Source organism: Chiloscyllium punctatum, chromosome 27, assembly GCF_047496795.1.
Source record: "Chiloscyllium punctatum isolate Juve2018m chromosome 27, sChiPun1.3, whole genome shotgun sequence".
In the NCBI taxonomy this organism is placed as follows: Eukaryota; Metazoa; Chordata; class Chondrichthyes; order Orectolobiformes; family Hemiscylliidae; genus Chiloscyllium; species Chiloscyllium punctatum.
Genome location: NC_092765.1, coordinates 416,707 through 965,978, shown reverse-complemented (window position 1 = coordinate 965,978; position 549,272 = coordinate 416,707). Strand labels below are relative to the sequence as shown.

At 42.5% G+C, this 549,272-nt stretch overlaps 5 protein-coding genes across 14 annotated transcripts; 2 read left to right on the top strand and 3 right to left on the bottom strand.

Annotated features, from left to right (window-relative positions):
• Nucleotides 1-43: 43 nt before the first annotated feature.
• Nucleotides 44-40,100, top strand: LOC140453345 (tumor necrosis factor alpha-induced protein 3-like). 2 transcript variants are annotated; one of them, XM_072547902.1, is made up of 9 exons: nt 44-429; nt 7,366-7,556; nt 10,255-10,396; nt 14,374-14,544; nt 16,080-16,248; nt 19,951-20,852; nt 26,490-26,731; nt 34,394-34,601; nt 37,199-40,100. In XM_072547902.1, coding segments are annotated over exons 1-9 (2,331 nt in total). In that variant the 5' UTR covers nt 44-125; the 3' UTR covers nt 37,201-40,100. The 2 variants fall into 2 exon arrangements, with proteins under 2 accessions (XP_072404003.1, XP_072404001.1); XM_072547900.1 differs by having other exon boundaries at nt 34,394-40,100.
• A 31,933-nt stretch (nt 40,101-72,033) lies between these two features.
• Nucleotides 72,034-350,523, bottom strand: nhsl3 (NHS like 3). 5 transcript variants are annotated; one of them, XM_072547896.1, is made up of 8 exons: nt 350,211-350,523; nt 116,806-116,967; nt 105,691-105,761; nt 104,015-104,162; nt 102,867-102,986; nt 96,813-100,325; nt 79,533-79,588; nt 72,034-76,422 (listed from the first exon to the last, which is right to left on the bottom strand). In XM_072547896.1, exons 1-7 carry the CDS (start codon nt 350,476-350,478, stop codon nt 79,566-79,568), a joined length of 4,305 nt encoding a protein of 1,434 aa, XP_072403997.1. In that variant the 5' UTR covers nt 350,479-350,523; the 3' UTR covers nt 72,034-76,422; nt 79,533-79,565. The 5 variants fall into 5 exon arrangements, with proteins under 5 accessions (XP_072403997.1, XP_072403996.1, XP_072403998.1 ...); XM_072547895.1 differs by lacking the exon at nt 79,533-79,588 and having other exon boundaries at nt 350,211-350,495; XM_072547897.1 differs by lacking the exons at nt 79,533-79,588; nt 350,211-350,523 and adding an exon at nt 268,428-269,276.
• Nucleotides 350,524-357,344: 6,821 nt separating this feature from the next.
• Nucleotides 357,345-419,315, top strand: sync (syncoilin, intermediate filament protein). The gene is made up of 4 exons (XM_072547894.1): nt 357,345-357,393; nt 383,759-384,538; nt 401,726-401,850; nt 418,865-419,315. The coding sequence occupies exons 1-4, from the start codon at nt 357,367-357,369 to the stop codon at nt 418,947-418,949; spliced, it is 1,017 nt and encodes a 338-aa protein (XP_072403995.1). The 5' UTR covers nt 357,345-357,366; the 3' UTR covers nt 418,950-419,315.
• Nucleotides 419,316-419,361: 46 nt separating this feature from the next.
• Nucleotides 419,362-479,346, bottom strand: LOC140453342 (histone-binding protein RBBP4). 5 transcript variants are annotated; one of them, XM_072547888.1, is made up of 15 exons: nt 479,169-479,346; nt 477,651-477,791; nt 475,395-475,542; nt 473,586-473,731; nt 471,508-471,681; nt 467,510-467,625; nt 466,741-466,901; nt 458,696-458,822; nt 450,897-450,974; nt 441,985-442,061; nt 436,586-436,643; nt 431,556-431,666; nt 428,724-428,775; nt 424,016-424,083; nt 419,362-421,639 (listed from the first exon to the last, which is right to left on the bottom strand). In XM_072547888.1, the coding sequence occupies exons 1-14, from the start codon at nt 479,182-479,184 to the stop codon at nt 424,034-424,036; spliced, it is 1,455 nt and encodes a 484-aa protein (XP_072403989.1). In that variant the 5' UTR covers nt 479,185-479,346; the 3' UTR covers nt 419,362-421,639; nt 424,016-424,033. The 5 variants fall into 5 exon arrangements, with proteins under 5 accessions (XP_072403989.1, XP_072403990.1, XP_072403993.1 ...); XM_072547889.1 differs by having other exon boundaries at nt 475,395-475,539; XM_072547892.1 differs by lacking the exon at nt 477,651-477,791 and having other exon boundaries at nt 475,395-475,539; nt 479,169-479,332.
• An 8,259-nt stretch (nt 479,347-487,605) lies between these two features.
• Nucleotides 487,606-510,789, bottom strand: ccdc28b (coiled-coil domain containing 28B). The gene is made up of 6 exons (XM_072547887.1): nt 510,631-510,789; nt 501,566-501,798; nt 499,465-499,631; nt 496,206-496,360; nt 494,809-494,831; nt 487,606-493,664 (listed from the first exon to the last, which is right to left on the bottom strand). The coding sequence occupies exons 2-6, from the start codon at nt 501,724-501,726 to the stop codon at nt 493,595-493,597; spliced, it is 576 nt and encodes a 191-aa protein (XP_072403988.1). The 5' UTR covers nt 501,727-501,798; nt 510,631-510,789; the 3' UTR covers nt 487,606-493,594.
• Nucleotides 510,790-549,272: the final 38,483 nt, after the last annotated feature.

The window sequence follows — 549,272 nt, the reverse complement described above, 5'->3', positions numbered from 1 at the left end:
CCCTCTCTTCCCCCCCTCCCCCTCTCTTCCCCCCCTCCCTCTCTTCCCTCTCTCTCTCTCTCTCCCTCTCTCCCTCTCTCCCTCTCTCTCTCTCTCTCTTCCCCTGTATCTCTGCCTGGGCTGCTATGGAGGGGACCAGCATACTGCCGTACACACTGTCAGACAGCAATTTAATGAAAGCCGTTAAACTGCGGGCTGCAATTAGTGAGGACATAGTGAGACCGACCAGCGCCAAGCCCTTCATCCATCATTTGAACAAACTGCATGAGTACACGCTGCATTTATGTAGCACCAGAGGATACCAGCGGAGATTCCGCAGGATGGTGGAGCAGGCGCTGTTTGATGAGGAGATCTATAAGACCCTCCAAGAAGCCCGAGTCCTGAACTGGTGCAGGGAGGTCAGGAAGCAATTTCCACTCAAGGTTCCTGGTAAGAGAGAAATATTAACCGTGAAGCTTGTTACACACACAAAGGGAACTCAGGTGCAGCTGGAGTCAATGCTGTTTTTCTGGCGGTCTACAGATTAACTTCAAAATGCGTTTCACATTTTGTTTGATAGAAATACTGTCGGTAAAACAAGTTCAGTGTTTTAAAAATATTACTGAGGTTTTAAAAACCGGAGGGCCATGTTCTGAGCTTGAATGCAACAGTAATTATTACAGTAAACCTCACCGTGTCATAAGATGGTTACACTCAAAATAAACAAGGAACTGCGGAAGCTGGAAATCGGAAACAAAAACAGAAATTGCTGGAAAAAACATAGCAGGTCTGGGTAGTGTCTGTGCAGAGAAAGCAGAGTTAACGTTGCAGATCCAGCGAGCCTTCCTGTTATTTTAGAAATGAATGTTGAAACGGTTCCTTGGATATAAATCTTTAAACTTGGGAACTGTTCAGAACGGTGACACAGTTTCAAAATGGGCAGATCTAAAATGTTTTCAAGATTATATGTGTGTGTGTGATTGCTGCACGAACCTCTAAGTACAGTAGCGATATCATTTTAGGATGATGAAGATTACATTTTCAGAGTGAGATACTGTTGTACAAAACAAAGTGACTGCGGTCAGTGATTGTGTTCTCAGATTGTCACTTCATGGTACTTCAGGCACTTTTCCAAATTGACTGTCGCAGTTTGAATCATTAGCAAACCACCCCACTGTAGTTAGTTATGATGTGGAGGTGCTGGTGTTGGACAAAGTTAAAAACCACACAACACCAGGTTATAGTCCAACAGATTGATTTGGAAGCACTAGCTTTCAGAGCGCTGCTCCTTCATCTGGCACTTTTTAACTTTCTACAGTTTGTGCCAGCAGCTCCAGGGCCAGAGGTTTGACCTCATTAACGTGGTCAGAGCAATTGCAGACAGAGTGTGATGAGTGAGGATGGATGCTGCTGCCCACCTGTTACTTTGGACATTATTTTGTCAAGTTTTAGGTCTGAAACCACATTGTAATCTTCAGTTTCTGATGGAAAGATGAAAGGGAGAGCCATACTTATTCAGTAGTTCATCCCGTTGCTGACAGATCTATAAATGCTGCTATCTGGGGACATCTCAGAATGAACACAGGGTGTTGTTCAAGCTTTGCTGAGGGATAACTGAGACATTCCACAGACTCCTGGCCTTCTCACATGGGAGATAATGTTGTAAAACAATAATTGGCAGTCTTGGGATTCTTTTATACATTTTAATGTAATCAAGACCATTAAATAATAATTCAACACTGACATAATCTACTGCTAAACATTAGTTAATTCATTACTTCCAGACAATAGCATTAGGAAATACATGTCTTTTAATGTAAGTAAAATAATAAAACTCTCATGGGGGGTGGTGGAAGGATAAGGTAGGGGCAGAAAGTATGAATCATCTGGCTGCGTGAAGCACAAAACCAGGGGATTCAGTATCACAAAAAGGGCACGTCAATTAGCTCTGAGAAGAGAGGAATGCCTTCATTCAGAGGGCAGTGAATCTTTGAATTCTCTCCTTCAGAGGGCTGTAGACGCTCAATCAAACCAGACATTGGATGATTTCTAGAAGTAGAGATGGCAAATGAAATTTAATGTGGAAAAGTGAGAGGCGATTCCCTTTGAAAGGAGTAACAGGAATAAAGAATACTGGGCTAATGAGATTTTTGGTTGTGTAGATGAGCAGAGAGATCTTGGTGACCAGGTACATAGAGCCCTGAAAGTTGCCACCCAGGTTGATAGAAGTGTTAAGGCATACAGTGTGTTAGCTTTTATTGGTAGAGGGATTGATTTTCGGAACCATGAGGTCATGCTGCAGCTGTACAAAACTCTGGTGTGGCTGCACTTGGTCTATTCCATATAGTTCTGGTCACTGCATTAAAGGATGTGGAAGCTTTAGAAAGGGTTCAAAGGAGATTTACTAGGATGTTGCCTGGCATGCATGCAAGGTCTTACGAGGAAAGGCTGAGAGACTTGAAGCTGTTTTCATTAGAGAGAAGAAGGTTGAGAGGTGACTTAATTGAGATATAAGATAATCAGAGGGTTAGATAGGGTGGAAAATGAAAGCCTTTTTCCTCGGATGGTGACGGCTAGCACGAGGGGACATAGCTTTAAATTGAGGGGGGATAGATACAGGACAGATGTCAGAGGGAGTTTCTTTACTCAGAATATGGAGAGAGACATGTTGAACATGTGGCCACAGGGATGAAGCAGGAGGGAGGAATTTGGATACCTGGATAATTGGGGCTCTTTCTGGGGTAAGTGGGACCTCCACAACAGGATGGTCTTCACCTGAACCAGAAAGGTACCAATATCCTGGTGGGGGAAATTTGCTAATGCGCTGCAGGAGGGTTTAATCTAATTCAGCAGGGGGATGGGATCCTGAATTGTAGCTCCAGTGTACAGGAGGTTGTGTGCAGTTAGGTCAGAAATAAAGTTCCAAGGTCACAAAAGTTCAGGACAAGCAGGAAGGTGGTTTGAAGTGTCAACTTCAACACCAGGAGCATCTGGAAAAAGGTGGGTGAACTTGCAGCATGGTTTGGTACCTGGGACTGCAATGTTGTGGCCATTTCAGAGACATGGATAAACAGGGACAGGAATGGTTGTTGCAAGTTCTGAGATTTAAATGTTTCAGTAACAACAGAGAAGGTGGTAAAAGAGGGGAAGGTGTGGCATTGTTAGTCAAGGATAGTATTATGGTGGCAGAGAGGACCTTTTAGGACTCGACCACTGAGGTAGTATGGGCTGAGGTTAGAAACAGGAAAGGAGAGATCACTCTATTGGGAGTTTTCTATGGGCATCTGAATAGTTCCAGAGATGTAGCAGAAAGGATAGCAAAGATTATTCTTGATAAGAGTAAGAGTAACAGGGTAGTTGTTATGGAGGATTTTAAATTTTCAAATATTGACTGGGAATACCATAATTTGAGTAGTTTAGATGGGTCAGTTTTTGTCCAATGTGTGCAGGAGGGTTTCCTGGCACAGTATGTAGACAGGCCAACAAGGGGCGATGTCACATTGGATTTGATACTAGGTAATGAGCCAGGCCAGGTGTTAGATTTGGAGGTCAGTGAGCACTTTGGTGATAGTGACCACTATCCGATTATGTTATTTTAGCAAAGTAAAGGGACAGGTATATATCGCAAGGCAAGAGTTATAACTGGCGAAAAGGCAATTATGATGCGATTAGGCAAGATTTAGGATGAATAGGATGGGGAAGGAAACTGCAGGGTATGGGCACACTTGAAATGTGGAGCTCATTCAAGGAACAGCTACTGTGTGTCCTTAATAAGTATGCATCTGTCAGGCAGGGAGGAAGCAGTCTAGTGAGGGAGCCATGGTTTATTAAAGAAGTTGAATCTCTTCTCAAGAGGAAGAAGAAGGCTTATGTTAGGTTGAGACATGAAAGCTCAGTTAGGGTGCTTGAGAGTTACAAGTTAGCCAGGAAAGCCCTGAAGAGAGAACTAAGAAGAACCAGGAGGGGACATGAGAAGTAGTTGGCAGATAGGATCAAGGCAAACACTAAAACTTTCTATGTGTATATCAGGAATAAAAGAATGACTAGAGAAAGATTAGGGCCAATCAAGGACAGTTCTTTATGGAATCTGAGGACAAAGGGGAAGCTCCTGTCAAGAGAAAAAGGCTTATGTTAGGATGAGACTACATGGGATTGGGGTTCACAAGGCAGAGGTGTTAACAATCCTAGAAAGTGTAAAAACAGATAAGTCCCTCTAAACCTCCCTCTGGGAAGCCAAGGAGGAGATTGCAGAGCCTTTGGCTTTGATCTTTATGTTGTCATTGTCTGTAAGAATTTTGCCAGAAGACTGGAGCATAACAAATGCTGTCCCTTTGTACAAGAAGGGGAATAGAGACACCCCAGGTAATTATAGACCAGTGAGCCTTACTTCGGTTGTGGGATAAGTATTGGAAAAGGTTATCAGAGATAAGATTTAAAATAATCTAGAAAGGAATAAATTGATTAGGGATAGTCAACATGGCTTTGTGAAGAGTAGGTCGTGCCTCACAAATCTTATTCAGTTCTTTGAGAAGCTAACCAAACAGGTGGATGAGGATAAAGTGGTTGATGTGGTTTATATGGATTTCAGTAAGGCGTTTGATAAGGCAAGCTATTGCACAAAATATGGAGGTATGGGATTGAGAGTGATTTCATGGTTCTGATCAAGTATTGGCTAGCTGAAAGATGACAGAGGATGGTGAATGATGGGAAATGTTCATCCTGGAGTTCAGTTATTAGTGGTGTACTGCAAAGATCTATCACTGCTGTTTGTCATTTTTATAAATGACCTGGATGAGGGCGCAGAAGGGTGGGTTTGCAAATTTGCAGATGACATTAAGGTCAGTGGAGTTGTGGATAGCGCTGAAGGTTACAAAGGGACATAGATCGACTGCAAATCTGGGCTGAGAGGTGGCAAATGAAGTTTAATGTGGAAAAGTATGAGTTGATTCACTTTGGAACGAGCAACAGGATCGCAGAGTGCTGGGCTAATGATAAGATTCTTGGCTGTGTAGATGAGAAGAGAAATCTCGATGTCCATGTACATAGATCCCTACATGCCACCCAGGTTGATAGGGATGTTAAGGAGGCATATGATGTGTTAGCTTTTATTGGTAGAGGGATTGAGTTTCAGAGCCATGAGGTTATGTTGCAGCTATACAAAGCTCTGGTGCAGCTGCACTTGGAGTATTGCATACTTTTCTGGTCACCGCATTATAGAAAAGATGTGGAATCTTTGAAAGAGTTCAGAGGAGATTTACCAGGATGTTGCTTAGTATGAACGGAGGTATTATGACAAAAGGCTGAGGGACTTGATGCTGTTTTCGTTAGAGAGAAGGAGGTTGAGAGGTGACTTAATTGAGACATACAAGATAATCAGAGGGTTAGATAGAGTGGACAGTGAGAGCCTTTTTCCTTGGATAATGATGGCTAGCATGAGGGGACATAGATTTAAATTGAGGGAGGATGTATATTGGACAGATGTCAGAGGTAGTTTCTTTACTCAGAGAATAGTTGGGGCAAGGAATGCCCTGCCTGTAATAGTTGTAGACTTGCCAACATTAAGGGCATTTAAATGGTCATTGGATAAACATATGGATGATAATGGAATAGTATAGGATAGATGGGCTTCAGATTGGTTCCACAGGGTGGCGCAACATTGAGGGCTGAAGGGCCTGTACTGCGCTGTAATGTTCTATGTTCGTACCTGTTCTGAATATGTTTGCCCAGTAAAATAAAGATGTGCATTGGCACCTGTTTTCTGTTTGGCAATGCATATTGTGAAGGTTTGTTTTTTTTTAAAGCAGAGAGTTGCAACAAGGAGTCATTTCCGATAGCACAGGAGCAATTTATCTTTTGAATCTGACGGTGCTGACCCTGTCCCTTTTGCAGATAGTTAGTTCCTTCTCTCCAGGCTGATCTTTCTCCCTCTCCTATCTCTCTTCTCTCAATAGCTAATCCCTCCAGGGTACAATCGCTCCTTTCAGTTTCGGTGCTTTCTGTTTCTAGAAGGTCCCTGAAATAACAGTTTATTCACCGGAAACCAAACCCTCGTGTACTCTTAACAGCAGATTCAACAATTCACTTGGTGATAATCCCCATTTATAACCCAGTACAGTGCAGAGATTTTGTAATCACCCATTTCAGAGATGTTATTACACCCTTCGAGAGCAGGTGGGACTTGAACCCGGGACTCCTGGCTCAGAAGCAGGGCCACCGGTTACGGGCCTATATGTGAGCACCAGGTGGATGTCGGGTGGGTATTTTAGGATAATGAGTGATCATGAAATCACTGAACATCAGACTTCCTTCACTTGTGAATGTAAATGTATAACGCGACATTAAAGGCCAAGTCCACAAATTGTTCATGTACGTTAGTTTATTGTTTTGTCAACATAACATTACAAAATAAAAGGTTTAAAAGAACCAGATCAATGAGTTTTGTTAAAATAGATCCCAATTTCCGGGCCTTGAGCGTGAAATGCAGCCGCCCACAATCACAGAGAGAGGTTGTAAACATAAACATCTTTAGGAGAAGTGAAGAATGACTTCACTGGAGTCTGAGAACTTACTAATTTTGAGTTCTTGTGGTGGTGTGGGCCAGTTCCCCATCTCATGGAATTTCAGTAGCTTATTAACCAGAAGAATTCAAAGGGGAACTGAAGCTGGTTGGTGATGGTATCCTTTTGCTAAAGTTCTCGCATGCTATTCCGTGCAACAGCATTTTGCAGATCACAGCTGTGCGTTTGTAATCTTCCCAGATGGTGTCTCTTTTTACTTATTAATAACCAATGCCATGAGGCTTTTTTCAGTTTCCGCGCACACCTTTCCTTATTACTGACAGGAGTTCCGTTTATCTCTCTCAATCCTGCTCTGGATTCGTGAGAATTGCAGCTGGAATTGTGTGCTCGCATGGATTCGATGTTCTTTTTCGTGAATGCACTAAGTTTGGTTTATGTGGAAATTTAAATCAGCTTCTTGCATCTTATTAACTAGTCTGGGTGTTCAGGTGATCAGCTAATTCCAAAAATTAAGGAACAAAAATCTGCACTGTGTGATTTCTATGACTAGACTGTAAATTTAATAAACACAAGGATTATCATACATTTCTGGATAGATTGACAGATTGGAGACACATGCAGTTAATCTTGGATCAGAGGATTTACATCGCGGAAAAGGAGTCTTTGGGAGCAGTGACATGAATTCTCATGATTATTCCCTGATGCTATACAGTCTGTTAGTCAGGAGTTATTATTATCAACAGGGAATGGTGGGTATGAACTAGTCGCAGAGTTAGAACAATAAATTGAAGCATCTGGTCCCTTTGTAAATGTATGTTTGACTAATTGTATTTGTATAATGTTCATATATATATTTCTTCTTGGGCAGGAGAAGGGAATAGTCTCCTACACTCTATCTCACTGTACATGTGGGGTGTTCAAGACACAGACCTTGTCCTGCAGAAAACCTTCCATGAAGCATTGGTGAAAGCACATGATGCAAACTTCAAATTAAGATTTCAGACAGAATACAGAACAGACCAGGGATTTCTCGATCCAGCTCTGCTGCATCAGCCTAAGGTAGGATTAGAAATTCTTCAGTCATTTTTATTTCATGAACTCAGTAGAAGTTAAGGGAAGATTGGATGAAAATTCAGCTGATAATTGTTCGATCACCCATTTTACCCAGTGTACAAAGTTCCAATTATCCCTAAAAGGTTTCTGTAGATTCTTTGCTGCTTTGGTGAGAGATATTTGCTTTCAAGATAACATTTAAAAACTGAAAATGAAAATGTTCAACATCTGAATTAAAAAATGAAAGCACAGAAAATACGTAGTCATTCAGTCAACACCTATAACAGGAAAAATCACTCAGACATTGTAAGGAGTGCTCTCCTAATGGTGCTGAGTAGTGACAGTGTTCTCTGGATTTGATTTAACTATGAAGGCAAAGGCCTAGCGGTATCATCACTAGCCTGTTAATCCAGAGCCCAAACTAATGGTTTGGGGACATGGGTTCAAATCCAGCCACAGGAGATAGTGAAATTTGAAATCAATAAAAATTTGGAATTAAGATTCTAATGATAATCATGAATCCATAGTCGATTGTTGGAACAACCCCCCTCTGGGTCACTCATGTCCTTTAGGGGAGGAAACTGCCATCCTTACCTGGTCTGGCCTACACGTGACTCCAAACCCACAGCAATGTGGTTAACTCCTAACTGCCCTCTGGGTAATTAGGGATGGGCAATAAATGCTGACTCAGCCAGTCATTCCTACATCCCACGAATGAATAAATAAAAACTGTGGTCAGAGTGTTTGATGCTGACACTGAGATGGTGGTAATCCCTCCCTCACATCACACATAGAGATTTTGAAAATGTTTTGTGCAACGTTTGGGAACTGTTTGAGAGAAGGTGAATAAAATATTAGAAAAATGTCCATTATTGACTCAAACCTCAGTGTGTGTATAACAGTGGGTTTTTCTGGTGTTTTAGTTCAATATTTGTTTTTAAAGTAAAAGCCCAAAGGGATTTTTGGGGCAGATTACTCATTTTCTTTCAATGGGTTTGCACCCAGTGAATCATTTGATATTGTGATGATTAACCATTGCACCGAAGATTGAAATGTAACTTCCATTGTCCTACATCCAATCATAGATCTTTCTCTTTGTTCTGTTCCCTTTCCTGTCAGATTTCTAACATTTTCAATTCTGGCATCCTTACCCTGACCTGAAATACTGGGCAGAATTTAATACCCGCCCTTGAGGCATGTTTGGTGGTAGAGGCATTTAAGGAGGCAGAATTGTGACAAATAGGGACCCCGTCAAATTCATGCCTCCACCATGATTGAATCCATGAAGGGAAGATCCAGGGCCAAGCTTCCTGTCAACTGGAAATTGAGGCCGTTCAGTGGGTAATTAATACTCTGCTGCCATCATTAGTATTATCCAGAGATGGGCAGGGGCTCTGTGTGTGGGTGCCAGGGGTCTCCTTGTTCAAAAGCAACAGTGCCTGATCAAGGGCTTGGCATCATAAATAGGAGAATGTGCTGGCATTCACCCCTACCCTTCCTGCTGACTGCCCCAACCCCTGCCATTGCTGTCCCCCTTGACATCCTGCCCTATGAACCCACCTCCCCTTCCCTACCATTACCACTACAATAATTCACCCATGGTCAGTGTTCAGCAATAATCCTGGGCACCACATGAGTTTCATGCCCACAGCAGCTAGTACCTTGTAGATGGTGGATGGCCTGCAGCTCTGTGGCTGGAAAACCTGGTCCTGGTCTTTTCGATCTTGGGGGAGAGATACCGCCCCTTCTTCGAGGGAGGTGTACAGAGCCTGTCGCTATCTCTCCAGGAGTGGGATCCTGGTGTTTCTGTTCAGTTCAACTCCTTCACCTTTGCTTCACTTTTTACACACACTCTCTAAGCTGCTGAGTCTCTCTAACATGATACTTTTTTTTAATCTGCCGCTCAGTATTAACTTTGCAAAATGCTTTACAGCTTCTCTCCGCACTCTGCTTCAAAATGAAATACATTCTGCATTTTTCATGTAACTTCATACTCTTAAAATTTGAGTAAAATGACTTGTTTTGATCAGTGCTGTTCTAAATTCCAGAAAAGCTGGGAACACTGCATTAGGCATGATGTCTGGAGTGGGGAACTGAGGTTGTGGTTTGGATCAATAACCTTTTCATCAGAACAGCCTTTACTTTGTTTTAAGATACCTAAGGTATTTAGCATCTGACATACTGCCTTTTCATCATTTTAAAATCAGTAAATCTGTAATGTAGCTGTTATTCACTGATCCTGATGTTCTGGAACTCAATCAGTCTGTGTCCTACCCTTTTTTCATTGTCGAACATACTGGAAATCAGTGCTACATCTAATGAGAAAGGTCACAGGAGCTTCCCCAAATTAATTCAAGTCCCTTCGTGAATATCGAGCTTCACCTCACTGCCCCACTGTTTCCTTTTTGAGGAGTAAATTTGGTGCAGTTTCCCACACCCAATGGTTTGGAGCAGTAAGTATTTGGTGAGTTGATAGGAGTATGATAAAGGTCAAATTCCTAATTTGATCAATTCCTGATTAGGTTTTTCTTTGGAGGGATGACTGTGGGGAATTTAACTCGCGCAATTGCCCAGTTGCCCTGTTTAACTGTTTGATGCCAGTATCTTTATGAAGTTAATTTACCTCATATTTCTAAATGATATGTTCTAATTCTCCTTATGGCTTTTCTGTTGCGAAATCAACTTTGTTTTGTTATATGTACAGATCTGGGATCAAGAATGGCAGAATGTGATTGAATCTTCCAATCCTGGGTCTCCTGCAGGCCATCCTTTGGCAAACATTTATCAGGATGTCCACATCTTTGTGTTAGCCAACATTGTCAGGAGACCTATAGTTGTTGTTGTAGGTGAGTTTAAAATGTGAAACAAGACCAGTTAGATGGTTTGTAATATGGTATCTTCAAATAACCACAATCTCAGCTCATTTTGTTATCTTAATGAAACCCAGGTGACTTCCTTGCTGCAGGTTTATCAATTCTTTCTTTCCTGAAGGTGTGGATATTCTGCCAAGAGTTTCTACATATACCCAAATATTATCTCACTCATGTGCCCTTTTGTCAAGTATTTAACCATGAGGATGGTTTACAGCCTTACCACAAGGGGTGGCATGGTGGCTCAGTGGCTCAGTGGTTAGCACTGCTGCCTTACAGTGCCAGGGATATGGGTTCAATACCCATCTCCGTGTGACTGTCTGTGTGGAATCAGCACATTCTCCCCGTGTCTGTGTGGCTTCCCTCCAGGTGTTGTGTGGTCCATCTGGCTGGATGTACTGCATTTTTAAAGTATGACATATTCTTGCCTTCAATTACTACCACATTAAAAATGCAGTTCCTTCCGGGTGCTCTGGTTTCCTCCCACAATCCAAAGATATGCAGGTCAGGTGAATTAGCCATGCTAAATTGCCCATAGTGTTGGGTGCATTAGTCAGGGGTAAATGTAGGGGAATGGGTCTGGGTGGGTTACTCTTTGGAGGGACTTGTTGGGACGAAGGGCCTGTTTCCATACTGTAGGAAATCTAATCTAATCTCATCTTCAATAAAGCATTATCCAGGGTCAATGGTCATTAATGTCTTTCAAGGACCATTGCACTCGGCACCAAATGTAAGAGTGGTGCTTATGTCTTGGAGCTTAGACAGCATCACAGAACATTCCAAAAATTCACCCCATGCAACCATCAGCTTAGCTGGATAATCATCTCTCACATCAGTCCTAAAGTCATAAGTTCAAATCCTACTCAGAAAGCTGAATATATAATCAAGCTGACACTTTAATCCATGGTTCAAGCAGTGCTAAGTGTCAGAAGGTGTCATCTCTAAGTGAGATGACACATTGCTGCCCTGTGGTCCACATCAACTGGTTTTCAAGATCCTCATGAAGTTTTGCCAATGTTCAACCAGTCTTCATCCTTCAGGCAATACCAGCAGAGGGAAGATGATGACCTAGTATTATGATGAGACTATTAATCTAGAGACTCAGGTAATGATCTGGGGACCTTGGTTCACATCCTACCATGACAGAGAGTGGAATTTGCATTTGATTTTAAAAATGTATGAGTTAAGAGTTTAGTGATGACAGTGAAACCATTGTCAACTGTTGAAAAAAAACCCTCCTGGTTCAATGATGTCCTTCAGGAAAGAAATCTGTTGTCCTTACCTAGTCAAGCAAACGTGCGATTCCAGGCCTGTAGCAATGCGTTTGATTCTTAACTGTTCTCAGGGCAATCTGTGAGTACAGACCCTCTGACAGTGTGGCACTCCCTCAGTACTGCATTGACTTTGGCCTAGATTGTTGCAATCACTTCAGTAGGACTTGAACCCATGAACTACTGACTCACGCCAAATTATGACCAACTGTTCCATGTTTAAACTGATACAAATGATCTATTTCAATGTGATATTTTCTGTCGGATCAGTCTGTGTAAATTAATCACATAGTAAACTAACAATATCTAGGCTCCGCATAGTCCCCATTCTTCTATCTGCTGCTTATTCAGATGTTTGTCAAGATTCTTCTTCAATGTTTCTATTGTATGAGCCACCACCACCACCTCTATAGTGATGAAGGCCTTGCAGCATCACCATTAGTGGGAGGCCATGGGTGCAAACTTTCATTGATAGTTTCCTTGTGGATGGTGAAATATATATACAGGATTGAATATGTCATTTAAAATCAAAACATCAGCATGCGCTGACCCCAGACTCCCCTTTACCTGATGTTCACCTCAACCTTAATTCCCAAAGCACACACCTTGATGGAAATCAATCTTAATCAGATGTTAAATGGAGGTCCCAGCTGCTCTCTCAAGTGAAGTTAGAACTAAAAACAAAGAGCAGTCCAGCATAGGAACAAGTCCTTTGATCCACCAAGACTGTACACACACATGATGCCTTTCTAAACTAACAGCATCTCGCCTCCGCATAGTCCCCATTCTTCTATCTGCTGCTTATTCAGATGTTTGTCAAGATTTTTCTTCAATGTTTCTATTGTATGAGCCTCCACCACCTCTGGCAGCACATTCCAGATGCTTGCCGCCCTCGACATAAAAAAACCTGCCTCTCATGTCTCCTCTCAACTGTTGAGAAAACAAGCAGCAGTTATTCCCCAGGGCCCTGCCATTATTTATCCTTCAGCAAATAAATGAAATACAAACTGTTCTGGTTCTGTTCGCCGAGCTGGGAATTTGTGTTGCAAACGTTTCGTCCCCTGTCTAGGTGACATCCTCAGTGCTTGGGAGCCTCCTGTGAAGCGCTTCTGTGATCTTTCCTCTGGCATTGTAGTGGTTTGAATCTGCCGCGCAGAGACAGGCCACAATAAATGCCGGAGGAAAGATCACAGAAGCGCTTCACAGGAGGCTCCCAAGCACTGAGGATGTCACCTAGACAGGGAACGAAACGTCTGCAACACAAATTCCCAGCTTGGCGAACAGAACCACAACAACGAGCACCCGAGCTACAAATCTTCTCCCAAACTTTGAAATACAAACTGACTGCAGTGTTTCCTGCATTAATACAGTGACTACATTTAGAAAAAGTATTTAACTGTATTGAAACATTTCAGTGAACTCTGGAGACAGTATGAAATCCCGTGGTTGGACTGTGCAATACTGAAAAGGTGCTGCTTTGTCAGACATGCTGTTTTAAGAAACATCAGACTGATGTCTTGGTAGTTGTTTTTGCTGTTTATGACTTATTACAGTCACCCCATGAATACAATGTGCACTGACAGAACTGTCTTGCACTTGAAATAGAATTCATTGGGGCAACTCAAGAGCAACTGGGCATGGGCAATAACTGCTGTCCCAGCCAGTGATATCCACGTCAAATGAGGGAATAAATAAAAAAACATATAAACATACAGCTTAGGCACAGGAGTAGATCATTCAGCACTAGAATCTGCTGTGCCATTCAATATGATCATTGCTGACCTGATTACCACACACTCCTGCCTACCCCAGGTAACCTTTCAACACCCCTTTTTCTTCTCAAGAATGTCTCCAACTCTGCCTTAACACTATTTGAAGGCTCTGCTTCCATCATGTTATAGGAAGGATACGGGAACCTGGAGAGTGTTCAGAAGAGATTTACCAGGATGTTGCCAGGAATGGAGGGTTTGAATTATGGGGAGAGGTTGGGACATTTTCACTGAAGTGTAGGAGATGGATTTCAAGACTAGAGGGCATAGTTTTACGGTGAGGCATTTAAAAAAACACAAGGGGCAATTTTTTTTAAACACAGAGAGTATGTGGAATGAACTTCCAGAGGAAATGGGGTTTCTAAGCTGTATAACTCTATGACTCTATGTTTTCAAGAAGAGAGCTCCAAAGACTCTCAAAGCCTGTGAGAAAAAAAACACATATCTATCTTAAATATTATTGGAAAGCTAAATGGAATCATTAAATGTAAATATTACAGAATAAAGGAACAAAATCTTCCTGAAAAATAATTTGGGGCCAGGAAATAGCAGCAGAGGCGTGTTGTCATTGGATGGAAATGATTTGGGATATTTCACAGCAGAAAGGAATCTGAAACAATGCATGCTGTTGGTGAAGAAACATATATTCCACCTCATTTATGTCAATGCATCCATTTTATGCAAAGGCCTTCTTCCCATGGTTTTCATTGAAACATTATTTATCCAATACCCTGCATTCTTCAGCCAAATCATATTTATTAGTGAGTTTTGAGATCATATTTATAATGAGTTTGCATTGCAACTGAAGTATCTTATTTTTCCTCTGGGGGCATAAAAATACTATTGGTCACTAAGGAAGTAAATGCAACATTTTAGGATCCAGTAATCTTTCATTTGCTTTTTTTTAAAACAGGAAACTCAAAAGGAAGTTCCAAAAGTGTTTCAGAGAGGATGACATCGAGTCCAGCTGGGATTTATCTGCCTTTGCACTGGCCTCCTCATCTCTGCTACTCTTACCCCATTTTGCTCAGCTATGCACATCAATATTTCACACCACTCATCAGTGTCAATGACGTAGGACCAGGTAAGCTGGTGAACTTGTCCAATTCATACAAGGATCTGCATCACACCTGGAGCCAAAATAGTGCTTGTTATGAATTAACTTTCCCAGAAACAAACCATAAATTCAGATTGACAGTGTGATCTACTGCTAACCTGAGCATCTATTGTTCAGAACAGGGAACAAATAAACTCTTCAGCCTTGAGGGGAAGTATTCATACACATCAGCAGCAGAAGTATTCACCTGGGCCCAATTCCCTGGATCACAGTCCAAGCAGTTAAACCAATACCGTAACCTTGCCAGAAACTCCAAATCCACATCATCACCATCCAGTACAGGTTGCTCCCTACAGTGTCCTGTCTTGAGGCTAATTTTTAAAAATAATCCTTTAGTTGGGGTTTTGAACTCAGTGTCATCGCTCACTCCACCTTGTGGAAGCTCCTCACCAGAATTAAGCAGCTAGGAAACACATAAAGCTGTTGGTCACAATGGCCTATTTAACCCTGTCTTCTGCCGTTGGACATTGACAATTATCACATTGACCTGGTGTGTTTGTTGTCCAAAGCCGAGTCTTGGCAAAGAGACCCAACTCAATGTTAACCCTCGACTGGGAACGTGACAAATTGGTTGGAGATGACGGGGGAGTCTGAGGGTTCCTCTGTGCAGCCTGGAGGAACCCTGCAGCTGATAAGGAAACCAGAAATTTCGGGGTTAAAAATCACACAACACCAGCTTATAGTCCAGCGGCGTTATCTGGAAACACTCCGGAGGCACTCATCATCAAGGAGCAGCGCTTCAAAAGCTAGTGCTTCCAAATTCACTTGGTCCACCCCAGTCCAACACCGGACCTCCAAATTCAGAAACTTCAGAGAAATTATAACTGAATGGGTCTACTCAGCCCCTCACAGCTATTGCTAACAGAGAAACACACTAACAGAAATTGCTGGAAAAGCTCAGCAGGTCTGGCAGCATCTGTGCAGAGAAATCAGAGTTAATGTTTCGGGTCCAGTGAGCCTCTCTCAGAACAGGGCCGAAATGTGAACTCGGATTTCTCTCCACAAATGCTGCCAGACCCGCTGAGCTTTTCCAGCAATTTCTGTTTTTGTTTCTGATTTACGTTTTTTCGGTTTTCATTGATTTTGGTCGAGCAGTATCTGTGTCTTTGTAGAGACTTAACTCAGTCAGTTCGGGGGAGATGGAAGTGCTTTGTTTATGTGGTCAGCGTTTAGAGAATTATTCAGGATTCTCCAATCTCCCAAAAGTATAGAACCTGGTTCCATAGTCTCCTCACAAACATCTGGAGCCAAGGACCTAACCACATTGTACCTTTAGACAGATTACAGTTTGTGTCTCCTTCCCGATCTCTCTGATAAGGCTCTGACATCACTATTAGGAACATTGTTGTTACGGTTTGTCAGGTTAACCCATTGCTCCACGGAAAGTTTCAACTCAAGTGTGGGAAAATAAAGGGAAGATGGAAGCTGACATAATCTATTCTGCTGCCTCAGGAATACTGCAGATACTTGAAATAAAAGTTCCAAATGTCTTTCCCTTTCAGAAATCAATGCTTTTCCCCTGGCCGTTCCGAGTGAGCAGGGGCTTGTGGAATTACCGATTCGCTTTCTGCTTGATGCTGAAAAATGTGACAGGAAGCAAGTACTGAGCAATTATCTGATTGTGGTGACTCTGCCAGATTGTTACGGTGGGACATTTGCAGATGCAGTTCGGTGAGTCTAGTCTCTCAGTAACTTCCTGAAAAATATGGAATTTATGATTAGGTCGATCTCCACATTCCTGACTCTCCCAAGACCAAATTAATTGGATTCAGGAATGTACATGGGGAGATAACACATCTGAAGGCAATGTTTGTTTAGCATTGGAGCTGAGGTGGGTGGCTAAGGTGTGAGGAGCGAATAGGAGTTAGTGTGATGGAAGGGGTTCATTACAGGCCATCTACACATTCCACAGCCTTTTCAAATCACAATTAATTCTTTGTACGCTCTCGTGAAGGAAGGCAGTTTGTGATTGCGAGAGCAAGCCAGACGTTGCTGGAAAAGCTCAGCAGGTCTGGCGGCATCTGTGGAGAGAAATCAGAGTGAATGTTTCGGGTCGAGTGACCCTTCCGTTCTGAGCAGATGTTGCCAGACCTGCTGAGCTTTCCCAGAAACTTCTGTTTTTGTTTCTAATTTACAGCAGCCGCAGTTCTTTCGGTTTTATATTTCGTGATTGTGAAGCTTGTGGCTTGATTCGTTTCGCTGGCAACTTTGGGTTAGCAAAAGATTTTAAATATTCTCATTGAATCAAATACAAACAAACTCTGTGGGTGAGACATTGACTGAGTCATTCCATAGAGAGAGCTCTGGGTTTTTTTTAAAGCTAACAACAGCTGGATGTGAAGGCGCTACTCCAGCTCTCCTAGATCCAACAGGCGAACGAGGCTGGAGTTTTATCACAGGAAGAAACTCCACACAACCAACGCTGAGCGCACTTTGAGGGACACTTGGGCTCTTTTTCACTGCAGTGGGGCCTCACATTCCGACGAAATATTTATAAACGTTCCCGAAGGATGGGTAAGGTCTGTATGTTATGATCCTTTTTTTATAATCCACCATTCTTCAAACCTTAAACAAGAACAGGCAGAAAATATCAATGGGATTCTTACACATAACCTTTGTTGGATTGCTTTGATTTGCTATTATTCCAACTGATGACAAATCCAGTATTTCAGCCTTATATTTGTACTAATGTGCTGGGCTCACCCATCATTCAGGATAGGAATGTTTGTGGAGCTTCTCCATAAGAAATAGGAACAGAGGTAGGCCATTCGGCCCCCTCGACCCTGCTCCGCCATTCAATAGAAGCATGGCTGATCCGGGACTCCTCGCAACCACTTTCCTGCTCTTTCCCCACAACCCTTGATTCCCCACTGATCCAGAATCAATCTTAGTCCTCAATCTACACAGGGACTCTGGCCCCACAGCTGTCTGTGGCAAGGAATTCCAAAGACACTCAATCTTCTGAGACAAGAAATTCTTCCTAATCTCAGTCTTAAATTGGTGTCCCTTTATTTTGAGATTATGCCTTCTGCTCATAGATGCTCCCATGAGGGAAAACATCCTCTCAGCATTGACCCTGTCAAGCCCCTTAACAAATCAATATGTTTCAATGAGATCACCTCTCATTCTTCTAAACCCTAGACAATAGTGTCCAAACCTGTTTAGCTTTGCTCACAAGACAAACCCTCTATTCTGGGGATTATCCAAATGAACCTTCTCTGAGCTACCCTCCAATGATCTTTTTTTGGTTTAGATTGTAGATTTTATTGTGTAAATTTTAGGTGTATTTGAGTACAGGAGTACAGTGAAAGGTTAGATTAGATTACATTACAGTGTGGAAACAGGACCTTTGGCCCAACAAGTCCACACCGACCCGCCGAAGCGCAACCCACCCATACTCCTAACCTAACACTACGGACAATTTAGCATGGCCAATTCACCTAACCTGCACATTTTTGGACTGTGGGAGGAAGCCGGAGCACCCGGAGGAAACCCACGCAGACATGGGGAGAACGTGTAAACTCCACACAGTCAGTCGCCTGAGGCGGGAATTGAACCCGGGTCTCTGGCGCTGTGAGGCAGCAGTGCTAACCACTGTGCCACCGTGCCGTACTACCATTCTCCAGCACCATCTTAGTGTACAAGAAACAGGATTAAAAATAGAAGCAGAAATAAAAGAAACAGCCAAAAGAAAAGGAAATGTCCAGAGCACTCCCCCACCTCCACCATGAATCCTTGCTACCAGAAAAACAAAGCCACTAAGTCCATCCCTCAGGGTGCGAACACTCCAAATAAAACAATATCCTTCCATAAATAAGGGATGGGGCAGGCCTGATGCTCAGAGCTTTGATCTGATCCACCGGTTGAGGAAGCACTTGGTCCTGTTTGCTGCACGCTGTTTACAGGGATGCTCATGCCCACCCATACCCTCCACCTCCTCCATGACTTTCAGTCCCCTCGCCCCCAGTGCCTCATCTTCACGATGGACATCCGGTCCCTGTACACGTCCATCCACAATAACAAAGGCTTCCAAGCCCTCCGTCTCTTTCTGTCCCACCAACCCAAACACTACCCTTCCACTGACACATTCATTCAATTGGCTGAACTGGTCCTCACCCTCAACAACCTCTCCTTTGGATCCTTCTACTTCCTTCAGACCAAAGGGGTAGCCATGGGCACCTTCATGGGCCCCAGCTATGCCTGCCTCTTCATCGGGTATGTGGAGCGGTCCATCTTCTGCAGTTACACTGACACCATTCCCCACCTTTTCCTCCGCTACATCGATGACCGTATTGGCGCCACCTTGTGCTCCCACGAAAAGGTTGAACACTTCTTCAACTTCATGAACACCTTCCACCCTGACCTCAAGTTCACCGAGACCATTTTGGACATGTTCCTCCCCTTCCTGGACCTCTCTGTCTCCATCTGCAGCCATCAACTCAACATGGACATTGACTTCAAACCCACCGAATCCCACAGCTACCTGGTCTACACTAGCCCTTCTCCCCTCCGCTCCTCCCCTGATTAAAAACATTATCCTTTACTCCCAATTCCTCCGCCTCAACTGCATCTGCTCCCAGGAGGAGCAATTCCACTCCAGGTCATCACAGAAGGCCTCCTATTTACAGGACCGCAATTTCCCCTCCCACATGTTCAACAATATCGTCCAGCGCATCTCCTCCACTTCCCACACCTCTGCCCTTGAACTCCATTCCTCCAACTGCAACACAGATAGAACTCCGCTGGTCCTCACCTTCCATCCCACCGATCTCCAGATGCAATGCATTATCCTCCACCATTTCTGCCACCTACAAACAGACCCCACCAGCAGGGATATATTTCCCTCCCCACCCCTCTCTGCATTCTCCAGGGACCATTCCCTCTGTGACTCCTTCGTTATGTCCACGCCCCCCACCAATCCACCCTTCACCCCCTGGCACCTTCTCTTGCCGCCACAAGAGATGTAAGATCTTTGCCCACACCTCTCCCCCCCCCCCCCCCCACTTCCATCCAAAGCCCCAAAGGATACTTCCACATCCAACAGAGATTTTCCTGCACATCAGATGCAATTTAAGTACCAATTTGCAAACTTTTTTTAACTTTACATCTCTGCACCAAGAAATACCAATAAATTTCTCTCAAAGCTCATGCTGCAACTAACACAATATGTTTTGAAATTCCTGAGAGATTAATTGGGATATTGTTGTGTCAATGATCTAGCACACCCTGGACTTTTCAGTTCAGGTTCCTTGCTCTATAAAGTAAGCTAAATTAAATTGTCTTGTCTTCTATTGATAAACAGTTCATAAAAATTAAATCATTCAAAGCAGTAAAATTGGCTTTTAAATAAATGCAGCTTTGTTTTGTTTGCAGGTTGTATATAAATCCTTTGCCTGACGATCTTAACTTGGTTCAAGATTATTTCCAGCTGGTTAATCACCAATACAAATTCTGGCAGCAAAACACAGACAAAGAAAGGAGTGGGAGAAATGAAGATGGGCTTGCTTTCCTCTCTAATCTGTCTATTGTGGGAGACAAATGTTTGACTCCTGGATGCACGTACTTTTGCTCAAAATTCACAAAGCCGTTCTGTCACACATGTTGTGATGCCTTCCGAAAAACAGATGTGTCTTCAGGGGCCAACAATTGTCAACAAAGTGATGGCCAAGGAGACAATGTGAAGGAGTTAGAGACCAAAGGTACAACACTCCATGGATTGAAAGACATCAGGAAAACCCCATCAACTCCCCTCCAACCAGCACCACCATTGTCAGCGCACAGTCCTTTCTGCAGTGAGAATAATGCCCTCAAGTGCAAAACATCTCATTGTCCATTCACTGGGAATGTGACGATGAATGGACTTTGTCCAAGTTGCTTCCAAGAAAGAAGTGGCCACATTCCAGAGGATGGCAGTAATTCTTATCCAAAAGCTGAAGGTGAATTTGTGGAAGAGGAGATGGATTTGTGGGGAGAAAGATGCAACAGTTGCAAGCAAGTGATAAGAACATTCAATGGTTTGTGTTTCTCTTGCTCAGAGATCAGGGATTCACTCTCAAAGTCACGGAGCAGAACCAAGCAAACACCTTCAGGGTCACAGCAAGCTGCCATGGCCAAGATTGGTAACTATGGACCACTTGTTCCCCAGGGGCAGAGACAGACGTTTAGTCAGCTGGGTGAATCAGCAAAGTGCAAAAATCAAAACTGCCAGTACTTTGGGACTGAAGAACAGAATGGATTCTGTACCATGTGTTTCTTTAGATACGTGGAAGAAATTGGTAAGTAATTTGCTTTTTGTAAAGCACGCTTCCAGAAATCATAAACATAATGACCTGATTTTTTCCAATTATCTGCCAATACAAGGAAACCAGGCTGTTTGGTACTGGAGATCAACAGTTCAATTTTAACTGTGATACACCCAGTAGCTGAGGCTCTGAGCAGAAACCTGTCTACAGTTTTTTATATAATCATTTGAATTTGAGTTTGATTTAGTGTTGTCACATGTACCCAGAGACAATGAAAAGTGTTGTTTTTCATACTATACAGGCAAATCGAACCAGGGTAGCATGAGAGAGTGCAGAATATAGTGTTGCAGCCACAGAGAAGGTGCAGGTAGACAGATAAACATTAACATTTGAGAAGACATTTCCTTGTAACCTTCTTAAATTGCCTAATTCCACTCTTCACCTGCATCTGAGCCCCTCTCAGCTCAACAGTTGCTGAAACCCCCACCCATATCTTTGTTAGTCTTCAGACTTCAGCCCTCCATCTCTGCCCTGACTGATGCCTTATCTTGAACCACCTCTTCTCCACTGAACAAGGAGTTAATCTCCATCAGGAAACCCAGTCTCCATTAACATGGGGAGATCCACTATACAATTCTGTTACACTTGCCTTAAAGACAGCAAAGGCCAGTTTTCTCCTTAGAAGTAAACTCTAGATGAAAAAGAACATAAAGATTACTAAAAGGAACTTAAAGTTGGAGCTTAATCCTAACCCTTTCTTTGTGCAACTTAATAAACTCTAGCTTGTGCTTGAATTTACTATTGAAACAAAGCAATCAAATGAGCTTCCTTATTCGATGTATTAATTGAGAATCATAGAAGTCCAACAGAGTGGGAAGCGGCCTTTCAGCCCATCCAGTCTGCACTGACCCTCCGAAGTGCAGCCCACCCAGATGCAGCTCCCCCACCCAATACCTGTAACCCCCATTTATCATGGGCAATCCATCTAGCCTGTACATCTCTAGACATCAAAACGTCAGAAGTCAGAAAATATATTCTTAACTATTATCTATATTTACTGGTCAATATGCACATTGAGATTCCTAAAGTCACATGCACTACAAGGTCAGCCTTTTGTGTAGAGCGCTAGCCATCTGATTACAGTGTAAGCTTGACATGCAATAGGACATATAGAAACTGTCCTGTATAATAATGGATAGCCTGATTGAATCATCCCTCACTATATATTGTGAAAACTCATGAAAGAGTTCCATCCATCACTTTGGCCCTGAGCAATGTCCGGTCAACTATAGATTACCCTGAAATGGGAAGGCCTCTCAAAAACTTGAACTATTTCCCCGGGCAGTACCTTCCAAACCCATGATCACTTCCATCTAGAAGGACAAAGGCAGCAGATATATGGGAACACCATTGCCCTCCAAGCCACTCTCCATCCTGACTTGGAAACGTATCGACATTTCTTGAGTGTTACTGGGTCAAAATTTTGGAATTCTCTCCCTAACAAAATTGTAGGTCTACTTATAGTACATGGACTGCAGCAATTTAAGAAGGCAGCTCACCACCACCTTCTCAAGGACAACTAGGGATGGGCAATATAATCTGCCAAGCCAGTGAAGCCCATATCTCATGACTCAATAAAACTAAAGAAAACGAAAGAAAACAGATGAAGTTAGAGGTTCTGTGCTGTTACTATATAGTAAACCCATGAGTGGTTGTCTGCTCTAATATGATGTTGCCATCAAATCAAACAGACATATTGCCTACTACATAAATTAGTAACATGATGTGAATTTCAGTGCCAGTGATGCGAGGTCTGAAGGTTGTACATCATATTGACTGGCAGATCATTTCAAATAACACGTACAATTGACCATTCACAGTGGGCAGCAAGCCATTTGTGCCAATCCAGTCTGTGCTTGCAAACCCCAGGAAAGTATATTCACCAGTTTGTGTTTATCTGCAATTGGAAACCACTTATTAAATAATCCAGACAGTGCCAAGTTCCACCAAATATTAACTGAAGATCAGTAGCCAGGCCTTAAGTGTACTTGTGCATGCTAGAAGCTACTTAAAAAACCCACCAGACCCTGAACTATATAGACAAGAGGAATTTGCACAGATATCCACATTGAATCTTTCTCAAAAAATGGGATCGTAGAGAAAGTCAAACGCTGTTCCATCCCCATGGCAACACCCTGAGTAATCAGGTTAAAATGAAGAGGGTTAACTGCATTTACTAAATCTCCAACCAATTCATACTCTCTTTTCATTTTGTATAAATTTGTGTCATTTTTTTTTCAAGTTTGTTTCTTGCTCCTGGTTCTGATGAGTGCAAAATGAAAACCTTCAGCATCTTGTCTCCTTTTAGTATTATTAACATTTTCTTCTGAGACCATTTAAAATGAACTCAAAATTGTTGCTGCCCTTTTTGAATGTTTCATTATTGTGTGAGATGCTGCCTGGTTCCTCCAGTTTGACTTACCCACACACTCTTACACAGGACCAGCTTCATCCACCAGCTGAACATGTAACTGGCAATATTTCACTGGATATAGCCTTCCAGGAATATCTTCCTCACGCAGTGCAATCTTTTTTATTAATGCAAATAATAATCAAGACTAACTTACCTGGAAAGAGTTCTGATGGTCAGGAGTTTCCTTTACAAATATTTCCCCTCAAACATCCCTTTGGTCACAGCAGGAAGTCTCTGATTCCGAGTTGGTTGTTTCTATAACATAGACAAATTCCCAAGGAAATATTGGGGAACATGCTGCACCTCCCAGCTACCCTATTTATTTAACATTCATGACATGTCCTACATTGGGATGTTTGATGGTTTAATCCTCAGCAAATGCATACTGGAACACTATTCCAATCCATTGGGAATATGGGGAGCAAGAGATCAATACTCATGTTTAGGGATTTCAGTAAAACTAATATTCAGTTGTGGAAAGAAACTTCAGTCATTACAAAGAGAGAATGTAGTCATGTGGACCTGATATGACATGGCCCTTCCACTTGAGTACAAGTTGTAGCAGGGAGGGGGACATTAGGTAAGTGAGTGCCCCGGCACCCTGCATCGAGTTCATCTGGTAGAGCGTGAGAGAGTACCACACCAAGCAGCTCTACCATTACATGTAGAAAAATAATGCATAGCCAACTGATCTTGTTAGAAGCTGTGTCAGGGTTAGGCTGAGCTAAAACACCCCAGTATCACATGCCCATTGCCATAAAGCAGTTGGTGATGGGGGAATGGCAGCTCAGTCTTTTTATTTATTCACAGAATGAGGGTGTCACTGCCTAGGCCATCCCTAACTACTTAGAGGACAGTTAAGAATCTATCCCATTGCTGTGGGTCTGGAGTCACCAGGTTGCCTGTTTCCTTCCATAACAGACATTCATGAACCAGATGAAATTTTTTGACAATAATGGTCATCATCAGACTCTTAATTCCAGATTTTTATTGTATTCATTTTTCAATCATCTGCCATAGCAGGATTTGAACCTGGGTCCCCTAAACATTCCTGGGTCTCTAGATTAACAGTCCAATGATAATACCACTAGGCCATTGCCTCCCTTCTTTTTAACAAAGATTTTAGTAATGCAGGAAGCATAAATCTTTGCCCCTTGGGACACCCTTTGAGACAATGATGCACTGACTTCTTTTTTACCTGAATATAAAAGTCATCGCTCACCAACACCACCCCTTCCGAAGGTAGGCAGAGCCACCTTACCCACAGCCCCCAACGTCAAGACCCTTGAGGTCCACAGCAGTTCCAGAGGGTAGGATTCTCATCACTGAGGGGCACAGGGTTCCCCTCTCCCCACACCAGTTTAGCTCACCCACTGTGTCTATATCTTGGCCTGTTAGCTTACCGTCATCAGGAGGAGACACAACCAACTGAACTCCAGGCCTCTGCAGTGAAGGCCTGCCCAGCTTTTTCAAAATTATTGCAACTGACGTAGAAAGAAAACAGTCCAAGGATGAAAAAGTAGAAGATTCTAAAGGGAAATTCACAACTTACAAAATATAAATTAATTATGCCGACAGAAGATCTTTTAAAGCAGAAACTGACCTCAGGTATAAGTGAGATAGAAATGATATATGTAAAGAGAAAAATACATATACGAGCACAAAACAGTTAAGTCAAAATAATAAATTATAATTACAGGCTCTTCTTGGTTACAGAAGTTCCCTTGTGGAATACATTATCTTGGGATGTTTTATTCCTTTCACAGGATAGGACAACAGGAGATTCAGATTTTTCCATTTTGGTAGAATGTGAAACAATATTCAGGCAGATTCTTAGAATCATAGAGATGTATAACATGGAAACAGACCCTTCAGCCCAACTCGTCCATGCCAACCAGATATCCTAAATTAATCTAGTCCCATTTGCCAGCACTTGGCCCATATCCGTCTAAACCCTTTCTACTCATATACCCATCCAGATGCCTTTTAAATGTTGTAATTATACCAGCCTCCACCACTCCTCTGGCAGCTCATTCAATACACTCACCACTGTCTATGTGAAAAGTTGCCCCTTAGGTCCCTTTTAAATCTTTCCCTCTCACTCTAAACCTATGTCCTCCAATTCTGGAGTCCCCCACCCCAGGGAAAAGACCTTGTCGATTCATCCTATTCATGTCCCTCGTGATTTTATAAACATCTATGAGGTCACCCCTCAGCCTCCAATGCTCTAGGGAAGACAGTGCCAGCCTACTTAGCCTCTCCCTATAGCCCAAACCCTCCAACCCTAGCAACATCCTTGTAAATATTTTCTGAACCCTTTCAAGTTTCACAAAATCCTTCCAATAGGAAGATCAGAATTGCATAAAATATTCCAAAAGTGGCCTCACCAATGTCCTGTACAGCTACAACATGACCTCCCAGCTCCTATACTCTATGCACTGACCAATAAAAAATAAACTGAGAAAAAAACAAGTCTGTAACTATGATAAAAATACAAGAATGCAAGTTAGCTTACTGGTAGCAATACCAGTGTGTAAATTGTACTGACTTGGGGCATAGAGATATTGAAATGTACAAAGGACACAGAAAACAGAACATAACCCTTCCCTTAAAAATAGAAACATTGTGTTATGAAATACAGTTTGAACAAAGCCAATGTTTCTGATTCATGATTTCCAGTTGCTGTGCAGTATTGTTGATGGATTAGAGGTGGGAAGAGAGCTTTTATTGAGTGAGAATTTGACTGAAATCTATGTGTGTGTTTGTGTGTTGCTGTGCTCAACACAACTAAATCTCATCTTTTTGGCAGAGTGCCAGTTGGGTCAAGTTTTATGGAGGGTCTTTTTCTGTGAGGTCAAGTGACATCTGTCACTGCATCTCATCAAACCCACCTCATTAACTATCCAACCCTGCCCCTACAGTGTCCCCATCATCTGATTCTAGCTCCATGTTACAAGCTGCTGTTCCCAGAACAACTCACCAATGCCATGATATCCCAGAATTCACCAGCACTGGAGACCACACCGTTTTAAAAATCCTATTGTGTATCCGGATAAGTTCTGCCAGTGTCCAAACTCAATTCTGTTTTGCACAGAAATATGGATTTCATAAAAGGCATATATCCAGTGCCTTTACTGACATATTTTGTGGGGCAGTAGAATTAACAATCAGACTTACAATAACGTTTTTCTTCCTAGGAGCATCTGCTCAGCAGGATCCAAACCAGCACGTTAATCATTCTCCAACTGCTCCTAATGGGAACCTTGCTCAGATTTCATCCCACCTTAAAAACATGTCAGTTTGTTCGAAAGCTGATTGTAGCATGCTTGCCAATCCAGTGTATAGTGGATATTGTGAAAAATGCTATGTTTATGCTCAGAGTAAACATGCACAAAGAATCAAGGCTGGCAGGGATATTCCTGCAGATCAGCACATTTGGGTGAGTTAATTCTTTCTTTAATACCAAGGGAAGGTCCGTGTTGCATAATTTTAAAAAATATTTCTAATTTAAAATAGTATAATTTATAGAATATATCATATAGTCTCTATTGAATTAGAAGTGTTGCAGTTTTCCCAGTGAATCTTCTATCTGACCAGGAATAATTAGTATTTCTTGTGTTCATGTGTTACTTCAGTTATTTCTAAATTTCATTTGGTTTCTAATTTTGTATTTTACTTTTTCTGATGTATTCCCTTCATTGCCTTAAAATAAATAATATCGACATAAATCAAAGTGGGCATATTAGCCACTAGGACAAGTTGGACCAAAGGGTCTGTTTCCATGCTGTACATCTCTATGACTCTATTTTGATACAGGTTTCTGGCAACTTACAATAAAATCAGAAAATACTCAGTAGCATCTGTAAAGGAAAAGAAACAGAGTTAATGGTTCAGGCTAGTAACAGATGCTGCATCAACACTATTTCTGTTTCCACACTGGCTGCCTTACCATAAGTGATGTTTCTGGTCAGAAACAACATGGCTCCAGTACAACCAGACAAACTACCAGCAGCAGTTGACCATTCAGTCCCCCAAGCCTACTCAGCCACTCAATCAGGTCATTGCTGATCTGATTCTGGACTCACCACTACATTTCCACCTCCTCCCACCAACCAGTGAATCCTTTGTCAATCGATCTGCTTCTGCCTTAAAAGTATTCAGTGACCTTGCCTCCTTTGGGAAAGGAGTTTCAAGTTCTCACAACCTCCCAGAAAAAAAGATTCTCCTCATCTCTGTGTTAAATAGATGACCAGTTATTTTTAAACTGTGTCTACTGGTTCTAGGCTCTCTCTTAGAACATAGAATAGTGCAAACAGGAACAGGCCCTTTGGCCCATCATGTCTGGACATCATGATGCCCTTCTAACCTAATCCCATCTGCCTGTACCTTTATTCTCCATTTGTTCATGCATCTGGCTAATGGCAATGTATTCCAGGCACCTACCACCCTCCTTTAAACTTTACCTCTCTCTCCTTAACCAGTGCCCCCCAGTATTAGACTTTTCCACCATGCGAAAGGTTTTCTGACTACCTGCCCTATCCCATGCCTCTCATAATTTTATACACTTCTCTTCACTTCACTGCCCCTCACCTCAGAGACTCTAGTGAAAACAATCTAAGTTTGTTCAACCTCTTCTTATCGCTACTACACTCCAATCCAAGCAACGTCTTGGTAAACCTCCCTTGTACCCTCTCCAAAGCATTCATGTCCTTCTGGTATTGTGGCGACCAGAAATACACACAATATTCCAAATGTGGCCTAACTAAAGGTTTATATAGCTGCAGCATGACTTGCCAGTTCTTATACTTAAAGCCCAAACCAATAAAGGCAAACATACCATGCACCTTCTTTACCACCTTCTCCACTTGTGTTGACACTTTCAGGAGATATGGACTTGCACCCCAAGATCCCTCTGTACACCCATGCTCCTCGGGGTCCTGCTATTAACTATATGCTTCCCTCTCGCATTTGACCTCACAAAATGCACCACCTCACAATTGGCCAGATAAAACTCTATCTGCCATTTCTTCATCCAACTTTTCAACTGATTTGCATCCTGCTGCGTACTTTGATAACTGTCCTTACTATCCACAATTCCACCAATTTCATGTCATCTGAAAAATTAGTAATCAGACCACCCACGTTTTCATCTAAACTATTTATATATTACAAACAACAGTGGTCCCAGCACTGATCCTTGTGGAACACTACTGCTCACAGATCTCCAGCCAGAAAAGCACCCTTCCACAACTACCCTCTGTCTTCTATGACCAAGCCAATTTTGTATCCAACTTACCAATTCACCATGGATTCCATGTAACTTAATTTTCTAACCAACCTACCATAAGGGACCAAATAAAGTCCATGTAGACAACATCCACAACCCTACTTTCATCAAACATCTTCATCACTTCCTCAAAAAACCCAGTCAAATTTGTGATAAGACTCTTCCTGCACACAGCCATGATGACCATCTCTAATAAGTCCATTCTTTTCCAAATGCAAGAAAATCCTGTCCCTCAGAACCTTCTCCAATAATTTCCCTACCATTGATGTCAGGCTCACCAGCCTATAATTTCCTGGTTTATTCCTGTTGCCCTTCTTAAACAAGTCACTCGCTACCTGACAAAGGAGCAGCAATCCAAAAGCTTGTACTTCCAAACAAACCTGTTGGACTATAACCTGGTGTTGTGTAATTTTTACCTTCCTAACTTCGACATGCCCCAGTATATCAATTTATTCCTCCCTAATCTTACCATCATTCATGTTCTTCTCCTTGGTGAATACTGATGCAAAGTGGATACTGGGGATCTTGTAGATGCAGGATATCTTGACTTCCAGAAGGCATTTGACATGGTGCCAAATGAAAGGTGAATGGACAAGGTAAGATCACATGGGGTTGGGGTAATTTATTAGCTTGGATAGATGATTGGCTAACCAACAGAAAGCAGAGCATTGGGATAAATTGTTCTTTTTCTGGTTGGCAAAAAGTAACTAGTGGAGTGCCACAGGGTTCAATTGGACCTGTTTACAAATTGTTTACAAACTTCTTTAATGACTTGGATGAGGGTTTAAAAAGTACTATAGTCAAATTTGCAGATGACACTCAAATAAGTGGGAAAATAAGTTGCAATAAATTGGCTCACCTGAGGGGGTAGGGTCTGAAATGTACTGTCTGAGAGTTTGGGGGAGGCAGGTTCAGTCAAGGCCATCAAAAGTAAATTAGATAATTATTTGAAGAGCAAACAATTTCAGGACTACCGTGAAAGGGGAGGTGAGTGGAATTAGGAGAATTCCTCTTGCAGGGAGCTTGCACAGACTGAGGGGGCCAATTCAGCCCTTTCTGGGTTGTGACCATTCTGTGGATCCTGGGTTTTTTTGAAAGTAAATGTAAGAAGAATTGGTCCCAGATGTGAGCACAGCCAAACCATTCTTGGTCTGGGTAAACTGAAGCACAGAAATATTGCATTGGTTGTTTGCAACTTTTCACAGAAGCATAATTCATGATCCAAGAAAAGGGAGTTTATTCATATATTCATACAGTGCAGAAAAGGCCCTTCAGCCTATCAAGCCTGTACTGCTGCAACTACCACTAAAAGTGCGCTAATCCAAATTTCCTGCACTTGTCCCATATCCTTGAATGCTATGATATTTGAAGTGCTCCTTGAAAGTAGAGTCGCAGGTAGATAGGATAGTGAAGAAGGTGTTTGGTATGCTTTCCTTTATTGGTCAGAGTATTGAGTTGGGTGGTCATGTTGCAGCTGTACAGGACATTGGTTAGGCCACTTTTGGAATATAGGCGAAAGTGAGGACTGCAGATGCTGGAGCTTAGAGTCTAGATTAGAGTGGTGCTGGAAAAGCACAGCAGGTCAGGCAGCATCCGAGGAGCAGGAAAATCAATGTTTGATGAAGGGCTCCTGCCTGAAACGTTGATTTTCCTGCTCTTCGGATGCTGTCTGACCTGTTGCACTTTTGGAATATTGCATGCAATATTGGAAGGATGTTGTGAAACTTGAAAGGGCTCAGAAAGGATGTATAAGTATGCTGAAAAATGTGTTGCTGGAAAAGCGCAGCAGGTCAGGCAGCATCAAAGGAGCAGGAGAATTGACATTTCGGGCATAAGCCCTTCTTCAGCCCTTGATTCCTGAAGAAGGGCTTATGCCCAAAACGTCGATTCTCCTGCTCCTTTGATGCTGCCTGACCTGCTGCGCTTTTCCAGCAACACATTTTTCAGCTCTGATCTCCAGCATCTGCAGTCCTCACTTTCTCCTCCTTTATAAGGATGCTGCCAAGGTTGGAGGATTTGAGCTACAGGGAGAGGCTGAATAGGCTGAGGTTGTTTTCCCAGGGGCATCGGAGGCTGAGGAGTGACCTCATAGAGGGTTTTAAAATCATGAGAGGCATGGATAGGGGAAATAGACAAAGTCTTTTCCCTGGGGTCGGGGAGTCCAGAACTAGAGGGCATAGGTTTAGGGTGAGAGGGAAAAGATATAAAAGAGACCTAAGGGGTAACTTTTTCACCCAGAGGGTGGTACGTGTATGGAATGAGCTGCCAGAGGAAGTGGTGGAGGCTGGTACAATGACAACATTAAAAAGGCATCTGGATGGGTATATGAATAGGAAGGGTTTGGAGGGATATGAGCCTAGTGCTGGCAAATGGGACTAGATTAGGTTGGGATATCTGGTCAACATGGACGGGATGGACTGAAGGGTCTGTTTCCGTGCTGTACATCTCTATGACTCTATGACTGAATGCTCATTGTTATATTTTTTAAAGGTTGTAAGGTTTTCAGTCTCCACTACTTTCCCAGACAGTGCATTCCAGATTCCCACCACCTGCTGAGTGAAAACAGTTTTTTCCCAAATCCCCTCTGAATCTCACTGCCTCTTACCCTAAAGCTGCCTGACCCCTCGTGATTAGCCCTTCAACCAAGGGAAACAATTCTTCTCTATTCACCTTGTCCATGCCCATCATAATCATATACACCTCAAATACGTCCCCACTCAGATTGTTTTGCTCTAAAGAAAACAATCCAAACCTATCGAGTCTCTCCTAACAGATCAATTTCTCCATCCCAGGCACATCGTGGTGAACTTCCTCTCTATCCCCTCTGGTGCTATCATATCCATTCTGTGATGAGGTGACCAGGACTGCACACAGTATTCCCAACTGTGGCCTGACCAGTGCTCTGTACAGCTACAACACTATGTCTTTACTCTTATACCCTATGCCATGGCTGATGAAAACAAGTATCCCATATGACTGCTTAACTATCCTATTTAGGTGTTCTGCTAACTTCAGGGATCTGTGAATAATTACCACAAGATCCCTATGTTCCTCTAAGCTACTCAGTGTCATCCCATTCATCTTGTTCTTTCTTCCGAAGTACATCATATCAAACTTATCAAGGATTAAATAAAGTATCATCTGCTATTGCTCTGTCCATCTGACTAACCTATCTATATCTTCTGTAACCTACAATCATCTTCTTTGTTATTCACCACCCTACCAATCTTGGTATCATCTTCATATCTTCAAAAAACAGGAACACGTCCCAACAAAAAAACAGGAACACTTCACAACAAAAAAACAGGAACACTTCACAACAAAAAAACAGGAACACTTCACAACAAAAAACAGGAACACTTCACAGCCTGTTCTAGTGAAAAACCATAACTAGAAATTGTGGCCGTTATCTGCTTCTTTCTGCAGTTCACTAATTTTTAAACAACACTCCATTCAGGAGTATAGAGGCAGAATGGGTGATATAAAGTTCATTTAGAGATATTACCTGAAACCCTACAATATTTACCCCAAATATCCAAATGGATGTAACCACAAGGCAATCCTTGTGTCATTAATTTCCAGCTTTCTTATTGCACACTCTGGGATATTGTGGGAATGGGTGATGGAGTGTGTTGGGGGGGGGGGGGGGGGGCGGGGGGTGCGGCATGGGGTGGTGGAGGTTTGGTTGCAGGAGATTATGGGGGGGGAATGGGGTGTGGGGTGTGCCAGAGTGTGTTGGGGGTGGGTGCTGGAAAACTGATGATGGGTTACTGCTGTGGTATTTTTCCAAATGACCACTCGTGGTGCACTGTGGTATTTACCACCTTTGCCAGTGTGTGGTTCTGGGTATGAGCTGCTTGAGGTGCTTTGTTGCCACCAGTACTCCTCTATATTTCGAGGTAAAAACAATGACTGCAGATGCTGGAAACCAGATTCTGGATTAGTGGTGCTGGAAGAGCACAGCAGTTCATGCAACATCCAACGAGCAGCGAAATCGACGTTTCGGGCAAAAGCCCTTCTTTATTCCTGATGAAGGGCTTTTGCCCAAAACGTCGATTTCGAAGCTCCTTGGATGCTGCCTGAACTGCTGTGCTCTTCCAGCACCACTAATCCAGAACTCCTCTATATTTGCTTAGACTTTGGCGTCTCTAGTGATTTTTGGTCCAGGATATCAGTCCCTGTTGTGTATTTACAGGAGAGAGACTGTTCTTGGATTTAGAGAAGGTTTGTTCAATGATGGCAATAAATACAATTTCATTTAGTCAGGTGTAATAACTGGACCATACAGAGTGGGTGCAGATCCATCTGCTCCCTCTGAAAGGCAGAGGAGAATTTCTGTCTCCACCCACTGACAATCTGTAGCATCAGTAGAATGGGTGGAACCACAGCAGTATGAACATTAACCCCTTCATCATCTTGTATAACAGGCTGGGAGTGAGATGCTTTATTATTAAGTAAGAAATTCACTCTTGAACCGTCTTCAAGCTAATCTGCTGAAGGTAACAGTAAGGACAATGGATATAAAACTGGATCAGAATCTCAGCTGATCAGATGACTTCAGCAGATCCTGACTCATTAGATTCCTATGATGCAAACATCATGTGAGGTGCTGGAGAGCTGCTGGTTGTCACCCTGAAGGCATTGCCCCTTCAGGAGAAGAGAGATACATCTTCTCTCCTATCAGAGACATCACTGTCATCCTCAGACTACTGCAAAGGGCAGTTAGGGATCAGTCATACAGTATGAAACTGGACTCATGTAAACCAGACAATGGTACCCTCTCAAAAAAAATGTTAGTGAGCCAGATACTATTTTTAAGATAACCTGAGGCTTCTTTGTCACTGAATTTTTGATGCTAGCTTTTAATTTCCAGATTGTTTTTAGCTCAAGATGAGGTTTGAATTCTCCACTACTTGGGCTTTAGAGAAACCGTTTTTGCGGTTATAAACTGATTAGATTCCGTACAGTATGGAAACAGGCCCTTCAGCCTAACCAGTTCACACTGACCCTCTGAAGAGGAACCCACCCAGACCCATTTCCTTTTGACTAATGCACCTAACACTATGGGCAATTTAGCATGGCTAATTCACCTGACCTGCACATCTTTGAACCATGGGAGGAAACTGGAGCACCCAGAGGAAACCCACGCAGACGCGGGGAGAATGTGCAAACTCCACACAGACAGTTGGCCGAGGCTGGAATTGAACCTGGGGCCCTGGTGTAGTGTGGCAGCAGTGCTAACCACTGAGCCACCATGCCACCCAAACTAAAGTGGAATGTTGCTATTCCCAGTATAAGGGAAGATATTTGCAAATACTCTTCTGCCAGTTCTGTGCGTGCTCAACATACCAAGGACTGATGCTGTTCAAGAGGCAACTCATCATCGTCTTCTCAATGGTAACTAGGGATGGGCAATAAATAATGGGCTAGCCAATGGGATCGACATCTCATAGATCATTTTAAAAAGTAACTTTGACAGTGAGTTTACTGAATAACATCTCCACCTCCTTAGCTACACATTCCAAAAATAGTAAATAAAAAGAACATAATGAAAGTTTGTCTGAGATATTGGAATATCAACCATACAGTAATAACAGTAAAATGTTGAAACAGAACATTATGTTGCTATGACTGACAAAAGGCTGGCTCTGAAATATCAGCCAAACTAGCAAATCGAAAATGTATAAGCCAAGTTGTAATGTTGTACACTGTGCTGATTACAATCAGTGAAAACAATGGAGTTAACAACAAAATGTGCAAAACTGTTAACTGACTTTTAAATGGAGTTGGCTAAATAAAATATTGTCATTTCAGAGTCCTGTGTTGCCAAGATGTCACAATTATAATGCATCAAATGATCAGGGATTGTCTGACAGAACGACCAATGAACTCTTTGAGGTGGAGTTAGTGACAAGCAGCAACAGCAGCAGTGGTCATTTGCAATCTTCACAGATTCGCACTTTCTCATCATCAGATCAACAGAATTTGGAGACAAGGAGAAAGCTTTGTAGTACTCAAGACTGTGAGAATTTCGGGAATGCAAAATGTGATGGCTACTGTAATGCTTGTTTCACCACCTTACAGATGCACAGAAAGTAGATATTCTGGGGCAACAGACAGGGGGCACCAGTCGATTTCACCTTCTCCCCAGTTGTTCATTACCAACTCGTAATGCAGTTCAGTCACATTTGAGTATCGAGCAAAAGATTAATTTTTTTTCAGCAAAAACAAAGTTGGAAAAATAATTTGTAATTTAATTAAAATTAAAGCACATGGGACTGAGGACAGTGTACTGACATGGATAGGAAGCTCATTGGCAGATAGGAAGCAAAGAGTAGGAATAAACAGATCATTTTTGAGTGGCAGCCAGTGACTATTGGAGTTCATACGGACAGGGTATTGAGTACAAGAGTTGGCAGGTCATGCTACAGTTATACAGGACTTTGGTTCGGCCATATTTGGAATACTGTGTACAGTTCTGGTCATCACATTACCAAAAGGATGTAGATGCTTTGGAGAGAGTGTAGAGGTTCACCAGGATGTTGTCTTGTATGGAGGATACTAGCTATGTAGAGAGGTTGAGTAGATTAGGATTATTTTCATTAGAAAGACGAAGGTGGAGGGGGGACCCGATTGAGGTCAACAAAATCATGAGAGGTGTAGACAGGGTAGATAACAAGAAACTTTTTCCCAGAATGGGGGATTCAATTACTAGGGGTCACGAGTTCAAAGTGAGAGAAAAAGTTTAGGGGAGATATGCGTGGAAAGTTCTTCACACACTGGGTTGTGGGTGCCTGGAATGTGTTGCCAGCTGCAGTGGTAGAGGCGACCACGATATCGTCATTTAAGATGTATCTAGACAGATACATGAATGAACAGGGAGCAGAAGAATACAGATCCTTAGAAAATAGTCTACAGGTTTATGTAGAGGTTCTGGATTGGTGCAGGCTTGAAGGGCCAAAGAGCCTATTCCTGTGCTGTAATTTTCTTTTATCTTTGTTCTACCGCAGGGATCGGTGCTTGAACCCAGCTATTCATAAACTATATGTAAATTATTTTGATGAGAGAATTAAATGTTATATCTCAAAGTTTGCAGACAACACAAAGCTGGGTGGAAGGGTGTATTGTGAGAAGGATGCAAAGATGCTTCAGTTTGATTTGCACAAGTTGTGAGTTGGGTAAATGTGTAACAGATTAAATATAATGTGGATGAATGTAAGGTTATCCACTTTAGTCATAAAAACAGGAAAACAGATTATAATCTGAATGCTAATAGATTGGGAAAGGGGGAGGGTCAATGAGACCCGAATGTCCTTTAGTGCCAGTCGCTGAAGGTAAGCATGCAGGTGCAGTAGGTATAAAAGAAGACAAATGGTTTGTTGGCCTTCAGGATGAGAGGATTCAATTCCAGGAAAAGGGATGTCTTGCCGCAATTGTACAGGGTGTTGATGAGACTACACCTGGAGTATTGTGTGCAGTTTTGGTCTCCTTATCTGAGGAAAGATGTTCTGATGATGGAGGGAGAGCATCAAAGGTTTGTCAGAGTGATTCCAGGGATGGTAGGACTGATGTATGAAGACAGGCTAGATCAGTTAAGACTACATTCACTGGATTTTAGGAGAATGTGGATGATCTTGTAAAACCTATAAAACTCTAACAGGATTAGACAGGATAAATGCAGAAAGGATGTTCCCAATGGCTCAAAACAAGGGGTCAGTATAAGGATACAGGTGGGACTGAGATGAGGAGGAATTTCCTCACCCATAGACTAGTGAGCCTGTGGAATTCTCTGCTACATAAAGTGGTTGAGGACAAAACATTGAACATTTTCAAGAAAGAATTAGGTGTAGTTATTTGGGCTAAAGGGATCAAAGCGTGTGGGGAAAAAGCAGGAGCAAAGGATTGGGTTGGATGATCAGACATCATCATATTGAATGGCAGAGCAGGCTCGAAGGGCTGAATGGTCTACTCCTTCTAGCCCTCGTTTCCATGTTTCTAGCTTATTGCTAGCCTGCTAATCCAGAGATCTGGATTGTTCTGGAGACCCAGGTTCGAATCCTGCCATGGCAGATGGTGGAATTTAATTTCAATAAAACAAAAAATCTGGAAATAAGGGTCTATTGATGACCATGAAACAATTGTCAATTGTCAGGAAAACCCATCTAGATCACTCATGTCCTTTAGGGAAGGAAACTGCCATCCTTACCTGGACTGATCTATAAGTGACTCCACACCCACAGCAATGTGGTTGACTCTTAACTGTTCTCTAGGCAATTAGGACGGACAATAAGTGCTTGCTTAGCCAGCAACACTCTCATCCTGTGAATGAATGTAAAATGGTTTCATGATATTTACAAGGTTGGATAAATATTACAGAAAACTAGATTCTGGTCTTTTTTTTAGGGAGAGTTTGTTTAAATTTCTGTATGGTCTTCCTTTTGTTTAATAGGTGATTATTACATTTATAGCAAACAACAAGTATAGGGATTTGATTTGTCTTGACACAGTAAAGCATAACTTTCGCGCAGTAGATTTCTTCCCTTTGAAAGTGGTAACTAGGTGGGAGATATAACATTAGAAGTTATCTCACTCTCTGGTTTTTACTGTCATCCCTTATAGGAAGTCATCTGACCCCAGACAGTCATTTCCAGGCAGCATAGCAGTGAGTAGGACCTGATGATGTGATGACTCATTGAGTGAAACCTGTTTCTAACCATTATCAGAGAGAACTCACCACTGTAATCCCCTGCATCTCTGTGTTCTGACCAATTAACAATGAGGATACTATGCTCCCCTAACTAAAACATAGCAAATTGTTTGCAAATATATACATTATAGGCACAAAATTCTCATGGAATATATTAAATAGAGAATGTTTTTTAAGATTGACAAGTGCCTCAAAATATATTGTAATCTTTTTCAGAAATCGTAACCAATGTAATGTGAATAAAATAGAAAATTGAAGTTGAGAATTAATGAGTTTTGTCGGGAATTTTATTCTCACTGTCAGATGTAGGTGTCACACTGAAGGGTCCAGTTCAAAGGCGTATGAATCAGGCAAGTGAATGGAAAGAACAATAACATGGAAAAATCTGAGCTTGTCAAGTTTGCTGGGAAGAGCAGAAAAGCAGCAATTTATTTGAGTGGAGAGAAGCTGCAGAGTGCTGTAATACAGTGGGACCTGGGTGTCCTTGGACATGTATCACAAAAAGTTAGCATTCAGTCTCAACAAATAATTAGAGAGACAAACTGATTGTGGTGCTTATTGCAAGGAGAGTAGATTTTAAAGTAGGGAAGTCTTTTTGCATCCAAACTGGTGAGATTTGATCTGCAGTACTGTGCAGTTTTGCTCTTACTTAAAGAGGGGTTACACGAAGCATTTGTCTTTTGAGGCATGGTTGAGTAAGTTGGGCTTGTTCTCATTGCAGTTAAGAGAAATGAGAGATGAGCTTATTGATTATGTAAGAATCTGAGGGGACTTTGATGGGGTAGGAGCTGCAAGGCTATTTTCCTTTGGAGAAGTGTCTAGAATTTGGGGGCACAGTTTCAGAATAAGGCATTCTTCCATTTAAGTGTTCGGTGAGGAGAAAATTTATTCTCTGAGGGTCATTAATCTTTGGAATTCTATCTCAAGAGCCAGTGGTCACAGAGTCAATGCATTGACTGTCCACTCAGTCTTCAATACATTGAAGACTGAGTGGACAGATTTTTGATTGATTAGGGAGTCAGTGTTATTGGAGACAGGAGGGAAAGTGAAGTTGAGGCTATGATCAGGTAAACAATGGTCTTCTAGACTGACCAGGCAGGTCAACTGGCCTGTCCTATTTCTCATATTCTTGTGAGATTTCCAATTTGTCGCTAGTGATGAATAGTTGATGAGTAGAAAACTGCTCTGGGTGTATTTATGTAAAGGTTAGGCTGCGGCATTTAGCAAAATTCCACTTCAGAATGAAACCTTTTATTGAGTGGATAGAATTTGGACTTAGGTTCATATGGGAAGGTCACAGTGATGCAGTAGCTATTTTATAACTGGTAATTTGTTTTGCTTAAACCAAGTGCCTCAAACGTTACTTGATTATGTTATGTATTGTTTGTATTATGTATACATTGTTTTAGTAGTTCATTTTTTTTAAAGATCCTAGACTTGGGGTAATTTACAATCATTTAACCATTCATGTATTTCTAAGAAGCAATATTTCAATGGACAGCTCTTTTTCTTTACAAAATCCTTTCAATATTTAATACCTTCCTTCCTTTGTAAACCTACAGCTCAAGAGCTGAATAATGAACTTTCTATAGTTGGCCTCTCTGTAAAAGTTTCTAACACTAATTTGCAATTTGAAATCCTTTGACCTTTGTAGCAAATGCTTTATGCCTCATATGCATGTCTTCCTTTCATTGTCCAGCTGAAATTCATAAGTTTTATTGGTGGGAAAACAAAAAAACCAAATCTATTTAATAATTTGCAAGGCACAAACCTCTTCAAACTGTCTTCAAATCAAAGTGTTTCCACCATCATACCTTCACTCATTGATTACTTATGACTCACTAGGTCTGGACTGTAATCAAATCACTCCCTTTCTTCTCTCACTGATAACAGAGAGAATAGGGAGACCAGCAATGAAAGCTATCATTTATTCATAATATTCATCAGTGTCCATCATCTTCATCACCCCATAAAGGACTGGGGAGAGAGAGCTCTCGCTTATTCTTCCCAGTTACTGAGATTCCTGAAACTGGATCCATCAGTTCAGGAATATGTTTACATGTCATTATTGTTTAGAAAATGACATTAAATTAAGTTGTGTGTTTTACGTTACTTTGCAGTTTGAATCCTGAAGGCAATGTTAAAAATTACTGGGTGGCAATACTCATCAAAATGGGCAAGGAGAAAATGGACATTCTTTAAACAGAGAATCATTTTCATGGATTGTGTATGCTATTTAACATTTCTGAATGCTGTTTTTAATATTTTCAGCATGGATCTTAGTCCAATATGTTTGTTTAATGCAGTTGCCAGCTAATGATCACTGCAGTGGATATCACTTACTTGATGTCTCAACTTTTCAGGCTCCTATTTGAAATATTCAACTGTCAAGAAAAATGTTTATCAAAACATGTTGTCAAATCCTATGCTATTACAGGCTGTGAGTAAACTTCATTCATTGGTTTCACTTCCCTTGATGACTGTGTTAGTATCAGGGACTGCCCAGTGAAGCATCACTAACTACAGAAGGAGGTGGGAAATCCCAAGCTCTATACTGATTGAGATCATCTCACCGTAAGATGGTGACGTGTTGGATCTTGGTCCCTTCAATCCAGAGAGGAGGGAAAAAAATAGATTCCATTGATAATTCTGTGCCTGATCCTGGAAATCAGCTGGTATCCATCTGCATTGAGGAATGATCACTTTGGGGGAGGCAAACAGGTGGTATCTTTCATAACAAAGGCCTTTTTTTTATAATTTGGAGATGCCGGTGTTCGACTGGGGTGTACAAAGTTAAAAATCACACATCACCAGGTTATAGTCCAACAGGTTTAATTAGAAGCACACTAGCTTTCGTAGCGACACTCCTTCACCTGATGAAGGAGCGACGCTCCGAAAGCTAGTGTGCTTCCAATTAAACCTGTTGGGACTATAACCTGGTGATGTGTGATTTTTAACTTTTTTTTATATATATGTCACCTTTATTTTATGACTTGACAAAACATCCCAGAGCAGTTTTTTTATCTCTCCACTGCAGGCACTCTGCCTCTATTCCTGATGAAGGGTTTTTGCCCAAAACTTCGATTTTCCTGCTCCTTGGATGCTGCCTGAACTGTTGTGCTTTTCCAGCACCACTCTAATCTAGAATCTGATTTCCAGCATCTGCAGCCCTTGTTTTTACTTTTTTTTTCCCAGATCAATTCCCAGGGTATTATAAATCAATTTCACACCAAGACATACAGGGATATTAGTGCAGATGACCAAATATGTCGTGAACAATTTTGAGTTCAAGCAGCCTCTTGAAGCAGAGAAGAGTGATGATGAGGTTTAGGGAATGAAGGCACTAGAGTTTGGGGTCCAGGCAACTGAAGGCACAGTCACCAATTGGAGTATTTAAATTGGATATTCCAAAGAAATCAGAATTTGAAATATCTCAAAATTGTAGGGCAGAGGAGAACAAGGACAAGGAAGGGTGAGGCCGTTGAGAAATTTGAAAAAAAAGATGATAATTTTAAAATCAAGACATTACTTAGTTAGGACCTAATGCAGACCAGAGAGCACAGGGACAATGGTGACTGGACTTGGTGTGAATTAAGATAAGAGCAGCATAATTTTGGATGCCTTCAAGTTTTCTGAGAATAGAATTTTGGACTTTGCTCAGTGTGAATTGAAAGTGTCCAATCTAGAGATACCACAAGGCATGACCAAAGATTTCTGCATGAATTGGTTTGAGACAGGGAAGAGTTAGCTGCTGATGGAGAGTTGTAAAGAGATTGTCCTGGTATGTGAAGGAAAGTTGGTCAGCTTCTTTGGAGAAAAGAGAAATAAATTGAAGAGATGGCACAATGGCCCCTTCCTTCTATAGTGCTTTAAATTACATACATTTCATCTCCTTTCTCTCACAGGAAATAGATCCACTATTTCTGGCTAGATCTATTATTGATTTTAATGTTGTGATTAATAGATTCTTGACAGAGGGTTTAAGGAGTAGGAAATGATGGTGACTGTATGGGAATTAAAGCACAGTTCAGCTGTGATCTCTTCGAATGGGGGAAGAACTGAAGGGGCTTTTAACGATTTCCTTTTTGTTTGCATGCCCTGTACTGGTTCAAAACTTTTGGTGGATTTGTTTTGTATCAAGGGGGAGCAATGAAAACTTCTGTCCATTTTCTATCATAGTATTAACATATGGACTAATAGATAATGAAAATATAAATTTACAAAAGCTGGTGAGTTGAGTGTGTTTTGTGTTGATAACAGAAATAAGAGTTTTCTTTCTGTTCACTTGCACACCCAAACAAAATGTCATCTTTTGTAAAACACTTACTTACTCTTGTGTTGCTGATACTTATTTTTCAAACTTCAATTTTTAATAAAAACTGTGGAAATTATACAAAACAAATTACATTGTTTAGCATTACATTGAAATTTAGACCTCTCAATAGTGTTTGAGTCTTTGTATTTGAGTTCAATAAATTTTCATGAACTGGTGAAATGTGAGTTCTGTTTCTCATTCAGTTACTGTGCATTTTCTGTTAAGGTTACTGAAAAAATATTCTTAAAACTTTCCTATCCAGCAGGGGAAAGTTAAAAGATTTATGAGACCCTTGAAATCTCTAAAGTTTCCTGTGAACATTTTGTAAAGTTTGAGAAGTAAGTGGGATTTTCCTTCATTTAAAAAGTAATTTTATTTCTAACCTCTTCAGACGATGCAGTTCCATCTGTGAGCTCCTCCTGACAAGCTGGGCCTTGAAACATCTGAAAGATTGATCTTAAGTCAGGTAAAATTTATTTTGAAAGAGAAAAATGATATGTAAATGGATAAAAGATAGGTGTCTTGGACAGACCTATTGAACAGAAAGTAATACAGCTTAGTAAAAGCCGAAAGAACAATGGATGCTGGAAGTCGGAAAACAGAAATTACTGGAAAGGCTCAGCAGATCTGGCAGCATCTGTGGAGAGAAATCAAAGTTAACGTTTCAGGTCAAGTGACCCTTCCTCAGAACGGCTTAGCGGTGACTAATGCATATTCTTTCATAATGGACACTTTGTACGAACAACCCATCTCCACCAGAAATTGCATTCAGCACATCAGACTGCAAATTAGTATTTGATTCACCTTGAACGTTATCATTGGCTGTAAATGATAGCTGCGTGTCCTTTCTGTTAGATTTAATGTTTGTGTTTTACTGCCTCAGAGACTTGATTTAGTAAATAATAGTAACAAGAAATGCTATAGCTTGAATAAAAATTAAAGATTACTTTGCAATCTCTGAAAATATTTCCATATAAGGGCAATAAGAATATAAGGCAATATCCTGTGGAAGCCAAACCCTCCAACATTTCCAACGAATTGTTGTCAAGAGTAGCTACAATCTCCCTGCTATACTGGCTGCTCCTCACTCTCTATGATCTCCTTGCTCCTGGAAATGCACATAGAAATCGATGAAATGGATCAGAAACTGGACCATACCTGAGAGACACCCTTCCTATCACCCATGAACGAAGCATGTGTTTAGTTTGTACTTTCAGTGTTTTTTTGAACTGCTTTGAAAATTCTTGTAGCTGCAGCAACAAGTCGAATGTAAAAGAGGAAATAATGTTGTCCTTGTTTGAAATGTGACCTCATTGATATTGGGTAGTTCATCGCCTGTGGGTGTAATGTGGGCAAAGGTCAGGAGATTTCCCTTGTCACTTCTGATATCACAAAACGTCTTTTTCATTTGCTGTTAGATCTCACCGAGTCTTTTTATGACTTTGCCTTTCAATCAACAGGGACCTGAGGTTTTAAGACAGGCTAGCAAAGAGAATTATCCTCTGTTGCTGCATCTCCAACAAATTCTCAATAAAGTGGAGGTGTTATTCCCACATTGCCACTCACAGGCATGATCTCCATCAAGGACATATTCAAAGGCAGCAACATTCTGTTCACAGCTACTTGCCTTACGAAATTTGCCATTCACCAACCAATTACCCAAGACTTGGGCCTTTTTGGATTGAAAGGGATGATGGGTAGTAAGAGGTTTAAGCTGTATACAGCAAAGGTGGGCATTCAAATTTGAAATTAATCACTCTGATCAAACAGAACAAACACAGATCGAAAACACCTCCAAATCAGGCCAATTGACATCAACTCAAAATCCTCTCTCCAATTGGTATCAAAAATAAATAGCGTCATGACCAAAAAAACTCTTGCAATCTGCTCACAGCTGCCATTGAGGTCCCAGTAGTGCAGTATGAACTAATTGTTTATCCTATCTAAGGAACAAGATCAAGTTTTATTTAGCTTACACTATGTTATTTTGCCCCACCCTGCAGTAAGGATGTTAAAGGTGAGGTAGTGGTGAAGTTATTAAATAAATAATCCTGAGGCTAATTCTCTGGTGGTGTGGGTACAAATCCTACTCGAGCGGTTTTTCTTCTCCAAAAATTAGTTAATGAAAAGTTGGCTTGAGTATCCATAGAACTGTCATATTTTGACATAACACCTGGTTCTGTAATATAAAACAAATGACTGCAGATGCTGAAAATCTGAAACGAAAGCAGACATTGCTGGAGAAACTCAGCAGGTCTGGTAGCAGAGAAAGCAGAGTTAACTTTTGAGTCTGGTGACTCTTAATCAGCTTCATCAGCAAGTTCTGTTTTGATTCATTAACATCCTCCAGGTAAAGTGGTTGATGTGGTGTATATGGATTTCAGTAAGGCTTTTGATAAGGTCCCCACAGTAGGCTATTGCACAAAATACGGAGGCATGGGATTGAGGGTGATTTAATATTTTGGATCAGAAATTGGCTAGCTGAAAGAAGACAGAGGGTGGTGGTTGATGGGAAATGTTCATCCTAGAGTTCAGTTACTAGTGGTGTACCACATGGATCTGTTTTGGGTCACTGCTGTCTGTCATTTATATAAATGACCGAGATGAGTGCGTAGAAGGATGGACTAGTAAATTTGTGGATGGCATTAAGGTCAGTAGAGTAGTGGAAAGTGTTGAAGGATGTTGCAGGTTACAGAGGGACATAGATAAGCTGCAGATCTGGGCTGAGAGGTGGCAAATAGAGTTTAATGGGGAAAAGTATGAGGTGATTCACTTTAGAATGAGCAACAGGAATACAGAGTACTGGGCTAATAGTAAGATTCTTGGTAGTGTAGATGAGCAGAGAGATCTTAGTGTCCATGTACATAGATCCCTAAAGTTGCCACCAAGGTTGATAGGGTTGTTAAGAAGGCATACGCTGTGTTACCTTTTATTGGTAGAGGGATTGTGTTTTGGAGCCATGAGGTCATGCTGCAGTTGTACAAAATTCTGGTGCAGCCACAGTTGGAGTATTGCTAACAGTTCTGGTCACTGCATTATAGAAAAGGTATGGAAGCTTTGGAAAGGGTGCAGAGGAGATTTACTAGGATGTTGCCAAGTATGGAGGGAAGGAAAGGCTGAGGGACTTGAGGCTGTTTTCATTAGAGAGAAGAAGTTTGAGAGGTGACTTAATTGAGACATATAAGATAATCAGAGGGTTAGACAGGGTGGACAGGGAGAGCCTTTTTCTTGGATGGTGATGGCTAGCACAAGGAGACATAGCTTTAAGTTGGGGAGTGATAGATATAGGGAGGCCACTTTTGGAATATTGCTTGAAATTCTGGTCTCCTTCCTATCGGAAAGATGTTGTGAAACTTGAAAGGGTTCAGAAAAGATTTACAAGAATGTTGCAGGATTGGAGGGATTGAGCTATAGTGAGAGGCTGAACAGGCTGGGGCTGTTTTCCCTGGAGCATCAGAGGCTGAGGGGTGACCTTATAGAGGTTTATAACATCATGCGGGGCATGGATAGGGTAAATAGGCAACATCTTTTCCCCAGGGTAGGGGATTCCAGAACTAGTGGTTGAGGGTGAAAGGGGAAAGATATAAAAGGTGCAACAGTTTCATGTAGGGGTTGGTGCATGTATGGAATGAGCTGCCAGAGGACTTGTGGAGGCTGGTACAATTGCAGCATTTAAAAGGCTTTTGGATGGGTATATTAATAGGAAGGGTTTGGAGGGATGTGGGCCAGGTGCTGGCAGGTGGGGTAGATTGGGTTGGAATATCTGGTCGGCATGGACAAGTTGGATCGAAGAGTCTGTTTCCATGCTGCACATCTCTATGACTCTAAGAACCAGAGGGCAGTTAAGAGTCAACCACATTGCTACGGGTCTAGAGTCACATGTCGGCTAGACCAGGAAAGGATGGCATTTTTCTTCCCTAAAGGCATTAGTGAACCAGATAGGGTTTTCTGACAATTGACAATGGATTCATGGTCATCATTAAATTCTGAATTCCAGATTGTCACTGAATTCAAGTTTCACTCCATGGCTTGAAACCCAGGTCCCCAGAACATTACCTGGGTCTCTAGATTAATAGTCCAGTCATAAAGAAGTCAATCCAGGTGTTCCCCAATCATGATGAACCAAAAAATCCACTCCCTACTGAAGCCCAGATAGGCAGCATTCAAGTCTGATGACCCAGACCGATACAGAAAATCCAGATATGATCTCTGCATAGCTATCAGAGCTGCCAAGAGGCAGTACCAGACCAAGTTAGAGGTCCAAACCTGCCAAACAGTCTCCCACCACCTATGATAAGGCTGAAACAACCCAACGGGATAAAAAATGAAGCAGGGAAAGATAGTGGTCAAAGACACATCCTTCTTTGATGCGCTCAATGCTTTCTATGCTTGATTTGAGCAGAACACCAGCAGCACAATGTCACCTACCCTGACAGCCCCAGACACATCCATTCCCTCAGTCACCACTGGAGACATCAAATCGGTCTTCCTGGGAGTCAATCCAAGGAAAGTAATGGGCTCAAATGGAGTCCCTTGCCAAGCACTTAGATTCTATGTGTACCATCTGGCAGAAATATTCACTAACATCTTCAACCTCTCCTTCCCAAAAGCCAAAGTTCCCACCTGCTTCAAGATGATCACCATCATCCCCAGTATCTACGAGAGCACATACAACATATCCTAATAACTCCCGCCCAATAGCCTCTGATCTCCATAATCATCAAGTGCTTTGGGAGCTGGTCATGGTTCACTTCAAATCTAGTCTCCCAGCCTACCTCAATCCCCTACAAACTAATGTAACAAGTCCACAGTGGGTGCCATATCCGTAGCCCTGCACTCACCCCTGGAACATTTGGACAACAAAGACACCTACATCAGACTCCTGCTCATGGACTACAGCTCCACCTTCAACACCATCATCCTGCCCAGACTGATCTCAAATCTCTGAGACCTTGGTCCTGGCTCCACCCTCTGTAACTGGATCCTCAGCTCCTGACCCACAGACTGCAGTGAAGAGAGATAACTGCACCTCCCCCAAATAACACTCAACACTGGAGACCCACAAGGATGCATCCTCAGCCCCCTACTATACTCCCTGTCCATCCACAACTGTGTTGCCAAATTCCAAATGAATACTATCTACAAGGTCATTGGTGATACCACCGTGGTGGGACGGATATGTTACAATGATGAGTCAAAATACAGAAGGGTGATAAAAGGCTTGGTTACATGATGAAATGAGAACAATCTCTCTCAATGTCGCCAAAACTAAAGAACTGATAATTGACTTCAGAAAGAAAGGAGAAGAACACACCCCCATCTACATCAATGGAACTGAGGTTGAGAGATTGGAAAGCGTCAAGTTCTTTGGAGTGATGATAATCGACAACCTGTCCTGGACACACCACGTAGATGCGACGGTCAAGAAGGCACAACGTTTCTGCTTCCTCAGGTGAAAGTCTGCATGTCCAGATACACCATTGAGAGCATATTGTTTGGGGGTATAATGGCTTAGTACAGCAACTGCTCTGCCCAGGACCGTAGAAAGTGGTGTGCACAGCTCAGACCATCACAGAAGCCAATCTTTCAAATGTGGACTATATTTACATGGCTCGCTGATGCAGAAACACTGCCAACTTCATCAAAGACCCAGGTAATGCTCTCCTACAACGTCTTCGATGAGGCAGAAGTTACAGAAGCTTGAACACACACACCAGCTGTTTCAGGAACAACATATTAGACTGATGAATGAACTCTCTAGACTCAAATATTGCTGATCTTGCTAACGTTGATCTCGCCTAGTGCATGCCCTGTGTAATGTAACCTTTATGCCTCTGCATAGGTCTTTCTGATCAATATGTCCTTGCTTGCTATGATCTGCTTGTACTGCTCGAAAACAAATCTTTTCACTGTACCTCAGTACACTAGGCAAGCAATCAATCAGTACTGCTAGGCTGTCACCTCTCTCTGTGTCAAAGGTTTCCCTAAAGGGTTAAAATTAACTGCTGAATCATAATATAGGATATGTGTATAACCCCATCAAGAAAATTATTCCAATCTGAAAAGGTTGCAGTTCTCTTATTTTTGACTGACTTCAAACTCACTGAGATGTTGGCGTATAGTCAATGCATTAAATTTACACCTTCGTGAATATTAGGAGTTCCCCACCATCTTTCAACCATTACGTTGTTATTTTTTTCCATTACCACACACACCACATCCTCCTGTTCTGGTTTGTCTACCACATTGGAACAATTCAGTCTTGTCAATGCTGGAATGAAATGTATAATGGATGAGATGAGTGCTTCCAAACCTTTGTCTTTGGGGCAGAAAGACCACGTTGTGTAGAAGGAGGATGTTAGAGTGATCAAATATAGCTCCAACTTATCACTGGTCTGCCTTTCTCCCCCAGAGGAATAAGAGAGGGCAAGAGATGATTATACATTTTAAGTGGCGTGTTAAAAATACATAATTGGACAAATGAAAGTCTATTTATTGAAAGTAAATGAAATCCCCGTGCTGTGGTTGTTTTCTAATCTTGTAAAGAGAATAAATTACCCCCTGACAATATGGCTGCTTTTAACAACACAATTTATGTTTGCAATAAGGATTAATTTCTCAAACTGATTCAATGCCCTGACAGTTGAAAGTATTGCTCCTAAGTGATGGATTGGACAGAGAGATGAGCAATTAGCCTTTTCCCAGTGGTTGGAGAGTCACCAATCAACTTTTATGTTAAAAACAGTACACAAGTGCAAGTTGTTATTTTGCAATGAACAAACTTCAGTTCAACATGAATTCAGAACAACAGAACTTGGAAGATTTAATTGAAACATTATCTCAAAACTCAACGTAAGTTCAGAACAATCTGTTGCCAGTTTGCCAGATGAAGCTAAATGTATCATAGAAGAATATAGAAGAATACAGCGCAGTACAGGCCCTTCAGCCCTCGATGTTGCGCCGATCAAAGCCCACCTAACCTACACTAACCCACTATCCTCCATATACCTATCCAATGCCCGCTTAAATACCCATAAAGAGGGAGAGTCCACTACTGCTACTGGCAGGGCATTCCATGAACTTACGACTCGCTGAGTGAAGAACCTACCCCTAACATCAGTCCTATATCTACCCCCCCTTAATTTAAAGCTATGCCCCCTTGTAATAGCTGACTCCATACGTGGAAAAAGGTTCTCACTGTCAACCCTATCTAACCCCCTAATCATCTTGTACACCTCTATCAAATCACCCCTAAACCTTCTTTTCTCCAATGAAAACAACCCCAAGTGCCTCAGCCTTTCCTCATAGGATTTTCCTACCATACCAGGCAACATCCTGGTAAACTTCCTCTGCACCCGTTCCAGTGCCTCCACATCCTTCCTATAGTATGGCGACCAAAACTGCACACAATATTCCAGATGCGGCCGCACCAGAGTCTTATACAACTGCAGCATGACCTCAGGACTCCGGAACTCAATTCCTCTACCAATAAAAGCCAGTACGCCATATGCCTTCTTCACTGCACTATTTACCTGGGTGGCAACTTTCAGAGATCTGTGTACATGGACACCAAGATCCCTCTGCTCTTCCACACTACCAAGTAGTCTACCATTAGCCCAGTAATCCATCTTTTTATTACTCTTACCAAAGTGAATCACTTCACACTTAGCTACATTGAACTCCATTTGCCACCTTTCTGCCCAGCTCTGCAGCTTCTCTATATCCCGCTGTAACCTGCCACATCCTTCCTCACTGTCTACAACTCCTCCGACTTTCGTATCATCCGCAAACTTGCTCACCCAACCTTCTAACCCTTCCTCCAGGTCATTTATAAAAATGACAAACAGCAATGGTCCCAAAACAGATCCTTGCGGAACACCGCTAGTGACGGCACTCCAAGATGAACCTTTGCCATCAACTACTACCCTCTGTCTTCTTCCAGAGAGCCAATTCCTAATCCAAACCTCCAACTCACCCTCAATGCCATATCTCTGTATTTTCTGCAGTAGCCTACCATGGGGGACCTTATCAAACGCCTTACTAAAATCCATATATACCACATCTACCGCTTTCCCCTCATCTACCTCCTTAGTCACCTTCTCAAAGAATTCAATAAGGTTTGTGAGGCACGACCTGCCCTTCACAAAACCATGCTGACTATCCTTGATCACATCATTCTTATCCAGATGTGCATAAATCCTATCCCTTACAATTCTCTCTAAGACTTTGCCCACAACAGAAGTGAGACTCACTGGCCTATAGTTACTAGGATTATCCCTACTCCCCTTCTTGAACAAGGGAACCACGTTTGCTAGCCTCCAGTCCTCTGGCACTACTCCTGTCGACAAAGAGGACACAAAAATCAAGGCCAATGGCTCTGCAATCTCCTCCCTTGCTTCCCAGAGAATCCTAGGATAAATGCCATCAGGCCCAGGGGACTTATCTATTTTCACCCTTGCCAGAATTTCCAACACCTCTTCTCTACATATCTCAAAGCCATCCATTCTACTTATTCGTGCCTCAGTATTCATATCGACAACAATGTCCTGTTCCTGAGTGAATACTGACGAAAAGTATTCATTCAGCGCCTCCCCAATCTCTTCAGCCTCCACACGCAACTTCCCATTACTATCCTTGATTGGACCTATTCCTTCCCTAGTCATTCTTTTATTCCTAACATACCTATAGAAAGCCTTAGGGTTTTCCCTAATCCTACCAACTAAGGACCTTTCATGTCCCCTCCTTGCTGCTCTTAGCTCTCTCTTCAGGTCCTTCCGGGCTACCTTATAACTCTCAATTGCCCCTATTGAACCTTCACGCCTCATCTTTACAAAGGCCGCCCTCTTCCATTTAACAAGGGATTCCAACTCCTTATTAAACCACGGCTCCCTCACATGACCCTTTCCTCCCTGCCTGATAGGTACGTACTTATCAAGGACACTCAATAGTTGCTCCTTGAACAAGTTCCACATATCAATTACGCTCTTGCCTTGGAATCTACTTTTCCAATCCACACATCCTAAGTCATGCCTCAACGCATCATAATTTCCTTGCCCCCAGCTATAACTCTTGCCCTGTAGTACACACTTATCCCTCTCCATCACTAGAGTAAAAATCAACGAATTGTGGTCACTGTCCCCAAAGTGCTCACCTACCTCTAGTTCTAATACCTGGCCTGGTTCGTTACCCAGAACCAAATCCAGTATGGCCTCACCTCTTGTTGGCTTATCTACATATTGTGTCAGGAAACTCTCCTGCACACATTGCACAAACACTGACCCATCTAACGAACTTGAGCTATAGCTTTCCCAATCAATATCAGGAAAGTTAAAGTCTCCCATAACAATCACCCTATTACTGTCACTCTTCTCCTGAATCATCTTCGCAATCCTTTCTTCAACGATTCTAGGACTATTAGGAGGCCTGTAAAAGACTCCAAACAGGGTGACCTCACCTCTCCTATTCCTAACCTCAACCCAAACTACCTCAGATGGCAAATCTTCGTCCATCTTCCTTTCCACCGCTGTAATACTATCTTTGACAAGCAAAGCCAAACCCCCCCCTCTTTTGCCCCCACCTCTGACCCTACTAAAACATTTAAACCCTGGAACCTGCAACAGCCAATCCTGTCCCTGATCTAGCCATGTCTCCGTAATAGCCACAACATCGAAGTCCCAGGTACCAACCCACGCTGCGAGTTCACCTACCTTATTTCGTATACTTCTGGCATTGAAGTATACACACTTCAAGCCACTCTGTTTACAGGCACCCTCCTTTAAGATTGATGCCATATTCCTAACCTCCCTACACTCCAGGTCCTGCACCCTAAAGCTACAGTCTGGGTTCCCATGCCCCTGCAGAGTTAGTTTAACCCCCCCCCCAAGAGCACTAGCAAACCTCCCCCCAAGGATACTGGTGCCCCTCAGGTTCAGGTGCAGACCATCCTGTTTATAGAGGTCCCACCTTCCCCAGAAAGAACCCCAGTTATCCAAGTACCGAAATCCCTCCCTCCTGCACCATCATTGAAACATAACTCATTTCCCTTGTTTATACTTAAAAGTACACAAAGCCAGCCATACTGCACAGCATGGTGGCTCAGTGGTTAGCACAGCTGCTTCACAGCACCAGGGACTTAGATTCAATTCCAGCCTCAGGTTACATTCTCCCTATATCTGCATTGGTACTCTCTAGGTGCTCCAGTTTCCTCCCACAGTCCAAAGATGTGCAGGTTAGATGGATTGGCCATGGGAAATGCAGGATTAGAGGGATCGAGTGGCTGTGTAGGATGCACTTTGGAAGGTTGGTGTGGACTTTCTTTTTTGTTTCAGCAACAGGAAGAGTGGGAGCGTGAACAGGAAGGTGAACCACTGGTTTAAAAACTTACCTCCTGAATAGGTGGAGTGCACACTGAGCAGGAGCAGACTCAAGACAGCTGATTAAGTGAAGTACTGTAATATATTTGGGTTGTTGCGTTACCTGAAACACTACTTAGGCAGTGTCTCCAACCCATCCTTCTCCCCTAACCAAAAACCAAGGTTCTGTGTGCCGGATTGGTCAGGTAACCAGTTTTTAAAAATTCTTCATTTTTCTGCAGTCTCTTTGGGAATTTAGAATAGTGGGAATGGAGGTTAGGGCAGTTGAATGTTCCTCCTGCAGAATGTGGGAGGTAAGGGTCACCACTAGTGTCCCTACTGACTGCATCTGTTGGAAGTGCACCCAACTCCAGCTCCTCGTAAACTAGGTTAGGAACCTGGAGCTGGATGAACTTCAGATCATTCAGAAGGTGGAGGGGTTTATTGAGAGAAGTTACAGGGAAGTAATCACACCTCAGGTACAAGAAAAAGGCAGATGGGTTATCATCAGGGAACAGAGAAGGGAACCAGCAAGCAGTGCAGGGATTCCCTGTGGCTGTGCCCCTCAATAACAATTATACTGTTTTGGATACTGTTGGGGGAATGACTTATCAGGGTAAGCAATGGGGTACAGGTTTCTGGCATAGAGTCTGTCCCTGTTGCTCAGAAGGGAAGGGGGGAGATGAGCAGAGCATTCATCACTGAGGACTCCATTGTTAGGGGGAGAGATAGGAGGTTTGAGAAGATTTGTAGTTCAGGTTGAGGTTCTGGATGTAGGTTTGCTCACTAGGCTGGAATGTTCATTTTCAGATGTTTCACCACCAGACGTGGTATCATCATCAGTGAGTCTCTGGATGAAGCACTGGCGGCATGGCCCACTTTATATTTATGTAACACACCTTGGAAATGACTGCCAGACTACTCAGACCCCTTGGTATCATGGTAGCCCATAAACCCACCAATACACTAAAACAGCACCTAATGAACTTGAAAGACCCTATACAGACAACAAGCAAAACTAATGTCATTTACAAAATACCTTGCAAGAACTGTTAACAAACGTTGGACAACTACATTGGACAAACAGGCAGAAGACTAGCTGCCAGGATACATGGACATCAACTAGCCACAAAACGACATGACTCTCTCTCACTAGTATCCTTACATACAGATGAGGAAGGACACCACTTCGACTGAGACAGCACATCCATCCTAGGACAAGCCAAACAAAGACATGCACGAGAATTCCTAGAAGCATGGCATTCCAAACAGAACTCTATCAACAAACACATTGACTTGGATCTCAATTAGCACCCCCTGAGAAAAAGAACAGGAAATGACATCAGCCACAGGAAATAACATCACCAACCCAAGGAAACCTAAATACATAACTTTCCAGCTCAGCAAGCAAACCTACATCCAGAGAAAGGAGGTTTTTTGGGAACGAGAGAATCTCATAGTTAGTGTGTTGCTTCTCAGGTGCCAGGATTTGTGATGTCTCTGACCATGCTTTTGGGATCCTTGAGGGGGAGGGGAGGGGGAACAGCCCCAAGTCGTGGTCCACATATGCACTAAGGACATAAGTAGGAAAAAGGGTGGGGATTTAAGGCAGAATTTCAGAGAGCTAGGGTGGAAGCTTAGTGGTAGAACAAACAAAGTTGCTATCTCTGGTTTGTTGCCCATGTCACATGCTAGCGAGGTGAGGAGTAGGGAGAGAGAGGAGTTGAACACATGGCTACAGGGATAGTGCAGGAGGGAGGGTTTTGGATACTTGGATAATTGAGGCTCATTCTGGTGTAGGTGGGACCTCTAGAAGCAGGATGATCTACACCTCAACCAGAGGGGTACCAACACCCAAGGAGGGAGTGTTTGCTAATGCTCTTCAGGAGGGTTTAAACTAATTCAGCAGGGGGATGGGATCCTGAATTGTAGCTCCAGTGTACAGGAGGTTGAGTGCAGTTAGGTCAGAAATAAGGTTTCAAGGTCACAAGAGTTCAGGACAAGCAGGAAGGTGGTTTGAAGTGTCTACTTCAACACTAGGAGAATCCAGAATAAGGTGAGTGAACATGCAGCATGGTTTGGTACCTGGGACGGTGATACTGTGGCCATTTCAGAGACATGGATAAAGCAGGGACAGGAATGGTTGTTGCAGGTTCTGGGATTTAGATGTTTCAGTAACAACAGAGAAGATGGTAAAAGAGGGGGAGGTGTGGCATTGTTAGTCAAGGATAGTATTATGGTGGCAGAAAGGACCTTTGAGGACTCGACTACTGAGGTAGTATGGGTTGCAGTTAGAAACAGAAAGGAGAGGTTACCCTGTTGGGAGTTTTCTACAGACCTCCGAATAGTTCCAGAGATGTAGAGGAAAAGACAGCAAAGAAGATTCTGGATAGGAGCGAGAGTAACAGGGTAGTTATTATGGGGAACTTTAACTTTCCAAATATTGACTGGGAATACTATAGTTCAAGTACTTTAGATGGGTCAGTTTTTGTCCAAAGTGTGCAGGAGGACTTCTGACACAGTAGGTAGACAGGCCAACAAGGGGTGAGGCCACTTTGGATTTGGTACTGGGTAATGAACCAGGACAGGTGTTAGATTTGGAGGTAGGTGAGCACTTTGGTGATAGTGACCATAATTCAGTTACGTTTACTTTAGCGATGGAAAGGGTTGGGTATATAAGGCAGCACAAGAGTTATTGCTGGGGGAAAGGCAATTATGATGTGATTAGGCAAGATTTAGGATGGGGAAGGAAATGGCAGGGGATGAGCACAATTGAAACATGGAGTTTGTTCAAGGAACAGCTACTACCTGTCCTTGATCAGCATGTACCTGTCAGGCAGGAAGGAAGTGGTCAATCGAGAAAGCTGTGGTTTACTAAAGAAGTTGAATCTCTTGTCAAGAGAAAGAAGAAGGCTCAGTTGAGACATGAAGGCTCAGTTAGGGCGCTTGAGAGTTATAAGTTAGCCAAGGAGAACCTAAAGAGAGAGCTAACAAGAGCCAGGAGGGGACATGAGAGGTCATTGGCAGATAGTATCAAGGAAAACCCTAAGGTTTTCTATAGGTATATCAGAAATAAAAGGATGACTAGAGAAAGTTTATAGCCAATCAAGGATAGTTGTGGAAAGTTGTGCGTGGAGTCAGGGGAAATAGGGGAAGCGCAAAATGAATATTTTTTGTCAGTATTCACAATAGAAAAAGACAATGTTATCAAGGAGAATACTGAGATACAGGTTACCAGACTAGATGGGATTGAGGAACACATGGAGAGGGTGTTAGCAATTCTGGAAAGTATGAAAATAGATAAGTTCCCTGGGTTGGATGGGATTTATCCTAGGATTCTCTGGGAAGCCAGGGAAGTGATTGCAGAGCCTTTAACTTTGATCTTTATGTCGTCATTGTCTACAGCAATTGTGCCAGAAGACTGGAGGATAGCAAATGTTGTCCCCTTGCTCAAGATGGGATTAGAGACAACCCTAGTAATTATAGACCAGTGAGCCTCACTTTGGTTGTGGGTAAACTGTTGGAAAAGGTTACAGGAGATAGGATTTATAATCATCTAGAGAGGAATAAGTTGATTAAGGATAATGAAAACAGTTTTGTGAAGAGTCGGTCATGTCTCACAAACCTTATTAAGTTCTTTGAGGTGGTGACCAAACAGGCAGATGAGGGTAAAGCGATTGATGTGGTGGATATGGATTTCATGAAGGTGTTTATTAAGGTTCCCCATGGTAGGCTATTGCAGAAAATATGGAAGCATGGGATTGAGGGTGATTTAGCAGTTTGGATCTGAGATTGGCTAGCTGAAAGAAGACAGAGGGTGGTGGTTGATGGGAAATGTTCATCCTGGAGTTCAGTTACTAGTAGGGTACTGCATGGATCTGTTTTGGGTCACTGCTGTTTGTCATTTTTATAAATGACCTAGCTCAGGGTGTAGAGAATGGGTTAGTAAATTTGCGGATGACACTAAGGTCTGTAGAGTTGTGGGTAGTGCTAAAGGATGTAGCAGGTTACAGAGGGACACAGATAAGCTGTAGAGCTGGGCTGAGAGGTGGCAAATGAAGTTTAATGAAGAAGAGTGTGAGATTATTCACTTTGAAATGAGCAACAGGAATAAAGAGCACTGGGCTAATGGTAAGATTCTTGGTAGTGTAGATGAGTAAAGAGATCTCGGTGTCTGTGTACATAGATCCATGTAAGTTGCCACCCAGGTTGATAGGGCTGTTAAGAAGGCACACAGTGTGTTATGGACTGGGCCATAACACACACACTCTCCTTTCTCTGTATATACCTTTTGATATAACTGTTTTAAATTCTCACCTTTCTTCTGTAACTCAATAAGTTTAGAAAAGCTAAAGGTACTTGTATGTTTACCTAGATGCTCCTGCTTTGTCCCACTTACCTGATCAAAAAACGTCTCGCATAAAGCTATGTCAGCTTCCTTATCTGTGCCTTTTGAACTCTCTTGCTTCAACTTGTTCCTCTGTGATCTTGTGACCACACAATCAGGGACAATTCTTGGATAAAGATCCTTCATTTCTTCAGTTGCCTGCGTCTCCACCGGCTTTTCAACTAGAGTAGGCAGCACACCTACCAATGAATGAGCTATATCATTTGCAAGGTAAATTTGCATTCCTGGAGCTCAGAGTTTGTCCAGTACTCCTACCACAATTCTCCACTCTTCTCTGGACTCTCTAGCCTCACTTTACATAATCAAGCACTTTTTGTCTCACCATGGATTCCTGTTACCAGTACCTTTTCTGGCAATAGTCCTTCAGGAGTACATATCTCCTCATCCTTCAGCATTACAGGCTGAGAGGATCCTGAATCCCTTAATATTGTAACCTCGTTCCCTGCTACTCCTGGCCCATGTGAATAAACTTTACCCTCGCATGTATATTTTTAAGCAGATCTGGCACTTCCTCCTTAATCAACCTCTGATCATCTTGTACACTCTGAGGCAGTTGTCTAACTTCCCTTGTGCTTTTTGTTACTAGTCCAACAAAACTTCCAGGCTTGTTCGGTTTTCCTACATCTGGCTTTGAAGGGATCAAAACTCTGGTGTGGCTGCACTTGGAGTATTGCGTACAGTTTTGGTCACCGCATTATTGGAAGGATGTGGAAGCTTTGGAAAGGTTTCAGAGGAGATTTACTAGGATGTGCCTGGTATGGAGGGAAGGTCTTATGAGGAAAGGCTGAGGGACTTGAGGCTGTTTTTGTTATAGAAAAGAAGGTTGAGAGGTGACTTAACTGAGACATACAAGGTGATCAGAGGGTTAGATAGGGTGGACAGTGAGAGCAGTTTTCCTCAGGTGGTGATGGCTAGCACAAGGGGGCATAGCTTTAAATTGAGGGATGATAGATATAGGACAGATGTCAGAGGCAGTTTCTTTACTCAGAGAGTAGTAGGGGCACTGCCTGCAACAGTAGTAGACTCAGCAACTTTAAGGGCATTTAAATAGACATTGGATAAATATATGGATTATAATGGTAATGTATAGGATAGATGGGCTTCAGATTGGCTTCACAGGTCAGCGCAACATCAAGGGCCAAAAGGCCTGTACTGTGCTGGAATGCTCAATGTTCTAAGATTTGATGGGCTGAATGGCCTGCAGCCATGCTCTATGGATTTTGTGAAGCTCAGAAACAAATACCTGAAACGTCGATTCTCCTGCTTCTTGGATGCTGCCTGACCTGCTGCGCTTTTCCAGCAACACATTTTTCAGCTCTGAGAAGAAAAGCCAAACTAGAATCACAGGTGCTGCCAGATCATTGATTTCTTCAAACACTTACTGTCTTTGTTTCACTTTTTCAGTATCGACAGGACTTTGCTTTCAATCAATACCATAGTTTGTACTAAATTACCTGGTTTCATACCTTTACAGAGGTTTTCAATATGTATACTGTCAGAGGCAGGTTTTTGGCAGTGTTGTTCCAATTATTTCATGATATTTTCATATAGTACTTAAGTTCAACATTGAAATGAATTTAAATTCCTCAAAACCTAATTCTCTGGGTCAAAGTTAATACCAATGAGGTGACAAAGAGGCTCAGAGGTGATACTTTACTTTTGAGGACACAATAAGGAAGAACAGTAAATACTAGTGAACTTTTTAAATATCAACCTGTTCAGAGACGGTATTACACATCTCTGGAGCAAGTGAGACTTGAGCCCAGACTTCTTGGCTCAGAGATAGGGTCACTACCACTGCACCACAAGAGTCCAATGCTAGTAATAACAATAGATGCCAAAAACAGCAGTGATTGCATCTTGTGCAGTCATTGAGGAAAATACAAAGGAGAATGTTCTCTTTACTAACTGTTGACATCTCATCAGTGACACTGTTCTCAAAACTCACCCTGAATTTCCAGGTTGTATTTTACTTGCAGGATCCAGCAGTTAACAGCACACAGAGTTTTGTCGCAGTAATTAAATCTTTGAATGCATTTAAATAGATTTATTTAGTATTGTCACTTGTACCTAGGCACAGTGAAAGTGGATAGTGTCACCACATTCCAGCACCATCTTGGTTTACAAAATAAATTACAGAATAAATTGTATAAATGGTAAAAAAACTGAATAAATTAATACCAAATTAATATTACTGAGGCTGAAACAGCTTTAAAAGTTCATCTTACTCTATCCATAGACTTCATCCCCTCTGCCCTTCCAGTCACTGCTATCTAACATTGTCCCGGGTTCCTGAAAATGTACTCCATTCCCATTGGCACCATCGCTTCCATGTCTGGAGACACTCACCAATCTGAACTCCTATAGCCTCCCCTGACTCTAGATATTGACCGATGGGATCCTGGCTTGTCTTCTGATGCTGCCAGTCAAGATGGAGATACACAGGTAGATGATCAGAGCAGCTGCCCTTATGGCAGAGAGAGAACATTACCTCCAGGATGGAGATAGTGGGGGATTCAGTGATAAATATCAAGGGGTGACAATCATCCTGTTGGAGATAGTCATTGCCTAGCCTTTGCGTGGTGTGAATATCACTTGTCAGCCCAAGCCTAGATATTGTCCAGATCTTGCTGCATTTGAACATGGACTACTTCAGTACCTGAGGAGTTGCGAATGGTGTTGAACATTGTGCACTCATTGGCGAACATCCTTACTTCTGACCTGAATACTGTGTGCCTTTTGGTCTCCTCATTTAAGAAAGGACTTTAATGCGTTAGAAGCATTCTGACATTTACTTGACTCATTCCTGGGATGGGCAGACTTCTTATGAGCAATGGTTGCACAGGTTTGCCCTCTATCAATAAGGGTTTAAAAGAATGAGGAATGATTTTATTGAAACACATACTGACTCCTCCTCCTGAGGAGTTTTGACAGGACGAATGCTGGAGGGATGTTTCCCCTGTAGGAGAGACTACAACTAAGGTCACAGGTTAAAAATAAGGGATCTTCAATTTAAAATTGAGGTAAAAAGAACTTGCTCACTCAGAGAATTGTTAAGTCTTTAGCTCTCTCTTCCACAGAAAGCGGTGGACATGGGGTAACTAACTAATAGGGACAGTCAAAAGGTATGAGCCAGGTGGAAATGTGGAGCAATTGAATCAGCCGTGACCTTATTTCATGGCAGAGAAGTCATGTGGGGCAGAACGGCCTACTCCTGCTATCAGTTTGTATATTTATAGTATTATTACTAACCTTTAATTGATGGCATTCAAATTAATTCTCTTTGTCAGGTTAACCTCATGGTTCCAATTGTTTGCCATTTAGAGGATCGTTCGTAACATTAGCAACATTGCCCCCTTGAGGAAATGACATGAATTAGAACTTATCCTTTTCATAAGAACATTAAAAACAGAATTTGATAATGTTCCACACTGGAGATTACAGGGCATGGGACTAGGGGACATACTGGCACGGATTGAGATTTGATTAATAGACAAAAAACAGAGCATAGGGATAAACGTATCATTCTCAGATGGCAACATGTTATTAGTGAGGTACCACAAATGTTATTACTGGGTCTACAACGTCTTATAATCTGTACAAATGATTTGGATGTGAGAACCAATTGCCATATTGCCAAGTTTGCTGATGACACCAAACTGTGCTGGAATGGGCTTGACAAAGTATAATATGAAGTTATTTAGTTTAATAGAAAAGCAATAGAAAGCTCAAATCGAGAGAGTTTGGGAGGTGTCCATGTCAAAAGGAATCTTGTCCCTGTTAATTAGTCACTTGAATTTAGAATGCAGGTGTATCCATGAATTAGAAAGGCTAATGATATATTGGCCTTCATCACAAGAGGATTTGAATACAGGAGTCAAGATGTCTTGCTGCAGTTGTATGGAGCTTTGGTGAGACCTCGCACAGACTTTTATGTACAGTTTTAGTCTCTTTACTTATGGAGATATGTACTTACTATGGATGCTGACCAGATTAATCCCTGAAGGCAGGATTATCCTATGAGAATGGATTAGGACTGGGCCTGCATTCTCGAGAGTTTTGAAGAATGAGATGTGATCTCATTGAAGCATATACAATTCTTTCAGGGTGTGACAGGATGTTTCCCCAGGCTTGTAACTCCAGGTCATTTAGGACTGTGAAGACAGGCAATTTCCTTACGGAGAGGTGGTGAATATTTGAAAATCTCCACCCCAGAGGGTGGTGGAAGCTCAATGATTCAGGAGGTTCAAGACAGAAATTGATAGTTTCTAGAAACTAACAACAAGATATATGGAGATAATGTGGGGAAATGGCATTGAGTTAGAAAATCAATAATGGTGAAGCAGATCTGATGGGATGAATGGCCTACTCCTGTTCCTATGTTGATTTCGAAGTGATTCACCCTTCTCAATTTACAAGCACATAAAAATGTGTTTTGGTGAATATGAAAAATACACACATTAATCTCATTCATTCACCATTTGAAAGCCTACTTTAATTTATCCAAATAGGTTGAAATGATACATTTGCCATTTCTGGGACACAAAGTATCAAGAAATTGAAATGGAGCATAAAACCAGTTACCCAGCAATTTGAAAGCAAGCAATGACAACATCCCTTATAATAAAATGAAATAACTCCCCTCAACTCAGTTGATGTTCATTTTTTTTCTCAGCAAGTCTGAGTTCGAACGGACATCATGGAATGAAGGCCATTCAGTCCTACTGGTCGATACTGGTGATGAGGCTCTGATTGAGCCCCTTCCTTACCCACATCCTTTCTCTTGCATGCAGTTTTTCTTAACTTCTCTTTAAACTACACCTTGTGACCACAGGTTCCACATTCTCATCAATTTCTGGGTAAAAAGATTACTGCTGATTTATTGGTGACTCATTAATGATTGCATCTTGGTCTTTAGTTTATAATATCTCCACAAGTTGAAACGGCATCTTTGCGAGTATCCTATTACAACCTCACATAATCTCCATCAGGTTACTGGTGAGCCCTTTGCTTTCCAAGTAGATCAATGAGTAAATGTTCGTTCACAATTTAAATCGTGTGGAATGCTCTTTATATATGAATGATGCAGTCCTGTCTATATCATTGGGTCAGGTCAGTCATTCTGAGAAAGTCAATACTCAATGTGCTTTAGTCCATCTCCCCATTGACTGTTTCAAAACTATTTTTGTAATTCTGCCCTGAAAGCTTGATCCAATATAAAGAGATTTCATTTTAAAAATATATAAGTTGTTGAGGAATGATCTCAGCGGAAAAATCCAACCTAGAGCTTTTATTTGCCTGGGCTTCAGCGTTTCAGTTATGAAGAGAGATTGGACACACTGGGATTGTTTTCCTTGGAACAGAACAGATGAGGGCAGATATGATTGAGATGTTTAAAAAATCATGTGGCGTGTAGACAGGAAGAAACTTTTTCCCTTGATGTAGGGATCACAATCGTGGCATGGATTTAAAGGAAGGAGTAGGAAGGTTAGAGCAGAGGGAAGCTTTTTCACCCAGAGGGTGGTGGGAATCAGGAATTCATTGCTTGTCAGAGTGGTAGACACAGAAACCCTCAGAATATTGAAGAATGTGCACTTGCAATGCCAAGGTACACAAGATTAAGATTGTCAGGAATAAAAGAATGACTAGGGTAGGAATAGGTCCAGCGCAGCAGGTCAGGCAGCATCCAAGGAACAGGAGAATTGACGTTTTGGGCATAAGTCCTTCTTCAGGATTCCTGAAGAAGGGCTTATGCCCGAAACGTCAATTCTCCTGCTCCTTGGATGCTGCCTGACCTGCTGCGCTTTTCCAGCAACACACTTTCAGCTCTGATCTCCAGAATCTGATGTCCTCACTTTCTCCTCCTAGGAATAGGTCCAGTCAAGGATAGTAGTGGGAAGTTGCGTGTGGAGGCTGAAGAGATTGGGGAGACACTGAATGAATACTTTTTGTCAGTATTCACTCAGGAACAGGACATTGTTGCCGATGTGAATATTGAGTCACAATTAATTCGAATGGACGGCTTTGAAGTATGTAGGGAAGAGGTGTTGGAAATTCTGGAAAGGGTGAAAATAGATAAGTCCCCTGGGCCTGATGGCATTTATCCTAGGATTCTCTGGGAAGCAAGGGAGGAGATTGCAAAGCCCTTGGCTTTGATTTTTATGTCCTTGTTGTCTACAGGAATAGTGGCAGAAGACTGGAGGATAGCAAATGTGGTTCCCTTGTTCAAGAAGGGGAGTAGGGATAACCCTAGTAACTATAGGCTGGTGAGTCTCACTTCTGTTGTGGGCAAAATCTGAGAGAGAATTGTAAGGGATAGGATTTATGAACATCTGGATAGGAATAATGTGATCAAGGATAGTCAGCATGGTTTTGTGAAGGGCAGATCGTGCCTCACAAACCTTATTGAATTCTTTGAGAAGGTGACTAAGGAGGTGGACGAGGGTAAAGCGGTAGATGTGGTGTATATGGGTTTTAGTAAGGCATTTGATAAGGTTCCCCATGGAAGGCTACTGTAGAAAATACGGAGGTATGACATTGAGGGTGAGTTGGAGGTTTAGATTAGGAATTGGCTGGCTGGAAGAAGACAGAGGGTAGCATTCATAACAAAGCCGATGAACTAATGGCACAGATAATAGTGAATGATTATGATGTAGTAGGCATCACAGAGACTTGGTTACAGGGGGGTCAGGACTGGCAGTTAAACCTCCATGGTTTTTCAACTTATCGAAAAGACAGAGAGGTGGGCAGAGGGGGTGGGGTTGCCTTGTTAGTTAAGAACAAAATTAAATCTATGGTATTGAATGACATAGCGTCGGATGATGTGGAGTCTGTGTGGGTGGAATTGAGGAACCACAAAGGCAAAAAAACCATAATTGGAGTTGTGTACAGACCTCCTAACAGTGGTCAGGACCAGGGACGCAACATGTACCGGGAAATAGAGAAGGCATGTCAGAAAGGCAAGGTTACATTGATCATGGGTGACTTCAATATGCAGGTGGACTGGGTAAATAATGTTGCTAGTGGATCTAAAGAAAGGGAATTCATGGAATGCTTACAGGATGGCTTTTTGGAACAGCTTGTCATGGAGCCCACAAGAGAGCAGGCTATTCTGGACCTAGTGCTTTGCAATGAACCAGACTCTATAAAAGATCTTAAAGTAAGGGAACCCTTAGGAAGTAGCGACCATAATATGGTAGAGTTCAGTCTGGAGTTTGAAAGGGAGAAGGCAAAATCTGATGTAATGGTGTTACAGTTGAATAAAGGTAATTATGAAGGCATGAGAGAGGAACTGACTAAAATAGACTGGAAGCAGAGGCTAACCGGTAAGACACTAGAGCAAAAATGGCAGGAGTTTGTAGGTATAATTGAGGACACTGTACAGAGGTTCATTCCCAAGAAAAGAAAGATTAACCGGGGAGGGATTAGATAACCTTGGCTGACAAAGGAAGTCAGGAAATGTATTAAAGAAAAAGAGAGATCCTATAAAGTGGCTAAGAACAGTGGGAAATCAGAAGATTGGGAAGGATACAAAAGCAAACAGAGGATAACAAAGAGTGTAATAAGAAATGAGAGGATCAAATATGAAGGTAGGCTAGCCAGTAATATTAGAAATAATAGTAAAAGTTTCTTTCAGTACATAAGAAACAAACGACAGGCAAAAGTAGACATTGGGCCACTTCAAACTGATGCAGGGAGCCTAGTGATGGGAGATAAGGAAATAGCAGGAGAACTTAACAAGTACTTTGCGTCAGTTTTCACAGTGGAAGACATGAGTAATATCCCAAAAATTAAAGGGTGTCACGGGGCTGAGTTGAGTATGGTTGCCATTACGAAAGAGATAGTGCTAGAAAAGTTAAAAAGTCTTAAAATTGATAAATCTCCTGGCCCCGATGGGATACACCCTAGAGTTCTGAGAGAGGTTGCTGAGGAAATAGCAGAGGCATTGGTTGAGATCTTTCAAGAGTCACTGGAGTCAGGAAAGGTCCCGGACGATTGGAAGATGGCTGTAGTAACCCCCTTGTTCAAGAAAGGATCAAGGCAAAAGATGGAAAATTATAGGCCAATCAGCTTAACCTCGGTTGTTGGTAAAATTCTAGAATCCATCATTAAGGATGAGGTTTCTAAATTCATGGAAGAGCAGAGTCTGATTAGAACAAGTCAACATGGATTTAGTAAAGGGAGGTCATGCCTGACAAACCTGTTGGAATTTTTTGAAGAGGTAACAAGTAGGTTAGACCAGGGAAACCCAGTGGATGTGGTCTATCTAGACTTTCAAAAGGCCTTTGATAAGGTGCCACACGGGAGGCTGCTGAGCAAGGTGAGGGCCCATGGTGTTCGAGGTGAGCTGCTGGGATGGATTGAGGATTGGCTGTCTAACAGAAGGCAGAGAGTTGGGATAAAAGGTTCTTTTTCAGAATGGCAGCCGGTGACGAGCGGTGTCCCGCAGGGTTCGGTGCTGGGGCCACAGCTGTTCACATTATATATTAATGATTTGGATGAGGGAACCGGGGGCGTTCTAGCGAAGTTTGCCGACGATACGAAGTTAGGTGGACAGGCAGGTAGTACTGAGGAAGTGGGGAGGCTACAGAAGGATCTAGACAGGTTGGGAGAGTGGTCCAGGAAATGGCTGATGGAATTTAACGTGAGCAAGTACGAGGTCTTGCACTTTGGCAAAAAGAATAAAAGCATGGACTACTTTCTAAATGGTGAGAAAATTAATAAAGCCAAAGCACAAAGGGATCTGGGAGTGCTAGTCGAGGATTCTCTCAAGGTAAACATGCAGGTTGAGTCCGTGATTAAGAAAGTGAATGCAATGTTGTCTCTTATCTCAAGAGGGTTGGAATATAAAAGCAGAGATGTACGACTAAGACTTTATAAAGCTCTGGTTAGGCCCCATTTGGAGTACTGTGTCCAGTTTTGGTCCACACACCTCAGGAAGGACATACTGGCACTGGAACGTGTCCAGCGGAGATTCACACGGATGATCCCTGGAATGACAGGTCTAGCATATGAGGAACGGCTGAGGATACTGGGATTGTATTCGTTGGAGTTTAGAAGATTAAGGGGAGATCTAATAGAGACGTACAAAATAATACATGGCTTTGAAAAGGTGGATGCTAGGAAATTGTTTCTGTTAGGCGAGGAGACTAGGACCCGTGGACACAGCCTTAGAATTAGAGGGGGTCATTTCAGAACGGAAATGCGGAGACATTTCTTCAGCCAGAGAGTGGTGGGCCTGTGGAATTCATTGCCACGGAGTGCAGTGGAAGCCGGGACGCTAAATGTCTTCAAGGCCGAGATTGATAGGTTCTTGTTGTCTAGAGGAATTAAGGGCTATGGGGAGAATGCTGCTAAGTGGAGCTGAAATGCGCATCAGCCATGATTGAATGGCGGAGTGGACTCGATGGGCCGAATGGCCTTACTTCCACTCCTATGTCTTATGGTCTTATAATAGTTGATGGTAAAGGTTCATCTTGGAGTGCAGTTACTAGCGGTGTTCTGCAAGGATCTGTTTTGGGACCATTGCTGTTTGTCATTTTTATAAATGACCTGGAGGAGGGGCTAGGAGGTTGGGTGAGTGGGTTTGTGGATGATATGAAAGTTGGTGGAGTTGTTGACAGTGAGGAAGGATGTGTCAGGTTACAGCGGGATATAGATAAGCTGCAGAGCTGGGCAGAAAGGTGGCAAATGGAGTTCAATGTGGATAAGTGTGAGGTGATTCACTTTAGTATGAGTTACAAAAAGATGGGGTACTGGGCTAATGGTCGGATACTTGGTAGTGTGGATGAGCAGAGGGATCTTGGTGTCCATGTAGACAGATCTCTAAAAGTTGCCACCCAGGTAAATAGTGCAGTGAAGAAGGCATATGGCGTACTGGCTTTTATTGGTAGAGGAATTGAGTTCCAGAGTCCTGAGGTCATGTTGCAGTTGTATAAGACTCTGGTGCAGCCGCATCTGGAGTATTGTGTGCAGTTTTGGTCGCCATACTATAGGAAGGATGTGGAGGCACTGGAACGGGTGCAGAGGAGGTTTACCAGGATGTTGCCTGGTATGGTAGGAAGATCGTATGAGGAAAGGCTGAGGCACTTGGGGCTGTTTTCATTGGAGAAAAGAAGGTTTAGGGGTGACTTGATAGAGGTGTACAAGATGATTAGGGGTTTAGATAGGGTTGGCCATGTGGGCAGCACGGTGGCACAGTGGTTAGCACTGCTGCCTCACAGCGCCAGAGACCCGGGTTCAATTCCCGCCTCAGGCGACTGACTGTGTGGAGTTTGCACGTTCTCCCTGTGTCTGCGTGGGTTTCCTCCGGGTGCTCCGGTTTCCTCCCACAGTCCAAAGATGTGCAGGTCAGGTGAATTGGCCATGCTAAATTGCCGTAGTGGTAGGTAAGATATGGGGTATGGGTGGGTTGCGCTTCGGTGGGGCAGTGTGGACTTGTTGGGTCAAAGGGCCTGTTTCCACACTGTAAGTAATCTAATCTAATCTAAAAAAACCTTTCTCCACGTATGGAGTCAGCTATTACGAGGGGGCATAGCTTTAAATTAAGGGGTGGTAGGTATAGGACAGATGTTAGGGGTAGATTCTTTACTCAGTGAGTCGTGAGTTCATGGAATGCTCTGTCAGTAGCAGTGGTGGACTCTCCCTCTTTATGGGCATTTAAACGGGCATTGGATAGGCATATGGAGGATAGTGGGCTAGTGTAGGTTAGGTGGGCTTGGATCGGCGCAACATCGAGGGCCAAAGGACCTGTACTGCCTGTATTTTTCTATGTTCTATGATGGGCCAAGTGCTGGAAAATGGGATTAGAAATAGTTAGGAGGCTGTTTTTAAATCGGCACAGACTCAATGGGTCAAAGGGCCTTTTTCAGTGATGTAGACGCCCATGACTATGACTAGTTATTGCTGAAATAGAAATCATAGCTGTGACCAGCTTTCCATTCCCTTTTCCCAGCAACAAACCATGAAACGATTTTTGATTTTTCTTGATGCATCTTGCAACCAGGCACGTTAAAAGCTCAAATGCTAGATTAGCAAGTCAGAATGCAGGAGCTCAAACCCTAAAACAGGCTGTGAAATTGAATTCTACTGAATTTATAAATTGTGGGCCAGCACTCGAATCAGATGGGAAAGTTTTTGATTGTATTAAAACTTTTCAACTGATTGTTGGGTCTGAAGTTGGGGGGTGGGGGTGCTCACATTGTAAACTTTATTTACAACATTGCTGACTGACCTTTTACATCCGAAACACTTTACAAATTCTGGTTCTGTCTACTCAAGATTCCTTCTAAGTGAGTATCATCTTCAAATCTAGATACTCAGTTCTCTGTTCCTTCATCCCAGGCATGAGTATGATTTTGTGAAAAATGTGACCCCAGGACTGATCTCTGGGAAGAGCTACTTATCACAATCTGTCAATCAGATTGTGATAAGTAGCACTTCATCTTTGTTTTCTGCCTCCTGCTCCCAAACCAATTTCCTCTATAATTGTTGCTAATAATTGACAGTGCATTTCAAACAAGTTCATCAAAAATAAATTATATTATCAGCCTTAAGAGTGACCTCCTCAATAACTCAACCCCAGGTCATTATTTTGTGCCCAAGATAAGGCCTTACTGTCTGTTCTGAGAAGGTTTGTCAGGAAGCAATCACAGTTATGTCATAGATGTGCCTTGTCCATCCTTGGAACTAATAGACAATTCATTAAAAATTCATCAGTTGAGTAATGAATGTAATTTGACCACTATAATCTCAGCTCCTGTTGTAGTGAAGTTGATGGCATGTACAAACAGACAAGAGACCTGGTTGAAAGAGATTCTGCTGAGGGCATGAGCAGCTAAAGGGCTAAATTAAAAAGCAGAACCAAAAAAGGTAATAATCACCAAATACAGATTAGCAAGAACAATAGTAAGCAAGCAACAGCAGATAATTAAGAAGGAAATTCATGACTGTCAGCAAGATATATCCCAGTAAGGAGGGAAGATTCTAAGAGAGGGATATATCAATCACAGTTAACCAAAGAGGTTAAAGGAGAGTATAAAGTTGAAAGAAAAAGCATAAAAGGAGGCAAAGGTCAGTGATAGCTGCAAAGTCTGGGATTAACTCAGAATCCAGCAAAGGACAACTAAAAAGATAATAAGGACAGAGAAAATAAACTATGGTGCAAACCAGGAAGAAACTTAAAAACTGACAATAAGAGCTTCTTTAAAGAAAGCGAGAACTCAAAGTGAGCATGGACCTTTAGAAAACGAATCTGGGGAGATAGTGGAGGAGTTTAACAGATATTTTCGATTAGTCTTTAAGTGCAAGATACTTCCAACATCCCATTTATACTAAAGAATACAGGGGGAGAAATTAAATACCATCGCCATCACTAGAGAAACAATATTAGACAAAATAATGGGGCTAAAGGCAGACAGGTCCCCTGGCCCTTATGGCTTGTATTCTAGGATCCTAAAAGAGGTAGCTGTAGATAGTGGAAGAATTGTTGTAATTTAGCAAAAATTCTTGGATTCTGGAAAAGTATCAGAGGATTGTGACATCCCTATTTAAAAAAAGAATGGGTGGAGAAAAACAGGTAACTATAGGCCTACTCGCCTGACATCTATTGTTGGAAGAGTTTGGAATCAAATATTCAGGAAGTAATAGCAAAACATTTGGAAATTCATTGTTTTATCAAGCAGAGTCAGCATGACTTAATGAAACGGAAATTGTGCCTGACTAAGCTTTTTGAGGTAGTCCCAACTGGAGTGGATAGAGGGAAACCAGTAAATGTGTTGAATTTGGACTTCCAGAAGACATTTGACATTTATCTCACAAAAGGCTAAGTCATAAGAGCCCACAATGTTGGAGATAGTATACTGAAGATAGATGAAGAATTGGCTCATAGACAGGAAACAGCAATTGGGGTTGGAGGTTGGGAAAGAATCAAAATAACTGCAGATGCTGGAAATCAGAAACAAAACCATAAATTGGAGAAACTCAGCAGGCCTGGCATCACCTGTGGAGAGAGAAATAGAATTAATGTTTCGCGTACAATTATCATTCTTCTGAACTGGGGATGAGGGGTTATATATTTCAGGTTACCACTGGGATTCCACAAGAATCAGTGCTGGGCCTATAATTGTTTACAATATATATTAATGACTTGGAGGAAGGACATTAATGTACTGTATCCAGATTTACAGATGACACAAAAATAGGTGGAAAGGCAAGTTGCATGAGGGATGCAGAGAGACATTGATATGTTACGTAAGTGGGCAAAACTTTGGCAAACGGAGTACAATGTGGGAAAATGTGAAGTTGTTCATTTTGGAAGGGAGAACCAATGAAGAGCATTATTTAAATTGAGAAAAACTGCAGAAAGTTGTAACTCAAAGGGACTCTGGGGTGATTTGTACAAAAAACACAAAGCTAGCACACTGATGCAGCAGGCAATGTTGGTTCTTATTTCAAGAGGGTTGGAATATAAGAGCAGGTAAGTCTTACTGCTACTGTGCAAGGTGCTGGTGAGAGATTGCATCTGGTATACTGTGAATTGTTTTGGTCTCTTGATTTAGGGAAAGATATAATTTAATTGGAAGCAGTTCAGAGAAGGTTCACTAGGATGATCCCTAGTATTGGATTAGTGGTGCTGGAAGAGCACAGCAGTTCAGGCAGCATCCAAGGAGCAGCAAAATCGACGTTTTGGGCAAAAGCCCTTCATCAGGAATAAAGGCAGTGAGCCTGAAGCGTGGAGAGATAAGCTAGAGGAGGGTGGGGGTGGGGGTGGGGAGAGAGTAGCATAGAGTACAATGGGTGTGGGGGAGGGGATGAAGGGGATAGGTCAAGGACGAGAGGGTGGAGTGGATAGTTGGAACAGGAGATAGGCAGGTCGGACAAGTCAAGGAGACAGTGCTGACCTGGAAGTTTGAAACTAGGATCAGGTGCCCGAAACATCGATTTCACTGCTCCTTGGATGCTGCCTGAACTGCTGTGCTCTTCCAGCACCACTAATCCAGTATTTGGTTTTCAGCATCTGCAGTTATTGTTTTTACCTGGTTGATTTTGATCCCTAGTATTGTCTTATGAGCAAACGCTAAACAGGTTGGGACCCATTGGAGTTTAGGAAAATGAGGTGATCTCATTGAGATGTCTAGGATTCTTAAGGGGCTTGACAGGGTAAATGCTGAGAGGATGCTTCCCCTCATCGGAAAGTCTAGGACCAGAGACCATAGTCTCAGAATAATTTAAGATGGAGAGGAGGAGGAATTTCTTCTCTTAGAGGGTTGCGTCTTTGGAACTCCTTGCCACAGAGAGCTGTGGGGGCGGAGTCCTTGTTTATTTTTAACACTGAGATAGTTATATTCTTGACCAGTCAGTGACTGGGAAAGTAGGAAAATAGTTCAAAAGTGGATAAGTGGATGTCAGGAATGTTAGATCAGCTATGACCCAATGAATGGTGGAATTAGGCTTGAGGAACCAATTGGACTATTCCTATTTCTCATGGTCTTTCTGAACTCAGGCATCATTTGACCTGGATGCAATCATAATCAATACATATAATTTCTCTAAAAGGTATGTACAATCTGTAATTCTTTTAAGGTTTTAATCAATTATGAAGGCCTAATTGTGATTTTCTTGAATAATAAGACATTCTTGTCTATGTCACCATGTAACCCTTGACCTGGACACAGTACCAACAGGAAAGAAGCAATGTGACTCAAAACAATGAGAGCTAGAAGCAGAAGCTTTGGTATGGAATTGTTTTCTGTTTCACAGAAAAGACAGGAGTTGTTGGGGTAATGTGTGAACTAGCTAAAAAGTTACAAGAATAGCAGAGATGTAAAAGATGGGCATTTTCCCAGAAGTGGTCAAATGGTGAAACTGGGCATTATTTGTTGGTTGGTGGAAAAACAATGTTGGAAAACTAGATTAGCAGAACTGTTATGACCTCAGGGAGGAAGGGTTCATTGATGATGATGACGACAATCATACCCTAGAACTTATCATCTGTCCAGTGGGAATAAAGGGAAATGCATTATGATACTGTACAGTTACACATTGCACGAGTGGTCCGTAACAAATGTTTGCGATTGTCTAAGACTATTGTTGCTGTAGAGAGTATTTAATGTGAAAGTTCCATTTGAATTTAAACTTGCATTTGCCTTTTAAAGCACAGACAATTTCTATTTGTTCTTATTTGTGTTAAAATAAAAGCTACAAAAATTGGAATCTCATATGCTATTTCTTTATTGGGCAAATCATTTAATAAATTTAGTCATTTTGGCTTGCAGGGCCTCACTGGGATCAAAAAGGGTTTTTTTCCTGAGACTGGCCAATATTTAGCAAGAGATTTTCTTCATTCATTTGCAAACACCCAAATGAGACAATAAATGTAATTTTCAAATACATTTTCAGAGTTTCTTTGGTTGTGTATGCATCTATGTAGAAACAAATTTATTTTTTGAATCAAGCGACAATTTCTTCTACTTAATTCAAAAGATGAGCTGACGAGGTCATTAAACAGTTCAGGATGGCATGGCATTTAACTAAAGAGATTTTACTCAGTTCTAATCCTGTACATGGTCAGGACAAACACAGTCCCACTTTTCATCTTAAAATTACTCCAGATAGAAACACAAAAGTGAGACAAGTTGAAAATTCATTTGCTAATTTATTAACAGTAAAGAAATATATATATATATATCATTGCACTAGTAATATTTTCCTAAAAACTTTGAAAATCATAGTTTATACCCTTAAGTGATTAAATTCATATTAATTAAGGCCATAGCCCATGTTAATGACCAACTACGCTGCAATATAAATGTAATGTCAAACATACATTGTGCAGTAAATTCTCATTCCTTTGCATTCACACTGCAGTGAGGATTCAGAAAATTGGCAGTACAGATACACATGTCAGAAGAAGGAATGAAGGAGCTGGGCCACAGGGTCTCTATTTGAATTAAATCATTATGATAACATGGTTATCTACAAAGAGAACAAACATTCAGCTTATTCCTGATCATTTATGCAACAAATAATCAAGATACTTTGAAGTGGTCCAATTAATAGGAGCTTGTGACTTACAGTTCAAAGGGTTCTGAACATTCCAATTATGGCATTCATGACAACCTCCTGTTTAAAAAGATACAATTCCTTTGGTTTGGCTTCATGAATGTCACAACCTCAGGGTTTCCTTTACTGGGCCTTTGGCTGATGGGATACAGCTCACCCTGCTGCTTAAAGCCACCTATGAGGGTTGTCCCTTGAGTTTACAATTTGGTTTTTAATTCATCCATCAGCTCACTCATCCCTTTTTTTTCTGAGAGATTGAATTCAAGATTAAAACTACAATTGCAATTCCTGGCCAGTGCAGAAAGTAAAACAAAGAACAAACAACTTTTAACATTTACATTGTTATATACACCCATGGAACCCTTCCTATGTGCCCGGTTACAGCAGAAAATTGGGAAGCCCCACTAGTACAAAGATTCAAAATTTAGAAACCTGATGAATACTGACTGTTTGTTCATTGTGAAGCAGTGTCATCATTTACTGGCACTTAGGGTGCTGGGAACTTGGGAATTTTTCAGAAGTCAGCAGAACTTCCACAGCCACAGTGTGTTCTGTATCATATGAAGCATGTGGCAAGGTCCTAGGAAGATATCCAGTGAAAAGGGATTGGATTCTTGTGCAAGAAACAAATGGTTCACAATGAATTAACAATTCTGGAAAGCGATACAATATCTTTGAAGAGATTTAATGCAGCATAGATTTAGGATTGTGGAAGTGAGTTTGAACATCTAAGTGCACCCTGAGAAATTGTGGAATTAAACATCAAATAGAGAGCATAGTAATATGGACAAAAAGTAGATATTGTCATTGCCACCCTCATCCTCTGTACCCCAGAACTTCAAATGACCATTTGGCCTGTAAACAGCTTGGGAATAAACACAAATAATTTGGCTTCAGCTATTTGACCCCACTCCATCTGGTTTATAAAATGTACATTTATATTGAAGAACATGATCACAATTTTAAATTAATTTGTGCAAGCCAAATATTGTCTCTTTAGAATATACTTGTTTCCAAAGTGTGCTTTTTAAAGATTTATTTTCAAATAACTAGTGCTTCCAGCAAGTGAGAGGCCTATTTAAGGGCCAATAATAAAAATCAGGTTCTTTGATTATGTCTAGCTCAAAGATAAAAAGTCGGGCTAATTCTAAAATACCTTTAGCATTTCTCTGCAAGAACAATCACCCTCAATGATCAAATAGTTTCACAGACATAGTCATCATTTAATAGAATTGAAACCTGCCAAGTTCAGAATTGTCCCTGTGGCCATATCCATTTAAAATGATCAATCGATTGTTGAATATGACAACTGTTAACAACTTGTACAGAAAAACAATTATATTTCCAGGTGAAATTTGGCAGTGAGTGGATTCTGTTCCATTGAGTGTTAATGTTTAAATAATGATGAATACTGTGTTTCCAAACAGTTCTCTGGTTTTCAATAGCGATTGCAAAGAACACAGTTATGTATCCCACTGGGGTGACAAAGTAGCTGCACATTAATCTAAGATAAGGATATGAATGCCAAATGAAAGGATTTGGATGTGGGACAATCAACAGAATGGTGCCATTATTGCTAAAGGAGGGCTGGTGCAATTTATTTTTCTGAAATCCAACAGGGTAGTTGTTATAAATGCCCACTGAAATTTTGGTTTAATCTTTTATTATTATTAATAGTTATTATTATTAATTTTTCAGTGTATAATATGAGCTGTTCACTTACCAACAGAACTACCAACATCTAGAAAACAAATCATTTTAATCATGCAGCTCTCAGGCAGCACCACAAGCCTCTGCTTTTAGAGGGGATGGTCATCATGAAAATCCAGCAAGTGACCATCCTCAAAATTAAACTCAAAAGATTCAGAAAAGACAAGTCATGACCATGTCCTTAGTTGCCTGTTTTACACTTGTAGATAATGGTATATAGGTGGGTTTCTCTAATAAACAAGTGGAGGAGGGAAACTGCAAACAAGAGAGGAGTGCAATATTTGAAATGTGCAAAAGTTTCCAGCCAGCTCATTTAAAGATTGAATACAAAGCTTCTGTTCCAAAGCTGGCCAATGCATGTTTGTAAAGGGAAAACAGGGAAGTGTAAAGCAACATCTTTGATAAATGTTTTCCCTTCTCCCCTTGGCTCTGAGGAAGAACCCTCCTATACTGAAACAGAGCTCACAAAGGCCAGTGCAGATGTTATAACAGGAGCGTCCTCAAATACTAGCTGCTTCACTTAAATGAAGGTGAACTGAATTAAACATTTCACTCTACAGGAAGACGACTGTTGATGATATTGTATCATTATGTATTCACTCGCTAGAAACAAGATTTAAGAAAAACTTGATTACACAGAAGACACATTAACTGCAGAGTTCACAGAAAGCTTTGGAATGACTAAAAAAAACATTGTCCATTTGTATTTGAATAGATTGAAGGTAATTCAGTGCTCTCATGAGACTACAGAAATAAAATTAGTGCCAACATTTATTTCAACAAAATTTAAATAAACCCTACATCCAGTGAAAATAGAATGTTGTACAAAAAAAAAATCAGTGAAAGTGGAATGACAGTCTCTTCATTAGAGACTGGAGAAATTAGCTTCTTTTATTCATCATATTCATTTACTTGTGATAAGTGTACCAATTTCAAGAATTTAGAGCCCCTGACATTGGTAAGTCCAAATCAATCAATTAAATCTCAAGAATCTGACAATTCAAGGCAATTTTTAAAAAAAAACTTGCACTATATAAATATATGTCAAAGCTCCTTCCTCAGCTACCAGCAATCTAGCCTTGGGTCCAAATCTTCATATTAGCCTTTCTATCATTTCTCAAATACAGAATGCATGAGGTGTTATAATCCAGTGACAATTACAAAGAACCTTCAATTCAGTGACTGTCCTTGAACCAGACCTCAGTTGGCTTCAGAGAATATAGCATCATTACCCAATGAACTGAAGTATTGCAGTGCTCCAATAAGACTGGACTCAGGTTAGGTTGGGAGCTGGAGAATGTGGCATTTTGAAACCTGGAAGCTGCAGCTTTCTGCCATTGGCTCCAGATAATGCCACCTTCTAAGATAAAAGGAAATCAGTGCCCAAAATCAACCCCTGTCTTTGCACACTGAAGAGACTCAGGTTAGAAATCCAACATCACCTTCATAATAACAAAAGAATGAGGGAGGGGACAAAATACCAAAGGATAGGCAACTTGTGAAAGCCACATTATGGCCTGTATGTAGCTGCTGTCATTAGCAGGATAGTGGTATTATAATTTATTTACAATTTCAAAACCACAAGCTGAACCAGAGCAAGTGACTTTTTTAGGGAGATCACTGGAAAGACAGTCTCTGATTTTTGATAGAGGACTTTTTTTGGCTTCAAGTTATTAATAGTCATTCTGCCTTATAAGTTAACAAAAGAGAATAAATTTCTAAGTAATTGCTGGTTTTGATTCACAGATAAAGTAACCCCAAATCCCCTCATTTTATATGATAAGTGTGCTTCCTACTGATTCTTTTTAAAATGTAGTTATTTAGACAGGGAAACATTATATCCTCATTGACAAATTTAAAAAGTCTTAAACCACCTCCTTTAACATGCATCTTGTTGCCATAGAAACCACAGCATTGAGAGTCAGGTGGTGGTGTTGCAATTGCACAATCCAGAATGACTAACAAAAATTATCCTGGCTTGTCTGAGATACCTCTGATCTCGGACTGTAATTAGCACAGCGACACTTTTCTGTCTTCTGCTTTCATGGAATTCAGTTACAGTATGAAATAAAAGGTGCAGCACTCCAGGCAAATGTTTTCTTAGTTTTGCATAAACAAGGCCATTACATTTCAGCAGAAAAGCTTTTCTGAAGAATTGCTCATTTTGGATTGTTTCTGTCTTCCAAGGCAGGGAGATTAACTTTGAGCGCAGTGAACTCTGAGGTTTGACGCCCAAATTCTTCGGTTACTCTTGCAGGGCCAGCTGTCCATTTCCAGCTTCCAGCTTCCCTACATTTAGGAAGAAAAATGTTTTAACTCACAGATGTTTAACTAATGTGGATAAATCTCTCAAACATAACCTTCCATTTCATGCAAAATCATTTGCAATTTAGAGATACAATTTTATGTCAGCCAGGTTTAGAGGAATTTATTGCTGAATTTTTAACTCTTTCCTATTACAGCACAGTCGTTTTAATGAAAATTTTCAAACAGGCCTCTGAACAGGTCAGGATCAAACAGATTTCCTTCATTGCTATCTGACCAAATTACAATCTGTTCATTAGAACAGAGGAATGATGCAGGAGAGGGCTGGGTAATAGACAAAAGGTGAAGGTCAGTGGCAGATATTTAAACAGATATTTCATAACTCTCAATTTATTCCAGTCAAAAAGAAGGACTGTGTGTGAAGGATGAAGCAGTTAACAAAGGCCATCAAAAACTAAAACAAACAAAACGCTGAAAACCAGAGGAGTTTTTTTTGAAGAATCTGAGGCAGATGACTCAAAAGGTTAATAGAAAGGAAGAAAATGAATTCTGAAAGTAAACTGACAAGCAATATAAAAACAGACAGCAAGTGCATCTGCAGGTAAATAAAAAAGAGAATAGTTACATGGGACTCTCGAAGGATGTGACAGGGAATTTATAAAAAGAGGGAAATGGCAGATACTTTAAACCAATATTTTGCATCTGGCTTCAAGGTAGTAGAACATAGAACAGTACAGCACAGAACAGGCCCTTCGGCCCACGATGTTGTGCCAAACATTTGTCCTAGCTTAAGCACCTATCCATGTACCTATCCAATTGCTGCTTAAAAGGTCACCAATGATTCGGACTCTGCCACTCCCACAGGAAGCGCATTCCATGCCCCCACCACTTTCTGGGTAAAGAACCTACCCCTGACATCCCCCCCATACCTTCCACCCTTCACCTTAAATTTATGTCCCCTTGTAACACTCTGTTGTACCCGGGGAAAAAGTCTCTGACTGTCTACTCTCTCTATTCCCCTGATCATCTTATAAACCTCTATCAAGTCACCCCTCATCCTTCACCGTTCCAATGAGAAAAGGCCTAGCACACTCAACCTATCCTTGTACGATCTATTCTCCACTCCAGGCAACATCCTGGTACATCTTCTCTGCACCCTCTGCAAAGCTTCCACATCTTTCCTAAAGTGAGGTGACCAGAACTGCACACAGTACTCCAAATCTGGCCTTACCAAGGTCCTATATAGCTGCAACATCACTTCACGACTCTTGAATTCAATCCCTCTGCTAATGAATGCTAATACAGCATAGGCCTTCTTACAAGCTCTATCCACCTGAGTGGCAACTTTCAAAGATCTATGAACATAGACCCCAAGATCCCTCTGTTCCTCCACCTTACTAAGAACCCTACCATTAACCCTGTATTCCGCATTCTTATTTGTCCTTCCAAAATGGGCAACCTCACACTTGACAGGGTTGAACTCCATCTGCCACTCCTCAGCCCAGCTCTGCATCATATCTAAGTCCCTTTGCAGCCGACAACAGCCCTCCTCACTATCCACAACTCCACCTATCTTCGTATCATGTACAAATTTACTGACCCACCCTTTGACTCCCTCTTCCAAGTCATTAATAAAAATTACAAACAGCAGAGGACCCAGAACTGATCCCTGTGGAACTCCACTTGTAACTGGGCTCCAGGCTGAATATTTACCATCTACCACCACTCTCTGACTTACTATGTTTATGTCTACTATGTTTATAGTAGACACCATAAACATTCCACAGATATCATTTAGATACACAGCCTTAAGTCTGATCAGTTTTAGTCCTATTCACAATATTAGAATCATAGAATTCAGCCCATTGATTCCAAACCGACCCTCCAAAGTGCATTCCAGCCAGACCCTTCCTTCCCTCCACACACACACCCCCCCTCCCCCCCACCCACACCAACCCCCCCAATCCTGTAACACCACATTTCCCATGGCTAATCCACCTAGGCTGCACATCCCTGGACATGATGGGCAATTTAGTATGACCAATCCACCCAATCTGCACATCTTTGGATGGTGGGAGGAAATCGCAGCACCTGGAGGAAATCCACGCAGACTCGGGGAAAATGTGCAAACACTACAATGACAGTCGCCTGAGGCTGAAATGAACTTAAGTCCCTGGCGTTGTGAGCCACTGTGCTGACCCGATGTAGTTGGAATTCTCTATGACTTTTCTGATTCTGCCCTTGTTCTTGTCTCTGCTGTCTCCTAGTTTTGGTAGGTATCCCTCTTCTGGAGGTCCAAGTATACCACATCTGCAGGTTTCCTTTTGATTAACTCCACTTGTTAGAACTTTAAAGACTGGCAAACTTGAGAAATACGTAAATACAATGACTGCAGATGCTGGAAACCAGATTCTGGATTAGTGGTGCTGGAAGAGCACAGCAGTTCAGGCAGCATCCAAGGAGCAGGGAAATCGACGTTTCGGGCAAAAGCCCTTCATCAGGAACAGTTGTATCCCTGATGAAGGGCTTTTGCCCGAAACGTCGATTTCCCTGCTTCTCGGATGCTGCCTGAACAGGTGCTTTTCCAGTACCACTAATGCAGAAATTTAAGAAATACCATTTCCTTTTAACAAAATCATATTGATTCTGTTTGAATGCATTAAGCTTTTCTTAATGACCTGCTATTTCTTCCTTAATAATGGACTGCATCATTTTTCCATTGACATGTTAGATCAACTGGTCTATAGTTTGCTGCTCTTATAGTCTCCCTCATTTCTTGAGCAGGAACATTGTTAAACCTTGCAACCAACCTGGAACCCTCAGAATCCAGCAACTTCAGGAACATTTCAGCTAATGCCTCCTATGTCCCTGCAGTTACTTCCTTTTAAACATTAAAACCTTTTAATTTCCCTCTTCCTTTTTATTAATTCCCCAATCACATCTTCCATGGATCCCATCCACATCTTTTACATACCTGCAGAACCATTTGCTGTTTCATGTAATATTTTTTGTCAGTTTACTTTCAAAATCAATTTTCTCCCTTTTAAATGGTGGGCCATCAGGATTTGGAAAATTATCTGCCATCAGTCCCATTCATTTGTCATATACTTTGTCCTCATGTTACAAGACCTTACCTCCCCTTACCACCTTGTTTATCTGATTTCTTTTTAATGTTGATTGTGTCTATCACCTTGAAGACCAATGCAAAAATATGGTTGAGTAGTTGAAACTAAAGCAGATCAGACATAATCTTATAGAATTGCAGGGCAGGTTTGAGGGGCCAAATGACCTACTCCTGCTCGTATTTCATATATTTTTACATTCTATAATTTTTAAGAAAGTTGTGTGGGAAAGACATTTTTACCCATACCCCTGCAAATACTCGAAGAGAAAGAGACTGAAAGCAGCATTTTTTAAAACCTTGCATTTTCCCTGATGATTTACTCCCCTGTCCCTTTCTAAAAGGGTGGCACGGTGGCTCAGTAGTTAGCACTGCTGCCTCACAGCACCAGGGTCCCAGGTTTGATTCCAGCCTCAGGTAACTGTCTGTGTGGAGTTTGCACATTCTCCCAGTGTCTGTGTGGGTTTCCTCCGGGTGCTCTGGTTTCTTCCCACAGTCCAAAGATGTGCAGGTTAGGTGAATTGACCATGTTAAATTGCCCATAGTGTTAGGTGCATTAGTCAGAGGGAAATGGGTCCGGGTGGGTCACTCTTCAGAGGGTCGGTGTGGACTGGTTGGGCCAAAGGACCTGTTTCCATACTGTAGGGAATCTAATTGAAGCTAATCTAAAAAAATACAGTGAGGCCAAACCTACTCCAAGTTGTGAAAGGCTCCACTCCCATTCAGGAAGGTTTGTATTTCACACTGTCTGCAGAGGCAAGCCTGCTCTGGGAGATGGTGAAGGATTTCAAACTACAGAACTGAGAGGCACCCCACCTCATCCCCACAGTCAGAGAACTCATCTGCCAACATTTACTGGGAACGCCAAGTTAGGAAAAAGAAATCAGTGGAGCTTGCCCATTCCCAGTATGGCAGTGAAATTGGGAATGTCTTAGCGCAGCTCAGCCCCATTTCTTATATATATAAAATCCAGATTTGTATTTCAGGTTAAAATCTTGATCGGATTGGTCCCCTAAACCTAATCGTAAACCCATCCTTTCCCTTTTCTGATGTGAATGAACAATTGTACAACTTCGGCTCTACCACTCTCCCATGAAACGTCAGTACTTGGGCAAATAAGTGAATAATACCTGAGCAGACAGATAATTGTTACAAAGTTTGTAGATTTCTGTAACTACATTACAAACACAAGATTAACTGTAGAAATTTGCTCTTCAATTTCATTACTAACTTTGTGCTGTGGCCAAACAATTCAAACTTCAAATATCTTCTAAATTATTCCAACACCCATTCAGCTATGGCCCAATGTACAGTAACTATCTGATTAATATTCATTTGAGATGTTTTGTATTTGATTGGTCCTGCACCCAAAGTATGCAAGGTTATCTTTATTCTAGGATCTGGTTTGTACCAGTTGTCTTCCTGCTCATCTTTGTAGTTACCTGGTGCTCACCTTCCACCCTACCAACCTTCTCATTAACCAAATCATCAGACGACATTTCCGCCATCTCCAAAAAGACCCCACCACCAGGGATATATTTCCCTCCACCCCTTTCCGCCTTCCGCAAAGACCATTCCCTCCGTGACTACCTGGTTGGGTCCACGCCCCCTTACAACCCACCCTCCCATCCTGGCACTTTCCCCTGCCACTACAGGAATTGCAAAACCTGCGCCCACACCTCCTCCCTCACCTCCATCCAAGGCCCTAAAGGAGCCTTCCGCATCCAAAGTTTTACCTGCACATCCACCAATATCAGCTATTGTATCCATTGCTCCTGATGCGGTCTCCTCTACATTGGGGAGACTGGACGCCTCCTAGCAGAGCGCTTTAGGGAACATCTCCGGGACACCCGCACCAATCAACCACACCGCCCTGTGGCCCAACATTTCAACTCCCCCTCCCACTCTGCCGAGGACATGGAGGTCCTGGGCCTCCTTCACCGCTGCTCCCTCACCACCAGACGCCTGGAGGAAGAACGCCTCATCTTCTGCTTCAGAACACTTCAACCCCAGGGGATCAATGTGGACTTCAACAGTTTCCTCATTTCCCCTTCCCTCACCTCACCCTAGTTCCAAACTTCCAGCTCAGCACTGTCCCCATGACTTGTCCTACCTGCCAATCTTCTTTTCCACCTATCCACTCCACCCTCCTCCTTGACCTATCACCTTCATCCCCTCCCCCACTCTATGCTACTTTCTCCCTGCCCCCACCCTCCTCTATCTTATCTCTCCACCCTTCAGGCTCTCTGCCTCTATTCCTGATGAAGGGCTTTTGCCCGAAACGTCGATTTTACTGCTCCTCGGATGCTGCCTGAACTGCTGTGCTTTTCCAGTACCACTAATCCAGAATCTGGTTTTCAGCATCTGCAGTCATTGTTTTTACCTTTGTAGTTACCTAGTAACGTACACATAGCTAAAATTGCACTAAGAACACAGCTGCATAAACACATTCAGAAAAAATCTCAACTCCGTTTTAAACTATTCTAACATCTGAAAATCTTCTTTTGAAACCATTGTTTTCACCTTCAGAGTTAACTACTCGGATACACACCTGGCTGACCTTGCAACTGCTGTTAATTGTTATCAGATTCTGTTATTGCTTGGATTTACATATAGTAGGGAACTAGATGATGATGATGATGATGATGATGATGATGATCAGGACCCGATTCCAAACTCCCTCTGACATTGACAAGATCCTTAAAGTTATCAATGAATGGCTTCATTAAAAAAAATTAAAAAGCATCTATTCCATTGTTACTATGGAACTAATTGCTTCTATAAGGAGTGTGGTGTGTGAATTAACTTTATTAATTAACATAGAGTGTGCAAGAGGAGGATGGGTGGCTGCTTGGCGTATGATACCATGGACGTGGCATGAACAGGGCAAGTAAATGTGCGCATGAGGTTTGAGGGGAGGGCTAGTGGGTTTTCCTCTTTTGGTTATAACTGGATGAAATCCCGCAGCATTAAGCTGTGCCTTGCAAAGAAGGAGCATTTACCTCTACACCCAGCAGGCAAAGCTGAGTGTGAATTCTTTCCTAGGTCCATTGGTCCCACTGCAGCCCACACTGTGCAGTCCCACATCTTCCTTCACTTCCTGCTGCAGCATTTTTACCAATGCTCAGAAATTCCCTGTCTATTCCCTTAAATTTTCTTTCAAACATACCCTGGATAAGCTTCAGGTTACCCATCCTAATATCCTGCAATGTTTATGCCTCAGTAAATATTGTGAAGCAACATGGAAAATTTTCCTAAATTACAGGTATGTTACTGTTGGAATAATATATTATTGCTGCTCATCTTGCAAAGCCCCCTGAGCAAATTACAGCTCTTATTCCAACAAGTAGAAATGAGAATGTATGTTAACACAATAAATCACACAAATTATGGGGGTTAGGAAAGTGTTTTTAAAACTTCAAAGGCCTTGTGCACGATGGCCAATTCCAGAAACTTCCCAAAAATAACATGTTGGGTTGCCAGTTTGGTGCTAAATCACAACTTCTATAAAATGGAAGTAAACAGACAGGGAGGAGTAGGAAAGAGATGAAGGAGTGATTGACAAAATTATCACGTCTTTTAACTTTATTCAAAATGTTGATTCATTGCAAAACATGTAGCTTCAAAATCACATTAATGCAATGCTGGTTTCAGAATTCAATGCCAAAAATATAAGCTGTTTAATATTCAAAACTGATCTTGAAATGTTGAAGGAGGAGTGAAACAACGGTCTCACGGAGTGAATCTGACCATCGCCCCTTGACATTCAAAGACATTACCTTCACTGAATGTCCAACTATCGAATCCTAGGGGCTACCATTGACCAGAAACTGAACTGAAGGAGAGATTTGCGTGAGGGGCATGGGATAGAGTCATACAGAGTCATAGCGTCTGTTTCCATGCTGTACATCTCTTCGGTCCAACCTGTCCATGTCGACCAGATACCCCAACCCAATCTAGTCCCACCGACCAGCACCCGGCCCATATCCCTCCAAACCCTTCCTATTCATATACCCATCCAAATGCCTCTTAAATGTTGCAATTGTACCAGCCTCCACCACATCTTCTGGCAGCTCACTCCATACACGTACCACCCTCTGCGTGAAAAAGTTGCCCCTTAGGTCTCTTTTATATCTTTTCACTCTCACCCTAAACCTATGCCCTCTACTTCTGGACTCCCCAACCCCAGGGAAAAGACTTTGTCTATTTATCCTATCCATGCCCCTCAATTTTGTAAACCTCTATAAGGTCACCCCTCAGCCTCCGACGCTCCAGGGAAAACAGCCCCAGCCTGTTCAGCATCTCCCTGTAGCTCAGATCCTCCAACCCTGGCAACATCCTTGTAAATCTTTTCTCAACCCTTTCACAACATCTTTCCGATAGGAAGGAGACCAGAATTGCACGCAATATTCCAAAGTGGCCTAACCAAAGTCCTGTACAGCAGCAACATGACCTCCTGTACTCAATACTCTGACCAGTAAAGGAAAGCATACCAAACGCCTTCTTCACTATCCTATCTACCTGTGACTCCACTTTCAAGGAGCTATGAACCTGCACTCCAAGGTCTCTTTGTTCAGCAACACTCCCTAGGACCCTACCATTAAGTGTATAAGTCCTGCTAAGAATTGCTTCCCCAAAATGCAGCAGCTCGCATTTATCTGAATTAAACTCTATCTGTCACTTCTCAGCCCATTAGCCCATCTGGTCAAGATCCAGTTGTAATCTGAGGTAACCCTCTTCGCTGTCCACTACACCTTCAATTTTGGTGTCATCTGCAAACTTACTAACTATACCTCTTATGCTCGCATCCAAATCATTTATGTAAATGACAAAAAGTACAGGACCCAACACCGATCCTTGTGGCACTCCACTGGTCACAGGCCTCCAGTCTGAAAAACAACCCTCCACCACCACCCTCTGTCTTCTATCTTTGAGCCAGTTCTGTATCCAAATGGCTAGTTCTCCCTATATTCCATGAGATCTCACCTTGCTAATCGGTCTCCCATGGGGAACCTTGTCGAACACCTTACTGAAGTCCATATAGATCACATCAACTGCTCTGCCCTCATCAATCTTCTTTGTTACTTCTTCAAAAAAACTCAATCAAGTTTGTGAGACATGATTTCCCACGCACAAAGCCATGTTGACTATCCCTAATCAGTCCTTGCCTTTCCAAATACATGTACATCCTGTCCCTCAGGATTCCCTCCAACAACTTGCCCACCACAGAGGTCAGGCTCACCGGTCTATAGTTCCCTGGCTTGTCTTTACCATCCTTTTTAAACACGTTTGTCAACCTCCAGTCTTCCGGCACCTCACCTGTGACAATCGATGATACAAATATCTCAGCAAGAGGCCCAGCAATCACTTCTCTAGCTTCCCACAGAGTTCTCGGGTACACCTGATCAGGTCCTGGGGATGTATCCACTTTTAACCGTTTCAAGACACCCAGCACTTCCTCCTCTGTAATCTGGACATTTTGCAAGATGTCACCATCTATTTCCCTACAGTCTATATCTTCCATATCCTTTTCTACAGTAAATACTGATTCAAAATATTCATTTTGTATCTCCCCTATTTTCTGTGGCTCCACACAAAGGCCGCCTTGCTGATCTTTGAGGGGCCCTATCCTCTCCCTAGTTACCCTTTTGTCCTTAATATATTTGTAAAATCCCTTTGGATTCTCCTTAATTCTATTTGCCAAAGCTATTTCATGTCCCCATTTTGCCCTCCTGATTTCCCTCTTAAGTATACTCCTACTTCCTTTATACTCTTCTAAGGATTCACTCGATCTATCCTGTCTATACCTGACATATGCTTCCTTCTTTTTCTTAACCAAACCCTCAATTTCTTTAGTCATCCAGCATTCCCTATACCTACCAGCCTTCCCTTTCACCCTGACAGGAATATACGTTCTCTGGATTCTTGTTGTCTCATTTCTGAAGGCTTCCCACTTTCCAGCCGTCCCTTTACCTGTGAACATCTGCCTCCAATCAGCTTTCGAAAGTTCTTGCCTAATACCGTCAAAATTGGCCTTTCTCCAATTTAGAACTTCAACTTTTACATCTGGTCTATCCTTTTCCATCACTATTTTAAAACAAATAGAATTATGGTCGCTGGCCCCAAAGTGCTCCCCCACTGACACCCTAGTCACCTGCCCTGCCTTATTTCCCAAGAGTAGGTCAAGTTTTGCACCTTCTCTAGTAGGTACATCCACATACTGATTCAGAAAATTGTCTTGTACACACTTAAGAAATTCCCTCCATCTCAACCTTTAACACTAAGGCAGTCCCAGTCGATGTTTGGAAAGTTAAAATCCCCTCCCATAACTACCCTATTATTCTTACAGATAGCTGAGATCTCCTTACAAGTTTGTTTCTCAATTTCCCTCTGACTGTTAGGGGGTCTATAATACAATCCCAATAAGGTGATCATCCCTTTCTTATTTCTCAGTTCCACCCAAATAACTTCCCTGTATGTATTTCCAGGAATATCTTCCCTCAGTGCAGCTTTGTTGTGCCTTTGGACCAAGGTGGCTGAGGGAGATTTGTTGAGGTGAATGGACTTTATTAGGAAGAAATACAAGAAAGAACTATTTCAATTAGCATCACGATTAATAATTAAGGGGTAGAACTTTGAAGTAATTGATGAAAGGATTAGAGAGTATTTGAAGACTTCTTACATGGGTTTAGAATATTCCAAAATGCTTTCCAGCAAATGAGTGTTTTTAAAGGGTAGCCATTGTTGCAACATTGGAAACCCAATCTATGATGTCATACAGTAATGTGATAATTCATGAACAGATCATCGGTTTGTGTTGATGATTGGCCAGAACACAATGTTTCATGCCTCTCTCTCCCCCACAGAGTCATGCCGTGGGATATCTTGTTTTAATCAGGAATAGCAGGGGCCTCAGATAAACAACCATAAGCAAAATACTGCAGGTACTTGAAGTGGAAAATAAAATCACAAAATGCTGAAAATACTCAGCAGCTCTGGCAGTGTCTAAGTCAAAAAATAGAGTTAACATTTCAGGTCAATGATCTCTTAGCAGAATAAAGACTTTAACTCATTTCTCTTAATAACTGATACCAGAACAGTGCAGTATGTTCTACAGTTCCTTTTCTAAAACCCTGATTTGACATGTCATTCAAACCTCTGACAATGTAGCTGTTCCTTGGTTCTGTATTAGTTTAAAGGGAGTGGGGATCAGGAACCTGCTACCTGAAAAAGGGATTCAGGCAGAAAACTAAAATCCACTGAAAGATAACATGGCTATGAACTTGAAATGCTAGAACCTGTAGAGATTACATTAGGGAAGCAAAACATGAAGGCCAAATGGTCTCCTCCTGCACTGACTGATTCCATTGCAATAGAATCTCCTCACAAAGCAGATCCATTCCTTTCAATTTCAAAACAAATACTTTGCATCTGTCTTTTGAGAGGAGGAAACTGCCACATTAATAAGCAAGTAGTCTTGAATAGATTGTTGGCACTTCAACTTGACAAGGCACCAAAACCAGATGAGATGCATCCAAGGATTGTGAAGGTAGTAAGGGTAGAAATTTCAGAGGCACTGGCCATGATCTCAGTCTTCCTTAGACTTGAGGTGCCAGAAAACTGGAGAATTGCAAAAAAATACAGCCTTGTTCAAGAAAGGATGTAAGGATGATCCTAGCAATTAGAAACCAGTTGGTTTAACATCGGTGGTGGGGAAACTTCTAGAAGTAATTATTCTGGATAAGATTAATAGTCATAAAGGGAAAGTTGGGTTGATTCGGAAAATTCAGAGCAACTTCTAAGAGGGAAATAGTGTTTAACTAATTTGCTGGAGTTTTCTGAAGAGATAACAGAAAGGGTTGATGAAAAAAATGCTATTTGATGTCGAAGGTGTTTGATACAGTGCCACACAACAAACTTGAGAGGATAAGATGTAGGTCATGAAATAAAATGGACAGTGGCAACTTGGCACAGAACTGGCTGACTGAGGGGAAACAGAGAAGGTCAATCTTTTGGACTAGAGAAAAGTTTGTTGTGGGATCCCCCAAGGGTTAGAATCGGGACCCTTACTTTTCCTAATTTATATTAATGATCTGGATCTTTTTGTACAGAGAACAATTTCAAAGTTTGCAGAAAGCATAAAACTTGGAAGACTTGTAAACCATGAAACTGACAGTGTGGAACTCAAAAGGACATTGACAAGTTGATGGAGTGGGCAGATAGGTGGCAAATGAGATTCAATACAGATGTGTGAGATGATTCAATTTTGTTCCTAACAAAATGTAAGAAAATACAAAATAAGGGGTACAGGAGCAGAGGTACCTGGGTGCATACATGCACAGATCATTACGGTGGCAGGACAGGTGCAGAGATCAATTAAAGCATATTGTGTTTTTGGTTTTATTAACTGGGCATATATCACAAGAGCAGGGAGGTGGTGATGTTGAGCTTGTACAAGAGTGCATGGGATCCACGGCCACTTGGATTCAGAATTAACTTGCCCACAGAAAGCAGGGTGTAGTGGTGGAAGGGTACTTTTCAGGCTGGAGGTCCATGACTAGCGGTGTTCTGCAGGAATCCATACGGGACCTCTGCAGTTTGTGATACATATAAATGAATTGCATCGAAATGTAGATGGCTGGGCTAGAAAGCTTGTAGTTGCAAGATTGAGGTTTAGGGTGTAGGTTTGCTCGCTGAGCTGTAGAAAGCAGGAGACAACAGCTTCACTTCACTTGGAGGTCGCCACCAATGATGTTACCTAACCAGGTAATGAAACATCTGGATATCAAACCTACAACTCAGTGAGCAAACCTACACCCTAAACCTTGTAGTGTAAGTTGTGGATAGTGTCGGTGGGTGTCAAAGAATACAGTGAGTTATAAATCAGCTGTAGATAGGAGAGGAGAAATGGCAGATGGAGTTTAATCGTATCTGCGTGAGGTGCTGCACCTTTGGAGATCGAGTGTTAAGGAAAAGTATACAGTTAATGGCAGGACCCTGACCAACATTGATGTAGTGAGATCTTGGGGTTCAAGTCTCTAGCTCCCTGAAAGTGGCCACACAAGTAGGTAGGATGGTGAAGAAGGTATATGGCATCCTTGCCTTTATTGGTCAGGGAATTGAGTAGAAGAGTCAAGATGTCACATTGCAGCTGTATAAGACTTTGGTTAGGCCACAGTTAAGAGCATGGTGTCCAATTCTGGTCACCACATTACAGGAAGGATATGAGGCTGTGGAGAGGGTGCAGAAGAGGTTTACCAGGATGCTGCCTGGTTTAGAGGGCATGAGCTATAAGGAGAGGCTAGAAAAACTCAGGTTGTTTTCTCTGGAGCAGCAGAGGCCCAGGGGAGACTTGATAGAAGTCTATGAAATTAGGAGATGCATAGATAGGGTCAATGGTCAGAATCTTTTCCCCAGAGCTGAAATATCTGAAACAAGGAGATAGATATGATAGAGGCCTTTGGGAGACTTTTAGATAAGCACATGAATATGCAAGAATCAGAAGGATATGGTTCAAAGGCAAGCAGAAGGGATTAGTTTAATTTAGCGTCATGTTCAGCACAATATCATGGGCCTAAGGGCCCGATCCTGTGCTTTATGGTTCTCTGGTCCATGTTCTAAGACACTCATTAAACCACACCTGGAGTACTGGGTACAGTTGTGGGCACCACATTATAGGAAGGATGTGAATGCACTGGAGAGGGTGCAGGAACAATTTACAAGAACTGTTCCAGGAAAGTGAAAATTCAGTCATGAGGATAGATTGAAGAAGTTGGGACTGTTCTCCTTCAAGGGAAGGTTAACAAGAGATATGATAAAGGTTTTCAAAATCATGAAGGGACTGGGTAGAGTAGATAGAGAGAAGCTTTTCCCACTTGTAAAAAGAACTAAGAAGAAAAGGGCATAGGTATTAAGTGATTTGTAAAACATGTAGTACAAGAAAAACAACTTTTGCACACTGTAATTTAGGCCTGGAATGAATTGCCATGAAATGTGGTGGAAGGAGATTCAATTGAGGCATTCAAGGGGAGCATTGGACAATTACTGAATCAGAAACAAGGAGCAGTGACGCAGAGATTAGGCAGAAGACTAAACTATGATGCTCATTTGAAGAACTGGTACAAACGTGATGATCTGAATGGCCTCCTCTGTGCTGTAACACTTTGATTCTACCAATATACTGCTTATGTCTTCTTCACAAATACTTTCCGACCTATCTTTGTGTAGTCTGTAAATCTAGCCATTGTGGCTTCACTCCTGATATTGAAATCATTGATGCTAAAGGCTTCTCTCAGATCCCTCTGGGACTCTACTGTCACATCCAACCAACCAAAGTTTCTTGATATATACTCGACATTCTTCCAGCTGGCCAATCTACAATCCATACAAATGCGTTTTCCTTTTATTTTCTGAAAAATCCCTCATTTGCTCCTGGAACCAAAATTCCGTCAAACCCTCAGAAATACTCAGTGAACACACCCCCCTCCCCCTCCCCCACCCACCCCCACCTTGGCCCACAACCAGGGGCAGACAATAGACAATAGATGCAGGGGTAGGCCATTCTGCCCTTCGAGCCTGCACCGCCATTCAATATGATTAAGGCTGATCATTCCTAATCAGTATCCTGTTCCAGCCTTATCTCCATACCCCTTGACTCCACTATCTTTAGGAGCTCTATCCAATTCTTTCTTAAATGAATCCAGAGACTGGGCCTCCACTGCCCTCTGGGGCAGAGCATTCCACACAGCCACCACTCTCTGGGTGAAGTAGTTTCTCCTCATCTCTGTCCTAAGTGGTCTACCCTGTATTTTTAAGTTGTGTCCTCTGGTTCGGCATTCCCCCATCAACGGAAATATGTTCCCTCCTGCCAGAGTGTCCAGTCCTTTCATAATCCTATACGTTTCAATCAGATCCCCTCTCACTCTTCTAAACTCAAGGGTATACAAGCCCAATCGCTTCAGTCTTTCCGTGTAAGGCAATCCTGCCATTCCAGGAATTGACCTCGTGAACCTACGCTGCACTCCCTCAATAGCCAGAATGTCTTTCCTCCAATTTGGAGACCAGAACTGTACACAGTACTCCAGGTGTGGTCTCACCAGGGCCCTGTACAGCTGCAGAAGCACCTCTTTGCTTCTATACTCAATCCCTCTTGTTATGAAGGCCAGCATGCTATTAGCCTTCTTCACGACCTGCTGTACCTGCATGCTTGCCTTCATTGACTGGTGGACAAGAACACCCAGATCTCTCTGAACAGCCCTTTACCTAATTTGATACCATTGAGGTAGTAATCTGCCTTCCTGTTCTTGCCACCAAAGTGGATAACCAGACATTTATCCACATTAAACTGCATCTGCCATGCATCTGCCCACTCACCTAACTTGTCCAGGTCACCCTGTAATCCCCTAACATCCTCATCACATTTCACCCTACCACCTAGCTTTGTGTCATCAGCAAATTTGCTAATGTTATTGCTGATACCATCTTCTATATCATTTACATATATTGTAAAAAGCTGCGGTCCCAGCACGGATCCCTGCGGTACCCCACTGATCACTGCCTGCCATTTCGAAATGGAGCCGTTAATCACTACCCTTTGTTTCCTATTAGCCAACCAATTCTCTATCCATTCTAGTACTTTGCCCCCAATCCCGTGCGCCCTAATTTTACTCACTAACCTCTTGTGTGGGACTTTATCTAAAGCTTTCTGAAAGTCCAGGTACACTACATCCACTGGATCTCCCTCGTCCATTTTCCGAGTTACATCCTCAAAAAATTCCAGAAGATTAGTCAAGCATGATTTCCCCTTCATAAATCCATGCTGACTCTGTCCTATCCTGTTACTATTATCCAGATGTGCCGTAATTTCATCCTTTATAATAGACTCCAGCATCTTTCCCACCACTGAGGTCAGACTAACTGGTCTATAATTTCCTGCTTTCTCCCACCCACCCTTCTTAAAAAGTGGCACAACATTAGCCGCCCTCCAATCCTCAATATAATATAATCACATTGATCCAACTGACAGAGCAATGGAGTGTAATCCTTAGCTGGACACCAGGCTTGTGGGGAGGATAGAGAAAATGCTAGATGGGGAGGATGGGTGAGAGAAGCTGCAACTGAGAGCATAAAGAATCTGGGATTTACAGAATCATAGAATGTTCCAGGACAGGAGGTGGCCATTCAACCCATTGTGGCTCTACCCAGCTCATCGCATTCTCCAGCCTCATTTCTATAGCCCTCTAACTTCATCACTTTCAAATAATTATCCAGCTCTCTTTTAAGGAAAATGATTTGATCATATTTCCCAGGGACTGGATCAGGAGATGGCAAAGTTTCATTTATGTGGGATCGCATCAGTTTGATCCAGGACAGCATTGATTCAAGCTGAAATCAATAGAGTTCTACAAGTAACAATGATACGGAGTAAGAAAATAAAATACAACGATCCACCAACGAGGGCTTTAGGATTCATGGTCTGCACCATGTAAGATCCGAAACCCACTCAAGGATATAACCTAACAAATAAGCTCAACTGTTTAACTCTCAATGCTCCCAGCACTAAATCTTCTCAGAGCAAGCTGAACAGAACATTAGCCCCACTGTAAGGATTAGACATGTCAGTATTAACAGTTAAAACATTAACTGAATTAAATTTTATCTTGCAAGTTAATATTCTGTTAAGTAAACTTGTGACTAGTTATGAATAACTTGTTCTTGCTTTTCACTTCACATTATCTTTTCCTATCTTTATTCTACTGGATCTGCCCAAGAATTCCTCTTTAGTATTTGCTTTAACTTGTTAACTCTTGTGAAATTATTTATAGACAACTGTCAATGGGAACAGCAGTTTTAAGAGAGCATGGTTTCCTATGAGAGGAATATAGTGGCTCGGAAAAATGTATTTTTCTGTTTGTATTTGCACTTTTGCTGAATTGATGGTTACTAGTTCATGGTAACTAACAGCAACAAATGTATTTTTTAAATAAACAACAGTGTTATAGTTACCATGTGCTATTGTATACACTATTCCTGGACACACTGTGCTGATTTGTGTTCTAATACTTGAATAGCACCATTTACTCTAAATTCGAGAACATTCTAGCCTTCTTAACTAATTAACTAAGGTCCACACCTGAAGACAATGCTAAAATCACAAACACATTTGTGAACAAGGGACTATTGCAGACATACATCTGGCATGAGATCAGAGATTCAGATTCATTTAAGGGCAGAGCACTAATTGGTGCAGGACTATATGGGGCGAGAGTATATACTTAGAACACTTTCTTTTTTATACCGACGTGCCCCAGAATATCAACATACTGCTCTTGAGAATCACCCACATCCACCATCTCATTCTCCTTTGTGAATACCAAGGCAAAGTATTCATTAAAGACCTCACTTATTTCCTCCAGCTCCACACACAAATTCCTTTCTTTGTCCTTGAGTGAACCTATTCATTCCTTAACTGCCTCTCGTTCCCTGCAGCATGATGGCTCCGTGGTTAGCACTGTTGTTTCACAGTGCCACGGACCCGGGTTCAATTCCACCCTCAGGGCGGCTGTCTACGTGGAGTTTGCACGTTCTCCCCGTAACTCTGTGGGTTTCCTCCGGGTGCTCCGGTTTCCTCCCGCAGTCCAAAGAGGTGCAGGTCAGGTGAACTGGCCATTGGAAATGCGGGGTTATAAGGTAGGGGGAAGGGTCTGGGTGAGATGTACTTTGAAGGGTTGGCGTGGCCTCAATGGGCCTAATGGCCAGCTTCTACAGTGTAGGGACTCTACAATTCTATGTTAAAGAAATGTCTGTTTGGAAATAATATTTCTGCATCTTTCAATATCTATTCCTCTTATCCCACTCCATAAAGTTACTGATGCGAGTCAATTGATTTATTTTGAAATAGTAAACAAAGCAGAAATTACTGGAAAAGCTCATCAGGTCTAGCAGCATCTGTGGAGAGAAATCATACTTAATGTTTCAGGTCAAGTGACCTGAGGTTCAGAACCCCAGTTCTGAGGAAGGGTCATGTGACATTAAACAGTAAGCATGATTTCTCTCCAATGATGCTGCCAGACCTGATGAGCTTTTCCAGCAATTTCTGTTTTTGTTTCTGATTTACAGCACCTGCAGTTCTTTCCGTTTTCCTTTTAACATAATGACCAACTCACTGAATGGAGAGCAAAGGGATCCTTAGATATTTATAATTCAAGCTGTGCACAGACATTAGTACACACTCTTAACCTGAACCTAGGCCCCCTGGCTCAGAGATAGGGGCACTGCAACATAAAAGTTTTAAAAACTTGGACCAAAGAACTGTAGACTGGAGTGATAGAATCATTTCCCTCACTCATTAGTACAAAACAGCTGAAGGTGGGGATGGGCAAAGATTATGTTCAGTGGGTTTTTTTCCTGCCACTGTTTTCAGTGCAGGAACATATATTCAGAAAATAGGACCAAGTGTACGAAGTTTCCAGTTTTGCTAGGTTCCTGATATCCGTGATGCTAACTATTATGACAAGATGGTCATCAAATCCTAAACCAACAACACTAAGCAATGTGATCCTAAACCAATATCCTGCAAAAGACACTCTTGCTGATATACTTTCTCTCAGCCATTACTGGTGCCAAATCAGAAACAGCCCTCACTGCAAAAGGAGCTTGACTGAATCTGAGGGAGGGAAGAATAGGTTGAAGACTTGAAAGGGTTCAGAAAAGATTTACAAGGATGTAGCCAGGTTCGGAGGATTTGAGCGATTGAGAGAGGTTGAACAGGCTGGGGCTGTTTTTCCTGGAGTGTCAGAGGCCAAGGAGTGACCTTATAGAGGTTTACAAAATTATGAGGGGCATGGATAGGGTAAGTAGACACAGTCTTTTCCCTGGGGTTGGGGAGTCCAGAACTAGAGGGCATAGGTTTAGGGTGAGAGGGGAAAGATATAAAAGAGACCTAAGGGGCAATGATTTCACACAGAGGGTGGTACGTGTATGGAATGAGCTGCCAGAGGAAGTGGTGGAGGCTGGTACAATTGCAACATTTAAGAGGCATTTGGATGGGTATATGAATAGGAAGGGTTTGGAGGGATACGGGCCGGGTGCTGGCAGGTGAGACTAGATTGGCGTTGGGATATCTGGTCGGTATGGACGGGTTGGACCGAAGGGTCTGTTTCCATGTTGTACGTCTCTATGACTCTAGTATTTTAAACAAAAGGAGAATGATGAGAGCATGAAGCAGAATACAGTATTAGGTAGATTCTGACCAGAAAGAAAAATTCCAAGGGGTGGATCCACCATGCATGGTTAACTAAAAATGTAAAGATAGAGTTAAAGAAAAAGCATATAATTGTGAAAGATAGGTGGCAGGTCAGAGAATACAATGAATGTCTGATATGGAGAGACAATTTAGAGTGTGATAGAAAGCTGGCAAGAAATATCAAAACAAGTTGTAACAGTTTCTACAAGTATCTGAAAAAGAAGTGTTAAAGAGAGTGTTGGTTCCATAGAGAGGGAGTTTGAGGAATAAATAGTAGGAAATAAAGAGATGGCAGATGATTTGAACAGGTGTTTTGGTATTGGTCTTTACTGCAAAACCACACAAGGAACATTCCTGAAATTGCTACAAATCAAGTAATGGAAGGAGGGAGGAATTCAGGAAATGCATAATCACCAGGAAAGTGGGAGCGTGTAAATATTTGGAGCTGTGAGATTTGATCCCCTTACTGGAGGAGGAATGTAGTTGTATTGGAGTCAGCTCAAAGGATGTTCACTAGATTTGATTCCAGAGAGGAGGAGTTTGTCTTATTATTGCGCAGTTTCAGTTTATATTCTTTGGAGTTAAGAAGAATAGGAGGAGATCTATTGGAGGTATACAAGATGCTAAAAGGGCATTGACAAAGCAAATATGGAGAAGCTGTTTCTTCTTCTGGAAGAATCTGGAACAAGGGGTCACTGTTTAAAAAGGTCAACCATTTAAGTCAGACAACAGTCAAACACATGGAGGGTTGAGTACTTTTAGTTCTCTCTTCCTGCACAGGTGGTGAAAGCAGAGTCCTCAAATATTGCGAAAAACCAAGGGAGACAGATTCTTGTCAAACAAGGGGTGAAAGGTTATCAGGGGTAGGCAGCAATCAGATCAGCCATGACAGTGCAGGCTCAAGCATAGTACATAGAACATAGAAGAATACAGCGCAGTACAGGCCCTTTGGCCCTCGATGTTGCACCGATCAAAGCCCACCTAACCTACACTAACCCACTGTCCTCCATATACCTATCCAATGCCCACTTAAATACCCATAAAGAGGGAGAGTCGACCACTGCTACTGGCAGGGCATTCCATGAACTTACGACTCGCTGAGTGAAGAACCTACCCCTAACATCAGTCCTATATCTACCCCCCCTTAATTTAAAGCTATGCCCCCTTGTAATAGCTGACTCCATACGTGGAAAAAGGTTCTCACTGTCAACCCTATCTAACCCCCTAATCATCTTGTACACCAAGCAGCTGAGTAAACTCCTCTGGCTCCACATTTGGATGTTTATATATTCTCAAACACTTTGAACACATTAAACTAATATTTTTATGACCATTATTTCTTAAACCACCTCACTACAGTCCAAAAGACTCATTTTATTTCAAATAATTTTCAAAAAAATTAACAACAATAAAGCCGAATCTAAGAAACAAACGGGTCCACAGTTACACTGGATAGTCTTGATTTGGAGATGCCGGTGCTCGACTGGGATGTACAAAGTTAAGAATCACAGAACACCAGGTTGTAGTCCAACAGGTTTAATTAGAAGCACACTAGCTTTCAGAGTGCCACTCCTTCATCAGGAGGTTACCTGTTGGACGATAACCTGGTGTTGTGAGATGTTTTAACACTGGGCAGGTCTGTAACTGAAGTCATGGATATTCCCTAAGCTTCCAGCTCAGCGAGCAAACCTACATCCAGGACCTCAACCTGAGCTATATTTCTTCTCAAAACTCACCAATATTCCCTAAGAACCTAAAGTTGATCTTTTCACATCACTACACTTTCTTTCTGGATGCTGAGAAAACTGGAGAAGTAGCAACTGCAACCAGTTTGATGTTATCTTCATAACAAAACTTTTTTGAAAACTTAGACATGATCAGACTTCCAACACTGTAAAACAACCACTAGACCCTAAAATGTTCTTTCCATGTCACATTTACACAATATCGATTTGTGGAGCCAATGTCTTTGACTCAACACCCAGACCCAAATTATAATCATTTATTCAAAGCTGTCCAACATAGTTCAATTCTCACATGAAGAGTTACCTTTCTCGTCCTTGGTGTCACTTGTAGTTTCATGGGAACCAGACATTTCCTGCGCTGGTGGAGTTTCTGTTACATTAGATGATGCAACGTGGGGTCTGTGCGCATTTGGTAAAAACAAAGGCTTTTTGGCAACAGGTGGGGGAATTCTGCCAGGTTTTTTCTGTGCAGAAACGGTTTCTGAAACTGCTTTACTCTGTGCATCTGTTGGACCTTTGGATTCACTCTTTGAGGTTATTCGTTCAGAGACAGAGTTGAGCTCAGCCACAAAGTTCCTCTTCACTTCAGCTTCTGCCTCTGGGGAGCGAGGAGTTTCAAAGATCAGCTTCTTGGGACTTACATTTTTAGAAAGAATGAAGCTCGCCGTTGAGGCAGGTGATTTCTGCGGAGCCCCATCATCAGGGGGTTTAAATGTACTCTGTCCGTGAACTTCACCAGCTGTCGGTTTCTTTCCAGAGTGAGAACTGTTAGGTTTGATTGAAGATTCAGAATCAGAAGAGGAAGATAAACGGTGTGTTAGAGACTTGCGAGCAGGTTTGCTTGGTGCAGTCACGTTAGTTTTGGCAGGTGGTTTCAAATCAGGTTGGATTTTGGTTACTTGATGCTGGCTGTCCAGCCCTCCAGGCATGTACGTATTCATCTGGACAGAACGTAACCGTACCATCTGTAAGAGAGATGGTGTGACAATTGGTTTCCCACCTTGATCGCTGCCATTTTGATTAGGTGAAGACTGAACATTCAATTTATTTTCAGAATCCTGACTGGACATCTTTGGTTTCGGAGTTATTACTTTTGAAAAGTGAGAATCTGCAGGCAGGGTTCCTGGGAGAACAAAGGGCTTCTGCTGAAGATGGTTTGACATTGATACAGCTGCAGGTGAAGTAGAGGGCTTTGGCCCAGATGACTGTTTGGTTTCTGTAGGAAGTGGAGGTGGAAGAGGTTGCGACGAAGGTTCTGAAGTTGCAGGTTGCCCTGGGATCGTGTTCTCCAATGGTTTGTCAAGGGGTATTGGAGGGGGAGGGGTTGGAGACACTGACTGTAAATCTTGCGCAGAAAATCTCTTCTCTTGCACGGAGATTGTCAGAAGGGAAGGAGGCGGGGGGGGTGGAAACAGGAAGTCAGCCTCCTGCCCATCCTGATGGGTAACATTAGCATTCTCAGGCATAGACAATGGCTCGGTTGAGGGTGGAAAGGCAGACAGGGTCAAAGGAGGAGGAGGGGGAGGCCAATCAAATCCTGACAGCCTTTTGGGCTCTAAAATAGAGGAAGATGGGGGTGAGGATGTCCCAGTTGTTGTTCCTTTCTTTGGTGGTGGTGGAGGGTGATGGGATGGCGGGGGTGATGGTGGGGGTGAAAGGCGCTCTGTTGCGACTGGAATGATTTCCTGTTGTCCAGTAGAAGGTGCTGATGAGATGGATGTGTCCACAGGGTTAGATGAAGCATGCACAGCTTCAGAGACTGAAGAGAGGACAGCCACAGGAAACGTTCCAGTGGCTGGAGGGGCCTGAGCAGCTGTGGCCGCAGTGACCGGTGGGGCTTGATTGGATACCAATGTAGTGATTGATGAGGGTATGGTTGCAGTGATCAGCACAGCCTGATTGGACACTGCCGTGGTGACCGGTGAAGCCTGATTGGATGTTGCCGTGGTGACCGGTGAAGCCTGAGTGGATGTTGCCGTGGTGACCGGCGGAGCCTGATTGGATGTTGCCGTAGTGACTGGTGAAGCCTGTTTGGATGTTGCTGTGGTGACCGGTGAAGCCTGATTAGGTGTTGCCATGGTGACTGGCGGAGCCTGATTGGATGTTGCCATAGTGACTGGTGAAGCCTGTGTGGACGCTGCCATCGTGACAGGTGAAGCTCGATTAGATGTTACCATGGTGACGTGTGGAGCCTGATTGGATGTTGTCGTGGTGACCGGCGGAGCCTGATTGGATGTTGTCTTGGAAACAGGAGCAGCATGGGCAGCTGCAGGGAAGAGGAAGGAAGGTTTCCGTGTGGGAGGTGATGGCGCTGGTCCTGCAGGAGGTGGAGGGATCGATGCTGGTCCCCAGGAGTATAACAGAGATGGTGGCAATTTTGCAATTTTTACAGTGGGTGGGGGTGGAGCAGGTGATGATGGTGGAGGAGGGATTGAAAAGAAGTCAACCCGTTCAGAAATGGAGGATGATATCGATGCTGAAGAGGAGGAGAGTGACTCTTCTGGAGAAAGCAGAGAAGTGGATCTCTCAGTTTTGGACCTTCCTGCAGGAGGGGAGGGAGATGTGGAATCCTTGCCCATAGTGGGAGTCCCACTCTGACTCGAGTATCCACTCGATGGTGACATGGTTCGCTCAGATTTGTCGGGTGAGTTTGTACTTCCCGGAGGAATGTTACTCTTTCCTTTTGACATTTCTTCTATCCGGCTTTTAGCTATCACTGGGATATGACGAGCTGGAGTGTTAGCAGCAGCGAAGGGAGAATCCACACAGGGTTCAGGTTTGATGCGATTGATTTCACTGAGTGCAGGTGAAAACACATCATCTTCCTCAGGTGACACACAGCTTTCATCTTTAAGTTTGGAGTTCAGCTCCTCCTCCTTCTGCTGTAAGGAATGGATTCTTCTCGGAGGAACTGGTGCCTTTTTCATTTTCCTAACAGACAGACTTCTCGAGATTGACCGCTCACTTGTTACACTCTGTGTATCCGATGCATCAACAATACTACTGGTGCTTTCTGCAGGAGATAGTGGTTGGTTGTCAAAACCATTACTTTTCAGTTCATCAGTTTGATAGTTGGAGGTATTGTGTGCAGGAGTATCTTCAGTGGTTTCTGAAACATTCTGTGCAGAACATGCATTAACCCACCTACTGGTATCTGCACGAAAATCTGGAACAGAATTAGTTAGATTGTGTTCATCGCACGATTTCTCTCTGACCTTTTCCGCAGAATGATTCCGGACATTTCCCTGTGATGAGATAGTGGAATTGTTTGACACTATGGTTTCTGAAGATTGAGATTGGCTCCACGCATCACTTGAAGCATAATCCCTGCCATCATAATTCTGGAGGGAGATGGATCGGGAACAGGCAGGAGATGGGGTGAATATTAAGCTGTCCCTGCTGACAGTGCGCAGGCAATTCTGACTGGTGTTGATCATCACAACATCCACCGCAGAAGGCAGTATTGCATTGGGAATTATCTTGGATAAGTACGTTGCCTGAGGTGACATGGACATAACTGGGTTTTGAAGTTCACTTGATGGGGATGATTTTGGAACGGCTAATGACTTTGGTCTTTGGGAAAAATCTATCAGTCCCCAGTTCTGTTGGTCATGAATTTCTAAAGTGCTTATTGATTCAGTAGCTCCCTGTGATGAATCTGTAAAGGTTACAGACCGCAAAGAGCCCCTTGCTCTCGAGTGTGGGACTATATTGAAGCAATGATTTCCCTCTCCCCTGGATTCTGAGACAATGCCAGCACTGTCATCACCAGGCACCTTCACAGCACGGATGGAGGCATGGGATCCCTTTCCAAACCCTGTTTCAAAACAGAAAGAACCATATGAAAACCCAAAAATGGCTTAGAACTCAATTTGTTGACAAGCAATAGTTAATGCTCAAGTGAAGAAAGGCAAAGTTATCTCCTCACACTTTGTCATGGCTATAAGACAATGCAAACTTTTGTCAATAAAATGCAGACATTCTCTGGAGAGGAGGAGGAGGAAGAGAGGTGACCTGATAGAGATATACAAGGTAATGAGATACATGGATAGAGTCAATAGCCAGAGACTTTTCCCCAGAGCAAGATTGACTGGGATGAGGGGTCATAGTTTGAAGATATTAGGAAGAAGGTATAGAGGAAATGTCAGAGGTAGGTTCTTTATGCAGAGAGTTGTGAATGCATGGAATGCGTTGCCAGTGGTGGTGGTGGAAACAGAGTCATGAGGGACATTTAAGCGACTGCTGAACATGCACATGGACAGCAGTGAATTGAGGGGTGCATAGGTTAGGTTATTTCATTTTACTTTAGATTAGATTAGTGTGGAAACAGGCCCTTTGGCCCAACAAGTCCACACCAACCTGCCAGAGCGCACCCACCCAGGCCCATTCCCTTACACCTAATACTACAGGCAATTTAGCATGGCCAATTCACCTAACCTGCACATTTTTGGACTGTGGGAGGATACCGGGGCACCCGGAGGAAACCCACGCAGACACGGGGAGAATGCGCAAACTCCACACAGTCAGTCGCCTGAGGCAGGAATTGAACCCGGCGCTATGTCTCTGGCGCTGTGAGGCAACAGTGCTAACCACTGTGCCACCGTGCCGCCCAGTAGGATTAATCCTCAGCACAATTTTCGTAGGCTGAAGGGCCTGTTCTGTGCTGTACCTTTCTACATTCTATTCAATCCTGGCCAAGAGAATGTGGGAAATAACATTCACCAAAAGGTTATTTATCTGAATTTTTGAACTTAAATTATTCAACTGCTGCAATAAGTAGGGCTTATTTAAGGTAGAAATACACGACGAGGATTTGCTGCAGCAACGGGGTGAGGCTTCTTCAACAGTGTGAGCTACATTGCACAAAAAGACAACTTGGAGAATGTGACTGCAGCCTCTGAGGTGGGAGCATTCTCCTGACCTTACCACATGCTACTATACCACCTCAAATACCATATCTATGATTAACCTGCACTGGCCCTTTAACTAAAATAAGATACAAGTGTTAGACAATTCAAAAACAGCTATTGAACTGAATAGACTTTATTAAAATGGAGACTTTATTAAAAATGGAGAGGAATTCTAACTGGGGAGGGAGAGTAAAGAGTCAGCTCAATCTGCTTCATTCCCCTGCCCCACTAAACATGAGACAATTAATCTGGATCTTTCAGTGAGTGGTGGTGTTATACTACAGTGAGGCACTGCAGAGGAAAAATACAACATTGAGCTTAAACAACGAACATTTGAATGCAATAAAAATCTGGAATTAAGAGTCTAATGATGACCATCAAACCAATATCACTTGTCTGGAAAAACAAAGCCCATCTGGGTTCATTAATGTCCTTCAAGGGAAGGAAATCTGCCATCCTCCAACCTGTCGTCAGTTTCCTGATGAAGGGCTTTTGCCCGAAACATTGATTTTCCTGCTCCTCAGATGATACCTGACCTGCTGTGCTTTTTCAGCACCACTCTAATCTTAAATCTGCTATCCTCACCTGGTCTAGCCTACATATACCTCCAGACCCACAGCAATGTGGTTGACTCTTAACTGTCCTGTGGGCAATTAGGGATGAGCAATAAATGCAGCCTAGCCAGTGACTCCCTCATCCCATGAATGAATATAGCTCCAGGCTTTCAAATTGTAGTTAAATATTTTCTAAAGTAATTAATACTAAAAATCATTCATAAAGAGTGATTCTAAGTCTTATTGCGATATTTCTTCCTGAACTTGAATGTCACTCTATCAGATTCTTCCCCAGAATCCTCAGTGACCTTCAGATGTTAGGTTTGTTCCCTAATTAAAATTTTAATTAGCCAACCTTCAGCGTAGAGTCTCAAACTTCAACCTTGGTTGAAGAGTGTTCTCTAACAGTTTGAGGTCAGGGTGAGGGAACAATAGAGAAGCTGCTGTTACACTGAACCCCTCACAACAGCCAGTGAATGGAGAACTCCTCAGGCACAGCATATTGTAACAATACAATCAATCCTCGTGATGTACACTAGAGAAAGGGGTCAGAAGCAAGAATCCTCACCACTCCCAAACTTCACTATGCCTTTATCTGTCCAATGCCATGGGGCCATGTCCAGATATAAGCCACTGTAGAAGCGAGCAAATGCAGCACAAACTAAACAACAAAATGGACCCTGTCTTCAGCCACAAAACGCTCTCTGCACTCCAGGCTCCTATAGAGTATATTGGAAATGATCATTCTTTTTCATTTCGGTGAGAGTCAACCTAATGCCCACATCTGCTATATTTTCTATCCCAGTTACATCCAACTCCTTCACAGATATATCAAGAAATACAAGAGTCTGACTGGCCAGCAGTTTGCAATTGGTAAGTGAACAATATGCAGACCTAGTTCCTGTTGAACATGCTGTGGGAGTCCCATGATTGTGGTTCTTCGAATTCTCTTCTCTTTCAGCTTGGGGCCTTTAAAAGATGACTGAAGCTTCTGTGGAGGTTTAAAGGTTGTTCCTGTTTGTTATAAAAAGTTAGGACGTTACTTACAATGAATTTGTAATGACATGAATACTCATTTTTAATTTATTCAAGTTCCTCTTCAACCTAATCTGAATCCAGGATGCAATCTGTATTTGTGGGACTTGACAAATTTACCTAATTACTATAGATCTGCTTCATGACAAAACATAGAACATTCCCCCCTGGTCCCTCTTGGGCTGTCTATAGTCTTTAGTCCATTAGTGGTTTGTCTTCAGTCGCTGTTTACCCAAGCTCTAGAAATCCACCTCTATAGTACTTTTCTCTGTCAAGTCACTCCTTAAAACCTCCTTTCTGATCAAGCTTTACATCCCTCAAACTAATCTCCTATGTGACTCTGCATCATATCTTATTTTATAAAGATTCCTGTAAAGGACCTTGGGGTGTTTTATTACATTAAGGATGCTAGAGAATTCAGGTAGCTGTTGTACTCTTATGCAGGTACATGATAGCCTTACGCTGGCGCTCTGACATTCCATCATTATAAAGCTCACTAACATTAATGATCCCAGCTCACTTTGTTTGGTACAGAATCAAAGCCCCAAAACCAGCTGATGTTCAAAGCCATTCGAGTAATTTCAAGGAACTCAGAGCTTCACCAGTAGATGGCGAGCCACACTTTGGTGAACGGTTCAGGAATGTTACATCCCTCTCCCAGGGTGTTAGCACTAGAATTTAATGTATAGAATCATATTGTAAATTACAACGTACATGGAAAAAACCTAGACTGCATAAATGGTTCAGGAAATCGAGATACTCTATTTATATACAGTCTTCTCTTGTTACATCGGAGTCTTTTAAGCTAATGATCATTTTCCCATTCAGGAGAAACTAGTACCTTTGCTACATGAGGAATTAATTTTGAAATTTACAATCCAATTTCAGGTTAAAGCAAGGTTAATTGAGTCCAGTATTGAAACCCAATTTCCTCCTACATTCAGGAAGAGAAAATACCCACATCAACGTTGTATTCTCCCAGCACAACCTGATCACTAGACAGTTACCAGTTGGGATGACTCCTGACCGAGGCGACAGCGAATCCTTTCGGATCTCATCAGGGGTTGGCGGTGGAAGTGACCTGGTTTTGGCCCAAGCCTCATCATTGGGTGCACATGATCCAGACTTCTCACCATGGGACACATCATCACCATCCTGTGCCGACGACAAGCAAACCATCACTCTTAAAATCATCAATATTAAAAACAACAAACCATTTCCATTTATAAATCTGTACATTGAAGACAAAACATTTAAGATTAAACTCCTCTTGGAACAATATTCTGAATTCTCTTTGAAAACAAAATCAGCCCAAAATTCAACATTGAAGTTCTGACACTCTGGACATTTCTGGGTTCACTGATTTCTGGATCTGAATGATTCCCCAAAACAAACTGGAAAGCTGAGAGAAAAATAAAATTATTGATTGAAATCCTTCAAACCATCCCCTCAAAACTATATAGAGCCTCAGTATGTAGCAAGCAGTTGGTTTGAATTCTCTTTAAGCAGAGGATACATTCACAAAACAAGGAGGTAAATATTTGACCCATTCATGTGAAGCCATACCATCTCCCCTTAACAGTACAGACCATGATAGAATCAGACCAGCTGCAGCGAATCCTCAGAAATTCTAACCTGTTTCAGGCTGTATGTTTGTTGCAATTAGTTACTTCAGACCAATTGTACAACATAAAAGTAAATTTTTCATCAGGGATAATTATGTGACTGCAACTCTGAGCTAATAGACAAGCCATATTCCATGGTATTTAAACTGGCTCCATGAAAATGGAATACTTGCGAAGCAAAGTTGGCCACACCCAAAGAAGGCAACTAATTTAACTGAATAATTATAAGATTTCAATCCAGCACAGACAATTTCATAGTTGTTATTTTTACAGAATCCGGTTTAAAAGGTATTTGGGGATCAGCATATTCATAAAACTGGAGCAAAGTTTGTCTTAAATAAACACATGGAGAAGGTTTTGACAATAAATGTTGCAATAGTTCTGCAATCAAACCCCAGACTTCACGTCCCAGCCCCTCCTCTCACCCTTCACATCACCTTCTCATGAGTCCAGCCAAGTCAGCATTTTCCCTACTGATAAAGGAGTCTCCTTTATTCCCTCCTTCCTCCACCCCCAATAACCACCTTCTTCTCCATAATTTGTAGGAGTCTTGAGCCTGTGTGCAGGCTTTATTTCCACTCTGACCTTGTCCAATAACAGGGAGCATCACCATCGGAGGAGCACAAACAAATCTCCCTTTATCCTGATTTACATGCCCTCAGGTTAGAGCAGAGGCCTCCTTACCTGATGGCTCATCTGCCCTCCGACACCAACACCCACTGGTCACTGATATAACTAGCTGAGCAAACACAGATTAGCCAGACATGCAATTACTAAGCATTGTGAAGAAGTAGATATTCTCATGGCATTGTTTTAAAATTCGAATTGATTAAACTCACTATTAAAAAGCTGAAGTTCAAGTTATTAAATATTATTTTATCTTTGTGATAGCAGCCTTCTAATTTTCTGAAAGAATATTGGAATACGTAAATGGAGGAAAAAAAGACCTCATTTGCTTAAAATAAAATGATCCTTTTCCTTCCATTAATTCTCCTGAAAGATTAAATGACAAAACTTTTTATTATTCATGCAATTAATCATCAATCCCCATGTCTTACATGCTGACTGGTGTCTTCTGCATAACCACAGCCATTTCCAATCTGCTGCTGGGAACATCCAGCCAGATTTCCTGAAACAGAAACAGACAAAACATCACAAAATTAGGAAAAGCACAGATTCTCAAAATCATCACCAGAGGCTGCAATTTATTTACAAGTTTCTTTGAGATAGAATCACTCACTACAGACTTCAGAACAAGTCAAGGACTGACAACAGAACTACAAACAGAAGGGTCATGGCTGTAGTCAGTCACCGATGCTACAAAATGGCTGATATTGCTCCTCAAAGTTAACAGCTCAAGTTCAGAATCTTTCTAATCTCACTGCACTAGCCTCAGGGGAGAAACAGCCTCCAATGCTGTGATTTTCGTTTGGAGGATGGGAATGTATTGTGGGATGGAGTTAGATGGATTGATCCAGATACCGATTGGAAAAGCTCTGTGTTGTGGTGAGAGCAGGCTGAGAAACCACCCAGCTCACGGAGATTCTGTCCTAGTTGTTTTGATAAATATCATGCCTTCCAGCTCTCACTCTTGGCACTCCCCTCACCATCTCACCCACACCCACTTGTAAGACCACATCAATGACAGTTAATTCTTTAAAAACTTCTGATCTGTCACTCAGACCATTAACTTACAGCTCCCTTGCTGGAATAACTGTAGGTTGTTGAAAATGTGATATTTTCCCAGATGACCACTTCTGGCACCTTGTGATATTTACTTTCACGATATGTTACTGGGTGAGGGCTGGTTGAGATAATTTACTACCTCCAAATCTCTGTTGTATTTGTTTTGTCTTAGGCCTAGCGAGTGATAATTGATGGCAGATACGACAACGTAAAGTACCTATAGGAGAGGCATGGGTCTTAAATTACAGGGTTATTGATGATAGCAATAAGTACATTTGATCAGGTATGATTACTAGAACCTTAAAGTACAAACTCTAGAGCAGAACCTCCTTCTTTTCATCTACAGGCATCAGTATAACAGGTGAAGCCAATGAATATTAATCTCCTCAGAACCATTACTTCACACACCAGTCAGCATTTATAATGAGATATTTAGGGTAATAACAATCAACAGCTATTGCAACTACAAAAACAGAACTTTCTCCAAATCTCTGACACAGATAGGTCTTGATTTTTTAAAAATGGTTGGGAATATAAATAACTTGACAGTTTGACAGTTCTCCAAACCTTTTTGATCCTTCATGAGTATTTACACAAGTCCTCCAGAAATGTGGGGCACCCACACTGCAGGAACAAGCCAGAATGCAATTTGTTTGAACTCAGTCATGGAGTTTAGGTTTCTGCCCAAGTTAGATCCCACCCCCTTCCCTGACTGTCAAAAATAGGATCTGTTGGAAATTGGTGTGGGACTTCCAGATCCAGCACCCATTGTAATTTTAAGCATCGAAGAGATTCCACAACTCTGAAAACTCTCAACACCAAGTGTTGCCATGTCATCATTACCAAGAGGGCAGATCTACTGAGGCAAAGACAGATACAAAGTATTCAGTCAATACCTGTACTATGTACCCTACCTCCATGCTTAAAAGCCCTTTTGGCTTCTACTTTTACCACCTTTTTAAACTATTGATAAATTATAGTAGGAACATAGAACTCAGGAACAGGATTAGGCCATTTGATCCTGCTTTTAATATCATGGTTAATCTAGTTCTGCACTCAGTTCCATTTCCCTAACTGCACCAATAACCTTTGACTCCCTTGTCCATCAAAACCTAGCCAACTTTGTCCTGGACAAACTAAAATGCCTCTGTTCCACTACCTTCGACAAAAGAGAATTCATTCAAATGATCCTCAGAGAAGGCAGCATTGGGATTTCTTTTCACGACAGCTGCAGGCTCTTCTTATGCTCTTGACTTCCTCTCTAAACCTTCCTTATTTAGCCTGGTTCTCTATTATCTACCTAACATCCAACATGGAAAGTTAACAACCCAATTGTCATATCCAGAAAGGAGTTCTGAACTTCTACCGTCATCTGCATGGGGATTCCAGGTTGGAGATTCCATCCTGTTGTACACAGCACACACGGAGGAGTAGAGTCCTTCAACCATTAACTGTTTAGGTCACGGCAACTGACACTTCCCCATTATTTATACTCAATAGTGGCCGCAATAAAATGAGCAATGCAATGCATCTCTCCAAGTGTGTGTCATGGAAGGTAATCGATTTCCAAGTAAATATATTGTTTACACATAATGTAACATTAGTTGTAAAAGAATATCACATTTTAATTATCAAATATAGTGATCAGGATCTGGTCTGTTAGCATTACATCAGGTTGTGTGCAGATGTGTTGTGTGAGAATCCCCTAGTCTGGAGAAAAGTCACCAACTTTTCAAACATATTTTAATCAGACATTTATTATTTCAACTAAAATATAAAACCAGTACAGGGAACTGAAACATTAAAAATATGGTTTCTAAGTAGATAAAGTTCATTTCTGAGCAAGCCATCAAATTGCAGATATTTTATGGACAGTAAGGATTTCTACATAGAAATATCCCAATATTAAATAAAAACTGCTTTATGTGTTACTTTTAAAAGGACCATATTCATAAAAACCATGATTTAAAATTAAAACACTTATTTTACCATATTTCTTAGACATGATCTCAAATCATCCAGGGTTTAATTTAGAAAAACTGCACTGAGATTATCACAGAAATTCAAAACAAAGTTTTAAAACAAAATAAACTTTTTCAAAGAAATGCAGACCTCTGCATAATCCAAGGAGAAAGTTTCTTAAAAATAAATGTCTGACCTGTATTTAAATTGTTTTCAGTCTATTTCCAGCTGAGCAAACACCAATAATAACCAAGTCAGCACAAACTGCAGTAGTAAGGCGAGCAAAATTGCACAGAATGCTCCAAATATGGTCTCACCAAGGCCCTATATAATTACAGTAAGATATCTTTACTTGGGTACTCAAACCTTCTTGTAATAAAGACCAACATTCCTCTTGGCTTGTTAATTACTCCGCACCTTCTTGTTAACTTTCAGTGATTCATGAACAAATATAGCCAAGTCGTTTGATGCTCAACTCTTCCTAAACTCTCAGCATTTCAGAAATACTTCATTTCTGTTTCAAATTGCTAAAAGGGGACAAAAAGTTGAAGTTTTCATTTGAACTCATCTAGACTTGGGTGCAAGAAACTGTATTAAAAAAACAATATTTTACAGAGCATGAGAAAGTGAGTGCTGATTGGCTGCGCTATCATCAACACTGAGGTGCAGCAGGAATAGTTAATTGTCAATCTTCACTGTCAGACTCAGCAGGTTGATTGATTGGTCAGGGTGTTGCCATGGGAATGCAGGTGATGTTGGAAGTCTCTGTGACCCTTATTTTTCACAATGAAAAAGGGTGCAATGTAAGTACAAATTCTTCTGCCCAAATAAAACAGGGCCCTATGCGTTAATTTACGTAGTTTACAGAATAGATTAGATTACCTACAGTATGAAAACACCAACCCTCCAAAGAGTAACCCACCCAGACCCATTCCTCGACTCTATATTTACCCCTGACCAATGCACCTAACACTATGGCCAATTCACCTGAACCACAAATTTTTTGGATTGTGGGAGGAAACTGGAGCACCCGGAGGAAACCCACACAGACATGGGAGAATGTGCAAACTCCACACGGACAGACACCAGAGGTGGGAATTGAACCCAGGTGAGGCAGCAGTGCTAACCTGTACACATTCATTCAAATACATCAGACTATGCATCCAAATGACAACATAATATTGGGTTCTTAGTGCTATTCAGATTATTTAAGTGGCCCATTGGCTTTGAATGGTGTTCAATCTATTTCAGATCACCCAGGGAACAGATTGACCCCAGGGGGAGGGGTACGATTATTCCAAAAATGTAAGCAATAGGTAAAAGGTAGCTACCTCATACTGCTACTTTGCAATAAACCCACGAGTGGTCTTCTCCACTTACAGGATTCTGCTTCAAGCTCTCTGGGTGTTTTTCCTCCCATATACATGAGTAACACGATTCTGGATTAGTGGTGCTGGAAGAGCACAGCAGTTCAGGCAGCATCCAAGGAGCTTCGAAATTGACATTTCAGGCAAAAGCCCTTCATCAGGAATAAAGGCAGTGAGCCTGAAGCGTGGAGAGATAAGCTAGAGGAGGGTGGAGGCACTGCCTTTATTCCTGATGAAGGGCTTTTGCCCAAAACGTCGATTTTCCTGCTCCTTGGATGCTGCCTGAAATGCTGTGCTCTTCCAGCACCACTAATCCAGAATCTGGTTTCCAGCATCTGCAGTCATTATTTTTACCTCATGAGTAACATTAGCCGAGCTCTGGTGCCAGTGATATGCTGTAGCTGAGCTGGTGGACCATGTCAAACAGCACCTCCCTGCTAACCACTGACAGTGGAAAGCAGACCATTCGTGCTGAACTAGCCCATACCTTCAAACCTCAGGAACCACTGACCAACATTAGATATGATTCTGCTATTGGACAACGTTATACTGAATATTTCAATCTGTGCCAAGAATTACACCAAAAACCAATTTAAGATTGTGAGATTTGTGTATTTGGCAATCTCTGCTGCATTCCTATAGCAGCATCATGACCAGAGTCTACCTGCCTGGGTCTACAATTAAGACTGACAGTTAACTGTTCTTGCAGCATCTCCATATCAACAATGGCCTAATTAATCAGGACCCTTTCTCATTCTGTATAAAATGTTGTCTCTTTTTCCAAGTCTGTTTCTTTCTTCTATTTCTGAGTGCATAATAGAAAACATTCATTTCTTGTCTTTTAGCAATGTTTAATTTCTATATTTCTGACTTTGCCTACCAGAGTGAGTAACCTCACATTTCTCCATGCTGTTTTCCATCTGCCAAATCTTTGCCCACTCCCTTAACTTCTTCAAATCCCACTGAAGAATATTTGCATCCTCATCACAACTGCCTCTTACTCCCAGCCGCTCCACATCAATGGCCTAATGGAAATATCTGACAATGGTGACAATTGCACTACCTCAAAATATTGGTTACACACAACACATTGCCTGCACCAACCAACTGCTCCCTTGAAGCTGGAAATAAACCCTCGGAAGATTATGTTTTGGGGTTAGTTTCAAAACACCAAATATTGAAGGCTCTTGAGACTTTTCAGTATCCTGTTTAATCCAGTAGAGGAAATAGAGTTTGTGAATGGTTCACCCAGATCCTGATATTCTCCTGATTTAATAGTTCATAGATTCGAGGAGAGAGGGAGATAGAGAAAAGAAAATTCCAGGAAACTCTAAGCCAGTATCACTAGGGAACTTATTCAAATCAATCATCAAGGAATTTGTAGCTGGGCACTTCGAAAAACTCCAGGTAATCAGGACAAGTCAGCATCACTTGCGAAAGGGAAATCATGTTTAACAATCTTATAGAGTAGTAACATGTGTTGTGCATAAAGGGGAGGCTGTAAAGGTACTGGATATCAATTTCCACAAGATATTTGAGAAGGTGCCACATGAAAGGTTAATGTGTAAAGTAGAAGTTTATGCTGTAGCAGCAACATATCAGCATGGGGAGAATATTGGCTGGCTGGTAGAAAACAGAGTATGCACATATGGGTTTATGTCTGATTGGCAGGATGTGATGAATGGAATGCTGGAGGGGTCTGTGTTTCATAATTTATATCAATGTCAGAACTTAAACAAGGGAATCAAAAGGTGTGATGGCTAAATCTGCAGACCTCACTGAGACAGGTTGGAAAGTTTGTTTGATGATGGCACGATGAGGTGACAGATGAATAGGTTGAGTGAGAGTGGATAAAAATCTGGCAGAGGAAATAGAATATGGGAAAATTTAAATTTGTTCACTTTGGCAGGTAAAAGGCAGAGAGCGTTAAATAAGTGGCAAAGGAGTGCAGAATCTCAAGGTGTAGGGGGACTTTGGCATCCTGAGCATGAATCACAAAATGTTAGTAGCTAGGTACAGAGAGTGATTAAGAATAACTTAGAGTCCCTACAGTGTGGAAACAGGCCATTTAGCCCAACAAGTCTACAACGACCCTCCAAAGAGTAACCCACTCAGACCTATTCTCTCACTACTCAACGTTTACCCCTGATTAATGCACCTAACCTATACATTCTTGAACACTAAGGGCAATTCTAGTGTGGTCATTCCACCTAACCTGCACATCTTTGGATTATGGGAGTAAACTGGAGAACCTGGAGAAAACCCATGTTGACACAGGGAGAATGTGCAAACGCTACACAGTCACCAAGGCTGGAATCAAACCCAGGTCCCTGATGCTGTGAGGCAGCAGTGCTCACCACTGAGCCACCGTCCCTGCCCTGATTAAGGTGATAATGCATTTACTCTTTATAAAAAGAGGAACTGAGCATAAAGGTAATGAGGTAATGCTTCAGTTACACTGAAGTGCAGTGGTGAGACAACAGCTGGAAAACAATAATAAAAACAAAATGCTGCAGATGCTGAAAATCAAATAAAAGCAGGGAGCGGTGGAGGAATTCCAAAGAACATCAGAACTAGGAGCAGGAGTAGGCCGCTTTGAGCCTGCTCCACCATTCAATAAGATCATGACTGATCTTTTCATGGACTCAGCTCCACTTATCAACATTTTCACCATACCCCTTAGTTTTTTTAATGTTCAAAAATGATCTACCTTAGCTTTAAAAACATGTACTGAGGAAACCTCAACTACTTCACTGGGCAGAGAATTCCCGGGATTCACAACCCTCTGAGTGAAGAAGTTCCTTCTCTATTCAGTCCGAAATCTGCTCACCCTAATCTTGAGGCTATGCCCTCTTGGAGAAAGTGAGGACTGCAGATGCTGGAGATCAGAGCTTAAAAATGTGTTGCTGGAAAAGCGCAGCAGGTCAGGCAGCATCAAAGGAGCAGGAGAATCGATGTTTCGGGCATAAGCTGCCTGACCTGCTGCACTTTTCCAGCAACACATTTTTAAGCTATGCCCTCTTGACCTAGTTTCACCTGCCAGTGGAAACATCCTCTCTACCTCTATCTTATCTATTCCCTTCATAATTTTATATATTTCTATAAGATCCCCACCTTATTCTTCTCAATTCCAATGAATATAATCCCAGTCTACTCAGTCTCTCCTCATAAACCAAGCCCCTCAACTCAAGAATCAACCTAGTGAACCTTCTCTGCACCCCTTCCAGTGACAGTACATCCTTTCTCAAGTAAGGAGATCAAAACTGCACACAGTACTCCAGGTGTGACCTCACCAGCACCCTGTACAGCAGGTTTGACAAAAAGAGAGAGAAACAGAGTTAATGTTTCAAGTTCATGATGACTCTTCTTTGAATCCAGAATGGTCTTTATAAAGGTAGACATGGAAAGGATGTTTCCTCCTGTGGGACTCTGTTTAAAAATTAGGGATTGCTCTTTTATAACAGAATTTGTTTACTCTATCTCAGATGGTTGTTCAATTTTGAATCATTCTGCCTCGGAGGGCAGTGGAGGTTGAGTCGCTGAATTGTTTTGAAGGGGAGGTATTTCTATCCTTGTTAGGTCTGGAACTACAGTAATCAGGAAGTGGTGGGAATGTGGAGCTCAAGAAACAAACTGGTCAGACCTGATCTCATGGACTGGCAGAGTATGCTCGAGGGGCTGAATGGTCTACTTCTGCTCCTAATTAGCACGTTCATATGCACACGTGGACACAGACTTGGTGCCAGTTCTGATGGAGGGGCCATATGAGCCAACTGGTCACTCCCTAAACCTCTTTTTCACTGCCTGTCCAAGATCAGCTGTTGCCTCTTACCATGAGTGTGCGTGTTCAGGAGGGCAGAGTGCCAGGTGGGAGAGGTGGACAGCAGGAGGATCAGTCATAGTAAGTGCAAAGCAGAGTCATTCTATTAAAAGCCAGATGTTTTGTTCACCGTATTCCATTGCCACGTTATTAGATGGTGCTCAGGGGCAGGAGAGGGTGTGGCCGCAGTCACACAAGAATATCAGAAAGTTTGAAACTGCTTTCTGACAGTGTGGGAAGGCTTGTAAGTAAAAATGTCTTCCTCTGCTCACACATTTTGAGTTAAACATTTGGTTTATTTCAATCCCCACAAACTCGCTCTGCCTGGTCAAAGTCTATAATTTTACAGCTCCACCCCTGCCAAGAGTCACTTCAATGTTTCCATTTATGGGTGCATTTGGTAGTAACCACACAGCACAGAAAGACCAGGACCAATCGAAATACTGAGTGGGAGAAACACAAACTGGAAGAGACAATGCTGATCGAGTGTTGCTGACTATGTAAATAGCAGTGACTCATCACAGTCCTGAAACTCTGCTACACCCAAACTCTGTAGAATCATTTCAAACCACAGAACAAACTCTTCATCTATATGTACAAACTGTCAGCGACATGAAAACGAACCCAACCTGATTTACTCTGCAGTAACACAATGTGAGTTTAAAAATATGCTAAGGTTATGAGAGTTCACAGAATTATTACAACAATTCAGCCCATTGTGTCTGCACTGGCTTTCCAAATGAGCAGCTGACTGAGTTGCCAAATGTCCAGGATTATCTTTGACCCCCCTATTGCAGGAATTAAACACTAATTGGCTGGTCACTGCTGTAAGTCAAAAAAAAGGGAACTCCTCATTGAAGGGACTCTGCGTTAAACAATTCAGGTTTTCTCTTGAAAAATAAATTGAAGACGGGGTTGTGCAGCTGGAAGTGGAACAGATGGTCATGTGATAAAACCACCAAGGACACACCCAAGCAGAGTTGGCAACGCTATAGGTCACATGACCTTGTGTCAAGAGCACTTTACAAGTTTAATGGTGCAGGATATTAATTCAACCCTTTACACCCAAACAATCCTTTCCTCGTAGTATTTGCGGGGCCATAGTTTCTGAAAAACCTGGTGGTCTTGCACTGGGGCAGCAGGTAAACAGAAGTGGATGGAATCACTGTGGGAGCTTGTGGATCAGGTGAGGAGGGTAGATAGTGCACACACCCTCTGACCCCACAAGCAGTGACCGACAACCAATAGCCTCTGCATCCAGCACTTCTTTTCTCCCTTCAGTTACTGGGCTTCTCAAGGGTTTGGAAATGCCATCTCAACCTTTTTATAAGGTCTACAATGGACCTTTTATAGACTGGACTTTTTATTTCTTTATGTTTCGCATAGCGAGTTTTAGGATTTGTAGCTCAGGTTAAGGTTCTGGATGTAGGTTTACTCGCTGAGCTGGAAGGTTCATTTCGAGACATTTCGTCACCCTACTAGGTAACATCTTCAGTGGGCCTCAGGCGAAGCACTGTACAGGATTCCTGCTTTCTATTTATATGTTTGGGTTTCTTTGGGTTGATGATGTCATTTCCTGTGGTGCTGTAATTTACTGTTCTTTTTTCTCAGGGGGTGGTAGACGGGGTCTAACTTGATGTGTTTGTTGATTGAGTTCCGGTTGGAATGCCATGCTTCTAGGAATTTTCGTGCGTGTCTCTGTTTGGTTTGTCCTAAAGTGGATGTGTTGTCCCAGACCCTATGTTTCTCATTTTATTTCCGAAGAATGTATACTCAAGAGTCTGTATCTAGGTACCTTTGTATTGCAAGTGGAAATTGTAAATGTTTGACTTTATTCATGTGAGTACGTGACAATAAAGCTAATTCAATTCAATTCAATTCAAAACCATTATATTTGTAGATATTGGGATTTGAGGCCTTAGACTCAGTGAAAATAGTTAAAGACATCACTGGGCTTGTCACCCAGCACCAATTCACTCTCAAAATTGGCTTTGATCCATCCCTCCTCTCTCTTCAGTTTAATCTACACAAAATACAGGGGCGGGGGGAGGGGAACGACAAGGATTTATTTTTAGTCATTGGTAGGATGTGGATGTCACCGGCCGGGCCACATTCATTATTCATCCGTAACTGTCCAGGGGACAGTTAAGAGTTAACTACATTGCTATGGGTCTGGAGTCACATGTAGGTCAGACCAGGTGAGGATGGCAGATTTCCTTCCCTAAAAAGGACATTAGAGAACCAGATGGGTTTCCAACAATAATTACATGGTCACCAGTTGTCTATTCCAGACTTTTATTGAGTTCAAATTTCACCGGCTGCCCTGGTGGAATTAAATGCCATGTCCTTAGAACATTAACTTGGGGTTCTGGAATAGCTGTTCAGTGGCATTACCACTACATCAGCACATCCCCTGACTGGCCTGTTTAGTTTCAGAGTTAGGTACAAGACAAAATGTTGACACCGAATGTAGCTGCTTTTTAAAAACAATAAATTGCCCAGTGTCTAATCCGGTTTTGGATTGGATAAAAGGGACCAACTCAGCCTGGCACTTGAGATTATAAAAGTCCGAGCTACAGTTTAACAAATACCTGGTTCTCATTAAGCACAGTGTGCTGTCTGCAGACTAAAGTGTTTGAAAATTCATTTCAAGAGGGTTTTATAAGAGGCAACATGCAAAAGGCCTGCAGAGAAAGCCTCCTTCTACCATTTGCCCAATGCAAAGGGATATTTATACAGTTGCTGCAGTTACTAAAAAGCTGAAGAGAGTCTGTCCTCACAGTTTGTCAACAGTAAATAATCTCTACCCTTCTGCTTTGCAGTTGTTCATTAGAGCATTTGTTTGTTACAGAACTATAGAACAATGGACATTAACAACTTCACAACATGTCCTTCTATAAACGGCTCATTTCATTAGCATATATTTCACCTGACCTGCACGTATTTGGACTGTGGGAGGAAACCGGAGCACCCAGAGGAAACCCAGAGCAAACTCCACACAGACAGTTGCCTGAGGCGGGAATTGAACCCCTGTCCCTGGCACTGTGAGGCAGCAGTGCTAACCACTGAGCCACTGTGCCGCCCAGACTGAACAGATTGAGGAGGAAAATATCTACAAGATTAATTGGGTCATATGCAGCTGAGCTATTTGGCTCTACCCTGGAAGCCAATCCATTTTGTGGGTGTTTTGCACTAATCCAAATGTTCATTAAGAATACTGGAATGAACACAGACTAAGTGATGCTGGACATTGTTGGTCCAGTTCGGCCACAGAATTTCACCTGGACCTAGTCCAATTGGTTACTGTTTTTGAAGCCAAATCTTTGCCCCTTTCCTACCTTGTTCCTGGAGAGATTTGAGGCCAAGTTCAGCTTCTTTGTGCAGATCCTCTATGTGTGGTGGTCGGGTGGATGGGATGAAGACATTTTCCTGTTGATGTTCGTACTGCGCTGGTTTGTAATGCACGGCCCATTTACTCTCATCATCCACTTCTGAGGCAACTGCCAAGAAACAAAGAGAAATGTATCTCACTGGAAGTCAGCTAGCAGCTGCTTATTCTCAAATATATGCAGCTGTGTGTATTAATCATTACAAACACCAGAACCTTACACCTGTAGCATTTCAATAAATTTTACAGCATTTTTGATTATTGAGGTATTAGTCTACTTAAACTTTACAACAATGAATCAATTCCATTTAAAAACAAACAGACAACTGCATTTGTTTGATGGTGTAATGGTAATCAAATCAGTGCTCACTGCTAACCTCAGAACACTGCCCCTCAATCTCTCCCATGGAGATTTCTTATTGGCTGACATCAATCTGAATGGAGTCAAAGGAATCTCCAGCAACAGTGATGTCATCAATCAGGGCAAGCAGCTAAGCACAGGTTGTCTCTTGATGATATCAGTATCAATGAGAATTCAGAGAAGGCCAAGGATTGCTCCTTGGGGAATGTGGAGGCATCAGGAAGAGAATCAGTTGCATGTGATGTTCTGGCTATGGTCAAATGAATAAAAAGGGACCAAGGTAGGAACAGTGGCAGCCACAGGGCACCAGTGACATGGTGTGGATGATGATGTGGTTACCATGGCAAAGGAAACAGACAAGCCAAGTCTGTTACCGTGGTCACATAGGATGTTAGCAGTGACTTGCAACCAGAGCTGCTCCGGTGCTGTGACTAGGTTAGAAACATCAGTTTAACAGAGTTTTGGAAAGGTGCACATTCAAGGAACAGTAAAGCTCCTTCGCACAGTCCTGAGACTTCCCAAAGCATTAGTAACCAATTAATGACTTTGGCATGTACTTGCTATTGTGGAGTTTGCAGAAATGACAACCAATTTGCACACAGGGAGGTTTCATAAACAATTAGATCCCAAATCAAATTTGTTTTTGGTGATGTTTTCAAAATAACAGACAGGAAGACCAGGATAAAATTTCCCCATAGTTTTCTTTGGATGAAGAGTCATAGACTGAAAATAACAGCTAGAAGGCAAAGAGGGGATTTGAGGAGAAAGGTTTTCACTAAAGGGTGATGGGAGTCTAGAGCGTCCTGTCTGAAATGGTGGTTAAGTTAGAAACAGTTGCAATATTGAAACAGTATTTTGATATTCATTGCATTGGCATTGCCTCAAGGGACATGGGTCAAAAGCTGGGAAATGGGATTAGTGTAATCAGATCTTTGTTGACCGATGCAGACACGATGGGCAGAATGGTCTCTTCTGTGCTGTAATAATCTTGGATTCTGATGTGGGATCAGTTACATGCACACAGAATTACAATCAGAATCACATTTTAACATTTTATCACAAAGGTGGTACCTACAACAGTATAGCGAGGAAGCGATGGCCTAGTGGTATCATTGCAGGATTGTGCATTCAGAGACTCTGATAATGTTGAGGATCTGGGTTCAAATCCTGCTATGGCAAACAATGGAATTTGAATTCAATAAAAAGTAACCTATGAATCCATTGTTGATTGTTGGGGAAAAACCCACCTGTTCCACAAATGTCCTTTAGGGAAGGAAACTGCCATCCTTACCTGGTCTGGCCTACATGTGATTCCAGACCCACAGCAATGTGCTTGACTCTTAATAATTAGGGATGAGCAATAAGTGCTGCCCAGCGATGCCCTCATCTTGTGAATGAATAAAGAAAAGGCATTGTGGCAGCCTTGATAGCCTGTCCACATCTCAAACTAGAATCAGCTCACAGCTTTGATTTAGGTCAAGCAGAACTGCCTTGGAGTCCAATAAGATTGACAGACAGAAATATATCGACATATTCTTCAAAAAGTAATTCATTTATTGGCCATTAATTATGTAATGTCACTAAAATGGCCCTCCCTCCGCAATATAATTGCAAGCAAATAATTCCTATAACATCTTTCTGATCATTTTAAAATAATGGAACGTAGTCACTGAACTCCAATACTGAACTTCAGAATTTAATTGAAATAATACATCCCCCTTTAACAAATGCAGTTCATTCAGAAGTTGAACCCAATAGCTGAGCTAACTCATGTAATGCTGGAGTGGGACATGGTCAAAAGCATTATCTTTTGAACATGATATTAGATCGAGGTATGGCTTGATAGGAAGATGCAGAAATAAAAAGGTCCTGGAATACAATCTGAAGAGCAGTTACTTTTGTGACATGGTCAGCAATCTCGAAGACAATGAATGATGGAAAACAATCGCTAAACTAGCCAACAACTCTTCCAACAAATCAATATTTCTCAAACTACAACAGTTGTCATTACTGTTCAGATTTGTGATTGCTTCATTTTAGCAGAAGAGTAAAAAAAATTGCATTTAAAAATTGAGCGGAGATAATAAGCACTGAATCGAAAATTACCAGAGTTATAGATTTAAAATTAGTCAATAACAATAGTGAATAATTCACATTAACTCGATCCTTTTTGGAACCTTCTCACCTGACTCTGTTCTGATCTGGGTTGATATGATTTGTCAAGCTTTCCAAAATGTGACCCGTGGATTAAATTGATTCGGTGTTGGTAGGTAGTAATGTAGTCAGGCTAATGCAATCGACATCTTCAAGGGGAGGGTTAACCTCTGGTTCACTATACCTCCAGGTCAAGCAAAAATGTTCAAAGCCTCAGTCTATTTACAACAGGTGAATAAACTCTTGAGCAGGAGGTGAAAGATTATGGGTGGTAGGTAATCAGATCAGCCATGATCTTACTGAATGGCACGAAAGCCAGAAGGGCCTAATACAGGTAACTAGCTCCTTTTCCTAATTCATGTTCATATTCTGAGGTCATTTAGCCTGCTGTGGCCAGGCTAGCCACCTGCAAGAGCAACGCAGTGAGACCCACACCCCTACTCTTTCTCTGGAAACCTCTTTGAAAGCTACAACTGAATGTGTCTCTACCACAATCTCAAGCAGTGCCTTCTAGCTCTCAGTGAGAAAAATCTCATCAGTTTCTAGTCTTGAATCACACTATACACTACCATCCTTAATGATGTACTAGCCAATCAGTTTTGCTGAGAATTACTAAATCCAGGTTTTCAACCAGCATTTAGAATGATAGGTTTCACCAAAAATCCATCCATTCAAAAAACTATTCAAATGTAGACCCTTGTGATTAAAAACCTGTCAATAGGAAACGTACAAGTCAAACTGCTCTTTGATGCCTGGAGGAAGGACACCTCATCTTCGGCCTGGAGACCCTCCAACCACACAGGATCAATGTGGATTTCACCAGTTTCCTCATTTCGCCTCCCCCCACCTTATCCCCGATCCAACTCGGCGTTGCCTTCTTGAACTGTCCAAACTATCCATCTTCCTTCCCACCTATCTGCTCCACCCTCCTCTCCGACCTATCACGACCACCCCCACCTTCATCCACCTACCGCATTCCCAACTACCTTCCCCTCCAAGTCCAGCCCCCTCCCATTTATCTCTCTGCTTCCTTGGGCCACCCCCTTATTCCTGCTTATAATTGAAACGTCAACTCTCCTGCTACTCAGATGCTGCCTGATTGGCTGTGCTTTTCCAGCACCACAGTCTTCGAAACTCCTTTTTGTGTAGAGCCTGGATGGACCAGACGATGAGGCCCATACAACACACTTAATCTTCCAGCTCCAATAGCAGTAATCTACCCAACATGATGACCACTGGCACCTTTTATTAAGAATATTAAAGAAACAGCATACCTCTTGTACTGGGATTAAGGCCATTTCTCATTCTGTTTAGGAGAATAAAACTCCATCGCTCTGTAGAGGTGACCCTCTTACCAAGGTAAAAGCTTGAATTGAAATCTGCTCTTTGTGATTGGTTCAACAGATTGTTTAAAAAAAACTATGATTTCCAACACAGCTATAATGCAACAGAATAAATGCAGTACTATTGCTTTCTTTATTTACGCAATACCTTAACAGGATGAAGTTCTGGTACTTAAAGTTAATGACTGAACACTTGCTCAAATACAGGACAGAGAAATGTCAATCGTGAATTCTTTTATGATAAAATTCACTGGCATCATTTGAAGGCCTTGCTTGCTAATGACTATCCAAAAGAAATATTAGATTAGATTACTTAGTGTGGAAACAGGTCCTTCGGTCCAACAAGTCCACACCAGCCCGCCGAAGAGCAATCCACCCAGACCCATTCCCCTACGTTTACACCTGACTAATGCACCTAACACTATGGGCAATTTAGCATGGCCAATTCACCTGACCTGCACATCTTTGGATTGTGGGAGGAAACCGGAGCACCCAGAGAAAACCCACGTAGATATGGGGAGAATGTGCAAACTCCACACAGACAGTTGCCAGAGGTGGGAATTGAACCTGGGGCGCTGGCGCTGTGAGGCAGCAGTGCTAACCACTGAGCCACCGTACCGCAAATTATTTTGAGAGCTTATTTTTGCAAATCGTGGTGAAGTGTGGGATTATGGAGTTTAATAGAGCACTTCTTCAATTAACTCAGATACCACACACTAATGTAAATCATGCACCCACCAGCACTCTCCCAACACCAGAGTGAGCACAGCATAGCAACATCGAGAGCAATACAAAATGCACCATTGCACCAAGAAAGGCAACTATTGTATTTAATTATCAGAGGAATGAAACACAGAAGTAGGAATAATGTGGTATAGTTGTACCTGGCATTCATGAGGTCACCTTTTAGAGTACAGGACAGATATATCTGCATTAGAAGCAATTCAGAGAAGATTCATCCAACTGACTCTCGGGATGGAGGAGTTTTCTTTAAAAGGAAAATTTGACAGATAGAACCTGTGCCAATTGGACTTTAGAAGAATGAGCAACAAGATGATTAAAACATACAAGATGCTGAGGGAATTTGACAGGATGGATTCTGAAAGGATCCCCTTGTAGGAGAGGCTAGACCAAGGGTCACAGGGTTTCCAGTTTAAAGCAGAGACTATAGGAATTTGTTTTTTTTTTAAAAAATGGTCATAAGCCTCTGGAATCTTTCCCATTCAGCCACAAAGACAGGTCAGAGATTTATTCTTTAGTCAGAAGTAGTCATTCTTGACTAACAAAGGAGTCAAATGGGATTGGGGTAGATGGGGAAAATGGTGTTAGATCATCCACGATATGATTAAATAGGAGAGCAGGGTCAAACAACAAATGGCGTCCTCCTAGTCCTTACGTGTTTGCCTGTTTGTAAAGGAAGGTTGAGGTCAGACATCCCAGCTCCAGGACGTCTCTGCAGAAACTCCTCAGCATTATGTCTTAGGCCCAACCATCTTCAGCTGCTTCATCAATGGCCTTCCCTCCATCATAAGGTCAGAAGTGGGGATATTCACTGATGATTGCACAATGTTCAGCACATTTCGTGACTCCTCAGATGCTGAAGCAGTCCATGTCCATGTGTAAAAGACTTGGACAATTTTCAGCCCAAACCAGAATACAGTAGCAAGGAACATCTGCACACACAAATGCCAAGCAAATGTCCACCTCCAAAACAGAAAATCTAACCATCATTCCCTGAAATTCATAGAATCTCTACCATAAGGATTCTGGGTAATCCAAGATGGAGGACATGAAAAATTTCTGGCTGAGAGAGCTGCTCCTTTTTGAGGTATTTTAGGTGTTGGAGGCGATTTCCTCGAATTCCAGGAGCAGCAATTACTGTTTTATATGCTGTTGCATTGTTTTGGAATTTTGAAAAAAAAGTCAAAACAACAGCAGTTTTAAAAGGGAGAAAACAGACAAAGGAAGCACATGATGAGGTCAGTGCAGGAGAGAAAGAGGGGAAAAAAAACCTGACGTTGCCTTTGCTGTTTGAATTCGCGTATCGCTGGACATCAGAGTGCATCTGGGAAAATTAACAAACAGTGAAAATCACAACTGATCCTGGAGGAACTGTTGGGTGTAGTTCACAGCACAGAATCAGATAAATTAATTGTTGTTTTAAGTATGATCTACAGAAAGTCTGCAGCAATGTGTAGAGTGGGTTCTTTCTTGATTGTGTGTTTTTGGAGATATATCTCCTGATTAAACTTAGGATATAAGCCATAACTATTAACTTAACCTGGGGCAGAGTTTGTAGAGGAATAAGACAGTGTTATTTTCTGGGTCTGTAGATTGTGAAGCAGCAAAAATGGCCTATAGTAGAGTGATATGTGGTTCTTGTCAGATGTGGGAGTTTAAAGAGAGTTTAACGGTTACTGCAGATTATGTCTGCCATAAATGCTGTTGGTTATGAATCAGATCGAATGGATCAGTTAGAAGCAATGAAGAATTTGCAACCACAACAGTATATGACGAATGGCAGCTATAGGAAGGGGGGGGGGGGGGGTGTGGGGGGAAAAGTCTCAGATACAGTCACATAAATGGGTTAACTCGAGGAAAGATGAGAGGTAGGCAGCTAGTGCAGGAGTCTTTTGTGGCAATACCCATTTCAAACAGGTATGCTGTTTTGGAAAATGTAGGGGGTGATGGATTCTCAGGGGAATGCAGCACGAACAGCCAAGATTCTGGTATTGAGACTGGCTGTAATGCAATGAGGGGTACGTCAACTTCCAAGAGATCAATTGTGTTAGGGTATTCTCTAGTCAGAGGTACAGACAGGCGTTTCTGTGGCCAGCAGCAAAAAAGCAGAATAGTGTGTTGTTTCCCTGGTGCCAGGAGCAAGGATGTCTCAGAGGGTGAAGAATGTTCTCACGGGGAGAGGGGCCAACAGGAGGTCATTGTCCACATTGGAACCAACGACATTGGAAGGCAAAAGGTTGAGACTCTGAAGGGAGATTACAGAGAGTTAGGCAGGAACTTAAAAAGGAGGTCCTCAAGGGTAGTAATATCTGGATTACTCCCGGTGCTATGAGCTAGTGAGGGCAGGAATAGGAGGATAGAGCAGATGAATGCAAGGCTGAAGAGCTGGTGTATAGGAGAAGAATTCACATTTTTGGATCATTGGAATTTTTTTGGGGTAGAAGTGACCTGTACAAGAAGGATGGATTACACCTAAATTGGAAGGGGACTAATATACTGGTAGGGAGATTTGCTGGAGCTATTCAGGAGGATTTAAACTAGTAAGGTGGGGTGGTGGGACCCAGGGAGATAGTGAGGAAAGAGATCAATCTGAGACGGTACAGTTGAGAATAAAGACGAGTCAAACAGTCAGAGCAGGCAGGGACAAGGTAAGACTGATAAATTAAACTGCATTTATTTCAATGCAAGGGGCCTAACAGGGAAGGCAGGTGAACTCAGGGCATGGTTAGGAACATGGGGCTGGGATATCATAGCAATTACAGAAACTTGGTTCAGGGATGGACAGGACTGTCAGCTTAATGTTCCAGGATACAAATGCTACAGGAAGGATAGAAAGGGAGGCAAGAGAGGAGGGGGAGTGGCATTTTTGATAAGGGATAGCATTACAGCTGTACTGAGGGAGGATATTCCCGGAAAAAACATCCAGGGAAGTTATTTGGGTGGAACTGAGAAATAAGAAAGGGATGATCACCTTATTGGGATCGTATTATTGACCCCGTAATAGTCAGAGGGAAATTGAAAAACAAATTTGTAAGGAGATCTCAGCTATCTGTAAGAAAAATAGGGTGATTATGGTAGGGGATTTCAACTTTCCAATCATTGACTGGGACTGCCATAGTGTTAAGTGTGTAGATGGAGAGGAATTTGTAAAGTGAGGACAAGAAAATTTTCTGATTCAGTTTGTGGATGTACCTACTAGAGAAGGTGCAAAACTTGACCTACTCTTGGGAAATAAGGCAGGGCAGGTGACTGAGGTGTCATTGGGGGAGCACTTTGGGGCCAGCGACCATAATTCTATTAGATTTAAGATAGTGATGGAAAAGGATAGAACAGATCTAAAAGTTGAAGTTCTAAATTGGAGAAAGACCAATTTTGACAGTATTAGGGAAGAACCTTCAAAAGCTGATTGGAGGCAGATGTTCGCAGGTAAAGGGACGGCTGGAAAATGAGATAACAAAAATCCAGAGAAAGTATATTCCTGTCAGGGTGAAAGGGAAGGCTGGTAGGTACAGGGAATGCTGGATGACTAAAGAAATTGAGGGTTTGGTTAAGAAAAAGAAGGAAGCATATGTCAGGTATAGACAGGATAGATCGAGTGAATCCTTAGAAGCGTATAAAGGCAGTAGGAGTATCCTTAAGAGGGAAATCAGGAGGGCAAAAAGGGGGACATGAGATAGAATTAAGGAGAATCCAAAGCTATTTGCCAAAGGGCTTTTACAAATACATTAAGGACAAAAGGGTAACTAGGGAGAGAATAGGGCCCCTCAAAGATCAGCAAGACGGCTTTGTGTGGAGCCACAGAAAATGGGGGAAGATACTAAATGAATATTTTGCATCAGTATTTACTATGGAAAAGGATATAGAAGATATAGAAATCCCCAGTACCTGATCAGGTGTACCCGAGAACTCTGTGGGAAGCTAGAGAAGGGATTGCTGGGCTTCTTGCTGAGATATTTGTATCATCGATAGTCACAGGTGAGATGCCAGAAGACTGGAGGTTGGCAAAAGTGGTGCCAATGGAAAAGAAGGGTGGTAAGGACAAGCCAGGGAACTATAGGCCGGTGAGCCTGACCTCGGTGGTGGGCAAGTTGTTGGAGGGAATCCTGAGGGACAGGATGTACATGTATTTGGAAAGACAAGGACTGATTAGCGATAGTCAACGTGGCTTTGTGCGTGGGAAATCATGTCTCACAAACTTGATTGAGTTTTTTGAAGAAGTAACAAAGAGGATTGATGAGGGCAGAGCGGTAGATGTGATCTATATGGACTTCAGTAAGGCGTTCAACAAGGTTCCCCATGGGAGACTGATTAGCAAGGTTAGATCTCATGCAATACAGGGAGAACTAGCCATTTGGATACAGAACTGGCTCAAAGTTGGAAGACAGAGGGTGGTGGTGGAGGGTTGTTTTTCAGACTGGAGGCCTGTGACCAGTGGACTGCCACAAGGATTGGTGCTGGGCCCCCTACTTTTTGTCATTTACATAAATGATTTGGATGCGAGCATAAGAGGTACAGTTGGTAAGTTTGCAGATGACACCAAAATTGGAGGCGTAGTGGACAGCGAAGAGGGTTTCCTCAGATTACAACAGGATCTTGACCAGATATGGGCCAATGGGCAGAGAAGTGGCAGATGGAGTTTAATTCAGATAAATGCAAGGTGCTGCATTTTGGGAAAGCAAATCTTCGCAGGAAGTATACACTTAATGGTAAGGTCCTAGGGAGTGTTGCTGAACAAAGAGACCTTGGAGTGCAGGTTCATAGCTCCTTGAAAGTGGAGTCACAGGTAGATAGGATAGTAAAGATTGTGTTTGGTATGCTTTCCTTTATTGGTCAGAGTATTGAGTGCAGGTGTTGGGAGGTCATGTTGCAGCTGTACAGGACATTGGCTAGGCCACTGTTGGAATATTGCGTGTAATTCTGGTCTCCTTCCTGTTGGAAAGACGTTGTGAAACTTGAAAGGGTTCAGAAAAGATTTACAAGGATGTTGCCAGAGTTGAAGGATTTGAGTTATAGGGAGAGGTTGAACAGGCTGGGGCTGTTTTCCCTGGAACGTCGGAGGCTGAGGGGTAACCTTATAGAGGTTTGCAAAATTATGAGGGACATGGATAAGATAAGTAGACAAAGTCTTTTCCCTGGGGTTGGGTAGTCCAGAAGTAGAGGGCATAGGTTCAGGGTGAGAGGGGGAACGATATAAAAGAAACCCAAGGGGCAACTTTTTCACGCAGAGGGTGGTACGTGTATGGAATGAGCTGCCAGAGGATGTGGTGGAGGCTGGTGCAATTGCAACATTTAAGAGGCATTTGGATGGGTATATGAATAGGAAGGGTTTGGAGGGATATGGGCCGGGTGCTGGCAGGCGGGACTAGATTGGGTTGGGATATCTGGTCGGCATGGATGGGTTGGACCGAAGGGTCTGTTTCCATGCTGTACATCTCTATGACTATGTGGAAGCAGGCCATTCTGGCAGGGGGATGGTATGGGATGGGTGGGGTGGGCAGGGATGGGTGGGGTGGGGGGGGGAGATGTGAGGGTCAGGGGAAGGAGATTGCTTCAGTTCTGATTCTACTCAACATAAAAACTCTGGTCAAGTGGAGAATGCTCCCCCTTTGCCTGGATTGGTGCTGCTCCAACAACACCCAAGAAGCTTGACACCATCCAGGACAAAGCAGCTCACGTGATTTGCACATCCACAAGCATCCACTCCCGCCACCACCAATGCTCAGTAGTTGCAGTGTATACTGTCCACAAGATGCACTGCAGAAATTTACCAAAGACCTTTAGAAAGCACCTTCCAAGCTGACAACCACTTCTACCTGGAAGGATTAGGCCAACAGATTCATGGAAGCACCACCCCCTACAAGTCTCCCTCCAAGCCACTCACCATCCTGACTTGTAAATATATCACCCTTGCTTAACAATTGCTGGGTCAAAATCCTGGAATTTCCCCTCTAAAGGACATTATGGGTCAGCCTACAGTACAGCCAGTAGTAGTGCCCATATCCCAAAAATGTAATTGTTGAAATCCCAAAGTAGGCAATTTTAAACAATGGAAACAGAGTATTTACAGACCCAGACAGACAATAGAAAAGAACAGAAATGGTGAGGCACATGAAAAATCACACAGCGAGGTCTGTTTGCACAGCCTTTTTCCAACTTGAGGGCTTCAAGCAGCATTTATCCCACTCAGAATAAGATATGGATAATTCAGATATCATGTGACCAGGACACATCTCAAAGTTTTGATTTGAGCGTTAACTGCAGAAATTCAGTCATTTGTAATATATTGGCTCACAGTCCTCAATTCAAAGCTCCAAAATTCACCTTGAATCAGATCTGCTCATTTCTCTACTTATTACATCCTCTGATTTCTTACACAAATAAAACAAGGTTGACAGGACTAATTATGCAAATTAAAGCTATCATATTAAATAGCTTCAGAGATATCCCCAAACGTTTTTCACCTCAAATCCCCTAGAGAATGGTGCACACAATGGGATCTGTGTCTCATCACATAACAGCAAAGTGTAGGATTGGCCCATTAGAGGTAGCAGCAAACGCTCTGATAGCATATTGTCAGGTTTGGAACTTGTGGCTGTTACATATTTCCCAGCAATCACCACATTAGGCTTAAATCTGTGCAAAATAATTTTACTTTGCTACATCCTTCAAGTGCCAATTAAAACATTTAAAAATAGATATTCATCTCCAAACAGATCAATAATGCAGCTTTAAGAGATACAGCTATGCTTATAATTTTAAAAAATTAATAACTTCAGAGAGCTCTCAGTCTGCAGTCAATAAACATGTCTAGCCAACATAAAATAAAATGTAAGCTACACAGTTCTCTGAAGAATATAAAAAGGTACATGTAATACCAGGTATAAAAGTGAGATCCAATGCATCAAGAACCTCCCCCATTTCTCTGAATCTCCAAATTTAAAGAAAACTAATATAAAGTTACACGGACAGAGCAGGGGAATGGGACTGACTAGTTTGGAGTTTGGGAGCACACATGAACTTGATTGACTGAATGGCCACCTTCTGTGCCATAACTGACCTGATAACTATGACTGAAGCACCAAAAGTAATTCACCCATAAGCCTTGGGGAATAATCCAGTCTTCAAGGTGAACAAAGCTAACTCCAAACTGACTGAAACATTGACCAAAGGAAGCCTCATTCTATAGCAAGACTTACACAGAGGCTCAAAACCATTTAAACAAGCCTTTGGCTCAAAAGGCAGTTCCATTCCAATTCTCTAATTTTACTCACAGATTATGTTCATCAGTTTGCAACAATTAATTTCTCAAACAATTGAGAAAGTGAAATATATGAATAACTGCCAAAGATAATATTTCCAGAAATAATGGATTCAATAACCTTTTTTTTAAAGCTACATGTACACAGCACACATTGCTATGGAAAACAGCATAAGATCATTAACATTTGCCAACAGTTGAGAGAGTTTATTTTTAATTCACTCTTGGGATGCGGGTATCACTGGGGAGGCCAGCATTAATTGCCCATAAGAAGATGGTGGTGAGCTACATTTTAGAACTACAAGTCCACATCCTGTTGGAACACCTACAGTGCTGTTAGGATCTGAATCAGACTTTAAAATGTTTTGGAAATCAAAAAACATAGTAAACATTGAAATTTTGAAAAAAAAGAGGGAGGATAATGCTGGAAGCAAATGACTGACAAAAGATCCCAACTTGAAACCAATCCTCCACTTTTGAGAAATTCATAATTAAAACTTACTCAAGTCTGTTTGTGAAACTGTTAGGGATCGCTGTATACTTGCAGCCACAGATCAGGGGCTACAGTGTAAAGCATAACTGGCTATCAACCCGCGCTGTGCACTGAAACATGAAGCTGTTAAAGCAATTTTAAACTTTAAAATTGCTCAATGTAGATGAGAGATTAAGAATCCAAGAAGATAATTATTACAATAAAAATTCCTCTTTGAATCTTCACACATAAACAATCTGCATATGAATCAATATTTTGTGTCATAAGTGACCAGAGTCAAAGAGAGTGGTGCTGGAAAAGCACAGCCAGTCAGGCAGCATCTGAGGAGCAGGAGAGTCGACATTTTGGGCATAAGCCCTTCACAAAAGGCTGTCAGCCAAACAAAGCTTTCCTCATTGGCGGTCCCCCTGGCTGGAGGGAGATGGTGTGTGTGCATCTCTCTCTCTTTCTGGTTTGATTGGTCTGAAGATGGCTGACAGGTCCAATACACGATTTATAGATTCTGCTATGAGGAGGAAGGAGAGGTGACTAAGTGGGTTGTTTCTAGGTTTGTCCACTCTGTCCAACCCCTATCTTTTACATCGGTATCTCTTGCCATTACGCGAACCTTCTCCATTCCGGTTAGTCACAAACTGGAGGCTGCCTAGCTCAGTGGGAGGTCTGACCTATTCAGGGATGTTTGGAGATCATCCCTAAAGCATTCCCACTGTCCCCCTGGGAGTTCCCTACTGTGTCAAAGTCGGGCAATTGTTCTGGGAGACTGCTCTGAAGTATCCAAACAGGATTTATGCTGATGATTCACAGGATTATGCTGATGAACAGGATTGATGCTGCCTCCCTAACATTGCTGAAAATGTGTTGCTGGAAAAGCGCAGCAGGTCAGGCAGCATCCAAGGAACAGGAGAATCGACGTTTCGGGCATCAGCCCTTCTTCAGGAATGAGGAAAGTGTGTCCAGCAGGCTAAAATAAAAGGTAGGGAGGAGGGACTTGGGGGAGGGGCGTTGGGAATGCGATAGGTGGAGGGAGGTCAAGGTGTGGGTGATAGGCCGGAGTGGGGTGGGGGCGGAGAGGTCAGGAAGAAGATTGCAGGTTAGGAAGGTGGTGCTGAGTTCGAGGGATTTGATTGAGACAAGGTGGGGGAGGGGAAATGAGGAAACTGGAGAAATCTGAGTTCATCCCTTGTGGTTGGAGGGTTCCCAGCGATAGAGCGTTGGAGGAAGAGCACCTCATCTTCCGCCTGGGAACCCTCCAACCACAAGGGATGAATCAGATTTCTCCAGTTTCCTCATTTCCCCTCCCCCCACCTTGTCTCAGTCAAATCCCTCAAACTCAGCACCGCCTTCCTAACCTGCAATCTTCTTCCTGACCTCTCCGCCCCACCCCACCCCACTCCACTCCACTCCGGCCTATCACCCACACCTTGACCTCCTTCCACCTATCGCATTCCCAACGCCCCTCCCCCAAGTCCCTCCTCCCTACCTTTTATCTTAGCCTGCTGGACACACTTTCCTCATTCCTGAAGAAGGGCTGATGCCTGAAACGTCGATTCTCCTGCTCCTTGGATGCTGCCTGACCTGCTGCGCTTTTCCAGCAACACATTTTCAGCTCTCATCTCCAGCATCTGCAGTCCTCACTTTCTCCCTAACATTGCACAAACTAGCACCCCAGAAATATTTATTCATTAACACTGGCCCCAGCTAATGGAAAATTCCTGAATTTATAATGTACCTGTTGCCTTCCTTTTTTTTATTCCTTATTTTAGGTGGAGGAAGAATGATTAACTTATTATTAATACATTATAAATCACTGCAGAAAACTCCAGTGGTGTTGGACTTTATCATTATAATAATATACAAAATGGTCTAAACGATATCAGATTTGATCAATTATAACTCCAATCAGTGTCCTGAAACATAAGCAGTGACTGCAAGGGGCTAAATTGCAACAAGGCCTCTTATTGGGCACAGTTATTGTAAAATATAATTACCTCCTAACCAATGGGAGTGATGCAAGGAGCATGCAAACTACACAAGACCTTTCTTTCAAAAAGTCATTAGGATTGAAATGGTAGCTCTGCTTTTCATCCACAGATGCTGCCAGACCTGCTGACTTTCTCCAGCAATTCCCGTTTGTATTTCAGAGTTCCAGGTATCGGCAGTTCTTTTACTTTAGCCTGTAAACTACATACTGTTCGTACTTATCGCAGATCCAACCTTCCAACTTGGCACCACCCTCGTGACCTGTCTATCTTCCTTCCCAAGCTATGCGCTCCACCCTCCCCTCCAACCTAACACCATTACCCCAGCTCCATTAACTATCACATTTCCAGCTACCTTGGCCCCAATTCAACCCACCCCCCCCCTCCCATTTATCTCACCATCCCATCAGCTCACAGCCTCATTCCTGATGAAGGACTTTTGACCGAAACGTCGATTCTCCTGCTCCTTGGATGCTGCCTGACCTGCTGTGCTTTTCCAGCACCACACTCTTGACTCTAACCTCCAACATCTGCAGTCCTCACCTTCTCCTATTGCTTAGGTGTGGTGCAGTGACTCAGTGGTTAGCACTGCTGCCTCACAGCGCTAGTGACCCGGGTTTGATTCCAAGCTTGGGCAACTGTGTAAAGTCCACACAGACACTCTCCCTGTGTCTGCATGGATTTCCTCCTACAATCACAAAGATGTGCAGATCAGGTTGGCCATGATAAATTGCCCATAATGTTAGGTGCATTAGTCAGGGCTAAATAGGGGGTGGGAGAATGGGTCTGGGTGGGTTACTCTTCGGAGGGTCAGTGCGGACTTGTTCGGCCGAAAGACCTGTTTCCACACTGTAGGTAATCTAATCTAATCGTATACTAGCCTAGCTCTGTCGTTGCAGCATCCAATCCAATGTTAACCACAGAGAGACTGGCATTGCTCAGCACAGTCTCCAGATGTTGGTGCAAGGCTAAAACTCATTCAGATGAGCCTAGATTTCATGCCAGACTGAATCTAACTACAGCAGGAAATAACTTTCTCAGCAGGAGGATACCAGAGTAATTAAACCACAGGGAGGATTCCTGGCATTTTCCAATGCAGCACAGGAGGCCGGAGTGAAGAAAATGGAAAGCAACAAGATCCTGTTTCTGCAGGGGCTTCTCCAGATGAAGTCTCTGAAGCATGGCAGAAAGACAGCACCTTTTCAGGATAAATGCCCAAGAACCTGGCTCTGAGGACCAGGCTACAGGGATGGAAGGTGTTCTGTGGTCTCAGCAACACTCAGACTGACCCCTTTCCCAAATCCTCAACCATGGATAAACCAGGCACAATAGTCCTGATGAAAGGTTCCGACCTACTCCTCTGATGCTACTTGACCTGCTGTGCACTTCCCAGCTCCACACTTTATCCAGTCCACATCTTCGAGATACACTGTGACCCAGATGAACTGCAGGGTAACAGGAGAGGGGGGGAGAGAGTGTCACTGAAACAGTGTCTCAGACCCAGGATTTGAATGCATGGTTTAAATTCCAGAGTAAGATGGTGGAATTTTAAATAAAATTTGGAATTATAAGTTAGTAATGGTGATCAAGGCAAGCCCATCAATTGTTGTAAAAAGTCATCTCATTCGGGGAAGGAAATCTTCATTTCTACCTAATCTGTCATAAAAGTGACTCCACAGCCACTGCAATGCGGATGAATTTTAAATAAATAAATTTAAGAAATGCACCGAAACCTATTCCTCTCTGAAATGGCAAGGTATAAGACAACAGGAAGCAATGAACAGTGCTTCAGTGACCTCCCAAACACGGAGATGAACTGAGAGATATTACTGGTGCTAGCTTCAGAAGATCCACAGAATAGAGTCAGTGACAGGGACAGCTGGATCCCAGAAGTGTCACTCCCTTGGCATGAATGTAACAATCTCAGTGGCGAGTGGCAGCCTGCTCAGACATTACTCCTGGCTGAAGTAGAGATGGAAAGAAAGATGGTTCTTGGTGCATGTTATCTCTGAGCAACCTCTTTTCATCACCCTCTCACAAGAGAACATTTCCTGTTCAAAGGCCATTCAAAACAGAATGAGAATGTGGAGCCACAACAGCTCTCGATCAACTCCTGTAATACAGTATTCCCAATTCCTCGATAGTGACACAAGCATTTCACCTGACACTGGAATCTTGCTGAACTAAGATTTGTGCAGCTGAACAAATGTTTGAATTAGACCTCCCCAGTTCTGGGAGCTATATTTCAGTCAGAATATGAACACATTGGAGAGAGTGAGAAAGTGCTTTCCACAAACTGTTCCAGGGATGAGGAAAACTTCAGTTGTAAAGGTGGGATTGAAGGGACTGTTTTCCTCAGTGAAGAAAAGGCTGAGAGAACCTTTGTTCAAAGTTTTCAAAATCACGATGGGTCTGGATAGAGTAGACAGGCAGAAACTGTACCCTCTCAGAAAAGGATCAATGAGAAAGCACAAACAAAGATGAGAAAGGCCTTTTTCTCACACGGATTAATTCGAGCATGCAATACACTTTGTGGAAGTGTGATGGAGGCAGGTTCAATCAATCAAAATGTTCAAGAGGACATTGGATAATTACCCTCTACATTTTCTAATTCAGTAATGGGGAAAAGACAGGAGAATGAACAGAATTATAATCAGAGCTGGTGCAGATACAATAAGCCAAATGGCCTTCATTCTGAGACTAGGCCGAAGTGAAGACTGCAGATGCTGGAGATCAGAATCTAGATTAGTGTGGTGCTGGAAAAGCGCAGCAGGTCAGGCAGCATCCGAGGAGCAGGAAAATCAACATTTCAGGCAAAAGCCTGATGAATGGCTTTTGCCTGAAATTTCGATTTTCCTTCTCCTTGGATGCTGCCTGACCTGCTGCGCTTTTCCAGCAACACATTTTTAAGTAATGATACAATCCTCTTACTCTGCTTTCACCTCACGCACACGCAGGAGTTAGTGACAGCCCACTTCAGAATAGTCACTGAAACCAGTTAGAAACCAGTGACACTACACAGCACAATGGTGTGCCCTTCACTTTCGATTTTCCAACAATAAAAAACTACAAACCTCTCTAAACTAGCTCAGAACAGTCAGACGCCATTGTGAAGGCAAGTGACCTTTAATATGCAACCATGATCAAATTTACACAAAACAGCATTTATCACCTTGAGGATATATTCCAAGCTGACCTTGTTTTTGTTCCATATTTCAACATTGGGGTCACATTGTAAAATGGGGAGGAGCAAATCAGCTGGCTTTAAGCCAGTTCAAAGTACGGAGAATTCCAACACAACTGTGCAGACAGGAAACCCGCAGCCAACCTTATCGACTTGAACTAACAAGCAGCAGAATTCCTTCACAAACAGGGAGGGGCTGAAAAGGAAATGTCACAGGACAATACAAGCCAGGGCGAGGTGATTAGTCACACCTGTACCTTTATAAAAACAAAATTACTTGAAATTTTAGGGGCAGGTAATGAAACCAGGTCCCAGACAGACGTTTTGGAATAAAACAGAAATTGTTGGTGAAACTCAGCAGGTTATTCCTTTCTGTCTTCAGTATATACACAAACCTTGTCTGAGCCACAATCACTCCTGAGGAAGACATACAAAACCCCAAATATTAACTCTGCTTTCTCTCCATTGATGCTGCCAAAGCAGTTGAGTGTTTCCAGCAGTTTCCATTTTTATTTCAAATTCCCAGCATCTGCAGTTCTTTGTGTGTTTTTTGTTCAACCTTTTGGAGTGTTGTCCATATTCAGAAATGAAGCAAAGATTTTAATCAAAATTAAATCTAGAACTCCTGAAAATTCATTACTGTGAAAAGGTAGACCTGAAATTGTGTACTGAAGCTGGGCTTCAGTGTAAATATATTTTTGGTCAGATGGATTCAATAAAGTGAGCGAATTAATGGCTCCAATCTTTACTAACACCAGGTGCTGCAATTTTCAGTACAATTTTTCTGAAATCAATCAAACCAATCAAAAGGAGTGATCAAAGAATTTGATAATATTCAGTGAAGATATATCAGTGATAAGGATCCATAAGAGAGGGAAATGCCACCCATGACTTCAGGAAGTTAAAAGGTAGTATCAAGCTGAAACAAAAAGCAAATAATTCCTCAAAATGACTGGCAGGTCAGAAGATTGGACAAAATCTAAAAACCTAAAGACCAAAAGGAAGAAAGAAATTAGAATGAGAGAAATGTAGCCAGAAATACAGGTTCCTTTGGGTATTTAATGAGGAAAGGAGCAGCTAAAATGGGTGTTAGTCCTTTCGAGGGAGTCTAGGGAATTAATAAGGGCAAATACACAATATTGATGCATTGAGCAGATACTTTTATTGTAAAGGATTCAAATAATATCCCTAAAGTTATTCTAAATCCAGAGGGGAAAGGTTGACAGAACTTAAAGCAATTACAATCACTAGAGAAAAAATGTGGAGATAATTATTACATCAATAAGGTGGCTAGTCCCCAGATCCGGATGGAATTCATTATAGGATCTTACAAGGTAGATAATCAAATTATAAATTTAAGATTGATACATCTACTAGAGACAAAAAAAAACTGCAGATGCTGGAATCCAAGTTAGACAGGCAGGAGACTGGGAGAACACAGCAAGGCAGGCAGCATCAGGAGGGACAGGCAGGAGGCTGGAGGAACACAGCAAGGCAGGCAGCATCAGGAGGGACAGGCAGGAGGCTGGGAGAACACAGCAAGGCAGGCAGCATCAGGAGGGACAGGCAGGAGGCTGGAGGAACACAGCAAGGCAGGCAGCATCAGGAGGGACAGGCAGGAGGCTGGGAGAACACAGCAAGCCAGGCAGCATCAGGAGGTGGGGAAGTCAACTTTTTTGGTGTAATCCTTTTTCAGGACTGAAGGGTTACACCCGAAACGTCAACTTCTCCACCTCCTGATCCTGCCTGGCTTGCTGTGTTCTTCCAGCCTCCTGCTTGTCTGATGCATTTATTAAGCTCCCTAGATTTTGCAGAGACCTTATCAGATTTGAAAATGGAGAACATAGCTCTTTTTCAGAGAGGGGGATGCTGGACAAGAGTCAGAAAGCAGGAAGCTACAGGCCAGTTTACTTTCCAGCTGTCATAAACAAAATGCTTAGATCTGCTCAGGAGGGCACTTAGAAAATCTCAATGCAGTCAGGCAGAGCCAAAATATGACAGTATTCTTTGAGGAAGTCTCAAATCAATGTGGATAAAATCTGTGTATGTGGTGCAGATTTCCAGAAGGTTTTTACTCAAACAAGAGCTTATGGTATGGGGGAATATATTAAAAGATTAGCTGGCTAACAGGAACAAAAAGGGTAAATGGGTCATCTTCACATTGGCAAGATGTGGTGAAAGCATTGCCACTGGGATCTGTGCTGGGGCCTCTATTATTTATATCAATGATTTGGATGATGGGACCAAATGCATGGCTGCTAAAATTGCTGATGACATAAAATAGGTGGGAAAGTAAATGCTGGACAGGACACAAGGAGACTACAAAAGGAATATGGATAGGTTAAGTGAGTTGGTGAAAGTTTTGCAGATGCAGTGTAATGTAGGAAAATGTAAACTTACCCACTTTGCTAGGAAGAATAGAAAGACAGGTGGAGCGAGAGAGTGAAGAACACAGCTACAGAGGGATCTGGGTACCCTGAATCACAATAGGTCCATATGACAGAGGTGGTGGTGCTGGATGTCTTAAAAGGCATAAATATGGAAAAATCCCCAGGACATGATCACGGCTCCCTAGAACTCTTTGCGAAGCTAGGGAAATGAATGCTGGGCTCCTTGCTGAGATATATGGATCATTGATAGCCACAGGGGAGGTGCCAGAAGACTGGAAATTGGCTAATGTGGTGCCACTATGTAAGAAAGGTGGTAAGGAAAAGCCACACAACTATAGACCAGTGAGCCTGACGTCGATAGTAAGGAGGGAATCCTGATGAACAGGATTTACATGTATTTGAAAAGGCAAGAACTGATTATAGAGTCATAGGAGTATTATGTTTATTTTCTTAAGTATCCATCACATCTCTCTCCCAAATCATCCATTACCTACAGCTCTTGAACTTCCCACGGGGTTAAGTGGAGTTGTATTATTGAACAGATGATGAAAGAAGATTATTTCAACAGTGAGATGTCAGACTATACAGGTAAGTAAAATAAAAACTTTGATTTGTAATTGGTCCTTTTTTGAGATGGAAAAATACACAAAAGGAAGATGAAGGTTCTATAACTAATCACATCCAGTTCCACAAAGTTGAGTAAATGGTCATTGTTCAGAGCTAGTTTATCAGATTATAAATATTCAAAATTGCATGAAAAATCACATCAAAAAACTGACTTTGGACTTTGCCATTTCATTCTGAAGTGCTTAATGAGCTTTGATGCCATTTCAGAATCGACATGCAGCAATGACAAGGGTCACCTACAGAAACCTGAAATACTTGTCAAGATTTAACCTATGTAAACACATGGATAAGATGGAAACATGCAAGGCTAGCCAAGCTTTCATTTCTATGTTCAAGAGAAGGATAATGATTTTGTTCTTTGAGTTTGTCTTTACCTCAACATAACCTCACTTCCTGATCCCTAAGAGACAGGTATTGACTGTAAACTTTATGGTGCATTTCACAATCCCTGTCACTGACCCAGCAGCCACATGGTAGCAATAGGAGCGACTTCATTCTGAGGGCTTAAATGAGGCGCTTTGAGCATTCGTGTCTCAAGGGAGAAAGAAACCTGAATCTATGACATTTAGACCAATCAGCAATGTTAGTCTTTTCATCTCTCACAATTAATTCATCATCTAATAGATAAACACAACTGTTTCCATTAGACTAAGTGTCAGCGACCAGGAATCACAGATTGAAAGGGAACCTGAGAAGATAATGCAATATTCCTACAGGTAGGTATCCAAAATACACAAGTTCCCTTTCTAACTCAAGGCTTATTTTAATATCTCCAACACCTAATCACCTTCATCAATAGGCAGTGTTATGGCTAGATTTCACTTTTACAGCTTTTCCTTCAGAAATCCCCAATTATAGTCAATGACTTTACCCAGTGATCACAAGGAAAGACTTGTTTTTGGTCAGGTTTTTGTTTAGGACAGGGAGAGATGGGGAGAGATGATAGTACATTTAAGGACGTATCAACAAACATTGCCATGATAACATTCCCCATGGGTTTGAATGGGCGAGAGAGAAGTCATGACAGTTGCAACAACTCCAAAGATTCAGTTGTAAGCAGGGTCAATTCACAAGTAACTAGAACAAAACTGTGAATCCCACTTCAAATGATTCATAAAGATTCAGAACAAGATTTAACCTTTTATAGGGAGGATGAGTTTTCCTGTAGAAATGTGAAACTTCCATAGAACTGGAAACTGCATACACATTGTAGTTTGGAATATCTTAATTCTACAAATGAGATACTTCCAATGTTTCCCTTATTCCCAGAATATTTACGCATGTAAGCACCGTCGATATTGCAACTAATAAGGTTCACTGACTGTAACAAAGAGTTTTGAACGATTTGCAAAGGCCTAAGGTTCAGGACTGAAGCTGTGCATTTCCTCCTGTGGTTGTTTGATTACACATTTCATTTTACAGCAAAGTTATAACTACTTCAGATTTTCTCAAATGAAACCACCTCCACTTGCAAAGATGATACAAGTTTAAATAGGAAATTAGGACAGGAATCTGACCCAATCAGAGAATGCTGAAATATGTAAAATAAGTAATTGAACTGAATTAACTTCATTCTCACATGTACTCAAATGAGTACAGTGAAAAGTTTTGAACAGCTTGTAGAGATTGAAAAACTGAATCTCGAAATAGGTGGCCCATGAAACTGTCCAGATAGTCATTCACATCATTCCAAAGAGGGGGAATGACAATTTTCAAATATAGGATTCCAATATTCTTTACAATTTGTCAGACTCAAACTAGGTGCCTAAATCAGCTTTAGAATGGGCTTCAGGTTTTGGTTCATTAATATGTAAACGCCAGAACTTCTTTTAAATCACATTCGAGATAACTTAAGGTTTTATAAAAAAAAGTGACATCTCAACTCAGACAGACAATGAATTAAAGGTGTCAGGTTAGAGTCTGTCTGTATCCCAATCTTGAGTCAGACTGGTTCTGTTTCCAAAGTAGGAATTTATAAAATGTTATATGGATTGACTGCCTGCAGGTTGTGCGCCTTTTGAGCAACACCGGTACCTCTACATCACAATTCTGCTTTGACTAAGATAACCACAGAAACCACTGATATAATTTTTAAAGTTTAATAATGCTGTCAATTCCCCAACTTGTACATTACCAGGAATCAACTTCAAATATCCACACACACCGTTTTGACAAGATGTTTTATAAAAATTCTCAGTCACGATGTATTATAGTGTAAGGAGTGATTGTATTAATTACATTAAAATGCAGACTAATAGCCAGTAGTGAAATTTGTTAATTATATGGTAAATCTTAATAGCAGATAATAAATACATTTAAAAACGTTCGTGCTGGAAACACACAGCAGGTCTGGCAGTACCTGCACCAAGAGAGAGATGTGAATATTAGTGAACTGTATTCAGTATCCCACACAACAGAACTTGAAAATATCAGGGAATGCAAAAATGATGATTAACTACCTGCAGCTGGAATTGTCACTGTAGCACAGGAAAAACTTATTTCTCTCTTTAAAAGATGGAAAATTATCAAATTGATTTTGTTATGAAAGAAACTCTAAGCACAGCACACACCAGTCAACAGTGGGAGTAAAAAAGCTAGCCTATTCGAGACAATGTAATCACTGTCAGTTGTTGTTAAAATCCATAAAGTTCACTCATATCGTTTAGGAAGAAAATCAGCCATCCTTACCCGATCTGGCCTACATGTGACTCCAGACCCACAGTAATAATCCTGAGCAAATAGGGATAGTCAATAAATGTGGCTTAACCAGTGACATTGACATCACAAATGGGAAAAAAAATGATAAAGTTATACTGATCTAATTAAAACAAACCAGAAAAAAAATCCAATTGTTGTAAGTATAGATTATCGTTAAGAGTTTCTTGGAGCTGCAACTACATGTAAGTGAAGTGTATTCTTACATTTTCATCATGACAACATTATAACCCAATGTTGGCCAGGGGCTGTTCACACTCAAAAACAGCAAACCTGTGAACTGAAGTTACTCGAAACTCAGGCACCGGCTTGGTCTGGCTAAAACCAAATCAGCTTGGAGGATGACATAAGATGCAAGTCCTTATTTGGAAGAAAAATAATGAGATAATCCTAAAGATGTCCTTCGTGTAACCTATAGTGGGAAGATACCAGCTCATCAGATAAACTAAGAACCAATAAGATATCACAGTTCATGAAGAGAAGGAAAAAGGATAAAAATGAAAATATTTCAAAGTACCATCAGTGAAACTGCAGAGAGCACCCTTTGAGAAGCGGACCCCATACTTGGAGGCGTGGAGAGGGCCCCGAGCCTGGAGAGAAAGCACCTGGCCGGTCTGAGCTTCTATTAGAATCATTAAATAGAACCCCTAGAGTTTGGAAACAGGCCGTTTGGCCCAACAAGTCCACACTGATTCCCCCACAGAGTAACCCACCCAGACCCATTCCCCTACCCTATTACTCTACATTTACCCCTGACTAATGCACCTAACCTACTCATCCCTGAACATTATGGGCAATTTAGCATGGTCAATTTACCTAACCTGCACATCTTTGGATTGTGGGAGGAAACCTACGCAGACATGGGGCGAATGTGCAAACTCCAAACAGAGACAGTCGGCAGAGGCTGGAATCAAACACAGGTCCTTGGTGCTGTGAGGCAGCAGCGCTAATCACTGGGCCACCGTGCTGCCAGCATTTATTTTTGTTGACTGCCCTGGAGTCGGGGAGTCCAGAACTAGAGGGCATAGGTTTAGGGTGAGAGGGGAAAGATATAAAAGAGACCTAAAGGGCAACTTTTTCACTCAGAGGGTGGTGCGTGTATGAAATGAGCTGCCAGAGGAAGTGGTGGAGGCTGGTACAATTGCAACATTTAAAAGGCATCTGGATGGGTATATGAATAGGAAGGGTTTGGAGGGATATGGGCCGGCTGTTGGCAGGTGGGATTAGATTGGGTTGGGATATCTGGTCGGCATGGACGGGTTGGACTGAGGGGTCTGTTTCCCTGCTGTTCATCTCTATGACTGTATGATTGAAAATTAAATGGATTTTCCTTGCATGAACTGCATGCCTGCTGTTAACCTTTTCTTAACTAGTGTGATTTTTTGGCTGAATTTATTAATTATACTTGTTTTTTTTTAAATATAGAGAGGACATCCAGCCAAAAATTGATGGAAAACAAAACTCCTGAGCAATGTAATTCAGTGACTGTCCCGGAGGTCTCTGTGGATTGTCCTCTGCCTAGAGGAAGATCCAGGAATGTCAAATTTGGCAGATGGTGAGGGAAGTTTCAAATAAAAAGATTTACATAGAACATAGAAAAATACAGCGCAGTACAGGCCCTTCAGCCCTCGATGTTGCGCCGACCGAAGCCTACCTAACCTACACTAGCCCAATAACCTCCATATGCTTGTCCAATGCCCGCTTAAATGACCCTAAAGAGGGAGAGTCCACCACTGCTACTGGCAGGGCATTCCATGAACTCACAACCCGCTGAGTAAAAAATCTACCCCTAACATCTGTCCTATACCTACCACCCCTTAATTTAAAGCTGTGTCCCCTAGTAACAGCTGACTCCATACGCGGAAAAAGGTTCTCCCTGTCAACCCTATCTAAACCCCTAATCATCTTGTACACCTCTATCAAATCTCCCCTAAACCTTCTTTTCTCCAATGAGAAAAGTCCCAAGTGCCTCAGCCTTTCCTCATACGATCTTCCTACCATACCAGGCAACATCGTGGTAAACCTCCTCTGCACTCGTTCCAATGCCTCCACATCCTTCCTGTAGTATGGCGACCAAAACTGCACACAATACTCCAGATGAGGCCACACCAGAGTCTTATACAACTGCAACATGATCTCAGGACTCCGGAACTCGATTCCTCTACCAATAAAGCCCAGTACACCATATGCCTTCTTCACAGCACTATGTACCTGGGCTGCAACTTTCAAAGATCTGTGTACATGGACACCAAGATCCCTCTGCTCATCCACACTACCAAGTAGTCTACCATTAGCCCAGTAATCCATCTTCTTGTTACTCCTACCAAAGTGAATGACTTCACACTTAGCTACATTGAATTCCATTTGCCACCTTTCTGCCCAGCTCTGCAACTTATCTGTATCCCGCTGTAACCTGCCACATCCTTCTTCGCTGTCCACAACTCCACCGACTTTCGTGTCATCCGCAAACTTGCTCACCCAGCCTTCAAGCCCCTCCTCCAGGTCATTTATAAAAATGACAAACAGCAACGGTCCCAAAACAGATCCTTGTGGAACACCGCTAGTAACTGCGCTCCAAGATGAACCTATACCATCAACTACTACCCTCTGTCTCCTTCCAGCCAGTCAATTCCTAATCCAAACCTCTAATGCACCCTCAATGCCATACCTCCGTAGTTTTTGCATTAGCCTGCCATGGGGTACCTTATCGAACGCCTTGCTAAAAATCCATATACACCACATCTACACCACATTTCACAAGGGTAAAATAAACTGCAAAATTTAACTGTAATCTCAAGTTATCTCAGACTGTGATCATGAGAGAAAAAGGACAGCAGTTTGAAGAGGCACATGTTTCTGTTTGCCCTTTCAAGAATGAGGGTTCTAAGTTTTGTTCTGCGTGTTTTACTGCGCAGAGGAGTTTGGTGGGGGGGGGGGGTCACAACTGAGAACCCCACAGTGCACGTAACAAGGAAATCTCTCCCTTTTGTGGGAAGTAAATGAAGCTGCAGTCAGCAGAATAAAGATCTTTCAGCTGAACTGTAAAGCTAAGTATCTCAAAATCAACTATTCACACACCTACAGAGTTATCAATATCTCCAAATAGAACAGCTGAAACGGTCTATTATTTACTTTGAGGAACTCAGATTTGTACATCTTTTTAACTTGTAGCTTTTTTGGACTCCCCTCTCATGTGCAATGTGTATTGGACCATTGTTTCTTCTCATGGTTAGTAACTAATAAACTCTCATTAACACAAAAAAGCCAGGCTCAATTAGCTCCTTTTAAAACAGACATTCATTCAGTCTGGAGAAAAATAACCCCAAGAGACGACATCCTTTGTATATTGCGTTGTTGTGACAAACTGAGGGGTTAGCTGAAGAAGGAAGGGGAACCCAGTTATTCCTCCTGACCTGGGTGTACAACAATTTAGAAAGTTGATATGGTCCTAGCTGACATTACTGCTGGACAGGTCAGATCCCAGGATGAAATCTGGCTTGACAGAAAGAAAAATATCATTGAATATTTTATTGCGGTGCTGTCTCACTGGAGTATAAGCAAGCAATGCTGCAGGCTTGGTTTTAACAATAAAACAAAGTTTATTACACAAAAGAAATAAATAAAACAAACCAAGCCAATTCCATAGAATATAATTTGAATGGGTTCAAAACACACAGTCACTGGACACAGGCGCGTCAAAAGAACAGGGTAAGGGTGACAGCTATACCTGAAAGATTGGACCATTACAGAAATGATCAAAGATTTTTTTTTAAAAAAAGAGGCAGGTTTCAAGGATCATCTTAAAGGAACAGAGGAAGAGGTGGAGAGGTTTCCAGAGGAATTCCAGAGTTTGGGGCCCAGGCTGCTGACGGCGTAGTCTCCAATGCCGAAGGGATTAGAAGTGGTGATACGTAGGAGGCCAGAATTAAAAGGATGAATGATATCTTGGAGGGTTACAAAGCAGTTGGAGATAACAGAGTGCAGAGTTCATGAGGAACTTGAAAACAAGGACAATGATTAGAGCTGGTGATGGAAGGTGAATAGGACTTGAAGTAACTACTGCTTTGTGAGAAGTAGAATCTCAAATGTTTAATCACTAATTCCAGAACGAATTAGTTTCAAGGTCAGTACAACACTAGCTAAAGACTTTAAACATGTTATTAGATTAAGCTGGGGGCCTCAACTTAAAGTAAATGAGCTCATAGAATGGCAGAATTCCTGATCTTTAATATTTAACCATGATGTGACTAATGTGTACAGTTTTTCCATCAGTAATTTCCTGACCAGGCAGACTCCAGTTTTAAATTTATTCAGTTCTTGTGGTATCAAAATGAAAGGAATATAACATAGCCAATGAGGCTATTTATTGCATGACCACTAAATGCAAACCCCAGGATCTGGGGTTTTGAATAGTCAGGCGGTTGTTTTTGACAGGCACGGATGTGTTGGGCTAAATGGCATTTTGTGTGTTGAGGATGTCTGACTCTATAAACCCACAGAACTGCAAGTATAACAAAAGAAACCCAACTTTTTAAAACTTTGGAAATTCATTAAAGCCAGGCCTCAGAGCTAGAGTGAAGTCTGCTTTTATAAAAAGAATCAGCCATTCTTAAAAAGTATCAGTTAAATCAAAGTTCACATCACTCATTTCATCTTCATATAGCTTGCCTTGCATGAGATCATGTTCTAAGTTAATATAAAACAACAATTACCTGCCTGCACCAATTGTTAGAATTCCAATCATCGTGATAATATTGATGGTTTATAAAAGTGAGATAGTGTTCCTTATCGCGTGCTATTTCTACTGATGTGAAGCCAGTAATTTTCAAGCATTAAAGAATAATTCTGCTGTTTTGCGAACAAACTGAATGTTGACTAGGTCCAAGTGCACACCTCAAACATTTATACGAGAGGTGATCATTTGAAACAAGCCATTTGCAGACACCACCAAATCCACTGATTGTCCTCTATAATATAAACAATGGCTTCTTTATCCAGATGATTTCATCAAGATAATGAGAGATGATCCCATTTAGTTTCTGTACAATTCAAGTTAAAAGCTGAAACCAGCAGACTAGCTCCCACTTAAACAAAATAGGTATCATTCTCTCAAATAAAACAGTAAGAGGTCACAATGAATACATTCCACTGTAATCATCATCCCGACTAACAGCAGCAAACAATGAGCTGTGATCCATTATCAATTAAGCTTCAGGTCTAAAATCATTTATTGTCAGCAAAAAGCAGCAACCTGCTTTCAGCATTCAGATTTTACACACATGCACAGATAAAGACAGATGGACACACACATAATACACACAAAAGCTAAAACAGAATGTTTGGTTTTTGAAAATGGAAACAGCAATTATTGAAAGAGAACAGGGTGAGTTATGTGGGACTGAATTAGTGTTGAAGGCCTCAGAAAAAACAAATATTATCTTCACAGAATCATCGTATAGAAGAGGCCCATTAGCCCATAGAGTCTGCACCAACATGTGAGAAAGACCGGACCTTCAATTTAATCCTATTTACCAGCACTTGACTGTTACAACGTGCAATATCCTCATCCAGGTATGTTTTTTTTCAAAAGGATGTGAAGCAACGACCCTCCCCGGCAGCACATCCAGACTGTCACCACTCTGGATTTAAAAAAAGGCTTTTCATCACATCCCCCTTAAACTTCCTGGCCCTCACTGTTGATGAGCGATCCCTCATGACTAATTGTTCAACAGCTGCTCCTTGTCCATGCCCCTCATAATTGCATACACTCAATCAGATCACCCCTCAGTCTTCTCTGCTCCAACAAAACCAACCCAAGCCTATTCAACTTTCCTTCAAAGTTTCCATCTCAGGGAACATCCTAGTGAACCTCCTTTGCACTCCTCCAGTGTAGTGTGATAATCAGAACTGCACACAGTATTCCAGCTGTGGTCTCACCAAAGTTCTATGCAACTCCAACATGACTTCCCTGTTTTTGTAATCTATGCTTTGAATGATAAAAGCAAGTGTCCCATATTCCTTTTTCACCACCTGACTAACATGGCCTTCTGCCTTCAAAGATCAATGGACAAACACTCCAAGGTCCCTTTGCTCCACAGAACTTTAGTGTCAAATTACTCCTTCCAAAGTATATCATCTCACACTTTCCAGGTTTAAATTGCATCTGCTACTTTCTGCCCATTTGACCATCTTGCTTACACCTTTGTGTAGCCAGAGATGCTCAACCTCACTGTTAACCACCTGACCAATCTTTGTATCATCCGCAAATTTACTAATGCAATCCAGTTCAATCTAATCCAGTTACTAAAGCAGCCCCTGTCATCACATACTGTCTCCTACAACTGAACTAATTTTGAATCCACTTTCACCAAATGACCCTTTGTCCCGTGTGCATTTGCTGTCTTGATAAGCTCTCTGTGTGGGACCTTGTCAAATGCTTTGCTAAATTCCATATAAATTACATCAACTGCATACCCTCATCTATATGCCTGGTCACCTCCTCAAAGATTCAATCAAAATTTGTTAGATATGACCACCCTCTGATGAAACCATGCTGACTGTCCCTGATCAAGTTTTGTATCTCCAAGTAGAGATAGATGCTCTCCATCAGAATTTTCTTCAATAGTTTCCCTACAACTGAAATGAGACTCTCAGGTCTGTAGTTCTCTGGCATATCTCTACAACCCTCCTTAAATATTGTAACCACATTCGCAATCCTCTGGCACCTCCCCTGTAAGTCAGAGAGGAATTAAAAATTTGGGTCAGTGCTCCTGCAATTTCATCCCCTGCCACCAGCAGTCTGATCCACAGATCATCTGGGCCTGGAGATTTGTTCATTTTAATTCAGCCAACATCTTCAATATCTTGTGCCTCCTGATGTCAATTTGCTTAATCACCTTGCAGTCCCCTCCTTCTGGGTTCCATACCTTCATCCTTATTCTCTTGAGTGAAGATTGAACCAATACTTTGCATCAACATTCTACCAGTGTTCTCTGGCTCCGCCCACAGATTGCCTCCTTGTTCCCCACTTGTTCCTGGGTTATTCTCTTCCCACTGATATTGAATATCTTGGGATTTTCCCAACTTTTACCAAACAGAGCTTTCTCATATCCTCTCTTTGCTTTCCTAATTGCTCTCTGTAGCTCCACCCTGCAGTTTCTGTACTGCAGTTGGGTCCGCTGATTTGTTCCCCTTGTCCCTACTAAAAGCCTCTCTTTTCCTTCTGATCGGATCCTGAATATCTGTAGCATCCAAAGTTTAAAGAAACAGGAAGCTGTGAACAGCAGCATTTTTCAGAAGAGGGAAAAGGGAAGCTGTACCTTTGGTGTCAGTGTCAGTGTCAATGCTGGGTGAGCAGAGTTCCTCTCACCACCTACAGTGGCATCTAAGTCGCCATGTATAATGGCTTTCCAGACATCAGGGGGTTTGCTCAGTTTGAGCCAGGGATCAGCTTGTTTCAATTTCCCATTCAACAGTGCTCCCTGCAACGTGGGGGAGGGGGTTGTGCAGGGGTATGCATATGGGACAGGGAGGGAACGGCCAATTCTCCGCAAGAGAGGATCAGCCTATCTGCAGATGCTTACCGGGAGACCAGGATAATAGGGAGGACGGTAGGTACAGTGAACTCTGGTCCACACCTCAGAAATCACCAGAAACCAGGGTACAAGGGGGTGATCAGGAATTAGGAATTGAATGGAGTAAAGGTGGGGGAAGGGAAAGTCAAATACATTACATTAAAAATGCAGCTCCCTGTGATAGTTTAGGTATTTTAAAGATTTTAACCCCTCCCCTAAATAATTAGGCCAATTTATAAGTTGCATTTAAACCTTATTGCAGAATCAACATCAACTGAATCTGTAGTGAGATATAAATATTTATTCTGACAAAACTCCTTCTGTATCATCCACACAACCAGGAACAGTGACATGAGACAAGAAATCTCCAAGCTCAGAGCAGCGGTGAAACAGGATAAAGCTGAATCTGCTCATCTCCTTTCACAATACAACCAGAAAACCTCCCCTTAGAACTGCACATTGCTTTTAAAAAAAAATGCACACACAGCAACAGTAACTATAGCCCTAACTAGAATAATCCCTCCACCCAGAAATCTGACAGCAGTATTGGCATGTCAAGCCTGATTGCACTATTGGCCTCAATCCAAATTACTTTGCAACAATAGTTTGTTCACCCAGTGACTATCAGGTGCATTTTACTGGCACCACGATAGACAGGCCTCTCCCTCTGTTCTGGCAGCGTTTAAATTCAAGGTTTGCATATTTTCTCAAACAAGCTCAAACTAGTCAAATGTTAAAATCCATATTTCCATTTCATGACTTTATATCCCAAACAAAAAAAGGACTTATTTTAAAATGTTCAGGTTTTATAAAATAAACTAGTATCACAAATATTTACCAATTTCAAATTGTTCTGCTCTTCCAAACTTTATCACCACACCCAATCTCTCTCCCTTCATTTTTGTTTCCCCAAATACATGTCTAACTTTTCAGAGTTAAAAATCACACAACACCAGGTTATAGTCCAACAGGTTTAATTGGAAGCACACTAGCTTTCGGAGCGACGCTCCTTCATCAGGTTTCTGGCTGTGCTCAAACTGAATCTCTAAGTCCCAATAACAGTGTGCTCCTTGAGATTGTTGCATCACTAATGCGTTGACCACACCATCCTCCTCCAACACCCCTCCACCATCACTCAGCTGGGTGAGGCTACACTCATTTCTACTTCTACCTTGGATCACCATTCCCACCATTATTCAAGTCTCTCCACAGACTGCATTCTCCTGCAGATCCATAACCCACTCACATCTGCATTCATCCAATTCAGGCCTTTTGAGAATTTCAAACTTTAAATCACATGACGACTGGGTAGCCACACCTTCAGCTGGCTGTGCATTAAGCTTTAGAATTCCTTCCCAAACTGCTCCGTCTGTTTCTACTCCTTTGCAATGTTCCTAAACACCTCCATCTTGGACCAAGCTTTCGGTCACCCATTTTAACAGCTCCCGCTGTGGTAGTGTTCATTTTTATTTGATAATAGTTTGGGACGTCTGACTATTGAAAAATGGTACAATAGTGTTCATTGTTGGGCCTCACTTTGTACGGTGGATGGAATTGAAAACTGCCCCTCCCAGCCTCCACCCAATGTTCCCTCTGAGATGCACAGCTGTAGGATACAGACTGCAAATTGCCAATATCATTCCCAATGGATTTCCAAATGTGGGAGTCTCAGCTGAGCATAGACCTTGGAGACCAGAACCCCCTCCAGGTTAAGTGCTAACTCCACAGACAGGTTTCCTGCTCAAACACCAAATGGCAGCGCGTAGTCTGTCCTTCTCACAGCCACTATATCCAAAATGCTGCATTTGTCTGTAGGCCTCTGAGAGAGACATGCCAAGGAGGGAAAGAAGGAAGTCTTCTACTAGATGTGGAATAGATGGGTAAGAATTCACAGGAATAATGCCTGATCCCTGCAATAATTACAAAGCATGAGGTGTCCATTCACAAAAACCACAGCAATGCTTCAGCTCCCAAGGATAATCCCACAATCCCATCAAGAATGATCCCACAATGCTTCAGTTCCCACCAAGGACTATCCACAATGGGACAAGGTGCCATGGGAAAGAGTCACAGCCAATCACTTAAATTGTCAAAAACCTGAAACAGAGATAGTGCTAAAGGTGGCCACTTGACCCTTATATGAGCATGATTACTTAATGCCAGTCTCCTGCTCTTTCCACATATCCTCTCACTTTATTCATTTCTATCCAAATGCGCTGATGAATGCCTCTATTGAACCTGCTTCCATCCAGCTTCAGATTATTCCTATCTCTGAGGCCATAAAACACAGGAGCAGAATTAGGCCATTGAGCCTGCTCCATGATTGGTTCATGGTTGATAGGTTTCTCAACCCCATTCTCTGCCTTCTCCCTGTAACCTTTGATCCCTTTACGAATCAAGAACCTGTCTTAAATATACTCAATAACCTGGCCCCCACAGCCCTCTGTGGCAACAGTACCACAGATTAACCACCTTCTGGCCGAACAGATTCTTCCTCAGTTGGTCTTATTAGCAGGACATCTACCTTAGCAGCAAATGCCTGGTTTAGTGAGCACCAATCACAGACATATTGGTGAAACACCGATATTACTCCATAATGATGGCATGAGGAGAAACAGAAACTAAACCAGAAGGTGTCTGTCTGGCACGGAGTACCAGACAGCCTTACTGCAAGGGGCCATGTGACTCTCACTCCATTCTCCAGCTGGGAGGGGAGGGATTCTCCATCCATGCCAGGGTATTGGTGTGAAGCTGTGTACTATAGCTGTTGGTATCACATAACTCTGACTGCCAGACCAGCCAAAAGTAGGTTATGTTTAAGTAGGTCTCACACCCATCGATTAGTAAGGGGATCAAGGATTATGGAGAGAAAGCAGGAAACTCGGGTTGAGAAACATTTCAACCACAACTGAATGGCAGAGCAGACCTGATGGGCTGAATGGCCTAATTCTGCTCCTATCTTGTGGTCTTATTAGGTCATTGTCTCCACTCATTTCTTAAGAAATAAATGCAGTATTAACTGGAACATAAATCAGAACAAGACTAATGAATTTAGAGTGCACACTCGTTTCCATAGACACTTCCAGGCAGTGAATGTTTTTTTTAAAACCAAGCTGATTTCAACACAGCTATTATCTGTTGATTCAAACTGGTTTTTGAAAATGAAAATTCACTGGAGAATGAAGCAAGCAATTTAACAAAACACTGACTGTGAACTGGTTAAAAAGAAAGACTTACATTTACATAGCATCTGTCATGAGGTCCTAACATCCCAAAGTGCATCAGCTGAAACAGTACTTGCTATCACAATGCAGCCACTTTGTGCACAGCAAGATCCCACAAACAACAACATAATAATCACTCTTAAATCTGTTTTAGTAATGCTGAGATTAAGGATAGAGATTACCAAGTTTACGAGGGATCTGTTTGAATTGGAATGTCAGTTATGACAATCTAAACAACAAATGATATAAATATTAAATGACTGGATTGATTCATTGAGAAATGAATGAGCCAATCATCAAAACAGTATAATCGAAAGATACAAGAAATGAAATACAAATTAAAATATTAAGAAAATAGTTTCGCACTAAATTGTATCTCCCCTTTGTCCAACATTTTACATGTGTAAACGTTTACTTGTGACATTTTATAACATCTAAAATTGTATTTAGTCACAATGTGGATTCAGTCAGGAATAACTTTAGCAAAGAAAGAGTGTTAGGAACAGCAGAAAGTGATCCCTGTGATTATCCTGCAGCTATGAAGACATGCAACAATTGTAGGAATGACCTCAACGCTTGGGTTTAAGCTTCCCTTAGAAGTTACGATTCAGAGAGATGGAGAGAAAAAAAAAGACACACCCACTGAGCACTTGTTATTTACTGGAACTTTACAGAAAGATTAAAAGGGCAAGACATGGTTAATTCTTGAGCATTGTAAATTCAATTCTTCTCTAGTTTAAAGAGTTTTCAAAACAAGTTCCCACTCTGATTCAAAGCAATCAACTTGATGATCAAAGTTGGTAGAAAGCGGTTTTGTAGAACCGCACTGATCCAAGAAAGGCAGTGTACCTGAAGACATTTCATTGATGCTCCAGTAATAAAGGCTATTGTCTCCCGTTCAGCAATGAACAGTATAGTGGGCAGTTATTGCATTGTCTGCTCAGGTACTTCAGAGTGCCTTCTTGGCCACTCCACTACGATGCATAGGGGGGTTCTAAGAAACTTTTGTACATCAGACGTGTGCATAACTGAGTGGCCAATAGTCATTTCCCATTCATAATGGCCCTCAGGAAAGTGGTGCTGTGTTACAATCATGAGCTGCTGCAATCTCTTTGGAGAATAGATGTACTCTCAGTGCTGTTTGGTGGAAGTTGCTACATCAGAGGGGTCATTAAATGGAGGTTCCTTGTTGGTCAAGTGTTCAGTTGGTCATTAACACCAAATACCAACAACAAGACATTTGTCCACTGCATCTTCCTTTCACCCAACACAACTGAAATCATGAACATAGACATTCAGCTCATTGCTATTTTGGGATCTTGCTGTGCATGTATGACTGCTGTCCTCCATCGATACATGTCACAGTATTTAATCATGTTAAAAAGCAAAGATTGATTTTATATGAAATACAATTTCTTTGAAAACAGAGTGCTATTCTGTCCACTGACCAGTTTCCAATCAATGCCAGTATATTTCCCTCAATCTCATGTTAACTATCCTCTTGTATAGGACCATACAGAAGGTCCTCTGAAAGTTTTGACATACCACTTCCACGTTGTTCATCTAGTTTTCCAGTTACATCCAAAAAAGCCCTCCCAACAAGTTCAAACATGACTGCCAGTCCAAACATTAATTTCAAAAGTGCCCTGTTACCATGGGATTTACATCATAGCATTTTCTCTATGACCAATGCTAGGCTGACAAATCTGGAATTCTCTGCTTTCACCTTTCCTCATTTCTTAAAAGTGAGATAACATTTGCTACCTTCCAATGTGCAGGAGGGCATGGCAGACTCTTTCCAATTTTTAAAGATGAACATCTACCAACTGTACAGCCACTTCTTTCAACACTTGAATGGAGATCAGCAGGCCAGAGAATTTATCTACATTGTCAAATTCACTTTTCAAATTTTTTTGCAGAAAGCAGTTGAGGACAAAATATAGAATGCTTTTAAAGAGTAAGACATAGTTTTAGGGCTCAAGAGATCAGTGGGTAAGGGGTAAATGCAGGAACAGGTACGGAGTTGGATGATCAGTCATTATCTTACTGAACAGTGGAACAGGCCTGACGGGCCAAATGGTCTATACCTATTTCTTATTGTCTTCTGGTCGAGCAGGCTCAAAAAGGATCAAATAGCTTACTCCCGCTCCTTTTTCCGCATTTACTTTTTAACATTAATATCTTGTAATTCTTCACTTACACTAGGCCCTAGATTCTCCATTATATCTAGAAATTTTCCAGTATTTTCCTTCATTAAGCCAGACACAAAATATTTGTTTAGTTCCTCTGCCATTTCCTTATTCCCAATTATAAATTCACCTAAGTTTTCTTGTAATGGAATTTCTTTTTCCCCCCTTTTTACATACTTGTAGCAGCTTTACAGTCCATGCTTATGATTCTTGCTCATTTAGTCTTGAATTTTATTTCCACTTTCTTAATCTTTTTCTTCTGGAAGCTCAAGTCATTGAGTACATTTATATAGAGATTGATGGATATTGAAATACCAATGACCGAAAGTGATGTGGAGTGCATGTGAGGAAAGGCATTGCACTGGATGATCAGCCATGCTCCTGTAGAATGGCGAAGCAGTTTTGATTGGCTGAATAGGCTACTCTGTTCCTAACTGACTGTTTTAATATCATAACCAGAGTGCAAAACATTACTTTGGGGGAATCCATTGGGAAAACAATAACATACAACAGATATTGCCTGTGGGTTTAACAACAGTTATAGACCAAACATCTACAGAAACTAATGCACAGGGACTCCAAAGGCATATTGGCCACAGATTGGGTGCAAGGAGAACACATCCCATCAGGAGATACAAGGGAATTATCAGCACTGTCATGTTTTCAGCCGCCATCTTGCTAAATGTGTAAAATCTCTCAGTAATCACCTTTCCTACAAATGGTTTGTGTGCATGAGGATGCTGCTGTTGCAAATATATCAGCATTTACTGTCCTTTTTTAATCATCCTAGTCTTAACATCTCTCACCATTCGTTTTCAATCCCTTCACAATCCTCAGACCTTCAGCCAGACAAAATGTCACAAACTGTCAAACCCTTCACTAATTTGCCAGCAAAGGCATTTTAAAATCATTCAACATACTCAGCTCAAAACCCAATTTCTCCTGCACCTCAAACCTCAACATCTGGATTGAACAAAACTTTAAAATCCATTTTTACAGTTATCTTTCACTATTAAATGGAGTTCTTTTCTCTCTAAATCACCGCTGTATTGTATTTCTTTTTACTTTACTGGTGGTACAAGTATCAACTATTTTTTAACAACCATTCAAACCTGAAATGATGGTTTCTAACCAACTCAATATTAAATTACTCAAAGCTTCAATAACAATATTAACTTCAAAAGGTTATGCCTCAATCAAGTGAAGCCAATCAAATTTAAGTGTAACTATCAAAAAAGTGATTTCTCACAAAAAGTCTTTAATCCAATGGACAGACAAATTTAAAAATGAAAGATTAAATCAAGTTAAACACAGACATCAAGTTATCTAAAACAGTCACTTCCAAGCCATCAATATGATACATTCTTTAGGTCAAGTCTAAATGGGAAGCAAGTTATAAAAACATTGTAGCCTATAGGTCTGTAATGAGAAACTAATCTTTGAATAGCTGCATACATTAGTGGCTAGACTTCAAAAGCAAACAAAGTACTTTGTGATATTTCACCTTAAAAGAAACCAAGTGAAAACTACAATTATTTTTCATAATCCGAATGGACAGGATTTCAATCTGGCATCATATTTCCTTCTTTAAGTTTTAGATTTTAGCAAATACATTTCCAGTTGCTTATTAGCATTTGGTGAATATAGAACCCCTCTCTGAAAGGTAACGCTTAAACTGACAGAAAACCTATTAACATAATCTGCAAATCATTAAAATAAATTGATCCATGGCAACTCCTTACTCACCATGTACGTGGCAGGTACTCATGTGACTCAGCCAATATTGTCTATCTCATACACTGCAGGCAAGGATGCTCTAATGCACAGTACATTGGCGAGAACAAGCAGAGGCTACGGCAACGGACGAATGGACACCGCACAAAAAATCAACAGGTTGAGTGTTCTCTCCCAGTTGGAGAACAGTTCAGCGGTCTGGGACTCTCGACTTTGGACCTTCGGGTGACAGGCAACAATACAAATTGGCCGAGCAAAGGCTGATAGCCAAGTTCAGTACCCATGGGGATGGCCTCAACTAGGACTTTGGGTTCATGTCACACTACAGGTGACCCCCATTGCACCACACACACACACACACACACACACCCAGACGTATACCCCCTTACACTGACACATTCTCTCACAGACACTCAACACCACACACACCCACATGCACACACTCACGCTGTCTTCCCTGCACACGTGCACTCACAAAAAAGCTCGTGAGGTAAATTTGTACCTGCAAAATTACATTTTATTTTGCTCAAAAAGACTAAGTACCTTGTTTTTGGCATTGATGAGTAGCCCATAAAAGGAGTAAACAAAGATGCTTTTCTTGCTGCAGTTTGCATCGTTTTAAATTATCAAACAATTAATTAAAAATTCTCATACCAGCGATAATGTGTTTTGAACTGCATAAATCCATGCAAGATTCTGTAACTCCCACCTTAGAAATTGAATCAATCTGACCTAACATTGGGATACAGACACACTTTGACGTCACACCTTCAATGCAGTATCTGAAAAGAGATGACAGCTATTGTTAAAATCCAGCTTGAGAATGTAACTTTAAAAATGTTTTGGGATTTACAAATGAAGGAACTGAAAATAACATGGTCATTCTAAGAGATGAAAGAGTTAAGCTAAACCGGTTTAACATTACATTTCATGGCACTGTAATCCTGTTTCAATAAAGTCTGTGTCTTAAGATTCTTCTCCACAACCACCTTATAAAGGAGTAGCACTTCGAAAGCTAGTGATTCCAAACAAACCTGGTGTTGTGTGATTTTTAACTCAGTCTAAAACTATCAAGGTTGTCTCTACTCTCCTTCTTGAACAAGATGGCAACATTTGCTATCCTCCAGTCTTCTGGCATTATTCCTGTAGACAATGACAACATAAAGATCAAAGCCAGAGGCTGTGCAATCTCCTTCCTGGCTTCCCAGAGAATCCTAGGATAAGATCCATCTAGCCCAGGGGACATATCCATTTTCACACTTTCCAGAATTGCTAACACCACCTCCTTGTGAACCTTAATCCCATCTAGTCTAGTATCCTGTATTCTCCTCAACAACACTGTCTTTTTCCAGTGCCTCTCCTATCTCCTTGGACTCCATGCACAACTTCCCATTACTGTCCTTGATTGGCCCTAATCTTTCTCTAGGAGAAAGTGAGGATTGCAGATGCTGCAGATCAGAGCTGAAAATGTGTTGCTGGAAAAGCGCAGCAGGTCAGGCAGCATCCAAGGGGCAGGAGAATCGACATTTTGGGCATGAGCCCTTCTTCAGGAATGGGGGCACGGTGGCACAGTGGTTAGCACTGCTGCCTCACAGCACCAGAGACCCGGGTTCAATTCCCGCCTCAGGTGACTGACTGTGTGGAATTTGTACATTCTCCCCGTGTCTGCGTGGGTTTCCTCCGGGTGCTCCGGTTTCCTCCCACAGTCCAAAGATGTGCAGGTCAGGTGAATTGGCCATACTAAAATTGTCCGTAGTGTTAGGTAAGGGGTAAATGTAGAGGTATGGGTGGGTTGTGCTTTGGTGGGTCGGTGTGGACTTGTTGGGCTGAAGGGCCTGTTTCCACACTGTAAAGTAATCTAATCTAATCTAAACCACGGCTCCCTTGCTCGACCACCTCCTCCCTGCCTGACAGGTACATACTTATCGAAGACGCACAGTAGCTGTTAATTGAATAAGCTTCACATTTCAATTGTGCCAATCCCCTGCAGTTTCCCTCCCCATCCTATGCATCCTAAATCTTACCTAATCACATCATAATTGCCTTTACCCCAGCTGTAGCTCTTGCCCTCTGGTGTATACCTATGCCTTTCCATTACTAAAGTAAACATAACCAAATTATGGTCACTATCACTAAAGTGCTCACCTACCTCCAAATCTAACACCTGGCATGGTTCATTACCCAGTACCAAATCCAATGTGGCCTCGCATCTTGTTGGCCAATGTACCTACTGTGTCAGAAAGCCCTCCTGCACACATTGGACAAAAACTGACCCATCTAAAGTACTCAAACTATAGTATTTCCATTCAATATTTGGAAAGTTAAATGTCCCGATAATAACTAACCTGTAACCCTCGCTCTTATCCAGAATTATCTTTGCTGTCTTTTCCTCTACATCTCTGGAACTATTCGGAGGCCTATAGAAAACTCCCAACAGGGTGACTTCTCCTTTCCTGTTTCTAACTCAGCAGACAAGTCCTCAAATGTCCTTTCTGCCACCATAATACTGTCCTTGACTAACAATGCCACACCTACCCCTCTTTTACCACCTTCCCTGTTGTTAGTGAAACATCTCAATCCCAGAACCTGCAACAACCATTCCTGTCCCTGCTCTATCAGTGTCTCTGAAATAGCCACAACATTGAGGTCCAAGGTACCAACCCATGCTGCACCTTCACCTACCTTAATCCAAATGCTCCTGGCTTTGAAGTAGACACACTTTAAACCACATTTCTGCTTACCAGTGAACTCTTATGACCTTGAAACCTTATTTCTGACCTCACTACTCTCAACCTCCTGGACACTAGCACTACAAGTTAGGTTCCCATCCCCCTGCCGAATTACTTTAAACCCTCCTGAAGAGCATTAGTAAAATTCCCTCCAGGATATTGGTACCTGTAATTATCACACTGTTGTTATCTCTCACTTTGCCATCATGGCTCCTTTAAAAAAAATCTGGACCCCTGCCTCTTCCTGCAAAGTACCATCTGGATTGCAAACCTCCCTTTCTCCCAAAAGTCCTTGGATATATTGTTACCTTCTAGATCCATGCACATCTTTTCAGAAGTCCTTTCAATCAGGTTCTACCTTGGCACAATACAGAAACTGTTCTCAAAGTCATATGTGATTGTAGTTAGGGTATAATGGATTCGTGCAATCCCTCCAACTGTGGAAAGAGTAGAGTCTGCACCAATCGTCCAAAAAGCATCCTAACCAGACCTGCCCTCTATCCCTGTAACACCACATTTCCCATGGATAAGCTACCTAGCCTGCACACTATGGGCAATTTAGCATGGCCAGTCCAAATCACCTGCACATCGTTGAACTGTGGAAGGAAACCCACGCAGACACGGGGAGAACGTGCAAACTCGACATAGACAGACAGTCGCCTGAGGGTGGAATTGAACCCAGGTCTCTGGTGCTGTGAGACAGCAGTGTCACCCGTATAGGGGTAGGCTTTCCCTCATGATTCCTTCCTGAGCTGCCTGTTCGCTTTGACCCAGTGACTAACCCTGCCTCCTCCAAATACCATCCACTATCACACCCCCCATCCCCACCCTCAGCCTCACCCCTCTCTGGGACTGCTCACCTCTGGTTCAGGCAGAAAGCCTTTTGCAATTTCTTCCCTCCTGTTCCTGCACAGCAATAAACTAAATTGAAATATCAGTTGAAAAGAAAAACAAATGTTGCTTTCACGATCATAGTGGATGCTTAGTAAATAATGAGAGCTCCTTGCCAATCTAACACAGCTTTCTGACCTTCGCCCTCACACATCTTGCCCTCCCTCTCTCACCCAGGGGCTGCCTGTCACAAAATCAGGAAAAACACAAACCAAGGAAACTGCCCCTTGCAATCGAGAAAGTGATTTCAGGGAAAACAGAGAACTATCTGACTCCACTGGGCACACAGAAACATAGGAAATTGGAATTTCACCTTCTACATTCCAGTAACTGGGATTTAGAAATCTGGTTGACAGCAGCTCCAAGAACACTTCAAATAGTTCATCAGTTTAGAGGGAATTAGTCAGAGCCTTCTCTCTGACCACCATCCCATGATGTCAGACAAAAAGGACACAAGTGAGCTCAGCTGTGATGCCCTCTTTAGTCAAACAGCCCTCTGACACTTGTGACAAGACTCACATCCAGAGAGAGAGAGTGATTACCCAGAGGAGATTGGGTGCTATCTGCCAATGTCAAGGAAAGAAAACGAAGCAAGTTTTTTTTAAAAAAAGCTGAGTAGCCCCATGCAGTATCTCTCAAAAGGGCTGCTTTGAGAATGTAGATTATTTTGGGACATGTGTGGGATGGTATTACAAGGAGAGAGGGGGGCAGGGCCATTGTGATCCTGATTCTGGGGTGAAGTGCACCCCAAGACTGTATGTTCCTGCTTTAGGTCCCACTCAGCACAGGTCAGGTCCCGATTGGCTGACAACCCAGTCTCAAGACTGGCACCACAAAGGGCAGCCAGGAACTTCCAACCTCCAAAGCGGGAACTTGAACAAAACCATTGAGAAGGGGCAGAGTACAAACCTTGCAGGGAGGTCAGTGTGGGTCATAGGTGCTGCCTTCTCAGATAGTAGATTCTTCTCTACCTCACCAGAGCTATTGGGACTAGAGTAAGGATTCAATTGGTGGTAGCCCTCCACAAAGTGATGTTGTCCTGACTTGGGCAAAGTGCGAACAACATTACAAAATATCCCCCTATTTAGCTTGCAATGGTGCGAGCTGGTTGGTCCAACTGGTTACAGTGGGAAACATGTTACAGAGTCACAGTGCCATCAGTAATAGCCATAGAACCCATGGCTTATCAGAGTGGCCGGAGAATCCCGATGGTCCTACAACTTAACCAGCAACAAAAGGGAGTGCACTAACGATCTGAAAACACATTCGCATCCCGTAACTGTTTGGGTATCTACATTCAGTTGAAGCAGACCCAGAATATCAGGTGTAATGATCACAACGCAATCAGATTGTGGTAAAAACATTTGGTTTACAAATGTCCTTCCCTGGCCTGGCCTGGGTGGCCTACACAAGATCCCAGACCCATAGTAGGACTGACACTTCAGTGTCCTCCTTCAGTAGCTCACTGATGTGTCCAGGAAACCAAGGAATGGGACAGTAAATGCTGGGCCTGCCAGTGACACCCACTTCTCATAACGCAATAAAACTAAGCAACTTACATGAAGCCAGGCTCTTGCACAAACCTAATGAAGCATTATATTTATTTTATATCGATATGAAGAAAAGGTCGATCTGGGGTTGAGGACAACTCCATATTACTGTTTGGGGCTATTCCAACAATTGTTTAAAATCGGAGCCTGGATTAGAACATAGAACATAACAGCACAGTACACACCCTTCGGCCCTCGATATTGCACCGACCTGATGCCCATCTAACCTACACTGTTCCACTATGATCCATACGTATGACAAATGCCCTTTTAAATGCCCTTAACATTGACTAGTCTACCACCGTTGCAGGCAGGCCGTTCCACACCCCTACTACTCTGAGTGAAGAAACTACTCCTAATATCTGTCCTACATCTATCACCCCTCAATTTAAAGCTATGTCTCCTTGTGTTATCCTGCACCATCCGAGGAAAAAGGCTCTCACTATCCACCCTATCTAACCCTCTGATTATCTTATACGTCTCGATTAAGTCACCTCTCGACCTTCTTCTCTCTAATGAAAACTGCCTCAGTTCCCTCAGCCTTTCCTCGTAACACCTTCCTTCCATACAGGCAACACCCTAATAAATCTCCTCTGAACCCTTTCCAAAGCTTCCTCAACCTTCCCATAATGTGGTGACCAGAACTGTACACAATACTTCATGTGCGGCCTTACCAGTGTCTGTTACAGATAAAGCATGACCGCGTGGCTCTGAAACTCAAATCTCCCGACCAAAAATGCCAACATACCACATGCCTTCTTAACAACCTTATCAATCTGGGTGGCAACTTCAGGGATTTATGTACCTGGACACCGGGCGCTTTCTGTTCATCTACACTGCCAAGAATTCTACCATTAGCCTAGTACTCTGCATCCCTGTTACTTCTTCTGAAGTGAACTACCTCACACGTTTTTGCATTAAACTCAATTTGCCACTTCTCAGCCCAGCTCTGCATCTTATCTATGTCCTTCTGTAACCCACAACATCCTTCGGCACTACCTACAACTCTGTCTATCTTAATGTACTAATTCAGCCTTCTACGCCCACATCCAGATCATTTATAAAAATGACAAACAGCAGTGACCCCAAAACAGATCCTTGCGGCTCACCATTGGTAACGGAGCTCCTGGATGAATATTTCCCCATCAACCACCATCCTTGGTCTTCTCTCAGCTAGCTAATTTCTGATCCAAACTGCTAATTCACCTTCAATCCCAAAACTCCATATTTTGTGCAATAGCCTCATACCTTATCAAACAGCTTACTGAAGTTCAAATACACCACATCAACTGCTTTACCCTCATCCACCTGTTTTGTCACCTTCGCAAAGAACTCAATAAGGTTAGTGAGGTATGACCTAACCTTCACAAAAACTGTGTTTACTATCCCTAATCAAATTATTCCTTTCCAGATGATTATAAATCCTATCTCTTATAACCTTTTCTAACATCTTATCCACAACTAAAGAAAGACTCACTGACCTATAATTACCAGGGTTAAACAAGGGAGCAACTTTTGCTATCCTCCAGTCTTCTGGCACTACTCCTGTCGACAATGATGTAAAGGTCAAAGCCAAAAGCTCTACAATCTCCTCCCTGGCTTCCTAGAGGATCAGAGGATAAATCCTATCTGGTCCAGGGGTCTTATCGGTTTTCAGATCTTCCAAAATCGCTAAAACCTCCTCTTTGTCAACCTCAATCCCATATAATCTTGTAGCCTGTATCTCCGTATTCTCACGGACATTGGGAAAGGGCAATGTGAATACTGATGCAAAGTATTCATTAAGCGCTTCCCCAATGTCATCAGATTCCACACACAATTTTCCACTACTATTTGATTGGCCCTAATCTTACTCTAGTCATTCTTTTATTCCAGCTATACCTATAGAAGGCCTTAGGGATTTCCTTGATCCTATGTCCCTTCCTGGCTCTTCTTTGCCCTTTCTTTCTTCAAAACAATACAGAGATTCTCCAAACAATAGAGATTGGTTACATGGGGAGGAACAATGTGAGAGATTATTGCAGCATTTTAAAGCACAATTTGACATCAAGAATCTTCAAATTGCCACAATTTATCAGATGACTTTCAGTAACATCATAGAATTATGTGGCAGAAGTTTTTGCCCCTTGAGTCTACACTACAAAAACTACTCAATCACTCCATATCCTGGTCTCAACACTGGCTAGATCTCCAGGGAAATTAATCATTGGGTTAATCATTAACTGCTTGTGGGTTTGAGGAGATTCCACAGATTAAACTGTAACATTCAAACAGAAGGGGTGGAGTTTAAAGGGGCCCACAGGAGAGGGAATGATGGTGGATGGGGTGTCTCCATTAGTGGTTCCCTAAACTTGGCTTTAGGATGGCAGAGTAGTTTTCAGGGATTAAACAGGCAGCATTTCAGCAACAGTTGGGATTCAGAGTGTCTGAAATTGTTATGGTGCAGACAGATATTGGCAACCACTGCTCCTTACATTTACAAATCAGAAATGTTCATTAAATCACATGCTCAAAATTAACTCAAACCTTCAGTGATTCATCAGTGAATGGAATTGGTGCCACTTGGTTTCTGATTGGTTAAAAGGGAGTGGGTACTGGGGTAGAGGTCCACTTGGATCAGAAGTGAATATTGTCTTGGTAAACAAAGAGGAGAAGGGGGGGGGGGGGGGAATGGGGGGGGGGGGATGGGGGTAGTGGGGGGGGGGGGGGAGAGGAGATGGGGGGGGGGATGGGTGCACAATGTTCATGGGGAGGAAGGAGGCAATGTCAGCAGGTCAAGGACAAAATAAGAGTGTTTGACGAGGTCCCCTGAAATGATTGGACTTGTGGTAGGGGGTGGGATAGAGGAGGAGGGCTGTTGATCTCAGGAGGATGTAGAATTCTAAGGGGCAGGGGGCAGAAGAAGGGAGATGATGATGAGAGTAGAAGATATAGAGGCTGTGATGTTGGGGGGGGGGAAAAAGAGGTTTGACTCCTGGATGCCATCTTTCCAAATCCATAGCTCTTGCCTCCAGCTGCTTGCTCTGAGCAGTACAATCACCTAGTAGCAAAGTCCAACCAATTCCCACTCCGCCTGATATTCATCAACCACCCTGCACAGCAGCACAGGCATCATTCATTATGACTATAGATGATTATTTAGCTCAATACCCTAATCTTTACCCTCTCCCTGCCACCACCCACCATCCCCCCAACACCTTCATCTGACAAAGTGGCTACACTCCAAAAGCTTGTGATTTCAAATAAATCTGTTGGACTATAACCTGGTGTCGTGGAACTTCTGACTCCATAACTGCAGAAAGACATCACTGCTCCTGTACTCAAATCCTCTTGCAATAAAGGCCAACGTATAAATTTGCCCTTTTTACTGCCTGCTGCACCTGTGCTTAACTTCAGTAATTGCTACCTCAGGACCAACTGTCCATCCCCTGTCTCTTTCCCATATTCCTGCAAACTATTTCTAAAAAGCTTCTTTTTCTTACATATCCCTCACTTCTTTAGCGTGCTTTAAGCCTATGCCTTCTTGTTCTCGATCCTTTTTATCAGTTGGAACAGCTTCTCCCGGTCTAATCTGTCCGTCTCACATGGGGATTTGAAAATCGCTATCAAATCTCCTCTCGGTTTTCCTGTCTGAAGAGAATGTTCCAACTTCTTCAATCTATCCTCATCACTGAAGCCATTTTTGTAAATCGCTTCTGCACTCTTTCTCTCTCCAACGTCTTCACATCTTTCCTATAATGTGACACCCACATCTGTTTACAATACTTTAGCTGAGGTCTAACAAGTTTCGCGTACAAGTTCAACATCACCTCCCTGCTCTTGTACTCTGTGCCCCTGTTAAAAAAGCAGAGGACACTTATTTGTTTAGTAAGATTTATTATAGTGTAATCAGTGTTAGTAATGATTTTCTGACCCAATTTTGCCTGTTTTCTTCCACAACTCTTTACATAATGAGTCACAGGATAAAAATGTGCCCTTTATGGACTTCACAAGAAAGTAGTACTGTGTCCAAAATCACCATGTAGATTTTTCCCATTTGCTTTCCAGCTGGGCCCTGTAAACAGTGATTTTGTGGTTTGCTCTTTCATTATCCCCGACATATTTTGCCTAGATGGTAGTCTGCGACCACACCCTCCTTCAGCCAAGACAACAAGTATCTTTTCTTCATTCTTCTCATCAACATTAGTATTGGCCAGTGCTAGGCTTACATGAGATTCCTTTAAGTAAAGTTAGTTTGCATGTGGTGTTTAAGTATGTGAAGCAATGAGACTGAACACCAAGGATGGTACAAGAGAGTCAGAACAATCTTCGAAAGGTACATTCATTAGCAAAAGTTTACATCAGTCCATTCTACTGGATTTTTTTATTTAATCAACTTCTGGCCAAAAGGGCTGCTAACCCTAGCCATGATGACGGATTATTAAAATTGTTAATAGTCTTCGAACATGCCAGACAGATACAGCTTGCAAGGTGAAAGTGCCAACATAAGACAAACCAACACCAAAAATTCACACAATTATATTTTCCAGTGAGCTGGAGTCTTTTCCTTTGGATAAATTAAAAAGCACTTAAAATGCCAATTAAGAAAAAATGCAGGTTAATTAGAAGACCATGTTTGCACAAAATTTAAGTTTTATTGCTCCCATGTCCATCTTGCACAACTCAATATGGTTATCCTGTTGTGAAATATTTTCCATGTTGCACTTTTAACCAGCAGATTCCCACACTGCTTCCCTCAAAACACAAAACTTTCACAACCAACATCACTCACTTATTCCAACTCGTTATAGTCAGTCAAAAGACTAATGCCTGTTCACCAATAAGTATCGCCCATATAGTATCATCATATTCAGCTTTTCCTTTAATGTAGTCATGTCTCAAGCAGCTTCAGAGAAATGTTCATTAAACTTGGCACTGAGTCACATATGGAGATATCTGGGAGAATGGCCAAGGTCGAAGAGATAGACTTGAAGGGCCACCCTTAGGTCAAGGCAGAGAAGTCAAATGGAAGGGAATTCCAGAGGCTAGTGCCTGAGTAACCCAGGGTGTGGGCACCAAAACTGCAGCATTGGGAGTTACGAGATGCTCAAGGAGTTTGGAATGGCCTAATATTTGTTCCTATGTCTTATGGTCTGATTAGAGGAGTACAGAGGTCAGGGGTCAGAGGATGTGGGGCTGAGAGCAACTAGAAATTGCAAAGTGACATGAAAACCTGAATGAACAATTCAAATTGAGTACAGGATGGCAGCAGGGTAAGGACAGAGGCAATAAACTCTAGTTTACAGATGGTAGATATCCGAGAACAGTCAGGATTGAGACGGTATGGTCAGGTCGAGAGGTAAGACCGTGTGGTCAAGGGTTTCAGGAGTAGATGAGCAGAGGGAAGGAGAGTTGGATAATGTTACAAAAGGTGGAAAGAGCTGGCCTTAGTGGCCAGGAGCTCACTCCCAATTTAGACAATTGTTTTTGCTCTCGACCAGAGAGTTAACCACAAAGGCAGCTTTCACTATCATTCATAGCCTTGCTTTGCAATTACTCACTCATTCAAAAAAAAAAAGGCATACTTTTGGGAATGAGGTTGGAGACAGAGTGGGATATTCATTAAAAAGAAACACTGTTGGAAATATTGAATATGTCTGGTGGCATCTGTGGAGAGGGAAACAAAGTTAACATTTCAAATGAATTACATTTCTTCTTCATTCATTCTGGACTTCAAATGTTAACTGTTTCTCTCTCCAGAAATGCTGCCAGACATGCTGAGTTTTTCCAGCACTTTGTTTTGATTTCAAACCTCCATAACCTGCAGAATTTTGCTTTTAACTTGGAGGTTAATTGACATGAATCACTTTTCCTCCTGCTCATTTTACAAAAGGCATTAATCTATTGTCACCAATTTCTTAAACCCAGAGATAGACAAAACAGATTGGTCAGCCATGCTGCAAGGTCATATTCCCCTGGTTAGTGCATAGTCACCAACTGAAGGACACTGAAGCTAAATGAGAGGTTTCTTTTTGCTCAAGATCCAATTCTCCATCTGACAGAGAAAACATCTAGTTCCACAACGTGTGTCATTTCAAACAGCGATGACAATGCGATAATGCAGCTATACTTTGTGTTTAATAAGCTGATCACAGTACAGTTTATACAGTAATGAAAGAAACCACTCAATACTGAAATGATTATCTTGTCCCATCTGTCAATAATTAGCAAAGTCAAAGACAAAAAAAAAGGATATTCACTTCAAATAGGACTTTGAAAGTTGTGAGCAAATGGATTAACTTACAGTATACAGTCAGATATGTTTTTAACTGAAAATTAATGAAAAGCTCATTTCCAATCCTTGGAATCTAGCTGTCTCTGATGCATTTGGCACAGAGCTTTATTATTTTAATCATCAGGACTGCAGCACAATTTTTCTTTAAAGACAGTTTGGAAAGGGCACACATTGAGTTTGTCTAACACACAAGAGACAAACCAAATCTGGCAATTCTCTCCAAATTGACCTCAAAAGCAATTAAGTTTCCCAACAAACTTGCCAGTTACAAGTCAATTTTATAACTTTGACTTCTATCACTTGGCCAGATGCAGAAATGCCATAATAAACAAATCATCAAATGATTTCATTCCTAAGACATGTTTAGGATGGGTCTGCCTTAAAATCCTAGGATTCTAGCTGAAAGGATTTAAAACAAATAACTGAATGGCATGACAACTTCTCTTTACTGGCAGAAACCAGCTTCAGAATCACCACTGTCATACATACACTCCTAATGCTGCAGCCAGCAGAAAATAAACTTTCCAATAAACCAGAAAACATTTTTACAATTAACACAAATCCACCATTAGTTTATTCTTCATTTTGGAATCTTGACTGGAAAAGTATACATCAAACATGATCAAGGAACATGCCTTTACATCACCCCACTGTGCAAGCAGGAGTACGACTGTAACACAAGGTGTAGTTAGTTCTAGATTTAGTGGAAAGTCAACATGCAATTTTCAGTAATTGACATGGTCGATCATTCTGAGCAAAGAGCACATGGTTCATGGGTGTAAGGTGGCTGTTGTGGAAATGGAGTTTGTTCCAAGGAAAAGCAGAATTATTTTTCACACAATCATAAACAAGAATGACCCCTTTGATTCTCCTCAATAATTTGAGGGGTGATTAAATTCAGAACAGAATTACAGAAGTAAAAAGTGGAATAAAAGGAAATTAACACATTTTCGAAAAATTGTGATGGAAACTTTAATGGGACTAAACGCCGATAAGTCCCAGGATACTAAAGGTGGCAGCCATGGGAACGGTGGATGTGTTGGTGACTTCTTCCACAATTCTGTAGATTTTGGATCAGTCCCAACAAATTGAAGAGTGGCAAACATAACCTCACTGTTTATAAAAGGAGGGAGGGAGAAAACCAGGAATGACAGCCTGATTAGCCAAACAGTAGTGGGGAAAATGCTTGAATCTATCATAAAGGATTTGATAACAGAACACTTTAAAGATCCCAATGGCATTACACGTGGATTTATGAAAGGGAAACCATGTTTGAAAAACCTTTAGGGAGTTATAAGGACAAAACTGGAATATGCCAGTGTTGGACTGGGGTGGCTAAAGTTAAAAACCACACAACACAACAATCCACTGGGAGAACCAGTGGATGTGTTGCAATTGGATTTTCAGAAAGCTTCTGATAAATTGGTTATTGTGCAAAATCAAAAGAATGTAGGATTGGGGCAACATGCTGGCATGGGTTGAGAATTGATCAGCAGACAGGAAACACAGCAGGAATAAATGGATCATTTTCCGAGTGGCATGCTGTGACTCGTGGTCTGCTACACGGATCAGTGTTTAGGCCCCAGTTATTCACAATATGGCTCAACAACGTGGATGAGGAAAGTCAAGTATAATATTTCCAAGTTTGCAGACAGTACAAGACTAGGTGGAAGTGAAGGTGACGAAGAGGATGTAAAGAGACTTCTGGATGTAGCGTGAGTAAGCAAATACATGGCAAATGTGGATAAATGTGACGTTTGCTGGGAAAAACAGAATAGCAAAGTTAAATTTGAATGGTAGATTGGAAAATGTTAATGTCCAAAAGGACCCGGATGTCCTTGTGCACTAGTCACTGAAAGCTAGTTTCAGGGACAACAATTACGAAGGCAAATAATATGTTGGGCTTCACTACAAGAGGGTTGGAGTACAGGAGCAACTATCTTTCTGCAGCTGTACAGGGTCTTGGTGAGTCCACATCTGGAGTAGTGTGTAGGTTTGTTCTCCTTAACTCATAAAAAGATATACTTGCCATTGAAGGAGTGCAGTGAAGGTTAACCTGACTGATTCCTGGGAATGTGATGCTAGAAAAGCACAGCAGGTCAGGCAGCATCCGAGGAGCAGGAGAATCAACGTTTCAGGCATAAGCCCTTCATCATTGTGGGCCGAGGGGGCTGAGAAATAAATGGAAGGGGACTAAGACGGGTGGGGGGGTGGGGGGGGGGGGGGGGTTTAAGGTAGCTGGAAATAAGATATGTAGATGAAGGTGGGGAGAAGGTGAGAGGTTGGAGAGAAGGACAGAGCTGGTAGATGGGAAAGACAAGGGACAGGTCAAGAAGGCAGTGCCAAGTTAGAGGCTTGGGACTGGGATACAGTGGGAGGAGGAGAAAAGAAGAAACTCGTGAAATCCACATTGATCCCGTGTGCTTGCAGAGTCCTAAGGCGGAAGAGGAGGCATTCTTCCTCCAGGTGTTGGGTGGTTAGGATTTAGGACAATATAGGAGGCCCAGGACCAGCATGTCCTTGACAGAGTGGGAAGGGGAGTTGAAGTGTTCAGCCACAGGATGGTGGGGTTGGTTGGTGCAGGTGTCCCAGAGATGTTCTCTGAAATGGTCCACAAGTTGGTGTCCTGTCTCCCAATGTAGAGGAAACCACATAGGGTTCAACCAATACAGTAGATGACATCTGTGGAGGTACAGGTAAATTTCTGTCGGAGGTGGAAGGATCCTTTGGGGCCTTGGATGGAGGTGAGTGGGGAGGTGTGGGCGCAGGTTTTACACCTCTTGTAGTGGCAGGGGGAGGTGCCGGGAGTGGAGTGAGGGTGGATCTGACAAGGGGGTCACGGAGGGAATGGTCTCTCTGGAATGCTGATAGGGATGGAGAGAGAGATATATCTCTAGTGGTGGGGTCTGTTTGTAGGTGGCAGAGGATGATGTGAAGGATACGGAGGTTGGTGGGGTGCAAGGTGAGGAGCAGAAGGGCTCTGTCCTTGTTGTGGTTGGGAGGGGTGGGGTTCAAGGGCGGAAGTGCGGGAAATGGAGGAGATGTGCTGGAGGGCATCGTCGACCATGTGGGAGGGGAAATTGAGGTCTTTGAAGGAGGAGGCCATCTGGGATTTTCTATGGTGAAGTTGGTCATCCTGTGAACAGATGCAGCTGAGGCGGAGAAATTGGGAATAAGGGCTGGCATTTTCACAGGAGACAGGGTGGGAGGAGATGTCGTCCAGGTAGCTATGGGAGTTGGTGGGCTTGTAGTAGATGCCCATGGTTAGTAAGTTACGGGAGATGGAGATGGAGAGGTCCAGGAAGGGGAGGGAGGTGTCCGAGATGTTCCAGACAAATTTGAGATTGGGGTGAAAGGTGTTAGTCAAGTTGATAAACTGTTCAACCGCCTCGTAGGAGCACAAGTTAGCACCAATGGTGCCAGTGTAGCTGCGGAAGATGGACTGTTCCATGCACTCAACAAAGAGGCCAGTATAGCTGGGGCCCGTGCGGATGCCCATGGCTACCTCTTTGGTTTAGAGGAGATGGGAGGATTGGAAGAAGTTGTTGAAAGTGAGGACCAGTTCAGTCAGGTGAATGTGTGTGTCGTTGGAAGGGTACTGGTTGGGACGGCATGAGAGAAAGAAACAGAGGGCTTGGAGGCTACGATGAAGGCCTTATTCCAAGCCTCCAACTCGGCATCACCCCCTTGACCTGTCCATTGTCTTTCCCATCTATCTGCTCCACCATCCCCTCCGACCTATCACCTTCATCTACTGATTGCATTCTCAGTTACCTTCCCCCCCCAATCCCACCCCCTCCCATTTATCTCACAGCCCCCGGCCCACAAGCCTCATTCCCGATGAAGGGCTTATGCCCGAAACGTCGATTCTCCTGCTCCTCAGATCCTGCCTGACTAGCTGCGCTTTTCCAGTGGCATACTCTTGACTCTGATCTCCAGTGCCCACTTTCTCCTTCCTAATTCCCGGGAATGGCAGGTTTATCTTGTGAGGAGAGATTGGTTCAACTGTGTCTACATTCACCGATGTTTAGGAAAATGAGAGGGATCATTTTGAAACATTTAAAATTCTGGCAAGACTGGATGCAGGAAGGTGGTCTCCTCTTACTAAGGAGCCAAAGCAGGGGGTCACAACTTAAGGATACAGGGTGGTCGGGAAGTTGGTATTTTGGGAATAGCGACCACAATTCTGTATGCTTTAAAGTACTATTCCATAAGAACAAGACCAGTCCTCAGGTGAAAGTAGACAAATTCGGAGAAGACTAACTCCCACAATATGAGGCAGGAACTGGGGAAAAGGTAAATTTAGGGCAGCTGTTTGAAGATAAATCTATACTTGGCATGTAGGAATCTTTTAAAGGCCAGTTGATTAAAAGTTCAGGAAGATGGCAATATTCAGGAACCTTGGACAACAGGTGATTTAGTAGTTTGGATTAGAAACTGGCTTTCTCAAAGAAGGCAGCGAGTGGTGGTTGACAGAAAATATTCAGCCTGGAGTCTGCTTACTAGTGGTGTGCCACAAGGATCTGTTTTGGGACCACTGCTATTTGTCATTTTTATAAATGACAAAGACAAAGACTTAGGTGGATGGATTAGTAAATTTGCAGACTACACTAAAGTCGGTGGAATAGTGGACAGTTTGGAAGTATGTTACAGGTTGCAGAGGGACTTGGATAAACTGCAGAATTGGGCTGAGAGGTGGCAGATGGAGTTCAATGAAGCTAAATGTGAGGTGATGCACTTTAGGAAGAATAACAGGAAGGCAGAATACTGGGTCAATGGAAAGATTCTTGGTAGTGTGGATGTGTAGAGGGATCTTGGAGTCCATGTACATAGATCCCTGAAAGTTGCCACCCAGGTGGATATTGCTGTTAAGGCAGCATACGGTGTGTTAGGTTTCATTGGTAGAGGGATTGAGTTCTGGAACCGCAATATCATGCTGCAACTATACAAAATGCTGGTGCGGCCGCACTTGGAATATTGTGTCCAGTTCCGGTCATCGTATTTTGGGAAGGATGTGGAAGCATTGGAAAAAGGTGCAGAGGAGATTTACCAGGATGTTGCCTGGTCTGGAGGGAAGGCCTTATGAGGAAAGGCTGAGAGACTTGGGTCTGTTCTCATTGGAAAGAAGGCTAAGAGGGGATTTGATAGAGACATACAAGATGATCAGAGGATTAGACAGGGTAGACAGTGAAAGTCTTTTTCCTAGGATGATGATGTCAGCTTGTACGAGGGGGCATAACTACAAATTGAGGGGTGATAGATTTAAGACAGATGTCAGAGGCAGGTTCTTTACGCGGAGAGTGATAAGGGCGTGGAATGTCCTACCTGCTAATGTAGTCAACTCAGCCACATTAGGGAGATTTAAACAATCCTTAGATAAGCACATGGATGACTTTGGGACAGCGTAGGGGAATGAGCTCAGAACAGTTCACAGGTCAGCACAACATCGAGGGTCGAAGGGCCTGTTCTGTGCTGAATTGCTCTATGTTCTATGTTCCAAGAGAAATTGTGAGTTTAATCAGAAAAAAAAGAGGCGCATAGAAGATTTGGGAATCTGAAGACAGACAGAGCCCTTGAAGAATACAAAAAAAGCAGGAAAGAACTCAAATAGGAATTTGGAGGGCTAAAAGAGGCCAAGAGACATCTTGGACAAACAAGATTAAGAAAAATCTCAAGACATTTACGTAAGAGGATAGCTAGGAAAAGGGTAGGTCCGCTTAAGGACAAAGGAGAGAATTTATGCATGTAGCAAGAGGAAGCGAGTGAGATCCTTAATGAATACTTTGCATTGCTATTCACAAAAGAGAAGGCCATGGTGGATGGTGAGTCCCAGGAGGGATATGCCGATATCCTAGGGCATGTCAATACCAAAACAGGAGGTGATGTTGGGGTTTTTTTTGTAAAGCAATAAGTAGACAAGTCCCTAGGACATGGTGGGATCAATCACGGAATACTGAGAGAAGCAACTGAGGAAATTGCTTAAGCCTTGTACAAAATCTTTGTATCTTCTGAAGTCACAGAAGAGGTCCCAGAGGACAGGAGAATAGCCAATATGTTCCTTGGTTTTAGGAGGGCAACAGGGATAATCTGGAAAATTACAGGCCAGTGACTCATGTGTGAGTAGTAGGGAAATTATTGGAGATGGGATTTACTCACTTTGAAAAATTATAGATTTATAGGATGTAAAATATAGAAAAATATAGACAGCATGGCTTTGTGTGGGGAAGGATTGTGTCTCCCAAACTTGATTGAGTTTTTTTGAGGAAATGACAAAGATGATTGAAGAGGGCAGGGTGATGTGTTGTCTATATGGACTTTAGCAAGGCTTTTGACAAGATTGACATGGCTGATAGAGAAGGTGAAGTCACGTGGAATGAGAGTTAAACTGATAAGATGGATACAGAATTGGCTTGGTCATAGAAGACACAGTCGCAATGGAAAGGTATTTTTCTAACTGGAGATCTGTGACCAGTGGTATCCCACAGGGATCCGTGCTGGCACCCCTTATGTTTGTAATATACATATGTGATTTGGAGGAGAAGGTAGTGGCCTGATTAGTAATCTTTGTCTCATCCACAAACTTGAGGAAACTGTGGATAGTGAGGACAATTACCAGACAATATAACAGGATACAGATAGGCTGGAGACTCGAGTGGCCAAATGGCAGATTGAATATAATCTGGACAAATGTGAGGTGATGCTTTTGGAAGATCTAATGCAGGAGGGATGTCTATAGTAAATGACAGAACCCTTAGTATCATCAACACACAGAGGGATCTAGGTGTACAGGTCCACAGTTCTCTGAAAGTGGTATTACAAGTGGATAAGGGGAGGTCAAGAAGGCATAAGGCATGCTTACCTTCATCAGGCGGGGCAGAGAGTGCAAAAATTACTATGTCATGTAGGAGCTGTATAGCATTTTAGTCAGGCCACATTAGAACATTGTGTGCATTTCTAGTCGCCACAATACCAGAAGGATGTGGAGGCTTCAGAGACGATACAGAAATGGTTTATCAGGATGTTGGTTTTGAGGGTATTAGCTAGGAGGAGAAGTTAGACAAACTTGGTTTGTTTTTGCTTGAAAGATGATGAATTGCAACTTGGTAAAAAAATTATAAGAGACATGGATAGTCAGAATCTTTCTTTCCCAGGATAGAAATGTCAATTACTAGCAGACTTAGGTTTAAGGTAAAAGGGGGTAAATTTAAAGCAGATGTGAGAGACAAGGTTTATTTTTAAAAACACAAAGGGTGGCAAGTGCCTGAAACACACTGCCAGAGTTGATGGTGAAGTCAAATTTAAGGGGTATCTTGACAGATAAATGAACAGACAGAGAATAGACGGATATCGACCATGTAAAGGCAAAAGTGTTTTTTTAGTTTAGGGAGACATCATGTGTCAGTGCAGTCTTGGTGGGCTGAAGGGCCTGTTCCCTTCCTATACTGCTCTTTGTTCTTTGGTAGACCATTTAGGATGAGAACACATTTTTTCACTCGAATGGTAGCAAACCGGTGAAATTCTTTAGCACAGAATGCTGTAGGGATCAAGGGACTGAATATATGAAGAAATCAATTTCTAGATGTTAAAACGATACTATGGGCTTTTGGGAGAAAGTAAAATGATGTTGAGGTAGAAGATCCGTCATGATCATGTTGAATGGCAGAGCAAGTTTGAAGGGCTGAATGGACTACTCCAGCTCCTATTTTTGTTGGTTGCTGTCAGTTCAATTCTCAGTGATACAATGCGATTCATATAAATCAGGTTGGGGACTTGGGCTCCGGTCTCAAATGCGTATGAGAAGAGGGAGATCTTGGATATTATACTAGAGAGCTGGATTTGATAACCTAATATTTACAGATACAAGTAAAAGAGTGATTCTGTACATAAAGAATTGAAGAGGTTACTCTGAAGAGGTATTATATTGGACTTGAAAACGTTAACTATTTCTCTCTCCACAGTTGCTGCTGAGGGTGTCCAACATTTCTGACTTTAATTTCAGATTTCCAGCATCCACAGCATTTTGCTTTCATTTAAAAGGAGCTAAAGAACTTTAATTCGAGAGAAGGAGCAAATAGCCCTGAGGACTGTACATGCGTGTGTGCGCGCACACACACACACACACACACACACACACACAGTGGAGACCCTCCATGAACCAGTAGCAGTATTGGTTTAAAGCATAAGGTAAAGCACTCATCACAGAACTAGTAAAAACCAAAGCATGTAATTCCATTATTTGAAATATGGCTAAACTGGAACAGGTTTAACGAGCATATTCCCAGAGTGTTTTACAGTGACAAAGGTCTGATGTCACTCTCTGTAAGCAGACAGTCTACGTACACCGGGAGAAAGTGAGGGTTGCAGATGCTGGAGTTTGGAGTAGAGAGTGCAGTGCTGGAAAAGCACAGCAGGTCAGGCAGAACCTCAGGAGCAGGAGATGAAGGTTTATGCTTGAAACATCGATTCTCCTGCTCCTTGGATGCTGCCTGACCTGCTGTGCTTTTCCAGTGCCATACTCTCGACAGTGCCTCAACTTCAGAATATGGCTCTCTTAAAAATAATCCCATTTCCCATGTCCTTTCTACAAGTTAATTGAAATGCTGGAGGTTCTACTGACCTCTCCGTATCTGGGAAGACAGAACCTGGTTCTAATGGAAGGCCATTGGACATGACAAAACGCTGCCTGTCCTGCTGGGTGGTTCTTAATTCAAACCTTTTCCTCACAATATTGAAACTGTGTGTTTAGGAATTATTCTGGCCTTTCAGGCTATGCTGCTGGTAACTGCTTTGCTCTCTAATAGGTCACCTGTCAGTCTGCTCCACCCTCTGTAACTGTAGCTCAACATCAGGCATCCAACCCCACCCAGATAGACCCCCTCATTCTGCTGCCCTCTTCTGTGCATGCTGAATGGACTTCTGTAACTGGCCAAAGTATTGAAATTTTCTAGATGCTGTTACTATTTAAGAGCTTTCTTGTTTCGAATACCCCTTCATTTATCGTCATCATCATCATGTATGCTCTGCCTGAAGGCAGTTGTTTTTCTCCATGTCTCTTAATCCTCTTCTGATCTTTTCACTTTGCAATAACTTCCTTCAATCTTCAAGCCATCCAACATTGGTATTCACTTCTTTTCTAATCATCCTCTGCCTTGAAATCTTCCTTCTGTGTCTTGGTCCATTTCCTCCTATGATCTGCCCTGCCCAATATCTCTCCCAAATTACATTCAGAAGTTTTGTTCATTCACTCTGGACAGCAGTTTATTTGTAGTTTTGGCTCAGATCATCTTTTCTAATTTCCTCCAAACCCACATTTCAAACCAATTAGTCCATTGTCCCCATGTAGTTCAAATCTCACATCTACACAAAGCACTCCCATTGAAACTCTTTACAAATCACCTCCACTTGTTTATTCAGTCTTCTGTTTAGTACCTGTCTCTTCTGACCATACAGCCTCTCCCATTGCTATCCTTGTTCTTATTTCTTCTATCTGCAGAATACTTCTTGATGCCTTCGAGATGTACATTGCATTTGTTTTGTCAGAGATCATTTCTATTCTAAAGTTCCAGTCCTGGTATAAATGGTCTCTGCACTCACTTGTAATCTTCCTCCTGTATTTGCAGGTGAAGCATGTTGAGCAAATGTCTCATGTCTTCATTCACCTCCAAGTGCTCGCCTCTTCAAACCTATAATCATTGCCTCTGCAGACTAACCCAAAGAAACCAGATCACAATGTGATACGACAAGCTTTCAGAGCGACAATCCTTCATCAGGTGCATCACTCCGAAAGTGTGAGATTTCAAATAAACCTGTTGGACCATAACCTTGTTGTGTGATTTTTTACTCTGTCCACCCCAGTCCAACACCGGCACCTCCACATCAATGTAATATGGTTTGTTCTGGTAGTTTGTCTGTATTTAGCTCAGAGCTTCTGTCTTACTGCCTTCAAGGTGATAGGAAATAAAGCATCAACAACATTCAAAACTGGTAAATGAAGTTACGGTCAAGTAATTTATCATGGTTAACGCACTTTCCTGAACCCAGAACAAGGTGAATTAATGTACAGAAGTAGCCTATTAGCCTCAATACATCAATCGCCCTCCTTACAGCAGCAATCCCCACACAAGCAGAATATAATCTATACTTTTATTTTGCGTATCAATCTTTGCAGGGGACAGCACAGCCTAAAAGGTTTTTTTGTAAATGATATAGGGAAGAAAGAATAGCAAACTATTAATAGGTGCAAGATCCAGATATTTATGAAGATCTGTAAAGCAACCCTTTCACAATTATTGATTGAAATATTTATACAGCAAACATCATTGAATTAAGCTGTCTCTCAAGTAGGTCAGGAGGCGAGACTGGAACATTCCAGATTTACAACTCAGAAAAAAAATTACAACCACTCCAAGCCAGCCCCAGCCTCTGCTATTAATGCTCACCAAGAGTAATGTCAGCAGTCTAAACTCATCACATTTGGTTTGGGTGAGGATTTTACTGGGCCTAGTCTCCCCTTAGTAAGTAAATTTCGTTATAGTTGTCATTGTGTTTAAACTTCTTAAAGCAGGAGACAAACACCTCATACACAGCAATGTGAGGTGTGAAAGCATCTCAAGGCACAGCCAATATTTCTGTGACTGTAAAACATGACCCTCTGTGACAGCACAATTCAGACAAACACTATCAGCTGCTTCAATTGGACATTTTCAAACAGCTTTGATAAACTAAAACGGTTGTTTGGAAAAAAGTGCCATAAACCTGGCCTTCACCACAGGTGACATGGCTGTGAAATCAATGCTTTTCATATTAAGGTTTTTATTCAGTATAAATCCCAGACAAGATACAGAACATGCAAATCACTGAATGACTACAGTATACAAAAAGGCCATTTGATCTCTTATATCCACGTTAGCTCTCTGAGAGCAACTCAGTAAGTTACACCCCCACAATCCTTCAAATTTCTCCATATTATTATCCAATTTTCTCGAGTCATAATTGAGGGCTCTTGTGGTGCAGCAGTAATGTCCTACCTCGAGCAAGGAGATAAAAGATGTGTATAATAACATCTCAGCAGGGTGATGAGAAAGTCTCTCAGAATCTTCCTTTACATGGAGATCTATTAACCAATAAGGAACAGGACCTAGTTTATAGCTTCTAACCCCTTATTTAAGAAAAAGTGATTTTGTGGTGCAGTGATTTTGTGGTGCAGAGTCCCAGCCTCAAGTTCCACCTGGCGATATGTAATAATATTACAGAGCCATTCAGTCCATTGACTTGGTTCCATCATTCAATGACATCATGGCTGATCTGATCACTCTTGATTCCACTTTCTTGCCTTTTCCCCATAATCCTGATTCCCTTAACAATCTCTCTTCCCCTGAATACATCGAATGACCCAGCCTCCACAGCACTCTGTGGTAAAGAATTCCAAACATTCACTTCTGTTCAAGGGCAATTAGGGATGGGTATTGATTGCTGACCTTGCCATGGATGGAGGTGTCATATGAACAAATACAAAACAGTGACAATGAAGGAGCTACAATAAATTTCCAAGTCAGACACAGAACTTGGAGACTCAGAATGAAGGGGTCAGCCATCAGGACTGGGAAAAGGTGAAATTTCTTCACTCAAATGGTTGTGAAATGTTCAGAATTTTCTACACCAGAGAGCTGTGGATGAACACGCACAGAGACGAATCAAGGGAAGATGTTAGATTACTGGGCACTGAGAAAACAAACAATTCCTGCTTTAAATTATTCATGATTAAATCTTCTCTGAAAGAGGTCACTGCTCCTTAATTTTAGTCAATATTATTTTATTTAGTGTAGTAGTCTCGGTTATCCTGTCCAGTCTTCAAACAATAAAGAACAATTTGTTCACTCATTTAATCAATAAAGCCAGCAGCCAGGAACGCCCAGTCCAGTTGCCAGGCGCTAACATTTCTACAGCACATTGACATTACATTAGAGAGGTGTAGTTCTTTGATAAAGTAGAACAGTCTGAATATTGAGTTAAATATCAGGCACCAGGTTGAGGAAGTGAGAAACAAAAGCAGCTATTCATGCTCTCACCTGCTGCTTTTTGTGTTTATACACCATCTCACCTTGTCTGATCATCAGGAGTACATAGCTACCTCATGTCCTTTCAAGCCTCAAAAAGAAATTTTGTTCTTAAAAGGGTTACACTACAAACTGCCTTTCGAACTTCATAGGAGGTTGGAATTACAATCCATGATAAATCCCAGTTGGCTGCACTTTGAATTTTCCCAATGATTTAATTCTTTCATCCTTCTTCCTCTTCATTAGGATTGTGATCTATTAGTCAGTTTTGCAATCTTAACAGAATCAGATAAACTTACATTCACACACAATTTAAATAGAACATATAAAAAGGTCTGGAATACAAAGCAAGAATAGCTACTTTCGGCGCATTTTCTCATGTGAAGCAACACTGACAAGAGAACTTTCATGAATTAATTCAATGTTTCATTTCAAAAGGTTATCAATTCTTTCAATTTCTGAAATCATTTTAAGTTTTGCTATTGAGACCAGATTTGAAAAAAAAAAGTGTTACATTATAACTATATTTGTTCAAAGTCAAAAGTCCTAACCAACCAATACCAGAATTAACCTCGCTTATGGTTTACTTTAAATTCCAGTTCAATTTCTGCCATACTACACACACCGACACCAGCTTCAAATCCACCCTCAAAATCCCCAAAACACCCAGGAAAATCCAAACAAGGACAACCAGCAGAAACTACCCCTTTCAGGAGAATGGAGAGCAGTGAGGACCTGCTCCTTCAACCACCGGCTCGTTTTGGCTCATATTTGCTGCTGATAGGCTCAATGCTCTCTCCTTCTTAACCATGAGTGAGTGACTGAGTGAGCAAGCAAGTGAGAGTGAGTGAAGACTTTTGTTGGAGGCTGAGGAGCCTCCATCAAGCAAGGAGGAGGGTACAGGGAGGAGGGGAAAGTGGGAGAGAAAAGGGGAGCGTCTGTGTTATAAAAGGGTGTGACAAATAAAGGACTCCACTGGATTAGCAAATATTTTGTGCCAATGATACATACATTTGCTATTTGATGGATACTAATCTGTTTAATTTAGATAATTTAATGCTTTTCCCCCCAAAATTCTCTATATTCTAGTACGGTCAGACAGAAAGTTGGCAAGAGTAATACTATTTTGGCATGTCTGCACAAGGACCAATGGCAAATGGGCACAACAACGGCTCAGTGGTTAGAATGCTGCCTCAGTGCCAGCTTCGGGTGACTGTCTGTGTGGAGTTTGCACGTTCTCCCAGTGTCTGTGTGGTTACCTCCAGGTGCTCTGGTTTCCTCCCCCAGTACAAAGATGTCCAGGTTAGGTAGATTGGGTATGGGAAATGCAGAATGGAAGGGATAGGGTAGGGGGTGAATCTGGGTGGGGTATTGTTTGCAGGGTCAGTGTGGACTTGTTGGCCAATTGGCCTGTTTCCACATTGATTCTATAGAAATGGGATTTTGGCCTTCATTGGGAGAGGATTATAACAATAAGGATGTGTTATGTGAAATAAAAAAATTGTACAGGGCTTTGGTGAGATCACATTAAAGGTACGGTGTCTCATACTGCTCTCCACATTTAAGTGGAAATGTACTTTCCTCGAGGTCCGTCAGTGGCTGCTGCAGTGAGACACTTTTGCTATGCTGACAGGCTGAGAAAATTAGACATATACACTCAGACTTAGAGAGGCGATCTCATTGAAAGCAAAATTTCGAAGGATCTTGAGGAATTGGAATCGGAGAGGATGTTCCACATGATTGCAGAATCCAGAACATGATGGAGGACAAACCACAGTCTCTCAGTAAAAGGACTGACCAATTAGGACTTAGATGAGGAAAACGTCTTTTTCCCCCACTCAAAGGCTGTGAAACTTGGAAATTCCTAATCCAGACAGCTCCGTCACTGAACATATTTACAACTAGTGGAGTCAGATACCAGATCCCTCAGGGAATTAAGGGATATAAGCATTAGACAGAGAAATTGAGCTGTAGTTCACAATCAGCTGTGATCTTCCTGAATGGAGGAACCAGCTCAGGGCTGAGGTATTCATTCCTGCTTACACACATTGTTACACACTTAAAAACAGTAAAGACGTGTCATGGAAATACATTAAAAATATACGCTAATACAATAACAGCAATTTCTAAGCTGATGATTTTAGCATCAATACTTTTCACACATTTGATCAGTTTTTTTACTTTAATCACATTCTTCACAACGAACGCTCAAGGAATTTTCACCTACAAGTCCCTGCAGAGTAGAAAGCTGCAGTCAAATCTCATCATTATAAAAAGGACCTTCTGTCTTTTCTCCTCTTTTGAGGGTCAGACGCTGGACTTCCAGTGGGTTGGTCTACTCTAACAGGAGAAGTACTGCAGTAGCTGCTATTTGCCTCTGCCAGACAATGGACCTGGAAAGTCTCCCATTCTTACCACCTGCCATCAGGAAGACTGAATCCACCTGCTCAGTCACATTACAAACACGCCTTGCATGGCCAATAGAATGGTGTGGAAATTGAACCCTAACTTTCTGGTTCAGGGGTCAGGACATTACACTACACCGCAAAGACATCCTGCTGAAAGGATTAAATAACTTTAGTAATTTTCATCATTTGTTTAGCCATATCAAGGTCAACCAGTACACAAATGCAAGCAGCCACACATGTCCCCATCACATGTCCTTACAGACAACTTCTTGGAATTGTGGTTAGAGAGGGCATGTTGACTCAGAATTAAATAAAGGTTTACAGTCAGTATTAATCATTGCATTTTCCATGGTGATAGTTCTACTGAGCAGAGTACACTTGCTAACCAATCGGGGAGGTAATAGCCTCATAATGACTGTTGTCCATTTTTTGGAAAAACCCATGTGGTTCACTAAGGCCCTTTAGGGAAGGAAACTGCCATCCTTACCTGGTCTAGACTACATGTGACTCCAGACCCACAGTAAAGTGGGTAACTCTTACCTATCCTCTGGGCAAACAGGAATGGGCATTAAGTGTTCACCAGGCCAGCAATGCTCACATCTGTGAACAATTTTTTTTTAAAACTCCCCTTTCATACAACCACAAATGAATTTTTGGTATTTCTTTCAAATTGCCCTGATGATTGCAAGACAAAACAGCTCCAAACTGCTGGGGTTTTTTTTCAGAAATATTCAAGCTGAATAAAAATGAATTTCCTTTTCATAAAACTATGGTAACTCTGCCTATTTTGTAAATCTCCTATTATCTCCTTAGTAATGATTCTAGTATTTTTCCAATGATAGATATTAGATGAACTATCCTACAATTTCCTGCTTTCTGAAGCCTGCATTTCTTTCATTTGTAGTTTTCTGATTCATAGTCCTGTTTCAGAATCTAGGGAAATCAATGTATATCCATTAATTTAACATACCCAGATTCTGACTGTAAGAATCAAGAGAATTAAGAACCTTTAGTTCTATTAGTTTCACAAGTATATTTTTTAAATTTTGAGACTGATTGTTTTAAGGACCTCTTTCCCATTTACTTCTTGATTTTCTACTTTTATTGGAAGCTTTTTCCATCTCCTATTGTAAATATGATACAAAATATTTATTCAAAGCAGCTACCATTCCCAAAAACATTCGAGCCTCACCTTCAAATGGACCAATGCTTACTTTCTCTAATAAATTTCCTTTTTTATCAAATGTACTTGTAAAAGCTTTTGCAGTCTGTTTTTTTATATTGATTGCTAGTTTATATCATATTCCAATTCTTCCTTTTGAACTGTGTACCATTAGCATAGAATCTTTCTTTCTTAATGGAAGTGACTTAAATGTCTAGGACTGCTTGTTGACAGTTTTTAAATCCTCCTCTGCAGAGAACAGATTTCTTTTTATAAAATGGCTCATGTCCCTCCTACATCTCAAATTTTAAAAGCTTCGAAATCCTATATCCTGTTGTTATGTGGATAAATGTGGAAAGCATATTTCTTTCGGCCAAATCAAAAATAAAAAGCAAGAATCCTCTCCTCAGAATATGGAATTGCTATTTTCAAGGCACATGTAATAGTTTCTCAAAATTTGTGCAGTATAGGGGTGGTCCCTCCCAAAAGGCACAGGTAAACTTTCTGAAATACCCGAGAATGTTAAATTTAAAAGGAACAGAATGAATTCACGATCAATGACGTGCTACAAGATCACTGGAGATAAGAAACGTTTACCTTTTTGTTTCTTGAAACGGAACGGAGGGAAGTGTCAAAAAGTATCAAGTGTTGGGAAAACAGATATCACATGAAGAGACATGAGGATGCAGCAGTTTCAGACTACCTGTTCCTGATTCCATCATTGAAAGAATTTGAAGGCATTCAGAGCCTTGGGTCCTTCTGCACCCACAGGCAACATTCAAGAATCCAAGGGATACAAAGTTTCTCCACTGGGCTTCTGCGTGCCTTTAAAAATAGCTTTAAAAAGCTGCACAAGTATTGGAAACTGATTACAGTATCAAAAGTAAAAGGAATAGATCTAAAGTCATTAATGTAATAGGATCAAGAACAAGGAGGGCACAGATTTAAAGTGATTTGCAAGTTTATGGGGAGGAAATGTTTTTTTAAAACATATCAAATTGTTAGGGTCTGGAATGCACTGCCTGGAAATGTCACAGAGGCAGATTCAACTGAGGAATTCAAAAGGATATTAGATTGTATTTCAATAGGAGCAATGTGTAGAGAAAAAGGAAAGAAAATGTCATGAAGTCATGATCTTCATTTGGAGAGGTGGTACAGATGTGATGGGCTGAATGGCCTCCTGCACCAGAATTAGTAATCACACTGAAAGGAATTACACTGAAATCGATTGGAGACAGTGTCGATATTAGTAATTGCAATGAAAAGCAACAGTAGCCACATTCAGAACAAATTTGCAAAGTGTGTGGGCTTACTCTTCAAGCTGGCATCAGATCATTTATGTCCTGCGCCCTGGACCATACAAAACAAGTGCAGAAGAACGGTCAAGATTTAACACTCATTGTTCAACTTCATTTCAGATAGCAAAAATAATTCCATTCATTTCTTTTCTCTATCTAAACAGAAATGGTTATTTTGGGGGAAATACACTTCCTAAACCATTCTTCCCTACTCAGTCAGGGGCAACATTAAAATTCTCAAAAATAATCTCACTGGCATTCTATCCAAACTCCAAAGCCCAGTGACCAGCATGGACTCTCAGCCTTTTAACTCCAGATTCTCCCAATGACCACTCCAAACATCTCTTGAAACTCACTCTCAGCCAGGAACTCTGGAAAAGTCGTTATCGTCCCCTAATCCAACACCATGCTCTACATTGACAACAGCTCCTCCACTGAATTGGCATCTTTGCACAATTTGCAATGATAGTTGACTTGGAGAAGTCAAAGTGAGAGAGGAGCCCAGAATAAATGGGAAAATATTGAGAAGTTTAGAGGGAGACCTTGGAGTGAATGTTCACAGATACCTGCAAGGTAACAGGACAGATTGGAAAAGGTGGTTAAGAAAGTAAACGAAATCATCTCCTTTATTTGTTGAGGTCTGGTGGAAAAGAACAGGAAGGTGCTGCCAGATCTTTACAGATCATTAGTTAGTGAGCAGTGTACACAGTTGTAGTCAGTTCATTACAAAATGTGTGGAATTGCATGTGAGGGGGGACAGAGGAAACTCTGAAAGTTGTTACCAGGACTGGAAAAATGCAGCTATGAAGGAAGATCAGGCTGACTGGGCTTTTCTTGGAACAGAGCAAGCTGACGGGATTTAATTGAAAATTATAAAATTGAGAAGGGCTTGGCGACAGTGGATGAGAGCCTATTTACCTCAGCATAGAGGTCAGCTCTTTGGAACATAGACTTATTAAGTGATTGGTGGAAGGATTGGAAAGGAGGAGAATATTTCTAAGCTAAAGGGTGATTGGAGTCTGGAACTCACTGCCCCAAGAGGCCAATAGAGGCAGAAACCTTCAACTCATTTCAAAGCTGCTAGAGCCTGCGGGGCTTTGGACCACATACTAGGAATTGGGTGATCTTCCTTTGGAGCAGAGTAGACAACAGGCTAAGTGGCCTCTTTCTGTGCCACAAACTTCCTGTGATTCTAGAACAGAGCACTCAGGGCCAAGATAAATTAATTGCAGAGATGATTAAATCCACATCATTCTTGCAGGTTGACTTGTGAATCTATTCACTTATTTCAGGACAACAAAACATTTATTCTGAATCAACCTTGGTAAAGTGGTTACATTGTCCTGTCAAGTTGCCATTTTGTCATGTAGAGATACGCCATTAGGAGATTTATAACACAGACATTTGAGTTTGTGTTTATGCACCTCAGTGAATATATCTTGGAACCTCAGACAGCCAATTCTCAACTTCTCAATAATTTGCATTCATCTCAATAAGGGATTTGTTGGAGGTGTCTAAACAAATCTATTGGCAAATCAAAAAAAGCTCAGTTTTTCATTAATCTGACAGCATGAAGCAGAGAGAAGGGAAGCTGTTAGATGTTTGGAATGTTTGTATACACATTACAAAGTTCTCTTTAATAAGTCATAAGTTGGTCATAATTCTTACTGATGCCAATAGATGGGTGGGGTCAGCACAAATTTAAAAATTTTAAGTTACATGTAAACCAAAATGATTTGGTTAACCAAGCAAACCCCAGCTGGTGCTATTTCTGTTCCACTTTCCCCAGCTTTGCCTTTCACTCATTTAGTTTAAAACTGCACAATCACAGTGTCTGAAGGTGGCCTAGAAAAACTCAGAAATTACCCATAATGATCAACCGAATAGATATATTCAAACCCACAAACAGAACTTCTAAAATAAAAATTGGTTATATGTCAGTCAAATCAATCTGGGACTCGTTATTGTAACAACTTGCATTCATTTCACACCTTTACATTGGTTCCACCTCAGACAGCAAAGAATTGTATTAAACTTTAGCTTAATGTTCAATCAAAACAGGCAAGTTTAGACAGGAACAGTTCAACAGGAACAAAATATGCCTAAACTGTCAATTGCACTCAAATACAATTAGTTGCTTCACCAGAAAGACTTGTGCAGTGAAATAAACTGGAGCTGTACAATGGATAGATTTTCTGCTTTCGCTGAGCGGACCCAGTTTAGTTCCACTTGGATTCTGCTGAACTAAGAGCAGTTTCTTTAGCAGAGATCAAAATAAAAAAGACCTGATGGCTCTATTCATGAATATAGCACAGGAAAATTTTGAAGTACAAGATGGGAGTTCAATGCAGCTAAGTGTGAGGTGATTCACTTTGGTAAGAGTAACAAAAAGATGGGGTACTGGGCTAATGGTCGGATACTTGGTAGTGTGGATGAGCAGAGGGATCTTGGTGTCCATGTACACAGATCTTTGAAAGTTGCCACCCAGGTAAATAGTGCGGTGAAGAAGGCATATGGCGTATTGGCTTTTATTGGTAGAGGAATTGAGTTCCGGAGTCCTGAGGTCATGTTGCAGTTGTATAAGACTCTGGTGCGGCCGCATCTGGAGTATTGTGTGCAGTTTTGGTCGCCATACTATAGGAAGGATGTGGAGGCACTGGAACGGGTGCAGAAGAGGTTTACCAGGATGTTGCCTGGTATGGTAGGAAGATCGTATGAGGAAAGGCTAAGGCACTTGGGGCTGTTTTCATTGAAGAAAAGAAGGTTTTGGGGTGACTTGATAGAGGTGTACAAGATGATTAGGGGTTTAGATAGGGTTGATCATGAGAACCTTTTTCCACGTATGGAGTCAGCAATTACGAGGGGGCATAGCTTTAAATTAAGGGGTGGTAGGTATAGGACAGATGTTAGGGGTAGATTCTTTACTCAGCGAGTCGTGAGTTCATGGAATGCCCTGCCAGTAGCAGTGGTGGACTCTCCCTCTTTATGGGCATTTAAACAGGCATTGGATAGGCATATGGAGGATAGTGGGCTAGTGTAGGTTAGGTGGGCTTGGATCGGCGCAACATCGAGGGGCAAAGGGCCTGTACTGCGCTGTATTCTTCTATGTTCTATGTTCTACATCTACATGAGGACACAGATTCAGTGCCACCACTCCCCAGAACATATGAACCTGAAAAATGTTGAAACTGATTACTGATCAATATTTGCAGACCTTGAAAAGTAAAGGTTATAATTTGCATTAATGATTAATACCAGCCCTTCACTGATACGGATGCCAACAGCCAGACACAACCTGAACAAACCCAGCAAGAGAAAGATAACTCAAGAGTTCAAGATCAATAACATTGTTTAATAACATGTTTTGTGGAACCAGCTCCATGTTTCACTGGTCATCACTGAAACAGGGTGAAGAACTTGGAACTTTCCTGATGAGGAAATGAATGCTGGAACAGAGCATTCAATCCTAGTCTCTAATTACTAGCAAGATTTTTAATTGTTCCAAAAGCATGTTAAATTATTAAATACCACTAGACTAGATTGAGAGAGTGCGGTAACTGTAAGAGAAAGCCCAGTGTGTAGTAAGCATGGCCACATTTTCCCAGAAATTTTCTATTCACCTTCATATATTACACCAACAGCTATTTAGGATCAAACTTGTTCGACAGGCAGAAGGCTGGAAGAACACAGCAAGCCAGGCACCATCAGGTGGAGGAGAAGTTGACATTTCAGGTGTAACCCTTCTGAAGGACTTGGGGCTAGGTGTAGGGAGAGCTGCAGACAAAAGGTGTGGCAGGGGGCAGGATGGTGAGGTGGGGATTGGTGAAGACAGCTTATGGCACTGAGGCAGTGAGAAAGGGACTCCCCGAGGCTGAGAACTTCCTCAAAATGGTCATTCTTTGAAGAGATATTGTAGTGGAACAAACTTGGTTAGACAAAAAAAATTGTAGATGCCGGAATCCAAAGTAGACAGGCAGGAGGCTGGAAGAACACAGTAAGCCAGGCAGCATCAGGAAGTGAAGAAGTCAACGTTTTGGGTATACCCTTCAGGTCTGGGAGTGGGAAACAGCAAATATTCCTTTTACTCTGGGAATGGGAAGAAACAGCTACAGATGTTTTACCTTTTGATAAGTAACAATGCTGGAAATGCATTAGCCACAGGCAACGCCCACAAACCATGCATGGCAGCATGGAATGTGGCAGAAACTTCAACGGTACCTTCTAACTATTGTTATGTTATCTTCATATTAACTATAATTCAACTTGCTGCAAACAAAATATGCAATTTAAGAGAAACACAGGTCATTGAATGATTACAGAACAAAATGAGTCCAGTTGGCCTATTGACTCTATGTTATACCTCTGTAAGAGTACCTTGTCCAATTCCACTTCCTCCTTTTTCCCTGTCTACCTGCATGTTTCTTCTTCAAATAATAATCCAATTCTTTGTCTGAAAGCCACAGTTTGAATCTGTCTCCATCTCAATCTCTGGTGGAGTTTTCCAGATTTTAACCACTCACTGCTGCAATATGTTATTCCTCAAGTTGCCATTGATTCTTCTGTCAATTTCCTTAAATCCATGCCCTCTGCTTCTCAATCCTTCCACCAAAAGAACAGTTCCTTCCTATTTATTCCATATGGACTCCTTAATGTTGAACAGCTCAGGTCTCCTCTGAAATCTTCACTTCTCCAAAGTACAAAACAGTCTCAGTTTTTTTCAATCTATTCATGTAACTGAATTTCCTCATCCCTGCAACTACTTTCATTTAAAAAAAATTTCTGCATCCTCTCCAATGCTTTCATTTCCACATTGCCCAAATCTTCCAGTCGAGGCTAAATGAAATGGTCTATATAAGTTGATCAGAATATTCACATATTCAATGCTCTAATTCACAAAGTCCAGGATACCATGTGTTTTACTCACTCTCCCAACCAGTACCATCACCTTCAATATTTGATTAATACCCAACTTCCCTCCCATCTCTCTGTTCCTGCACTCACTTTAAATATGGTGTTCTTTATTCTATATTGCATCTCCTTCCGCTTAGCAAACTATAATACAGCGAATTGGATAGTGATAAAGTTAGTCTTTTTTATTTATTCATGGGATGTGGGAATCACTGGTTAGGCTAACATTATTGCCCACCTTTAGTTGCTGAGAGAGCAGTTAAAAGTCAATCACATGACTATGGGTCTGGCATCACATGACCAGGTAGCGATGACAGATCTCCTTTCTAAAGGGCATTAGTGAACCAAACACCAGTGGTTATATAGTCACCATTAGACCAGTGTTTTACTCAAAATTTTACTGAATTAAAATTTCACCATCTGTCCTGGTGGAATCTGAACCTATACCCCCAGAACATTGACCTGGGGTTCTGGGTTAGTACCCAGGTATCATTACCATTACATGATCATCTCTATGTGTATGGTCATATCCCAAACCTAATACTTCTATAGTTTAACACCAACCTCCTCAAATGTTCAAGTTTTGTGTCATCTTCAAATTGCATCCTGCACACTTGGGTTCAGGGATTAATATATATTTGGAAGAGCAGAGGTCCTAACACGGACCCCTAAGGGTCCACTGTTGTTTACCATTCCACCCCTATGAAAACAGGGCTAAAGCATTCTGTAGTCATCTGGCACTACAGAGTATCAAAACAGCTTTGAAAGATTTTGGACAAACGCTTGTTAAAAGCTTGGAACTAGCACAGGACATCTTTTCTGAAGGACTGTTGGCATGTTCCACATCTGATATCCACTATCACCACATTTTGAGTATAATTAAGACGGAGATAGTTGGTTCTTGGTTGTGAAGGGTTATGGGGAGAAAGCGGGAGAACAGGGTTGAGAATCTTATCCGCCATGATTGAATGGTGGAACTGATTCGATGGACTGAACGGCCCAATTTCTTCTCCTACTTCTTATGGTCTTATAATCTTATTTTAAGTTAATTTACAATTTAAATGAAATTCAAATATTGGGAAGATATGTCCTCGATCCTACGTGCAATCATAGTCAATGTACTTTGCATCAGTATTTACTGTGGAAAAGGATATATAAGATATACACTGTAGGGAAATAGATGGTGACACCTTGCAAAATATCCAAATTACAGAGGAGGAGGAAGCACTGGGTATCTTGAAATGCATAAAGTTGGATAAATCCCCAGGACCTGATCAGGTGTACCCTAGAAATCTGTGGGAAGCGAGAGAAGTGATTGCTGAGCCTCTTGCTGAGATATTTGTAGCTTCGACAAATCACAGGTGAGGTGCCTGAAGACTAGAGATTGGCAAACGTGGTGGCATTGTTTAAGAAGGGTGGTAAGGACAAGCCAGGAAACTATAGACTAGTGAGCCTGACCTCGGTGGTGGGCAAGTTGTTGGAGGGAATCCTGAGGGACAGGATGTACATGTATTTGGAAAGGAAAGGACTGATTAGGGATAGTCAACATGGCTTTGTGCGTGGGAAATCATGTCTCACAAACTTGATTGATGAAGTGAGTTTTTTGATGAAGTAACAAATAGGATTGATCAGGGCAGAGCAGAAGATGTGATCTAAATGGACTTCAGTAGGGTGTTCAACAAGGTTTTTCATGGGAGACTGGTGAGCAAGATTAGATCTCACGGAATACAGGGAGAACATAGAACATAGAACATAGAACATAGAAAAATACAGCGCAGTACAGGCCCTTTGGCCCTCGATGTTGCGCCGATCCAAGCCCACCTAACCTACACTAGCCCACTATCCTCCATATGCCTATCCAATGCCTGTTTAAATGCCCATAAAGAGGGAGAGTCCACCACTGCTACTGGCAGGGCATTCCATGAACTCACGACTCGCTGAGTAAAGAATCTACCCCTAACATCTGTCCTATACCTACCACCCCTTAATTTAAAGCTATGCCCCCTCGTAATTGCTGACTCCATACGTGGAAAAAGGTTCTCCTGGTCAACCCTATCTAAACCCCTAATCATCTTGTACACCTCTATCAAGTCACCCCAAAACCTTCTTTTCTTCAATGAAAACAGCCCCAAGTGCCTTAGCCTTTCCTCATACGATCTTCCTACCATACCAGGCAACATCCTGGTAAACCTCTTCTGCACCCGTTCCAGTGCCTCCACATCCTTCCTATAGTATGGCGACCAAAACTGCACACAATACTCCAGATGCGGCCGCACCAGAGTCTTATACAACTGCAACATGACCTCAGGACTCCGGAACTCAATTCCTCTACCAATAAAAGCCAATACGCCATATGCCTTCTTCACCGCACTATTTACCTGGGTGGCAACTTTCAAAGATCTGTGTACATGGACACCAAGATCCCTCTGCTCATCCACACTACCAAGTATCCGACCATTAGCCCAGTACCCCATCTTTTTGTTACTCTTACCAAAGTGAATCACCTCACACTTATCCACATTGAACTCCATTTGCCACCTTTCTACCCAGCTCTGCAGCTTATCTATATCCCGCTGTAACCTACCACATCCTTCCTTACTGTCAACAACTCCACCGACTTTCATATCATCCGCAAACTTGCTCACCCAACCTCCTAGCCCCTCCTACAGATCATTTATAAAAATGACAAACAGCAATGGTCCCAAAACAGATCCTTGCAGAACACCGCTAGTAACTGCACTCCAAGATGAACCTTTACCTTCAACTACTACCCTCTGTCTTCTTCCAGCCAGCCAATTCCTAATCCAAACCTCCAACTCACCCTCAATGCCATACCTCCGTATTTTTTGCAGTAGGCTACCACGGGGAACCTTATCAAACGCCTTACTAAAATCCATATACACCACATCTACCGCTTTACCCTCATCCACCTCCTTAGTCACCTTCTCAAAAGAATTCAATAAGGTTTGTGAGGCTCGATCTGCCCTTCACAAAACCATGCTGACTATCCTTGATCACATTATTCCTATCCAGATGTTCATAAATCCTATCCCTTACAATTCTCTCTAAGACTTTGCCCACAACAGAAGTGAGACTCACCGGCCTATAGTTACTAGGGTTATCCCTACTCCCCTTCTTGAACAAGGGAACCACATTTGCTATCCTCCAGTCTTCTGCCACTATTCCTGTAGACAACGAGGACATAAAAATCAAAGCCAATGGCTGTGCAATCTCCTCCCTTGCTTCCCAGAGAATCCTAGGATAAATGCCATCAGGCCCAGGGGACTTATCTATTTTCACCCTTTCCAGAATTTCCAACACCTCTTCCCTACATACTTCAAAGCCATCCATTCGAATTAATTGTGACTCAATATTCACATCGGCAACAATGTCCTGTTCCTGAGTGAATACTGACAAAAAGTATTGGAAGATCGCAGTTGTAACCCCCTTGTGAAACCAGGGAAACCCAGTGGATGTGGTCTATCTAGACTTCCAAAAGGCCTTTGATAAGGTGCCACACGGGAGGCTGCTGAGTAAGGTGAGGGCCCATGGTGTTCGAGGTGAGCTACTGGCATGGATTGAGGATTGGCTGTCTGACAGAAGGCAGACAGTTGGGATGAAAGGTTCTTTTTCAGAATGGCAGCTGGTGACGAGCGGTGTCCCGGTGGGTTCAGTGTTTGGGCCGCAGCTGTTCACATTATATATTAATGATCTGGAAGAAGGGACTGGGGCATTCTAGCGAAGTTTGCCAATGATACAAAGTTAGGTGGACAGGCAGGTAGTACTGAGGAAGTGGGGAGGCTGCAGAAGGATCTAGACAGTTTGGGAGAGTGGTCCAGGAAATGGCTGATGGAATTCAATGTGAGCAAATGCAAGGTCTTGCACTTTGGAAAAAAGAATACAAGCATGGACTACTTTCTAAACGGTGAGAAAATTCATAAAGCCAAAGTACAATGGGATCTGGGAGTGCTAGTCAAGGATTCTGTAAAGGTCAACATGCAGGTTGAGTCCGTGATTAAGAAAGCGAATGCAATGTTGTCACTTATCTCAAGAGGGTTGGAATATAAAAGCACTGTTGTGCTACTGAGACTTTATAAAGCTCTGGTTAGGCCCCATTTGGAGTACTGTGTCCAGTTTTGGTCCCCACACCTCAGGAAGGACATACTGGCACTGGAACGTGTCCAGCTTGATCCCTGGAATGGTTGGTCTAACACATGAGGAACGGCTGAGGATCCTGGGATTGTATTCATTGGAGTTTAGAAGATTAAGGGGAGACGTAATAGAGACATACAAGATAATACATGACTTGGAAAGGGTGGATGCTAGGAAATTGTTTCCTTTAGGTGAGGAGACTAGGACCCGTGGACACAGCCTTAGAATTGGAGGGGGTAAATTCAGAACAGAAATGCGGAGACATTTCTTCAGCCAGAGAGTGGTGGGCCTGTGGAATTCATTGCCACAGAGTGCAGTGGAGGCTGGGACACTAAATGTCTTCAAGGCAGAGATTGATAATTCCTCTAGACAACAAGAATCTAAGGGCTACGGGGAGAATGCGGGTAAGTGGAGTTGAAATGCCCATCAGCCATGATTGAATGGCGGAGTGGACCCGATGGGCCGAATGGTCTTACTTCCACTCCTATGTCTTATGGTCTTAAAAGTATTCATTCAGTGTCTCCCCAATCTCTTCAGCCTCCACCTGCAACTTCCCACTACTATCCTTGACTGGACCGATACCTACCCTAGTCATTCTTTTATTCCTGACATACCTATAGAAAGCCTTTGGGTTTTCCCTAATCCTACCAACTAAGGACTTTTCATGTCCCCTCCTTGCTGCTCTTAACTCTCTCTTTAGATCCTTCCTGGCTACCTTATAACTCTCAATCGCCGCAATTGAATCTTCACGCCTCATCTTTACATAGGCCGCCCTCTTCCCTTTCACAAGGGATTCCAATTCCTTATTACACCACAGCTCCCTCACACGACCCTTTCCTCCCTGCCTGACAGGTACATACTTATCAAGGACACTCAATAGTTGCTCCTTGAACAAGCTCCACATATCGATTGCACCCTTCCCTTGAAACCTACCTTTCTAAGCCATGCATCCTAAGTCGTGCCTCACCGCATCATAATTTCCTTTCCCCCAGCTATAACTCTTGCCCTGCAGTGCACACTTATCCCTCTCCATCACTAGAGTAAAAGTCACTGAATTGTGGTCACTGTCCCCAAAGTGCTCACCTACCTCCAATTCTAACACCTGGCCTGGTTCGTTACCCAGAACCAAATCCAGTATGGCCTCACCTCTTGTTGGCCTGTCTACATATTGTGTCAGGAAACCCTCCTGCACACATTGGACAAACACCGACCCATCCAACGAACTCGAGCTATAGCTTTCCCAGTCAATATCAGGAAAGTTAAAGTCCCCCATAACAACCACCCTATTACTGTCACTCTTCTCCTGAATCATCCTCGCAATCCTTTCTTCTACGTCTCTAGGACTATTAGGAGGCCTGTAGAAAACTCCTAACAGGGTGACCTCACCTTTCCTATTCCTAACCTCAGCCCAAACTACCTCAGATGGAGAGTCTTCATCCATCATCCTTTCCACCGCTGTAATACTATCCTTGACAAGCAATGCCACACCTCCCCCTCTTTTACCCCCAACCTCTGACCCTACTAAAACATTTAAACCCTGGAATCTGCAATAGCCAATCCTGTCCCTGTTCTACCCATGTCTCCATAATAGCCACAACATCGAAATCCCAGGTATCAACCCATGCTGCAAGTTCACCTACCTTATTTTGTATACTTCTTGCATTGAAGTATACATACTTCAAGCCACTTTCCTGTTTACAGGCACCCTTCTTTGAGGTTGATGCCATGTTCCTAACCTCCCTACAGTCCAGGTCCTGCACCCTAAAGCTACAGTCAAGGTTCCCATGCCCCTGCAGAGTTAGTTTAAACCTTCCCCTCCCTCCCCCCCACAAGAGCACTAGTAAACCTCCCCCCAAGGATACTGGTGCCCCTCAGGTTCAGGTGGAGACCATCCTGTTTATACAGGTCCCACCTTCCCCAGAAAGAACCCCAGTTATCCAGATACCGGAATCCCTCCCTCCTGCACCATCCCTGTAGCCACGCATTTAACTGTTCTCTCTCCCTATTCCTCGACTCTCTATCAAGTGGCACGGGTAACAAACCAGAGACAACAACTCTGTTTGTTCTAACTCTGAGCTTCTAACCTAGCTCCCTAAAAGCCTGCCTAACATCCTCAGCCCTCCTCCTACCTATGTCGTTGGCGCCAATGTGGACCACGACCTGGGGCTGCTCCCCCTCCCCCTTAAGGACCCGGAAAACACGATCAGAGACGTCACGTACCCTTGCACCTGGGAGGCAACATACCAAACGTGAGTCTCTCTCGCCCCCACAAAACTGCCCATCTGTGCCCCGAACTATCGAGTCCCCAATAACTATTGCTTTGCTCTTCTCCACCCTTCCCTTCTGAGCAACGGGGACAGGCTCCGGCCAATTGGCCAGAACTAGCCAACTGGATACAGAACTGGCTCAAAGATAGAAGACAGAGGGTGGTGGTGGAGGGTAGTTTTTCAGACTGGAGGCCTGTGACCAGTGGAGTACCACAAGAGTTGGTGCAGGGTCCTCTACTTTTTGTTATTTACATAAATGATTTGGATGCGAGCATAAGAGGTACAGTTAGTAAGTTTGCAGGTGACAGCAAATTTGGAGGTGTAGTGGGCAGTGAAGAGGGTTACCCCAGATTACAACAGGATCTGGACCAGAAATGGCAGATGGAGTTTAATTCAGATAAATGCAGGGTGCTGCATTTTGGGAAAGTAAATCTTAGCAGGACTTATACACTTAATGGTAGGGTCCTCAGGTGATGCTGAACAAAGCGACCTTGGAGTGCAGGTTCATAGCTCCTTGAAAGTGGAGTCACAGGTAGAGAGGATAGTGAAGGCGGCGTTTGGTATGCTTTCCTTTATTGGTCAGAATATTGAGTACAAGAGTTGGGAGGTCATGTTGCGACTGTACAGATCATTGGTTAGGCCACTGTTGGAATATTGCATGCAATTCTGGTCTCCTTCCTATCGGAAAGATGCTGTGAAACTTGAAAGGGTTCAGAAACAATTTACAAGGATGTTGCCAGGGTTGGAGGATTTGAGCTATAGGGAGAGGCTGAACAGGTTAGTGCTGTTTTACCTAGAGCATCGGAGGCTGAGGGGTGACCTTATAGAGGGTTACAAAATTATGAGGGGCATAGATAGGATAAATAGACAAAGTCTTTCCCGGGGGGGGGGGGGGGGGTGGTGGTTGTGGTGGTTTGGGGGGGGGGGGGGGGGCGGAGTCTAGAATTAGAAGGCATAGGTTTAGGGTGAGAGGGGAGAAATATAAAAGAGACCTAAGGGGCAACCCTTTCACACAGAGGGTGGTACATGTATGGAATGAGTTGCCAGAGGAAGTGGTGGAGGCTGGTACAATTGCAACATTTAAGAAGAATTTGGATGTATATGAATAGGAAGGGTTTGGAGGGATATGGGCCGGGTGCTGGCAGGTGGGACTAGATTGGGTTGGGATATCTGGTCGGCATGGACGGGTTGACCCGAAGGGTCTGTTTCCATGCTGTACATCTCTATGACTCTATGATTATAACTCACTTTGTTGAAACATGGATTTATAACGCAACTTCTTTACTTGCAGAAAATTCTTCCATTTTCCTGAAGGCAAAGCAAGTTTAAAGCCAAAAGAAAGCATTATTTCTCTATTTGGAGAACTATAGAGGAAAAGCAGGAAAGAGCATGATCTATTGGACAATGTTCAAAAGGCCAGCAAAAATACAATGGGACAAATGGCCACCTCCTTCGCAGTAACATTCAACAACTGAAGTGTCAAAATCTCCGGTCTTGAAGACAGAGGACTAACATTTTGCATTACCCATGGACCAGTAAATGACCAGTTCCAATTCCTGATCAGCAAGGTGTTTGGGGGTAGATGGGAATGTGGAATACTCAAATCCACCATAATCCTGGGAAACAACAGAGCAGGCTTGAGGGGCCAGGGATCCATCTCCTGTTTCTAATTGGCTCGTGGGCTCAGATGTTTGGAATCTCACTGTCATTTTCTCAAGAGAGCAATATATACTGGCCTTGCCAATGATGTCTCCATCCTATGAAAGAATTTAAAAAAAAGGAGACATAGAAACATAGATAACAGGAGCAGGTTTAGGCCATTCAGCTCTTCAAGCTTACTCCGTCATTCAGTTTGATCACAGCTGATCTTCCAATAGTCTGTTCCTGCTGTTCTCCCATATCCTTTGACACCTTTCGCCCAAAATGTTTTATCCAATTCCCTCTTGAAATGAAAGATTTGGCCTTGACTAGTTTATGACAGCAAATTCCATCGGCCCTCCACTATCTAGATGAAGAACGGTCTCTTCATCACATTCTTAAATGGTTTAACCCTTACCCTTAGACGGTTTCTGGACTCCTTGATCGTTGGGAACATTCTTCCTGTATCTAACCTGTCTACTCCTATGGGAATTTTACTGTTTCTATGAGATCCTCTCATTCTTCTAAATTCCAGTGAATACAATCCTAATGGCTCAATCTCTCTTCACCCAGTGGTGCTGGTATTCCAGGAATCAGTCAAGGAAACCTTTGCTGGAGTCCCTCTATAGCAAAAGCATCCTTCCTCAAATAAAGAGGCCACATACAATACTCCAGGTGCAATCTCATCAAAGCTCTTACAATTGCAATAAGACATCCCTGCTCTTGTTCTCAAATCCTCTCACTGTGAAAGCCAACATGCCATTTGCCTTATCGCCTGCTGCACCTGCATGTTTACATTCAGCGTCTTGTTGCATGCTCCCTTCTCTCAATTTAAAGCCATTCAGGTAATAATCTGCCTTCCTGATTTTGCTACCAAAGTGGATAACCTCACATTTATCCACATTACTGTTCACCTGCCATGCACTTGCCACTCCCTCAGCCTGTTCAACATGATCGTCTAAAGTACATCTTGGATAATTTTGACATTAGCTTTAAGTGTGCGACTGCTCAGTAACTAACACTAACTGGAGCAGGTCTAAGAAGGGGTAATAACTTTCACAATGTTGTATTAATAACAAAATTAGACAGTGAGTTGTTCTCGTGTCACATGCTCCAACTCATTGATGATTTGATGAACATTTCTCTTACTGGAAAACTGAGACCAACCATTAGACAGAACACAACCACAAAGCTGGAAAATGAGACTTTACTCAGATTCTATATTTCACTGAGGATTCATCAGGCCAATCTACACTTTACAACCTGTGTTGTAAGAACAGGAAATGACATCACCACAAGAAGTGACATTACCTACCCAAGAAAGCCTAAACAAAAAAGAAGTGAGCCATACCACCAGTGCTTCACCGGAAGCTCACTGATGATGTTACCTAGTATGGTGACGGAACACCTGAAAACAAATTTCCAGCTCAGTGAGCAAACTTACATCCAGAATCTTACAACCTGATCTGAAAACTCTGTTTAGTTTTGACAATAGGGACAAATTCCAGCAGCTTTCACAATCCACAACAACTAAAAACAATCAAAAAACATTCCAAAAACAAAAAGCTCCACAGTATTATTTTAAAAAGTCAATTGCCCTATTGCCAAAGTAAACGATCCTTTATAAATTCCAGGATCCAAAAAAACTAATGTGACCTTCTTTAGGCCATAATTGTACCAAGTTTCATTGAAATCTGTTCATTAGCTTTTGCGAGATATTGTTTACAAACACCAGGGAAAATGTTAATAGTCTCCGCTGGTAAAGTAGACAAAAATTAAAAGGTTAATAAGGAATTTGATAAATGCAACTGCAGGATTACAGGGCAGGAATGAAATTTCTCTTTCAAACAGCTAGCACTGGCACAATGGGTGAAATGGCCTCCTTCTGTGCAGTATCATATGGAGATATGGCTAGTAAGTTTGAAGATGACACCAAAATTGGAGATGTAGCGTACAGTGAGGAAGATTACCTCAGATTACAACGAGATCTTGATGATGGGCCAATGGGCTGAGGAGCGGCAGATGAAATTTAATTTAGATAAATGTGAGGTGTTGCATTTTGGGAAAGCAAATCTAAACAGAACTTATACACTTAATGGTAATGTCCTGGAGAATGTTGCTGAACAAAGGCCTTGGAGTGCAGGTTCATAGCTCCTTGATAGTGGAGTCACAGGTAGATAGGATAGTGAAGAAGGCATTTGGTATACTTTCCTTTATTAGTCAGATTATTGAGTACAGGAGTTGGGAGGTTGTGCTGAAGCTGTACAGGACATTGGTTAGGCCACTGTTGGAATATTGCCTGCAATTCTGGTCTCCTTCCTATCAGAAAAACGTTGTGAAACTTGAAAGGGTTCAGAAAAGATTTACAAGGATGTTGCCAGGGTTGGAGGATATGAGCTACAGGGAGAGGCTGAACAGGCTGGGGCTGTTTTCCCTGGAGCGTCGGATGCTGAGGGGTGACCTTATAGAGGTTTACAAAATTATGAGGGACATGGATAGAATAAATAGACCAAGTCTTTTCCTTGTGATATGGGCGGGGGGGGGGGGGGGGGGGGGAAGAGTCCAGAACTAGACAGCATAGGTTTAGAGAGAGGGGAAAGATTTTAAAAAAGGACCTAAGGGGTAACTTTTTCATGCAGAGAGTGGTGAGTGTGTGGAATGGGCTACCAGAGGAAGTGGTGGAGGCTAGTACAATTGTAACATTTAAAAGGCATCTGGATGGAAGGGTTTGGAGGGGTATGGGCAGGGTGCTAGCAAGTGGGACTAGTTTAGGTTGGGATATCTGGTTGTCATGGGAGAGTTGGACCAAAGGGTCTGTTTCTGTGCTGCGCATCTCTGACTCTATGATTCTCGTAGTGGAAGTCAAGATGATTAGCATAACACTATCAGCCAATCACAATAGCCAGATCATGCAAAATACTAATCTTCTGCTAATTTCTAAAGATCCTTGACTGTTTTGCTCAATGTATAATGAGGGTTAGTTTTGAAGTTTAAATTATTGGTAGAGTCAGAGTACAGAAGAGGCTCTTTATCCCACTAAGACCAACCCATCCACATAATGGCACTTTCCACACTAGGCCCATAGCTTTGAATACTGTGACATTTCAAGGGCTCATCCAAATAATTTTGAAGTATTGAAGTTGTCCACCTCAACTACCCTCCCAGATGGCATATTTCAGATTCCCAACACCCTCTCAGTGAAATAACATTCCCTCAAATCCCCTCTAAACCTTCTACCCTTTGCCTTAAAATGATGCCCCCCCCCCCTCCTACCCTCCACCCATGCCTCTCAACCTTGTACAAAAGTTGTTGGAAATGATTCTGAGAGATAGGATTTACATGACTTGGAGAGGCAAGGAATGATAAGGATAGTCAGCATAGCAAGTTTTGAGAAGGTTTCTAGCTCAGGTTGAGGTTCTGGATGTAGGTTTGCTTACTGAGCTGGAAGGTTCATTTCTAGATGTTTCGTCACCATACTAGGTAACATCTTCAGTGGGCCTCCAGGCAAAACACTGCTGATGATTCCTGCTTTCTATGTTTGGGTTTCTTTGGGTTGGTGATGTCATTTTCTGTGGTGATGTCATTTCCTATTCTTTTTCTCAGGGGTTGATAGATAGAGTTCCAATTGGAATGCTGCGCTTCTCGGAATTCTCGTGCGTGTCTCTGTTTGGCTTGTCCTAGGATGGATGTGTTGTCCCAATCAAAGTGGTGTCCTTCCTTATCTACATATTAAGGATATTAGCGAGAGAGGGTCATGCTTTGTGGCTATTTGATGTTCATGTGTGCTGCTGGCTAGTTTTCTGCCTGTTTATCCAATGTAGTGTTTGTTACAATTCTTGCACGATATTTTATAAATGACATTAATTTTGCTTGTTGTCTGTATAGTATCTTTCAAGTTCATTAAGTGCTGTTTTAGTGTGTTGGTGGGTTTGTGGGCTACCATGATGCCAAGGGGTCTGAGTAGTCTGGCAGTCATTTCCAAGAGGTCTTTGATATAGGGGAGAGTGGCTAGGGTTTCTGGACATGTTTTTTCTGCTTGTTTGGGTTTGTTGCTGAGAAATCGGCGAACGGTGTTCATTGGGTACCCGTTCTTTTTGAATACACTGTACAGGTGACTTTCCTCTACTTTGCATAGTTCCTCTGTGCTGCAGTGTGTGTTGGCTCATTGAAATAATGTTCTAATGCAGTTTTGTTTGTGGGTGTTGGGATGATTGCTTCTGTAATTCAGTATCTGGTCCGTATGTGTTGTTTTCCTGTAGACACTGGTTTGAAGTTCCCCATTGGCTCTTTGCTCGACTGTGACATCTATGAGTGGCAGTTTGTTGTTGTTTTCCTCCTCTTTAGTGAATGTTATGCCAGTAAGGGGATTATTGATGGTCTTGAAGGTTTCCTTTGATTTGTTTCATTTAGTGATGACAAAAGGTGTCACCCACATAGCGGACCCAAAGTTTGGGTTGGATGGTTGACAGAGCTGTTTGTTCAAGTCTCTGCATCACTGCCTCTGCTAAGAACCCTGATATTGGAGATCCCATGGGTGTTCTGTAGGTTTGGTTGTTGAAGGTGAAGTGGGTGGTAAGGCATAGGTCCACTAGCTTGACGATGCTGTCCTTGTTAATGAAGTTGGTGGTGTTTGGTGTGTGTGTCTTTGGGTCTTCTAATAGTGTAGTCAGTGTTTCCTTGGCCAGGTTAATGTTGGTTGACGTAAACAGGGCTGTCACATCAAAGGAGACCATTATTTCATCCTCTTCTATCTTAGTGTCTTTGATGGTCTTCAGGAATTCTTGGGTGGAGTGGATGGAGTGGCATAAATTGGTGTTCCAGTTAGCAAGACTATGGTCTGAGTGGGGCTCCTAGTTTGTGAATTTTGGGTAATCCGTAGAAGCGTGGAGTGTTGGATCTGTCTGGTTTCATTTTTTGGAAGTCAGTCTTATTTACTTCTCCAGATTTCTGAAGTTTTTTTGAGGTGTCAGCAAAGGCAAGGGATTCGGGAGAGCTTGCCAACTGGATACAAAATTGGCTTGACTATAGGAAACAGAGGGTGGCGAGGGAGGGTTGTTTTTTGGACTGGAGTCCTGTGACCAGCAGTGACCCACAGATATCAGGGTCCACTTTTGTTTATCAATTATATAAACTATTTGGATGAGAATATAGGAGGCATGATTAGTAAGCTTGCAGGTGATGCCAGAATTGCTGGTATGATGGACAGTGAAGAAGGTTCTCTAAGACTACAAAGTGATCTTGGTGACCTTATAGAGGTTTATAAGGTCATGAGGGGCATGGATAGGATAAATGGACAAAGTCTTTTCCCTGGGGTAGGGGAGTCCAGAACTAGAGGGCATAGGTTTAGGGCGGGAGGAGAAAGATATAAAAGAAACCTAAGGGGCAACTTTTTCACTCAGAGGGTGGTATGTGTATGGAATGAGTTGCCAGAGGAAGTGGTGGAGGCTGGTACAATTGCAACATTTAAAAGGCAACTGGATGGGTCTATGAATAGGAATATGGGCCAGGTGCTGGCAGGTGGGACTAGATTGGTTGGGGTATCTGGTTGGCATGGACAAGTTGGACTGAACGGTCCATTTCTGTGCTGTACATCTCTATGACTCTAAATGGGTTAAAGGGCTAAGGATTTGGATAAATGCAAGGTATTGCATTTTGGTAAAACAAACAAAGGCAAGAGTTGTACAATTAATGGTAAGACCCTGGGTAGTTTGTAGAACAAGGAGACTTTGGAGTTCAGGTAAATAATTCTTTGAAAATTGCATGACAGGTGAGAAAGCCTGTAGTTCTAAATGTGACACATCTGTTACAGAAGGAGGAGGGAAAGCACTTGACCATGACACCAGGGGGGGGAGAAGAGGGGAAATATCTGTTCTTAGTGTCAATGAATCAAGTGTAAATAAGGTGAAGCTTTTGTTCACTTGTGGAATGGGTGGCAGTACATCCTTCTCACGACAGAGGCTGGAGGCATACTTGACAGTGGGATGTCAGATAATTAAATTAGTAGGTTATAACAAAGAATCTCAACAAAAAACTCATACTCAACAGGAAAAGAACTTGTAATTAAATTAAGTAGAGTGAAATTTGCACGTAATGGAACCTTCCTGATGGATTTTCATGCATACCACACTTAGCAGATTTGAATTTATGAAGCTCAACTCCCTCATCTTGACTGTTTTGGGAAGTGAATGCCTCATTACCTTACAGGCTGGGAAAACACAAAGGCTGAAAGTTGGAAGATGTTCAGGTGCGAGAGAGAGAGAGAAAACATTCTTCTATAAATTACATTCACTGACTGAAGGGTTCAAGGGACAGTGAGAGACAGATGGTGGAAAGATTAACCCTTTTTGGTCTGAAGTGAGTGAACACTGGCTTGTCAAGGATTGAATGTGTCTGTTGCTCCCTGGAGCTCGAGATCCAGGAATGTTATGAACTTAAGTTGCATTCGGGGAACCTAAAATGACTTTAAAAGAAACAGCCATTTTGTAGACAAATGATACTGGACATGTTAGCTAGGCGATGTGACCTCATGACCTTTTCCCACATAGTTTAGACTAGTCTCATGATGTACTAGCCAAGGCAAATTCACCAGTTGGCCTGGCTGGATCAAGGTTTCTCATTTTGATGTGCATGTAGCTTAATTAGTCAAGCGTACACTGACCTGTCAATGGGTTTCTCTTTTTCTGAAAACTTTTGCCATTTTATTGCTGCTTATCAGATTAAGGATGTGTCGTTTTTGGAATTTTAATACAAATTGCTGTATAAAGGCAGCTTGTTTGCAGCAATAAGGGAGTAGCCTGAGAGAGCTCTTAGGGGTATGAGCTGGTGCTGCTACTCAAGCCTGGCTTGTAAGTATCTATGTTAAAGTATAATATTGATTCCATTGATAAATAGAACATACAACAATACAGCACAGAACAGGCCCTTTAACCCTCGAAGTTGCGCCAACCTAAATAAAGGTAATTAATTTAAACTAAACTGTCTGTTAAGAGTTTTATATTCCAGACTACCACAGAGTACAATCTCTCAGATGAACCCAGAGAGGCTTACAGGCAGAGTCCATCAGGGATTCCCTGAGCCATCTTAAATAGGTACTTTAACACAGTGTGGTTAAGGCGGCGTTTAGCACACTTTCCTTTATACTGAATGGTCTGAGCAATAAGAGTTGAGATGTCATGTTGAGGTTATAGGGAACGTTGGTGAGGCCATTTTTGGCATACAAGGAATGGTTCTGGTCACCCTGCAAAGAGAAAGATTATTATTAAATCGGAGAAGGTTCAGAAAAAGATTTACCAGGATGTTGCCAGGACTAGAGGGTTTGAGCTATAAAAATAGGCTGGATCAGCTGGGACTTTTTCCACTGGAACACAGGAGTATGTGGGGGGGGCACTTATAGATATTTATAAAATCATGAGGAGCATAAATAAAGGTGAATAGCAAGGGTCTTTCCCCTAGGGTGGGGGACATCAAAACTAAAGGGTGTATCTTTAAGATGAGAGAAGAAAGTTTTAAAAAGGACTGAGTGGCAACTTTTTTGTACAGAGGGAGTGGAGGGTGCAGGTATAGTTACAACATTTAAAAGACATTTGGATAAGTACATGAAAAGGACAGGTTTGGAGGGATAAGCACCAAACACAGGCAAGTTGGATGAATTTAATTTGGGAACATGGTTGGCATGAACTAGTTGGACCAAAAGGTCTGTTTCCATAGTTTATGACTATGACCTCAGTCAGGTCCCCTCTTCAGCCTTCTTTGCTCAAAAGAAAACAACTTACTATATTTGTATGAATTTAATCATCCAAACTTTCTCAAGAAAAAGATTTCTGTTCCCAAGATTTTTAATCAGTGCAACAGGAAGTAAAAGAGAGAGAACAACTCCAATTGGCAAGTCTGCACAACTCCCTCATCCGTGGTGTCCAAGTGTAATTTACCATAATCCACTGAAGTGAAAACGAGAGCAAGTCAAAACCTAGGAACCTATAATTTCAGATGAAAACACATAAATACATGTATACACACTGCTCATCTTCAAATCAAATGTACAACAGATGCTGGACGTCCAAAAAACTGAAATACTGGAAATACTGTGCATTTTGAGACAAAGGGAAGCTTTTGCATCTAAAAGCTTCCCTTTTCCAAAGACTCATTATTAATTCCAAAGAGACAAAACCCACTTTTTTTAAAAAAACATAAAAAACCCTGGAGAGAGAAATTCGAGCAGTCATTAACCCTTTACTGAAAGCAGAAGACTATTTTCATGTTTTATAAACAAACAAGCTACGCTAGCAGAGACACCTATCATTATGTTTAAATGAATCAATTACAAACAGAACATCTGTTAAACTCTGGCATGAAGTATATACCAAAATAATGCACACTCTGAAATCCACTGGACTATAAATAGTCCAAGAAAGACAAAGGGCAGATAATGAGAAGCAACAGCACATTTTAACTTTTCAAATTCATTCTGTTGCTCTCTCCATAGGCGCTGCCAGACCTGCTGAGTTCCTCCAGTAATTTCTGTTTTTATTCACAGTATCCTCAGTCTTTTCCACATCTGAGATGAGGAGAGATTTTTTCACTCAGCTGTGAATTGCTGGATTTCTCCAGCCTGGAGGATTGTGGATACATCAAATTCATTTAGGATCAAGAGGATCAAACATTTACTTTCTCAGAGTCAAAGCACAGGAGGAGTAGGCAGGTGAGGCCATCTGCCATGATTTTATTGAACGGCACAGCAGGCTTGAGGGGCTGAATGGCCTACTCCTGCTCTTATTTCACACACAATGGGTAATTCAGGACTATATTCAGTCAATATTAGCACACATTGGGAAGGTTCAACATAAACAGCACACCGACATACCAAAGAACCTTAAAACAATGTACATTGCAAATAGAAAATATTGACAACAAACATGTTTCCACACAATTCCCTCATGAGAATAAATGGTCAATACAGAAAAATGTTAATATTAAAGATTTGTGCAAATTACCAGTCATTGAAATTCATTATTAGTTAATTCTGATCTCGGGAGTATTTTGCCTTTCACCTGTACAAGTGCAGGCAGGTTCTCCCAGACCCAGTTTCCTCTCCTACAAACAAAGCTACCTTTCATTCCAACCTTGCAGCATACAGCCGAGCTCCAGACACCCAGGGGACAGTCAAACATCTTGTTAAACACACTAACATCTTTCTCTTAAAGATTGGTCTCTGATCTGCAGAGCTGTTGAATAGTGAGAGCAGACAAATCGTGAGATCCCTAATTACAAACGCCAGCAAGTAGAGAGAAAACCAACAAACTGCTCCCCATTCACACCACCCCCCCGCCCCAGGACCGCCATGGGGATCAGGAAAGGGAGTAACCTTAGTTACAGCGCACTTCAAAACCAAACTAAAACCTGTTTTGCTACTTAAAATAATTTAACATTTTCTAGCTACAACGGAAGCAGGTTCTGTTACACGTAATGGTCACACAAAGGACACTGTCCCAATCAAACAGACTGTAGCTTGCTGTCCTTGTCATTAATTCTCCCCCAACTCCGACCCCAATCCAGAATTTCAAATAGAACTGCTTCGTAGCAGGGCAGCAGCAATAAATACATTGAAACTGCGGGAACACAGGATATTTTACACAGACTAGCAGCTCCCGCAGTAACAGACACACGGAGTAAAAGTCCCAATGTTTACTTGAACACAATCAGGGACTTACCTATTTTCTTTTTGTTAGGCCGCCTAAGAGCAAAGTGCCACAAGGGTCTGCTCTTTGCACCCTGTACCTTCTTGGTGTGATGGACATTCCCCATGCTGCGTGTGTTTGTACCTGAAGCTGCCCACACTCTCCTTCATTGCTGCAGAATGGGTGACACCTGGCAACTGGCCAGAAGCTGAGACAAGCTCCAGCACAGTCAGTCTCCATCAATCACTGAGGACAGCCAATAGGAAACAGGGAGGGAGGGAAGGCTTTCCCCAGAATCTCTCCCAACAGTCTGCCTCCTCTTCGCTCATCCCATTTTTATTTGTTTCACTGCCCCGCATTTTTCAGTTCCAGTTTATGCCTTGTCTTATCTCCCTACATCTTCCTTTTGGTCAGTTTCTTTCCTGTTTCAGTTTCTCAGTCACATCTCTACTCAGTTTTAAAATTCTCTCTCTGCCTCTTTTATCTTTTCTCAGTCACATTCTTATCTGTCCCATTCTAATAATCTCCAGTTTGCTCAGATTTTTTAAACCATGTTTTTATTGTCAGCTGGGGTGAAAAAGAAGATTTAAACAGAGAGTGAAATCAAATGAAAAATACTGAATCAAAATCTGACAAACACAGGAAACCAACAATATAAACCAGAAAACCTGAGACAGTTCCCAACCAATTCCCAATTGAGCCACAGGTATGGGAGGTAAGAGTAGGTGAGTACTGGGTGGTGGGGGAAGAGGAATGGTCCAAGGCTGAGTGTCAGGATGGGGAAGGTGGAAAACACTAAATAGATGTTTGAGGCAGGAAATGAGATGAAGGGGCAGGGGAGGCAAGGGGCTTATTTTGTTCATTCATTGGTGAATCAGAGGGGCTTTTATGCTAATCCAACAGTTTGATCATTTTATTAATAAGGCAGCATGCCTACAGCATAGAAACAGACCCTTCAACTTAACCAGTCTTTTCTGTAGTTTATCCTTCACTCAGCTCTCCTCCCATCTTTCACCATAGTAATCTTCCACCTCTTCTCCCTCCCATGTTTTTCTAACTTTCCTTGAAATACATCAACACTCCTCACTCCAACTACTACCTGAGGCACTGAGTTGCATTCTCCCACTCTCTAGGTAAAGGAGCTTGTTCAGAATTCCCGATGGGATTTTTGGTGACAATCCTACACTGACATCCTCGAAATGGTCTCCCACAATCTCCATATGTCCACTCAACAAAACCTTTCATCATTTTAAAGATCTTGGTTAAGTGAAGGGGGGACCCATTCTGTCAAAACTTTTCTGATATATAAATGTACCTACACCGCCTCTCTATAAAGACTCTCTCCTGATAGAAACTCTTGCCTGGTAGGTATGTACATATTTAGACTCTGTCCTGATACAAATGTAGGGTCTCTGCATTACTGTATTATGCTACCACCAAAAACATCACCACTACAGAGGAAAGAGAGATGGGGAAAAGAGGGATGAGAGTGATGTATAGCTAGGAGAGGGATAAAGGGTTATGCCTGAAATGTTGATTCTCTTGCTCCTCAGATGCTACCTGACCTGCTGAGCCTTTTCCAGCACCACACTTTATCGTCTCTGACTCTTCAGCATCTGCAGTCCTCACTATCTCCAAGAAGAGGGAGAGTCAAGCGTTGAGATTGGAGGATTTCCTGCTGGTCTTCCAAAGTGTTTGCCCTCTACTGGCTATTCTGCTGTGTCCCTCCAGCATCCTCTGTAGGGCTTTGACACTGGATGGACTTCACTGGAGCTTCCCAAATGTCACACAGCAGTAGCAGTGAGATCATCAGGTTAGAGGTTAAATGAGGCCCTGATCTCCCAAACTTGGTCTTACTTCACTCTAGCCTTATCTCATGCCCCATTCTCACTGGGGCAGGGTGATAAAATCCATCCACAGGGCAAGCAGCTAAAGGAAGATCAGCCAATGCTCCTGCTCCTGACTGTTTCCTAGTGATAACTGTAGGCAAGTTCCATTTACAAATCAGGTCACATATGCTGTATGTGTAGTGATGCCCTACATGGCCACATAGCTTTTCACACACAAATCAGAAGAAAGGCCAGTTGGAGTTTTACCTCAGCTAAATGGCATCAGGACAAGAGAACTCTGGAGCAACAAATATAACATTTTAAATATTAATTTTAACTCTTAAGTATAGGTATTGCTGTAATTAATAATACTCTGCAAGTATGTTTGCTTTGGAAACATATATTTCACAATGAATTATGAAACCTTGGGCCATACAATCAGAGATATACAGCATGGAAACAGACCCTTCCATTCAACTCATCCATGCCAACCAGATAACCGAAGCTAATCTAGTCTCATTTGCCAGCACTTGGTCCATATCCCTCCAAACCCTTCCTATTCTTATACTCATCCAGTTATCTTCTTAAATGTTGTATTTGTACCAGCCTCTACCACTTCCCCTGGCAACTCATTCCATACCTACACCACCCTTTGCATGAAAAGGCTCCCCTTAGGTCCCTTTTGAAAGTTTTCCCTCTCACCCTAAACCTATGACCTCTGGATGTAATTTGCTCACTAAGCTGGAAGGTTTGTTTTTAGGTGTTTTGTCACCATACTAGATAACATCATCAGTGAGCCTCCAGTGAAGCAGTAGCGTTAGTGACCCACTTTCTCTTTATGTGTTTAGGTTTCCTTGGGTTGGTGATGTCACTTCTTGTGGTGATGCAATTTCCTGATCTTTTCGCAGAGGGTGGTAAATGTGGTCCAGAAGACCATAAGACACAGGAGTGGAAGTAAGGCCATTCGGCCCATCGAGTCCACTCCGCCATTCAATCATGGCTGATGGGCATTTCAACTCCACTTACCCGCATTCTCCCCATGGCCCTTAATTCCTTGTGGCATCAAGAATTTATCAATCTCTGCCTTGAAGACATTTAGCATCCCGGCCTCCACTGCACTCCGCGGCAATGAATTCCACAGGCCCACCACTCTCTGGCTGAAGAAATGTCTCCACATTTCTGTTCTGAATTTACCCCCTCTAATTCTAAGGCTGTGTCCACGGGTTCTACTCTCCTCGCCTAATAGAAACAGTTTCCTAGCGTCCACCCTTTCCAAGCCATGTATTATCTTGTAAGTTTCTATTAGGTCTCCCCTTAATCTTCTAAACTCCAATGAATACAATCCCAGGATCCTCAGCTGTTCCTCATATGTTAGACCTACCATTCCAGGGATCATCCGTGTGAATCTCCGCTGGACACGCTCCAGTGCCAGTATGTCCTTCCTGAGGTGTGTGGACCAAAACTGGACACAGTACTCCAAATGGGGCCTAACCAGAGCTTTATAAAGTCTCAGTAGCACAACAGTGCTTTTATATTCCAACCTTCTTGAGATAAATGACAACACTGCATTCGCTTTCTTAATCACGGACTCAACCTGCATGTTGACCTTTACAGAATCCTCGACTAGCACTCCCAGATCCCTTTGTACTTTGGCTTTACGAATTTTCTCACCATTTAGAAAGTAGTCCATGCTTGTATTCTTTTTTCCAAAGTGCAAGACCTCGCATTTGCTCGCATTGAATTCCATCAGCCATTTCCTGGACAACTCTCCCAAACTGTCTAGATCCTTCTGCAGCCTCCCCACCTCCTAAAGCGCTCAAAGTTTTACCTGCACATCCACTTATATCATTTATTGTATCCGTTGCTCCCGATGTGGTCTCCTCTACATTGGGGAGACTGGGCGCCTCCTAGCAGAGCGCTTTAGGGAACATCTCCGAGACACCCGCACCAATCAACCAAACCGCCCCGTGGCCCAACATTTCAACTCCCCCTCCCACTCTGCCGAGGACATGGAGGTCCTGGGCCTCCTTCACCGCCGCTCCCTCACCACCAGACGCCTGGAGGAAGAACGCCTCATCTTCCGCCTCGGAACACTTAACCCAGGGCATCAAAGTGGACTTCAACAGCTTCCTCATTTCCCCTTCCCCCACCTCATCCTAGTTTCAAACTTCCAGCTCAGCACTGTCTCCTTGACTTGTCCGGACTTGTCTGACCTGCCTATCTCCTTTTCCACCTATCCACTCCACCCTCTCCTCCTTGACCTATCACCTTCATCTCCTCCCCCACTCACCCATTGTACTCTATGCTACTCTCTCCCCACCCCCACCCTCCTCTAGCTTATCTTTCCATGCTTCAGGCTCACTGCCTTTATTCTGATGAAGGGCTTTTGCCCGAAACGTCGATTTTGCTGCTCGTTGGATGCTGCCTAAACTGCTGTGCTCTTCCAGCACCACTAATCCAGTATTTGCTTTCCAGCATCTGCAGTCATTGTTTTTACCTAACCAATGTCCTATACAGCCGCAACACGACTGCCCACCTCCGAGGATTTCCAAGACGTAGATGGTTGGTTCCCGAATATGTGTCACTTTAATCTGGTACTGACCTTGTTGAGGATGATTGTTCATTATTTTAGGAAGTTTAAGGCTAACACAATCAGATGGTTCAGACAGTCAGAAGTTTGTAATTCAGCTTGGTGTAAAGGCTGGTTCAATCTTGAAAGGAAAATTAATGCAATTAATGGGTTCAAAAGCAGCCTGCAAGTGGTATTGACTTGCAATACAAACCCAGAAATATGCAGAAGCATATGATAAACAGAAGGTTATTATTGGATTGCTTACTGAATAAAATTACAGGGTTTGCTCGAGTGAGTTTTCATTTTATATTTCTGCAGACGCTCCTCACTCTCACTTGCTTCCTCGAGATTGTTTGTTTCTGTTTCTGCACTAAGCAACAGGAACAAAAACACATCCATGATATCCTATCAATTTTATGTAATAGGTGTGATGATGCAATTACCCAGTTTGATTCCTATGTATCTTTATTCTTCACAGCATTAGCCATACTAATTAACCCTAAATAAATCTCCTGTAATCAGATTAGAAGTGTCCCAAATATTGTAACAATTGTAATAATTTCAAAATATTTACAAAACAGGTGGTTATTGTGCCAGTTACTTTTTAAACTCAATTATCTGTATTTTCCTGCTCTCGAGTAATGGAAAGGCCCAGTTGTGTTGAAGCATTTTGTCCATTCACCTGTGCATTTTGGCTGCCTGTCAGACCTGAGTGTATTATTTCCATTGCCCTTATTCTTTCTCTTCACTTTACTCCTCCTTACCCACTAGGGAAGCACCTATTGCTTCTCCATCGAAGCAGGAACCGTAACTATAGAACGTAGAACATTACTGTGCAGTACAGACCCTTCGACTCTTGATGTTGCGCCGACCTGTCATACCAATCTGAAGCTTATCCTGCCTACACTATTCCATGTATGTCCATTTGCCTGTCCAATGACCAAAGTTGGCGAATCTACTGCCATTGCAGGCAAAGCATTCCATACCTTACTACTCTCTGAGAAAAGAAACTACCTCTGACATCTGTCCTATATCTATCACCCCTCAATTTAAAGTTATGCCCCCTCGTGCTCGTCATCACCATACTTGGAAAAAGGCCCTCCCTGTCCACCCTATCTAACCCTCTGATTATCTTGTATGTCTCTATTAAATCACCTCTCAACCATCTTCTCTCTAACGAAAACAGCCTCAAGTCCCTCAGCCTTTCCTCATAAGACCTTCCCTCCATACTAGGTAACATCCTAGTAAATTACCTCTGCACCCTTTCCAAAGCTTCCACATCCTTCTTATAATGCGGTGCCTAGAACTGTACACAATACTCCAAGTGCGGCTGCACCAGAGTTTTGTACAACTGTAGCTTATCCTCATGGTTCCGGAACTCGATCCCTCTATTAATAAAAGCTAAAACACTGTATGCCTTCTTAACAACCCTATCAACCTGGGTGGCAACTTTCAAGGATCTGTGTACCTGGACACCAAGATCTCTCTGCTCATCTACACTACCAAGAATCTTACCATTAGCCCAGTACTTTACATTCTGGTTACTCCGATCAAAGTGAATCACCTCACACTTGTCTGCATTAATCTTCATTTGCCACCTCTCAGCTCAGCTCTGCGGCTTATCTATGTCTCTCTGTAACCTACAACATCTTTCGTCACTATCCACAACTCCATCGAAACCCACCCTTCTACGCCCTCATCCAGGTCATTTATAAAAATGACGAACAGCAGTGGACCCAACACCGACCCTTGCGGTACACCACTGGTAACTGGACTCCAGGATGAACATTTCCCATCAACCACCACCCTCTGTCTTCTTTCAGCAAGCCAATTACTGATCCAAACTGCTATATCTCCCACAATCCCATTCCGTCGCAATTTGTACAATAGCCCACTGTGGGGAACCTTATCGAACGCCTTGCTGAAATCCATATACACCACATCAACCGGTTTACTCTCATCTACTTGTTTGGTCACCTTCTCAAAGAACTCAATAAGGTTTGTGAGGCACGACCTACCCTTCACAAAACCGTGCTGACTATCCCTAATCAAATTATTCTTTTCTAGATGATTATAAATCCTATCACGTATAACCTTTTCCAACACTTTACCAACAACTGAAGTAAGGCTCACTGGTCTATAATTACCTGGGGTGTCTCTACTCCCCTTCTTGAACAGGGGTATTACATTTGCTATCCTCCAGTCTTCTGGCACTATTCCTGTAGACAATGACGATTTAAAGATCAATGTCAAAGGCTCGGCAATCTCCTCCCTGGCTTCCCAGAGGATCCTAGGATAAATCCCAGCTGGCCCAGGGGACTTATGCATTTTCACACACTGCAGGATTTCTAATACCTCTTCCTTGTGAACCTCAATCCCACCTAGTCTAGTAGCCCGTATCTCAGTAATCTCCTCGACAACATTGTCATTTTCTAGAGTGAATACTGTTGTAAAGTATTCATTTAGTGCTTCCCCTATCTCCTCTGACTCCACACACAACTTCCCACTACTATCCTTGATTGGCCCTAATCTTACTCTTGTCATTCTTTTATTCCTTAAATACCTATAGAAAGCCTTAGGGTTTACCCTGATCCTATCCACCAACAACTTCTCATGTCTCCTCCTGGCTCTTCTGAGCTCTCTCTTTAGGTCTTTCCTGGCTACCTTGTAACCCTCAAGCGCCCTAACTGAGCCTTCACATCTCATCCTAACATAAACCTGCTCCTATCTCTTGACAAGAGATTCCACTTCCTTTGTAAACCATGGCTCCCGCGCTCTACAGCTTCCTCCCTGCCTGACAGGTACATACTTATCTAGGACACACAGTAGCTTTTCCTTGAATTAGCTCCACATTTCTAATGTGCCTATCCCCTGCAGTTTCCTTCTCCATCCTATGCTTCCTAAATCTTGCCGAATCGCATCGTAATTGCCTTTTCCCCCAGCTGTAACTCTTGCTCAGTGGTATACACCTATCCCTTTCTATCACTAAAGTAAACATAACAGAATTGTGATCGCTATCACCAAAGTGCTCACCTACTTCCAAGTCTAATACCTGGCCAGGCTCATTACCCAGTACCAAATCTAATGTGGCTTCGCCCCTTGTAGGCCTGTCTACATACTGTGTCAGGAAATCCTCCTGTACACACTGGACAAAAACTGACCCATCTCGTGTTCCCAGTCAATATTTAGAATGTTGAAGTCCCCCATGACAACTGCCCTGTCTCTCTCACTCGTATCGAGAATCATCTTTGCTATCCTTTCCTCTACATCTCTGGAACTATTCAGAGGCCTATAGAAAACTCCCAACAGGGTGACCTCTCCTTTCCTGTTTCTAACCTCAGCCCATACTACCTCAGTTGACGAGTCCCCAAACATCCTTTCTGCAACTATAATGCTGTCCTTGACCAACAATGCCACACCTCCCCCTCTTTTACCATCTTCTCTGTTCTTACTGAAACATCAAAATCCTGCAACTATCACAACAGCCTCTTTCTGCAAGCTGCTCAAGACCCTCATGTAAAACATTTTTAAAAGAGAGCTTCAAAGCAAATCAGAGAAAATCCCAAAGCATTGCGAAAGGTTTGAACTTGCTCTCAGGCATCATTTACTTCAGACCATTTTAGTTCCCAATCTTATTTGACTAGGAAGCTGCTTACCCTCAAATAACCTTCATTTTTTTGTACTTGATGAAAAATATTTATTATGGAATTGACATACTGATTATTAATAAGTTTACATAAATGTGGTTTGCCTGGTTGAATGATTCAGGTAATTTATTGACTTGTGTATCAGAAAAAGTCAACTAAACTTGGGCCTGAAAAATCCACTGGAGAGAAAATGTGGGATGTGTGAGAGGGAAATGCTGATATCAGAACATCTCAGTGACCTATGAAAATTAACATGAAAGATCGATCCCAAACTCTTGGGCATCAACCGGTGGAAAACGTAGGGCATTGAATTTTAAACTAAGTAATTGTATTTGCAAACTGTTTAGTTCTTGTTAGACAAACTGAGTAGCCAGGACCTAGAATCAGTTATGCATTTGGGTATAACTATATGGGACATTTTTAGTAACAACAGCAAGGAGGTGAAAACACTTAATTCGATTCATTTTCAGAACAATTGTTTAATTCACAAGATACATTGACTAGCCACACTACAAAATATAAAGCAAGGAGAGTTTGTACAATATAAATATCTAGTCAATAACATAAGCTGAAACCTTGATGAAGTAGACTATCTTGAGGAAAATCAAAACATGTTATTTAAGTTTGGCTGGCTGACTAATACATTCTGTGCTTTAATTAACTCCTGTTTGAGGCTCTGTACCATCACTGGCTTGATGTGGAAATGCTGGTGTTGCACTGGGGGGACAAAGTTAAAAATCACACAATACTAGGTTATAATCCAACAGGCTCATTTGGAAGCACTAGCTTTCGGAGCGCTCCTCCTTCTTGATTAGATTCTCTATAGTATGGAAACAGGTCCTTTGGCCCAACAAGGCAAAAGTGAGGACTGCAGATGCTGGAAATCAAAGTCTACTTTAGAGTGGTGCTGGTAAAGCACAGCCAGTCAGGCAGCATCCTCAAGTCCACACCAACCCTCCGAAGAGTAACCCACCCAGACCCATTGCTCTACACTTACCCCTGACTAATGCACCTATCACTATGGGCAATTTAGCATAGCCAATTCACCTAACCTGCACATCTTTGGATTGTGGGAGGAAACCCACACAGACACAGGGAGAATGTGCAAACTCCACACAGTCGCCCAAAACAGGAATCAAACCCAGGTCCCTGGCGCTGTGAGGCAGTAGTGCTAACCACTGAGCCACTGTGCCACCCATCAGGAGGTTGTGGAGCATAAGATCATAAGACACAGAATTTATAGCAAAAGATGACCATATCATGCAACTGAAATGATATATTGAGCAAACTTGGATTGTTCTTAAGTCTTTCATCTTTTAGAGTAGGTTATAGGTTTCGGTTCATTAAAATGTAAATCCCAGAACTTCTTTTAAGACACCTTCTTGAGATAAGTTAAGGTTTTATAACAAAAGGTGACATCTCAGCTCAGATATTGGAGAGACCGAGCAGGTGCTTCGACAATGGATGAATGGACACTGTGCAACAAAAACCAGACAGGGGTATTCCCTCTCAGCTGGGGAGCACTTCAGCAGCCAGTGACATTTTGGCTCAGATCTTCAGGTGACCATCCTCCAAGGCGGACTTCAGGACAGACAACAACACAAAGTGGTCGAGCAGAGGCTGATAGCCAAGTTCGGTCCCCATGGGGATAGTCTCAACCAAGACACCTTGGGTTCATGTCACACTGCAGGTGACCCCACTACACTATACAATCTCTTATATACTCACACTCTTATATACTCACACACTCATGCAGGCCCTCTCTCAAACGCACATATATACAGCCCCCATACTTACAACCACACACACACCCTCCCACAAGTTTACACTCCATCACACCCACGCACACACTTTACCAAACTTTCACACAAGCAAACACACTCTCTCACATGCTCTCACACACACATACTCATATGCACACACACACACACACACTCTATCTCTCTGTCATGCATGCACACACAGATATAAGTCTATGTGGTGAATTTGTGTTTGCAGTATTATATTTGCAGGCACACCTATTTTGTTCAAAAATGCACAATCTGCAGGCAGTCACAGCGCTAGGGAAGTGGGTTTAATTCCAACCTCAGGCGACTGTGTGGAGTTTGTATGTCGTCCCCCTGTGTCTGCATGGGTTTTCACCTGGTGCTCCGGTTTCCTCCCACAATTCAAAAATGTGGTTAGGTGAATTGACCATGCTAAATTGGCCATAGTGTTCAGGGATGTGTAGGTTAGGTGCATTAGTCAGGAGCAAATATAGGATAATAGGGTAGGAAAATGGGTTTGGGTGGGTTACTCTTTGGACGGTTGATGTGCACTTGTTAGGCCAAAGGGCCTGCCTCCACACTGTAGGGGTCCTATAAAAATCAATGTAATAGTTTGTAAATTCCAATTTGGAAATCAAACCAGTCTGACTCAAGATTGGGATAGAGACAGACTCTAACCTCACACCTTTAATGCACTGTCTGAGCTGAGACATCACCTTTTGTTATAAAACCTTAAGTTATCTTGAGAAGGTGATTTAACAGATCCAAGTTTGTTCAATATGTCATTTTTGGCTATAAATCTTTGGCTATAAATTCTGTGTCTTATGGCCCACAGCTCCCTAATGAAGGAGCAGCACTCCGAAAGCTAGTGTTTCCAAATAAACCTGTTGGACAATAACCTGGTATTGTTTGATTTTTAACATCATCAGCTTGGGCCGACTGACAAAAAATCAATTTGAAAATTATATTGATTACAGCAGCATTTCTAATCCATATGTAAAAGTGTGGTGCTTTTTAAACTATTGCAGAAAGAGCAAGCCGAGCAGCCCTGAATAGAGAGCTGCAAAGCTGCACTTTTTCAGTAGGAACAGCATCCTACACTAATAATCGCAATTTCATTACTCAAGTCTTTGAAACAAATTTAATGTGAGCAGGTGCAGATACCATGTAATCAGGATTAGAGTAAGTAGATCATAGAATACAAAATGTTCACCTCAAAAATGTTCAGATTCTGATTAAGTCCTTTATACCTTTTCATAGTTGCTTAATTTATAGTTACTTTGTTGATATTGTTAACAATTATTATTGTACCTGATGACTTGAGCTGTTCATAAAATGGAGAAAAATGTAATTATGTAACTGATACCCTCTTTACCTTATATGGCTAGCTTGAAATTATGCTGCTGGGTGATAAAATTTGATTCTGAGTATTTCTCCAAGTATTACACTGAGGATAAGAAAAGTTGTGTAAAAGTATGTTTTAGAGATTAGATTAGATTACATTACAGTGTGGAAACAGGCCCTTCGGCCCAACAAGTCCACTCCGACCCACCGAAGCACAACCCACCCATACCCCTACATTTACCCCTTACCTAACACTAGGGGCAATTTAGCATGGCCAATTCACCTGACCTGCACATCTTTGGACTGTGGGAGGAAACCGGAGCACCCGGAGGAAACCCACGCAGACACAGGGAGAACGTGCAAACTCCACACAGTCAGTCGCCTGAGGCAGGAATTGAACCCGGGTCTCCGGCACTATGAGGCAGCAGTGCTAACCACTGTGCCACTGTGCCACCCACTAAATGTGTATGAAATATTTAATAAAAAGTTGTCCCACATTCATTCTTGTTGCTAGCCCTGAGGAAAAGTAAGTATTTACAGACCAGACCTTACAGGACAGGAGCTAATTTTTAACTAAAGTTTCCACATAAAATGAAAGCTATACATGCAACAGCTGACTAGGGGTATACATTGTAAAGATGTAACACAAACCTACATTTCAGGAGAAATTGTTTTATACTGAAGTAATCCTCTCAAAACTCACTTTACAGCTTGACTATGTTATTTAAGATTCTTGCTTATATTACAGACTTTGTGAGTTCCACCCAGGTGCTTACTACTCCAGCTGCGTGCAAAGAACAAGGTAGTCCTGGTTTTCCAGGAACCTATATTTAAACATATTGAAACTAAAAGAATAGCATTGTATTTCATGGATTTTTTAAATGTTTATGGTTCAGATCCTGCAAGGTTAAAAACATCTCAAGAATTTTACAAAACTTTTATCCTACAAAGATCAAGTAAACCACATCCAAATGATTTATTCATACAAATATGTCAAAAAAGAGAATGTTGGTCATAAACTAGATACTCACACAAATTCACGCATACCTCGAACAAGTTATTGCTGATCAACAAAGCAAAGACAAAACTAAGCATTGTTGTTTATTGATTAACAGAAGTGATAATGTAGCAGTAATGTCATTGCATGGGTAATCCACAAATTCCAGGCTAATTGTCCTCAGGACATGGGTTCAAACCCCACCATGGCAAATGATGAAACTGAAAGTCAGAGCTAGTCTACTTATGACTATGTAAATTATTGTTTGTTGTAAAAAGCTCATCTGGTTCAAAATCCTTGTTCATGTCACCTCAGTATTTGCTTATTCGAATAACTTCCTGAATTACTGCTCACATTCCTATAAACTCAAGATCATTGAAATCTCTGCCACCTGTGTCCTAACTTGCACCAAGCACCAATTTCTTATCACCCCATGCTTGCTGACCTGCAATATCTGCCAATTAAAATGCTCATTCTAGTTTTCAAATATATCACTACTCTCCATAATCTCCTCCAGCTCATACAACCCTCCCAACCTCTGTATCCTATACCAGATCCTACATCCCTCAATATCTCTATAACCTTCTCCAGACCCCATGCCTCTCCCTTACTCTGGAACCTCCTCCAGTCTGCAAATCCCTCTCTATCTCTGCAACCCCCTTCAGGCCCACACCCCTCCCTATGTAATCTCTGCCAGCCCTTACAACCATCCTATCTCTATAAAGCCGGAAGATTTAGGAGTAGAAGTTGACCATTCAGCCCATCAAGTCTGATGCACGATTCAATAAGACCATAGTTGATCTGATAATCTCAAACTCTACTTTTCTGCCTTTTCCCCGTAACCCTCAATTTCCCCCCCTTACTAACATTATAGAGCAGGCCAGACCCCCTCAAAACATTTCAAGAAAGCAGCCCGGACCCTAACTTTTCAAGCTCTTTTAAGCAGGTGTGAGCGGATATTCCAGGAGTAGCGCATCTGACCCAACCACTTTGTTTTAAACAAAATAGAAATTATTTGCAAGATTGCCCAATGAAACACACATAAAAGAGAATGTAGAATAACTACCTCTATCCGAAAACCCAACAGATTATCCCAGCTTAATGATGCTGTTCCAAATACTTTCAACAATCCCCATAAACACTGCTTCCCAAAAACAGGAAAAATCCAACCCAGGGTCTTTCAAGAGAGAGAGATGGCACAGAGATTCAGCATGGAACATCTTCTTCCATGTAGCTGTTTCTTGGTCCAGCAGCCTTCAACTGACTGCCTACTAAAACCAAACAAAAGCCGAATCAGAGAAAAGCTGAGCTGGGAGAACTGACCGCTCCCCTTTCATTGTACAAGTTTTATTTTAAAACTTAAAAGCTTCTTCAAGTAGATAAACCCCAAACATTTTGGAACCTCCAGAAAAAAAAAACAAGAACAACATAACCTTGTTAAAGGAGCAGCAGGATCACACTGATTAAAAATTTGTTTATCTCAACCTTGAATATACTTAATGGCCCATTCTCAAAAATCCTCTGTGGCAAAGAATTCCACTGATTCACTATGCTCAGAGAGAAGATATTTCTCCTTGTCTCTGTCTTAAATGTGCAACCACTTATTCTAAGATGATGGTCCCTGACTCTCCAACAAGGGGAAGCAATCACTCCACATCAAATCCCTAAGAATCTTGTAGGAGGTCACCTCACATTCTTCTAAACTCCAATGAATACAGGCCAAATCCACTCAACATCTCCTCATAAACCAGTCCTTCTATATTCGGTATCAGCCTAGTGAACCTTGACTGACTGCCTCCAATGCCATTACACCTTTCCTTAGAGAAGGGGCCCAAACTGTTCACAGCATTCCAGCTGTGGTCTAACTAGTACCTTGTATAGTTTCAGTAAAACATCAAGGTATTTATGCTCCATATCCTTTGAGATAAAAGCCAACATTGTATTTGCCTTCCATATTGACTGTTGAACTTGGGATGCTAGCTTTTTACAATAGAACAATAGAACAATACAATGTGATTCATAGATGAGGATTCATAAATCTCTCCATTATGCAGCATTTTATATTCTTTCTTCATTTAAATAATATTTAGCTCCTCTATCCTTCCTGCCAAAGTGTATAACCTCATATTTTCCCACATTATATTCTATCTGTCAAGTTTTTACCCTATCACTGAATCGGTCTCTATCACTGGTTGATTCCTTATGTTGTCTTCATCACTTGCCTTCCCACTTGTTTTTGTGTTATGCACTATTGTGGCAAATGTACATTCACTTTCCCCATCCAAGTCATTAATCCAAATCACTGATCCCTGTGGTACTCCACAAGTTACAGGTTATCATCCTGAAAATGTTCCCCTTATCCCAACTCTCTCTCTTCTATTAGTCAACTAATCCTCTAGCTATGGTAATATACTACCTGCTACACCATGGTTTCTTATCTTATTAAGTAGCCCTAAGTGTGGCGCCTTATCAAACTCCTTCTGATAATCCACATATTACATCCACAGCTTCCCCTTTATCTGTCCTGTTTTTTAGACCTTAAAAAATTCCAATAAATTTGTCAGGAATGATGTCTTCTTCATGAAACCACATTGACTCTGCTTGATCACTTTCGTATTTCTGCTTTTTTTACTAAAATGGATGATCTCACATTTCTCCACATTTTACAACATCTGTCAAATATCCACCCATTCACTTAGCCTCTCCAAATCCTCTCAAAGTGTCTTTGCACCTTCATCATTACTCACACATCCATTGAGGGGGTATCAAGGTCAAAGGTGATTGAAGAAGTGTGAGGAGGAGGGGTGTGAGGATGAGGGAATTGAAGGGGTGTGAGGGTGAGGGGGTGTGAGGGTGAGAGCTGGTGTAATATTTTACATTTTCTTTTTCTCATTTAACTTTTGGACACAGTGTTAGAGTGTGGCAACTAGAGCTTCTTCAGGTCTTTCCGAGTCACCTGGTCAAGTCCCAAAGCAGCCAATTACCCCCTGATTCTCCCATTCATCTGAATGTGACTTGCCACTTGTCAGCCCAAGCCTGGATAATTTCTAGATCTTGTGCATTTGAATATAGACTATTTCAGTATCTGGGGACAGCAGTAATGGCTAAAAATGATGGTCAAGAGTTTGAGATGACCCAAAAAAAACCAGCGTGAAAATGATGGCTATTTTCTGTGGAGGTCAGAAGTTAAATAATGAGAAGGGAGGCTATTCAGTGCTGAACAATGTGTAATCATCAGTGAATATCCCCATTTCTGATCCTACAATGGAGCAAAGGTCATTGATGAAGCAGCTGAAGATGGTTGGGCCTAGGACACTACCCTGAGGAACTCCCCCAGAGATTTCTGGAGCTGAGATGACTGACCTCCTACAATCACAACCATCTTCCAATTTGCAGGCCTAACTCCAACCAGTAGACAGTTTTTTTCCCATGCCAACTGATACCAGTCTTTGTGGGGCTTCTTGATGCCACACTCATTTAAATATGGGTTGAGAGTGTGGTGCTGGAAAAGCACAGCAGGTCAGGCAGCATCCAAGGAGAAGGAGAGTTGACATTTCAAGCATAAGCCCTTCATCAGGAAGAAATTCTCCTTGCATCTGCAGTCCTCACTTTCTCCTCATTCAAACGTGGCCTTATTGTCAAGGGCAATGACTCTCACCTCATCTCTTATAATTCAGCTCTTTTGAGCATGTTTGGACTGGGCTGTAATAAATTCTGAAACTGAGTGGCATTGACAGAAACTAGGTGTCAGTTAGCGGGTTATTGTCACATATCAGGTGTAACAATTTGTAAATTCAGTGGGTTACAGAACATAGATGGATATTGGGAAAGTTCACCAACACTGGCAGAGACCAAACAGAAACTGACATCATTGAACCCAAGAAGCTTTTGAAAGCAAACCACTTACAGTATGACACAATAACACCATTTATACTGGGTCATTTATACTGGGACTGGACACAAACATTTGAACAAATTCTCTGCAGAAAAGGTTTGTGTTGCTGGGACTTTAACTGTTTATCATTACTCCCACCTGTAAAGGCATCAAAATATTAAATATTCAAACAATGGGGAATTTTTAATTGATAAAGGATTAATCTCCTGAGGATCATTCATTTACTGACAAATAAATGGTGAAGGAATTAGTTAACGTTCCAGTGAAAAAAAATGTTCAGAAAGACTGGCCTCATATTAACAGATTACAGTACTAACTTGGAGAATCTCTATTATTCCAAATGAAACTTGTTTCCTTTTTCTCAATTTCCCCAGGTAATCAGACACATCTGTACTGTTGCCAAGTTCAGTGATCTGATGCCAAACCGGAGTGTGTCCAGATCCAGTGATATAATTTCTGTTACAAGTGAGATTCCTTTCAGTAACTGAAGACCATGAGGAGTAAGATTATTCTTTGATTTAAGTTGCTCCGTTGGCTGCAGAGTGAAGCCTGTTCAAACAGGCTTGGCTGTAAACTTCAGTTTTAGATTAGCACATACCCGCTGTGTCCAGTTATAAACTGTTTGCTGATTTGTGTTACCTTGGGTTTTACGAGAAAAACTATGCCTAGATCTCCCTTTGAAATGATTAATGTGAAGGGAGTCACAGGGAGTTGGGTTGTGAGTGTCCAAAACCTGTGTTAGTTAAAATAAAGAACACATGGACACAAAGACACAAAGTCTTACAGATCATTGCAACAGCAGTAACAGCTGAAAATGATGGTCAAGAATTTGAGATGACCCAGAAAACCAGCATCAAAATGACTATTTCCTGTGCAGGACCAGAGTTTTAAAAAAAAAAGACCAGGAAGGCTATTCAGTCTGTCTTCCCAATCAAAACCTAAATCCAATAATCCTCCTGTCTAACCATTCAACAAGTCCCTGAATATCTGTGGGCTCTTCGCCTGTATATCATTCTTCTTCATGTTCTCAGCCAAATGTTAATTCACAGTGTGAAGGTTTTCCTCCGGATCTCAATCCTCAATTATTAATTTGCATCTCTCAACAACGTTGATCTAACTTGAAGTTCACCTATTATATCAGTTAATATCACAAACTTCTTCAATCCCTCACTATCAACCTCACCATCAACACTTCCCCCACCCACACACTCAACTCCAACCCCACCCCACTAGCACCCTCACCTTCCCTAACCCTAGCTCCCTTCACCCCTCCGCCAAACCACAGCTCCCTCACCCACATTACTTGATGAACCTTCTGTTTGTTGGATTTGGCCTGATGTATTTAAAGCAACATACATTTGATTTATAGCAAAGTCATTTTCAGAAGAATCAAACTCAGCTCCACTTAGAGTCATAGAGATGGACAGCATGGAAACAGACCCTTCGGTCCAACCCGTCCATACCGACCAGATATCCCAACACAATCTAGTCCCTCCTGCCAGCACCCGGCCCATATCTCTCCAAACCCTTCCTGTTCATATACTCATCCAAATGCCTCTTAAATGTTGCAATTGTACCAGCCTCCACCACATCCTCAGGCAGCTCATTCCATACACGTACAACCTCTGCGTGAAAAGGTTGCCCCTTAGGTCTCTTTTATATCTTGCCCCTCTCACCCTAAACCTATGCCCTCTAGTTCTGGACTCCCCGACCAAGGGAAAAGGCTTTGTCTATTTATCCTATCCATGCCCCTCATAATTTTGTAAACCTCTAAGGTCACCCCTTAGCCGCCGACGGTCCAGGGAAAACAGCCCCAGCCTGTTCAGCCTCTCCCTATAGCTCAGACCCTCCAACCCTGGCAACATCCTTGTAAATCTTTTCTAAACTCTTTCAAGTTTCACAACATCTTTCCGATAGGAAGGAGACCAGAATTGCACGCAATATTCCAACAGTGGCCTAAACAATGTCCTGTACAGCCGCAACATGACCTCCCAACTCCTGTACTCAATACTCTGACCAATAAAGGAAAGCATACCAAATGCCTTCTTCACTATCCTATCTACTTGTGACTCCACTTTCAAGGAGCTATGAACCTGCACTCCAAGGTCTCTTTGTTCAGCAACACTCCCTAGGACCTTACCATTAAGTGTATAAGTCCTGCGAATATTTGCTTTCCCAAAATGCAGCACCTCGCATTTATCTGAATTAAACTCCATCTGCCGCTTCTCAGCCCATTGGCCCATCTGGTCCAGATCCTGTTGTAATCTGAGGTAACCCTCTTTGTTGTCCACTACATCTCCAATTTTGGTGTCATCTGCAAACTTACTAACTGTACCTCTTACGCTTGCATTCCACTCATTTATGTAAATGACAAAACGTAGAGGGCCCATCACTGATCCTTGTGGCACTCCACTGGTCACAGGCCTCCAGTCTGAAAAACAACCCTCTACCACCACCCTCTGTCTTCTACCTTTGAGCCAGTTCTGTATCCAAATACCTAGTTCTCCCTGTATTCCAGGAGATTTAACCTTGCTAATCAGTCCCCCATGGGGAACCTTGTCGAACCCTTACTGAAGTCCATACAGATCACATCTACCGCTCTACTCTCATCAATCTTCTTTGTTGCTTCTTCAAAAAACTCAATCAAGTTTGTGAGACATGATTTCCCACGCACAAAGCCATGTTGACTATCCCGAATCAGTCCTTGACTTTCCAAATACATGTACATCCTGTCCCTCAGGATTCCCTCCAACAACTTGCCCACCACCAAAGTCAGGCTCACTGGTCTATAGTTCTCTGGCTTGTTTTTACCACCCTTCTTAAACAGTGGCACCACGTTTGCCAACCTCCAGTCTTCAGGCACCTCACCCATGACAATCGATGATACAAATATCTCAGCAAGAGGCCCAGCAATCACTTCTCTAGCTTCCCACACAGTTCTCGGGAAGACCTGATCAGGTCCTGGGAATTTATCCACCTTTAACCGTTTCAAGACATCCAGCACTTCCTCCTCTGTAATCTGGACATTTTGCAAGATGTCACCATCTATTTCCCTACAGTCTATATCTTCCATATCCTTTTCCACAGTAAATACTGATGCAAAATATTCATTTAGCATCTCTCCCATTTTCTGTGGCTCTACACAAAGGCCGCCTTGCTGATCTTTGAGGGGCCCTATTCTCTCCCTAGTTACCCTTTTGTCCTTAATATATTTGTAAAATCCCTTTGGATTCTCCTTAATTCTATTTGCCAAAGCTATCTCATGTCCCCTTTTTGCCCTCCTGATTTCCCTCTTAAGGATACTCCTACTGCCTTTATACTCTTCTAAGGATTCACTCGATCTATCCTGTCTATACCTGACATATGCTTCCTTCTTTTTCTTAACCAAACCCTCAATTTCTTTAGTCATCCAGCATTCCCTATACCTACCAGCCTTCTCTTTCACCCTGACAGGAATATACTTTCTCTGGATTCTTGTTATCTCATTTCTGAAGGCTTCCCATTTTCCAGCCATCCCTTTACCTGCAAACATCTGCCTCCAATCAGCTTTCGAAAGTTTTTTTTAGATTAGATTAGATTACTTACAGTGTGGAAACAGGCCCTTCGGCCCAACAAGTCCATACCGCCCCGCCGAAGCGCAACCCACCCATACCCCTACATCTTCCCCTTACCTAACACTACGGACAATTTAGCATGGCCAATTCACCTGACCTGCACATCTTTGGACTGTGGGAGGAAACCGGAGCACCCGGAGGAAACCCACGCAGACACGGGGAGAACGTGCAAACTCCACACAGAGAGTCGCCTGAGGCGGGAATTGAACCCGGGTCTCTGGCGCTGTGAGGCAGCAGTGCTAACCACTGTGCCACCGTGCCGCCCACAGAAAGTTCTTGCCTAATACTGTCAAAATTAAGCCTTTCTCCAATTTAGAACTTCAACTTTTACATCTGGTCTATCCTTTTCCATCACTATTTAAAAACAAATAGAATTATGGTCTCTGGCCCCAAAGTGCTCCCCCACTGACACCTCAGTCACCTGCCCTGCCTTATTTCCCAAGAGTAGGTCAAGTTTTGCACCTTCTCTAGTAGGTACATCCACATCCTGAATCAGAAAATTCTCTTGTACACACTTAAGAAATTCCGCTCCATCTACACCCTTAACACTATGGCAGTCCCAGTCGATGTTTGGAAAGTTAAAATCCCCGACCATAACTACCATATTACAGATAGCGGAGACCTCCTTACAAGTTTGTTTCTCAATTTCCCTCTGACTGTTAGGGGGTCTATAATACAATCCCAATAAGGTGATCATCCCTTTCTTATTTCTTAGGTCCACCCAAATAACTTCCCTGGGAATATCCTCCCTCAGCACAGCTGTAATTCTATCCCTTATCAAAAATGCCACTCTCCCACCTCTCTATCCTTCCTGTAACATTTTTATCCTGGAACATTAAGCTGCCAGTCCTGCCCATCCCTGAGCCATGTTTCTGTAATTGCTATGATATCCCAGTCCCATGTTCCTAACCATGCCCTGCGTTCATCTGCCTTCCCTGTTAGGCCCCTTGCATTGAAATAAATGCAGTTTAATTTTTTAGTCCGACCTTGTCCCTGCCTGACCTGACTGTTTGACTCACTTCTGTTCTCAGCTGTACCCGTCTCAGATTGATCTCTTTCCTCACTATCTCCCTGGGTCTCCCCCCCCCCCCCCCCCCACCTTACTAGCTTAAATCCTCCCAAGCAGTTTGGCAAATTTCCATGCCAATATATTAGTCCCCTTCCAATTTAGGTGCAATCCATCCTCCTTGTACAGGTCACTTCTACCCCAAAAGAGATTCCAATGATCCAAAAATGTGAATCCTTCTCCCATACACCAGCTCCTCAGCCATGCATTCATCTGCTCTATCCTCCTATTCCTGCCCCCACTAGCTTGTAGCACTGGGAGTAATCCAGATATTACTACCCTTGAGGACCTCCTTTTTGAATTTCTGCCTAACTCTCTGTAATCTCACTTCAGAGTCTCTACCTTTTCCCTTCCAATGTCGTTGGTTCCAATGTGGACAATGACATCCTGCTGGCCCCTCTCCCCCGTGAGAACATTCTGCACCCTCTCTGAGACATCCTTGATCCTGGTACCATGGAAACCAACACCCCATTCTGCTTTTTCTCTGCTGGCCACAGAAACGTCTGTCTGTACCTCGGACTACAGAATCCCCTAACACAATTGATCTCTTGGAAGCCGACGTACCCCTCGTTGCATTAGAGCCAGTCTCAATACCCGAAACTGTTCGTGCTACGTTCCCCTGAGAATCCATCACCCCCTACATTTTCCAAAACAGCATACCTGTTTGAAATGGGTATAGCCACAAAAGACTCCTGCACTAGCTGCCTACCTCTCTTACCCTTCATGGAGTTAACCCATCTATGTGACTGTATCTGAGACTTCTCCCCCCCCCCCCCCCACCTTCCTATAACTGCCATCCATCACGTACTGTTGCTGTTGCAAATTCCTCATCGCTTCTATCTGTCTCTCCAACCGATCCACTTGATCTGATAAGATTCGCATCCAACAGCATTTATGGCAGATATAATCTGCAGTAACCCTTAAACTCTCTTTAGACTCTCACATCTGACAAGTACATAACACTGCAAAGGCTATTTTTGCTCCTTCACAATCTACAGACCCAGAAAATAACACCGTCTTATTCCTCTACAAACACTGCCCCAGGTTAAACTAATAGCTATGGCTTATATTTTAAGTTTAATCAAGAAACCTATCTCCAAAAATATATAATCAAGAAAGAATCCACCGTACTCACTATTGCAGCCTTTCTCTTGGACAGACTTAAAACAACAATTAACGTATCTGATTCTGTGCTGTGAACTTCGCCCAACAGTTCCTCCAAGATTAGTTGTGAATTTCACTGTTTGTTAATTTTCCCAGATGCACTCCGATCTCCAGCGATACACAAATTCAAACAGCAAAGGCGGTAACTGTGCAGGCTCTCTCTCTCTCTCTCCTGCACTGACCTCACCATGTGCTTCCTTTGTCTGCTCTTCTCTCTTTAAAACTGCTGTTGTTTTGACTTTTTTTTTCCAAAGTTCCAAAACAATGAAACAGCATATAAAACAGTAATTGCTGCTCCTGGAATTCAAGGAAATTACCTCCAGCACCTAAAATACCTCAAAAAAAAGAGCAGCTCTTACAGCCATAAACTTTTCCCATCTTCCATCTTGGATTACCCAGAATCCACTCAATAATAAATATTTAATTTTGTTCAGGATAAAGAGATTATTGTCTAACTGGGAGGCAAATGATAAGAATATTCTTGTTCTAGGAAGCTTTGCATAATCAAAGACAAAGACAATGTATTAAGTTTGGATAATACCCCAGCTTGATTCCAGCATCACGGGATCTATTTTGTGAGGCTTAGTGAGGAGCAGCAGTCACATTAGGTTGTGATACAGAAAGAGGGCATTCAGTATGGAAATCTCAGCCTGCTACAACAAGGACTTGCCATTAGTGACAGCAACTAGCTGAATGAATTAGAAAACTGAACTACTTTTATTTTATTCATTCGTGAGATGTGGGTGTCACCGATAACTAAGGCCAGATTTACAATTGCCCCTGAACATGGTGGTCAGCCCGCCTCCTTGAACCTCTGCAATCGATGGGGGTGTTGGTGCCCCACAGGACTGTTTGGAAGAGAGTTCCATGACTTGGAGCTATTGGGAGTATGAACTTGGTCATTGGCTGTGAGATGCTCTTGGATTTGCTGAATGTGTTGGCCCATTCCCCACTCCTGCACCATGACAATCACCTGAGGCATCTTCCATTTTATCTGGAGCCCACAAACAGACCACGTTTACATGGACACAATGTACACAACTCTAGATAAAAGGAGGAGAAATTATACCAAAGTCACTCTCAGCCTTGTGGACACTTTTGTATAAGGCTGCCTCAAACTTTGTACAGACTCTCAATACACAAACATCAGATGTCACTACATATCGAGGTTCTACCTGTCCCCAGAGATATGAAGGATGGGCCTGGCCACATTTCTGTGCAATGTTCCAAGTAGTTGGACCATATCACCTGACCCTTGCATCGGATCTTGTTCAGAAAAAACCTTTTGACCACAAGCTCATCAGAAAGTGGTCAGTACATAATGTGCTTGAGACCCTGCAAGGAAAAGGCTAGACTCTATCCTGTCAGATGGATCCCTGAGCAGACATCAAAGCTATCTGGCAGAATGCATCATTGCTAGAACTTCCAAACAAGCACTAAGATGGAACCTGGTGTGTGGCTGGACTCTCACTCTCTGCCTGCATTGTCCTTGAGGAGCCTGTGCTGGGCAAGAGACTGATGTTCACCCCTTTGAGGAACATAACTTGCAAAGAATGTCTGGTCAGTAGTTTCTGCCAAGTGTCATGCCCAGTCTGATCATTCATCTCTGAGTGAATGATTAAGTAAAAGTGAATCATTGCACTTTGTAAGTATAACATGTTCAGCATCAAAAATCACCAAGTAACAAAATGCTTATTTTGGTTTGGAGGTTTTAGAGTCATACACAGCATGGAAACAGACCCTTCAGTCCAACTCGTCCATGTCAGATGTCCTAACCTAATCTAGTCCCATTTGTTAGCATTTGACCCATATCCCTCTAATTCCTTCCTATTCATATACCCATTCAGATGCCTTTAAAACGCTGTAATTGTAATAGCCTCCACCACTTCCTCTGGCAGCTCATTCCATCCATGAGCACCCTCTGCATGGATCCCTTTTCAATCTTTCCCCTCTCACCTTATATCTATGTCCTCTAGTTTTGGACGCCCTAGCCAGGGAAAATACCTTGGCTATTTACCCTATCCATGCACCTCATGATTTTATAAAACTTGGTAAGGTCACCCCTCAGCCTTCAATCATTCCATCAAGAAAGGCTTGCATTTACGTCATACCTTTCACTTTAGGATGCTCCAAAGTACTGGAGTAACAGGTAGGAGATGTAACAACCAATTTCCACACAGCAAGATCTCTCAAAACAGCAATAACAGACTGGCCAAAAAATTTGTTTCTGGGTGTTGATTGAGGGAAAAATAAACATTAGCAATTTAAGCTGAGACGAGCTGTCCAGAAACTGCATTATTAGAAAGGTCAGCTCCCCTCATCTGATCATACAGTCTTCACCAAAATGTAGTGGCCCCAGTCACCGTTTTAATATTTAATCCTGCCGCTCCTCCCAAAACACGCAGTGAAGAAACATCAAACATCAAAAACATTTCTGTGAGTAATCACCTGAAAGTTACATGGGATTGAGTTTAGTCAGCATGTGCTTTCTCAGCTCTAAGCTATTGGAAAATATTTGCAGAAGATACAGGAGCAAAACCATGTTTAACTATTTTGATTTTTCTCGATAAAGTTCATCATCTTCTTATTACTTTTGACTTGGAATTTGGAGAATGTAATTTGGAATGCTAAAGCCATACCCTGACCAGCCAACCCTGCAAAACCTTCCTTACTAATATCTGTAAGCCTGTGCCAAGATTTAGAGAGTTGTTCCACAGTTGTTCCATTTAACTGCAAGGAATAACCTCAACCTGGAGATTCTCCAACCTTTTCCTGCTGACAGACACTGAGACAGGCTTTGTGACCAATCATGATGAATCAGCAACCTTGTATGATCGAACTAGCTCTATTCCTGATGAAGGGCTTTTGCCCGAAACATTGATTTTCCTGCTCCTCGGATGCTGCCTGAACTGCTGTGCTTTTACAGCACCATTCTAATCTAGAATCTTGTCTGATCGAACTGAATGGCAGAGCAGGCTCAAAGGACTGAACTGCCTACTCCCACTCCTAGTTTCTACATATACTCAGCACAGAACTCAGCCCAGGGGACTGTTGGAAGGGGAGATGATCAATGGTTTCAAAAGAAAGTTAGACAGGCGCTTGAGAGAATTGAATTTATATAGTTCAGGGATAAAGTGGGGTAATGGGAAGAACTGGATATCCCTGTAGACAGCCCAACAAATACCTGATGGACTGAGTGGCCATTTCCTCTGATGTAATGAGTCTGCATGACAACAGCGTGTGGACTTGTGTTGAGGACTCCCTCCCAACTGCAATGGCACCTCCAGTGGGTCTGCCCTGGGACTAGGTGGCCAGGGATTGTGGTGGTGGTGTCTGTGACATTGACTGGAAGTTTGGATTTTGAGAGTGTGACTGTGTCGGGCTACTGTTAGGCTCATGGGTGGAACCCCTCTCGAAAACTTGCCACATGTTTGAAGACATTAATACAGAAGGATTTGCAGGGGTGATGGGCAGGGCATGCCTTTAGCATTCTAATTAACATTCCCCAAATTCCAAGTTTAACATTGGATGGTGTGATTGACTTTATTCTTCTTCAAAGTTTCTATGGTGGTTTGTTCAGGCTGAGTGTTTTACTGGGCCATGGCAAGGGCAGTAGGACAGACTGACTAAGGTTTGCCAGTTCCTTTTCCCAAAGGACTTTATTGAATCACCTGTAGAGTAGTGAGTTTTGCCATTGAGACAGGACAATCCATTAAGGAAGTTTCCTCACTCTGTCAATATATCTCCTTTAAGAGGAACTCTCACTCACCATTTTCATTCTGGGCATGTGGGACTTTGATGAAGCTACACTCTCATCTCTAGGCATTGTTTGGAGGATGCCATGGAAATGACTGAGAGCTGAAGTGTGCAGGTTAGAGACATGGAGTCACAGAGGTCTGCTGCACTATTCACCAAGACAGAATCCCTGTTGTCACCAAAGCTATTAGACCCTCTCGACCAGCCCCTCACACCCCCTTGCTTTCCAAGTCACCCCCATATCCTCCATGTCCATTCAACCACTATTGGCAACGGAATCATGTTAGGCAGTCCCTGCTGCTCTCCACTTTGTTTTTGTCTCTTGTCTTGCTGGGAGGACCATGTCTCTCGATGGTCAGGAGGATTTTTGTCAGGACCTCCCTGTGGTGGACAGCACACTCTATAGTGACTACAATCGATCTTATCTCTTTCCTTGAAGATGGCCACAATGTCTCATAGCAAGAACCTCCATGTAGAATCGTTCAAAGTGAAGAGGCTATTACATTGAGCTAACCCAGGATTCTGGTTGACCAGGAAACTGAATGTATAGATGTTTCAGATAGTGTTACGGACAGTGATACAGAAAATACCTTTACAGACATCCAGATAAGACCTTTGCAGACACCTAGCGAAACATCCCTGAATCAGAATTCTGATTCAGGAAAGCTCTGAAGGACGGTGAACCAGTGTCTGCCAGACATTGGCTGGACTCACCGGGACCATGGGGCCAACCCTAGTAGGGGGCAGCCCGTGGGATCATGACATGCACCAGTAAAAACCACCAGCCCCTGCAACAGGAATGGACATTGCCCCGTCAGGTCTCAGCATCCGAAGCTGAACACAAGTTTAAAAAAAGCTTTCAGTTTCTTCAAACAAAACTGAAACCACGGAACAAACACAGAATAGTTACTTCAATATTAAACATTTGAAAATGATTGGACTAACTATCTCCCTCATCTGTACTAATTTTGTGATTATGAAATAGGAAAGGAGTGAAAAATCAAGTTGGGTTTGACATTGTTTCTCACTATCCAGGGCTCTGCGCCCAAATATTTGAGAATTTTAGATATTGGTCACAGATGCAACTGAAAGGACCACCAGAGGAACACAGCAGCTGCTGGGTGGATTGTTATGAGCAGTCAGCCTTTCATTTCTGCTCTGACATTCTAGATCATGGCTTATCATTTCCCTCAAATGGCTTTTGCCTGCACTACCTCGTCTGAGAAATATCTCTAATGTCAAGGAATCTATTAATCTCTGTCTTAAATATCCAGTCTAACTTCTCCTTTCCTGGCATTCTGGCAAGTTCTGAATCATTTTGACAAACAATCTCTGTCAAGTATTTCACAACAGGTGGAGATTTGACATGCAGTGATAGAAAGCCTTGAGAAATACAGTATCTGAGTCAGAGAGATTTTTGATCAACAAGGGATGGGAGACAGGCCGGAAGGTGGAGTTGAGACCCCAGTCAAATCAGTCATGAAGTGTTAAGGGACTGAATGGTCTACTCTTCCAGATTTCTGACCTCATGAACCACTTGCAGAGTGCACCTGGTACCTTTGTCTTGAAGATTAATGCAAACAAGGCCATATCACATTAGCCTGGGGTTTACAGTTTATCAGAATGATGAAGCTATTGGATTTACATTGTTCCCTCACAAGAGGCACTGCTGGTAACTTTGCAGAGGGAATCAAAACTGAGTCTGTAATTTGACATGAACTTGAAATTAGTTACAAATAAACAACCCAAAATTTGATGATCAGGGCTCAAATTCTTGAATCACATGTATCTGAGTTGTTAATGTCTTATATATTGCCAAATGTTTCCAACCATGAAAATATAATTTTTAAAAGTGTTATCTTTCATTCCCTCGCAACATCTCAAAATTACAGGGTTTCAAAATAAATTTGACCTTTTTTTGTAATTTTTCATGCTTTGCTGTTTAGGTTTTTCTCTAAGTTCAATGTCCATGTCTAAATCTTTGTTTTGATTTCCACATAATGACTTACAATGGTTTAAACAATTTATTTTCCCTGTTTCTTACTTCCTGATTTGCCATTTGTGACAATTCTTCAAGCTCATTGGTTGACTGTCCTGCTTTCTACCTGCCCTGTTTCTGGACACCATAGATTCCAAAGTGACAGTGAAAAGGGGCAAGTCTGTCACAGAGAATGCCCAGAAAACTGTGTGGACAGCTTTTTGAGATTAAAAGCAAGCTGCCTCTGACTACAAAAATGTAATTCTGTAAGTAAACCCTGAGTAACATCATTTATGGCTATGAATGAAAGCTGAAATTCAGCTTCTAAATCCTGGATTTTGCACAGTCCTAGTCATCTTTACTCAGCGAGTCGTGAGTTCATGGAATGCCCTGCCAGTAGCAGTGGTGGACTCTCCCTCTTTATGGGCATTTAAACTGGCATTGGATAGGCATATGGAGGATAGTGGGCTAGTGTAGGTTAGGTGGGCTTGGATCGGCGCAACATCGAGGGCCAAAGGGCCTGTACTGTGCTGTATTTTTCTATGTTCTATGTTCTATATCTGACCATCCAGGATATTCAAAAGAACATTGCCAAATGTGCTAGAGGAGTTTCCCAGTTCTTATATGATGCATAACTAATTTTACAAAATAAGTTATGCATAACTACAGACAAAGATTCTTGAGTGATTGACATGTGAATTTCCTTTTTGATATGTCACACTGTTGTAAATCAGAATCACATTATATCTAGTTCTGGAAAGAATGCTGACGCAATTTATCACATGCACGCAAACAGCTCCAGGCATTCTCCTGTTTGAGCTTGTTTCAGTAAGATCAAACCCAAGGCAGAGGAGAGCCGGAAAAGTTAATTCTTGAATTTGATGAAGGTCATAGCACTTTTATTTGAATCACAAATCACAGACAGTGTTCTTCTGTGTAATCCAACTTCATTTAATTCACAATCCACTGGCTCTGGTAACACCTCCTTTCACAGGAGCTCTGAAAATTTCCTTTTGCAGTGCACAGGGTAACTATGCCAAAAATCTCTTCACGTAGGAATCACACATGATCACACCCTGATGTACACACGTACTTCCAGAAGCTCAGGCATGACAAGCAACACTGAGACAGTCCATACATCAGCACTACTCCTGAGGAACTCTACCTAGTGATCAGGTTTAATGCAAAACATGCAGGAGAGAGTCTGAGCTGTGCGATGCTGTAACTGTGAGAGACTCTGCTAGCTGGTTGGAACTAGAACACCTCTAGACAGAGATGCTTGTTCCCAAATCATCCTGCATATATTGTTAATAAAATTATTCAAAGTAACACGGAGGTCTGCTCTGAATCAACAAAACCAGGCAAACACATTTATAGTGAAGTACTGTTCTCTGGAATACACAGAGATCTGTTGAGACAAGGTTGTTAAGTTTATTAAGATTGGGATAGACATATCTTTAATCAGGAAGGGAATCAATGGTTATGGGGAAAAACAGTAATGTTCTCGATGTAGATTTCAGCATCTGCAGTAACCTGCTCCTAGCAGTAATGTAGAGGATTGTCAGATCAGCCATGATCTTATTGAATGGTGTAGTAGACTCAATGAGCTGAATGGTCTATTTCTGCTCCTACATCTCAAGGGTCTTATGTTAAAGGCATTGTTGCTCAGCTGAACTCTACAATGGGAAATTGTCATCTAAAAGCTTTTATCAACACTGACAATCTGGCTACATTTTCTTGGAAACATTTTACCATTGTGCCTACATGGTGAATGTGCAGTCTCCTGACACTATTCACTACTTTAGCAGAGATTTGTCAATCCAGAACAAATTCACCAACCTGCTGCCAAACTGTCTCAAACGTGGACATCCATTTAGTCTAAGCTCTTCAACGATCTCCCAGTAACCCCATACCTTGACACCCAAAGCTCGGATGAACTCACAGTACAACCAGATGGCTCAAACTGTTCATTTACGAATAGTGGACAGCCACCAAGTACCTCAGAAATTATCACGATCGGTGCTGTCACCTTCTCTGCAGCTGGAGATTAACGTTTGTCCATCATGTCACTGTGCAGTTTCTGACTAAACTTTTATTTGGAGAAGCCAGTGTTGGACTGGGGTGGACATAGTTAAAATCACATAACACCAGGTTTTAGTCCAACAGGTTTATTTGGAAGCACTAGCTTTCAGAGTGGTTGTGAAGCAGGATCATAAGGCACAGAATTTACAGCAAAAGATTACAGTGTCATGCAGCTGAAATGATAAATTGAACAAACCTAGATTAAATCTTTCATCTTTTAGAATGGGTTTGCTAATTTTGGTTCTTTAATATGTAAATTCCAGAACTTCTTTTAAGTCACATTCCCTAAATAACTTCAGGTTTTATATCGAAAGGTGACATCTCAGCTCAGACAATACATTAAAGATGTGAGGTTAGAGTCTGTCTGTATCCCAAACTTGAGTCAGACTGGTTCTATTTCTAAAATGGAATTTATAAAATATTACATGGAGTGACTGCCTTTAGGTTATGCAATTTTGAGCAAAATAAAATGTATCTGCAAATATAAATTCACCCCATAAATTTACATGTGCGTCTGATAATGTGCAGGAGAGAGAGAGAGAGAGAGAGAGAGAGAGAGAGAGAGAGAGAGAGAGAGAGAGAGAGAGAGAGAGACACAGAGTGAGTGTATGTATGTGAGTATGTGTATGTATGTGAGTATGTGCATGTGAGTTCACATGAGAGGATGTGCTTGCGTGTGCGCAAACTTGGTAAAGCATGTATGCGAGTGTGATGGGATATAAGCCTGTGAGAGGGTGCATGCATGGGTGTGAGTGTGGCAAGTGTATGTGCGCGCGTATGAGAAAGAGTCTGCGTGAGTGTGAGAGTATCTAAGAGCGTGTGTGTGTGAGTGAGTGAGTGTGAGAGAGAGAGTGCATAGTTCAGTGGGGGTCATCTGTAGTGTGTCATGAACTCAAGTTCCCAGTTGAGGCCATCCCCACGGGTGCTGAACTTTGCTATCTGCCTCTGCTCAGCCACTTTGTGTTGCTGCCTTTCCCGAAGTCGGCCTTAAGACCATAAGACATAGGAGTGGAAGTCCATTCGGTCCATCGAGTCCACTCCGCCTTTCAATCATGGCTGATGGGCATTTCAACTTCACTTACCCAGAGCCCTTAATTCCTCTAGACAACAAGAATCTATCAATCTCTGCCTTGAAGACATTTAGCGTCCCGGCCTCCACTGCACTCTGCGGCAATGAATTCCACAGGCCCACCACTCTCTGGCTGAAGAAATGTCTCCGCATTTCTGTTCTGAATTTACCCCCTCTAAGTCTGAGGCTGTGTTCACGGGTCCTAGTCTCCTCACCTAACGGAAACAATTTCCTAGCATCCACCCTTTCCAAGCCATGTATTATCTTGTACATCTCGATTAAGTCTCCCCTTAAATCTTCTAAACTCTAATGAATACAATCCCAGGATCCTCAGCCGTTCCTCATATGTTAGGCCAACCATTCCGGGGATCATCGTGTGAATCTCCGCTGGACACGTTCCAGTGCCAGTATGTCCTTCCTGAGATGTGGGGACCAAAACTGGACACAGTACTCCAAATGGGGCTCAACCAGAGCTTTATCAAGTCTCAGTAGCACAACAGTGCTTTTATATTCCAACCCTCTTGAGATAAATGACAACACTGCATTCGCTTTCTTAATCACGGACTCAACCTGCATACACACCGCAAGGAATCTAATCAGCATTGATGATAGTGATGAGGTGCCTACTTGAAACACGGTGTTCCTCAGGGTGTATGAATGGGCAGCACGGTGGCACAGTGGTTAGCACTGCTGCCTCACAGCGCCAGAGACCCGGGTTCAATTCCCGCCTCAGGCGACTGACTGTGTGGAGTTTGCACGTTCTCCCTGTGTCTGCGTGGGTTTCCTCCGGGTGCTCCAGTTTCCTCCCACAGTCCAAAGATGTGCAGGTCAGGTGAATTGGCCATGCTAAATTGCCCGTAGTGTTAGGTAAGGGGTAGATGTAGATGTAGGGGTATGGGTGGGTTACGCTTCGGCGGGGTGGTGTGGACTTGTTGGGCCGAAGGGCCTGTTTCCACACTGTAAGTAATCTAATCTATGAAGAGACATCCGAGACTTTGACACAACTTAAAGTTATGGATAAAGATCATTTGGTTTAATCCAATCATCCATCCAAAACAAACCTTCAAATCCCATTACTCCTTAAAATGGTTCCCCTCCTTGTCCTGCAAGTTTATTCCACACATTGATCATTGTGAGGGCAAAGAACATTTCACCATTATCAACCTTTCTCCCATCTTTTATTACCCTGACATTGAGCACAAAGCAGCTAACGGAGCAGTGCAACAGAAAGCACTCTTTGGGCCTCCTACAACATGAAACTAAAATATCAAAAATTAATGAAACATCTTTTGACTGTTTTACATTTTTGTTTTGCTGCAAATCGTGTTAATTTAGAAGAGTTTCCTCCAGCTGCTAGTTCCCTTCAATCTGTATTGAAACAAGGTTGCAAAGAAATGAACTAATCTGGGGGTATGGAGCGGGTGGGACCTGAGCGAATACTTTGTAACCCAGAGGGAGGGACACTACCACTGCACCACAAGAGTCCTTTTGCTAAGCTTTATATAATTACTGAGCTGTGCAGGCATCAAAGGTTTGGGGTGTGTCTGCATAAGTCACATTGTCATTCACATCTCCATTTAGCACTACATTATAAAACAGCGTTTATCTGCCAAGGCATTAACACCTTCACCACCACCTACATGGATGTGTATTTAGAATCAATGCATAAGCTAACAAGGCAAAGGGGCTGTTGTCATGCAGGTGGCAGTATCCCTACATTTGGACCAGGAGATTCTGGGTTCAAGTCTTATCTGCTCGAGAGGAATGTCTGGAAAGATAGATTGACTACAAATAACGAGCTGGCATCATATTAGGGCTGTTGTGGTACAGGTGACAGTGTACCTTTGGGCCAAAAGGCTTTGTTCAAGTTGCACCCTGCCCCAAACATTGGGGAGGGAAGGGGGGGGAGCTAGGGTACCAAGATCCCACAAACAGCAATGGGATACTGACCACAGAATCTGTTTGTATGATGTCAGTTGCTGGATGAATGTTGGCCAGTTCACAACAGAGAATACTCAGTCTTCTCTGAGCATTGTTAAGTGACATCTAGTGTCAAAGGGCCGTGATCTGATGCTTTTTCTGAAAGACGTCACCATCAACAGTGCAGCACTCCCTCAATTCAGCATTGGAAGGTCAACCCCCATTGTTGTCACATGTCCTGGAATAGAACTTGAATATCAAATCTCGAATGTGAGGGTCCAATGGAAGTGATGCAGTCTGAACCAGTTCAGGAGCAGAATCACACTTCCATGTTTACTTTTGTGATCAGAGGAATTGTGCACCACTAGACAGGCAGTACTATTGTGGTACAGGTTAACCTATATACCCCTGAGCTACGACAAACACACTGACAGAGTTAAGATTGAGCAGGTATAGCAGAATGCTCACAATGACACGGTACAGCACGGCACACCCAGAGCAAACTGTTCCTGTAGCTGTCACATGAGATAAACTCCATCAGACTGAAACCCTGTGGAACACCCTGAGGGTTTTGCATGCACAAGTGTTTATGTGGAATTTATGTATGTATGCATGTGTGTGTATTTGAGTGTTTATGTGTATGTCCGTGAATGTTTGTGTGCACGTGTGTTTGTGAATTTGAATGTCTATGTGTGTGAGCATGTGTGGGTGCGCCATAATTAAACTCAAAATTACTCAGTCCCATTGAAAGGTCACAGCGCTGTAACACTGGGACATTCTCCTGACCTGGAGGGACAATGCTGGGGAGGGATAAAGTGGGGAGTTATTATTGGGTAACTTTCCAATGTTCCTGCTGCTGGAGTGAGACTGAACATGAAGCAGCTGCTTGTGAAACAGAGATGGTCAGGTAATTTAAATATCTAATGACTCACCTTGAGTCAATTCTTCAGTTCTGAAGAAGGGTCACTGGACCTGAAATGATAACTCCGATTTCTCTCCACAGATCTAACGAGTTTTTCCAGCAATTTCGTTTTTTGTTTGATTTCCAGCATCTTTTGGGGTTGATCTATACATAGCTTTGTTTTTGTTTATTTTCTTTTGAATAAATCAACTTGTTTTCACTTGTTACAAGTAACTTTGTATGATCCTTCACTAACCACCACAAGTAACCAAATTACAAAGTAAAACAAGGTCAGTCTGACTCTGGAATCTGACTTGTCGAGTATTACCTTCAGCTGCCTCACATTCTAATCCCATTGGATTAAAGATTGCAAAATCAATCATACCTAAAAAATCTATCATAGACAATGATTTTATGTGAAGTGTATTAAGACTTGTGAAGTGTCAAAGACAGAAGTGGGAAGTTGAATGTGGACCCTGTGGAGATCGGAGAGGTGCTAAATGAACATTTCTCTTTGGTTTTCACTCAGAAAAAGGAGAATATTGTAGAGGAGAAGAATGAGGTACAAGATATTAGATTAGAAAGGATCGAGGTTAGTTATGAACAGGTGTTATCAATTCCAGAAGGAGTGAAATTAGATAAGTCCCCTGGGCCAGATGGAATTTATCCAAGGATTCTCTGGGAAGCTAGGAAGGAGTTAGCAGAGCCTTTGGCTTTGATCTGTGAGTCGTCATTGTCTACAGGTTTGGTACCAGAGGACTGGAGGGTTGTGCCCTTGTTCAAGAAAGGCAGCAGAGATGACCCAGGTACTTACAGACCAGTGAGCCTTACTTCTGTTGTAGGAAAGGTTTTGGAAAAGATTACAAGAGATAAGATTTATAATCATCTAGCAAGCAACAATTTGATTTCAGATAGTCAACATGATTTCGTCAAGAGCAGGTCATGTCTCACATACCTCATTGAGTTTTTTGAGAAGGTGACCAAGCATGTAAATGAGGGTACGGCAGTTGACGTGGTGTACATGGACTTCAGTAAAGCCTTTGATAAGGTACCACATGGTAGGCTGTTGGAGAAACTGCAGAGGCATGGAACTGAGTGTGATTTAGCAGTTTGGATTAGAAACTGGCTTTCTCAAAGAAGGCAGCGAGTGGTGGTTGATGGAAAATATTTAGCCTGGAGTCTAGTTACTGGTGGTGTGCCACAAGGATCTGTTTTGGGACCACTGCTGTTTGTCATTTTCATAAATGACTTAGACGCAAGCATAGGTGGATGGATTAGTAAATTTGCAGATGACTCTAAAGTTGGTGGAGTAGTGGACAGTGTGGAAGAATGTTACAGGTTGCAGGGAGACTTGGATAAACTGCAGAATTGGGCTGAGAGGGGGCAAATGGAATTCAATGCAGATAAATGTGAGGTGAAGCACTTTAGGAAGAATAACAGGAAGGCAGAATACTGGGTCAATGGAAAGATTCTTGGTAGTGTGGATGTGCGGAGGGATCTTGGAGTCCATGTACATAGATCCCTGAAAGTTGCCACCCAGGTTGATAGTGCTGTTAAGAAGGCATACACTGTGTTGGGTTTAATTTGTGGAGGGATTGAGTTCCGGTGCTGCAATATCATGCTGCAACTATACAAAACACTGGTGCGGCCACACTTGGAATATTGTGCACAGTTCTGGTCGCCATATTCGGGAAGGATGTGGAAGCATTGGAAAAGGTGCAGAGGAGAATTACCAGGATGTTGCCTGGTCTGGAGCGAAGGTCTTATGAGGAAAGGCTGAGAGACTTGAACCTGTTCTCATTGGCAAGAAGGTGAAGAGGGGATTGATAGAGACATACAAGATGATCAGAGGATTAGATAGGGTAGACAGTGAAAGTCTTTTTCCTAGGATGATGACGTCAGCTTGTATGAGAGGCATAACTACAAAGTGAGGGGTGATGGATTTAAGACAAATGTCAGAGGCAGGTTCGTTACGCAGAGAGTAGTAAGGACATGGAATGCTCTACCTGCTAATGTAATCAACTCAGCCACATTAGGAAGATTTAAACAATTCTTAGCTAAGTACATGGTTGATTTTGGCATAGTGTAGGGAGACAAGCTGAGAATAGTTCACAGGTCGGTGCAACATCGAGGGCCAAAGGGACTGTTCTGCGCTGTATTGTTTTTATCTTCTATGTTCTAACCACTGCCGGTAAATCATAAAAAAAACCAGCAAATGTTGGAAATCAGAAACATAGACCTGCTGGAAAAGCTCAGCAGGTCTGGCAGCATTGGTGGAGAGAATACAGAGTCAATGTTGCAGGGCTAGTGGCCCTTCCTCAGAACTGAATATAGCTGGGAAAGGTTGGTATATAAGCTAGAAGGCAGGGTAGGGACCATAGGGAGGGGTAAATGATAAGTGCTGACAGATCTCAAACAGACACAGAACAACAGTTAGACAGACAAAGGAAAGGGTAAAAGTCAGCCTGGGAGAATGGGCAGCTGCTAATGGGGACCCTTAGTGGCTGACAATGGGGTGTTTGTTGTAGCTGCCCATGGGATGACAAGGCCTGGTGAGTGGGGTCGGGGTAAGGACTTGGGAGAAGATGCTGAGGCCTAAAACTGCTGAAGTCGATATTGACTCCTGAAGGCAGGGTTCCCAAGCAGAAAATGAGGTGTTGTTCTTCCAGATTACACTGAGCTTTGCTGGAGCACTACAGCAAGCCTGAGACAGAGATGTTGGTCAGGGAACAGAGTGGGGTGTTGAAATTGCAGGCAACTGGACGCTCAGGTAAATTTTTGTGGAGGGTGTGTCTGGGGTCTTTGATGGTGAGGAGGGAGAAAGTAAACTGCACCTTCTGCAGTTACAGGGGAAGGTGCCATGGAGATGTTGGGAGTGAAGGAGAAATAAACGAGGGTGTCCTGGAGGGAATGGTCCCTGCGGAAGGTTGACAAGGGAGGGGAGGGGAGGAGAGAATGTGTCTACTGGTGGTATCCCACTGGAGGAAGCAGAAATGGTGGCTAACGGTCATTTGGATGAAGAGGCTAATGGGATGGTAGGTGAGGACTGGGGAACCCTAGCACTGCTGTGGGAGGAAAGAGAAAGGGTGAGTGCCAAAATGTGGGAAATGGGTCAGACCCGGCTGTGGGCCTTGTCAACCCAAAGGAAAGAATCCTTGTTTGAGGAAGAAGGTGGACATTTCAGAGGCACCCTTGCAGAAGCTGGGATCATTGGAACAGATACAACAGAGACAGTGGAACTGGGAGAATGGGATAGAGTTTTTACAGGAAGCAAGGTGTGACGATGTACATGACAATCACCTGAGGTAATCACTTCTGGCCTCAGACCGTCAAAGAGTAATTACTTTGACGACATGACCTGGGTCAAGACTGATTTTCAGAGTAATGAGGAAAACATGTTACTATTGCAATATATCATCACTCTTGGGCAAGAGATCACATGTCAAGGCAATACCTTGGTGTGTTAGCTTCTTGTGTGCTTATAAGGGGGCCTTTATATCAATTTTTTTCTCTATTTCTGTCTTCACAATGTGCAAGCTTTGGACCCGTCCCGCTCTTCTCAACTCCGACTCAGTGGACAGGAGGCAGATTTTTTTTAAAAAACTCAATCCCACAGCTGTGTCTTCAGAAGAACAAGAATCAATCATTTATATCTTCAACCAAAAGGTTCCAGCATCCACAGGAAGTTGCTTTTAATTATATCTTCAAATTGGATGCATTGAGACTATTGAAGCCAATAATCTAGCTGAGCCTATGAACTGTATACCCTTTAACCTTTTTTATGGACTATTCCTTCCTTACTCTGTAACCTGTATTTATGTCTCTGTGAGTCTGTGTGCCTGCCTGTCTGGTCTGTCTGTCTCAGACTGTGTGTGTCAGACTGTCTGTGTGCCTGTGTGTGTGTTCTCGTGATTGTAATGTGGTCAGCCTGGTGGATCTTGTAGAATATGAGTTCCCTGATTGGGGCTATTAATCTGATGCAATCAGAGAGCCCTGGCTGATAAATATAAAAGGGAGTGTCAGGGGTTCTGCTCTGTATGTGTGTTTGTCTGTCTGTATCAGACTGTCTGTGTGTGAGTCTGAGTGCCTGTGTCCGTGTTTGTGTGTGTGTGTAGATTTCAAGTTACGTCTGAGGTTACCATGAAGGATTCTCCTTCATAACTTCTCCCCTTGTCTGAGGTGTGGTGACCCTCAGGTTAACCTCTAATCAATCATCTTTCTCTCTCACACACACACACAAAGTCCCAAAGGAGCATGGGCTGTTGTATGTGTATGCTACAGTTGGAGTGCAATTTAACTTTGATCTGTTTAAGTATAATAAAACTAACCTCTTTCTTTGTTACACTTATGAAAATCTGCAACAATTCATCCTTTTATGATCACATTCGGCAAATAATAAAGTAAATAGCCATGAAAGCCATACTCTAGGAATCTCTGCACACCCCCAGCCACCACCTTGGTATGTATTCTTGAATCTTTTCTTTCAAACAGGTTCAACTTCACTTGTTTTGTCAACTTGTTCCTGAATTCAAAATGAAACTTTAAGGCAGTATAAAAATCTAAAGCCATTAAATCTGGTCTCTAATGCTAACTTGGCAGAGTTTCATGTTTGGAATTTATGAGGAGACTCAGTTTACACAGAATAAAGTGAGGCCACCAAAGTAATAAACTGGAGGCAGTAACAAAATTCACTGTTTCTTTGATACCTGTTGGATAAAACATTTTCCAGCAATAATACCTGCTCACAGGTCCCTGGTCATTTTCAAACCTGGCCTGGTACAGTACAAGCTACACCAGTGCTTCTCCCCTGCCCAGCATCTGAATCAAGGATTACAGAGCCCCTCTATCCACTGCTTCAAAATGTCTCCTTTCAATCATCAAACTTTCCAAAAGGTTAGCTACAGCACCCAGACATTTTGTATCTTCCTCTGCTCCACATTCCTGGAACAAACTGGTACTGGCACCAACACCCATGTTGATTTGTATTGTTAGTCTGTAACCAGTTTGCTAAATCTACAAAGGAGATTTTGTGACTTCATGATCCTGACACTTCACCCTGTGAGATCACTCTCAGGGATTTGGACAACAATATTGCAGCTCCAAGAAATTTAGTGGAAAATTAGTGAACCCGAGCCCTCCAAATTCAGGACATGTGCCATTCACTGGATGAAGCTTCAGATCGCCACATCATTGCCCGAGTCTCTAGAATAAAGATCAAGTGATAATACTACTACGCTGTCAGCTACCCGCATGGTACAGATGAGATGACTTGCCAAGTTCAGCTTCTGGGAGAAAGTGAGGACTGCAGATGCTGCAGATCAGATCATAAAAATGTATTGCTCGAAAAGTGCAGCAGGTCAGGCAGCATCAAAGGAGAAGGAGAATCGACGTTTTGGGCATAAGCCCTTCTTCAGGAATGAGGAGAGTGTGCCAAGCAGGCTAAGATAAAACAGTAGGGAGGAGGGACTTGGGGGAGGGGCGTTGGGAATGCGATAGGTGGAAGGAGGTTAAGGTGAGGGTGATAGGCCGGAGAGGGGGTGGGGACGGAGAGGTCAGGAAGAAGATTGCAGGACAAGAAGGCGGTGCTGAGTCTGAGGGTTGGGACTGAGAAAAGGTTGGGGGGAGGGGAAATGAGGAAGCTGGATGAGTGCCAAACACATCAACAACAAACACATCTATCAACAAACACATCGACCTGGACCCAATATACCGGCCACTACAGCGGACAGCTCGAACTGACAACCGGAAGCGGCAAATTCAAACCACTACAAATGCCGGAGGAAAGATCACAGAAGCGCTTCACAGGAGGCTCCCAAGCACTGAGGATGTCACAGACAGGGGACGAAACGTTTGCAAGACAAATTCCCAGCTCGGCGAACAGAACCACAACAACGAGCACCCAAGCTACAAATCTTCTCCCAAACTTTGAATTTTCTTAATATAATGTGAAGTGAATTAAATTGGCTAAAGCCTGGTATCTGTGATGGTGAGGACCACTTGTGGAGGCCACAATGGATTATCTACTCAGCACTTTCTGGCTAAAGATTGCTACAAAAGCTTCAGCCTTATCTTTTGCACTGACGTGCTGGAGTCTTCCATCACTGAGGATGAGGATATTTGTGGACCCTCCCCCTCCAGTGAATTGTCATAGAACAGAATCCTTACAGTGAGGAAACAGGGCCACACCTTCCATAGAGCATCCAACCCAGGCTTATCCCCATATCCTTTCCCTGTATTTCATTGGCTATAACCTACACATCTTTGGACTGTGAGAGGAAACCAGAGCACCCAGCAGAAAGAAGGAGAATGTACAAACTCCACACAAACAGTTTCCGGAGGCTGATATTGAAGCTGGGTCCCTGGCGCTGCGAGGCAGCAGTGCTAACTACTGAGCCACCGTGCTGCTCCAAAACGTTTAACTGTCAACCACCATTCACAACTGGATATGGCAGGTCTGCAGACTTCAGACCTGATCCACTGGTTGTGGGATTGCTTTGCTCTAACACTAGCTGCTTATGTTGTTTGGCATGCAATTAGTCCTGTCTGATAGCTTCACCAGGTTGACACCTCATTTGCAGGTTTGCCTGGTCCTGCTTCTGGCATGCCCTCCTGAACTCTCCTTTGGCTTGATGGTATTGTCAGACAATGAGTTACAGATTGTGCTGGAGTATAATTCTGCTGCTGTTGATGGCCCATAGCGCCTCTTGGAAGCCCATGAGTTACCAGATCTATTTGAAGTCTGTCCCATTTAGCATGGTGATAGTGCCACACAATATGATGGAGGTTATTCTGAACATGAAGATGGGACTTCAACCTCCACAAAGACTGTGTGGTGATCGCTCTCACCGATATTGTCATGGACAAATGCATCCACAGCTGCATTATGGGAAAGCAGATCTTAGCAGAACTTATCTCCAACATCTGCAGTCCTCACTTTCTCCTTTCCTCCATTTGCTCCAGTTTCCTCCCATTGGCCAAAGATGTGCAGTTAGGTGGATTTGCCATGTTAAAAAACTTCCCATCGTGTCCAGGGATGTGTAAGCTTGGTTAGCCATGGGAAGTGTGGAGTTACAGGGGTGGTATGGGTGTGCGTGTCTGAGTGGGATGCTCTTCGGAGAGTCAATGCAGACTCGGTGGGCCAAATGGCCTCTTTCTGCACTGCAGGGACTGTGTGATTAGTAAGAATAAGGTCAAGCATATTCTCCCTTTTGTTGGTTCCCTGACCACCTGTCATAGCCCCAGTCTAGCAGCTACATCCTTTAGGTACCGGCCAGCTCAGTCTGTAGTGCTGCCACCGAGCCAATCCTGTTGGAGGATTACCAATGATGATAATGTTGTTTCTGGGGCCAAGACTGATGCCTGACTAGTTCCCTTTCCTCTTTTTAGACTGGAGTGGTTTGATACAATTCAGTAGCCTGTTAGTGCATTTCAGGGGGCATTTAGAACATAGAACATAGAAAAGTACAGCACAAAACAAGCCCTTTGGCCCATGATGTTGTGCCGAGGTTTAATCCTAATGCAAAATATAGTAACTTAATCTACGCACCCCTCAACTCTCTGCTATCCATGTGCATGTCCAGCAGTCGAGTAAATGTCCCCAGTGACCCTGCTTCCACCACCACAGCTGGCAACGCATTCCATACATTCACAACTCTCTGTGTAAAGGACCTACCTCTGACGTCTCCTTTATAACTTCCTCCTAATATCTTCAAACTATAACTCTTCGTACCAGTCAGTCCTGCCCTGGGGAAAAGTCTCTGGCTATTGACTCTATCTATTCCTCTCATTATTTTGTACATCTCGATCAGGTCACCTCTCTTCCTCCTTCTCTCCAGAGAGAAAAGTCTGACCCTATTCAACCTTTCTTCATAAGGCAAGCCCTCCAGTCCAGGCAGCATCCTGGTAAACCTTCTTTGCACCCTCTCCAAAGCCTCTGTATCTTTCCTATAGTAAGGCGACCAGAACTGGACACAATATTCCAAGTGTGGTCTCACCAGGGACTTGTAGAGCTGCAACAAAACCTCGCAGCTCTTAAACTCGATCCCCCTGTTAATGAAAGCCAAAACACCATATGTTTTCTTAACAACCCTATCCACTTGGGTGGCAACTTTGAGGGGTCTATGTACTTGCACACCCAGATCCCTCTGTTCCTCCACACTGCCAAGAATCCTGCCTTTAATCCTATATTCAACATTCAAGTTCGACCTTCTAAAATGCATCACTTCATATTTATCCAGGTTGAACTCCATCTGCCATTTCTCAGCCCAGCTCTGCATCCTGTCTATGTCACGCTGTAGCCTGCAGTAGCCCTCTATACTATCGACGACACCTCCAACCTTTGTGTCATTTGCAAATTTACTAACCCACCCCTCAACCTCCTCATCCAAGTCATTTACAAAAACTACAAAGAGCAGAGGACCGAGAACAGAGCCCTGCAGTACCCCACTCAACACTGTCCTCTAGGCAGAATACTTTCCATAACAGTCAATCAACATCACTGTGGGTCTGGAGTCACGTGAAAATGAGACCAGGTAAGGACAATAGATTTCCTTCCCTAAAGGGAACCAGATTTTTTTTAAAGACAATTGACAATGGCTACATGGTTGACCTTAGTGTGACTTTTTAACCTCAGGATTTATTGAATTCAATAATTTCACTGTGTGCTATAGTGGAATACAAACCAACAAGAGGGCAGGGTCAGGATTACAAATCCACTAACATTACCACTTCACCAATACCTCCCCCTTGAATCTGAAACATTAACTCCGTTTTTCTCTCTCCACAGATGCTACTTTGACCTGTTGAATATTTCCATCATTTTCTGTTATATTTCAAATTTCCAACATCTGTGAGGTTGAAAAGTGTGGTGCTGGAAAAGCGCAGCAGGTCAGTCAGCATCCGAGGAGCAGGAAAATCGACGTTTCAGGCATAAGCCCTTCTTCAGGAAACATCTGTGAGGTTTCATGTTTGTTTATTGAGGAAGTCTGAAGAACTAAGCTGTGAAGTTCCTTTAAGTTTTGTCCACTTGCCCTTCCTGGTCTCTGGCTCACTGGATGACAAGCTAGAAGCCTGGTTGATCTCCTTCTCCTGGTGTCCTGTCATTCTGATTAATTATGGTGCCTCTCTTACTGCACCCCTCCCTCCCCCCAACCCATGCCACGCCACCCCACCCCCCAACATCCCGCCATGCAGATCAGCTCACTCACGTCACTTGAACACACAGGTTTTTTGATTTTGGGGCTCAGGAAGACACAGTATTAAATTTCTGAGTAGTATCTCCTGGAGTGTACAATCTTTTGTGAAAACCACTTTGTCTTGACTGTGTATGTTTTATTAGAAACTTTAATAATTTTCATTTCATTTTGCAATTGGAATGTGTTGATCCAGGAACCATCAGGAATTGTTGAATCTGTTGCAACACTCATTGAAAAGCATGTCTTACTAAACAGGAGTAAAATTTCTGGTTACTTCTCCATTCTGCCCCATACTCATAAACATACTGCTTCTACCCTGCTAATTGTAGCAGAGTCTTTCATCCTCTAAGTCCCCTTTTAGAAATGAACATTTAAGAATTAAACAATTGGGTCTGGTTACAGCATCAAAATTCACTCAACATCTTTACATTCTACATCAGAGGTTAGCAGGTTGATAAAAATACCAACAGGCTCTTCATCAACACATAAAGCCATCATCGGATGATGTTCATCATTCAGGAGTCATTTTCTCAGCGTTAACACTGTTGTCTGTAGCAACAGTCAAATGACTGAAATGCATCCAACAACAATTCAAGAATGTTGCCATCTGTGTTCCAACACTGCCAGTGGCCCCCTGAAGAATGCCAGTCCCCTGTAATTAGAAAATCCTCCCCTAGTGAGATACAGTGTAAAACACACACGCTCCTACTGCAAATTATTTCCAAATAAATTCAGATAGAAAACATTCATGGTTCAGCCAAAACTGAAAAGCTGAGTTGGACGGGAGTAGAACTGTGGTAAGCAAGAAAAATGAATAACAAGGCAGCACCAAACTTTTAGCAGCAGCTTTATCACAACTTAATAAAGATAACCACCTTCTTTTGATCAATCAACAATCAACATGAAATCACAAAGATAGCTCCAGAACACCGCAGAGATTAACAGAGCTTTAGATTATCAGAGATGTTGCTTCAGCATCATTAATAGAGAAGAAAACTAGACTCTGATCCAGAGCAGCGATAACTATCAGATATTGTATTTCACAATTGCTATTCACTGCTGGACCTAACAGGATAACATCAGAGTCCCAACATTTCTGCTCCTTGCTTAAAGAGCAGCTATTTCATAAAGCCTGGCTTGCAGCCTGGCCTTACTGCCTTCCTAAATCATCAGCTCAAGGATCAAACATTTTCCAGAACAACTGGTCTGAAGGGTTTTATTGGTTATCAAGACAAGCAGTTACATTGTTTACCACTTATTATCCAGGAAGAAACTACTAGAAGTTTGCTCATAAGCAATAAAACCACCAAATATCTCAAACATTCTGACTTGCCTGGACCTTTTAGTGGCCCTGGTGCTGATAACAACTCCAAATCAGGACAACAGGACTCACTGCTCCTTTGTCAATGTTTCCAATGGGTCCTCCATTCTATTGGATTAAATTCAATGCCATCCTTCCCTGTTTCCCAGGCTCTGGGAAAGGTGCCTGTTAAGTTGAGCCAGCAATGCCTTTGGGTTGTTGGAACTGTCAGGAGAATCAAGCTCCAATTATTTGTTTGTTCTCAATATGCAAAGACTGCACAGAAACAAAGTGAGTGTGTATGGATATGGAGATTTTTTTTTAATAAATATATTTTTGAAAGATAAAAACATTTGAGATAGCACTGACCTGTTCAAACCAGTAAATTCCCGTTATGGCCCAACTCTGAAGTGAGGGTGAGCAAGAAGCTTCCTTTGGCTCTCAAACCACGCCAGCTGTCGATCACAGGCTTTCCACACCACCCATCACTCCGCCCTTCCCCACAGCACACCACCCACCATGTGCTTCCCAACTGCTGTGCTACTGCCCCTTCACTGATCCATTCAGGAACTTCCTGCAGAGATGTCTACTATTTGTTACCCATCAGTTGAGAAACCAGACTGACCTGCTTTTGAGAATCACTGCATGAAATACAGCTCGGAAAGAAACCTGAATTCATATGCAATAGACTCTTTCCAGAGACTAAGAAATAATGAGAGGAAGCTACTTCATCATTGCTACTATCCTGAACACAGATAATTGGGGCATTTCAGTATCTCAAATTCAACACAGAGCAATCTCCTTCCACTTGGCCATGCACCACTACATTACTGCCAGAATTTTCTAGTCACCCCTTCCTGAAGTGTTCGCAAGTTTTCCAGAACCTACTTTGTAATTAGAGCATTCTACATGCCTGGGGGATGTTGTAAAATCGCTCTTGCATTTTCCAGCAGCATGTGGAGGCTGTGGGATTGTGGGATTGAACTGGGTCAGGTCACCCCTAATACCAGCTTCTAAAGAAAGTTTGCTTTTGCAAGTCACCGAAGCTGGGTCAGCTGTAGAGTTTGCTGAAATATTATTTGCATGTCACAAAAAATGCAACACAACCACAAAGACAAACTGTGAATACGCTGACGATGTAGAGGGTGTGGCTTTCATTGGTTATACTCACATTTAAAAGCTGTATAAAAAACGGATACTGTATACAGATTATCCGAATATTGAATTATCCAGCAAGATTGCAAGGTCCCGATGCTTGGCTAAACTATGTTATCTGGCATTCAATAATCCGGAATTGGATTAACAGAACGAAATACTCCCCACCCATGTCCTTCAGATAATCGAGGTTTCTCTGTATACTTCTGGAACAGCCAATTTCATTTAAACTTCAAGTCCTAACTTTTAGCCAAAAAATCCAACCTCCTTGTTATATGCTACCCGCCCACCACTGAAGCTTAACCACCCAAGGTGCTTGATAGAATTATTATTAGGACTTTCTTGGTGCCTCAGATACATGTAAATGTAAGAAATATAGAACATAGAACATAGTAGTACAGCGCAGTACAGGCCCTTCAGCCCTTAATGTTGCGCTGACCTGGGAAACCAATCTGAAGGCCATCTAACCTACACTATTTAATTTTCATCCATATGTCTATCCAATGCCCATCACCATCCGAGGAAAAGAAGTGAATTTTTGAACTCCTCCAGAATAACTGTCTTTCTCAGAGCGTCATATGTTTGATCTATTTTCAATGCCCTTATCCACCTATCAGAATTAGTTTGTTTGATCTTTTCAAACTTTATGTACATTTGACCAGGTTTCCTCCTTAGATTCCTAAAACGTTATCTCTAGGCTCCTGGTACTAGATCATATGCACTTAAGGTGGCTTTTTTCACCATATTATACTCCCCAGATACCTCCAATAATAGTTATGCAAATATGTCACTAGCTCTACCTACCAACTTTGTTTGGATCAACAATACCTGCATGGTTACCAGCCATTTCATTTGTTTAGCAACTTGCTCAAATGAAATGAAAAAAGCTTCAACAGTCAATTCTGCGATAACACATCTTCCTTTAATACAAATCATTAATGCAATTGGTTAATAGGGAATGCTGTTTCTAATATGCGAACTTCTAAAGTGTGTGTTGGTTATAATGCGATTAGATTGAACTTAGATTTAAGTGTTATTTGTATTGCATAATTTTTGTTTAGTGCAGAGTCACACAGGAACGTGACTATCGCGTTATAGAAGAAATGACTGCACATCCTTCTTGTTGAACTTAGGCAATGAATGGATTAGAATCCCTACAGTAAGGAAACAGGCCCTCCAGCCTAACAAATCCACACTGGCCCTCCAAAGAGTAACCCACCCAGACCCATTTCCACTAAATTTACCCCTAACCTATACATTCCTGAACACAATGGACAATTTAGGATGGCCAATTTACCTAAGCTGCACATCTTTGGATTGTGGGAAAAAACTGGAGCACCCAGAGGAAACCCATACAGAGAGAACATGCAAACTCCACATAGACTGTCGCCCGAGGTGGGAATCAAACCCTGGTCCCTTGTGCTGTGAGGCAGCAGTATTAACCATGGCTTGAACTTATTTGAATAGATCCCCACCAGGCCTTGTGCTACAATGGGATTGCTCTCCATCACTGTCCTCATCATTACTCTACCTTTCAATTCTACCTCTGCCATTTTGAGACAACTTTGAGTTTCAATTCGAATCTCTAGTTCATAGGAAAATACAGCGCAGTACAGGCCCTTTGGCCCTCGATGTTGTGCCGATCCAAGCCCACCATCCTCCATATGCCTCAAAAACTCTTTCTCCCTTTCTTCTGCTAGGGCCATTCCTTTCCTTTCTTTTCCCTCTGCTTTCAATCATAACTCAAACTGTTTCATTTCACTTTTTCTTCTTTTTGTTCTGCCAGGAATTTTCTCAATATGTGAAGACTGCATAGAATTGAACTGCTCTAGTGACTATGTACATACATAAAAATATACTTTGTTTATAAAAAATCTTTAAGATAAAATGTTTAAGTGGTGCACGATGAAACACCAGCTCAGCTCCACCATCTGTATTTGCAAGTTTGAGCTGTTCCCTTTGGGGAGGGAGTTACCGGGCTCAGGGCTCCAGATTGTGAGATGACGAGAGACAGTGAATCTCACTCCCTTTAAAATATTACTGTGTAAAAGTTGATCCCTTACATTTTGACTAAAGTAGGTCGACTAATACACGAGTATGTACAGTAATATGTTCTCAATTGCAACTAGGGATAATCAATAAATGCTGGTGCAGTCAGCAACACCCATGTCCCATGAACAAACAAAAAATGTAGGTGAGAGGAACCAGGTGAAAGAGAATTCTGACCACTAACAAAAAAACTGTGGAATGTTCAGACATAACCACAAGTGGTAGACAGACTTGATCAGGTTTTCTTCTCCACCCTCAGTCTGCATTGACCATTTGCCAGCACTGTAGTGTGCATATTACTCTGAGATGGAGCTGACAAATTAGATTCTGTGCTGAATAAAACTGGAGGGCTAAATGTTGAAATACATGACAGATCCTGCTGGAAGCAGGGATGAAATATAAACAGGCCCACAGCTGGTGGTTATACAATACTCCTTACAAAGATCACTTTAGCTGCTCTTCAAAGAGAGGGAAAAAATAATAGTTATTATCCACACCATCTCTGAACACTGATCTATTCTTTATTTTAGTTACATTTAGTTCAGAATGATAATTCCAATAATATTAATAATGAAGCAAGTGGACTGATCTTGGTATTTCAATATCAGCCTCTCCCCTTCTCAAGCAAGTCAATTTATCCTGACCTTGGTGTTTCTAACCACAATTGTTTCAAATATGTTAGTGTTCAAACTTGGAGTCTCTGCACATTTCAACTGATGTCATTTGCGCTGTACCTCCAGGTGAGATTCTGTATGATGCTCAGTAAATCCAAGCACAATCCATTCTGCGCTGCTGGTGGACATTATTTATAAAATCTCTGAGTACAGCACAGTGTGCAGGAGGTTACACTGGCAACAGAGTTCCAGCTTTGTTTCCCCATAGGGTGTGGGTATGCAGAGGGTCCTTCTGGACCCGGGGTGAGGCAAGTTCACAGAGCTTGATATCTCCGTGGTCAAAGAGGCTGCTATTCAACTGGAAGAACAGCTACTTCCTTGAGGTTATTTCTTCATTTAGCAGTTTTTTTCAAAAATTCTCCTGGGAAGTTGTCCCTAATTACCTTAGAACAGATTGGTCTCTAGGCTATTTCAGAATGCAAATTGCTGCTGTTAAACAATGGCCTTCTCAAGCTGAGTTTAAGGTGATTAGTTCATACTCAGTCTGGATAGGGAACATTCCTCGGTAATGTGCAGCATTGTTTGTCTCTCCACAAATGCATAAGGGGTTTGGAAACAGAATATCTGGATACACAATGTACAGATTTATACATACGAATGATTAATTCCGATCTCTGTATGTAAAGAAATGGAATGTATACTATGTAAGGCATCACCAATTGTATAGATATCAAAATAATTTTATGAATAAAGTATATTTTTAAAATTAAAACAAGTAAGGAGTTTGGAAGTCACTGGAGCACTCTAGCATCAGAATGCTTGATGTTCCCTGCACTCTGCACATTCTCTGTCAGTGCTGTGACCCTGTGGTAGTGGGCCAGCATGGCCATCACTATTCCCAGCACAGCCGTCACCTTTCCCAGCACAGCCATCACTATTCCCAGCACAGCCGTCACCTTTCCCAGCACAGCTATCACTATTCCCAGCACGGCTATCACTATTCCCAGCACGGCTGTTGGTGTGACAAGGGAACATGGAAGCTGAATGTTAACTGTTGACCCCAGAAAAGAATCATGGAGCTCAAAAGGGATTACAGGTTGGAGAACCATGAATCCCCTCTGGAGTCTCCAGCAGACTGATGGAAAACCATCAAGAAGTTCTTTATCCACAGAGCTATTCAGAAGGCAACAGAGAGATGGAGACAACTGCCCAAACACCAGAACCTACTCTGCTACAGACGATAGGGGGTTGAGATCACTAAGAGTCTCCAGGAGGTGAACGGCAAACAAGCCTTGTTCTTTGCCTCAGAGGCCTTCAAGATAATCTTCCTGTCCAGGGTCCACTCTGTGGAGCAGGATGAGAAATGCTCACGTTTCTTCTCCAGACAGTGCACACGGAGAGCTCCGTGCTCAGCAGTCTGAAGGAAGAAGATGGCTCAGTAATGTTATCTTAGTTTGACATCCTGAAGATCAGCAAATCCTTTTATGTCAGTCTGTATGATATGAAGCCCACAGGTAGTTTGGCTACCTGGTTATTCCTGTCCTCCGTCCCAGAGGTCTTCGATGGCAGCATGTGGGAGAGACTGGACCAGCTGCTATTACTGGATGAGCTGACGGGCCCGAAACATCGATTCTCCTGCTCCTTGGATGCTGCCTGACCTGCTGCGCTTTTCCAGCAACACATTTTTGAGCTGACCAAAGCCCTCAAGTCCTCAGAAAATAATAAAATTCCTGAAAGCAATTACTGCTGAGTTGTATTCAGCTCTGTGGGACATGATTGGCCAGGATCTGCAGGTGTATGACAATTGCTTCTGCCAGTTGGCAATTGTAAATCATTAAGGAAAGGTATCATCACCCTCATAAAAGAGGAAGGGAGAGAGAGAGGGGAAATTAATAATTGGCGACCAATTTCACAGCTGACTGCAGATTATGAAATCCAGTCTAAAATCATTGCCAACTGGGTCAGGTCTGCTCTGAGATACGATTGCCTATGTGCAGGTCAGGGGGGGTGGATGCCAGTCTCACCAGCCTGGACCAGGAGAACACCTTCAACATCTGGTCATCAGATACTCTCCTTGTTGTTGTACGTGGCACAGGTCTGGCCAGTTCCCTGAGCCTGCATCACTTGCAGTCAGCCAAACCATTTTTCACTTCATCTGAAGGTCGGAGTAGGACAGTGTCTGCAGGGTGAGATGCCTCAATTCCATGGAATGCCCAAGTAGTTGGACCATTTGGATCACCTGTTCCTTGTGGAAAAATTTGCAAAGAAAGCACCTTTTACCACAATCCATCGGGAAGTGGTCAGCACATAGTGTCCTCAAGACCCTGCAGGGAAGGGAGAGGGTGGATCATATTACCTGGTTCCCTGAACTGACTGTCAATCATTTGGCAGAAAGCCTCATCACCAGAACTTCCTAACAAGTACCAAGACATCGTTTGGCACTACCTGTGTGATCCTTCATGTACACCCGGTCAGTCTTCGCCACCAAACGCTGCCCTTGAAGTGGCTGCGGGGCAGGTAAAGACCGTCACACATCTCCTTCTGGAATGGGCCTTTGCAAAGGAAGTCTGGAGACAGACAGTGGTTTTTGTCGAAGTTCATCCCGAACAGCTCTGTGACGTGGGACTCTCTGTTCCATGGTCTGTTCCCCTGAATGCACGCCGAGACAGGACGACCATCAACTCAGTGAAAGTTGCTCTTTCGTCTTCCCAAAATGTGTTGGTCTTCCAGTGCAAAGAGTTGACCTTGACTGAGTGTTGCAGACTGGCACATTCCAAGGTCCAGGACTACGTGCTGAGGGACGCACTGAAGCTTGGGGCAGCTGCCACCAAGGTGCGGTGGGGAAAGACCACCATCTAAGGTCTTTCTGCTGAAGTTAAATGGGGGTCCATTCAGTTAGTGGACCCTCTCTTTGCCTCAAAACGAATGGAACTAATTTTTTGTATGAGCAGAAAATGCTTTCGCTTTTGCAACTGCAGGGAAGCCCTGAGGAATGTCAAAATTCCATTGATTTGTTTGGTTTTCTCTGCAAAGAAATGTTTTAGAACCTTCGTAAGTACTGATAGGTGATTTTTATGAATAATGTATATTTTTGCAATTAAAACAAAATCAGGGTTCCCACTGTGGAGGTTTGCTACGCAGGGATCTTGGCTTGCCCTGAACCTGATTAGCCATGACCATGACCATGACCATGGTCATGCAAAGCCTGATTGTGGCTTTCCATGTTTCTTATTCCTTGACCTGAGTGACGTCTGCTGGTGGGTCTTGCTCAAAAAGGTTCCTCCATATGGAAGATTGACAGAAGGTGAAATGACCAAATATGGAGTAGTTAAGGGAGAATGTAGTACAAATGGTGTTAACTAGCTTGTGGATTTTTCTCAATCGCTGACTGTATGGAATGAACAGGAGGCTGGAGAGGAAGAGGGCAATGCCGAGGGGCTGGTTCCATTTAGGGCTGTAAAGCACAGTCTCCAACCGAATCACCCTCCCAAAGCTCAGCTCCCATTGCACCAGGTGAAGAATTACATCTTTGAGTGGAGTGCTGACCATGCCTGGCCCTTTCTATCAAGCAGGGAATGAGATTAAAATCCAAACCAGTGTACGGGATAGCTCTGCAACGACTTGCTCCTCCGTATTCTGCTGAGTCACTGCAACCAATCCTCACTAATCTTCACAGCATCCCTAACACACTCAGTAACCATGGAACTGAATTCCTCATTTAAAAGCGGTCGTGCTGGGGGTTTCACTGAGTGAACAGCCTGGAAAGCAGTCTCAGATTTGAGGGTTCAATTGCTATCCCTCACCTGTGGACAATATTTCTCCTATAGATATGATTCATTTTACATTAAGTTGTTTTGCTGCATCAACGCATTGCATCAAATTGCATCATCATTGTAAATTGCATCAACGCACCCTCAGCACTGACCCTCCAACAGTGCGGCGCTCCCTCAGCACTGACCCTCTGATAGTGCAGCACTCCATCTGTACTGACCCTCTGACAATGCAGCACTCCCTCAGTAGTGACCCTCCAAATTATCAAACTAATAGTTGAAAATGTATTGTGCCAGATCTTCTTTAATGTCATATTTTGTATATGGGTGACACTGGTTAGGTCAGCATTTACTATTCAACTTTGACTGTCCTTCAGGGAGTGCTGACAAGTCCTGTATTTGAGTACGATTATCAGGTTATTTCATTTTAAAGAACCAACTCCCCATTGCTGTGGGTCTGGAGTCACATGTAGGCCAGATGAGGTAAGGACAGCAGCTTATTTCCCTGAAGTGTTAGTGAACAGATGGGTTTGTATGATGAAGTGTTAATGTATGGTCCTCATTACTGATGTTAGTTAATTATTCTGGACAGAACTTAAAAGCCCCAATGTCATAGTAACATCTGAACATCACATCTCCAAGGCCAGCTCCCTCCACTACAATTATGCTACTATCCCCATGGAGACCTTTAATTTTCATCACAAGCTGCACTGGAAATTAAAATATATTTCAGTCAATATGTTACTGTCTGGAGCTCTCTTAGCAGTTTAACAAATATTTGATAATCATTACAGCAACGTGAAGACTGGAATATAGATAACTAGCTGATTCAAGTCAGGTGCAAGTTAAAAAGGATTAGACTAGACAATCCAGCGAGCATGTCGGGGAGTCACCTGACGATGCTTATGTTTGAAATACATCACAGTGGGTAGTGTTTTCACCCACAGGAATTTTTTAAATAATATCAAAGGCTTTACTGATGGCTAATCTGGTAAAGCATGATGAACTGAACTGTACAAATCAGGAAGATCCCTGTTCTCTCTGAATGAAGCAAACTTAACCAATACCACTCATCAAAAACGTTTGGAACTGAAAATTTATCAATCTGCAATTCTCACCCACTGGCTCAGCAAAACCCTGAGACACAAGAGGATGACAGGAAGTTCAGGATTGGAACTCTGTGCTGATATCACCACTGTATAAACAGCAAGTCAATATCAAACAAATGGACTCATTTCCTTCTTCATCCCTGCCATGTGAGCTGTGCTGGCTAGACCAGCATTTACTGTTCATCCCTAATTACCCCTTGGGGGAGTAGTATTAAGTTAGTTTCTTTACCTGCTGCAGTCTCCATAGACAGTGATAGACTGGCAGTGCTATTAGAGAAGGAGTTAATGGTTTTTGACCCAATACTGATGAAGGAACAGCAATGTAATTCCTAGTCAGAATGGTGTGAGCTTCACATTGGTGAAGTACTGAAGCCAGCCAGAACTGTAACTCAGCTTGAGATTGATCTTCAGAACATACAGAACAAAACAGAATCACAGAATCCGTGAAGTGTGGAAAAGGCCCTCCTGCCCAACAAGTCCATACCGACCCAACAAAGAGTGTCCCACCCAGACCCATTCCCCTATCCTTTTTCTCTATATTTACTCCTCTCTAATGCACCTAACCTACACATCTCTGAACACGATGGGCAATTCAGCATGACCAATTCACCCAACCTGCACATCTTTGTACAGATGGAGGAAACTGGAGCACGCGGAAAAAACCCAAGCTGATATGGGGAGAACGTACAAACTCCACACAGACAGTCACCCGAGGCTGGAATCAAGCCCGGATCCCTGCCGCTGTGATGACCACTGAGCCATCGTGCTCAAAGTTTAAAGTGCATCAAAGACTTGATACAGATTCTATGAGCCAGTTAGCTGGCCAGAGTATATTATAAGTAAGTATATGATAAATAGGTTATTTTTCTCATAAACAGCTGAATCATCCAGACCAAGAAAATAGTTTTTCTTGGTTGCTACTTTCTCAGTTTGTTACTATGATCCATGGTGTTAACACACACTGGGGAGAAGGAATGGGCAATGAATAGGGTTCTGACTACCAATCTATGCAGAAATCCCCCTCTAAATGAGCAAGTGTGATGTTCCAACTCAGCATCAATGAGCTTCACAATCCAATATCCGATTGAAAAGTCTCAGACATGAAGAATGGCTACTGAGGTAGTGAGGTGGAACCAACACCTGTCGAACATTTGACAACCTTGGATTCATAACTGTTTTGGAAATATATAACCACGGTGGAAAACTTATTAAGAAAATAATAGATGCCAGAACATAATGTATACATTGCTGACACAAACCAAACTGATTAAAAAATCAAAGAGCTCAAAATGGGGAAACCAATTCAAAACATGTTCAACTAAACTGCTCCAATTGTCCAATTGACTTGATTCAGCAATGGGATGTTATTAATCATGCATTCTGTTCTATAATGGTGTATGCTCAGAAATTCAGCGTGATGTTTACTGAAATGGCACACAGCTGGCTAATGTGTCATGGGATCAGAAAACTGGTTTCATTTCAGATAGTCTGTGTCACCGTGAGCACAATATTGGAACCAGATTTATTTTGTTCAAACTTCCTGGAGTAACAGCAGATCAGTACAGTTTAACCCTTTCATGTCCTTATTGTACTTCTATGTTTTTGACACTGACCAACTTTTTTGATGTACAACACACAATACATTCCTGATGTTGAATTTATATTTTGGAGCTTGGAAAATGAAAATAAAGTATACTGATGGGACCATAATCTGCTTTGAATTTGTAAAAAAAATCATATTTTCTGAATTTCCTCCACCTGTGTACAGTGAAATTACATAAATCAAACAGATACATATCAATCTGAACACAAAGACAGAATATCTTTTAAAACAGAGGTACATTGGGGAGTGTTAATGTACAAAAGGTTCTCGGAGGTCCTTTTACACCAGTCAATGAAAGTAGTCAGGAAGGTTTGGATTCAGATATAGGGGTGTCCTACTGCAGTTCTATAGGGTCTTGATGAGAGCAGACCTGGAGTATTGTGCGCCATTTTGGTCTCCCTACCTAAGAAAGGATATACCTGCCATAGAAGCAGTGCAGTGGAGGATAGCTAGGCCAATACCGGATGGCAGGACCATCCGAAGAATAAAGATTGGTTTGATTGGGCCTGTATTCACTAGAGGTTAGAAGAATGAGAGGGGTTCTGATTGAAATGCATAAAACTGTAACAGGGCTGGACAGACTAGACACAGGGAAAGTGTTTTCCCTGGTTGGGAAGTCTGGAATCAGGGGACACAGTCTCAGAATATGGAATACACTATTTAGAACTAAAATGAGGAAAACTTTCTTCACACAAAGAGTCATGAACCTATGGAATTCTCAACCACAGAAAGCTGTGGAGGCCAAGTCAGTAAATATATTCAAGAGACAGATAGATGGAACTTGGGTTAGAAATAAGTGTGGTCATCTTAAATAAAGTCATTACAAAGGAACGAGGGCAGAGCTAGCTGGAGTGGACTGGGAAAGCAGTACAGTTGAAAAGATGGTTGAGGATCAATGGCAGGAATTTCAGAAAATAATTTGTGGCTCACAGCAATGATATATTCCAGTGAGGAAGAAAGGTTCCAGGAAGGGGATCAATCAATAATTGTTAAATCAGAGAAATTAAATATTGCATCAGATTGAAAGGAAAAACATATAATGTGGCAAAGATTAGTGGTAAACCAGATGATTAGAAACATTTTAAAAACCAAGAAAATACAACCAATAAAATAGAGGGAGATAATAAACTTTGAGGGTAAACTTGTGAGTAATATCAAAACAGATAGCAAGAGCTTCTTTAAAAAGTAAGTGAGAAGTCAAAGTGAACACAGGCCCCTTGGAGAATGAGGGTGGGAAATAATAATAGAAATAGCAGACGAGTTGAATAAATACTTTATATCAATCTTCGCAATAGAATTTCAAAATTACTAAAGATCCAAGAAACAAATAGATAAGGCACCGGCCTCCGAAGCCAGGGGATTATGGGTTCAAGTCCCATCTGGGGTGTCTGATTTTTGAGCCTGGTCTTCATTGCTGATCTTAGTCCTATGTCAACTTCATCTTCAATCCACATTGACAGTGTTTCTCATCTCCCTATGTCAAAATCCCCGTATCTGTATTGGGTTGATGGTAAATAGCGTTCAATAGGAACTTGGACAAGGTAATTGGAAAATCGCAAGATTTGGGGCAGCATGGTGGCTCAGTGGTTATCACTGCTGCCTCACAGCACCTGGAACCCAGGTTCAATTCCCATGTTGGGCAACTGTCTGCATGGACTTTGCATATTCTCCCCGTGACTGCATGGGTTTCCTCTGGGTGCTCCAGTTTCCTCCCACAATCCAAAGATTTGCAGTTCAGGTGAATTGAACATGCTAAATTGCCCATAATGCTAGGTGCATTAGTCAGGGGCAAATATTGGGTAGGGGAATGGGTCTGAGTGGGTTACTCTTTGGAGGGTCAGTGTGAACTTGTTGGACCAAAGGGCCTTTTCCCATACTGTAGGGAATCTAATCTAATCAGAAGGAGGAAAGAAAATAAATACAATAACTATCACTAGAGAAAACCACTTGGGAAACTAATGGGGTTAAAGACTGCTAAGTATCCTGGATCTGGTGGAATACATCAGAGAATATTAAAGGAAATTGCTACAGAGATAGTGTGTGCACTGATAGTAATCTGCCAGGAACCCTTTGATTCTGGAAAAGTGCCAGAGAATTGGAAAACCACCAAAGTAACACTTATACATAAAAAGAAGAGACCAATATATGGCGACTATAGTCCAGTTGGCTTAACATCTGTTATTAGGAAACTGTTGAGTTTATTATAAAGAATGCAACAGCAGAGCATTTTAAAATGCATACTATGATCAGGCAGAGACAGCATGGCTTCATGAAGAAAATATCAAGCCTGACAAATTTACTGGGATTCTTTGAGGAGGTGACAAGCAGGATAGATATAGGGGATGCAGTGGATGTAATCTATTTGGATTTTCAGAAGGTGTTTGATAATATACCACACATTGGGCTGCTTACTAAGAGTAGTATTCTGGATTAGTGGTGCTGGAAAAGCACAGCAGTTCAGACAGCATCCGAGGTGCAGTAAAATCGACGTTTCGGGCAAAAGCCCTTCATCAGGAATACAGCCTAATACTAAGGAATACTAAGAGTAGTACATTAGCCTGGATAGAGGATTGGGCAACTGATACAACACAGAGTTGAGATAAGGGGGCATTTTCAGGATGGCAACCTATAACTTACAGTGTGCCACAGGAATCAATGTTGGGGCCACAATTATTTACAATGTCTATTAATGACTTGGATGAGGAAAGTGAATGTACTACAGCCACGTTTCCAAATAGGTGGGAAGGCAAATGGTGAAAATGACACAAAGAATCTGCACGGGGATATAGACAGGTTAGTGGAGCTAGTTTTGAGAAGATGTGTAGCTCAGGTTGAGGTTCTAGATGTAAGTTTGCTCACTGAGCTGGAAGGTTCATTTTCAGACGTTTTGTCACCATTCTAGGTAACATCATCAAGGAGCCTCTGGATGAAGCAGTGGTGGCATGGCCCACTTTCTATTTATGTGTTTAGGTTTCCTTGGTTTGATGATGTCATTTCTTGTGGTGATGTAATTTCCTGTCCTTTTTCTCAGGAGGTGATTAGTACACTTTGGCAGGAAGATTAGAAAAGTAGAATATTTTTATAGAGTGGTACAGCATGTAAGCAGACTCTTCAATCCAATTTGTCCACACCAAACACATTTCCCAAAATAAAGTTGTCCCATATCCCTCTAACTTTTCCATTCATGTACCTATCCAAATGTCTTTTAAATGTTGAAACTGTACCTGCATCTACCACTTCCTCTGGCAGTTCATTCCACAAACAAACCATCCTCTGTGTGAAAAATATGCCCCTCGGGTCCCTTTTAAATCTTCTCCTTTCATCTTAAAAATATACCCCCTAGTTTTGAACTCTCTCACCCTAGGGAAAAGGCCTTTGCTAATCACCTTATCAACGTCCCTCATGATTTTATAAACCTCAATAGGGCTACCTCTAACTTCCTACATTCCAGTGAAAAAGTCCCAGCCTATCCAACCTCTCCTTATAATTCAACTCCTCCAGTCCCAGCAACATCCTGGTAAATTCTTTCTGAATCATCTCCAATTCAACCATGTCCTTCCATAGCAGGATGACCTTTAAATCGAGAAAGACTGTGGAGATCTATAGAGCAGGCAGACTGAGAAGTCCTCATACACCACGTGTAGGACGTTCTTGCTATAACTGTACAAGGCGCTGGAGAAATCTCAACTGGAGTAATGTGAGCTATTTTGGTTCGCTTATTTAAGAAAATATTTTATTTCACTGGAGGTAGTTCAGAGAAAGTTCAGTAGGATGATCCCCAATGTGCATAGATGTCTTATGAGCAAAGGTTTAATAGGTTGAGACTCTACTTGAGATTATAAGAATGAGAGGTGATCTATTTGAAACATAACAGATTGTTAAGGGACTTGACATACTAAATGCTGAGGATATAACCTCTAATGGGAGAGTCTAAAACTAGAGGGCATAGTCTCAGAAAAAAGGTACACCAATTCAAGACTGAGATGAGGAGAAATTTCTTTTCTCAGAGGGTTGACAATCTTTGGAACTCCAAAAAGCAGTGTGAGCAGAGTCCTTGTGTATTTTTAAAGCGGAGGTAGATAGATTCCTGATCATGCAAGGAATCAAGGGTTCCAATGAAAGGGCAGGATGATGGATGTGAGGGATCATCTGATTGAATGGCGGAGCAAGCTCAGGGGGCCAAACAGTCTATTCCTAGTTATTAAAAATTTATTATTTAAAGGGATGAGGGGATACTGGCTGGGCTGCATTTATTATCCATTCCTAATTGCCGAGAGGGCAGTTAAGAGTCAACCACATTGCTGTGGATCTGGAATCACATGTCGGCCAGACCAGGTAAGGATGGCAGATTCCTCCCCTAAAGGACATTAGTGAACCAGATGGCAGTTTCCAACAATCAACAATGGATTTATGGTCATCATTAGACTCTTAATTCCAATTTCTTTTTCTTTTTTATTCAATTCAAATTCATTATTTGGGTCTCTGAATTAACAGTGCAGCAATAACATCACTTTTCTGTTCCTGTTTCTTATTTCTTAAGTGGTCTTTTGGAATCACAAAAAGCTAGCACCCAAATACCATGAATGTTTTGAGGGGAGGTACTAGTAAGTTTTGAGGAGATTTGTAGCTCAGGTTGAGGTTCTGGATTTATGTTTGTTCGCTGAGCTGGAAGGTTTGTTTTCAGGCATGTCGCAATAGAGGGAACAGCCAGTGGGGAACTTCAAACCAGCGTCTACAGGAAAACAACACATACGGACCAAATACTGAACTACAGAAGCAATCATCCCAACATTCACAAATGAAGTTGCATTAGAACATTATTTCAAAGAGCCACACCACACTGCAGCACAGAGGAACTACGCAGAGCAGAGGAAAATTACCTATACTGTGTATTCAAAAAGAACGGGTACCCAACAAACACAGTCCGCCGATTTCTCAGCAACAAAGCCAAACAAGCAGACAAAACATGTCCAGAAACCCTAGCCACTCTCCCCTATACCAAAGACATCTTGGAAATGACAGCCAGACTATTCAGACCCCTTGGCATCATGGTAGCCCATAAACCCACCAACACACTAAAACAGCACCTAATGAACTTGAAAGACCCTATACAGACACCAAGCAATACTAATGTCATTTACAAATTACCATGCATGAACTGTTAACAAACACTACACTGGACAAACAGGCAGAAAACTAGCCAGTAGGATACATGAACATCAACTGGCCACAAAAAGATGTGACCCACTTTCACTAGTATCTTTACATACAGATGAGGAAGGACATCACTTTGACTGGGACAACACATCCATCCTAGGACAAGCCAAACAAAGACATGCATGAGAATTCCTAGAAACATGGCATTCCAACCAGAACATTATCAATAAACACATTGACTCGGATCCCATTTAAAACCCCCTGAGAAAAAGAACAGGAAAGATATCACTATAGGAAATTATATCACCAGAGGAAATGACATCGCCAAACCATGGAAACCCAAACATATAAATAGAAAGCGGGCTACACCACCAGTGCTTCACCACTGAAGATGTTACCTAGTATGGTGATGAAACATCTGAAAACGCACGTTCCAGCTCAGCAAACAAACCTACATCCAGCATGGAGGTATTGTTAAAACTATACAAGGCAATAGTCAGATCACAGCAGGAATACTGTGAACAGTTTTAGGCCCCTTTTCTAAGGAGTGTACACTGCCATTGGAGGAGATATAGAGAAGGTTCACTAATCTGATCCTGATATGAAAGTCATGAAAGGTGCTATGTAAATGCAAGTATTGCTTTTATAGAAAAGGTTTAGATCCAGGTTATCATTGATGTAGGTTTCACTACATGACAGAACAGTTTAGTAACATCAAGGTGGCCATGATTCTGAACTTGCTGTTTTAATATTGTGAAGGCGATTCAGTGTCCTAGTCTGTCCTGCTGCTTAGACAATCTGTGACTGAACAAACAACAGCCACCAGCATCCTATACATTCTCCCAGCAACACCCCCTGCAGAGAAACTTGAAAACGCAGTTCAAGGAGGAAGCAAATTCAAACCTTCCACTGACAACAGCTTAAGCTCAGTCATGTGACAGCACAAGCTTCACTGATGCTGCTAAAATATAAACATCTCTAATGTGAATGCAAAGTAGGAATATATTTCACTACAAAATGCCTTTTGGCAATGTCAGTAACTGTGGTACGTTTGAAGGGTGAAGAAAAAATCTATGTAGATTAAACATGACCATTACTGCTCTCCAGTTATTAATCTTATTGACTTGAGGATATCTCTTGAAACCATCTTTCACCATTTCACATGATACCTTCAGGTTACTGCTATTGGAAAATTATCTGACTGTTGCTTCACTATTTCTTGATCACTATTTTTCCATTTTGCTAAACTAACTTAAATTCTATTAACGTCATTGACACAATTTCGGAGTTTGCGACAATATTATCAAATGGACATACCAGCATCTTAGTTCAGGTTGACCAGTTACTGGCCAGTATTTCTGTGGGTTATTTGTGCACAACATAGAGTCATACAACTCGTCCATGCCAACCAGGTTTCTTAAACTGTAATTAGTTCCATTTGCATGCATTTGGCACATATCCCCCTAAACCTTTTCTACTGATGTAGCTGTCCAAATATCTTTTAAATATTGTAATTGCACCTACCTCTACTACTTCCTCTGGCAATTCGTTATATGTATGCACCATCCTCAGTGTGAAAAAATTAGTAAGGTCCCTTTTAAATCTTTCCCTTCTCACCTAAACTATGCTGTCTAGTTTTTGACTCACCTTCCCTTGGGAAAAGGCCTTAGATAGTCACCTTATCTATGCCTCTTGTGATTTTATAAACCCTTATAAGGTCAGCCCTCAGTCTGCTATGCTCCAGGGAAAAAAGGTCCCAGGCTATCCAGCCACTCCTTATTACTCAAACCCTCCAGTCTCAGTAACATCCTTGTAAATCTTGTCCGCATCCTTCCCAGTTTAATAACATCCTTCCTATCGCAGGACAACCAGAACTGTACACAGTATTCCAAACGTGGCTTCACCAACCTCAACATGGCATCCCAACTCCTATACTCAATTCCCTGGTCAATGTAGGCAAGTATATCAAACACTTTCTTTGTCATGATTTCTACCTGTGACTCCACTTTCAAGGAACAATGTACCTGTACTCCTAGGTTTCTTTGTTGAATAACATTCCCCAAGACTCTACCATTAACTGTCTAAATCCTTCCCTGGTTTGTTTTATCAAAATGCAACATCTTGCACTCATCTAGATTAAACTCCATCTGATCAAGATCTCATGTACTCTGAGATAATGTTCCTCATTGTCCACTACACCAGCATATTTTGGTGTTATCTGCAAACTCAGACTGCATTCAGAAATCATGCAGTGTGGAAAGTGATCTGACTACACTCATTATTCCTCAATGTTTGTTTCATCAAATCAGTTTCCTTTAGATGTTGCTTTTCACTGTTCATTGCCAATGTCCAGTTTCCCAGTGTTACCCCAAAAACAGTGACTGGATGTGATGCAAAGTCCATGGATTCAGTTTGTCAAAATTGCAGTTTTTAATCAAAGCTACCACACTTTCAACATTCAGATAAATGGGTTGCTTTGGGTATGGTCCTTTTCTCTGTTGTCATGTCGAGGTCAGATCACATCCCAAGTCAAGTCCAGTCATTATCAGATCTGCCTGTCAGGGCTGTTTCACACTGATGCCAGTTTAAATACATTCCAACAGAAACATCACACAAACTTGAGAAATGATTCCTTCCACACGCCCAAAACACCTTGGCCCTGACCCTGGGGTTCGGCATTAGGTCACAGATACCCAAGAGTTATTTCACCTCAAATGATTTGCTACTCTCACCCAATTCTGCCTTGAGCCAGCTTGTGCAGACAAATAAACAGGAATGGGTTATTTGTAGAAATCTCAGCTGTAAATAGGACCATTTCCGGAGAGTGACAGGATTACACCGTGTACCTGAACAAGGTCACGGAGCTGAGAACCTGGAGAACAGATTGTACAGGGCTCTGAGTCTACATCCCGGGCCGGGGACAACTAAAGGTGGTCACATTCCCCACCCACCGCAGCCCTTCACACCCAGCCCCACAAGCTCTAAAGGTCAGTGTGGTCTTACCTCTCCCTCAGGGCCCTGCCCTAAACACGAGCTTCCGCTGCTCACCTGAACTTTGGGAATCACTTCTCAGTTTCGCTCCGACTTTATCTCCCTCACTCTTGGATTTCTTTTTCTTCCTCCCGGACAGCCGGAGCCAGCTCAGAGCCCGCCGCAGAGAGCCCGGCTTGGACTTTCTCTTCCTTTGTATAGTCGCCTCCGACTCCGAGGGGTCATCCATCAGACTGGCCGAGCGGTCGCAACGCTCCCGGAGCCGCCCCCTTGATCCCAGTCCCTGATCCCGGAGCCTGATCCCGGAGCCGCTGGAGTTGACGCTGAACGGGATTCACTCCCTGTCGGTAACTCTCTCCCAAACTAAAGGCGAGCTGTAACTCCCAACAGTTTCCACATCGAAGAGCTTTCTGGAAACATTAACTTCAATCCCGCACCACAGCGAAACCACGCAGCATTTTCTCAGCCAGAAAGTATTTCAACAGTCGCTACACAATTCCTGTCCTGCTTGACAGCTCATGCTGCTGCCTTCAGTAAAACACAGAGAGAGTATGGCCCAGGATCCAACCCAACCTGCCCAGCCACAACCTGCAGCAGCTTCTGAACAAGGCAATGTCATAACACCTGGATAGACCAGGCCCACATCTCCCGGAGCAGGGAATGGCAGTGCAGGCTGGCTGACTCACATTAATCCCACATCATCCTGCAAATTGAACCATGACTTTAACTCCACCCTGAAGCGACAATCAATGCCGGTTAATATTAGAAATCTGGAGAATTCACCATTTCACTGCATCTTTTTTCTCATGGGGAGCTGCAGGCTGGAGATATAGGAGAGTCCTGTAAGTTCCTCTGCTGGTCACCACAGCTTCCAGAGGCAAACAAACCAGTCCCCGGACTGTCAGCCACTCCTTGCACTGGGAAGTACTGAGGAATATTACCATGCAATCTGACACTCCTCCACTGCAAGCCTTTATAGATCTACCCACCCTCTTTCTTTGAACAGAAAGGACAATAAAAGGTAGGAGTTGCCAAACCACACAAGACTTTAGCAACGAAATATTGTAACACTGGGAATGAGATGAGTGCCACATTGAGTTAATTCTGTGCAGAAGGCTGCTACAAACCTAAATAGTTTCTCCTTAGCAGCACAGTTAACCTTTGCCCTGTTGAACAGAACTGCTGTCGTCACATGAACACAAAGAATAACGAGCAGAAACAGTTCTTTAATTTCGTAACCTATGCAAAGTCATTCCTTTGTGCTGTTATTGCTAAACTACTGTGTATAAAGTCCTATGACACTCCAATAACCTGTTCAATCATATGAACCCAGTGATAAAGTCCAGAATTCCTGTGTGAATTTTTGAGTATCATTTCTGAATGATTCTGTTTAATTCATAACAGTGTCACTAACTTGGGTTTTGTTCAGCACCAGGTTTAATGTTGATTCTTTGTGTTTCCACTGCCTGGTCCAGTTCCAACAAGGCAAGATCCACCTGATCCTTAGGAGCTAGCTTTTGAAATCCTCCGAGGCTAAAATGTTTGCAATTGTTGAAACATTTTGCTGTTAGTCGTAGGTGTTCAGTGACTCAGATGGATTCTGGACAGTGATTGAGTTGGTGTGTGTGAAAATGAACTGAGTCGTCAGGTCACAGTTTGAAGCCAATCTGTGCAAAGTCCACTTCAGAAGGTTATTCTGAGAGCAAATCAGATATGGAGCGACTTTTTCAAATATTCCTAAAGACTATTCCTAGCATGAAAATTAACTGAACCACCTGGTGGAAGCATTAGGACTGGAAAAGGCTTTTTATGCCTTTGTTCCACTGCCATTCAATATGATCATGGATGATTTCCAAGCTAACTTCCTGCACCCAGTTTCAAAGATAAGTCATTGGACTCATTACCTCAGTTTCTCTCTTGACAGATGCTGCCAGACTTGCTGAATTTCCGCGGCACTTTGTTTCATTTTATTACACCAATATCTGATAATCGTAAAACTTACAGGGCTGTATCAACCACCCACTTATACTCTGCCTAATCCTACTTTCTACTCACATCAGTTGGTGGTGATCTAACCAGTCAAATCCTCCAACAAAAAATGCTAACTAAAAATATTCACTCATGAAGAGACTCAGAAATCAAAACTCTTGTTGACACTTGGAAGAGGAAACTACTAGAAATCTTAGAATAGATAGCAAGAGTTTGTACAGGTATGTAAAAAGAAAGAGATTAAGTGATGTGAGTGTCAATTGTAGAGTCAGAGAGCTGTATAGCAGAGAAACAGATCCTGCAGTCTATTTCACCCATGCCGATCAGATATCCTAAATAAATCTAGTCCCATTTGCTAGCATTTGGCCCATATCCCACTAAACCCTTCCTATTCATGTACCCATCCTGATACCTTTTAAATGTTTAATTGCACCAGCCTCCACCACTTCTGCTGGCAGCTCATTTCATACATATACCCACCCTCTGCGTGAAATGTTGTTCCTGATGTCATTTTTAAATCATATCCTCTTACTTTATAAACCTATGGACTCTAGTTTTGGACTCCTCTACCCTGGGAAAAAGACCTTGACTATTTATCCTATTCATGGCCCTCATGATTTTGTAAACCTTTATCAGGTGCCTTCTCAGCCTCTGATGCTCCAGGGAAAATAGCCCCAACCTATTTAGCCTGTCCCTCTCGCTCAAACCCTGCAACCCGGGCAACATCTTTGTAAATCTTTACTGAATCCTTTCAAATTTAACAACATTATTCATATAGCAGGGAGACCAGAATTGGATGCAGTATTCCAGAAATGACCTAACCAATGTCCTGTTCAGCCGCAACATGACCTTCTAATTCCTATACTCAATGTACTGACCAATAAAGGCAAGCACACCAAATGTATTCTTAACTACCCTGTTTACCTATGTCTATATTTTCAAGGAGCTATGAACCTGCATTCCATGGTCTCTTTGTTCAGCAACACTCCCAGGACCTTATCATTAAGTGTATAAATTCTGTCTTGATTTGCTCAGTCAAAATATGGCACTTCTCATCTCATTGGCCCATCTGATCAAGGTTCCATTGTGCTCTGAAGTAACTTTCTTCACTGATCACTACACCTCCAATTTTGATGTCATCTGCAAACTTACTAACTTTGCTTCCTATGTTCACATCCAAATTATTTATATAAATGACAAAAAGTAGTGGACTCAGCACTGATCCTTGCAGCACCCCACTGGTCACAGGCCTCCAGTCTGAAAGGCATCCTCCCACTACTACCCCCTGTCTCCAACCTTTGAGCCAATTTTGTATCCAAATGGGTGGTTCTACCTGCATTCCATGTGATCTAACCTTGCTAGTCAGTCTACCATGCAGAACCTTGTCTAACGCCTTACTGAAGACCACATACACAACATTCACCACTCTGCCTTCATAAATCCTCTTTGTCAATTCTTCAAAAAGCTCAATCAAGTTCATAAGACATGATTTCCCAACCATAAAGCCATGTTGACTATCCCTAATCAGCCGTTGACTTTCCAAATACGTGTAAATCCTGTCCTCAGAATCCCCTCCAACAGCTTTCCCACCAATCATGTCAGGCTCACTGTTTACAGTTCCTTGGTGTTTCCTTACCACCTTTCTTGAGTAATTGCATGGTCCTCTGGAGAGTGAGAATGGGGAGTTAAATGCATTAACAGCATGGCAGATAAAACATAAACAACAGCAGCAAGAGTAGGCCATTTGAAACTTGAACCTGCTTTGCCATTCATTATCATCACGGCTGATCATTGAACTCAATACCCTCATTCCCACCCTCCCCTATTTCTCTTGATCCCTTTAGCTACAACACCAGTATCTACCTCCTTCTTGAAAACACACAATGCTTTTGGCCTCAGCCACTTTCTGTGGTAGTGAATTCCATAGGGTCACCACTCTCGAGATGAAAAAAATTCTCATCTAAGTCCTAAAAGGTTTATCACTTAAATTTAATCAATGACCCATGGTTCTGGACTCCCCTACCATTAGGAACATCTTCTTGCATCTGAACTGTCTAGACCTGTGAGAGTTTTCAAAAGTTCTTTGAGAACCCTCCCTCATTCTTTGAAACTCCAGTGAGTATAATCCTGACCCACTCAATCGTTCCTCATAAGTCAACCTTGCCATCCCAGGAATCAAACTGATAAAACTTTACTGTACTCCCTGTAGAGCAGGAGCATCCTTCCTCAGAGAAGGGACTAAAACTGCTCACAATATTCCAGGTGTGGCCTCACCAATCTCCTTCCTAATTGCAGCAAGATATCTTTATTCCCATACTCCAATTCTCTTGTTTTAAAACCAACATACAATTTGCTTTGTTTACTGCACGAGGTCTGGTTGCGCATACTCCTCTCTCAATTTACAGCCAGTCAAATAATAATCTGCTTGTCTATTTTTGCTACCAAAATGGATCACCTCATATTTGTCCACATAATACTGCATCTGCTATGTATTTCCCCATTCACTCAGCCTATCCAAATCATACTGAAGCATCTCTGCATTCTCCTCACAACTCACCCTCCCAACCAGTTGTGTGTCCTCTGCAAAGTTTGACATATTATATTTAGTTCCTCCATCTAAATCATTCATTTATATTGTGAATAGCTGGAGACCAAGCACTGATCCCTGCGAAATCCCACTGTCATTTGGAAAAAGACCCATTTATTCCTATTCTTTGTTTCCTGTCTCCTAACTGATTTTTCTCTCCATTTTAAAACACTACCCCATCCCATGCACTTTAATTTTACAAATTAATCTCTTGGGTGGGATTTGTCGAAAGCCTTCTGGAAGTCCAAATAAGCCACAGCTTCTACCTTCTCTTAATCAACTCTACTAGCAACATCCTTGAAGAATTCCAGTAAATTTGTTAAGCATGATTTCCCTTTTTGTAAGTCCATGTTGTGTCTGATTCTGCCACTGTTTTCTAAGTGCTCTGCTATAAAATTCTTGATAATGGGCTCTCGCATCTTCCCCACTATCAAAGTTATGAAAAGAACAAATACTTTGCTTCATTCTTCACTATAGGTGATGCAAACCATTTCACTAAATGCTGTAAATCAGGACATGGAAGGGAGAGAGAGGAACTTCGTGTAATTACAATCATTAGGAGAGTGGTACTGAGCAAACTGATGGGGCTGTGGACTGACAAATCCCTGAGTCCAGATGGATTTCATCCTAAGGTTTGAAAAGGGGTTGCTAATGAGGTAGTGGATGTGTTGGTGTTAACATTGTGACAGAATGATCTGTGTATGTAATGAGTAATCCAGAACCTCAGACAAATGTTCTGGGCCAGGGGTTCGAATCCCACAATGGCAGATAGTAATATTTGATTTCAATAAAATGCTTGAATGAAAAGCTAGCCTAAAGGTGACCATGTAACCACTGCTGATTCTTTAAGGAAGGAAATCAGCCAACTTTACCTTATCTGTACTCCAGACCCACCGTAATATGACTGAATTTTATCAGCCCTCTGGACGAGTTGGGATGGGCAATAAATGAAGACCAAGACAGTGATGCCCACAAACCATGAGTAAATGAAAACAATCTCCAAATTTCCCTATATTCAAGAAAGATTCCATTGATTGGAAAGTAGCAAATATAACTCTTCTTTTCAAGAAGGGTGGAGGTAGAAAACAGGAAACTATGGGCCAGTTAGCTTGATGTCTGTCCTGGGGAAGGTGTTAGGATTAGGAAAGGGAATATCAAGTTGCATACTTAGAAAAATTCAAGATAATCAGGAAGCTTGAGCAAGGATTTATCAAAGGGAAGTCAGTTTAGTCAAATTATTAGAGTTAAGAACTAACGCATTGTGGATAGCGGAGAGACTGTAGACATTTTACACTTGAACGTCTTGGAGGCAAAGGACAAAGTACAACACCAAGATTATTGCAGAAAATAAAGCCTCCCGGTGTAGAGAGTATCATATTAATCTGAACAGAAGATTGCCTGGCTGGCAGAAAACAGAAAGCATATATAAATAGGTCTTTGTTTGATTGGCAGGATGTAATGAGTGGAGTCCTCGAGAGGTCTGTACTGGAGCATCAACCTTTTACAATTTTTATCAATAACTTAGAATGGGGGAGCAAAGATACGGACGCTTATTCCATACAACACCAGATCGATAGGAAAATATGTCGTGAAGGAAAATTTGGAAATTGCAAACTGACATAGACAGGTTGAGTGAATGGCCAAAAATCTATCAAATGTATTATAATGTTAGTAAACATGAAGGGTTTCATTTTAATTGGAAACATGAAAAAGCAGAGTATTACTTAAATGGAGACTGACTGTGGAATTCGAGGTGAAGAGAGATCCAGGTGTTCTAGAACACCAGTCACAAATGGTTAGTTTGCAAATACAGTATATAATCAAGAAGGTTAATGGGATGCAGTTTTTTTAACCAGGAATTGCACACGAAAGTAACAATGTTATGTTTCAGTTATACAGGGCATTGATGGGACCACATCTTAAATACTATGGATTACATCTTATAATTTTTTTTTAGCTAACTCTGAGTTTCATGAAGTTTTTTGAAGGGCTAGTGAGCTTTCTTATCATATCTTACCAAACTTAATGATCTACTCTGCCCCGGCCTCTTTCATGTCCGATTTCCATCTTAACACATGCCATTCCCATCTAACTTGCACACAGCAGATATCGGCTGAAACACCAGCAGCTCTTGTGACTGCCCCACCTTTAAAAGCCCATTCTGCACCCAGAATGGCACAGGCATTCTGAGCTGCTCTGCTCCTTGATGGACAGAATTGGAACACGGTGGAGAAAGGCAAGATGGTGATTTTCCAACATGGGCCTCAAGGTCCTGATGAAGAGGGTGGTGGAGAGGACAGGAGTCATCCTGCCAGAGAGCTGATTAGACAATGAGACACTAAATCACAAAACCCTCAGTAAACACTGCTATAGCTTAAAGCTGTGAGGAATCTATTGGACAAACCTGTAAATATCTGTCAGTCAGACCATTTAATCATATTTATGGACAGATGTCTTTTTTCTTTATATGAAAGTGAAATTCTGTTTGGACTATCTTTATTCCATATGATCACGGTCTTTTGTAGATCATAAGCAGATGCTTCCCAAAGAGACCATTTAAAGCACCTTTGCAATAAACATGCATATTCATAGATGGACCAACAGAAGAGTTATCATTCTAAAGCAAATGCTTGAGTTTCTATTCACGTTCAGACAAGCTGACTTCTCCCAGATTCAATGGGAATTTGAACTCCAGTATTTTCATGAATTGGAGACCTCAGTTATGATATAGCAAATCTGTTTAACCTTGTGGCTATTCAACTATGAATCTCAGTGACTATACAATACAAATTATGAAAAACTCACACAACAATAGATGTGAATTCGGTGAAAAAAAAGTAAAAATTTGTTTCCAGTGAAATTTGCAACGCAATTCAAAAATGTAAAATGCATCAGAAGACATTTTATACTTTTATTTGAAAATGCAAAAATGTTGGCTATTGGATATAAATTTGCTCGTTGAGCTGGAAAGTTCATTTTCAGATGTTTCATCACCATACTAGGTAACATCATCAGTGAGCCTCCAGTGAAGCAATTGTGTTATAACATGCTTTCTATTTATGAGTTTAGGTTTCCTTGGGTTGGTGACGTCATTTCCGGCAGTGTCATCATTTCCCACAGTGATGTCATTTCCTGTTCTTTTTCTCAGAGGGGTCCAAGTCGATTTGTTTATTGATAGAGTTCCGATTGGAATGCAATTCTTTTAGGAACTCTCATGTGTGTTTCTTTTTGGCTTGTCCTAGGATGGATGTCTTGTCCCAGTCAAAGTGATGTCCTTCCTCATCTGTATGTAAGGATACTAGTGAAAGTGGGTCATATCTTTTTGTGGCCAGTTGATGTTCATGTATCCTACTGGCTAGTTCTCTGCCTGTTTGTCCAATGTAGTGTTTGTTACAGTTCTTGCAAGGTATTTTGTAAATGATCTTCGTTTTGCCTGTTGTCTGTATAGGATCTTTCAAGTTCATTATTTGCTGTTTTAGTGTGTTGGTGCATTTGTGGGCTACCATGATGCCAAGAGGTCTGAGTAGTCTGGCAGTCATTTCAGAGATGTTTTCGATATAGGGGAGAGTGGCTCGGGTTTCTGGATGTGTTTTGTTTGCTTATTTGGGTTTGTTGCTGAGAAATTGGCAGACAGTGTTCATTAGGTACCCGTTGTTTTTGAATACACTGGATTTGTGATTTTCCTCTGCTCTTCATAGTTCCTCTGTGCTGCAGTGTGTGCGGTGGCTCATTGAAATAATGTTCTAATGCAGTTTTGTTTGTGGGCATTGGGATGATTGCTTCTATAGTTCAGTATTTGGTTAGTTTGTGTTGTTTTCCTGTAGATGCTGGTTTGAGGTTCCCCATTGGCTGTTCACTCTACCATTTCATCTAGGAATGGCAGTTTATTGTTGTTTTCCTTCTCCTTAGTGAATTTTATGCCAGTAAGGGGATTATTGATGGTCTTGAAGGTTTCCTCTAATTTGTTTTGTTTAGTGATGACAAAGATGTCATCCATGTCGCGGACGCAAAGTTTGGGTTGGATGTTTATTCAAGTCTCTGCACTACTGCCTCTGCTAAGAACCCTGATAACAGAGTTCCCATGGGTGTTCCATTGGTTTGTCTTTAGGTTTTGTTATTGAAAGTGAAGTGGGTGGTAAGGCATAGGTCCACTGGCTTGATGGTGTTGTCTTTGCTGATGAAGTTGGTGGTGCGTGGTGTATGTGTCTTTCGTTCTTCTAATGGTGTAGTCAGTGCTTCCTTGGCCAAGTTGATGTTGATGGATGTGAACAGAGCTGTTATGTCAAAGGAGACCATTATTTCATTCTCTTCTATCTGGGTGTCTTTGATGGCCTTCAGGAATTCTTGGGTGGAGTGAATGGAGTAACGTGAGTCTTCTACTAAGTGTTTGTCTATTGTTCATCTGACTGTCAGGACAATATTAAAAAGTCTCCAACAAAGTATCCGCACCATCTGGGATTTGCAAGGCATGGGCAAAAATTGCTTAAGGAGTAAATTTATTTATTCACATCATGACATCTTTGACAATATACCAAAAAAATCTGATGATTTTCAAAGTTTGGAATCTGTTCAGAATGAGGAACTTACCCAAAGGTGTTAATGTTTATCTCTGAGTTAAATAAAGAAAATAGCCACAGTCTCAAGTATATATCCAATTACCACTGTTGCTGGGTTTTTTTGGTTCTGATATGACCACCCTATCTACAGTGAACAGCCTCAGTTTATTCCTGAGAATTAGACCCTGAGGTGTGGTCCTGAAACAAAAAAAAACTACCCACTGGTTTTCAAAGTTAAAAATCACTCAGCACCAGGTTATGGTCTAACAGGTTTACTTGGAAGTGCTAGCTTTTGGAGCGCTGCTCCTTCACCCACAACCACCTGATGAATGAGCAGCACTCTGAAAGTTAGTGCTTTCAAATAAACCTGTTGGGCTATAACCCAGTTTTGTATGATTTTTAACTTTGTAGACCCCAGTTCAACACCAGTACCTCCAAATGCGCACTGGTTTCCAGTCTCAAAAGGACAGTAGGTTAAAACAGGAGGAGGAAAGGGAAAGAAAATTTGACAGAAGAAGTCCTCAAAGTTGACCAAATTCAAACCGATAAAATCTAATAGTTACAGTCTGTAAGTTGGCTTATCAAAACCATCTGATGCAAAATCCTAAATTCCAACATTTTTATGTCATCCAATCTTTACAATACTTTCATTAAAAAATTACCTTTGAATGAAGGCCTATACTTGTAAAAATAAAAGTCTGTCTCAGTGCTTGGAAAACTAGAAGGAGAAACTAGGTAGAACAATGAAACTAGAGGAGCTCAAATGTCCAGCTGAAACTAAAGAAGTAGAAATTGTTTGAGAAATGTAGAGTGGATGCTGTTATAATCCTACCAAGTAGTAAAAGATCATACAAGGAGGCATTTGTAATGAAGAAACATATCAGTCAAACATACGTTCACCGCGCTCTAACCTTCAGAAGATCAGTCATGACTTCAATGATTGGCAGAACAGGCTTAAGGGGTTAAATGCCCTAGCTCTGTTTACTTGAAATGTGGAGTATTTGAAGATGCAGGTACAAACCATGTGAATCATTTCCTGATGGATTTTGAAGATCCTGTTACATGAATCAAAAAGCAGCAAGTGTTGTCCAGTCGTATCATTGTTGGTTCTTGTGTGCATAGAGAAATTTGTTGTGGAACCCAACTGCAAACCTGCATGACTTTCCACAGTGCAGCCAACAATGTCTGAATTTGTTGGTACTACCCTGTCTTTCTAACCTGCCTTTTATTCTTAGCTGCCTGTGTTCTTTGCTGTTTGAAGGTAGCAATGCCATTATTTCAGCTCAATCCCAAAGTAGTTTGTTTTTGTGCAAGATTCTCCTAGTCCATGAGGAAGAGGCCACAGTTGCTGAAGTTCACCGTCATGGAATCCAGGAACCTTACACTCAGCTGATCTCACAGGCACTGTTTAAGTTGTGAATACTTGGTCACTTTCGGAATTTTATCATGTGTCATATGCACCAAATGTCCGCTCCATCAAAGAAGGGCTGTGATAATGAGTCCTTTAATTCCAGATCTTTTAGCTCCTAGTATCTCATTATTGGATATTTTGGGTCCCATTTGATGCTCATGATTTTTTGTGGAACCTTCCAACTGCTCAGTATGCCTCGAGTAGGTAGTCAACATCTCACAGTATATAGGAGAGTCAGTGGATGTACATTTGCTCGCTGAGCTGAAAGGTTTGTTTTTAGATGTTTCATCACCATACTAGGCAACATCATCAGTGAGCCTCCAGTGGAGCACTGGTGGTATGGCCCACTTTTTATTTATGAGTTTAGGTTTCTTGGGTTGGTGATGTCATTTCCTGTAGTGATGCCATTTCCCACAGTTATGTCATTTCCTGTTCTTTTTTTCAGAGGGTGGTAAATGGGGTCCAAGTCAATGTGTTTGTTGATAGAGTTCCGGTTGGAATGCAATGCTTCTAGGAACTATAATGCGTGTCTCTGTTTGTCTTGTCCTAGGATGGATGTGTTGTCCCAGTGAAAGTGGTGTCCTTCTTCATCTGTATGTAAATATACTAGTGAGAGAGGGTCATGACCTTTTGTGGCTAGTTGATGTTCATGTATCCTCCTGGCTACTTTTCTGTCTGTTTGTCACAGTTCTTGCATAGTGTTTTGTAAATGACATTATTTTTGCTTATTGTCTGTAAAGGATCTTTCAAGTTCATTAGCTGCTGTTTTAGAGTGTTGGTGGGTTTGTGGGCTATTATGATATCAAGAGGTGTGAGTAGTCTGGCAGTCATTTCTGAGATGTCTTTGATGTAGGGAAGAGTGGCTAGGGTTTCTGGACGTGTTCTGTCTGCTTGTTTGGGTTTGTTGCTGAGAAATCGGCAGACCGTGTTCATTGGGTACTCGTTTTTGAATATGTTGGATAGGTGATTTTCCTTTGCTCTTCATGGTTCCTCATTGCTACCGTGTGTGGTGGCTTGTTGAAATAATGTTCTAATGCAGTTTTGTTTGTGGGTGTTTGGCTGATTGCTTCTGTAATTCAGTATCTGGTCCGTATGTGTTGTTTTCCTGGAGACACTGGTTTGAAGTTCCCCATTGGCTCTTTGCTCCACTGTGACATCTGAGTGGCAGTTTGTAGTTGTTTTCCTCCTTTTTAGTGAATGTTATGCCAGTAAGGGGATTATTGATGGTCTTAAAGGTTTCCTCTGATTTGTTTCATTTAGTGATGATAAAGATGTCATCCACGTAGTTTGGGTTGGATGTTTGGCAGAGCTGTTTGTTCGAGTCTCTGCATTACTGCTTCTACTAAGAACCCTGAGTTTGGAAATCCCATGGGTGTTCTATTGCTTTGTCTGTAGGTTTTATCGTTGAAGGTGAAGTGGGTAGTAAGGCATAGGTCCAATAATTTGATGATGTTGTCTTTGCTGATGAAGTTGGTGGTGTTTGGTGTTTGTGTCTTTGGTTCTTCTAATAGTGTAGTCAGTGTTTCCTTGCCAGGTTGATGTTGATGGATGTAAACAGAGCTGTTACGTCAAGGGAGACCATTATTTCATTCTCTTCTTCCTTGGTGTCTTTGATGGTCTTCAGGAATTCTTGGGTGGAGTGGATGGAGTAGCGTGAGTCTTCTACTAAGTGGTTTTAGTCCTTGGTGTAGCCCCTTGGCCAATCTTTAAGTTGGTGTTCCAGGTGGCAAGACTATGGGTCTGAGGGGGGCTCCTGGTTTGTGAATTTTGAGTAATCCGTAGAAACGTGGTGTGTTGGATCCGTTTGGTTTCACTTTTTGGAAATCGGTCTTATTTGTGTCCCCAGATTTCTAAAGTGTTTTGAGTAGGGCTGTGGTTCGGTTCTCTAGTTGTGGGTTGGGTCTATCACCACTTGGTGGCAAGTGTTGGTATCTGCAAGCAGTGCGTTCGCTTTCTCAATGTAGTCTCTTTGATTTAAAAATGACTATCAAGTATCCTTTGACTGCAGGTAGGATAAAAATGTTTTTAAAAGTTTTTTTAGTCCTTCTAGTGCTTTTCTTTCTTGTGTATTGCGAGTGTTTCCTTCCTTTTTTCCTGCTTAATGTTGGTGCAACTGTCTGATGGTTTGCTGGGTTTCTTCTGTGAGTTAATTGTTTTTCTGTGTTGTTTCTAATGCTATTAAACAATCTTTCTTGTCCGCATCCTCGAAGTTGTAATTTAGTCCTCGTACAAAGCCATCTTAGTGAGAGGATTAAATTAGAACTTCCAGGATGCGGACAAGAAAGATTTCTTAGCAGCATTAGAAGGAAATACACTCAATACACAATAAAGGAATGCACCTGAAGCACAAACTTAAACAAACAGACAAAACACGTCCAGAAACCCTAGCCACTCTCCCCTACATCAAAGACATCTCAGAAATGACTGCCAGACTACTCAGACCCTTTGGCATCATAACAGCCCACAAACCCACCAACAGCAACTAAAACAGCAGCTAATAAACTTGAAATACCCGATACAATCAACAAGCAAAACTAACATCATTTACAAAATATCTTGCAAGAACTGTAACAAACACTACATTGATCAAACGAGCAGAAAACTAGCCACCAGGATACATGAACATCAACCTGCCACAAAACGACATGACCAACCTTCACTAGTGTCTTCACATACAGATGAGGAAGGACACCACATTCACTGAGACAACACATCCATCCTAGGACAAGCCAAACAGAGACACGCACGAGAATTCCGAGAAGCATGGCAGTCCAACCGAAACTCTGTCAACAAACACATTAACTTAGATTCCATTTACCACTCCCTGAGAAAAATAACAGAAAATTACATCACCAACATAATGAAGCCTAAACAAAAAGAAAGCGGGCCATACCATCAGTGCTTCATCAGAGGCTCACTGATGATGTTACCTAGTCTGGTGACAAAACGTCTAAAAATGAACCTTGCATGTCAGTGGGCAAACGTATATCCAAAACCTCAACCTGAGCTATAAATCTTCTCAAACCTCGCTAGGAGAGTCAGTTTTACTACACCTTTGCACACAGGATTTTTTAGCACAAATGTAACACTTGACTTCGTCTTCAGCCTTTTGGGTAAACAGATAAATGGTGGATTTTCTTTAGCAGTTCGATCAAACACCACGCTATCAATCCAGACATTTAAGGAAATCATGTTTCTGAGGAAGGTGAAGATGTCAACAGTCATCACAGTTGTCTCACTGAGAGTTCTGGGATGGGGAGTGTAATCCAAATTTGGTTGCAATTTCTGTCTTTCTTTAGATGTTCCTTATCATAGTCATCAACCACTTTTGAAGAAAAGGCCCCTGATTCTTTGAAGGCCATGCTCAAGGTAAGGGTACAGTCAACAATAGTTCCCGTGTCATCGTCTTAGATATCTTGGTTGAGGATTTCTAGCGTATTCACCACAAGTGACAACTCTGGCTGTCACTCCATCATGGAACTACTAGATCAGACTGACAGTTCCATTGGATATCCAGCTTTTGCTAAAACTTCTCACAACGGCTTCTTTATTCAGTGGCTCAGAAACCTTCCTTAGGCCAAAGACAAAAAGGTGTCTCATCTGCTAATTCTGGAATTTCCCTTCTACTTCCTGTAAAGATCTTAAGACCATAAGGCATACAAGCAAAAATCGGCCATTCAACTCATTATGTTTGCTTCACCATGGCTGATTTGATCATCTTCAACTTAATTTTCTTGTCTTTTCCCTTTAACTCTTGATTCCCTTTCTGATTAGAAGTCTGGCTATCCCAGCCTATTATATACTTAATGAACTATCACTGATAATCCTTTGTGGTAAAGAGTTCTATAGATTCACTACCCTGGGTGTGAGAAGGGATTTCTCCTCATCTGTGTTAAATGTATGACCCCTTATTCTGAGATTATGCTCACTGGTCTTAGACTCTTGCACAAGAGGAAGTAACTTTTCCACATCTACCTTGTCACGTCCCCTAAGAAACTTTAGTTTCAATCAGAAAAACCTCTCATTTTTCTATATTCCAATAAGTACAGGGCCAATCTACTCAACCTCTCATAAGACAGACTTTCCCTACATGGGATCAGCCTAGGGAACCTTCTCTGGACTGCCTCTTATGTCAGTCTATCTTTCCTTAGATAAGGAGCCCAAAACTGTTCACAGGATTTCAGTTGTAGCCTAAGTGTCTTGTATAAAATGCCATTACTTTTATACCTTGTTTCCTGTGAAATAAACGCTGATATTTCCTTTCCCTATTATTTTCTGAACTTAGACACTAGCTTTTTGTGATTCATTGTCACGGTCTTCCAAACCCCTCTGTTCTGTCGCTTTCTGCAGCCTTTCTCCAAATTGTCCAGAAATGTAACTGGACCAGCCACATAAATACAGTAGCCACAAGAGCAAATCAGAGACCAAGAAATTTGTAGTAACTCATCTCCTGACTCCTCAAAGCCTGTCCACCATCTACAGACACAAGTCAGGAGTGTTATTGAATAATCCCCAGTCACTTGGATGAGTCCAGCTCCAGCAGAACTCAGAAGGTTTATCATTATCCAGGACAAGCAGCCCACTTACTTAGCATCACATCCACAACCTTCAACATTCACTCTCTTCCCACCAAAACACAGTGGAGAAACTCAACAGGACTTTTTGACAGGATTGTCCACACCCACAAACTCTTTCATTGAGAAGGACAAGGGAAATATGAAGTTCCAAGAAAGACCAGGATGCACTCGCAGCTTTATTAAGGAAATTAGATTAGATTAGATTAGTTACAGTGTGGAAACAGGCCCTTCGGCCCAACAAGTCCACACGGACCTGCCGTAGCGCAACCAACCCAGACCCATTCTCCTACATTTACCCCTTCACCTAACACTACAGGCAATTTAGCATAGCCAATTCACCTAACCTGCACATTTTTGGACTGTGGGAGGAAACCGGAGCACCCGGAGGAAACTCACGCAGACACGGGGAGAATGTGCAAACTCCACATTGAATTGAACCCGGGAATTGAACCCGCGTCTTTGGCGCTCTGAGGCAGCAGTGCTAATCACTGTGCCACCATGCCACCCATGTTCCCTCTGCATGCAGCAAGGTGAGAAAAAGATGTTTCCTGCCCAAAATGGCTGATGACATCATCATTTCAGCAGACTCTTAAAATGACAGTCTGCTATACTTTTACAAATAAACACAATATCCCTCTCCTTTACATCAGGGGTTCCTTTCGTGAAACCTACAATCCAATATACAACAATCAGAAGTCAGGTGTTATGGAGTATATCATTTGTGTATGGCTGGTGTTTATCTTTCTCATTGGCCTTAACCTCTCTTGTTTTAGGTATACTCGGAATATCATTGGTAGTTGTCTTTTCCCAAGATGATTGAATATTTGAGATTCACACAATGTCATGGTTTTCTCCACTGACGTACTGTCTCCCTCAGATGATCCAGTTGCTGTTCTGTCTTCAGGTATATCCATTTGTCTCAGTTATTTAAGGATCTTCAACTAATATTATCTCTGGAACATTCATTCTGGTTGCTAACAATTGATCTGGATGTCTTCTCCATACGACATCATCTCTCACCAGTACAGTGTAAGAAACTGGTCCAGTCTGTGCTACAGTGATGGCTAGTACTTACTTCACACCAACGAGGTACTTCTCACCAACACCTCTTCACTGTTTTGGAAATCATGTCATTTGGCAATGCTCTCCTAGTGGAAAACTTGATTCTATTGTTTCCTGTCAACAATGTGTTTAGTCATGGCTGGTTTCAGCAAATCAAATGCCGTGTGCATCTGACACTTTACCACGAGTGATGTGGGAAGGATTCTGGGTAATCCAAGATGGAGGATGGGAAAAATTTCTGGCTATAACAACTGCTCCTTTTTTGAGGTATTTTAGATGCTGGAGGTGATTTCCTCAAATTCCAGGAGCAGCAATTACTGTTTTATATGCTGTTGCATTGTTTTGGAACTTTGGAAAGCAAATTCAAAACAACAAGCTTTAAAAGGGAGAAAACAGACAAAGGAAGCACATGGTGAGGTCAGTGCAGGAGAGAGAGAGAGAGAGAGAGAGAACGAGAACGAACGAACCTGCACAATTACTGCCTTTGCTGTTTTGAATTCATGTATCGCTGGACATCAGAGTGCGTCTGGGAAAATTAACAAACAGTGAAATTCACAACTAATCTTGGAGGAACCTGTTTGGGCGAAGTTCACAGCACAGAATCAGATAAGTTAATCATTGTTTTAAGTCTGTCCAACAGAAAGCTGTAGTAATGAGTAGAGTGGGTACTTTCTTGAGCATATGTTTTTGGAGATATATCTCTTGATTAAACTTAAAAGTAAAGCTTAACTATTAATTTAAGCAGGGGCAGTGATTTGTAGAGGAATTTGACGGTCTTATTTTCTGTGTCTGTAGATTTTAAAGGAGCAAAAATGGCCTTTAGTACAGTGGTATGTACTTCTTGTCAGATTTAAAGAGTTTAAAGAGAGTTTAAGGGTTACTGCAGATTATATCTTCCAGAAATGCTGTTGGATGCGAATCTTATCAGATTGAATGGATCAGTTGGAGAGACAGTTAGAAGCAATAAGGAGTTTACAACAGCAACAGAATGTGATGGATGGCAGTTATAGGAAGGGGGGAAAGTCTCAGATACAGTCGCATAGATGGGTTAACTCCAGGAAAGGTAAGAGAGGTAGGCAGCTAGTGCAGGAGTCATTTGTGAGTATACCCATTTCAAACAGGTATGCTGTTTTGGAAAATGTAGGGGGTGATAGATTCTTAGGGGAATGTTTCTGGTATTGAGACTGGCTCTAATGCAACGAGGGGTACATCGGCTTCCAAGAGATCAATTGTGTTAGCGAATTCTGTAGTCTGAGGTACAGACAGACATTTCTATGGCCAGCAGCAAAAAAGCAGAATGGTATGTTGCTTCCCTGGTGCCAGGATCAAGGATGTCTCAGAGAGGGTGCAGAATGTTCTCAAGGGGGAGAGAGGCCAGCAAGAGGTCATTGTCCACATCGGAACCAATGATATAGGAAAGGAAAAAGTTGAGATCTGAAGGGAGATGACAGAGAGTTAGGCAGGAATTTGAAAAGGAGGTCCTTGAGAGTAGTAATATCTGGATTACTCCCGGTGCTACGAGCTAGTGAGGGCAGGAATAGGAGGATAGAGCAGATGAATGCATGGCTAAGGAGCTGGTGTATGGGAGAAGGATTCACATTTTTGGATCATTGGAATCTCTTTTGGGGTAGAAGTGACCTGTACAAGAAGGACGGATTGCACCTAAATAGGAAGGGGACTAATATACTGGCAGGGAAATTTGCTAGAACTGCTTGGGAGGATTTAAACTAGTAAGGTGGGGGGGGGGGGGGGGGTGGGACCCAGGGAGATAGTGAGGAAAGATATCAACCTGAGACTGGTACAGTTGAGAACAGAAGTGAATCAAACAGTCAGGGCAGGCAGGGACAAGGTAGGACTAATAAATTAAACTGCATTTATTTCAATACAAGGGGCCTAACAGGGAAGGCAGATGACCTCAGGGCATGGTTAGGAACATGGGGCTGGGATATCATAGCAATTACAGAAATATGGCTCAGGGATGGGCAGGACTGGCAGCTTAATGTTCCAGGATAAAAATGCTACAGAAAGGATAGAAAGGGAGGCAAGAGAGGAGGGGGAGTGGCATTTTTGATAAGGGATAGAATTACAGCTGTGCTGAGGGAGGATATTCTCAGAAATACATCCAGGGAAGTTATTTGGGTGGAACTAAGAAATAAGAAAGGGATGATCACCTTATTGGGAATGTATTATAGACCCCCTAATAGTCAGAGGGACATTGAGAAACAAACCTTTAAGGAGATCTCAGCTATCTGTAAGAATAGGGTAGTTATGGTAGGGGATTTTAAGTTTCGAAACATAGACTGGGACTGTCATAGTGTTAAAGGTTTAGATGGAGAGAAATTTCTTAAGTGTGTACAAGACAATTTTCTGATTCAGTATGTGGATGTACCTACTAGAGAAGGTGCAAAACTTGACCTCCTCTTGGGAAATAAGGCAGGGCAGGTGACTGAAGTGTCAGTGGGGGAGCACTTTGGGCCTGCAACCATAATTCTATTCATTTTAAAATAGTGATGGAAAAGGATAGACCAGATCTAAAAGTTGAAGTTCTGAATTGGAGACAGGCCAATTTTGACGGTATTAGGCAAGAACTTTCGAAAGCTGATTGGGGGCAGTTATTTGCAGGTAAAGGGACGGCTGGAAAATGGGAAGCCTTCAAAAATGAGATAGCAAGAATCCAGAGAAAGTATATTCCTGTCAGGGTGAAAGGGAAGGCTGGTAGGTATAGGGAATGCTGGATGACTAAAGAAATGGACGGTTTGGTTAAGAAAAAGAAGGAAGCATATGTAAGGTATAGACAGGATAGATCGAGTGAATCCTTAGAAGAGTATAAAGGAAGTAGGAGTATACTTAAGAGGGAAATAAGGAGGGCTAAAAGGGGACATGAGATAGCTTTGGCAAATAGAATTAAGGAGAATCGAAAGGGTTTTTACAAATGCATTAAGGAAAAAAGGGTAACTAGGGAGAGAATAGTGCCCCTCAAAGATCAGCAAGGCGGCCTTTGTGTGGAACCGCAGAAAATGGGGGAGATGCTAAATGAGTATTTTGCATCAGTATTTACTGTGGAAAAGGATATGGAAGATATAGAATGTAGGGAAATAGATGGCAACATCCTGCAAAATGTCCAGATTACAGAGGAGGAAGTGCTGGATGTTTTAAAATGGGTAAAGATGGATAAGTCCCCAGGCCCTGATCAGGTGTACCCGAGAAGTCTGTGGGAAGCTAGAGAAGTGATTGCTGGGCCTCTTGCTGAGATATTTGTATCATCGATAGTCACAGGTGAGGTGCCGGAAGACTGGAGGTTAGCTAACGTGGTGCCACTGTTTAAGAAGGGCGGTAAAGACAAGCCAGGGAACTATGACTGGTGAGCCTGACGTCGGTGGTGGGCAAGTTGTTGGAGGGAATCCTGAGAGACAGGATGTACATGTATGTGGAAAGGCAAGGACTGATTCAGGATAGTCAACATGGCTTTGTGCGTGGGAAATCATGTCTCACAAACTTGATTGAGTTTTTTGAAGAAGTAACAAACAGGAGTGATGAGGGCAAAGCAGTCGATGTGATCTATGTGGACTTCAGTAAGGCGTTCAACAAGGTTCCACATGGGGGTCTGATTAGCAAGGTTAGATCCCATGGAATAAAGGCAGAACTAGCCATTTGGATACAGAACTGGCTCAAAGGTGGAAGACAGAGGGTGGTGGGGGAGGGTTGTTTTTCAGACTGGAGGCCTGTGACCAGTGGAGTGCCACAAGGATCGTTGTTGGGTCCTGTACTTTTTGTCATTTACATAAATGATTTGGATGCGAGCATAAGAGGTACAATTAGTAAGTTTGCAGATGACACCAGAATTGGAGATGTAGTGGACAGCGAAGAGGGTTTCTTCAGATTACAGCAGGATCTTGACCAGATCGGCCAATGGGCTGAGAAGTTGCAGATGGAGTTTAATTCAGATAAATGCGAGGTGCTGCGTTTTGGGAAAGCAAATGTTAGCAGGACTTATACACTTAATGGTAAGGTCCTCGGGAGTGTTGCTGAACAAAGAGACCTTGGAGTGCAGGTTCATAGCTCCTTGAAAGTGGAGTCACAGGTAGATAGGATAGTGAAGAAGGTGTTTGATAAGCTTTCTTTTATTGGTCAGAATATTGAGTGCAGGAGTTGGTTGTGCAGGACATTAGTTAGGCCACTGTTGGAATATTGCCACCAATTTTGGTGTCCTTCCTATCGGAAAGATGTTGTGAAACTTGAAAGGATTCAGAAAAGGTTTACAAGGATGTTGCCAGGGTTGGAGGATTTGAGCTATAGGGAGAGGCTGAACAGGCTGCGGCTGTTTTCCCTGGAGTGTCCGGGGCGAGGGCAAGCTGCACACATTCATGCCCTCGCCTCAATTTCAGAGTTGAGCTCTGGCCAGCAAATATAGCTTCTGACTATCTCCTTCATTCTGACAAAGCCACAGTGACCCTCGGGTAGATGATGTAACACACATTTCTTCAGCTGTGGTTGAATGATGACCCTCCTTGCCCACAGGAGACTTCCAGCTTGAATAGATAGTTCTATCTTCCTTGTGACACAGCTTCAGTTCAAGGGTTGTTCCTGTGATCTTGACACAAAAAATCAAGCCCATCACTTTTGATTGTAGTGGATCACATCTAGTATACTTCTTAACTAGCCACGACCCTGCCACGACCAGAGTGTTCTCTACTTGTTTGAAGTGTAGTCCACTCGTGGCAATGGTCTTCTATAAAGCCCATCAGCATTCCCATATAAGTTAGATTGCTCATAATTAACCATATAAGTGTAAACAACAATGTCCACCACTGCATACAGATCACTGTTAGACAAGGTATCCCTACAGGAGGCCGAAATCTTGGGTCAATGATCTGTGGTCTTTTAGTGGGCAAATTCCTAACAATACAGGTATTGGTGAATCATCTAATGACAAAAAGTATCCCTTAAGCTTCTTTTTCAATCTGTGCACAGTTTGTTTCTGCTTTCTTTAATGATCTTAATGAGTGAGAAACGACAGTGTAAAACTCACTGAGCTTGGGGAGCGCGGCCTAGTCTGTGGAGAGCAGTTGGAATGCAGAGCAGTAACACGGAGTGAGTATAAAACTCACTGAGCTTGGCCTAGTCTGCACCAACCCTCTGAAGAGTAACCCACCCAGACCCAATTCCCTCTGACTAATGCACCTAACACTATGGCCAATTCACCTAACCTACACATCTTTGGATTGTGGGAGGAAACCGGAGCACCCAGAGGAAACCCACGCAGACACAGGGAGAATGTGCAAACTCCACACAGACAGTCGCCCAAGGCTGGAATCGAACCTGCGTCCCTGGCGCTGTGAGGCAGCAGTGCTAACACTGAGCCACCGTGCCACCATGAGGGTATGAAAACTAGCATAAGGGCACTTTATCTGAACGCTCGTAGTTCAATGAGTTAGCAGCACAAATCATCATGAATGAATATGATTTAGTATCCATTACAGAGACATGGTTACAGGATTGTCAGGACTGGGAGTTAAATATCCAGGGATATCAGACTATTCAGAAGGACAGACAAGAAGGTAAAGGAGGTGGTGTAGCTCTGATATTCAAGGACGACATCAAGGCAGTGCTGAGGGATGATATAAGTTCTATGGAGAATAAGGTTGAATCCATTTGGATGGAAATTAGAAATTCTAAGAAGAAAAAGTCACTGATAGGCATAGTCTATAGGTCACCAAATAGTAACATTACACTGGGGCAGGTAATAAACAAAGAAATAACTAATGCCTATAAAGATGGTTATGGCAGTTATCATGAGCGTTTTTAAGCTAGATGTCAATTGGTCAAATCAGCTCGGTCAGGATACATAGAACACAGAAGATAACAGCGCAGTACAGGCCCTTTGGTCCTTGATGATTCCACAGGTCGGTGCAACAATCTGAAGCCTATCTAACCTACACTATTCAATTCTCGTCTATATGCCTATCCAATGAGCATTTAAATTCCCTTAAAATTGGTGAGTCTACTACTGTTGTTGTAGTAGAGGGTAGACTAGGCGAAAGTGAGGATTGCAGATGCTGGAGATCAGAGTCTAGCTTAGAGTGGGCTGGAAAAGCAGAGCAGGTCAGGCAGCATCCGAGGAGCAGGAAAATCAACGTTTCAGGCAGGAGCCCTTTATCAGGAATCAGCCCTTCCTGATGAAGGGCTTTTGCCCGAAATGTCGATTTTTGTCTGCTCTTCGGATGCTGCCTGACCTGCTCTGCTTTTCCAGCACCACTCTAATCTAGTAGAGGGTAGACTTAAGGAGGACTTTGTTGAGTGTATCCACGATAGTTTTCTTGAACAGCATGTAATGGAACCAACAAGGGAGCAAACTATCTTAGATCTGGTCCTGTGTAATGAGACGGGAATAATTAATGACTGCATAGTTAGGGATCCTCTTGGAAGGAGCCATGAAAGTATGGTTGAATTTAGAATACAGATGGAAGTGTGAAGATAAAATCCAATACCAGGGCCCTGTGCTTAAACAAGGGAGACTACAATAGAATGAGGGAGAATGTGTCTAAAGTCAACTAGAAACAAAGATTTTATGGTGGGACAGTTGATGAGCAGTGGAGGAGTTTCAAAGCAATTTTTCAAAGTGCTCAGCAAAAGTATATTCCAATGAAAAGGAAAGACCGTAAGGGGGAATCTGCCATGGGAAATAAGGAAGGCTATCAAATTGAAAGAGAAGGCATACAAAGTGGCCAAGATCAGTAGGAAACTAGAAGATTGTGAAAACTTTAAAGGTCAACAGAAAGCCACAAAAAGAGCTGTAAAAAAAAGTAAGATAGAACATTAGAAAAAACTAGCACAGAATATAAAGACAGATCACAAACGTTTCTATAAATATATAAAACAAAAAAGTATGGCTAAAGTTAACGTTAGTCCTTTGATGAGAAGGGGAATTCAGTTATGGGATATGATGAAATGGCCGAGGCATTGAATAGGTATTTTGTGCCAGTCTTCACAGTGGAGGACCCTAATAACTTGCAATAAGTGACAAAGAGACAAAGGTAGGTGAGGACCTGGAAACAATCATTATTACAAAAGAGCTAGTATTAGGCAAGCTAATGGAGCTAAGAATAGACAAGCCTCCTGGTCCTGATGGAACGCATCCCAGGGTACTAAAAGAGATGGCAGGAGAAATAGACCCAGCAGATTGGAAAACAGCAAATGTGATGCCACTGTTTAAAAAGAGAGATGGACAAAAGATGGAGAATTATAGACTGGTTAGCATAACTTCTGCAGTGGGGAAGATACTTGAGTCAATTCTCAAGGAAGAAATAGCAAGGCATCTAGGTGGAAATTGTCTTGCTGGGCAGGTGCAGCATGGGTTCATGAAGAGCAGGTCGTGCTTAACTAATCTTCTGGAATTCTATGAAGACATTACAAGCACGGTGAACAATGGGGACTCAGTCAGTGTGGTATACCTAGATTTCAAAAAGGCCTTTGACAAGGTGCCATACAATAGGCTGCTGCATAAGACAAAGTTACCTGGTGTTATGGGTAACGTATGAGCATGGATAGAGGATTGGTTGACTAGCAGGAAGCAAAGAGTGAGTATAAATTAGTGCTCTGCTGGTTGGTATTCAGTAACTAGTGATGTGCCTCAGGGATCAGTGTTGGGACCACAATTATTCACAATTTATATAAACGATTTGGAATTGGGGATCATATGTAGTGTGTCAAAGTTTGCAGATGACACGAAGATGAGTGGCAGAGCAAAGTGTGCAGAGGACTGTGAAAGTTTGCAGAGGAACATGAGTGAGGGCAAAGGTCTGGCAGATGGAATACAATGTTAATAAATGTGAAGTCATCCATTTTGGTCAGAGTAACAGCAAAACAGATTATTACTTGAATGGTAAAAAGTTGCAGCATGCTGCTATGCAGAGGGATCTGGGTGTCCTTGTGCATGAATCGCAGAAGGTTGATCTACAGGTGCAACAGGTAATTAGGAAGGCAAATGGAATTTTATCCTTCATTGTTAAAGGGATCGAGTTTAAAAGCAGAGAGGTTATGTTGCAGCTATACAGGTTGCTGGTGAGGCACCTGAAGTACTGTGTGCAGATTTGGTTTCCTTACTTGAGAAAGGATGCACTGGCACTGGAGAGGGTGCAGAGGAGGTTGATTCTTGAGTTAAGGGGGTGGGCTTATGAGGAGACACTGAGTAGACGGAGATTATATTCATTGGAATTTAGAAGAATGAGGGGCAATCTTACAGAAACATAAAATTATGAAGGGAATAGATAAGATAGAAGTAGAGAGGATGTTTCCACTGGCAGGTGAAACTAGGACAAGAGGACATAGCCTCAAAATTAGGGGGTGCAGATTTAGGACTGAATAGAGGAGGAACTTCTTCACCCAGAGCGTTGTAAAGCTATGGGATTCCTTGCCTAGTGAAGTAGTTGACACTACTTCAGTAAACGTTTTTAAAGCTAAGATAGATTTTTTTTGAACAATAAAAGAATTAAGAGTTATCATGGGTGGGGGTAAGTGGAACTGAGGTATAAAAAGATCAGCCATGATCTTATTGAATGGTGGAACAGATGCGAAGGACGAGATGTCCTACTCCTGTTCCTAGCTCTTATCTTCTTATGACTGCTCCCACTCCACATGGTGGTGCATCGCATGTCAGTTGCAATGGGTCAAAATGGATCAGGACTTCTGACTTTCAGAAAGTCACTTTGGCTTGTGTAAGGGCTCTTTCACATTGATCTTCCCATTTCCAATTCTTGTTTCGGCACAAGAATAAATAGTGCAGCAGCTTGAGAATGATTGCAAGTTTGCCATAGTAATTTAGGGAGCCCAAAAATGATCATAGTTGGTTTACATTTTTTGGTGTTGATGCCTCAGTTGTGGCTTTTACTTTTGAAGATGACTTGTATAGTCCCTTAGCACCAATGATGTGGTCTAAATATTTGATGAGAGTAGCATAGAGTACAATGGGTGAGTGGGGGAGGAGATGAAGGTGATAGGTCAAGGAGGAGAGGGTGGAGTGGATAGGTGGAAAAGAAGATAGGCAGGTCGGACAAGCCAAGGAGACAGTAACTGAGCTGGAAGTTTGAAACTAGGATGAGGTGGGGGAAGGGGAAATGAGGAAGCTGTTGAAGTCCACATTGATGCCCTGGGGTTGAAGTGTTCCAAGGCGGAAGATGAGGCGTTCTTCCTCCAGGCGTCTGGTGGTGAGGGAGCGGCAGTGAAGGAGGCCCAGGACCTCCATGTCCTCGGCAGAGTGGGAGGGGGAGTTGAAATGTTGGGCCACGGGGCGGTTTGGTTGATTGGTGTGGGTGTCTCGGAGATGTTCCCTAAAGCGCTCTGCTAGGAGGCGCCCAGTCTCCCCAATGTAGAGGAGACCACATCGGGAGCAACGGATACAATAAATGATATTGGTGGATGTGCAGGTGAAACTTTGATGGATGTGGAAGGCTCCTTTAGGGCCTTGGATAGAGGTGAGGGAGGAGGTGTGGGCACAGGTTTTACAGTTCCTGCGGTGGCAGGGGAAAGTGCCAGAATGGGAGGGTGGGTCATAGGGGGATGTGGACCTGACCAGGTAGTCACGGAGGGAACGGTCTTTGCGGAAGGCGGAAAGGGGTGGGGAGGGAAATATATCCCTGGTGGTGGGGTCTTTTTGGAGGTGGCGGAAATGTCGGTGGATGATTTGGTTGATGCGAAGGTTGGTAGGGTGGAAGGTGAGCACCAGGGGCGTTCTGTCCTTGTTACGGTTGGAGGGGTGGGGTCTGAGGGCGGAGGTGCGGGATGTGGACGAGATGCGTTGGAGGGCATCTTTAACCACGTGGGAAGGGAAATTGCGGTCTCTAAAGAAAGAGGCCATCTGGTGTGTCCTATGGTGGAACTGGTCCTCCTGGGAGCAGATACGGCGGAGGCGGAGAAATTGGGAATACAGGATGGCATTTTTGCAAGAGATAGGGTGGGAAAAGGTGTAATCCAGGTAGCTATGGGAGTCAGTGGGTTTGTAAAAAATGTCAGTGTCAAGTCGATCGTCACTAATGGAGATGGAGAGGTCCAGGAAGGGGAGCGAGGTGTCAGAGATAGTCCAGGTAAATTTAAGGTCAGGGTGGAATGTGTTGGTGAAGTTGATGAATTGCTCAACCTCCTCGCGGGAGCCCGAGGTGGCGCCAATGCAGTCATCAATGTAGCGGAGGAAGAGTTGGGGAGTGGTGCCGGTGTAATTACGGAAGATCAACTGTTCTACATAGCCAACAAAGAGACAGGCATAGCTGGGGCCCATACGTGTGCCCATGGCTACGCCTTTGGTCTGGAGGAAGTGGGAGGATTCAAAGGAGAAATTATTAAGGGTGAGGACCAGTTCGGCCAAACGAATGAGTGTGTCAGTGGAAGGGTACTGTTGGGGACGTCTGGAGAGGAAAAAACGGAGGGCTTGGAGGCCCTGGTCATGGCGAATGGAGGTGTAGAGGGATTGGATATCCATGGTGAAGATAAGGCGTTGGGGGCCAGGGAAACGGAAGTCTTGGAGGAGGTGGAGGGCGTGGGTGGTGTCTCGAACGTATGTGGGGAGTTCCTGGACTAGGGGGGATAGGACAGTGTCAAGGTAGGTAGAGATGAGTTCAGTGGGGCAGGAGCATGCTGAGACAATGGGTCGGCCAGGGTGGTCAGGCTTGTGGATCTTGGGAAGGAGGTAGAACCGGGCAGTGCGGGGTTCCCGGACTATGAGGTTGGAAGCTGTGGGTGGGAGATCTCCTGAGGTGATGAGGTTCTGTATGGTCTGGGAGATGATGGTTTGGTGATGGGGAGGTGGGGACTGGTCAAGGGAGCAGTCGGAAGAGGCGTCCTCGAGTTGGCGTTTGGCTTCAGCAGTGTAGAGGTCAGTGCGCCAGACTACCACTGCGCCCCCTTTATCCACTGGCTTGATGGTGAGGTTGGGATTGGAGCAGAGGGATTGGAGGGCTGTGCGTTGTGAGGGTGAGAGGTTGGAGTGGGGGAGGGGGGAACGACAGGTTGAGGCGGTTAATGTCCCGGCGGCAGTTGGAAATGAAGAGATCGAGGGCAGGTAATAAGCCAGCGCGGGGTGTCCTGTTGGATGCAGTGTGTTGGAGGTGGGCGAAGGGGTTCTCGGAAGGTGGGCGGGTGTCCTGATTGTGAAAGTAAGCTCGGAGGCGGAGGCGACGGAAGAATTGTTCGACGTCACAGCGTGTATTAAATTAATTGATACGTGGACGGAGGGGGATGAAGGTGAGTCCTTTGCTGAGGACTGATCGTTCATCCTCAGTGAGTGGGAGGTCTGGATGGATGGTGAAAACTCGGCAGGGCCGGGAGCTGGGATCTGGTGTGGGTGTGGAGCTGGGAGTGGGGTCGGAGCCAGTACCTGGAGTGGGTGTGATGGTGGGGGGAATGGGGGTGGAGGCATGAGCAGGGGTAATGTTGCCCTCGGGGTTCTGGGGTGCGGGGATAGTGACTGTGGGGGCCGTGTCAGCAGAATGCAGGTGAGTGGCGCTGGTGGGGGTGGAAGTGGTGGTGATCATGGCAGTAGGGGTGGCGGGAGTCACTGAGCATGTGGCATCAGCGATGATGTGAGGGCCGGAAGTGGCTGTGGGAGTGGCCGTGATGTGGGCGGAAGTGACATCATCACTCAGCGTGGGGGTGGTAGCTGCGTCAGCCGCATGGCTAATGGTGTTTCCGAGGCGCACTCAGAATCTATCAAGCAATTTATTTCAGGGAGAAAGTGAGGACTGCAGATGCTGGAGATCAGAGCTGAAAGTGTGTTGCTGGAAAAGCGCAGCAGGTCAGGCAGCATCCAAGGAACAGGAGAATCGACATTTCGGGCATAAGCCCTTCTTCAGGAATTTACATTTTTTGGTGTTGATGCCTCAGTTGTGACTTTTACTTTTGAAGATGACTTGTATAGTCAGGAATTCCTGAGGAACGGCTTAAACCCGAAACGTCGGTTCTCCTGTTCCTTGGATGCTGCCTGACCTGCTGCGCTTTTCCAGCAACACATTTTCAGCAAGCAATTTATTTCAGCCCAGTTGAATTTGATTCTGTCCAATCACATTCTTCCCAATAATGCTGGAAAATTTCTTTTGACAATGTGTAAAGGCAAGTTCTCAGACTGACCGTATCACTGAATAATCACATTGAAACAAGTCCTTAAAGGCATCACTTCACTTGTGAATGTTCTTAGGACAATGTTTGAGAGCTGTAGCTGAACATGACTCAGCTGATTCCAGCACACTTTCAGGTACCAATGAAACCACCCCTGTGGCGTCCACTGGTTTGCTGTTTAATAACAGCTCCTCTTTGGACTGAGTCTGGGCTTTTCTCATGCCTGTTTGTGTTGTGTAGAGTTTCTTCTTACTCTGTTTCTGTACTTTCACTTATGTTTTTTGTGTTCTCAAACGTACCCATTCAATGTGGCTTTTTTTGAAAAACACTGTCCTGTGTACAGCTTCTTTGTTCCAGCAATGTGCTGCTAATAGCTTGTTTTTCCACACTGATGGCAGTCTGGAGCTTGTGTTGGTGCATGTCTCTCCACTTTCTTTAATTCTGGGTTCCTTTCTGTCATTAATCTCTTATGGATTGCTTCACATCTTAAACCACACACCAGTCAGTCTCTGATAATATCATTTAAGTTGTTTTTGAACTTGCAACATTCTGAAAACTTCTTTAAAATTGCTATTAGCTGGAAGATATATTCACCATTATGCTGTATAATCTGAAACTTTCAGCAATCAACAATGGTTTTGGTGAAAATGGTTCTATATATTGCCTACTGTTACTTCAGAAGTTTTGGAATCCAGCCTTCCTGGCTGTACCAGGCTCTTGAGGAGGTTAAAAGACTTTCCTCCATAATACTCAGGAGGAGCACATGTTAAACTTCTACACTCTTCACCTCTTACCTGGGGTGAGTTTTTTTTGCTGACTGTGCCTGTGGAGTGATGGCATCTTTTGATTTATTTTCTTTTTATCAGTGTCTCAGAGATCTGCAGTGAAGACAATGATTAGTTTGTTTTTGACAAATCAGTGGATTGACCCAGTGGATCTCAAAGCAGTTTTTAGCATCAGTGCCAATTTTTGTCTCTTGTTCCCAGAAGTACCAGGAGACTGAAGTGTTAAAGAGCAGGAGCTTTATGAACAAGGTGCATGCTCTGCAAGCAGCCAGGTTAGACTAAGCTGTTCCCTCCCCAAATGGCTGATGACATCAATATGTCACATGATCAGACTCTTAAGGTGACAGTCCGCCATACTTACACAAATACACAATGGGCAACAACACTATCACCTGTAAAGACCAAAAGAACTGCAGATGCTATAAATCAGAAATAAATTCAGAAGTTGCTGGAAAATCTCAGCAGGTCAGGCAGCATCTGTGAAAAGAAATCAAAGATAAATATTTTGGGTCTGGTGACTGGGTCACCACCACCTGCAAATTCCCTTCCAAGTAGGCACCATCCTCACTTAGAAATATATATTCTTTCACGATCTCTGGGTCAAAATCCTGAATTCCCTTCTTAACAACATTGTAGATGTATCTACACCGCAAGGAGTGTAGCTGTTCAAGAAGGCAGCTCACCACCACCTATAGGGCAATTAGGGATATTTGATTAATTGATTGGTTGTTGTACTTAGAATCATACAGTCATACAGCACAGAAACAGACCCTTCAGTCCAACCTGTCTATGCTGAACATAATCCCAAACTAAACTAATCTCATTTGCCTGCTCCTGTCCCATATCCCTCCAAACCTTTCCTATTCATGTACTTATCCAAATATCTTTTAAACGTTGCAGTTTTACCCACATCCACCACTTTCTCAGGAAGTTCATTCCACATGCGGACCAACCTATGTGTAAAAAATTTACCTCATCTCTTTTTTAAATCTCTCTCCCCACACCTTAAAAATGTGTCCCCTATTCTTGAAAAAAGACAACTATCATTAACTCTATCAATGCTCCTCATTATTTTATAAGCTACTGTCAAGTTACTTCTCAACCTCCTATGCTCTACTGAAAATAGTCCTAGTCTATCACGACTTTCTTTATAACTTAAACCTTCCATACCCTGCATCCTGGTAAATCTTTCCAGAACCCTCTCCAGTTTAATTTTATCCTTCCTATAACTGGAAAGCCAGAACTGGACACAATATTCCAAAAGAGGCCTCACTACAGTCCTGTACAACTTCAAACTCCTAAAATCAAAGGACTGAGCAGTGAAGGCAAGCATACCAAATGCCTTTTTAACCACCCTGGCTGTATATGACACAAACTTCAAAGAATTATGTACCACCACCCCAAGTTCCTCTATTCTACAACACTACCCAAGGCCTTACCATATAATTGTATAAACCCTGTTTGTTGTACCAAAATGCAATACCTCGCAGTTATTCAGATTGAACTCCATCTGCCATTTTTAAGCCCATTGACCCATTTCATCAAGATCCCTTTGTAATCTTGGAAAGCCTTCTTTGCTGTCTACTATGGCACCAATTTTGGTGTCATCCACAAACTTACTAACCATGCCTTCTATATTCTCATCCAAATCATGTACTGAAATACAGTGGAAAGTGTTGTTTTGTTTGCTACACAGGCAGATTGTACCATAAAGTTTCAGGATAGCAGAACAGAGTGCAGAATACAGTGTTACAGCCACAGAATAGGTGCAAAGAGAGAGGGATAAAGTCCAATGACAGCAGAGAAGAAGCTATTCTTGAATCTATTTGTATGCATATACAAATTTTTATATCTTCTGCCTGATGGAAGAAAATGGAAGGCAGTATAACTGGGGTGAGAAAGATCCTTGATGATGCTGGTTACTTTCCTGAGGCAACAGGACATATAGATGATGTCAATGGAACCCACTTCCCATGATAAAACAAAACAGCAATAATGTCCTCGAAGTCTCGTAAATGACAAATGAAGAAAGTAATTCATTTGACTTGATCAATGTAACTTTCTACATATTTTAATCTTCTGTATGATTATCGTAAGCAACAGAAATATGCTGCATTATCCTCAACAAAGAACAACAATTTACTATTTCGCTTTATTTCCCTGCAGGTCAGCTCCTCATTGGAAAAGTCAGTCTTCTGCAGTTTAGACAAAGTCTCTCCTTTTGTCGTCCTGTGTTAGGACTTTATTACATCAAGGTTCAAAAATGCAACTGAAAATAAATGAGGCAGTTATATCCTTGTTATTTATGAACTGTTTAAAAATAATTGCCACTTGTGCTGCCGAGGCAATAGATTTCAAAAGTAGGTTATTGTGTGAAACAGATCAGAATGAGTCAAAATGCTTTCTGCTCCTATACCAATGCTTTACACTTTAAACTCTAAGAAGTGATTTTGCATGTGGAAGAAAATCTTTTATTTTGATAGCACCTTTTGCAACTATAGGATGTCCCATAACCTTTTACAGATGTAACTTCGAAAGCCAATTGCAGCCAATTTGTGCAGAGCAAACTCTCACAAACAGCGATGTGATAAGAAGCAGGTTATGTTTGCAGGGCTATAGATTGAGAAATGAACATTGCCAAATTAGACAAGGAGAATACATCTTCTTTTCTTCCAGTTGTGGCTGTGGGATCTTTCCTGTCCATTGGAGACGGCACATGGAGTCTTAGTTGAACAGTTCATCTCAAAGACAGCACCTTGAACAAAGCAGTCCACCTGCAGACATGTTCATAAGTGAGAGTCAAACATACTGCCTTCTGATCCGATGGTGTATGTGGTACTTGCATTGATCTATAGTTAACACTCAGGAGAAAGCATCCATTCCACAGAAGGTCTTGAATGATCTTTCAATGGGACAGTACGGTTTAAAGCACTGCAGACATTCACAAGGCACTTCTTCAGAGAATGTTTTAGAGAACGAGTCAGTTGTGTTAAACTGCTTTCCTAACCAGTGCCAATTTGTGATTCTTTTGTCTGGAGGTGGCCCCTAGCTATGCTATCAGAATTCACACCAGCATGCACAAAACAATTCCACTTCCATTGACAGAACACTCTCATTTCTCTAACAAGAACAAATTACTGCAAAAACTCAGCAGGTATGGCAGTATCTGTAGAGAGATTATCTGTGCAAAGTTAACATTTCAAGTCCAGTGAACTTACTTCACAATTGATTGTATCTTTGGAAAAGGTTGGGATATATGCTGAGAATTGGATAGGGGGAGGACTTGGAGTAAATGATAGGTGGAATGGAGTCCAGAGAGAGAGAGCGAGAGAGAGTGAAAAACAGTGGGGCGGACACAGGAAAGGGTTAAGTCAGCCTGGGAGAATAAACAGCTGTTCATGGAAACCCGTTACTCTGATGTTGTGGGTCTCAGCAACAACAAGAAGATACAGAACATGCTCAAATGTATCAGTCTGCATCACTCCCAGCACCATGGATTCTAGCAATGGATCATGGGTCTTCCTGCTCAGGAGAGTAGCTGCAGCTGAATGCTGTGCAGGTGTAGACATGGCAACCACTGAAGCTGTCACAGTGACAAGAAAGACCAGTTTATTTTAATCATTCTTCTTTGCCAGCCATCACCACAAGATGGTGGTTGTCAGTATTCCTTCTAATTTTATTCCTGGTAACATGCGCCCCCCCAAGGCCCATGCAGCAGTGAATTCTCGAAGCAGAAGTCAATGCCGTGACCAGTGTACCTACACCAATCACTGTGGGTGGAACTTTGATGCAGCTGCACATCCACACGGCTTCCTGGGAACATTGGTGGTTATCCCAATGTAGATTGTAAATTAAGATCAAGCCAAGATGTGAAACATTTGATACTTCAGATAGTTCACAGCTGTGACGGATGTCTCACAAAGTGTGTGATTTACATATGTTTTGATATCATTTGCTTTTAAGTTTGTATGTTTGAATTGATGGCTTATAGGTTTTTCTGTGTGTCTGAAGGATTTAATGATTAACTTGTAAATATTTCTGCAGCCATGGTGACTTATTTTAAAACAACTTGAAAGAGAGTTTGCTCTAAGAACTAATGGGTCTTTGTGTACATTAGGAGAATTTATGACAGAGCAAGGTAAACAAATGTGCTTCAAAATTTCTATTAGAAATTTCTGGGCTTGGATTTGTTTTAAACTTAAGGGAAACACACAGAGCCTGAAAATAAGTGTTAATTTTAGTTTCAGTTTGGGGCAGTTCTGCAGAAGGATCCTTGAATAAAGATGAATGTGAAATGCATGCTCCTGAAGGAAGAAGATAATAAAAACCAATAAGACAATAAGAAATAGGAAGAGGAGGAGGCTGTTTAGCTCCTTGAGCCTGCTCCATCATTCAATAGGATCATGGCTGATCAGATGCTCCTCACATGCACTTTCCTGCTCTTTCTCCATGGTACATCTCTGCCTGTAGAACATGCAAAACAACAATTTTCACTATATTTTGCTACATGTGACAACAATAAATCAAATCAAACTTTTGATTCCCTGACTGATAAGAATCTAGCTCAGCCTTAAAAATGCACAAGGACTCTACCCTCACAACTCCCTTTGGCAACTCTCTGAAAGAAGAAATTCTTCCTCATCCCAGTCTTAAATTGGTGTCCCTTTATTCTGAGACTGTACCTTCTGGTCCTGGACTATCCCATGAGGGGTAACATCCTCTCAGCATTTACTCTGTCACAGTCCTTTAGAATCCTGTATGTTTTAACGAAATCATCTCTCAGTCTTCTAATTCACAATGAGTAGAAAATGAAACCTTTCAACCTTTGCTCGTAAGACAATCCCTCCCGTACCACGGATCATCCCAGCGAACCTTCTCTGAACTGCCTCCAGTGAAATAACATTGTTTCTTAATTAAGGGGACCAAAGCACTCAGATTCATAGAATCGTACGTCACAGAAACAGAACCCTTCGGTCCAACTAGTCAATGCCGACCATGTTCCCGACTAGTCCCAATTGACTGCATTTGGCCATATCCTGCCAAATCTTTCCTATTCACATACTTATCTAAACGTTGTAACTGCATCCAACACTTCCCCTGACAGTTCATTCCTCATATGAACCATTCTGTGTAAAAAAATTGCCCATCATGCCCATTTTTAATGTCCTCTCACATTAAAAATATGCCCCCTAGTTTTGAACTCCCCCACCCTAGTGAAAAGACCTTTGCTATTCACCTTATCTATGCCCTTCATGATATTATAAGCCTTTATGAGTTCACCCCTCAACCTTCTACACTCCAGTGAAAAACATCCCAACCTATCCAACCTCTCCTAACTCAAACCCTCCATTCCCAGCAACATCTTGGTAAATCTTCTCTGACCCTCTCCAATTTACATCCTTCCTATCACAGGGCAACCAGTACTGTTCACAGTACTCCAGAAGATGCCTCACCAACGTCCCGTACTACCTCAATATGATGTCCCAACTCCAAAACCCAAAGATCACAACAATGAAGACAAGTGAGCTAAATACCTTCTTAACCACCCTGTCTAGCTCTGATGCAAATTTCAAAGAATTAAGTGCCTGAACTCCTAGGTCTCTCTGTTCTACAACACCACCCATGGCCTTACTTTTACTTGTATAAGTCCTGCCCTGGTTTGTTTTACCAAAATGCAATTCCTTGCATTTATCCACATTAAACTCCACCAGTCACTCCTCAGCCCATTGACCCAATTAAGCAAGATCTCTTTACAATCTTAAATAACCTTCTTCACTGTTGACTATATCATCAATTTTGATGCCATCCACAAACTTACTAATCATGCCTCCTACATTATCATCCAAATGATTTATATAAATGATTAACAAAAGTGGACCCAGCACCAATCTCTGCACCAGAACACCACTGGTCACAGGCCTCCAATGCAAAAAACAATCTTTCACCTCTACCCTCTGTTTCCTCCAGTCAAGCCAATTTTATATTTAATTGGCAAGCCCTCCCTGAATCCCACATGATCTAACTTTACTAATTAGTCTACAATGCAGAACCTTGTCAAAGATTCAATAAAATCCATGTAAACAACATCTACCATTCTGCCCCCAATTTTTTTGGTTACTCAAAAACAAATCACATTTGTGAGGCATGATTATCCTCAAATAAAACCCATGCTGATTATCCCTAATCAGTCCTTGCCTCTCCAAACGCATGTATATCTTACCTTTCAAAGTCACCTCCAACAACTTACCCACCACTGATGTCAGATTCACAGATCTATTGTTCCCAGGCTTCTCCTTACTGTCTTTCCTACTTATGATTTGCTATAAATCCTGTGTGTTAGGATTGAGCCCTCCACAATCACCTGATGAAGGAGCGGCACTCCAAAAGCTAGTGCTTCCAATTAAACCTGTTGGACTATAACTGGTGTTGTGTGATTTTTAACTTTCTTAGACATAGTCACAACAGTATAAAAGCTGGATAAAAATGGTATGTCGCAAGGATCAGTGCTGAGTCCACTGCTTTTTGTCACGTATATAAATGATTTGGGTGTGAATATAGAAGGAACGATTAGTAAGTTAGCAAATGACACCAGAATTGGTGGTATAGTAGACAACGAAATAGATCATCTCAGAGTACAACAGGACCTTGATCAATGGGCTAAAGGACTGAGGAATGGCATGTGGAGTTTAATTTAGATAAATGTGAGGTGCTGCATTTTGGAAAGGCAAATCAGGGCAAAACTTATACACTTTATGATATAGTCCTAAAATTGTTGCCAAACAAACAGATTTTGAGGTGCGGGTTCATAGTCCCTTGGAGTTGTAGGTAGACAGGATAGGAAAAAGGCTTTTGGTATGCTTGCCATTATTGGTCAGTGCATTGAGTACAGGAGTTGGGAGGTCATGTTGTACAGGACATCCGTTAAGCTACGCTTGGAAAACTGCATTAAATTCTGGTCTCCCTGTTACAGGAAAGTTGTTGTTAAAATTGAAAGGGGTCCAGAAAAAACTTACAAGATGCCAGGGTTGCAGGGTTTGAGTTGAAGAGAGACTCTGAATAGGCTGGGGCTGTTTTCCTTGGAGCATTGGAGGCTGAGGGGTGACCTTAGAGAGGTTTATCAAATCATGAGGGGCATGGATAGGGTGAATGGCCAAGGTCTTTTTCCCAGAGTAGGGGGTCCAAAACTAGAGGGCATAGGTTTAAGGTGAGAGGGGAATGATATAAAAGGGACCTGAGGGGCAACATTTTCATGCAGAGGGTGTGTGTGTATGGAATGAGCTGCCAGAGGAAGTGGTGGAGCCTGGTATAATTACAACATTTAAAAGGCATCTGAATGGGTATATGAATAGGAAGGGTTTAGAGGGATATGGGCCAAGTGCTGGCAAATGGGACTCAATTAATTTACGACATCAGGTCAGCGTGAACGAGTTGGACTGAATGAGCTATTTCCATGCTACACAACTATGACACTATTAATCACCCTCCTGTCCTCCAGCACCTCATCCATAGTTATAGATGACGCAAGTATTTCTGCTAGGGGCCCTGCAATTTCGTCCCTAACTTCTTATGTTTGATCAGGCCTGGAAATTTATCCACCTTTATGTTTTCTAAGACCTCCAGCACTTCCTCTTCTGTAATGTGTACTGTTTTCAAAACATCAAATTTATTTCCCAGTTCCCAAGCCTCAATTTCTTTCTCCATAATAAAAACTGACACAAAAATATTAATTTAGTATCACAGTGCTTCAGATGCAATCTCATCAGCATCCTGTACATTTACAGTATTCCCTATTCTTATACTCAAACATCCTTGAAAAAGGGCCCATATTCAATTAGCCTTCCTGATTCCCTGCTAGCTTTGTGTGTTTCATGCACCACTATCCCCAAGTCCCCTTGTGATACAGCTTTCTGAAGTTTTTCACCATTTACATAATGTTCTGTTTATTTGCTCTCCCTTCCAAAATAAACAACTTCATATTTTCTCACATTGTTCTCCATTTGCCAACTTTTTGCCTACTTAACCTATCAATATCTCTGCGTAAGCTGTTCATTGGCCGATTCACCATCCATGCCAACACTACGCGGTCTCATCTTATGACTTAACCCTTTGTGAAGTACGCTGTCGAATGCCTTCTGGAAATCCAAAGACAATATGTCTATTGGTTCCTCTCTATCCACTATGATTGAGAGTCTATCGAAAAACTATAATAAATCAGTCTGAGACAATTTCCCTTTCGTGAAGTTATGCTTACTCCACTTAATTAGATAATGATTCCTCATTACCTCCCCAACAACTGATTCCAACATTAGATATTGTCCAGTCAGCTTACATTTTCCCCATGTTTTGCCTCCCTCCCTTTTTGTACAGGGGTGTCACATTGGCAGTTTTCCAATCCTCCAGTACTTCTCCAGAATGCAAGAATTTTTGAAAAATTACAACCAATGTGTCCACCATTTCTGTAGCTTAAACTAGAACAAGGAAATTAGTAATAGTTCCAGAATAGAGCCTGCATTTCTTAAAGCATGGCACGGTGGCTCAGTGTTCAGCACTGCTGACTCACAGCACCAGGGTCCCAAGTTCAATTCCAGCCTCTGGTGACTGTCTGTGTGGAGTCTGTTTGTGTGGGTTTCCTCCGGGTGCTCCGGTTTCCTCACACAGTCCAAAGATGTGCAGGCCAGGTGAATTAGCCATGCTAAATTGCCTATAGTGTTAGGTGCATTAGTCAGAGGGAAATAGGTCTGGGTGGGTTACTCTTCAGAGTGTCAGTTTGGACTGGTTGGGCCGAAGGGCCTGTTTCCACACTGTAGGGAATCTAATCTTAAAATCTAGAAGTGTTTGAATTATTTGAAGCTGAATATGTATAAACTCAGATGTATAGAAGTTCCAAGGAAAGGCAATACGTTCTTCTAGACTGGAAATTGAAGTCACAGTTAAATTAAGTCTGTCAAGGTGTTAGAGAAAGGATTCTTCTCTGGTATGAGTCCTCAACAGAGGTATTTATGGAAACATTACAGGATTGCTTTGGGATTGTATATAATGGGATTGTACTTTACTGTGTGTTTCAAAATCTCAAAACTAATGTTACATGTACAGAGTTTGTTTATTCTATTTTATCTTAACTTTTTTGTGAAATAAACTTCTGCTTTCTCATTAAAACCAAACCTGCGATATTGTGTCTTGATATTTCAGAGACTGGCCACTTTGTTACAAGCAAAACAAACAAAATATGATCTATCAAACCAGATTTCAATCTGGGTTCCAATTTGTCCAGTAAACATTAGCCGGGATCATGACACAGGATAAAGGAGGATAACATCACAGTCAAAGTTTTCTTATTTTTATGGAAACTATAATTGTTATTAATTTCTTAACATTATCATCAACAAATTAAATATAAAGATTCCTTCATCATCGATTAATCCAGACTTTGTATGTAATATTGATGTCATGTTACGTGCGTAATAAGAAAATTGAAAAGAGTTTCTTGTTTTAAAGATACACAGATAATTGAGATAATTTTAGCACAAAATCAACAAAAGTAAACATAAATACTAATAAAATATAATCACAATCCTGAGCTCCAAGAGTAAAAACCGAACCAAATATTCAAGTATTGTTCACACCTCAGCATCTATTTCTTTAAAAAGCTCAGGATTGTGAAAGTGTGATTCCCAATGTTGTGGAATTGACAGGACTGTGCTCCATTTGTTTCTTGTTTCTGGCCTCAGCACTGACCATCATCTCAGCTGGGTTAAAAAAAAATCCCTGCAATGGCACAATGAGATTGCTTCACTCACACTAGGATAACTCACAAAGTGACTGAGTGTTGTACGGTCTGTACAGAGACACCTACAGAAGGTAAGCCAGCACCTCAAATTCCAGGGCTGACTTGCAACCCAGTGACAAGGCAGCTCTCCATGTGTTCACTCTATGGAAACTGACAATTAGGACCAGCTTTATAAAAATGTCCCAACAGAGGGTAAAGACTCACCAATACACAAGCAGTTGTTCCAAAGACTAATTAATCATTTAAGAGTTTCTGTTGCAGTCAGGTCCTGAATATTTTAAAATAGTTAGGAATATAGGGGTCATTTTGAAACTGACTCTGAGACTGGCTGTGTGAGGCAGTAAGTCACAGGGTCTGACAATGAGGTGGATCGGTAACGTAAAAACATACAAAATAGAAGCAGCAGTAGGCCATTCAGGCCTTCAAGCCTGCTGTGCCATACCAATGTCACAGGCAGGCAATACTGCAGCAAAAGTGTTATTTTATAATGTAATGCATCTGAAGATTGGTGGAGGAAACCACAAGAGGCTAGAATGTACATAGATCCCTCAAAGTTGCCACCCAGGTTGATAGGGCTGTTAAGAAGGTATTTGGTATGTTAGCTTTTATTAGAAGAGGGATTGAGTTTCAGAGCATGAGGTCACGCTGCAGCTGTACAAAACTCTGGTGTAGAGTATTGCGTGCAGTTCTGGTCACCACATTATAGGAAGGATGCAGAAGCTTTGGAAAGGATTCAGAGGAGATTTACTAGGATGTTGCCTGGTATGGAGGGAAGGTCTTACGAGGAAAGGCTGAGGGATTTGAGGCTGTTTTCTTTAGAGAGATGAAAGTTGAGAGGTGACTTAATTGAGACATATAAGATAATCAGAGGGTTAGATAGGGTGGACAGTGAGAGCCTTTTACCAAGAATGGTGATGGATAACACGAGGAGGCATAGCTTTAAATTGAGGGGTAATAGATATAGGACAGATGTCAGAGGTAGTTTCTTTACTCAGAGAGTAGTAGGGGGATGGAATGCACTGCCTGCAACAGTAGTAGACTCACCAACTTTACAGGCATTTAAATGGTCATGGGATAGGCATATAGACGAGAATAGTCATGATTTGGAGATGCCGGTGTTGGACTGGAATGTACAAAGTTAAAAATCACACAACACCAGGTTATAGTCCAACAGGTTTAATTGGTAGCACACTAGCTTTTGGGGCGAAGCTCCTTCATCAGGTGATAAAGACGAGAATAGAATAGTGTAGGATAAATGGGCTTCAGATTGGTTTCACAGGTCGGCGCAACATCGAGAGCTGAAGGGCCTGAAATGTTCTATAACACCCATTCAGTGATGTGATAACTGGTCTACTTCTCTGCATTCCATTTACATCAGAGGAAAATAGCAATTTGACAGACAAGCTCATTTTACACTTCATTAAAAAACAACTCAGTACAACACAAACAAACACACCCATTGGCTTTCTCACACAAGAAGACAGTGGAAATGTGGCAGAGCAGAACAACCTCAATTTAAAAAATCAATTGATCACAGAGTTACAATTCACAATTGATCCAGTATTAATTGTTATTTGCAAACAAGAGTTTGAAACTGGTGCAACTCTTTCTTGGTAAGAGTGTTTCCGAATTTCACTTTTGAAGGGTCTAGTACTAATAGTTTATCCTCTGCCCTGTAGGCCAACACTCAAATGATCAAATCAATGTTTAACATCTAACATTTCATTTATTGATAAAACACAAAATTTTTAGACTTATGCTCATTGTAGTCACTGAATATTTTTTGTTGTTGATTAGTTCAAATCATGTTTATCAAAACAGTTAAAATCAGATTGTTAAAATCAGATTGTGCATGAATTATCTCAATGTAAGTCAGTACAATACTTCTTTGGATTCTCCTTGGAATGTGTTGCTCTACACAATGTAATTCTAAGGTTATATTCCACATGCATTGCAGATCACTGATTACCCAATGAAGATAAAACCCAAGATAAAAACCAACACAGAGATCCCCACTTGGAGCAGAAGCTGATGTCATAGTAATGTCACTACTGGCAACTGGTGGAATTAAATTCAATGAATAAAATCTGGAATTAATACCAGTCCTAGTTATGGTGATCACACAACTATCATCAATTGTTGTAAAAACCCACCTGGTTCACTAATGTTCTTCAAAAAAGGAAATCTGCCCTTCTTACCTGGTCTGGTCTACACAAAATTATTGGTGTAGTGAATAGCAAAGAAGGTTACCTCAGAGTATAATGGGATCTTGATCAGATGGCCCAATGGACTGAGGAGTGGCAGATGGAGTTTAATTTAGATAAAAGTGAGGTGTTGCATTTTGGAAAGGCAAATCAGGGCAGGACTTACACACTTAATGGTCCTGGGGAGTGTTGCTGAAAAAAAAAGACCTTGGAGTGCAGGTTCATCCTTGAAAGTATAATCCCTGGAAGATAAGATAGTGAAGGTGGCATTTGGTTTGCTTGCCTTCATTGGTCAATACATTATGTATATGAGTTGAAAGGTCATGTTGTAGCTATACAGGACATTGGTTAAGCCACTGTGTGCAGTTCTGTCTCCCTGTTATAAGAAGGATGTTGTGAAACTTGAAAGGGTTCAGAAAAGATTTACAAGGATGTTGCCAGGGTTGGCGGCTTTGAGCTATATGGAGAGGCTGAATAGGCTGGGACTGTTTTCCGTGGACCATCGGAGGCTGAGGGATGACTTTATTAGATTAGATTAGATTCCCTATAGTACAGAAACAGGCCCTTCAGCCCAATAAGTCCACATTGATCCTCCAAAGAGTAACCCACCCAGACTTATTCCCCTGCATTAGTCAGGGATAAATATAGGGTAGGGAAATGGATCTGGTTGGGTTACTTTTCGGAGGGTCGGTGTGGACTTGTTGGCCCGTAGGGGCTGTTTCCACACTGTAGGAAATCTAATCTAATCTAACCCCTATATTTACCCCTGACTAATGCACCTAACACTATGGGCAATTTAGCATGGCCAATTCACCTGACCTGCACATCTTTGGATTGGGGGAAGAAACTGGAGCACCCAGAGGAAACCCACGCAGACACGGGGAGAATGTCTGTGTGGAGTTTGCACAGTCACCTGAGGCAGGAATCGAACCCGGATCCCTGGCGCTGTGAGGCAGCAGTGCTAACTGCAGCATGGTGGCTCAGTTGTTAGCACTGCAGCCTCACAGCACCAGGGGCCCAGGTTCGATTCCAGCCTCGAGTGACTGTATGTGTGGAGTTTGCACATTCTCCCCGTGTCTGTGTGGGTTTCCTCCGGGTGCTCCGGTTTCCTTCCACAATCCTAAGTTGTGCGGGTAAGGTGAATTAGCCATGCTAAATTGTCCATAGTGTTAGATGCATTAGTCAGAGGGAAATAGGTCTGGATGGGTTTTCTTCGGAGGGTTGGTGTGGACTTGTCGGGCTGAAGGGCCTGTTTCCACACTGTAAGGAATCTATGGGTGGCATGGTGGCTCAGTGGTTAGCACTGTTACCTCACAGCACCAGGGACCCTGGTTTGATTCCAGCCTCGGGCGACTGTCTGTGTGGAGTTTGCGCATTGCCTGCATGGGTTTCCTCCGGGTGCTCTGGTTTCCTCCACAGTCCAAAAATATGCAGGCCGTGTGAATTGGCCATGCTAAATTGCCCGTAGTGTTAGGTGCATTCAGAGGGAAATGGGTCTGGGTGAGTTACTCTTTGGAGGGTCAGTGTGAACTTGTTGGGCCAAAGGACCTGTTTCCACACTGTAAGGAATCTAATCTAATGTAACTACTGAGCCACCATAGAACAATACAGCGCAGAAAGGCCCTTCGGCCCTCGATGTTGCACCAACCTGTGAACTATTCTCAGCTCGTCCCCCTACACTATCCCAAAATCATCCATGTGCTTATCTAAGGATTGTTTAAATCTCCCTAATGTGGCTATGGCCATGCCTCCCCTTATAGAAGTTTATAAAGTCACGAGGGGCATGGATAGCATGAATAGCCAAGATCTATTCCCTGGGGTGGGAGAGTCCAAAGGTAGAGGGCATGGGTTTAAGGTGAGATGGGAAAGATTTAAAAGGGACCTAAGGGTCAACTTTTTCACATAGCAGGTGCTACGTGTATGGCATGAGCTGCCAGAGGAAGTGGTGGAGGTTGGTACAATTGCAACATTTAAAGTACATCTGGATGGATATACAAACAGGAAAGGCTTTGAGGGATATGGTCCAAATGCTGGCAAATGGGAGTAGATTTATTATGGATGAGTTGGACTGCAGGGTCTGTTTTCAGGCTGTACAGCTCTATGACCATGTGACTCCAGATCCATAGCAATGTGGTTGCTGATTATCTGTCCTCTGAAACGGTTGAGCAAGCTGTATGATTATATCAAAATTACAACAGAAATCTCAATATGGATTAAGCACTCAGTACTGACCGAAGCATCAGAAACCAAAAAAGGCACACCCAGCCCTGTCAACACTGCAAAGAATTCCTTACAAATATCTGGAGCCCTGTGCTACAATTGGTGGATGCGTGGACAATCCATCACAATGTCCTCCAGAGATTCCCAGCTACTTGTGATAGAGCTCACTAAGTGATATGCATTTGGTGATGTGTAATGAAGCAGACTTGATTAGGGAGCTGAAGGTGAAGGAACCTCAGGAGCAGTGACCATAATGATAGAATTCACCCTGTAGTTTGAGGGAGAGAAGATTGAATCAGATGTATCGATATTACAATTGAATAAAAATAACTACAAAGATATGAGGGAGGAGCTGGTCAGAATTGATTCGAGCGGTTGAGTACTATGGCTGTGTATTCAATGGAGTTGAGAATGACGAAGTTGGGATCTGACTGAAACTTAGAGTATACTGGGAGGCCTGGATAGCGTTGACTGGGAGAAGATGTTTCCATCAGTAGGAGTGATGAGGACCCAAGAGTGAAGGGACAACCCTTTAGAACTGAGGTGAGGAGGAATTTCTTTAGCTAGAGGGTGGTTTATCTGTGGAATTCATTGCCGCAGAAGATGTGGAGGTTAACTCATTAACTGTATTTAAGACAAAGATGGCTCGGTTCTTGATTGGTAAGGGGATCAAGGGTTGCGGAAGAAGGCTGGAGAACGGGATTGAAAAACATATCAGACATGATCAAATGGCAGAGCAGAATCCATGGACCGAATACATCATTCTGCTCCTATATCTCATAGTCTTATGATCACACATACCAGTTTTTAGCAAATTCCATTCACTCCATGTGATATCAAGAAACAGTTGGAGACACAGGATATTGCAAAGGTTATGGGCTTTGACAACATTCCATACTGAAGAGTTGAGCTCCAGAACTTGCTGTTCCCCTAGCCAAGCTGTTCCAGTACAGTTACAACACTGGCATCTACCCAACATTGTGGAAAATTGATCAGGTATGTCCTCTACACAAAAAGCAGGACAAATCCAAACCAACCAATACTGCCCCATCAAAATGCTGTGAAAGCTTCAGCCTTATATTTTGCATTGATGTATTGGGCTCTTCAGTTATAAAAAAAGGGGATACATGTTGTTCTGCTATAATGCATGTTTCATTAATGCAAATTTGCTGTGACGCGATTGATGAATTGGGGACACTGTTTCTGAAGCACTAACTTTTAAAATGTGTGTTGACTATAACGCGATTACATTGTCAACACTTCAATAGATGTTTCTAAAGCGCAATTTTTCTATAATTCGAGGTTGCACCAGAACGCAACTATTACATTATAAAAGAGCTATCTGTATTTGCGAAGCCTCCTCCTTCAGTGAGTTGTTTAACTGTTCCCCCCCATTCATGGCTGATATAGCAGAACTGCTGAGATCTGATCTGTTGCTTGTGGGATTGCTTTGATCTGTCTCTCACTTTGCTGCCTTTGGTATTTGGAATGCAAGTAGTCCTGTTTAGTAGCTTCACCAGGTTGACAATCCATCTTCAGGTATACCTGGTGCTGCTCCTGGCATGCCCTCCTGCACTCTCCATTGAACCAGGGTTGATCCCCTGGCTTAATGGTAATGGTTGAGTGGGGTATATGCCGAGCCACGAGGTTACAGATTGTGCTGGAGTACAACAGGGATTCTGGGTAATCCAAGAAGGAGGATGGGAAGAATTTCTGGCTGTAGGAGCTGCTCATTTTTTTGAGGTATTTTAGGTGTTGGAGGTGATTTCCTCGAATTCCAGCAGCAGCAATTACTGTTTTATATCCTGTTGCATTGTTTTGGAACTTTGGAAAGCAAATTCAAAACAACAAGTTTTAAAAGGGAGAAAACAGACAAAGGAAGCACATGGTGAGGTCAGTGCAGGAGAGAGAGAGAGAGAGAGAGAGAGAGAGAGAGAGAGAGAGAGCCTGCACAGTTACCGCCTTTGCTGTTTGAATTTGTGTATCGCTGGAGATCGGAGTGAATCTGGGAAAATTAACAAACAGTGAAATTCACAACTAATCTTGGAGGAACTGTTGGACGAAGTTCACAGCACAGAATCAGATACGTTAATTGTTGTTTTAAGTCTGTCCAAGAGAAAGGCTGCAGTAATGAGTACGGTGGATTCTTTCTTGATTATATATTTTTGGAGATAAGTCTATTGATTAAACTTAAAATATAAGCCATAGCTATTAATTTAATCTGGGGCAGTGTTTGTAGAGGAATAAGGCGGTGTTATTTTCTGGGTCTGTAGATTGTGAAGGAGCAAAAATGGCCTTTGCAGTGATATGTACTTCTTGTCAGATGTGGGAATTTAAACAGAGTTTAAGGGTTACTGCGGATTATATCTGCCATAAATGCTGTTGGATGCGAATCTTATCTGATCGAGTGGATCGGTTGGAGAGACAGATAGAAGCGATGAGGAATTTGCAACAGCAACAGTAGGTGATGGATGGCAGTTATAGGAAGGGGGGAAAAAGTCTCAGATACAGTCACATAGATGGGTTAACTCCAGGAAGGTAGGCAGCTAGTGCAGGAGTCTTTTGTGGCTATACCCATTTCAAACAGGTATGCTGTTTTGGAAAATGTAGGGGGTAATGGATTCTCAGGGGAACGTAGCTCGAACAGCCAAGTTTCTGGTATTGAGACTGGCTCTAATGCAACGAGGGGTACATCAGCTTCCAAGAGATCAATTGTGTTAGGGGATTCTGTAGTCCAAGGTACAGACAGACGTTTCTGTGGCCAGCAGAGAAAAAGAAGAATAGTGTGTTGTTTCCCTGGTGCCAGGATCAAGGATGTCTCAGAGAGAGTGCAGAATGTTCTCACGGGGGAGAGGGGCCGGCAAGAGGCCATTGTCCACATTGGAACCAACAACATTGGAAGGGCAAAGGTTGAAATTCTGAAGTGAGATTACAGAGAGTTAGGCAGAAATTTAAAAAGGAGGTCCACAAGGGTAGTAATATCTGGATTACTCCCAGTGCTACAAGCTAGTGAGGGCAGGAATAGGAGGATAGAGCAGATGAATGCATGGCTGAGGAGCTGGTGTATGGGAGAAGGATTCACATTTTTGGATCATTGGAATCTCTTTTGGGGTAGAAGTGACCTGTACAAGGAGGATGGATTGCACCTAAATTGGAAGGGGACTAATATATTGGCAGGTAAATTTGCGAGAACTGCTTGGGAGGATTTAAACTAGTAAGGTGGGGGGGGGGGGGATCCCAGGGAGATAGTGAGGAAAGAGATCGCTCTGAGACGGGTACAGTTGAGAACAGAAGTGAGTCAAACAGTCAGGTCAGGCAGGGACAAGGTAGGACTAATAAATTAAACTGTATTTATTTCAATGCAAGGGGCCTAACAGGGAAGGCAGATGACCTCAGGGCATGGTTAGGAACATGGGACTAGGGTATCATAGCAATTACAGAAACATGGCTCAGGGATGGGCAGGACTGGCAGCTTAATGTTCCAGGATAAAAATGCTACAGGAAGGATAGAGAGGTAGGAGAGTGGCATTTTTTGACAAGGGATAGCATTACAGCTGTGCTGAGGGAGGATATTCCCGGAAATACATCCAGGGAAGTTATTTGGGTGGAACTGAGAAATAAGAAAGGGATGATCACCTTATTGGGATTGTATTATAGACCCCCAGTATTCAGAAGGATATTGAGAAACAAACTTGTAAGGAGATCTCAGCTATCTGTAAGAATAATAGGATAGTTATGGTAGGGGATTTTAACTTTCCAAACATCGACTGGGACTGCCATAGTGTTAAGAGTTTAGATGGAGAGGAATTTCTTAAGTGTGTACAAGACAATTTTCTGACTCAGTACGTGGATGTGCCTACTAGCGAAGGTGCAAAACTTGGCCTACTCTTGGGAAATAAGGCAGGGCAGGTGACTGAGTTGTCAGTGGGGGAGCACTTTGGGGCCAGCGACCATAATTCTATTCATTTTAAAATAGTGATGGAAAAGGATAGACCAGATCTAAAAGTTGAAGTTCTAAATTGGAGAAAGGCCAATTTTGACAGTATTAAGCAAGAACTTTCGAAAGCTGATTGGAGGCAGATGTTCGCAGGTAAAGGAACTGCTGGAACATGGGAAACCTTCAGAAATGAGATAACAAGAATCCAGAGAAAGTATATTCCTGTCAGGGTGAAAGGGAAGGCTGGTAGGTATAGGGAATGCTGGATGATTAAAGAAATTGAGGGTTTGGTTAAGAAAAAGAAGGAAGCATATGTCAGGTATAGACAGGATAGATCGAGTGAATCCTTAGAAGCGTATAAAGGCAGTAGGAGTACATTTAAGAGGGAAATCAGGAGAGCAAAAAGGGGACATGAGATAGGTCTGACAAATAGAATTAAGGAGAATCCAAAGGGTTTTTACAAATATATTAAGGACAAAAGGGTAACTAGGGAGAGAATAGGGCCCCTCAAAGATCAGCAAGGCGGCCTTTGTATAGAGTCACAGAAAATAGGGGAGATACTAAATGAATATTTTGAATCAGTATTTACTGTGGAAAAGGATATGGAAGATATAGACTGTAGGGAAATAGATGGTGACATCTTGCAAAATGTCCAAATTACAGAGGAGGAAGTGCTGGATTTCTTGAAATGGTTAAAGGTGAATAAATCTCCAGGACCTGATCAGGTGTACCTGAGAACTCTGTGGGAAGCTAGAGAAGTGATTGCTGGGCCTCTTGCTGAGATATTTGCATCATCGATGGTCACAGGTGAGATGCCAGAGGACTGGAGGTTGGCAAAAGTGGTGCCACTGTTTAAGAAAAGTGGTAAAGACAAGCCAGGGAACTATAGACCAGTGAGCCTGACTTTGGTGGTGGGCAAGTTGTTGGAGGGAATCCTGAGGGACAGGATGTACATGTATTTTGGAAAGGCAAGGACTGATTCGGGATAGTCAACATGCGTTGTGCGTGGGAAATCATGTCTCACAAACTTGACTGAGTTTTTTGAAGAAGTAACAAAGAAGATTGATGAGGGCAGAGCAGTAGATGTGATCTATATGGACTTCAGTAAGGCGTTCAACAAGGTTCCCCATGGGAGACTGATTAGCAAGGTTAGATCTCATGGAATACAGGGAGAACTAGCCATTTGGATACAGAACTGGCTCAAAGGTAGAAGACAGAGGGTGGTGGTGGAGGGTTGTTTTTCAGATTGGAGGCCTGTGACCAGTGGAGTGCCACAAGGATCGGTGCTGGGTCCTCTACTTTTTGTCATTTACATAAATGATTTGGATGCAAGCATAAGAGGTACAGTCAGTAAGTTTGCAAATTTCACCAAAATTGGAGATGTAGTGGACAGCGAAGAGGGTTTCCTCAGATTACAATTGGATCTGGACCAGATGGGCCAATGGGCTGAGAAGTGGCAGATGGAGTTTAATTCAGATAAATGTGAGGTGCTGCATTTTGGGAAAGCAAATCTTAGCAGGACTTATACATTTAATAGTAAGGTCCTAGGGAGTGTTGCCGAACAAAGAGACCTTGGAGTGCAGGTTCATAGCTCCTTGAAAGTGGAGAGCAGGTAGCTAGGATAGTGAAGAAGGCAATTGGTATGCTTTCCTTTATTGATCAGAGTATTGAGTACAGGAGTTAGGAGGTCATGTTGCAGCTGTACAGGAGATTGGTTAGGCCACTGTTGGAATATTGCATGCAATTCTGGTCTCCTTCCTATTGGAAAAATGTTGTGAAACTTGAAAGGGTTCAGAAAAAACTTACAAGGATGTTGCCAGGGTTGGAGGATCTGAGCTACAGGGAGAGGATGAACAGGCTGGGGCTGTTTTCCCTGGAGCGTCGGAGGCTGAGGGGTGACCCTATAGTGGTTTACAAAATTATGAAGGACATGGATAGGATAAATAGACAGAGTCTTTTCCCTGGGGTCGGGGAGTCCAGAACTAGAAGGCATAGGTTTAGGGTGAGAGGGGAAAGATATAAAAGAGACCTAAGGGGCGTTTTCACGCAGAGGGTTGTACTTGGATGGAATGAGCTGCCAGAGGAAGTGGTGGAGGCTGGTGCAATTGCAACATTTAAGAGGTATTTGGATGGGCATATGAATAGGAAGGGTTTGGAGGGATATGGACCGGGTGATGGCAGGTGGGACTAGATTGGGTTGGGATATTTGGTCGGCATGGACGGGTTGGACCGAAGGGTCTGTTTCCATACTGTACATCTCTATGACTCTAATTCTGCTGCTGCTGTTGTCCCACAGTGCCTTATGGATGCCCAGTCTTGAGTTGGTAGATCTGTTCCATTTAGCACACAACACAATGGAGGGCATTCTTAGTGTGAAGGCGGGATTTCTTACTGAAACTGTCATCATGGACAGATGTATTTGCAGCCAGCAGATTGGTAAGGATGAAGTCAAGTATGTTTTTCCTTTTATTGGTTTCCTCACCACCTGCTGCAGACCCAGTCTCGCAGCTATGTTCTTAAGGACCCAACCAGCTCAATCAGTCATCCTGCTGCCCAGTCATTCTTGATGGTGGACATTTAAATCCCCACCCAGAGTACATTTTGCGCCCTTACCATTCAACGCTTCCTCTAGAAGTGTTGTTCAGCATGGTTTACCGACTCATCAGCTGAGGGAAGACGGTACATGGTAATCAGCAGGAGAGTTCCTTGCCCATGTTTAATCTGAATCCACGAGACTTCATGGGGTCTGGAATCAATGTTGAGAACTCCCAGAGCAACTCTCTCCCAACTGCATCCCACTGTTCCGATCCCTCTGCTGGGTCTGTCCTGCCAGTGGGACTGGACATATCCAGGGATGGTGATGGTGGTGTCTGGGACATTGTCTGTAAGGTATGATTCCATGAGTATGACGATGTCAGGCTGTTGCTTGGCTATTCTGAGAGACAGCTCTCTCAATTTTGGCACTATCCCCCAGATGTTAGTAAGGAGAACTTTGCAGGGTCAACAGGGCTATTTCTACCGTTGCTTTGTCTCGTGCCTTGGTCAATGCCAGGTGGTTTAATTTCTTTGTTAAATCTTTGTCATGACTGATACAACTGAGTGGATTGATTCCTTCCCTGAATGACATTTGTGAACCAGATGGAATTTCTCTGACAATTGACAATGATTTCATGGTCATCCCTGAGTGAGTGGACGCTTTGACAGTGAGTGAAGATCCTGGAAACACAGCCTGGGGCAATCCCTGAGCTAGGGTGGAGATAGAGACCCCGAGCACACAGTCTCCTTGCTGCAGCATTACAGTGAGAGTTACCAGAGCAGCCTGAGGGGCAGTATTGAAGGGCAGAATGTCCTGTAAGTGGATCAGAGACGTATCATAAGGGTTCATAGAGGCTGGAAGAGGTCAGATGCCAATATCTGTGGAGATGGTTATGTGTGGCTGACGCCAGTGGAGTGTATTGATGTTCAACACAGAGGCTTTTTGGAGCAAGCAATGAGCTGAATTTGCTGGTTTCCCACTCTGACTTCCATGTCGAGGTGTGCTGTTAATTATATGTTTAACAAGGGATCATCCCTGAGAACTAATGACTTGCCATTGCTGAGTGAGAAACTCACCTCACAGCTTAGCAAATGCTTAAAAGATGAAACAACATGAGCTTTGAGCTTCTCATCTGATTTTGTCACAAGTCTTACAGTAGCCCATGTCTCTCAGACTCCTAAAACATTTCATCCATTTCACTCACTGATTCATGAAAAGTGTAATGAAGCCTCAAACACCATTCCCTCACCCCACCTCGCCCCAGATAACAAACTTATGACAATACTCCATCTACACTACACCCAGATGCAACTCTGATGTCTGACTCTCAACCTAGAAACTGTATTCATACCCAAAACTTCATGTTAGGGACTTTGTTCCAAAGGCCTGAAAAATCAAAATTGTCCAGTCTCTTTACAACTAAAACATAATTCACATGGTCTCTGAACTTTTCCCATATCAGTGAAAACATGACCAATTTACAACTGGGACTTGAACCTACAAATTTGTGGATCTGAGACTTGTACGAGACTAATTGAATCACACTACCATTTTGAGAGAGATTTTCTTGACACGGTGTTTTTGCATGGTTAGATATTCCTGAAGTTTAAAGCCTTGGTTGGGCTGTCCTTTATGGGTGTCACAGAATTTCAAATACAGCATCAGAACAATGAAATGGAACCTGCTACACACAGTGCCTGAATTTAACCACGCAGTTCCTAAATATAATACCCCAATCATATGTTCCATCTTTAACAGACAGTTCAGTGTATGCTGGATGTTTTATAATAATTGATCACTCAGGACCTTCTTGATGTCTGTGTCATGTGAATATTCACGAAGTAAACTTGCAGCTATTGAGTGAAGTTAACTTCACCTTGCAAAACATGAGTATATACGTATAATGATATTTTCTGAGCCTTCAGGCTATACTGTGTTTATTTGATGTGATACAGATACCAATACAGTATGGGACAACCTGTCTAGGCACAATTCCATGAGATTCTGTTTCACTAGCTACCAAACAATTTACTGGTGTCGATGGGAACAAACTTCAGCCAGCCACATTAGTATTTGGCTCCAATTTTAATGTAGCTTCAACTCCAATTACATTGTTGCTTTTCTGTCCAAGTTTAAAAAGTGAAAAGTGGAAGTTGGTGAAGTGAACATTTCAATCTTTAACTCCACTGCACTAATTACAATCCTGTGAGAAGCAACCTCCAGTAGTAAGATTGCGACACCCACTTTCTCTTCAGGTTAAAGCCTGGCAGTCAGCAAAGCACTTGATGATTTACATTCATCGTTTTCTAAAAAAAATGTTTCTGCTTTCTTTGAAAAAAGATTTACAGTCATGAAAATTTAAAATAATGCCAACCTCGGAATGGAAGAAAACTTTTGTCACTTTATAGTCAGAATCATACAGTAGAAAAGAGACCCTTTGACTCATTGTTGCCATAGTCACCCATCCACACTAGACCCACTTTCCAGCACTTGGCCCAGAGCTTTGAATATGATGACACTTCAAATGTTCATCCAAGTACTTTTTAAATTTTCCCACCTCAATACACTCCCAGATAGTGCAACACAGATCCCTCTGGGCAAAAACATTTTCCCTCAAATCCACTCTGAACCTCCTACTTTTCACCTTATCATTATTGTCCACCCTCATTATTGGTCCTTCAAACCAAGGGAAACAGCAGCTTTGTATCCACCCTGTCCATACTCCTTCATAATCTTTCTACCTTAATCAGGTTCCCTAAACCTTCTCTGTTCCAAAGAAAACAATCTGAACTTATCCATCCTGTCTTCATTGCTGAAACACTCCTTCCCAGGCAACATCCTGGTGAATGTCCTCTGCACTGTCTCCAGTGTAATCACATCCTTCGCATCGTGCAGTGAACACAACTGCAGACAGTACTCCAGTTGTAGCCTAACCAAAGTCCTGTACAGCTCCAATAATAACCTCCCTGCTCTTATGAAGCAGGTAAGAAAGGCATTATGACAATAATTATGGGGATTCCAATATGCAAATAGACTGGAAATAGCAGCAAATCTCAAGAAAAGGAATTCGTGGAATGTCTACAAGATATTTTTTCTGAAGCTGTTTGTGGTAAGAAATTCTGAGTTTGGTGATGTGTAATGAGGTTGCCTCTGATTAGGAAGCTGAAGGTGAAGGAAATCCTGAAGGCATTTCAATAATACGATAGAATGCACCCTGCAGTTTGAGAGGAAGAAGACTGAATCAGATGTCATGATATTACAATTGGGTAAAGGTGACTACAAAGACATGAGGGAGGAGCTGGCCAGAGTTGATTGGAAGGGGAGCCAAGCAGAGAAGATGGTGGAGCAGCAATGTCAGGTGTTTCTGGGGTTAATTCAGGAGGCACAGCAGAAGTTCAGCCCAAGGAAGAAGAAACACATTCAGGGGAGGATGAGAGAATCATAACTGACAAGGGAAGTCAGAGACAGTTTAAAAACCAAAAAAAAACATACAATGTGGTGAAGATCAGTGGGAAGCCAGAAGATTGGGAAACCTCTAAACACCAGCAGAGGATAATTATAAAAACAACGGAGGGGGAGAAGGTGAAATAGGAAGGTGAGCTAGCTAGTAATATAAAGGAAGATTGCAAGAGGTTTTTTAGATATCTAGATTTTTAGATATCTGCCTCACAGTGCCAGAGACCTGGGTTCAATTCCCGCCTCAGGTGACTGACTGTGTGGAGTTTTCACATTCTCCCCGTGTCTGTGTGGGTTTCCTCCGGGTGCTCCAGTTTCCTCCCACAGTCCAAAAATGTGCAGGTCAGGTGAATTGGCCATGCTAAATCGCCCGTAGTGTTAGGTGAAGGGGTAAACGTAGGGAAATGGGCCTGGGTGGTTTGCGCTTCGGCGGGTCGGTGTGGACTTGTTGGGCCGAAGGGCCTGTTTCCACACTGTAACTAATCTAATCTAATCTAATCTAAGCAGTAAGAGAGAGGCAAGAGTGGACATTGGACCACATTAGAGGGAGAGTAGTGGCCAACACTAAGGAGAAGCATCTGGGGAAGCTGAAAGGTCTGAAGGTGGATAAATCACCTGAACCAGATGGACTACACTCCAGAGTTCTGAAGAAGATAACTGAGGAGATTGTGGAGGTGATCTGTCAGGAATCACTGGAGTCAGGGAGGCTTCCAGAGGACTGGAAAATGGCTAATGTATCACCCCTGTTTAAGAAGGGAAGGAAGAAGAAGACAGGAAATCGTAGGCCTGTTGGCGTGACTTTGGCTGTTGGTTAGATTTTAGAGTCCATTATTAAGGAAGAGATTGCAGAGAACTTAGAAGTGCTTGGTAAATAGGGCTGAGTCAGCATGGCTCCATCAAGTGGAGGTCATGCCGGACATATCTGTTCGAATTCTTTGAGGTGGTAATGAGCAAGTCAGACAAAGGAGAGCCATTGAATTTGATCTGTTTGGAGTTTCAGAAATCCTTTGACAGGGTGCTGCACAGGATGTCACTAAATAAGATAAGAGCCCATGGTGTTAGAAGCAAGGTACTGTCATGGATAGAGGATTAGCAGATTGGGAGAAGGCAGAGAGTGGAGATAAAGAGGTTTTTTTCAGGATGGCAGCTGGTGATTAGTGGAGTTCTGTTAACTCTTCGAAAACTCCTGCAGATTAATTAAACATGATTTCAAATTCAGAAATTTGATGGCATCAGGTTTCAACAGAACTCCAAAGCTGAGTATTTTCTGGCAGCCACACTAAGGTCTGTATGAAAACTTCAATGTCTACATTGGAAATGTAACAATGTGGCATCCTCTTTTTGAATTCATCACAATTAATCCTGTTTGAATCCTGTTGTCTCTCCCCTTACTCTGAAGGAATTACAACATTTAATTTGTATGAAAATGGCCTGTTTCATTATCCTGTGTGAGGGTTTGCATTGCAATTCTTCCTACACTGCCCCACATCACATTGAACAAAGTGTTGATACATTCTGCATTTTATAAATCACAGTAACGCGCCTGTAGAAAGCTTCACACTTCCACCTCTATAACATAATGTGCGCAAACATTTCCCAATGGAAACAGTGCATGTATTGATACAAGATCTTTGTACTCAGTGTGGGAAATGTATCCCTTTCCCAAATGTGAGGAATGGATTAGCTTCGGGAGATATTCCTGTTTTGGGATGTTCTCAGAATTCACTCAGAACATTTGAGTCAATGTTTGTGTTATTTTTCATGCAAAGCAGGTATCTGTTGACAGTAAATATTTTTCCTGAGAGATGTAAGAGGTAACAAGGGTCTCCTTCAACACCACCTGCACTGTGAAGGGTTTCTCTTTTGAATTTGGCCTTGTTTTTATTGTCAATTTCACAAAACATGAGCATTAAAAACATAATCAATAATGTGGGTAGCACAGTGGCTCAGTGGATAATACTGCTGCCTCACAGCGCCAAGGACCTAGGTTCGATTCCAGCCTCAGGCGACTGTCTGTGTGGAGTTTGCATGTTCTCTCTGTGTCTGCGTGGGTTTCCTCCGGGTGTTCCAGTTTCCTCCTATAGTCCAAAGATTAGGTGAATTGACCATGTTAAATTACCATGTTAAGTAGTGTTCAGGGATATTAGGTTAGGTGCATTTGTGAGGGGTAAAATATAGAATAGTAGGGGAATAGTTTGGGTAGGTCCCTCTTTGGAGGGTCGGTGTGGACTTATTGGGCCGAAGAGCCTGTTTCCACACTGTAGGGATTCTATGAAAAAAAAACAAAAACAGCAAATCAAGTAAGGTGGTCCTGAAAACCAGAAGGAACAGGATCGATAACAAAATAAGAACGTGAAACATAAGAATTAGGAGCTAGAGGAGACCATTCAGCCCCTCAAGCCTGTTCTGTCATTTAACATGATCATTGCTGATCTCATCTCGGCATTTCACTTTCCTGCCCACTCTCTATTCAACCCATTACTAATTAAAAATCTGTTTACCTTCTCCTTAAATTTACTCAATGTCCTGGAATCTACAACACTCTGGGGGAGTGAATTCCACAGATTCACAATCTTTTGAAAGTAGTAATTTCTCCACATCTCCGTTTTAAATTTGCTAGCACTTATCCTAAAACTGTGACCACTCCCTCTAGATTGTCCCACAGGAGAAAATATAGCAAAATAAAGCCTCATAATAATGATGCGTTGTTAACACGAAGACTTGCTAAAATCTAATAGATCACCCAAAATGTCAGCACCAGCAGTAACCTATAGATACAAATAAAAATATCTTCTGTCTGTCCATGGGGACCTGACCATGGGGTGAGCAATGGGTGTGGCAGCAGGGATATCCCATGTGGAAGGGAGGCCCACTGAGGGAGGGACCCCTCCATTCTACTTGAGCCCTGAGCATCTGTTCCCTTGCCCCTGCCTTAATCTGAGGCCATGGAACACACCTCTTACATTGGCTGCAGATAGGGACCTTATCTACAGCCAATTAATACTTCACACAATAAACGATGCATGTGGGGCTGCTGTGACCACTGGGCCAGTGTTTCCCACCAACTCTTTGGGCGATTTGGTAGGAAACCCTGTCATCTAAAAAGTCCAGCCTAATTTTCAACAAAACTGAAAATGCAGGGGGTGACACTGAAAGTGTACAATGTGATCTCACAGAAACAGAGATGATGGAAATAGATTAGATTACTTACAGTGTGGAAACAGGCCCTTCGGCCCAACAAGTCCACACCGCCCCGCCAAAGCGTAACCCACCCATACCCCTACATCTACATCTACCCCTTACCTAACACTACGGGCAATTTAGCATGACCAATTCACCTGACCTGCACATCTTTGGACTGTGGGAGGAAACCGGAGCACCCGGAGGAAACCCACACAGACACGGGGAGAATGTGCAAACTCCACACAGACAGTCGCCTGAGGCGGGAATTGAACCCGGGTCTCTGGTGCTGTGAGGCAGCAGTGCTAACCACTGTGCCACCGTGCCGCCCATAATAGGTTTAGATGTAAACCTTGATCCTGAGTATTTTGGAATCGTGTTAAGGATATAGAAAAATATTAGTACAAATATACAACAGGAAATATTGAAATTAAATTAGAGTTAGGTTCAATTGTGAAAATAATATTTCTTGATAATAATGTTTGAGTACAATAATTGAGTGTGAATTTAAGTGTTTGTGTTTCATATGTGTGGGATTAAAATTATTATTAATGTAGTGCTAGAGAAAATAATTCAATGAATTGTTGAATGTAATCTGTCAAATGTAAGAAATACTTAAACTATTTGTCAGCAATATTTTTATGGTCTGGTTTTCAGCTTTAGTATCAATTTCATTCAGTTTATCTTCCCAGAGGGTAAATATCTCAGCTAATTACTTCATTAGAAAAGTTTTAAATCTTATTTTACAAACCTTATTTATAACTTCTGTTCCTTTACTTTCTGGGTATAAGACAAGGAACCCATTTTGTACCTATACTAACCAACATATACATGCAGTTACACACATTTACCCTTAATATTGAACAACAACTTCCAAACCTGGTCTGTGAGGATTCAGTGTGACAGCTTTGATGCATTCAGTATTAAAAGTATCAGACTATGTGTTATTGGGCAGGATGCTTGGAACCCTCTTGGTTCCGAAAATCTAAGGCATAAAACCCACAAGATACAGTCATTGGTGAGTAATTATTAGCTCTGTTTCTCTCTGCAGACACTGCCTGACCATTACAGCATTTTTTGTATTCATTTCCAGTATCCTCAGCAATTTGCTTTTGTCTTAAGGTAGAAAACTTTAATTGGGAAATGAATTTAAATTTTGGTGCTCCAAAGTAAAACACTTTGCAAAACATTACCAGCATCATCAAGGTCCAGCACTTTGCCAATGGCTAATATTTTATTCATTAATTGTGATAACCTCTTAAATATAATCATTCCACCCAAGTCAACAGGCACTGCCTAATCATGTGGTGTGTGAATCAGCAATACATAAGAGTGGAGCATTAAATAAATGCCAGAAGATCACATTTACACTGAGCAAGTAACAACATCTGAAAAGAAGATTAAGTATTTTGACACAGCAAACTTTTAGGAACTTTCCAAAAACGAGAAGCAGCGGAAACACAATTGGTAATTTCCCCATAGATTGACGGGTTTTGGTGATGAAGTTTAAAGCTGTTAGCCTCATGGTGGTACAGGGGCACTTCAACCGTATAATCATGGAGTCGAGCAGAGAGACAAAAGCAGACTCTGAGCAGGAAGGGAGCTCTGTATTGTGGCTTCACAATGATTCCCACTCAGACCAGTATGTTCCCTCAGTAATCAGCAAACTAGAAAAGGACTAATTTTAACTAGGAAATGCTAACTGTATTGTTGAAAGTTTTTACAGAACAAGCCAGAAAATATATTTTTTTTAAAAAACAGACCTGTTTTAAAAGAAAAAAGTAAATTATAAATCCTCTTTTACAGAAAAAAGACCATTTAGCTCTTGTGTCATTCGAGTTAGGTCCTTCAACTAATATCTCTTTTTCTAATGTCTGGACTGTCAAATAACTTCCATTAGCAACAAAGGAAACACAATATGCCCCACAGCAAATTGCTAGGGCAACTGTAATCAAAAAGTTTAACACCATACAGTCTATTTGATTGGCACCTCCACCACCTTTACCTTCCACTTTACCAATGCTCAGTGTGTGCCATTGACAAGATGCAGAAATTCCCCAAGACTCCTTAAACAGCACCTTCTAAACCCATGACCACTACCGTCTACAAGCACAAGGGCAACAGATACATAGGAACACCACCAAGTTCCCATCCAAGCCACTCACTATTCTGACTTGGAAAGAGTCATTTCACCTCAAAACATTAACTTTGTTTCTCGCTATGATGTGGAGGTGCTGGTGTTGGACTGGGGTGGACAAAGTTAAAAATTACACAACACCAGGTTATAGTCCAACAAGTTTAATTGGAAGTACAAGCTTTCAGAGCACTGCTCCTTTGTCAGGACTCCTATGATCCTGCCCCACTAGCTACCTAACGAAGAAGCAGTGCTCTGAAAGCTAGTGCTTCCAAATAAAGCTGTTGGACCATAACCTGGTGTTGTGTGATTTTTAACTCTGTTTCTCTCTACGCAGAGGCTGCAAGAGGACAACCTGAAGTAATTACAAAAACAGAAATTGGACCCAAAACATTAACTCCACAGACGCTGCCAAACCTGAACTTTTCCAGTAATTTCTGTTTTTATTTCTGATTTCCAGCATCTGCAGTTCTTTTGGTTTTTCTGAAGTAGTTGTTTTGCTGCCATCTAGTGCTATGAAAAGGTACAGCTCTGCAGAGAGACAAAGGACAGAACACACCAGATGGCCTCCTTCTTTCGAGACCGCAATTTCCCTTCCCACGTGGTTAAAGATGCCCTTCAATGCATCTCGTCCACATCCCGCACCTCCGCCCTCAGACCCCAACCATCCAACCATAACAAGGACAGAACACCCCTGGTGCTCACCTTCCACCCTACCAACCTTTGCATTAACCACATCATCCACTGACATTTCCGCCACCTCCAAACGGACCCCACCACCAGGGATATATTTCCCTCTCCACCCCTTTCCGCAAAGACTGTTCCCTCCGTGACTACATGGTCAGGTCCACGCCCCCCTACAACCCACCCTCCCATCCTGGCACCTTCTCCTGCCACCACAGGAATTGCAAAACCTGTGCCCACACCTTCCCCTCCCCGCTCCCCCCACCTCCATCCAAGGTCCTAAAGGAGCCTTCCACATCCATCAAAATTTTACCTACACATCCACCAATATCATTTATTGTATCCATTGCTCTCAACACGGTCTCCTCTACGTTGGGGAGACTGGACGCCTCCTAGCAGAGCACTTTAGGAAACGTCTCTGGGACACTCACACCAATCAACCAAACCGCCCTGTGGCCCAACATTTCAACTCCCCCTCCCACTCAGCCGAGGACATGGAGGTCCTGGGCCTCCTTCACTGCCGCTTCTTCACTACCCGACACCTGGAGGAAGAATGCCTCATCTTCCACCTCGGAACACTTCAACCCTAGGGCATCAATGTGGACTCCACCAGTTTCCTCAGTTCCCCTTCCCCCACCTCACCCCAGCTCAGCACTGTCCCCATGACCTGTCCTACCTGCATATCTTCCCTTCCACCTATTCACTCCACCCTCCTCTCTGACCTATCACCTTCATCCCCACCTCATTCACCCACTATACTCTTTGCTACCTTATTAGTGGTGCTGGAAGAGCACAGCAGTTCAGGCAGCATCCAAAGAGCAGCGAAATCGACGTTTCGGGCAAAAGCCCTTCATCAGGAATATTCCTGATGAAGGGCTTTTGCCCGAAACGTCGATTTCGCTGCTCGTTGGATGCTGCCTGAACTGCTGTGCTCTTCCAGCACCACTAATCTAGTATTTGGTTTTCAGCATCTGCAGTCATTGTTTTTACCTCTTTGCTACCTTACCCCACCCTCCTCTCTGACCTATCACCTTCATCCCCACCCCCACTCACCTATTGTACTCTATGCTATTTTCTCTCCACCCCCACCCACCTCTCATTTATCTCTCCACCCTTCAGGCACTCTGCCTCTATTCCTGATGAAGGACTTTTGCCCGAAACGTCGATTTTCCAGCTCTTCGGATGCTGCCTGAACTGCTGTGCTTTTCCAGCGCCACTCTAATCCAGAGAGACAAAGGATAAAATCTCCCAGAATTTCCTCTAAGACAGTTTCACCCAAATTGAAGTATTGTAGTTCACGTGTTCAGTGCTCGGAAGTTCTGGCATTTACTTCCACATTTATGTAAATTAAAATTTCTTGATGTCCATTTGTGTGCATGTTTTGGCCTCCACTCTAGGGATGAAGTTAGAAATCACACACCAGGTTATAGTCCAACAGGTTTATTAGGAAGGTGAAAGTGGGAATTGTAGATGCTGGAGATTAGAGTTGTGAGTGTGGTGCTGGAAAAGCACAACAGGTCAGGCAGCATCCAAGGAGCAGGAGAATTGGCATTTCAGGTGAAAGCCTTTCATCAGGAATGAGGCTGTGAGCCGAGGGGGTGATGAGATAAATGGGGGTGGCGGGGTGGAAGGTAGCTGAGACTGCAATAGGTGGATGAAGGTGGGGTTAATGGTGATAGGTCAGAGAGGAGAGTGGAGCAGATAGGTGGGAAGGGAGATGGACAGGTAGGACAGGTCATGAGGGTGGAGCCGAGTTGGAAGGTTGTATCTGGGATAAGGTGGAGGAGGGAAAATGAGGAAACTGATGAAATCCAAATTGATGCTGTGGGGTTGGAGGGTCCAAGGCAGAAGATGAGGTGTTCTTCCTCCAGGTATCGGTTGGTTAGGGAATAGCAAAGAAGGAGGCCCAGGACCTGCATGTCCTTGGTGGTGTGGCAAGGAGAGTTGAGGTGTTCAGCAACGGGGCAGTGGGGTTGGTTGGTGTGGGTGTCCCAGAATTGTTCTCTCTAGCGCTCTATGAGTAGGTGCCCTGGCTCCCCAATGTAGAGACGACCACACTGGGAGCCACGGATACAGGAAATGACATGTGTGGAAGTGCATGTAAAACTTGGACGTGGAAGGTTCCTTTGGGGCCTTGGACGAAGATGAGGGGGCAGGTGTAGACACAGGTTTTGCAATTCCTGCGGTGGCAGGGGAAGGTGCCGGGAGGGGATGGTGGGTTGGTGGGGGGGTGTGGAGCTGACGAGGGAATCGCAGAGGGAATGCTCTTTATGGAAAGCGGATAGGGGTGGGGAGGGAAATATATTTCTGGTAGTGGCGTCCATTTGTAGGTCGCAGAAGATGTCATTTGGCGTCATCTGCAAACTTACTAACTACACCGCCTATGCTTTTATCCAAATCATTTATATAAATGATGAAAAGTAGTGGACGAAAAGCACTGATCCTTGTGGCACTCCACTGGTCACAGGCCTCCAGTCTGAAAAACAATCCTCTACCACCACCCTCTGTCTTCCATCTTTGAGTCAGTTCTGTATCCAAATGGCTAGTTCTCTCTGTATTCCATGAGATCTAACCTTGCTAATCAGTCTCCCATGGGGAACCTTGTCGAACGCCTTACTGAAGTCCATATAGGTTACATCTACCGCTCTGCCCTCATCAATTCTCTTTGTTACTTTTTCCAAAAAACTCGATCAAGCTCGTGAGACATGATTTCCCATGCATAAAGCCATGTTGACTATCACTAATCAGTCCTTGCCTTTCCAAATACGTGTAAATTCTGTCCCTCATGATTCCCTCCAACACCTTGCCCACCACCGACATCAGGTTCACTGGTCTATAGTTCCCTGGCTTGTCCTAACCCCCCTTCTTAAACAGTGGCACCACATTAGCCAACCTCCAGTCTTCCGGCACCTCACCTGTAACTCTCAATGATACAAATATCTCAGCAAGAGGCCCAGCAATCACTTCTCTAGCTTCACACAGAGTTCTAGGGTACACCTGATCAGGTCCTGGAGATTTATCCACCTTTATGCATTTCAAGACATCCAGCACTTCCTCCTCTGTAATATGGACATTTTTCAAGATGTCATCATCTACTTCCCCACCTTTTATATCCTGCATTTCCTTCTCCACAGTAAACACTGATGCAAAATATTCATTTAGTGTCTCCCCCATCTCCTGCATCTCCACACAAAAGGCCGCCTTGCTAATCTTTGAGGGACCCTATTCGCTCCTTCAGTTACCCTTTTGCCCTTAATTTGTAAAAACCCTTTGGATTCTCCTTAATTCTATTTGCCAAAGCTATCTCATGTCCCCTTTTTGCCCTCCTGATTTCCCTCTTAAGGATACTCCTACTTCCTTTATACTCTTCTAAGGATTCACTCGATCTATGCTGTCTATACCTGACATATGCTTCCTTCTTTTTCTCAACCAAACCCTCAATTTCTTTCGTCATCCAGCATTCCCTATACCTACCAGCCTTTCCTTTCACCCTGACAGGAATATACTTTCTCTGGACTCTCGTTATCTCATTTCTAAAGGCTTCCCATTTTCCAGCCGTCCCTTTACCTGTGAACATCTGCCTCCAATCAGCTTTTGACAGTCCTTGCCTAATACCATCAAAATTAGCCTTCCTCCAATTTAGAACTTCAACTGTTAGATCTGGTCTAGGCTTTTCCATCACTATTTTAACACTAATAGACTTATGGTCACTGGCCCCAAAGTGCTCCCCCACTGACCCCTCAGTCACCTGCCCTGTCTTACTTCCCAAGAATAGGTCAAGTTTTGCACCTTCTCTAGTAGGTACATCCACATCCTGAATCAGAAAATGTTCTCATACACACTTAACAAATTCCTGTCCATCTAAACTCTTAACACTATGGCAGTCCCAGTCTATGTTTGGAAAGTTAAATCCCTACCATAACAAGCCTATTATTCTTCCAGACAACTGAGATCTCCTCACAAATTTGTTTCTCAATTTCCCTCTGACTATTAGGGGGTCTAAAATACAATCCCAATAAGGTGATCATCCCATTCTTATTTCTCAGTTCCACCCAAATATCTTCCCTGGATGTATTTCCGGTAATATCCTCCCTCAGCACAGCTGTAATGTTATCCCTTATCAAAAATGCCACTGCCCCTCCTCTCTTACCTCCCTTTCTATCCCTCCTGTAGCATTTATATCTGGAACATTAAGCTGCCAGTCCTGCCCATCCCTGAGCCACATTTCTGTCATTGCTATGATATCTCAGTACCATGTTCCTAACCATGCCCTGAGTTCATCTGCCTTCCCTGTTATGCCCCTTTCATTTAAATAAACCCAGTCCTACCTTGTTCTCTGGTTTGTCCCTGCCTTCCTCTACTGTTTGACCCACCTTTGTTCTCAACTGTACCAGTCTCAGATTGATTTCTTTCCTCACTATCTCCCTGGGTTCCCACCCACTGATACCCCCCACCCCTACCCCCAACCCCTGCACCCCACAACCTTACCAGTTTAAATCCTCCCGAGCAGCGCTCGCAAATCTCCCTGCCAGTATATGATTAGATTAGATTAGATTCCCTACAGTGTGGAAATAGGCCCTTTGGCCCAACCAGTCCACACCGACCCTCCAAAGAGTAACCCACCCAGACCCATTTCTCTCTGACTAATGTATCCAGCATTATGGGCAATTGAGACTGGCCAATTCACCTCAGCTATAAATCTTTGGACTGTGGGAGGAAACCAGAGCTCCCGGAGGAAACCCACATAGACACGGGGAGAATGGGCAAACTCCACACAGACAGTCACCTGAGTCTAGAATTGAACCTGGGACCCTGGTGCTTTAGGCAGCAGTGCTATCCACTGAGCCACCGTGCTGCCCAAATTAGTCCCCTTCCAATTTAGGTGCAATGCATCCTTCCTTGTACAGGTCACTTCTGTCCCAAAAGAGATTCCAATGATCCAAAAATGTGAATCCTTCTCCCATACATCAACTCCTCAGACATGCATTCATTTGCTCTATCCTACTATCCCTGCTCTCACTAGCTTGTAGCACTGGGAGTAATCCAGATATTACTATTCTTGAGGACCTCCTTTTTAAACTCCTGCCTAACTCTCAATCTCCCTTCAGAATCTCAACCTTTCCCCTTCCTATATCGTTGGTTCCAATGTGAACAATGACCTCTTGCTGGCTCTTCTCCCCCTTGAGAACATTCTGCACCCTCTCTGAGACATCCTTGATCCTGGCACCAGGGAAACAACACACCATTCTGCTTTTTCTCTGCTGGCCACAGAAACGTCTGTCTGTACCTCAGACTAGAGACTCCCCTAACATAATTGATCTCTTGGAACCCAAAGTACTCCTCTTTGCATTAGAGCCAGTCTCAATACCAGAAACTTGGCTGTTCATGCTACGTTCCCCTGAGAATTCATCACTCCTACATTTTCCAAAACAGCATACTTATTTGAAATGGGGATAGCCACAGAAGACTCCTGTACTAACTGCCTACCTCTCTTACCTTTCCTGGAGTTAACCCATCTATGTGACTGTATCTGAGACTCCTCCTCTCTTCCTGTAACTGCCATCATCACATCCCCTTGCTCTTGTAAATTCCTCATTGCCTCAAACTGTCTCTGAATCCAATCCATTCGATCTGATAGGATTCACAACCAATGGTGTTTCCTGCAGATATAATCGTCAGAAACCTGTAAACTCTCTCTAAACTCCCACATCCGACAAGAAGAGCATATCACTCTACTAAGGGCCAATTTTGCTTCTTTCAATCTACAGAAATTAGCACTATTTTATTCTTCTACAAAACACTGCCCCAGGTTAAATTAATATGTATGGCTTATATATTAAGTTTAATCAAGAGACATAACTCAATAAAACATATAATCAAGAAAGAACCCACTCTACTCACTACTGCAGGCTTACTGTAAGTCCACGCTTAAAATATCCACTTATCTGTTTCTGTGCTGTGACCTCTCCCAAACAGGTTCCTCCAAAATTAGTTGTGAATTTCACTGTTGTTCATTTTCCCAGACGCACTCCAATGTCCAGCGATACATGAATTCAAACAACAAAGGCAGTAACTGTGCAGGTTCACTGCTCTGTCAGTTAGCAGTGTGGGTTTCTCTCTCTCTATCTTGCACAAACCTCACCATGTTCTGCCTTTGTCTGTTCCTCTCACTTTTAAAATTGCTGTTGTTGTGACTTTTTTTTCTCCAAAGTTCCAAAACAATGCAACAGTATATGAAACAGTAATTGCTGCTCCTGGAATTCGAGGAAATCATCTCCAACATCTAAAATACCTCAAAAAAAAAGCAGCTCTAACAGCCAGAAATTTTTCCCGTCCTCCGTCTTGGACTACCCAGAATAATTATTCTCTGTTATACCTTAAGAAATAAAATTGTTAATTTTTGCTTTAAATAGCTTTTGGCTTCTTGAATTTTCACAGATTACTGCATGGGATAAATCTTTTCTGTGTTGCTGGTTTAAATTAAGCAGGATGGTTGACCCTGTGTCATAACAATGCACACCACATCAACCACTTTACCCTCATCTACCTGTTTGGTCACCTTCTCAAAGAACTCAATAAGGTTTGTGAGGCACGACCTAGCCTTCACAAAACCGTGCTGACTATCCCTAATAAACTTATTCCTCTCTAGATAATGATAAATCCTATCTCTTATAACCTTTTCCAACACTTCACGCACAACCCAAGTAAGGCACTCATAATTACAAGGGTTATGTCTATTCCCCTTCTTGAACAAGGGGACAACATTTGCTATCCTCCAGTCTTGTGGTACCATTCCTGTACACAATGACAGCATAAAAATCAAAGCCAAAGGCTTGGCAATCTCCTCCCTGGCTTCCTAGAGAATCCTAGGATAAATCCCATCTGACCCAGAGGATTTATCTATTTTCACACTTTCCATAATTTCTAATGCCTTCTCCTTGTGAACCTGAATCCAAACTAGTCTTGCAGCCTGTTTCTCAGTATTGCCCTTGACAACATTGTCTTTTTCCAGTGTGAATACTGAAGAAAAATATTTATTTAGCGCTCCCCATCTCCCCTGACTCCTCGCACAACTTCCCATTACGCTCCTTGATTGGCCCTAATCTTACTCTAGCCAAGTCTAATAATAGGTGTCATCTCAGCTCTGACCATGCATTGAGAGAGAGAGAGAGAGAGAGAGACTTCACCAAGGCCCTGTATAACTTCAGCAAGACATCCTTATTCATTTACTCCAATCCTCTCGCTATGAAGGCCAGCGTGCCATTAGCTTTCCTCCCTGCCTGCTGCACCTGCATGCCAACCTTCAGCGACTGTTCCACCATGACACCCAGATCGTGTTGGACCTCACTTTTTCCTAACTTCCACCATTCAGATAATAATCTGCCTTCCTGGTTTTGCAACCAAAAGTGGATAACTTCACATTTATCCACATTATATTTGCAATTTTTTTCACATTCAGCCAGTCTGTTACTCTGCAGCCTCTTAGCATCCTGCTCACAACACACATGGTCGCCCAGCTTAGAAAATCTACAAATTTGGAGATATTGCATTCAATTCCTTCATCCAAATCGTTAATGTATATTATGAACAGCTGGAGCCCAGCACTGAACCCTGTGGTACCCGACTCTTCACTTCCTGCCACTCTGAAAAGGACCTTTTTATTCCAAATCTCTGCTTCCTGGTCTGCCAACCTGTTCTCTATCTATGATAATACATGATCTCCAATACCATAAGCTTTAATTTCCTTTACTAATGCCTTGTGTGGAACCTTGTCAAAAGCCTTTGCAAAGTCCAGATACACAATGATGGTGGCATGGTGGCTCAGTGGTTAGCACTGCTGCCTCACGGTGCCAGGGTCCCAGGATCCATTTCAGCCTCAGGCAACTGTCTGTGTGGAGTTTGCACATTCTCACCGTATCTGCGTGGGTTTCCTCCCACAGTCCAAAGATGTGTAGTTAGGTGAACTGGCCAGGCTAAATTTCCCAAAGTGTTCAGGGATGTGTAGATTAGGTGAATTAGTCAGGGGTAAATGTAAAAGTAATATGTAGGGGAGTGGGTCTGGATGGGATACTCTTCAGAGGGTCAGTGTGGACTTGTTCAGCCAAATGGCCAGTTTCCACACTGTAGGGATTCTATGACAACATCTACTGCTTCACCCTTGTCCATTTTACTGGTCACATAGAATCCATAGAATCCATAAAATCCATAGAGTCTCTAAAGTGTGGAAACAGGCCATTCAGCCCAACAGATCCACACCGACTCTCCAAAGAGCAAGCCACCCAAAATCACTCCCCTACCCTATTCCTGTAACCTTGCATTTTCCATGGCTAATCCACCTAACCTAGACATCCTGCACACTATGGGCAATTTAGCATGGCCAATCCATCTAACCTGCACATCCTCAAAAAATTCCAGAGGAACATGTACACAATAAACACAATCCGCCAATTCCTTAGAAACAAACCCAAACATGCAGACACAATGCTACCAAAAACTATAGCCACATTACTTTACATCAAAGACATATCAGAAATTACTTCCAGACTACTCAGATTCCTTGGCATCGTGGTAGCCCACAAACCTACAAACATTTAAACAGCGACTAATGAACCTAAAGAATCCATTAGATACCACCAGTAAAACTAACATCATTGAACTAATTCACTGATGTTACCTAGGCATGGTGACAAAAGGTCTGAAAACAAACCTTCCAGCTCAGAGAACTAACTTACATATGCATCAAAAATAGGTATTAATTTAGTTTTTTTTATATTCAGAGGGGCTGTTACACACAACTGAATTTTTGTTTTCCTATCACCAAATCACCCGCGGTTGTTTCGCCAGGTTTTATCATCATAGCAAGCAAGCAGGATCAATTACTTCATAATTGCAATTATGCTTTCTCACAACTGAACTATTCAACAAATTTATTTTTATTAAAACAGTAGATAAATAGCTAAAATATAAAAATACTTCCAGAATTATTCAAAAAAGTAAAACAAAAATTGCTTGACTTCTGTTATTTGCTGCTGTCATAATAATAGACTAGTTCTTTAAACTAATGCAGCAGGGGGATCGGAACCGGAATTGTAGTTCCAGTGTACAGGAGGTTGAGGGTAGTGAGGTCAGGGATACAAGGTCGCGAGAGAGCACCAACAATCAGGATGTTGGTTTGAAATGAGTGTACTTCAAAGCCAGGAGCATCCGGAGCAAGGTGGGTGAACCTGCAGCATGGGTTGGTACCTGGGATTTTAATATTGTGGCCATTTGAGAGACATGGGTAGAAGAGGGACCGGAATGGCTTATGTGGATTCCTGGATTTAGACTTGTCAGCAAGAACAGAGAAGATGGTAAAAGTTGCGGGTGGTTGGGGGGGGTGGTGGTGGCATTGTTATTCAAGGATAGTATTACAGTAGCTGAGATAACATTTGAGGACTCATCCACTGAGGTAGTTTGGGCTGAGGTTAGAAACACGAAAGGAGAGGTCACCCTGTTGGGAGCTTTCTATCGGCCTCCGAATTGTTCCAGGGATGTGGAGGAAAGGATAGCAAAGATGATTCTTGACAGGAGCAAGAGGAACAAGGTAATTGTTTTGGGGGACTTTAACTTCCCCAATATTGACTGGGAGTACTATAGTTCAAGTGGTTTAGATGGGTCAGTTTTTGTTCAATACGTGCAGGAGGGTTTTCTGACACAGTACATAGACAGGCCAACAAGGGGCGATGCCATATTGGATTTGGTACTGGGGAATGAACCTGGCCAGGTGTTAGATTTGGAGGTAGGAGAGCAATTTGGCGATTGTGACCATAACTCAGTTATGTTTACAATAGCAATGGGCAAAGATAGGTATATACTGCAAGGAAAGAGGTATAACTAGGGGAAAGGCAATTACGATGCAATTAGTCAAGATTTAGGATGCATTGTATGGGGAAGGAAACTGCAGGGGACAGACACACTTGAAATGTGGAGCTTATTCAAGGAACAGCTACTGTGGGTCCTTGATAAGTATATACTACCAGGCAGGGAGGTAGTTGCTGAGAGAGGGAGCCATGGTTTACTGAAGAGGTTGAAGCTCTTGTCAAGAGAAGAAGGCGGCTTATGTGAGGATGAGGTGTGAAGGCTCAGTTTAGGGGGCTTGAGAGTTATGTTAGCCAGAAAAGATCTAAAGAGAGGGTTAAGAAGAATCAGGAAGGTCCTTGAGAAGTTGTTGGCAGATAGGATCAAGGAAAACTGAAAGGCCTTCTATAGGTCAATCAGGAACAAAAGAATAACTAGAGTAAGATAAGGGCCAATTGAAGATAGTCATGGAAAGTTGCATGTGGAATCTGAGGACATAGGGGAAAATTTTCATCAGTATTCACATTGGAAAGGACAATGTTAGTGAGAATATGGAGATACAGGCTACAAGATTATATGGGATTGAGATTGACAAAGAAAAGGTTTTGGCAATTTTGGAAGATCTGAAAAATAGATCAGACCCCTGTTCGGATGGGATTTATCCTCAGATCCTCTGGGAAGTCGGGAAGGAGATTGCAGAGCCTTTGGCTTCGATTTTTATGTCATCATCGTTGACAGGAGTAGTGCCAGAAGACTGGAGGATAGTAAACGTTGTTCCTTTGTTTAAGAAGGGGAGTCGGGATAACCCTGGTAATTATAGGCCAGTGAGCCTTACTTCAGTTGTGGGTAAGGTGTTGGAAAAGATTGTAAAGGTTTTGTGAAGGGTAGGTCGTGCCTCACTAACATTATTGAGTTCTTTGAGAAGGTAACAAAACAGGTGGGTGAGGGCAAAACAGTTGATATTGTGTATGTGAATTTCAGTAAGGAGTTTGCGAAGGTTCCACACAGTAGGCTATTGCACAAAATATGGAGTTTTGGGATTGAAGGTAAATTAGCAATTTGGATCAGAAATTAGCTAGCTGAAAGAAGACAGAGGGTGGTAATTGATGGGAATTTTAGGTTTTGGAGGTGATTTCCTCAAATTCCAGGAGCAGCAATTACTGTTTTATATGCTGTTGCATTGTTCTGGAACTTTGGAAAAAGAAAGTTATAACAACAGCAGTTTAAAAGGGAGAAGAGCAGACAAAGGAAGCACATGGTGAGGACAGTGCAAGAGAGAGAGAGAGAGAGAGAGCCTGCACAGTTACCGCCTTTGCTGTTTTTGACTTCATGTATCGCTGGAGATCGGAGTGCACCTGGGAAAATTAACAAAGAGAAATTCACAACCAATCTTGGAGGAACTGTTGGGAAAAGTTCACAGCACAGAATCAGATACATTAATTGTTGTTTTAAGTCTGTCCAAGAGAAAGGCTGCAATAGTGAGTACGGTGGATTCTTTCTTGATTATATATTTTTGGAGATAAGTCTATTGATTAAACTTAAAATATAAGCCATAACTATTAATTTAATCTGGGGCAGTGTTTGTAGAGGAATAAGACGGTGTTATTTTCTGGGTCTGTGGATTGTGAAGGAGCAAAAAATGGCCTTTGCAGTGATATGTACTTCTTGTCAGATGTGGGAGTTTAAACAGAGTTTAAGGGTTACTGCGGATTATATCTGCCATAAATGCTGTTGGATGCGAATCTTATCAGATCGAGTGGATCAGTTGGAGAGACAGATAGAAGCGATGAGGAATTTGCAACAGCAACAGTACATGATGGATGGCAGTTATAGGAAGGGGGGGTGGGGGGGGGGGGGTCAGTCTCAGATACAGTCACATAGATGGGTTAACTCCATGAAGGGTAAGAGAGGTAGGCAGCTAGTGGAGGAGTCTTTTGTGGCTATACCCATTTCAAACAGGTATGCTGTTTTGGAAAATGTAGGGGGTGATGGATTCTCAGGGGAACGTAGCACGAACAGTCAAGTTTCTGGTATTGATACTGGCTCTAATGCAACAAGGGGTACGTCGGCTTCCAAGAGATCAATTGTGTTAGGGGATTCTGTAGTCCGCGGTACAGACAGACGTTTCTGTGGCCAGCAGAGAAAAAGCAGAATGGGGTGTTGTTTCCCTGGTGCCAGGATCAAGGATGTCTCAGAGAGGGTGCAGAATGTTCTCACGGGGGAGAGGGGCCAGCAAGAGGTCATTGTTCACATCGGAACCAATGGCATAAGAAGGGAAAAGGTACAGATTCTGAAGGGAGAATACAGAGTTAGGCAGAAATTTAAAAAGGAGGTCCACAAGGGTAGTAATATCTGGATTACTCCCAGTGCTACGAGCTAGTGAGGGCAGGAATAGGTGGATAGAGCAGATGAATGCATGGCTGAGGAGCTGGTGTATGGGAGAAGGATTCACATTTTTGGACCATTGGAATCTTTTTTGGGGTAGAAGTGACCTGTACAAGGAGGACGGATTGCACCTAAATTGGAAGGGGACTAATATACTGGCAGGGAGATTTGCCAGAACTGTTTGGGAGGTTTTAAACTAGTAAGGTGGGGGGGTGGGACCCAGGGAGATAGTGAGGAAAGAGATCAATCTGAGACGGGTACAGAGTCAAACAGTCAGGGCAGGCAGGGACAAGGTAGGACTAATAAATTAAACTGCATTTATTTCAATGCAAGGGGCCTAACAGGGAAGGCAGATGAACTCAGGGCATGGTTAGGAATATGGAAGTGGGATATCATAACAATTACAGAAACATGGCTCAGGGATGGGCAGGACTGGCAGCTTAATGTTCCAGGATACAAAGACCACAGGAAGGATAGAAAGGGAGGCAAGAGAGGAGGGGCAAGTGGCATTTTTGATAAGGGATAGCATCACAGCTGTGCTGACGGAGGATATTCCCGGAAATACATCCAGGGAAGTTATTTGGGTGGAACTGAGAAATGAGAAAGGATGATCATCTTATTGGGATTGTATTATAGACCCCCTAATAGTCAGAGGGAAATTGACAAACAAACTTGTAAGGAGATCTCAGCAATCTGCAAGAATAATACGGTGGTTATGGTAGGGGATTTTAACTTTTCAAACATCAACTGGGATGCCAGTGTTAAAGGTTTAGATGGAGAGGAATTTAAGTGCATACAAGACAATTTTCTGATTCAGTTTGTGGATGTACCTACTAGAGAAGGTGCAAAACTTGACCTACTCTTGGGAAATAAGGCAGGGCAGGTGACTGAGGTGTCAGTCAGGGAGCACTTTGGGGCCAGTGACATAATTCTATTTGTTTTAAAATAGTGATGGAAAGGGATAGACCAGATCTAAAAGTTGAAGTTCTAAATTGGAGAAAGGCCAATTTTGATTGTATTAGGCAAGAACTTTTGAAAGCTGATTGGAGGCAGATGTTCGCAGGTAAAGGGACGGCTGGAAAATGGGAATGAGATAACAAGAATCCAGAGAACGTATATTCCTGTCAGGGTGAAAGGGAAGGCTGGTAGGTATAGGGAATGCTGGATGATTAAAGAAATTGAGGGTTTGGTTAAGAAAAAGAAGGAAGCATATGTCAGGTATAGACAGGATAGATCGAGTGAATCCTTAGAAGCGTATAAAGGCAGTAGGAGTACATTTAAGAGGGAAATCAGGAGAGCAAAAAGGGGACATGAGATAGGTCTGACAAATAGAATTAAGGAGAATCCAAAGGGTTTTTACAAATATATTAAGGACAAAAGGGTAACTAGGGAGAGAATAGGGCCCCTCAAAGATCAGCAAGGCGGCCTTTGTATAGAGTCACAGAAAATAGGGGAGATACTAAATGAATATTTTGAATCAGTATTTACTGTGGAAAAGGATATGGAAGATATAGACTGTAGGGAAATAGATGGTGACATCTTGCAAAATGTCCAGATTGCAGAGGAAGAAGCGCTGGATGTCTTGAAACGGTTAAAGGTGGATAAATCCCCAGGACCTGATTAGATGTACCCTCGAACTCTGTGGGAAGCTAGAGAAGTGATTGCTGGGCCTCTTGCTGAGATATTTGTTTCATCGATTGTCACAGGTGAGGTGCCGGAAGACTGGAGGTTGGCAAACGTGGTGCCACTGTTTAAGAAGGGCAGCAAAGACAAGCCAGGGAACTATAGACCAGTGAGCCTGACCTCAGTGGTGGGCAAGTTGTTGGAGGGAATCCTGAGGGACAGGATGCACATGTATTTGGAAAAGCAAGGACTGATTCGGGATAGTCAACATGGCTTTGTGTGTGGGAAATCATGTCTCACAAACTTGATTGAGTTTTTTGAAGAAGTAACAAAGAAGATTGATGAGGGCAGAGCAGTAGATGTGATCTTTATGGACTTCAGTAAGGCGTTCAACAAGGTTCTCCATGGGAGACTGATTAGCAAGGTTAGATCTCATGCAATACAGGGAGAACTAACCATTTGGATACAGAACTGGCTCAAAGATAGAAGACAGAGGGTGGTGGTGGTGGAGGGTTGTTTTTCAGACTGGAGGCCTGTGACCAGTGGAATGCCACAAGGATCGGTGCTGGGACCTCTACTTTTTTGTCATTTACATAAATATTTGGATGCGAGCATAAGAGGTACAGTGAGTATGTTTGCAGATGACACCAAAATTGGAGGTGTAGTGGACAGCGAAGAGGGTTACCTCAGATTACAACAGGATCTTGACCAGATGGGCCAATGGGCTGAGAAGTAGCAGATGGAGTTTAATTCAGATAAATGTGAGGTGCTGCATTTTGGGAAAGCAAATCTTAGCAGGACTTATACACTTAACGGTAAGGTCCTAGGGAGTGTTGCTGAACAAAGAGACCTTGGAGTGCAGGTTCATAGCTCCTTGAAAGTGGAGTCACAGGTAGATAGGATAGTGAAGAAGGCGTTTGGTATGCTTTCCTTTATTGGTCAGAGTATTGAGTACAGGAGTTAGGAGGTCATGTTGCAGCTGTACAGGAGATTGATTAGGCCACAGTTGGAATATTGCGTGCAGTTCTAGTCTCCTTCCTATCGGAAAGATGTTGTGAAACTTGAAAGGGTTCAGAAAAGATTTACAAGGATGTTGCCAGGGTTGGAGGATATGAGCTATAGGGAGAGGTTGAACAGGCTTGGGCTGTTTTCCCTGGAGTGTCGGAGGCTGAAGGGTGACCTTATAGAGGTTTATAAAATTATGAGGGGCATGGATAGGATAAATAAACAAAGTCTTTTCCCTGGGATTGGGGAGTCCAGAACTAGAGGGCATAGGTTTAAGGTGAGTGGGGAAAGATATAAAAGAGACCTGGTACGTGTCTGGAATGAGCTGCCAGAGGATGTAGTGGAGGCTGGTACAATTGCAACATTTAAGAGGTATTTGGATGGGTATATGAATAGGAAGGGTTTGGAGGGATATGGGCCGGGTGCTGGCAGGTGGGACTCGATTGGGTTGGGATATCTGGTCGACATGGACAGGTTGGACCGATGGGTCTGCTTCCATGCTGTACATCTCTATGACTCTAAATATTCATCCAGGAGCTGCAAGGATCTGTTTTGTGGCCAATGCTGTTTGTCATTTTTATAAATGATCTGGATGTGGGTGTAGAAGGATGAATTAGTAAATTAAGGTAGGCAGAGTTGTAGATAGTGCCAAAGGATGTTGTGGGTTACAGAAGGACACAGATAAGACGCAGAGCTGGGCTGAGAAGTGGCAAATTGAGTTTAACGCGAAAAAGTGTGAGGTAGTTCACTTCAGAAGAAGTAACAGGAATGCAGAGTACTGGGCTAATGGTAGAATTCTTGGCAGTGTAGATGAACAGAGAGCTCTTGGTGTACAGGTGCATAAATCCCCAGAAGTTGCCACCCAGATTGATAGGTTTGTTAAAAAGGCATATGATGTGTTGGCATTTATTGGTAGGGGGATTGGGTTTTGGAGCCACGAGGTCATGCTTCAGCTGTACAAGACACCGGTAAGGCCGCATGTGGAGTATTGCATGCAGTTCTGGTCACCGCAAGAGAAGGAGGATGTGGAAGCTTTGGAAAGCACAATGGCCCAGTGGTTAGCACTGCTGCCTCATAGTGCCAGTTTCGATTCTAGCCTCGGGTGACTGTCTGTGTGGAGTTTGCACATTCTCCCTGTGTCTGCGTGGGTTTCCTCCGGGTGCTCAGTTTTCCTCTCACAATCCAAAGATGTGCAGATCAGGTAAATTGTCCATGTAGAATTGCCTGCAGTGTTCAGGGATGTGTAGGTTAGGTGCATGAGTCGGAGGAAATGTAGAGTAAATAGATCTGGGTGGGATACTCTTCGAAGGGACAGTGTGGACTTGTTAGGCCAAAGGACCTGTTTCCATACTGTAGGCATTCTAATTCTAATTTGAAAGGGCTCAGAGGAGATTTATTAGGGTGTTGCCTGATATGGAAGGAAGGTCTTACGAGAAAAGGCTGAGGGAGCTGAGGCTGTTTTCATTGGAGAGAAGAAGGTTGAGAGGTGACTTAATTGAGACGTATAAGATAATCAGAGGGTTAGATAGGGTGGATAGTGAGAGCCTTTTTCCTCGGATGGTGAAGCTAACACGAGGGGACATAGCTTTAAATTGAGGGGTGATAGATTTCAGAAAGGTATCGGGGTAGTTTCATTACTCAGAGAGTATTAGGTGTGTGGATGGCCTGCCTGCAACAGTTGTCGACTCGCTGACCTTAACGGTATTTAAATGGGTATTGGACATTCATATGGATAATAATGGTGTAGGTTAGATGGATATCAGATAAATTCCACAGGTCAGCACAAGACCGAGGGCCAAAGGGTCTGTACTGCGCTATAGCGTTCTAAGAACATAAAACATAGAACATAGAACAATACAGCGCAGAACAGGCCCTTCGGCCCTCGATGTAGCGCCGACCTGGGAACTATTCTCAGCTCGTCCCCCTACACTATCCCAAAATCATACATGTGCTTATCTAAGGATTGTTTAAACCTCCCTAATGTGGCTGAGTTAACTACATTAGCAGGTAGGGTATTCCACACCCTTACCACTCTCTGAGTAATGAACCTGGCTCTGACATCTGTCTTAAATCTATTTGCAGTTATGCCCCCTCATACAAGCTGACGTCATCATCCTAGGAAAAAGACTTTCACTGTCTACCCTATCTAATCCTCTGATCATCTTGTATGTCTCTATCAAATCCACCCTTAGCCTTCTTCTTTCCAATGAGAACAGACCCAAATCTCTCTGCCTTTCCTCATAAGACCTTCCCTCCAGACCACGCAACAATTTGGTAATTCTCCTCTGCACCTTTTCCAATGCTTCCACATCCTTCCCGAATATGGCGACCAGAACTGTACACAATATTCCAAGTGTGGCCGCACCAGCGTTTTGTATAGTTGCAGCATGATATTGCGGTTCCAGAACTCAATCCCTCTACCAATGAAACCTAACACACCGTATGCCTTCTTAACAGCACTATCCACCTGGGTGGCAACTTTCAGGGATCTATGTACATGGATTCCAAGACCCCTCCGCACATCCACACTACCAAGAATCTTTCCATTGACCCAGTATTCTGCCTTCCTGTTATTCTTCCCAAAGTGAATCACCTCACATTTATCTGCATTGAATTGCATTTGCCACCTCTCAGCCCAATTCTGCAGTTTATCCAAGTCTCCCTGCAACCTGTAACATTCTTCCACACTGTCCACTACTCCACCAACTTTAGAGTCATCTGCAAATTTACTAATCCATCCACCTATGCTTGCGTCTAAGTCATTTATAAAAATGACAAACAGCAGTGGTCCCAAAACAGATCCTTGGGGCACACCACTAGTAACCAGACTCCAGACTGAACATTTTCCATCAACCACCACTCACTGCCTTCTTTCAGAAAGCCAGTTTCTAATCCAATCTGCTAAATCACCCTCAATCCATGCCTCTGCATTTTCTCCATCAGCCTATCATGTGGAACCTTATCAAAGGCTTTACTGAAGTCCATGTATACCACATCAACTCCCTACCCTCATCTACATGCTTGGTCACCTTCTCAAAAAACTCAATGAGGTTTGTGAGGTTCCAAGTTCTATGTTCTATGTTTTTCTTCAGTAATTCCCAGCCTTTCCCACATGGCTGTAATTCCAGGAACAGGATCAAATAAATAAACATCTCTAGCAAATTAAAAAGTTAAACAAGCAACATCAATCAAGAAAATAAGGATATGTATAAAGGTGGTCTGATTCACTGAGCGTCTGCCAGAACACAGGGGTACCCATTCCATACACTCATTCTGGCTTTCAATAATGAGACCACTGTCTTAGACACTTGTATTCATTTATCCAACATGAAATATTCACAATGCTATCTCTTTTCAGTACAGTAATTAGTGCAATAACAAGCCAGAATCAGAGAACAAATGATACAAGGTTTGGACTCAGTATTCTTTGCAACCATCAGTCTGTGAACAGAGCCCTGAACAAACTCAGCTGGTGTATTAGTAACTGCAGGGCAATTAGCTCATGTTTTATTCAAAACCACTGCTGCTTGTGCTCTCACTCACACCATATCCTGCTCCCCATCACTCAGTGTTCACCAGCACATTTGAGCTTTACCTCGACATTAAGATTCTCATCCTGGTTTTCAAACCTTTCTATTGTCTACCCCCCCTCTCTCTCCAGCCCTGTAGACACCGACACTTTGTTATTCCTCTAATTCTGCCCTCTCTAAAATGCCCAGTTTTAATTACTACACAACTGACAGTCATCAGCAGACAGAATTTCTGGAATTCGGCCCCTCTAACTCTCTAACTCTGTACCTTGCTCTTCTTCTTTAAGCTGCAGAGCTGGGCGGAGTTGGCAAATGGAGTTTAATGCCAAAAATTGTTTGGAAGGAGTAACAGGAATACAGAGTACTGAGCTAATAGTAAAATTGTTGGCAGAGAGATCTCAGTGTCCATGTGCATAGATCCCTGAAAGTTGCCACCCAGGTTGATAGGGTTGTTAGGAAGGTGTACAGTGTGTTAGCTTGTATTCATGATTTGGAGATGCCTGTGTTGGACTGGGATGTACAAAGTTCAAAATCACACATCACCAGTTTATAGACCAACAGGTTTAATTGGAAGCACTAGCTTTTGGAGCACCGCTCCTTCATCAGGTGATTGTGCAGTACACATTAAGACATTATCTGGGCTGACACCAATAGTTAAAGTTAACCCGAGAATGTAACTTTTAAATAACGTTTTGTGATTTATATATGAAAGAAGTGAAACTAACATGGTCATTCTAAGAGATGAGAGACTTAACAAACAAAGACACAGAATTTATAGCTAAAGTTTACAGTGTGATGTAACTGAAATTATACATTGATAAATGCTTTGATTGTTTGTTTAAATGACAAAACTTTATTTAAAAGTTACATTCTCAAGTTAACTTTAACAATTAGCGTCAGCCCAGATAATGTGTTGAACGTGTTAGCCCCCTGTGTGCTGTTGTCTGTGCCATAATGTTTAGACTGATTCTAATCTAAAAAACAAACTAACAGAATCTTACATGGATACATACAGTTTCTGAACAAAGTACAATGTGACTCTGCAAGTACAAATTCACCCCTCAAACATACATGGATGTGCATGCGTGTGTGTGTGGGTGGGGTGGGGGGTTGTGAGTGTCTGTGAGAGAGAGTCTATATGTGTGTGTGTGTGTTTGAGTGTAAAGGGGTCTATGTCTGTGAGAGGGTGCATGTGTGTGTATGTTTGTGTGTGTGTGTGTGAGACAGAGAGAGACTTCAGTGGTCCAGGACATTTGAACTCGGACCTTTGTGTGACCATCCTCCAAGGCGGACTTCGGGACAGGCAGCAGCGAAAAGTGGCCGAGCAGAGGCTGATGGCTAAGTTCGGTGACCATCATTGCATTATATACACACGCACGCGCACACACACTCACAGACATTCCTGCACACATATACAGACAAACACACAGACACTCACACACACTCCCACATGCATCCTCTCTCAGACTTAGACCCCTTTACACTCACACACACATGTATACACTCTCTCTCAAAGACACTCATAATCCCCGACCACACACACACACACACACACATGCAGGCTTACACATATATGTTTGAGGGGTGAATTTGTACTTGCAGAGTCACATTGTACTTTGCTCAAAAACTGTATGAATCCATGTAAGATTCTGTTAATTCGTTTTTTAGATTAGAATCAGTCTAAAGATTATGGCACAGACAACAGCACACAGGGGGCTAACACCTTTAACATATTATCTGGGCTGACACTAATTGTTAAAGTTAACCTGAGAATGTAACTTTTAAATAACGTTTTGTCATTTACATATGAAAGGAGTGAAGTTAACATGGTCATTCTAACAGATGAGAGTCTTAATAAACAACCAAGCATTTTTCAATGTATAATTTCAGTTAAATCACACTGTAAACTTTTGCTATAAATTCTGTGTTTTACAATCGTATCCTCCACAACCACCTGATGAAGGAGCAGCGCTCCGAAAGCTAGTGCTTCCAAATAAACCTGTTGGACTATAACCTGGTGTTGTGGGATTTTTAGCTTTTATTCATAGAAGGGTTGAGATTCGGAGCCGTGAGGTCATGCTGCAGCTGTAAAAATCTCTGGTGCGGCCACATGTGGACTATTGCGTACAGTTCTGGTCACTGCATTGTAGGAAGGATGTGAAAGCATTGGAAAGGGAGCAGAGGAGTTTTATCAAGATGTTGCCTGGTATGGAAGGAAGGTCTTATGAGGAAAGGCTGAGGGACTTGAGGCTGTTTTCTTTACATAGAAAAAGTTGAGAAGTGACTTAATAGAGACATAAAAGATGATCAGAGGGTTAGATCGGGTGGACAGGTTAGCTTTTTTCAAGGGCCAAAGGGCCTGTATTGTGCTGTCATGTCCTATGTTAATTCATTAAATCACAGAATGTTTATAGCACAGAAACAGGCCATTCAATTCATTGTATCTGTACTAGTTCTGTGTGTGAGAGAGATTTAGTTAGTTTCACTCTCCCACTTTTACCGTGTTACCCTGCAAATGGTTCCTCTTCAGTCTGAAAGCCTCAGTTGAAGGGCTCCTCACTCTGCTCTGTTCCCTCTCAAGGGCCAGAACCAGATAAAATAATCCAGCCTGAATTCCCTGTTTTTGTTTTCAATGCCGCCAATTATTTTGGCCAAAGTTCCCGATGCTTATCCCACCATCGCCCTGTCTTCCATATATATCCCACCATCGCCCTGTCTTCCATATATATCCCACCATCGCCCTGTCTTCTTTTTCTGCTAATGCATCAATGTCCTGGTGCAGTCACTATATCATTCTCAATGTCACTCTCATATTTGGTATCATTGGCACATTTTGAGAATTTACATTGTATTCCAAGGTTCAAATAATTTGCATAAAATAAAAAAGCAGCTGCCCCAGTATTGGCCTCAGCAAAAAACCACCATCTCCTACCCTTCTGACCAAAAAACATCAATTTCCCATGATTCTCTGCTTTCTGTCATTTAATCAATATAGATTCATATAATTTCTACAGTGCAGAAGAGCATCCCACCCAAACCTAGTCCTCACCCCTCATCTGAATCTGGTAACCCTCCTATTAACCATGGCTAATCCATATAACCTGGAATTTCCAGATGCCTGGGAAAAACCCACACAGACACAGGGAGAATGTGTGAACATAGATCCACATAGATAGTCATGAGCTGGTATTGAACCTGGGTACCTGGAGCTGTGAGGCAGCAGTGCTAACCACTGAGCCACCGTGCCAATATCATGAGGTTTTAACAACACAAAAGACTCTTTGGTCCATCACATTTTCAACTGGTCATTAAACATCCGTATACTCTAATCCCATTTTTCAGCATTTGACCCCTAACCACATTTGAAACATTCATCCACATGGTTCATAAATGTTTGAGAGGTCTGGCCTCTACCCACCTTCAGGCAATGAGGTCCTGATGCCCACAAGCCTCTGGCTGAGAAATATTTTCTTCAAATCCCCTCAACCTCCAGCTCCTGACTTTAAAACTATTTATTCTTTCTGTACACCACATAACTTTGTACATCTCAATCAGGTTTCCCCCACCTCAGCTTTCTGTGCTGTAAGGACCCCAGTCTGTTTTCATCGCTGAATTGCTCCAGCCCAAGCAACATCCTGGAGAATCTCCTCTGTATCCAGTTCAATCACCTCCTTCCTGTAGTGTGGAGACCAGAACTGCACATAGTACTCCAGCTGTGGCCTAACATTACATACAGGTCCATCACAACCTCCTTGAAGGTATAGTCAGTGCATATATTAAAAAGCCAAGTTATGCCTTATGCTTTTTAAACCACCTTATATAACTATCCTGCTGCCTTCAAGGATCTCTTGTGGACATGCACAGCAAGGCCTTTGACCCTCTGTACATCCCTGAAGCCCATCTAATCAGCCTGTCTATATTGTCCTGGAGTCTAAGGCTTTACCACACCAGCAATGTTTGTGTCATCTGCGAAGGTACAGATTATTCCGGCTACATTCATGTGTAGATCATTAATCTTCTCAACAGCAAAGAATCCTGACACAATCACAAAAACACCCTTTGACCACCATGCAGCCATGAAGCCAGTTTTGGGTCTAATGTTCTCAGTTATGCTGGGCTGCTCTCGCTCTCTGAGGAGGGGCTCTTGCTGATGCATGGAGTTGCCTGAAAATGACCGGAGTCTGGCGGCTCCTGGGCTCTCAGTGCCCGGCTGTAGGGAGCAGGGACAGAGGGGGATGATCCGAGCACCTTACCTGGCCCGGTGCAGACAGCGCTGGGCAGCGGGCGGATAGCCACGGGCCGGCGGCAGCTCCCGGGGAATTTTTTCCGCAATGTTTGAACTTTCCTCTGGAGGGAAGCGGCGCGGTTCTCCGCCTCCTGGAAGATGCTGGTGGCGAATTGGATCAAATCGGCCAATTCCGAGAGGAATGAGGCGGGCGGCTGCAGAGGGCGGCGGTGGCGGAAGGTCGGGGCCAGTTCCCGGCTCCATCCCGATCGGACACACCTCCTGCGGATCCCCATCGCCACAGCTGCCCGCTTCCCTGCTCCTGTCCTCGGGAAAGATCCCTCCTGGGAAAACATTCCCGAGGGGAAACCTGTGCCAGCGGGAATCAGGGAACATTCCGCCCCATTCACTCCAACACATCGCTCAGCGAAATGGGGAACGCACAGAGGAATTTCCCGCTTCCATTTGCGAATGCACGATGTTACAAAATATCTCGCCAAACAAACCCATTTCCATTTGTCCCATTCCAAAGTGAGCTCAATTTCGGAGATCTGCATTCTTCCCACGTCTTAAACATTGCAAAATAATAAGGTATTTAACGAAACAAAAACATTTAAGAAACTTCGTAAAATTTCCTGCATTATATAGACTTTTTAAATTCTCTTGCGGATGTGGACATCGCTGGCTGTGCCCAGCATGTCTTACCCGTCCCTAATTGCCCCTTGAAAAGGTGGTGCTGAGCGACTTTCTTGAACCGCTGCAGCCCACCAGCTGTGGATTGACCCTCAATGCCCATCAGGCGAGAATTCCGGCATTGTGACCCAGCCACTGTGGATATATCACAGTGATATATTTCCAAACCAGGACGGAGAGTGGCTTGGAGGGGAACTTGCAGGAAGTGGTGTTCCTATGTGTTATGTCCATTTAGCGATTAGGGAGGATCTCCCTGCCCCACAATATTTGGTAAAGGTTAAATAATGTTAAGTATTTTCACAACTTCAAATTCCATTATTAGATGTGGCCTTCCAAGTTGATCATCGACCATTGGGATGGGAGGTGCGAGAGTAATGTGTTTGTTGAATTATTGAGACACTTGAGAGTATTTTTCTCATAGGACAAAGAGAAAGGAAATCAATCCTGTAGAAAACAGAACTTGGGGATGCTGAGTGTGAAGTGGTTTAAATGTCCATAGAATCTTTGAAATAAAAGGACTTGGGGATTAAAAAAAAACTAGCCCTGCTTTGAATGACTGGCCAAGTGATGGTGTTTGGTGGAAAATCCCCAATCTGTTCTTTCAGTTTCTGTGGGAGCCTGGTCTGCATGTGTTGTGGTTTGTTTTGACTGTTTGTGTCTATTGTGAATGTTTGACTGAGTTTCAAAAGTAGCTTTGCAGGTGGTTGTATACACAGTTTGATTCACAGTTTTCAGAATTTGTAAAGAACTATCCATTTGTGATATGGCTTCTGAATGGATGTTTATTTTCAGAATTCAATGTCCACTTGAGGGAATTTAGCGTTTTTTCAAGGGGTCTGTAGATTCCCTTGCAGTATAAAGATTGCATATTTGAGAGATAGCTATGTTAGGTTGTCAGAACACTTTTATCAAGTACATTTCAACCAAATACTACTGCTGTTACATGGCTCCAAAGGTTTGCCCATGTTGGATACTGATTGAAGAACTATCGAGGATACATGGGAGATATGGAATATACAAAGGAAATGCAGATCAGAGATTCCCATCTAGTGGGATCCCCAACACAATTCCACCTGCACAATAAATGCAACTGCCATCTTAGCAGCAATGAGTAGCCAATCAGGAAATGATAGAAGAGTTATGGTAAACATAGTCGAGGTAGTTTTTTTTAGATTAGATTAGTGTGGAAACAGGCCCTTTGGCCCAACAAGTCCACACCGCCCCGCCGAAGCGCAACCCACCCATACCCCTACATCTACCCCTTACCAAACGCTACGGACAATTTAGCATGGCCAATTCACCTGCCCTGCACATCTTTGGACTGTGGGAGGAAACCGGAGCACCCGGAGGAAACCCACGCAGACACGGGGAGAATGTGCAAACTCCACACAGTCAGTCGCCTGAGGCGGGAATTGAACCCGGGTCTCTGGCGCTGTGAGGCAGCAGTGCTAACCAGTTGTGCCCTTGCCAAGAAAAACTCAGTTTATCCCCTTCTCCACCTTTTCCATGTCAACAGAATTGGGACAGAAATGGTGACTACAGTGACTAATGAAAAGTTATGAACAATGTGAAGGAAAGTAGCAACATTGCAACAAGCAGGATTGAAAGCGAAGTTTAAAAAAAAGTTGTGGTCCCTCTACAGACTCTCCCCTCCATCTCTCTGTAAAGTTGACTATCTGTGCAATCCTCTAAGATCTTTGCAGTCCTCCAGTTCCAATATTTTAGGTTGGGGATGGGATTTTTTCTCTCAGAGGTTGAGAGACTTTAGAACTCTGCCTCAGAAACAATACTCTCTCTAATTTTTTTTCTTTGTTTGGGCTGACTTCCAAAACTGAAATCTTTACATTGGAAGGCCATCACACCAACCACCTCAGAGACACTTGGCTTAGAGGAACATTGCTCAGAGGTTGAATATTTCTAAGGCAGTGATGCATAAGTTGTTGCTAGGCAGAGATATTGAGGGTTACTAGGGATAGATGGGAATGTGAAATTTGAAACATAAATAGGTCAGCCAGGATCCTTTTGATTAGGGGAGCAGGTTTGAGGACCCAAATGGCTACTTCTGCACCTAACTCATATGTTCATTTATGCCTTCTTGTGTATCCTCTCTTCCTTTGCCTCACCATTACCAGCTATGCAATCAGCTGTATAAACACTACAATTCCTTCCACAATCTCTTCACCTCCCTCTCCTCTTTGAAATTATTATTTAAAATATACATTTGGCGTTTCAACACAGGTCCTAAAGTTCCTTAAAATAAAAGCAAAATCAGCAGATGTTGTAATTCTGAAATAAAAACAGAAGGTCCTGGGAAAACTCCTCTGGTCTGGTAGCATCTGTGGAGAAAGAAATATGGATAACGTCCCAAGTCCAATATGTCTTTTTGCATCTTAAACCTTACCCATAATATTCCTTCCATGGTTTAGTGAAGCACTTTGACACTGTCTAAAAGAAAGTTGTAGTTGATGGTTAGGTATTGCAAAATTACATTCTTCAGGCTGAAGATATGAATGAGAAAGTAAAGTGAAAGGAATATGGAAATGTTTAAAGCTGTACAAAATATGGAATGAGTTTAGATGGTGTATCGGCATTTCATTTCAATTGCTGAGTTTTTGACCTTTTTATAAGAAAGGAATTGAATGACACAGAGGGTTTGATTGGTACAGAATCTTTCAATGTCAAAGGTCAGGATTCAAGATCCCCTGGAAAATAATGAAATGTAATCAAAAATAACTTTGTCTAACTTTAAACAACTTCCAACAAGGATGTGCCCCCAGCACAATAATTTGACAGATTTTGTACTAACTTAGCTCACTCTCTCACCCACTCAGGTCTCAATAAGAGCTAATATCAAAGACTTAAGAATTCACAGTGATCAAATGAGAAATGCTTAAAGGTGGGAGGAGCAAGAGAATGGTTCTGACAAAGGGTCCCCGGATCCAATCTCTGATTTCTCTCCACAGATGTGGCCAGACCTGCTGAGCTTTTCCAGCAATTTCTGCTTTTGTTTCTGATTTCCAACATCTGCAGTTCTTCAGTTTTCTTTTCCATTGCTCAGCAACTGGTTGGCCAGATTAGCCTCTTCTTACTTAATGTTAATTTTCTACTTTCCAGCAATTGAGGGAGTGCAGCGTAGGTTCACGAGGTCAATTCCTGGAATGGCAGGATTGCCTTACACGGAAAGACTGAAGCGACTGGGCTTGTATACCCTTGAGTTTAGAAGACTGAGAGGGGATCTGATTGAAACGTATAGGCTTATGAAAGGACTGGACACTCTGGCAGGAGGGAACATATTTCCGTTGATGGGGGAGTGCCGAACCAGAGGACACAACTTAAAAATACGGGGTAGACCATTTAGGACAGAGATGAGGAGAAACTACTTCACCCAGAGAGTGGTGGCTGTGTGGAATGCTCTGCCCCAGAGGGCAGTGGAGGCCCAGTCTCTGGATTCTTTTAAGAAAGAATTGGATAGAGCTCTTAAAGATAGTGGAGTCAAGGGGTATGGAGATAAGGCTGGAACAGGATACTAATTAGGAATGATCAGCCATGATCATATTGAATGGCGGTGCAGGCTCGAAGGGCAGAATGGCCTACTCCTGCATCTATTGTCTATTGTCTATTGTCTATTGTCAATGACATTGTCACATTAATGGGCACAAAAATAAAAATGAAATATCATAATTAAATGTAAAACAAAGAGTTATACCCAGCACCAAGGTAGAGGGTTGCAGTTGTTGGAGGCCAATTATCTCTGTCTCAGGACTTCCTCAGGACAGTGCACTAAACCCAATCATCAATAGCTGTGACATGAGAACATTGGAATTGGGGATTTTCATTAATGTTTGCAGTATTCAGTTCCATTTTGAACTTCTGAAACAGTGTGATCAGCTGATAAGTGGCAAGTAACATTGGCACCACACAAATACAGGCAATGACCATCTCCGACAAGAAGAACCGAACCACCTCTCTTTGGCATTCAATAACCTCAGCATCACTGAAACCTCACTATCAACATCCTGGGAGTTGCCATTATCAGTAACTGAACTAGACCAGCCATATAAATGCAATGGCCACAATGGCAGGTCAGAAATTGAGTATTTTATGGTGGTGGCTTCTGATGTCTGACCACCATCTACAGGACACAAGCCAGGAGTGTGATGGAATATTTTGCATTTGTCTGGACGTGTGCAGCTCCAACAACATTCATCTAGGAGAAAGTGACCCTCATGATTGGCACCACATGCACCAACTCCCTCTGCTACAAGTTTACAGTGGCAACAGAATAGACCAACTACATGGTGCACTGCAATAACCTTCTCCCTTATATTCCCTCAGAGCCCCTGCAAATCCCCCTTCGACCTTTCTGCAAGATCAACAGATGGACTCCCAGGACTGAATTTATTCCAGATCTCTGACTGACTCCGACACGCAGCTCCGAGACCTGATGGAGCAGACCCCTGCAGGTGAGTTGGCAGCTCCCTGACTGACAATATGCTATTTCCCCTGCCTGCAGCTGACCGTACAGCAGTGACCACTGCCCACTTCCCCGGACTGTGATACGTCCGCTGACCATAGAGCAGTGACCACTGCCCACTCCCCTGGACTGTGACACATCCACTGACCGTACAGCAGTGACCACTGCCCACTCCCCCGGACTGTGATACATCCGCTGACCATAGAGCAGTGACCACTGCCCACTTCCCCGGACTGTGATACATCCGCTGACCATAGAGCAGTGACCACTGCCCACTCCCCTGGACTGTGACACATCCACTGACTGTACAGCAGTGACCACTGCCCACTTCCCCAGTCTGTGACACATCCACTGACCGTACAGCCGTGACCACTGCCCACTCCCCCGGTCTGTGACACATCCACTGACCGTACAGCCGTGACCACTGCCCACTCCCCCGGACGGTGACACATCCACTGACCGTACAGCAGTGACCACTGCCCACTCCCCCAGACTGTGATACATCCACTGACCATACAGCAGTGACCACTGCCCACTCCCCCAGACTGTGACACATCCACTGACCATACAGCAGTGACCACTGCCCACTCCCCCGGACTGTGACACATCCACTGACCATACAGCAGTGACCACTGCCCACTCCCCCGGACTGTGACACATCCACTGACCATACAGCAGTGACCACTGCCTACTCCCCCGGACTGTGACACATCCGCTGACCATAGAGCAGTGACCACTGCCCACTCCCCCAGTCTGTGACACATCCGCTGACCATAGAGCAGTGACCACTGCCCACTCCCCCGTCTGTGACACATCCATTGACCGTACAGCAGTGACCACTGCCCACTCCCCCAGACTGTGACATATCTGCTGACTGTGAGCTGATTGATTGTGGCCAAGTCCCTGGATTGTATGTGGACTCTTCCAGTGACGGACACTACTGGGACTCACTGACTGACAGCAGTACCTCCTGTTGGGGATCAGGTGTAGCCACCACCCCCTTTCGGACATGGCCGATTAGTTGAATAAGTGGGCAGTGTGTTTGCTGCACAGGCAGGTGTTAGATTGATGTCTCAATGAATGGAACTGTCGTCCCCACCGCACTCACCAGGCAGATCCACAATGACCCACTGTCTCTGTGTCTGTCTGTCTCTCTGGCTGTCTATATGCTAAGCAGTATTTCAATCCAGCAGCACAGAGAGTCTTCAGACTCTGCCGGAAGCATCAAGACACTAGCAGGCATCACTCTGTGTGACTGGGCCACAACAATGCAGGGCACTGTGAACATCCAGATAGACACTAAATGAATAAGCACAATGATAGGGTGTAGGCCTGGGAGCAGCCTGGTCCACTCTGGGAGCTGGGTCTATATGTGCAAAGTGATTGTATTGCAGCCTTTCAGTGTTAGTTGTTGGTGAATGTTACAATGCAAGTCTGCCCTTCCTGAGTGACCTGGAAGTGATCAGAAAGGTGTAATGATGGTCATCAGGGTTGGATGGCAATGTCTGTGAACAGGGTGCATGCAGCTGGTGCTCATGGATTGTGTGCTGAGATGCAGTTTGATCTTCTACAGCATGGAGTTCATTCAGACCAAGTGGGAATTCACATGGGGTGCACTCCATATCGGGTTTTCTCAACATCCAGCTTGTTCGGAGCATTTGGTCAGACAGGAATCCATGTCCCACGAATTTATTAAAGAAGCTAAAAATATTTGTGTGCCATTTCTTTTAAATGTGTCCATAAATTGACTGGTGAAAATAATTAATTCTCCAAAAGATATGTCCTAATTAAACACAAAAGTTCTATTTATAATAATGTATTTGTTCAATTAGATGTTCCATGTGAAACTAATGCACTCAAGTAATTTTGAGTTATGATCCAAACGAAATGCCATAGATATGAAGTATCAGTTAGCAGCTGATGAAGTAAGTTAATCTGTCTCTGAGGTCAACTTCATTCCCTGCTGGCTATTCTTAACAACAGTCCATACTTTATTTTAGCATTGGCTAAATCTTACATGGAAGCTGTGTGGGGCTCACACAAGGTACAGTAAGGTCTTTACTTTATCCTGCTGTATATATTCTAAACTGTATTCTAATAAGTTTTAACAGAGAGTTTAAATTTGTCCTTTTCAATATCTGCAGGTAATTACTTGTCAATTTTAATGAAAGGTTAAGCATGACTGAGAGCTGTCAAAACCAGAGCACACCAGCTAAAGTTTGAAAAACCATCTTTTTCTTTATTTTATCTGTTTGTGTAACCACAGCACAATTTCAGTCTCAGCAGATTCCTTGAACTGCAACATTTGGAGATTTAGACGAGTTAGACATCAGAATAAATCTACAATTGGATTTCATGTATTTTTCCATACATTTTATTGCATCTGTCATGTTTAATTTACTGCATTAAAAATATGGCTAGATATGTAAGACACGTGAAATCATATTCAGTGATAAAGTAATTTGTGGTGGTCAGTGAAAATGTTACTTTAATTTTGATTCTTTTTATTTTAATCTAAGTAGTTTAAGAATTTCAAATGCATTTAAATAAATACATTGTTCAAATTTGTTGAGGGCTATAGCACAAAGGAGACATTTAAAACATGTTGAATCATTGGTTTTTAGTAATTCTGACGTGGAATTGTCTTGAATTGACTGAAAGAATGAATTCTCAGTGGAAGAAACTGTGCAATGATGAATAACATGGAGAAATGGACTCTAGCTGTCAAAGTTCTTGCGTTTCAGTACATAGTGTTCACCTGCCTCTTAGTCAGAGCTTCAGGATTTCAGTCCCATGCAAGTTGTGTTCACCATAGAAGGAAATGTTCATGATTCTGTTTGACAGGTTAATAATAAGCCTGTTAATCCTTCAAAAACAAATCCCCAAAGGGGAAATGGACGATGTGAAAGAAACAAATGTAGACACTTACTGAAACACTGCATTCTGATCATATGAAATAAGTGCTGGAATTTGCTTAATAGCCTTTAAACTGATTTTTAATACTGAAATAACTAATCCAAATACATATGACTTTAAGACAAAAGATGGTGAGGTAATAATATTTTGTTCCCTTAAGCTAAACCTATGATGACCTGGTTCAGAGCTGAGCATGCATTGAGACAATATAAAACATTGAGATTACAGTTATAAACAGTCTTACTAATTTTGACTTGGGGACCAAATGTACTATTTCCAAATCTGTGAATGGTACGAAATTAAGTGAGAATGTGTGAGGAAGATAGAAAGTGGCTTCAGGAAAGTTTGGTTAGGCTGAGGAAATGGCAAGGATCATGGCAGACAAAATGTGATATGAAACAATGTGAGGTTCTTCACTGGGTAAGAGAAACCAATGTGCAGAGCATTTCTTAAAAAGTAAGAGGTTACAAAGTGTTGGTATTACAAAGGGACCTCGGTGTCCTTGTCGATAACTCTCCAAAGGCTAATATGCAGGTGCAGCAAGCTATTAGGAAGGATAATGGCATTTTAATCTTCATTGCAAGAGGACTTGAGTACAGGAGTAATAAAATTTTGCTTCAATTGTAGAGAAGCTTGATTAGATTACACCTGGAGTACTCAACCGCAGTTTTGATTTTCTTGTCTCAGGAAAAATGTTATCGCCACAGAGGGAGTACAACAAAGGTTCACCAGACCTGTTTATGGATGGTAGGTCTGTCCTATGAAGAGAGATTGGGATAATGGGCCTGTATTCTCAAAATTTTTAAAGATCAGAGATTATCTCATTGAGACTTACAAAATACTTAAAAGGGATAGACAGGATCAACACAACTAAGATATTTCCCCTGGTTGGAGAGTCTAAGATCAGGAGGCACAATTTAAAAATGGTAGAGATACCACTTAGGTCCAAGATAAGGAGAAATTATTTTTCTCAAAGAGTTGTGAACCTTTGGAATTCTTTACCACAGAAAACTGTGGCAGCTCCGTCTTTGAGCATGTTTAAGGTTGAGATTGATAGATTTCAGCAGTGTACAGGGTTATGAGGCATGTAATAGGCAGTAAAGTCTGCGACCAGCTGTGCTCATATATTGAATGAGGAACAGGCTCGTTGGGCTGAAAGACCTCCTCCCATGTACCTTCAGCTCCCAAATGGCAAGATGCAGACCTTAATCAGAATATCTGAGGGAAAAACAGAAGGGCAGGATTTTTAAAATTGTATAACATTGAAAAAAGATCAAGACATATGCCAAATCGCTGATAAAGTTGAAAAGAATAGATGGTTAATAAAGTAAATCAATTACTAGTGAAAATATAATCAAAGTTTTAACAGCTGTAGCTTAAAGGAGGAAGTGTAACAGGAAAGGATTTGGAAGATTTTGATAATGGGAGCTAAAATCAAGTTGCTTTCACACCCTGTCATAGGGCAACCTTGATAAAAAAAAGCTTTCATCAATGAATGAACAAAGAAATGAATAACATGAATGAAGTGAGGTTGGAGCGCATAGCTGGGCGGGAAGGTAAGTGATTAGTATTTGAGTGGGTGTGTTCTAGACCCCAGGTCCTACTTTCGTAGGGCCTCCCCCCCACCCTCCTCCTCTAACCTAACTTTAAAGTCCACAGGTTATTGACTCAGTGTTCTTGTTTTTGGAGACAGTGTACAGTCATGGCAGCACAGGCGGTGGAATGTTCCTCCTGCAGGATGTTTGAGGTAGGGGTGACCACCGATACTCCTGCCGACTTCGTGTGCAGGAAATGCAGTCAGATCCTGATCCTCACCGAACGAGTTAGGGAACTGGAACTGGAACTGGATGAGCTGAGGATTATTAGAGAGGCTGAGAGGGTGATCGATAGAAGCTACAGGGACATAGTTACGCCAGAGAACAGAGGTAGCTGGGTAACAGTTAGAGGTGGGAAGGGGAAGAAACAGGCAGTGCAGGGTTCCCCTGTAGTCGTTCCCCTAAAAAATAAGTATGCAGCTTTGGAAACTGTTGGGGGGGACAGCCTTGCAGGTGTAAGCTGCAGTGAAGGGGTCTGTGGCTCTGAGATTCAGAAGGGAAAGGGGGAGAAGAAGAGAGCGCTAGTTATAGGGGACTCTCTAGTTAGAGGGACGGACAGGCGGTTCTGTGGACATGGGCGAGACTCTCGGATGGTTTGTTGCCTCCCGGGTGCTAGGGTCCGAGACGTCTCGGACCGTGTCTTCAGAATCCTTAAGGGGGAGGGTGTGCAGCCAGAAGTCGTGGTACACATTGGCACCAACGACATAGGTAGGAAGAGGGGCGGGGAGGTCATTCAAGAGCTCAAGGAGTTAGGCTGGAAGCTAAAAGCTAGGACAGACAGAGTCGTCATCTCTGGGTTGTTGCCGGTGCCACGTGACAGAGAGGCAAAGAATAGGGAGAGAGTGCAGTTGAACACGTGGCTGCAAGGATGGTGTAGGAGGGAGGGCTTCAGATATTTGGACAATTGGACTGCATTCTGGGGAAGGTGGGACCTGTATAAACAGGACGGGTTGCACCTGAACCAGAAGGGCACCAATATCCTGGGGGGTAGGTTTGCTAGCACTCTTCGGGGGGGTTTAAACTAATTTGGCAGGGGGATGGGATCCGGACTTGTAGTCCAGCAAGTAAGCTAGCTGTGTGTCAGGATGTCCAAGACTGTAGGGAGGCTGTGGAGAAGGTAGCACTGACAGGGACTACTTACGGACACAGAGATGGGCTCAAGTGCGTATACTTCAATGCAAGGAGTATCAGAAATAAGGTGGGTGAACTTAAGGCATGGATCGGTACCTGGGACTACGATGTTGTAGCCATCACGGAAACATGGATAGATGAGGGACAGGAATGGCTGTTGGAGGTTCCTGGTTACAGATGTTTCAGTAAGATTAGGGAGGGTGGTAAAAAAGGAGGGGGGGTGGCATTGCTAATTAGAAATGGTATAACGGCTGCAGAAAGGAAGTTTGAGGGCGATCTGCCTCTGGAGGTAGTATGGGCTGAAGTCAGAAATAGGAAAGGTGCAGTCACCTTGTTGGGTGTTTATTATAGGCCCCCCAATAGCAGCAAAGATGTGGAGAAACAGATTGGGAAACAGATTTTGGAAAGGTGCAGAAGCCACAGGGTCGTAGTCATGGGCGACTTCAACTTCCCAAATATTGATTGGAAGCTCTTTAGATCAAGTAGATTGGATGGGGCGGTGTTTGTGCAGTGTGTCCAGGAAGCTTTTCTAACGCAGTATGTAGATTGTCCAACCAGAGGGGAGGCCATATTGGATTTGGTACTCGGTAACGAACCGGGACAAGTGGTGGGCTTGTTAGTGGGTGAACATTTTGGTGATGGCGACCACAATTCTGTCACTTTCACCTTGGTTATGGAGAGGGATAGGTGCACACAACAAGGAAGTTTTTACAATTGGGGGAAGGGAAATTACGATGCTGTAAGACAGGATTTGAGGAGCATACGTTGGGAGCATAGGCTGTCAGGGAAGGATGTGGTGGAAATGTGGGACTTTTTCAAGGAGCAGATACGACGTGTCCTTGATATGTATGTACCGATCAGGCAGGAAAGAAATGGTCGTGTGAGGGAGCCTTGGTTGACGAGGGAGGTTGAATGTCTAGTAAAGAGGAAGAAGGAGGCTTACATAAGGTTGAGGAAACAAGGTTCAGACAGAGCAGTGGAGGGATACAGGATAGCCAGAAGGGACCTGAAGAAAGGGATTAGGAGAGCTAAGAGAGGGCATGAAAAATCCCTGGCGGATAGGATCAAGGATAACCCCAAGGCATTCTATGCGTATGTGAGAAACCTGAGAATGACGAGAACGAGGGTAGGTCCGATCAAGGACAGTGGTGGGAGACTGTGTATTGAGTCGGAAGAGATAGGAGAGGTCTTGAACAAGTACTTCTCTTCAGTATTTACGAACGAGAGGGACTGTATTGTTGAAGAGGAGAGTGTGAAACGGACTGATAAGCTAGAAGAGATATCTGTTAGGAAGGAAGATGTGTTGGACATTTTGAACAACTTGAGGATAGACAAGTCCCCCGGGCCTGACGGGATATATCCTAGGATTATGTGGGAAGCAAGAGAGGAAATTGCAGTACCGTTGGCAATGATCTTCTCGTCTTCACTGGCAACGGGGGTGGTACCAGGGGACTGGAGAGTAGCGAATGTTGTGCCCCTGTTCAAAAAAGGGAATAGGGATAACCCCGGGAATTACAGGCCAGTTAGTCTTACTTCTGTGGTAGGCAAAGTAATGGAAAGGGTACTGAGGGATAGGATTTACGAGTATCTGGAACGGCACTGCTTGATTAGGGACAGCCAGCACGGATTTGTGAAGGGTAGGTCTTGCCTTACAAGTCTTATTGAATTCTTCGAGGAGGTGACCAAGCATGTGGATGAGGGTAGAGCAGTGGATGTAGTGTACATGGATTTTAGTAAGGCATTTGATAAGGTTCCCCATGGTAGGCTTATGCGGAAAGTCAGGAGGCATGGGATAGAGGGAAATTTGGCCAATTGGATAGAAAACTGGCTAACCGGTCGAAGTCAGAGAGTGGTGGTAGATGGTAAATATTCAGCATGGAGTCCAGTTACAAGTGGAGTTCCGCAGGGATCAGTTCTGGGCCCTCTGCTGTTTGTAATTTTTATTAATGACTTAGATGAGGGAGTCGAAGGGTGGGTCAGTAAATTTGCAGATGATACAAAGATAGGTGGAGTTGTGGACAGTGAGGAGGGCTGTTGTCAGCTGCAGAGGGACTTAGATATGATGCAGAGCTGGGCTGAGGAGTGGCAGATGGAGTTCAACCCTGCCAAGTGTGAAGTTGTCCATTTTGGAAGAACAAATAAGAATGCGGAATACAGGGTTAATGGTAGGGTTCTTGGTCAGGTGGAGGAACAGAGGGATCTTGGGGTCTATGTACATAGATCTTTGAAGGTTGCCACTCAGGTGGATAGAGTTTGTAAGAAGGCCTATGGAGTATTATCGTTCATTAGCAGAGGGATTGAATTCAAGAGTCGTGAGGTGATGTTGCAGCTGTACAGGACTTTGGTTAGGCCACATTTGGAGTACTGTGTGCAGTTCTGGTCGCCTCACTTTAGGAAAGATGTGGAAGCTTTGGAGAGGGTGCAGAGAAGATTTACCAGGATGTTGCCTGGAATGGAGAGTAGGTCATACGAGGATAGGTTGAGAGTTCTCGGCCTTTTCTCGTTGGAACGGCGAAGGATGAGGGGTGACTTGATAGAGGTTTATAAGATGATCAGAGGAATAGATAGAGTAGACAGTCAGAAACTTTTTCCCCGGGTACAACAGAGTGTTACAAGGGGACATAAATTTAAGGTGAAGGGTGGAAGGTATAGGGGAGATGTCAGGGGTGGGTTCTTCACCCAGAGAGTGGTGGGGGCATGGAATGCGCTGCCCGTGGGAGTGGTAGAGTCAGATTCATTGGCGACCTTTAAGCGGCATTTGGATAGGTACATGGATGGGTGCTTAATCTAGGATAGAAGTTCGGCACAACATCGTGGGCCGAAGGGCCTGTTCTGTGCTGTATTGTTCTATGTTCTATGTTCTATCAATGAAAATAAAATTAATAAAACCTGATTCAATTATGACCTTCTTTACCCTTGTATCTAGTCTGTTTACCTCTGCACTAATACCTGCTAATATTGGAATTTAGGTAGCACTTGAACCCCCAGGTTGATATAATGTGATTCTATTGTTATTTATTACGCTATTTCCCTGTAATACACTTATATTGTGACAAAATTGAGTCATTTGACAAGGTGACAAAGGCAGTGGAGGAGGGTAGTGCTGTAAATGTTATATATTTGGATTTTCAGAAAGCAATTGCTACAGTGCCACATTGTAAAGTTGGTTAGCAAATTGGAAATGTTTAGGATAGCTGGCTCTTTGATAGCATAGGTTAGAAGTTGTCTGAAAGAAAGAAAACAGAGGATAGGACATTTCTGAGATCAATCTGGGACCCTTGCTTTTTCTGTTTTATATAAATAATTTGGAGATGGCTGTTGAGGACAACATTTCTAAATTTGTAGATGATACTAAGCTAGTGAGAATAATGAATTGTGAGAATGACTGTACAGCTTCAGACAGACATTGACAAGTTGGTCAAATGGGCAAACCCCTGGCAGAAGAATTTCACTGCAGAGAAATTTGAAGTAATGCATTTTGGTAGAACAAACATGGAGAGACAATACAGGCCCAATGGTACAACTCTGAGGGGAGTACAGGAGCAGAGGGACCTCAGGGTTCAAGTGCATAATTCTCTGAAGTTGGCTAGGCAAGTTGAAACAGTTGTTCAGAAGGCCTATAGGATCCTTGGGTTTATAAATAGAAGCATTGAGTACAAAAGCAAAAAAGTGATGAAAGATTTCTGCAAATCATCGGTCAGACCACATTTGCATCATTGTGTTCAGTTCTGGGCTCCTTATTTAAGAAAGGATGTTAAAGTCCCAGTGAGAGTTCAAAGGAGATTTACTAGAATGATGCCAATAATGAGAGATTTTTGATGTAAGGAAAGATTAGAGAAATTGGGCTTATTCTCCTTGAAGCAGAGAAGACGAAGATGAAACTTTATTGAGGTGTTCAAAGCTTTGAAATTTTTTAACAGGGTAAAGAAGGATACACTGTCTTTACTGGAGAAAGTGAGGACTGCAGATGCTGGAGATCAGAGCTGAAAATGTATTGCTGGAAAAGCATAGCAGGTCAGGCAGCATCCAAGGAACAGGAAATCGATGTTTCGGGCATAAGCCCTTCTTCAGGAATGAGGAAAGTGTGTCCAGCAGTCTAAGATAAAAGGTAGGGAGGAGGGACTTGGGGGAGGGGCGTTGAGAATGCGATAGGTGGAGGGAGGGTGAAGGTGAGGGTGATAGGCCAGAGTGGGGTGGGGGCGGAGAGGTCAGGAAGAAGATTGCAGGTTAGGAAGGCGGTGCTGAGTTCGAGGGATTTGACTGAGGCAAGGTGGGGGGAGGTGAAATTAGGAAACTGGAGAAATCTGAGTTCATCCCTTTTGTTTGGGGGTTCCCAGGCGGAAGATGAGGCGTTCTTCCTCCAACCGCCGTGTTGCCATGGTCTGGCGATGGAGGAGTCCAAGGACCTGCATGTCCTTGGTGGAGTGGGAGGGGGAGTTGAAGTGTTGGGCTACGGGGTGGTTGGGTTGGTTGGTCCGGGTGTCCCAGAGGTGTTCTCTGAAACATTCCGCAAGTAGGCGGCCTGTCTCCCCAATATAGAGGAGGCCACATCGGGTGCAGCGGATGTAATAGATGATGTGTGTGTATGTCAGTAACTAGGAGTCACAATTTCAAGTAAGCAAAAGAGCTAGGAGTGAGATGAGGAGAAACTTCTTTACTCAGAGAGTTGCTAGAATTTGGAATGTACTGCCTGGGAGAGTTAGAATTAGAATCCCTACAGTGTGGAAACAGGCCCTAAAGCCCAACAAGTCCACATTAACCCAGACCCAATCCCCTGCACTTAGCCCCTGACTAATGTAACCAATCTACACATCCCTGAACACTATGGGTAATTTGGCATGGCCAATTCACATCTTTGGATTGTGGGAGGAAACCCACACAGACACTGGGAAGAATGTACAAACTCCACACAGACTTTGCCCAAGGCTGGAATTGAGCCGGAGTCCCTAGAGCTGTGAGGCAGCAGTGCTAACCACTGGGGTACCATGCTGGCACTCCCCACCCCTACCCCACCAAAAAAAAATGTGGTGGAGTTGTGGATTCTTTAGGATGTTTCAAAACATAGCTGGATATATATTTGAAAAGTGATTAAATTTGAGGGTATGGGGATAGGGTTGGAGAATGGGACGAACTGGGTCGCTCTTTCAGGGACCATTACAGACACAATAATCTGAAGGGCCTCTTCTGTACTGTAAATTTCTATAACTAAAATTCTAAATTTTCCCTATTTCCCCAGAAGATTAAGTTATTGGACAATCCCTGATCTGTTTACTGAATGGACAGTGTATTCCTCAGTCAGTATCAGGAATGGGGATATAAGACAGAAATTCAGGGAGGGTGGGTGAAAGCTAAACATTGGAACAGAGTTGTTGTCTCTGGTTTGTTGCCCGTCCCACGTGCTAGTGAGTCAAGGAATGGGGAAAGAGAGGAGTTGAACACATAGCTATAGGGATGGTGCAGGAGGGAGAGTTTTGGATACCTGGATAATTGAGGCTCATTCTGGGGTAGGTGGGACCTCTACAAACAGGATGATCTACACCTGAACCAGAGGGGTACCAATACCCTGAGGGGAAAATTTGCTGATGCTCTTTGGGAGGATTTAAACTAATTCAGCAGGGGGATGGGGACATAAATTGGAATTCCAATGTCCAGGAGGTTGAGAGTAGTGAGTTCAGGAATGAAATTTCAAGTCGCAAGAGTTCACCGGCAAGCAGGAAGATGGTTTGAAGTGTGTCTACTTCACCGCCAGGAGCATCCAGAATAAAGTGGGTGAACTTGCAGCCTGGGTTGGTACCTGGGACTTCGATGTTGTGGCCATTTTGGAGACATGGATAAAGCAGAGAAAGGAATGGTTGTTGCAGGTTCCGGGATTTAGATGTTTCAATAAGAAGAGAGAAGTTGGTAAAAGAGGGAGAAGTGTGGGATTGTTAGTCAAGGATAGTATTATGGTGGCAGAAAGGACATTTGAGGACTTGTCTACTGAGGTAGTTTGGGCTGAGGTTAGAAACAAGAAAGGAGAGTTCACTCTGTTGGGGGTTTTCTATAGGCCTCCAAATAGTTCCAGAGATGTGGAGGAAAGGATAGCAAAGATGATTCTGGATAGGAGTGAGAGTAACAGGGTATTTGTTATGGGGTCTTTAACTTTTCAAATATTGACTGGAAATACTATAGGTCAAATACTGTAGATGGGTCAGTTTTTGTCCAGTGTGTACAGGAGTGCTTCCTGACACAGTGTATATACAAGCCAACAGAAGGCGAGGCCACATTGGATTTGGTACTGGGGTAATGAGCCTGGCCACGTATTAGATTTGAAGGTAGGTGAGCACTTTGGTGATAGTGACCACAATTTGGTTATGTTTACTTTAGCGATGGAAAGGGATAGATATATAACACAGAGCAAGGGTTATTGCTGAGGGAAAGGCAATTATGATCGGGAGCCTGTCGGGAAAGGTGAGTCACTGATTTAAAACTTTAAAAGCTTACTTCGAGTGTCAGTGGCAGCAGCACCTCAGAGAGCAGAGGCTTCTGGGAAAGGAGGGACTTTTCTTTCTCCTCAGCTGTATAAGTGAGTGTTTTCTAAACCTGAGACCCTACCCTTGTCGGAGAAAGTGAGGACTGCAGGTGCTGGAGATCAGAGCTGAAAAAAAGTGCAGCAGGTCAGGCAGCATCCAAGGAACAGGAGAATTGATGTTTTGGGCATAAGCCCTTCTTCAGGAATGAGCCCTTCCTGAAGAAGGGCTCATGCCCGAAACGTCGATTCTTCTGCTCCTTGGATGCTGCCTGACCTGCTGCGCTTTTCCAGCAACACATTTTCAGCCCCTACCCTTGTAGGGCCTCCCACCCATCCACCTCCTCTAACCTTAAAGACCAGGGACACATCAGATAAGCTTCTCTTTTTTACTTTCTGATATGGGGACTAGTAGGGATGGCAGTGTTCCTCCTGCATTATGTTGGAGGTGAGGGACGTCATTAGTGTCCCATTCAAGTACATCTACAGGAAGTGCACCCAACTCTTGCTCCTCCAAGACCGTGTTAAGGAACTGGAGTAGGTGCTGGATGAACTTCAGATCATTCGGGAGGCAGAGACTGTGATAGATAAGAGTTACAGGGAAGTAGTTACTCCAAGGCACGAAGAAAGCTGGGTGACTGTTCGAAGACGGAGAAAACAGTCCATGCAGGGATCCCTGTGGTCGTTTCCCTGAAAAACAAGTACACCGTTTTGGATACTATTAGGGGGGTGCGACTTACCAGGGGCATGCAGTTGGGTACAGGTCCCTGGCACAGAGTCTGTCCCTGTTGCCCAGAAAGGAAGGGGGGAAAGGAGGAGAGTGTTAGTCATTGGCGACTCGGTAGTTAGAGGGTCAGATAGAAGGTTTGCTGGGAACAAAAGAGACTCGCGATTGGTGCATTGCCTTCCAGATGCCAGAGTTTGTGATGTCTGAGATTGTGTCTTTAGGGTCCTGAAGGGAGAGGGTGACCAGCCCCAAGTCATGGTCCACATAGAAAGATGGACAGGGATGTAAGACAGGATTTCAGGGAGCTAGGGTGGAAGCTGAGAGTGATAACAGAGTTGTTATCTCTGGAATGTTACCCGTTCCACATGATAGTGAGGTGAAGAAAAGGGAGAGATATCAGCTGAACACATGGCTGCAGGGATGGTGCAGGAGGGATGGTTTCAGGTATATGGATAATTGGGGCTCATTCTGGGGAAGGTGGGACTCTACAAACAGGATGGGCTTCACTTGAACCAGAGGGGTACTAATATCCTGGGAGGGAAATTTGCTAGTGCTATTCGGGTGGGATTAAACGAGCTCAGCTGGGGGATAGGAACCTGTGTTGTAGTTCCAGTGCACAGGAAGATGAGAATAGGGAGGACAGGGACAGGATTACACAGTCACAGGAGTGTGCTGGCAGACAGCAAACTGGTTTGAAGTGTATCTACTTCAACGCCAGGAGTATCCAGAATAAGGTAGGTGAGCTTGCAGCATGGATAGGTACCTAGGACTTTGATGTTGTGGCCATTTCAGAGACATGGACAGAGCAAGGTCAGGAATGGATTTTGCAGGTTCCAGGGTTGAGATCTTTCATCAAAATCAGGGAAGGTGGTAAAAGAGGGGGAGGTGTGGCTTTGTTAGTCAAGGACAGTATGACGGTGGCTGAAAGAACATTTGCGAGGACCCGTCTACTGAGGTGGTATGGGCTGAGATTAGAAACAGGAGAGGAGAGGTCACACTGCTGGGAGTTTTTTATAGGCTTCCGCAGAGTTCCAGGGAGGTGGAGGAGAGGATCACAAAATAATTCTGGGTAGGACTGAAAGGAACAGGATGGTCATTATGGGGGTCTTTAACTTCCCCAACATTGATTGGAAATGCTGTAACTCTACTACATAAGAAGGATCAGTTTTTGTCCAATGTGTACAGGAGGGTTTCCTCACACAGTATATCGAAGGGCCAACAAGAGGGGAGGCCACACTGGATCTGGTACTTCGTAATGAACCAGGCCAGGTGTTTGATTTAGTTATAGGTGAGTACTTTGGAGACAGTGACCATAATTCAGTTACGTTTAGTTTAGCGATGGAAAGGGATAGGTACATGCCACAGGTCAAGAGTTATAAATGGGGAAAGAGCAATTATAATGCCATTAGGCAAGACTAAGGAGGCATAGAATGGGGCAGCAAAATACAGAGGATGGGGACAATTGAAATGTGGAGCTGGTTTAAGGAGCAGGTATTGCGTGCCTTTGTTAGGTGTGTCCCTGTCAGGCAAGGAGGAAGTGAAAAGATAAGAGAACCGTGGTTTAGAGCATAGAGCATAGATAAGTACAGCACAGAACAGGCCCTTAGGCCCACGATGTTGTGCTGAGGTTTGATCCTGACGTAAAAAATAATAACTTAACCTACACATTCCTCAACTCTCTGCTATCCATGTGCATGTCCAGCAGTCACTTAAATGTCCCCAATGACCCTGCTTCCACCACCACCATTGGCAAAACATTCCATGCATTCACAACTCTCTGTGTAAAGATCCTATCTCTGATGTCTCCTCTATACCTTTCTCCTAATACCTTACAACTATGACCCCATGCACCAGTCAATTCTGCCCTGGGGAAAAGTCTCTGGCTATTGACTCTATCTATTCCTCTCATTATTTTGTACACCTCGATCAGGTCTCCTCTCTTCCTCCTTCTCTCCAGAGAGAAATGTCTGAGCTTATTCAACCTTTCTTCGTAAGGCAAGCCCTCCAGTCCAGGCAGCATCCTGGTAAACCTTCTTTGCACCCTCTCCAAAGCCTCTATCTTTCATATAGTAGGGCAACCAGAACTGGACACAATATTCCAAGTGTGGTCTCATCAAGGACTTGTAGAGCTGTAGCAAAACCTCGCGGCTCTTAAACTCGAATCCCCTGTTAATGAAAGCCAAAACACCATATGCTTTCTTAACAACCCTATCCACTTGGGTGGCAACTTTGAGGGATCTATGTATTTGCATACCCAGATCCCTCTGTTCCTCCACACTGCCAAGAATCCTGTCTTTAATCCTATATTCAGCATTCAAGTTCGACTTTCCAAAATGCATTACTTCACATTTATCCAGGTTGACTCCATCTGCCATTTCTCAGCCCCACTCTGTATCCTGTCTATGTCATGCTGCAGCCTGCAGGAGCCCTGATATTATCAACGACACCTCCAACCTTTGTGTCATCTGCAAATTTACTAACCCACCCTTCAACCTCCTCATCCAAGTCATTTATAAAAACTACAAAGAGCAGAGGCCCAAGAACAGAGCCCTGTGGGACCCCACTCAACACTGACATCCAGGCAGAATAGTTTCCATCTACAACCACTCTCTGCCTTCTGTCAGCCAGCCAATTCTGAATCCAGATAGCCAAATCTCCCTGTATCCCATACATCCTGATTTTATAAATGAGCCTACCGTGGGGAACCCTATCAAATGCCTTGCTGAAGTCCATATACACCACATCCACTGCTCGGCCTTCGTTAATCTGTCTTGTCTCCTCCTCAAAGAACTCAATAAGATTTGTGAGGCATGACCTGCCCCTCACAAAGCCATGCTGAACTGTCTTTAATCACACTATGCTTTGCCAAATAATCATAAATCCTATCCCTCAGAGTTCTTTCCAAAACTTTGCTGATCACAGACGTAAGACTGACTGGTCTGTAATTGCCAGGGATTTCCCTATTCCCCTCGAAAAAAGGAACAACATTTGCCTCCTTCCAATCCTACAGTACGACTCCCATAGAGAATGAGGAGGCAAAGATCCTCGGCAGCGCTTAGCAACCTCCTTTCTCGGTTCCCCGGAGCAGCCTGGGATAAATCTGGTCTGGCCCTGTGGACTTATTAATCCTAATGTTTTCCAAACTTTCTAGCACATCAACTTCATCAATTTTGATCTCGTCAAGCCTATATCCCAGCTCCTCAAAGTTTTCATTCACAACAAGGTCCCTTTTTCTTAGTGAAAACTGAAGCAAAAACCTCATTTAGGGTTTCCCCTAGCTGCTCAGACTCCATGCACAAGTTCCCTCCACTATCCCTGATCAGCCCTACCTTCTCCCTGATCATTCTCTTATTCCTCACATAGGAGTAAAATGCCTTTGGGTTCTCCCTAATCCTTCTTGCCAAGCCTTTTTCGTGTCCTCTTCTGACTCTCCTCAGTCCATTTCTGAGCTCCTTTCTAGTAAGCCTGTAATCCTCTAAAGCTGTGCCAGATCCTTGCTTCCTCCACCTTACGTAATCTGCCTTCTTCCTTTTGACAAGAAGCTCCTCTGTTCTCGTCATTCAGGTTCCTTAATCTTAGTCCTTCTTGTCTGTCTCAGAGGAACAAATTCGTGCATCACTCGCAACAACTGCTCCTTAAATAGTCTCCACATGTCTGCTGTGCCCTTTCTGTGGCACAATTGCTCCCAGTCTGTACTTCCCAACTTCTGTCTGATAGCGTCATAATTTCCTTTTACCCAATTAAATATCCTCCCTCGGTAGCTGCTCCTTTCCCTTTCCAAGGCAATGGTAAATAGTTTACTAAAGAAATTATATCTCTTGTTAAGCGGAAGAGAGAGGCATATATAACGTTGAGGCAAGATGGTTCAGATGCGGCGATGGAGAGTTGCAGAATAGCTAGAAAGTATTTAAAGAGAGAGTTAAGAAGAGCAAGGAGGGGACACGAGCAGTCTTTAGCAAGTAGAAAAAAGGAGAACCCTAAAGCTTTCTATAGGTATGTGAGAAATAAAAGGATGACGAGGGTAGGAATAGAGCCAGTCAAAGATAGAAGTGGGAAGTTGTGTGTGGACCCTGTGGAGATTGGAGAGGTGCTAAACGAATATTTCTCATATGTTTGCACTCAGGAAAATGAGAATATTGTAGAGGAGAAGAATGAGATACGGGCCATGAGACTTGAAATGATTGAGGTTAGTAAGGAGGAGGTGTTATCAATTCTAGAATATATAAAAGTGGATAAGTCCCCTGGTCTGGATGGGATTTTTTCTCTGGGAAGCTAGGGAGGACATGGCCGAGCTTTGGCCTTGATATTTGAGTCATAATTGTCTACAGGTTTAGTACCAGAGAACTGGAGGATTACAAATATTGTGCCTTGTTCAAGAAGGGCAGTAGAGATAACCCAGGTAATTATTGACCAGTGAACCTTATGTCTGTTGTAGGAAAAGATTTGGAAAGGATTATAAGAGATAGGATTTATAATCACCGAGCAAGCAACAATTTGATTGGAAATAGTCAACATGGATTCATCAAGGGCAGGTCGTGTCTCACAAACCTCAGAGAGTTTTTTGAGAAGGTGACCAAACATGTGGAAGAGGGTAGTTCAGTTGACGTGGTATACATGGACTTCAGTAAAGCCTTTGATAAGGTTCCACATGGTAGGCTGATGGAGAAAATGCAGAGGCATGGGATTGAGGGTGTTTTAGCATTTGGATTAGAAACTGGCTTTCTGAAAGAAGGCAGTGAGTGGTGGTTGATGACAAATATTCAGCCTGAAGTCCGGTTACTAGTGGTGTGCCACAAGGATCTGTTTTGGGACCACTGCTGTTTGTCATTTTTATAAACAACTTGGATGCAGGCATAAGCGGATGGGTTAGTAAGTTTGCAGATGATACTAAAGTCGGTGGAGTGGTGGATAGTGTGGAAAAATGTTACGGGTTGAATGGAGACTTGGATAAACTGCAGAACTGGGCTGAAAGGTGGCAAATGGAGTTTAATGCAGATAAATGTGACGTGATGCACTTTGGGAAAATTAACAGGAAGGCAGAGTACTTGGTCAATGGAAAGATAGTTGGTAGTGTGGATGTGCAGAGGGATCTTGGTGTCCATGTACATAGATCCCTGAAAGTTGCCACCCAGGTTGATAGTGCTATTAAGACGGCATACGGTGTGTCAGGTTTTATTGGTAGAGGGATTGAGTTCCAGAGCTGTGATGTCATGCTGCAACTGTACAAAATGCTAGTGCGGCCTCACTTGAAGTATTGCGTAACGTTCTGTTCGCCCCATTACAGGAAGTTTGTGGAAGCATTGGAAAAGGTGCAGAGGAGATTTACCAGGATGTTGCCTGGTCTGGAGCGAAGGTCTTATGAGGAAATGCTGAGGGATTTGGGTCTGTTCTCATTGGAGAGAAGAAGGCCAAGAGGGGATTTGATAGAGACATACAAGATGATCAGAGGATTAGATAGCGTGGACAGTGAGATTTTTTCCTAGGATGATGACATCTGCTTGTACGAGGGGGCATAGCTGCAAATTGAGGGATGATAGATTTAAGACAGATGTTAGAGGCAGGTTCTTCACTCGGAGAGTGGTAAGATCGTGGAATGCCTGCCTGCCAATGTAGTTAACTCAGTCACATTTGGAGCATTTAAACAATCCTTGGATAAGCATATGGGTGATGATGATATAGTGTAGGGTGATGGGCTTAGATTAGTTCACAGGTCAGCAGAACATCGAGGGCTGAAGGGCCTGTACTGCGCTGTATTGTTCTATGTTCTATGATGCGATTAGGCAAGATTTAGGATGCATAGGATGAGGAAGGAAAGTTCAGGGGATGGGCACAATTGAAATGTGGAGCTTGTTCAAGGAACAGCTGCTGCATATCCTTGATCAGCCTGAACCTGTCAGGCAGGGAGGATGTGGTCGAGTGAGGGAGCCATGGTTTACTGAAGAAGCTGAATCTCTTGTCAAGAAGAAGTGAAGGCTTATGTTAGAATGAGACATGAAGGCTCAGTTAGGGCACTTGACAGTTCCAAGTTAGTCAGGAAAGACCTAAAGAGAGAGCTAAGAAGAGCCAGGAGGGGTCATGAGAAGTCATTGGCAGATAGGATCAAGGAAAACCCTAAAGCTTTCTCTCAATATATCAGGAATAAAAGAATGACTGGAGAAAGATTAGGGCCAATTAAGGATGATAATGGGAAGTTGTGTGAGGAGTAGAAGGAGATAGGGGAAGTGCTAAAAGAATATTTTTGGTCAGTATTCACACTGGAAAAAGAAAATGTTGTTGAGGAGAATACTGAGATATAGGCTACTAGACTAGATGGAATTGAGGTTCACAAGGAGGAGGTGTTAGCCATTCTGGAATAATGAAAATAGATAAGTCCCCTGGGCCAGATGGGATTCTCAAGCCAGGGGGGAGATTGCCAAGCCTTTGGCTTTGATCTTTATGTCGTCATTGTCTACAGGAATAGTGCCAGTAGACTAGAGGATAGCAAATGTTCAAGAAGGGGAGTAGAGACAGCCCTGGTAATTATAGACTGTGAGCCTTACTTCGCTAGCATGTAAAGTATTGGAAAAGGTTATAAGAGATAGGATTTATAATCATCTACAGAAGAATAAGGACAGTCAACACGGTTTTGTGAAGGTTTGATCATGCCTCACAAACCTTAATGAGTTCTTCAAGAAGGTGACAAAACAGGTGGATGAAGGAAAAGCATTTAATGTGGTGTATTTGGATTTCAGTAAGGCATTTGATAAGGGGTGGGGAGGGAAATATATCCCTGGCAGTGGGGTCTGTTTGGAGGTGGTGGAAATATCGGCGGATGATTTGGTTTATGCGAAGGTTGGTAGGGTGGAAGGTGAGCACCAGGGGCGTTCTGTCCTTGTTACGGTTGGAGGGGTGGGATCTGAGGGCAGAGGTGCCGGATGTAGACGAGATGCGTTGGAGGGCATCTTTAACCACGTGGGAAGGGAAATTGCGGTCTCTAAAGGAGGAGGCCATCTGGTGTGTTCTGTGGTGGAACTGGTCCTCCTGGGAGCAGATCCGGCGGAGGCGGAGGAATTGGGAATACAGACAGACCCCACCACCAGGGATATATTTCCCTCCCCACCTCTTTCCGCCTTCTGCAAAGACCGTTCCCTCCGCAACTATCTGATCAGGTCCACGCCCCCAAACAACCCACCCTCCAATCCTGGCACTTTCCCCTGCCAATGCAGGAACTGTAAAACCTGTGCCCACACCTCCTCCCTCACCTCTATCCAAGGCCCTAAAGGAGCCTACCACATCCATCAAAGTTTTACTTGCACATCCACTAATATAATTTATTGTATCCGTTGCTCCCGATGTGGTCTCCTCTACATTGGGGAGACTGGACGCCTCCTAGCAGAGCGCTTTAGGGGACATCTCCGGGACACCCGCACCAATCAACCAAATCGCCCCGTGGCCCAACATTTCAACTCCCCCTCCCACGCTGCCAAGGACATGGAGGTCCTGGGCCTCCTTCACCGCCGCTCCCTCACCACCAGACGCCTGGAGGAAGAACGCCTCATCTTCCGCCTCGGAACACTTCAACCCCAGGGCATCAATGTGGACTTCAACAGTTTCCTCATTTCCCCTTCCCCCACCTCAACCTAGTTCCAAACTTCCAGCTCAGAAACTGTCCCCATGACTTGTCCGGACTTGTCCTACCTGCTTAGCTCCTTTTCCACCTATCCACTCCACCCTCTCCTCCTTGACCTATCACCTTCATCCCCTCCCCCACTCACCCATTGTACTCTATGCTACTCTCTCCCCACCCCCACCCTCCTCTAGCTTATCTCTCCACGCTTCAGGCTCACTGCCTTTATTCCTGATGAAGGGCTTTTGCCCAAAACGTTGATTTCGAAGCTACTTGGATGCTGCCTGAACTGCTGTGCTCTCCCAGCACCACTAATCCAGAATCTGGTTTCCAGCATCTGCAGTCATTGTTTTTACTTTTCAGAGCCATGAGGTCATGCTGCAGCTATACAAAACTCTGGTGCAGCCACACTTGGAGTATTGCATACAGTTCTGGTCACTGCATTATAGGAACGATATGGACGCTTTGGAAAGGGTTTAGAGGAGATTTACTAGGGTGTTGCCTGGAAAGGACGGAATGTCTTATGAGGAAAAGCTGAGAGACCTGAGGCTGTTTTCATTAGAGAGAAGTTTGAGAGGTAACTTAATTGAGACATATAAGATAATCAGAGGATTAGATAGGGTGGACAGGTAGAGCCTTTTTCCTTGGCTGGTGATGGCTAACATGAGGGGACATAGCTTTAAATTGAGGGGTGATAGGTATAGGACAGATGTCAGAGGTAGTTTCTTTACTCAGAGAGTAGTAGGGACATGGAATGCCCTGCCTGCAACAGTAGTAGACTCAGCAACTTTAAGGGCATTTAAATGGTCATTTGATAGACATAAGGATGAGAATGGAATAGTGGAGGATAGATGGGCTTCAGATTGGTTCCACAGGTCGGCACAACATTGAAGGCAGAAGGGTCTGTACTGTGCTGTAATGTTCTATTTAGTATCTTGTTTCCAGATTTTCACCCTTGCAAAACCTACAACTTTTGAAATTAATATTTCATCTTTTTAATTTGTATCTTTACGATAATCTTCTGTCAGTTTGATATTACAATTCAGTGACACATAGAGTTGATGCTGATTCATTTACAGTGAATTCTCAGTGAAAAGCAAATCAACCATTTAATTTGATTGCATGGTTGCACTAATTGAAATAATTGGCTGTTTACATTTGCTCAAGATTGGTTGCTTTGTTTCCCTGGTTAAACCTTTCTGAGGCTGTGGGTAATAACAGGAATCTCTGAATCCTAAACCTGCTCCAGCACAGGATGGTGTCTCAGAATGGTCATTATCATATTGGCAGTTGGTTGAACATGCAGTCCCAAATCCTGATTAGTCCAGACAGCATCAGTTTAACCCCTCTAGTGTCCAGTTTACTTTTTAGAAATTGTCCTTACAATCACCCAAAGATTAAACTGTCCAGTCCAGAAGTTCCTTTAAAAAGAGGTGACAATTCCAAAAGGTGTTGGTTTGTTTATTCAAAATGAAAATGTTATTTTTAGCAGATTTACATGGCAACAATATGTTTATCTGCCCTGTGGTATTTACACTGTTGATGTCCTCATATGACAACAGTGACTTTTTTAGTAGTGAAGCGCCTCTAGATGCTATAGAAATATGTTTCTTTTTATTGTGATGCCTATACGTGACAACCAACTTAATTAACCAGTGACATAATTACTCACCTCGTGACTCAGAAGGTCTCCTGTGTATACTGTGCTCATAATTCACTGCACCCAGAGTCCAGCACAACATCCTGCCTGGATTATTATCGTATCAGTCACCTGCTCACTCACATCATTCATTCTCACTACGCCAAGGTCCCCATTTGGGCACATTCTCAGTACATTGCTCTATGCTAAAAGCTGCTAACTATAGAATGAGGTTTCATCTCTGACAAGACAACCAACAAATTCCTAGAACTTCTGCACAAGCAAAAATGTCAGACATTTTTCATACAGTGTAGTCTTGCTCCTGTTCCTTATATTCTTAACTTCTTGTACATTCAACTGTCTTCTCACAAGTAAACCAGGAACCCCAAGAGGAATATCAGAAATTTTAAATAGAAAATAGAACATGACAGTGCAGTATAGGCCCTTTGGCCCTCAATATTGCAGCACCTGTGAAACCAATCTGTAGCCCATCTAACCTACACTATTCCATTCTCATCAATATGTCTATCCAAAGATCATTTAACTGTCCATAAAGTTGGCAAACCTACAATTGTTGCAGACAGTGCATTCCACGCCCCTACTACTCTGTGAGTAAAGAACCTACCTCGGACATCTATCCTATATCTATCACCCCTCAATTTAAAGCTATGTCCCCTCGTGCTAGCCATCACCACCTGAGGAAAAAGGTTCTCACTGTCTACCCTATCTAACTCTCTGATTATCTTGTCTGTCTCAATTAAGTCACCTCTCAACTTTCATCTCTCTAAAGAAAACAGCCTCAAGTCCCTCAGCCTTTCCTCGTAAGACCTTCCCTCCATACCAGGCAACATCCTAGTAAATCTCCTCTGAACCCTTTCCAAAGCTTCCACATCCTTCCTGTAATGCAGTGACCAGAACTGTACACAATACTCCAAGTGCAGCCAAACCAGAGTTTTGTACAGCTACAGCATGACCCCATGGCTCTGAAATTCAATCCCTCTACCATAAAAGCTAACACACCGTATGCCTGTTTAACAACCCTATCAACCTGGTTGGCAACTTTGAGGGATCTATATACATGGCCACCAATATCTCTCTGCTCATCTACACTACCAAAAATCTTACTATTCGCCCAGTACTCAGCATTCCTGTTACTTCTTCCAAAGTGAATCACCTCATACCTTTCTGCATTAAATTCCATTTGCCACCTCTCAGCCCAGCTCTGCAGCTTATCTGTGTCTCTCTGTAACCTACAACATCTTTCAGGACTATCCACGACTCCACCAACCTTAGTGTCGTCTGCAAATTTACTAACTCATCCTTCTACGCCCTCATTCAGGTCATTTATGAAAATGACAAACAGCAGTGGATCCAAAACAGATCCGATAAAATATACAAATTAACTATGGCAATGAAAATTCCTTTGAAATTCCTACCAGTGGTCCCCTACGCTAATGTGTGAAAACAAATTGCTTTGGTTTTTGTGGTAACCTGATGCCTGGATTTGTGTGAGTGATCGACAGGCTTTATTAAACCTAAATATTTCCAGGACATTGTAAGAGAGGATATTCAGACAGTCCCAGGATCCAATTCTATGTGATCTGGTGTCAATATGATGTAACGGCTTTTGCATGTGCTCAGTAGTTATCACAGTCATAGATTCACAGAGATGTAAAGAACGGAAACAAGCCCTTAAATCCAACTTGTCAATGCCAACCAGATATCCTAAATTAATCTAGTTCCATTTGCCATCACTTGGTCCATATCTGTCTAAACCCTTCCTATTCGTGTATCCATCCAGATGTCTTTTAAATGTTATAATTATACCAGTCTCCACCAATTCCTCTGCCAGCTCATTCCATACACACACCACCCTCTGTGTGAAAAAAAGTTGCCCCTTAGATCCCTTTTAAATCTTTCCCCCTCACCCTAAACCCTTTAGTTTTGGACTCCCCCAACAGAGGGAAAAAAACCTTGTCTGCTTATCCTATCAATGCCCTTCATGATATTCTCAACTTCTATAAGGTCACTGCTCAGCCTCTGATGCACCAAGGAAAACAACTCGAGCCTATTCAGCCTCTCCCTATAGCTCAAAACCTGCAACCCCGACAACTTTATTGTAAATCTTTTCTGAACCCTTCCAAGTTTCACAACATCCTTCCTATATTCTTAGAGCAAATGTGTGATTAAGCCTTTACACTACATCTCCCAAGTTTCTTTGCAATCCCTCATTTAGCCATTGAAATTGTGAACATTTAACTCTCCATTCCCACAGTGTAATGCATTCAAATTTCCTGATGATACAGAAATACTTGGGAGGGCATGTTGAGATGAGAACACAGGGAAACTGCAAGCGTTATAGATAGGTTGAGTGAGTGGGTGAAATAAATCACATTACTATTAATAGACCTCTTTAAATTGTAGAAGTGGGGAGCTTTCTAGAGGGGGAATGGTACAAGGATTACACTGAGATATAGCAGGAGTGTAGGGCAGCAAAGTAAGTAATGATACCCAGTGTGGAACACTGTATAAACATAAACAAAAACAACAAATAAGTATGAAAGGGGGAAAATAATGAAAAGGCAAAGTAGTTCCTCTTTATTTAAAAGCATATAATATTTGTAACAAGATAAATGAATTAAGCAACTTTCCTGTGAATTGGTGACCTCAGTCTATATTGAAGGTGTTGTAAACTGAATGCAACATGAATTTTTTTATTCATTTATGGGATATGGGCTTCAGTAGCTGAGCATACGATATGTAACTGCAGATACTTTATTACCATCTGAGAATTATTTCTGATGAGATAATTATACAATCACAAATGAATAATCCCCTCGTTTGGATTGGTTACTTTTAATACTAAGTAATGTTTTCATTGAACCCCATACCATCGATAATCAAAATTAACATCAACAGTTAATCAGTGGTTAGCATTAGAACATAGAACATAGAACATAGAACATAGAACAGTACAGCACAGAACAGGCCCTTCAGCCCACGATGTTGTGCCGACCACTGATCCTCATGTATGCACCCTCAAATTTCTGTGACCATATGTATGTCGAGGAGTCTCTTAAATGTCCCCAATGACCCTGCCTCCACAACTGCTGCTGGCAACGCATTCCATACTCTCACAACTCTCTGGGTAAAGAATTTGCCTCTGACATCCCCTCTATACTTTCCTCCAACCAGCTTAAAACTATGACCCCTCGTGTTAGTCATTTCTGCCCTGGGAAATAGTCTCTAGCTATCGACTCTATCTATGCCTCTCATTATCTTGTATACCTCAAATAGGTCCCCTCTTCTCCTCCTTTTCTCCAATGAAAAAAGTCTGAGCTCAGTCAACCTCTCCTTATAAGATAAGCCCTCCAGTCCAGGCAGCATCCTGGTAAACCTCCTCTGAACCCACTCCAAAGCATCCACATCTTTCTTATAATAGGGCGACCAGAACTGGACACAGTATTCCAAGTGCGGTCTAACCAAAGTTTTATAGAGCTGCAACAAGATCTCACGACTCTTAACCTCAATCCCCCTGTTAATAAATGCCAAAACACCATATGCTTTCTTAACAACTTTGTCCCTTGGGTGACCATTTTAAGGGATCTATGTACCTGCACCCCAAGATCCCTCTGTTCCTGCACACTACCAAGAATCCTATCCTTAATCCTGTACTCAGCTTTCAAATTCGACCTTCCAAAATGCATCACCTTGTATTTATCCAGGTTGAAATCCATCTGCCACCTCTCAGCCCATCTCTGCATCCTGTCAATGTCCCGCTGCAGCCTACAACAGTCCTCTATACTGTCAACGACACCTCCAACCTTTGTGTCGTCTGCAAACTTGCTGACCCATCTTTCAATCCCCTCATCCAAGTCATTAATAAAAATTACAAACAATAGAGGCCCAAGGACAGAGCCCTGTGGAACACCACTCACCACAGACTTCCAGGCAGAATATTTTCCTTCTACTACCACTCGCTGTCTTCTGTTGGCCAGCCAATTCTGTATCCAGACAGCTATGTTCCCCTGTGTCCCATTCCTCCTGACCTTCTGAATGAGCCTACCATGGGGAACCTTATCAAATGCCTTGCTGAAGTCCATATACACCACATCCACAGCCCGACCCTCATCAACTTTTGTAGTCACATCCTCAAAGAACTCGATAAGGTTTGTGAGGCATGACCTGCCCCTCACAAAGCCGTGTTGACTGCATTTAATCAAGCCATGCTCTTCCAGATGGTCATAAATCCTATCCCTCAGAATCCTTTCGAACACCTTGCAGATGACAGACATGAGACTTATTGGTCTGTAATTGCTGGGGATTTCCCTATTTCCTTTCTTGAAGAGAGGAATTACATTTGCCTCTCTCCAGACTCAGGTACAACTCCAGTGGAGAGCGAGGATGAAAAGATCATTAATGCCTCACAATGCCAGGGACTTGGGTTCAACCACAGCCTCAGATGACTGTGGAGTTTGCACGTTTTCCCCATGTCTGCGTGGGTTTCCTCTGGGTGCTCTGGTTTCCTCCCCAGTCCGAAGATGTGCAGATTAGGTGGATTGGTCATTCTAAAAATTGCCGTTAGTGTCCAGGTTAGGTGGGTTAGCCATGGTAAATGCAGGGTTATGAGGATAGAGTAGGGAGTTGGGTCTGGATTTTTAAAAATTTATTCGTTCATGGGAAGTAGGTGCCGCTGAGTGGCCAGTACAGAGGAACCTCGATTATCTAAATGGCACGGGTAGGGAGTATTTTATTGGATAATCGGTTGGAGGCACTGGATTCTGCAAAGGCTACGGCCTTGACAACATTCGGGCAATAATACTGAAGACTTGTGCTCCATAACTTGCTGCTTCGCTAGCCAAGCTCTTCCAGGACAGTTACAACACTGGCATCTAGCCGACAATGTGGAAAATTGCCAGGTATGTCCTTAGGTATACAAGATAATGAGAGGAATAGATAGAGTCAATAGGCAGAGATTTTACCCCAGGGCAGGATTGACTGGTACGAGGGTCATAGTTGTAAGAATTAGGAGAAAGGTATAGAGGAGACATTAGAGGTAGGTTCACTACGTAGAGAGTTGTGAATACATGGAATGCGTTGCCAGCTGTGGTGGTAGAAGCAGAGTCATTGGGGACATTTAAGCGACTGCTGGACATGCACATGGATAGCAGTGATTTGAGGAAAGTGTAGGTTGTTATTATATTTTACATTAGGATTAATCCTCGGCACAACATCGTGGGCCTAAGGGCCTGTTCTGTGCTGTACTTTTCTATGTTTTGTGTTAATATAAAAGCCAGGATAAATCTAACCGACCAGTTACCGCCCCATCAGTCTACTCTCGATCATCAGTAAAGTGATGGAAGGTGTCATCAACAGGGCTATCAAGCAGCACCTGCTCAGCAATAACCTGCTCAGTGACACCCAATTTGGGTTCTGCCAGGGTCACTCAGCTGCAGACCCAGTCTAGCAACTATGTCCTTTAGGACCCGACCAGCTCGATCAGTAATGCTGCTGCTGAGCCACTCTTGGTGGTGGACATTGAAATCCCCCACCCAGAGGACATTTTGTGCCCTTACCACCCTCACTGCTTCCTCTAAGTGTTGTTCAGCATGGAGGAGTACCGATTCATCAGCTGAGGGAGGATGGTATGTGGTAATTAGCAGGAGGTTTCCTTGCCAATGTTTAACCTGAAACCACAAAACATCATGAGGACTCCCAGGGCAACTCTCTCCCAACTGTATCCCACTGTGCTGCCATCTCTGCTGGGTCTGTCCTGCCGGTGGGACAGGACATATCCAGGGATGGTGATGGTGATGTCTCGGACATTTCCTATAAGGTATGAGTCTATGAGTATGACGATGTCAGGCTGTTACTTGACTAGTTTATGTGACAGCTTTCTCAATTTTGGCACGCGCCCCTAGATGTTAGTAAGGAGGACTTTGCACGGTCGACAGGGCTGTTTCTGCCATTGTATTTTCTGGTGCCTAAGTCAATGCCCGGTGATCTGTCCAGTTTCATTCCTTTGAGACTTTGTAGCAATTGGTACAACTGAATGGCTTGCTCAGCCATTTCAGAAGGCAATTAAGAACCAACCACTTTGCTGTGGGTCTGGAGTCATATGTAGGCCAACCAGGTGAGGATGGCAGCTTTTCTTCCCTAAGAACATTAGTGAACCAGGAAGGGATGCTTTTCAGAGGGCCAGGGCAAACTCAATGAGCTGATTTGCTTCTTTCTGCACTGTAGGGATTCTATGAAGATAATCTCATTATTTCACTTTTGTATCCCAGGAAACAATGAATGACTTCCAAGAGGACCCTACTGCTGACATTATCACGACTGTTGATTCACTGCAAGCAGTAGGAAAACGTTTCCAGGAATGTATAGACAGTGTTGGAGAACTTCTGGAAGAAAGGGAGAATCTTATGAAAGAATTAAACTTCATGAAGGAGCCAGTGCATAAAGAGATTGGTAACCTTAGGACTGAACTCTTGAAACTTTACCAAGCTAAATCAAAGACAGAGATTGAATGTGATAACTTCAAGGAAGAAATAACATGCACAAAAAGAAACTTGTTTAAGATCACTAAAGCTCAAATTACTTGTAAATATGAACTACACATCAATAAACAGGACTTGCCCCTAATTACATCGCAACAGGAAGTACTGGAATCTGAGGCACAGAGACTTGCTGATGAATTGGCTGTACTTAAACATTGCCATCAGAAAGAATTAAACCAAATGATTAATCGGTTGGAGAGTATTAAAAATGAAAGGAATATGCTGTCCCTGACAAACAGTCATCAAACAAACGAAGAATTTCAAAGTTTGTTTGGAGAACAGTGGCAATGGCTGGAGAAACACTATGAACCTAAAGTGAGAAATCTCCTGAACTGGAGTAAGACCAGGGCTGAATCACTTAAACACACACTGCATGAAATTGAAAGCTTCAGAAAACAGTTGCAACCTCTGCAGGAGCAGGTGACAAAACTAAACATAAGGAGACAATGTCTTGAAGAGCAGATGCAATTTATTCAGAGAAAATGGGCTGAGGACATTCTGCAATATCAGGTAAAGAAACAGAATATTTTAAGAATTCATTGTATCCGAGGTGAGAGTTAAGCAAAACATTCGAAAAACATTCTTACTTTGATTTTAGTTTGATCTTCCTTATTTTAATTTCTAATAGGATCTATAGACTATAAATACATTATAAAAACTAAAAGAACTGCAGGCACTGTAAATCAGAAAGAAAAACAGAAATTGCTGGAAAAGCTCAACAGGTCTGGCACCATCAGAACACAAGAGGAAGGGTCACTGGACCCTAAACGTTAACTCTGTTTTCTCTTCATGGATGCCACCAAACCTGCTGAGTCTTTCCAGCAGTTTCTGTTTTGTTATCGAAAAATACATGTTCTGTTGTCATAAAGGAGTTAAATCTTGCTGAAATGAGAGATGTGGTTTTTTTGAAGATTTTCTTCTAACACTCACCAGGACAAATGCAATATTTCAAACAATTGGCAAATTGACTCCGGCTGCGTCATTGTTATGGAGAAAGCAAGAGTGTGACAGGTTCTCAAAGCTCCTGGGTAATTTGGAAAACAGGTTTAACACACCATTCCATGCTGCTCCAGGGGAGCAGATTTGCAAGTGGTATTTTCTGCTCATAGGAGGCTTCTATTATTCCATAAAGACATTGTCCCCCCACCCCAACGTTAAATAACAGAGTGTATGGATTTTAGTGTTAGTTTGGCATCAGTTATATTGGGACTAGTACAGATTTATCAATGGCGAGAATGCTACTGTGTGATTCTCAGCAATTAGCAGCTTTTATTCTTGGGTTAATATCCCAGACAGGGCAACTAGGGATGGGCAATAAAGGCTGACCAGCCAGTGATGCCCACATTCCAGAACATGAATATGTTTTTTAAGAATTGCTGAACTGAATTCAGACCAAGGATGAAATTTGGACCCCTGTCGCCAGGACCTTAGCCTGCGCCTTAGGATTCTAACCCCTAGTGACATGACCACGACACCACCATCTGCTCCTGCTAAAGTAAGGGAGCATTAATCGTATGGCACAGGGAATGGGTGCAACCATATCCAGAGTAATGTACTGTTTGGTCTCTTTATATAAAAGTGATGTACCAGCATTAGAGACAGTTCAGAGAAGGATCACCAGGCAGATTCGTGGAATGAATGAGGAAATGTTGAGCTGGTTTGGTTTTAACTGATTGACATTGAGAAGCATGGGAGGTGACCTAATTGAATCATATAAAATTCTATGGGGAATTGACAGGGTAAACATAGAGAAGAATTATCCCCCTTTGAGGGATGTTGTATAAATAATCATAACCCGCTCATCATGGTGTCTGAGCTCTCTGGACCATTGTTCACTATAAGGTACTCTCTTTCAGGGTGGCGGTCTACAATAGGGCTTACAGAGTCTGCTGTGGGAGAGGAAAACCACGCGGGGCTCTAATGAGAACAGGCTCCAGTCATAAACAAAATGCTGTTTGTTGCAGATAGCAACAAGTTACACCAATGTGAGGGACACTGTGACAGATTGGGTGGGAGATTCAGATTGTGCGTCTTACTGCTTTGGGGATTCCGAAGCTGTTGTCCATGTGAATGTACATGAATAACATCAGAATGGACAGTGCTTAAGACATTGTTAGATCTCATAGTTTCCAATAAGAGTCCAAGTGGAGGGGTGGTTTCAGGTTGTCTTTATTGCAGCTTTGTTTTCAGTACAGCTTCATTTCTTCAATAAGACACATAAAAAGCTTCAGAATGTCTTAACTTATACAGTTAAAACTTAGAGCGCACATGCACATCCGCACCTGCACCTTGTTTGCTATTGGTCAGCAGTGCAAAGTTATCCCGTCGCATTTGGCTCTCTGGTACAGTAACTTATACAGTTCAAGCTTGCCTCTGCAATTTACCTGACACTATGTAACTGTTGATGGTCTTTAACCTGAAGGAAGTATTGCCACACTCAGCAATTTCAGTGTATTTCCAAGTAAGCTAATCATATCACTGAACAACAAAGAGATGGACAGGCTTGTGGCTCACCTCTGGTTCTCCATAGTTTCATGGTGTTACCAGACTCTCTTATCTCCCTTCTTGAGGCTTTTCAAAATGGATAATTATTCAGTGATCATTTGCCAGCAGAACCTGTTAAGTTATTTTTTTCTGAGTTTCTTAGGCACTTGATGCAACTGCAATATATCAGCTTCTGAGAACAACAATCAAATTTTATTAAGCAAATACAGTACAAACTTTTGAGAAATTCTTCACAGTCTTTGCCATGCTTGTGAAGCATGTCGAAAGTTTCTCTGAACAAAGGAAACAGTCCTTCCTTTATACAGAATCTTCACATCACAGTAGGTAATGCCCACAAGACAACCCCAGCCTCTCCCCCACAGTCACATGCCACTCAAGACACAATGTAGTGACCCAATCATCTCCAGAAACAATATAATGTAAATCATCCTTTAATAGTCAAATCTGTTGTGAATCGTTTCTTAAATACAGGGAGTAGTCGGAATTCCAAATGTAATGTTCTTATTGATTTCTGAATAGGAGATGGTGACAATGTAACTGGTTCTGAGTGGCAAGGGATGGTAATATAACTTCCTTACAATCTACCTGTAAGTCAGAGACATCCCACCTGCCTCAGGACTTCCAATTTCCTGCAGGTCAGCAGAGCAAATTAACTCTTTAATATCACTAACTGTATTAACTGCCAATTAATTGGATACTTGCCTATTACTTCAGGACCGTTTAAATTTCTCATTACAGGAAATACAGAAGAATAAGTAGATCTAAGTGGATCGATAACTACTTTGGAATCTATATCTATGATTATCTAAAGAATCTTAACTAAAGCCTACTCTTAATATTACAATAGATTGACTAAATAATTCAAGAGAAACAACTAATTAGTGTGAAATGTTCTTATCTATGTCTTATGTGTAAGCAACTGCAGCTGTATATTCTATCTTAGTCCAGTAACCTTGAGTCTACAGAGCTATTATTGTTCCACTTGTGAAGACTATATTAAATAAATATTTTCCCAAGGGCTCTAACTACTATAAGCCACGTTCTGCTGCATTATCCATAGATAGCCGGCAGCCATTTTGTGCTGCTCAGTCATGGATAGGCCTAACAGGCACTCCTCAACATTAACCCTTTCAGCTCTTTACATCCTCGTACACTATTTCTCCCAAATTTTTCCCATGATGAATGCTTATATATTTTGGTTTACAGTAAATATATGTTGTATAATATACAGATAATGTATGTAATTACTTTAACCACAACTGCATCTCCCCCAAGTCTCTGACCTCACAGCTTCAGGTCTCGAGATTTCACTTATCTCCCAGAACAATTCAACCAGATAATATTTTATTGCTTAGATTCCCTTCGCGGAGCAATGGCTTCATCAGGTATACTCCCAATTGTAGAAGAAGTATATGAACTTGTTCAGCTTCTTGTCTAGTATTGAATTTGGAAGCTATTCTGTATTCATAAAGTCTTCTGCTCCAAAGGTTCAACACTGTGTTCAAATTGGCCCTTCTCTGAAATGAAATCTTCTGAGCAATGTTGTTACTGGCAAAGACCTAGCAGTATTATTACAGTATTAATCTGGAGACCCAGGTAATGTTCTGGAGAATTTGGGTTCAAATCCTGCCATGGCAGATAGTTAATTTGAATTCAGTTAAGAATTTGGAGTTAAGGGTCTAATGATGACTTTGAAACCATTGTCAATTGTCAGAGAATCCATCTGGTTCACTAATGTCCTTTCGGGAAGGAAACTGCAAACCTTACCTGGTCTGGCCTACATGTGACTCTAGACCCACAGCATTAACTACCCTTTGGGCAATTAGGGATGGGTAATGCTCACATCCTGTGAGTGAATTTAAAAAAAAAACGTCATTCTAAGGACTTGGCTGGAACAATTTCTGTTTCCTTAACAGACATCACTGAATTAATCACTCTGTCTTCAGCTTTAACAAACAATTCTTGGAGGGATCTTGGAGTCCATGTGCATAGATCTCTGAAATTTGCCACCCAGGTGGATAGTGCTGTTAAGAAGGCATACGGTGTGTGTTAGGTTTCATTGATAGAGGGACTGAGTTCCGAAACCGTAATATCATGCTGCAACTATACAAAACGCTGGTGCGGCCACACTTGGAATATTGTGTACAGTTCTGGTTGCCCCATTACAGGAAGGATGTGGAAGCATTGGAAAAGGTACAGAGGAGATTTGCCAGGATGTTGCCTGGTCTGGAGGGAAGGTCTTATGAGGAAAGGCAGAGAGACTTGGGTCTGTTCTCATTGGAAAGAAGAAGGCTAAGGGAGGATTTGATAGAGACATACAAGATGATCAGAGAATTAGATAGGGTAGACAGTGAAAGACTTTTTCCTAGGATAATGACGTCGGCTTGTACGAGAGGGCTTAACTACAAATTCAGGGGTGATAGATTCAAGATAGATGTCAGAGGTAGGTTCTTTACGCAGATTGTGGTAAGGGCATGGAATGCCCTACCTGTTAATGTAATCAACTCAGCCACATTAAGAAGATTTAAACAATTCTCAGCTAAGTACATGGATGATTTTGGGATAGTGTAGGGAGACGTGCTGAGAATAGTCCACAGGTCGGCACAACATCGAGGCCCAAAGGGACTGTTCTGCGTTGTATTGTTCTATGTTCTATTCCCTTTTAATCACCATTTCTGTAAATAGCTCTCATATTCATGTTTTTATGATAAATTCTCTTCCCTTAATCACTTTTCTAGATAATTCCTGTTGTCTGCAATTTGAATAACTACTTCCCACCCTTACCACAGTTTAGCTTAAATTTCTTCTTCTATTAGACTTAGAATCATCACTATCATAGAATCTTTACAGTGTAGATAGAGGCCACTCAGTCCATTGAGACTGCACCAACCCTCAGAAGAGCATTCCCAGACAGACCCGCCTTATCCCCATGGCTAACCCACCTAACCTGCACATCCCCAAACACTATAGGGCAATTTAGCATGGCCTATCCAACTGACCTACACATTTTTGGACTGTGGAAGGAAACCCGGAGCACCTGGAGGAAACCCACACTGACTGGGAGAGAATATACACACTCCACACAGACAGTCACCCGAGGCTGGAATTGAACCCAGGGCTCTGGTGCTGTGAGGCAGCAGGGCTAAGCACTGTGCCATATAGAATCATAGAGAATTACAGCATGGAAACAGACCCTTTGATCCAACCCGTCCGTGCTGACCAGATATCCCAACCCAATCTAGTCCCAATCTACCTGTTTATCAGGTTAATTCTGGCTCCATGCCATTCCCAGGTATAAAGCCTCATTTTAAATTGCTTTTATGCCCTTTGATTTCCCTTACTGTAGCACTACCTTGTGTTGCCCACTCTGTATTAGCTGTAAGTTCTTTTCTTCACTTCTCACTATCCCAGTCGGGAAATCTGTCCCTTTTGTTAATGTCTTCCCTTGGCCACCAGAGATTTTTACTTCACTCACAGATCCTCTGATGTCCAGATCACCAGTGCCTGATGTAATCTGGAACTTAGTGAGAGGTCAGTACTCAGCTCCAGGGAGATCTGAGCTCTCTCTTGCTGCAATGTGTCTCTTGTCAGGTCTGGAATGCTTTTACCACTGACTGTAGAGACTCACAGACCTCATAGAAATCTAGAAAACAGGATTAGACAAAGTAAACACAGGAAGAACGTTCCAATGACCAGGGAGTCCAGAACCAAGGTTCATTGTCTAAAAAAACAGGTTAAGTTATTTAGGACTGAGAGGACAAGCAATGTCTTCACCCAGAGAGGGGTGAGTCCTTGGAATTCACTGCCACAGAAAGCAGTTGAGGCACAAACATTGAACATTTTCAAGGAAAAATCAGATGTAGTTCTTGGGCTAAAGGGATCAAAGGGTATGGGGAGGAAGTGGGCACAAGGGAATGAGTTGGATGATCACCCAAGATCATATTGAGTAGCAGAGCAGGTTCAAAGGGGCAAAGGGCCTACACCTGTTCCAAGTTTCTCTGTAAACCTCACTGAATTTTACTACAAGCTCCCTTCTGAAGGGGCTGTGAAAGTTGAGCTCTTCCAGTTTCCATGTGTCTGAACGTGCAGCTTCTTAAATCTGTGTCTGAAGATATCACTAGGCCGTTATTGCTCCCACAGTGTAGGAGCCTGCACCAGGTGCCCCCAGTTCATATGAGCAATCTGTACCCTGCTCACAAGCAGGTCAATTTGCTGCTACCATTCCCTTTCCTGGTAGGGATCTACAATACAATCTGCTTTACCTGATGTGGGACATGGAAATTGCTTAGTAATCAGAGAACAGGATCTTGTTTTAACAAGGTGGAGTTTATTGTAGGATAGCAAAAAAAAGTACATCAATATGAGAAATCATGACAGAGACAATGAGAGACCCAAGTGGTCAGCCTTATTCCTGCTCTCTCCATGCCCACTTATGAGATCATCATAGTTGGTGATATTAAAGCCACTCTTTGACATTAACTTTTTCAGACCCTTATATAACAGGGAAATCAAGAGCAAGCCTGCAGAATTTCAGAAGAAGGAGACTCCAATTTAAAACAGAGATGAAAAAGAATCTGTTCTCTCAGAGAGTTGTTAGATTGTGGAATTCTCTTTATAAAGAGCAGCACAGGCAGGGTCATCCAATATTATCAGTGGTGAAGTAAATGGATTTTTGACCTCCAAGGGAGTCAAAAATTATGTGGTATTTGAGATCTGCGGGGTGGGGTGAGGATTGCTGGCCGCATGTTGCACAGGATGGTGGAGACGAGAGCATCACTTTCTGGATTGCTAGAGCAAGGCTCAAAGAGCCCATTGACCTAATTGTGTCCCCAATGTTTATGTTTTGAGATTAGAAAACTTCCAAGTTCACATTCAGGTCTATGTTGATTAATATTTGTCATCCATGTTGAGCTCAGAGTTCCTCACGGAGGGAGAAGCAAACAACAGAAGTGCAGACCTCCCACTCTTGTTGGCTATTGCATGATCCCAGCCAGGAACTGACATGTTGAATATCAGACGAGAACAGGAGTAGGTTCAACCCATACTGCAAAACAGCTTCCTTCAGCCTAGGAAAGCAGTCACTTTGACCAGATCCTGAAACCTCACTATTGTCCTTGGATCTTCCTGACTGACTGTGAGTGAGGTATTGGCCTCAGCCTGAGGAGTGACCTTCAAGGAAGGGAGTATGAGGAATGAGCAAGACTTCTTATAGAAAATAGGCAGACACCAATGAAACCAATCTCTACATAAAACCTTGAATTTATTTCACTTGTTAAATGATTGTTAATGATTATACAAAGATGTCCCTGTATTTACAGAAATAAGCCACAAGATGGAGCTTGTGCCACTTCAAACAAGGTTTTAACCTCAAACTCAATTTTAACCCAAAAAGTGGGAAGGGTTTATGGACAGTGTTGGTGGTGATGACGGGAGGATGATGGGGATGGGAGAGGGGGTTGTCATGGCGCTGTAAGTGGGGACTGGAGTTGGTGATGGTGTGGATGGTATAGCGGGGAATAGTGGCAGAAGGAGTTCAGGATGGTGGTGGTGGAGATAGTGAGGGTGTTGAGGGAGCAGGATGGACTGTTTGGGAGGTAAATTCTTTAAAATTCTTCTTCAAATCTTTTTATTTATGGCTTGAGCTGAGGCCGGAAGGAGAGAAGTGACCAATCGGCTCCAAGGAGGAGACTTGCATATTCAAAATGATAATGAGACAATGAGCTTCATTTGTACAGAACCAAATAACTTACATTACCAAAGAATTGATTTTTATTATTATTATTCTGATTTTAGAATATCACTGTTGACTGAAGATTGGGAATTCTGACAGCTGCCCAAAGGAGGGGGCCTAGTGGATTGAGCTGGTCAATGGCTTCCTTCCATTTTCCTGAATCCAGAGAACCTCTGGGCTTGAGGAAACTGCCAAAGCACCTTGTCACCCATCTCCATCAGACTCAAATCCACCATCCTGCACCAAAGCACCTTCCTGACCAATCCCTGGGATCCAAATGGATTGCCCATCAACCAACATCCCGCCCCTTGCAGCTGACCTGAACTGTGCAGTCAGCCATAGCGTTTCTTGTTGATTCTTTCACTGTGTGGGAATCATTGACCATCTCTGATTGTCCTTGAACTGAATGTCTCACTCGGCCATATCACTGTCAATCTAGAGCCACATGTAGGACAGACCAGGTAAGCACAGCTACAAATCATTTGGGTTTTGGTAATTAATAGTTCCATAGACACTATTAGAACATAGAACATAGAACATAGAACATAGAACAATACAGCACAGAACAGGCCCTTCGGCCCACGATGTTGTGCCGAACTTCTATCCTAGATTAAGCACCCATCCATGTACCTATCCAAATGCCGCTTAAAGGTCGCCAATGAATCTGACTCTACCACTCCCTCGGGCAGCGCATTCCATGCCCCCACCACTCTCTGGGTAAAGAACCCACCCCTGACATCTCCCCTATACCTTCCACCCTTCACCTTAAATTTATGTCCCCTTGTAACACTCTGTTGTATTACTGAGAATAAAGGCAAAATACTGTGGATACTGGAAATCTGAAACCAACACAGAATGCTGGAGAAACTCAGCTGGTGCAGCAGTATCTGTGGTGCAAAAAACAAAGTTAACATTTTGAGTCTGGTATGACTGTTCTTCACAACATAATATCTTATAAAGCTTGACAAGTGCAGTGAGGAGGGGAATGGCTTCATTCTGAACACAATGCCAAGACAGGTTGAGTGTGTAAAATACCCAAGAATGACATCACAGGAAATGTCTGGGTTCATTGATGAGAAATTGTTGTCCAGGTATGAGGTCAAATTGCTTAAAGCTCAACATTTATAACAAAGAAGCAACTACTTGGATTTCGGAAAGGAACACAAGCAAAAGGGACGTAAAAATTAAATTAAATCAAGTCAAAGTAAAATAAAATCATGAAATAAAATGGAAGGAAATGAGAGTTAAGCCAAGGCAAGTAGAATTAACATACTGGTAGGTTTTTACAGGAAATTTACTTTTATTCTAAGTGTAACTACTTATTTCTCAGTGTTACTGCAACAGCAAGTCAGTGGAGTGTACACTGTGCAGTGTGTGAAGTCATGGATGTACCACGTGTCCCAGAAAACATCTGCAGGAACAGTCACCTACTGCATAAGCTTGAGCAGTGGCATATCCAGGAGACAGACAATTATGTCACACCATAGATTAGAATCTTAGAGGCAGAGAGAAAATGGGGTGTCTATCATGCTTGCTAATTCCATTTTGGAAACTGGTAAGAGTGATGGTTCATCAAGGAGAGCAGCCATAGACAAATTCATGGCTCCAAGGGCATTTCACTTACACAATAGGTGAGAAAGGGTTAGGGATCAGAGGGACATTGCAGGCAATGTGAAAACACAACTCCAAGACGGTGTGCTGACTCCCTGTTTCCAGGGCCAAGGGTGTCACAAAGTGGCTGCAAGAGATCCTGCTAAGGGAGTGATCCACATTGGTGCCAACATCAGCAGCAAGACTTCAGGGGAACAGGATGGAAATTAAAAAGCAGGATCCCATGGCAGGACACGTATCCACCTATTTCGAATAACGTGCTTTTCGCCCTCCTGTCTCCCAGAGAACCCTCTGCCACACCATTCCATTGCTCGAAACCTTCCCCCCACCCCGCACCAAACACAATAAAGACAGGGGCCTCTTTTCCTCACCTACCAACTCACCAGTCTCTGCATCCAACGCATCATCCCTAAACACTTCTACCAACTCCAACTAGACCCCACTACCAAGAACATCTTCCCCTTCCCTACCTCTCTTGCTTTCCGCAAGAACTGTTCCCATCGACAGTCCTTGGTTAGCGCCACTCTCCCCATCAAGCCTCCAGATACCTTCCTCTGCAACCAGAAAAGATGCAAAACCTGCTGGTACCCCACCCCACCTCAACTCCATCTAGGGCCCCAAACAGTCCTTCCAGATGAGACAGAGATTCACCTGCCTCTCCTCCAATCTAATTTACTGTATCCAGTGCTCCCAATGTGGTTTTCTCTACATCTGGGAGACCAAACTCAGTAAACTCAGGGAACATTTTACCAAGCATCTGAGCTGGCCTGACCTCCCATTTTAATTCCCCTTCCCACTCTCTTTCTGACATGACCATCCTTGACCTCTTCCATTGTTACAATGAATCAAACTGCAAATTGAAGGAACACCTCATCATCCGTTTGGGCAGCCTACAGCCCAGAGAATTCAACATTGAGTTCTCTAATTGCAAATAGCCTCCCTTCCCTTCCCAAACTCCCTTCCCATCTCCACTCCCTCCCCTTCCCCTCCATTTCTCTCAGCCACCTCCCAGATTCATCCCTCTCATTGACCAACCAGGTCATACCCTCTACCTGTTTCCATCTATCCCCATGTCACCACCCTGCCCCCCCCCCCCCACTCCCTTTATCTGCAGCTCCCCCACACCCACCCCCAGTCCTGAAGAAGGGTTACAGCTGAAATGTCGACTTCTCCACCTCCTGATGCTGCCTGGCTTGCCGTGTTCTTCCTGCATCCTGTTTATCTCCCTAAGATACTAAGACCAACAACCTTAGGATTAGTCCAGGTGCCATGTGCTAGCGAGTATAAAAACAGGAGGATTCATCAATTGAACATGTGGCTGGAGAGCTGGTGCAGAAGGGAGGGCATCAGATTTCTGAGGCATTATAACGAGTTCTGGGGCAATTGGGATCTATAATCCATCCAGTCTGTACATCTTAACAGGACTAGAACTGATGTCCTCACATCAGATTTGTTCATTCTGTTAGGGTGCATCTAATCTAGTGTGTCAGGGGAATGGGAACCTGAGAGCAAGCCAAACTGGAAAACAGTCAAATTAGTAATAGGAAGTAGAAAAGTGATAGGGAGAATAGAAGACAGGAAAAACAAAGCCAAGTGGAGTGTCTGCTTTGATTACGGAATGATGTTAATCAGACCAAGTGAAGGGTATTCTAACAGAATGTATGCAGCATTCACAATAAGGTCAATGATCTAAAGGCACAAATAGAGAGACATGGGTAATACAAGAGAGTGTGGTGCTGGAAAAGCACAGCAGGTCAGGCAGAATCCGAGGAGCAGGAGAATTGACGTTTCGGGCATAAGCCCTTCATCAGGAATGAGGCTTGTGTGCCGGGGCTGAGAGATAAATGGGAGGGGGTGGGGTTTGGGGAAAGGGACCCGTCAACATTCCTGATGAAGGGCTCCTGCCCGAAACGTTGATTCTCCTGCTCCTCGGGTGCTGCCTGACCTGCTGTGCTTTTCCAGAACCATTCTAATCTTGATTCTAATCTCCAGTCCTCACTTGCGCCTTTGGGGAAAGGTAGCTGAGAAAGCGATAGGTGGATGAAGGTGATAGTTCAGAGGAGGGAGTGTTGGACAGGTCTGGAGGACGGTGCCGAGTTGGATGCTTGAGACTGGGATAATGTGGGGGGAGGGGAAATGAGGAAGCTGTTGAAATCCACATTTATCCCATGCGGTTGCAGGGTCCCAAGGCTGAATATGAGGCATTCTTCCTCCAGGCGTCGGGTGGTAACAGTTTGGTGGTGGAGGAGGCCCAGGACCTGCATGTCCTTGACAAAGCGGGAGGGGGAGTTGAAATGTTCAGCCACAGGGCAGTGGGATCAGTGGGTGCGGGTGTCCCAGAAATGTTCTCTGAAATTATCTGCAAGGAGGCGTCCTCTCTCCCCGGTGTAGAGGAGACCACATCGGGTGCAACGGATGCAGTAGGTGACATTGGTAGACATGCGGATAAATTTCTGATGGATGTGGAAGGAAGAGGAGACAGGGCGCCTTCTTGCAGATCATTTCCACCCCGACCCACATGACTCATTCCTGATAAAGGGCTTACGCTCGGAATGTCAATTTTCCTGCTCCTCAGATTTGCCTGACCTGCTGTGCTTTTCTAGCACTACGCTCTTGACTCTGATCTCCAGCATCTGCAGTCCTCACCTTCTCCTAGACATGGGTATGATCTAATTACCAATATAAAAACATGGCAGCATGGTGACCAGGGCTGGAACTGAATATTCAAGGTTATTCAAAGTTTTGAAAGGACAATAGACAATAGGTCAGGAGTAGGCCATTCTGCCCTTCGAGCCTGCACCACCATTCATTATGATCATGATTGATCATCCTTAATCAGTATCCTGTTCCTGCCTTATCTCCATAACCCTTGATTCCACTATCCTTGAGAGCTCTATCCAACCCTTTCTTAAATGAGTCCAGAGACTGGGCCTCCACTGCCCTCTGGGGCAGAGCATTCCACACAGCCACCACTCTCCGGGTGAAGAACTTTCTCCTCAACTCTGTCCTAAATGGTCTACCCTGTATTTTTAAGCTGTGTCCTCTGGTTTGGCACTCACCCATCAGCGGAAACATGTTTCCTGCCTCCAGAGTGTCCAATCTTTTAAGAATCTCATATGTCTCAATCAGATCCCCTTTCAGTCTTCTAAACTCAAGGGTATACAAACCCAGTCGCTCCAGTCTTTCAGCGTAAGGTAGTCCCGCCATTCCAGGAATTTACCTCATGAACCTACGCCGCACTCCCTCAATAGCCAGAATGTCTTTCCTCAAATTTGGAGACCAGAACTGCACACAATACTCCAGGTGTGGTCTCACCAGGGCGCTGTACAGCTGCAGAAGAACCTCTTTGCTTCTATACTCAATCCCTCTTGTTATGAAGGCCAGCATGCTATTAGCCTTCTTCACTATCTGCTGTATCTACATGCTTACCTTCATTGACTGGTGTACAAGAACACCCAGAGCTCTTTGTACTGCTCCTTTACCTAAATTGATTCCATTTAGGTAGTAATCTGCCTTCCTGTTCTTGCCACCAAAATGGATAACCATACATTTATCCACATTAAACTGCATCTGCATGCATCTGACCACTCACCTAACCTGTCCAGGTCACCCTGTAATCTCCTAACATCCTCCTCACATTTCACCCTGCCACCCATTAGTATCATCAGCAAATTTGCTAATGTTATTACTAATACCATCTTCTAGATCATTAATATATATTGTAAAAAGCTGCGGTCCCAGCACTGATCCCTGCGGTACCCCACTGGTCACTGCCTGCCATCCGAAATGGAGCCGTTTATCACTACTCTTTGTTTCCTGTCAGCAAACCAACTTTCAATCCAAGTTAGTACTTTGCCCCCAATACCATGCGCCCTAATTTTGCTCACTAACCTCCTATGTGGGACTTTATCAAAAGCTTTCTGAAAGTCCAGGTACATTACATCTACTGGATCGCCCTTGTCCATCTTCAGAGTTACATGCTCAAAAAATTCCAGAAGATTAGTCAAGCATGATTTCCCCTTCAATAAATCCATGTTGACTCTGACCTATCCTGTTACTATTATCCAGATATGTCCTAATTTCATCCTTTATCATAGACTCCAGCATCTTTCCCACCACTGAGGTCAGATTAACTGGTCTATAATTTCCTGCTTTCTCTCTCCCACCTTTCTTAAAAGGTGGTACAACATTAGCCACCCTCCAATCCATAGGAACTGATCCTGAATCTATCAAACTCTGGAAAATAATCACCAATGCATCCATGATTTCTCGAGCCACCTCCTTCAGTACCCTGGGATGTAGACCATCAGGCCCCGGGGACTTACCAACCTTCAGACCTAACAGTCTCTCCAACACCAATTCCCTTCAGTTCAGGTCCTTCAGCCACTGTTAGTTCAGGGAGATTGCTTGTGTCTTCCCCAGTGAACACAGATCTGAAGTACCAATTCAATTCTTTTGCCATTTCTTTGTTCCCCGTAATATATTCCCCTGTTTCTGTCTTCAAGGGCCCAATTTTAGTCTTAACCATTTTTTTGCCTTTCACATACCTAAAAAAGCTTTTACTATCTTCCTTTACATTTTTTGGCCAGTTTACCTTCGTACCTCATTTTTTCTCTGCTTATTTCCTTCTTAGTAATCCTCTGCTGTTCTTTAAAAGCTTCCCAGTCCTCTGTTTTCCCACTTATCTTTGCTATGTTATACGTTTTCTCTTTTAACTTAACTTCTTAACTTCCCTCGTCAGCCACGGCCACCCATGCCTCCTCCTAGGAGCTTTCTTCCTTTTTGGAATGAACTGATCCTGCATTTTCTGCATTATACACAGAAATATCTGCCATTGTTCCTCCACTGTCATCCCTGCTAAGGTATTGCACTATTGAACTTTGGCCAGCTCCTCCTTCATAGCTCCATAGTTCCCTTTATTCAACAGAAATATTGTAACTTCCGATTGTACCCTCTCCCTCTCAAATTGCAGATTGAAGCTTATTGTATTATGGGCACTACTTCCCAATGGCTCCTTCACTTCGAGGTCCTTGATCAATTCTGGTTCGTTGCACAATACCAGATCCAGAATTGCCTTCTCCCTGGTAGGCTCCAGCACCAGCTGTTCTAAGAATCCATCTCGGAGGCACTCCACAAAGTCTCTTTCTTGAGGTCCAATACCATCCTGATTCTCCCAGTCTACCTGCATGTTAAAATCCCCCATAACAACTGTAGTAACATCTTTGCAACAGGCTAATTTCAGCTCCTGATTCAACTTACATCCAACATCCAGACTACTGTTTGGGGGCCTGTAGATATCTCCCAAGAGGGTCTTTTTACCCTTAGTATTTCTCAACTCTATCCATACTGACTCTACATCCCCTGATTCTAGGTCCCCCTGCGCAAGGGACTGGATATCATCCCTTACCAACATGGCCACCCCACCCCCTCTGCCCGTCAGTCTGTCCTTACGATAGCACGTGTAGCCTTGAATATTCATTTCCCAGGCCCTGTCCACTTGAAGCCATGTCTCAGTTATTCCCACAATATTGTATCTGCCAATATCCGAAAGAGCCTCAAGCTCATCCATCTTATTTCTAATGCTTCGTGCATTCATATATAATATTTTAAATTTATTACTGCCCTCACCCTTCCTATCAACACCTATTTCACTCAACCTTACAGCATGATCCCTTTTTGAGTTTTCTGCTTCATTGATACAGTTGTCTTTCTTGACTTCCCTTGTTCTAACTTTCCCTTCAATTTCCTTCTTAAACATCCAGCTTGTCCCCTCCACCCCGCTGCTTAGTTTAAACGTAGCTGTGTTGCAGTAGCAAACCTACCTGCCAGAATGCTGGTCCCTAACCTATTAAGGTGCAAACCGTCTCTCTTGTATAATTTATGCTTACCACAAAACATACCCCAGTGATCCAAGAATTTAAATCCTTGCTTCCTGCACCAGTTCCCCAGGCACACGTTCAAGACCATTATCTCCCTGTTTCTGGCCTCACCAGCCCGAGGAACTGGAAACAAACCGGAGATAACCACCTTGGACGTCCTGCTTTTCAGCATTCTTCCTAGTTCTCCGAAGTCCCGCTGTAGAATGTCCCTCTTCTTCCCAACATCATTTGTGCTGACATGTACCACCACCTCTGGCTCTTCACCTTTGTCCTTGAGGATTTCCTGCACTCTGTCTGTGATGTCTTTAACCCTGGCACCAGGAAGGCTACACACCATCCTTAAGTCCCGCCTGCTGCCACAAAAACCCCGGTCAGTTCCTCTCACGATGGAGTCCCCTATTACCACGGCTCTGTGTGATGTCCGACTCTTCCGCTTTGTCTCCACGCCAATTTTTGATTGACAGACCTGGCCGCCTCGCAGACTGGCAGTGTCATCTGTCTCTACTGTTTCCAAAAGATTCAACTTGTTCCTGACAGGTACTTCCCCCGGGGTCTCTTGCACCTGTCTCCTCTCTGCCTTCCTCATCGTCTGCTCTCTTCTGGTATGGTCGGTGTAATAACCTCGCTGAAGATCTTGTCCAGAAAGATCTCGTTCTCTCGGATGAGCCTAAGGTCCTCGAGTTCTTTCATCAGTGCTGCAGTATGCTCTGTCAGTAGCTGAACGTGCACACACTTTCGACACTTATACGAGCCAGACACACCAGAGTCGTTGACCTCCCACATCAAGCACGCAGCGCACTGAACCAGCATGGCAGTCATGTTTTCACCCTCTTCAACTGTGGCGTAATCACTTCATTCAACCTCCTTGTCAAAGACTCCTGAGCTAAAGCCTCACTCTTCAATCCACAGGAACTTCCTTGGACCCTCTTTTCGGGGCAAGTCTGTGGACTTTTAATTTAGGTTAGAGGAGGAGGGTGGGAGGAAGACCCTACTTTGTAGGGCCTGGGGTCGAGAACACACCCACTTAAATAACAATCACTTACCTTCCTGACCGGCTTTGCGCTCCGACTTCACTCCCGCCGCTCTCTGCTGCAAAAAGGAAGAGGTGGTGGAGTCAGACTGATCATGTAAGATGGGATCAGTACATTAGTAAAGGATCTTCAGTCAGGAGGCTATATGAAGTCTGTTTGGGTGGAACTTACTCTTGGAATAACTCCAAGGCCACTAAACAGTAGTGATAGAGGGAGATAAGATATTAATCAGGAGATGAGAAAGATTTGTAGCATATATAATGGTCATCATGGATGACTTCAATCTTCATATAGGTTGGGTAAACCATATGGGACTACAAAACACATTAAAAAAAAAGCTGTACATTAGCTATGAATGGCCTTGCAAGAACTATTAAATGGATTACAGCAATTGTACATTCTTTCAATGTGCAAAGACTCAATCACTGCACAAATGGCACCAAAACCTAAATGGATGCAAGGAAGATGTTTCCCCTGGTTGGGGATTCTAATACCAGGGGTCAAATCTTAAATATAAGACATTTAGGACCAAGGTGAGTTTTGTTTTGACACAGAGGGTTGTGAATTTGTCCCAGAGGGCTGTAGAAGCTCAGTCCTTGAATATGTCTAAAAGTAGAGGTTAATAAACTTTTGATTATCAATGGTGTAAAGGGTCATGGAGATAATGTGAGTAAAAGGCTTTGAAGTGTTTGATCAGCCATGATCGTATTGAATGACAGAGCAGGGCCTTCTATGGGCCTTCCCCTGTTCCTAGCGACCTAACTTTAAAGCAGCTCAATTTGTTTTACTATGCCAAAAGTAAGAATTTTCTGCACCTTTACTCTGGAGGTATTGTATACTTCTGTATTGTATATTTCTGCAGCATTATTGTTTTAAGATGTATGAGATTCCTGAAATGCTTTAAAGTGTCACATCCAATGGAGGTTTATGATTTTAACAGGAACAAAAAAGGCAACTGCAAGAAAAAGTCAGTCTCTTGAAAACTGAACTTGGTGTGCAGAAGCAAAAGAACAACAACATTAAACACTTGAAAGAGAGTCTCTCTGAGGAATTATTTGTTTACAAGTAAGTGCCAGATCTACATATAAAACTAGCTGCAGTTTGAAAAACACAACCAAGCAATGTTTTGAAAGGTTTTTGCCATGAAATAAAATAATTGAATATTTGAAAATGTGTTTGATAGATTGTTGACTGAAAAGAGATTGAAAGGTTATAAGAAGTAGGCAGAGAAGTAGAATGCTGCTATAATCAGAACAGCCACATAATTATTATGGCAGAACAATCTCAAGGGACTGAATGGCCTCTTCCTACTCCTAATTCATAGGTTTGTATGAAAAATAATTCATCTAGATGGTGCTTCCCAAAATTTATATTGGGAAAAAAAATATAATACCATTCCATTTTCACAAGAATGATGTGAAGCAAGTGTCATTTTCTATCAGTAATGAGAGTCTAAACAATTAAAAAGCAGCATTTTCTCATTCCATCTATTCTTAATTCCTTACCCAATTTATACAAATTAAGTTCATTATTTTCAATTCGTATTTTCTGAATTTACAAGAATATAGGTTACTATTATTAGGTCCACCAGGCAGTCAAAGCGAATCAAGCAAGTCGTGCAGGAGTCCCCTGGGATCCCACTCATAAGTCAGTTTTCCATGTTGGAAGTTGATGATGGTTTTCAAGGGAATGCAGATAGAGCCAAGTTTCTGGCACAAACAGGCCAACTATACAGAAAGGGAGGAATAAGAAAGCAGAAACAACAGTGGTAGGGGATTCATCGATTAGGGGAAGAGACAGGTGTTTCTGTGGTGGCAGATGCAACTCCGGATCATAGAACAAATTTATACCAACAATATTGATAGAATTAGGGATGAGGTCTTGCATCAACAACTCAGGGACCTATGCAGTGAACTAAACGGCAGAACCATAAAGGGTGCAATCTCTGCCATTCCTGGTGCTATGTTTAAGCAAGTACAGAAATAGGAGAACAAGATAGGCGAATACCTGGCTTGAGCTTTGGTGCAGGAGGGAAGGTTTTAAGTTCCGGGATCACTGGGACTGTTTCTGGGGAAGTTGGGACTTCGATATGACTGCATGGTGATCAGGAGTAAGAACTGAATATCCAGGAGTATTCAGTATTTAGGAAGGACAGACAAAAAGAAAAAGGCAGTGGAGTTGCATTACTAATTAAAGAAGATATAAACACAATATTGAGGAAAAATATTAATGCTGACAATGTAAAAGCTAAAAATCACACAACACTAGGTCCAACAGGTTTAATTGGAAGCACACTAGCTTTCGGAGCATCGCTCCTTCATCAGGTGATAGTGGAGGGCTCAATCCTAACACAGAATTTATAGCAAAAATTTACAGTGTGATGTAACTGAAATTATATATTGAAAAATTGATTGTCTGTTAAGCCTTTCATCTGTTAGAATACCGTGATAGTTTCACTTCTTTCATGTGTAAATCACAAAACCTTTTTTTAAAAAGTTGCATTCTTGGGTTAGCTGTTAACAATGGTGATAGCTAGACAATATGTTGAAGGTGTTAGCCTCCTGTGTTCTCTGTCTATGACCTGATGTTTAGATTGATTCTAATCTAAAAAGTGAGATAACGGAGTTCTACATGAATGCATGCAGTTTTTGAGCAAAGTACAATGTAACTCTACAAGTACAAATTCACCCCCAAAATATATAGAACATAGAACATAGAAGATAGAACATAGAAAAATACAGCACAATACAGGCCCTTCGGCCCTCGATGTTGCGCTGACCGAAGCCTACCTAACCTACACTAGCCCAATAACCTCCATATGCCTGTCCAATGCCTGCTTAAATGACCATAAAGAGGGAGAGTCCACCACTGCTACTGGCAGGGCATTCCATGAACTCACAACCCGCTGAGTAAAAAATCTACCCCTAACATCTGTCCTATACCTACCACCCCTTAATTTAAAGCTGTGTCCCCTAGCAACAGCTGATTTCATTAGCGGAAAAAGGTTCTCACTGTCAACCCTATCTAAACCCCTAATCATCTTGTACACCTCTATCAAGTCACCCCTAAACCTTCTTTTCTCCAATGAAAACAGCCCCAAGTGCCTCAGCCTTTCCTCATACGATCTTCCTACCATACCAGGCAACATCCTGGTAAACCTCCTCTGCACTCGTTCCAATGCCTCCACATCCTTCCTATAGTATGGCGACCAAAACTGCACACAATACTCCAGATGAGGCCGCACCAGAGTCTTATACAACTGCAACATGACCTCAGGACTCCGGAACTCAATTCCTCTCCCAATAAAGCCCAGTACACCATATGCCTTCTTCACCGCACTATTTACCTGGGTGGCAACTTTCAAAGATCTGTGTACATGGACACCAAGATCCCTCTGCTCATCCACACTACCAAGTAGTCTACCATTAGCCCAGTAATCCATCTTCTTGTTACTCCTACCAAAGTGAATGACTTCACACTTAGCTACATTGAATTCCATTTGCCACCTTACTGCCCAGCTCTGCAACTTATCTATATCCCGCTGTAACCTGCCACATCCTTCTTCGCTGTCCACAACTCCACCGACTTTCGTGTCATCCGCAAACTTGCTCACCCAGCCTTCAAGCCCCTCCTCCAGGTCATTTATAAAAATGACAAATAGCAATGGTCCCAAAACAGATCCTTGTGGAACACCGCTAGTAACTGCACTCCAAGATGAACCTATACCATCAACTACTACCCTCTGACTCCTTCCAGCCAGCCAATTCCTAATCTAAACCACTAATTCACCCTCAATGCCATACCTCCGTAGTTTTTGCATTAGCCTGCCATGGGGTACCTTATCGAACGCCTTGCTAAAATCCATATACATCACATCTACTGCTTTACCCTCGTCCACTTCCTTGATCACCTTCTCAAAGAACTCAATAAGGTTTGTGAGGCATGACCTGCCCTTCACAAAACCATGCTAACTATCCTTGATCATATTATTCCTATCCAGATGTTCATAAATCCTATCCCTTACAATTCTCTCTAAGACTTTGCCCACAACAGAAGTGAGGCTCACTGGCCTATAGTTACTAGGGTTATCCCTGCTCCCCTTCTTGAACAAGGGGACCACATTCGCTATCCTCCAGTCTTCTGGCACTATTCCCATAGACAACGACGACATAAAAATCAAGGCCAATGGCTCCGCTATCTCCTCCCATATGTATGCATGTGGGTCTTTGTCTGTGTGTGTGTGTGTATGTCTGGGTTGGGGGTTGTGAGTGTGAGAAAGTGTATGTTGTATGTAGTGAGTGCAGAGTGTCTTAAGTCTGTGAGGGGGTCATGTGTGAGTGTGTGTAGGTGTCTGTGTGCGCGTCTGTGTATATGTGTGTCCGTGTGTATGTGTGAGAGTGTGTGTGTGTGTGTGTGTGTGTGTGTGTAGGAGTATCTGTATGTGTGTATAATGCAATGATGATCACCTGTAATGTGACATGAACCCAAAGTCCCGGTTGAGACCCTCCCTATGGGTACTGAATGTAGCTATCAGCCTCTGCCCAGCCACTTTCCTCTGCTGCCTGTCCCGAAGTCCACCTTGGAGGATGGTCACCCGAAGGTCCGAGGCTGAATGTCCTTGACCACTGAAGTGTTCCCCAACTGGGAGGGAACCCTCCTGTCTGTTGATTGTTGTGCGGTGCCCATTCATCCGTTGTCATAGCCTTCGCTCGGTTTCCCCAATGTACCATGCCTCCGGGCATCCTTGCCTGCAACGTATAAGATAGACTATATTGGCTGAGTTACATGTGTAACTGCCATGTACAAGGTGGGAGGTGTCCCCACGCGTAATAATGATATCTATGTCCACACTCTGCCAGGCTCTCAGGACAACTCCATCTAACCCTGTCACAGTAGGCGCTGCAAGATGTGTTGCAGGAAGTGCAAAACCTGTGCCCACCCCACTCCCCTCACTTCAATCCAAGGCCCCAAGGGATCCTTTCACATCTGTCAGAAATTCACCTGTACCTCTCCCAATGTCACCTACTGCATCTATTGCACCCGATGTGGTCTCGTCTACACCGGGGAGACGGGACACCTCCTTGCGGATCATTTCAGAGAACATTTCTGGGACACCCGCACCCACTGATCCCACTGCCCTGTGGCTGAACACTTCAACTCCCCCTTCCACTCTGTCAAGGAGATGCAGGTCCTGGGCCTCCTCCACCACCAAACCGTTACCACCCGAAGCCTGGAGGCGGAATGCCTCATATTCAGCCTTGGGACCCTGCAACCACACAGGATAAATGTGGATTTCAACAACTTCCTCATTTCCCCTCCCCCCATATTACCCCAGTTCCAAGCCTTCAACTCGGCACCGCCCTCCGGACCTGTCCATCGCTCCCCCCTCTGCCCTATCACCTTCTCTCTCACCTTCATCCACCTATAACTTCCTCAGCTACCTTCCCCCTAACCCCACCCCCCTCCCATTTATCTCTCAGCCCCAACCCACAAGACTCATTCCTGATGGAGGGCAATTCTCCTGCTCCTCGAATGCTGCCTGACCTGCTGTGCTTTTCCAGCACCACACACTCAACTCCGATCTCCAGTATCTGCAGTCTTCACTTTCTCCCAGATCTGAGTATTGGCAACAACTTAGAAGTCAGGAAAGGAGGACCAGTAGACTGATTAAGTAGGGGAAAATAGAGAACCTAAGAACTGAACTAAGAACTGACTCTAAAAGTTTCTATAGGCTTGTAAAGAGAAAAAGACTGCTGAAAACTATTGTAGGTCCTTTCCAGTTAGAAACAGGGAACTTTTAATGGGGAACAAAGAAATGGCTGGGATGATGCTAGAGTCCATTATCAATGAGTTTAAAGCAGAGCATTTAGAAAACAATAGAATCAGGTACATTCTGCATGGATTTACAAAAGAGAAACCATACTTGACAAATCTACTGGAATTTCTTCAATTATGTAACTAGTAGAGTTGATCAAAGGGAGCCAATGGACGTGTTTTATTTGGATTTTCATTAGGCTTTCAACAGACTCCCACACAAGAGATTAGTGTGTACAATTAAAGCGCATGGGATGAAATAGCGTATTGAAATGGAGAGAAAATTATTTAGGAGACAGGAAACAAAGAGTAAGAATAAATAGGTGTTTTTCCAAATGGAAGGCAATGGCTAGGGGGTACCACAGGACCTGAGTGTCCTCATGCTACAGTCACTGAAAGTAAACACATAGCAGTAGGCACCAAAATGTTGGCCTTCATTGCGAGAGAGTTTGAGTACAGGAACAGGGATGTCTTGCTACAATTGTACAGGACTTTGGTGAGACCTCACCTGAAATGTTGTGTGCAGTTCCTTATCTGAGGAAAGATGTTCTTGCTATAGAGGGAATGCAGCTAAGGTTTACAAAATCGATTCCTGGGATGCCTGGATTGAGGAGAGATTGAGTCAGTTATGATTGTATTCACCAGAATTTAGAAGAATCAGGGGGATCTCAAAAAATCCTATAAAGTTCTAACAGGACTTGACAAGGCAGATGCAGGAAGGATGCTCCTGATGGTGGGGGAGCCTGGACCAAGGATCATGGTTTAAGGATAAGAGGTAAACCTTTTAGGACTGATATCAGGAGAAATCTCTTCACCCAAAGAGTGATGACCCTGTGGAATTCACTACCACAGAATGTGGCTGAGGCTAAAATGTTACATGTTTTCAAGGAGGGGGTAGATACAGCTCTATTGGCTAAAGGGATTAAGGGATATTGGGGGATTGGGGTGAGGGTACTGAGCTTGATAATCAGCCATGATTATATTGAATGGTGGAACAGTCTTGAGGGGTAGAATGGCCTGCTCCTGCTCCTCTCTTCTATGTTTCTATACAGGTCGTTCTGCTATAAAATGACAGTTGTGTTCCTTTAGAATCTCATACTACAGAGGAAGTAGCGCTGCAAAAGATCACTAATAGAAAATTGCTATACCCATCCAGGAGAAAGTTTGCATTATCCAAACAACATTGACAATTCATCAATCACATTATAGCCAATTTGTGCTGACAAAACATTGTATTATAGCAGAATGACCTACATTTATAAGTGGTATGATCTGCACCTGAACCAAAATGAAATCAACCTCCTCGCAGGAGAGTTTGCTTCTGCTATTGGGAAGAGTTTAAACTAGTCAGCAGAGACAAGGGACACAGTGCATTAGTTCAATAGCAGCACAAGATAACTTTTGGTTTCTTTTCTAAGAGAGTGAGTTTAGACATGTTGTGTCTCAAGGGAGGAAGGTGAGGCTGCATGACCTCTACTTTAATGTTAGAAGTATTGGAAATAAAAGAGACAATTTAAGGATATGAACTTATATGTGAGAAGAGGATTCTGGGTAATTCAAGATGGAGGACGGGAAACATTTCTGGCTGGAACAGGCTGCTCCTTTCTTGAGGTATTTTAGGTGCTGGAGGAGATTTTCTCAAATTCCAGGCGCAGCAATGACTGTTTTATATGCTGTTGCATTGTTTTAGAACTTTGGAGAAATAAAGAAGTCAAAACAACGGCACTTTTAAAAGGGAGAAGGACAGACAACAGGCAGCACATGGTCTGTGCAGGACAGAGAGAGAGAAAGAAACCCACATTGTTCACTGACACAGCAGTGAACCTGTGCAGTTACCGCCTTTGCTGTTTGAATTCATGTATCGCTGGACATCGGAGGGCATCTAGGAAAACTTAACAAATAGCAAAACTCATAACTGATTTTGGAGGAACCTGTTTGGGAGAGGTCACAGCACAAAAACAGATAAGTTAATAGTTTTAAGTATAGCCTTGCTGTAAATCTACAATAGTGGGTAGAGTGGGTTCTTTCTTGATGATATGTTTTATTGAAATATGTCTCTGAAGTCATAAGTATTAAGTTAGCCTCCAGTGTTTTGTAAAGGAATAGAACAGTGTTATTTTCTGGAGGATTGGAAGAAACAAAAATGGCCTTCAGTAGAGTGATGTGCTCTTCTTGTCTGATGTGGGAGTTTAGGGAGAGTTTACATCTTACTGAGGATTATATCTGAAACAAATGCCATTGGTTGCAAATCCTATCAGATCAAATGGATCAGTTGGAGCAACAGAAACAATGAGGAATTTACAAGAGCAAGGGAGTGTGATGGATGACAGTTATAGGAAGGGAGAAAAGCCACGGATATAGTCACGTAGATGGGTTGACTTCAGGAAAGGTAAGAGAGGTAGGCAGGTAGTGCAGGAGTCTTCTGTGGCTATCCCCATTTCAAATACATATGCTGTTTTGGAAAATGTAGGGGGTGATGGATTCTCAGGGGAACATAGCATGAACAGCTAATTTTGATGGTATTAGGCAAGAACTTTCGAAAGCTGATTGGGCGCAGATGTTCGCAGGTAAAGGGACGGCTAAAAAATGGCAACTATTCAGAAATGAGATAACGAAAGTCCAGAGAAAGTATATTCCTGTTAAGGTGAAAGGAAAGGCTGGTAGGTATAGGGAATGCTGGATGACTAAAGAAATTGATGGTTTGGTTAAGAAAAAGAAGGAAGTATATGTTAGGTATAGACAGGATAGATCGAGTGAATCCTTAGAAGAGTATAAAGGCAATGTGAGTATATTTAAGAGGGAAATCAGGAGGGCAAAAAGGGGACATGAGATAGCTTTGGCAAACAGAGTTAAGGAGAATCCAAAGGGTTTTTGCAAATACATTAGGAACAAAAGGGTAACTAGGGAGAGAATAGGGCCCTTCAAAGATCAGCAAGGTGGCCTTTGTGTGGAGCTGCAGGAGATAGGGCAAATACTAAACGAGTATTTTGCATCAGCATTTACTGTGGAAAAGGACATGGAAGATATGGACTGGAGGGAAATAGATAGTGACATCTTGAAAAATGTCCATATTACAGATGAGGAAGTGCTGGATGTCTTGAAACGCATAAAAGTGGATGAATCCCCTGGACCGGATAAGGTGTACCCGAGAACTCTGTGGGAAGCTAACGAAGTGATTGCTGGGCCCCTTGCTGAGATATTTGTATCATCGATAGTCACAGGTGAGGTGCTGGAAGACTGGAGGTTGGCAAACGTGGTGCCACTGTTTAAGAAGGGCGGTAAAGACAAGCCAGGGTACTATAGACGAGTGAGCCTGACGTTGGTGGTGGGCAAGTTGTTGGAGGGAATCTTGAGGGGCAGGATGTAACATGTATTTGGAAAGGCAAGGACTGATTAGGGATAGTCAACCTGGCTCTGCGTGGGAAATAATGTCTCACAAACTTGACTGAGTTTTTTGAAGAAGTAACAAAGAGGATTGATGAGGGCAGAGCAATAGATGTGATCTATATGGACGTCAGTAAGGTGTTCGACAAGGTTCTCCGTGGGAGACTGGTGAGCAAGATTAGATCTCATGGAATACAGGGAGACCTCAACACTTGGATACAGAACTGGCTCAAAGGTGGAAGACAGAGGGTGGTGGTGGAGGGTTGTTCTTCAGACTGGAGGCTTGCGACCAGTGGAGTGCCACAAGGATCAGTGCTGGGTCCATTATTTTTCATCATTTATATAAATGATTTGGATGTGGGCATAAGAGGTATCGTTAGTATGTTTGCTGATGACACCAAAATTGGAAGTGTAGTGGTGCTGCATTTTGGGAAAGCAAATCTTAGCAGGACTTATACGCTTCATGATAAGGTACTAGGGAGTGTTGCTGAACAAAGAGACCTTGGAGTGCAGGTTCATAGCTCCTTGAAAGTGGAGTCACAGGTAGATAGAATAGTGAAGAAGGCGTTTGATATGCTTTCCTTTATTGGTCAGAGTATTGAGTACAGGAGTTGGGAGGTCATGTTGCAGCTGTACAGGACATTGGTTAGGCCACTGTTGGAATATTGTGTGCAATTCTGGTCTCCTTCTTATCAGAAAGATGTTGTGAAACTTGAAAGAGTTCAGAAAAGATTTACGAGGATGTTGCCAGGTTTGGAGGATTTGACCTATAGGGAGAGGTTGAACAGGCTGGGGCTGGAGCATTGGAGGCTGAGGGGTGACCTGAAAGAGGTTTATAAAATCATGAGGGGCATGGATAGGATAAATAGGTAAAATCTTTTCCCTTGGGTTGAGGAGTCCAGAACTAGAGGACATAGGTTTAGGGTGAGAGGGGAAAGATATAAAAGAGATCTAAGGGGCAACTTATTCACTCAGAGGGTGGTACATGTATGGAATCAGCCGCCAGAGGAAGTGGTGGAGGCTGGCATAATTGCAACATTTAAGAGCCATTTGGATGGGTATATGAATAGGAAGGGTTCGGAGGGTTATGGACCAGGTGCTGGCAGGTGGGACTAGATTGGGTTGAGATATCTTGTCGGCATGGACGGGTTGGACTGAAAGGTCTGTTTCCATGGCAAAAGTTAACCACATCCTTGTGCATTCCAGGCCAATAAAATTGTTCTTGTACCTTAGCCTGAGTCTTTCGTACCCCTAGGTGACATCCAACAGGTAGTTCATGTGCATTACCGTAACACTTCCTGTCTGGATGCTACCGGCAACACTGTCTGGTGCACTTTAGCCCATTTCTCCTCTGCATTATCCTGCCGCAGTCTCCATTTCCGTCTGAGGATTCTCTCTTTCAGGTATAACCCTCCGGATTATTCTCTGCCTCCTTTTCAGAGTATGCACCCACATATATATCTTTTATTGTCTTGTCTTGCTGTTGCAAGTCTCTTAGCCTTTCAGGACTAAACACTTCTGTCTGACCCTCTGCCTGTTCAGGTTTTTCCTGCACCATTACATCAAACAGGGTATCCGCTAACTGAACCTCAACCCCTTCATCTTTCTTTTTACGTTTTGTTTCGTTTCGTGCTGTGGTAGTAGGATCTGGTTACTACACAATCTGGTAAAATACCAGGATATTTCTGTTTTAATTCTTCTGTTTCTTAGTTTTCCTTGGGCTTCCCACAACAAGGGGTGTCACTCCCAACTTGGATCCTGAATTCCTGGTTTATCAAACACTCCCACTGTAACTTCTCCAGTCTTAACATGGCACTCCAACCCGATTTTACATAGGGGAATGCTAAATTCCTGTCCATCTATCCCACAAATTCTTGTGTCCCACTCCATTACAGTGAAACCACCTGAGGCCTTTCACCTCCTGTCCACCCTCTTGGACTTCTTTAACCTGTGGTAAAATCTAAACAGTGCACTCGTAGTGTAGGATCTCCCCTTCTCCCAACCTCTATCCCTCACAAGACGAAATTCTGGCCGGAAGTTTGTCATATGCACCGGCAACGCATTCATTTGTCAGTTCCTGAACTTTCTATTCTTCTACATGAATTCTTACCATTTCTGGAAGTGAGTTTTTTAACTCTTCCAGCAGAATAATCTCTCTTAGAGCCTCAAATGTCCTATCTATCTTGAAAGCAGGCACCCATTGATCAAAATGACTATGTTTAATTCTTTCAAACTCAACGTAAGTCTGACCTGGTTCTTTCTTTGTGTTTCTGAACCACTGTCTATACGCTTGTGGCACCAATACATAAGCACTTAAAATAGCCTGTTTAACCTCTTCATAATCTCTTGACCTCTCAACTGACATCGCGGCAAATACCTCACTAGCTCTACCTACCAGTTTAGTATGAACTAGCATTACCCATAAATCCTCGGACCACTCCATCTGCCTCGTCAATTTTTCAAATGAAATAAAGAAGGCTTCAAGATCATTCTCATCAAAATGTGGCAGAGTTTTGACATATTTATATATCTCATTACCTTCTCGTTTAATCTCCATCCTTTGGACTTTGCTGACTGTCGCAACTTCTCAAGTTCAAATTCTCTCTCTCTTTGCTCAGCCAAGAACCTTCTCTCTCTCTCTTTCTTCTCTCTCTTGTTTATCTTCTAACTCCATTTTCTTCAATTGTAATTTCAATTTTTCTACCTCTACTGCACTTGTCTGTTTCTCTGACACAGCTAAGTGTTTGAGTAATTCCCTTAGAATTTCAGCTTTACTTTTATCCTTGGTTAAACCCAAATCTAACTTATTTGCTAATTCCAAAAGTATGGCCTTTTTCTTTCCTTCTAAACTATCTTGGTAAATCTGAGAATCATCTTCAAATCCCAGAACCTCTTTAGCAATTTTAAGAGCCATTTCTCTCACTTTTAATTTAATCAACCACAAATCACCAAAATTAAACAAATTGTCTCACCTATTTTGTATTTATAGATCAAGGACACTAACCTGCAAGTGTTTAAATCTGCTGGGAATTTTCGTACCCCCAAATCTATTCAAATCTGTCTAAACCAGTTCAGATCTCAGACAAGCCCCCAAACAGTTAGAACACCGGGTAAACTCTCCTGCTTAATTTAAAATCAGCAACACAGAAAAGATTTATCACGTGCAGTAATCTGTAAAAATCCGAGTGGCCAAGAACTATTTAAAGTAAAAATTAACAACTTTATTTCTTAGAGTATAACAGAGAATAATTAACTTACCATTATTTACAATTTCTTCCTGTAACCTATCTTTTACTTTCCCTTTTATAATACTAGTCTGATAAAACTCCCAAATAAGATTTACAAAACCATGCTTATCTCAAAACTGGGCAGCTTTCATGCTTCTATTCAGATCTTCCTGTATCTTCTTCTTAGGAATTTCTACATCACAGGTTACTGATCAAAAAGGTACTTTTAAGAGAGCTATTTTCAAGTCTTCCAAATCATATTTTCAAGCAGTCTGATTACATGCTGGGCTTGGCAGTTCTCCTCTCAACTGCTCAATTTTCCCTGGTCTTATACCCCCAAAACATCAGATTGTGTCATTGGCTTTTAGGATTGTCAATATATTCAATTTAAATCGGATTGGAGTTTGATATTTTTCAGGGTATAATTTAAACTGATAGGCTGAATTCGAATTTGTGTTTTTGTCTCATAGCAACTCAGCAAGTGCTGTTGTTCTTAATCACGTTATTTTGTAAATTCTCTAGCACTCAGTGTACTTGCCAAGTCCTTCACTCTCTTAAAGGTACACCCATATCTTTGTAACATATTACAGAGGAGGAAGTGCTGGTTGTCTTGAAACGCATAAAGATTGATAAATCCACAGGACCTGATCAGGTGTACCCTAGAACTCTGTGGGAAGCAATTGTTGGGCCCCTTGCTATTTGTATTGTTGATAGTGACAGGTGAGGTGCTGGAATTCAGGAGGTTACCACTATTTAAGAAAGCTGGGAAGTCCTGGGGGGGTTGGGGAGGCAGGACAGGCTGCCCTAGAGGTGGTCGGAAGGTGTATCAGGACGAACTGAGAATTGGAAGGGACATGGGGTGGACCGAGAGCAGAAAGGTGCATAGGTGCGTGCTGCCTTAGAGTGGCCAGAAGGTGAGAGGGACTGGGGGGGGGGGGGGGTGGCTTGCTGGGTTCTTGGGGTCAGTATTATATATACTTTTTAATGCAATTGCACTGTCTTATGAAAAATTGTCATTGTTACTATTTTATAATGATTGAAACTGGGATTTGAGGTTTGTCCTCATTTGCCTGAAAATGGTAGGGTTTAGGGCCTGGCTTTGCCATTCCTCTCCCTTGTAAAATTGCTGTTTCTTTGTATACAGCTGTTAATGTTAATTGTCTTGTAAACTATATAATATTTTATTAAACAATACAAACAATAAAAAAATACAGGAGATTCAGAATCTCCTCAGATTAGGGGACTGAAAAAAAAGGTGGTAAGGACAAGCCAGGGAACTATAGACCAGTGAGCCTGATGTCGGTGGTGGGCAAGTTGTTGGAGGGAGCCCGGAGGGACAGGATTTACACGTATTTGGCAAGGTAAGGACTGATGAGGGATCATCAACGTGGCTTTGTGTATGGGAAATCCTGTCTCACAAACTTGATTGAGTTTTTGAAGAAGTATCAAAGAGGATTAATGAGGGCAGAGCAGTGGACATGATCTATATGGACTTCAGTAAGGCATTTGACAAGGTTCCCCATGGGAGACTGGTTAGCAAGGTCAGATCTCATGGAATACAGGGAGAACCTGCCATTTAGATACAGAACTGGCTCGTAGAAAACAGACTGAAGGCCTGTAACCAGTGGAGTGTGCCCCAAAGATCGGTCTGGGTCCACTACTTTTCATCATTTATATAAGTAGTTTGGATATGAACATAGATGGTATACTAAATAAGTTTACAGACGACACCAAAGCTGGAGGTGTAGTGGACAGTGAAGGTTACCTCAGATGGGCCAGTGGGCTGTGAAGTAGGAGATGGAGTTTAATTTAGATAAATGCGAGATGTTGCATTTTGGAAAGCAAATCAGAGCAGGACTCATACACTTAATGGTAAGGTCCTAGGGAGTGTTGCTAAACTAAGGCACCTTGGAGTGAAGGTTCATAACTCCTTGAAAGTAGAGTTGTAGGTAGATAAGATGGTGGAGGCATTTGGTATGCTTTCCTTTATTGGTCAGAGCATTGAGTACAGGAGTTGGGAGGTCATATTGCAGCTGTACAGGATATTGGTTAGGCCACTGTTGGAATATTATGTGCAGTTCGGATCTCCTTCCTATCGGAACGATGTTGTAAAACTTGAAAGAGTTCAGCAACGATTTAAAGAATGTTGCCAGGGTTGGAGGATTGACCTATAGGGAGAGGTTGAATAGGCTGGTTCTGTTTTCCCTGGAGTGTCATAGGCAGAGGGGTTTCCTTGGAGGTTTATAAAATCATAAAGGGCACGGATAGGATCAATAGACAAAGTCTTTTCCCTGTGGTGGAGGAATCCAGAACTAGAGGGCATGGTTTAGGGTGAGAGGGGAAAAGATATGAGACCTAAGGGACAGCTTTTTCACACAGAAGGTGGTGCATGTATGGAATGAGCTGCCAGAGGAAGTGGTGGAGGCTGGTACAATTGCAACATTTAAAAGTCATAAGTTGGCGGTGTCAGTGTTGAACTCGGGTGTACAAAGTTAAAAATCACACAACACCAGGTTATAGTCCAACAGGTTTATCTGGAAGCACTAGCTTTTTGAGCGCTGCTCCTTCATCAGGTCATCAGACACAACCACCTGATGAAGGCGCAGCAGTCCGAAAAACTAGTGCTTCCAAATAAACCTGTTGGACTATAGCCTGGTGTTGTGTGATTTTTAACATTTAAAAGGCATCTGGGTGCATATATGAATAGGACGGGTTTACAGGGATATGGGTCAGGTGTTGGCAGGTCAGACTAGATTAGGTTTGGATATCTGATCAGCATGGACGAGTTGGACTGAAGGGTCTGTTTCCATTCTATACATCTCTATGACTATAAATGCGATGCTATTGCCATCATAGAAATATGGTTAAGGTACTGGCAAGATAACATTCTGGGGTACAGGAACTTCAGACAGGACGGGCCAGGTGCAAAAGAGGAGGTGGTGCTTGCATTATTAGTTAAGAAGTCAGTTACTGCAGTGAAGAGGGATAATATTTTGAAAGAGTCATCCAATGAGGCTTTTGGCTAGGATTTGGGCAATCATATTGTTAGGAACATATTGTAGGTCCCCAGTCAGCAAGTAGAAAGTGGGGAGTGCAGATGCTGGAGATCAGAGTAGAGTGTGTGGTGCTGGAAAAGCACAAGTCATTCTTGATGAAGGGCTTATGCCCGAAACATCAACTCCCCTGCTCCTTCGATGCTGCCTGACCTGCTGTGCTTTTCTAGCACCCCACTCTTGAACCCAAATAGTCAGCAGGCAATTGAGGAACAGATATGTTGTCAATTCACTAAAGTGTGTAAAAACAAAAATAGGGTGATTATATTGGGTAATTTCAAAGAGTTTAGAGGGAGCAAATATTTTGTAATGTACATAGGGGAGCTTTCTTTGTCAATATGTAGATGGTCCTACAAGGGACAGCGCAGTGCTGAACTGAATTCTGGGGGATGAAGCTGAAGTTTGAGGTGACAGTGGAGGAACATTTTAGTGCTAGTGATCACACCATCATACATTTTAAGTTTGTTATGGAAGTGGAAAAAGATGATTGCAAGAAAGGGCTTTGGATTGGGGAAGGCAGATTTTATTAAAATAAGGTAGGATGTGGCCAAAATAGACTGGGAATAGCTATTTGTGGTTAAATTATAGCAGAATATTGAGGGGCATTCAAAAATGCGTTCGGAGGAATACATGCCCATGTTCCCTTTAGGTTCAAACGTGGGAGCAACAAGCCCAAAGAACTCTAGATGTTTAGGAATATTCATGGCTAGGTAAAAAGGAAAAGACAGAGAGTAGGTACAAAGGAAGCAAAACAATTAAGGCACAAAGTGCAAGGGAGTTCAAGATAGCAATTTAGAGTAGAGGGGCATGAGAAAACACCAATGGGAAAGATACAGGAGAATCCCAAGAAATTCTACAAGTATATTGAGGGGAAGACAGTAACCTGGAAAATAGAAGGGCCTGTTGTGACCAAGGGAGCAATGTGTGTTTGAAGCCAAGAGACATTTGCAGAATGCTAAATGAGTAGTTCACATCTGTCTTTACTTGGAAGGAGGTGGACAAAAGCACAGAATTCAAAAAGATGGACTGTGAAGTTCTTGAGCAATTGGTATAAGCTGGAATCCAGGATAACTTGGCAAGATATATCCAAAATTGGATAAGTGGTAGGAGACAGAGGCTTTTGGTAAAAAGCACTAAAATATCTTTGGTGATACAGACTTGATGGGTTCATGGTTTCTATGAACCTATGATTAGTAACACAAAATGTGAGCTCTAATGGAGGAAGTCTTGTTAATGATATTCCCTTCTAACTAACTCAAAAAGCCCCAGAAGCAGGTAACTCCAGAGTCAAACAATATTTCTTCTGGTTTTCAACCATATGGGAAGGGTGTGTTGGAAGTCTGGTCAGATGACTGAGAAAGAGCTCGAATCTATCTCAAGGCTCCAGCCATGTTAAAAGTTGCAAAATAAAAACTGAAACAGAACTTGTTTCTTCTGCTCTCATCCCTATACTCTCCATGCGCCATCCATGCCAACTATGCCCCTATATCCATGCATCATGCTTCCTACCATGTCACTCTACCAGTCTCCCATAGCCCCTCATTCCCATATACTTGTGACAGAGGGGAGGCAATGGCTTAGTGGTATTATCACTGCTATTAATTACCTAGTGGAGTTAATCTGGAGATCCAGGTAATGTTCTGGGGACCTGGGTTTGAATCACATCATGACAGACGGTGGAATCTAAATTTAATAAAAATCTGGAATGATGACCATTAATCCACTGTCAATTGTCTGAAAAACTGATTTGCTCATGTCATTTAGGGAAGGAAACTGCCATCCTTATCCAGTCTGACCTACATGTGACTCCAGACCCACAGCAGTGTGGGGGGAGGGGGAGGGGGTTGACCTTTAACTGCCCTCTGGGTAATTAGGGATAGGCAATAAATGCCTTTATTGAGTGAATGAATTTTTAAAAATCATCCATTTCCCATTTACAGCCGCTGTGCCAACTTGGTGCCAACTCATACATCTCCAACTATATCCTTTGCCACTATCTCCAAGTTAACTCACCTGTTACAGCGTGGGCTGTAATCAAAAGGCACCCTAACAGGAAATAAAGTTAGCAGTCTATTGATAATGACAATATTGAAAAGTGCACTCTTGATACAAACAAATGTATAGAAATATGTTTAACTCATTCTTAATGGAAACAAACATTTCAGTTTAGTGCTTAATTGCTATCAAAAAACTTCTGTTCAACAATTAGTTGGAGCCATTTATCAAATTTATGAATTGTCATTGACTCTTTCAGGGTGTGGTGTGGTGCTGGAAAAGCACAGCAGGTCAGGCAGCATCTGAGGACAGGAGAATCAATGTTTCGGGCATAAGCCCTTCAGGAATGAGAGATAAGTGGCAGGTTGGTGGGACTGGGGAGAGGTAGCTGGGAAAGCGATAGGTGGATGAAGGTGAGGGAGCAAGTGATAGTATCATTTAAGATGCTTGATCCTTTCAGTCCACAGTCAAATATACAGAAAAATAAAGATGTGGTTTTTACAAATGCAGTTCGCCTTGAGAAGGGGAAAAAGAATGATTCATTGAAGATAATTCAATTCTACTTTCTATATGAAAAGCTTCTTGATAATGTGTTTTCCTTTGCAGGGAATGTTTAACAGCATTTGGAACTTTTACAGAATCTTCAAACAAGTCGGATTTGAAGAATTCAAAATTTCAAGAAAATCCTTAATACTAGTCACATATATTTTTCCAATTAAATTGGTCAAGGTACTTGCGTAGACTTTAAGTAAGAGATGCTCTTCAACATATATGCAAATGAGTTCTTATAACATCTTTAAAGTGATACTACATCCCTCATGATCTCATTAAATGGGAGAACAGACTTCAGGCTGAATGGCCTACTCCCAGCCTATTTTCCTTGCACTTCACAACTTTTTAAAACAAAGTGAGACTCAAGGGCGATTGACAACAGGCAATAAATGCTGACCAGCAGCAACACCCACATCTCAAGAGAATTTTTTTAAAAAAAAACTCAGCCAGAAAAGATAGTGCAAGGTCACCTGATTAAAAGCCTACCATAAAAGGGATGTGAATGTATAGTACAATCAATTTTCAATTCTTAAGCAGGAGACAGTAAGGCATTGTTTATTCCTTTTCCCTTGTAGAATTAAATTTTATTGTCACATATATTCAAGTGAAGTAAAGGAATACATTGAAAAGTGTACAACGTCACCAGCTTAGGTACAAAAACCCGAATTTTAAGAAAACAGCCATTTTAGCTACAAAAACCAAAACAATCATCTAAGATACAAAAAACAGAATTAAAATAAAACAAAATCTGAAAAACAAAATAAAAATGAGCAAAGAAGAAAGGGTGAAGCATCTGAATCTAAGTCTTATTGCTATAGCTGGGCTTCCCTCCCCAAAACCTCAAGTCTCAGTCTCACCGCGGGCCCTTGGAAGTCACTCCCATTGCTGCCGCGGGCCCTGAGAAGTCACTCCTTATTTTGCATCCCCACCTTCTGCCAACTCCTAATTCTTCAGAGTAGGCTTTCATGATATAATATGGTATTGCAACATAGCAGAAACTGTTAACTTATAACAATATGGTTTGAGAAATAAAAGTGAATTAATTATGTATTAGGGTCACCTATAGGACTGTCCCAATGAATGACTTCTGTCCCTCACTGAAGTAGTTGTATGGATGCTCTCCAAATGCTGCCATTTTCCCAAAAAACAAAGAACATTACAGCACAGGAACAGGCCCCTTGGCCATGCAAGCCTGCGCCAATTCATACCTTCTATCCAAATCTGCCACCTACTTTCTAAGGATCTGTATCCCTTTGCTCCCTGCCTATTCATGTATCTATCTAGACACATCTTAAACAACGCTATAATTCCTGTCCCTACCACCTCCGCTGATAACGCATTCCAGGCACCCACCACCCTCTGCGTGAAGAACTTTCCAAGTATATCTCCCCTAAACTTTTCCCCTCTCACTTTGAACTTGTGACCACTAGTAATAGAGTCCTCCACTCTGGGAAAAGAAGTTTCTTGCTATCCACCCTGTCTAAACCGCTCATGATTTTGTAGACTTCAATCAGGTCCCCCTTAACCTCCTTTCCAATTAAAATAATCCTAATCTACTCAACTTCTCCTCATTAGCACCCTCCATACCAGGCAACATCCTGGTGAATCTCTTCTGTACTCTCTCCAACGAATCTACATACTTTTGCTAATGTGGCAACCAGAACTGTACGCAGTATTCCAAATGTGGCTGGTCTTCGTTCTTTGAACCAAAGTCTTATACAACTATAACATGACCCGCCAACTCTTGTACTCAATACTCCGTCCGATGAAGGAAAGCATGCCGTATGCCTTCTTGACCATTCTATTGATCTGCGTTGCCACTTTAAGGGAAAAATGGACCTGAACACCCAGTTCTCTCAGCACATCAATTTTCCCCAGAACTTTTCCATTTATTGTACAGTTTGCTCTGGAATTGCATCTTCCAAAATGCATCACCTGACATTTATCTGGATTGAACAGCATTTGCCCATTTCTCTACCCAATACTTCAAACTATCTATATTCTGCTGTATTCTCTAACAGTCCCCTTCACTATCTGCTACTCCACCAATCTTCGTGTCATCTGCAAATTTGCTAATAAGGCAACCTACACCTTCCTCCAAATCATTTATGTATATATACAAACAACAATGGACCCAACACGGATTCCTGTGGGACACCATTGGTCACAGGTCTCCATTTTGAGAAGCTCCATTCCACTACTATTCTGTCTCTTGTTGCCCAAACAGTTCTCCATCCATTTAGCTAGAACACCCTGGACCCCATGAGACTTCACCGTCAACAGCCTTTCATGGGGAACCTTATCAAATGCTTAACTGAAGTCCATGTATATGACATCTGCATCCCTTCCCTCATCAATCAACTTTGTCACCTCTTTGAAGAATTCTATTAGATTTGTAAGACATGACCTTCCCTGCACAAAACCATGTTATCACCAATAAGCCCGTTTTCTTCCAAATGGGTATATACCCTATCCCTTTGTATCTTCTCCAGTAACTTCCCTACCACTAACATCAAGCTCACAGGTCTGTAATTACAAATTATCCCTGCTACCCTTCTTACTAACATACAATCAAAGATGGCTTTATTAACAAAACAGTTAAATTATGGAGGGATTGTTCTGTTACCGATCACACACACAAGCTTCCAGGATATTAAAGACAATAGGATAGCAGATAGGCGAGAAACTACAAATTTTGGTAAATCCATAGGTATTTAAAAATCAGTTGACATGAATTATAACTTCATGGAGATCAGTACATAATAACAGCTTCTTTGGTGAACTGGGCTTTGTCATCTTTAGTTGTGCATGCCTCTTCCCATCCAGTAACTTGAAATCAAAGATAAAGAGTCCAAGTAAGAATACCAAATCAGCGTGGAGTCTTGCTTTTCGTCAGGAGTCAAACAGCAAGCAACCTAGAGTCTCAGGTTTGTATATTACAACTTAAACTCAGATGTCAGTCATGTGACAAAGACAAGGCTTTCAGGGGCTGAGGATCCACCTTGAGCAACGTAGAAAGTCATTAAGCAACACTTTACCTGTCCAGATTTCCATTGCAGGTGAAGAGCTACTGCCAATTACTAGCACCTCATTCAATATAATGGGTTCTGAAGCTTTCCTTATCCAGAGTGAACCAAGACCTTTGTGTCAGCTTTAGCTACATAATGTAGGGAGCTCAGAAGCTTCTGGAAATTTGATCATATAGTTGCCTCAGCTGTTTAAGAAGTCCAGCAAAGATTGTCCATTTTTAACATATATGGAAATGTTTTGCCCCAGAAGGCAGTGGAGGCCAAGACTTTGGATACTTTCAAGAAAGAGATGGATAGAGCTCTTAAAGATAGTGGAATCAAGGGTTATGGGGATAAGGCAGGAACAGGATACTGATCTGGATGATCAGCCATGATCATAATGAATGCTGGTGCTGGCTCAAAAGAACTGAATGGCCTACCCCTGCACCTATTGCCTATAACATAAATAGAATATAGGACAATTTTCTTTGGGATTTCTCTTCATGTCCTCAGTCCATTATACAGGCCACAAGTTAAAGAATTGATAGAGGAAAAACGAGAGAGTTGGAGATGTATAGGCTTTTGCTAACTTGTTTTCTTTCAGATTGAAATAAAAATTATTTTAAAAACATCTATTTGCAGTAGAGCTGACTATGAAAAGGGTTTAGGTATTTCTGACTAACCAGCAAAATCACCCCCTCGGATACGTTGCCTTGTAAGTTTGTAAAGGATTAAGCTGTTCGGTGGATTAAATTTTATCAGGATTATTCACCAATTGCAGGTGGTCATGGTGATAACTTTATTTCAAAAAGTGGACTAAATTACAATGAGTTCAATATAGCCTGAAGTGTACAATGGGCTCACTGCTTCATGTTGCAAATTGTATAGGACAAAATGAAGTTATTTTAGATTAGATTCCCTCCAGTGTGGATACACGTCCTTTGCCCCAACATATCCCACACTGACCCTTCGAAGACTAACTGTCCTAGACCTATTTCCCTCGGACTCATGCATCTAACACTATGGGCAATTTAGCATGGCCAATTCACCTGACCTGCACATCTCTGGACTGTGGGAGGAAACCGGATCACCCAGAGGAAACCCACGCAGACAAGGGGAGATTGTGCAAACTCCACACAGGCAGTCGCCTGAGGCTAGAATCAAACCTGGGTCCCTGGCACTGTGAGGCAGCAGTGCTACCCACTGAGCCACCGTGCCATCCTCAAGGGACAGTGCATGAAAGTATTTAGTGTCTTAAGTTATATTTGCCCACGTTCACATTCTTTCCTTCCTGATCATGGAAAATATATGTATGCTGCTCATGGATCAACAACGTAGTTTCATGTTCATATATAACTGATTACATTCAGGATGTTTTTGCTTACTTTTGCTGTTTGTCATATTTATCCTGGTAAGCATTTGTTTTGTGTTTGCTTTTTGACTATCATTTATATTGGTTATTTTATCTTGCAGTGTAAGATTACAATTTTTGTTGTTGTATGGTTAAGTCCCTTAATGAAATAATTACTGAATGTGTAGATCAAACACCGAAACAGTTGGTTAAAATGTAGTGTCATTATAAGAACGAGCCTTGCTTCATGTCTTTGTTTGTTTTGGTATGAAGCTTGAGAGACATTACAATACAAAATCAGTGTGCAACACAATACTTGGAAAAATTGGTCTTCTACATAATAGAATGATTAAAAATAGAGGCCATTTGGCAAATCAAATCTGTGTTGGTCCTCAATAAGAGCAAATCGGCTTGTCCCAACCTTTTCTTTGTAGCTGTAACTTTTTTCCCTTCTTTGGATAGTTCTCAATTCTGGCTGCCAGAGGAAGAGGTGGAGGCTGGTACAATCACACATTTAAAAGGTAATGGGATGAATATATGAAATGGAAGGACTTAAGAGGCAAATGGAACTGGATTAATTTAGAATATCTGGTAAGGATGAACAAGCTGGACTGAAGGGTCCGTTTCCATGTTGTATATCTCTATGACTCTATTACTTTGATTATAGAAGTTTAAGGATGAATCAAATGGAGGTGTTTGAGATGATTAAAGTTGACAATGTCAATAAAATAAATTAAAGTCTCTGCCAAACAGAGTTTAGGATACAGTGGTATAACCTTAAATAGTTAGGTATTTCATGAGAAATGTTTGAAAACGCTGATGACAAATGAAAAATCAGGTACTCACTCCCAAAAGCGGTTCTGGTCAAGTTAATTGAAAATGCCCAGTCTGAAATTGATGCATCTTTGGTAGGCCTAATGAGGTAGTAGATGGAATTAATATATAGATTAGTTTAGAATCAGGCAGATTTAAAAAATATTTTTATCAGCACGAACTACAAGAGGCAAATGTGATTTGCTTCTAACCCATGCAAATTCCCTTCTGAATAGATATTAACATTTCAATTGATTTAATTTGGTTTAGCTATAATCAACATTAAATATCCTACACAACCATTTAGTCCAGATATTAAAATAAGCTTTTTTACCAGATCAATGATCAATTTCATCTGATACATAACGTAACAAAACATACATCAACTAAAGCAACTAAGCAATTGTTCAAAGCTGAAACCTGCATCTAAACACCAAACAGCCCAGCACACTGGGACTTTAATGCGCTAACCCAATCTCCAATATGCAGTTGAGATCAATAATGTATGCCAAATTTGCATACATCTCATTTGCACCATTGGGTGCTCCTACGCTACAACAGGGAAAGTCCAGCAGTGTTGCTGCATCATTACGAGATGTACTGTTTGATTAATTGAGTCTCGTGTGGATAGGTGCTAGATTTCTGATTGGATTGAGTGTTGATTGATACTTTGATATTAGATGGCCTGTTCAGTTATTGTTCAAGCTTGACGGGACCCATTTTGGTAAGGTTCAAAAATGGTGCCAAGCATCAGTATCCCTTTGGGATCAGATAAGGAGAAAACAATCAAATTTTTTGACATGCTTTAAAGAATTATCTCATTCAAGAATACAAAATTCTGCAAGGAAAAACACAGGAAGGATGCTTCCCCTGAGTGGGTGGGTGTGTGTGTGTTGAGTGGTGGGGAAGAGACCCAGAAGAAGGAGAAGACCATTTTAGGCCTGAGATCAGAGGGATTTGCTCCTTTAGAGGCTGTGGACATCTTTTGTAGAGGCTCAATTTATACTTAAAATGGAGATTAAATGCCCGCATCTTAAAACTTGAAGGGTACTGGCATCATGCAAGAGAAACAGCATTAAGTACATTCAGGTATGATCTCATGGAATGGCAGAGCAGACTTTTGGATTTTCTTTATATAGTGAATGAGTATGAACCACAACAGCCTAATGTAATTTGCTTCTAATCAATGCAAATTGAGCCAAATAACCTTTTGTGCAGTTATAACTGACTAAACTCTGACATTCTCTGGATCCATGCAAACTACCTCCTAAGCTTCCAAAAGAGATGGCTGCAGATAATGGATTTGTTTAGTGAAACAAAAAAAGATATTGCTCAAGAAACTCAGCAGGTCTGGCAGCATCTGTGGACAGAAAGCAGAGTTAATAGCAACACGATAGCTCAGTGGTTAGCCCGGCTGCCTCTCAGCACAGAGTACCTGGGTTCAATTCCACCCTTGGATGACTGTGTAAACTCCATACAAACATTCTCCCTATGCCTGGGTAGGTTTCCTCTGGGTGCTCATATCCTACTACAGTCTATAGATGCACAGGTTTAGTGGATTGGCCATGCTAAATTGCCCAGTGTGCAGGCTAGGTGGATAAGCCATAGAAAATGCAGGGTTACAGGGATAAAGGGGTGGGATCCTAGATGGGATGCTCTTTTGAGGGGTTGGTGTGGACTCAATGGGCAAAATGGCCTGCTCCCACACTGTAGAACTCTAGGATTCTTAATGTTTCAAGTCCAGTGAAGCTTCTTCAGAACACAGTATTGAGAGTGCATTTTGTTGTAAGGATCAAATAGGGAAAAAGTAAAGACAGCAATCAGTATTTTTAATTACCAAATTCATTCGTGGTAGGTTAAGTTTTCCAAAGGATCCCAGTATTGAAAAGAGAAGCCCCAACTGATCAGTTAACCTTCCACTGTGTTAAGTTCTGGAATGTATTATTGGGAATGTGTTGACAAGACAGAATGAAGTTTATGAAAAGGAAATACTATCCGACAATATTAGTTTTGTGGACGTAACTCGTGGGATACAAAAACAGGAATTACTCCTTATATTTAGATTTCCAGAAGATACTTAATAAGAAGTACCACATTAAAACATTACATGAGGCAAATAGCTCATGGGGCTGGGTTAATATGAATGTATTAAAGATTGGTTAATGGTTAATAAATTAAGAGAAGTCCAAGTTGGAAGCATCTAAATGGAATATTGCAAGCATCAGTTCTATGACCTCAGCTATTTAAAATCTACATTAATCACTTAATATGAAAGACCAGAGTAATCTAACTTTGTTAAATGAATTAATGCCATGTGGGTACATGTTGAGGGGACACAAAGGCTGCAAGAAAACATTGATTGGTTACTGAGTGAGCAATAAGATGGCAGCTGGAATATAATATGGGGAGCATGAAGTTATTAACTCTGGTAGGAAAAACAGTAAAATGTTGAAAAATAAATTTTGGTGTTTTGGGAGATTTGAGCATCCTTGTACAAGAAACAAAGATAACATTTAGGAATACAAGAATTCAGATTTATAATCGCAAAGAGCTTTGCTGAGAACCACGCTGGAGTACTACACAGAATCTCAGATTCCTTATTCAAGAATGGAATACTTGCCTTGAAGGAAGCGCTACAAAGTCACAAAATAGTGACTGCTGTAGTAAAGGACTGTCCCTTTGAGGAGATGCTTCAGAGTGAGCTTAACTTTTGAGGTTTAGATGAATGAGAGGTGACTGCATTGAAATAAAACTCGAGTGGACTTTGCATGGAAGATGTTGAGAAGTTGCTTCCACTAACTGGACAGTCTAGAAGTAGGGGGCATAGTCTCAGGGTAACAGACCTAATTATTAAAAACTGAGCAAAGAGGATTTTTTTTTAAAAACTAGAGTTGCGCACCTCTTGTATTCTGGCAGACTGCAGTAATTTATGAACCAGAGAAAGGCAATTTAACAAAAGACAGGTAAAGAAATTCACATTTAATATTGTGTAGAAAAACATCCATTTTATTGGGAGCAATACACTTGTTTAGCAAGACCCTCTCATAGAGAATATTCAATTGGTTTAACTGACTCGTATCTCAAAAAGAAACAATAAACACAACACACTGCAGCATCCAGATAGTCGGGGCAAGCTTTAAATATGCAAGGTACGCAATAGGATATCAAACTGCTTATGTTCTATTAGCAAAATAGAAATGCAGGCATAAAAACAGAAAATGCTGAAAACACCCACGTCAGGCAACATCTGTGCAATGAAAAACATGGGGCTGATAGCATGGAGTGAGTTGACTACTGCCACTCTCCATCCTCCAAATAAAAAGGAAAGTTGGTAGTGAGCCAATGAGCCAGAAAGAAGCCTGCCTTAGCAGCCAGAGCATGCTGCAGGCTCACTCTGTGGTCTGATTGTGGGACATGTGCCCCTCAATGAAAAGGACACCCTACTTTCAAGAGCTTCAGCAGTACCATGAACTCATTGGGGAGACTACTAGCAGGCCCATGAGGAACTCAACATGGATCCTGGAAGTCTAGGGAAGTAACAGTGCACAATGTCCAGAGGGGATGCTCTGACAGATGCAACCCACCCTTCTTCCCACAATTTTGGAATCTGCTTTAAGAGACTGTCCACATTTTGCCAATTGCCCATATCAACTACATTCTGCAGCATATTATAGGTCATTCTGCTATAATGCATGTTTCATTAACAGAAATTTGCTGTAGCGTGATTGACAAATTGGGTCACTGTGTCTACAGCGCAAACTTTAAAACTTGTGTTGGCTGTAACGCTGTTTCACCAACACATTAAGCACTATTTCTAAAACACTATTGTTCTAATGATGTGGGGTTGCACAAGAACTCATCGTGTTATAGAAGAACTGTGTTCTTCCAGCTTCCTGTTTGCCTACGTTGGATTCCAGCATCTGCAGTTTTATGTCTCCAGCATTAGTTGGTCAATTGAGTTTTTAAACCAACATGCAGAATGCTGGAGAAACTCAACAGGTCTGGCAGCATCTGTGGAGACAGAAACCAAGTTAACATTTTTGAGTCCACGATGACTCTGCAAGACTTTCCTGAACGGTCATCCTGGACTCAAAAACATCAACTCTGTTGGTCTCCCCACAAATGCTACCAGACCTACCGTGTTTCTCCAGCATTTTTTGTGTTTGTTTCAGATTTCAGGCATCCACGATATTTTGCTTTAAAGCTTTTACCAAGCTTGAATGACTCAATTATTACACATGATGGTTGGGCTGCTAATTTTGACGCATATTGAGGGCAAGAGTTTGGTGCTGTCTGGAATATTGTGGGCTCACCATGCCCACCTATCAAAAACACACCCAGCAGAGGGGCACAGCCAGCTCATTGTTAACTTAAGCCCTGTGAAAACTGATCAGAACCATTGTAAAGAAAGGTGACAGACACACCAGAAACGTTAACTGTTTTTCTCTCCACAGGTGCTACATTTTCAGCACTGTTCTTATTTCAGATTTCCAGCATCCAGAATATTTTGCTTTTGAAGGAATGCAGACATATCAGTACAATACTATGACTGGCACATATGGGGAACAGGCAATGATAAAAACTTTTACGTCCTTTCTGGAGGACACACATTTTATCCAAACTCTCTCAGTAGGAGGTGGTAGTTTTACACCAATCAGCTCTCCCAAAACAGCATTAGCAGAATTTCATGTTTGTGTAGAAAAAGAATGATTGAAAACTAGAATCAACTATGAGCCTTGACCTTCCGGATCAGGCGCTCCCTCAGGATCTTCATCGTTGTAAATATTTTCAGCCTGAGAAAAAAAACAAGGTAATTAAAAATTAAAGCAGTAGTAAAATTTATAGAATAGCTGTTCGTTGAAGTTACAGTCTTGTTAAAAATATTGTTAGAATAGCAAACATTTTAGACCACTCCATTTCTACTCTGCATCAAGAACTGAAGTATTAGAAAAATAGTAATTAGATCCTTCAACAACAGTTCCTCCAGTGTTATAAAAGCCATATTTGATTCCTGGTGCGTGCTGATAAATCACACCCAGGATTACAGTTAAAAGGTGCTGTAAACAATGTCTAAGTCTTCCAGTGAAGAACTCAGTTGGAGGTTAAAAAAAAAAACAAGATAGCGAACACATTTTTCCATTTTTTAAAAATGGAAATTAAAAAACAAATAAACAAAACAAATTTTTTTTAAAATGCGAACTTCCCAACGTTATATTTCAGCTATCATTTGTTCAGAAACTGTACAACTCAGACCATAAGAACATAAATGCAGAATAGAGAAAGAATAAACTTAAGTTTTTATTACCTAAGCAGCAAAAAGTACAATCAGACTTGAACTTTGACCATTTCCTATTATAGAGTCAGAGTCCTACAGCATAGAGACAGGCCCTTTGGCCAAAGCCGATCAAAATGCCTATCCATACTAACCCCATTTCCCTGCACTTAGCCTATGTCCTTCTCATCCCTTTCTATGTAATTGTCCAAATTATGTATTAAAATTCTGCAAATAACTATTTCAAATGTATGTTTCATCCGGTTATCAATTCAGGGGCTGAAAGCCTGAATATATGCCAGGTTATAATTTTAAAATATCTTAATTACAACCAAATGAAATTTAAGAACATTAGCTGTACATGTAATGACACTGAGGTCAAACACATACAAACTTTTAAGCTTACATAGCCAAAACACATTGCAAATGTGTGCATTCAAGTGTTGTGCCTACCGGTATTAAATTGAAGTATTGCACAACAATAAATATTTGTTGTAATAAAAATATGCTCAGGTGTCTCACAAGTGTTACAAAATTCACTAAAATTAAGGACACCGAACCGGAGATGGCCAAAAGCCTTTAAAGATATCTTAAAGGGAGGCAAAAGAAGTATAGGGTTTAGGGTAATATTAGGGAGAGATTTGAACATATGAAGAATTTTCAAATTAAAGGACATTTGCTCTCAGTCAAACAAAAGGAGGCCAGTGGGCAGAGTAAAAAAGATTAAGATTGTTATGGTCTCAGTTGACAATGATACGAGACAAATCAGATCCTAGTATGAAAGCTGGGTTGACAGACAACAAATTCTAATTTCACCAGTGGTCAGTCATTCAACATATTCAGAAGAGATTACCAATATACTTGTAGCAAAACATTCAAATTTATGACACAGGAAGAGAAAACAAAATCTGTTACACTATAAAAGGACTATATGAAGTCATCTAATTACAAACATCAGAAATAAAGATTCAATCCTTATATGCTCTGACAGTTCGCTTGTCTCTACTTAAACCTCCTTTGGCATGGTTACAGATTTTTTTTTCCACATTCACTCAGTGGCTATTTCAATGAGACAACATCTTTTTCACAGCTCAACTACTGGTCCAGTAACCTCATCTTCAACACCCCTATGGTTCTTCGAAGGCACTCAGGACTTCTTCTGTTCCTTTATGGAGACAGCTAACCCATCAGCACTTTTGCTGCTACAGACCTTTACTTTCCAAATTAACCAGTACATTGCCTGACTGCTTCTTGACATTTCGGTCTTCGAGATACTGGACATCAGTCACCATAGCCTCCCCTCAAAAGGAACAGCTAATAGAGGTGGAGTAGAAAAGACCTAATTTAAAAATATAAGCAAACCTCCAAACATCCCCGCATAACTCAGAACAAATTTAAAATGAATCTAAAAGCCTTAACACAATTCAGATGGATCTGCTATAACCAGTGTTTCTTCAACACGAAGTGGCTTAAATCTCATTGAAGAATTTAGACTTGTTATTCGAAGACGACAAACTTTCATTACCTGTACTGGCTATAGATGATTCCACCCCATTAGTTTAAATGGAGGGGCTATTGCGTGCTTTTCTTATAACACGAGATCGCACAAGAACAGAACTATTGTTATTATCAGAACCAGGTATATAGTAATACAGATCAAACTTATGGCTATATATGATTGCTCCACTTTAGAGCCCAAGCAATAATTTTATGAACCTTAAATCACAAATTAACAAAGGAATTGGCAAGGAGTTCAGCAATAGATGAACTGAGATAAGGCAAAGTTATGGAGGTAGAAATAGATATTCTTAGGTGATGATTAATACAATGTTGAAAGCTCATCTTGGGGTCAAATATGACATCAAATGTACTAATAGCCAAGTTTAGTCTCGGTTGTCAGGAAAAGGGATGTAGTTAGTAGTTTGAGAACATAATTTCAGGAAGGGTTTTAAGGCGGTGGCTTAAACCATTGCAATATTTAACTAACAGGAAAATTTCTGCTCATCCAGCAAAACCCCCAGTATTAGCAGTCTAATATTTAGCAACAATGGAGAGTCCGAGGTGATGTTGAAGTAGAGATAGGCGTCATCAACATACACATGCAACTCATGCCATGCATTTTGGATTATGCAACGATCAATAATTTCACTGTATCTTGAATACATTAAATATAACCAGTAAAGTGCATTAGCTAAGCTGCCTAAACACTTATGCCAATAAACACAATCTACCACTCACATGGAAGTGCTTTCAATTGTCAAAGAGAAAAATATAGATACATAGTAATGCATCAGGACTCACCATCTGCCAAACTTGCATGATATTGTCTTCAGATACAGAGCAAATTACCCATGGTTCATTTGGATTCCAAGAAAAATCTGAGATCTTAGCTGTGTGACCACCATGAATAAACTGAAATACAAAGAGCATTATAAATACATTAAAAGGAAAGAAGTTAACCAGGGAAAGAGTTGGGCCCATTAGGGGCCAAGAGGCCAATGTGAGAGAGAAACCACATGATATTGGTAGAGTGTTAAATGGATACTTCTCTTCAGCCTTCACTCTGGAAAAGGAGAATATGGGTAGGGAATTCAGGAAAAAGACTGAGGAACTTGCACATTTTGCCATAGGAAATGGGGAGGTTTTTGGAGGCTTTGAGAGATTTAAAAACAAAGGATACCTCTGGCCCAGATGAATTGTATCTCAGGCTGCTGTGAAAAGGTGAGCCAGGAAATTGCAGGGATGCGGACACAAATTGTGTGTGTCGGGAGTTGCATGCAGACAAGAGGATTTGAGGATAGCTAATATGGTTCCACATTTTAAGATTGGTAGAGATGAACTAGGAAATCACAGACCAGTGGGTCTCAAATCAGTGACAGGGAACCTATTAGAGAAAATTCTAAGAGGAAATTAACACCCACTTGGAAAGGCATGAGTTAATTAAAGATAATCATCATGGTTTTGTCAGAGGGAAGTCATGCCTCACAAATTTATTAGAATTTATTAGGGCCGATGAAGGGTCTCAACCAGAAATGTCGACTTCTCCATCTCCTGATGCTGCCTGGCGTTTTGTGATCTTCCAGCCTCTTGTTTGTCTACTTTGAATTCCAGCACCAGCAGTTTTTTTTAAAATCCCTGCAGATGAGGAAAGTTCAGTTGATGTAGTTTTTATGAAGTTCAGGAAAACTTTTGACAAGGTGCCACAAGGGAGACTTATTGAGAAGGTTAAAGCACATGAAATTCAAAAGAAACTTAGCAAGATGGATCAGAACTGGCTTAGTAATAGGACACAAAAGGTAATGTTAGAAGGCCGAGAGTGACTGGAGGCTGGTGTTCAGCAGTGTATGACAAGGATCAGTACTGGGACCCATTGTTCGCTATATACATAAATGATACAGATGAAAATATGGGGGGAATGTTAAGCAAATTTGCAGGTAAGTCCAAGATTGGGGTGGTTAATAGCAATGATTGGAGGTTACAAGAAAATATAGATGGGTTGGTCAGATGGACAGACTAGTAGCAGATGGTATTTAACCCTGATACAGGCAAGGTGATGCACATCGGAAGAACAAACAAAATGAGGGTGTATTTAAATGAATGGCAGGACACTGGATAGCTTAGAGGAACACAGAGATTTTGGGGTAATTAATCACAGATCCCCAAAATCAGCAGAGCACCTGAATAAGACAGTTAAGGTAGTACATGGGACACTTCAAGTCAGAGTCCCTACAGTGTGGAGACAGGCCCTGTGGCCCAAACTGGTCCATGCTGCCCAAGCTAACCCCATTTCCCTGCACTTGGCCAATATCCTTCTAATACTTATCCCATCCATGCATTTGTCCAAATGCCTTTTAAATGTTGTACTTGCCTCAACCACTTCCACTGGCATCTCATTCCATACACATACCACCCTGTGTGTAAAAAAGCTGTCCCTCAGGTTCCCTTTTACTCTTTCCCCATTAACCTTAAATTGATGCCCTCTATTCTCCAACCCTGGGAAAAAGACTGAGTGTATTCACATTATCCATGCATCATCAGTCATACCTTAAGAGTATAAGAGCAAAGAGGTAATGTTGTAGCTGTACAGAGCATTGGTCAGGACATAGCTGTGGTCACCTCCCCACAGAAAGGATATTATAGCAGCAGAGGGGATACAGAGGAAGTTCCCAAGATGTGCCTGGGATGGAGAAATTGAGCCACAGGAAGACTAGATATGCTTTGATCATTTTTCCTAGAGTAGGGAAGATTGAAGGGGGACATGATTAAGGTGTATAAGTTTATGAGCGGTATGGACAGGGTAAATAAGGAGCAGCTGTTCCCTTGGTTGAGCAATCAATCATGACAGGGTTTATGTTAAAAGGCAGCGAGATTCAGATGTGATTTGGGAAAAAATGTTTTCACTCAGTGGGTGGTCAGAATCTGGAATGCACTGTCTGGGACGGTAGTGGAGGTCAGAAGTCTTACAACCTTTAAAAAATATTTGAATGAGCACTTCAATCATCATAGCATTCAAAGATATGGGACAAGCATACCTTTAGTGGTAGTTATGTCGGGTGCAGACTCAAAATGGGCCAAAGGGCCTTTCCTGAGCTGTATGAATCTTCCAGTTCTCAAAGCCTTGAATTTCCTTCCGTGGGCATCAATGTGGATTTCACCAGTTTCCTCATTCCCCCTTCCTTCATCTTATCCCAGTTCCAACCTTCCAACTTGGCACTGCCCTCATGAACTGTCCTACCTGTCCATCTTCTTACCCAGGTAAAAACAATGACTGCAGATGCTGGAAACCAGATTCTGGATTAGTGGTGCTGGAACAGCACAGCAGTTCAGGCAGCATCCAAGGAGCTTCGAAATCAACGTTTCGGGCAAAAGCCCTTCCTCAGGAATAAACGCAGTGAGCCTGAAGCGTGGAGAGATAAGCTAGAGGAGGGTGGGGGTGGGGAGAAAGTAGCATAGAGTACAATGGGTGAGTGGGGGAGGGGATGAAGGTGATAGGTCAAGGAGGAGGGGGTGGAGTGGATAGGTGGAAAAGAAGATACGCAGGTCGGACAAGTCCGGACAAGTCATGGGGACAGTTACTGAGCTGGAAGTTTAGAACTAGGGTGAGGTGGGGGAAGGGGAAATGAGGAAACTGTTGAAGTCCACATTGATGCCCTGGGGTTGAAGTGTTCCGAGGCGGAAGATGAGGCGTTCTTCCTCCAGGTGTCTGGTGGTGAGGGAGCGGCGGTAAAGGAGGCCCAGGACCTCCATGTCCTCGGCAGAGTGAGAGTGGGAGGGGGAGTTGAAATGTTGGGCCACGGGGCGGTGTGGTTGATTGGTGCAGGTGTGCCGGAGATGTTCCCTAAAGCGCTCTGCTAGGAGGCGCCCAGTCTCCCCAATGTAGAGGAGACCGCATCGGGAGCAACGGATACAATAAATTATATTAGTGGATGTGCAAGTAAAACTTTGATGGATGTGGAAGGCTCCTTTAGGGCCTTGGATAGAGGTGAGGGAGGTGGTGTGGGCGCAGGTTTTACAGTTCCTGCGGTGGCAGGGGAAAGTGCCAGGATTGGAGGGTGGGTTGTTTGGGGGCGTGGACCTAACCAGGTAGTCACGGAGGGAATGGTCTTTGGAGAAGGCGGAAAGGGGTGGGGTAGGAAATATATCCCTGGTAGTGGGGTCTGTTTGGAGGTGGCGGAAATGTCGGCGGATAATTTGGTTAATGCGAAGGTTGGTAGGGTGGAAGGTTTACCTCATCTTCTTACCCACCTATCGACCTATCACCATTACCCCCACCTCAGTCTACCTATCGCACTCTCAGCTACCTCACCCTGACCCCCACTCCCCCTCCCACTCCCATTCATCCCTCGGCTCACAAGCCTCATTCTTAATGAAGGGCTCTTGCCCGAAATGTGAATTCTCCTGCTCCTCGGATGCTGCCTGACCAGCTGTGCTTTTCCAGCACCCCATTCTCGACTGTTAATCCAGAAATCCAGCTTTCTTGGGACCCAAGTTCGAATCCTGCCCAGCAGAGAGTGGAATTTGAATTCAATAAATAGATCTGGAATTGAGAGGCCTAATAATGACCATGAAACCATTGTTGATTGTTGGAAAAACCCACCTGGTTCACTAATACCCTTTAAGGAAGGAAACTGCTAACCTTACCTGGTCGAGCCTGCACGTGACTCCTGACACACAGCAATGTGAATATCTCAACTGCCTTCCGGACAATTAAGGATGAGTAATAGATATTGGCCTAGCCAGTGACACAGTCATGCCACACGTTTAAAACAAAATTCTTGTAGCATTCCCACTGTTGTGAAGGAAAATCACATCTAAACTGTAACTATTGTCCTCTCATCACTTGAATTTTAACAAAATACAAAAAAAAATTTTCACATTACATTTGAATTCTAAAGAGCACAAAGGTCCACAATTGTAGGCAAAATTCCAAATGAAAAGCGAGAATGAATTTTGAGCTGTAAGAAAGGGGAATAAATTACATGTGAAACACTGTCATGTATTTGTACAAGTTAAGTAACCTTATGAGCAATGCTCTTCAGAATAGTAAGGGAACATTTCTGAATAAGATGTAGGAGTATACATGGAGGTAATGGTGCACTCTTTCAGAGTCAGCGCAGACCTGTTGGATTAAAAGGTCTCTTATGTTACAACCATTTTACAATTCTGTTAAATTATTCAATTTGCCCTTACATGCCACAATGAATTAATACCAAATGCTTCAAAAATCTGAATGTGGTTGCGGTGTTTCATATCATATGTAAGTAGCCGTAAAGGATCCACTTTCCTCACAGGATTTATTTCAAATCAGAATAAAATCAACTTCATACATGAAGAATTCTGTATTGTTTGATGCATTCTGCTGGTAATCAAGCATATTGGAATTCTCAACAGTAGAGAAAGATCCAGGAATTATCTGTCCTATGGCAACTGAGAGTGGGTTCATTAATGACCAGAATCCCGAATACAAACAATGATAGACAAGGAAGGTCCCAAGCTAGGTCCTCCAGTCAGCAAGTTAGCTGTTCTCAACACGGAAGATGAAGAAGTTAAAGACTGAAGATGGTGACAGTAATATTCAACAAGGAAAATAAAATGGTCGTAAGAGGTACCAATTGAGATAGCTTACTAATCACACGGAAGAACATTTCAGTTCATGTCTCCTAAGTTCAGACTGCCTGATTCTCTGGGTTTGTACACACAAAAGTAACTTTAGGTAACACTTCAAATGTATACAGCCACCTAAGGGACTTCGCTCTTAAACAAGTCATTGAGGAAAATCAGAAGTGAAAAAGGAGGAAGATTAATTGACTAAATTTATAATGCATGCTTACCAACAGTTCCGGAGGACCATCTTCGGCATCTTCAGGTGACTGTTCTTCTCCAATTTTACTAGAAAGGGGGAAAAATGAACCCGTTAAGGTCAGCATTAGCTTCAAAATTGGCAGAAGAAAACTCTGCTTCGTGTAACAAGTGGGAAATCAGGGACCATTTATGCAGATGTGCATGCAGCTCCTGATTGCATGAAGTAGCTCGAGCTGTGGATGGACTCACTTTAAAACATCCATGACGCTGAGGATATTGTGGATAGTGTGTTTCGCAAGCTGGTCACACCATCAGGGCTACACAGGCAGAAAAGCACTGGGTGACCATCAAAAAGACTAGTAAGTGTGAGCACACAGTGCAGGAGACCCTCTCAGATAGACCTATTTGAATATCTCTGGATCATTGGGGCAGCTTCTGGGGGCAGGTGAGGCATGTACAAACTTAATGGGTTGCACCTGAACAGGACAGATATCCTTGCTGAGAGCTTCGCTTGTGATGTTGGGGAGGTTTTAAACTAATTTGGTAGGGGTGAGGCACAGAGCAGGTGCAAAAAAATCAGTAACAAGGTCCAATCAGATATAGGACAATTAAGGAGGCAGAGAAGACATGGTCAGGACATGGACTGTCTAGAAAGTTAAATTGCATCTATTTTAATGCAAGCAGCTTGATGGATTGTGGTTGATGAACTTAGAACATAGATCAGCATGTGGGAAAATTATATTGCTACAATCACTGAGACATAGTTGAAGGACAGACAGGACTGGCAGCTCAACATTCCAGCATATAGGAGTTTCAGGCACAATTTGGGTGGAGGGAAGGAGAGAGTACGGGTGGAAGAATTGCATTATTGATAAAGGAAATCAGCACTACAGTCATAACGGCAGACATCCTAGAAGGGTCTTCAAATAAGGCCATCTGGATGGAGCGGAGAAATAAAAAGAGGGTGACCTGAGAAATAAAAAGTGTGACTACCCTTCTGGGATTATACAACAGGTCTCCCAACAGGAACAGCAAGATGGAAGAGCAGATATGGAGGGCATATTAGAGAAAGGCGCAAGAGGAAAAGGGTTATAGTTGCAGCAGACTTCAACTTTTTAACAGTAACTGAGATCACCCTAGTGAGAAAAGATTAGACGGAGTAGAATTTTTAAAATGCCTCCAGGAAAGCATTTTGCATTAGTACAGATAGTCCAACTAGGGATGACAGTGCCAGACTTAATCCTAGGGAACACAGCCAGCCAAGTGAATGAAGTTTCAATGGGTGAGCATTTTAGGGATAGCGAATTTTGAGAAGATTTGTAGCTCAGGTTGAGGTTCGGGATGTAGGTTTGCTCGCTGCAAGGCTAGTTGTCAGACATTTCGTCACCATACTAGGTAACATCTTCAGTGAGCCTCCGAATGAAGCATTGGTGATGTAGCCCACTTTCTATTTACATGTTTGAGTTTCCTTGGGTTGGTGATGTCATTTCCTATGGTAATGTTATGTCCTGTTTCTTTTTCTCAAATGGTGATAAATGGGGTCCAAGTCAATGTATTTGTTGACAGAGTTCCAGTTGGAATGCCATACTTCTAGGAATTCTCGTGCATGACTCAGTTTGGCTTGTCCTAGGATGGATGTGTTGTCCCAGTTGAAGTGGTGTCCTTCCTCATCTGTATGTAAGGATACTAGTGAGAGTGGGTCTCGTTGTTTTGTGGCTAGTTGATGTTCATGTATCCTGGTGGCTAGTTTTCTGCCTGTTTGTCACTGTTTTGGCAAGGTATTTAGTAAGATGACATTAGTTTTGCTTGTTGTCTGTATAGGGTCTTTCAGGTTCATTAGCTGCTGTTTTTGTGTGTTGGTGGATTTGTGGGCTACCATTATGCCAAGGGTTCTGAGTAGGCTGGCAGTCATTTCAGAGATGTCTTTGATGTCAGAGAGAGTGGCTAGGGTTTCTGGATGTGTTTTGTCTGCTTGTTTGGGTTTACTGCTCAGAAATCGGTAGAATGTGTTCATTGGTATTCCACTGGATATAAGCATGGCAGTCCAACCAGAACTCTATCAACAAACACATGGACTTAAATCCCATTTACCACTCCCTGAGAAAAAGAACAGGAAATGACTTCTCCATAGGAAATGATGTCACCACAAGAGATGACATCACCAACCTTAGGAAACTCAATCATATAAATAGAAAGCCAGATACACCACCAGTGTTTCATTCAAGGGGCTTAGTCAAGATGTTACCTAATATGGTGACAAAACATCTAAAAACGAACCTTCCAACTCAGCAAGCAAACCTTCTTCCATTTTCAGGATAGTCACCATAAGTTTCAAAGTCAAAATAGAAAAGGTTAAGGATAGTGCATAAGTTAAATACCTGAACTGGGGAAAGGGCCAACTTCAATATTAGATAGGATCTGGCAAATTACTGCAAGTAGCTGCTCCCAGTCTAAGTCTACATTTGTAAACTGAAGTATTGTAAAAGTAGTATAGTGAAAATTCATGTCCAGTACGTTCCTCTAAGAATGATGGACAAGAGCAGTAGGTCCCTAGCTATCTAGGATAGAGAGTTTGATGAAGGAAAATAAGAAGGCGCATGTCAGGTATAGCACATTAAAAACAGGGGAGGCACTTCCAATGTATAGACTGTAGAATGCTGCTTAAAAAGGAAATTAGAAGGGCAAAGATGGGCCATGAAATCTCTTTGGCAGATAGGATCAAGGAAAACTAAGGTTCTTTTTAATAGATATATTAAGAGTAAGGGGATTACCAGGAAAAGAATGGGACCTATTAATGACCAAAGGGGCAACTTGTGCATGGCACCAATGGCAGCCATTCCTGAAGAAGGGCTGATGCCCGAAACGTCGAATCTCCTGTTCCTTGGATGCTGCCTGACCTGCTGCGCTTTTCCAGCAACACATTTTCAGCTCTGATCTCCAGCATCTGCAGTCCTCACTTTCTCACCAATGGAAGTGGGTGAGGCTATAAATTAATATTTCTCATCTGTATTTACAGAGAAAGATATTGTAGCTGGGGATATCAGCCGGAATGGGGAGGTTGTAGAACACATTAAAGTGGTATTAGATATCTTAGCGAGCATACATGTGCATAAATCCCCAGGGCATTATGGGATGTATCGCAGGCTGCAATGAGAGGCAAGGGAGGAGATTGCTGGGGCCTGGTAGATATATTTATTATTGCTGTGGCCACAGGCAAAGTGCCAAATGACTAGAGGACAGTCAATGTTGCTCCTTTGCTGAAGGGCAGCAGGGATAGGCCAGGTAATTATAGACCAGTTAGCCTGATGTTAGTGGTACGAGAAATTAATCAAAAAAATTGTGAAGGACAGATTTCAAAGTTTGCAAAGGCAGGGATTGATCAGAGATAGTCAGCACAGATTTGTTAGAAGATTACCTTGTCTTACTAATTTAATTGTCATCTTTTGAAAAAAAACTATCTATTGATGAGAATACTGCAGTTGATGTGGTTTACATAGACTTCAGTAAGGCCTTTGACAAGGCCCCAAGTGAAAGGCTAGTCCAATATTAAATGCCCATGGGATCGAAGACAAGTGCCAAACTGGATCCAAAACAGGTGACAAAGGGTGACGGAGGACAACCGTTTTTGTAATTGGAAGCCTGTGACCAGTGGTGTGCCACAAGGACCCTTGCTGTTTGTAGTGTACAGTAACAACTTGAATATGAATGTAGAAGTTTGCACATGATACAAAAATTGATGGTGTTGTTAACAGTGAGGATGTTGGTCTCAGGCTAATATCAATCAGCTGGTAAACTGGATAGAGCAAGGGTAGATAATTTAATCTTAAGTGCGAAGTGATATATTTTGAAAAGTCTAATAAAGCTAAATATATATATATATAATGAATGATCGTTCCTCAGCACTCCCTGGGGACCTAAGGTGTACATTTCCATAGATTCCTTAAGGAATCAGCACAGATAGACAGGGCGATGAAGAAACTAGGTGGGATGCTTGCCTTCATTAGCGATGGTGTAGAATATAGCAGCAAGGAAGTCTAGTCACAAATTTATAGAGCACTGGTTAAGCCACAGCTGGAATACTGTTTGCAGTTCCAGTCACCATACTACTAAAAAGGGCATGACTGGATTGGAGAGGCTGTAGAGAATATTCACCAGGCCACTAATTGAGCATTTTCACGATGAGAGATTCAAATGCAATTAAAGCAATAACACTGAATGTTTTCATGGAGGAGTTAGATATAGTTCTTAGGGCTAAAGGATAAAAGGGTAAGAGGAGAAAGTGGGAACAGGTTACTGAGTTGCATGATCGACCATAGTGACACTGAATAGCAGAAAGGACTCAATTTCTGTTTTCTGTCAAAGGTGGTAAAAATTTATACAATTCAGTCTATTAAAAGCAGCAATGTCCTAACAGTGGCTGTCAAAAAAAAACAAGACACTGATTTTGTTTCTCTCATTTCCAATCAGCCCCAACATAGACAGTGCCACATGAGGAAAGTAGCACTTGTAGACAGTTGACACCAAAATAAGCAAACTCTGATAAAGATCCATTGAGAATAGCCTAATAACTTATACCTACAAACAATTTTTAGAATTTATTGCTACTGTGTACTGAGCAGAAGAAAACTTTGTGATAATTATTCCTTCAAAAGAAACACACCCTAAAAAATGACCATCGTACAATCTCAACAGCAAAGCTTGCAATTATAGGACTGTAAAATCAACTAGGAGAGAGTGAGGACTGTAGATGCTGGAGATCAGAGTTGAGAATGTGGTACTGGAAAAGTACAGCAGGTCAGGCAGCATCCGAGGAGCAGGAGAATCGATGTTTCGGGCTTAGGATGAAGGGCTTTTGCCCGAAACGTCAATTCTCCCGCTCCCTAGATGCTGCCTGACCTGCTGTGCTTTTCCAGCACCACTCTCTTGAATCATAGGAGTCTGCCAATTTGCATGTTTCATATAGTAAGGTCATGCTCAACAATATTTAGTGATTATCTAAGTTGGGACCTCTATAACATAAGCGGTCTTTAGCCTCAGACGAATCATATTGAAGGGCCTCAAATAGTAGTGTTCAATCTGTGAGTTGCCCAATTTCCACAAACTTTTATAAAGGTGGTCATCACTACATTTTGAGGATTTTAAATCTATTTTTGAGGAGAAAACAATTATCTTCAGTAAGAACAGAGAAACAATCTATTAGCATTTCACAGTTGGGAAAAACAAAATCTATTTGCTCAAGCAACTTCAACTCTCTCTACCAATTTACTGCCCTTGTTTTCTTAAGGCTCGACTGCATTTGTACAGCACTTCCCAATCCGAAAAGTACTATAAAATTGGCATATGCAGGAGGACAAAGCACAGTTAAGAGCCTATAGAAGGCTGAAGAATTCGAAGATCAGTGACTGCAGTCAGATAGAAAAATTCCAACCTCAAATCCCACACATTTAGTCTGCGATCTGTTCCACTTGATGCCAGGATTGTTTCATTATGAGGAGACCACTGAACCTGTTGGTATTACAAAAAGTCTTTTGTGAATAAAGTGCGCAAGAGGAAAAAGTGAAATAATTATCCCATTCTCTTTCAGCACTCAAAAAAGTAACTATTTTTGAAAAGAAAGAAAAGAGAAAAGGTGCTTTAAAGACGTTGTCAGAATCATACAGCAGGGAAACAAACCATTCAGTCCAATCAGTCTATGCCGATCATATTCCCAAACTAAGCTAGCCCCATCAGCCTGCACTTGGAACATATCCCTCCAAATATTTCTTATTCATGCAATCATCAAAATGTCTTTTCAAAACATTGTAACCATCTCAGAATCCAACATTTTCTCTGAAATTTGTAATTCCATACACAAACTATTCTATATAAAATCCCTCGTGTTTTTTTAAAAATCTTTCTCCTCTCACCTTAATACCCCCCCACCCGAGGGGAAATACACTGCTCTTCACTTTACCTTTATCCTTCAAAACAAAGAACAACACAGCACAGGAACAGGCCCTTTGGACCTCCAACGAGGTAAAAACAATGACTGCAGATGCCTCCCCCTCCGTCCACGCATCAATGAATTTAATACACGCCGTGACGTCGAACAATTCTTCCGTCACCTCCGCCTCCAAGCTTACTTTCACAATCAGGACTCCCGTCCACCTTCTGAGGACCCCTTCGCCCACCTCCAACACACTGCATCCACCTGGACACCCGGCGCTGGCCTATTACCTGCCCTCGACCTCTTCATTTCCAACTGCTGCCGGGACATTAACCGCCTCAACCTGTCTACCTCCCTCCCCCACTCCAACCTCTCACCCTCACAACGCACAGCCCTCCAATCCCTCTGCTCCAATCCCAACCTCACCATCAAGCCAACAGATAAAGGGGGCGCAGTGGTAGTCTGGTGCACTGACCTCTACACCGCTGAAGCCAAGCGTCAACTCGAGGATACCTCTTCCTACTGCCCCTTTGACCATGACCCCACCCCCCCATCACCAAACCATCATCTTCCAGACCAGACAGAACCTCATCACCTCACAGGAGATCTCCCACCTCATAGTCGGGAACCCCGCACTGCCCAGTTCTACCTCCTTCCAAAGATGCACAAGCCTGACCACCCTGGCCGACCCATTGTCTCAGTATGCTCCTGCCCCACTGAACTCATCTCTACCTACCTCGGCACTGTCCTATCCCCACCCCGAGTCCAGGATGTTCGAGACACCACCCACGCCCTCCACCTCCTCCAAGACTTCCGTTTCCCCGGTCCCCAATGCCTCATCTTCACCATGGATATCCAATCCCTCTACACCTCCATCCGCCATGACCATGGCCTCCAAGCCCTCGGTTTTTTCCTCTCCAGACATCCCCAACAGTACCCTTCCACCGACACTCATTCATTTGGCCGAACTGGTCCTCACCCTTAACAAGTTCTCCTTTAAATCCTCCCACTTCCTCCAGACCAAAGGGGTAGCCATGGGCACATGTGTGGGCCCCAGCTATGCCTGTCTCTTTGTTGGCTACGTACAGCAGTTGATCTTCCATAATTACACCGGCACCACTCCCCAACTCTTCCTCCGCTACATTGATGACTGCATTGGCGCCACCTCATGCTCCCGCGAGGAGGTTAAGCAATTCATCAACTTCACCAACACATTCCACCCTGACCTTAAATTTACCTGGACCATCTCTGACACCTCCCTCCCCTTCCTGGACCTCTCCATCTCCATTAATGACGACCGACTTGACACTAACATTTTTTTTTTTACAAACCCACCGACTCCCACAGCTACCTGGATTACAACTCTTCCCACCCTACCTCTTGCAAAAATGCCATCCTGTATTCCCAATTCCTCCACCTCCACCAGATCTGCTCCCAGGAGGACCAGTTCCACCACAGAACACACCAGAAGGCCTCCTCATTTAGAGACCGCAATTTCCCTTCCCACGTGGTTAAAGATGCCCTCCAACGCATCTCGTCCACATCCCGCACCTCCGCCCTCAGACCCCACCCCTCCAACCGTAACAAGAACAGAACGCCCCTGGTGCTCACCTTCCACCCTACCAACCTTCGCATTAACCAAATCATCCGCCGACATTTCCGCCACCTCCAAACAGACCCCACTACCAGGGATGTATTTCCCTCCCCACCCCTTTCCGCCTTCTCCAAAGACCATTCCCTCCGTGACTACCGGGTCAGGTCCACGCCTCCCCACAACCCACCCTCCCATCCTGGCACTTTCCCCTGCCACCGCAGGAACTGTAAAACCTGCGCCCACACCTCCTCCCTCCCCTCTATCCAAGGCCCTAAAGGAGCCTTCCACATCCACAGTTTTACTTGCACATCCACCAATATTATTTATTGTATCCATTGCTCCTGATGCGGTCTCCTCTACATTGGGGAGACTGGGCGCCTCTTAGCAGAGCGCTTTAGGGAACATCTCCGGCACACCCGCACCAATCAACCACACCGCCCCGTGGCCCAACATTTCAACTCCCCCTCCCACTCTCACTCTGCCGAGGACATGGAGGTCCTGGGCCTCCTTCACCGCCGCTCCCTCACCACCAGACGCCTGGAGGAAGAACGCCTCATCTTCCGCCTCGGAACACTTCAACCCCAGGGCATCAATGTGGACTTCAACAGTTTCCTCATTTCCCCTTTCCCCCAGCTCACCCTAGTTCTAAACTTCCAGCTCAGCACTGTCCCCATGACTTGTCCGAACTTGTCCTACCTGCCTATCTCCTGTCCCAACTATCCACTCCACCCTCTCCTCCCTGACCTATAACATTCATCCCCTCCCCCATTGTACTCTATGCTACTTTCTTCCCACCCCCACCCTCCTCTAGCTTATCTCTCCACGCTTCAGGCTCACTGCCTTTATTCCTGATGAAGGGCTTTTCCCGAAACGTCGATTTCGAAGCTCCTTGGATGCTGCCTGATCTGCTGAGCTCTTCCAGCACCACTAATCCAGAATCTGGTTTCCAGCATCTGCAGTCATTGTTTTTACCTTTGGACCTCCAAGCCTAAACTGACAGGTTTTGCCTTTCCATACTGGAACTGTCTTCACTTACAGGATCCATATCCTTGTATTCCCTTCCTATGCAGCACCTCGCATTTATCCAAATTAAATTCTATCCGCCACTCTTCAACCCACTGGCCCATCTGATCAAGATCCCGTTCAAATCCGAGGTAATCACTGTCCACTACACCTCCAATTTTGGTGTCATCTGCAAACTTACTAACTCTTATGCTCTCATCAGGTAAATGCGAGGTGCTGCATTTTGGGAAAGCAAATCTTAGCAGGACTTATATACTTAATGGTAAGGTCCTAGGGAGTGTTGTTGAACATAGAGACCTTGGAGTGCAGGTTCATAGCTCCTTGAAAGTGGTGTCACAGGTAGATAGGATAGTGAAGATGGTGTTTGGTATGCTTTCCTTTATTGGTCAGAATATTGAGTACAGGAGTTGGGAGCTCATGTTGCGGCTGTACAGGACACTGATTAGGCCACTGTTGGAATATTGCGTGCAATTCTGGTCTCCTTCCTATCGGAAAGATGATGTGAAGCTTGAAAGGGTTCAGAAAAGATTTACAAGGATGTTGCCAGGGTTGGAGGATCTGAGCTACAGGGAGAGGGTGAACAGGCTGGGGCTGTTTTCCCTGGAGCGTTGGAAGCCGAGGGGTGACCTTATAGAGGTTTACAAAATTATGAGGGGCATGGATAGGATAAATAGACAAAATCTTTTCCCTGGGCTCGGGAAGTCCAGAAGTAGAGGACATAAGTTTAGGGTGAGAGGGGAAAGATATAAAAGAGACCTAAAGGGCAATGTTTTCACGAGAGGGTGGTACGTGTATGGAATGAGCTGCCAGAGGATGTGGTGGAGACTGGTACAATTGTAACATTTAAGAGGAATTTGGATTGGTATATGAATAGGAAGGGTTTGGAGAGAGGTGGGCCGGATGCTGGCAGGTGGGACTAGATTGGGTTGGGATATCTGGTCAGCATGGACGGGTTGGATCGAAGGGTCTGTTTCCATGCTGTACATCTCTATGACTCTATTTATATAAACGACGAAAAGTAGTGGACCCAGCACTGATCTTTGTGGCACTCACAGGCCTCCAGTCTGAAAAACAACCCTCCACCACCACCCTCTGTTTTCTTTGAGCCAGTTCTGTATCCAAATGGCAAATTCTCCCTGTATTCCGTGAAATCTAACCTTGCTAAACAGTCCCCCATGGGGGACCTTGTTGAACGCCTTACTGAAGTCCATATAGATCACATCTCCCGCTCTGCCCTCATCAATCCTCTTTGTTACTTCTTCAAAATTTCAATCAAGTTTGCGAGACATGATTTCCCCTCGCACAAAGCCATGTTGACTATCCCTAACCAGTCCTTGCCTTTCAAAATACATGCACATCCTGTCCCTGAGCATTCCCTCAAACTTGCCCACCACTGACATCTGGCTCACCGGTCTATAGTTCCTTGGCTTGTCCTTACCACCCTTCTTAAATAGTGGCACCATGTTAGCCAACCTCCAATCTTCTGGCACCTCACCTGTGACTACTGATGATACAAATACCCCAGCAATCACTTCCCTCACTTCCCACAGAGTTCTCAGGTCCTGGGGATTTATCCACTTTTATGCGTTTTAAGACAACGAGCACTCCCGCCTCTAATGTCGACATTTTCCAAGATGTCACCATCTATTTTCCTACATTCTATACCTTCCATGTCCTTCTCCACAGAAAACACTGATGCAAAATACTTGTTTAGTATCTCCCCCACCACCTGCGGCTCCACACAAAAGCCGCCTTGCTGATCTCTGAGGGGACCAATTCTCTCCCTAGTTACCCTTTTGTCCTTAACGTATTTGTAAAAAACCTGTTGGATTCTCCTTAACCCTATGTGTCCAGTCCAAAAAATAACCCTCCCTCACCACCCTGTGTCTCCTACTTTCAAGGAGAAAGTGAGGACTGCAGATGCTGGAGATCAGAGCTGAAAATGTGATGCTGGAAAAGCGCAGCAGGTCAGACAGCATCCCAGGAACAGGAGAATCGATGTTTCGGGGATAGGAAGAGCTTATGTCCGAAACGTTGATTCTCCTGTTCCTTGGATGCTGCCTGACCTGCTGCACTTCTCCTACTTTCAAGCCAATTTGGCATCCAATTGGCAAGCTTTCCCTGAATCTAACTTGACTAGATAGCCTAATTATAACTTGATAGTGATTTAATTGTCTCACTAATTTTTACATTAAATAAGAGTATTATTTATGAACAATTTATAAAAGACTCAGTCTTGCAGAAAATCACAATATTCTGCAATTTCTACAAAAAGACATTTCAAAAATTAAAAGGCACATGAATTTGTACTGGGGAAAATGAAAGCTGTACCACTGTACAATCTTTACTTGACCCTTGCTGGGATTAGTTTTCTGGTGATTTGTATAACTTGAGCAGAACAGAGGATTTTAAGCTAAATAGTAGGGTGCAGGAAAAAGTTTGGCAAGATCTGATAGATGTGTGGCACAGTGGTTCAATGGTTAGCACTGCTGCCTCACAACAAACACCATTCCATCCTCAGACAATGAGTTTGCACATGTTCCCCGTACCTGCATGGATTTCCTCTGGGTGCTCCAGTTTCTTCATACAGACCAACTATGGGAAGGGTAGGTAGACAGGTCCTGCTAAATTGCCTATAGTGTCCAGGGATGTGTAGGCTAGGTGAATTGGCCATGATAAATGTGGGGTTACAGGGATGCTCTTCAGAGGGTCAGTGTGGACTTGATGGGCCAAATGGCTTGCTTCCACACTGTCAGGATTTTAAGAAATAGAGAAGAGCAAGGCAACAATATGGAAATAATGTAAACGCATCAGTAAAATTAAATCAGTAAAATGGGACATGTGGGCCAAGCACACGCAGGTGGGACTTGTTTAGTTTGGGATTACGGTTGACATGGACTGGCTGGATTCTGGGAGAGGTTGCCAACTGGTTACAAAATTGGCTTGACAGTAGGAGACAGTGGGTGGTGGTAGTGGAAGTTGTTTTTTTTGGACTGGAGGCCAGTGGTCAGTTTTGTTCTGCAGGAATCAGTGCTGGGTCCACTTTTGTTTGTAACTTATAGAAAATGATTTGGATGGGAATTTAGGACACACTGTTAATAAGTTTGTGGATGACACCAAAGTTGGTGGTATAGTCAACTGTGAAGAAGATCATCCAAGATTATAAAAGGATTTTAATCATTTGGGCCAATGGGCTGAGGTGTAGCATATGGAGTTTAATTTAGATAAATGCGAGGTATTGCACTGTGGTCAAACAAGGGCAGGACTTGTCCAATTAATGGTAGGGCCTAGATAGTGTTGTTTGGGGTTCAGGTACATAGTTCTTTGAAAGATGCATCACAGATAGATAGGCTGGTTAAAAAATGCAGTTAGCATACCAGCATTCATTGCTCAAATGATTGAGCATAGGTGTTGGGACATCAGGTTGAGGTTGGACACTATATTGATGAGGCCACTTTTGGAATACTGCATATAGTTCTGGTCACCCTTCTTTGGGAAGGATAATACACTGGAGAGGGTTCAGAAAAGATTCACCAGAATGTTGCCAGGACTGCAGGGTTTGAGTTATAAGGAGACACTAGATAGGCTGGAACACTTTTCACTGCAGTGTAGGAGATTTGAGCGGTGACCTTATAGAGGTTTATAAAATCAGGAGGGGCATAGATAAGAAGAACAGCAAAGGTCTTTTCTTTAAAGTGTTTGAGATAAAAAAAAATGCCCCCCAGTTAAGGGGAGAGGAGAAAGCTTTAAATGGGACATGTGGGCCAAGCACACGCAGGTGGGACTGGTTTAGTTTGGGATTACAGCTGACATGGACTGGCTGGACCAGTGTCTGTTTCCATGCTGTATGACTCTATGAAGGGCAACTTTTTCCACAGGGTGGCTTGTGTGTGAAATTAATTGACAGGCGCAGGTAGTTAGAGCACTTATAAGACATATCGATAGGTATATGAGTAGGAAAGGTTTAGAGGGATTTGGGTCAAATGCAGGCAAATGAGAGGGAGTAGTTTAGTTTGGGAAACTTGGTCAGCATGGACAAATTGGACCAAAAGGTCTGTTTCCGTGCTGTATGACTGACAGGAAAGGACAAAGTATACAAACCTCAATATCACAATAAATGGGGCTAGACAGTTGAAATATTGAGGGGGGGGGGGGGGGGAGAAAGAAAGAAAAAGAGAGAGAGAGAGAGAGAGAGAACTAAAGGTTCTGTATCTGAAAGACAGAGCATTTATTAAAAAAAAGTGGATTAATAACAAATTTAAATAATGAATAGGTGAACTTGTAGCCATTCCTCAAATGGCCTTGATCAAGAATTAATGACAATTAGGTAGGACAGAAAAGTAGAAAAATGTGGAGAAATAGCTTTTAAACAAGGCATCAGTACAAAAGAGAGCTGACTTTGGTTCTGGGGATCAGGACGTAGTGTGTGTTTGGGAAGAAATGAGAAATAGCAAAGGTAAGAAGTCACTTGGGAAATAGTTTATAAAAGGTAAAGTGACCATATTCAACCAGACCCTAGGGCTGCACTCTTAACAGAAACAGACAACTGGAGATGGGTTAACCCAAGGTCACCTTGCCTCATGCAGAGACAGAAGTCAAGAAGAATCCTTCATGGTAACCTCAGCTGGTGCAGGAATTGAACCCAAGCTATTGGCATTACAGTACACTACAAATCAACCATCCAGTTTAAATTGCTAGATCTGTTCAACGTCTATCCAAGTTAGCATGGTGCAAGAGCCACACAACACAATTAAGGGGGTTTTCACCATGATAAAGACTCGGTCTCTACAAGGAATGGGTAGTGACTACTCCTACCAAGAAAGTCAGAAATCATTTGCAACATATAGATTGGAGAGAATTAGGTCAAGGATCCTTTTCCCTCTACAGGGTGTTCTGATATAACGCGATGATTGCCTTCCTCTGCGACCTCATGCTACAGAAAATCATGCTATGGGAAACCACTATACAAAATCGCGGTGTAGAAAATTGCTGTAAAAAAATGCTTTACTTGTTCGGTAGAAAATTCACATTATCCAAACAGTATCCACAATTTGTCAATCGCATTATAGCCAATTTGCATTGACAAACATGTTTTAAAAGAACGACCTATATTTGGTTCCCTCAGTCTGCCACAGACCCAGTCTAGCAGCTCCGTTCTTTATGGCTTGACCAGTTAGTCTGTAGCAGTACTACCAAGCCAATCTTGTTGGGGACCCTGAAACCCACTCAGTACATTTTGTGCCCCTGCTTCCCACCACACTTCTTTTAATTGATTTTCAACATTGAGGAGCAATGATTTATCAGAGAGGTGTCGAGAGGGGTGCAGCAAGTGGTGGTCAGTGGGAGTTTCCTTTCCCAGGTTTCACCTGGTGTCATGAATTTTCATGTGGCCCACAATCAACATTGAGGGCTTCCGAGGTAATCACTTCACCCTGTGGACCACAATGCTACAAACTGTACTCCGGGATAGTGATGCCTGTGACAGTGCATGCAAAGTATGATGCCATGATAATGGCTATGGCAGGATGTTCCAACTTTTAAAATAATCACTTCTTGCTGGGAGCTAGTTGACCTAATCTTTGAACTGCTTCTAATGAAATTACACTTTTAAGTAAGGAGCAGGATTCAGACTTGACAAATTTATTCCTTTGCAAACAATTGCAAAGAAAGAATGGGACATTTACCCTAGCAGACCCAAAGATAAAGGACAGTTCTCTAACTCAGAGAAGTTATCTCACAATAATTATTTCATACGCTTTCGCCCCCGTACCCAAAGCTGCATAAGTAACAGCTGTACCTGGAAAATTTCATCCTTGTGTGACTCAAAGGAATGTAACTTTAGTTTCAGGTTTCTTAAATCCCACAATGCTACAGTCTGTAAAAAAAAACACGTACCTTTTTAGAATTACGCATTAATAATTAACTAGAAAGAAAGATTAACAAAATAAGATTAAGACTATCAATAATTAAATAAACCTATTTAAAATCCAAAGTGCAGACACGAAGCTGAAAACGCAAATATGAAAAGGAGCTTCCAGCTAAAATGTAATTATTGTACACAAAGCATCACTTTCAGAATTCTTAACACTAATCCACTGGTGCTGTGTCCAGTTTTCATCATTTTATATAAATGATTTGGATGTGATCATAGGAAATGTAGTAAGTTTGCAGATGTCACCAAAATTGGAGGTGTAGTGGACAGCGAAGGAGGTTACCTCAGAGTACAACGGGATCTTGACAGATGGACCAATGGGTTGTGGAGTGGCAGATGGAGTTTAATTTAGATAGATATGAGGTACTACATTCTGGAAAAGCAAATCACAGCAGGACTTATACACTTAATGGTAAGGTCTGAGGCAGTGTTGCTGAACAGAGACCTTGGGAGTGCAGGTTCATAGTTCCTTGAAAATTGAGTTGCAGGATGTGTAGAGAAGAACACAACTTTGACTGGGACAACACATCTCTTCTAGGACAAGCCAAACAAAGACACGCACAAGAATTCCTAGAAGCATGGCGTTCCAACCAGAACTTTATCAACAAACACATTGACTTGGACCCCATTTACTACCCAGAGAAAAAGAACAGGAAATGACTTCACCATAGGAAATGATGTCACCACAGAAAATGACATCACCAACTCTAGGAAACGCAAACATATAAATAGAAAGCAGGTTACAACACCAGTGCTTCATTTGGAAGATGTTACCTAATATGGTAACGAAACGTCTGAAAATGAACCTTCCAGCTCAGTGAGCAAACCTACATCCAGAGTTTTGATCTTTTGTAGAGAAAATTACAAATACATTAGAGGTAGTTCAGGAGGTATCCTAGATTGACAAAAACAAAAAAATAAGAAGAAACTCAGCAAGTCTGGCAGCACCTGTGGACGCAGATAATGTTAATACCGAGTCCAATATGTCTTTTCGGCAGAATTCATTGTAGATTTAAACTTGGAATGAGTTAGTTGTCTTGAGGATAGTTTGGGCAGACTGAGCATGTTCCTGTGAAGACTAAAAGAGTGAGGGGTGACCTGATTGAAGCCTACAAGTTCCCACCAGGAATTGGTGTTGGAGACACTGTTAGGTATTAAGGTTGATAAGTCCCCGGGGCCTGATGGTCTACATCTCAGGGTACTGAAGGAGGAATCGTGGATGCTTTGGTGATTATTTTCCAGAGTTTGATAGATTCAGGATCAGTTCCTGCGGATTGGAGGGTGGCTAATGTTGTACCACCTTTTAAGAAAGGTGGGAGAGAGAAAGCAGGAAATTATAGACCAGTTAGTCTGACCTCAGTGGTGGGAAAGATGCTGGAGTCTATGATAAAGGATGAAATTAGGACACATCTGGATAGTAGTAACAGGATTGGTCAGAGTCAGCATGGATTTATGAAGGGGAAATCATGCTTGACTAATCTTCTGGAATTTTATTTTGAGGATGTAACTCTGAAGATGGATGAGGGAGATACAGTAGATGTAATGTACCTGGACTTTCAGAAAGCTTTTGATAAAGTCCCACATAGGAGGTTAGTGAGCAAAAGTAAGGCGCATGGTATTAGGGGCAAAGTACTAACTTGGATTGAAAGTTGGTTGGCTGACAGGAAACAAAGAGTAGTGATAAACGGCTCCATTTCGGAATGGCAGGCAGTGACCAGTGGGGTACGGCAGGGAGCAATACTGGGACCGCAGCTTTTTACAACATATGTTAATGATATAGAAGATGGTATTAGTAATAACATTAGCAAATTTGCTGATGATACTAAGCTGGGTGGCAGGGTGAAATGTGAGGAGGATGTTAGGAGATTACAGGGTGACCTGGACAGGTTAGGTGAGTGGTCAGATGCATGGCAGATGCAGTTTAATGTGGATAAATGTATGGTTATCCACTTTGGTGGTAGGAACAGGAAGACAGATTGCTACCTAAATGGAATCAATTTAGGTAAAGGGGCAGTACAAAGAGCTCTGGGTGTTCTTGTACACCAGTCAATGAAGGTAAGCATGCAGGTACAGCAGGTAATGAAGAAGGCTAATAGAATACTGGCCTTCATAACAAGAGGGATTGAGTATAGAAGCAAAGAGGTTCTTCTGCAGCTGTACAGCGCCCTGGTGAGACCACACCTGGAGTATTGTGCGCAGTTCTGGTCTCCAAATTTGCGGAAAGACATTCTGGCTATTGAGGAAGTGCAGTGTAGGTTCACGAGGTCAATTCCTGGAATGGCGGGATTACCTTACACTAAAAGACTGGAGCGACTGGGCTTGTATACCCTTGAGTTTAGAAGACTGAGAGGGGATATGATTGAGACATAAGATTCTTAAAAGATTGGACACTCTGGAGGCAGGAAACATGTTTCCGCTGATGGGGGAGTGCCGAACCAGAGGACACAGCTTAAAAATACGGGGTAGACCATTTAGGACAGAGTTGAGGAGAAAGTTCTTCACCCGGAGAGTGGTGGCTGTGTGGAATGCTCTGCCCCAGAGGGCAGTGGAGGCCCAGTCTCTGGACTCATTTAAGAAGAGAGTTCTATCCAACTCTAAGGGTAGTGGAATCAAGGGTTATGGAGATAAGGCAGGAACAGGATACCGATTAAGGATGATCAGCCATGATCATATTGAATGGTGGTGCAGCCTCGAAGGGCAGAATGGCCTACTCCTGCACCTATTGTCTATTGTCAAAGATCTTGACATGGTGGACAGGGAAAGGATGTTTTCTCTTATAGGTGAGTCCAGAACTAAGGGACAGAATTTTAAAAATGGGGTCATCCTTTCAGTATAGAGATGAGAAGAAATTCTCAAAGTTGTACGACTTTGAAACACTCTGCCTCAGAAGGTGATGAAGATGACATCACGGAATAGTTTTAAGACAATGGTGGATAGATTCTTACAAAAAGGAATCAAAGCTTAGTGGGTAGATGCAATTTGGAATGCAAAACAAACAGATCAGCCGTCATCTTATTGATTAGACTGAGTGAATACAGTGGTTAGATAAGCAAGTCTAAGATTTTTATTCTGTACAAAAAATTTAATTTAATTTGTGGTTTATAGTTAGCATGAAACTGAAATCTACAGTTTAAATTCTACAGTTGCCAGCCTTAAGGTTTTTGTAACGAGTCCAGTGAAAGAGCACTGTAACTAAGAGCCAGATTAAACTGGATATTCATTAAGTGAATCAGACTTTGATGTTAGGAGCCAACTTTATGTGGCTTAGCACAGAAGTGTGCCTTGGAACAGAGTGCTAGAGTAAAATACTTCAGACAATTAAAGGGAGGAAAGCAAAAAGATGCTCTGTTGCTTTTATCTAAACTTGTTTAACCTCCCAGACTAGATTCTTACTTTGCTTAATTGTTAAGTACCTGGTAAATGATTAGGTTTTATTCTATTTCTAAAGCTCAAAATATAGGAATTGATTGCAAGGTTAATAAAAAGAGATACATATAACACTGAACACAATAATTAGTTAGTTCCTTAAAACACTTTAAGGATGGTTAGACAGGTAATGTTTCACAGTTGCAGTTCACAGTAGTTCCCGGATACAAGCTTAATCTGAAGCAAGCATGTCTATGGCAGTTTGAACAGCTTCTGCTCAAACTACAAGATGGAAGCTGAACAACCACACTGACCCATCAAAGTAGGAAAGTTAACTGGATTCTTTGTACTAGGAGATAGTCACACCTCAGGGACAGGAACTACACATTATGCAGGTAAAGATAAACCTCTTTGGAACATTCCTCTGGAAAAGAAAGCACTGCGTGTGAATATTTTTAAGGTAGAAACAGATAGATTCTCACTAAGAGGTTAAAATGTTGTCAGTGTAGGCAAGCATGTGTGTTTTAGGATATATTCAGATCAGCCAGAATTTTATGGAATGGCAGTGCAGATTTGAGGGGCTAAATATAGAAGACATGAGGGGCCAAATTGCTTACTTTTAGACCTATTTTGTCTCCTTCCCTATTAATAAACCAGTTTTTAAAAAAATATTTATTATAATTCAGTAGTTTTGTGGTCACCCTTACAAATATTGCCGATTTGATTAGTTATTTAGCTTCCCACCCACTCAAGTAAAATTTGAAATGGTCTTCAGTCTATGCCTTAAAATAGTAACAACTACTATGCCACCTTACTCTGTTGCAGCTCAGTCTTAACTTTATTTACACTACAGTTTAATGCGTTCATGAGATGCATGCGAAGGCAACTAGGCTAAAATATGTTGTTTTTCCCCAATATCCTTGAGGTGGTGTTGATGAACACCAGTTTGAACTGCTGCAGTTCATCTCGTACAAATATACACAAAGTGCTACTGGGAGGGGAGTTGCAGGATTTTGATTCTGTAACACTGAAGAAGTGGTGATTATACTTCAAAGAAACAATAGGGTCTTGGAGAAGAACGTGCAGTGTTAGTATTTCAGGTGTCTGTTACACTTGTTCATCAACATGGTCAAGGCCATGTGTTTGGAAGCTGCTTTCATAGAATATAATCCCTACAGTGTGGATACAGGCCCTTCAGCCCAACATGCCCGCACTGACCCTCCAGAGAGAGGGTCTTATCCAGAGCAATTCCCCTACATTTCCCCTGACCAATGCACCTAACCTGCACATCCCTGGACACTATGGGCAATTGAGCATGGCCAATTCAACTAACCTGCACATCTTTGGACTGTGGGAGGAAACCACAGCACCCAGAGGAAATCCATGCAGATACGAGGAAAATATGCAAACTCTACACAGACAGTCACCCGAGGCTGGAATCAAAGCTGGATCCCTGGTGCTGTGCAGCAGTGCCACCGTGCCACCCATGTATTCTATCACATTCCTGACTTATGCATTGTAGATGCTGAGCAGGTTTTGGTGGTGAAGAAACAAGTGCTGCCTCAGGGAGACTGGTTAGCAAGGTTGTAACTCATGGAATACACTGAGAACTGGCCGTTTGGATACAGAATTGGCTCAAAGGTAGAAGACAGAGGGTGGTGTTGGAAGGTTGTTTTTCAGATTGGAGGCCTGTGACCAGTGAAGTACCACAAGGATCCATGCTGGGTCCACCACTATTCATCATTTATATTCTTAATTTGGATGTGAGCTTAAGAGATACAGTTAGTAAATTTGCAGATGACACCAAAATTGGAGGTGTAGTGGACACAAGAAGCTTACCTCTGATTACAATGGGACCTTGATCACATGGGCCAATGGACTGAGAAGTGGCAGATGGAGTTTAATTTAGATAAATGCGAGGTGCTACAATTTGGGAAAGCAAATCTTAGCAGGACTTATACACTTAATGGTAAGATCTGAGGGAGTGTTGCTGAACAAAGAGACCTTGGAGTGCACGTTCATAGCTCCTTGAAAGTGGAGTCTCAGTCTGATAGGATAGTGAAGATGTTTGGTATGCTTTCATTCATTGGCCAGAATACTGAATACAGGAGGTGGGAGGTCATATTGAGGCTGTACAGGACATTGGTTAAGCCACTGTTGGAATATTGCATGCAATTCTGGTCTCCTTCCTATCAGAAAGACGTTGTAGAACTTGAAAGGGTTCAGAAAAGACTTAGAAGGATGCTGCTGGGGTTGGAGGATTTGAGCGATTGGGAGAAGTCGAATAGGCTGGGGCTGTTTTCCTTGGAGCGTTGGAGGCTGAGGGGTGACCTTATAGAGGTTTATAAAATTAGGGGCATGAGTCGGGTAAATAGACAGTCTTTTTCCTGGGGTAGTGGTGTCCAGAGCTAGAGGGCATAGGTTTAGGGGGAAAGATATAAAAGGGACCCAATAGGCAACTTTTTCAATCAGAGGATGCTAGGTGCATGGAATGAGGTGCCAGAGGCAAGTACAATTGCAATATTTAAAAGACATCTGGATGGGTGTATGAATAGGAGGGATTTGGAGGGATATGGGCTGAGTACTGGCAGATGGGGCTAGATTGGGTTGGGAAATCTGGTAGTCATGGACAAGTTGGACCGAAGGGTCGGTTTCTGTGCTGTACATCTCTATGACTTATACATGCAAGCAATTATTGACAGATGTCATGTTCAAAATAATTTGCTACCCATAAATAGTGATATTAAACAAGGCTCCTCCCGACATTTCATCAAACTTCTGACTCAGCACACTACTTCTTGCTTAAAGCTCCTCTTACCTCCATATACTGAATTCAGATTTCAAACCAAATTCCCAGATATAATCACTAACGCTTTGTCAAGCTCAAATGAAATCTCACATACTGACTGTACCCATTTAATGATCATTTAACATTGATGCATCGTAGTTTCAACTTCCAATTTCTTTTAGTCAGCTGCATCAGCATTTCTGCATAGCCCTGGCACATCTTTCAGGGTTACGGCCAGTCTCCAATTGTCCAGAAGACTTGGGCCATTATTCCTTTGGAAGCAGTTCACAAAAGGTTAATTCAATTCATTCCTGGGATGATGGGTTCAGACCATGAAGAATACTTGAACAAGTTAGGTTTATATCCATTGTAGTTTATAAGAATGAGAGGTGATTGTATAGAAACATATTCAGGTGGGAGGGGATTGGTATGGTAGACAGCAGATGCTTCATTTTGTGGGAGACACTAAAATCAGGAGGCATACAAAGAATACAAAAACAGATGAGGTTTTTTTTTCCATTCAGCAGGTTGTTAGAGTGTAGGATTCTCTTCTTCAGAGAACAATGTAGGCTGGGTGTATGTATTAAAGGGAGAGTTAGATAAATCTTTGATAAACAAGAGAGCTGGGGGCCAAACAGGAAAGGACCCGAGATCACAACCAGATCAACCATAATCTTACTGAATACTGAAGAGAATTCAAACAGCCAAATTGCCTAGTCCTATATCCAAGTTCTATGTTCTAGAGCGCCTTTAATCTTACTGGACCCTAAATCGCTTAATCTATCCTCTCATTCTGTAATCTGAAGTATGTGAACATTCATGTAAAAGACTGAGTTCATTCTTTATTATCTTAGCTAGACAGAGTTGAACCCAATAATAATCCTTAAAGAAATTCAAAATCCTGCTTTATTTTGTCTTTTATCAAAGTACTTAGAGTTAAAATACTCTCAAACTGACAGATCCTTTTCAAAAATTGCAGTTAAATGAAGAATGGGAAGAGGGAGGATCCACTCAACCCCTTTTCTCAAACATGTAAACCTTCTACTATCTCCACTCCTACTTGCTTTTAATACCTGGGAAGCAGGCCATTCAGACCAGAAAATTTCCCCATCTTGAGTACTAGCTACTCTTGTCAGAATGTCCTGTCCCTCAATTTTCATTCATCCATCTCCTCATCAATTTCATTAGCTACTTTTGTTTTTCGTTAGTTTTCTTTTTCTTCATAAATAACAACAAAATACTCTAAGTATTTCAGCGTTGCTCTATTCCTCTTCAATATCAGGTTTTGCTCATTCTCTCCCAATCTAACTAAGAAACAATTTGGTACATTTTTCACTGTAAAGACAGCAGTATAAAGATAACTGAAAAAAAAAATTAAGAATGCACTTAATAATTAATGGATTCATTTAAAAGTTGAATTCAGAGTTGCAGTTAAGTACAGTAAAAACAAACACTGTATAAAGCATGCCCTCACTACCTAATGTGTTGAATTTATGAAAAAACGTTTTACCTTATCAGCAGAACCAGTTGCTAAGATAAATTCACTGTAAGGATTGAATGAGAGACAGTTCACTTCTGCTGTATGTGCATCAACGGAGTGACTTGGCTTAGATGTATTGTTAGATCTTGTATCCCAGCTGCAAGAAAAGATTAATTTAAAATGAAGGCAAAAGAAAATCATGCTTCTTTTCCAAACACTGCACCATGGAATACAATATTTTTTCCAATAGTATATCTTACAGAACTAACACGAGTCTGGCTATATGCAGGCATTTTTCTCTCAACTGTAACATGGTGAGAAATTTCTGAAAACTCTTAAATGGGCACTTAGTGGTATCATAGAATCATACGATACAGAAGAATCCCTTTTGCCCATCAAGTCTGCAGTGCCAAAAATATCCTACTTCTTACATTGGTCCAAAAACTTTGAATGTTATGACATTTTACACGTTCATCCAAGTACTTTTTACAGTTTGAAATCTCTCCTGCCTCAACCATCCACTCAAGTAATGCATTCCAGATCCCCGCCACTCTCTGGGTGAAGAACATTTTCTTCAAATTTCCTCTAAACCTCCTGCCTTCCTGTTATCTATGTAGTTGGGTGTGTTGCGCCTTAAAAGTGTGGGTCATGTGACCCAGAACAGGAATGAGGGGAAGCAGTCTAGATCCAACCATGGAGCGGAGAGGATTTTTTATTCATTCATTCATGGGATGAGGGCATCACTGGCTACACAGCATTTATTACCGATTCCTAATTATCAGAAGGCTGTCTCCTTATTATATTTTGAGTGAATGCGCAAGAGTGCTTGAATGACCTGACTTATAACAATGTTGTCTGTTAAAAAAGACTGATGACTTGAATGCACAAATATAAATGGGTATCATTTAATTGTCACTGCAGAGACAGTGGACATCCAAGATTGGCATGTGGGGCACAAGCAAAATGAAAAAGGTGGTGGGGTAGGACTTTTAATAAGGAACAAGTAAAATGAAGAATGATTGCAGATAAAAAAAGACAAATGTAGATTCAATGACTATTTGCTGGTGAGTCTAGAAACTGTGGACATAATTTCAGAATAAAAGATTGGCCATTTAAGACTGAGTAGAGAAGGAACTTTCTCCCCCTCCCAAGAGTGGTGAATCTCTGGAATTCTCTCCCCCAAAAGATCATGTAACTGCAATCATACAACATGTTCAAGACAAACATTGATAAATTTCTGGAGACCAACATCAAGGAGTATAGAGATAGCATTGTCAAGTGGTAGTGAAGTAGATGATCAACTACAATTTAATCAACCCGCAGAACAAGATGTGAAGGTTAAATAGTCGACTCTTGTCACCTCCTAGAATGCAGCAGAGTATATTGATAGGTCAGTACCAGGAACTCTACTTTTCTTGATCCAAATTAATGAATTGTATTTGGCTGTGCAGAACCACATTTCAAAGTTTAAAGATGAGGATAGTGACAGATGTCAACAGGATGTAGATAGTCTGTAGACTGAGCAGCTAAGAGGTAAGAGAAATTAATGCATGAATGAATAAAAATTGTGAAGTGGTGTGAGGGATGATACAATTTCAAGCAGACAAGTTCTCAATCAATTCTAAAGGCACAGCAAGAGAGACAGCTAGGAATAGGTGCGCATGAATTGAAGGTAACATGAGAAGTTAAGGGGTCTGGGAAGTGCCTTCAGTGAATCAGTATCTTTGTGAGGCTGCATCACTTTGAAGCGCACTAAGCAAGAGAAGAGGAGCCGGAGCTCATAAAACAGTGCAACAGTTTCATACAGAGCAGGAGAGCACACAAAGTCAACAGCTTCTCAAGCAACATGGCAGCACGAGTAAGCAGCTTCGAAAAGAGAACAGACCTGCCTGAGAAGAAAAAAACAGGAGCTGAAGACTACATTTAATTTGTTTTTTTTAGAAATCACCAAAGTATCATTGCAGGAAAATAGACAGGTGATTGGTGGGTATTCTTTCTGTTTTTCAAATGGCCAAATGAAAACATTATCATTTTTATGCACAAAAAGTATGTGATGTGGTCAGCCCGCCACTTCAATGCATCACCAAGTTCCCTGGCCACATTTCTGTCTTGAGTCAGCTGCAGTTTGAGGGCATGAACACCTCCTTAAATGTCCTTTACCCACCTTGACACCCGGTCAGGACAAACTGCTTTCAGCACAGCAAGTCCATTTTCATCTACTCACTGTCCCCATTATCAGCTTTTCTTCTCCCCTGACTTACTATCAACAATTCCTACGTTGGCCTGTCTGACCTTCTCGGAGCTCTGTCTCCACCCATCCACTGACCAGCTGCCCCCCTTATGTGAGATGATGCACGTTGAAAGAGGAAGTGAGGAATACTCAACAAATAACTAAATGATGAAGCTCAGAGTAACAGAGGGATCGTAGGGTGCACGTTCACAGGTCCTAGAAGGTTGCAAAAAAAAGTTAATAGGGTTGTTAAAGCTGCTATATGATTCTTGCCTTTAACAGTGTCAGCATAGATAATAAAAGTAAGGAGGGCAGGTCAGAATTGTTCAAGTTAGGCCACAGCTGGAGTACTGCATGCAACTCTGGTCAACACATAGGAAGGATGTGATTGCACTGGGTGGGGAGGGGGGGGGGGGGAAAAGGCAATTCACCTCGGTGTTGCATGCGATGGAGTATTTCAGTTATGAAGAGAGACTGAATAAGCTTGGGTCGTTTCTATCAAGCGGAGGCGGTTGAGGAGGGACCTGATAGAGGTACAAATGATCATGAGGGGCATGGACAAGTTGCTGTTGCCCTTGATTGAAGGGTCAAAAAAGGGGGCACAATTTTTTAAATGAAAGTGTGTGAGAGGGTAGTTGCAAAGGTAAACCTCAATCTTTAAAGAATACTTGGATGGGCACTTGAAGTATCATTTAACATACAAAGTCATGGGACGAGTGTGCAGGAAAATGGGACTTATGTTGGTAATAAAGTCAAGATTAGAGTGGTGCTGGAAAAGCACAGCAGGTCAGGCAGCGTCCGAGGAGCCGGAGAATCGACGATTCAGATAAAAGCCCTTCATCAGGAATCCTCTGGGGTGGAGAGATAAATGGGAGAGAGGGTGGGGCTTGGGAGACGGTAGCTAACAGTACATTAGGTAAAAGGTGATTGGTCGGAGAGGAGGGTGGACCGGATGGGTGGGAAGAAAGATTGGCAGGTAGGACAGGTCATAAGGATGGCAGGTTAGAAGCGCGGGGGGAAGAGAGCGAGCGCGGGGGGGGGAAGAGCCTGACTGACACCACAATGAACTTGCACAGTTACTGCCTTTGCTGTTGAATTCATGTATCACTGAGCATCAGACGGTGTCTGGGAAAGTTAACCAACAGTGGCATTTACAACAGATCTTGGAGGAACTGTTTGGGCGAATTTCACAGCACAGAATCAGACATGTGAATTGTTTTAAATGTGAGGGTTCTTTCTTGATTATATGTTTTTTGAGATATGTCTCTTGATTAAACTTAGAATTTTAGCCATAACTATTGACTTAATCTGGAACAGTGTTTTCTAGAGGAATAAGATGGTATTATTTTCTGGGTCTGTAGATTTTGAAGGAGTAAAAATGGCCTTGAATAGATTGATATGCACTCCTTGTCAGATGTGGGAGTTTAAAGAGAGTTTAACGGTTACTGCAGATTATATCTGCAATAAATGCTGTTGGTTGCGAATCTTATCAGATCAAATGGAGCGGTTGGAGAGACAGTTAGAGGCAATGAGGAATTTGCAAGAGCAACAGTATGTGATGGATAGCAGTTACAGGAAGGGGGAAAAGTCGCAGATACAGTCACATAGATGGGCTAACTCCAGGAAAAGTAGAGAGGTAGGCACCTAGTGCAGGAGTTTTCTGTGGCTATCCCCACTTCAAACAAGTATGCTGTTATGGAAAATGTAGAGGGTGATGGATTCCCAGAGGAATGTAGCATGAACAGCCAAGTTTTTGGTGTCGAGATTGGCTCTAATGCAACGAGGGGTTCGTCAGGTTCTTTCTCAGAGATCAAATTGTGTTAGGGGACTTTCTAGTCCAAGGTACAGACAGACATTTCTGTGGCCAGCAGCAAAAAGTCAGAATGGTGTGTTGCTTCCCTGTTGCCAGGATCAAGAATGTCTCAGAGAGGGTGCAGAATGTTCTCAAGGGGGAAAGGGGCCAGCAAGAGGTACACATAGGAACCAATGATATAGGAAGGGAAAAGGTTAAGATTCTGAAGGGAGATTACAGAGTTAGGCAGGAATTTAAAAAGGAGGTCCTCAAGGGTAGTAATATCTGGACTACTCCTGGTGCTACGAGCTAGTGAGGGCAGGAATAGGAGAATAGAGCAGATGAATGCATGGCTGAAGAGCTGGTGTATGGGAGAAGGATTCACATTTTTGGATCATTGGAATCTCTTTTGGGGTAGAAGTGACCTGTACAAGGAGGACGGATTGCATCTAAATTGGAAGGGGACTAATATACGGACAGGGAGATTTGCTAGAGCTGCAAGGAGGATTTAAACTAGGAAGGTGGGGGGGGGCAGGACCCAGAGAGATAGCGAGGAAAGAGATCAGTCCGAGACTGGTACAGGTGAGAACAGGAACAAATCAAACCAACAGTCAGGGCAGGCAGGGACAAGGTAGGACAAATAAATTAAAACTGCATTTATTTCAATGCAAGATGCCCAACAGAAAAGGCAGACGAACTCAGGGCATGGTTAGGAACATGGGACTGGGATATCATAGCAATTACAGAAGCATGGCTCGGGGTGGGCAGGACTGGCAGCTGAATGTTCCAGGATACAAATGCTACAGGAAGCATAGAGAGGGAGGCAAAAGAGGAGGGGGTGTGGCGTTTTCGATAAGGGATAGCATTACAGCTGTGCTGAGGGAAGATATTCCCAGGAATACATCTAGGGAAGTTATTTGGGTGGAACTGAGAAATAAGGGATGATCACCTTATTGGGATTGTATTATAGACCCCCCCCGCCCCCAATAGTCAGAGGGAAATTGAGAAACAAACTTGTAAGGAGATCTCAGCTATCTGTAAGAGTAATAGGGAGGTTGTGGTAGGGGATTTTAACATAGACTGGGACTGCCATAGTGTTATGGGTGTAGATGGAATTTGTAAAGTGAGTACAAGAAAATTTTCTGACTCAGTAAGTGGATGTACATACTAGAGAAGGTGCAAAACTTGACCTACTCTTGAGAAATACAGCAGGACAGGTAACTGAGGTGTCAGTGGGGGAACACATTGGGGCCAGTGACCATAATTCCATTAGTTTTAAAATAATGATGGAAAAGGGTAGAACAGATCTAAAAGTTGAAGTTCTAAATTGGAGAAAGGCCAATTTTGACAGTATTAGGCAAGAGCTTTCAAAAGCTGATTGGGGGCAGATGTTTGCAGGTAAAGGGGCGGCTGGAAAATGGGAAGCCTTCAGAAATGAGATAACGAGAATCCAGAGAAAGTATATTCCTGTCAGGGTGAAAGGAAAGGCTGGTAGTTATAGGGAATGCAGGACGACTAAAGAAATTGAGATTTTGGTTGAGAAAAAGAGGGAAGCGTATGTTAGGTATAGACAGGATAGATCGAGTGAATCCTTAGAAGAGTATAAAGGCACTAGAGTATCCTTAAGAGGGAATTCAGGAGGGCAAAAAGGGGACGAGATAGCTTTGGCAAATAGAATTAAGGAGAATCCAAAGGGTTTTTACAAATACATTAAGGACAAAAGGGTAACTAGGGAGAGAATAGGGCCCCTCAAAGATCAGCAAGACAGCCTTTGCGTGGAGCTGCAGAAAATGGGGGAAAAGAGTATTTTGCATCAGTATTTACTGTGGAAAAGGATATGGAAGATATAGACTGTAGGGAAATAGATGATGACATCTTGAAAAATGTCCAGATTACAGAGGATGAAGAGTGGATGTCTTGAAACGCATAAAAGGTGGATAAATCACTAGGACCTGATCAGGTGTACCCTAGAACTTTGTGGGAAGCTAGAGCAGCAATTGCTGGGCCTCTTGCTGAGATATCTGTATCATCGATAGTCACAGGTGAGGTGCCAAAAGACTGGAGGTTGGCAAACGTGGTGCCACAGATTAAGAAAGGTGGTAAGGACAAGCCAGAGAACTAAAGACCAGTGAGCCTGACGCCGGTGGTGGGCAAGTTGTTGGAGGGAATCCTGAGAGACAGGATGTACATGTATTTGGAAAGGCAAGGACTGATTAGGGATAGTCAACTTGGCTTTGTGCGTGGGGAAATCATGTCTCAAAAACTTGATTGAGTTTTTTGAAGAAGTAACAAAAAGGATTGATGAGGGCAGACCGGTAGATATGATCTATATGGACTACAGTAAGGCATTCGACACGGTTCCCCATGGGAGACTGGTTAGCAAGGTTAGATCTCATGGAATACAAGGAGAACTAGCCATGTGGATACTGAACTGGCTCAAAAAAAAAGAAGACAGAGGGTGGTGGTGGAGGGTTGTTTTTCGGACTGGAGGCCTGTGACCAGTGGAGTGCCACAAGGATTGGTGCTGGGTTCACTATTTTTTGTCATTTACATAAATGATTTGGATGCGAGCATAAGAGGTACAGTTAGGAAGTTTGCAGATGACACCAAAAGTGGAGATGTAGTGGACAGCGAAGAGGGTTACCTCAGATTACAACAGGATCTTGACCAGATGGACCTATGCGCTGAGAAGTGGCAGATTCAGATAAATGAGAGGTGCTGCATTTTGGGAAAGCAAATCTTAGCAAGACTAATACACTTAATGGTAACGTCCTAGGGAGTGTTGCTGAACAAAGAGACCTTGGAGTGCAGGTTCATAGCTCCTTGAAAGTGGAGTCACAGGTAGATAGAATAGTGAAGAATGCGTTTGGTATGCTTTCCTTTAATGGTCAGAGTATTGAGTACAGGATTTGGGAGGTCATGTTGCAGCTGTACAGGACATTGGTTAGGTCACTGTTGGAATACTGTGTGCAATTCTGGTCTCCTTCCTATCGGAAAGATGTTGTGAAACTTGAAAGGGTTCAGAAAAGATTTACAAGTATGTTGCCAGGGTTGGAGGATTTGAGTTATAGGGAGAGGTTGAAGAAGCTAGGGCTGTTTTCCTTGGAGCGTCAGGGGCGGAGGGGTGACCTTATAGAGGTTTACAAAACTATTGAAGGGCATGGATAGGATAAATAGACAAAAATCTTTTCCCTGGGGTTGAGGAGTCCGAAACTAGAGGGCATAGGTTTAGGGTGAGAGGGGAAATACATAAAAGAGACCTAAGGGGCAAGGTTTTCCACACAGAGGGCGGTACATGTATGGAATGAACTGCCAGAGGAATTGGTGGAGGCTGGTACAATTGCAACATTTACAAGGCATTTGGATGGGTATATGAATTGGAGGGATATGGACTGGGTGCTGACAGGTGTGACTAGGGTTTTGATATCTGGTCAGCATGGAAGGGTTGGACCGAAGGGTCTGTTTCCATGCTGTACATCTCTATTATACTCCAACCCACGTGAAATAAGGGCCAATATTCCATTAGTCTTCCTTATTATCCATCGAATCTCAAAGCTAGCACATGGATGCATTCACGTGTCGCCGAATCGGTGTTGTAGCTTTCTGTAGTTTTCTCTCCATTTAAATTATACTGTGCTTTTGTTCTCCCTTCGGAAATGAACAACCTCATACTTTTCCCCAATTATTCATCATTTGACAACTTTGAGTGATTAGACGCTAGATTTTCAACTCTACTCAGGCAGATTCAAATTCTATTCAATTGTTTTAGGTATCTCCTAGCTGCACTCATCTCTACCACCTCCCTCCCCATTTCACTTAAGTCATTTACAAACCTGAACAGTTAACCTTACCCTCCTCTCCTGTGGAGGCTGGTTTACCTGACTGACTATTCTGAGCATTTGTTGCTTTCATCTCAGATTTGCACCATTTTGCTTTTTGCTACCTTGAAAGACTTTTTAAAAACTATAGAATCCCTACAATGTGGAACAGACCTTTCAGCCCAACAAATCCACACTGACCCTATGAATGGGAGAGAAAAATTCATCAACTTACATCATTAGTTTCTGATCATCTGCCACTGAACCAAACAGCGACTCATGCAGCAAGTGCCATGACACATCTTCTACCACTGCTGTATGACCAGTAAAGATAGTTTTTGCATCAACTATCTTTCCTTCTTTAGGTACAGCACTAATATCCCATAAGCAGATAGTCTGGGGGAGAACAAAAACAGTTACAGATCAGGTTTATAATGCGATGTTAACTTATATTTGGGTCGGTATTGATTTCTACTCACCTGACATGCGAACTTATTTCATCAGTAACTTTACATCAACATTTTATTTGCTTGCAGCACATTAACCTTAAAAAACTAGCCAAAAAGTAAACTAACTAACTTACATAAGCAGGAATTTCATTCAGAAATCATACACCTTTAAAACATAGAAATATCTGAAATACCTTGCTTGAATTGCAGTCTGCTCTTTTTTTTAAATAAAGGATATATTTATTCAGAATAAGTGTGCATGCAATTTTGAGGTTTTATTTTCCCAAACAAAACAGAAATACCACTTTCAAGAAAGACTACATTTATAGCTAAATAAAATAATGGAGTCCAAAATCCAACCAACTAAAACATGACTGTTGAAATGCATATCTACTAACCAGTATTCAGATTGGCTTTTTATAATAAAAAATACTTTGCTTTTAGAACAAATATAAAATGGCCATCCTTTAAGTAGGTAACAATACTGACCTTCGCACTCAAGATACATTTTGCTTTCTATAATCCACAATACAAAAGTGACAAGACAATGCTCACATGATCATCTGAAGCACTAAGTAAATGGCCACTTAGATTCGGATTCCATGAGAGCCCATAGCCTTCTTTCTGGTGCCCACGTAACCGAAGATCTGGACTGCACTCACCAGAGGGATCTGTGTAGTTGTAGTAAAGTAATCATTTTTCCACTTTATGCCAAAATAAATAAATCATGCAATATTTTACAAAACATACCACATTTCGTGGATAAGTCAACAGGCTGACAATTAACAGGCTTGTTGAAATCTTCACCACCAATTAATTTTAAATAGTTTAAGATGTTAACAGGGAGTAGAGCAAAGTTGAATTTGTAATTAGTTTCAATTATTGTCATTATTTGGAAACATTCAAGGTTTAAGTTGGGGTGATGACTTCTGTATTACATCCAAATCCAGTGTATTCAAAAAGAACGGGTACCCAATGAGCACAGTCCGCAGATTTCTCAGCAACAAACCCAAACAAGCAGACAAAATGTGTCCAGAAACCCTAACCACTCTCCCCTACATCAAAGACATCTTGGAAATGACAGCCAGACTATTCAGACCCCTTGGCATCATGGTAGCCCACAAACCCACCAACACACTAAAACAGCACCTAATGAACTTGAAAAGATCCTATACAGACAACAAGCAAAACTAATGTCATTTACAAATTACCATGCAAGAACTGTAACAAAGACTATACTGGACAAACAGGCAGAAAACTAGCTAGTAAACAACATGACCCTCTCTCATTAGTATCCTTACATACAGACGAGGAAGGACACCACTTTGATTGGGACAACACATCCATTCTAGGACAAGCCAAACAGAGACACGCATGAGAATTCCTATAAGTATGGTATTCCAAACAGAACTCTCAACAAACACATTGACTTGGACTCTATCTACCGCCCCACGGCACGGTGGCTCAGTGGTTAGCACTGCTGCCTCACAGCACCAGGGTCCCAGGTTAGATTCCAGCCTTGGGTGACTGTCTGTATGGAGTTTGCACATTCTCCCCGTAACTGCGTGGGTTTCCTCCAGGTGGTCCGGTTTCCTCCCAGTGGTCCAAAGATGTGCAGGTCAGGTGAACTGGCCATACTAAATTGCCCATAGTGTTAGGTGCATTAGGCAGAGGGAAATGAGTCTGGGTGAGTACATTAGTCAGAGGGAAATGGGTCTGGGTGGGTTACTGTTCAGAGGTTCGGTGTGGACTGGTTGGGCCGAAGGGACTGTTTCCACCCTGTCGGGAATCTAATCACCCCCTGAGAAAAAGAACAGTAAATGACATCACCACAGGAAATGATATCACCAACCCAAAGAAACCCAAACATAAAAATAGAAAGCAGGAATTATCAATAGTGCTTCACCCTGAGGTCCACTGAAGATATCACCTAGTAGGGTGACAAAACTTCTGGAAATGAAGCTTTTCAGCTCAGCAAGCAAACCTACATCCAGAACCTCAATCTGAGCTACAAATCTCCTCAAAACTCACTAAGAGCTGAACTGGTCAGAATTTATTTTAAGATAGGCAGAAGAGTCTATCATATCCAAACATCATATTTTCTAATACTTGACCCATAGCCTTGTAATATGTATGTTGTCAAGTGTTCATTCAAATAGTTCTTAAACGTCTGAGGGTTTCCACTTCTACCACCCTTTTAGGCTGGGAAATTCAAATACTCACAACCCACAAGGTGTTAAAAATAATTCCTCAATTCTCCTCTAGGGAATCCTGCTCCTTCCAACTGTGCCATCTGGCTATTCACCCATCCACCAAGTGAAAAGGATTCGATCTACTCTGCATATGCCCCTCAGAACTTTGTACACCTCAATCAGATTCTTCCCCCTCAGCCTTCTCCAAGGAAAACGACAGTCTAGTCTCTTCATAGATGAATCGTTCCAACTTAGACAGCATCCTGGTGAAACTTCTCCGCGCCACTGTCCAGCGCAATTACATTCTTCCTTAGTGTAGCAACCAGAAATGCACACAATACTCCAGATGTGGCCTAAATAATGTTATACACAGTTACATTATAACCTCCTTGGCTAATGTATTAAATGCTTTGACTGATAAGATCATGAACTTGGCTCCAAGTTGAACGTAAAAGTGTTGAGGCTGTAAAGTGCCAAATTATAAAAATGGGCTGCTGTTCTTGAGTTGAGTTATGTCAGAACATTATAGATGACCGCAGACAGAAATGTAATCATGAGAGCAAGGTGGTGCATTTTAAAAAAACATCAAGGTGAGCCCTGAGTGAACGGATTGCAGCAAGGTCAAAAGAGAAGCAGTTAGTGTGGATGGCGGGGGCGCAGAGAAATCGAGATAGCCAATGCCTCACAAAGAATTCTCAGTGAAAAGATCAAAATGGGCTAAGGGGCCAGAAGATTTTGTAACAGCTGCAAGGGCAAATGCAAACAAGATTTCAGCACACCAGTGGAAGAGACAATGATTCACAGGTGAGTGCTCACACATGGAAAAGCCATTCAAGTAAACGTTGTGAAATTAAAATGGGAGCTGTTCTGCAAAAACAAAATGTGAATTTATTTTACTTCAAAGGAAATTATTTAATTTCCTTCTGGATAAAGAAATTGTTCAGTCAAAAGGCTAAGCCTGAAATTTAGATCTTAGATATGGTAGATACAAATTGAAAAGGAGCCTGTAAGAATGTTCCAGTTATTCGGTTCAAAAATTAGAAACCTATTCCTAGTCAGAAACTGGAGCTCTGGTGCAGAGTGGAAACATTAGTGCAGAGGGGAGACACAGTTTCTCCTTTTTCTGTATCCATCTTCAGCCTCAGAGACCAGAAGTTGAAAAGCTAAAAGGAGAGTTTTTAAAACATTCAAGAGTGGACCAGGAGACAGCACAAGACAAGAGGTGACCTTGGCAGAACAGACCAGATGAGTACCTCTAGCATGTCCAGTCTTTTCAAGCAAAAACAGAGTTTAAAACTTTAGCTTACAAGATTATGACAAATCTTAGATCAAGATAGACAAAGAAAAACTATTGCAGCTGATTGTGGAACTATCAACCACGGAACACAGATTTAAAATTAAAGAAGGAAGAGGAGTGAAAACAGAAGAAATCTTTTTCTTTTAAATGCAGTAAGCATTAATGACCTGGTACACACTACCCATGAGAAGTGCAAGCAGTGGTGGGTGCGTGGAATGCACGGACAGTGGTGGTAGTAGAGTCATAGACAGAGCCATTAGGGACATTTAAGCAACTGCTAGGCAGGTACATGAACAACAGTAAATTGAGGGATGTATAGCTTAAGTTGATCTTAGATCAAGATAAATGCTCAGCACAGCATCGTGGGCCTGTACTGTGCTGTACTATAAACAATGATTTGAAAAGAAACTGGAGAGACACTTGAAATAAATGAACTAGCAGAGTTATGGGAATGGAGCAGAATGGAGAGACCAGAATTATCTTTGGGGTGCAAGCCATGGATGAGTGGCTAAATGACCTTCTTCCTATGCCATAAACGACTGTCTAGAAAATACTGTGTATAGTCAATGATTTATTTTTTAAGATTGTATTTTATTTTGCAAAAGTGTTCTGAGTCAATTATTTTATATTTTAAGATTATTCATTTGGCTCTTTACAAGGGATAGGATACGGGGCAGTTAGGACTGTCAAGGGTTACCTTACCAGTTCAGCTTGTAAAAATTTGGAGAACACCATCAATCAAGAAGCAACTGCTGCTTCATGGATGAAATGATATTATTCTAGAGATTAAGGTAATTGTTCAGATCCTAGTCCTGGTTGTCATACAGCCATGTTTCTGTAATAGCAATTAGACTACACCCATTTGTACTTTTAGATTATCTACTACTTGCAAATGCTGTGCCCCTTTAGGTAGACTGCCTTTATGCCCAGGTTTGTTTTTCCTGCCTTCTATTCTCCCAAGGATGGTACTGGCAAAACAAAGTTTCCAAAATTTAAACAGAAAGACAAGAAAATCAAGTTGATTAATAATACCATGTCCTGATCTCCCAATTCAACCTGCTTACCTGGTTTGGAAGGATGTTTCGTATAATCAAAGACCAACACATCACTGGAGGGAGTCTTAGTAGCAATAATGCAAGGATTCTGAGGCATGTAACGAGCACGATTTACTTCCCCTTCGTGGTTTATTTTTATTTCAATCTCTATCTTTCCACTAACAGAACCAAATCCACCAAATTCTGTAATAGAAGCAACAAGCAGAAATATGTTTCATGGTTCACTAAACAACCCAGTGGCAATCTAATAAATTAAGCTGGCAGTAAATCAAAGGCAAATGTCACCTTATATTTATTTTCAACTTTGAATATCTTAACTCAATTAATGAGGAGTCATGGAGTCAGTAATGTACAGCATGAAAACAGGCCCTTTGGTTCAATGCACTTACACAAAAACAGTTTTTACAAATCATACTACCTCTTCAGGAATTTCAACAATATTTGTATGCTAAGACTACAAACATTTCAAAAGTACCTTTAAACAGTGAGGCATGGGCAAGGGTCTGATGGGTTCAAGTTAGCAGAGCAATGCTGTTTGCAAGTTGTTCCTTATTATCACCCAAACGTCCTAAAAGCACATAGCAGATGCCTCTACAATATTGAGTAATCCTAGTCTTACAATGTTTTCTACGAATACCAGCTGACATGCGTACACTAACTCAATTTTCCCACATAATTGTGCATCTGTGATGTTCTCACCAAGTGAGTAAGTTTCCAAATCCTGCTTAAATTATTTTACATCTTCCTTACAACTAACATTCCTACATAGCTTTGTATCATTTGCAACTTTGGAATTATTACATATGGTCCCCACATCCAAATCAGTCAATATGTATTATGTTCAGCTGTTCAGATCCTAGTCCTGGTTGTCATACAGCCATGTTTCTGTAATAGCAATTAGACTACACCCATTTGTACTTTTAGATTATCTACTACTTGCAAATGCTGTGCCCCTTTAGGTAGACTGCCTTTATGCCCAGGTTTGTTTTTCCTGCCTTCTATTCTCCCAAACAAGTTTTCTACCATCAATTACCAAATTTACTTCCTTCTAATGGCAGCACTGGCAAATCTCCCTGCTAGAATCAGTCGCAGGCATGTCAAGTTGAAACTCATCCAGCTTATACAGCTCCCACCTGCCCTACCACTGGTTCCAATGCCTCAAATCTGATGGCCAGCCAAGTGTTCAATCAATGTTCCTGATTTTATTGCCCACTAGCACATGGCACTGGGAGTAATCCTGACATTGTAGATCTGGTTGTTCTGCTTTTTAAATTTCTTTCCTACATCCTTCAAGATCTGCTTTCAGGACTTAATCGTCTTCCTACTCTTGTCACATACTCCTGTACATGAACCCCAGCACCCTTTTATAGCCCTTCTTCAGACTCGTGTCTCCACGCACGACATGTTGTTTCATTACCCTCCACATGAATCACCTAACTTCCATCACAGCCTCAGACTCAATCCAAGATGAAATAAAGTTTAAAGTGTCTGCTGCAGATAATATTTTAGAATATTAAAAAAGCATTAAGAACTCGTTCGCTAGACAAAAAGAATTCCATTCACGTTTTTAACACCTCATAAAAACGAGCATTTGTATTCACAGAACCACTTCAAAGACTTTATTCACACTTAGACCTGCCACAGTGAATTGACAGGTCTCTGTGATAAAGATAGGTTGTAAAATTATGCAACACACATAATAACCTCACGTTTGTCAACACACAGTGACTCAACAAACATGGCAGTATTTTTAAAAATTAAATGTCATGGAATGCGACAGTTCCAATGAGACTGTTCACTTTCTAATTACTTTATCTACTCAGTCTCCAAAGTGTCATATGCCAAAAAGGTACCACCCGTCAAAAAACATTTGGCAACTATAGGACTTCTAGAGAAAGGTTTAAAAGCTCTTAAATAACGTTTTCGACACCACAGTAAGAAAAACTGGATGCTTTAAGTCAGCTGCACTTTAACATATGCTCACCTCAGTGAACCATAAATTTAAAGCCACTGCCATGCTATTTTGCTCAACTATCTATATAGGTCACAACACCATACGCATAAAAGGGGTTTAAAAAACCTCTTACCTCCTTTCTCACTATCGTAATGTGAAGCATCAAACTGCGCATCATCATTTGGCAGTTGAACACTGGCGATGACCAAATGGTTTTGCTCATCAGATGTGTGGGTTCCCAGCACCAGCCTGTGAACACTGTAGTCCTTTCCCTCAGGTCTGCAGATTAAATATGGTGTTACTAAATTATTCAGTCATACATTTTTGCCTGCAAAAACAATATTAATAGGACATTGCAAGCAGTTGCAACCTGATGCAAATCTTATTCAGCGTTCAGAACAGAACATCCTGAAAACATCAAAAATTGACTGCAGTCAATCTAAGAGCTGATGCTGGAAAACAGGTCTGGTTCAAGGACAGAAAGTCTTTCTTTAAAGATGAAATGCTTCCTGGAAAACCTGATGTTACGCAAAAATCATTTATGCGAAAATGCTTGAAGCTCAAAAATATCCTGCTCCCCGCTTTACTAAACACCCAGCTCTCAAACACAACCTGGGAACATCCAGGCATATAGTGATGTTAATATGAAACAGCAATATTGCACTAAGAATGCAGGGCTCCACTTGGTCAGTAATGTTAATATGAAATAAAAGCTGCATGAGACAATATCAAGCAAGGATTTTCCAGTGTGATAGCACTTTGAAGCATATGTGACAGGCAAAGCAAAAGTTTACATACCAAATTTTGCTCTTTCTAGGTGAGATGTGGGTATTATTACTGTTCCCAACTAGCCAACCTCAGGAAAAGAGATCATAAATCCAAAAGACAAAATTTTAAGCACGTAATTGCAATATTGCAAAGGCTGGAAATATGGACTTAGTTTTGATAACAGGCATAGTACGCAGATCAACAATATTGTACATGTTATTTAACTGGACTTCAGGAAGACCCTTCATATTGCTGCACATTATAGGCTGCTGAACAGGCAAATGAATTAAATTTCCACTACCAAATTAACTATAGGTCCAGACAGATTTTTGATTTATAGCGCAGTCAAACATTATGGAAAACAGGCAAGAAAATGAAAATGCAGCCAGGATCACATGAGAATTGACCTTATTGCATAGCAAAGCAGGTTCAAGAAGTCACATAGCCTACTCCTGCTATTTCTATTGTACCTATTCTATTAAAAGAAAGCAAAACAGAATATCAAGATGCATAGCAAAGAATACTCTATAAATTCAGAGATAATAACAAAATTGTATTCAATCCTAAAGAAACATGTGGAATTCTTCATGTAGTCTACATTGCCGTTTGTCTGATGGGAAAGAATTATTGGAGAAGACACAGAAGGACTATGCAAATTATTTAGATTGCAGAACTGAAGGACACAACAGATGGAAAATTTAAGCAGTCTGTGTTTTTACCTCAAAATAAAGATTACAAAAGGAATTCATAGAAGTGTTTGATCTGATGGATTTGGAATAACTGGGTTGAAGCTAAATTTTGTATTTGACAAAAAGTTAAGTACAAGTGGTCACATTTACAAAGTCAAGACAAAGAAAATAGAAAAATCAGAGGAATGTATTCTCACAGATGGCAGAACAAACAGCATCAATGTGTTTCAACGAGGAAACCAGATAAGTTAATAATAAATGGAATGGAGACAAAAACACAAAGAACACTGCAGATAGGTGACCGAGATGGGGTAAAACTCTTCTACTTCAAGCTATTTAAAAGTCAGAAGTTACAAGAACACGAGGTACCTTCGATGACATAGCCTTTTACCCCAAAGTGGAATCTAAATGCATATGCAGCATAGACATCTTCATTTACCAAATAATACTGACATTCACATCACTTATCCTTCAAACGTTCATACCTAGAAACATCAGGCAACCACTGTGCAGTCAGGCTTGGCCATTCCAGAGCATGCGTCATAACCAGGTCATACAAAAAGGGAGTATTTTTCTTCCAGATCTTGTATTCTTCGTTAATAACACGCTCTTCCACGGCATCATCAAAGGCTGCTGCAAATGCACAACTTGTCATTAACAGCATACAGAAGTGCATTGATTCAAGTTATTCCTACTGCACCACTGGGCAAACATTTATTTCCTACCAGCTGCTAGCATTTTTCTTTTGAAGCAATCACCAAAGTTTCTACTCAGTACTACCGTGCATACCTATTATTACAAAATGCAAGCTAACAATAAACCTCCAGTCATTATTAAACTACGTTTATTCAAAAAGGCTCATTGATCAAATAATTTAGAATGCAGCTTCGATAGAACTTAAGATGCAAATCCTGATTTGCATTTTACCTTGGGCAAGGCAACAGGGGAAAGACTAAAGAGAAGGTGCGGTCACCAAAGGAAAAAACTTGGAGCAAATGGATATGCAACTGCTTGTCATGGCTAACAATCGAATGCTTTGTAAAGGTAACTTATATGGTAGATAAAAAACCTGCGAGAACTTTCAGAAGGTTGTCAATAAAGATTTCACTTAGAAGATTTAAAAATTAAGCACTTAGAAATGGAGAGGACCTATTGAAAGGAGTATGAAATTGCTAAAGTATATGTAAAATAGGCAAAGTCAAAAAGTATTGGACTGGAAAAGCACAGCATGTCAGACAGCATCCGAGGAGCAGGAGAACCGACATTTCGGATATAAGCCCTTCATCAGAACGTTCCTGATGAAGGGTTTATGCCCGAAATGTCAATTCTCCTGCGCCTCGGATGCTGCTTGACCTGCTGTGCTTTTCCAGCACCACACTTTTTGACTCTGATCTGTAGCATCCACAGACCTCACTTTCTCCCAATGAAGTAGGCATAGCAGATATTTATTCCAATTGGCAGAATTGACTAATGGCGACTCCAGTGGAACTGTATTGGAGACTCAGCACTTCTACCAATTGAATATTTCAAAACAGATAAGAACTCCTGAGGTCACTGCACAAAGTCAGTGACAAAGATAACATCAGTCTACAAAACAACAAAAAACAAACTGGGAGCAAAAAGGTTTCAACAAATTTCCAATTTCTTCTGAGCACCACAAGATCAGATTTCCTGAGAGATCTAACTGGGTTAGAGTCGAATTGTTTATTTAACAATACAGTCATTACAATGCAGGACTCCCTTCACATAATACCACAACACAGTGTCAGTGTGTCAGTCAAAATTATGTAGTATGTAGCTGAACCCACAAACTTGTTAAAATATTGACATGCTTTTACATTTGTTTATTTACAACACCATGGCCAGTTATAAGCTGTTCTCAAAACCTCAAATATTTCTGATAATATTAGAGAAAGATGCCTTTCAGAACCAACTGCACTGTCATAAAGATAGTCAAGTATGAAGAAAGATGATATGGGTGAATACTGACTTAAAGACTGAACGTAAACTTTTAACCAGGCTTTTCATGACAGATGTAAGCAAGGGCATTTGGTAACAGCATGCCAAGGCACAACGTAGTTTTGGCGCAGGAAAGGGAACAATAAGAAAAAATACATTTCATGCATAGTTTTTACAAGGAATAAATGACTAGGTAGTCTCAACAATCAAAGCACTTCTCTAGCAGGAAGCAGAGTACAAAGAAAATGATATGCAGGGGCCATTATCTTTATGCTACCTCCAAGACCCAGTAAAGTGATCAGGCTTAGAGAAACCACCTACACAAATTCTCATTAAAATCCATTTACTTCATTAATCTCACATTGATACAGTACTACATGCCTGTAACCCACAGAATTTCTGCACATAGCATATCTATAAACTATCATCCTCACCCTTATTCATGAATCACTTACTACAAGTTAAATTGGAAAGGGCCATGTGACAAACTTACAAAACACTTAATTTTAAGGGGAGATGTATAACAGTACAATTTACACACTGAAAAGCATTAAAGTACATTTGTTGAACAGTTGTCACGTTTTACATTAGAACAAATAATCAATGGCATGAGGTGAATTACAGATGTGTATTTGGGCTTTGGTTGAATTGGGGATTAATGTGAGAACTTTGTGTTACAGCCACTAGTGAATACCCAAGGCCAAAATTTAATGGTGTTTCCCATGCACGTCTCTAATTCATCTCCTGACCATCCGTTATTTTGTATAATATATACAAGGTACTTTTTTTTCCTCGTTTCCATTCATGACAAATGGCTGGCGTCGTGTCGAGATGAGTGGACTGCACAGGTGAGGCGGCCGTCAGTAATGAAGAACAGTGGGTGTGTGACGTCACAGGTGTAACATCATAATGGGCATCTGATGCTAGAGGTGCAAAATTAAAGAAAAATAATCTGAACAGTCTGAAAATAGTACATGCAGTTTACAGGGAGACAAATTTACATAAAATGCAGGACAGAGTACCTTGCATACATTATATATTTACATTGTAATTAATTCTTTTCTCATATCCCCTTAAAATATAGTGTTGCTAAGGCCCAATGTACAGAGCTGGAGCACAAGAATTTGACTGTCACTCAAGACCACAATCCGTGCTCAGTCATTTTAATTTTAGACATGACAGTGGAGACAAGGAGAGTTCTTTTTTAAATGCTAAATCATCTGGGATGATGAAACAAGAAAACTGGCTGACAAGTGTTCCTTTCTACATTTATCAAGTGCACCTACTGATAGTTTGAACAGAGGGATACTGGCAGCAACATCCCACTCTCCTAACTGAGAAGGAAAACACAGATTTGCAGAAGGGGACTAGTTTATTTCTAAACATACAAGTCATTCTGTAATCATTTTGTACAAACGACTTTGTATAATCACTTTTGTAATAAAGCACAATACAAATTCAAAATAAAAAAAGTGAGCAAGACGGCTACTTGCAGTTAAACTTCAGAACTCTAAATACAACAGGAAAAACATTCAAATACTATTCTAGCAAATGGGCTAAACAGTTTTAAATTCATTTATGAAATTCTGAACTGTACATTGATTAAATAGGCTGGTGGCACGAGACAGTGGATCATTGACATATTGGGCACGGTAGGCAGAAGGCAAATCTGTGCCCATTTCCAAACGTCAACGAGGGCAAATCTTCCAAAAGTGAAATTCATATCAAAGACAAAATCTGTTGCATTGCTGATAGAAGTCGTCGTTCCCAAGGGGTCGCTATTGTACAAATAAGATTTTCACACACGAGCTTTAAAAATTAGAAATGTGTCATCGCCAATGCAGTCAACAAGCGAACAGAAGGCGCTTTCATAGTCCACAATCAACTGGAACAAGGAATTCACCCTCCGCTCACTTCATCAGCTTTCCATCTCCAGAAACCGCGCTCTGATCGCAGCGACACTCCGCTGGAAGCCTCGGGCCGCACACCGGGACAGGGCGGCAAGGAGCCGGAGCCGGAGCCGGAGCCGGGCCGGGCCGGGCCTGAGCCACCAGCTCCAGCGCCCACAACCAGCTCCTTCACAGACAGCGGCGGGAATCCCTGCGGCCCAGAAAAACGCCGACTGAGAGAGGAACGGCAGCGCGAGGCCCAAGGCGGCGGGAAGCCCTGGGCCCGAGACCCCCGGGAGGGCCCGGGCCCACAATCATGATTCCGCAACATGTCGGCCGCTAATGTGGACAGGGCTGAATCAAGATGGAGGCTGGTGCTGCGCGACGCCGCCCAGCCAAGCTGTCGATTACCTTCTTTGTCGGTCATGCCTGCAGCTCACGGGGAAATGGGGAGGGAGGAAGGGGGCGGTCAGGGAACCTGACGGTCTCAGTCCAGGAGCTCGGCTTCTTCCTCCACCACTACCGCCGCCTTTGTGCCTATCCCTGCGCCTGCGCCGCCACGACCGTTTGCGCGCCAAACCACTGAGCCGGTAGCCCCAGCACAGTTATCCAATCACAAGGCGCTGAAGAGCTGTCAATCAGGATAGTTACCGAGACAACGGCGCGCCAGGTGCCGGTGCTCCCTACCATTGGATAGTCGCAAGGTGATGGCCGGCAGGGGCCCCACCCCCAGATGCTGGCGGTATGAGGAGACCAGAGTTTAGATCAGTGTGGTGCTGGAAGAGCACAGAAGGTCAGGCACCATCCACTCTGGAGACTTCCTGCCTCTGTTCCTGATGAAGGGCTCTTGCCCGAAACATCAATTTCGCTGCTCGTTGGATGCTGCCTGACCTGCTGTGCTTTTCCAGCACCACTCTGCTCTAAACTCTGGTTTCCAGCATCTGCAGTCCTCACTTTTGCCTGCATGAGGAGACCATTCAGCCCCTTTGAAATTTGGTCCCTTATTCCCAATTCCTCCACCGCCTCTACTCCCAGGAGGACCAGTTCCACCACAGAACACATCCAATGGCCCCCTTCTTTAAAGACTGCAATTTCCCATCCCACATGGTTAATGATACCCTCCAGCGCATCTCAACCACTTCCCTCTGCCTTCAAACCTCACCCCTCCAACTGCAACAAGGACAGAACCCCCCTGCTCCTCACCTTCCACCCCACCAACCTCTGTATATATCGCATTACCCTCTACCATTTCCGCCTCCTACAAATGGACCCCACCACCAAAGATATATTTCCTTCCTCACCCCTATCTGCTTTCCATGAAGATCATTCTCTCTGTGACTCCCTTGTCCAGTCCACACCCCTCACCAACTCATTCTCCCCTGGCAGCAACTTCCCCTGCTACCACAGAAATTGCAAAACCTGCGCCCACACCTCCCACCTCACCTCTGTCCAAGGCCCCAAAGGAGCCTTCGATATCCATCAAATTTTACCTGCACTTCCACACATCATTTACTGTATCCATTGCTCCCGATGCGGTCTCCTCTACATTAGGGAGACAGGGTGCCTACTCGCAGAGCACTTCAGAGAATATCTCCAGGACACCCGCACCAACCAACCCTACCGCCCTTTGGCCGAACACTTCAATTCCCCCTTCCATGCCACCAAGGACCCATGCAGGACCTGGGCATCCTCCATCTCCGCTCCCTAACCACCTGATGCCTGGAGGAAGACCGCCTCATCTTCTGCCTCGGGACCCACCAACCCCACGGCATCAATGTGGATTTCACTAGTTTCCTGATTTCCCCATTCCCCACCTTACCCCAATTCCAACCTGACACCACCGTTATGACTAGTCCAACTTGTCCATCTCCCTTCCCACCTATCCACTCCACCCTCCTCTCGGACTTATCACCATTACCGCACCTCCATTTACCTATTGTGCTTTCAGCTACCTTCCTCCCAGCCCCAACCCCAACCCCAACCCCAACCCCCTCCCATTTATTTCACCATCCCATGGCTCACAGCCCATTCCTGATGAAAGGCTTTTGCCCAAAATGTCAATTTTCCTGCTCCTCAAATTCTGCCTGACCTACTGTGCTTTTCCAGCAGCACTCTAATCTTGACTCTAATCTCCAGCATCTGCAGTACCCACTTCTGCAAAGTTAAAAATCACAAACACCAGATTATAGTCCAACAGGTTTATTTGGATGATGCATCACACTGTAAACCTTTACTTGAAAGTCTGTTTTTTACAATCTTGTACCCCACAACCACCCAATGAAGGAGCAGCGCTCCGAAAACTAGTGCTTCCGAATGAACCTAGTATATATACACCTGGACTATAACCTGGTGTTGTGATTTTTACCTTTAAAATAAAAAATCTATCTCTTTCTTGAACACAGTCAGTGGCTTGACCTCCACAGAAGCTCTGCAATGTAGAAGCAGGCTATTCAGTCCACCAACCCTCCAAACTGCATCCCACCCAGACACAACTCCCTATCCTACCCCTGTTTTTCCCATGGCTAATCCTATATATCCCTGGGCTACGGGAGGGAAGCAGAGCACCTGGCAGAAAACCAGGCAAACACAGGCAGAATGCACAAACTTCACACAGTCACCCAAGATTAGAATTGAACCTGGATCCCTAGTCCTGTGAGGCATCAGTGCTAACACAGAGCTACTGTGCTGCCCTCTGTGGTAGATAATTCCACAGGTTTACTAACCTGAGTGAAGCACTTTTTCTTCTATCCTAAATGATGTACACCATATCCTAAGACCCTGATTCTACATTTCCCAACCAGTAGAATAATTTTCTCTGCATCTAGTCTGACCAGTCCTGTTAGAATTTTATATGTTTCCCCTCTTATCCTCTACTTTGTTGGATACAGGCCCAGTCAAATCAATCTTACTGCACAGGGAATCAACTGTAAGTTCTTTGATTGGTAAGTAACTGCTAATTTGAATATCTACTCTAAATTGCATTCAGATTAAAAGGTAGGTAGGTAAAATATTTTACATATTAAAAAAACTAAAGACTAGTACGGATTTTATGGAACAAGTTCTAAATTAATTGAAAAAAATAGAAAAGCAGGATTGAGCAATTTATTGACCCTGTTGTGGTTCATAGTGACCATATCTGAATCATAGAATCCCTACAGTGTGGAAACAGACCCTTCGCCTAGCAAGTCCTCATTTATCCTCTGAAGAGTGATTCACCTAGACCCATTCCCCTATCCTATATCTACCCCTAATTAATGCACCTAACCTACACATTTCCTGAACACTATGGGCAATTTAGCATGGCCAATTCACCTAACCTACGCATCTTTGGATTGTGGGAGGAAACCCACGCAGACACGGGAAGAATGTGCAAACTCCACACAGCCTGAGGCTGGAATCGGACTTGTGTCCTGGTACTGTGAGGCAGCAGCACTAACATCCAGTAAGTGGTGTTTGCTTGAAGAAATCTGCCTCAATGTTAATGAGCTGGGGTCTGAGCTTTGAATACTGTTACATATCAGGGAGTGGGAGAGTTATGTAGACTATGTTTCAGGACAGTCACACCCCTTAAATTACACACACCTTAATTCGACTAGTGGTCAGGGAGGGAGATGTGACCATGAGTGAGGCAGGTAGAGGAATCCACAAAGTATTGTTGCAGGAGCCTAAGCCCTTGTCATTGTCCAAAAGTTTCAAGATTTTTGGTCCCTTTACAGATGAGAGGGGGACTGTAGGGAGGATGTGCAAACTGACCACAACACCATGGTCACACACCAGGAACCATTCATGTGGGATAGAAAACAACAAATTTGTTTTATTCAGGAATGGTATACGTAGTTATGGGCATAGACAATGTTCTCTGTGGCGAGAGTGATGACTGCAGATGCTGGAGATTAGATTCAAGATTAGAGTGGTGCTGAAAGTGCACAGCAGGTCAGGCAGCATTCGAGGAGCAGGAAAATTGATGTTTCAGGCAGCAGCCCTTCATCACCACTCTAATCTTGACAATGCTCTCTGTGGCCAGGGTTGAGAGTCCTGAAGGCTGTTTTGCCTGCCTCAAGTCAGAGTTCAGGATAACTCATTGCAAAGTAATTTGGAATCTGAGAGGTAAGATCCAGTAGTCGTCATCCATGTAGGTGCCAAGGCTTTAGGCAGAATGAGGAAAATTGTTCTATTGAGTAGCTACAGTCTAAATTAAAAAGAACCAAAAAGTTAATAATCCCCAGATTGCTACCTCAGCCACCAGCTAATTGACAAGGTCAATCAGATTAAAATGTTAATTGTGTGGTTCAAAAATTGATGCGGGAGAAATGGGACATTTGAATTCATAGGACATTGGCACCCAGTGTTGCAGGAGGAGGGATCTGTTCTAATGGGATATGCTCCAGCTGAATCATGTTGGGACCAATGTCTGGGTGAATCACAAAACTAGGGTTGTAGGTAGGATTTTAAATTATAACTGGGGTTTGGAAGGGTTCATTTGCATGGAAACTTTGAAAATCAAAGTTAAAGGATAAGGTGGGAATTAGTGATGAGGTAAGTGATTAATGCGGTTTATTGTTACCAGAAAATAAAAGCAAGGGACAGAACTTACGCTTGTCATATTGCACCAAGGAATCATACAAGAGATGGGAACTCTGATAATGGAACAAACTTAAAGGCTGTGCAAACTCAGTGTTTTAAAAGAAGGGAAAGGAGGTGGTGTACCATTGTTAGTAAAGAACAAGATCAGTGCTGTCGTGAAAATTATATCAGCACTAGAGATTATGACGTAGAATTGGTCTTGGTAGAAATAAGAAATAGCAAGGGAAATAAGTCCTTTGTGGGAGTATTCTGTAGGTCTCCAAATAGTACTTCTGCAGATGGGCAATGTATAACCATGAAATACTAGGCCTTGGAAGTTACCGTAATAATCATGGGTGATTTTAATATCCATATAGACTGGATTAAGCAAAATATCAAAGGTAGCCTCTAATCTCACCTCTTGAATTTGATATTGTGTCATGGGGTGGGAATAATTAATCATCTCATTGGAAATGATCCTCTTGAAAACACTGTCAGATTTGGCCCCAATGCATTGGGCAGGAAAACTAAAAAAAAAGGACAGTTGATGAGTAATAATAAATGTTTAAGGAAATATTCAATTCCTCCCATCTAAAATATATTTCAGAGAGGAAGAAAGATTGTAAAAGGTGGGGAAAAAAATCCATGCCTAAGCAAGAAACGTAAGATAACAAAGACAAAAACTAAGGCTTAGCTTATTGCAGACACCAAACAAAAAGAACAAAGGTAGATTAGATTAGATTACTTACAGTGTGGAAACAGGCCCTTCGGCCCAACAAGCCCACACCGACGCGCAACCCACCCAGACCCATTACCCTACATTAACCTCTTCACCTAACGTTACGGACAATTTAACAAGACCAATTCACCTAACCTGCACATTTTTGGATTGCGGGAGGAAACCGGAGCACCCGGAGGAAACCCACGCGGACACGGGGAGAATGTGCAAACTCCACACAGACAGTGGCCCGAGGTGGGAATTGAACCCGGGTCTCTGGCGCTGTGAGGCAGCAGTGCTAACCACTGTGCCACCCAGGTAAATTATGAAGGAAAACAAATGCAAAATATAAAAATAGATAGCTTCTCTAAATATATACAAGGAAAGAAAATAGTAAAAGTGAATTTTATTTTCACTTCAATATAGGGCAGAAACCCTTCGGCCCACAAATCCTGCACTGATTTTCCAATCCTAATTTAGACCCACTGCACACTACTAATGCGCAGTTTCTGTCAGCTTCCCGTTCATGTGTCTATCAATATATACCTTAAACATTGCTAATATACCTGCTTTTAATATTTCCACTGTCAATGTGTTCCAGTCACCCAACATTCCCTGGGTGAAAAAGATTTTCCCGCATGTTTCCCTTCAACCTTCCCCCTCTCATCTTGAACCTGTGCTCTCTTGTAGTTTACCTTTCCATCTCAGGAAAAAGCCCCGACTATCAAACCTATCTAAACCTCTCATAACTTTGTACACTTCTATCAGTTTGCCCCTCAGCCTCCGTCTTTCCAGTGAAAACAATCCGAATTTATCCAAGCTCTCCTCATAACTAAAACCCTCCAGATCAGGCAACATCCTGGTAAACCTTCTCTGCACCCTCTCCAAAGCATCCATATCTTTCTGCTAGTGTGGCAACCAGAATTTGGGAGAAACGCAAGCCCTGAAGTTATTGAACTCGATATTGGGTCCAGAAGGCTGCAGAGTTCCCAAGTAGAAAATGAAGTGCTGTTCTTCCAGCTTGTGCTGAGCTTCTCTGGAGCACTGTAACAAACCAGAGACAGAGACAGAGACAGAGATGTTGGCCAGGGAACAAGATGGTGTGTTGAAGTGTCCTTACATCAATCCCACACACCAAGCCTTGTTATAGTATAGTGTGCTATTATACACAACCCATTGTTAGCTGCTAACAGTCCCCATTAACAGCTATTTACCCTCCAAGCCAGATCATTACCCAGTCCTTTGTCTGTCCAACTGTCCTTCTCTCTCTTTGGGCTCTATCTCCACCCATTGTTTACTCCCAACCCCATCCTCCTCATTGTTAGTTTCTGTTTAAACACAGTTTTCCTCACTACCATTAGTTCTGAGGAAGGGTCACTGAACCTGAAACATTAACTCTGATTTCCCTGCACAGATGCTGCCAGACCTGCTGAGCCTTTCCAGCATTTTTTTAGTAATCATTTAAATTGTACTTTTCTGTTTTTCACACAGAAATGCATACTTTCACATTTGGACGTATTGTACTGAATCTGTCATGTGTTTGCCCCACAAATCCAACTTGTCTGAATTACCTTGAAGCATCCATACATCCTCCTCACAACTCACACAATCCTGCCCAGTTTAATGTCATCAGCAAACTTGAAAGTGTTGCATTTGGTTATCTTATTTTGGTCATTTATATCTATCATGAATAACTAGAATCCAAGCATCTTTGTGTCATACAGAGTCACTGCCTACTGCTTGGAAAAAGGCCCCTTTCTTTCCAGGCAATTTCCTGTCTGTCAACTAATTCTCAAACCATGTCAATATATTACCACAAACCACTTATGAGAAACCATATCATAAGCCTTCTGAAAACCCAAATATATGTTTGTCCTTTGTCTATTCAACTGGTTTGATTCTCAAAATAACTCCAGTAGATTTGTTAAGGATGATTTGCCTTTCAAAATCCCATGCTCGCATGGGTCAACCCATTAATACTTTCCAAACATTCTGTTATTGTGTCTTTTATAAAGGACTCTACCATTTTCTCCACTACAGGTGATAGGCTAACTGGTTTGTAATCATCTTTTTTTCCCCATCCCGTAAGACCATAAGACATAGGAGCAGAAATTAGACCATTCAGCCCATCGACTCTGCTCCACTATCCAATCATAGCTGATAAGTTTCTCAACCCCATTCTTCCATTTTTTCCCCAAAACCTTTGATCCCCTTGATCCTCAAAAACCTATCTATTTCAGTCTTAAATATATTCAATGACCTGGCCTCTGTCACCTTCTGTGGCACTGAATTCCAGAGATTCCCCATTCTCTGGTTGAAGACGTTTTTCCTTATCTCCATTCTAAAGGTCTTCCCTTTATTCTAAGGCAATGCCCTTGGGTCCTAGTCACTCCTACCAATGGAAATATCTTCCCAACATCTGCTCTGTCCAAGCCATTCAGTATTCTGTATGTTTCGATTAAATACCCCTAATCCTTCTAAACTTCATTGAGTATAAACCCAGAGTCCTCAAATGTTCCTCATACATTAACCTTTTCATTTCTGGCACCATTCTTGTGAACCTCCTTTGAACACAATCCAGGGCCTGTACATTCTTCCTGAGATATGGGGCCCAAAACAGCTCAGTATTACTACCAAAACGTTTCATGATCTAGATAAAGGAACTGAGAACATTCTGGCTAAGTTTGCACATGATACAAAGATAGTTGGAGGGGCAAGTAGCATTGAGGAAGCAGGGAGGCTGCAGAAGGGTTTGGATAGTTGAGGAGAGTGGGCAAAGAAGTGGCAAATGGAGTACAATGTGGGAAAGTGTGAGGTCATGCACTTTGGTAGGAAGAATAGAGGCAGGAATATTTTCTAAATGTGGAGAGAGTTCAGAAGTCTGAAGTGCAAAGAGACTTGGGAGTTCTGATCCAGAGGTAAACTTGCAGGTTGAGTCAGTAGTTAGGAAGGCAAATGCAATAATGGCATTTATTTTGAGGACTTGAATATAAAAGCAGAGATGTACTTTTAAGGCTCATTAAGGCTCTGGTCAGACTACATTTGGAGTATTGTGTGCAGTTTTGGGCTCCATATCTCAGGAAGAATGTACAGCCCTGGATTGTGTTCAGAGGAGGTTCACGAGAACGGTGCCAGAAATGAAAAGCTTAACATATGAGGAACATTTGAGGACTCAGGGTTTATACTCGATGGAGCTTAGAAGGATGAGGGGGGGATCTAATTGAAACATACAGAATACTGAATGGCCTGGACAGAGTAGATGTTGGGAAGATGTTTCCATTGATAGGAGCGACTAGGACCCGAGGGCATAGCCTTAGAATAAAGGGAAGACCTTTTAGAACAGAGATAAGGAGAAACTTCTTCAGCCAGAGAATGGTGAATCTCTGGAATTCAGTGCCACAGAAGGCTGTGGAGGCCAGGTCATTGAGTATATTTAAGACTGAGATAGATAGGTTCTTGAGTATCAAGGGGATCAAGGGTTATGGGGAGAAAGCGGGAGAATGGGGTTGAGAAAAATATCAGCTATGATCGAATCATGGAGCAGACCTGATGGGCTCAATGGCCTAATTTCTGCTCCTATGTCTTATGGTTTTATAAATAAAGGAAGAAACATCCGTAACTCGACTTCCCAGCCTGGCAAACATACCCACAACTGCTGCAACAGACACCCGAGCTACAAGTCTTCATACAAACCTTAAACTTCATAATTATGGAGGTTAGAGTCACACAGGCGGTAGTCATTGAGGCATGTTACATGATCTCATTAAACAACAGAGCAGACTGGTTGAGCTGAATGACCTACTTCTACCAAATGGTTTTACTGTAACGCACATGGATAACTAAAGAAGCCTGGTTAATGGTAACAGTCAGCTTACTTTTAGAGGACACGTGCATTTTAATCACTGCATCACATCTATGTTACAATAAAATACCCAATTGTGATACCTGGAAGTGTGAAATGTAAGGTGTTACATTTTCTTCAGGAACTCTCAAAAGTGGTATGTTATCAATGGATTTCCATAAGTGTATACCCCCACTAAAGCGTGCATGGGAGGCAATCTGATGGTGAATGGAACCACCCCGGGGGTGGGATGTATTTTGGAGACTAAGTATTCCCAAGAAACAAGAAGGTCAAAAGAGTATGGTGTGGGATTGCGGACTGTAATAAAAGATTTTCTCTATATCACAACTGTCTGGCCTTTCACACACTGACATGGATCTCCCCAAAACAAGTCTCATCCCTTGCTATCCTTTCTTAAGGAGCTATATACTTGCATCAGTGAGGTCAATTCGTGGTAACATTTACAAGGCCAAGCAAAGTAGCAGAATATTTTAATCAGGATTAAGTACTTCAAGCTATTTAAATGATTTGAATAGATCTACATGAATATATGACCTACATGGTGGCTCAGTGGTTAGCACTGCTGCTTCACAGTACCAGGGTCCCAGAATCGATTCCAGCTTTGGGCAACTGTCTGAGTGGAGTTTGCACATTCTCCCTGTGTCTGCATGGGCTTTCTTCCACAATCCAAGGATGTGCAGGCGAGGTGAATTGGCCATGCTAAATTGCCTGTAATGTTAGGCTCATTAGTCAGGGATAAATATAGGGGAGGGCAGTGGGTCTGGGTGGGTTAGTCTTCAGAGGGGCAGTGTGGACTTGTTGGGCTGAAGGGCCTGTTTCTATACAGTAGGAAATCTAATCTAATAGGAGTTTTTATTTTAAAACAATGAACACTCTAATAGATGTTTCAAACTTTTATTTATTGCATCTCAACATGGTTCCCGAGATCTGCCCATGATGGATACTTCATGAGTTGGCATGGAAGGTGTACTGGAAATGGGTGGTGGTTAGATCGAGTTTGCACTAATTTGGCACAGATTATGGACATAGGTATGAGCATGGGTTGGCACAAGTCACTAGTATGACTTGGGGATGGGTGGAAGGTTCTTGCGCTGGCATGGAGAGTTTAAGGGGCATCAAGCATGACATGCATCTCAGAGTCACCTGATGTTCTGCCTCCCAAGGCAGAAGCTGCAAGTCAGATAATATCCTGAGTTTAGTACCTTACCTGGAAGCAAAAGTTCAGTCCATAGAGTGCATAATTCCTAGTCGGACTTATTATTTTATTATACCAGAGTCAAATAAACATTATTTTCCACCACGAAGACTGAATCCTAATTTAAAAATCACTGCCCTTGAACCTATCTTAAAGAGAGATGTGAATATAACGAGAAGGAAGATTTAGAACAACAGAAATAGGCTGTAAGTTTGTCCTGAGTGAATAAGCTAATCTTTATTTACCTGTAATGTATAAAATACATTTTTAAACAGACTGATAACTTTTACTTAACAATGTTGATTCACTTGTTTAACTGAAATAATCACAATTTGTACGAATTTAAAAGAAACCTTAAATTCTTTAATTGAAAAGATCATTTTAAGCTTTCACCTACCATGTGCTGTTTAAGAAAAAGATATAAATATTTGGTCTAAATATCTGATAGTGAGGACTGCAGATGCTGGAGAGTCAGAGTTGATAAAGCGTGGGGCTGGAAAAAGCATAGCAGGTCAGGCAGCATCTGAGGAGCAAGACAGTCAATGTTTCAGGCAGGATCCTTCATCTGGACTGGTCTAAATATGTATTCCACTGATCGTGGCCAGTCAGTTGCATAGAATATAGAACATTACAGAGCAGTACAGGACCTCTGCCTGATGTTGGGAGATTGAATTTAAGAGCCGTGACATCTTGTTGCAGCGCTATAAAACTTTAGTTAGACCACACTTGGAATACTGTGTCCAGTTCTGGTTGCCCTATTATAGGAAAGATGTGGATGCTTTGGAGAGGGTTCAGAGGAGGTTTACCAGGATGCTGCCTGGACTGGAGGGCTTATCTTACGAAGACAGGTTGACTGAGCTCGGACTTTTTTCACTGGAAATAAGAAGGAAGAGAGGGGACCTAATTGAGTTGTACAAGATAATGAGAGATATAGATAGAGTTGATAGCCAGAGATTATTTCCCAGGGCAGAAATTGTTAACACGAGGGGTCATAGTTTTAAGCTGTTTGGCGGAAAGTATAGAGGGGATGTCAAAGGTGAGTTCTTTAGGCAGAGAGAGTTGAGACAGCATGGAATGCGTTGCCAGCAGCAGTTGTGGAAGCGAGGTCATTGGGGATATTTAAGTGACTGCTGGACATGCATATGGTCACAGAAATTTGAGGGTTCGTACGTTAGGTTTACCTTACATGAGGATCAATGGTCGGCACAACATCATGGGCTGAAGGGCCTATTCTGTGCTGTACTGTTCTATGTTGCGCCTACCTAGGAAACCAATCTGAAGGCCATCTAACCTACACTATTCCATTTTTGTCCATATGTCTATCCAATGACCACTTAAATGCCCTTAAAGTTGGTGAGTGTAATATTGTTGCAGGCAGTCCGTTCCATGCCCCTACTATTTTCTGGAGTAAAGAAACTACCTCTGACATCTGTCCTATAACTCAATTTAAAGCTATGCCTCCTCATGCTAGCCAACATCATCAGAGGAAAAAGGTTCTCACTGTCCACCCTATCTAACCCTCTAATTATCTTGTATGTCTCAATTTTGTCACCTCCCAACCTTTTTCTCTCTAACGAAAACAGCCTGAAGTCCCTCAGCCTTTCCTCATAAGACCTTCTCTCCATATAAGGAGAAAGTGAGGACTGCAGATGCTGGAGATCAGCAAACCCTGAACAAGGGCTTATGCCCGAAACGTCAATTTTCCTGCTCCTTGGATGCTGCCTGACCTGCTGCGCTTTTCCAGCAACACATTTTTCAGCTCTTCTCTCCATGAGGCAACATCCTAGTAAATCTCCTCTGCATCCTTTCCAAAGCTTCCATATCCTTCCTTTAATGTGGTGACCAGAACTGTACGCAATACCCCAAGTGCAGCCACACCAGAGTTTTGTACAGCTGCAGCATAAACTCATGGTTCTGAAACTCAGTCCCTCTACTAATAAAATCTAACACATCATATGCCTCCTTAACAACCCTATCAACCTGGGTTGATCTATGTACATGGACACTGAGAACTCTCTGCTCTCTCCTACTCCTTTCAAAGTGAATCACCTCATGCTTTTCCACATTAAACTCCATTTGCCACCTCTCAGCCCAGCTCTGCAGCCTATGTTCCCCATAACCGACAACATCCTTCAGCACTATCCACAACTCTACTCAGCTTAATATCATCTGCAAATTTACTAACCCATCCTTCTATACCCTCATCCAGGTCGTTTATAAAAATGACAAACAGCAGCAGCCCCAAAACAGATCCTTGCGGTACTCCACTAGTAACCGAACTCCAGAATGAACATTTCCCATCAACCACCACCCTCTATCTTCTTTCAGCTAGCTAATTTCTGGTCCAAACCGCTAAATCACCCTCAATCCCATGCCTCCGTAATTTGTACAATAGCCTACCGTGGGGAACCTTGTCAAATGCCTTACTGAAATCCATATATACCACATCAACCACTTTACCCTCATCCACATGTTTGGTTAGCTTCTCAAAGAACTCAATAAGGTTTATGAGGCACCACCTACCCTTCACAATACTGTGTTAACTATCCACAATCAACTAATTCCTTTCTAGATGATTAAAAATCCTATCTCTTATAATCTTTTCCAACACTTTACCCACAACAGAAGGCTCACTGGTCTATAATTACCAGGATTGTTTCTACTTCCCTTCTTGAACAAGGGGACATTTGCTATCCTCCAGTCTTCTGGCACTATTCTTTACAAACAGTAGTGACGTAAAGAGCAAAGCCAAAAGCTGGGCAATCACTAAAGTAAACATAACCAAATGGTAGTCACTAGCACCAAAGTGCTCACCTACCTCCAAATCTAACACCTGGCCAGGTTCATTAGCTAGTACCAAATCCAATGTGGCCTTGCCCCTTGTTGGCCTGTATGCATACTGTGTCAGGAAAGCCTCCTGCACACATTGAACAAAAACTGATCCATCTAAAGTACTTGAACTACACTATTCACAGTCAATATTTGGAAAGTTAAAACGCTCATAACAACTACCCTGTTACTCTCACTTCTATCTAGTATCATCTTTGCAATCCTTTTCTCTACATATGTGGAACTATTCAAACGCCTATATAAAACTCCCAATAGGGTGACCTCTCCTTTCCTGTTTCTAACCTCAGCCCATACTTCCTCAGTAGACAAGTCCTCAACTGTCCTTTCTGCCACTGTAATACTGTCCTTGATTAACAATACCACCCCCCCCCCAACCTTTTACCATCTTCTCTGTTCTTACTGAAACATCTAAATCTCAGAACCTGCAATAACCAATCCTGTCCCTGCTCTACCCATGTCTCCGAAATGACCACAACATTGAAATCCCAGGTACCAACCCATGCTGCAAGTTCACCCACCTTATTCCAGATGCTACCGGCATTAAAGTAGACACACTTCAAACGAACTTCTTACAATGACAGCTAAAACTGCGAACTGCACTTGCTGAACTAAAAAATGTGTCCTTGTACAAACAGCACAAATGATACTAAAAGTAAACCCTTGGTACCAGGAAAAATAATAATTGCATTTTTAAAACTGATGTTCATAAAATTGTTTTTCCTGTGCCAATCACACAATACATTTGTATCCAAGCCACAGAAACAAACTAAGTTCCCAGATGTTTCTACAAATTTGTCCAGTGCGTAACTGAACCACACTGAGAAAGTAAGTTGAAAATTCTAGCCATTGTTTATGAAGATAAACCCAATTTCACCTGGGATGGTATTGATTGGCTTCAGCACCAGTAGATTAAAATTTTGCAAAATCATGCAATACTGCGGCCACTATTAATTGTCCAATGTTCCCGCATGTAGTCAAGTGGAAACAAGATATGACTCGAATTCGGTTGTGATTCCTTCCTTAACAATTGAATGGCATACTTCCTACTGCCTCAGGAAAGCAACCAAAGACCCCTTCCAGCTTGGTTATATTCTCTTCCATTGAGCAGAAGATATAAAAGTTTGTATGCACATACAAACAGATTCACGAACAGCTTCCTCCCCGCTGTTATCACACTTTTGAATGGACCTCTCAAATGTTAATTCTGATCTCTCTGCACCTTCTCTGCGGCTGTAACACTGTATTCTGCACTCTGTTCTGCTAACCTGATGCACTTTGTATGGTATGATCTGCCTGTATAGCACGCAAGACATGACTTTTCACAGTATCTAGATACATGTAACAATGAACATATTTTTCATTTGATTTAAAATGACTATCAAGGCTGACATGAGTAATGACCACTAAGGTAGTTAACCCAGTGTGCAACTGTACTGTAGTGAACAGCCAGTCTTTTTTTGGAGATGAAAGAAGGAGATAGAATTGACAATGCTCCCTATTAACAGCTAATATAATGTCTGTTTCCCACTTTCAGTGTAAACACAACAAGTATGCATTCTGTCTTCCTCCCCACAGGAATGCTACCATTGAGGAGTGCAATTCATTTTCGCTTTATCCAACATTCGCACCAATCTCATTAACCACAGTTTCTATAAAGTATGTGGTTTTGGCTCTTGGTTTTTTGGCAGTTCTTGATTTTCTGCTAAGTGTAGCTTTTGTCTGAATTTCTGCTAAGGATCATTTCTTCTTCACATATAAAAATCTAATATCCCTATTCATCGTTTAAAAGTCCCTTAAGCAATTTCCCCAAATAGCTTAATAGGTGAATATACTGTTTTTTACAACAGTGAGCCATACAGATCATGAGATCCCTAGTTGGTTCATTATTTTTTTTTAAAAAGTTCACTTGCGCGACATGAGTGTTGCTGTCTTGGCATTTGATGCCTGTCCCTAGTTGCCATTGAGAGGTGATGGTGAGTTGCCTTCTTGAACCACTGCAGTTCGCATGCTGTGGGTTGACCCACAATGCCCTTAAAGGAGGGAATTCCAGGATTCTGAACCAGCAACAGCAAAAGAATGGCAATATATTTCCAAGTCAGGGCGGTGAGTGACTTGGAGGGGAACTTGCAGAAGGTGGTGTTCCAAGTATCTGCTGCCCATGTCCTTCTAAATGGAAATGGCTGTCAGTTTGGAAGGTACTGTCTAAGAATAGTTGGTGAATTTCTGCCGTGCACCTTATAGAAAGTACACACTACTGCTACTGAGCATCGGTAGTGGATAGAGTAGATGTTTGTTGATCTGTGTTGAACAAGCAGATGCAGGTCATTGAATTAAGAATGAATCATTGACCTCGGAGGCAAATTTGCTGAACTGCACAAGGCAGAGAGTCGGGATAATGAGCAGTTAGTAGAACTGAGAGAAAGTGAGGACTGTAGATGCTGGAGAGTCAGAGTTGAAAAGGGTGGCGCTAGAAAAGCACAGCAGGTTAGGCAGCAATTGTGGAGCAGGAGAGTCGACGTTTTGGACATAAGCCCTTCATCAGGAATTGATTCTTACAGGTTGATTTTGAGAGTTCAACTATTTGCTTTCTTTATTAATGATTCAGACGTTGGGCTAGAGAGCTTCATACGGGTAGTTCTCCTATAACACCGTAGTTGTATTCCAGCAGGCCCTTTAACGTCTCTCCCCTTCCACTCCCCACAGATCTATTTGCACTTCCATTCAAGTCAATTTTAATCCACTGAAAAATCAGGAAGTGCTGAAACTCAAATGAACAGACAGCTGATTGACAAACTATTGCCTTTGCTGTTATGTTACAATGTGCTGTAAATAATTAGTGACAAAAATCATTTGAAAAGGATACATTGAAGTACTAAGCTCTTCCAGCTGTAAGATAGTGAAAAATAATAAAGGTTAACACAATCAGATAACATATCTAGATCCACAATATAAAATGTCATTAGGTACCGAAACCAACTTAACAAATTAATGTGTCATGGAGAATTTTGACCACACTTCACAAAAGTTATCAATTCACTTCGAAAACAATTTTTAACAACTCAATAATTTAATCAATTTACTGTTATAAATACACCCACAGGGCATCTAGGACTAGCCCAGAAGTAGGGATACTACCATGGTGCCACAATAGCCCTTTCAAGAAAGTTATTCCTTGACCAAGAATCAAACCCAGATCACAGCGGTGACCATGCCAAACCCGACCCATGAGACCACCAGGAAAGCTTGAAAGAGTTATTCACTGACCAGGAAATGAATTGCAGCTGTGTTATGAATGTGCTGAATCCTAACCACTATAGGAGGAGAGATATATTTCTCCAAATCTAAACTGGTCCTTTCTGCATCAGCTCTTTGTGATTTTTAAATGAATGGAATGTAGAAGTCAAAGGTTGGATTGGCATGTGTGTTTTAGAACAATCACTCCACTGTAGTCCAACTAGTTAGGTAAAGCTTGGTACCAGAGTTCTTATAGTAAATTGTGAACTTAATAATAAAAAAAATAATTTAATCAATTGATTCTACGATATGTAAAGTAACAAATGAAAACAGAGCAGGAAAATAATAAGGTAATGTGCTTTGCTGATGTTGATTAAGTGATAAATGTTGGTTAGAACACCAGAGATAACAGACCTGCTCATCTTCTAAACAGACAGCAGATTGCACTTCTGAAAGTGCAATACTTCATCATTCCTGCAATACAGTGTCAGCCTAAATTACTGTGTTCAAATCCTTGAACATCAAACCTTCTTTCTGATTGTACAAGTGTTACCACATGTTTCATGGCTTTTTACGCACAAGATAGGCCAGTGATAAGATTCTGACTTTAGTTACAAAACTGAGATGTTCTATTTCAATGGAAAACAAAAATGCTCATATCACATATTTTTGATGTACTTCAATGTTTGAAGGTTTGGTAAGTTATAAAGCCAGGGAATAAAGTTGTAAATATTTTCTAGTCTATCCATTCAGAAATGTTATTACACACATTGGAGCAGACAGGACTTGAACAAGGGCATCGTAATCCAGAGATAAGGACACTGACATGCACCATAAACCCCAAAAATTGAAGTTGTATGTTTCCTGCTCTAGAATCTAAAACTGACTTCATGTCAATCTAATTGAACTAATATTTCTCTGACATGTTTTAATCATCTCAAAGTTATGTCTAAATGTTTTCAATTTGCAAAGAACTTCACAACAAACCCTCTCATTAGACACCAATTAAAATTTTCTTAAACTCACATTTGTCAGAAGCTGTTCGAGATTCCTGTCAGATGCATTTTTTTTCTTGTCCGCAGACAGCTCTTCCACATGACTGTCAAGGCTAAAATGTAATCGAGCCATTTTTTCTTGCATCTCTCTCACATGCTCCATCTGTTCAAAAGAGCACTCTTTTCCTAAAGAAAATGTAGCATTTTCACAATTGAGAAAAAGAAATTCATTAAACTGCAGCAGCTCATACTCCTGATTAAATTTGCTTCTGAGACCAATGAACTTCAACTTTGTTAAACTTCAGTAACAACCACTAAATGGTTAAAGTTATTTCAACTTTGACTTCCAGTTGCCATGACAACAAATTGCTTCTGAACTGGAACACAATTCACTGAGCTCATTAGCACTAAATACGATGGTTAAAATACTTTGTGCTGCCACATTCAGAGAATACTATACGGATAAAACATATTACCCATATGTTTCAGAATATTGGGGTTTTTTTTACAAAAAGCATACATTACGTTTGAAAAAAAATTGATTTGTTTTAAAATAAATTTAAGACACAAAAAATAGTTCCCCAAAGCAATTGTCTATCTCTTGTTAAGATCCTCACGGCCAAACAACAGTTACACAACAAATAGATTCAACACTTTTATGAAATGAGGGAAGAAACATGCTCATCGAGTTTTCTTATTTTAGTAGAATCCAGTAATCCCATATGGAGACAGGATTATCCAATCAATGATGCCAATAGGGAAATAGTTTGGCAGTACTCACTGTCACAGAGCTGTACCACATAAAACTCTTTGGTCCAACACATCTATGCCAACTAGATATCCTAAATAAATCTAATCCCATTTGCCAGCATTTGATCCATAGCCCTCCAAACCCTTCCTATTCATATACCCTTCCAGATGCCTTTTAAATGTTGTAATTGTACCACCCTCCATCACTTCCTCTGGCAGCTCATTACATACACGCACCACCCTCTGCATGAAAAGGTTGCCCCTTAGGTCCCTTTTAAAGTTTTCACCTCTCACCCTAAACTTATGCCCTCTGGTTTTGGACTCCCCCACCCTGTGAGAAAGACCTTGTCTATTTACCCTATCCGTATCCCTTATGATTTTATCAACCTCTATAAGATCATTCCTCCAGCCTCCAATGCTCCAGGTAAAATAGCCTCAGTCTGTTCAGCATCTCCCTCTAGCTCAGATCCTCCAATCCTGGCAACATCCTTTCAAGTTTTACAAAATCCTTCCAATAGCAGGGAGGACAGAATTGCACACAATATTCCAAAAGTGGCCAAATCAATGTACAGCTGCAACTCCTATACTCAATGCTCTGACCAATAAAGGCAAGCATACCAAATGCCTTTTCACTATCCTATCAACCTGCGACTCCACTTTCAAGTAACTCTGAACCCGCACTCCAAGATCTCATTGTTCAGCAAACTCCCTAGAACTTTACCATTAAGTGTATAAGTCCTACCCTGATTTGCCTTTCCAAAATGCAGCACTTTACATTTATCTAAATTAAACTCTATCTGCCACTCCTCAGTCCATTGGTCCACCTGATCCAAGTCTAGATTAGAGTGGTGCTGGAAAAGCAGACCAGATCAGGCAGCATCCAAGGAGCAGGAAAATCAACATTTCGGGCAAAAGCCCATGAAGGGCTTTTGCCCGAAATGTCGATTTTCCTGCTCCCAGGATGCTGCCTGACCTGCTGTGCTTTTCCAGCACCACTCTAATCTAGACTCTGAATTCCAGCATCTGCAGTACTCACAGTTCCCATCAGATCCAAGGACAATTTTGAATAGCAGTCTCTTGGATAAGGCACACGAAGCTCTGGTGCCTGGGAAAACCTGTATCAAGTCTTTACTGATTTCAAGAGAGGAGGCACAGAAAACTTAGAAAAACTGTGACAGAAAGAAAAGGCGTCAATAATTTGTAGTTACACAAGGTTTTAATGTCGAAAATGTTTCAGGGTACATGGAAGAGAAAATATAAAAGGATGAGTTGTCAAACACAGTGGGAAAATGAAGAGAGGTGACCAAAAAGCTCAATTAAAAAGAAATGTTATTAATTCTGTTTTAAAAGTTTCAGGGGATAGAATGTTGCAGGAGAGAATCACAGAGTCAAGCTGAGCAATTCACCATTAATCTTGTACGGGAAAAGATACATATATCAGGCAGGAATACATCAGACCAAAATTGATTGGGAGACACAGGGAGCAAGACCTTAGAAAAAAAATCGAAATCAGTAGGAATAGAAGGAGGAGGTTACTTGGCCAATCAAGTCTGCTCAAACAATAGTGAACGAAATAACGAAACCAGGATTGAAAATTGAAGGTATTGGAGGAAAGCAAGTTAATAAGTGTGGAAGTACACATGATTGGTGATCAAATTTACATTTTATAGAAGGTGGGGGGGGGGGGGGGGGGGGGGTGGTGAGCGGGAGAGAGAGGAAGACAGTAAACAAGATGTTAAAGAAATTGAGTATAAAACTAGCAAAAGTAAGAACAACGTATGAGCAGCGGCACGGTGGCACGGTGGTTAGCACTGCTGCCTCACAGCGCCAGAGACCCGGGTTCAATTCCCACCTCAGGCGACTCTCTGTGTGGAGTTTGCACGTTCTCCCCGTGTCTGCATGGGTTTCCTCCGGGTGCTCCGGTTTCCTCCCACACTCCAAAGATGTGCAGGCCAGGTGAATTGGCCATGCTAAATTGCCCTTAGTGTTAGGTAAGGGGTAGATGTAGGGGTATGGGTGGGTTGCGCTTCGGCGGGGCGGTGTGGACTTGTTGGGCCAAAGGGCCTGTTTCCACACTGTAAGTAATCTAATCTAACCTAATAAGGAAAAGAGACAGACATTGTTATCGAGGCTATGGTAGTATCAAGCGCAAATAATAACCGAGAGGATCTGGGTTGAAACTGGAATTAAAAATTGGGGCGCATATCTGTTTACTTTAAAAATGTCCAGACAGCCCAATGATCAGTTAGCATCTCATGCTCCTTCAACAATGTGACAGACCTGCAGAAAATATTGGCAAATTGGGAAACATAGGCTTCATGTTCATGAAAGAAAGTGCTGTTCACAATGTCAGTGCAGTACTGGTGAAAAATCACTGCAGACTTCCTAATGCAAGTTAAGCCACAATATTTCAGTTGCCAGGTTTCAAGATATTCACAATGTTACTTTCACCATCCGTATATGTATTTTAATAATCATGTGAATTGACTACATTACTTATTACATTTAGATGTCACATTTCCTTCATTCGAAGAACTCACCAAATGCCTGTAACTTCCCAGAGTGGAAATCATTCAGCAAATTCAACAAGCCACACTCCATCTCTCTCACATCAGAAACATCCGTCAGGAATGAATGTTGAATTGGAGCTGGTTTTGTCATCTTTCCAGTTTGCTGCGGTGGTTTCACTTTATCTTTATTTGTTCGGCTCAAATGGAAATTTAAAAAATTTAATTGTAAATTTTAAAAGATCATTTTACTCATAATATCAACTATTTCATGCTCATGAAATGATATTGGCTTTTAAAAAAAAATCCTTAGAATGTTTCATTGTAATTGATTGTGACAGGCTGAGTAGGCAAAAGGATGTCAGATGCAGTGTGTTGTGGATAAAAGTAAGGTTATCCATGTTGGTTGCAAAAATAGGAAGGCAGATTATTATTTGAATAGCTGTAAATTGAAAGAGGGGAGTGTGCAACAAGACCTGGATGTCCTTATGCACCAGTCTCTCAAAGTAATCATGCGGGTGCAGCCAGCAGTAATGAAGGCAAACTGTATGCTGGTCTTCATAGTGAAATATTTGAGTACAGAAACTTGCTGCAGTTACAAAGGGTATGGCCACACCTGAAATGTTGTGTGCAGTTTTGGTAACCTTATCTGGGAAGAGATGTTCCTGCTATAGAGGGAATGCAGCGAAGATTTACCAAATTGATTCCTGGATACCACGACTGATTGTATGAGGAGGTTGAGTCAGTTCAGATTGTATTTACCAGAATTTAGTCGAGTGGGGGAATCTCAAAATAACCTATAAAATTTTAGCAGGACTAGATACAGGAAGGACGTTCCAGATGGTGGGAGAGACCAGAACCAGGGGACACAGTTTAAAGATAAGGGGTAAACCTTTTAGGACAGTGTTGGCACTGATTTCATTGAATTTGATGAGCAGTCAATACAGTTTTATAAGCTGTTGCATTGTTTTGAAACTTTGGGGCTAAAAAGGATCAAAACAACGGCACTTTAAAAAAAGGACGAAGACAGACAATGGGCAATGACCACATGGGCAGTGATTCAAACAGAGAAAGAAACATACACTGCTGTCTGACTCAGCAGTAACCTGCATAGCTGCTGCCTTTGCTGACTGTTTCAGTGCATTGAGTAGAGGAATTGAGAGGTCATGTTGTAGCTATATAGGACACTGGTTAGGCCACTGTTGGAATATTTCATATAATTCTGGTCTCCCTGCTATAGGAAGAATGTTGTGAAACTTCAAAAGGGTTCAGAAAAGATTTACAAGGACATTGCCAGGGTTGGAGGGTTTGAGTATAGGGGGGAGGCTGAATAGGTTGGGGCTGTTTTCCCTGGAGCTTCGGAGGCTGAGGGGTGACCTTATAAAGGTTTATAAAATCAGGAGGGGCATGGATAGGATAAATAGACAAAGTCTTTTCTCTGGGTTGGGGGAGTCCAAAACCAGAGGGGCAACTTTTTCACGCAGAGGGTGGTGCATGTATGGACAGAGCAAGTGGTGGAAACTGGTACAAATACAATATTTAAAAGGCATCTGGATGGGTATATGAATAGGAAGGGTTTAGAGGGATATGGGTCAAATGCTGGCAAATGGGACTAGATTTATTTAGGATATCTGGTCGGCATGGATGAATTGGACCAAAGGTTCTGTTTCCGTGCTGTATATCTCCATGACTCTATGACTGAGAGGAGGACAAATTTCTTTACTCTGACTGTCGTGAGCCTGTAGAATTCACTGCTACAGAAAGTGGTTGAGGCCAATACATTATGTGTCTTCAAGATGGAGGTAGATACAGATTTTGTGGCTAAAGGTGGAATTAGGGTATTGAGCTCAATGATCAGCCATAATCAAAATGAATCGCAGAACAGGCTTAAGGGTTCCATGATTGTCTATTTCATTAAAGATAATGCTAAAATAACCATCATCAATGGAGTTTCTTCATAAAATAGGTCACTACATCAAGCTTAATTGCTTGTACTGTAAAGACTCATTCCTGGTGACAGATCAGCAAATAATATATAAAATAATCAATCAGTACTAGATTATAGACAGAAACATCACTTTACAATGGAAAAGTCAATGGAATTGGAAATTATATGAACTAGTTTGATACTAACCTTTTCAACTTTGATCGAAGTTTTGGTGAAGGAGGCTGAAGTAAAGCAGAGGTGAATGTTGCACTCTTACTGGTTGGCACTGACGATTTCTTGGGGTTACCTAGTGGAGGCTGCTGATTTAAAGTGACCTTTGGGCTTCTTTTCTTTCTCTTCTCTTCCATTCTCAGTTGTTCCACAGTTGGTGTCAGATCAAAGCTGAAGTGGGCTAGTTCATCATATTCATCTTTTTATAGCTTAAGCCACAGAAAATTTAATTATTTTATCATTATTGTATTCATTAGATATTGCATTCATTAGATATTTAATTTATTTTGTGAAGAATACTTGAAGGGATACAAATTTTACAATAAATATGTTATGAAAAGTTAATACATTGTAACCTCTCCAATCTGGAAATGTCTCATACAGAAACGCCAATTGTTTAAAAATCTTTTTAACAGACTCAGCACTTTCTCAGTGTCGTTGACAGTACAGAACTTTGGGAGCAGAAATATTGAAGTTGTAACAGTGGTGTAAGGAAAACAAAAGTTATTTTTGCCTTATTAAAATTTATCAGTTTTATGATTCAGCTAAATATTGATATTTCCTTTATTTTAAATTATTGATACACATATATATTTAGGCATTTTCACATTCATTTACGATCTTAAAAACTTCCAAAATCTAAAATAACTTGCTTCTGAGCATTCCAGACCAGAGTTTACATTGTAAACTAAATATAAAAATACTCTTGTCAATTGCATCATTAAATAATTCCTTTCTGTATGAATTTCACTTCGTTCAATACCAAATAGCTCAGATTTATAATTAATAATTTTTAAATGTACTACCCATAAGAGATGCCTTAAAAATGACTGAATGAAACACAATAATAGAATCTTAGGAAACTGCCATTTCCTGTCTCTTCAACTCTAGTATAGGTTAGACAAGGATTTGTGGGGGAGGGGAGGCGGTAGAAAATAAAAGATCTTGTGGTCACTATTTTCTAACAAAATTACTGCAATAATTTTTGTATCCTCCAGAGTGATGGCGAAGCAAAATATTTGTTCACTTCAGACACCATTACTATATTTTCTACTAATAGGTCCCCATTCTTTCTCTCCAGAGGACCAACACTTACTTTACTCCCTCATTTCCTTTCTAAATACCTGAATCCTTTCATAATCTAATTTCTTCTTTATATTTTTTAAGCACTACTAATAATCTGGTCTGCCTCTCATCTTTGTGTAGTTATTCACACTTATTTGCTTAAGTTTGACATTTTCCCTAACTTTATTGATTACTGAAATAACTCCATAGAGGCTGGTATTCCTTGACTTTTGTACTGCCTCTTTAGAGTCAGCTCTCAGAGTGTCAGTCAGTATATTTGATACTCCCCTTTTTATCTACCAGCCAGTGCTCCTAGATTGGATCAGATTAATAGCCCCAATCAGGGAACTCATATTGTACATGGTTCAGCTGATTGACATTGTTACAATCACTACAATTACCATGAATCTTGGGTCTTCCCTTTAGAATTTTTATTTTCAGTGAGAATATACCTATTCTGAGTATTCTGAAATATCCCCATAATTATCTGCAACTAAGTTTTTATTGACCTATCCCCAACCTAGTATGCTGGTTCAGATCAACTAGATCAGCTTTAATACCAACACTGTTGTCCTTAGTTAGGTTTAATATATTGGTTTTTGTCCCAGTCTTCTTCCTTTGAAATTAGATGTAAAATTGAATCATATTGTGGCCACTACTGACTAGGATTGCCTTAACTCAAGAGTCATTAATTAATCCTGTCACATTATTCAATATCAAGTCTAATAGAACCTGTTAGTTCTACAATAAGCTGCTTCAGAAGCTATGTTGACAGTATTCTATCAAAAACTACTACTGCCAATCTGATTTTCTCAGTTCACATGTAGATTAAAGGCATCCATAATTATTAGAATCCCTTCATCATAAGTACTCAATATTTCTTGTATACTTTGTCCTACACTGCAGTTATCGGGGGGGGGGGGTGGAATGCTGTAAACCAATCCCATTAGTGTTTTATTTCTCCTATTATTCCTCATCTCAACCCAAATCAATTTCACATGCTAATCTCTTGAAAATGCGATCCACGATTAACAGCGCTACCTCTCCACTTTCACTTTTAACTTCCATTTTTTGTTGAACGTCATATCCCTTAAGACCATGAGACACAGCAGCAGAAATTAGGCCATTCAGCCCATCAAGTCTACTCCTCCATTCAATCATGGATGATACATTTCTCAACTCCATTCTCCCGCATTCTCCCCTTTGCCCTTGATTCTCAAGAACCGGTGTCGTGGACAGCAAAGACACCACAATATGATTCAATTTTACATCTAATTTCAAAGGAAGAAGACTGGGACAAAAACCAATATATTAAACCTAACTAAGGACAACAGTGTTGGTATTAAAGCTGATCTAGTTGATCTGAACCAGGTTGGGGATAGCAAAGGGGGTGACCTCAGATTACAACAGGATCTGGACCAGATGGACCAATGGGCTGAGAAGTGGCAGATGGAGTTTAATTCAGATAAATGCGAGGTGCTGCATTTTGGGAAAGCAAATCTTAGCAGGACTTATACACTTAATGGTAGGGTCCTAGGGAGTGTTGCTGAACAAAGAGACCTTGGAGTGCAGGTTCATAGCTCCTTGAAAGTGGAGAGCAGGTAGATAGGATAGTGAAGAAGGCATTTGGTATGCTTTCCTTTATTGGTCAGAGTATTGAGTACAGGAGTTGGGAGGTCATGTTGCGGCTGTACAGGACATTGGTTAGGTTACTGTTGGAATATTGCATGCAATTCTGGGCTCCTTCCTATCAGAAAGATGTTGTGAAACTTGAAAGGGTTCAGAAAAGATTTACAAGGATGTTGCCAAGGTTGGAGGATCTGAGCTACAGGGAGAGGCTGAACAGGCTGGGGCTGTTTTCCCTGGAGCGTCGGAGGCTGAGGGGTGACCTCATAGAGGTTTACAAAATTATGAGGGGCATGGATAGGATAAATAGGCAAAGTCTTTTCCCTGGGGTCGGGCAGTCCAGAAGTAGAGGGCATAGGTTTAGGGTGAGAGGGGAAAGATATAAAAGAGACCTAAAGGGCAACCTTTTCACGAGAGGGTGGTACGTGTATGGAATGAGCTGCCAGAGGATGTGGTGGAGGCTGGTACAATTGTAACATTTAAGAGGCATTTGGATGGGTATATGAATAGGAAGGGTTTGGAGGGATATGGGTCGGGTGCTGGCAGGTGGGACCAGATTGGGTTGGGATATCTGGTCAGCATGGACAGGTTGGACCGAAGGGTCTGTTTCCATGCTGTACATCACTATGACTCAATCTTAAGATACTCAATGACCTGGCCTCCACAGCCTTCTGTGGCAATAACTTCCAAAGTTTCTCCTTATTATCATTCTAAAGGTCTTCCCTTTATTCTAAGGCTATGCCCTCCGGTCTGTCCTACCAATGAAGGCACCTTCCCATTATCTACCCTCTCCAGGCCATTCAGTATTCTGTATGTTTCAAATAGATCCCCCCCTCCTCATCCTTCTAAACTCCATTGAGTATAGACCTAGAGACCTCAAACTTTCCTCATATGTTAAGCTTTTCATTCCTGGGACCATTCTCGTGAACCTCCTCTGAACACACTCCAGGGCCAGTATAACATTCCTGAGATATGGGGCCCAAAACTGCACATAATACTCCAAATGTGGTCTGACCAGAGCCTTATAGAGCCTCAGAAGTAAATCCCTGCTTTTTTATTCAAGTTCTCTCAAAGTAAATGCCATCATTGCATTTGCTTTCATAACTACTGACTCAACCTGCATGTTTACTTTGAGAATCCTGGACTAGAAATCCCAAGTCTCTTTACACTCCAGATTTTGAATTTTCTCCCATTAGAGAATTTCTCTCATCATGCCTCTATTCTTCCGACCTTCCACTTTCCCACATTGTTATCCATCCACCACTTCTTTGCCCACTCTCCTAACCTGCGGAAACTCTTCTGCAGCCTCCACGCCTCCTCAATGCTACCTGTCACTCTACCTATCTTTGTATCATCTGCAGAATTAGCCAAAATGCCCTTGAGGATCTAAAATTTGAATTTAGGTTGTTGTCGGAAGCAACAAGTATGTGTAGATTTTTATTAACCACAAAATGGCACTTCAATTTAAAATAACATAACAAAATGGCTCTAGTTTTTTTTGACACTGTGAACTTGAACTGATGCTTTGCTGAGTTACTTGCATTTAGAGATAAGAGAAAACAATGGAGTTTTCATAATATGAATCAGAAGACAGTGATTTGGTATTCGAACTCACCTTGAACTAGCAAGCATGGGATGATTTTGTGCATCAAACAATTTGTTTCTCAGGAAATATCATTGGATTAGTCTGCTGCCAATCATGTCACCACATTACAGTTGATTGGACTTGTAAGTAAGAACCCTTTCTCAGGAAATGTCATTGGATTAACCTGCTGTAAATCATTTCATTTTATTACATTTGCTTGGTCTTTTCTTGTAATTAAGGCCGTGCTGTCTCTTAAAAAAAACATATAAATAATGTGTAATTGTCAAATGTAATTGCGCCATTTGTCCACGGAAAACATAAGCTTTTAACCCCTGTGTTGTTGGACAAAACTGCACCAGGCTGCCTTAATTTATTAAACTGGTAACCTTGCTTTAAACAGACCGTACTCCTAGTGATTCTTTTAACCGATCTCGAACCAAGGGGCCCCTTTGAAGGTTTCCATATCTTCACTTTTGGTTCCTTCATCTAGATTGTTTATGTATAAAGTGAAAAGATGTAATCCCAACACTGAGTCTTTTGGAACACCACTTGTGTTCCACAGGCTGCCACCCTGAGAAAGACCCTTTCATCCCACTCTCTGCTTTCTACCAGACAGCCAGGCTTCTATCCATGCTAGCACCTTGCCTCTGACACCATGGGCCCTTATCTTACTCAGGAACCTCCTATACATCACCTTGTCAAAAGCCTTCTTTATATCCAGGTAGAAAACATCCATTGCCTCTCTTTGGTCTAACCTGCTCATTTCTTCCTCAAAGAATTCTAGCAGACTTGTCAGTCATGACCTCCCCTTAATGAAATCATGTTGATTTTGCCCTATTTTACCATATACTTGCAAGTATTCAGAAATCTCATCCTTCACAATGGATTCCAGGACCTTACCCATGACTGAGGTTAGGCTAATTGAACTGTAATTTACAACTTTTGCCCTACTCCCTCTTTAAACAGGTGTGTCATGTTAGCGATTTTCCAGTTCCTTGGGACCCTCCCTGATTCTAGTGATTCCTGAAAGATCACCACTAATGCCTCCACTATCTTCCTTAAAACCCTGTGGTATAGTCCATCTGGTCCAGGTTATTTATTCATCTTCAAATTTACACATGATATGTAACTTGGAAGCATTGAGAGGAGGATAATGGAGAACTTCAAAGGTACGTGAACAAGTCAGTAGAATCGTTGAGCAAGGAAGAGATTAAATTTTATGCAAAAAAGTGTGAAGCAAATCATGTAAGCAGGATGAAAATGCAAAGACAATATAACAGAAAGGGCATAATTCTAAAAAGGGTGCAAGAGTAAAAGGTCCTGGGTGATTACGTGATAAATCACCTGAACGTGGCAGGTCTGGCTGACAGAGTGGTTAATAAACCATACAGCATCCTGAGCTTTATTTACAGGGCATGGATTATGAAATCAAGGAGGTTCGGTTGAACTAATGTGGACATTGGTTCAGCATCAACATGATATGGTGTCCAGTTCTGGAAAGAATGTGAATAGAATGTGCAGACAATATTCTTGAAAAATTGTTACAGAATGAGGAATTTCAAGTTGCAGAGATAGACTGGAGAAACAGAGTCTATTTTGTTTGGAAGTGAAAATTAAGATACTCCCATTCCTGAGAGATTTGGACAGTGCAGATAATGAAAGACTATTATATAGCAAGTCATAGAGATGTATAGCATGGAAACAGACAGTTCGGTCCAACCCGACCATGCCGACCAGATATCCCAACCCAATCTAGTCCCAACTGCCAGCACACGGCCCATATCCCTCTAAACCCTTCCTATTCATATACCCATCCAAATGCCTCTTAAATGTTGCAATTGTACCAGCCTCCACCACATCCTCTGGCAGTTCATTCCATACACATACCACCCTCTGCGTGAAAAAGTTGCCCCTTAGGTCTATGTTATATCTTTCCCCTCTCACCCTAAACCTATGCCCTCTACTTCTGGACACCCCGACCGCAGGAAAAAGACTTTGTCTATTTATCCTATCCATGCCACTCATAATTTTGTAAACCTCTATAAGGTCACCCCTCAGCCTCCAACGCTCCAGGGAAAACAGCCCCAGCCTGTTCAGCCTCTCCCTGTAGCTCGGATCCTCCAACCCTGGCAACATCCTTGTAAATCTTTTCTGAACCCTTTCAAGTTTCACAACATCTTTCTGATAGGAAGGAGACCAGAATTGCACGCAATATTCCAACAGTGGCCTAACCAATGTCCTGCACAGCTGCAACATGACCTCCCAACTCCTTTACTCAATACTCTGACCAATAAAGGAAAGCATACCAAATGCCTTCTTCACTATCCTATCTACCTGTGACTCCACTTTCAAGGAACTATGAGCCTGCACTCCAAGGTCTCTTTATTCAGCGACACTCTTTTAGATTAGATTAGATTAGATTAGCTTACTTACAGTGTGGAAACAGGCCCTTCGGCCCAACAAGTCCACACCGCCCCGCCGAAGCGCAACCCACCCATACCCCTACATCTACCCCTTACCTAACACTACGGGCAATTTAGCATGGCCAATTCACCTGACCTGCACATCTTTGGACTGTGGGAGGAAACCGGAGCACCCGGAGGAAACCCACGCAGACACAGGGAGAATGTGCAAACTCCACACAGTCAGTCGCCTGAGGCGGGAATTGAACCCGGGTCTCTAGCGCTGTGAAGCAGCAGTGCTAACCACTGTGCCACCGTGCTGCCCACTTGCCACAGTGCCGCCCACTGTGCCACCGTGCCGCCCACTCCCTAGGACCTTACCATTAAGTGTATAAGTCCTGCTAAGATTTGCTTTCCCAAAATGCAGCACCTCGCATTTATCTGAATTAAACTCCATCTGCCACTTCTCAGCCCATTGACCCATCTGGTCAAGATCCTGTTGTAATCTGAGGTAACCCTCTTCGTTGTCCACTGCGCCTCCAATTTTGGTGTCATCTGCAAACTTACTAACTGTACCTCTTATGCTCGCATCCAAATCATTTATGTAAATGTCAAAAAGTAGAGGGCCCAGCACCGATCCTTGTGGCACTCCACTGGTCACAGGCCTCCAGTCTGAAAACAACCCTCCACCACCACCCTCTGTCTTCTACCTTTTAGCCAGTTCTATATCCAAATGGCTAGTTCTCCCTGTATTCCATGAGATCTAACCTTGCTAATCAGTCTCCCATGGGGAACCTTGTCGAACGCCTTACTGAAGTCCATACAGATCACATCTACTGCTCTGTCCTCATCAATCTTCTTTTGTTACTTCTTCAAAAAACAATCAAGTTTGTGAGACATGATTTCCCACGCACAAAGCCATGTTGACTATCCCTAATCAGTCCTTGCCTTTCCAAATACATATACATCCTGTCCCTCAGGATTCCCTCCAACAACCTGCCCACCACCACGTCAGGCTCACCGGTCTATAGTTCCCTGGCTGGTCATTACCGCCCTTCTTAAACAGTGGCACCACGTTTGTCAACCTCCAGTCTTCCGGCATCTCACCTGTGACTATCGATGATACAAATATCTTAACAAGAGGCCCAGCAATCACTTCTCTAGCTTCCCACAGAGTTCTCGGGTATACCTGATCAGGTCCTGGGAATTTATCCACCTTTAACGATTTCAAGACATCCAGCACTTCCTTCTCTGTAATCTGGATATTTTTCAAGATGTCACCATCTATTTCCCTACAGTCTATATCTTCCATATCCTCGTGATTGGGATCTGGAATGTACTCTCTTAAAGTGGGATGAAGGCAGGTGCAATTGGGGCTTTCAAAAAGATTTGGTTTATTTTCAGAAATTTAAGAACGTGTCATGTTATGGGAGAAGGTTGAACACTGGAAGACAGTAAATTGGTCCTTCAGCGAGCAGCACATACTAAGTATGCCAAATGGCCTCCTCCTGTCCTGTTACAATCTTGTAAAGTGCCTGCATATCTTTTTGACATTTCAGAAAAGCCATAAATCGGTTGTAACATTACAGAACTGTAAAATGCAAAAGGCTACATTCTTGTGAAAACCAGAGCAAAATTGCGAGGAAGTGATCCCAGGAATCTCGCTTTTTTTCCCCCACAGGTAACCACTCCTAGAGGAGACAGTGAGATCTGCAGATGCTGGAGATCAGAGTTGCGAGTGTGTTGCTGGAAAAGCACAGCAGGCCAGGCAATATGATTTTCCTGCTCTTCCGATGCTGTCTGACCTGCTGTGCTTTTCCAGCAACACACTCAACTCTCACTCCCAGACCCAGCCTCTCACCCCCGGATCCTGTTCCTCAGTCCCAGCCTCTCACCCCCAGACCCCGACCAGGGGGAGTAACTGCACAGTCTGGGGTTGCAACTAACTGGGGGTTTCAAAATGCCTTCACTGAAATTTTAAATTGATTGTTAATTTCAGATAATGCTTTTAGACTTTCAAAGCAGACATTTGCCAAATACGTTCGAAATATACAAATACCATGAACTAAACCCCACCCTGTCCCGCCAGAGTTTGCCGGCCGTGCCCGGTCACCGCGCTGCTCCAAAGGCAGACCCCGCCGTTTGCCAACTTGGGGTCAGCTCCATCAAAACGGAAACTTCTTACTGCGCCGGTTTGGTGCGTCATCTCGTTACATATATTCCGTTTTGTTGCAAACACGTCCAACCCAATTGGCGTGGCCCACAGCAGTCTGAGCCCAAACCCGAGCCCGAGCCCGAACCCGAGCCCGAGCCCTTCCTCCCGGGGCTGGATTGGGATGAGGCTGCCCAAGTCCCTGCTTTACCTGGAAAGCTTCCTTTGTCAATCCTGCTCCAGGCTGTCCGTGAAATTCCCGGCTTCAACGAGTTGGAACCTTCAGATTGTTAAATGGAAACCTGTGGGAGCAGCAAAACCCTCCGAGACAAAGTATCCTTCACAAGTAACAAGTCCTGTCATCACAGGAAACAGTATCAAGGTTTCATTCTGCGACGGGATGTGGGCGGCGCTAGCTACGTCACTATTTGCCCCTCAGGGATGTTGGTGGGTCATTGCGAATGAGCCCCTTCTTAAACTGCTATACTTCTCAGGTGTAGGGACCCCCACAGTCTTGTTAAGGAGGAAGTTCCAGGATTTTGACCCAGTCACACTAAAAGAACAGCAATGTAAAACTCCGTTATCTCACTTTTTAAATTAGAATCAATCTAAACATCATGACACAGACAGAGAACACAGGGGGCTAACACCTTCAACATATAGGTAAAAACAATGACTGCAGATGCTGGAAACCAGATTCTGGATTAGTGGTGCTGGAAGAGCACAGCAGTTCAGGCAGCATCCGAGGAGCAGTAAAATCTCTGATGCTGCCTGAACTGCTGTGCTCTTCCAGCACCACTAATCCAAAACCTTCAACTAACTATCACTATTGTTAACAGCTAACCTGAGAATGCAACTTTTTAAAAAAAGGTTTTGTGATTTACACATGAAAGAAGTGAAACTATCATGGTATTCTAACAGATGAAAGACTCAACAGACAATCAATTCTTCAATGTATAATTTCAGTTACATCACACTGTAAATTTTTGCTACAAATTCTGTGTGTTAGAATTGAGCCCTCCACTATCACCTGATGAAGGAGTGATGCTCCGAAAGCTAGTGTGCTTCCAATTAAAATTGGACTACAACCTAGTGTTGTGTGATTTTTAACTTAGCAATATATTTCTAAGTTATAGAGGTGGACAGCATGGAATCTGACCCTTCAATCCAACTTGCCCATGCCGACCAGACATTCTAAATTAATCTAGTCCCATTTGCCAGCACTTGGCCCATGTCTCTCTAAGCCTTCCAATCATAAATCCATCCAGATACCCTTTAAATGTTGTAATTGTACTAGCCTCCACCACTTCCTCTGGTAGCTCATTCCATACATTCACCACCCTCTGCGTGAAAGAGTTGCCCCTTACAAGGAGAACAGAATTGCATACAATATTCCAAAAGTGATCTAACCAATGTCTTGTACAGCTGCAACATGGCTTCCCAACTCCTATACTCAATGCAGAGGGTAGTGTACATATGGAGTGAGCTGCCAGAGGAAGTGGTAGAGGTTGGTACAATTATAACATTTAAAAAACATTTGGACAGGTACATGGATAGGAAAAGTTTAGAGGAATATGAGCCAAATGTAGGCAAATGGGACTGGTTCAGTCCAGGAATCCTGGTCAGAATGAACAAGTTGGGCCAAAAGGTCTGTTTCCATTCTATATGAATCAGGGAGATTCTGTGTGAATTCTGTAGGGAGATATCTTCAAGATGCACTGCAGAAACTCACCAAAAGATTCTTAGACAGCACCTTCCAAACCCATGACCACTTTCACGTAAAAGTTCCATCTGACCGCAGATGGGAACACCACCATGTCCACATTCCCATCCAATCACTCTCCATTTTGATGTGGATACATATCACCGTTCCTTCACTGTCACTGGGTCAAAATCCTGGAATTCCCTCCCTAAGGACATTGTGGGTCTACCTACAGTGCATGGACTGCAGCTGTTCAAGAAGGCAGCTCATCATCACCTTCCCAAGGGCAACTAGGGATGGACAATAAATGCTGGCACAGCCAGCAATATTCACTTTCCATGAGTCATTAAAAATAAATAAATTATTGGAGAAAATAATGAAAGAGAAAATTAATCTCCATTTAGACGATCAGGGATAGTCAGCATGGTCAAGGTTTACATAAAGATTTCTAGCTCGGGTGCCGGTTGCGTGGTTGTGGGTACGCTCACCGAGCTGGGAAGTTGATTTGCAGACATTTTATCCCCTGTTTAGGTGACGTCTCCAGTGCTTTGGAGCCTCCTGTGAAGCGCTGTTGTACTGTGTCTTACAAAATTTGTTTAGTTCCATTCCTGCTGCTTCCAATTGCCAGTTCTGGTTATTCATTATAGTGGCTAGTATATTGGGTCTAGGTCTATGTATTTGTTGATGGAGTCCATGGATGAGTGCCATGCCTCTAGAAATTCTATGACTGTTCTATGTTTAGGTTGTTCCAGTCAAATTTGTGATCCTTGTCATCTGTGTGCATGGCCACTTGGGACAGATGGTCGTGGTGTTTAGTGGCCAGTTGGTGTTCATGGATGCAGATGGCTAGTTGTCTCCCTGTTTGTCCTATATAGTGTTTCATGCAGTCTTTATATTGAATCTTGTAAATTACATTTGTCTTGCACATGATGGGTAAAAGGTCTTTTGTTCTGGTGAGTTGTCTGAGCGTAGCTGTCGGTTATGGGCTGTCATGAATCCGAGTGGTCGGAGAAGCCTAGCTGTTGGTTTCCAGACATTTTTTATATAAGGTAGTGTGGCTAGTGAGTTAGGTCGTGGCAAGCCTTTGTCAGAGGAAGGTCATGCCTAATAAATTACCTTTAACATTTTGAGGTGATGACCAAGTGTGTTCATGAGATTAGGGCAGTTTATGTTGGTTATAGAATCTTCACAGCATGGTTGTGGAAAATCTATAAGTATCCCAATCCTCAACAATTCAGGACCCTAGTTCTTCAGTGTGAAAGTCCCAAAAATGGCCAAGTGGATGATCCATCATGGCCTCCCCCACAGATCAGGCAGCATCCAAGGAACAGGAGAATCGAAGTTTCGGGCATAAGCCCTGAAGAAGGGCTTATGCCCGAAACTTCGATTCTCCTGTTCCTTGGATGCTGCCTGACCTGCTGCACTTTTCCAGCAACACATTTTCAGCTCTGATCTCCAGTATCTGCAGTCCTCACTTTCTCCTCCCCCACAGATCCACAGGTTCACAGATGACAACCTTCAATTAATTTGATTCACCCTGTGATATTGAAAAATAGGTGCATGCACTCGATACTGCAAAGGCAATGGGCCCTGACAACATATCAGCAAAAGTGCTGAAGATTTGTGCTCCTGAACTAGCCTCACCACTAGCTAAGATGTTCCAATATAGCTACAACATTGGCATCAAGGGAACATTTGACTGAGTATGGCATCAAGTAGCCCTAGCAAACTTGGAGTCAGAGGGAAAACTGTCAATTGGTTATTCATCATAGTTGTGGTTATTAGCTTCAAGACTATCTTCAGGAGTTCCTCAGGTAGTGTCCTAGGCACAACTATCTTCAACTGTTTCATCAATGATGTACCTTCCATCATAAGGTCAGAAGTGGAGATGTTCACTGATTTTGCACAATGTTTAGCATCATTTGTTGATCAGCACCTCAGATAGTCCTCAGTTAATGCCCAAATGCATCCAAGTTTAGACTGATGGGACACTTATGCCATACAAATGACAGGCAATGGTCATTTCCAACAGGAGAGAATCTAACCATCACCCCTTGTCATTCAATGGTGTTACTATCACAGTTTCCCCCATTATCAACATCCTGGAGGTTATCATTGACAAGAAACTGAACTGGACTAGCCATATGAATACTGTGGCTGAAAAAAGCAGTTCAGAGACCAAGAATCCTGTGGTAATTTGCCTCTTGACTCTGTAAAAGCAGTTAATAATTTTCAAGAATCAAGTCAGTGTGATGGAATACTTTTCATTTGCCTGGATCTGTACAGCTTCAACAGCACTCAAGAAACTTGATGCCATCCAGGGCAAAGCAGCTCATTTGATTGGAACCCATCCATCCATCATTCAACATTCATTCACTTCATGACTGATACTCGGGAGCAATAATGTGAACCATCTCAAAGGTACACAGCAATAACCCACTGAGGCTGTTTAGATAGCACCTTCCAAATGGGCCACCTTTATCATTAGAAGGACAAGGGCTGCAGATACATGGGAATATCACCACACTTAAGTTCCTCTCCAAGCCTCACACCATCCAGACTTGGAAATATATCACAGTTCCTTCAGTGTCACTGGGCTAAATACCTGGAATTTCTTCCTAACAGTACAGTAGTCCCTACACCCTAACAACTGCAGAGGGTCAAGAAGGCAGTTCACCATCTCCTTCTGCAGAGCAACTAGGCTTCAGTGACAATATCCCATCAACAACTAGGCTTCAGTGACAATATCCCATCAATAACTAGGCTTCAGTGACAATATCCCATCAACAACTAAAAAAAATCAAACTATGGACTTATTTCAAATAACTAGTTACAGCACAGAGATAGACAGTTTAACCAAAGAAACCTTTCTACATCTATATTCACTTCATAGTAAAATTAATCCATAAAAGATCCCCAAATAGTCACTCCTAGCCAAACTTTTGAGTAATCAATCCCAGACTTTGGGAACAATTAACTTTGAGACATTGGTTTTGTATTTTAAACAAAAGACTAACTATTTATTAAATACACAATAACTTAAGCAGAGAGAAAATAAATACAGGAAGCTGATTAATGTCTGTACTTGAAACATGAAATATTTGTTTCCAGGCAGACAGCTAACAAACACAGCGAGGGGGTAATGAGAAGGAAACAAAACTGACCAGATTACTTAAAGGGCTTTCATTATATGTTGTTTTACAGGAATAAAAGTTGACTCCTTGACTTTTTTCCGAAATGTTGATCAGGTTCACTTCAGTTCACCCCTGCAAGGGCAGCAATATTTCTACCTCAGCTTTCTACTCTTTGAACTTCCAGAAGCTGGTGTAGCAGATTAGACAGAGAGCTTTTAAATCTTCAAGGTTTATCAGCAGCAGTCCAGAACTATCTCTTTAAAAAAAAGTTTTAAAAATACCTTTAATTCTGCTTCTGCCAAATAGACCAATGGACTCTCACTGAGGCTTAGAATACTATTAAACAACTGCCACCTGTTCAAACTTAGGATCTCTTCCAGACCCGCCAGATCCAATTCCAAGGTACTGATCTTGTTAACAGCTACTGTCTGTTTAAACACAATATTCTTCCCTTGGGTCACTATGTCTGTTAGAACCTTTCTAATCAAGGCTCAGTCATCGATTAACCTCCAAGCCTGGCCTCAAAAAAACAAAATTTTGGTCTGTTCTTTTCCCTTTACCACAAGTCGTCTTCAGCTCACAATTCAAAATTAATAAAAGAAAACAAAAATAATGACAAGTCAGTGAGTGTTTTAATGATCTGTCCATAGAAAATAGTTGAAAGAAATTCATTTTCTATTACCATCTCATCAGTATTTCTATTTTACTTGCACAGATTTTACTCATAACAATATACTCACACCAAATACACAAGGACTTTCCATGTAAATAACATTCAATGCCACTAATGAAATTTACATTCATTCATACTTGCTCTCAATTAAATGCCCTATGTTATTGACTCTTTGCCCTAAATAAATGATTTTCAAATTGTACAATTGTAGCATTAAATTCCAACAAATCATTCTCTGATTTCTGGGACCAAATCATCAATACATACAACATAATTGTACAATCCTTCAATGACCTCATTGGTTAACATTTGAAAAGTTGCTACTGCATTTTTCATTTTGAGAGCATGACTTGACATCATTAAAATCCACTAAGGGTTAACAAAAGCTGATATTCCTTTGGATATATCAGTTAATGAAACTTTTCAAAGCCCCTTTAATAAATCATTGCTTGTATTGAACTTTGCTTGTCAAATCTTCCCAATGCAATCCAATTGTGTAAGCAGATATGAATTAACCTTTGTTATAACTTGGTGATAATCCATGCAAAATCAATGTGACACATTCGATTTTTATGCCATTACAATAGGTGAGCTCCAGCTACAGTAAGTATGACATTTTCCATCATGAACTTGATCTCTCCCCTCACTTGAACTGGATTCTTTAGACAGAATCTATAAAGATGTTCCTGTATGGGTGAACCATACCTTATATTAACATCATGTATGGCCAAAGACCTTTTCTATGACCTATTTACAAAAATCGATTTGTGAGTCAAAAATAGCTTTAATAAGTCAGCCCTATAGTTTTCAGGGAGCTAGCATATTACTTATATCTAACTTTTAAAAATCCTATTATCATCCAGCTAATTACAGGATGGACAGCTCTTGAATTTTAAATTTTGGAATAATACTCAACTGCTCAACATTTTTATTTTACTCCCTACTTCTTTCATCATAGCAAAGATGTTTATCTTTGGTAATTATGTTGTATTGCTGCCATTTTATTGTTTTAACATATGAAAATGACAGTCATTATTTCATTTTCTGTTTGACTCCATCTACACTTCCTCGGGAAATCAACCAACATAATCAAAGACCCTTTCCACCCCAGTTATACTCTCTTCCATCAGGCAGAAGATATCAAAGTTTGAATATACGTACAAACAGATTCAAGAAAAGCTTCTTCCCTGCTGTTATCAGACTTTTGAATGGGTCTCTCAAATACAAATTCTTTTCTCTCACTCTGCACCTTCTCAGCATCCCTAACACTGTATTCTGCATTCTGTTCTGCTCCCCTGATGCACTTTGTATGGTATGGTCTGTTTGTATAGTACGTAAATCAACATTTTTCACTGTACCTTAGTCCTGTGACAACAATAATTCAATTAATTAATTAATCAATCAATTCATTCAATTTATGTTTCATTCAATAAGATAAACGAATCATAATGTTTATGGTTCACCAGAAACAGGCAATGATACTAATCACTGGTCTTCAGCCACAAAATTCTGAACTTTGGGCTTTTTGTCTGTTCTACATTTTATTGTTTGTGAAGAACACTTCAAATTTTTTTTGAACCAGATTGCATGCATTGGTTAGTTTATCTTGGAAACTTGACACATGTAATGTCATCTCTGAGGGTTGCTTCATATTTTTCTTTCAGTAATTTAAGGGATCTTCTCACCTCATGCATACTTCAATTCAAATGGAATGAATCTTGTGGATTCATTAAAGACACCCCTAATGGCAAAAAATCACAAGGGAGTTTTTTTTAAACTCCAATCACTAGAATGTTCCTGTCACCAAGCTCTAATCACACTAACTGGAGTTTAGAAGAATAGACAATAGACAATAGACGCAGAGTAGGCCATCCTGCCCTTCGAGCCTGCACCACCATTCAATATGATCATGGCTGATCATCCTTAATCATCCTGTTCCTGCCTTATCTCCATAACCCTTGATTCCACTATCCTTGAGAGCTCTATCCAATTCTTTCTTAAATGAATCCAGAGACTGGGCCTCCACTGCCCTCTGGGCAGAGCATTCCACACAGCCACCACTCTCTGGTGGCTGTGTGAATGAAAGGTCATACAGTCATAGAGATATACAGCATGGAAACAGGCCCTTCGGTCCAACCAGTCCATACCGACCAGATATCCAAACCCAATCGAGTCACACCTGCCAGCACCCAGCCCATATCCTTCCAAACCCTTCCTATTCATATGCCAAATGCCTCTTAAATGTTGCAATTGTACCAGCTTCCACCACATCCTCTGGCAACTCATTCCATACATGTACCACCCTCTGCGTGAAAATGTTGCCCCTTAGGTCTCTGTTATATCTTACCCTTCTCACCCTAAACCTATGCCCTCTACTTCTGGACTGCCCGACCCCAGGGAAAAGACTTTGCCTATTTACCCTATCCATGCCCTCATAATTTTGTAAACCTCTATAAGGTCACCCCTCAGCCTCCGACACTCCAGAGAAAACAGCCCCAGCCTGTTCAGCCTCTCCCTGTAGCTCAGATCCTCCAACCCTGGCAACATCCTTGTAAATCTTTTCTGAACCCTTTCAAGTTTCACATCTTTCCGATAGGAAGGAGACCAGAATTGCACACAATATTCCAACAGTGGCCTAACCATTGTCCTGTACAGCTGCAACATGACCTCCCAACTCCTGTACTCAATACTCTGACCAATAAAGGAAAGCATACCAAACGCTGTGATCTCACTGAACTGTATATGATTCTTAAGGGGCCTGATAGATTAAATGCTGAGAAGAGGTTTCCCCTTTTGGGAGATTCTAGGACCAGCAGACATAGTTTCAGAATTAAGAGGTATCAATTTAAGACTGAGATGAGGAGAAATTTCCTCTCTGAGGGTTTTCAGCCTTTGGAACTCCTCGCCGCAGAGAGCTGCAGGAACAGAGCTCTTGTGCATATGAAAGGCTGCTTGATATGTGGGGAATCAAGGGTTATGAGATTAGGATAGGAAAGTGGATGTGAGTGATATCAGATCAGCCATGATCCTACAGAATGGCAGATTAGGCTCAAGGGGCTGAATAATCTACCCTCATTCCTATTTCTTATGGTCTTATTATCTTAAGGGTATAATGCCATATTTCCAATGGTCCTTGAGATTGTGGATAAGCTGAAGATGTAAATTGTTTTATTTTAAATATTTGTGACAGAACATTTGAACATTGATTTGATTGTATTCGTTTTGGTCTTTTCTGTGGATTACCACCTTGCTGTGGTGAAGAGGCTCGAGTGTTCTGTTGATCTCAAAAGTGATGTCATTTAAAAATCACACATCACCGGGTTATAGTCCAACAGATGTATTTGGAAGCACTAGCTTTCGGAGTGCTGCTCCTTCATCAGATGGTTGTGAAGGAGCAGCACTCCGAAAGCAAGTGCTTCTAAATAAACCTGTTGGACTATAACCTGGCGTTGTATGATTTTTAACTTTGTTCACTCCAGTCCAACATCGGCATCTCCAAATCAAGTATTTTCAACTTTTGGCAGGGCTACCAATCACAGTAAGGCTGGATGGGAAGAACCAGACAAAGCAGAATCCAAAACAAGTCCTCAACAGCAATCTAGCTAGAAGATACTGATGTGATACCAATGCAATGACGGCAGGTTAAGACTGCAGCAGTAGGGACATTCCCCGTTGTCACTGGCTCTACCTTCTGTCAAGAAATGTTGGAACTCATTGCCACAGAGATAGATAGATTCTTGATTAGTAGGGCAATCAAGGATTATGGGGAGTACTGGTACACAATAGCATTCCCATATTAAAAGATGTCCTGCAAAAGGTGTCCACCTGGAAGAATTCAACTTTCCTTTGCCAAACACAACACCTACCCTGCAGTGATTGATTAGAAGGTGATGGGGACAGGATTGTGAGGTCTGGAGGTTCCAAGCTTCACACTGTCCTGTAGATGGTGGAGTTGGACACTGTAATTTCACTGTTGAAAAAGGATCAGGAGAACACTACAGCAGCTTTCTTCATGACTCAGCAGTCCTCTTCAGGATCCACTCTGCTCACCTCACTTGGGGAAAGGACTAGAAAAGGAACCCTAAAGCTAGTTTGTTCCGTTGTCAGTATGGCTGAAAAACCACATTCAGTGGTCTGGAAACCAAGATCAAACTCAATCTCTGAACACAGAGTATGTAAACGCTTACAGACAATGAGCAAAGCAATAGCCCAGAATGAAGAACTTCTCTTATTGCTACGAACTCAGGCTTTTCAAATTTGATATCACTGCCTTGCAGGAGATTCAAAGCACAGGTGAGGGGCAGCAAAGGGAAGAAGGTGGTGGTTACACCTTCTTCTGGAGAGGAAAACCAGAGGGATGGCACGGTCTCTCAGTGGTTAGCACTGCCACCTCACAGGGCCAGGGATCTGGATTCGAGTCCAGCCTCAGGTGTGGAGGCAGGGAGCCTCCAGGGTGGAGAGATAAATGGTGGGGTGGGGCTGGGGAGAAGGTAGCAAACAGTACAATAGGTGAATGGAGGTGGGGATGGAGGTGATAGGTCAGAGAGGAGGGTGGAGTGGATAGGTGGGAAGGGAGATTGGCAGGTAGGACAGGTCATTCCTGATGAAGGGCTTTTGCCCGAAACGTCGATTTCCTGCTCCTCAGATGCTGCCTGACCTGCTGTGCTTTTCTAGCACCACTCTGATCTAAACAAAGGTCATGAGAACAGTGCTGAGCTGGAAGGTTAAAACTGGGGTAAGGTGGGGAGAGGGGAAATAAGGAAACAATGAGAGCATGTTGCCTGGGACAGCTGGTGGGGTTGAGGTCAAGCCCAGAGCGCAGGGAGGTTGACCCCTTGTGATGAGTGCGAGCCCAGAATAGCCAGACACTAATGGACTATGGTGTCTAAAGGTTTACTGTATTTCTTTGTTCTTCTACGTTTTAGCAAGAAGGACTATAATGTTTCACTTTATATCTTGGTTTTCCTTATTTTTCTGATTTGTATCCAAGATTCTGTATCCAGGTATGCCATAAGCACAGTGGCTCAGTGGTTAACACTGCTGCTTCACAGCACCAGGGACCAGGGTTCAATTCCATCCTTGGGCAATCGTCTGTGTGGAGTTTGCAATTTTCCCTGTGTCTGTGTGGGTTTCCTCCGGGTGCTCCGATTTCCTCCCACAGCCAAAGGATGTGCAGGTTAGGTGGATTGGCCTTGCTAAATTACCAATAGTGTTCAGGGATACGTAAGTTAGGTGTGTTAGAAGGACACAGAGTTACAGCGATAGGGTAGAGGAGTGGGTCTAGGTGGGACCCTCTTCAGAGGGTCTGTATGGGGTCAAAGAGCATGCTGTTACACTGTAGGGATTCTATGGGAGTAGCGACATGTGAGTACATGTGACAATAAATCTCCTTTGAATGTATTAGGAGGCAGTGGCCATAATATGATAGAATTCACCCTGCAGTTTGAGAGGGAGAAACTGGAATCAGATGTAACAGTATTACAATTGAGCTGGCCAGAGTTGATTGGAAGGGGTACCTAGTAGGGAAGATGGTGGAGCAGCAATAGCAGGAGTTTCTGGGGTAATTTAGATTTAGATTTAGATTTAGATTACTTACAGTGTGGAAACAGGCCCTTCGGCCCAACAAGTCCACACCGCCCCGCCGAAGCGTAACCCACCCATACATCTGCATCTACATCTACATCTACCCCTTACCTAACACTACGGGCAATTTAGCATGGCCAATTCACCTGACCTGCACATCTTTGGACTGTGGGAGGAAACCGGAGCACCCGGAGGAAACCCACGCAGACACGGGGAGAACGTGCAAACTCCACACAGTTAGTCGCCTGAGGCGGGAATTGAACCCGGGTCTCCGGCGCTGCGAGGCAGCAGTGCTAACCACTGTGCCACCGTGCCGCCCAGGCACAGCAGCAATTCACCCCAAGGAAGAAGAAACTTACTAAGGGGAGGATGAGGAACCATAGCTGACAAGGGACAAAATAAAAGGAAAATGAAAAGGGAAAGCATGTGATAAAGATTAGTGGGAAGCCAGAAGATGGAGAAGCCTTTAAAACTCAGCAGAGGATAACGAAAAAGACAGTAAGGGGGGAGAAGATGAAATATGAGAGTGGGCTAGTTAGTAATATAAAAGAAGATTGCAAGAGATTTCTTTAACTATCTAAAAGGTAAGAGACAGGCAAGACTGGATATTGGACCACTGGAAAATAGGCTAGATAAGTAGTGATAGGGAACAAAAAAATGGCAGAGGAACTGAATAGGTACTTTGCATCTGTTTTCAGAGTGAGTGATACCAGCAGCATAGCAGAACTTCAAGAGAGTCGAGAAGCAGAGGTGAGAATAATGGCCATCACTAAGGAGAAGGTACTGGAGAAGCTGAAAGGTCTGAAAGTGGATAAATCTTGGGATGAGATGGACGACACCCCAGAGTTCTGAGATAGCTGAGGAGATTGTAAAGGCATTGGTGGTGATCTTTCAGAATCACTAGAGTCAGAGAAGGTATCAGAAGACTGGAAAATGGCTAATAAATGGCATCAGTGTTTAAGGAGGGAGGGAGGCATAAGGGTTAGCCTGACCTCAGTCATTCTTAAGCTTTTAGAATCCATTGTTAAGGATGAGATTGCTGATACTTGGAAGTATATGGTAAAATAGGGCTAAGTCAGCATAGCTTCATCAAGGGGAGGTCATGGGGAGGTCATGAGCAAGTTAGACAAAGAAAAGCTAGTGTACTTGAATTTCCAGAAGGCCTTTGATAAGGTGCCACACAGGAGGCTGCTAAAGAAGATAAGAACCCATGGTGTTGGGGCAAGGCACTGGCATAGATAGTGGATGGCTGGCTGATAGAAGGCAGAGAGTGTGAATAATGGGATCTTTTTCAGGATGGCAGTCGGTGACTAGTTTGTGATGGGAGCACAACCATTCAGGGTATACATTAATGATCTAGATGAAGGAACTGAGGTGTTGCTGCTACATTCACAGATGACACAAAGATGGAGAGTTGTGCTGAGGAAGCAGGAAGACTACAGGAGGGATAGTGGGCAATGAGTGGCATATGGAATACAGCTTGGGAAAGCATTAGGTGATGCAATTTGGTAGGAAGAATAGAGGTATAAACTATTTTTTGAATGGGAGAGACTTTGGAAATCTGAAGCACAAAGGAACTTAGGAGTCCTAGTTCAGGAATCTCTTAACATGCAGGTTCAGTTGTAGATAGAAAGCATATACAATGTTGAGCATTCATATTAGCATTCATATTTTGGAGTCTAGAATATAAGAGCAGGATGTATTGCTAAAGCTGTATAAGGCTCTGGTCAGATCACATTTGGCATATTGTAAGCAGTTTTGGCTTTGTCTCTAAGGAAGGATATACTGGTGTTGGAGGTTTAGAGGACTGATGCAGGGAATGTAGGACTTGTCATGTGGGTGTAGAAGAATGAGGGAGGATCTGATTGAAAATTATAGAATACTGCAAGGCTTGGATAGAGTGGATGTGGAAAAGATGTTTCCACAAATAGGAGAGACTAGGACCTGAGGGCACAGCCTCAGCATAAAGGGACGACCCTTTACAACTGAGATGGGGAGGAACTTCTTCAACCAGATGGTGATGAATCTGTTGAACTCATTGACGCAGAGGGCTTTGGAGGCAAAATTATTGAGTTTTTCAAAAACAGAGATAGATAAGCTCTTGTTCAGTAAGGGGATCAAGGGTTACAGGGAGAAAGCAGGAGAATGGGGTTGAGAAATATGTCTGTCATGATCGAGTTGTAGAGCAGACCTGATGAGCCAAATGGCTTCATTCTGCTCCTATAGCTGATCATCTTATGGTCTTATTGTCTCCACCTTCACCACCAGCATTCTTAATATGTCAAAAATAAGCTTCCCATTGGTGTGGACACTGTCTACAAGATTGACAGAAAACATTTCAACCTCAACTGTTTGAAATCCAAGAAAGAAATGACATTGATCTCACTTGTGGAACTGTCTTATGCAGATGACAATGCCATTTCTGCTCTCTCACAAGAAAATCTTCAAGCCTCCCCTCATGCCTTTGTGGAAATATGCTGAAGAATTGATATCAAACTCAAGAAGACTCAAATCCTTTACCAACCCAGGTCAGATTCTGGTGTGTCCCTCTATCAAGATTGGCAGAGAAATCCTCCCAAACATGGGACATTTCTCTTACTTAATAATCCCCCTCTGATTTAAGGCTAACATCAATGTGAAGATTCAACATTGCACCCACTTTGTGTGTGCCACCTGTGGATGCCTAAGAAGAAGAACCTTTGACGACTGTGACATTGTGCTGTTACCAAGATCCTTATGTATAAGACAGTCTTCAATATGGCTCCAAAATCTGGACTATAAATCCATGCCATCTCAAGACCATTCAGAAGTACCATCAACACTGTTTGAGATAGATCCTCCACATCAGCTGGAAGGACAATCATCCAAAACCAATTCCACTGGGCCAGCCACATGCTAAGGCTGCCTGAGTTCTGACTAGCTCATGGAAGGCATTGAAACGCCTCGACACCCACATTCTTCCAACCAAAGTGCATAATGTCACACTTTCCCACATTGTATTCCATCTGCTATTTCCTTGCCAAGTCCAAGTCCTTCTACAGCCTCCCCACCTCCTCAATAATAGAGGTCTATATTAGCAGAAAGGAACATAGAAGTCCTAGTTCAGGATACCCTTAACATTAACATGCCACTTCACCTATCTTTGTGTCATCTGCAAACTCAGCAATAATGCCCTTAGTTCCCTCATCCAGAATGTTAATGTGTACATAGAAGAACACAGTACAAGAACAGGTCCTTTGGCCCACTATGTTTGTACAACCATAATGCCACTCTAAACCAATCTCTTCTGCCCACACATGGTCTATATCCCTCTATTCCCTACCTGTATATGTGTCTGTTGAAATATTTCTTAAACTTTGCTAACTGCTTCTACCAACTCCCCTGGCAGCATGTTCCAGGAACCTACGACCCTCTGTGTAAAGACCTCTCTCACACGTCTCCCTTAAACTTTCCTCCTCTGACCGTAATTGACATTTTCACCCCGGAACACAGACTTCAATTATCCACCCTATCTCACGCCCCTCATCATTTTATAAACTTCTAACAGGTCACCCCACAGCCTCTGACACTTTAGCAAAAACAATCCAAGTTTATCCAACCTCTCCTTATAGCAATACACTCCAATCCAGGCAATATCTCAGTAAGTGTCTTTTTTACTCTCTCTAAAGCTTGCAAACCCTTCCTATCGTGTGGTGACAAGAACTGCACACAACACTCCAAATATGACCTTAACTGAAGTCTTATTCAGCTGCAACACGAAAGGGCCAACTTTAATACTCAATGCCCTGACTGTTTAAGGAAGATATGCTGTACAATTTCTTTATCACCTTATCCACTTGTGTTGCCACTTTCAGGGAACTATAGATTTAGATCCCAAGATCCCCCTCAATATCAATGAGATTCCTGCCATTAATTAAATACTTTCCTTTTGCATTTAACCTCCTAAAATACATTACCTCACACTTGGCTGGATTAAACTCTATCTGCCATTTCTTCGCTCAACTTTCCATCTGATCTATATCCTGCTGTATCCTTTGACAATCTTCCTCACTATTCACAACTCCACCAACTTTGTGTCATCTGCAAAGTTAATAATCAAACTATCTACATTTTTATCTAAGTCATTTATATATTTTACAAACAACAGAGATCCCACCACTGATCCTTGCAGAACATCACTGGTCACAGGCTTCCCATTAGAAAAATATCCCTCTAAACCTAGCCTTTGTCTCCTATCACCAAGTCAATTTCGTAGCCACCTTGCCAAGTTACCATGGATCCCATGTGACTTATTCTTCTGGTCCAGCCAACCATGACAGAACTTGCTAAATGCTTTACTAAAGTTCACGTAGACAATGTCCACTGTCTTACCCTCATCAATCACCTTCATCACTTCCTCAAAAAACTCAATTAAGTTTGTGAGACGAGCCCTCCCCAATACAAAGCTTGGCTGACTATCCCCAATAAGTCCATTCTTTTGCTAACGTGAGTAAATTCTATCCCTAAGAATCTTCAAGGAAATGTTCCCTACCATTGATGTAAGGCTCACTGGCCTGTAATTTACTGGATTACCCCGTTGCCTTTCTTAAACCACAGAACATTAGCTATTCTCCAATCTTCTGGGATTTCACCTGTAATGTGAAAAGTTGTGGTCCCAATATTGACTCCTGCAGAACTCTACTAATCACTGGCTACCATCTTAAAAAAGACCCTTTTATCCACTCTCTCTGCCATCTGCCAGCGAGCCAATCCTTTATCCATGTCATTACCTTTCCCCTAACACCAGGAGTTCTTATCTTATTTATTCTGTGTGGCACCTTGTCAAAGGCCTTCTGGAAATCCAAACACATCACATCCACTGGTTTTCTTTTGTCTGACTTGCTGATTACTGCCTCAAAGAATTCGAACAAAGTTATCAGGCATAACCTTCCTTTGATGAAGCTGTGCTGATTCAGCCTTGTTTTACCATGCACTTCTAAGTACTCAGCAATCTCATACTTAGTAACAGACTTCAAAATCTTAAAAATCATAAGAAATAGGAGTGGAAATAAGGCCATTCGGCCCATCGAGTCCACTCTGCCATTCAATCATGGCTGCTGGGCGTTTCAACGCCACTTACCTGCACTCTCTCCGTATCCCTTAATTCCTTGTAAGATTAAGAATTTATCAATCTCTGCCTTGAAGACATTTAACGACCCAGCCCCCACTGCGCTCTGTGGCAATGAATTCCACAGGCCCACCACTTTCTGGCTGATGAAATATGTCCTCATTTCTGTTTTAAATTGACCCTCTCTAATTCTAAGGCTGTGCCCATGGGTCCTAGTATCCCCGCCTTTTGGAAACAATTTCCCAGCGTCCACCCTTTCTAAGCCATGAATTATCTTGTAAGTTTCTATTAGATCTCCCCTCAAGCTTCTAAACTCTAATGAATGCAATCCCAGGATCCTCAGCCATTCAGGTCTACCATTCCAGGGATCATCCGTGTGAATCTCCGTTGGACACGCTCCAGTGCCAATATGTCGTTGCTGAGGTGTGGGGTCCAAAACTGGACACAGTATTCGAAATGGGGCCTAAGTAGAGCTTTATCAAGTGTCAGTAGCACATCACTGCTTTTACATTCCAACCCACTTGAGATAAATGACAACATTATATTTGCTTTCAACCTTTAGAGAATCCTGGACTAGCACTCCCAGATCCCTCTGTACTTTGGCTTTATGAATTTTCTCACCGTTTAGAAAGTAGTCCATGCCTGTGTTCATTTTTCCAAAGTGCAAGACCTCGCATTTGCTCACATTGAATTTCATCAGCCATTTCTCAGGCCACTCTCCCAAACTGTCTTAATCTTTCTGCAGCCTCCTCACCTCCTCAGTACTACCTGCGTGTTCACCTAACTTCGTATCATCGGCGGACTTTGCCAGAATGCCCCCAGTCCCTTCATCCAGATCATCAAACACATCAACCTGGACCCAATATACCGGCCACTACAGCGGACAGCTCGAATTGACAACTGGAAGCGGCAGAGACAGGCCACTATAAATGCCAGAGGAAACAGCACAGAAGCGCTTCACAGGAGGCTCCCAAGCACTGAGGATGTCACATAGACAGGGGACGAAACGTTTGCAAGACAAATTCCCAGCTCGGCGAACAGAACCACAACAACGAGCACCCGAGCTACAAATCTTCTCCCAAACTTTTAATATATAAAGTCAACAGCTGCGGCCCCAACACTGAACCCTGCGTGACCCCCACTTGTCACTAGCTACCAATCCAAAAAAGAACCTTTTATCCCAACTCTCTGTCTTCTGTCAGGGAGCCAATCCTCAACCCATGCCAGTAGCTCACCTCGAACACTATGGGCCCTCACCTTACTCAGCAACCTCCCATGAGGCACCTTATCAAAGGCCTTTTGGAAGTCTAGGTAGACTACAACCACTGGGTTTCCCTGGTCTAACCTACTTGTTACCTCTTCAAAGAATTCTAACAGGTTTGTCAGGCATGACCTCCCCTTACTAAATCCATGTTGACTTGTTCTAATCCGACCCTGCTCTTCCAAGAATTTAGAAATCTCATCCTTAACGATGGATTCTAGAATTTTACCAATAACCGAGATTAGGCTAATCGGGCTGTAATTTTCAATCTTTTGTCTTGATCCTTTCTTGAGCAAGAGGGTTACAGCAGCAATTTTCCAATCATTTTCCCTGATTCCAGTGATTTTTGAAAGATTACAACCAACACCTCCACTATTTCTACAGCCATATCCCTTAACTCTAGGATGTAGCCCATCCAGGCCAGGAGATTTATCAATTTTTAGACCTTTTAGCTTTTCAAGTACTTGCTCTTTTATAATGGCTACCATACTCAACTCTGCCCCTTGCCTCTCCTTAATTGTTGGGATATTACTCACATCCTCCACTGTGAAGACTGACATAAAGTATTTATTAAGTTCTTCAGCTATTTCCTGATCTCCCATCAATTTGGAGTGGCCCAATCTCTACTTTTGCCTCTCACTTGTTTCTTATGTATTGAAAGAAACTTTTACTATCATTTCTAATATTACTGTCTAGCTTACCTTCATATTTGATCTTCTCCTTCCTTATTTCTCTCTTTGTTATCCTCTGTTTTTGGTGCTCTTGGCCTCTTTATAGGTTCTCTCTTTTTCTGTGATACATTTCCTTAGTTCCTTTGTCAGCCATGGCTGTCTAATCTCCCTGCGGATAATCGTTCTTTTCTTGGGGATGTACCTCTGTACTGTGTTCTGAATTTCACTCAGAAACTCTTGATTTTATATCTCTATAGTCTTCCCCACTAGGCTCTGCTTCCAGTCAATTTTCGTCAGTTCCTTTCTTATGCCCCTGTAATTACCTTTATTTAACTATAACACCGTTACATCCAATTTTGCCTTCTCTCTTTCAAACTGCAGACTGAACTCTACCATATTGTGATCGCTGCCTTTTAAGTGTTCCCTGACAAACATCTTTTATAAAGTCTGGCTCGTTACATAGCACTAAGTCCAGAGTAGCCTGCTCCCCTGTGGGCTCCATGACAAACTGTTCCAAAAAGCCATCCTGTAAGCATTCCATGAATTCCTTTTCTTTGGATCCATTGGCAACATTATTCACCCAGTCCACCTGCATATTGAAGTCCCCCATGATCTCCGTGGCCTTGCCTTTCTGACATTCCGTCTGTATTTCCTGGTACATCCTGCACCCCTGGTCCTGACCACTACTGAGAGGTCTGTACTGAGAGAACGAGATCTTTCTGGACAAGACCTTCAGTGATGTTATTACACCAATCATGCCAGAAGAGAGCAGAAGAGAGCAGACGATGAGGAAGGCAGAGAGGAGACAGGTGCAAGAGACGCCGGGAGAAGTACCTGTCAGGAACAAGTTGAAGCTTTTGGAAACAGTAGAGTCTGATGACACTGCCAGTTCGCAAGGCGGCCATGTTTGTCAATCAAAAGTTGCCGCAGAAGCAGAGCGGAAGAGTCGGACATCGCACAGAGCCGTGGTAATAGGGTACTCCATCGTGAGAGGAACTGACCGGGGTTTTTGTGGCAGCAGACGGGATTTAAGGATGGTGTGTTGCTTTCCTGGTGCTAGAGTGAAAGACATCGCGGACAGAGTGCAGGACATCCTCAAGGACGAGGGTGAAGAGCCCGAGGTGGTGGTACACGTCGGCACAAATGATGTCGGGAAGAAGAGGAGGAACATACTACAGCGAGACTTCGCAGAACTAGGAAGAAGGCTAAAAAGCAGGACGTCCAAGGTGGTTATCTCCAGTTTGCTTCCAGTTCCTCGGGCTAGTGTGGCCAGAAACCGGGAGATAATGGACTTGAACGTGTGGTTGGGGAACTGGTGCAGGAAGCAAGGTTTCAAGTTCTTGGATCACTGGGGTATATTTTATGGTAACCATAAATTCTACAAGAGAGACGGCTTGCACCTTAATAGAACAGGGATCGGCATTCTGGCAGACAGGTTTTCTGCTGCAACACAGCTACATTTAAACTAAGTAGCGAGGGGGGAGGGGACAAGCTGGATGTTTAAAAAGGAAATTGAAGGGGTAGTTAGAACAAGAGAAGTCAAGAAAGACAACTGTATCAAGGAGGCAGAAAACTGGAAAAGGCATCATGCTGTAAAGTTGAGTGAAATAAGGGTTGAGGGGAAGGGTGAGAGCAGTAACAAATTAAAAATTCTATATATGAATGCACGAAGCATTAGACACAAGGTGGATGAGCTTGAGGCTCTTTTGGAAATTGGCAGATACGATATTGTGGGGATAACTGAGACGTGGCTTCATGGGGACAGGGCCTGGGAAATGAATATTCAAGGCTACACGTGTTATCGTAAGGACAGACTGACGGGCAGAGGGGGTGGGGTGGCCTTGTTGGTAAGGGAGGATATTCAGTCCCTTGCGCGGGCGGACCTAGAGTTAGGGGATGTAGAGTCAGTGTGGATAGAGCTTCGAAACACTAAGGGTAAAAAGACCCTCATGGGAGTCATCTACAGGCCCCCAAACAGTAGTCTGGATGTTGGAGGTAAGTTGAATCAGGAGATTGGCTTGTCGCAAAGATGTTACTACAGTTGTTATGGGGGATTTTAACATGCAGGTAGACTGAGAGAATCAGGATGGTATCAGGCCTCAAGAAAGAGACTTTGTGGAGTGCCTCAGAGATGGATTTTTAGAGCAGCTGGTGCTGGAGCCGACCAGGGATAAGGCGATTCTGGATCTGGTATTGTGTAACGAACCAGAATTGGTCAGTGACCTCGAAGTGAAGGAGCCATTGGGAAGTAGTGACCATAATACAATAAGCTTCAATCTGCAATTTGAGAGGGAGTGGGTACAACCTGAAGTGACAATATTTCAGTTGAATAAAGGGAAATATGGAGCTATGAGGGAGCAACTGGCCAAAGTTCAATGGTTCAATACCTTAACAGGGAAGACCGTGGAGGAACAATGGCGGATATTTCTGTGTATAATGCAGAAGATGCAGGATCAGTTCATTCCTAAAAGGAAGAAAGATCCCAGGAGGAGACATGGGCGGCCGTGGCTGACGAGGGAAGTAAAGAAACATATAAGGTTAAAAGAGAAAAAGTATAACTTAGCGAAGATAAGCGGGAAAACGGAGGACTGGGAAGCTTTTAAAGAACAACAGAGGATTAGTAAGAAGGAAATACGCAGAGAAAAAATGAGGTACGAAGGTAAACTGGCCAGGAATATAAAGGAGGATAGTAAAAGCTTTTTTAGGTATGTCCAAGGCAAAAAAATGGTTAGGACAAAAATTGGGCCCTTGAAGACAGAAGCAGGGGAATATGTTACTGGGAACGAAGAAATGGCAGAGGAATTAAATGGGTACTTCAGATCTGTGTTCACTGGGGAAGACACAAGCAATCTCCCTGAGGTAACAGTGGCTGAAGGACCTGAACTTAAGGGAATTTCTATTTGCCAGGATTTGGTGTTGGAGAGACTGTTAGGTCTGAAGGTTGATAAGTCTCCGGGACCTGATGGCCTGCATCCCAGGGTACTGAAGGAGGTGGCTCGGGAAATCGTGGATGCGCTGGTGATTATTTTCCAGAGTTTAATAGAATCGGGGTCGGTTCCTGAGGATTGGAGGGCGGCTAATGTTGTGCCACCTTTTAAGAAGGGTGGGCGGGAGAAAGCAGGAAATTATAGACCAGTTAGTCTGACCTCAGTGGTGGGAAAGATGCTGGAGTCTATTATAAAGGATGAAATTACGGCACATCTGGATAATAGTAACAGGATAGGACAGAGTCAGCATGGATTTATGAAGGGGAAATCATGCTTGACTAATCTTCTTGAATTTTTTGAGGATGTAACTCAGAAGATGGACGAGGGGGATCCAGTGGATGTACTGTACCTGGACTTTCAGAAAACTTTTGATAAAGTCCCACACAAGAGGTTAGTGAGTAAAATTAGGGCGCACGGGATTGGGGGCAAAGTACTAGATTGGATAGAGAATTGGTTGGCTAATAGGAAACAAAGGGTAGTGATTAACGGCTCCATTTCGGAATGGCAGGCAGTGACCAGTGGGGTACCGCAGGGATCCGTGCTGGGACCGCAGCTTTTTACAATATATGTAAATGACATAGAAGATGGTATCAGCAATAACATTAGCAAATTTGCTGATGACACAAAGCTAGGTGGTAGGGTGAAATGTGATGAGGATGTTAGGGGATTACAGGGTGACCTGGACAAGTTAGGTGAGTGGGCAGATGCATGGCAGATGCAGTTTAATGTGGATAAATGTCTGGTTATCCACTTTGGTGGCAAGAACAGGAAGGCAGATTACTACCTCAATGGTATCAAATTAGGTAAAGGGGCTGTTCAGAGAGATCTGGGTGTTCTTGTCCACCAGTCAATGAAGGCAAGCATGCAGGTACAGCAGGTCGTGAAGAAGGCTAATAGCATGCTGGCCTTCATAACAAGAGGGATTGAGTATAGAAGCAAAGAGGTGCTTCTGCAGCTGTACAGCGCCCTGGTGAGACCACACCTGGAGTACTGTGTACAGTTCTGGTCTCCAAATTTGAGGAAAGACATTCTGGCTATTGAGGGAGTGCAGCGTAGGTTCACGAGGTCAATTCCTGGAATGGCAGGATTGCCTTACACGGAAAGACTGAAGCGACTGGGCACAGATAGGCGGTTTTGTGGGAACGAGAGAGACTCACGTTTGGTATGTTGCCTCCCAGGTGCAAGGGTACGTGATGTCTCTGATCGTGTTTTCCGGGTCCTTAAGGGGGAGGGGGAGCAGCCTGAAGTCGTGGTCCATATTGGCACCAATGACATAGGTAGGAGTGCTGAGGATGTTAGACAGGCTTTTAGGGAGCTAGGTTGGAAGCTCAGAGTTAGAACGAACAGAGTTGTTGTCTCTGGTTTGTTACCCGTGCCACGTGATAGAGAGTCGAGGAATAGGGAGAGAGAAGAGTTAAATGCGTGGCTACAGGGATGGTGCAGGAGGGAGGGATTTCGGTATTTGGATAACTGGGGTTCTTTCTGGGGAAGGTGGGACCTCTATAGACAGGATGGTCTGCACCTGAACCTGAGGGGCACCAGTATCCTTGGGGGGAGGTTTGCTAGTGCTCTTGGGGGGGGTTTAAACTAACTCTGCAGGGGCATGGGAACCCAGACTGTAACTTTAGGGTGCAGGACCTGGAGTGTAGGGAGGGTAGGAATATGGTATCAATCTTAAAGGATCGTGCCTGTAAACAGAAGAGTGGCTTGAAGTGTGTATACTTTAATGCCAGAAGTATACGAAATAAGGTAGGTGAACTCGCAGCGTGGGTTGGTACCTGGGACTTCGATGTTGTGGCTATTACGGAGACATGGCTAGATCAGGGACAGGATTGGCTGTTGCAGGTTCCAGGGTTTAAATGTTTTAGTAGGGTCAGAGGTGGGGGTAAAAGAGGGGGGGGTGTGGCTTTGCTTGTCAAAGATAGTATTACAGCGGTGGAAAGGAAGATGGATGAAGATTTGCCATCTGAGGTAGTTTGGGTTGAGGTTAGGAATAGGAGAGGTGAGGTCACCCTGTTAGGAGTCTTTTACAGGCCTCCTAATAGTCCTAGAATCGTTGAAGAAAGGATTGCGAAGATGATTCAGGAGAAGAGTGACAGTAATAGGGTGATTGTTATGGGAGACTTTAACTTTCCTGATATTGATTGGGAAAGCTATAGCTCAAGTTCGTTAGATGGGTCAGTGTTTGTGCAATGTGTGCAGGAGAGTTTCCTGACACAATATGTAGATAAGCCAACAAGAGGTGAGGCCATACTGGATTTGGTTCTGGGTAACGAACCAGGCCAGGTATTAGAACTAGAGGTAGGTGAGCACTTTGGGGACAGTGACCACAATTCGGTGATTTTTAGTCTCGTGATGGGGAGGGATAAGTGTGTACTACAGGGCAAGAGTTATAGCTGGGGGCAGGGAAATTATGATGCGTTGAGGCATGACTTAGGATGTGTGGATTGGAAAAGTAGATTCCAAGGCAAGAGCGTAATTGATATGTGGAACTTGTTCAAGGAGCAACTATTGAGTGTCCTTGATAAGTACGTACCTATCAGGCAGGGAGGAAAGGGTCGTGTGAAGGAGCCGTGGTTTAATAAGGAGTTGGAATCCCTTGTTAAATGGAAGAGGGCGGCCTTTGTAAAGATGAGGCGTGAAGGTTCAATAGGGGCGATTGAGAGTTATAAGGTAGCCCGGAAGGACCTGAAGAGAGAGCTAAGAGCAGCAAGGAGGGGACATGAAAGGTCCTTAGTTGGTAGGATTAGGGAAAACCCTAAGGCTTTCTATAGGTATGTTAGGAATAAAAGAATGACTAGGGAAGGAATAGGTCCAATCAAGGATAGTAATGGGAAGTTGCGTGTGGAGGCTGAAGAGATTGGGGAGGCGCTGAATGAATACTTTTCGTCAGTATTCACTCAGGAACAGGACATTGTTGTCGATATGAATACTGAGGCACGAATAAGTAGAATGGATGGCTTTGAGATATGTAGAGAAGAGGTGTTGGAAATTCTGGCAAGGGTGAAAATAGATAAGTCCCCTGGGCCTGATTGCATTTATCCTAGGATTCTCTGGGAAGCAAGGGAGGAGATTGCAGAGCCATTGGCCTTGATTTTTGTGTCCTCTTTGTCTACAGGAGTAGTGCCAGAGGACTGGAGGCTAGCAAACGTGGTTCCCTTGTTCAAGAAGGGGAGTAGGGATAATCCTAGTAACTATAGGCCAGTGAGTCTCACTTCTGTTGTGGGCAAAGTCTTAGAGAGAATTATAAGGGATAGGATTTATGCACATCTGGATAAGAATGATGTGATCAAGGATAGTCAGCATGGTTTTGTGAAGGGCAGGTCGTGCCTCACAAACCTTATTGAATTCTTTGAGAAGGTGACGAAGGAGGTAGATGAGGGGAAAGCGGTAGATGTAGTATATATGGATTTTAGTAAGGCGTTTGATAAGGTCCCCCATGGTAGGCTACTGCAGAAAATACAGAGATATGGCATTGAGGGTGAGTTGGAGGTTTGGATTAGGAATTGGCTCTCTGGAAGAAGACAGAGGGTAGTAGTTGATGGCAAAGATTCATCTTGGAGTGCCGTCACTAGTGGTGTTCCGCAAGGATCTGTTTTGGGACCATTGCTGTTTGTCATTTTTATAAATGACCTGGAGGAAGGGTTAGAAGGTTGGGTGAGCAAGTTTGCGGATGATACGAAAGTCGGAGGAGTTGTAGACAGTGAGGAAGGATATGGCAGGTTACAGCGGGATATAGAGAAGCTGCAGAGCTGGGCAGAAAGGTGGCAAATGGAGTTCAATGTAGCTAAGTGTGAAGTGATTCACTTTGGTAAGAGTAATAAAAAGATGGATTACTGGGCTAATGGTAGACTACTTGGTAGTGTGGAAGAGCAGAGGGATCTTGGTGTCCATGTACACAGATCTCTGAAAGTTGCCACCCAGGTAAATAGTGCAGTGAAGAAGGCATATGGCGTACTGGCTTTTATTGGTAGAGGAATTGAGTTCCGGAGTCCTGAGGTCATGCTGCAGTTGTATAAGACTCTGGTGCGGCCGCTTCTGGAATATTGTGTGCAGTTTTGGTCGCCATACTATAGGAAGGATGTGGAGGCACTGGAACGGGTGCAGAGGAAGTTTACCAGGATGTTGCCTGGTATGGTAGGAAGATCCTATGAGGAAAGGCTGAGGCACTTGGGGTTGTTTTCTTTGGAGAAAAGAAGGTTTAGGGGTGATTTGATAGAGGTGTACAAGATGATTAGGGGGTTAGATAGGGTTGACAGTGAGAACCTTTTTCCGCGTATGGAGTCAGCTATTACAAGGGGGCATAGCTTTAAATTAAGGGGGGGTAGATATAGGACTGATGTTAGGGGTAGGTTCTTCACTCAGCGAGTCGTAAGATCATGGAATGCCCTGCCAGTAGCAGTAGTGGACTCTCCCTCTTTATGGGTATTTAAGCGGGCATTGGATAGGTATATGGAGGATAGTGGGTTAGTGTAGGTTAGGTGGGCTTTGATCGGCGCAACATCGAGGGCCGAAGGGCCTGTACTGCGCTGTATTGTTCTATGTTCTATGTTCTATGTATACCCTTGAGTTTAGAAGACTGAGAGGGGATCTGAATGAAACGTATAGGATTATGAAAGGACTGGACACTCTGGCAGGAGGGAACATATTTCCGTTGATGGGGGAGTGCCGAACCAGAGGACACAACTTAAAAATACGGGGTAGACCATTTAGGACAGAGATGAGGAGAAACTACTTCACCCAGAGAGTGGTGGCTGTGTGGAATGCTCTGCCCCAGAGGGCAGTGGAGGCCCAGTCTCTGAATTCTTTTAAGAAAGAATTGGATAGAGCTCTTAAAGATAGTGGAGTCAAGGGGTATGGAGATAAGGCTGGAACAGGATACTGATTAGGAATGATCAGCCATGATCATATTGAATGGCGGTGCAGGCTCGAAGGGCAGAATGGCCTACTCCTGCATCTATTGTCCATTGTCTACATAACTCCCATTATGGTTTTTTTGCTTTTTGGTTCCTCAACTCCACCCACACAGACTCCATATCCTCTGACCCTATGTCATTCAGTTCCATAGATTTAATTTCATTCTTAACTAACAAGGCAACCCCGCCCCCTCTGCCCACCTCCCTGTCTTTTCGATAAGTTGTAAATCCTTGGATGTTTAACTGCCAGTCCTGAACCCCCTGCAACCACATCTCTGTGATGCCTACCACATCATAATCATTCACGATGATTTGTGCTGTTAATTCATCTACTTTGTTATGAATACTACGAGCATTCAGGTAAAGCACCTTAATGCTAATTGTCTTATCCTCATGATTTCCATCAACTCCAGTAATATGTCCTAAGTTATCCTTCCTTTTTGCTTCATTCCTTGTCTGCCTTGAACTTAAACCCTGCACACATGCTAACCTGCTGTTTACCTTTCTGCTTGACTCCATATTTCCTGTCGCTTTCCCTTTCCCTTCCCTTCTCCCCCGACTCACAAGTTTAAAGTCCTAGTGACCACCCTATTTATCCTTTTCGCCAGAACACTGGTTCCAGATCGGTTCAGGTGGAGACTGTCCCATTGGTACAGATTGGCATTAGTTTTGGAACTGGGGCAATGTCCCATGAAATGGAATCCCTCTTTCCCACACTGATCTCTTAGCCACATATTTTGTTAGATAAGCACGTGGATGATTTTGGGATAGTGTGCGAATAGTTCACAGGTCTGCGCAACATCAAGGGCCAAAGGGCCTGTTCTGTGCTGTACTGTTCTATGTTCTAGTTTACTTCCCTAATTTTCTTATCCCGATGCCAATTAGTGCATGGTTTGGGCAGTAATGCAGAGATTATGACCCTCGAGGACCTGTTCTTCAATTTCCTTCCTAGTGCTTGATACTCCCCAAACAGGTCCTCCTTCCTAGCCTTGCCTAATGTTGTTAGTGCCAACATGGACTGCAACTGGATCCTCCCCCTCCTGCTCTAATATCTTTTCAAGCCGTTCTAATGTCCTGCACCCTGGCACCAGGCCGGCAACACATCATGCGAGACTCCCGATCCGGCTTGCATAGGATACTATCTGCCCCCTTTATTATAGAATCCCTTATAACAACTACTTGTCTTTTTGCTCTCCCCTCTTGAATGGCCTTCTGCACCATGGTGCCTTGGTCAGCTGGCTCATCCTGTCCACAGCCCTTTTCCTCATCCATACAGGGAGCAAAAATCTCATTCATGTTGGACAAGGTTGAGGGCTGAGGATCCTCCACTCCTGAACTCAGAATCCCCCTACCTTCCTCACTTACAGTCACAGCGTTGTTCCTGATCACTAACTGAATGTGAATTACTTAATCTCCCAGGTGTGACTGCCTCCTGAAACAAAGCGTCCAGGTAACTCTCCCCCTCCCGGATGTGCCGCAGTGTTTGAAGCTCAGATTCCAGATCATCAACTCTGAGCCGGAGTTCTTCCAGCAACCAACACTTGCTACAGATGTGGTCACTGCCATTCACAATGGGATCAGCCAGCTCCCACATCATATAGCTACAGCACATCACCTGCCCAGCCAGAACTACTTATTTAATTAATTTATACAAATTTATGATTTATTGAGTCATAGACATGTACAGGATGGAAACAGACTCTTCGGTCCAACCCGTCCATGCCGACCAGATATCCCAACCCAATCTAGTCCCACCTGCCAGCACCCGCCCCATATTTCTCCAAAGCTGAAAATGTGTTGCTAGAAAAGTGCAGCAGGTCAGGCAGCATCCAAGGAGGAGAATCGACGTTTCGGGCATGCACCCTTCTTCTGACCTGCTGCACTTTTCCAGCAACACATTTTCAGCTCTGATCTCGAGCATCTGCAGTCCTCACTTTCTCCCATATCCCTCCAAACCCTTCCTATTCATATACCCATCCAAATGCCTCTTAAATGTTGCAATTGTACCAGCCTCCATCACTTCTTCTGGCAGCTCATTCCATACACGTACCACACTCTGTGTGAAAACGTTGCCCCTGAGGGCTCTTTTATATCTTTCCCCTCTCACCCTAAACCTATGCCCTCTCGTTCTGGACTCTCCGATTTCAGGGAAAAGACTTGTAATTTCTAGTACTTCTGTCATCTTATTCAATTAAACAACTAATAGTAAACTATTAATCACTCACAAGAAATATCAATTGAAATGCCTTACCTTAGCAACACACAAGAGTCCTTTTTTTTGGTTAGAGGAGGAGAACCGGTGGGAGACACTACATGTGTAGTGTCTCAGGTTTCAGCCACTGCCAAATCTTGACAACAACCAAGGTCAGGCTAACTGGCCTATAATTTACCATCTTTTGTCTCCCTATCTTCTTAAACACGGGTGTTACATTAGGCATTTTCCACTCCTCTGGGGCCCTCCTTGACTCCAGTTATTCCTGAACAATCACCATCAATAACACTACAATCTCCTTTGCTCTCCCTTTTCGAGCTCTGGGGTGTAGTCCACCTGGTCCAGGTGATTTATCCACTTTCAGACCTTTCAGCTTCCACAGCAACTACTTCTTAGTGATAGCCACTACACTCATTCTGATAAAGAGTCATCTAGACTCGAAACATTAGCTTGTTTTCTCCGCCTGACTCACTGTGATCTCTAGCATTTGTTGTTTTCAGTACAGATGGCATCATCTGCAGTAATTTGCCCTTTACTGACCTCTGCTCCTTGGCTCTCTCAGTTCTGGCATACTACTGATGTCTTCCATCGTGATGAATTGATGTAAAATATCTATTCAATTCCTCCACCATTTCTTTGTTGCCTATTACAATGTCTCCAGACCAATTATCCTGTGGTTCAGTGTCCTTTCTTGCTCTCACTTACCATTTTTATTTTATACTTAATAAATCTATGCTGTGGATGTGCCAGTGTTGGACTGGAGTGGACAAAATCTGAAGTCACATGACACCAGGTTATAGTCCAACAGGTTTATTTAAATTACAAAATTTCAGAGCGCTGCTCCTGACAAAGGATCTCAAATATACTTACTGGATATAACCTAGTGTTTCCTGATTTATTACTTAATAAACCTAATTAAGGCTTATCAGTAATTCTTTCAACAATTCCATCTGATGAATTCCATCTTGAAATCACCAAAGTTGCTTTCTTAATAAATCTGCAGAGAATATTAATAAAATCAACTATGGATTCCACTGGATGCTGAACTCTTCTAATACATCCCATTCTATCAAACTTTGATCAGCTCTGAGTTTGGAATAATTGTCAAAGGTTTTCAGTATTTTTTTAAAAATAGTGAGCTATTACCACATTAGTTATCACCCTAATTGTGTATAGAATTGCATTACTTGTTCAGCTTCTGATTTAGCACTGATCTGGGGTGGCATGGTGGCTCAGTGGTTAACACTGTTGCCTCACAATGCCAGTGACCCGGGTTTGATTTCCACCTTGGGCAACTGTCCGTGTGGAGTTTGCACTTTCTCCCTGTGCCTGTGTGGGTTTCCTCTGGGTGCTCCGGTTTCCCACCACAATCCAAAGATGTGCAGGTCAGGTGGTTTGGCCGTAGTGTTCAGGGATGTGTAGGTTACGTGCATTAGTCTGGGGTAAACATAGAGTAGTAGGAGAATGGGTCTGGGTGGGTTATTCTTTGGCAGGTTGGTGTGGACTTGTTGGACTGAACGGCCTGTTTCTACACTGTAGTGATTCCATGATCTAATTTGGAAGTTATTCTTTATCTGTATGATATCCAGTTCAGTATTCTATTTAGCTCATCTCTAAAATTAAGGCTTCCTGTTAACGTTATTTCTGATGCACAGCTTCCTAATTTTAGTAGTATTTTGGTGAGTTGAAATTATCTTATTTTGTCGTAATCGAGGTTTCGCTGCACTTCACTGCTACACAGAAGGGGTTGTGGGCAAAATGGTCAATTCCCACCATTTGCAGGCTTTATCATTGCTTTATTGTAGGGACACTGCTCCTTGGCACTTTAATAAATGAGTTGCATTTTAACCATAGTGTGACTTAACAATTCACATTACTTGCAGTTTAAGTAAATGATTCCACCTTTAACTCATGAAAGATCACCCACCTTTTTCATAGCTTGTAAAGTTTTTCAAACTTTCTTTCCTCCTTAGACCAGGTCTGCTTAGGCTTTAAATTTGCTCAACATCATCAGTTTATTTACTGGTTTCACGATGTCCTGGGAATTGCAATCTCAGATAATTTTTTCTTTTGTGGCCATTACTTCTGTTTCTACCTCATGTGGCAACACTTGACCTGAGCCGTAAGAAATTTTTAAACTCCTTGCTTTTCCAGCGCTGTTTTAAAATTTACTCGGGCATACCAGGGATTTTAAGATTTGCTCCTGGAGCTATGGATTCTGTTGTTTCACCTCTGAGAAAATGTGGGGCTACTCAGACAAACCATAAACTTGTGATGCAGCTTTGGAGTTACTAATTCTGAGTGTCCAGTGATTTGCTAACTATCCTGTTGCAACGCCTCCCTTACCAGATCTGAAATGGTTTTAGTCATGCACTGGAGTATGCTTCCTTGAGGATTTCCACATAGAGACGTACAGCATGGAAACAGACCCTTCGGGCCAACCCGTCCATGCCGACCAGATATCCCAACCTAATCTAGTCCCACCTGCCAGCACCGGCCCATATCCCTCCAAACCCTTCCTCTTCATATACCCATCCAAATGCCTCTGAAATTGCAATTGTACCAGCTTCCACTACATCCTCTGGCAGCTCATTCCATACACGTACCACCTTCTGCATGAAAAAGTTGCCCCTTAGGTCTCTTTTATATCTTTCCCCTCTCACCCTAAACCTATGCCCTCTACTTCTATGCCGACCCCAGGGAAAAGACTTTGTCTATTTATCCTATCCATGCCCCTCATGATTTTGTAAACCTCTATAAAGGTCACCCCTCAGCCTCCGACGCTCCAGGGAAAACAGCCCCAAGCCTGTTCAGCCTCTCCCTATAGCTCAAATCCTCCAACCCTGGCAACATCCTTGTAAATCTTTTCTGAATCTTTCAAGTTTCAGAACATCTTTCCGATAGGAAGAAGACCAGAATTGCACGCAATATTCCAAAAGTGGCCTAACCAATATCCTGTACAACCACACCATGACCACCCAACGCCTGTACCAAATATTCTGACTAATAAAAGAAAGCATACCAAACACCTTCTTTACTTCCTATCTACCTGTCACTCCACTTTCAAGGAGCTATGAACCTGCACTCCAAGGTCTCTTTGTTCAGCAACACTCCCTAGGACCTTACAATTAAGTGTATAAGTCCTGCTAAGATTTGCTTTCCCAAAATGCAGTGCCTCGCATTTATCTAAATTAAACTTCATCTGCCACTTCTCAGCCCATTGGCCCATCTGGTCAAGATCCTGTTGTAATCTGAGGTAACCCTCTTCGCTGTCCACTATTCCTCCAATTTTGGTGTCATCTGCAAACTTACTAACTGTACCCCTTACACTCACATCCAAATCATTTATGTAAATGACAAGAAGTAGTGGACCCAGCACCAATCCTTGTGGAACTCCACTGGTCACAGGCCTCCAATCTGGAAAAACAACCCTCCACCACCACCCTCTGTCTTCTACCTTTGAGCCAGTTCTCTATCCAAATGGCTACTACTCCCTGTATTCTGTGAGATCTAACCTTGCCAATGAGCCTCCCATAGGGAACCTTGTCTTACACCTTACTGAAGTCCACATAGATCACATCTACTGCTCTGCCCTCATCAATCTTCTTTGTTACTTCTTCAAAAAACTCAATCAAGTTTGTGAGACATGATTTTCCACGCACAAAGCAATGTTGACTATCCCTAATCAGTCCTTGCCTTTCCACATACATGTACATCCTGTCCCTCAGGATTTCCTCCAACAACTTGCCCACCACCGACGTCAGGCTCACCAGCCTATAGTTCCCTGGCTTGTCTTTACCGCCCTTCTTAAACAGTGCCACCACATTTGCCAACCTCCAGTCTTCCAGCACCTTGCCTGTAATTATCGATGATACAAATATCTCAGCAAGAGGCCCAGCAATCACTCCTCTCTTCTGTAGAGTGCTTAAAATCAGCAAGTCCCTCCTTGTTGTTGGCCGTGTTGTATGTGCAGATGACTTCAAACTGAGTCTAAAGATCTCACCAAGTAAAACAAAGAACAGTGGATGCTGGAAATCTGAAACAAAGACAGCAAGTGCTAGAGAAATTCAGGTCTGGCAGCACCTGTGAAGAAAAAGCAGAGATAATATTTTGAGTTCAGTGACCCTTCAGTTTATTGCACCGTATGAGCTGCTGCACATGATAAAGGTCGCTATCACCATCATCTTGTAGGAAACTGCAGGGTGAGTGGTGTTGAGGAAAACCACTTATGGTCTAACTAGAAGAATCTTTCGTAGTTAACAAGATATAGTTTATTGTACGTTAGGAACTAGTTGCAGGTTACATTGATGTAATAGACATTGTTACAGAGACTTTGAAGGAGACCAGATGTTTGGTCTCATTTCTTTGAAATCCTAAATTGGGATTTCAAAGATATGATCTCTGCTCACACCTCCATATGACATCATTATAGTGGATGATGCTTAAGGCACTCTTCTGTATTAACTCTTTCAGAGCCACATACATCAAAAACTTCTTGAAGGTTGTTGAAGATGCACTGATCTAGACAAGTGGGGAGTATTGTATCGAACTACTGACTTCTGGCTTTAAGATGGCACACAGATATTTGGGAGTTAGGACAAACATTTTGATTAGGTCCCACACGTGAAATTGACGGTAAAGGTAAGAACCCATGGAATCCAAAGAAATGTGGCGAATTGGGTTCAGAATTGGTTGAGTGACAAAGCAGATGGTAATGGTAGAGGAATGTTTTTGTGACTGGAAGGCTGTATCCAATGGGATTGGATACGACATCAGTGTTTGTGCCCTTGCTGTGTATGGTATATACAAACAACTTACACTTGACTTGTAGGAGAGCTGATCAGTGAGTTTACAAATGATAATGAAAATTGGTGGAGTGGTAAACAGTGGCAAGTGAGTGGGAGCAGCGGCCGAGGAAAAACGAACCCGGGAGACTACAGCTAAGGTAAGACAGTTTGTTTCAAAATTACTTACCTGTAGCGGGCAGCGGAAGTGAGGTTGGAGCGCATAGCTGGGCGGGAAGGCAAGTGATTAGTATTTGAGTGGGTGTGTTCTAGACCCCAGGTCCTACTTCCGTAGGGCCTCCCTCCCACCCTCCTCCTCTAACCTAACTTTAAAGTCCCCAGGTTATTGACTCAGTGTTCTTGTTTTTGGAGACAGTGTACAGTCATGGCAGCGCAGGCGGTGGAATGTTCCTCCTGCAGGATGTTTGAGATAGGGGTGACCACCGATACTCCTGCCGACTTCGTGTGCAGGAAATGCAGTCAGATCCTGATCCTCACTGAACGAGTTAGGGAACTGGAACTGGAACTGGATGAGCTGAGGATTATTCGAGAGGCTGAGAGGGTGATCGATAGAAGCTACAGGGACATAGTTACGCCAGAGAACAGAGGTAGCTGGGTAACAGTTAGAGGTGGGAAGGGGAAGAAACAGGCAGTGCAGGGTTCCCCTGTGGTCGTTCCCCTAAAAAATAAGTATACAGCTTTGGAAACTGTTGGGGGGGACAGCCTTGCAGGTGTAAGCTGCAGTGAAGGGGTCTGTGGCTCTGAGATTCAGAAGGGAAAGGGGGAGAAGAAGAGAGCGCTAGTTATAGGGGACTCTCCAGTTAGAGGGACGGACAGGCGGTTCTGTGGACATGGGCGAGACTCTCGGATGGTTTGTTGCCTCCCGGGTGCTAGGGTCCGAGACGTCTCGGACCGTGTCTTCAGAATCCTTAAGGGGGAGGGTGTGCAGCCAGAAGTCGTGGTACACATTGGCACCAACGACATAGGTAGGAAGAGGGGCGGGGAGGTCATTCAAGAGCTCAAGGAGTTAGGCTGGAAGCTAAAAGCTAGGACAGACAGAGTCGTCATCTCTGGGTTGTTGCCGGTGCCACGTGACAGAGAGGCAAAGAATAGGGAGAGAGTGCAGTTGAACACGTGGCTGCAAGGATGGTGTAGGAGGGAGGGCTTCAGATATTTGGACAATTGGACTGCATTCTGGGGAAGGTGGGACCTGTATAAACAGGACGGGTTGCACCTGAACCAGAAGGGCACCAATATCCTGGGGGGTAGGTTTGCTAGCACTCTTCGGGGGGGTTTAAACTAATTTGGCAGGGGGATGGGATCTGGACTTGTAGTCCAGCAAGTAAGCTAGCTGTGTGTCAGGATGTCCAAGACTGTAGGGAGGCTGTGGAGAAGGTAGCACTGACAGGGACTACTTACAGACACAGAGATGGGCTCAAGTGTGTATACTTCAATGCAAGGAGTATCAGAAATAAGGTGGGTGAACTTAAGGCATGGATCGGTACCTGGGACTACGATGTTGTAGCCATCACGGAAACATGGATAGATGAGGGACAGGAATGGCTGTTGGAGGTTCCTGGGTACAGATGTTTCAGTAAGATTAGGGAGGGTGGTAAAAAAGGAGGGGGGGTGGCATTGCTAATTAGAAATGGTATAACGGCTGCAGAAAGGAAGTTTGAGGGGGATCTGCCTCTGGAGGTAGTATGGGCTGAAGTCAGAAATAGGAAAGGTGCAGTCACCTTGTTGGGTGTTTATTATAGGCCCCCCAATAGCAGCAGAGATGTGGAGAAACAGATTGGGAAACAGATTTTGGAAAGGTGCAGAAGCCACAGGGTCGTAGTCATGGGCGACTTCAACTTCCCAAATATTGATTGGAAGCTCTTTAGATCAAGTAGATTGGATGGGGCGGTGTTTGTGCAGTGTGTCCAGGAAGCTTTTCTAACGCAGTATGTAGATTGTCCAACCAGAGGGGAGGCCATATTGGATTTGGTACTCGGTAACGAACCGGGACAAGTGGTGGGCTTGTTAGTGGGTGAACATTTTGGTGATGGCGACCACAATTCTCTGACTTTCACCTTGGTTATGGAGAGAGATAGGTGCGCACAACAAGGAAGTTTCTACAATTGGGGGAAGGGAAATTACGATGCTGTAAGACAGGATTTGAGGAGCATACGTTGGGAGCATAGGCTGTCAGGGAAGGATGTGGTGGAAATGTGGGACTTTTTCAAGGAGCAGATACGACGTGTCCTTGATATGTATGTACCGATCAGGCAGGAAAGAAATGGTCGTGTGAGGGAGCCTTGGTTGACGAGGGAGGTTGAATGTCTAGTAAAGAGGAAGAAGGAGGCTTACATAAGGTTGAGGAAACAAGGTTCAGACAGAGCAGTGGAGGGATACAGGATAGCCAGAAGGGACCTGAAGAAAGGGATTAGGAGAGCTAAGAGAGGGCATGAAAAATCCCTGGCGGATAGGATCAAGGATAACCCCAAGGCATTCTATGCGTATGTGAGAAACCTGAGAATGACGAGAACGAGGGTAGGTCCGATCAAGGACAGTGGTGGGAGACTGTGTATTGAGTCGGAAGAGATAGGAGAGGTCTTGAACAAGTACTTCTCTTCAGTATTTACGAACGAGAGGGACTGTATTGTTGAAGAGGAGAGTGTGAAACGGACTGATAAGCTAGAAGAGATATCTGTTAGGAAGGAAGATGTGTTGGACATTTTGAACAACTTGAGGATAGACAAGTCCCCCGGGCCTGACGGGATATATCCTAGGATTATGTGGGAAGCAAGAGAGGAAATTGCAGTACCGTTGGCAATGATCTTCTCGTCTTCACTGGCAACGGGGGTGGTACCAGGGGACTGGAGAGTAGCGAATGTTGTGCCCCTGTTCAAAAAAGGGAATAGGGATAACCCCGGGAATTACAGGCCAGTTAGTCTTACTTCTGTGGTAGGCAAAGTAATGGAAAGGGTACTGAGGGATAGGATTTACGAGTATCTGGAACGGCACTGCTTGATTAGGGACAGCCAGCACGGATTTGTGAAGGGTAGGTCTTGCCTTACAAGTCTTATTGAATTCTTCGAGGAGGTGACCAAGCATGTGGATGAGGGTAGAGCAGTGGATGTAGTGTACATGGATTTTAGTAAGGCATTTGATAAGGTTCCCCATGGTAGGCTTATGCGGAAAGTCAGGAGGCATGGGATAGAGGGAAATTTGGCCAATTGGATAGAAAACTGGCTAACCGGTCGAAGTCAGAGAGTGGTAGTAGATGGTAAATATTCAGCATGGAGTCCAGTTACAAGTGGAGTTCCGCAGGGATCAGTTCTGGGTCCTCTGCTGTTTGTAATTTTTATTAATGACTTAGATGAGGGAGTCGAAGGGTGGGTCAGTAAATTTGCAGATGATACAAAGATAGGTAGAGTTGTGGACAGTGAGGAGGGCTGTTGTCGGCTGCAGAGGGACTTAGATATGATGCAGAGCTGGGCTGAGGAGTGGCAGATGGAGTTCAACCCTGCCAAGTGTGAAGTTGTCCATTTTGGAAGAACAAATAAGAATGCGGAATACAGGGTTAATGGTAGGGTTCTTGGTCAGGTGGAGGAACAGAGGGATCTTGGGGTCTATGTACATAGATCTTTGAAGGTTGCCACTCAGGTGGATAGAGTTTGTAAGAAGGCCTATGGAGTATTATCGTTCATTAGCAGAGGGATTGAATTCAAGAGTCGTGAGGTGATGTTGCAGCTGTACAGGACTTTGGTTAGGCCACATTTGGAGTACTGTGTGCAGTTCTGGTCGCCTCACTTTAGGAAAGATGTGGAAGCTTTGGAGAGGGTGCAGAGAAGATTTACCAGGATGTTGCCTGGAATGGAGAGTAGGTCGTACGAGGATAGGTTGAGAGTTCTCGGCCTTTTCTCGTTGGAACGGCGAAGGATGAGGGGTGACTTGATAGAGGTTTATAAGATGATCAGAGGAATAGATAGAGTAGACAGTCAGAAACTTTTTCCCCGGGTACAACAGAGTGTTACAAGGGGACATAAATTTAAGGTGAAGGGTGGAAGGTATAGGGGAGATGTCAGGGGTGGGTTCTTCACCCAGAGAGTGGTGGGGGCATGGAATGCGCTGCCCGTGGGAGTGGTAGAGTCAGATTCATTGGCGACCTTTAAGCGGCATTTGGATAGGTACATGGATGGGTGCTTAATCTAGGATAGAAGTTCGGCACAACATCGTGGGCCGAAGGGCCTGTTCTGTGCTGTATTGTTCTATGTTCTATGTTCTAAGTGTAACCTTAGAGTACAGGATTATAGATAAGCTGGTCAGACGAGGTGATCAGTGGCTAATGAATTAAATCTTGGATAAATATGAGATGATGCACTTCGTCAGGACAAACAAAGCAAAGGAAAACAGAATGAATAGGAGGACCCAGGGAAGCACGAGGATCAGAGGGACCTGATTGTACATATACACAGGTTCCATAAGATGCCAGGACAGGTTCATAAAATGGTTAAAAGGACATTTGGGATACTTGCCTTTATTAGCTAAAGCATAAAGTTTAAGAACTGAAACAGAATAAAACATTGGTTAGGCCACAGCTGGAATATTGTGCTCAATTCAGGAATCCGTATTATAGGAAGGATGTGATTGCACTGGAGAGAGTGCAGAGGTTTATCAGGATGTTGCCTCGGTTGGAAGTTTCAATGAAGAGGAGACATTGGACAGATTGGGGTTGTTTTCCTTGGAAGAGAGAAGGTTGAAATGTATAAAATTACAAGGGGCATAGATAGAGTTGGCAGGAACAGACCTTATCCTTTGGTAAAGGGATCAAGACTGGGGGCATGGTGTAAGCAAAGGGACAAAAGGTTTAGAGGTGACGAGGAAATAATTTGTGCTCAAAGGGTGCTGAGAATCTGGAACTTCCTGTCTATAAAAGGTGGTAAAGGCAGAAACCCTCAGAATATTTAAGTAAGGTTCTGTCGCAACACTATGGATTTCTTACAGAAACTCAGCACCCACAGACGAGTCGAACCGGGAACATTCCTTGTCACAATGGCCGTTTCCACACTCTACACCAACATCCCCCACAATGAGGGCTTCGCGGCAACAGCCTGAGTACTCAACACCAACAACTGCCAGTCTCCAAACACCATCCTACAACTCATCCGCTTTATCCTCGATCACGTCTTCACCTTTGACAACCAATTCTTCATCCAGACACACGGAACAGCCATGGGGACCAAATTTGCACCCGAATATGCCAACATTTTTATGCACAGGTTCGAACAAGACTTCTTCTCTATGCAGGATCTCCAACCAACATTGTACACCAGGTACATTGATGACATTTTCTTCCTCTGGACCCATGGCGAGGAGTCACTGATAAAACTACACAGTGACATCAACAAGTTTCATCCCACCATCAAACTCACCATGGACTACTCTCGACTATCTGTCTCATTCTTGGACACATGCGTCTCCATCAAGTATGGACACCTCAGCACCACACTCTGCCGCAAACCCACAGACAACCTCACAATGCTACACTTCTCCAGCTTCCACCCAAAACATATTAAAACAGCTATTCCCTATGGACAAGCCCTACGCATACACTGGATCTGCTCAGATGAGGAGGAACGTGACGGACACCTGGAAGTACTCAAGGATGCCCTCACAAGAACAGGGTACGATGCTCAACTCATCGACCACCAGTTCCGACATGCCACAGCAAGGAACCGTAATGACCTCCTCAGGAGACAGACACTGGCTGCAACTGACAGGGTACCCTTCATTGTTCAGTACTTCCCAGGGGCTGAAAAATTACGCCATGTTCTT

What these genes read in the sequence shown, in the direction of transcription:
- LOC140453345 (XM_072547900.1), top strand. Translation starts at nt 126, where the DNA reads ATGGAGGGGACCAGCATACTGCCGTACACACTGTCAGACAGCAATTTA. An exon ending in CTCTGCTGCATCAGCCTAAG is followed by an intron (nt 7,557 to 10,254) that starts GTAGGATTAGAA and finishes TTATATGTACAG; the next exon opens with ATCTGGGATCAAGAATGGCA. An exon ending in TGTCAATGACGTAGGACCAG is followed by an intron (nt 14,545 to 16,079) that starts GTAAGCTGGTGA and finishes TTTCCCTTTCAG; the next exon opens with AAATCAATGCTTTTCCCCTG.
- nhsl3 (XM_072547895.1), bottom strand. Translation starts at nt 350,478, where the DNA reads ATGGGGATCCGCAGGAGGTGTGTCCGATCGGGATGGAGCCGGGAACTG. An exon ending in GTCAGGAGTCATCCCAACTG is followed by an intron (nt 102,987 to 104,014) that starts GTAACTGTCTAG and finishes TATAACAAACAG; the next exon opens with GAACAACCTTTAAACCTCCA. An exon ending in GCATGTTCAACAGGAACTAG is followed by an intron (nt 100,326 to 102,866) that starts GTCTGCATATTG and finishes GTTTTGAAACAG; the next exon opens with GGTTTGGAAAGGGATCCCAT.
- sync (XM_072547894.1), top strand. Translation starts at nt 357,367, where the DNA reads ATGGAAGCTGTGTGGGGCTCACACAAG. An exon ending in CTGTGTGGGGCTCACACAAG is followed by an intron (nt 357,394 to 383,758) that starts GTACAGTAAGGT and finishes TTTGTATCCCAG; the next exon opens with GAAACAATGAATGACTTCCA. An exon ending in AGGACATTCTGCAATATCAG is followed by an intron (nt 384,539 to 401,725) that starts GTAAAGAAACAG and finishes TGATTTTAACAG; the next exon opens with GAACAAAAAAGGCAACTGCA.
- LOC140453342 (XM_072547888.1), bottom strand. An exon ending in TGGTTGCCTGATGTTTCTAG is followed by an intron (nt 473,732 to 475,394) that starts GTATGAACGTTT and finishes TTTAATCTGCAG; the next exon opens with ACCTGAGGGAAAGGACTACA. An exon ending in ATGGTCCTCCGGAACTGTTG is followed by an intron (nt 431,667 to 436,585) that starts GTAAGCATGCAT and finishes TTTGTATTTCAG; the next exon opens with TTTATTCATGGTGGTCACAC.
- ccdc28b (XM_072547887.1), bottom strand. Translation starts at nt 501,726, where the DNA reads ATGGAAGAGAAGAGAAAGAAAAGAAGCCCAAAGGTCACTTTAAATCAG. An exon ending in CTTCGATCAAAGTTGAAAAG is followed by an intron (nt 499,632 to 501,565) that starts GTTAGTATCAAA and finishes TTTCCATTTGAG; the next exon opens with CCGAACAAATAAAGATAAAG. An exon ending in TGGGAAGTTACAGGCATTTG is followed by an intron (nt 496,361 to 499,464) that starts GTGAGTTCTTCG and finishes CATTTTCTTTAG; the next exon opens with GAAAAGAGTGCTCTTTTGAA.